This window comes from Canis lupus, chromosome 3, assembly GCF_048164855.1.
Source record: "Canis lupus baileyi chromosome 3, mCanLup2.hap1, whole genome shotgun sequence".
Taxonomy (NCBI): Eukaryota; Metazoa; Chordata; class Mammalia; order Carnivora; family Canidae; genus Canis; species Canis lupus.
This window is the reverse complement of record NC_132840.1, coordinates 40,046,140-40,622,855: the sequence shown is the minus strand read 5'-3', so window position 1 is coordinate 40,622,855 and position 576,716 is coordinate 40,046,140. Positions and strand designations below refer to the sequence as shown.

Sequence of the window (576,716 nt, the reverse complement as noted above, 5' to 3'; positions counted from 1 at the left end):
CTCATTTAATTCATTAAAATTAAAATTTAAATAGTAACACATGGCTAGTGGCTACCATATTGGTTAGCTCAGCTCTAGTAGATCCCTTAGGAAGGGCTCATGGGAATGATATTCTTGAATTCTTGCCTGTTGATAATAATTTGTCTACACCTTTTATATTTATAGATCAGTATTATTGTATATAAAATCCTTGGGTCACATTTTCCTCTCTTTGAGCAAGTTAACTATGTTGCTTCTGGTATAGTTATAGTTGAAAAATCTGATGATAATACATATTTTTTTTTCATTTTAAGTCAGGTGTGCTTTTTTGCCTAGAAACCCAAAATATTTTTTCCTTAAAGCTCAGTAATTTTACAAGAATATCTCTTAGTGCTTGTGTAGATACTTCATCATAATCAACCACAGATGATAATTTCAGTAATTGTAAATGCCACTGCATGCCATTGATTACCTAATATCCCATTTTCCATTGGCAAAGAGTTCTGCACTCTTACACAGAGCCAAGACGTCGCCAAACCTTCAAATTTGATCTTTGAGGGTCTATTTCCTAGGACCACTCCTGGCATCCATTTCTGTATCAATGTCTAGTTGGGAGACAGAAACCATTCTAATAATTAGAACAGAGAGAATTTATTATAATAGAGAGACATTAACTTTATAAATGACATGACCATCTTACATATCTTTTCTCAAGCATACAGTGTGCTCTTTCAATATGTAATTTCAAATACTTTTATTTTTTATTTCAGGAAAGATTCCAGTATTTGATCTGTTCTCCTGCTTCGCATGTGTTTCTTCAGGGATGCCTATTATCTGTATGTTGGATTTTCTTTGCCTGTCTTCAGTATTTGTCCCTTTCTCTTGACTTCTTTCTTGTTTTCCTCATTTATTTTTGAATGTAAAATTTTTCCTTCCTTTTACCCTCCATTTTTTAAAGGCTTTACTTGTATTTGCTCTTACTTTTCTCCTACAGTCATCTTTATTTAAAAAAAAATTTTTTTTTTGCCCTTTGTTGGTAATTCTTCCTTGAGTTTTGTCACATCGCTTCTGAGTTTTCCTAATTCTGACTAATGTTGTTTTTCCCTATATTGTATTATTTTATTAATATCTTTTAGCTAATTTTGAAATGATATGTTAGAGTTTTGATTTGTCTTTGAGCACAGATTTTCAGTGTACTTTCTTTGCCTATAGGCATATCATTCTACTCCTTTTCTTTTTTTCAAACAATGACATTGTATGGGACTTGATTTTTATACTTTTTTGGTTACTCATTATAATATAAAGTTGGTTTTTATCATACTTTTCTTTTTTTTTAATTTTTTTTTTAATTCATTTATGATAGTCACAGTGAGAGAGAGAGAGGCAGAGACATAGGCAGAGGGAGAAGCAGGCTCCATGCACTGGGAGCCCGATGTGGGATTTGATCCCGGGTCTCTAGGATCGCGCCCTGGGCCAAAGGCAGGCGCCAAACCGCTCCGCCACCCAGGGATCCCTATCGTACTTTTCAAAGCAGGCTTGTCTTAGATTTTCTAACTTTACACAGTGCCCTCTTCTGTTGTTTTCATGAAATGTTTAAAAATGTGGTGGTTTGGTTTCTGAAATTATCTGGCTCTTTTGCCCTCCCACACTTTGATCTTGATCTGCCTTTACATTTATTTCTGTTCCTATCTTACTCAGATGTAATGCTACTGCCAGCAGTTTCTCCCGTGGAGTTCTGGAGTTCAAAGGCATTAGACAACCCCCATCCCTTTTGGTCTTATTCTTGGCCCCTTACACTCACCCACTATTGGAGTTTCTGCTTCTTTCTGAAACTGACCAGCTGTACTTTTTGTCAGTTTCTGTTGTGTTTATGAGGGGTTTTCTATCCATCAGTTGCACCGTTGCATTTCTCTGATTTCTCCAACCCAAGTGATGATAATATGCAGTTTATGTTACTGTCCCCATTCCATTTGTATTTTGGGGTTTGTCAGATATCTTATCATCTAGTTTTGTTGTAAATATTTGTCATATATAAATTTTTCTGTATATTTTTATGTGGGGATTCAACAAGATTCCAAACTATGCTGCCTTTGCTAGCACTGTCTTCTCTTTCAAGTTATTTTTTTCTTTCCCAAATTACTAGAAATTGAGGCTTTTTTCAGGGTTGGCAGAGAAACTGCAATCCAAGAAATGCAAACTGTAGTAAGCTACAGGTGAGACCCTCAAGTCTTTGATGGTGGTATTAATGTGTAATTCCCTCAGGAATGTGATATTGTTTCTGATTTGCTATTTGGTTCACTTCACTTGTCCCTTCCCTTCATGACAAGAGAATGAATGTGGATAATTTCCTACTTGATGAAATGTTATTACAACTTTGTCTTCTGGAATGGGAAAATAACCACAGAATGGGTTCATGGACTTTCTTGGCCCATTAGAAGATGGATTCTGGCCAAAGCTGCATGTATCACTTGACCCTCCTAAGTTCTTACTCTTAGTAGTGGGTCACATTTGTCTTTTGTGTCCCTAAGGATTAATGCTAAGAACCGATGTCCAGTTATACCCCAAAGTCTGGGTATTTCCCTTCCCCAGTGTACAGTTACTCTGGCGATTGGCTTTAGTTGATTTGAGGAGACAAAGGAGCTTACAATTCATGCCTGAGACAATGCCATAGTGTCCTTGCTCAAGGGGACCTGACTTCTATATTCAATAAGCTCAAATTGTGAACTGGATCCATTTCTGAGAATTGGGTTAAGGTAATCTGACTTTTCACTGAGGCAGCTCAAATCCAGTGTTTGAATTTCTTTTCTTGATTTTTCTGTTGCCCATTTGCTTTAATCCTAGGAATCTGGCCATAAATAATCTCATTCATGAAGGTCAGACCATTCTGATTATAGCTATGTTCCTGCTGCTCATATGGCAACCAGTTAGTATTACCACTTGACCTCTGCCACTCCAGAATCATATCATCACCACTGAACTCAGGAAACCTATTGCAATACCAGCATCTCCTACATAGAGAAGCCACTATATAGCATTTTAAAGGATATTGGTGCTTCAACAAGATCTATGTCTCTGTGTCTTACTTAAGGGAGCATTCTTTGGGTCCTAAGGGCAAACATAGTTAGACGGTGAGTGAATGGGTCATAAATAGTAATTTCATTTTAACACTGTTATCTCCCTAAGGCTTTGTATTACTCCCATCCCCCTACATTCTGTCAAGGAATTTTAGCATTTCAATCTCATTTGAGGTAGATCTTTCTTGAAATCAGTTTTAAAGTGATCAGCTGAACAAACAGGTGCATTTTCTTGAGTTAAACTACTGAATTAAAAATCTCTAGTAAATGCATCCATGTTGATAATTACTTCTCACTAATCTAGTCCTCTGAATCCATTATCACACATATTCTCCAGGTTTCTACAGATGTAAATAAGCAGGAAATCATAACATTAAATGGTAAACTCTCTTTACTTGTCTCCTTGAGGCATAATGAGATTTGACTCTTTTTATAGAGCAAGAAACGATGAAGATAGAGGAACATAGCCATGGCTATGGTGAAACACGAGGATAACTGGTATTTCCTAGAAGGTAGATATCTCTGGTAAGGTCAGCTCAGGCTTTCCATAAAAGGGGGAGCTAACTTTCTCATGTAGGAAGGAAGGACTGCTTCTTCTACCAAGTAAAGCTCAGTGTATAATGAGGGCTCCAGAGACTCACATTCATCTGAATTTATCCAGATGTTTTCATCTCAGTTCTCAGGGTTCCATTCCTTCCCTAATCAAAGTCTGTTTTGACCATAAAAGAATGGGGGAGGCTGTGAATTTGATTCCTTTTGTAATTCAATAGTCACATGACCAGCCTTGGTATCTTGCTTTTGGACATGTCCTTCTGTTGGCTTGAAGAGACTAGAGATAGTGTGATGGCAGTTACAGAAACTTTCCTCCTCTCATTTTGCATAGAATGTAGCATTTTTCAAAATGTACATTGACTCCTTTCTGTAAGCTCTCCAGGGCTTCAGAAGTGTTCAGCTTGCCCCATAATCCTTGTTTGCCTCATTCCAACCATATGAATCCACCCAAGACTTGCCTTCAATAGGCACTTAATTGAAGTCCTCCAAAACATGTGATAATTTAAGTAACTCTATTTGCAATTGTTTCATGGACTGTCAGTTTCCATTTTTCAGTGGGAACCGAATCATCTCTGCCTTCAAATCCAACCAAATCAGATAATCACATCCAAATCTTTGTTGAGAGTCTGTTGTCTAAAAACACTTTTAGTTTCAAAAACTGTGTATTAGTCAAGACTCAGTATAGGTGATGGAAAATATCCCAGGTATTTTATTTTATTTTATTTTATTTTATTTTTTTAAAGATTTTATTTATTTATTCATGAGAGACACAGAGAGAGTCAGAGACACAGGCAGAGGGAGAAGCAGGCTCCATGCAGGGAGCCCGACGTGGGACTCAATCTCAGGTCCCCGGGATCACACCCTGGGCTGAAGGCTGCGCTAACCGGCTGGGCCACCCGGGCTGCCCTATCCCAGGTATTTTAAACACTAAAGGATTTTGTATAAGAAATTGGATGCTTTAAGAAATGGCTAGAAATGTTAGAGCAGCATGAATCAAGAGATCTATTAAATTCAATGCTCATCATAGATGCTACTCAGAAATCAGATAGCTGGGGTTAGGAAGCCACTTCTCATTTCACCATCAAAACTTTCTTGACACTCTTAACAAAGGTATTAACCAGGCACTGAATCTGGTCATCGTTGTCTCTGACTTGCTTTTGGGCACTCCTGTTTTTATGAGTTTGCTTGTTAACAATGGGAAGATAGTCTCTTCCATATTCATTTTCTAAAAATTTTGTGAGTGTCTTAATTGGAAGAACCTAATTTGTGTATAGAATGCTAGCTGCAAAAAAAAAAAAAAAAAAAAAAAAAAAAAAAAGAATGCTAGCTGCAAGGGAGTCTGGGGGGGCCATTTTTAATTTTCCAGGTTCTTCAAGGTGAGAATGGATGCAATCTAGTGTATCAAAAGGCCAAATGCTTTTTTTTTTTTTTTTTACTTATGTAAGTCAGTTGCTGTTGCTTCATGCAAAATGGGAGTTAAACTACAGCGAGGTGAACAGGTAATGGAAATGGGGCCATGTAAAGAGCAAAAATAATATACTCTTAAAAATTTTGTATGAAGAGAGAGATGAGATGGTAATTAGTGGGAGAATTCAGAGGAAAGGTACAGTTTCTACTTAGATACAAGAGATTTAAGCATTGTTATGGGTTGAGGAGGAGCAAAGAGTAGAGAAGAGGTCAGTTGAGGACTTAGAATAAGAAATGAGAGACAACTGATCATACAAGGTCTGCAAGAGGTAGGAATCAGGGTATAGGCATCAAGGCTGGCCTCAAACAGAGAAGCAAGAGGATCAGCTTTACTTCTGCCAGGACCTTAAAAAGGCAAAGATCCTGCCAGATGTGAGAAATCAGGGAGCATGATAATAGGCAGACTTGTATCCACATCAGTCATACAAGAATAATTTGTGTAAAATAGGTGACTAGATGTGAATGTAGCTCCAGTTGTTTTCAAATGAAGAGTTTATTTTGGGGCATTTCATCTTTCAAATACTTTAAACCATGTGTTGTCAGATATTTACTTAGGACAGATTAAATCCAACCTGAATACTTGTAAAGCAGTGTTTTCACTCCTGTAAGTGTGTGAAACCAACCAACACTGGATCAATGGATTGCTCAGGATTCCATACTGCTCTGCTCAAGCCTATACAAAGTTTTCCATTTCTGCTAGTGAACCTGGATCTCCATAACTTAACTCTAGCCATGGCTGATATGACCCATTTTAAGCCCCTGAAAAGCAAATTAGCTTTGATTGGGAAAAATAATGCAACAGTGAGGTTATTTTCACAGTAAAAGTGTCATGTCTACCCTTAGAAATCAATATAAGAATGGACATTTTGAGCTTGGTTATGCAAATAGAGCAAAAGTAGGTGGATAGGACAGAATGAGACTTGCCTCTACATTTATCTTTGACTAAAACTGTTAGGTTTAACACATCCAGGCAGGGAACTTTTGTGTGTAAGGGTGAGTGGAAAGCAGAGAAGGTCCGTTCTCCTGGGGTCATGTGACTGGGTCTTCCCAGATGGCCAGTGGAGAGGTGAAGGTTGAGTGGACTGCTTGAGAGGAGTGATGATTTGGAGGGAGTTTTCCAAGAGAAAGTAAGAGGATTCCCAATTTCCTTCTTTGTTTCCTTAGATCAGTCTTGGGTCAAGAGGTCAATTGGGTCACTCTAAACTGTCCTGTATATTCTTACCCCCCAATGTCCCTATACACCCATCATCTTAAATAAACCTACAATCCAATTAAGAGTGGTTTGTGCAAATGTAATGCAAATGTGCCCTGAAGACAGTCCCTGAGCAACCTTTTCCCACCAGCAGTTATGTGAAGCCCTTGCTGTATAGATAGTCTGGAGTTGCTACCAGCTTTCATTACATAGGCATGTTCTCATGCTTTATCAGGAACACAAAGTTGAAAAACATTTTCTTATAATGTGTTAAACATTTTGTCTGTGATTCTCCTTTCTCCCTGACACATCCATCGGAGGCTGAATGCCTTGTACTACCTCTATTTGCTTAGCTATCGTTCCCTTACCCACCCAAATCTAGGGCCCTTCCTCCTGTTTTGAGATGAATCCCACCTATGTCCCTTTCTCAAGGCTCTGCAAGGTGACTGGTTAGTAAATTTAATTAACTAATGCACAATAAAGCCCAACTGGTTTCATACATCACTCTTTGAGGATAACATTTGCATTTTAAATGAAGCTTCTTAGACCGTCAAGCTCAGCTAGTAGCTTATAGATCATCAGGACAAATGTTCTGATTTTACAGAGGAGGCCACCAATGCTCTCAGGCTTCACAGGAATTGCTAGAGATCTGAGGGCTAGTGAGGGGTAGGGCCAGTACTGAAACCGGTTTGGGGTCTAGTATACATTGCATCATTACCCACAAGCTCTCACAAGATGATGAGTTAAAAAAAGAATTTTCAGGAACTAAGGGAAAAAATATTTTGAATTGTGTATTTATTTAATACACAATTATGTATTTAATAATTGGCATACATTTACACATAAAGTGATCACTTTTTACCTAGAATTCCTATTTTTCTTTATCTCTGTGGCCACTTAGTACAGAAAACTGTCATCATTTCTTACTCATATGTCTCTCCAACTGGACTCTGAGCTCCTAAGGACAGGGACTGGGTTTATTTGTCACTATGTCCTAGCACCCAGGCCAACAGGGTAGGGCAAAGTGGGGATTCAGTATACATTGCTGAAAAAAATGATTGAACAAATGAATGATCGCCAGGCACAGTGGATATAGTCTTAGGTACCACACTTTCATGGTTCTGACAAAGTTATTCTTTTCTAATATTCTTCAAATTATGTGTTACTCACCTCCTCCTGTAGCTCCTTGTAAGGCTGGTTGCTGCCTTTAACTTTTACTTTTGTGTCCAATGCTGATATGATTATCTCTCTACCCTGAAATCTACTCTAAGATTTCTTTTCCTCATATAGTTCTCATCGCCCTTTTGCAAGATTAAGAAATGACATACTTAAAGAATACCAGATTAATCTGTTCTGATTTTTTTTCTCAGCTAGAGATAAAAAAAGAGCTTTTTGAAGAGCCTTCAAATCAACAGTAATTTCAAATTTTCACAACATAAAGAGGCAGAGCACAAAGTGAATTTGACACTTTGAAAAATGCTGTAAGCCTCCCAGTAGACGATGAACATGCTTCCACTTCATGAATGCTTGTTTCATAAGTATCTATGTCAGGGTTGTTAAGTAATTAATATTAACCTATTGAGAAAGCGTTTCTTTTGTAGGTGGTTGATTTTCCAGTGGGGAGACTAATGAAATATTAAAGACCATGTGAGATGTTTTCTATAATTACAGTTTCTAGCTATATTTACAAATGATGTGTCTACATGCAGTGAAATAATAGCATGGCATTAATCTGTTTTTATTCCTACACAGAACATATAGATTTTTTTTTCAGTCTGAACCCTCTCTGCCCAAGTTTGTCTATAGTTATTTATTACTTTTCACAATTGCCCTCATAGACTCCTTCCTGTTTCTACCGTGATTTGAGAGGCTACCATTTCACATTTTTATGCCTCTCTGTTTTCTGGTTCTTGAATCATCATGAGTTGTTTCTGTGAATTCCTATTACTTATTTATAGAATAAACTCGTTTTGAGTCATCAGTATGATCCATCTCTAGTTAGTTGAGTGCTTAGATCTTGGGGTTTGGGGAAAATCATCTCATGTAAATGTTTATATAATCTGAGTGTTCTCTAGGGCACTCTTACCCCTTAATATCTTCTTAGGATTAATCTGAACCACATTCCATGCCCTGTAAGAAAGTCTAATACCCTCTCTAGCATTTGTGCAGATTCTCAGGGACCTTAATTTCTTAATTTCTTTTTTAAAAAATATTTTATTTATTTATTAGAGAGAGAGTACCCGAGAGTGGGAAGAGGGGTGGGGGAGGGGTAGGGAGAAGGAGAAGCAGACTCCCAGCTAAGTAGGGAGCATGATGTGGGTCTCGATCCCAGGATCCCAGGATCATGACCTGAGTGGAAGGCAGATGCTTGACTGGCTGAGCCACCCAGGTGCCCCAGTTTTTAAATTTCTTATAGTCATTTCTGAGTCTTGTATTTCTTGTCAATTTTTATTTTCCATTATCCCTTTTTGTGGTTGGTTATTTCTTCACTTTGATATTGACCTCAAAAGAGTTCAAACACACTCCCACTTCCCATGTGTGTGTGTGTATGTGTATATATATATATATATATATATATATATATATATATATAATGTGTGTTTATACATAATACATATATATGTGTGTATACATATATAATACATATACGTGTGTGTGTTTTAATCACCAAAGGCCTCTGAATATGTGGCAAACCAAGGTTCGGTTAAACAAATGGGAGATTCAGCAGTATAGATAGATTAAAAGAAAACTTAAATAGACATGTTTTTGAAAGTCCTAGTCTTCTAGCTCCTTGCTCATTATTTCCCATCTCTATCCCCTTCTTTCTCCTGTATCTCTTTCCTCTCAGGAACAAAAAGTCTTCCTCAAATTCTTCCCAATATCTATACAAAGCAATCTAACGCCCTCCACCCTATTCCAAATCCCCACAATCCCTGGCTTTTCTTTGTAAATACAAGAACCCTGTCCAATCTTAAAAAATCACTGGGTGGAAGAGCTCACACCGCTGTATTTTTTGGTAATCTTCCTCATTCTCTGCTGGGGGATGGGTCATGCCTGGTTTTGGCTCTTCTATTATGCTTAATATTCAAGCAGCAATACCTATCAAATACCTTCAGATTTTCCTAACTCCTCGAGAGCACATGAATAAGGCAGTTCTGATTTTTGCTTTTACTTTTCTTTTGCTGTGAAAATATATCCCACTTACCCCGATTTTAGATTATTGACCTTAAGAAATAATTGAAAGGAAGAATTTCAGGAGCATCCTTGCTGACCTTGCTAAATATTTATATGACTTAAGTGGATTCAAACAGGATTGTTTCTGATGCAAAGAACCTTGAATTGTTTTTAGTATATAAAATGCTATGACTTTCATGTGTATGTTGAAAGAGGATTAGATTTGCTGTGTTTAAGAAGGGAGAAATAAATTTGAATAGGACATTTACCTTATACAGTATGGAGAAAATGTCTCAAAAATCAAATAAAATGTGCTTATTAAAAGAAAAAAAATCCTGCCTTTTATTCTCCAAAAACCAAGGAAGAGGATTAATCTACTAATGGTTTAGAAGCTCTACTTTCTTCCATTCAAGGCAGAGTCCTCAGTAGTTACACACTTGAGGACTTACCCAATCAATACCTGCAAGAAAGAAAATCACTCCTTAGACTCGTTCTCATTCCCCCACAGTCACGAGGCTCAAGCACACTTAAGTCAAGGCTCCTTTTACAAAGTCCAATGTCAGATGGAGAGCTCCGAAAGCTTTTTGTTCAGTGAATTGGACCAGACATGATGGCTCTTCTTGTAAGAGCTTCTATTTTTTTAAAAAAAGATTTTATTTATTTATTTATTCATGAGAGACACACAGACAGAGGCAGAGACACAGGCAGAGAGAGAAGCAGGCTCCACGCAGGGAGCCCGATGTGGGACTCGATCCCGGGATTCCAGGATCATGCCCTGAAGCAAAAGGCAGATGCTCAACTGCTGAGCCACCCAGGCATCCCTACAAGTGTTTACAGATTAATAATCATCCTAGGTACTGGCTAACTAGGCAAATATTGTTTAAGGAGAAACTGCATGTATACCCACCTCTGCCTCAGGATGTGAGAAGTGGGTACAGTGTTGATGAACAGCAGACACTAAGCAGGTTTGGGGGTAGAAGGAGTTCACTTTATACAGAGGTAATTGTAAACCTTTTGCAAAGTTATTTGTTATCTATGTGACATGGTTTTATTATGTTTTATATTCCAGTTACTGAATAAGTGATTCTGAGAGGACACAAATTCCAAATATATATGAGCCAGGATTCTTGGTTGCAAGTATCAGAATGTCACTCCAATGCCTTATGCACAAATGGGAATTTATTTTGAATATCAAGGAAAGGCAGTATGTACTTGTTTCTCAGGTACTGATCCAGGGGCTAAATTATTTGGGCTCTATTTCCATATTCTATATGTGCCTCTCTCTCTAGGGGTGGCTTAACTTCATGGACATGCTGTCTTAAGACGGGAAAGGGGAATGGTGGTGGTCCAAGGCCTCTATCAGTACAGCATTCAATCCAAAAGAAAAAAGAAAAACAGGGATCTTCTCTCACCAAGATCCATATATTAATATCACAGAAAGACTATTCAATCACATGCCCATGCTTACATCACTCACTGTGGTCAAGAGGATATAGTGCCAGAGTTTGCCAGGCCTGTGTTACAGGCCCAAGCCTGCTAGAGGCAGGTAGACAGAGCACTATGAGGCACAGTCTCAGCAGAACCACATGGAAAGAAAGAATGGCATTTCCACAATGGAAAGCATGGTCCCCAGCCAACAAATAGAACTGATGCCCACAAAGACAGAGTTTCCTCAAGAAACTCTGAGTATGGAGAAGGAGAGGGACACGTGAACAACTGCAATAGTCAGACGAGAGCTAATACTGTGCAGATAAGCCCAGAGCACCATGTGAGTGCAGAGTGGGGACCTGTAGATTTGGAACATTAGTGGTATTCCTTGGTTGAATCTTGATGGACAAATAAATAGGGGTTGTCAGTGAATGGGGGGGGTGCAGAATAGATTTTTTGGCATTAGACATAGCACAAACAAAAGCAGAGAGAGGCATGAAGGCCATTTGAGGAACTCTTAATATTTCAAAAAGGTTCCAGTGCAGCGTGTTTTGGGGGATTTTTGGGAGAAAAGGCTAAAGAAGTATGAAGGGCTAGACTATGAGGGATCTACATGACTTGCAAAGCATCGAAAGTAGTTAAAGTAGGAAAGTTATTTGATCAAGCTTGTGTTTTATGGCAGCAGGTGGAGAATAGATTGGAAGGCATATGCACTGGACGGGGAGACCATATGCAGTAATCTGAGGCAGAAATGGTGAAGACCTAATTTAAGTAATGCAATTTAGGACACAGTATTGATAGGACTTGACAACTGATTGGATGTTGTCAGTGAGAGAAACGGAGAAGTCTGAGATGACGACATGTTTTCCAGTTTTGGTAACTCAGCAGATGGTGCTGTAAATCACCCATATAAAGGACCAGTTTTTGGTAGATCATGAACTTTGGTTTGGAAACTCATCTTTATAATGCAAACCTGAAATGTCCCCTGAAGCTAAATGGACTCATGAGGGAGACTGCAGAGAACATTGTTGTCTCTAGTAGAAACAGGGACAAGGTGACTTCTCCGTATCCTTTACGCCCACCCCAGTAAAGAGTTTTTCGCTAATTTTAACCACATTTACCCTTCCCACTGTCAGAAGTTGTTGTGACCTTTGTTATGTCTGATGCAGCTTTGAGACAGCTCATTCCTGTATCTGTGGACCTTGTACAGAAGGAGAGAATTTTAATATTATGCTTTATTGATTTAGTCTTCATAATTTAGGGATAGCAGCCTAGTGATATGAAAAGTGGAGTGGTGCTTAATCATTCCATTCTACAGAATGGAATTACAGGCTATCTTAGTTTTTTCCAGTAGGCAATTGCTACATTTATAGTTTTTCTTCATAATGATTACCTTTGACACTTCAAAGCATACAAGATAGAGTCCAGTTCTCTTGTCTGACCTACAAGGCCAAGAATAACCTGATCTGACCCATCTTTCCAGCACCATTTCCTGCCAGTCCATGTAGATACTCAGCTCTGATCAAGGTGGTCTGAACTGTGACAAAGTGCCTAGCACACACAGACAGTTAAAGATGTACTGAATTTTTGAAAGAAAAATTAAAGAAAATCAAGTTTCTCTCTCCCTCTTTTTGAAATGATTGTTCTTTTTCTCATTAAATAATGTTTTCATGGGAAAAATTAACACAAAAATTATGAAGAGTAAAATAAAAAATACTTATAATTTCATTACCCAGGATTAGCTATTGATAACATTTAGGTGAATTTCCAATTATTTCTGTGTATATAGAAGCATATGTACATATATGCATATACACATATATGTGCATACATATGCACACATGAATTTCATTAGAGAAAATTTTGAATTCTGATCTTCTAATTTAGCATTTATCCTAAACTTTCTCCCAATCTTTGAGTACTCATGGATAATATGCTTTTTAATTGTCTGTATAAATATCTATCAATTGACATATAGTTATCTCATCATTCTTTTGTAGTTATTTAGGGTGTTTCTAATTTTTGCAAATGATAAATATCTTATAAAATCCTCATAGGCACATTTTATCAGAATCTCTGGTTGTTTCTTTAGATAAATTCTTAAAAGTAAAATTCTGAGGCACCTGGCTGTTCAGTCAGTAGCGCATGTGAATCTTGATCTTAGAGTTGTGAGTTCCAGCCCCATATTGGGGGTAAAGATTCCTTAAAAATAAAATCTTTAAAAAAAAAAAAGTAAAAGTAAAATTCTGGATCAAAATATTGTGGAAATTTAAAACAATCTTTTATTTATATAGCCAAATTCTTGCTAGAATAATTTTACCAACTTTTATTCTCATCAACTTATATGCGAGAGGCGCCTGTGTGGCTTAGTCGGTTAAGTGTCTGACTCTCGATTTTGGTTGAGTTCATGACCTCGGGGTTGTGAATTCAGGTCCTGTGTCCAGCTCTGTGCTGGGTGTGGAGCCTGCTAAAATTCTCCCTCTCTCTTTCCCCCTCCCCCCTCTTTCTTTCCCTCTCTCTATAAAAAAATTATATAAGAATTAATATAAGAATTATATAAAAATAAATTCTCAAATTGCATGAGAATGATTAATTTTCAGGGTATTTAAGCATACATCAGCTTAAAAACTGTGCTGGTAGGTTTTTTTGTGTGTGTATGTAACTTTATTAAACATCCAGATAAGCTGGAGAATAATTTACATTTTAATGATATTTAAACTTCCAATAGACTATGTCTCTCCACTTATTTCAGTGCTATGTTCAGTCCTTTCAATTTTTACAGTTTTCATTTATGGATATGCTACACACATTTCCTTTAAGGAGATTCCTAGATATTTATTTCTAGTGATATTGCGAATGGGATATTTTCCCATTGTATTTTTTCATTAGCTGCCTTTGCCATATAAGAAAACAATTGATTTTAAGACATTAAAAAAAGATCTTATTTATTCATTCATGAGTGACACACACAGAGAGGCAGAGACATAGGCAGAAGGAGAAGCAGGCTCCCTGTTAGGGAGCCTGATGTGGGACTCGATCCCAGGACCCCGAGATCATGATCTAAGCCAAAGACAGATGCTCAAGCACTGAGCCAGCCAGATGCTCCTAAGAGATTTATTTTTAAATCTCCTTTCCATATTATAAAGGAAAGGAAAAAGGAGGAGATGCCCTGCCTACCTTCCAAACATGCTTTGCAATTTATTCTCCTGTGAGCTTTGATCATATGGTCTAGCTGTCCTAGAAAGCCCTCCTAATGCTTTTCCACCTCAGACAATCTTAACGATGAGGAAGAGACTGTGGTGCTCTGCCCAAACTCCTCTGCACAGAGAATGCTGTTTCTGGGCCCCCAAAGTCACCTGCCAGATGTGCTCATTACCCTCACCAGTGCTGCTTCTCATTCTCATCAGGCTCCATGGCATCTCTGCCACTGCCCATACCAGCCAACAAAGGAGAAGAGACTCCTCCTGGTCGTTCCTCCCCCCTGCTGGCTCTGTGTGAGGTATAGGCACTTATATTTGTTGGCCCTCCAACCCAAAGTTGAGCCCCTCCGGTCATCCATTTCCTCTGATATGGTGGTGGCGTTTATTTACCTCTTGTCTGTGTCTTCCAATGTTCTCTCCTATATTCTGTTCAGTGATGCTGGGCTCAGGGTCTGCATACCGGATTTCTCAGAAACTCTTGCCAGTTGGCTTCCTATTAGCTGGTGGACTGCCAATGGGAAGAACTGGAGGGGGGTTGGGAGATGGAAGGAAGAGGAAGGGACTTTCTATTTCTAGGGGCTGTGTCACTATAGCAAAACAGCAATGAGGTGCCGCTGTGGCCCCCAACCACCAGCCTCATCTGGAGCCCCCCAAACTGACTGGGCCATTCCTCCTTAGAAGTGCCAGTACCTGCCAGCCTCACCTTTCACTTTTCCTCCAGGTCTGAGCCTACTCTCTTCCCTTCCCCTTCCGTCCGCCCTCCCTCCCCTGTTCTTTGCTCTCCTAGTTAGTGCTTAGTCCTTCGGATCTCCACTCAAGCTTTGGCTTCTCAGATCACAATAGGTGTTTGAAGCACATCTGCTGACAGAGGTAAGCTGGCCCCTCTCTCATGAAAACCAACTAAGAGATGGTCAGGAGGTGCTTTTTGGGCTTTATGAGTATATGAATAGGGGGTTGGTATGGGCTTTTGGCTCTAATTGTGCACATGTTTTTTTATATTTCTCTTCTATTATTTCCAAACCTTAAGTAATATATACCAGCTGATGTCATTTCCTTTCCTGTTATTTATTCCACACAACCTGGCTTTCTCCACTGTCCACTACACTATACATTTTCATGGGCGAAGGGATCATATCTATTTCACTACTAGTATTCATGCTTCGATTCCTTGCTTTTCGTGGTACCACTCTTTCCTGGTTCTCTTCCTACCTCTGTTGTTACTACTCCTCAGTTGGCCTGGTAGCCTCTTCACAAAGGTCCCACCATATCTCCACTTAATTCTCTAGTTTAGCCCCTTCAGAGACCAGATGTTTACCAGGTGATAACAGTAGATTACTCAACTAAATTGTGCCATCCTCCTGGGATGTGATACTATATTGATTTACTCTTTTGGCTGTGCTGGAGTTAGGCCATTTTCAGAGATCTCTATTGTAGTTCTTATCCTACAGATCAAGGACCCAATATGGGAGTTGTATCAAGTATATCAAAACCAGTTGAACATTCAGGGATGGGGAAATGACCACTGGGTGAGTCCCTGGATCCAGTGTAAACTGGACCTTGACCAGGATTCCATCCATTGCCTGGTCCTTGTAGTTCCCTACTCTAAGAGAAGGGCCAATAGTGATTGTTCAGATCTCTGATTATTCATGCCAACTGTGTCCAATAGTTGTCCTTGGAATGTTTGAATCTTTCCTTTTCCTAAGTGTATAGTTATCCAAGTGCATGGCCATAGGTCCCTTTTAAGAAGAAATGGGGAAATCATTACCATGTATATTTGCTTGGGTGTTAGAGAGTCCTTCCTCCTGGAGACCTGGCCTCCTGTTGAGTTAGTGAGGCTGGCTCTGAAAACAGATTGGAATCCAGAAACTAGGGATTGTGACTTTTTATTACAGTAACTGCCTTCAGTCTCTTATCATCTATCTTTGATTTCTTAGGAGGTAAAAGCTGATTGCGACCCTTTTTAGCTGAGGAATGACATGTTGTATTAGGTATCTTAATAAATCTTTGTGGACCAAACCCTTTTGGCTGCAATGCCAACCATGGTTTCTTTTTTAAAAAATTTTATTTATTTATTCATGAGAGACACACAGAGAGAGGCAGAGACACAGGCAGAAGGAGAAGCAGGTTCCATGCAGGGAGCCTGACATGGGACTCGATCCCAGGTCTCCAGGATCATGCCCAGGGCTGAAGGCGGCGCTAAACCGCTGAGCCACCCAGGCTGCCCCAACCATGATTTCTTTAGGGTAATTGTGTCCTTTTGACTTCTGGTAGTTAAGCACCATCCCCAACCTCTACTCTCTTGGGAGTTTTTATTATACCCATTGCTATGTGAATCTATTTCTGAAATGGCCTACTCCTACTAATAACCCTGGCCTACTGTACAAGGCTCTGGAACATTTTGATGATGCCCAGAAGAATGCGGAGTCACTGAAGAGTTTTTAAACAGAGGGTAATAAGGTCAGATGTGTGTTTTAGAGAGGTTAGTTTGTCAGCTTTCTGACATTCTTACCACAGCATTCTTTCTGGTCTTTGTAAATGGTGTATCTTGGCGTTCCCACAATCATTTGGTAAGTCTTCGGAACTTACTTATTATATCCATCCCAGAATGACTATTTCTGTGAACCTTCTAATCACTTTCTCAACCATCTTGCACAGCAATTCTGAAATTTTGATTTCATTTAATGTGGTCTATTGCTTTTCCCAATATTTTTAAGAGCTGTTCTACTAGCAAGTTTGTATTATCCCTGGGAGCCCTTGCTGGGACATTAAATCCTGCATTTTGGCAGAGTGCTTCCAAATAAACAAACTCATCCCTACCTAATCTCATGTTCTAGCCCCCTGGATCTTCACCCTTAGAACTGGGCCCACACCTACTCTCCAGCTCCTGCTGCTACATGTTGGTTATGTCTTATAGCACCTTTAGGGAATAATGGGAATAGTTTCTTTCCTCCCTTCTTAGACTTCGTGTATCTCCAGCTAGATTACATTGGGACCTGCTTCTAGTTATAGCCTACTGGCAAGGGTGGGCAAAGATATTGAGAAGGATACATGCTGTCTTTCAGGGCAGAGATCTTTGCATTGTCTTCAAGCAAGGGGGATTCTCACCCTTACTAGGGAGGGTGGGACATTTCTGAAGACTGAGAGACTTCAAAAGTCCAAGAGTTCAAAACCTGAAGGGATATTCAGCTGGATAATCCTGTGTCAGGTCTCATCCCCTTTGCCCCCCAACAGAGCCTTGTCTCTGTGTAACAAATGTGATTTGGTTGGTCATTTAACCTTTTCTAGAGTTTAGCCACTTTAACTTAAGTTCTGGGTCTGGGCCTCAGCTTTCTCTGTCTTTCTGCTACAGCAGATGGGAGCACTATTATAAACTACCAGGGAGTCCCTCCAGCTTTCACACTTGGTTTTTCAAATACCTGTTGATCTTTTATTGGTCTTTATTATCTTTTTCTAAGTCATCCGTGGCACTTGTCAACAAGTGCCTATTTTCCTTGTAATTAGTAATTACCCCATACTTCTCAAATGCCTGATGCATTATACCAACTAGTATAATTCCCTCCTCTCATACACCATTCTAATTCACCATATAGGAGCATGTTCACAACTAGATCACCACTGGTTGCCCAGGTCCATTTGTATTCCTCCTGTCACCATGGAGTCCTTCTTGCCAGCCAGATGATGTGTGATCCAGCCCCAAATACCAACCTACATCCTAATCTTTAGGTCCATTCCTGGTGCCAACTGTCATAGGTTGGGTTCTTGCAAAGCAGATGCTGAGGCAGAGATTGCCATCCAGGGTGTTTAGTCGGGGTCAACATCTGTGGAAGGCAGTCGAGGTAGCAGGATTAGGTAGAGAAAGTAGTCCAACTGTTGTGCATGACTGACGAAGCCTCAGCCAACTCTACAGGGGGCTCCAGAGTGTATATGATCTATTAGAGTTATCCCATCATAGGGAAGACTAGCTGGCTTACACCCGCCATGGGATCAAGTATTGGACAAGGGCATGACCTTGGGGAAGTGTTTCTCTGTAGCTGACGCAAACCCTGAAGGGACTGACATGTGGAGGCTGTCTGCTGATAGCACTCCCTGCTGCTGGGGCAAAAAGTTCTATCTTGAAGTAGGATCTGGGTGGCATATTTTCATGTCCACCATAACATTCAACAATGAATTCAACAGCTGTATTAGTCAGGGTACTCCAGAGAAAACAGAACATATATATACATATGCTTGTATATATCTATCCATGTCTAGATAGATAGATAGATAAATAGATAAAGGATTGGCTCATGCAGTAATAGAGACTGAAAAGTCTCACGATCTACTGTCTGCAAGTTGGAGAACCAGGAAAGCTGGTGGTGTAGCTTTAGACCAAACCAAAGGCCTGAAAACCAGGTGAGTCAATGGCGTAAGTCCCAGTCTGGGTCCAAAAGCCCAAGAACCAGGAGAACTGCTGTCCCAGGGAGGAGAAGATGGATGTCCCATCTCAAACAGAGCAAACTCAGCTTTCCTCTACCTTTTTGTTCCATCCAGGCTCTCAGTATATTGAATTGATGCTGTAGATTCAAATACTAATCTCTTCTGCAAAACCCAGAAGTAATGTATTACCAGCTATCTGGGCATCCCTTCAGTTGACACATAAAATTAAACATCACTACTTCTATCCTCTTTTTTCCTCCTTCACACCTTTTCCTTCCATGTTCTTCATCAGTGGGGTGGAACTACTCCTCATCCAGGCATCTGGAAGCCATTCTGTTTCTCATCCCTCACAATTATCACATCACCACATTCTAATAATTTGATATCTTGAATATTTTTCACATCTATCCTTTCCTTTCCATACCTCCCACAAGAGCTCAGAGCCTCAGCGTCTTTCCCCTGGACTGTCTCAATAGCTTTCCAACTTGTCTCCTGGCCTTCAGTCCTCAAGCTCAATCTATCTTTGACTAAGCTGCCAGAGCGAGCTCTCTGAAATGTAAATCTGATCTACTCTGATCTTCCTAACTCCCCATTCATTCATTCATTCATTCACTCAGGAATGAATTCATTCACTCAAAGAATTGCTCAGGTCAAAGACCTTGTAGTCAAAGAAGACTCATTTTTCCCTGACGTGCATTAAGTCCTGTGGGCATGGGCTTCAAAATATACTCTGAATTCAATCACTTCCACTCAACACTCCTACTTCTGTTGCCCCAGTCCAAGGTTCTTATACCTCTTGGGGACCAGTGAAAACAGCCCTGGGTTTGGTCTTCCTGTTGCCTCTATTGCCTCTTTACTGTGATTTTTCCACATGGTAGTCAGAATTTTTTTTTTTTAATGTAAATCAGATCCTATTTCTACAGAAAATGAAATCTGCCAACAATTGTAAGATAATCTAGGGGAAGAATATTTCAGATAAAGGAAACAGCAAGTACAAAGGGTCGGGAGCAGACTTGGGGTGTTTGAGTAAAAGAGGAGAGGTCAGAAGGACTGTGTTACAGTGAGCAAGGGAGACTGTGGGGAGGGGGGCACAGGGGCTGTGAGGCCTTGCATATTTCTTCCTCCTGCCCTTCCCTTCCCCTCCCCCTCAGCTTAATCTGCAGTTTCTGAAGTTCACAGTGCGCAGAGGAGAGGGAAGGAGATAAATGTCAGGAAAAACTATTTGAATTCCTTCTTTCATAGTCTGGCCCCTTATTCTTGGGCGTGACAGATGTTTAAAGCTGCCTCTTTCTCCAGTGGAGGGCTCTTCTGGAGGTCACTAGTCCAGCCCTCCAATTGCAACTTCGACGTACAGTTCCTTCTGGCTCGACTATTCCCTGTAGACCCTGGCTTCACAGGAACCACTCTCCATGGGCTTACCCTCACCCAGGAGGTTCAATTGGACAGAATGTAATGGATCTGTGGCTCAGCTGTCTCTTTAGCATTGCTGTATCTGCTCCACAGGAAATACTCACCCTTTGTCCCCCCAGACATAGGGTGTGCCTGGCTTTCCCCAACTCAGCAGCCCTCTCCTGACTCCATCACCAGAGTGGCCAGTCATTCCATTGCTCAGCTTCTGGATATCCCAATGGGAGACAGAATATAGGCCATGGTTGTAGCTGCCAACATGTTGCTTTTACCATGTGGCCCAATGAAGCCCCCTTCATCTGGCTTGAAATGAAGGAGATAGATACTTTTATCACCAGCTTCCCATCTTTCACCCACTCACATACACACTCCTTTACAGGAAGGTGTGGGAACTTGAAGCACTGTTAAAAAAAATTCTCGATTATACATGCCAATTAGAAGGGGAGAAGGCTTTTTAAGGTCACTGGATATACTTTCTACTTAGTTGTTTCAAGGTTGGGAAGAATCACTTATCCAATTAGAGGGGACGTGAGACAGTAACAGCTCTTTCCTAAAATAGATGAAAAGGGTGATGCTGGTAAAAGAATTCTGACCCGAAGTTAAGAAAGGGGCTATTAAAATAATGAGTCAGTATTTCAAATGACACATCTAAGGAGGTGTACTAGCCAGTCATACAGCTTTTGTTCCTTAGAGTGACCTCTTTAACACAGACCACCAGGAAGAGTGAAATGCAAAGATGGAGAGGTTTCCTTACTCTCATCACCTCTATCTTAGAACTTTCTACTCACTAGAGAAATTTCTTTGTCAGAAAAGTGTTAGATGGAAGAATGGTGAAGGTTACTAAGGCAGTAGTAGTTGTTTTTCTCCCCCTGTATGAAGAGAGAGCACTTATTTACTCAACAAATATTTTTTGAGCAGTCCTATGTGTCAGGAGCTGAAAAGGCAATAGTGAAAACTCTAAAAAGGGGGTTATCATCCAGTAGCAGATAGAAAAGCAGGCTGCTTTTAGTGTTGCCTTGCTATTGGAATTAGCCAAGACAGATGCTTAAGGAAACCTGTTGCATGATCTATAGTATTTCTCAGAGAAATTTGCCTTGAGGAAGTGATTTTATATGTTACTACTTAATATACCAGACATTCTGAATTCAAAAGGCAGTGAGAAAAATGGAAGTAAAAATAGAAAGAAGTGGATAGGATTCATTAGAAAACAAGTGTTAGATTTAGCAATAATGCCATAAGTATAATTGTTATAATAATTTTTTGAGAAAATTTTATTTATTTATTGGAGACAGAAAGAGAGAGAGAGATCACGAGTGGGTGACGGATAGCACAGAGGGAGAGGGAGAAGCAGTCTCCTCACTGAACAGGGCGCGGGACTTGGGGTTTAAGCCCAGGACCCTGAGATCATGACCTGAGCCAAAGACAGATGCTTAACCAACTGAGCCACCCAGGTGCCCCAATAATTTTTATAAGTAACATTTATTGGGCACTTACTACATTTCAGATCCTATGCCAAGCACATTCATGGACTGTGTTATTTAATTTTCATAGCAATACTTTAATTTTTATTTTTAAAAGATTATTTATTTTAGAGAAAGAGTGCTAGAGAGTGAGCACGAGTGGGGAGAGGGGCAGAAGGAGAGGGAGAGAGACAAGCAGACTCCCTGCTGAGCACGGAGGAGCCTGACTCCCGGCTGGATCCCAGGATCCTGAGATCATGTCCTGAGCCAAAATCAAGTGTCAGATGCTTAACTGACTGAGCCACCCAGGCGCTCCCATAACAGCACTTTGAAATATGTACATTATCATCCCCATTTTGTAGGTGTGGAATTTGAGGCACAGCTAGGAGGTGACAGAGTCAGATTTGAAAATGTCTGTCTGAGTCTTAACCACCGCTTCATGCAATCTGGGATGAAAATGCGTGACCCAAATTCCCTCACTTGTAAATTCTCCGTTGGAGTCATTTGTAAACGGGATCTATGCTCAGGGGATCATTGCAGATGAGCCCATGGTTTCTTGGTCCCAAGGCTCGTGGCACTCATCTCTATTTTGTGACTTATCATGTGTGTAAATAATAAGAGTCTGCTAGATTTTCTCCTGAAATATATTTATTCCATTAATATTATCACCCTTGCCTTCTTTGTGTTTGAAACTCAGGAAGATCCTGTTGTAAGCTTTTATCTTACTTGTCCTAAATGAAATTGTACTGAAAGGAGTAAGGCATTTGAAAGCAGCGAGCTTCAGGGAATGATCCCGACATCTGGGGATATCAGAGCCTTCACCGAGTATTCTCACCGCCTATAGGGTATGAGCCCAGCATGCATGGCACTCCGCCCTGGAGTCTCGCCCTTCCGCAGCCAAGTTGAGATCCTCTCTGAGAACACTTCCTCCACTCTGGCCATCCCCTATCCGTGCTCTATGGGTGATTTTGAAACCTTTTCTTCTAGGAGGAACAAGCCCATCCTTCCAAGATGAGGTGCTGAGAATGCACTGCTGTGCTCTTGACCATGTGGAGTCAGACTATCTGCTAGACAAGAAGAACAGGACCTCACGCTGAGAGAAAGTCTCCCAAGCTGAGTTTTCTGGAAAACAACTGGATATGGTATTGGTCTTTATTACAGTTTCCACAGACCGCCCCCCCCCCCCCAAAAAAAGTTGTTTATAAAACAAAAGCCGCATACAATTTGGTATGGTAACATTTTTTAGAATCTTGTTTTTGCACAGCGGAAACCAGGGCTGATGTGGTCATGGTGGAAACGGAGCCAGTTCTGTTACCCCAAAGCACCTCTCCTAAAACCCTAAACGGAGTCAGCCAGCCTGGCCTGGCCAGGAACAGCCGGCATTGTTTGGCTCTTTGGAGAGCCTTCTGGACGCGGTTCGCGAGCGGGCTGCGGCAAGGCCCCCCAGCCAGGCCCCCCGCCAGGCCCCGCAGGCCGCCCACCGGGCTCCGAGGGCTCCCCGGCTCAGGGTGCTCGCCGGGCTCCGGGTGCTCGCGGGGCTCCGGGTACTCAGCTGGCTCCGGGTGCTCGCTGGGCTCTGGGTGCTCACCGGCTCCGGGTGCTCGCGGGGCTCCGGGTACTCAGCTGGCTCCGGGTGCTCGCTGGGCTCTGGGTGCTCACCGGCTCCGGGTGCTCGCGGGGCTCCGGGTACTCAGCTGGCTCCGGGTGCTTGCCGGGCTCTGGGTGCTCAGCCAGCTCCGGGTGCTCAGCGGGCTCTGGGTGCTCACAGGGCTCAGGTGCTCGCCGGGCTCCGGGTACTCGCCAGGCTCCGGGTGCTTGCCGGATCCGGGTGCCCACTGGCTCCGGGTGCCTGCGGGGCTCCGGGTGCTCTGCGGGCTCCGGGTGCTCGCGGGGTCCAGGGTGCTCGTCGGGCTCCTGGTGCTCAGCCAGTTCCGGGTGCTCGCCGGGCTCTGGGTGCTCGGCGGCTCCGGGTGCTCGCGGGACTCCGGGTGCTCAGAGGGCTCCGGGTGCTCACTGGGCTCCGGGTACTCAGCTGGCTCCGGGTGCTCGCCTGCTCCGGGTGCCCGCGGGGCTCTGGGTGCTCGGCCAGCTCCAGGTGCTCGGGGAGTTCGGAGTGCTCTCGGGGCTCCGGGTGCTCACATGCTCCGGGTGCTCGCCGGCTCCGGGTGCTCGCAGGGCTCCAGGTGCTCGGCCAGCTCCAGGTGCTCGGGGGGTTCGGAGTGCTCTCGGGGCTCCGGGTGCTCACATGCTCCGGGTGCTCGCCAGCTCCAGGTACTCAGCTGGCTCCGGGTGCTCGCCTGCTCTGGGTGCTCTCGGGGCTCCGGGTGCTCGCCGGCTCCGGGTGCTCGCCGGCTCTGGGTGCTCGCCGGCTCCGGGTGCTCGCCGGGCTCCGGGTGCTCGTGAGGCTCTGGGTGCTCGGCCAGCTCCGGGTGCTCGCGGGACTCCGGGTGCTCGCCTTCTCAGGGTACTCGGGGGTTCGGGGTGCTCACCGGGCTCCGGGTGCTCGCCGGGCTCCGGGTGCTCGCCTGCTCCGGGTGCTCGCCGGCTCCGGGTGCTCAGCTGGCTCTGGGTGCTCACCAGGCTCCGGGTGCTCACCGGGCTCTGGGTGATCGCCGGGCTCCGGGTGCTCGCCGGCTCCGGGTGCTCGGGGGGTTCGGAGTGCTCTCGGGGCTCCGGGTGCTCACATGCTCCGGGTGCTCGCCAGCTCCAGGTACTCAGCTGGCTCCGGGTGCTCGCCTGCTCTGGGTGCTCTCGGGGCTCCGGGTGCTCACCGGGCTCCGGGTGCTCTCCCGGCTCTGGGTGCTCGCCGGCTCCGGGTGCTCGGGGGGTTCGGAGTGCTCTCGGGGCTCCGGGTGCTCACATGCTCCGGGTGCTCGCCAGCTCCAGGTACTCAGCTGGCTCCGGGTGCTCGCCTGCTCTGGGTGCTCTCGGGGCTCCGGGTGCTCGCCGGCTCCGGGTGCTCTCCCGGCTCTGGGTGCTCGCCGGCTCCGGGTGCTCGCAGGGCTCCAGGTGCTGGGCCAGCTCCAGGTGCTCGGGGGGTTCGGAGTGCTCTCGGGGCTCCGGGTGCTCGCCGGCTCAGGCTCGGGAGCGCAGAGAACCTGCCGGCTTCCCTCCTTTCTTCCGATCCGCGGAGAGTTAACCAGGGGCGCCCTCCGGGACGCCGCCGTGGTCCCCAGGGCTCTCGTCTTTCCTCTCCGCCGCTCAGACGTCCTGGGCGAACCAGACACCTCTCCTGCTTGCAGCTCTTCAGTTCTTGGTCAGTGAAACATGCCAAACGAAACATCCAAGTTTCCTGATGTTTCCAGCCAGATCATGTGAAAACTAAAGAAAATCCATGTTTGCTGGCTTGGAGAACAGGAGTTAACAAACTACTTTTTAAGCTCAAAGGAAGTGACTTACAAGAAAGCCAGACTCATGATGAGACAGTAGGACGTGTAGGAATTCTATTAAAATGTGGGCATTGAGAGTCCTCCTGTAGTGAGTGGCTGTGTCTTCACATTCCATACAACCAGAATAATCTAGTTTCCTCTCGCTGCCATTCTGTGGTGAAAAATTAAATTCAGTGCTGCAAGCAAAAGTTTGTGGGGGCGAAAGATTTGGAAATTTCGGAGGCTACCGTAGTATAGAAACTGGTTTTTTTGTTTGTTTGTTTGTTTTGTTTTGTTTTAAGATTTTATTTATTTATTCATGAGAGAGAGGCAGAGACACAGGCAGAGGGAGAAGCAGGCTCCATGCAGGGAGCTCGACATGGGACTCGATCCCAGGTCTCCAGGATCAGGCCCTGGGCTGACGGCAGCCCTAAACCGCTGAGCCAGCCATGCTGCCCGAATAGTTTTTATACATATATTTTCCTAGGAAAATGAAAAATGGATACTTGATTTATTTGATCCATTCAGTGACATGGTGACTCGGGGCTGGACAGGAACAGACTAGGTTCCTGCCCTCAGGAGCTCACATGTGATGAGTGAGGAAATCAATATTAAATTTATAAACTCTGAAAAATATCATGTAATTTCTAACAGTGATAATGCTTCGAGGAAAAATAAAACAGAGTAAGGGGATAGAAAATGAATAGGCAAGGTGGTCAGAGAAGGCCCGTGGGAAGAGAATATACATAGAGTACTAAAGGAAAGGCAGGAGTGAACCATGCACAGTTCTAGGGAAAGGGTATTGCAGGCCAGGCTCGTGGCTGAAGCAGAGTAAAGGGGAATGTGGTGGTGGCCGAGACTGGAAGGTAGGCGGAGGCCAGCACAAGCAGGCTCCTGCTGAGCATGATAGGGAATACAGATTTTATTCCAAGAGTTATGGGAAGCCATTGAGTGACTTTGTTTATTGTCAGCTTCCCCCCTCTTCCCAGTTCTAAAAAGAGAAAGTTTCATCTGTTTATTTGATAGTTATTTATCAAACACCAACCATACATCCATCTGGGTCCAGTGCTTATAAAGTTGTGACCTCTGGGGTTCAGGGTAATCACAGCAGCTCCTCCTGTCCTTTCTGCCTGTGTCCACTGGCTGCCCATGGCCTTCACACCCCTGCCCTGGGCCACATGCTGACCACGGTCACAAGCAGCCCAGCACCACCCTATGCCCCACAAGGCCAGAGGAGGCTTGGGCTCAGCAGCCTGCCTTAGGGCTCATGCGGGTTCCAGGCGGAGGGACATCTGGCACACTGATGCTATTCCTTTGACGTTAGAGGAAATCAGTTACACATTCTTTACTCTTGAAACTCCGTGGCTAGATGGACCCAGGAAAACTTGGTAAATTTCTACTTTATGAAAGACGTGGGCTTAGACACTTGGGATCAAGTGGACATTATCATGGCCAGGGAGGACGAATTTGGGTTTGAAATTCCGGATGGGGAGGCAGAGAAGTTAATGTGTCCATAAGAAATTGTAGATTACACTGCAGATACGAAGGATGCACATGAATAAAATATCAGACTCCTCTTCTTCAATGAGAGAAGACTCGGAAGATACTGGTGAGTGTCTGCAAGTGGGAATGTGTTTTTGGCATTACTGCGGACTTTGACAGCGTAATTCTGCTTAGACTCGTATTTAAATTTTCTAAGTGTTTTTTGCCCTTTAATATAAATCTATAAAACCAAAGGGAAAAAAAATAAGGTTGGGACCTCTGTCATCAAGTGAGGGGATAGTAAAATGACGTGGACAACCAGAACAAAAGTGCAATGAAGAAAATTCCAGAAGAGAGACAAAAAAACTACTACTAATAATAATGAAATAGGAACACGCATTAGCAATATTAATGCCAATTAATATTAATGCTCTGCCCCATGTGCCATTCGTGTGTTTTTTTTCACCATGACACAATGTCTTATGGACTATTATTATCCCCTGTAAATAGGAAACTGAGGTCATAAAAACAAAGTAATAGCCACGGTCAGAAATCAGGTAGGCTCAGAAGCTAGGATTTGAGTTCATGTTCGTGTGATTCTAGAGCACAGGGTTTACTTAGAGGAAAGAGCTAATGACAAGCCAAGTTTGGGTAACTCAACGTATGTGGCTGTATCTACCGGACTCGGGTCAGATTGGTTTCAGATACATTGTCCAAAGTTAAGTAAGTACAGCACCATGAAGTAGGGAATGAAGATCTTTAAAAACCATTCCAAAACATTGCAAGGAGGACAGCCCCCAAATGACTTTTTCCTTCATAAAGCATGATACAATCAATCTGTGATCGTAGTGTTCCTTTGTTCCTCATTTTTTTCCTATCTCCCCTGCTGCACTGTAGCTGCCATCAGGGCAAAAACCATGTCTGACCGTTCACCATTCCATCTGCGGAGCCTCGCACAGCGCCGAGAACGCAGTAGGGGCTCAATTAATATTTGTTGAATGAATGAATTAATTAAACTTCATTTCATTTCTTTCCAGGGCCTGCCTTGACTGCCATGTACCCCTCCAGACAGCATGCAGAGACAGCGGAGAGTATAATAAACATCGGAGGTATTTTGCAATTCATGGCTGACCCATGCTGACCCTTTATTTAATTAAATCTTTCACTTGTGAATGAATCATTTCTTCCATTAATTAAAATAGGATACACATACGTCTCTGTAAAGTGTGTGTCAAGAGAAAGCGTTCCACCTAAAATATACAGGAGTCGTTGACCACCATGGAGAGTCATCCATCATAATCTGCTAAAAAGATCGGCTGTGGAATTAGAACTAGCACAATCATCTCTTATGCCCTCAAAAATATTAGTTGCAGCGTCGCCACCAATCTGTCAGCTCCTGTGTTAATATAAGGGGTAACGCATAGTGGGAAGCCCTGAGAGAAGCGTTTATTTTGGAGGGCAGAGCATGCGGTCCCAGCACTCCAAGGGATGCCATCATCTCTAATAATTGCTGGGAGCCATGCTCTCTGGAGACTTGTATCTTGATTGTTAGAGCTGGAAGGCAGCCGGGATTGCACGGTTGCAAGGCTCAACATTTTCTCCTTCGGTTCCTCCGGGAGCCAAAATGAGAGCTGCAAGGAATCGGACAGTGCTTTTTAAGAGGCCAAAGCAAGTTTGTGTTTCCATTCACCGTCCAGTCTCCCGCTGGAAGAAATGGGATGCAAAAATCTATTTGCAATCTTTTAGCTCCAGGAAGCAGTGAGCATATCCGGCTATTGTTAAAAATATTTTGCTGCAGAGTAAACGAGGCACTGGCCAAACCTCCGAGGGGCCTCGATGATGTCCCTAAATGTGTTTAAAACTCACCACTGGGTTTTCTCCAGGCCAGATGAAAAGAAAGGAGAGATAAAGTAGTAACTCGGCTTCAAAGTGCCTCTGGTTCTCTCAAGCAAGTTTAAAATATTTCGCAAGAATTCAAATGCAATGATTTTTTGAGAGTAAGAAATTGTAAAGTCCATTCTTTTAGTGAAGTGTCAGGCTCCACAGGAGCAGAAATGATAAACACTCTCCCCCGCATATATAGGAGGTTGTTTCAGAGGCCAAGTGATTGCTAAACCAGTCGTGGCAATCGAATGTGTTTTATTACCATACTTTTATGTTGAATATTAACTGCGCTTTTATTTTTCCTTCACATGAATCCTGGAAGGCAGGCACAGAAACGGGGTAGGGGTGGTAAGGACCTTTGTGATCACTGGGGCTCTTTCCTATGGCCGAAGCGCCCCTTACAGGGAAGTGACTTGTCCAAGGCCACAGGGCAGGTGAGTGGCCGAGCCAGGACTCCGAAGCATGTCTCCCGTCTCACAGTCCTGGGCTCTCTCTCCCGCGTCTGTGCAGAGGGCTGAGTCACAGGTGATGGAGTTCCTAGCGTTCTAGGTACGCTGCCAGTGGATTGGTTAATGCATTGATTCCAAAAGAGTTAAGAGATTCAGGATCCCTTGATGAAAAGCAATAGCAGTAGCTTTTCTTTCGACTTCAAGTCCAAGTCATCTGGATTATTTCAGAGGTCAGTCTTCATCACAGTTATCTTTCAATTTTTGGTACTTTCTTCCGTTTTCAACGCTTCTCTGATACTCGTTGGCTTATCTCCTGGATCAGGATCCAGAAAACTGAAAAAAGGAGATATGTGAGCGATATAACATTTAGTAGAAATGGACAACAACTCTGGAGGATTCACTGTTTCTGTGGCCCAGAGCAGTGACTAAGAGCATAGACTCTGGACTCAAGTTGCCAGGGATTCAAGTGCTGTCTTTGACATTTGGAAGATGTACGCAGTCCAAGATCACTGATCTTGGGCTTTTTAAATTGCTGAGCCTCGATTTTCTTCTCCACAAAATGGGAATTAGAGTATCTACTTTGTAGGGTGGTTGAGGGGATCAATTTAAAAATGTGAGGTTCCTCTTGGAAATCCCATTTCTATGTGTCATTTTGTGACATGTATATGTATTCAAACGGTAGTATTAGAACCTGAGCAATGAAAAATTAGACCATTGAATTTGCTTTCTGTTGATGGAAGCCCTAAGGACAGGTCATTTTTGAGAGAAGAGCATCCTCGTGCCATGTGATGATGCTAAGTCCTCTCTGTCTGCCTCACCCTGTGACACCTCAGTTTATGTTTTATTTTTTAAAGATTTTATTTATTTATTTGAGGAGAGAGAGAGAGAGTGTGTGTGAGATACAGAGTACACGAGCAGGGAGGGAACAGCAGAGGAAGAGGGAAAAGCAGGCTCTCCACTGAGCAGGGAGCCTGATGCGGGGCTCCATCCCAAGACCCTGGAGTCATGACCTGAGTGGAAGGCAGATGCTTAATGGACTGAGCCACCCAGGTGCCCCGCCACCTCAGTTTAGAAGCCCTATATCCCTTGTCTGCATGATTGCAGCAGCCTCTCCTCTCCTACCTCTTTCTCTCTCCCTCTTTTTTTTTTTTTTTCTTGTCTGTAGTCTAGTTCTCCTTGAGTAACTTCTGTAAAGCTCATATTTGGCCATACCATGCTCTAGCTACTAAGCCATCCATGGGTCCTGTGGTTTACAGGCTAAACCAGACTGGTCCCAAGCCATTATTACAACTCATCTTTACGAGCATTATCATCTCCACAGCCTTCATTCCAACCAAACGGGACTACTCACTATTCCCTGAACACCCCACACATTTATACACCTCTGTACCTTCGCTCATGATGTGTCCTTGGCCTGAGATCTTCTCTCCCCATGTCATCGCCTACTAAATTCCTGGTTCTCCCAGCTACAATTTCACCTCTCCAATGAAGCCATTCCTTACTCCACCCCGCTCTTGCCAAAATTAATAACTCCTTGCTTTGTGTTCGATGCTACTTTTTCTTATCTCACAAATAACACTTCCTATACTAAGTTCTGTTTTGTTGTATATATTTCCGTCCCCAGCTAAGTCTGGATTAGCAAACATTTGAAACCATTCCTTTTTTTCCCCCTGCCTCCAGTTCCTTACCCTGCTAAAATCAACCCTGCTTACGATTGGGTTTTAACCAGTGCTCTGGGTGGCCCCTCTACATCCATGAGAGTTGACACCAGTGTGAAGCATGCTTGCCAGTCTGCCGCTAAACTCTGTCGTGAGCACAGGGCCATGTCTGATTTATCTCTCTACCTCTCATACCTGGTGCAATACCTAGGACTTAATAAATGTCCGTTAAGTACACGAAGGCGAAGTACGAAGGCACTGAACTATTAGATGTGAACTCCAAGGAACAATGCTGGACAAAGGCATAGAGTGAAACGGACACTGTTAATACTCCGCACCACACTTCACATCCTGGACCCTGGGGAATGGAAACGTAAATTCTGATTGTGAAAGGAGCTCAGATGTGGGAAATTATTGCAAAGTAACTCAAAACTGTTTTATTCACATACACACACATGCAGGTAGTCTTGCTTGGTAGAAAATACACCTCCCGTATACAAGAAATTTTTGATGCCATATGGAACTTATCAGCCATGTGGTAGGATATTTATCTTCTTCACCACATACTTCCAAATAAGTCTTTGTGTCCAATTTTATAGAAAAAAATATATCAGGGATTCCTGGGTGGCTCAGCGGTTTAGCGCCTGCCTTTGGCCCAGGGCATGATCCTGGAGGCCTGGGATCCAGTCCCACATCAGGCTGCCTGCATGGAGCCTGCTTCTCCCTCTGCCTGTGTCTCTGTCTCTCTCTTTCTCTCTGTGTGTCTCTCATGAATAAATAAATAAAATCTTTAAAAAAAAAGAAAAAGAAAAATATATCTAGTTTTATAATGTAGGTCAATTGGAAACTAAGATTCATTTTATAGAAATTAAAATTATTATTACTTTTAGTAAGAGCAAACATTTACTGGATCTTTGCCAGGTACCAGGTACTGTTTTAATTGCTTAATATGTATTGTCTTGTTTGGTCTAAACAACAGTGCTGTGAGGTTGGTACCACGATTATTCCCATTTTGCAGATGAGGAAACTGAGTCGCAGAGAGGTTAAGAAAATTACATAACATTTCACATGAAGTAAATACCAGAAGTAAGATTTAAAACAAGAGGTGCTGAATTTCAGAAACCGTACTCTTAACCATCATGTTTATCTCATGAGAATACACATTTCATTCTGTATTAGTCAGCTTTTTCACAATAATACTGTGTAATCACCTCAAAACCCAAGGGCTTAAAATGGTAAGCATTTATCTCGTGCTCAAAGGTCTGCAGATCACCTGTGATTTAGCTGAGCTAGGCTGAGCTCAGTTGGAAGGGTCTGGGGGTTTAGTTTGTATTTGCTCCACATTTTAAAATTTGGAGTCAAGGCTAAGGGGATGGTAGTTACTCAGGGCACCTTGTGGCAGCTCACCAGTACACGAGATCAAAGTGAAACTGAGGCAGCACATTTAAGGTAAGTGTCATGTCCACAGAGATTTCATCTGCTAATCTGCCAAACCCAACACCAGTGAACACCAGTGAAAGAGGAAGGTAAAAGCCCATGATGGGATGGGGATTGGAGTAGATACTTACTGAATGATACTACAATGAATCACACATTCTTTTATTCATTTATTTTTAAAACAAAGTCTAGGATACGTAATCCTTTGCATTTGGGCAGGTATTACTTCATTTTTGTTTCTGTGCGAAGACACAAAATTCCAAAGCTACTATTGAAGATTTTAGTCCTTCTAGTCCTTATGCAGTTCTTCCTGGAGCACTAAAATGTGGGCTATTGACCTCTTTAGAGCGGAACCATTGTTGGTGGATCACAAATCCACACTATTCTTCACCTGATTCTTTGCTAAGTTCATAAAAGTGTTTATATATTTTTTTAAAACTTTGCAATAAAACTTTGATTTTCTCAGGAGCAATGAATTTTCGGAAACCCAGAAGTCCTTGTGAACAGCTCTTACAAAGCATCCTAGAATAAGTTCAGAGAGTTTCAGAGCAGTCTTCGAGGGCACTTAGTTCAACCTCCTCATTTTACAGATGAGGAAAGAAATAGTTTCAGTTTCAAACTTCCAATTATTGCATATAGGGGGCTATTTTTTGTTTCCTCATTTAAGAGAAGCAATGAGGAAAAAAATCTAGGGTAACATTTATATGTCTTACTGAAACTGTAATTCTGTCATGGGGGCCTCCACTCAGTTTATTTTATGAGAACCCTCTTGTGACCTACTAACTTTATCACTATAGTCAACTTCCCTAATTGCCTATGAATAACAAAAATCAAGTCTTTCCCTTTCTCTTTATAATCTTTATAATCTCTGCTTTCAGAGTCAGCAGAACAGACTGAGAGACACCTGGTCACCAGCTCCAGTGTCCTGAGGACATCTAGGCTGGTTTTCCACAAGGGAGCGAGAAAGAGAGGCACCGAGCCTAGTTTTCCAGGAAGGGAATTATGATTATCTTTCCAGGCCAGACACATTTGATATTTAGCTAATATTCTCCTTGATTAAAACTGTGGATTTAGAATGGAGAGTATAGTATGTAGTATGCTGGGGTGAAGGTGGGAGCAAAGATTAGAAAAACCTACAGTGAAAAGTACAATTGATTAAATACCTTTGAATACCTTCTAGGAGGCTGTCCTGGTGTCAGTTTTCAGGGTTATGATGAGACCAAGATAGAAAAGGAACCTGTGCTCCTAACGCTTCCAGTCTAGCTCAGACATGTGACTAAAGAGTTAACAAAGCAAAAGAGTAGGGTGTCATGAGGGTGTGTAATGTAGAATGTAACCTAATATATTTGGGCTGAGAGGTAGTCAGAGGTCTCCCTGGGAACAGGATGTTTACCCATTAGGACCTTTGGGGGGCTGAGGTAGAGAGCTTTCCAGGCAGAGGCAAGAACATGTGTAAAGGCCTGATGGAACTGATAAATAGTCAAAGAAGCTGAAGCTTAGCCAGAGAGGGGAGACTCATATAAGACTGGGCAGATAGTCAGGGCCCAGACTGTGGGCATCTTATAAAACAAGTGTAGAGTGTGGGACTTTATTATAAGGGCAAAGAGAAGACATTGAAGCCTTCGAAGTAGGGGAATGACATAATAGTAGGATTTGCATTTTTAAAAGAAACACTTTGGCTGTATTTTCAAGAATAAATGAGACAGGGGGAGAAAGGAAAATTGGGAAATGTAAGAAAATTACTCAAAAAAACAAGATAAGAATCTAGAGCTGGGGAATCTCAATCCCCCACCTAGGTTGGCTATAGATTATGCAGAGTAGATGGCTGGGATGTGTGGGTACTTGGGTGTGCGTGTGAACCTTCATAGATCCTCTCTTCTCCCTAAATTCACCCACCGCTTCCAGATAGCCCAGCAATAGGCTCACTCCTTTGGGATTTCAAAATAGCTCCAGAAGATGCTGGTCAAAGGACAAGAACAGCTTTAGAGTTAAAGCTGGCAAACTGGACACATATATTTAGCTCCCTCTCTTCTTGTAACCTACTAACACAGAAACAAAGAGGATGGAAAAGGGGAAAACAGCAAAACCTGGGAATTGAAATACTATCAGACTGGCAGCTGACCTAGCAGCCTAGGTCAAAAAAAGCCACGTGCTAAACCTGCAGTGGGTAAACTCCAAAAGTGGTTTGGTTTATGTTTTTAGCACACTAGAAGTGCAGGAGTTAGTGGCACCTGGTACATCTGGAAATGAGAGCAAAGGTGGGCTAGAAACAGGAGGGCCAGTGAGAGAGTTCCAGAGATAGGTAGGTATCCCCTGAGCCCCTCACCTCCTATGCCATGAAGTCACTTGACTCCTTCTTCATTGCAGTAAATACCAAGAGAGATTTATTTTCAAGAGACAGTGAATGGGATTTCTGAAGTGGAGATGCAAGGCAGAGTTGAGGTATGGGAGGCAGCTGTACTGACAACAGAAAGACTCAAGGAATATTGATGGCCTGACAATGTTTGGGCTTCAGCCTTCTTCCCACACGCGGCTCCCAGAACATAGCAGTCAGGCACATACTTGCCAAGTAGGGGATTGCAGAGTCTTATCTGGACATCTAGCCAGTCCAAGAGGAAAGTCCTAAATTCAGGGTTCCCTAGGAAACAGGCTGGTCATGTACCCTCAGTGCCAGGTTGGAGCAGGTCCGAGGACTGTGGAAGAGACCTCAAGAAGATGAAATCAATAGTTATGAAGGTGTTTGAATGTATTGAGAGGCTTTTATGCAACTGGGGCAGAATTTGGGTTTGATAAATGGTACGTATATTAAAAACCATGCAACTGAAAAAAACAAGTCAAATTTTTACTCCAGGTGGGAAAAGTTTTGTGCAGGAAAGAAAAAGTACTCTTGATATTCCACGCACCTTAACTATCTATAGCATTTACACTCATGGTGATGTAAACATTGGGTATCAACCTAATGGAATCACAGCATCACGATATTCGGCAGATGGAATACTAGAAGCATGTGTGTTGTGTGTGTGTATGTGTGTGTGTGTGCATGTCTGTTAGAGGTGGACTGTACCTATAGGGAGCTGAGTGGCCATCTTTCATGTTGGAAAACTGATAGATAACGTCTACAATAGAAAGATCATGTAGCTACATAAATCTATTTTTTGAAAATTTACAGTTAAATAGTAACAGAGTCAGAAGAGTTGAAAGGCTGCCTTTGAGAGTATGAAATGGAGGTGGGGAGCATTGTATGGCTCGTTGACTCGTATTTTTCATAATAGGCTTTATAAAACCACGACTCTTTCATATATGTGTATATATATAATGTTCATGAAAATGAGCAGTAAATTTAAAAAGGAAAAGAGAAAAGTAGGTGTGCTAATATATCCCATAATTGGCTTTTTAACAAAGCTCTCTCCTGAGTGCTACCACAATACCAAGTATACAAGCTATTGCTTTACCTGGTATTATTGGTTAAATTGTGTTCTTCAAATCATATTGAAGATCTAACCCAAAGTACCTCAGAATGTGACCTTATTTGGAGACAAGGTCTTTATAGAGATAACCAGGTTAAAGTAAGGGTGGGACCTGGTCCAAAACATCCGACATCCTTATATAAATGGGAAATTTGGACCCCTTTATATAGACATACACACACAGGGAGAATGCCATATGAAGATGAAGTTGGAGATCAAGTGAGGTATCTACCAGACAAGGAACAGCAAAGACTGACAGCAAACCGTCAGAAGCTTGACCTCGACCTTGGACTTCCAGCCCCCAGTACGGTACCACAGCATAGTGCTATTGTCTAAGCCTTCCAGTCTGTGGCTCATTGTTACGGTGGCCCTCGGAAACTCGTATATGTGGCATGCAATGGCGCAATGAGGAACACTCATAAAGGAAAGGAGTATGTCTCCGACTCTTCCTCTGGAGGAAGAAGGAAAGAAAGAAAGGAAAGGAAAGAAGAAGGAAAGAAAGAAGGGCCAAAATGTGCCTACATTGACCTTGACTCCAGCTGGAAAAACTGCCTTTGAGCAAGAGGGGGTTTACTTCTGCTTTTAATTATTTTATAACTGGAATATATGTATGTATTATGTATGTAGTTGAACAATAAATAGATACAGACATATACATACACCAAACAAAACAAAACAACTCTTCTTCAATTCTTCAAGTCTCCAATGGGAGGATAATTAATTGATGATGTTGACATTAGTAAATGGTATTGAGGTTAATAGAGAATAAAGTATTGCATTTAGTTTGTTCATTCTTTTTCCCTAACAAAGTAGGATAACTGCATTTGGGCAGGCGGGGCTCTGGGAAGGCACAGAGTCAGGAAGACACTGACCTGGGGCAGTCCTTCTCAGACTTGCCTGGGAACATTTAGGAAATTTTCCAAGATCGGCTGTTGATGGATATAGGAAGTAAGGTAATAGCTACCACTTCCACTCAGTTGCCCAGGTTCCAGTACGTGATACATAAACCACACGCAGCCACTCTGGTTCACAAGGTTAAAAATTATTAACTGAAATCAATTGAAATAAAAAGAATCACATCTGCCATGGTACACAATTCACTTCTCCAGACGGCTTTGGCTTGCACTGCAGGGGACAGACACAAGCGCGCTCACACACGCGCACGCGCACACAGACACACACACACCCACCCACACACACACACACTCACTCACTTTGGGGGAGAGCAGAGGCAGCTGCAGAAGCCAAAAACCCTCCCCAGTCCTAATTAAACTCTCCAAGTTTCCAGGCAACACAGCCAAAGAAAAAAATCATTTCCAAGCTGAAGACCCCTGGCCCCCAGCCCCCAGCCTCCACCCCAGCAAAGGAAACGGGTCATTTGGTTTAATCAGCCCACGTGCACATTCTGTCTCCCCAGGTTGCCAAGAAGGGGCCTGTACCTAGCAGAGGTATTTGTGTAATCAAAGCTTCTGGAACTTTCCCTGCCAAGGCTACCAATGTGAATAGGCTCCTGAGGTAAAAATGTTCCCCCTGCTGGGGACGGCGCCCTTGAAGTCTACATCAAAATCAAGCCAGGGTCACAGCTGTTGAGGCACCCCACAGTGGAAAACTTGCAAGAAATCCTAGCCTGTACTACTGTTTTGCCTCAGGTCTAGAGGAAACAGGCCGCTGTTGCAAGGGAGCAAAAAGAGGGGGGAATGAGAGAGAGGGAGAGAGAGAGAAGGGAGAGGGAAAGAATCTGCTTTCCAAAAGGCAACACTTCTAACTGGTACTTTGGGGTGGAAAGACAAAGCCACTCCGGAACCTTGCCCCCTTCACCAAGGCAACCTCACCCCAGTCACGTTCACTCATTCCCCCTGTGAGTTGGGGGGTCGCAGGTTGGCTGAGAGCCACTAGGTGGCAGCAGATTAACTCTTCAAATGCCAGAACGGGTGCTTAGCAGTCAGGAATTGGGTCTGAAAACTTGGCATCTGGTCACTTCCCTCAAAGGAAAGGAAAAACAAATGGCTTTTTCTGTACTTTCGGATCCTTGGCTTGTTGCATCGATATTGGAGGAAATGCTATGAAAGGAAGATTGCTTCCTGGTCACCCATTCATAGGGTGGCTTGGGGCTGGGTGAAATGCAATTGTGTATGCACCGGGTTTCATGACTTGAAGGACACTTGGTTCACAACTGTTTCAAGAGACTAAAAGATCCTTTGAGAAATTCATGTTCACATTCAATTCACTTCAACGAATACTAAATACAATGAGAAATGAGTGCATTCCATTTTCTAGGGTTATTTCCCCAGCTGATGGCCAGGGCCCCCACCCTTGAGGATCGTGGGGGGAAGACAGGATCTAAATGAAGAGTGTTCTTCTTGGTCATCCACCTTGGGTGAGTAAAAAAATGGAGACTCAAATTTACTATCCACAGAAGGGAGACTCAAGTCAGTTAAGAGAAAATAGACTTCTGAAGATCATTTTACTTCTCACTTCTCTGATATGGGAAGTCTTATGTGTTTCGGGGGAGCAGGGCCTAAAATATGGGATCCATCAGAAAGAAACAGCCAGCAGGGGCTGAACGCTTGCTGTTCAGATGACAAGGAAAACAAATCGTTCTCCTGGGTATTCTAGCCTCTGTAAAGAATCCCCCAATTCTGCCTATTAAACTTTTGCCACAAATATAAAAATACTGTGGTGTTGATTGGAATAGCAGAGTGGGAAGGTGAAATTGATTTACTCTAGAAAGCAGAGAGAGAGCCACCAGCCACAGGAGAAATCGATTCAGAAGGGGGGAGGGAGCGAGCTGGGGGGAAGGACAGTGTTCTTGCGGTTGGGTTTAGGGGAGACTGGAGGCATACAGGGAGAAGGGAGAAAGAATGAGGAGGCAGAAACCATAAATGTATGATCTATATGACTAGAGGGGGATGGGGAAAGGCAATTTTAAGCTGTTTTGCTGTGCATTTGGGATTCTCTTTGATATGCTTTAAAAGAACTCGGTAAAGATTAAAGTTGCCTTACGATTATTCTTATTTCTTGGACTGGAAGGCTGCTGAAGCCACTAGCAAAGCACCATCAGAGCCACCACCCGCTTCCCTTTCCTACCTACGTGGTACGACAGTGTCCGGGTTGTAATTTCTTTAGGGAAAAGTCATCCCAGGATCTCCAGTAGATCATACAAAATTTCACTATGTATCGTGCTAATCCTAGTATGCAACCTCTCATCCTCAGACGGGCAGCCCCAGCATTTAAATTTTGCTCTGCAATTTCACCGAAAGGACAGGAAGGATCACAGTCAGGCAACTCTCGGATCCTCAAGTGATTTCTGGATAGGTATATCATGTCGTTTCTTTGAATCCTCGCTGTGCTTATGCTGGGTACATGGGAAGGCTAAGACGTGTTTGATGGGATTGGGGTTCACAGTGGTTCACTCACCTAGCTTCTCACGTGGGGCAAGGACTGTTATGTCTTTGAGTTAGTTTAAATGAGTTAGGACCTAGGACCCTGATCATGCTCCCATCTTTTCCCTCCGCTGATTTCTCCTTATCTCTACCCATCCCTTTACCATCCAACAATGTCTGGTCTGCTTCACAAATTTCTTTTTTTTTTTTTTTATTTTTTATTTTTTTTTTTACAAATTTCTATTTTGAAGCAAAGACTGTTGAAATATCCTGGCCTTTGTGACCGCTGCTCTGACCATTCCTCCATTCCCTCTTGGACGCAAGTCACTGTCTGGTACTGCTATAATGTTTTTAGATCTACTCTCCTAGCTAGAGTGAAGACACAAACTCTCTTTGTGTCTTCAATGCCCAGAAGAGTGCCTGGCACTCGGTTGCCGCTCACTGAACCAGTGGACAAAGAGCTGTCCTGTATCTCATCATCCTATGCTGAGAAAGCACAGGAAAGCTGTCATTTTCAAGTACTTAACCTAGAACTCACACTGTAGTGGGTGCTAGGGAATTGAGTTCCTCACCCCTCTAATAATAATGTGTACTTCCCATTCTTCAGTTGGCAGTCTCAGAACAAAGCTCATTCAAATACACGGAAAGTGGAGGAAAGCATCTTACCAACGTGACTTGCGGTCATCAGAGCTGTAGGAACGTGGTTCTCAAAGCTGTGAGTAATGGCAATTCCTGTGCCTCTACTTCTATTTCTGACATGAAACTCTTACTCTTTAAAAAAATGTTTACTTTTTAAAATATAAAAGTACTCCACGCTCATTAAAGGAAATTCGCAAAATAGGGAAAAGCAGAAAAGCACAAAACAGTTTTCAATCAGAGTCTCACTATGTAAATAGTGAGTCTGTACATTTTGGAGGATGAATTACTCTCTTACTTATGGAATTTAATAAAAGCCAGATGACAGCTCATGCTGTCTGCTAAAGTCCGAGGTGGAGTCCACAGAAGATGCATAGGTGGATTCATCCCGGGTTTCTGCAGCTTGTGTGCAGGGGGCGCCTGCAAGTGAGCAGCGCTGGGTGCGGGGAGAGGAGTCCATGGAAAGGGCGAGCTGGCAGCACATTTGGGTGCTTCTGCTTGAGCCTGGGGGGCTTTGTACGTTGCCAACCACTTTGCCATTCTCTTCAAATCCCCTGGAGTCACGACGAGCCTCAGGCGGCAGTTCCTTCCAGCTTTGGTTCACGCATTACTGGTCAATTCAGGCAGCAATGACTGTCACCAGGGCCTCCCCAGCGGCCCCGGGATCATCACCGCCGCTTCGTCGACTGAACCTGCCTTAACCTTGAACTCTGGCATCCAGCACGACGCTCTTCCTTGGCCTCCTAGTGGTCAGCCCAGCACCGTCCCTTGGTACTGTGATGGGACAGACAGCTCAGCAGATTTGGAAGATCATGGTAGGGACATCTGGGGGCTCAGTCGGTTACCAGCCTGCCTTCGGCTCAGGTCACGATGCCAGTCGTGGGATTGAGCCCCGCGTCGGCTCCCTGCTCAGTGGGGAGTCTGCTTCTCCCTCTCCCCTTTGCCCCCTCTCTCTCTCTCTCAAATAAATAAAATCTTAAAAAAAAAAAAAAGAAAGAAAGATCATGGTAGAAAGATGATACCTTGTGGATGTAAATCAATTGGTAGAGGGAATTTTCAGACTGAGGACAGTGGATAATCTGGATGCCTTGTCAGACAGCTGGCACTCCCTCACCTGCGCCGATCAACCAGCCCCTGGAAGAGCATATACCAGACTTCTTGACACGGGAATGGATTTTTGCATGTGCACATATATTTGTTTTATTTAATGAACAAAGTGTTTCTGGGCCCAGAGTAATGAGTCAGTGCTCTTTGCCCTGTGCTGAGTTAGTTGCCGGGGACACAAAGATGCACATGGCAGCCCAGCTAGCGAGACGACCATGCACCTGTATGGAGGGGAAGGGAATTTAATATTTATTGACGGTTTCTCTGTGCTTGGCATTCTGCTAGATGTTTTTTGTTTGAATTAACATATTTAATCTCCACAAAATGTGAATTGGATCATATTTCTTTTCATTTTATGTTAGAAGACACTGAGGCTCAGGGAGCCTTACGCTTCCCCAACTCAAGCTGCTGGAATTTTGAACCAAAACTTATAACCTACATCTAGGTCGGTTTGATACAGAGGCAGGGAGAAGCGGCCTAGAGTGGATGGGTGGGGTTTGGGGCTCTGACCACCTCGCAGTCCGCTCTGTCTTGCTTTCTGAGTCAGCTGTGCCTGGACGGTGACACTGTCCACAGAGAAGCTGTCCATGTCAGCTGCAGCAGGTCCGCCTTGCAAGCAAGTGGGGCTATTCCTCTGCTCTGGGAACCTCTAGTTTTAAAGGAGGCATTTGAGTTCTCTCAGTCCTTCTAGCTAAGCTTCAGTCTTACCTCCTTCTTCCCTGAGAGTCCCGAGGAGGGACAGGCTGCCCGATTTGATGTGTAGATAAAGATGGATTTGTGCTGCTGCCCGTGGTGTGGCCTCAGGTCCATGTCTGGACATTTTTGAGCTCTGGTCCCCCATCCATGTTTCTTGAGATATAAGAAGTGATGGCTCATGGAGCCCATGGAAACTTTCAGTGCTCTGTAAACATTAGCTCTTGTCCCTTCACTGCTTTCCAAGCTCCATTATAATAGACCTATATGGTCAGCACTGTTTCATGTCCTACGATACTTTCTATTTTCTATTTTTCCTGTACGTGGTAATCTTTGTCCCTCAACCCATTTCCCTCTTCCATCAGGTGGCCTTAAGTTCCATGAGGAAAAATTCCATGTCACATGTTAGCACCTTTCAGGGCGTGTGACCCACAGCAAACATTGTTTTAAGACTTGATAGATCGGTTGATTCTGTCTCGCTGACACCATGTTCTGATTGTGATGTGTGAGCGGTGGAGTACTAGAGCCAGCTCATACTGGCTTGTGCAAGTCAGGTTAAATTCTCAGGAAATTTGTGGGCTGGTTATTAAACTATGGATACTTTAGGTTTTGCTACGATAGGAGTATTTACACCGCAGAAATTGGCAAACCCTATGACCCAGGGGTTTGCTCCCTCTCCACCCCTACACACATGGAGAGAACCAGTTGTGTGCTAGATGGCTTGATAGTCTAATTTCTGGTGCATTGTCATTTTTAAGAATCTTCCAGATATTTAGTTTGTTTTTTACCAAAGCAGAAGCTTGCAGAGTATAACAGGATTTTCCAGCCTTAGAATTGGAAACTTAAAAGATGTCACTTACTTTAACCAGTGTAGAAATATCTTCTTTGACATTCCTGATGAATGCCCATTTGGCCTCTACAGAACAACACTCTCAAGGAAAGCGAGCTCATTTATTATCTTCCAGGCAGTCTTTCTCAGGGAGAGCTCCACGATTATTCAAAAATTCTCCTTTGTAATGACCTGTTCATACCTTTCCTGTAACTTCCACCAATTGTTCTTGGGTCTGCCTGTTTTCTGTAGCAAAGCAGGATGTCTACATTCTCCAAGTGATAGCATTGAGCACACTATCGTGACACTCTCAGGGCTCCTCTTTGTCAGGCTGTAATGGCCTTCATTTTCCAGCTGTTAAGATAGGCTTACCATGTCGTTATCCAAGAACTGAGCAAAATATTCTGGATTTGGCCAGTTCAGTACAATAAAGTAAGACTCCTACTTCCTGTGATGTTTTCCCACAAGCATAATACACCTTTAGTTTGTGTTGTACTTTTAAAAAGTAATTTTTTTGCATTGGCATCATTTTTAAGCTGGGCCACTTCAGTGTTGTACCTAACACAATTCATTTTACAAATGCCGCACTTTACATTTATGGAAGTTATACATCATATTCCCATTACTGATGCATTATTTTTTGAGTACTTGTTTTGGTATTCATCATGTTAAATTAATTGTTAAGTATTGTGGTTTCCCTCCCAAAGGCCTTTCTATAGATTGATTTTCAAGACTACATACAAATATTCAAACAGTTATAGTTTTACTCAATTACTACTGTCCAATAGAACTTTCTGAAATTTGGCTAAAAGGATGCCACGAGAAGTTTTGTCCAATAGTTTGCTGAAATCAGCCATGTCTATATAATTCCTTAGATCTGTAAGTCCAGTCACTTAATGAAAAATGGTAGTGAATTTAATGCCTTGTTTATGCCTTGTTTTTAGTGAACTCAGTCAGTTTCTTGTGATTATCCACTTGTTTCCTAATCTGCTTATAAATGCTATATTTATATTTAATAATTGGTTCTAGAATTTTGTCCTGAGAAAAAAAACTTACCAATCAGTTCGTTTGTCTGTCCTTCCTTCCTTCCTTCCTTCCTTGGAGAGAGAGAGAGAAAGAGAGAGAGAACACACATGCACACAAGTGGTGGGGGGTAGGGGCAGAGAGAAAAAGAGAATCTTAAGCAGATTCCACACCCAGAGCCCACTGCAAAACTCAACCTCACAACCCTAAGGTCATGACCTGATTACGAGTTAGACACTTAACCGACTGAGCCACCCAGGCACCCCTTATTAATCAGTAGTTTCTGATAGACATCTGTTCCTGCTTATTAAAATTCAGGGTATTTTCTTAACACTTCATTTGATACCTGTCCTGTTCACTTTGACGTCATATGGATTCCATCATGAGAATCTTGGTAGTTCTAGTCATATCCTGTTAAATAATTTGTAAGGTTATGGGTCACCTGGATGGCTCAGTCAGTTAAGTGTCTGCCTTCGGCTCAGGTCATGGCCCCATGGTCCTGTATTGGGCTCCCTGCTCAGCAGGGAGTCTGCTTCTCCCTCTCCCTCTGCCCCTCCTGTTTGTGCTCTCTCTCCCTCTCAAATAAATAAGTAAAGTCTTTTTTAAAAAAGAATTTGCCTGATTCTTCAGTGCACTGCTGTCCAATAGAAACATGATGCAAACCACAACAGTGAGTGATTTATATAACTAAAAATTTCCTAATAATAACATTTAAAAAGTGTAATAGGACAGGTAAAATTAATTTTAATCTTATATCTCCAAATTATTATCATTTCTACATGTAATCTGTATAAAATTATTAATGAGATATTTATACTTTTTATGCTGTCTTCTAAATCCAACGTGCAATTTCCTAACAGTAAATCTTAATTTGTACTAGACAGGTTTCAAGTGCTCATAAACCACACAGAGCTAACAATGATCACAATGAATCACACAGGTATAGACATGCACATTTTAATGTCTGACAGATATTATTTTTATTATTATTATGCATTATTTTATTTTGTACTTCATTCCCATCTTCATAATATTTGTTCTTTCCCTTTCAACATGCTCACAGTCAAGAAGGCAAGAGCTAAACAGGAATGGAGTGGCCTCTCTTTCTCTTTGTCTGCTAATATTAACGAGGGTACCTTTTATAGTTAAAAACCATAAAGAAGGCTCGTTAAGGGCAACAACATCCCCTAGCCCACAACTCTCTCTAGAACCACAAAATGGGTATGTTACAGAGGCCTGGGAGCTAATTCTCTCCAGATGTTTGCGAAGCGAGCAAGACCAAAAGGTGGAAACTGAAATGACTAAACACTTAATAAGGAGCTGATGGAACCAAGGCCCCAGGGTTGGCTCAGCAATAAGTGAAACACAGAGACTCTGTTTGTTCAGAGGGACTTCAAAGCCCCCTATAAACTCCTAGGAAAGGTGAGAGGCAAAAACGCTACGGCGAATCCAGCATTCCTGCAAAGTCAAACTGGGGACTAGCCTGAGATGCTTTTCCTGGTGCTTAAGAAGAAGACCGAGGGGCAGGTCTGGTAAGCAGATGTTTAACTTTTGTTTATGCCCATTCTTACATACAGTATGTGCATGTTGGATATAGGCATTTCTCTAGCTAGCCCAAAGGGGATAAACCAATTAAACATTCAGTTAAAAAAATAGAGAAAATGCCTTTTCTGTACTAAGTATTCTCTACACTAAAACCATAAAATTGCTAATGAGACTTGGTCCATCCAAATAAAGTTGGTTATATTTATCTTCATTTTTTTTCTTTCTTCCCTCCCTTTAATAGAGGGACAAAACAACATGGAGTTGTGGCTAAGATTATAGCTCAAGAGGAAGAAGAGAGGCTAATCAAACGTGGTATCAGTTGAAAGTCTGATATGTTCTCTCTTTGGTCACCAGTTACGGGGCAAGAGAAAGGCTTCCAGGATCCAATCCTGTTGCTGTTTTATTGTTTTTTCATTGCTAATCACTGTGACCTGCCAGGTATATGCTGTTTGCCTTTTATATCTTTCTTCAGGGTTCAAAGAAAGACTGAAACAATGATAGTTCAAAAGGAAGACAGAAAAGTGATCATAAGGGACCTCATGGCCTAAGCAAAATAGCTGCCATGGGTGAAGGTAAGAGAATGGCTCTCATAAAATTGTTGCTAAGAGCAAAACAGTTCTTGTAGTGTTCGCAACTGAGGCAAATCCCATCTTCTTCTCCTTAGAGATTCAACAAGGTGGGTCCACCAGCTTTTTTTTTTAAGAACAGATTTACCTAGCATTACATTGAGAATATAATGGTTAGTTAAATGCACAGTCTCTTTGGATTGATGTAGACCTAGGTTAGATCCTCAGTTCAGCTGTTCACTAGGTATGTAAACTTTTAGGTTTTTAACCTTTCTTGGATTTCAGTTTCCTCATCTATAAACAGGACATGAAAATAGTACCCTCTTTTTTTTTTTTTAAGGTTACCTTAGAGAGAGAGAAAGAGAATGGGAGAGACAGTCTGAGAGAGAGGGAGAGGGAGAGTCTCCAGCAGACTCCCTGCTGATCTCATGACCCTGAGATCATGACCTGAGCCGAAATCAAGAGTCGGACACTCAGTGGACGGCACCACCCAGGCACCCAATACCTTCATCTTAGGACTGTGGTGAGGACAAACTGAGTATGTGTGCAAATACTTACCTTTATAGCCCAATTCCTGGCAAAAGGTGAGATAACTAATGATACCCCAGGTGACAGCCTATTTATTACTCTCTATCCCAGGCTTTTGTTTAGTTTTCTTCCTGCAGAAAGATGTTCTTTTGATCTTTATAGCCTGCAGTCGATTCCATGATTTGCAGACAGATCATTTTCCTTAGGAATCTCCAAAGGGTGGGCTCACTGAGGTTTGCTCCTTGTACTAGCTTTCTTGATACAGAAAAGGGGCAGTCTCAGCTGAGTCTTGTGCTTGGTGAATTTCTTAACCTTGAGCATTTATTTGCTGGCATATGGTTTTCTGGGATGGATCATTGGCTAAGGAGCCACATGGCACCCTGTACTCATGTTTCCTGTTTCCCTCAGTTCCCCTTCTCAGTTCTTTTGTGCAAATGATCAATCAGCATAATAAAGCATTTCATAAAGTCATGATCTGACAAGAAAAAGATCAATGTAAATACTACACAGACAAATACTGGAGGAGAAACATCTGGATGTCCATTGCTGGTTTCCTGTTGAGAGAGTTTGGGAATTTGGGGATTTTAACAATTGGACAGAGCTACTTCTGGAAACTACTTCACATTTGTCCAAAAAGTTTTTTAAAAGCACACGTTTATTGCCCGTCACTCATCAGATGAGGGAAGTTGGCGGTCACCTTCCCAGGCCTCTCTGTGAACAAAAGAGATTGGACTGGATGCAGAGTGGGCAGTTTTGCTTTTCTTTCCACTCCTCACTTGTAGGAGCCCCTCTCCTTCATCCTGGTTCAGGTTTCCTTGATTTCTTCCTTTCCTGCTTGCATTCCGTTTCCTCTGAGTTTCCAGAAATCTCAACTTTGAATTCTGGCTTTGCCACTGACTGGCTAGTTAATCTTAACAAATCTCTTACTATGTCTCCACCTCAGTTTCCTCTTTTGAAAATAAAATTACTACTACTACTACTAATTACACTTTACACTCAAATTCACAGAATTGTATAGATCAAGCCTCTCCCCGCTCCTTCCCATTCCCAGAGCATATAAAGTTCTTTCTTGCTTCTATTCTGTTTTAACACAAGGCTTCCCTTTCTCTTTTCCTAGAAAACAGTGACTCGGCTTTTAACGCACAGCCCAGATATTACTGATACTGTGAGAGATTCCTTGTCTCCCTCTCACAGGTGATAGCATTGTATGGGGACAGATGGCAGCTACACTTGTGGTAAGTAAGCATAGCGTAACATATAAACTTGTGGAATACTATGTCGTACATCTGAAACTAATGTTACATTGTGTGTTAACTGTACTCAAATTTAAAAAAATTTTCAAAGCACTTTTAGTAGCATGAGGTATTTCACTACACATCTTTAGTAAGAAAAAGCGAGTAATAAAATAATACAATCCAAATCTCGTAAAATATGATATGCATACATAATTACATTTATTTAACAGGATGATAAATGGGATTCTTCTTGTCTTGGACTCCAGGCTACAGCTGCAAAGCTGAAAGAACCCTCATATTCTAAAGAGGAGACCCTAGCTACATAACCACAGATGCTATTAAAAGGTAGACCAGATAGTCTTGTAACACCCCACCACCTCAATCAGCCTGCCTAAGCAAAGATGAGAAACTCCAAGTCAATTTGCTTAGGTAGGAACTGCAGAGCGATGAGCTGTGAGTTCAATAGGGATTCTTGTGTCATCTTCCTCTCCATTCTCGATGAGTTACCCACCTTTCAGGCCAAATGAGAGTAGCTCTAAGGGAAAAATTCCTAGAAATTAAGGCTGCCTAGAGGAGGGGAGCCTGGCTTCTCACTCCTTGCTGGCTGAGTCATAGACATTCCCAGGTCCGTGGAGGTGCTGCTTCCCAAGCAGAGTAGACTGAGAGAGTTCCTGGGGCTTGACACATACTCCCTTCCCTAGAGGCGGGGGACACACATGAACCTGGAGAGTTGTGCCTACATCCTGCCTGAGCACCCCTAAAGTTATGAGGCCAGAAGGGCAGTTCACAATAGTAGAAGCAGCAGCAGAGGGGCAGTGTGACTCCATTATTCACCGTGGAAGGGATGCCTTGATTTTCCACAGGGCAAAAGAGTATTTTGGAAGGTAACTGGATTTAAAGCTCTTTGAAGGTCACCCCAGCAGAAAATGCTGGTAAGTGCAAAAGCTTGGTGTGAAAGATGACAAGACATCAGCCGGAGTGTGTGTCACTCCCACTGACACCGGGGAGCTGGGGACTGTGTTGTCCTCAGGTGCATGCCAGTAACTCATACATGCCCAATGCTCCGGAGACCCAGGATGCAGAAGCCCCCAATCACACACAGGCCGTATTAGCCAAGAGAGATTTAAGACAACAACAGGAGCAGCAGCAATGAGGGAAGGATGTTTCTCTCTTCCTCTTTCCCTCTCTTCTACCCCAATTCTGGAGAGCCACTGCTAGGACGAGAACAGACAGACACACAACTCCCACTCCTCACTAGGAGTTGCTGACCATGACTCAGGACAATGGGTTACAAACTGGAGGATGCTGGGGAGAGCCAGTTTTCATTGACAGTGAGATCAAAACTTGGATTTAGACTCAGTGAAACTTGCTGTTATCATTGAAAATGACATTTTCCTTGTGGATCCATTTTGATCTCAAGATCCCATTCCTGATGATGGAGGGGGGGAACTTCAGATTTGCCAATGAAAAATAATGCAGCTTTCAAGGGAAGCTTTCACCATGTTCAGAGCCTCATACCCTCTAGCATATGGCTCCTGGGTGTCATGAAATTTGCTGCTGCCACCGGAGCCACTCCTATTGCTGGACATTCCCAGAAAGTTCACTAGCCAGATCCAGGCAGACTTCCAGGAACCACATTTTCTGGTAGCTACTGATCTCAGGGCTGATGACCAGTGTCCCACACAGGCATCTTATGTTAACCTGCCAACCACTGCTCTGTGTAACGCGGACTCTCTTCTGTGCTATGTGGACACTGTCAGAGTGTGCAACAAGAGAACTCAGTGGGTCTAACGTGGTATGTGATGACCCAGAAAGTTCTGTGCGTGTGCGACCACTCCTCATGGACACCCGTGGGAGGTCATGCCCAATCCATTTCTCCAGAGACCCTAAAGAGATTGGAAAGGAAGAGTAGGCTGCCACTGAAAAGGCCATGACTAAGAAGGAATTTTGGGGTGAATGGACAGTGCCAGCCCAAGTAAACTGCTTGAGTTTACTGCTACTGAGCCCGGGGTTGCAAACTCGCCTGAAGGCAGCATGTGGCCTTGGTGCCTAACCAACAGTTCCCTACTGAAGACCAGAGCCCCTGGCCTGCCACTGAAAACTGAGCAGCAGCTCCCATTTCTCAGGCCACTGAATGGTAAAGAACAAGACTGAGTGGTCTTAAGCTGTTCTTCCACAAGTTCTTAAACTGAAAACAGAAATAAGATTGATGGAAAAGAAACAGTTTCTTAAAAAAACAAAACAAAATAGGGGCACCTGGGTGGCTCAGTTGGTTAAGTATCCGACTGTTGATTTCAGGTCATGAAATCAAGCCCGAGTTGGGGTCTGCACTCAGCAGAAAGTCTGCTTGGGATTCTCTCTTTCCCTCTGCCCCTCCCCCTGCCCTTCCTCCTGCTCCTGCATTCTCTGTCTCAAATAAATAAATAAATCTTAAAAGAAAAGAAGGAAAAGAAATGAAAGGAAGGGAAAAGTAATGCAGTCTCTAGGTTTAAAACTGTCCCAGATAAATATTCAGTGGGTTCTGTTAGTAGGACCACCACGACTGTATCTCCTTCTCAGGTTGTTTTCTCTTTTCCTCATTTCTGTGATAGTATCTGAGTTTAGGCAGAACCTTACATGTCCTCTTCACAGTGGGAAGAGAAGTCTCTAATCCATGTACTGCATCCTCATTTTACGGATGAGAAAATAGAGGTTCAGGAACCTGTAAAGGTCCATACTAGTGAGGGGGAGCTCCCTCTGTGGTTGGGCAGAGGTTGATGTACGTAAATGCAAGATCACCAGGTGAGTGGATTAAAGCATTGGCATGTCAGCAGAATGAGAGGCATGCTGGCTGGGTTGGGTGGCTGAGATGCCAGACCTTGATACACTTGTCAGGACACTGTGAGACTCCTCTAAAACACACCAGCCAGGGGCACCTGGGTGGCTCAGTGGTTGAGTATCTGCCTTTGGCTCAGGGTGTGATCCCAGAGTGCTGGGGTCAAGTCCTGCGTCGGGCTCCCCACAGGGAGCCCAATTCTCCCTCTGCCTATTTCTCTGCCTCTCTCATGAATAAATAAATAAGATCTTAAAAAAAAACGAAAACCAGAAACAAAAACACCAGCCTGACGCAATTGAGTCACTTCTGTATTTCTGAAAGATTAATATGGTCCAATAAAAGACATAGAATTTCACATGGTTCAAGGTATGATTTGTGCTATTTGCTCCGTTCACTTACTTCTCTTTCATTTATTACATATCTATCTTGTGTGTTTTACAAATAAGATAAAGTTCTAGGCACTAGGGATAAAGAACATAGGACAGAGTGGCCCTGCATTTACAGAGCTTTTATTCTAAAGAGGAAGAGAAAGAATAAAAACTAATTACATTATTCATGCCTTATTATAATTTTTGATAAACACTATGACAGAGAAATTTAGGGTCCCATGAGACCATGAAATAAGGACATGACCTATTTGGTAGGTCAGAGAATCTTCTGGAGGGAATGGCATTTGAGCAAAGCTACAAAAGATGAATGGACGCTAGCCGAGGGGAAGGGAAGAATTATAAGAATGTTTCCAGAACACATGTGTGTTGTCCTATTGAGACAGAGCATGGCTCAGCCACAGACCTGAAAGAGAGCTGGGATGACTGGCCAATAGTGAGGTCAGTTGTACCAGATCTTAGACAAAGTAGCTGTTGGATTCAGATCATGGTCCACAACGTAATGTTTGGAGGAATACCCATGAGCTTACTGGGAGCTTACTGGGAGGATCCAGGAGTTGGACGAGGTAGCTGAAACAGAGCTATATCATTTTGACATTTTGACGTGCTTTCAAATGATGTAACAGAAAATCTACCTAATAGTACTTAAACTGAGGTTAGCAGAGGTTAGTAGAGGGCCAGATTGTAAATATTGGAGTTTTTTTTTTTAAGATTTATTTATTTATTTATTTATTTATTTATTTATTTATTTATTTATTTGAGACAGAGCAAGAGAGAGAGAGAGCATAAGCAGGGGAAGGGGGAGAAGCAGGCTCCCTGCAGAGCAGGGAGCCCCATGTGGGACTTGATCCCAGGACCCCGGGATGATGACTTGAGCCAAAGACAGATGCTTCATGACTGAGCCACCCAGAGGCCCAATATTGGAGGTTTTGCAGGCCCCATGCTGTCTCTGTTGCAATTACTTGGCGGTGCAGGTGTAGCACGAAAGTAGCCATGGACAATATCTGAACAAGGGAACATGGCTGTGTTCCAATAAAGCTTTATTTATTGGTCCATAGGTTGGAGTTTGTTGGTCTCTGGCATATAATAGGGTACTTATAGTTCACGTAGCAAGACGTCTGACAGTCTGATTGTTGCAGGGTTGGCTCAGCAACATCATGGGGTAAAGGAAGCTGGAGAATCAGCTCTGTGATTCCCTTATGGTCATGTGAGCAAATGAAACAAAGATACTGGTTCCTTTTTTTTTAAAATACAAGTTTCTTAGATTAATGGTCAAGGAAACATACATAGGTGAAGAAATTCACTGAGAATGTTTCTTGGGGGGGGGATGTCAAAGGGTTTAAGGACTAGATGAGGAGTGATTCATGGTAGTTAGGTTAACTAAAGATTGAAAACTCTGGATAAAGCAGAGTAAACCCATTAGTCTGTCCAGGATTTGTCAAAACCAGTCTCAATGTTCATCAACCAACAAAAGTCTTCAGTTCAATCTAGTAGGAAACTGATTCCTGGGGTCCCTCAAATTTTGTGGTCCTTCATCACGTTCCACTGCTTGGAACCAGTTGTGATGAAACACAACAGTAAGTTTTGATCTCTCCAGGCAAGCACTGACGTGAGTGGACATTTTAGCCTATATAGATCCAAGATGGTTACTGAAATTCCAGACATCACTTGTTTGAAGGACAGCGACCCATCCAAAGGGAGGGCATAGCCAGAGGAGCTTTTGGCCACAGCACTCCCTCTTATATCAGGGAAGAAATCTTTCCCATAAGCCTCTTATTTGCTACTGCAGTCTTACCCTTGTGTCTCTTTGGCTAAAACCGAGTCAAGTGTCCACCTGTCCACCTATCAGTGACAAAGAGGACTGGGATAATCCCAGCCCTTCCTGGGGACTGTCTGATACCTGAGCAACCCTGGGAATCTGTTAGCAAGAAGGAAGGGCTTGCTGGTTATCCAGAAGGCCACCAATGGTGCCTTCAACTACCACCACTGGCTTTCCTTCTTGTTAACAGAAAATGAAGCAACAGTGGGAGATGGGCACTGCTGAAGAAGCCGTGGATGGGACAGAGTCAAAAAGTTGTGCAAAAATGAGCTGGATCTTGGACTCAAGTCCCTGCTTATAGGCTGAGCCCTCTGACTGGAACTTCAACAGAGTTGGCTGCTTCTGCGAATAATCCTATCTTATCTGTTTGGAGATTTGGATTTTGTTTTTCATGAGAATGCTCAACACCCCTCCCTGCAGTCCATCTTCCCTGGACACACAGAACCAATCTAAGGAAAAAGCTTGAGGACAGAAACTCTGGTTTATCTATACAACAAACATTCTTATAGTTTAAATAATCAGCCATAGGCTATTGGATTCCTTTTCTCTATTTATATACTATTTTTATGAGAAACTGGCAAAGTATACACACACACCCCAACGTTAGGGATTTAGTAAGAAAAGCCGTTTCCAGGGTATGTTATAATTAAAGTCATACTAATTCAGCCAATCCTTAAACACCTATTCCGCCTGAGTCTGCACTGTGCGGTAATCATATAATTATAACCCTGAGGCTTTCAGGACATGGGAGAAAGAATGAAGTCTTCTTGTCAAGTTTCTATGTTAATTGCATGTTACTGTTGTCTCATTATTTGTCAGGGAAAAGCAATGAATAATGATGAGAAAAGCATGGGTTTTGCAGCTGGCAGACTTGGGATCAAATCCCAGCTCTGTCACTTAGTAACTTGCCTCAGTACTCTCACGTTTGTTGGTAAGAGTTTTGGGGTATCTTCAAGAACAGTTTTAGTGCACAGAGGCTTAGTTTGGTTTTCATAAATTCTGTTCTTTTGTTGAAGTTACAAGTTGAACACTTGAGTACTTTCTTAAGCTTTTGTTTGGCTTCAAATCTTATTAGTCCATTTATAAGTCTAGCAAATTTTAACAGTCACTTTTCGGGTGGCTATGACTAATGCTTGGTTTCATTTACAAATTGGGCTAACTGAACATCTTCAAATATTTTAAAGTGTGGCTATACATTTAATGTCTTTGCTCCCTTTCTTAAGGATCTCATTTCCCTGACAACAAATAAAATCTTCTTAGTATTAAGGAAAAAACCCTTTAAAAGTCTAATAAATTAAGCTAGTAACTATGGGAAACTGTAGTTCTCTTAAATAAACGTAGTGAAACTTCAAATTTAAAATCACAAGTTTAAGCACACCTGGGTGGCTCAGCGGTTGAGCATCTGCCTTCAGCTCAAGGTGTGATCCTGGGGTCCTGGGATAGTGTCCCACATGGAGCTACCCACAGGGAGTCTGCTTCTCCCTCTGCCTGTGTCTCTGCCTTCTGTCTCTGTGTCCATCATGAATAAATGATAACATCTTAAAAAAATAAAATAATAAAATCACAAATTTAGGTATCTGATGACATCATTTCAATTAGAATTACAAGACTGTCACTCTCCTCAAATTCACATAAGCACTGGAAATATTAAAAACTTGCATCAATTCCTCAGCCAGAAATACTAATATTAAATCCTTCTCTATTTGTTTCTACAAATAGAGTCACTGAAAGTCCCCAGGGTCATTTATACCAAGAGACCTGGAGCTTCAGCTACCTGCAGCGACTCCTCTCACACCTCACTTAGAAAACTATTGTATCTTCCCGTGCCACACGTGGGTTGGCTTTCTGAGGCTGCTTCCTAGGTTACTAGAGATTTCAGCCAGGATGCTGATTGGACTCCTGCTGTTGATGGTGCCTGGATGTGTTGAACTTTTTAGTTGCAGCCCAACTTCAAGGTCTGTCAAGTTCTGTCCCTCTTGTCCCTACTGCCCATTTTCCACCCTGAAGAGAAGGAGTATAAGTTTCCACTCTTTATTTTTAAAGATTTTATTAGTTTATTCATGAGAGATAGAGAGAGAGGCAGAGACACAGACAGAGGGGGAAGTAGGCTCCATGCAGGGAGCCCGATGCGGGACTCGATCCTGGGACTCCAGGATCACACCCTGGGCCGAAGGCAGACGCTCAACCGCAGAGCCACCCAGGCATCCCCTTGCTGTCCATTTACACATGTCCCCATGTGTGTAAGGGAAGCCTGTGACTCTTGCCCCAGTTAGTCTCTTGGTTGAGTTTTGCTTTTCTGCCTCCACGCTTCTTCCATGTTCCTAGAGTCACATAACACTTGTTATTGATATGGGATATGTGCATTGTATACAGGACGTGAAATGATAACTGATTGAATTTCAAATATCTCTCCTGGCTTCACTCATGGTCACAATATGTCAGGTCAGTCTGTTAGCAATCTATAAGTTTAAAATTGTAATACCAACCTTGTAGGCTTGTTGTGAAGCAACATTAGTTAATATGAAGCGCCTACCCCGGTGATGGTCCGTTGTGAGCCCGCAGTCAGCCATACCACTGCTGCTGTTTGTACAGCCCACTGAGCCTCATGCATTTCCTGAACCCAGCCTGCTGCTTTCCTCACTCCCCTCGTCGGCTGGCTCCAGTTCCATCACTACGATCATTACAATATCATCACACCCTTGTGTCAACCCTTGGCTGTCCTTCTTCTGTCCTCCGCTGTCCTTCTACTGTGGTACAATGCACTCCCCCCCCGCCCCATGTGAACCCATGTCTCTGTCCACTCCACGCCTGCCCATACAGCTCAACGTGGCTTGGGAAAACCACACTACCACGCCGAGTGGTCTCCTTTCAATGCTTGTGCACTCACTTTACTGCTGCTTAGCAATCACCATATATTTTCCTAATCCATTCACTTTCCCCCTCCTCAATGACTATTTCATACCTTCTTATCTCTCCTCAAATTGCCACACTTACTCTGAGCCCATGAGCTTGCATCCCGTGTCACTAAGAAAATATATAGGCTCAGATGATTGCTTCCACACACACATTTGGAGATGGGAATCTCCAAATACAACCGCCTCCCCACATCTATGCCTGTTTCTCCTGGGTGAACCCCAGCAGAGGCCAACTCCTCGATTCGTACACTAGGTCTTATCTCTTCTTGTCCATTTGAGGACAAGCAATCTCCTCTCTCTCTCCAGCATTATCACATTTTCCTTCGGAGTGGTTCTTTCCCATTTCCCTCCAAACTTACTATTAATTGCCCCATCTGTTTTCCATTCTCGACTTCATCTCTTGCCCAGCAAAGCTCCATTTCTTGACTTCCTTTTACAACAAAACTCCTTAAATGAGTTGTCTCCATTTCTTTTCTCCCATTAGCTCTTGAGTGTAGTCCCCTCAGGCTGGTGGCAAGCTTCTCCAGGGAAGCTCTTCTTATCAAGGTTACCAATGAGCTCCGTCTTCTAAATCCCATGCTCTATTTTAGGCCTCATTTTTCTTGACATATCTGCAGAATTTAATGCTCTTTCATCAACACATTGTCCTGTTTATGTTTTGATTTGTTTTTTGCTATCCCACTGGCAGTTCCTTCTCAACCCACTTTACTGTTTCTTTTTTCCTCCCTGATCTCTTAGCATTCAGTTTAAGAAGCTCATTTCCTAGACCTCTACAACTTTCTTTTCAGACTTTTTCCCTTGGTGCTGTCATCCAATTTCATGATTTCAAATACCATCTATACAGCAATGACTCCTAAATTTACATCTCCATTATGGACCTGTCTGCCCCATATCCCCACTTGGAAGTCGAATGGGCATCCCAAACTTAACACTGTTCAAAAATAGGTTTCTGTGGTCTCCCCAACGAATTTCCCAGTCTTCTCCATTTCAGGAAATAGCAGCTCAATTCTTCCATTTACCTAAGGCAAAAAACCTTGAAGCCATCCTTGACTCCATTCTTTTTCTTCCATCCCATATCTGATCCATCGGCAAACCCTGTCAACTCTCTAGGAAAATAGTATATTGAGATTTCAAGCATTTCTCACTGCCTCCACTGCTACTGCTATGATTCAAGGGACTCTCTTCTCTTACTCGGATTTAGAGCAATAGCCTGCTCCTATCTTGTCCCCACCTCATTTTATTCCCAATAGCCTAGTAGAATATTTAAAGCAATTGAAGTCAGATAATGCGACTTCTCTTCTAATGACTGATCTCTCATCTAGAGGAAAAGTCAAAGTCCTTACACAAAACCTTACATGATTTAGAAGTCCAATCTGTCTCAGACTGCATCTTCTATTACTGTTTCTCTCATTCATTTGATTCTAAAATGCCAAGCACATTCCCACTTTGAGTCCTTTGGACTATTATCCTTGCTAGGAGTGCTCTTTCCTGGTGATCCATGCCTCTCACTTCCCCATTTCCTTCAGGTCTTCAATCAATTGTCACTGCGCAGACAGGATGGGCTAGGTTATCCTCAACACCTCAGTTGCTTGAAACAAGTTGTAATGCATGTTGATTTGGGGGAGGGGGTGCCTGGGCTCTCTCCATGTTAACCTCACTCCACGTTTCAAGCTAACAAAATGGTCACTATTGAAACATGGCTGGTGAAGGGAAAGAAAAAGCACAAAGAGTACTTAAACTAGCTTTTAGAGCTTTCACACTGAAACAGCGTACATCCCTTCGGCTCTCATTTCATCAGCAGTAGCAAGTGACTAGGCTTCTCTAACTCCAAAGTAGCAAGGAAATATAATCCTATCATGTGCCTAGAAGAAGAACCAGAAATATTGATGAACAGTACTATAACATTAATGGTTATCACAGTCCTTGTCTGAGACCTTCCGTGGCCATGCAATAAAAAATTACATGCCTTCCCAACTACTTTCTATTTCCCTCCTCTTCCCTATTTTATGTATTTCTTTAGTATCTAACACTATCTACACATACCCCATACATTACTTGTTTCTCTTGTTTGTTTTTTATCAGTCCCCATTAGAATGTCAACCTCATGGAAAAAGAGATTTTAGCCTATTTTATTCAATGCTCTGCTCCCAGTGTCTAGAATCGTAACTGCTATATAGAAGTGTTAGATAAGAATTTATTGAACAAATAAGCAAATGACAAGAAAGATACAAGTGGTGATCCATGTAAAATACAGAGTGATTTTCACTTGCCCAGGCTTGTGATTGAGCTCAAACCAGGGTTGGGACTATTGATTTATTCAACAGACTCGAGTGTATAACAACTTCTGCAAGTCTCTATGCATCAAGGAGAACATCCCCATCTTCTCAAGCATACCAGATACATGGGAACCTGTTACCTTTCTTATTTTACACTATTTTTATCGATGGAGGTGAAGGAGCAGCTTGACTTTTATGGAAATAAAAGAAATAATCTTCCTTCTTTCTTTTCTTTTCTTTTTTTTTAAGATATTTTATTTATTTATTCATGAGAGGCAGAGACACAGGCAGAGGGAGAAGCAGGCTCCATGCAGGGAGCCCGATGTGGGACTCGATCTCAGGTCTCCAGGATCGCACCCTGAGCCAAAGGCGGACACTCAACCTCTGAGCCACCCAGGCATTCCAATCTTCCTTTTTTCAACTACGATCTGGCTGAAATTAAGGTTTTCTTGGTTCAAAAATACTAGAAAGTCCCATATGTGACAAGCACACTTTCTCATTTCTGCTTCCTGATCCATTTGCATTTCATCACATGTGCAGCACCACCCCCACCCCGCCTGCTGTAAATAAAACTTATGCCAATGATGAAGCTCCCAGGATCTTAATTTGAAAAGTTTCATCAGCTTGAGGTCAGCTTCTTTGCATCATGGTCTTCTTTAATGAATCAAATAGTGCATTTCTCATTTGTAATTAAATAATACCTTAAATGGCTCTGCCTTCCTCAAAAGATTCATGTGGAATTCATTTTCACATAGGGATAATTGCACTCAGCACTGACGGTAGACACTGTGGTGAGGGATGTGGATATTCACCAGCTCCTTGAAGGCAAATTATAAAGGAACTCAGTACAGAAGCTAAAAAAAGGTCTTAGTCAGTAGAAAACAAAGTTGCAGGATGTAAATATCGAATCCAAGGCTAGTTTACTTCCCCACTTAGAGATATTATTGCTGAGTCAATTATTTCCACCGAGATTTTTTTTTGCACAGACCACATCCAATTGTGTAAATATTTGAGGGAGCAGTAAGTACATTTGCATATGCTATGTGTATAATTGCATGAAATTATACCATCTTCAGAAAAATTCTAAGTTAAAATGAAATTAGTGATATTTTCCCTAATTATGCTTTCCCTAGCTTTTGTGCCTCAGTCTTCATGGCTCCCATTGCCTGCAGGAAAAAATGTAGTGTCCTTTGCTTGGTGCATTATAGTCTTATCCTACCCGTCCTACCGTTGCCACCTCTTTTCCTGTTCCCTACAATATATGATATAGTAATCACGCAGAACTACTCACTGTTTTATTTCCTTTTTTTTTTTTTTTTGATTTATTTATTCATGAGAGACACAGAGAGAGGAGGGCAGAGACACAGGCAGAGGGAGAAGCAGGCTCCATGCAGGGAGCCCAGCGTGGGACTCAATCCCAGTTCTGTAGGATCACGCCCTGGGCCGAAGGCAGGTGCTCAACCGCTGAGCCACCCAGGGATCCCCTACTCACTGCTGTCTAACATGCCACGAGAAGTCACTATTAGTTGACTGCCCATGAGGAACTTGCTTCCTTCCTAATAGAACCATGATTTTCTTCCTTCTGGCATTCATATAGCTCATGCTTCAGGGGCCCTCACAAAAAGCCCCAGGGTAGAGATTTTGATTAGTCTGCAGCCAAACTGGTGGATCCTTGGTAAATGAATGGTTTAGGCATTGGTACGTGATGTCATCCTGGCCAATGAGGAGCAAAGGGAAGGCTGCTAGATTTCTTGCAAAGCTTCCTGTATCTTAAGAAAGGCCACATTCCAAAAGGCAGAGACCCACCTCTCTTCTGCTTCTAGACAGGGCTAGGCAGGCAGTGATGCCTAGGACAGCTTTAGCACCACAGAACCACAGGAGCTCATGGCTCTCATGAGATTGGCAGATGGGAAGAATTTGAGATCTTGAACGGGTCATTGTGCCCCTGGCTTAAGGTGTCATGATAATAATTACAAACGTGACTTAGGTGTTGGGCACTGTTATGAGCATCTTACATATGTTAACTCACTCAATCACCACAACTACCTTACAAAATGTTGATTTTAATTATTTCCATTTTATACTTGAGCAACCTGAACCAGAGAGGGGTTAACGCACCAAGGTCACTTTCCTTATTTATTTGTTTTTCCCGCTTTTTATTATAGAAAATTTAAAGGATATGCTCAAGTAGATACCAGCGTAATGAATTTCCACGTAGCCATCAATCACCCAGTTTAACCCAGCAACTTAAGGCCAGCCTTGCCTCATTTGTGCTCTGTCCACTTTCCCCCTGCCTCACATTATTTTGAAGCAAATCCCAGACCTCATGTTATTTCATTCTGGATTACATCATGCCTGACAGACTAAAAGCTACTTTTATTTGGGTCTTCAGTTACAGCTCAACCCAGTCTCTAAATATTGATAACTTTCTCCTCATAAAAATTTGAAAATGTAGATAAGCTGACAGCAAAATATAAACATCGCCAACGATATGATCACCTAAGAACAACAATTAAGTGATTTAGTAGTGCACTTCCTTTGGGTATTTTGTACAAGTTTGTTTTGAATATGAGATTGTATTTTTTCTGCTTATCATGACGTGAGCATCTTCCAGCCTCCTTCCTGCTCCCGTGACCTTTGGGTGACGGACTCGCTCTATCCTTTCTTCTCCTAGAAATTTGTAGAAGTGCTCCCTTGGCCCTTTGTACCTCCACCATGGAACTTTATAACACAGGGCTGTTGTCTGTTTACCTGTGTTCCCGACTAGCCCAGGGCATACCAAGAGCAGGTTTCTGAGTTGGTGCCTATGTTGTTATAAGAACTGACAAAACTCATCACAGAGATGATGTTCAGCGTGGGGTGGCTTGCCTCATATAGTGTCCCCTATACAAGGGTCTGGTGGAGAAGCTTTCCTTTTTCCTGAGGACAGGTGAAACCTTGTCGTCTCTGAGAAACAGATAAACTTTCTTTAGTGGAAACGATGACAGTTGTACTCTTGGTTCGTGTGTCCATTTTTGCTTTGGTGACTGGATTGCTCAGAGCCGAAGTCATGGTTCTAACTTTAGAAAGCGTTTAAAGTTTTCAAAGCATTAACTTTCTCACTAGTTTTATTTTATTTTTGTTTTCCCTTGGCCATGAATTATTTATGTTTGAAATAATCATCTGGTGTCAGGACAGGACCACCATTGACATGTTAATTCGGGAGTTTTCTTCTCTTCCCTTTTCTGTGAAACTAGCTTGCAGATTCCGTGTCTTCTTGTTTCAGGGGTGGTAGGCTAATGGTTTACTTCCCTTTCTAGATTTGTTTAGAAAAGTCTAAAGTCTTTAGGGAGGATGAGCTAAGTGTCTTTCATGAAGAGAAAGGGCTTCTGAGGGAAACATGGAAAGAGGAGGATTTCCCCAAGAATGATGAAAAGATTCCCAGAGTCTATTTGGATCTGTGGGTTTAGAGGGAATCAGAGCTCACAGAAGCGGCAAGGACCCAGGTGGGTAGGGTGGTAGCCCACCCACCTAGTAGAAGTCGGCTTGGATTAGAAATTAAATTTGATATATAGAACACAAAGAAATACAATATTTCCTCTATACCTAAATTTGCAGACTAGGATTCATATTCACGACACTACTTAATGAATTTGTGAAAGTCATCCCAAATCCTTTTTGGAATGAGACAGTGTACAAACAAACAAACAAGCCAACAGAAGAAAACCATCATTATCATGGAAAGAATGTGAGTTCTGGAGGCACAACTGTCATTATTCTACTTCAGGCCCTTAATTTTTTCCCTTGGATCTGTCCAACTGTCTCCCAACTGTTCCAGCAGCACCCAGTCTTGCCTGCTTCAAGGCACCCTTCACCCAGCTGTCAGACTCATCTTCTGCAAATGCAGACTGGCTTGGGTCACTTCCCTGCTTTAAGTTCTCCATTAAATCTCGTTTGCCCTCAGGATGAAGCCTACGAGGGCCTCCATCATTTTGCTTCCTGTCTGCCTCTGTAAGCCTCATCTTCTAAAAATGTCTCTATTCCAGCTGAAACTTGACCATCAAGCAATAGTGTGCTACGTGCTTCTCTTCTGGTTCTGGCACCTGCTCTTCTTGTTGCTCACATTCCACTGACTAACTCCTACTCTGTCTGAACACTTCCCAGGTGTTACTGTCATCCAAATAGCTTTCTTCCACTCTTTCCTTTCCATGTTGGTTATGTATGGTGTCTCTGCTCTGTGTTCTCAGAGCATCCTAAGGTTACTCCTGGGTCATTTATCAGAGTGATTCCAACTGAACATGGAAACTTGTTTATAACTGGCATTCTAGTATCAGCAGATGTGCTTGGTGGATGGTAAAATGGAAGCAGGAAGACACTGCAGGAAGGGTCATTGGGAGTCTAGAGAAAGCCAGGAAGAAGCCTAATATGGAGGCCCACACTCGACAACAGAGCCTGAAAGCAAAGTGGTGTTGAGTACAGTGTGAGGATGTACCTCACAATGCCTCAGTAGAGATTGCTAAACTCTGCCCCAATATCCATGGGCTGTTTTTCCTTTAGTAGTAAAAACTCCTCCAGGTGTTCAGGTGGTCATATGGCCACCTGGCCAAAGATCACATCTTCCCATGCTCCTCTGCAACAAGGTATGGTCATGTGACTAAGTTCAGGTCAATAGGCTGAAAGTGGAATGATGTCTTTTAAGGAAAATGATTGTTTTAAAGAAAACACGCCTTATGCTGACTTCCCCTTCCCCCTTCTCACAGGCTGAAATGAAGACATAGATGAGGAGACCTGGCTTCCTGAATGATCCTGTGGGATGGAGCTTCCCACCCAGGCTGGAGAGCTTACCTAGCCCAAGCCGGCTCCTCAGAGTGAAACAAACTTCTGCTATGTTTGCTTAAGGTGATACATAAGGCTGAAGCTGTTTTCCAGATATCTCATCCAGAGAAATGTTCTGGGGTTTATCAATAGGCATGGGAACTCAGGGTGGGGTGGGAGACTGTAAGAAATCAGACTGGAGTGCATCTCCCACCGCAAGATGTGCAGCATGAGGATCTCAGTGGGGACTCACTGTGAGCTCAAGAGAGACTCTGCATTTAGATCCTTGCTGTACATGCGCGCTGACTGCCAAGAAAGGAGGGACCAGACAACACATAGATAGAAGAATTTCGGTTCCCCCCCCCCCCCATCCTTCTTTAAAGTCCCAAGACACGGGAGAAGAAAAAGGAGGAAGGAGGAAAAGTGGAAGAGAGAAGTGCATCCCTTCCACGGCAGACAGTAGTCTCTTAAGTTAGGAGGGAGATCATTAAGTTGGATCTGAGTTTGACACTTTAAGCTGGAGCAATTATATTATAGTGCATTTTTCAAATATCTAAAACTAGTGGAAAGTTTTAGTTAAAACATCATTTAGGGAAAGGAGAATAAGATTTAGCAGAGCTTTTTTTAAGGGAAGTCACTGGAAGAAATATTTTTCATGTTTGACTCTACTGAATTTAGACCATTCAATAAACTGGCTACAAAACTGAAAAAAAAATGAAAATAGCTAAGATGATAACTCTAGCCCTCCTCCCACCCTGTGTTGGCAGTGGCCCTCTTCCTTATGAGACAGGCAGGGGAAGGGGAGAGAGGTGAATGCCAGAGATCTAGACGTAGGAACCCCAGTGGTACGAGAGGCCAAGGGCATTACCAGTATTACCCCATTACAAGTGGGGGTGCTCAGCCCAACTCTGCAGGGCATTTGAGGGTAAATGCTTCTCCACCACTCCTGGTGTTTCCTTCTTTGTGGAATGAGCCCAGTGAGAGAAAGAAACACTCTTGGCCTTTTCCTGTTCCTTTATTCACTCTCTGCCAGGATAGTTGGAAAAACTTAACTGATGGGTGATTTGGGGGAAGAATAAATGGCAAGCCAGCCAGACTCCTCCCTTATTCTCTCTGAGAGTAAGCTGTCCTAGGGGCCGTGGCTTCTAGTCTACCTCCTTATGCCACAAGTGAAGCAGGAAACTGATCCTCCCTGGGGGAACTTGCAGTGGATCAGTGCTCCCTAGGACTGGGTGGCAAAGGAAGGGATTGGCACTACTGGGTCCTCCCAGCACAACCCAGAGGACAGCAATGTGGTCAAGTAGAAACACAGCATACTAGATAAGATAAAGAACAGTCAGGGGATGGGGCAGGAGTGGAGACTACAGAGTGGCTCCAATTATGTATGCGACCTTCCAAGCACACCTTGGAACTCCCAGAGAGATGCAAAAAAAGAAGGTCGGAATAAGCCATCTGGCCGGTGAGGACAGGTAAGAGAGCAGGTTTAGGGGCAAACTCTTCAAGTGACATAACTCTGGTCCCATCAGCTCTGGAAGTGAGTGAAGGAAAGATTTGGGTCACAATAATCAACTGCTCCTTCATAGGTTAGTAATACCGATAGGTAAATGATTCTATTCCAGATGTTTTATGGAACTTAGGGGAGAAGCAATCTAACATCTAGCAAGTTTATCGTCTAATACAATTTATTGAAATGTCAATGTTTCCTCTTACCACAGAAGGAAAAAAACACCCACATTTTCCTCAGAGGTTTCCACTCCAATTCTTTCCAGTTTTAGCCCTCCTTGTTTTATTGATTCTGCAGCTTGGTGGAGAAGGTAGGAGATTAGATTAGTTTAATGGAACTAACCAGTGAGATCCAACTGAACCACTCAAATCCCATTGAAGGGCTAAAGATTCTCAGGATGCAGGGTTTTGAAGATATTAATTTCAAATCCATTTTTAAAAAGTAGAAGTTGGGACACCTGGGTGGCTCAGTGGTTGAGCATCTGCCTTTTGCTCAGGGTATGATCCCGGGTCCAGGGGTCGAGTCCCACACCAGGCTTCCTGCAAGGAGCCTGCTTCTCCCTCTGCCTGTGTCTCTGCCCCTTTCTCTGAGTCTCTCATAAATAAATAAAATATTTTTTTAAAACAGTAGAGGTGTAGCTACGCTTCCCCATTCTTGACTGCTTCTTTTTCTTCCTCCAGAGGAGAAAATTCTGAATTCAGCACAATTCTTGTCCTAAGTGTTTCATAATGATATTCATACAAGTTCTTGTTACAACACAGCTAACAAGGGCCAGATTGGTTGTGGTTGAGTTATATTTGCCATTTTGCGGGCTACATCTTCGTAAATCAGCCAGATCATTGCCTTAATTAGGGTCATTTGAGGGTTCGAGGCTGGTGCAACAAGGTCACTCCTTTCACTCTCACAGTTCTTCATTAGTCATTTTGTGTGCCAAAGCACAACAGGCACAGAGAGGCCAGATCACACGTTTGCTTTGGGAAAATCAGCAGGCTTCCAAAGTATGCAATGTTGTAGATGACTCAAGGTGTTGAAAACGATTTTTCTTAAACTCACTGCAGTTCTCCTCTCTCAGGAGTAGAGACATCTAACCTCAGGGTAGGTTATTCTGGAAGAAAGAGAACTGGCCTTAGAGTTCAGTGGTTCTATGCTCTGAGCACAGCCCTGCCACTTTACTCACCCTAACATCAGATAAATTCATTGGTCTTTCTGAGCCTCAGGTTTCTCATCTGCAAAATGGGATAAGAATATTTTAGGGGCAGCAGGGTGGCTCAGTCAGTTGGGTGTCTGCCTTCAGCTCGGTCATGATCTTAGGGTCCCAGGATCGAGTCCTGCATTGTCAGGTTTCCTGCTCAGCAGGGAGCCTGCTTCTTTCTCTCCCTCTCCCTCCCTCCCTGCTTGTGTGTGCGCTCTCCCTCTCTCTCTTTCTCACTCTCAAATACACGAATAAAATCTTTCAAAAGAAAGAATAATTTAACCATGGGGTTAACGCCAGCATTAATGAGGCTGCATATATAAAAGCCTAATGGACATGAGGTGCTCAAAAATCACTTTGATATCAGAGACAGATAAAAGAAAATCAAGTGATTTGCTAAATAGCGGCTGGAGGAAATGAGCACTTCAGAAAAATACAGTTTTGAAAAATGTGATGTTAGTCGAGTAGGGACATTAGGAAGGAAGGAATTGAACAAACTCGTTAACTCTACATCCCACGTTGTGAGTGCTGCAGAGATTAACGAATAGGAACTGACTATGGCTCCTTCCAGGGAGGCCCTCTCGATGCTATTGGAGGCGTGAATGTGAAATACGCGCAAACCTGAAACAGGAGGCTAACAGCAGAGGCCAACCAGCAGCAAAATCACTGTCTGCCATATGATTGGTACTCTTGAAATATTTGTCAAGTGAATCAGGGGAGCTTATCTTTAACCAAATAATGGATTGTGTGGATTCAAAACTTTCAGAATGGAGGAGTGAGATGTTAGGTAAACAGAAAAATAAGTTCACTGGTGAAAATTATAAGCAACCATCATCAAAAGTCTCTGAAAATTGTCCTAAGCTGGGTAGAGCAAAGGGAGAAAGATTCTAAATATTTGTAAGAACAGAGTCGGTGGCTTAAGCCAGAACGTGCTCCCACGTCCCTCCCTACAGCCACCTGTTACAGAGGCTGTGTGCCAGGCATGGGCAGCCACGCAGATGGGGGCTCCCTCGCCCTCTATCCTAGCCCCTGGTTCAGAGTTAGTTTCTCCTGAGAAGGGGCGGGCTGCCATTTCTTATCTTGCCCAGCCCCACGTTGAAAAGCTCTAGTCTAGGCAGGCATGGCCAAAGGGATTGAGTTTCCCTTCCCCACCAGCTCTAGAACTCAGACTACAGGGCTGAGGGCACTGGAGCCCTATTGCCCCCTCCCGGCTTGCTTGTAAGAGGGATGCTCCATACCAGGAGAGGCAGACTAAGATCAGAGGCTGATCTCCCAGGACCCCACAGTGCTCACTCGTGGAGTGGGTGGGCATGGTGGCCTGGGAAGAGCAGGTCTCTGCCCCCCAGCTCTGGTGCAGGGGTGCAGGTGTTCCGCCCGGGCCAAAGTAGGCCCCAAGAGCCGCAGAGCCCTGCAGCTCTGCCCCAGGGGCTGGCTTCACTTGGAATAGCATGGAGAACTTGACCTGAAGCCACTGTTGAAAATAACGGAGATCTTGATTACTGCAGCACTGTTATACAAGAAAATAAGGCAGAGCAGAAATTTCGCAAGGATACACCGGAGAAAGAGATAGCTAAGGAGAGCCGTCCGGGATGACAGTCAATTCTGGACTCAGGAGGAACGTACGCATGTGCCAAGCTGCACCCAGGCAGGGCGAATCAGGGCACTATGCGGGGCTGACTTGAACGCGTGGCTCGCGCTGCCCCCGGAGCTGTTAGCACAGGGCAGACAGTGCAGGAGCACAGGCGCTTAAGCACAACCTCTGACCAAGCACTGAGCAGTAAGTACCTCTGAGCTCGAGGGCTCCTAAGGAGCCAGGTTTAAAAATCAAGGCAGGGGGGATCCATGACTCAGTGGTTTAGCACCTGCCTTCGGCCCAGGGTGTGATCCTGGAGTCCTGGGATCAAGACCCACGTCGGGCTCCCTGCATGGAGCCTGCTTCTCCCTCTGCCTGTGTCTCTGCCTCTCTCTCTCTGTGTCTCTCATGAATAAATACATAAAATCTTTAAAAAAAATCAAAGGGGGACTTTCACACTATAACATCTCACTGCATGTGGGGCAAACATAAACAAATAAATAAAATAAAAATGTACACTGCCTGAATTGTGGTAGAAATCTTCAAGCCACACACACACACACCTATCGTTAGAGGCAGACATCTAACTAGTGTCTTGGTTTTCTATTTCAGTGTTTTGTACCTTATTGTCACCTCTCTGGCAACGTTTTGAAGTTTTTGGGGGGATTTTGTCCTTGGACACTCTGTAAGTGCAGACCAGTTCTATTCTCCCCACGGTCTCAGACAGAGAGGGTAAGTCCAGGGGTTACTTCCTGGAATGGGACCTGCTTCCCCTCCCTCCAAGTAGTGTGCTTCCATGTGACAAGGTAGAGGGAGCTTGTCTTTGAGGTCCCTTGGGCTATCATGGCATCAACCATCTCAGTTTGAAGTTTGGAATCAGCCAGGAACAGGTGGAGGGAATAGGAACAGGTTAGGAGAGAGGCCAAAGCAAAACAGGAACACTGAAATGCCCAAACTTTCTTTGGAATGTCTCTAAGGGAAGTGGGCTGCCAAGGCCAAGCCACTAGGAGCAAAGAGTAGAGGAAACTCATGTCACAACCATCTCTTCAGTTGCAAGATTCTGTGGATACGAACACAATAGTAAGCTCAGGGATGAGCCCTGGGTTCCCTCTGGAGTGACGTGCCCCAGGAGGGGATAGACAGAAATGAGGATTGACAGGGAGACATGCGTGAAGATGAGAGTGCCTTACTTTGGCTGAAAAACAGTTCTAATATTTGGCTATTTTTATTTTTCAGCAAATAGCATATTAGAAGTAAAAGAAGCAAAAAGGAAGAAAGAAAGTTGGGTGTGGAGGACTTAGAAGTAGACACACTGGAATCAGCACAAACGATATTTTGCATCTAGACAGTGAGGAAGTTAAGAAAAACTGGAGTCCCTTTATTCAACAATTATTTGTGAGCATCTGTTGTATGCCAGCCTCTATTCCAGCTACCTAGGCTGTATCAATGAACAAATCAGAGAAAAATCTCTGTCCTCATAAAGCTTACATTCTAGCAAGTTCTGAGTTGTTACAGAAAATCCATGGGTACCTCTAGAATGTTGGCATATCCCTGATGGCTTTTTGTAGTTGTTTTGGGCTTCATTACCTCACAGCTCATTCGGCACGGTAATAGTGATGATAATAATGAATGGCTAATGTACGCTCGCTCTCTGTACATGAGCTTCTCTAACCTTCACTGAAACCTAGTGTTAATTTGTCCCCTTGAACCAGTCAGTCTCTCAGGCCAAGCTGCATGGTGTGCTCTGATTGGTCAGGCCTCTGGGACTGCTTGCCCTCTCCCTTCCCCTCCCTCAGACCCCTCACCTCCTTGGGACAGAGCCTTGTGGATTGAGCGAGGTAACTGGAATGGGGTGAAGGCTGGCAGTCCAAAGGAAGTGATGCTGGGCAGACAATCACATATCTATTAATCACTTAATAGGCCATTCTAGAAAGGCCATGGCTTCAGCATTCAAAGGCCAAAACTCAGGAATGATGCAGGACAAAGCAGTGTAGGACTAAATGCTCCATTTTATAAGTGAGAAAGCCAAGGCACAGAGAAGGGATATAATTTGCTCAGGTTCACAAACCTAAAAAACATTAAAGCTGGGATTCTGGTCAGACTGCAGGGCTCATGCTTAATGACTGCATTATTCTAATAAAATCAGAAAGGCAATTTTAGTTACCATAGTTCATGGGTTCTAAGAAGCCCATCTTTCCCATTTTGATATCTCTGCAGTAGAGATGTGCCACGTAATAGCTATGAACGTGGAACTTAAGAAACAAAACAAATGAGCAAACAAATTTTAAAAAGAGACAAAAAACCTTTGGTTCTTAAACACAGAGAACAAACTGGCCATTGGCACTGGGGACGTGGTGGGGGGAGGAGTGAAATAGATAAAGGAGATCAAGAGTACACTTGTCTTTTTTTTTTTTTTTAAGTATTTTACTTATTGATTCATGAGAGAGAGAGGGAGAGAGAGAGAGAGAGACCACAAGCAGGAAGAGCAGCAGGCAGGGGGAGAGGGAGAAGCAGGCTCCCCAAGGAGCAAGAAGCCTGGTGTGGGGCTCGATCCCAGGACCCTGGGATCATGACCTGAGCCTAAGAATCCAACTGAGCCAACCAGGCACCCCAAGAGTACAGTTACCTTGATGAGCACTGAGTAACATATAGAATTGTTGAATCATTACATTATACACCAAACAGTCGTGCAATACCATATGCTAATTATACTTCAATAAAAATAAGGAAAAATAGATATGGTAAGAATATGTAGGATCAGTTTCATTGGTTGCATCTTTTCTTCCTCACTGGCATATAAAATAATAGTGCGTCTTGCAAAAGGAGTCCTCCTACAGTTGCTGAAGCACTACATTCTTTCAACAAGCATTGCTGATGCTCCTACTCTATGCCAGGCAACCATGCTAGGCTCACAGTGCCACGTGGTGTACCATGATACAGATAGTTAATAATCACCCACGATGCCGAGTGGTGTGTGCAGTGAAAGAGTCGTACACAGGAGGGTGTGGGGATACACGAGAGGGGCACAAGCCCGAAGGAGGGGGTCAGGGGAGACTTCCCAGCGGGTTGGAATGTAGGTGGTAGGGGAAGGAGAGGAGTACAATGAGGACAGAGGTGGCTCCCTCTGGATGGAGGATAAACTATGAGGCAGGGAGGGGTTCAGGACAAAGCCCAAGGTGTGCAGCACCATTTGATGGAATGATGCCTGATTTGGCTGGACTGTGAATGTCATGCTGTATACACAGCAAGCAATAAGGCTCCACTTAGAGGACTGTGAGTAGGCCATGGCAGATTGTATCTTGGCAAGTTCCTCCAGCAGCTGGGTCCCTGGTGGCTTCACTGGAGGCTGGCTCAGGGGCAAGGCAGTCACACCAAAGGGCAACGTCAAGGGCTTGAACTCTGGAAGTTAGTGTCAATATGCAGAAGACGACATAGGTCTGAACATCTTTTCGAGAGAAAACGGAAAAGGCTGGTGATTGGATTTGGGGATGAGGGAGAGGGAGAAGAGTCAGGGATGATTTCCAGGTTCTGGGCATGGACAACTGGCCAGGCAGTGATGCTACCGAGCAGGGTGGAGAATAAAGGAAAAAGAGAACTGGTTTAGGGAGAAAGGTGTATGGTTGTGTACATGTTGTGTGGGAGGGTTCTGTAAAATTAGGAGGTGGCATTTTCGACCACATGCAGTGCTCAGGTTTAAAGACAGAGTTCGCAGTCAAAAACAGTGGGGGTCAGTTAAAAGTGTGAGCTCCTGGAGGGCAAGGACTTTGCTTCCCCATTTTCCATGGTTTTTCAGTGCCTAGTACGGGACCTGGTGTATAACCAGTGCCCAGTGAATGCTTACTGTCAGGTGAGTGTAATAGTTATAACCATCTATGTGTGTCTATAAAAATATATTCTATTGATGTGTATCAGTTGGTTACAATGTGTGATTTTTTTTTTGTTTTTTGGTTTTTTTTTTTTTTTTTTTTTTTTGAGAGAGAGACAGAGAGACAGAGAGAGCATAAGCAGGAGGGGGCAAAGGAAGAGAGAGAGAATCGCAAGCAAACTCCAGGCCCAGCACCAGAACCCGATCTCACCACCCTGAGATCATGACTTGAACTGAAATCAAGAATTGAATGCTTGATTGACTGAGGCACCCAGGCACCCAGGCACCCCAGGTCACAGTGCTTTTTACATGCTCGGCACTATTCTCAGATGTTTATAGGTATTAACTCATTTACTTCTCACAATAACGAATGTGGCATGTACTGTTGCTACCCCGTTGTAAGGATTAGAAAACTGAGGCACAGAAAGGCTAACTCTCTTACCTAAGTTTCCAGAGCTAGGAAGGGATAGAGCTGGGATACAGAACTAGGTTGTCTGTCTTCAGCATTTGTTTTCTATGCCTTTGGTAGGGTTGTTTCGTTTTGTTTCTTAAATAAGATATTCCTTCTTTTAGCCATTGGTTAAACGGCAACAACAATAAGGGGTGAGCACACAAAATGTTAAGTTCCAGTTGTTTAGAAATTTTATATTTTTACTTAGCAAAACACATTTATATTGCAAGACTAACCATCAGCTCAAACACCACTATCTCTGTGACACTTTCCCTGCCTCACGGCTTTTCTCCCAAAGCTAAGCTTACCTTCTTTTGAGCTCCCCTGAGATCCTTACGATGCTGCTACTAAAATATTTCCCTCCTTGTGTTGAATATCCTTCTTCTTTTTTTCCAACTTGAACTTTTCCTGAGGGCAAGATGTTGTATCAGGACTTTCCATAGCCTCAATGAGCTAACATCATGCATGACATGCAGTTAAGTTCGCAAGGAATGTTTGCTAATGGAAGGAAGGAAGGAAGGTAGGAAGGTAGGAAGGTAGGAAGGAAGGAAAAAAAATTATTCCTTATTTTACTAATATTTGAAAAATCAGGTGTTATTTTTTTGTAAAGATTTTATTTATTTATTTGAGAGAGAGAGAGAGAGCATGAGTGGGGGAGGAGGGGCAGAAGGAGAGGGAGAAGCAGACTCCCCGATGAGCAGGGAGCTCCACTCCGGGCTCGATCCCAGGACCCCAGGACCCCAGGATCATGACCTGAGCTGAAGGCAGACGCTTAACCGACTGAGCCATCCGGTTGCCCTACATCAGGTGTTACTGTAGACAACACATTTCCTGCTGTGTCTGAGCTTCGAGTACCACTGCAAAGACAATCACAGCAAGTCCATCTTCCTACTGTGGACAGACCTTCTATTAAGGTGTGTTTGCCACAGGTCATTCAGTCACGACCCTCTCCCTGTAGCAACAGCGGGACCTAGTGCCCCAGGGCCTCCGAATCACACTAGTCGCTGGGGAGAAATGCGTGCGGAGGAGCATCCCACCCGCTTCCCCCAAAGCACACCGTGGATGCCACCTTCACGCTTCCTGTGCCCCTGCCAAGACTGCAAATCCCCTAGGAATTCCTTTAATACACCATATCTTAATTTCTTCTTTCTATGCCATGGGACCGAGGAAGGCTCAGCACATCCCCTTCCTCCCTGTTTTCTGGAGGCCTATTTATATGAGTTCCTGCTCTGTGTTTCTTGAGGAACAGGATCAACATTTGGAAACATTGCAACATATGGTTAGTGTTTTGTGTGAGGGGTGGGGTATCCATTTCTCCATCATGTGGCGGAAGTGCAGCAGCTGTAATATCTCATTACAGGGCTTCACTTTATTTAATAAAAAAAAAAAGAGTATTGCTCTACTTAACAAAATTATCCTCATCCCTCCACCCATCCCCAAAAACCTGATTTGTGGTTTCAATGCCTCTTGCCATAATAGCTTTAGATGGTTTGCATGTGATATTAGTTAGCTCCAGAATCTGCTTTCAATTCGGTTGTTTCAGATTGTATTTTCCCTGTGAGCCATTAGTCACCAAATGTTGACAAGCATTTGTAAGGATGCCATCTCTCCCCCTTTGTTTATATGCAAGTACGGCAACCAAAATGATTTATTTATGCTTTAATTAAAATTTGTGGATAGACCAGTGATTTTTAGCAGTGGCTTTTCTAATTTGTGGGTTCCAGGAAGAAAAAAAATCAATAACCTGATACCATTTATGTTTTTATAGTTACCCCAGGCATTTATAATGCAGACCTGCCACTCACCTGCAGTCTCACTCTGAGCAGAGTGATCTTCGCCACATAAATCTTCCCCAGAGGCCGAGAGGGCCTATATTTCAGAGTCACTTCCCTTCTGTGTCAGCTGTAAGTGAGATGTTACATGCTTTCCATTCTCATGATTTTCATGGCAAGGCACAAGGCTAAAATTAATATTGAAAGTAAATTGATGGACTGTAAGTTTTATAATACCTGACCCAATCCGTAACGACTGCTTAGAATTTTAATAATTTAAGCCCATTGATTTTGATTCGTGCATATGCTGCTGCACATTAAAAATGCACCCCATAGGGTCTTTGAAAAGAACATACCCCAAATGCTGAGCTTTTAGGGGAGCCTAATATATTTGGCATTGCAGATGCATAAATCTCCATGAAATTGCACAAAGTTAACATATTTACTGGTGCACACAATTTAGTGAGTACTTTGTAAGAGTCTAAATAAAGATAGATAAGACAGGTAGATATGGAGAAATAATGAGTAAATGTTCCCATGTATATTAACAGGGTGAGTTCATTGCCTTCGCAAGGCTATCAGCCTAACTGGAAAAGAATTAATTCATTTTCAAGGTGTTTGGGATGGTTTTAATTGCTGTTTTTCAAAGTCTGGCGAAAATGCACTGTTTTTGCATTTTCTGCCAAACTCAAATTATCCTCTCTCCATAAGTGTGGGGTTGGGAGGTGTGGAGACAGTGATGACAAGGAGGATGGGAAGAGAAACGCTTGATTTCCTGCACCATGTTGGCCCCTGAGATAAAGGCCCAAGAAACAAGGAGAAGCTCGTTCGTTCAAAAAGTCCTCTCTCTCTCTCTTTTTTTTTAAAGATTTTATTTATTTATTCATGAGAGACAGAGAGAGAGAGAGAGAGGCAGATAAATAGAGAGGCAGAGGGAGAAGCAGGGTCCCCGTAAGGATCCCAATGTGGGACTCGATCCCGGGTCCCGGGATCATGCCCTGAGCCAAAGGTAGACCTTCAACCACTCGTTCAGAAAGTCCTCTTAAGAAGGATCCCGTTTGAGTTTCTGCATCTTCTCTTCTTACAGAACGTGTCTTTTTCAAGGTGCCTGCAAGCATTCCCACTCATGTGTCTGACTTTTCCCCTTGCTCTCCAGCCTCCCTATTCCCTCAGTGTTTGCAGTTCAGTTCTGGGAATGCTCAAGTTTTCAGTGAGCATGTTGGAAACGTCTGGCCTTTCTACAGCGAGACCCCCACCCCTGCCTACCTTAGGAGGACAGACTGTGTGTCCTTTCCTCCAGGCAGATATCTTAGTTCGGGGAGACAATAGCTCATTTCTTGGGAACTAACTCAACTATATCTCTCCATAGAATTTGGTGAAACCTTTTACAGAAGTTCATTTTATAAATCAACTAAGTGTGGAACTGCTGCTCTGGTGGAAATGGTGGTTTTAAAATAGATGCCGAAGGAGCAGGTGGGGCTTGTTCTGCCTCCCACCTTCCAATCTGGCACAGTCCATGGGCATCTCTCCCGAACTCCTGGGCTACTTGGAGCCGGAGTGGAAAAATCATGGAACTAACATTACTTCACTATCGGTCACAGGGTTAATGTTAACTGAGCAAGAAATGTAAAAGCCAATCAAGGAATCTCCATATGGCCTCCCTCCTTTCAAGCTGGTCTCCCCTCCTCCACTCTCAGAACCACATCTCCTGCCTTGTATTTCGGATATATTGGATGTCTTTCCACTCCTGGAAAGCACAAATAGTTCTCTCCTACCTCTAGGCCTTTGAACGTACTCTTTACTCTGCTTGGGAAACACCATCCCCTACCCATCTCACCATCAATCAGCTTATTCCACTAACCTTTTAACTTAGAGCTCTCAGCCCATGTGAAGCCTTCCCAGTCTCTAAGAACCAGTCTGGTTAGGTTCTCCTATAATATTGAGTTCTTCTAACGTCAGCATGTAACTCTGTGGATTTATCATCTTACTTAGTTTCTCTCTTATCCATGAGCCTGGATGCAAAATTCCCAAAGAACTATGAGCAAAACCAAAGTTGGATTTATTCCACTAAAAATGTTAACAAAATCCTATACCCATTTGTGATAACAATAAACAAAACTTAGCAAGTTAGAGATAACAACTCACACACACAGAATTTTTCTTTAAAAAAAAAATAAAACAACCTAAAGGACATATACTTACAGGTGCAGTTTTAAAAGCTTCTTCTTGAAAATGAGAATCAAAGATCTGCTATCAACAGCTTCATTCAACATCACACTGGAGGTCCTAGTCAGTGCAACAAAACAAAAACATAAGAGGATAAAGACTGTAAAGGAAGAAAGCTGTCATTATTCATAGACAACCTGATTGTATATGTAGACAATACATCCTGGACAACAGCAAGTGTTGGCAAGAGCGTGGAGAAATTGGATGCCTCACACATTGCTGGTGGGAATGCAAAATAAGCTAGCCCCTTTGGGAAATACTTTAGCAATTCTTCAAGTTAAATAGTTACCAATGGACCTAGCAATTCTACTGTTAGGTATATACCAAGGTAATTGAAGGCATGTGTTCACACAGAAACTTGCATAGAGATAGTCCTAGGACCATTATTCATAAAACTTCAAATTAGAAACAACCCAAATGTTCATCAACCGATGAATGAATAAAATGTGGTATATCCTTATAAGGGAATATTATTTGACCATAAAAAGGAATGAAATAATGGGATAGCTGGAATGCACATTGAAAACATGCAAAGTAAAAGAAGCCAGATACAGAAGGCCACATGTTGTATCATTCTTTTTATAGAAAGAAATATCTAGGATTGGCAAACCCATACAGACAGGAGGCAATTAGTGGTTGGATAGAGAGGGAGAGGGGAAGTGAATGTGAATATGTGTTTGTTTCTTTTTGAGGACAGAAAACTGTTCTAAATTTAGGTAGAGGTGATGGTTGCTCAATTCTGTGAATATATGAAAAACCACTGAAGTGTACACTTTAAAAGGGTGAACTTCATATGTGAATTATTTCTCGAAGCAATCTTTTATTTTAAGCATCTCCCACTATGGCTATGCATTTGTCTATTTCTCCTTTTTTGGCCAAGTTTTGTGTGTGTATATATATATATATATAGTATGTATGTTTCAGGAACAAAAAAATTGGATTTTATGTCTTCCTGGCAGAATGACACTCTTTTATTATTATGAAATATCACGCTTCATCTCCCCCAATACTTTTTGCCTTAAAATCTATTTTGTTTGATGGTGGTCTATCTACATCCAATTTATTTTTATTAGGTTTGCATTGCATTTCTTTTTCTACCCTTTTATTTTCAACCTTCCTATTGCTTATATTTACATCTTTTGTAAGCAGCATATAGTATTTTCTTTACATTGCCTAGTCTTTAATTTGAATTTAGTTTGATGTATCCAGTATGCATTTTAATTAGAATATTTAGTCCATTTAAATGTAATAGAATTATTAATTTACTTGGATTGAAATCTACTATTGTGCTATTTGTTTTTAGTTTGTTCTATCTTTGTTTCCTTTTTCTTTTTCTTGAAGATTTTTATTTATTTGAGAGAGAGAGAGACCGAGTACAAGCAGAGGGAGCAGCAGAGGGAGAGGGAGAAGCAGACCCCCTCTGAGCAGGGAGCCCAATGTGGGGTTTTCTAACCCAGGACCCTGGGATCATGACCTGAGCCGAAGGCAGACACTTAAGGACTGAGCCACCCAGCAGTCCCTGTTCTTCCTTTTCAATATTGCTTTTTCTCTCCTTTCTTTTCTTCTTTTGGGTTAAGATTTTTTTTTATTGTTTCATTTTCCACTTTATTATCTCATTTGTTATATAGTGTTTTATTATTACTTTAATGTTTATCTCAGAGATTACAATAGGTATATATTTTGATATAATAGACATAAATCTATATTTTATAAATAATATAAAATTTGACCTAACTGTAATATATGATATAATACATTAAATATCATTACATATAATACAAGAAATGCAAGAACCTGAGACTATCTTTACACCATTTAATACTCTGACAACCTTTGTGCTTTGTTGCCATGTATATTATTTCTCTAAGTGTTTTATACCCCACAAGAGAGTATTGTTATTGTTTATATGTCAACACTAATATAAGATTTTCTAAAATTTATCTTTTCTGTTGCTCTTCTTTCGTCCCCATATCTCCACACTTGGGTGTGGGATGGTTTTCTTTCTACTTGAACATCTCCAGCATTGTCTTTAGTGTGCATCTAAAATGCAACTAAATTTAGTTGTCTCTAAAATGAACTTATTTTACCTTTGTTTTTGCAATACAATTTTTTTTGCAATACTATTTTGATTCTAGGTTCCCAGTTATAGTTTTTATTGTAATATATTTTACTTTAAAAGGATGTATGTGATTCATTACGTTGATTTCACAAACCATTACATTGAAGTGGCTTGAAGTCTACCACAAACCATTGCAAATCCACAGATTGAAGAATGCTGCTACAGAATGTTCCCTGTGATCATCCAGCTATTCCAAGCCACCCTGAGAAGTCAGTGGTTCCCATAGTGAAGAATGTCTAACAAGCTTGCTGAAACACTAACCATTCATACAGAGGAGGCCTTTAGAATAGTCAGTCAGTCCTCAGCTTCCCAGACTCCACAGCCTGGGTCTGAGCCAGCCTTGACAAGTTAGAGGACAGTTTCTAACAAAAAAGGGACCAGAAATTAGACTACAAATGTTGCCACTCCATGCTCAGGATTGAAAAGATGCATGCTTAAGAAACGATAACTTGTAGAATCATTGGCCAATCTTTGCTCTCAGAAGTTGAATAGAACCCTCCCCGGAGGCAGGCCCTGGCAATTATAAAATTCTATAATTCATTAATACTTTAAGTATTTGTTGAGTGTTTTTTCTATACCAGACACTTAAGATAAAAAGATAGGTATTTATCTCCATAAATGACAAAACTCCCATCAAAGGTATGACTTCAACAGACCTTGCTCTTTCCCAAGCACTATTGGGTAAACACCAGCAACTTTGTCTCCATGTCTCTCCTGTTCTTTCATTGTCCACCAATAACCCCAGCCACTGCCTGACCCCATATGTTTTAGTTACTCTCATACTCTTAGGTCATAGTCAAAGTTTGGAGTATTGGGAGCCATTTTACCATTCATTAAATATTCTTTCATTCCATATTAATTGTGTGTCTGGTACTGTTCTGGGTTCTGGAGTTTCTACCATTGTAGAACCCTGTGGAGTAAGGGCAAGGAATAACAAGTGAACAAACAAATAGATCTCTAATTTTATGTCAGATAGTGGTAAGGCTACAAATAAAGGTAACAGGAAAGAGATATTGAATGATGGGAATACCTAAGAGAGGGTGGTCAGTGAAGTTCTCTTTTAGGAGGTAAGATTTGTGCAAACTCTCAATGAAGCAAAGAAAACGAGTCATGAAAAAACCTGATGAACAAGCACTTCCAGACAGAGGAACAGCTAGTACAAAAATCCCACGGTTGGAGCTTGCCTGGCCTATTCAGAGAATAACAAAGAGGCCAGTGTGGCTGAAGCAAAGTGAGCAGGAGGGGAACTGCTAGGAAATTAGGTCAGGCAGGTGGTCTGGAGTCTGAGCATAGTGCCAGGTGTCAATTCCATGTCTTTAAGGTGATTTGAGTAGATGGATTATTAATTTAATGATTGTGAATAATTATATTTCTTTTTATATAACCAACATAATTTGATTTCTAAGGGCTTCTTAATCATTAGTTTACAAGTCTGAACATAAGCAAAATTGATTCAAACTATAGTCCTAGGAATAGCATGGATGTTAAGGTCAAACTGGTTTAACCTTTAGGCTCATCTGTGAAATGAGGATGTGTAGCTCCATCCCACCTGGTTGCTATGAGGATTAAAGGACATAATATATAAGGCAAAAACATTCAGCACAGCACCTAGCACACAGAAGGCACCCAATGGTTAGTTTTGTGTCATCACAGCACAAGCTAGGGGAGAAGCAGGAGATGAGGCCTCCAGGGATTAGCTCGCACAGGGCACCAGCTATCATGCTGAGCAGATTAGATCTTATCCTTTTTTTTTTTTTTTTTTTTTTTAGAGATTTTATTTATTTATTCATGAGAGACACAGAGAGAGAGGCTGAGACACAGGCAGAGGGAGAAGCAGCCTTCCTTCCAGGAGCCCGATGCTGGACTCGATCCCGGGACTCCAGGATCACGACCTGAACCAAAGACAGACACTCAACCACTGAGCGACCCAGGTGCCCTTATCCTGATCCTTAGATCTTACCCTGATGGAGGAGAATGGGATTGCTTGGGAGAGGATGGATTTGGGAGAGTGGCAGCAGCTGTAGGGAAGGTTATTGGAGGGGCAGGAGAGAGCAGTACCAGCGAAAAGGCCACTGCAGGGTGCTAGGTGAGAAAGGGGGAGAGGAAAGCTGGAGCTGGTGGGGGATGGATTGAAGAGATGCTTGCAGGTCCCAAAGTTGTTCATTCACCGGTGCCCCTGAGTGAGCTTCTTGCTCCAGCTAGACTGCTCTTCTGCCGGGTTTCCCCCTCCTCATCTTGAGACTCTTCATGGGGAAGCCCTCACTGCCCTAAACTGCCCTTCCCTATGTTCCCTTCATAGCTCCTTGACCCTCCTGGAAAGATGCTTTTCTTGTATCTCTCCCCACCGCCCTTCCTGGGAGGACGACATGGATTCTGACCCCTCTCTCTTTACCCTTTGCACCTTTAGGGATGCTCAGGCAACATTTGTTGTTCCCATTCACTCTGGCATTGTGATTTCAAAACTGAAGCTAGTTAAGCCCCAGGAATTCTTCTGTTTTCACTAAGAGCTATTCATTCCTTGTAATTACAAGGTCCCAGGTTTTAAGACCAAGCCGCATTATTTTAATTTTAGAACAGCATGTGCTCCATAACAAGAGTATGTCCTACTGTCCAGCCTTCTTGTTCAAGGATTAAGGTTTCTAAGGAGAAGCTGGCTTTGGTGCCCAGTAACCAGGTTACTGTTGTGTGGCCTTCATCCTTGAAAACTTGTAATTTATTGCTTCTGATATTTCCATTGTGTCCCATCACAAGATGCACAGATAACAGAGGCAGGCCTGAGATAAAGAATGGCCAGCAGAACCATGCTAATAATTAAATCAGCTCCTTAGGTAGCACAGTGGGATCATTTACTCTGGGAGTCTATTGTGTATAAATATACTTTAACAAATTACCAAACAGGAGGGCCTTTCAGGTTGCTCCGAGAAGACAATTACTTACAGCAAAGCCAGGGAGTGGGGAGGAGACAGTACATCAAACCTGCAACAAAGAAAAATGGGAAGGCCAGCAAAGAAGGTCCCGGTCAGCAGAGCTGGCATGGCTTTTCCTTTTCACTAGAGATATGTGGCTCTCTGCTCCAATTCTGGCATTCTGGGAGCAAGATGGTTTGGAGAAATGTCAGAAAGAGTGTTCTCCCGTGGGGAAGATAGAAGACACAGCAGACACAGGCTTTGGAATTGGAAATATCAATATTAATACCATTACTACTACTGGGGCACCTGGGTGGCTTCAGTTAGTTGAGCATCCAACTGTTGGGTTGACTCCGGTCATGACCTCAGGGTTGTGGGATCAAGTCCTGCATTAGGCTCCATGCCCAGTGTGGAGCCTATTTAAGATTCTCTCCCTCTTCCTCTGCCTTTAACTCTGTTCTCTCTCTCTCAAATAAATAAATAAATAAATAAATAAATAAATAAATAAAATCATTTTTAAAATACCATTACTACTACTAACATCAACCAACAAACACTTCTATAGAGCTTATAGTTTGTCAGTCACTATTCCAAAGATTTTAAGTATATTATGTCATTTAATTCTCATAGCAATTCTGTGAGATAGCTATCATAATTGTCCTCATTTTAAGAAGAGGAAACTGAGGCATAGAGAGATTAAATAGCATGATCAAGGTAATGTAGGTAGTAAGTGATGAAGGTGGGAACCATACCTAGGTGCCTAGCTCCATGCTGACCTGCTGATCAAGACAGGTAGAGCCTTTGATTAAACGTTCTACCAAGACTGAATTCAGAATACTATCGGAGTATTACTCCAATACTCCGATAGAAGAAGAACGAATAGATCCTAGGTGGGCAAACAAAAGGTATCTGTTATACCTCAAAGTCAGGAGACTTGGGGAGAATTCCTGATAGAATTAGGATTAGATAGTTTGCGAAAAAGCCCCGTTATTTCCATCCTTCTATTCTGAGCCCTAGAAATGTGACTTTAAAGCTCCTTCCATCAAGAGATGGAGATTATTCCTCACTCCTTGAATCCATACTAGCCTTGTCACTTGCTTTGATCAATAAGTAGGATTCAGTGACATACCAATTCTGACACTAGTCCTAAGAGGTCTGGAGCACTTCCACCCTCTCATGGAATCCTGCTCATTGCCATGGAAATAAGTTTGGACTAGTCCGCTGGAGGGTGCCGGACCATGTGGAGCAGGGATGAGCCATCTTAACTGAGGCTACTATGGTCCAGCCGACTTCTAGCAGACTCTGCCTCTAACTGCACATGCATGAATGAGCCCAGTCAAGACCACATGAGCCCAGCCCCCAAATCCTGATCCACAGAACAATGAACTAAACATGTGGTCACTGCCACTAATTTTTGGGGTGGTTGTTACTTGGCAGATGCTAGGTGATACCTGCTACTAATATGCTGTATGACATTAAATATGGAACATACCTTCTCTAGACTTTCCTAGCTGAGGAATGAAGAGAATGTATCCATGAAGATCCTTCCTGGCCATATAGTTCATGAATCTGAGAAGGGCCTAGTCTAGGTGGGCCTAGACTACCAGGAGACAGAGCGCGAAGCTGATGGATACCTAAGCTGCCGCTTACCCAGTGTAGAGAGGCCCCTGAGCTGAGATCTCTTTAAGATCTCTGATGAGTGGTGAACTGCCATTCGGTGAGGACAGGAAAGTGACAGTGGTGCTGTTGTGGCTCTTTTCGATGATAAGTGAAACATAAGCTAAAGACCACACCGCAGTCCACAGAAGACAAGGACGCAAACAATCCCCCTCCTCCCCATGATTGCAACAACCTTCTGCACCATTCCATTCACTGGGGATGGGGATTCTCAATGCTTTCTTCCAGCCCGGGCTTTGTCATTCGGATTGGTACCTCCTTTCCTGTACATCTGCTTTTCCTTAACTGAAGGCAAGGGTGCAGAGTTGGGGAGGCAGTTAATCTCAGATTCCTCGCCACATCCAAATCCAAACCAGCCGGTATTTTTCAAATGAGGCCTGTGGCCCAGAATAAGCTGGTATGTGTGCGTGCATGTGGTTTTTTAGCTAGCTAATTAGTTGACTTTTTCAGTTTTCCAAGTCTTAGTAATAATTTTTGAGTTCTTGCAACATTTATTGAAAGCATGTTTTGCACCATGCAGCTGCTTTCATGCACATTATCCATTTTCCAAATGAGGAGAAGGAGGCTCAGAGACCATGTATAACCTTCCCAAGACCATGGAGCAAGTAAGTGGCCGAGCTGGAACCATCACCAAGGTTTTGAAGTCTAATTTAAATATTCCTTGTCCTGTTGTGAGCAACCAGCCAAGCCAGGGACTTCTGCCGGCCCCACTCCTATAGAAAAATGTGGGTTTTGAGTCCACCAAGTAGAAGCAACAGATACATAAAGTGAACGAGCGCTTATCACCGATATCTGGGATATTGACATTGTTATAGAATGGAACCATAACACGTGTTTAATAATATACATAACTGATTTTAAGTGGAAAATAAAGCTTTATATTTTATCAGGTCCCCAAAAGTTATAGATAACTGTTATACTCGTATGATTCAACCTCAAACTGACATAGATTTCCTGAAGCCTGTTGCTGAATTCAAATTAGTTCTAGGCTAATGCTTAGCTGGCAGGTACCAGAATCAAAGACGATCAAAGTAATCCCAGAGTTAGTGGAACGCTCTTGCCTTGAGCCTTCAGGATACTCACACACCTCCTCCCTGACTCAGAGATCCTGCACCCTCACCAGGACCCTTCACCCCACCTCCCCACAATCCAGCAACTCAAGGGTGAGCAACTGGGCTGGCAGGGCCTCTAGTAGCCAGCTCCCACTGCCGTGGGGCACTCTTTGTTGGCCCTCAACCTTGAGCATGAATATTTCCCTAGCATTACCCTTCTCTGCTTAATAAAACATGACATTTTTTTTTACTGGAGTTCAATTTGCCAACATATAGCATATCACCCAGTGCTCATCCCGTCAAGTGCCCCCCCTCAGTGCCCATCACCCAGTCACCCCAACCCCCCACCCACTTCCCTTTCCACCACCCCTTGTTCATTTCCCAGATTTAGGAGTCTCTCATGTTCTGTCTCCCTCTCTGATATTTCCCACTTATTTTCTCTCCTTTCCCCTTTAATCCCTTTCACTATATTTTATATTCCCCAAATAAATGAGACCATTTAATGATTGTCCTTCTCCAACTGACTTACTCCACTCAGCATAATACCTCCAGTTCCATCCACGTCGAAGCAAATGGTGAGCATTCATCGTTTCTAATGGCTGAGTAATATTCCATTGTATACATAAACCACATCTTCTTTATCCACTCATCTTTCGATGGACACTGAGGCTCCTTCCACAGTTTGGCTGTTGTGGACATTGCTGCTAAAAACATGACACTTTAGAAAGAGCTCTGATGGGGCTAGGCTTTGAGGAAGGGCCAGGAGTGGCAAAGATGGGTGCAACTGGAGTTCTGTGTTCTGGAACTTTCCCCATCTTTTACCATAACCCTCAAAATTGACCTGTCTCATGACTAATCCATTTAGGTCTCATGGTCTGCTTTCCACAGGGATAGGACTCATCACCTGCAGAACACTGGACTGAGTGAAAAGGTTCTATAGTCATGAAAGTTACTGAATGCTGTGTGCTAGGCCCTTGTTTGAGAACTTCACATATTTACATAGCAAAGGCTCCGAAAAGACCTTTTATTTTTTATTTATTTTTTATTTATTTACTCATGAGAGATAGAGAGAGAGAGAGAGAGGGAGGGAGACAGAGGCAGGGACACAGGTAGAGGGAGCCTGATGTGGGACTCGATCCTGGGACTCCAGGATCATGCCCTGGGCTGAAGGCGGCGTTAAACCGCTGAGCCACCCAGGCTGCCCTGAAAATACCTTTAATAAAGAAATCTACCTTGTTTAATCCAGCATTTCCCAACCATGGAACCTCATCCGCCCCTCCCCCATTATGCCCATCGAATTTCTAATTTCTGTTTTTAGATTGTATTTGTTTATTCATGAGAGACAGAGAGAGAGGTAGACATAGGCAGAGGGAAAAACAGGCTCCCTGCGAGGAGCCGGATGCAAGACTCGATCCCAGAACCCAGGGATCGCAACCTGAAGCAAAGGCAGACACTCAACCACTGAGCCACCCAGGTGCCCCTCTACTTCCTACCAGGGATTTATAAAAGCCTGGAGGAGAGTGAATGAAGGGGAGGGGAGGGAAGGGAAGGTGGAAAATGCTGCTGACTCTGTATTTGGTGAACCAGAAAGGGACAGGAGGGGGGCGGGCAGAGAAGAGAGTGCAGGGGAGCATGGCATTGGCTCTTCGGCACCACGGTCACCACCCTACTCTGAATCCTGGACAGGCTCAGAGAAAGAAAAGGGCCAGCCAGCAGCTGGGACTCTCCCCAGCAAAGCTGGAAGACCTCCAGGCAGATTCCGATCTGCTGCTTGAGAGCTGGGTTCTTGTTCCAGCTCAGGAACTTTCCAGCTGTGTAACTTTGAGCATGCTATTTAAATTCCCTGGACCTCTCTTTCTTCAGTTCTAAAGATTAAATTAGACAAATGCATGCAAATGATCTCGAACTCGAACATGCATGGGAACCGACTGCAGGACTTGTTAAAACACAGAGGGCTAGACCCCACCCCTAGGGTTTGATGAAGTAGGGCTGGAGTGGGCTGGTGAATTCACACTTCGGTTCAACTGCTGCTACCTGTGGGGACCACACTTTTGAGAGGCATAGATAGAAGCTGAAATGCTTTGTCCTTTTTAGAGTATATATCTTAATTAATTTAAACTAATTCGTCCATTCTGTGTTAAAATAATGACGTGTCAATTGCCCTGGGTAACATTGACATTTTCACAATATTAATTCTGCCAATCCATGAGCATGGAATATTTTTCCATCTCTTTGTGTCTTCCTCAATTTCTTTCAGAAGTGTTCTATAGTTTTGAGGGTATAGATCCTTTACATCTTTGGTGAGGTTTATTCCTAGGTATCTTATGCTTTTGGGTGCAATTGTAAATGGGATTGACTCCTTAATTTCTCTTTCTTCAGTCTCATTGTTAGTGTATAGAAATGCCACTGAACTTTATGGGCAACTAATATTCGATAAAGGAGGAAAGACTATCCATTGGAAGAAAGTCTCTTCAATAAATGGTGCTGGGAAAATTGGACATCCACATGCAGAAGAATGAAACTAGACCACTCTCTTGCACCATACACAAAGATAAACTCAAAATGGATGAAAGATCTAAATGTGAGACAAGATTCCATCAAAATCCTAGAGAAGAACACAGGCAACACCCTTTTTGAACTCGGCCATAGTAACTTCTTGCAAGATACATCCACAAAGGCAAAAGAAACAAAAGCAAAAATGAACTATTGGGACTTCATCAAGATAAGAAGCTTTTGCACAGCAAAGGATACAGTCAACAAAACTCAAAGACAACCTACAGAATGGGAGAAGATATTTGCAAATGACATATCAGATAAAGGGCTAGTTTCCAAGATCTATAAAGAACTTATTAAACTCAACACCAAAGAAACAAACAATCCAATCATGAAATGGGCAAAAGACATGAACAGAAATCTCACAGAGGAAGACATAGACATGGCCAACATGCATATGAGAAAATGCTCTGCATCACTTGCCATCAGGGAAATACAAATCAAAACTACAATGAGATACCACCTCACACCAGTGAGAATGGGGAAAATTAACAAGGCAGGAAACAACAAATGTTGGAGAGGATGCGGAGAAAAGGGAACCCTCCTACACTGTTGGTGGGAATGTGAACTGGTGCAGCCACTCTGGAAAACTGTGTGGAGGTTCCTCAAACAGTTAAAAATAGACCTGCCCTACGACCCAGCAATTGCACTGTTGGGGATTTACCCCAAAGATACAAATGCAATGAAACGCCGGGACACCTGCACCCCGATGTTTCTAGCAGCAATGGCCACTATAGCCAAACTGTGGAAGGAGCCTCGGTGTCCAACGAAAGATGAATGGATAAAGAAGATGTGGTTTATGTATACAATGGAATATTACTCAGCTATTAGAAATGACAAATACCCACCATTTGCTTCAACGTGGATGGAACTGGAGGGTATTATGCTGAGTGAAGTAAGTCAGTCGGAGAAGGACAAACATTATATGTTCTCATTCATTTGGGGAATATAAATAATAGTGAAAGGGAAAATAAGGGAAGGGAGAAGAAATGTGTGGGAAATATCAGAAAGGGAGACAGAACGTAAAGACTGCTAACTCTGGGAAACGAACTAGGGGTGGTAGAAGGGGAGGAGGGCGGGGGGTGGGAGTGAATGGGTGACGGGCACTGGGTGTTATTCTGTATGTTAGTAAATTGAACACCAATAAAAAAAAAATAATGACGTGTTCATGGGATAAGGTTTATCTCTTACTGCTTCTGTGCTTTGGGGAGGAATTGCTTTTATTTCTCTGCCAGAGGAGTAAGTCCCATGGTAGAAGTTTTAGGAAAACATCTGGGCACCCAACAGCCTCCGCGACACTTCATGGGCAACCATCTGTTCTGGCTGTGGGATATCAGTCCCCCAGACGTCCCCCTAACAGGACAGAGGTCATCTGTCATCTCCAGAGAGAGGACACTGACTGTCACACCCCCTTGGTGACCGTATTCTGCAGTACACTGGTCCCTCAAGATGTTCTATGAGAAAACTTTTCCATGATTACATCCCCTTGGGTATGTTCTATTTCCTCTTTGGGCTTCACAATTCTCATTAATGCATAAGGGCTCTGTGAAGTCCTGCAGGAAAGAAACCTAGTCAAGCTTCCTCTGGTGGTGTAGTGGTTAGAAGCACAGAGTCTGGACCTGGGCAGTCCAATACATTTGGCACTAGCCACATGTGGGTATTTCAATTTAAGTAATTAAATGTGCATAAATTTAAAATTCAGTTCCGTAGTCTCACTAGCCACATTGCAAGTATTCAATGGCCACATGTGGCTGGTGTCTACCATTCAAGCAGCATAGATAAAGCATGTTTCCTTCACTGCAGGAAGTTCTATTGGACCCAGATGCAGGGCTTCAAAGTCCAGCTCCACTGCTTACCACCTGCATGAACTTAGACAAGTTCCTTAAATTCTTGGTGCCTTAGTTTTCCCATCTATAAAATGGGCCTAGTAAATGATACATACCTCAAAGGATCGTTTTGAGAGTTAAACAACCTATATGTGTAAAGCACTTAGAATAGCATCTGGCACATAGCAAGTCCTCCATAAATGGGGCCTATTATTATAATTTGTTTAACTTACTGTTCTTAAATTTTGGAATTTTGGAATCCTTTATCTTTGTATCTATTCATTTCATGGAACTAGTGTTCTATGGGAACACAATTTGGAAAACATCGAAATTTCAAAGCAGGCTTCAAGAAGACAGGGAGATTCTTTACACTGTGGCTTTAAATATAGTCACAAAAAAATCCCAAGGAGGAAGAATGTGGCTACCTAAGAGCTAGTCGAGACTCTTAAGACTACAAGAAACAGAGCCCAGTGAAACTTTCAAATAAAACAGGAAAATTTTGGAAGGACTCATTAAGGACTCATCTGGAGTTGGAGGCTGCTGGAGTTCTTCCAATGACAATTCTCAGCCCAACTTTGAGATCTGTCTTTCAGGTATGTTTTCTATAGAGAGAACTTTACAGGGCTGGCTTAGGTCAGTCTCCAACTGTAGTCCAATCAGCTATGGCTGAGGCTTAGTCACATGACAGAAATATGACTCCTTCTATGTGATGAGGAGCAGAGATGTTTCCAGAGAAAGGTGTCATCAAGCAACTCAAATAAGTGATTTGCCCAAGACCCACCTTCCCAACTTTCTCTGACACTAAAAGCCCTCACTCTTAATTGCTGGGCAATACTCCCCAGACTAAGAAGATTCACATCTGGGTTTCATCTTGGCTTTCAAGCAGCATAATTCACAAACAACAGTCCTCTTGCATTGCTTGACAAAGTGCTCATCCATTTTTGGTATATCAAGTGAGGCCACAGAGATCAGAAAGAGTATAAGCAGATTGGAGGGATATTAGCCCTATGCAATGTTCCATGATTTATGGACCTTCAAAGCATGACATGTACATTGCCTCATCAGAGCCTCACACCAACTCTGAGGTTAAGTAAGATCGTAGTGGTGACTCCCATTCCACATATGGACAAATTGAGGCCCAGAAAGGATGAGTTTGTTGGTAGAGAGGCTCAAGTTTTTTTGTTTGTTTTTTTTTTAAGATTTTATTTATTTATTCATGGGAGACATGGAGAGGGCAGAGACATAGGCAGAGGGAGAAGCAGGCTCTCTGTGGGGAACCTGAGGCAGGACTCAATCCCAGGACCCCGGGATCATGACCTGAGCTGAAGGCAGATGCTCAACCACTGAGCCACCCAGGCGCCCTGAGAAACTCAAGTGTTTTAACACACCTCTGCTCTCAGACACCTCCACCTCTCAAGGAATGCTCATAGTTCGCTTTTCCCGTGAGTATCCCAATGATCCTGTGTTGTAGGCAAGATGGAGATTATTATCTCACTTTTCCTGATATGATGGCATTTTGGAGCAGGAAAAGACCAAATGCTCCAACCTTCTTGTTTCATGGATGAGAGAATCAAAGGTCGGAGAGAAAGGGCTTGCCCCGACTCACAGCATGCACCTCTTCATTCACTGAGAGAGAAAGTTTGCTTGAGGATGTGTGTCTAAAGCTGTAATGAGTAGGAGGGTAAGTTCACCTGACAAATATTTATTGAAGAAGAGCTATGTGCCTGGCATAGCAGATACAGTACCATGCTACTTCCCATCTTCAGCTAGCTCCCCACCCCCCGCCTTGCCTCCCCCGTTACTCTGTTAGCCTCTGCTATGCCTCAGACAGCCCGCTGCAATCACACTGTGGGGCCTTTGGTCGAGTCTTTCTTTCTGTTGGGAAGGCTTTTCCCAGATATTTGCCTGGTGCACTCTCTCACTTTCTACAACTCGCTCAGATTGGACCTTCTCAGTAAGACCTACCCTGACCACCTTGTTTGTTATTGCAACTGGGATCCCCTCCCCTTACCTCTCCTGAGCCTCTCACCCCACCTTACTGTGCAACTGAGCTCCCCTTAGCATCTGTCCCATGCTTTGTTATGCTGAAAGTGTCTGTCCTTTCTTAATATTTACTTGAATTTGCTACCTTCTGTTATCTTACCTTCCATAAGAGCCAGGCATGGAGAAAGAGGTGAGCATGTGCTAGGCCCCAAGAAAGGAGATAGGGATAGAAAAGGAAAGAACACATCTTGCCACAACTTCTGCTCCTTTAGACTCTAGGAAGCCTGGCATATTGGAATAGTTCGTGTGGCCAGAGCATGGAGGACAGAGGACAAAAGGGGAAGGAATGGGCTTGGAGGGGGAAATCGTCAAAGGCCTTACAAACCATGTCAGGAGACTCAGACTCACCTTGGATGAGACTGGGTGTCACTGGACAGTGCAAACTGCACAAAGGCATGGTCAGATCTACATTTTAGAAGGAGCATCTTTAGGCTGTGCTATGGAGAATAGATTTAGAGCCACAGGGACATGAGCAAACTCTGGACTCAGGAAGGCCCATGAGGAGACTGGGTAAGAAATGATGGTGGGTGCCAGTGGAGTCAGAGAGAAATGGACACATTTAAGGGCTATACAAGAGGGGAAGCCTAGGTGGCTCAGTGGTTGAGCATCTGCCTTTGGCTCAGGTCGTGATCCTGGGATTCCCTGGGATAGAGTTCTGCATCAGGCTCCCCATAGGGAGCCTGCTTATCCTTCTGGCTATGTCTCTGCCTCTGTGTGTGTGTGTGTGTGTGTGTGTGTGTCTTGAATAAATAAATAAAATCCTAAAAAAAAAAAAAAGAGCTACACAAGAGGTAAAATAGGCAGGACTTAGGGCTGATTGGATGTTGAGGGTGCAGGAGAGGAAAGTTTAGGGGGGTTGTTATTTTTTTAATAAATAGAGACTACATCAGTTCATTTGTTATAGCAAATAATAAATGGGAGGAAGTAATTCAAGAAGGCCCCCATAAAACTTTTCCATCCACAGAAGAACAAAAAGTATAAGCACCTTCACCACCCAAATCTTTGGTTAAATTGTTTTTTTTTTTTTTTTTTTTTGGTTCTCTGCCCCCACCCCGCCCATATCAGCGTACTGTTTCCAGGATGGAACTTTGCCTTCAAATTTTATACCAGCTGGGAGAGGCTGGTCCATCATATGAGCCAGGAGAGGATGAAGAACTCAATTGTAGGGACATTGAATGGAAATATCCAGAAAGCAACTGGATGTATAAGGCTCAATATCCAACAGATTGACTTCTTTGTCATGGATGGGGTGGGGAAGAGTCAGAGAGGTTATAGTGGTTCTCACATGAGGAAATACTCTCTCCCCTTGCCACCAGGGGACACAATGTCTGGAGACATTGGGGAGGGTCCTGTGGCTCTAGTGGTCGGGAATGCCACTATACAGTCCACAGTCCACAGAACAGCTTTCCACAGTAAAGAATTATATGGCCCAAAGTGTCAGTGGTGCTGAGGTTGAGAAATCCTGGTTTAAAAGTAATTAGAACCCCAGGAGGTGGCTGTGGTAGTTGTTGCAAAGAGCGCAAGCTGGAGTCTGAGAGTCAAGATTTGAACTCCGGCCCATACTACTCACTAGCCACATAACCACTGGAGTATTACTTAAAATTCTGGAGCCTCAGTTTCCTCCTTTATGTGATGGGGCTGCTAATACCACACGGGTAGAGGTGGCACAGTGCCTGGCTCATAGTGGGCACTTAGATCATAGTAACTGTACTGGTTGGGGCAGACCCACAATCCATTTATTCAATAAAGAATTGTTGAGGGTCTGCTATGTGCTGGACATTGTGCCAAGCACAGGGATACGATGGTGAATAAAGTGCAGCTCTGGTCTTCATGGTTTCCACACCAAACATCTCACACACACACACACACACACATACACACACACACACACACACACTATCCCAACCTCTATCAGAAAACACAGTAGGTCTTACTTAGCTCCTCCTCTTGGATCCAGTTGGCAAACTGCATCATCCAAAAGCAGCTCCTCATCCCTCTCTGCCATCTGAGTGTCTCTCTTCAGGAAAGAGAGAACAATGTTAGTATTTTGGCCACAGACAGCCTCGAAGGAAAGAAGATTTTCTTTCCTTCCTCTTCTCCCACCTTCGTCCCATCCTCAGAGTCCTCATGAGCATGACAGACTGGCACTTATCTTCTCTCCTGCGGCCTCTGCTGGTTTTGGGGAGCTTCCTCAGTTTTGAGCCTTTAGCTGTGAAATTGTAAGGGGAGAGGAGCCTCAGATTTCTCCATCGCGTGGGGATAAGTGAGGGCCTTCCCGAGAGACAGGGCTTGCCTTTCTACATGTGATCACTTGGCCATGAGGCCCAGAAACCTTCAAAGAGATCTCAACACTCACTGTATCCTTTAGCGGGAGCATTGAGCATTCTCTTCTCTTTCCTTTCTCTTTTCTCTCACCACCCTCATAAGTGGGAAAGACTATGGCTTCTCTGGGCCACCAGTCACTGATGATTGACACTGGGAAAATTATTCAACCTCTTTCTCAGTGGCCTGATCTAAACAAATGGTAATACCTCCCTTATAGGGTTGTCACGAGATTAAATGGCACAAGAGCAGTGTCTAGAACATGGAATGTGCTCATTTATTAACTCAATAAATGTTTGTGGAGTTTCTTCTCTGTGTCAGGCACTGTTCTAGCCAGCGGGGATCAACGGTGTATGAGCCCGACTAAAATCTCTCCCCTCATGGAGTTTATGTTTTACTGCTTAAGACTTGTGGCCGTTGGTTACTATTTGATAGGCGCGATACCCCAACTTTATCTGATCATCTATCCGTACACGTACACACACACACACACACACATATTATGTGTCTACCTATGGATATACTTATATCCTGCTAATTATTGCTCTTCCCTTTGGTTTAGATCAAGAAATGGAGATTCAGAGGATTGAAGTCAATTGTTCAGATTCACAGGATCAGAAAGCAGGAGAGCTAGAACTGGAATCCAGGCCTGTCTGCTCCCAAGGCGGGGTGCTCTTGCAGCCCTGCCATGGGCAGGTGCAGTCAGACACCCCCCCCACCCCCACCCCGGGCCTCAGACCGAGGCAGCAGCGAGCTGGACGTGACCGACTCTCCTTTCTCAGTTCAGCAGCCCTTGAGGCACCAACGTTCTTTAAGAGGAATGTGAGAGACACGGACTTCAGCGCTGCAGCGAGCGGTACGGAGCCCACCGTGGGGGCCATAATTAATAGAGATGCCAAGTGCCAACTAACCAGAAAAACTTCAGCATCGTAAATCTGTCCCCTGGCTTCTCACGAGAACTGATGGATGAGGAATTTCGCTTAAATATTTAACAATCAATAATTCAAATACCTATCCAACCATTTGCAAGTTGGCATGTTTATAAATACAAGGGCTACACTTTCTTGCATTTTACATGAAACTCACTGAGAGTTGAACGGCGGGGGTAGAAACCACCCCCGACTCTATGGGAAGGAGTCTGGGGCAGGAGATGGAAATGTCCTCCAGTCTTGGCTCAGCTCGAACCTGCAAACTGTCCAGCTATAATCCCGTACCATTGTTCACACCCTCGTGTTGCTGGTGAGCAAATCAGCCACAAATAATGTGTTGGGAGGCCCAGTTGTGCAGCTCATGCACGATGCCCAAGACTGATTTCATTTCCATCAGGAGCTCCTGGGATGAAACCTAACGCACAGCCGACAGGACAATGAATTATTCACTTTGAACTTCCATGATCTCTCTGTCACTAGAATGGGTCATCTCTCAGGCTATAATTCAACCTCCTTCCTCCTTCCCCACTTCCCAACAGATGGCCAGGAACGAGGCCCGACTCTGGGAAGACATTATAGCCCGGTGGGGAGGCGGGGGGCTGCGAGCCGCTTGTGTCTGCACGCTGGATAGGAGGGAGGCTGTTTGAATTTCACTCTTTTGAATGAATAAAGTCTAAGTCGGCATTGACAGCTGTGATTTATCTGCACTTCACAATTATTGAATTTAGATGCTCTATCCACTTGCTGATTTATTAAACGGCTCTCCCCTCCGAGGGAGAATCAAAGCGCCTCCTTGGGCCCTAATGGATAGACACTTTGGAGGCACTTAGGGAAGCCATTGTTGATAAGACTTACTACCTAAAAGAGTAGCCTGTCTCATGTTGTTTCTGCATGGAAACAGCCTCCATTATTCCATTATTTCTTCACAGTCAGTAACTCACCCTTTCCAAAGAAGGGTGGGGTGATTGGCAAAGGCCTCTAACACTGTCGGAGTTGAAGCATCAGGCCTGAGCAGCGAGCTGGCTGCCACGTTTGCCTCTTCACTCACATGTCCCAGTTGTGCCTCCTCCAGGCCGTGTAGGTTGAAGAAAGATTTTAAGCAGCAGCTCTTTATACTCCCTGTTCACAGGTTCCACCTTCCCTAGAAATCATCCCACTAGCCCCTTCTCTAAACAGTGCAGATTCTGAAACCCACCAGTGGGGACAGAGAGGAGGGAGGGGGCATGAAATTAATCTCGGCCTGGTACATCCACCACCCTCATAAGTGGGAAAGACTATGGCTTCTCTGGGCCACCAGTCACTGATGATTCCTAGTGGAGGATGGCCTGTTAATGAAATGAATCTCGGGCAGAAGCGTATCTGGTGTGGAATTTTGGCTCTACCCTGGGGAAAACAACACTAGGTGATAGGGGGATAAAGGACAGAGCAACAAAAGCCAAATTTTCCTTGCAGAGACACCAGTTAGAGGTCTGGCTTGGATTTAGGCTCTTTCTTTCTTTTTTAAAAAAGATTTTATTTATTCATGAAAGACACAGAGAGAGGCAGACACACAGGCAGAGGGAGAAGCAGGCTCCTTGTGGGGAGCCCAATGTGGGACTTGACCCCAGAACCCCGGATCATACCCTGAGCCAAAGGCAGATGCTCAACCACTAGCCACCCAGGCGCCCCTTGGATTTAGGTCTCAAGGGTTGTAGAGAAATGAGTGAGGTGTGGGTCAGCTATGTTTGAAAGAAGACAAAAGAAAAGCAAAGCACATCTGAGCCAATGATGAATGCCATTGGCTCATCACGTCAGAAGGTATGATATGTAGAGTTTCCGGAAACTTGTATAAAAGAACAACAATGGTAACTAATACGTGAACAACTTGTGATGATTTCAGAGCATATTCACAATTGTTTTTCTTGAGTGGGGCAGGACTGATCAGAAGGAAAATCTGGAGAAACACTGTTATGGGAGGAGGGAAAGACATAAAATTTACTGATTAGAAGCAAAGTATGCCATTAATACATTTAGGAGAAAGTGGGACTAGTCACTAAAGACCTTATGGAGAACATCTGGGGCACTGCGGACCTGTGGTTTCTCTCACTGACAGGGAGAAGTCAGTATGGATCGTAAATCTCATGGCCGAGTATCCAAGTTTTCAGTCCGTATTTCTACCCGTTGGTGTTGCTGCCTAGAAGGAGATTTAGGCAGGAATGCCTTCTCACCTGTGTACCTTGGCTGGGGTTGACAGCAATTGTAATGGGTGCCTTTTTATTCTTGCCCAGGAAACGTGAGCCGGCTCAGAGCAGAGCGAGTGAAGGACAACAAGGAGCCAAACTTCCTGTGGGGTTCTGGATCATTCCAGGAAGTAAATATTATCATAAATAAATATTTAAATATTTATTTAATGTTTATTTATTTATTATTTTTATGATAATATTTAAGTAAATATTTACTTAAATATTAAGTAAAAAGTGGTGCAAGCAAACAGAGGCAAGAGGGGTTGAGTACCCTTGTCAAAGTCACACATTCATATCATTTCTTGCAGAGCAGAGATTTTAGTCTATGTGTTTCTTCTTTTTAAAAAGATTTCATTTATTTATTTGACAGAGAGAAAGAGAAACCACAAGCAGGGGGAGCAGCAGAAGGAGAAGCAGGCTCCCCGCTGAGCAGGGAGCCTGATGTGGGGCTCCATCCCGGGACCCCAGGATCATGACCTGAGCTGAAGGCAGACACCCCACCAAATGAACTATCCAGGCACCCTGGTCTAGGTGTTTCAGTCTCCCCACATTCCCTTCTCTTTTCTTGTGTTCCACAGAGAAGCAGGAGCTGGGGGGAAAGAAGGCCAAGTAGTGGGACCTGGGGCTCTCGCCTCTAAATTAACCAGAACATTCTCTGTCTTTCCCACATGGTGGTTCATGTGCAATCTTAGGCAAAAGACTTTGTGCCGTGAAAAGACATTGAAGACCATTATAGTAGACAAGATAATTTTCCTTTCTTTGGCAACTGGATATGAAGATGACATGAAAAATCTGAATGTTACCTGAAGACCTGGTTCTTATATATTAGCCAGTTTCCACATATATAATGCCTTTCACTAACTCAATACCAACATCAACTGGGGCATCTTGCTCAGACAGATTACCGAATTTTGTGCATGGTTAGGTTTCAGAAATATTGATTAAATTGAATGGAAAGTCTCAAATCCATTGGCAAGTGTGGTTCACCAGTGAGGTCCTACTTGCCTCTCTCAGGGCAGCAAAGGCCCACCAGACACTTACCTGGAATTTACTATGAGGCACAAAAGGGCCAGATCGATCGATCAATCGATCTATCAATCATCTATCATCTATTTATTTTAAAGATTTATTTATTTATTCATGAGAGACACAGACTGAGAGAGAGGCAGAGACACAGGCAGAGGGAGAAGCAGGCTCCATGCGGGAGCCTGATGCAGGACTTGATCCCGGATCCCAGGATCATGACCTGACCCGAATGCAGGGCCCCAACCGCTGAGCCACCCAGGCATCCCAAAAGGGATGTAACCACAGATTTAGGTGGTTACTTCTCAGAGGACAAAAAAATCTTTGAGCATTTTGGCAATTATTATTGAGAAACCACCCAGGGAGAAGGTAGTTTTCAACACAATTAGGATTCTATTTTAAGGAGAAATCAGAAACTGCCCATTTAACGCTAATGTTTGATCTTCTGTGAAAGGGAGAAGGGAGAAGCTATTATAAATTTGCTAATACCATCAAAACTTATACAGTGATAAAATGAGGCTACATGAAGAAAAGGCAGTCATCCCAAGCATGAGGCACGCTAATAGCTGGGAATATATCCGAGAGCAGAGAATTGTTCTGAAAATCAGTGACTAGATCAGGCTGTTTCACAGCCACGCGTCATGGCGACCAGAGGACACTCCTGGTTCTTGACCTGTTGGAGTGATCATCAAAGTGGAGACACACACGATGATTTTTAGAACTTTTATTTGCATTTTTTGTCTTCTATTAAAAATAACTGATTTTATGAGAGACTCTTAACTCTGAGAAACAAACAAAAGGTTGTAGAAGGGGAGGTTGTTGGGCAGATGGGGTAACTGGGTGATGAGCATTAAGGAGGGCACATGATAAGATGAGCACTGGGTGTTACACTATATGTTGGCAAATTGAATTTAAATAAAATATTAAAAAATAACATACAAAATAAAAATGACTGGTTTTGTGTGATTTTTTATAGTGTCCATAATATATTAGTAGAGACGTACACAAATACAATTTAAAATAAATTTACTTATTTACTCTTGCTTTCCGAATGCAAGAGTTGCATCAATTCAGCTAAATTGTAGAATGACTTTTTTTGCCATCCAAATTCGGACTACTTGTTATTGGAAACTCGAGGATAAGCTTGTATTCTTCACTCTTCAAATATGCTATCCTAACTCAGGAACCAATATTTGGAGAGTGAAGGAGAGTTGTGTGTAATCGTGCACACGCCTGGTTTTGTTTTTTAACTAAGATTCACTAGGAAAAGAATTTAGGAGATACCATTGCAGATGACCATGTCGATAGGTCTGATTTGAAATCACAGGCCGACAGGGCTCGCAGAACCCTGAGGTCATCTCTGATAATCCCAGACCAAACAAAATGTTCCTTTCATGCTCCTATGTAGAGGGAAGCTATATTTTTCTTGAGGATTAGGTTCTGATATTAGCATGTAAGGTAAAAGTTTCATATAGTCAAAATTGCCCTTGAAAATCCCTTAAGCAAATACTCTTCAAAGGCTGATGCATCGTCTATTAGTAAGTCCAATGTGGTCAGGTTTTGCTTCAGTTTTGGGGGCAGGCAGAAATCACTATTTCTTAATTGAACCCCAGTGAAATACTGACTTGCACTCTGTGGCCATGTGGTACCAGAAGTTCATATCTCTAAATATTAGGATCAAACTCGGTGCAGCTACAAATTCTGTGAGAGGCTGTGGAGAAGACAGGTCTTTGAGAACGTGCCAAATCCAGGGCTCCTTCTCACACTCCCCCTGGGCTAGATGGGTTGAGTACAATGAGTGGAATCCCTCTCTCACTGCTGCAATGGAGGTCAACCGACTACCTATCTTTGGAATTGAATTGTATACTTTGAATGGGTGAATTGTGTGTATGTAAATTAGATCTCAAGAAAGCTGTTATTTATTTTTTTTAAAGACATATGTCTCTAGGCACTCATTTCTAAAGAATAAGTTTCCAAGAGATGAACTCGGTATCACTTTCAGAACCAGGCTCCTCTCCTGAGCCCCATGCATTAGAAGTCTCTTTCTTTGGCCTTCCGATAGCTGCACCCTCCCCATAGACTGAGTGTCCATAGCGCTGCCCCTTATAACCCATGCTGTTGGTTCTAGGCACCCTGGGATTCCTGCTCAAAAGGCCCCAGTCTGCTTTCATGGCTTGTGTAGTCTATTCACCTGTCCCATCTCCCAACGGCACTGGTGGACTTTGCAACAGGTACGTATACTCCTAAATTTGAGAGTTGTCTTTGCATTTGGGTGGGAGTATAGACCTAGCTTGGATATTCAGGTTGTGATGTTCAAGCATGTGCATGGGGCTTCTTACAGTGCCAGACTTAGTTGAGGGTAGGAAAAGAAAGGGGTTAGCCAAGAACTAGGGGTCCCTATATCCCTACATGTACTCTTGTTTCAGAACCCTCGAATGTTAGAACAAATCAGCCATGATGGAAACAGTCTAAAATCAGAGTAAGTATCAACCTACCCTGGTATCTTTCCAATGTAATAAACACATCTTTTCTTTTTCAGAAATTAAAAAACAGTGATGGCTAATATGTATTAAATCTGCTAGGCTCTCTTGCATGCATTTAACATGCATTATCTCATGTATTTCTTACAATGAAGTGGGTGCTATTATCACCCCAGCTTCTCCAATGAGAACACTGAGGCTTGCAGAGGTTAAGAAAATAGTTGAGTCAGAATTTGGTAAAAGGACAATCTGACGAGATCCCACCGAGCCATACTGCCTCCCGAGGAACGCCTGGCTCATAGATAAGATTGTGGCAAGAAATAGGCATCTTTTTAGCTTCTAACAATTCTGTGAGTGATACAAAAGAAAAAAGAAAAAAAATGTGTATCTTCCAACAGAATAGTCGACTAAGTTTCTTTCATTCGAACAAGACCAGATAGCGCAGAATGTGCATAAACATTGTAATATGAATCACATTTGTAGGGGACATTTTCATCTTCTCTGCAGCCTGGAGCAATGGGTTGTCAGTTATTCCTTCTAAGATTAATCTTTCTGCATCAGAGATATGGAGATTAAGGGTTCAGGGCATGATGACTTATGCACACATGAATATGATTTTCTGTATGTTAGTAAAAATTTGGTTCACAAAGCATTCCTTCCATCTGAAGTCTCAGTGCCATGGTTACTTGAAACTTATTAATGTGCCTAGGGGTGGTTTCCTCAAGGTTGTAAGCAGGACCTGCAAATGTACCAGCCAGAACTGGTTTTGTAACAGCTGACTCAATTCTAACATGGATTCGATTAAAAACAATTTATAATAAATGAATATTTGTGGGCATGTCTCATTATTAGATGGCACTACCATTCTATAGGTGGAGAAACCAAGTCTCGAAGAAGTTGTATAAAAGTGATAAGTAGGGTAAAAAAATCAAGTCATTCCCCTGAGGCCACTTCCCTTGTTGGAATGTGAGGTTTTTACAGGTATAAGGCATTACCATTTTCACAATCTCTTATGACTTTTATTTATTTATTTTTAAAGATTTTATTTATTTATTTATTTGGAGAGAGAGCAGGGGGTGGGGCAGAAGAAGAGAGGGAGAGAGAATCTCAAGCGTACTCCCTGCTGAGAGTGGAGCCTGATGCGGGGCTCAACCACAGGACCCTGAGATCATGCCTGAGCTGAAACCAAGAGTCAGACACTCAACCGACTGAGTCCCCCAGGTGACCCTCATATGACTTTTAAATTAACCTACAGAGTTGTGTGGGAGTAGAGATCATTTGGTGGATGCCCTTCAAGTCCCCATTTTTCCATCTCTTTCTCCTAGAAAAAGCATCCAAATCTTCATTTGGAGGAAAGCTCCTTCATAGGCTTAGCTCTCTATTCTGGAGGGGATGACATCGACCTAATCTCACAGGCGGCTTAGGTTGGCTTAGGTTGTCAGCTCAGCTCACTCTAGGCCACAAGGATTTGTCAGGATGGGACCCAGTTTGGCTGCTGAGATGTGAGGAAACCACTGTTGGGACTTTCAAGAAAGAATTTTCCTCTTTTATCCATGGTAATGACTGCAGGAGACCAGCCTTCTTCCTCTGGTGCATAGAGTATATGCAGGAGGGGTCTGAAAATACCACTGTCATTTTTTGCTACCATAGGAGGAAGCACCAAGGAAGGGGGTTGGGAGGAGGGAAATTGACTCCTAGAGGGGGGCAGGTGGAGAGAATAGCAAAGAAATAGAGATGATATTGTGACCTCTAAATCATATCACACCTGGACCTCTCATTTTTGCTTAATTTTTATTGAGTTGATGCAGTAGGTATTGTCTTTCTCAACTTTCCATATGAGAAACTGAGGCTCTGATAGGGTGGACTTCTCAGGCTCCCATAGCTAGAGAACTGTGTCTAGGATGGAAATATATGTTCCTTCATTTCAAGTCTGGGCCTTCTTCAGTGTTTTCAAAGATGTTTTCCCCACACTTGGGTCAGAGCAATACTTTTTCCTCTTTACCCAGAAAAAATAAGCAAACACCCACTCCATAGAAGATTTATGGAGAAAAGGGCAGAGGAATTGAAAAGAACAATAAAGCCATTGTAATAGAAAAAGTTGTACCAAAGCCAATAGAACCAAGAGAATTGGAAATAGCCAATCTTGGGCATTCAGAACAAGCTCTATTAAAAATGTTGACTGATTTATTGGAAACCAGGGAGGCCATTTAAAATTTTTATAATTAGTAAGAACCTCAAAATAGTCCTATTAAGATGCCAAAATTTGTGGAGAAATAAGAAACATAATAAAAAATAAATTAAAGCATAAAATATTAACTTTAGAATTGACCTTAGATATCATTTCATACTACCTCCCACCAGTGGAGAACTTCCTTTTACTGCATCCCTAACAGATGTCATCCTGCCTCTGTTTGAATACCTCCATTGATGGAGATCTCACTATCTCACAAGGCAGACAGTTTTGTTTTTAAATTATACTGTAATCTGATCTAATTAGTGAAAAAATAAAAAATACAGATAAGCACAAAGAATTGCAGAATATTTTATATATTATTATATATAAAATAATATATATTATATATTATTATTTTAACTTATTTATTATGCCTTAGCTTTATTTTTCTCTTTTTGCTTCTCAGTATTTCCTGTTATTCTATAAACCTTCCCCTGATTTAGCAACCAGCCTGAATGTTCTATGGCTTCTGCCTTGGAAGAGGGAAGGCCGAACAGAATGCAGAGAAGAAAGGACAGTTAGGACATAAGTAATAGATTGAGGAATATAGATGTAAAGCCAGCCTTTAGAACAAAACAAGAGACTCTTGGGATGGAGAAGGTCAGAAAGTCACAGGAGAAACATGGAGAGCTTGGACATAGTGGGGTGTTGAGAAATGTGCCCTGCATCACACCCCACCTTAGGTCAAGCTCTGGGTGAGAGGGGACAGCAGATATTCCAGATAGATTTGAGAAAGTCAAGAGTCCTCTTTCCTTTTCTGGGGAAAGTCTGTGAAAGGGGGAAAAACCAGAGTGGAAACAGCCTCCTGTATTGTGTAGGAAAACACATCTGCCACGTCCCCACAGACTTTCCCACAGCACAGCACTGCATGGTAGTGGGTGGAAGGATGTTTCTCAAACACGCAGAGAGGGGGTGGGGCCCGGAGCTCTTGTGGGTAGGAGGACCCGGATTCCATGGTGCCTGCACGGGCTCAGGACATAAGGCCACATACAGGTGGCAGAATCTCAGTCAGCCAATGGAGATGAATAATGAGCAAGGGTCGGCTCTCCCTCCCACCCGCCAGCATTATGCTGTGCAACACCCCTGAAGGGACACACGTCCCACAATACTGATCCTTTGTCAATTTTTGGCTTTTTGAAACCAAATCCCTTTCTGGAATTTTGGTAGAAGCCTTAGGGGAAATGTATGTGACCCTTGGTCACTAATTAAATGCTTCTACCCAAGATATTTGACTCCTGAGTGAATGAAGCAAAGTCAGAGGGATGATGAGACCAACCACAGGATGGCTGTTGTAACTGGTTGTGACCCCATCCCGGCCAATTTTTCTTGCTGCCTAGCTTCGCTTGGCTCCTGACGATTTTCCAGACCTGTGAGCTACCCAATACCTTCCAATGAATTCCTCTTTTGTGAAAGGTAGTTAGAATCTGTTTCTGTTCCCTGTAGTTTCCCAACACAGGAGTTTGTACCAGGGAATGTGCCACAGCCTCTTTAAGTCAGAAGGGCTTCAGGGTAGAAATCTGGGATTGATTATAATGCCTCAAGCGGGGACTTGATGACTATGATCATTTTCTTAGGATTCAGAGATAGGAACCTGGAAGCCCATGTCACAGCAGCAGAGCATCTTAATTATCACCTGCGGTCATGTGTTCAAGGGGCTCATGAAAAGCAAAGTTTTAAGACCCCCAAACCAATGTCCTGAGACAGTATAAAAGGCAGAAGGAGTTCAAGGACTGTGGGAGATAGAGTGGCTGCTCCTACTGGCCTTGGTTAGCTTATTAAAAGAGAATGATAGAATTAAACCCTGGAATTCTCAATTTAAGGCATGTATTAACACCCAGTAGCTTTCTTTGGCTGTGCTAAATGGATTTCCAACCGCTAAAAGCCACACAACTGAGAGAGTGGTAAACAAATTTAAGTTGGATTCTGGGGTTTGTAGAATTACATCAGTTAAGTCCTCAGCCTTGTCATGCTTCTTAGGAGAACGGTAAGGTGTGGCTAGGACAAGACTTGAGATGAGGGTATTTGGGATGACCCAGAGAACACTCTGATTATGGTTATACCCCATGCCAGCCAAAGCAGACTTCCTCCTTTGATCATTCACTCTTTTTACTTTTTGCCCAGAGATACTATAACTTCCTTACCCTAAAGAGTTACACCTTAAGAGTCTATTTTAATGATCTGCATTGTAGCAACCTTCCCTTGTCTTCAGGATCAGACCTAGAATACCCACGGGGGAGGTAGGTAGTAAAAAGTCAAACCTGGCAAACCTGGGAGCAGAAGGCATAACAAATAATTTGCAAAACTTTGCTAATTTACACCTTCAAAGATCTAGGGAGTATGTGTGGGAATGAGTTCTGTAGGCTCTTGACTAAAGACAAGAAGAATATCATTTTAGAACAAGTTAAAGTCATGGATATGGATGCACTTAGCAGAGACCCCAGATTTTGTTGCAAATTCAAGCAGCTGGGAGTAGACACTGTTGTTTGTTCAGTTGGTTGACAGAAATCTGGACTCAGTGGTGGCCAACACTAAACAGAGTTGAGATGTCATAAATTCCTTGATATCAAGTAAAGGAAAGAATCCAAAGACTCCAAAAGATAGGAATGCTGGAGCGAATTTATCATGTGCAACTTACCCTCTCACTCCCTGACTCTGTCTCCCGGGACAGCACAGAGGACAACCTCCTTGCCAAAGTCTTGAGAAATACCTTGAGGAGGGGAACACCAATGTCTTCACCATGGCCACTGTTATACGGAGGCTGGAGATTGTGATGGGAGCTGCAGTTGACATGGGGTTTCTGGATTCATAAGGATGGGGGGAATTGGGGGCAGGCAAGGCCATGTAGTACCTTTTCAATGGCAGAGATCGAGCTGAAGGGGGATCCTTCCTCTCCCCTACCTGGGAACATGTGGCTTTTATTCAGCCAGTGAGATTTTCCAACCCAAAGCTCTGAATCTTTCATCAGGTGTTTCTTTTGCAAATATTTTCTCCCAGTTTATGGCTCACTTTCTCATTCTTTTGACATTGTCTTTTGCAGAGAAGAAGTTTTTAATTTTAATGAAGCCCAGCTTATCAATTATTTCTTTCATGGATCGTGCCTTTGGTGTTGTATTTTAAAAGTCATCATCCATGCCAAGGTCATCTAGATTTTCTCCTATGTTATCTTCTAGGAGTTTTATAGTTTTGCATTTTACATTTAGGTTTATGATTCACTTTGAGTTAATTTTTGTGAGGGTCTGCTCAGAGACTCATTGTTTTTTGCATGTAGATGTCCAGTTGTTCCAGCACTATTTGTTGAGAAGACTATCTTTGTTCCATTATTTTGCCTTTGCTCCTTTGTCAAAGGTCTGTATTTACTTGAGTCTATCTCCAGGCTCTCTGTTCTGTTTCATTTATTTATTTGTCTACTCCTTTGTCAATACCACACTACCTTGGTCACACTGGCCTTATAGATACGTCTTAAATTCAGGTAGCATTAGCCTTCCAACTTTGTTCATCTTCAAGACTCAGTATCTTGAGCAAGAAAAATAAAAATCCAGATGATGAGATTGTATTGGAGGACCCAAGGATTTAGACCCAACTACTCAACCCTACCTACTTTGACTTTTAATATTTTACAAAGCTCACTATGAGCAAACCCCTACTCATCCTCCAATTTCACCTTGCACCGTTACCCACTGGGGTCTAACCACGCTGGCCTTGTTCCAGTTCCTCATATTCATTTGATTTCCCTTTTCCCACAGTTTTCACACATGCTGTTTCCTTTGCCTAAAATATTCTTCTTCTATCCCTGCCCTGGCTAAGCTTCACTCACACTTCAGATTTCAGGTAAAATAGCCCTTTCTTCATAGGTCTTTCCTATCACATTATATTATATATTTTCCTCTATTGCTTTTGTCAGAATGTTAATTTTCTTTTAATTTGTATGCACTTTCTGTAATGTCTATCTATTCACGATCCTTTAGGTCTTATACATTTCTGCTTTGTTCTTTGCCGTGTCTCCTGTTGCTAACTTCCAACAGTGGGCCCAACAGGGATGGCATTCAAAAATTCTTTGCTAGATGGATGCTTTACTTATGCTGTTTTGATTGTGTTTCCTCACTCATAAAATGGGAATGTCTCAAGTCAATACATAAAACCTATAAAGTCTTTTAATGGCACTATAGTTCTACAATAGGGATGATGATGATGATTATAATAGTGATGGCTATCTTTATCTGAACATTGCTGTCTGCTGTCTTTATCTGAACAGGCCCTATTGTAAGGACTGAACATATGTTAATTATTTATGCTTCCCAAACTTATGGGGTGGACATTTGTATTATTCCTATTTTACAAATGTATACACTGACGTATGGAAAAATTAAGTAACCTTTCTTAGCATCTTAGAACCAGTATTTTATGCAGTCAGGATTTGAACCTGGACATTCTGACTCCAGATCCTGTGCTCTTAATCTCAGTGTTACATTGCATATAAAATCCTATTTCATGGCTGGCTCAGTTGATAGAACATGCGACTCTTGATATTGAGGTCATGAGTTTGAGCCCTGTGTTGGGCATCCAGCCTACATAAAAAAATAATAATATTAAAAAGTTCTGTTTCATTTAACCAATCCCCTTATTGATGTACATTTAAATTGTTTCTAACTTTGAGCCATTGTGAATACCAGAATTCCTATTATCTTTGTACTGTTATAATTATATTTGAAAACATTTGCTAAACTGTTTGCCAGATTGAACATTTTTTCAATCAAGGCTCTTGCTCACATCCTTTGTGCTTTTTTGTATTTACAAGTTTAACAGAAGAAATAGGGCTAGTTAGTTTAGCAAATAAAAATAGAGAATGCCCAGTTAAGTTTGAATTTCAGATAAATAACAACTAATTTTTATGTGTAAGTATGTCCCATGAAATATTTGAGTCACATCCTGCTTGGTCTAAGTATGTCCCATGTAACTTTTGAGACATACTTATAAGAAAGTTTTGTTGCCTAACTGATATTTAAATTCAAATTTAAATTTAACTGGGTGTCCTGTGTCTATCTGATAACTGTAAGGAGAAAAGAAATATTTAATTTAAATTTGTCGGTCGACCTCTAGTAAATAATCATACTACAAAAAGTATTTATTACAACAGCCAAATTACGGATGCAACCTAAGTGTATGGATAAGAAGATGTGGTATATACATATAGAACATTATTCAGCCATAAAAAAGAATGAAATCTTGCCACTTGCAACGACATGGATGGAGTTAGAGAATATAATGCTAAGTGAAATGAGTTAGTCAAAGAAAGACAAATATCATATGATCTCACTCATATGTGGAATTTAGGAAACAAAACAAGTGAGGAAAGGAAAAAAGAGAGAAAAAGAGAGAGACAAGTCAAGAAACAGACTCAACTATAGAGAACAAACTGATGGTTGCCAGAGAATTAGGGGTGGGGAGATGGGTGAACTAGGTGATGGGGATTAAGGAGCGCACTTGTCAGAATGAGCCCTGAGTGATGTATGGAAGTCTTGAATCACTACATTGTCCACCTGAGACTAACGTAACACTGTATGTTAACCATACTGGAAATTAAAACACAGTAGAACACAATACAAGTATTTATGAAGTAGTAGCTAAGTGCCGGATGCTTTGATATAAAAAAGAATAAACACACAGTCCTTGACGTCAACTAGCACACTGTCTAGTGAGGAAAAGACCCATAGTTAAATCTAATACAAGGTCATAAGCATAGTGATAGAGATACACACAGAGGTGCGTCCGTTAGGGACACCTAAGACCAGATGGGGGAGGCAGAAAAGAGTTGCTAAAAGACTCCTGAAGGTTCAGCCACCCCAAGGGATGGTGGAATAGTTCAGGCAGAGAGGAGTGTATAATCTAAAGCAAAAGCTAGCAAGCAGCATGAACGTGCAGGCAACACGGCCGCTAATGTTGCTGTAGCCAAAAGCATGAGGCAGGGAGTGACAAGGAATGAGCTTGGGGATTTGAGGTGGGAGGTGAGTCGTGAATGTGGTTCATTGTAAATGCCATGTTACTGAATGGGACAAGATTTTAAGCAGGACAGTGGCAGAGACATCCTCTTGTCCTGAGTAGCTGCTGCTTGCTTCTAAGGCTCATTTCGGTGCTGGCTTCTCCATGAACTTTTTCCTCGTGGCTGAGAAGCCTCTCCTCAAGGCTATTCTGGGAACAGACACTAATCACATCGTGTCCCAGATGCCTATGCACTATCTTCCCCATGGGACTTCTTGAGGGCAGGCATCATTTTTCTTTTCTTTCCTTTTTTTTTTTTTTTTTCCTTTGGCACCTCTGTGCCCTCATCTCTCAATTCCACGTTGGCTTTTCTGAATCCTAAATATTTGCCAGAGTGGGTGCTGCATCAGTGATTGCCAGCCCGACCACATTCTCTTACTGCTAAATTGTATCCTGTCTCCAAATAGTCTCCAATGCCCTAACCCTACTGTCCGTAGCTTCCCCACTGCTGAGAGACCTCAGTCAAATCTATGGCCTGGAAAATTCTACTTCCTTTCTTAGATTTTTGTCATGGTCTCTACTCGTCTTCCTGCAACAGGATGACTTTTGTTTTAGAGAATGTCCAGATGAGAATAACTTCTGCCAATGACTTCTACAGCAGCCTTAGGTGGCCGATGGTGTCCTGCTCACTCCAAGGAAACCCCATTTGGGATATCCCATGGCCACCAACTTTGACTTTCTATCACCCCTTATCTTCCCTGCAGACACTCATCTGCTCTCAGACCAGTAGGCTTCAAACCTGTATTTGTCAGACCTTCGAACTCACTCAGGTTTAAGTTGGGGCTGTTGCTGTATATAGTTTAACTCCCAGGAACCAGCCTTACTTGCCTCATTTTCATTTTCTTTGTGTGTGTGCTTGGCGGCGGGGGGGTGGGGGAGGGGTGGGGGGGGTGGGGGGTGTCTAACATTCCCATATGGCAGGGATATATTATTCCACCTTCAAGAGTGCCTGCCAGCTGACCTTGCTGTGGCCTTTTACTGCAGGACTAATGCTCCAGCCTCGCTCCTGTACGGATCCAAGCCCCACATTACTCCCAGGTGGGCCCCACCCTGCGTTCCTTGCTTGCCCCCTCCTGGCCTCTGGTTTGGCACCCTGCCTTGGCCTCCGGGCCTCTCCAGGGTCCCAAGCTTCTATGGGTCAGTTACAGGAGCTCTGGAAAGCCCAATCGACTTTCATCTCCTCAAGTATTTTACCGTACCTGAGAATCCTGTGATGACTGCGTTCTCATCTTTGGTGACAGACAAAAACCAAAACCAAAACCAAAACCAAAAAACTATGGGCATAGAAGAATTATTATTTTTTTTTTCTTAATTACCCAGCTAGTGAGTGGCATACCTGGGATTCGAACTTTTGCTCTGTGATCCCAAACCCCACGTTCTCCCCATCACGTCGTCTCCATACCAGCAGAATGCATGGGCCCAGGGCGGGCCACTTCAGCTTATGGGTTTCGGCTTCCTTCTCTCCACACCAGAGTCACTAATAGGTTAATAAGAACTACCTCTCAAGATTGTTGTAGAGATTAAAAGGAATTATGTAAATGAGGCACCGGCCCAGGGCCTGACAGCAACCGAGCAAGAAATATTTCCTTCCCGCCTCGCTGTGTCCATCTGGGTGGACTTTCCCTTTGTCTTAGCAAAGGAGCAGCTCTGAGGAGGTATCAGTTGTGTCAGCCAAGACGGCCTGGGAGGAGCTGCTTTCCAGAAGCAGGTGAAGGAAGGCTTTTCCCCAGCCGGCCAAAGTGGGTGTAGTAGTCCCGAAGGGCACCCAGAAAACACCCTCTCCCGGATCAGGAGGCCTTTCATCCCCCAGGACGGCCTGGGACCTGCGCCCAGCACCTGCGAGGCCAAGTTTGCACCGACCTGCGGCGGCCCAGAAAGACGTGACTGCTAACGGGTTCAGCGGTGATTCGGGAGAAATGCTCTTTTGGATAAAGCTACTTTTTGGTATTTCTTATCTCCCCACCCCATCTGAGCATGCCCGCAGCCCTGCTCTGAGTTACGAGCACATAAATCTCCATCACAAATTTATTGCCATCATTTATCAGCTCCTATTGCTCAATGGCCAAGCAGTTAATTTTAAAATGAAGTGGGGCTGTTTTCATTAATACCCTTGCGCTAACTACCTATCAAAACACTCAAAGACAATTAATACCATGTTGCTGAAGTACTGAACCAATAAATATCTTCAGTCGTGGCTTGTCTCTGGCAGATAAAAGACATTAGACTCATCCCCTATTTCAATAATATTCTTCCATTCTCTTCCCCTCCACAGCATCTGAAACATTTACATTTAAGAACGAGATTAAATCGCCAGGCCAGCCCATAACATGAATTTAAAAGGCTGTTGTTTCATGACATCTCAGTAATGCCTTCAGGATATAGTGGTAATGACAACGTGCCTGAAAAGAAGATGGAACATTTCTGAGGAAGGTACATCATCAATACCAAAGCCTTTTGGCCTCAGAGGCTTTCTGGAAAGCAAATGCCTTGCCTCTGATGGGGGCTGGAATCCACTTTGCTCAGCAGTCTGAGCAGTGGGTGGGAATTGGAGACCACATTCTCACGGGCTCGAAACCTTGATAGAATATTCTAGATTTTGACAACTCGGAAGCCACATCAGGGATTGATGACCTCTGGTCATTTGTTATTTATGAAGGCATGAGTTTACACCTCATATGGAGGCTGCCCTGAGGGTGATTTTCTCACTTGAAGGGAAGACTGGTGACCTGCTCTGCCCCCAGTACCTTATTCAATCATTCTTCCTCGTATATTTGTGGGCCTACTGTGTGCAAAATGCTGCCCTGGGCCCCAGGGATGCCACCTGAGCGGCAGTCTGCACAGAGTACCTTCCTCTCTGCTTTATTATTTGCCCTGGGCAGGCATCGTTTATATAACAACTCTCAAGTAATTTAAAAAAAAAAAAAAGGTGTCTTTGTAGAAAATAGCCCCAAAAAGAAACCTGGGTGTTGCCTTAAAATAAAAAATGTTATTGCTCCCCACGACCCTGTGTTGCTTAAATAATGTGTTCACTGTGGCAAAAATTAGAAACTAGTGGTGAGCAAAAAGAAAATAATTAGCTCCCTAAATTTCACCACCCAGAGATAACCACAGCTAACCTTTGCCTCCTACACATGTGGGTTCTTTTTCTTCTTTTCATGGATCTATTGTCTTTCTAAAAGCATGTCCAGTGGCTACGGACATCTTAGGGCCCCACCACAGTGTGTGCAGATCCTGGGAACGTGAGCTGGTTTAACTGTCCCTCCGTGTTTGAATATTGAATATTGTTTTCTGCCTTTTTTTTTTTTTGCCCTTTTTAAGTCATAAACAACACTGTGGCTCTGTTTGACTAAGCATTATGATTAGATCCTGGTGTACACACCTAATTATTTCCTTGGAACCGATTTGTTGAATTGGAATTTCTAGGTCAATTTATAGACAACATTAAAAAAAATTTTTTTTTATTTATGATAGTCACAGAGAGAGAGAGAGAGAGAGGCAGAGACATAGGCAGAGGGAGAAGCAGGCTCCATGCAGGGAGTCCGACGTGGGACTCGATCCCAGGACTCCAGGATCGCGCCCTGGGCTGAAGCCACCCGGGCTGCCCTTTAGGCAACATTTTTAAAGCCTTTAAAAAATTTATTTTTTTATTCATGAGAGACACACAGAGAGAGGCAGAGACACAGGCAGAGGGAGAAGCTTTTCCCGCAGGGAGCCCGAAGTGGGACTCGATCCTGGGACCCCGGGGTCATACGACAAGCGGAAGGCAGACACATCAAACCACAGAGCCCATAGGCATCCTAACATTTCTGACTTACGCGGCCAGACTGCCCTCAAAACAGCTCTCATTTGGGAGCCTGCTTAGCCTTCTTGCCTAGGTCTCTGCCTTTCTCTCTGTGTTTCTAATGAATAAATAAGGAAAATCTTTAAAAAAAAGGGGGGGGGCTCCTATTTATGCTCCCAGACATGCTTGTCCTCTGCCAGGTGAGGACTCCCTAGTTTCTCACAGTCAAATGATGGAAAAACGGACTGCACCTGCTCCACCCTGACCCCTCCCTCCATTTACAGTGGGAGGACCCCTCCCTCCGCCTCCGAGCTCTTCCTCTGTCCCTTGTACTCTCTTGCCCTGTGAGCTCTTTCCACAACACCTAACAATCCTGTCTCTTGTATATTAAAAGGAAAAAATGTCCTCGACCTCTGTTATGGGCTGAACTGTCTCGCCGCCAAATTCCTATGTTGCAGTCCTCACCCCCCAGTACTTCAGAATGTGACTGTATTTGGAGATCAGGCCTTAAAAAAGGTGATGTACTTACCAGGAAGCCTTTAAGGGAGAGCCCAATCCAATCCGACTGGTGCCCTTATAAGAAGAGGAAACCTGGGCACACAATGAGATGGGTGGGCAGACCGCGAAGGCCATGTGAGGACATGCGAGAAGGTAGCTATCTGCAAATGCAAGGGGTCTACCAAACCTGCTGACCCCTGATGTCAGACTTCTAGTCTAGGGAAACTATGAGAAAATACATGTTTGTTATTTGAGCCCCATAGTCGGTGGTGTTTTGTTACCCCCAGAAACCAATGCAACCTTATTATAGAAAACCTTTCCTATGGTTGCCCTTAAAAAACCAAACCTCTTGAACAAATTTGCTCTTACCTTTTATCCTCTTGGTTCTTCTCACCATACAGCCCACGACAGTCTGGCTTCTGCCTCCAATTTGAGAGACAGATCCTACCAAAGTTATAAGCCACCTCCACATCATCAACCCAATGAACACCATGCCCAGCACGTATAGGCACTGAACTCACCTAGTAGGAGTTGCTGTTATAATTGTTTGAGTAAGAGGTGCCGGTTCAGTCTGCCGAACTAGAGTACAAGATAATAAATGTGTCCATATTACTTCTTCACGGAATGCGCATTGGCCACTCCCCCGGCCTAGTACCCTAAAGAAACCAGAAGCCACAGGAAAAGGGTAGGAAGAAGGACTTTTTAATGCCTGAAAAGGAGCTGTAATCACGGAGAACATGCTCATGACAGAAAAGCTAAGGCACCTTAGCTTCCAAATCTCATAGGGGCAGGGAAGGGAGATTCAACAGAATATGTTTGAAGGGAGTGGTTGGCCAAGAGTAAGCCATTTTCTTTTGAACCCCATTAATTTCAGATTGGTCCATTAAAAAAAGAATCTATACACACACATACACATATTAGAAGGGCAGCTGTTTTCATTTAATACTATATCATGAATATTTCTCAGGGCATTAAATATTCCTCTACATCAAAAGAAATGTGGCCACAGCAACTTCTTGCAAGATACATCAATGAAGGCAAGGGAAACAAAAGCAAAAATGAACTATTGGGACTTAATCAAGACAAAAACCTTCTGCACAGTGAAGGAAACAGTCAATAAAACTCAAAGACAACCTACAGAATGGGAGAAGATATTTGCAAATGACGTATCAGATAAAGGGCTAGTTTCCAAGATCTATAAAGAACTTATTAAACTCAACAGCAAAGAAACAAACAATCCAATCAAGAAATGGGCAAAACACAGGAACAGAAATCTCACAGAGGAAGACATAGACATGGCCAACATGCACATGAGAAAATGCTCCGCATCACTGGCCGTCAGGGAAATACAAATCAAAACCACAATGAGATACTACCTCACACCAGTGAGAATGGGGAAAATTAACAAGGCAGGAAACCACAAATGTTGGAGAGAATGTGGAGAAAAGGGAACCCTCCTGCACTGTTGGTGGGAATGTGAACTGGTGCAGCCACTCTGGAAAACTGTGGAGGTTCCTCAAAGCATTAAAAATAGATCTGCCCTACGACCCAGCAATTGCACTGCTGGGATTTACCCCAAAGATACAGATGCAGTGAAACGCCGGGACACCTGCACCCCGATGTTTCTAGCAGCAATGGCCACAATAGCCAAGCTGTGGAAGGAGCCTCGGTGTCCATCGAAGGATGAATGGATAAAGAAGATGTGGTGTATGTATACAATGGAATATTCCTCAGCTACTAGAAATGACAAATACCCACCATTTGCTTCGACGTGGATGGAACTGGAGGGTATTATGCTGAGTGAGTACGTCAATCGGAGAAGGACAAACATTATATGGTCTCATTCACTTGGGGAAGAAAAAAAATAGTGAAAGGGAATAAAGAGGAAAGGAGAGAAAATATGAGTGGGAAATATCAGAAAGGGAGACAGAACATGAGAGACTCCTAACTCTGGGAAACGAACAAGGAGTGGTGGAAAGGGAGGTGGGCAGGGGGGTGAGGCTGACTGGGTGGCGGGCACTGAGGGGGGCACTTGGCGGGATGAGCACTGGGTGTTATGCTATATGTTGGCAAATTGAACTCCAATAAAAAAACATACAAGAAAAAAAAGAAATGTGCATTGGCATTTTTCAAATTGCGGGTAGAAGAGGCATGTGGGTTACAGACCTATGTGGAAAATAGAGCAGAAACACACATTCTAGACTATTTGGAAGATAGTGTACTGTCTCGGTCAGCTTCCTCCAGACTCTCTGTTATTGTTTTCCCCCATATGCAGAAGTTGTTTGCAGGCTAGCCTGCCACATATTTTCCCAGCATATTTCCCGGTGTCCACCTTTCTTCCTTTTTAGGCGCCGTTACAGCTCTGCCTCCGGCAGCTATATTCAGGTTATTAAAAAGGAGCGTGTAGCGGGCTCTCTGATCTTTCTGATTCTCCTTCCAGTTTCAGAGATTCAGGCTTGGGAGCTTTCTGGTGGTGCTTTGGGTTTCATCAAAATTAAAAAAGTAAGTAGATAATCAAAAAGCAGCCTTGGACTGAGAGTACCCCCCCGCCCCCCGCCTGCTCCTAGATGCCCAGGTGTGTGACTGAGTGCTCCTCAGGATGGCTGAGTGCTCCTCAGGATCACTTGGCAATGATACCAAATGCCACTGAGAAAGGCGGGTGAGCCAGGCAAGAGCTCTTGTAGGGAGCACCTGGCATGGGCGAGGGCTTTGCCTTCAGTGGAGATGTTTCTTTCATCAGCCGGGTGGTTGGTTGCTTCTGGAAGGAGAGATTTTGTGCGATCTTTCACAGACCCTGGGAGAGGTGGCTCAGAGCACTTGAAAGCACAGGTTTATGGCCTCATGGTGCAGAGACTCCCTGATTTGCTCCAGCAGGGCAGATGCAGCTCTGATGAGAAAAGAGGCAAGGTTCTGGGTCCTACCCTCGGGTGGGTTGCTGAGATCACATCCCCACGGGCACACAGGGCCAGGGTGCAGGAGGGCGGGGTGGTGCGAGGTTGGGGGGCCCTTCCTAACCACCCATCACTCAGACTGTACCTCCCAAGAACCAGACCCTGAAAACAGGAGGCCAATCTTGGAGCCAGGTGGCCCCAACCTCCTCTTCTCTGAAGCTGCCTCGGGGGTCCTAGCGCCACTCCTTCCTCAGAGGCTCCCAGCTGCTCCTTAGAAGCCTCCCCCCAGCACCGCCTGCGCTCCCTCCCAGGCTCAGCTGCTTTCCCACCTCGGGCCTCCTCCCGGGCTTCCCGCCCTCTGGCAGCCGCCAACTGCTCAAGAGCTTGTTTGTGGAACGTCTTCTGAGGATGCAGAAGTGTTTCCTGCCCTGAGCAGCGAGGGAAGGACAGACAGATGTGCTGAAAATGCCATCCTGACTGGGGACAGTGCTAGGCGGAGGGAAGCACAGCAGCGCGGGCTGCGGCCTGTAACCCCAGTCTCGGTCTCCAGCTTGCTTTGTGCTCTTGTGCTTCCGACATTTACCAACCAACCGCCTCCTAAACTTCAGTGTCTCACATGCACCTGTGGCTTCCAATGGAGCTCTTCATCCCCTGCGGCCCGAAACTGAGCACCGGCAGGAACACCAAGCCCTTGTTGCTTGTATGGGCGCGGAGGGCCCCAACCTTCACCTGCTGGGTTGCCCCAGATTCATTAGATGCTGCCCCTGTGCTCTCAGTTTCTTTCTTTCTTTCTTTTCTTTTTTCCTTTCTTTCTTTCTTTCTTTCTTTCTTTCTTTCTTTCTTTCTTTCTTTCTTTCTTTCTTTCTTTCTTTCTTCTTTCTTTCTTTCTTTCTTCTTTCTTTCTTTCTTCTTTCTTTCTTTCTTTCTTTCTTTCTTTCTTTCTTTCTCTTTCTTTTCTTTTTCTTCTTTCTTTCTTCCTTTTTTTAAAAAAATATTTTATTTAAAAATATTTTATTTATTTATTTATAAGAGACACACAGAGAGGCAGAGACAAAGGCAGAGGGAGAGGCAGGCTCCATGCAGGGAGCCCAACATGGGACTCAATCCCGGGTCTCCAGGGATCAGCCCTGGGCTGAAGGCTGCGCTAAACCGCTGAGCCACCCGGGCTGCCCATATTATAATTCTTTACTGTGATACTTTCCATATCATGCCTTTTATTCTGAAACACTTTTATTTTTTTAATATTTTATTTATTTATTCATGAGAGACAGAGAGAGGCAGAGACATAGGCAGAGGGAGAAGCAGGCTCCATGCAAGAAGCCCAATGTTGGACTCGATCCCAGGACCCCGGGATCACGCCCTGAGCTGAAGGCAGATGCTGAACCGCTGAGCCACCCAGGGGTCCCATCTCAGTTTCTGCTATGTATCTAGAACCTGAGCATTTCTCTTTCTTCCTTGCAAGCTTAGCCATGCAATTAACTTTTAAAATTTTTTGTATTGACCAGTAAGTACCCCTACTTACTATAAAAGATGTGCGAATTTTAAGAGAGCATCCTCTGCCTTGAGGATCTTCATTACAATAATTTTTTAACTAATAAAATATAATACAAATACAGATAAAAATAAATTTGCACACAATAAAAATCTGTAGCTCAATGATTCATCCCAAGCAAACATTCTCCTTTATTCTGTTGATATGGTAAATTAACTTTGATTTGGGGACGCTAAGTTAACGTTGCATTACTGGAATAAAACCAAACTGGTCATACTCTTACTATCCTTATTTTACTATCCTCAAGCTAGATTCTGTGTTAATGCTTTGTTTAAAATTTTTGCATCTCAGTTCATGCATGAGACTGGCCTGTAACTTTTTTTCCTCATAACATCCTTGTCAAGTTTTGGTATCAAGGTGAAATAGTTGGATGGGTTTCTCTTTTTCTATTTTCTAATAGAGTTATGAACTATTAGCATCCTTTCTGCCTTACATGTTTAACAGAAGTCACTCTTGGAGATATTAGGGCCAGGAGTTTTCTTGGGAAGGTTTTTACTTTCATTTTGATGGGACAGTTCAGATTTCGATTTTGACTATTGTCAGGATTTTTTAAGGATTTTGGCCAATATTTTCTAGTTCATTGGGATAAAACTATTTCAATGAATTTCTCTTACTGTATTATTTTTAATGATTACTTTATCTATGGTTATACCTCCCTTTTTATCCCTGACACTGCTTAAATATGTATCTAAGCTCTGCTTTTATGGGTCACTCTCCTCAAAGTATTCAATTTTATTGTTCATTTCAAAGTATCAATTTATGGCTGTGCTGACCTCTATTATATGTTTGCCTTGTCTTCCATTATTTTTCTTTCTGTTTCTCTCTTCTTTCTACTTTCTTTGAGAATAATTCAGTGGTTTAAAACAAATTATTAAGTTAGATTCTTAGTCCATTGATTTCATCTTTTTTTATTTGCTAACGTATTTTATTCAAAGCTATAAAATGTTATGTGAGTATGGTCTAGCTAACTCCCTTAAGTTTTTAAAAATTTATTTTTAGTTTACATATAATAAAATTAACTGGTCTTTGTTGATGAAATACCTGTTCAAATCTTCTATTTTTAATTTGGTTGTTTGTTTTATTATTGTTGATTTTTGAAAGCTATTTATATATTTGGGACATAAGTTCCTTGTCAGATATATGCTTTGAAAATATTTTCCCCCTGGGGCATCTGGGTGGCTTTGTTGGCTGAGCACCTGACTCTTGATTTCAGCTCAGGTCATGATCACGGTCAGGCTCCTTGCTCAGCGGGGAGTCTGCTTGAGATTCTCTCCATCTCCCTCTTTCTCCGCTCGCCCCAACTCATGCACTCTCTCTCTCTCTTTCTGTGTAAAACAAATTTTAAAAATCCTATTATAATATATATATATATATATATATATATATATATATATATATATTCCCTGGTCTGTGGCTTTACTTTTCCTTCTCTTAACACTGTCTTTGGATAAGCAAAATATTTTAATTTTAATAAAAACAAATGCAGTTTTTTACATGGATCATGCTTTTGTGGTTATATCTAAAAAATCTGCAAAACTCAAGGTCACAAAAGTTTTCTAGTATATTGTATTCTAGAAGTTTTATAAATTTAGGTTGTACATTTAGTTCTGTTTTTCATTGTGACCTAAATTTTGTGCAAAGTGTGAAGTGTACATTGAGGTTGTTCCTCTCCTTCTTCTTTTTTGCATGTGGATGTTTAATCCTCTAGCATCGTGTGTTGAAAAGACTATACTTTCTTCATTGAGTTGCCTTTGCCCTGTTGTCAAAAATCAGTTCACTGTATTTGTGCGAATCTATTTCTGGACTGTATTCTGTTCCATTGAGTGAGATATCTATCTATTTTTTATTTATTTATTTTATTTTATATATATATATATTTAAAATTTATTTATTCATAGAGACACAGAGAGAGATAGAGGCAGAGACACAGGCAGAGGGAGAAGCAGGCTCCATGCAGGGAGCCCGATGTGGGACTCGATCTCAGGTCTCCAGGATCACACTCCAGGCTGCAGGCGGCGCTACACCACTGTGCCACCGGGGCTGCCCTCTATCTATTTTTTAAAGATTTTATTTATTTATTTGAGAGAGAGAACATGAGCAGGGGTTAGGGGCAGAGGGAGGAGGGAGAAGCAGACTCTTCACTGAGCAGGGACCCGATGGAGGACTCAATCTTAGGACGCTGGAATCCTGAGCTAAGCCAAAGGCAAACGCTTAACCAACTGAGCCACCCAAGTGCCCCACTATTCTTTTGCCAATACTGCGCTGTCTTGATTACTGTAGCTTTATAGTAAATCTTGAAATCAGTATGAAACCTATTTGTTTCTTTCTTTCAAAATTGTTTTGCCTTTTCTAGCCATTTTGCCTTTTCATGAAAAAATCTGAAATCAGGTTGTTGATGTCTACATTGTAGTGGGATTTTTGTCAAGATCAAATTGCCTCTACAAATCAATATAGAGATTTAACACTTTTTTTAAGATTATTTATTTTTTTGAGAGATAGAGATTGAGAGAGCACATGGACCCTGGGATCATGACCTGAGCCAAAGGCAGATGCTTAACTGACTGAGCCACCCAGATGCCCTGAGATTTAACATTTTAACAACACTGAGTCTTTCTATGCAAGAGCATGATGTATCTCTGCATTTATTTAGGTTTTATCTAATCTATTTACCAGCGTTTTTTAGTTTTCAGCATACAGATCCTGAACATATTTGATTAGAATTATATCTAAGTATTTTGCAGGAGTACTATTGTAAATGGTACTTGAAAAATTGAATTCCAATTGCTCATTACTATTCCATAGAAATATAATTGATTTTTGTACATTGACCATGTATCCTGTGACCTTGCTGTTATGGAATGAATGTTTGTCTCTGCCCAACCCTACCCCACTCCAGTTCATATGTTGAAGCCCCAACTCCCAGTGTGACAGTATTTGGAGATAAGGCCTTTGGGCAGTTACTAGGGTTAAATGAGGTCATGAGAGTGGAGCCCTCATGATGGGATTGGTGCCCTGATAACAACAAGAGACACCAGAGAGCTTCCTCTCTTAAGCCTATACAAAGAAGAGGTCATGTGTGTACATAGAGAGAAGGTGGCTGCCTACAAGCCAGGAAGAGAGACCTCAGAATGGAACTCATCTTGCTGGCACCCAATCTTGGACTTCTTAGCCTCTAGAACTGTAAGAAATAAATTTCTGTAATTTCAGCCACCTAGGCTATGGTATTTTGTTATAGCAGCCTGAGCAGATTTTTTTATACACTTGCTAATCTCATTTTTTAATTGCAGGCAATTTCTTTTGTAGATTCTCTGGATTTACCTCATAGACAATCGTGCAGCCTGTGAATAAAGAGAGTTTTCTTTCTTCTTTCTAGGATCAGTAACAGTGATACACTGAGCCATAGTAAACCCTGAGACAAAAAGGAAAATCAGTAACACCGAGCCTGTCTTTATTGAAAAATTTGATATTTTGTTCATCGTGACTATTTTTGTGTTAACTTTTATTTAAAATGTATTCGCACTAAAGTATTATTTATCTTCATTACTGAATGTTTTGGCATCCTCTTCAGTCTTGCATCTTAGCAAGGGCCTAGCTTGCCATGCTTGTGTCCTGGCCGCAGGTCCACTCTTTTTTTTTTTTTTAAATTTTTAAAAAAAATTTATTTATTATAGTCACACACAGAGAGAGAGGCAGAGACATAGGCAGAGGGAGAAGCAGGTTCCATGCACCGGGAGCCCGATGTGGGATTCGATTCTGGGTCTCCAGGATCATGCCCCGGGCCAAAGGCAGGCGCTAAACCGCTGCACCACCCAGGGATCCCTCGCAGGTCCACTCTATTTCAACTGGGACCCAGAGTTCAGGGGTCTGTCTTCAGAAGGGCTGAGTAAGGAGATGGGGCCCTACCCATGTTAGGAATCTTACACCCACCCAGTGGGTCTCCAGCTGTGACCTTCTCTCCCCTCCTTAGCTGATAGGGACTGTGAGCAATGGGGTTTCCTGGGAAAGAACAGCTGCATGGCACAATCGGCGCTCCCACCTGAGCCATGCTGAACGACACCTCTGTTGCGCTGCCCGCAGTATTTGCACCGGTTGGTAAATGACGACCTCACTGTTCTCAGTTTTGGCAATAACTGTTGTGAGGATCTTTGTTATTTTTACAGGACCATTCGCTCAGATACTATTTATGGTTTGTCCTTGCTGCTGCTATAGGAGAGTCAAAAAAGAGAAGTTTTGGGGTTTCTCCTTCTCCCATCCGGCCAAGGTAGTCAGCCTCCGTGCCCAGGGCCGGGGCTCCCTGGGCTCATGCTTCCTAGCGGCTGCAGTGGGTCTGCGATGTCACAGTCCTGTTCAGCTGTGTACAAACTGTGACTCTTTCATTTCTGATTCTTAACTTCTCAGCTGTCTGTCAGCCGGCAACTCAATTTAGACACCTTTGGGTAAATTGAGGCCAGCCAGTGATTTCTGTCAAATTTACAATTATTAGATCTATGTCTGTTTTTTGTTTCCTGGTGGTTTATTTTATTTCATTTTATTTATTCATGAGAGAGGCAGGAGACACAGGCAGAGGGAGAAGCAGGCTCCCCGGGGGGAGCCCGATGCAGGACTCGATCCCAGGACCCTGGGATCACACCCTGGATCCATGTCCGGTTTAAAACCATTTTCGGTTTCTTCTCTCCCCCACTCTGGAGTTTGTTCCAATGTCAAGGACCGTGAGGGAACCACAGTGGGGTGAAAGTGGGTAAAGGGGGGGTCATTTCCCATCTTTCTTGTGTCTTGTCTTTATGTTGCCAGAGATGCTGCTGTCCTCATGGTCTCACCTTTCCGCCCTGAGCAGATGCTACCCAGGGGCTGCTCTGTTCAGAGGCACCTCTGGTTCCTGGGAAGCCCCTGAATGAGTGATTCCCATGGAGGACACCTTTTCTTCCCTCACTCCCATGACCCACTCATGGGCATCTCTAGTGTGCATCTTCTTTGCCCCAGCAGGTGGCCTCTTGCAGATGGCACACGGGCCTGCTCTCCCAGGGACTGTGTCTCCAGCAGGGCAGCCTGAGGTTGTCGCTCTCAACTTGTGCCCCCTCTTCCCTTAGGACTTTCCTATATTTATTTCCCTTCTTCCCCTCCCCAACCACCCCTCCTCCTACCTTTCAGGGCAAAGGGCAAACTCTTGTCATCACTTTTCTCTCTTCTAAAACTGTTTCTGCCCCTCCCTTTCCAGAGCCCACTTACCATTTCTTCCCTGGACAAGGGAAGATGAAAGCTCGGTCTCTTCTGAGAGCCACCCAAATTCGTTAAGTCAGACAACAGGAATGGTGCACTTTGAGCTTTATATATAAAAGACCAGGGTTTGGCTTTGGTAATGGGCTCTGTTCATAGCAATCAATTCACTTTCAACATAACACATGAATGTTTCTTGGGGGTGGGGTGGGGGGAGTGACAAGCAATGAGTGGCCCCAAGGGAGCAAATGGGAGCACGACATTAGTATTTCTGTGGCATCTCTTAGGATGCACAGGTTATTTTATTACCTTCCATTCAAACAAGATAATAGTTACAAAGGAAGCCCTTAGCACGGTGCTTGGCATTCGGTCTTCATGAATGCAGGTCTAATTTGTAGAAATAAGAATATGAAGTTTGCTCTCGTTATTACATCAGATCTGGAAATAAGGGAGATATTTTTGGTTCTCTCGTGCCAAGAAGCTAGCAGAGCCTCCATGACCTGAGCTACCTTCCCTCAGAGAGTCATTACTATCTTTTGTGCTTCGAGGCCAAGTAATAACTTGCTAGCAAACCAGGAAAAAACCTTCCACTCAATTAATTATTAGGAATCCAGCCTCAATAAGACACAGGAAGGCAGGAAGTTGAGCAAGTGGAAGGGCCAAGGTAACCTTTAGTTCTATTACACTTGGGCCTTTTGCACAGAACCAGTAAGATGGGGGAAGTGCCGCCTGTGGTGCAGAGGAGGCTGGACTCTATGCATCTCAGCTCTGACACCAATGCGAAAGAGCCCCAGGCCCAGGTTGGCCTGGAAGCAACAGAGCTGCCCACTTTCTGAAGGGACTATCTAGGCTTGGCCAGTTCATATCTCAGTAGAAGTGAGCCAGATAGATCAAAGAGCAGGGGACCCTTTCTTGGGTTTTCTGGACCGAGTGAGTGGTGTCATTAGACAGGAGGGAGAGGGAGTGAGGACCCTAATGACGTCTTTCCCCTAGACAGAGCCTGACTCAGGGACACTATCTTTATGCTCTATTTCTCACAGCCCTTAAGATCCATCTTCAACTCTTTATGATCTTCCTTTGTTTACCAAGGACTTTTCTCACCTTTGAGAAACTCCTGTTTCACAAACGAGGAGTGCTGAAGTTCAAAGATGGGATGGTTACAATGAGTCAGCCTCTGAGACCATCAGAGGAGAGACACAAACCCCCTCAACTCTGAACAGATCCATATCCCAGGAAAACACAAGGCTCAGTCACTCAAGGAACAGTGGGTCACAGAGTGTGAATCTCTGACTCCCTCTTGCCATGTCATTGGCAAATACCCAGCGTTCAGTGCCATAACCGAGGATTTGCCCTGACTTAACTTCTAGAGCTTTTGAAGATTGGGACTCCACTTATCCTTGTAATAGTCAGGCTGTGTGTCCCTGGGAATCATGCTCCCCAGTCAGCTGCCTATGGACCCCACCCGCCCCTGTAAATGGTGCTCAGGGTACCCAGTGGTTTCCTTGATGGTTCCTGTACTAACTAACCACATTCTCATAACCAAGAATTGTTAAAAAAGAATTTGGCACACTCAAGTGGTACTAAAATTATTCAGAGCTCTCTTCGACTATTTTGAAAAAAATTAAGGGCTGTAAGACACCTTCAAGTCCCAAATAAGAGCACTTTTGAGGTGTAAGTATTCCACAGTATTAGTTGCTGACACTTGTCTTTGTCTAGATAGATTTTCCTTAGCTTTCAGGGCTCAGGTGGTTCATGCCCACTAGCTGGGTGATTTTAACCTTTCTGTGACTTACCATTTCTTGAGTTATTAAATAGGACTTATGGCATCTACCTTGCCGGGTAACTGGGAGGATTAAATGATGACATAGGATAACCCAGTGACAAAGGCAAGCACCTACTCCAGCGCTAACTCTAGGGTTTCGTAGTGGGGCATCAAATTGAAGTAGGAGTAAGTAAAGGCCGCTATATCAGTCATTTATGCTTTTGTGGGAAGGGGGTACAGGCCCTGTGCATGTTTATCAACCTAGGAATGAGAAAAAAAAAAGCATATCAGGTTGGAGAACATTTGAAAGATCTAGATACGTGGTTTAAACTATATAATTGGGATTTCACATGCGAGTGTGTGTGTGTATGTGCATTAGAGTTTGAGGGGGAAACTCTGAAATTTAGTAAAATTTATTTTTAAACAATGGTCTGTGGGCTTTGAGGTTTATCAGGTCCTGGGGTGCGTGGTGGATCCGGGCCCCCCACCCCCCTGCCTCCGTTCACATGCAGTGAAAGCCCAGCGGGTGGAGGAGGCTGAGGAGGAGGCCTGAGGCCCTAGTGGCAGATTTCTGTTTGGGAGGCAGCGCTTTGTCAGAGTCCTTAACTACCAGCAAATCAGCACCGTCCAGAATTCAGGGTCAGGATAACAGGCGAGGATGATGAAGGGCCAAGTGGATACATATATCAAAGGAGACGAAGAATTCCCCATCACTCTTGCCGGGAGACCAGTCAGTGGGCTCTCAGCAGATGCTGGGCCTCGTCTTTCCCTCCCTCCCCTGACAACCCTTCCCGAACTCATTCTTGTAAAAGTTTGTTAAGGCGAAGTTCTCCTAGAACGTCTGGGTTGACGACCTGAGACTAGCCTGGGCAGATGATCTGCTTTCATTGATCTGCACTTTGGAACTAGAGGAGGGTAAAGAAGGTTTAATGCATACTTTCAAAGAAGGAAGGCTCTTTTGTTCAGTTCTTGCCAGGGAGCAGACAAAGGAAACAGGCTTCACCTGTAGCAGGAGGGGTTCGTGTGAGACAGGAGGGAGATTTATCAGGCTGGGAGTATGAAGACACTAAAATGAGTTATGGTATCTCCTTACCTGGAGATCTTCAAAGTAAGATATACTTCCCTCTGACAGGAGCAGTCGGGGGGTGGAGGTGGGGAGGTGGGATTCCTAGCTGGAGGCAGGGAAATGGACTTCAGCGACCTTTGAAGGTTGAGTCCAGCCATCTGAATCTAGGATAAACTAAGATGGGAAAATTTACGGTTTTGACAGCCATCAGGTGAATAAATCTGAGCCTCTGCTGGAATTTGAGGAATAAAGAAGATTCCAGAAGCCTGCTCTGGCTTGACCACTCTATCAGTCAGGGTTCCAGCAGGAAACAGATGGCACTTTCAACTCGATCATTTGAGAGGGGTTTAATAAAGAGACTATTTACAGAGGTGTGGGTAAGAGGTAAAGAAATTACAAAGGACAGAGCAGTAACCCAAAGCTCTTACTATCCCTGTGCCTAAAGGGGTGAGGGGAGGGAGCTCTTAGGGGGACACAGAAGGAGAAATTAAGGTATAGAGGGCCATGTTGAGAGGAACCGTGACCTTCTGTTGAGGGATGTCACCAATCAGAGAGGACCTGGGGAGGGAGCCAGGGAAATAAATATGCTGACATCACTGGCCTCCCTCCCCAGCAACCCCCGCCCCCCCAATACCAGGGCTTCTGATTTGCTGATCCACCAGTTGGTAACCCCAGGCCAAGGAAGCCCATTGATCTGGTCCACACAGGTCAGCCTCCTGAGCACAGAACACTTTAGAGAAGGATAGAGAGTAGATCTGGGGGAGGGGGACAAATAAAAGCTGACATAACCACGGCTCATTCTCTGATAGTACAAAGTGCCTGCTATGTGCCCAGCACTATTCCAGGCCCTTGGGAGAGGACAGGGAACCAGACTTAACATTTGGACTAGTTGTGACTTAGAAACCTATCTACCCTTTTACCCCTGACATGTTAAGGCCCCACGTGGTTAATTATTAACATAAGTAAGGAAAATTACTAAAACTCTCTATGCCTTAATGTCTCTAAAATGGGAATAACAATTGTTTCTCTTCCATGGGGTTGGATTATATGTGCTTATGCCTGTAAAGCGCTTAGACTAATGTGTGTTGTGAAGGGCTCGCCTAGTACATGCCAGCTGTTATTATTGCTATCATCACTATTGATATTTTTGTCTTTTAGACACAATCTCTAGAACTCTTCCTCATCCTTGAAGACCTAGCTTGTGCATCTCCTCCCTGTGGCTCACTCTCTCTTGGATATAGTTGGTCCCCAGATCATCAGGCACATGCTGTCTCCCTGGTTTTTTTTTTTTTTTTTTTTTAAATAATTATTTATTTATTTATTTGTGATAGTCACAGAGAGAGAGAGAGAATGAGGCAGAGACACAGGCAGAGGGAGAAGCAGGCTCCATGCACCGGGAGCCCGACGTGGGATTCGATCCCGGGTCTCCAGGATCGCGCCCTGGGCCAAAGGCAGGCGCCAAACCGCTGCGCCACCCAGGGATCCCTCTCCCTGGTTTTTATAAGGCCATGGTGCAGTGATTTGACTTGCTAGACTCTGAACTCTTCAGGGATGATCTCAGATTCATCTCCTTTGGCGGCCCCATGTTCTGACACATGGGATGTACTTGATAATGTTGGTCCAGTTTGTTTGGAATGAGATTTTATACTTTCATGAAGAGCAGTGTGGCTCAGGCCAGTGTTCAGGGTCTGTGAAGGTAGAAGTGGAGGCAGCAGATGACCAATCAGATGAAACAATCTTAGGGGCACCAAGGTTGCTCCATAGAGCCTGATGGGAGAGCTCCTTTTCCCTGCCCTTGGACTGTCTTCTGCCCCCACAAGCCAAATATTCACAAGGGAAGAGGATGCCTGTTGAACAAGGAGGCAAGAGCGGAAAGACTTTTATCTGACCTGAAGACTTTTAACCAACCAGAATTATTTATCTTGTGCCCCTTGAAGGTGGAAGCTGGATTTTCTTTTTCTCTTTTCTTTTCTTTCTTTTCTTTTTTCTTCTCCTCTCTTTCTCTTTCTTTTCTTTCTTTCTTCTTTCTTTCTTTTTTGTCTGCAATAGATCTCAAAGGAGACTGTATTCTTTATCATTCGGGTAGACTCTCCCTTGCCTTCACAGTTCCTACAAGAGAGAAAAAGCCAGCTAGGGGTGGAGTTGGTGAACAGCTCCCAGATCATCTTTCACCTTGGTTCTGTTACTTTGCCTATAACTTTCAGAGTCAGACCACGAATACAAGGTGAATTTCTTGGTTCATCCCATGGTGGTGTGTGAGGCAATTTGGGGATTATATGCTACAGATCAACTCCCAAGGTCAGGAATATGCTTCCAATTTAATGGTAGAACATGCCTATGCCACTGAGATGCAATCCACAAAACTGAGGCTGAAAAACTCTTCAGGACAAATAACCCAGTTTCTTCAGAAAATTGTTGCCAGGAAAATAAAAGAGAAGGAAGGGGAACCTATAGATTTAAAGATTTAAGATACAGATCAATTAGTCTATGGATTTTATTTGGATTCTTAGTTGGAAAACTATTTAAAAAATCGGAAGACTCTTGGGAATATTTGAACACTGGTTATTTGACGATATTAAGAAATGATTGTTAATGCTTTAGGGGTGTGAGATAGTATTTTGAATATGTTTTATAAAAGAGTCTTTGCCTTTTAGAGATGGAGTCTGAAAAATCACAGATGAAATATAGGATGCCTGAGATTTGCTCCAAAACAACCTGGGGGTGGCCAGGAAGTGGATGGGGTATAGAGGGGTAAGGTGTTTCAGAGAGAAATAGAAACTAGTTCATTCCTCCTAGGTCAAGGGAAGCCCTGTTCCTCCGCAAAGGCCATTAAGACCTCTATAATTTAGCCATGTTCTTTTACCAAAGAGTCAGAACTTGAAGGGTTAAAATGATGACTAGCATCACTTCCCTTGGCCAACTTTCCCTGTGTGATGAGAATGGATTTCCCTGGCAGTTACCATGGTTGAAGGAAATAGGAACCAGAGCCAGGTGGGACCCTCCAGCTGGGTTCTATTCAATCTAGCCTAGTGACTGATGCTGGGAATTGTGCTTCCCAGCACATTCTCATCCATATTCATTGAGCCATTTGGGCCTTTCTCTCAATTGTGACTCAGAGAGAGGTGTAATAACTTTTTAATATTATATAGCCAATAAATGGTAGAAGGGGGACTCACGTTTTTCAACCCAAGCTTCTTTCCACTATATATTGCCCTCCCAGGTTGTCAGTATTCTTAGGGATGCACCAACCCAGGGTTGCAAATAATAATAGTTGTCATATGCTTGCTACTGTGTCAGATGTTCTGCATACATTAATTCATTTGACCGTCTTCCTGATCTTGTAAGGTAGGTACTATCCAGATTCCCATTTTACAGACAGGAAAACTGAGGCCCCAAATGTCAAGTTTTTTTTTTTTTAAGATTTTATTTATTTATTAATGAGAGACACGAGAGAGGCAGAGACATAGGCAGAGGAAGAAGCAGGCTCCCTGCGAGAAGCCTGATGCAGGACTCCATCCCAGGATCCCAGGATCATGACCTGAGCCAAAGGCAGACAGACGCTCAACTACTGAGCCACCCAGGCATTCCCCCAAATGTCAAGATTTAAATCCACCTGTGTCTGTCCTCAAACCTTCAACTATATTTTTTTAAGCTCCCTCTTCTACTTTGTTGAGGCAGATATTGAATGGAAGTTTTTTCAGCGTTCATTCAAGTAGAGTCCTGGAAATGACAAGGAAGAAGGCTTGTGGCGCCAAAGCGCTGAAAGACTGCCCTATCTCCACATTTTGGAACCACGTATTTATTGTTTAGTTAAAGCCTTCACATAGCGTTAACAACATGCCAGGCCACACTGCTCTATCCCTTTACAAACAACAACTCCACAAATATTCACCGCAATCCAGTGAGGGAGGTAGGGGCTGTTTTTATTACTCCCATTTTACCAGTAGGAAAACTGAGGCACTTGCCAACCCCACAGAACTAATAAGACGCAGGGCTGAGATGCCTCCCAGGCAGTGCTGTGCCTGAGTCTGTGCCTTTAACCTCTACATCGTCCTCACCCCAGCCCTGTATCTACACACGATCTGTCAGTAAGAGTTGTTGAAGGGCTTTAATTCTAGTTTCTGAACTCTGAATAATAAAGACCAGAGTGCCTACTATTGGCCAGAGTCCTCATCTAAAGATAGTGACTGATACCATCGAACTTAAACCCTGAGCCACACGGGTGTGAAATGCCTCTATTCACTTGAGTTAGGAATGTGTTTTGAGGACCTACTCTACCTTTTTGAGCTGCAGTAATAAGAGAGAAAACATGAAATTTAATGGGATAAATCCCATTAAAGAGCTCAATACCCAGTAGCTATTAATATCCTATTACTTTCTCTGATCTGTCCGCTCCACCACAGGCACCTGCCCAGCCCCGGCCACCACCCCGTCCTGTCGCTTGCTGACCCTCTCCTCTCTGCACCTTACCCTCCCCCCGCCCCAAGCTAACCTATGAACGTTCCTGGCCAATGGCCTAATGGTTTCCAGAGGGGAGGTGGGCTGGGGTATGGGTGAAAGTGGTGAATGGGATCAAGGGTGCCCTTGTCATGATGAGCAACGGTGGGGTATGCAATCGTTGAATCACTGTGTTGTACACCTGAAACTAATACAACCCTGTGTGCTAACCCCACCGAAATGAAGATTTACATTAAAAAAAATGTATTCTCTAAGAGGCTTCCCTGAGGGAGGAGTCTCCTTCCTGGTCCTGCTGAACTGAGGCATGGCCACGTGACATGGCCAATGAACTGTGAGTGGAACTGGCATGTGTCATTCTAGATGAAATGGTTGAAAGCCAGGCCAGGCCTTGCCATGTTCCTTTCCCTCATGCTGACACATCCAGCAGTCGTTGAGGTGGTGGCTGCTTTCCCCCTTAGTCCCAGAGTGAGGAGGTTCTGTAGGAGACGCCACAAACCTTTGAACAGACATGCAGAATCAGATGCCAGCCTCTATTGTCAGCCGCTGAGATTTTGGACCTGCTTGTATCACAGCAGAGATCTAGCCTAATGTGATCAAGACATGTTTTCTGATGCTCGTAGGGGAGAGGATAAAGGTCCCTACTGTGCCTGCAAGGCCTTGCAATACCTTGACCTAAGTGTCAAGCTTCATCTTGAACCGCTATTTCCTTTCTTTCTTCCCTTTATCCAAACAGGCCTTCCTCCTGCCCCTCAAAGGCGCCAAGCTCCATTCCACTATAGGCTTTTTGTACGTGCTGTTCCCTCTGCCCAGAACATTCTCCTTCCAGCCTGCCCCCTGTGCTTGGTTAGCTTCTCTCTGTCCTACTGGTCTCAATGGGCTTTTGCAGAAACCTGTATCCTTTATAGCCCTCATCACAGCTATATGCTTACCTTGGCTGCTGTGTTTATTTGGATAATGGCTACCTTGCCCACTAGACAGTATTCTTCATAAGAATAGGTCGCACAGTTTTTATTCACCTACTATCCTTAGCCACTGGCATAGTCTCTGGCACATAGTGGGTACTCAATTTTTGTTGAATAATTGAGTTGAGGGGCATCTTGAGTGGCTCAGTCTGTTGTGAGCGTCTGACTACAGCTTGGGTCATGATCTCCGGGTCTTGGGATGGAGCCTCCCATTGGGCTCTGTACTCAGCGGGGAGTCTGCTTGTCACTCTGCCCCTCCCTCTGTTTATACTCTCTAATAAATGCATAAAATCTAAAAAAAAATTGAGTTGATGGGGTGATTATAGGATGGAAGTTGGAAGCAGACTTCTTGGATTTGAATCCCACCCTGCCATTTAGTTGTTGTATGACCTTGGATAACTTACTAAGTCTCTGCCTCAGTTTCCTCACCTGGAAAGGGGAATATAAGTGGTTCCTATCTCAGAGGTGGCTGAGAGGATAAAATGGGTGAAGATACATCTGCTGCTTGTTGACACCCTGGGTCTGGTCTCCAGGCTCACCTTTCTGTATCCTGTTCTGGGGGTTGGCAGTTTTCTCACTATATTTTCCATACTCCCTTCCTAGATGCCTATGCTTTGATCAAGCCACTGGGAAACACTGGCAGGAGCCTCAGAATAGGTGGTTAGGGAGAGAGGGGACTTCTTTCTGGTCTCAGGTCCTGTCCACATGTGACAGCAGCAGAAGATGAATGCACCAACGGCCTCCAGCTCCTTTCAGTGCTCCCAGCACCAGCCACCGTCGCCTCCTCAGAAGTACTAATACTGTTGGCCGCGTGCCCCTCGGCGGTCCTAGCACCAGCCACCCATGTCCTCTCAGAGGTCTGTGCCCACCCATGTGGTGCACCCCACCTTCATGGTGACCCCTTTCAGTAAAGATCTAAGTCTCAGCTGTGTGGAGCTCCTCCTTGGAGTGCCCAGGTCCTGGTAACTCAACTTTTCCCTTCTGGGTCCCCAGCCCCGGGGCTGGTGGCTGTAACCTACGGTTCCTTGCCTCCAGGCTACTGCAGAGCCTCCTCTTGGAAAACCTACTGGGCCCTATTCCTGACTCCTCATGGGGCCCTGATACAACACCTAAAGCACAGTATCAGGCACGTCAGAAGCACAGGGGAATGAACGTTAAGCCTCGCGTTTGGTGAACTGGGCGAGAAAATCAGCAGTGCCCATCAGAACTCTGTGAAGGGCGTGATGTGCTTGGCATCTATTAAGGATAATGCAAACTCCACCGTGCAGAAAGGCTGACCCATCCCCTTAACTGTCACTCAAATACAACCGCCCAGGTTGTGATTCAAAAGCAAATGATGACACAGCTTCCAGAGCATTAGCAATTTTTTATTTTTCCTTTTTTGTTGCATAGGAAATGCAGTACTTGCTTCCAGTAATTGTATCGTAATGTGAGAAGGTGGTAGCACTAATGGTTGAATACAAGAGTTAAACTAATCCACACCAGCTCAAAAAACCTGTGGAGATTTAGTTGAATAAGAATGGACGCCCACAGTGATTCTCAACCAATTACAAATTTTCACAGAACACAGTAAAACTAAAAGGGTAGCTATGAGAGTCAATACAAGTATACTAGAGGCACAGGGGGCCCGGCTCATAAAAACAAATGTCAAACCAAGTTATTAACACGGGGGGGTGTTTAGTTTCACAACAGATCTCTTTTCATCTCTGGAAGTGTTCGGTGCCCTCCCCCCGCAATTTGAAATGAAAAACCCGAGGTATCTTGAATGGGCAGATTTCCAAGGGTGGTGGGAAAGGTCCCCAGGGAACCTTGTTCTGCGTAACAGGTCAGAGGTGTAGGGAAGGGGGATCATGTATTTGACTTGGAGAGTCTCTCGTGAGGACCTCCTAGGACCCGACAAAGCTCCAGCTCTTGGTCTAGTAAGTATCTCAGGATAACACTACCAAATGCCTTCACAGTGCAGACAGGCTGGTCTGAGACCAGGGAGAAAAAAATGAACCTGGCAGGTCTCTCAAACCTCCATCCCCACATAGCCAGTGGCCTGGTGACCTTCGGTTGGGAAGTTAAAAAAAAAAAAAAAAAAGAAGTGCTGATGTATATGTATGAGTACTACTAAAAATATAAATTAAAAAAAATTTAAAAATGGAAAAATAAGAATAACGCAAACAGAATCAAAGGTGGGAGAGCTACTGTCATTTTGAGAAGTGGAGCATAAAGAACAGCAGGAAAAACAGCCCAATTCCTGGGACACCTTTTGTCCTTAAAACACTGTGGAGATTTAAGAGTTCACATTGCGTGACCTGGTGAGTGTTTTCTACCATGAAGGCGCTCTGGTTGGATTAGAGGTGGCACTTCCACCACATATTCCTGCAGCCCAGACACATTTTGGAAATTGTGTTTGTTGAGTGAAATCGCATAAGGAGTCCACATGTGAAACTTGTGATGCCTGGCACCCAGGCGAGGTCCTGCCCCCCACACTGCCGCCTCCCGGTTCTGGTGGCCTCGACTGCAGGCGGTCCCCTGTTGTTCTGAGCATCTCTGGTACCTACTCCCCATCTCCCCGTTCTCCTCATCTGGTTATGTAACCCTTTGGGGGCACAAAAGGCAGATGGGTGCTGGTTTAGGGGGAAAAAAAAGTGAGATGAAACTGATTTAATTTGGGAAGCAAGTAGTTTCAAATTTAGACCAAAAAAAAGTATATTTAAAAAAAAATCCCGTGTTAATAGCAAACTCCTTTTTCTTATGAATCGGGCCCAAAGTTTGTACAGAGTTTTATTTTTGAAGAAAATATTGCAACTGTGCATGAAACTAAATAGCCATGTGATTTCTTAAAGATTTTTTCTTTTTTTCTTTTTTTCTTTTAATATGAGGAAGTCTGGTGTGAAGACGGATCAAGCATGGGTACCTGGCTGAACATTGTCCATTAAGAAAACGCTTCAGGGTCAGCATAGCTTCGGTCGAGAGTCAAGGAAAAACGTCCCTCGCTTGGAAATGTTCTCAGAGTTTCTTCGTAGCACAGTTCTCGAAATACAAATGGTCATTTTGAGACAAAAGTCTTGCCAGGGACTGATTTCTGAAATCAACCACCCATGCTTGTCCCCTAGGAAAAGGAAAACAAAAAAACGAAAACGAAAACAAAAACACAGTAATACTGAATTTAAGTAAATGTATACCTCCAAAATACTGAAAACAGCCGAAATCAAGAAAGAATTTGCGTTCTCAGTGAAATACCTTTAAACCTAGCTGACAAGAACCAAGTCAGAAAAAAAGACTAACATAACTTTGAGTAATATTCATACAGTTCACTAAGCATTATGGAATAGCATGCATTAATATTGTACGGTTATTTTACATCACCTATACCAGAAGATCCTGACTGACAGACAGCGAAGGCTACCGGTGTAGAAAAATCTTACTTCAGAAGAGCAATATAATACAGATTTCACAGGCACTACATTTTAATATATCAGGTATTATGCTGGTTTTCTTATAATTCTTTCTGTCCTAAAGCTGGCATTATAACAATGACCAAAAAGGCAAGGATTGAAGTAAACGGAAAGTAGATACCAAAGTTGATATAGTTTTTTTTTTTCTTCAGATAGATTAGTGCATAGTTCTCATGCAGATAAACACTGCTATGCATTTACACTGTTGGAAAGCAGAGTGAATTGAGCCCAAGTTGTCACATTGGTGTAAATCATTTTGTCAGCCTGTAATAGCACCATGTAATGGATTTGCATTAAACATTAAATTGATTTCAGAATTGGTGACACAGTATTCACTACAGTTAAGTGCTATGGAACAGCTTCAATGTTACCTGCTATCTATCAAAGCAATTTTCATCCCACTGCTTTTTTATTGGAAAAAATAAAAGGAAAACATACACGACACTAATTAGGCAAATGCACAGCCTTGGACGTGGAGAAGGCAGAGCGGGTTTACTGTCAAACAGTAAATACATGCATTGACTTCAGGACAAAATTGACCTTGGAAGCCGATTTGAACGAAAGCTCTGCCGGTGGGCAGTGCAGCTTTCTGAGACTGTCCTGGGACAGGTCTCCGGGGGTGGGTGGTGAGGTGCCACTGAAGCTCTCCTTACACTACCATGCCAGTTGTGTTTTAAATTTGTTCTATGGAGGCCTGCTACCGGGAAAAAAAGAACAAAACACTTAAAGAAATAAAAAAGAAAGAAAGAAGAAAGAAAGAAAGAAAGAAAGAAAGAAAGAAAGAAAGAAAGAAAGAAAGAAAGAAAGAAAGAAAGAGAAAGAAAGAAAAGAAAGAAAGAGACAGAGAGACGACCACCACTATGGACAAAAAGATATTTCCAGAGACGTGATGCCAAGTACATTAAATGACATTCCTAGAAATTCCTCCCCCCCCAAAAAAAAAATCACAAGTAAAAAAAAATGTTTTTCTTAATCCAGATTTCATAAATTACAACAGAATTCAAAGTTTATGGGGATAAGGGTTTGAAAAGTAAAAGACGAACTTTTTGAGATGGGTTTTGCATATTCCTGTGGGCTGACTGAACACCGTGACTCTGGAAAATGTGGGTTCCCTTACACTTCGACTGTCAGAGAATGAAGAATGCAAGCGTGGGGAGGTGTACCTGCTGGCCGGAGGGGGAAGGGCGCCCACGCCCGACTCTGGGTGGAGGGGATAGTGGGGAGGGTCTGACACCAATACCCGCCAGGCCAGGGAGTGAAGAGACAGAAAAGTTTGCTCGAGTCTCAGAGGAAAGTAAAAGGCTCTGGGATGGAGAGAGTGGCATTAGCGGGAGGGCCTCTGCCCATGAATGATCAGAAAAGGAGCATTTTGGTGGCAGGGGAGTGGATCAGGGTGAAAAAAAGAAAAAGCATACAGAAAAATGATCAGATTTAGTGTTTGTGCCTCTGACTTCAGTTCCCAAAGAAAAAACACGGAGAGGGATTTGGGGGACTTCTCTTTGCTGATATTGTCAATGCCATTTGACGGGAGAGAAAAAATTCAAATGTGTCTCGGAATCAAGGGCGGGGCCTTGGAAGTTGGGCCAGCCCTCAGCCTGTCAGTCTACACACCCCAGGTAGCAAAGTCTTCCTCAAACATCTTCGCTTGGCTTTCATCTAAAAAGGTAAACACTCGGATTGTTGGTGTTTCTTTTTTCCTGCTTGATCACAACTGAACTACAGTTTCCTGCTGCTTTCTGGACAATGAAACATTAACAAAAATGTAACTTAGTGTATTTAATACTTGACCCCTGTTCGTTATCACCCTAGACTGCCTCCTTAATGTTTTAAAGCCTTTAAAACATTTTTTTTCCTGCAAATCTTGTTCAGAGTTCCCTAATTTTAGCTTCATCAAACTTAATACAACAAAATACCTTCAAAAATACAGCATACCTGTAACGTCCATTTACAATGGTTTTTCAGTAGACCTATACTTCACAAGCATAGGAATATGCTATACCATTGAGAGAAAAAATAACTGTATTTAAATACTTACAAAAAAAAAAAAAGGAAACAGGAAAGTTTTAAACTTAAATCCAGTTCCCAAAGGGGGGTGGGGGCAGGAAAGAAAGAAAAGCAATTCTATGAACGCTGCCTTTATAATGGACAATCAGAAATTTCACTAGGCTAATTTGACAGAAATTTTTCCTCATTTAAACAACATTACAAAAGTCCTGCATTATAAAATAGGGTAGAATAAATCAGTGTAATCAATAAAACTATACAACAATACAAATTACATATCTTCTGAGTGGGCAGTTTATTCTCTCTCTTTGCAGTCATGACTACAACATGCTCACTAAAAACCACTAAAACTGCCCAAACTATTGCTTAGTTTGTTTTGTTTTTAAAAAAAGGGTGCAATTTTATTGTATATACAACCAATTTCCTGGTAATACCTTGGCTTATCGCAAGGTTCTGACAAAATGTTTGTCTAGGCTTTTTTCCCTTCACTGTGAAGCACTGAAAAGCTGCTATTTTTTTTCTTTTTTTTTTCCTTTTTTCCTTTTTTTAGTGCACATATGTCATAATAAAGTAATGCCCAGCTAAGTGCTATAGGGGAAGGCAAAGTATGCTGGCTGGCTATAGGAAGTGACACCATATACTGACAATCACACCATACAACAGCGCCAAACGACTATTCAACCACTTATCAGACACATATGAAAATCCAAAATGTTTTATTTTATTTTTTTTTCCTTAAATAGAGATAACCAGTAAACAATTTTCAGAACTTGGAAGTTTAAAAACGTGCATATAAAAATGGGCATTATATACTTTTTTATTGAATGTGGATTGACTGCGGTCTGCTAAGAAAAATGGGGTGTGGGAGCTGAAGAAAAAGGAAGTTGTCTTTTTTTTTTTTAAGGCTTGCTTGTGAAAGGAACAGTTGTAAAAACAAAATTGCTTGAAGCAGGGTCAGCTTAGTGCTTCACAGTTTGACTGCTTCTCTAAGAGGAGCCCTTCCTGCGCACGTGCATTCAAAAAATCACAAAAAAAGTACAAAGACAAACACCTAAAACACACTGCGTCAAGTGCAGCACCGACTTTGGTCAAATAAAAAAAAATAAAAGAAAAATTAATAATCGCTAAGCTTTTCTACACGATATAAGCAGGTATTGCATATTTTCATATATCTGGGAGGGGGGAAATAAAGGAAGACTCCAAATAAATTGTAAAATGCAGCAACATCCAAAATACTGATATTCTAAGCCATCTACAGATCTCAGAATAGCACTGCCACTGACCACAGAGGACAATAAAGACTACTCCTATCTGCGGAACAACTAACTCTCTATTTAGTTCTAGATGTTGAAACTGACGATGGCTGACATAAAAGTCACATTTACAAAAAGTGTCTCCAAATGCTTGACGAGGGAAAAACCCCTTTCAATAGAGGAGCATGTGCAACAATTCCACAAATAATCGCTATCCAGGGCAAGGCACATTGATATGGAATTTTTGTTTTCGTGCAAATTAAGGAAAAAAAACAAAACAAAACAACATTGTTTCGGGGGGAAAGATGAGGAGCAAAGTGTCTTCCCAAGAATTTCAGTTACTTGATTGTATAGGACAGTAGTAGAACCCTTCTGAAGGGCTGAAAAACATAGTTTAAAGGCAAGTGCCTAGAGTAGGGATTACAATATTGTGTCTTAATGCACTCTACTTTATCCTACATTAACTATATAAAAATTAGTTACTAACACTAGAACATGCAGAGACTTTCTCTGATCAGCAGGGCTTGCCAACCAGAACGTATATATATGTATAGTATAGGAAACCTTCTTGAAGTTGCATGGGAAGCAAAGGGGTGCTTCGCTGTCTGGTAGAAAAATCACTTGCACTTTTTTTTGTTATTTTTTTGTTTTTTTGTGTGTGTATTTTTTTTTTTTTTTACATAAGATACAGGACATTTGGGGGTGCAAACTTATTTTTTTTCCCTAACAGGTACCCTTGATCTGAATGGGCACCAGCATTTGTGTCAGTATTGGTTTCATTATTATTATTATTATTATTTTTTCCCATAGCCCAGTTCAGGGGCACAAAGGTCTTTTAAAAGTTCTGGACAATCTCTGGTACAATGAAGTGTCTGATAACTGATAAATCCTATGTTGCTGGATACATGTAAAAATTTTCAGAATTGGCATAATCCATTATAATAGTGACTTCTAGCTTATAAAATTAACAGATACCATGATTTCATTTTAGTTATGTGCTTCAATAACAGAAAATAATTAATTAGCATTTAATGTAGTTAACATATTGTGGTAAAAGCACCATTAGATTTGTTTTTTTGTTTTTTTTTTAAATTTTCCTTCAGTTTTTAAAGGGATACAAGTTTAACAATAAAAAACATAAAAAGCAAAAATAGCTCCCCTTTTTCTTGCAAGGCTGTTTTTTACCCCGATAATTTAGAGTCCTGGGGTGGAAGGACTTGAAAAACAAAAATAGAATTTTCAACAATCTCTATCTTACAAAGATATTTAGCTATCCAATGAAATTGCACTTTACTCATTTCAAAATTCGATTGTTTTGATTGATTCCTGTCAGTTTCTGTCAAAACAGACCATCTTCCCCATTTCCATGTGAATTTGTGTGTCATTGTTGAAATTGTTGAAAAAATGTTTTTTTTTTAAATGTAAGTGCAGCATTTCACAACTTTTAAAAAACTGAATAGTAGTAGTAGTAGTTTGTCATTTCGGAATTGTTCTGCAACGTGAGTGGATTCACTGTCCTTGTGGGCCATGTTATATATTTAACTGCTGACTGCTGAACCAAACCAAACTAAAAGAAAAAATAAAAAAGGAACATAACTGCATTTTCTTTTTCCAATGTGTTACAGAAAAACATTGCCCTTTGACTGTCCCGTAAGTTATATATTGCAGATCTCAGCTACTACAAAAGATTTAGTTCTCCATGTGTCTCCTGATGACTCAAGGAGGCTCACACCTGTGTGGGTAAATTCATGAAATACTGTGAAACAGCCAGGCTCCGTAAGGAAAGTGTGTTACAACGGGAAGTCAGTGAGCAAGGGTAGACCTCCACTCGCCACATCACCTAATGCTCACGCTACCACGGAAACACTCCAAATGTTACAAAGCCCAACCATTTCCAGCACCATATGAGAAAATTACAACAGTCCCTAAAGTATTTAAAAAAAAATCCCAAAAGGTTATGGCCTTTGCTGTTTGACCATAATGCTCGCTGTTTCCATGTACAAGTTGATTTGATTCTCCCCTTCCACTGACAGTGAAGTTGTAACCGCGCTGGGTTGAGGATGCGTCCATGTTACAGAGTTGAGAAGGGGTCAGGTGGTCTGTCTGGTGGATGGTGGGACGCTGCGACTTTTATCCCAGGTACCAGGACTGGAAGACAAAAAGGAAAGAACGATTAGAGGTATAATTTGGAAAGTAAAATATTTTAGAAGTTGCCCTTCTGAGCATGAAATTGGGATCTGTATTAGGCATGAAGGCTGTGGGTGGGGGTGCGGTACAGGGGCAGATTTTCTGGGTAAGGTAGAAGGGAATGACAAACAGTAGTAAATCTTGAGTCACTGAAGCTGATCTTATTTCTCTGAAGTTGAAACTCAGCATCTTCACTGGGGTTTGCAAACGTTCTGAGTGTGTCAAAAATAAAGTATTTATGTCTGCTTGATATATATATATATATATATATATATATATATATATATATATATGTTTTGCAGTCTGGTGGGGGCAGTTATAGGAGGGCAAGAAGCTTGATCATCTTGTCACTGAGCCCTCAGTGCCCAGCACAGTGCCAGGAGTAGAAGGTTCTCAACAAAGAAGTGTCGAATAAATGGACAATGGGTGAGGGAAGAGGTTTCCTGTGCCAATCAATGTCTACTTTGATGATTTTTCACATCTCCTTTTCAATGAGATGTAGGCACTAAAGATGGTATTGTGACATTCTCTGAACAGGCGCAGATGATCAATAGTGATAGAAAAATAGGGGCGGTGAAGTAGAAAAAGTGCTGTATGAAGAGTTCTGCAGGATTTGGGCAAGTCACAGCACCTCCTTGATACCCAGTTTCCTTTATGTGTGCCTGAGATAGATTTTATGAGGTAAAATGCTCCTTTGGCTCAGTGTTTCTAAGATAATTTATCAAAAATGATATATAATAATCAAGTGGGATCAAGATTTCACCCTATTAACTGCCATGATGTCCAAAGGACATAAATGAGGCCATTGCATAGCCTCTGTTCTTGTTTATGTTCAATCAGCACTTATTTAGAGCCTGCCATATGCCTGCTGGGCCCAGTTACCAGTTACCTTTTCCTTTCAAAAATCCTCAGGTGATTGGCTTTGGACAACATCACTTTATATGCTGGCAATTCTTTCTCTGTTGGCTAACCAAAGTGACCAGTTATGGTCTAATATCAGAGTTGGTTTCTCAAGTGAAACAGAAGTGTTTAGCTTTTGCCAACTTCTCCCTAGAGATGCCCTGCCAAATTCACCACATTCATCATCATTCACAGAAAAATCACCAACTTCTAGCAAAAGTGAATGTCTCTGAAAATGGAGTTGGCAGTATCAGAAAGGGGTACATTTGAGTGGGTTCAGTCAGACTTTCATTGGTGCCCAAGAGATTCAACTAGGTAAAGGACAGCCTCTGATCCCAGGGGGATGTGGCAAAATGATAGCTACGTGGAGGTGGGTATGAGATTTCCTGGTCGCACAAGCTACCTCTGATTTCCAGAGGACTTGAAAAAGCCAGGCCTGAATCGAAAAACTACTCATCCTGTGTAACTTTTAGATATTCTTCTTTGACCACATGCTTGGAGGAACACAATAAAGCCTCTTGTGTCCCGAAAGGAAATCATCCTGGCAAATACAAATGGCCTAAATCTAACCGGACAAAAGGAGGGGGGTGGGGGGAGAAAGGACAGGGGTGGCAAGCCCCAAGCTGTATTTCCAGGAGGCTTCTCCCAGTAGCCCACTGATCCGTGCGTGCTACGGCCTCCGTCTCATCTCTCGCTATCAAAACAGTATCCAAGTTTGGGTGCGGCGAGTAACGCTTACGGCATTTCTGTCCTCACACTTTCTAAGTCGGTGGTGAAATTCCAGCCTTCTTCAATCTGACGCTGCATAGTAGCTCTTGAAGCACACACGGGGGACCCAGTGAGTCAGCAGGGGGAGCAGTTTTCCATACCACAGTTTCTGGACACAACCTCAGTGCACTACAAAAATCTGCAGTGCCTCTGCACTTCTCTTAAAAAGCAAAGCAAAAAAAAAAAAAAAAAAAAAGTTTCTTCACACATCTTACTATTCAGTGTGCGCCTTGCCGACAAGGTTACCCCAGAGCAGCTCTGTAATCCTTCACTGAAATAGGCTTTATTGATTGCTCTGGTCTATTGTTCTCTTTTCAAGTCCCCCAAGTTCAAGTTCATCCTGGTGTTACATCATGTCTGGTTGCTAAGAGCAACCAGACAGACCCAGACGTGACTATCATTAGCAAGAAACCCTCCGCTCTCCTCCCACCAACCTTCCAGTGGCTCTGACGTAGCAAGCCCACTGCAAACACATTGAAGTATTTATTCTGCCTAATTTATGACCTACACGGCAAGCGAGACCCCCACTCCAAAAACCAACACTGTTGTATATTTAATTAATCTGTCTTTCTCTGGCACTTGGGAAAGTTAGACAAAGGACTAATTATTGTGTTTCACTCTCCACACTTTTCTTTCGGGGGTGTGTGTGTGAATATTTGCATGGGAAAGAAAACCACAAGGCCTAGCATTCCCCCCCCCTCCACTTTTTCTTTTTTGCCCTATTGACATTTCATGAAATACTTTAGCTGCTTAAGGGAATTAGAAAAAAAATGCGATGTGAATGTTACTCCTTCTGAGTTGGTATTCAGTAACACAAATCAACTCATGACATGTTTAAATTTAAATGCTAACCACACACTCTCAGAGTTACTTTAAAGGTTAGTTTTTAATCAATAGAAGTTGCTGACTCTGGGTTTTTGAGCTGCGCACTGCAGCTCTTGGGCTTTTGTCTACCGTTAGAGCTTTCAAACTTTTTTTTTCCTTGAGATGATTTTAGCAATGATTTTCAGACACAGAAGGCTATTGTGCTCTGACCAGCAACATATCAATAGAGAAGCGAGTTGCCCTGTGGTGTGGTGTCAATATGACTCCTGAAGGCATGGGTTGGGGGTCTTTAATAACCCATGAAAAAAACTTAATTAACCCTTTCAGGCCCAAACCAAAACCTATTCTTAAACTTTTTCACTCCTGTAATTTGACCATTAGTACTTATTTCAACATCACACTAATCTTCATGACAATTAACCCAGCTACTTGACCAAGGCTTCCCCTTGCCCCCCACCCCTGAATGGGAAGTCAATCCTAGTGGAACCACACAGGGAATTTGTTTTTTGTTTTTTTGAGGCTTTTTTTTGGGGGGGGGGGGGGAGATAAGCTCTCTTTGATTAAATCATTTATTTGCCGAGATGTCAGATAAGTAGTTATAATAATAAAAAAACAAAAACTCATCCATTTCACCTAATTATTTTCTCAGGCTCAGTTTGTGGCTGAAGACGCTCTTAATTTCTTTATGATGAATGACGAATGTGATAGTTGCACATGTATTTGCCACTTGATTTCTAGAAACTTCCACAAACTACTAGTAACATCAAGTAGACAAGATAGTATTTGGAAAAGCCCACTTTTCTCTTGTGACATTTTCTTAGGAAATCTACTATGCAAGCAGCGCGAATTTCAAAACATTACTTGAAGAATGACACTGAGCATTTTTTTCCTTGGGCCATACAAGAGAAATACAAAAATAATCTGAGGTTGTTAAACTGTTGGGGCTGAGTAGCAGCAAATCACTGGGAAAATGGTGCCACATTGAACAAAATTCATTTATGGAGAGTCAAAATACTGTCTTCTGACATTTACTGACACAAGCTTACATTTCATATGGTTTCTGCCTTCCTACTTTATAACCCCTTAATCTAACCTCCTGTATCCAGATGGACTACAAAGGAATCTCTGTCCCTTATCTGCAGTGAGTTCCAATATTACAATACAATATAGGACGATGTTATCTTGATACATTTACATTAAGGAAGTAAACACAGAGCTTTGATCTATTTTTTCCTCAGGGACTTTCAGCTATAGTTGTTTTGGAGGTCCATAAATCCACACTCCCACAGAGGCTCCAGTTCAGTAAAATTAGTCTGTTACATTCACCATTTCTACAGTTTGGGATGTGCTGGGGGTGGGAGCGGCGGAGGGGGTTGGTGGTGATTGTCCTCTCTCAGTGTTCAAGGTGAAACATCAAAAGAAACCTTGCAGTCCAGGACCAGAGCTCAGCTTTCCTTTTCTCCAGTCAAATGAAGAAGTAATCTCATCAGGTTGGAAAGTGCTGACTAAGGATTTAATAAAGTGCCTGCAGATGTGGCGTCTCTAAGGTATTCAACTCATGTAATGCAAAACAGCTCCACACTGAATGTGCTTATAAAATTTCATTTAACCATTGCAGCGCGAAATTTTTTTTCTTCACCGTTCTCTAAGGAGTTTTATCACACTTCCCACCCCTTAATTTACAGCTCTATGAAAGTTCGAATCCCATTCTGCTGGGATTCTGGAATACTCACAGTAGTCAGGTTTTATGAACCATAAACAATATCCATCCGGCTGCATCCTAAACAGGGAGGCTGGGACGGCTGTAGGCACCTTTGACAGTGCCAGGCTCCTTCCTTTCTTATGCTCCATGGAGAGCTATTAGGAAACTCTTTGCCAAAATTTGGTCATGAGGCGGCCTAAGACAAGGTTGACGAAGACGACTCCTTCGTTAACAACAGACATTCTAATGTGAATAACAACTTTTTTTTTTTCTCCAAAGGCCTTTTATATACTCTTCTCACTGAGAGGGCAGGATGTATATTTTAACGATGAAAGGAAATACAAGTCTGTTTGAGATAGCTATATTTTACTGTAACTAAAAAAAAAAAAAGAGAGAGAGAGGGTGCGGGGGGTGGAAAGGGGGAGGGTGGCACAGACTGTGACGCAGCAGAATCTGTTTTTCAGATTAAAAAGTTAAACAAAAGGCCTCGAGGGCAAAGTTGAACAGTGCGGAAGGAGGCTGTTAATGTGGAATCCAGAACTGGGTGTGACACTTCGCTTTCTTCTCCAGGCAAGGTGGGTTATTTAAGGACATTCACATACGTAAAACAGAGACATGCAGACACAGGGAGGCCTGTCTCCACTCCCCCAGCAGGCCTGACTCTTCATCAGCCCCAAAGAGTTCTCTACCAACCAGGACAGCATGAGTTGTGGGCACCATTTTGACTCTTCTCCTCAAGTGGCTCACACTCACCCAGTTAGTCATTTTTGGCTTCCTGCTCTTGTATGGATGAGCCAAAGCTCACTGCTTAGCCCAAATGAGTTGCTCTTGGCAAATCAGCCCAAAGCCTGGTAGCTCCATTCAGCCCCCCAACCCTTTCAATACAACAGAAATGGACAGGACTTCTGGGTTTCTAGCATCAGTTAGCCATCATTTTGGGGCATTTCTTCACTCATGCCACAAGCACTAGGGGCCTCACACGTGCTATGTATGTTAGGCTCTGGGGATAGAATGTGTACAGTAAACAGGTCCTGCCCTTAAGGAGCTGTTGTGCAGAAAGACGCCACCGGATTGCAGCCTTCTATACCTTTCAAGATAACAGGAACCCTGCCCTTCTCATAGTAGGGTCTTTACCAACCGAATATCGACTGATGGGGCTGAACATCTGATGTCCCAGGGACTCTGGGTTGAGTCCTACTTTTTCCCTTAGCTCGTTGTATGACTTTAAGTAAGCAGGTCTCTGCCCTAGGCCCCCAGAGACCTGCCGAGAGGACTCATTCTGCATGACAGCAGAGGAGAGGGGTGGGGGGTTTACACTGGTTTCTTCTGGAAAAGGTGGCATGCTATATACACAGGTGTCAGTTACTGGGATTGCCAGCCACGGGCTTTGATCTCTGCCGTCATTTTTCTTGTCTGATTTTGTTAATTAAAGAAAGCCTGTTTTCAATAACGCTAAACCAAGACTTGTTTATTGTACAGGAAACTATTAAAACATTAATGGGCCATGATTGGCCCTACTTACCTTTGTGGCCTTATCTTTTCACTGCTTGTACTCAACACTTGTGCTGTGTTAAACTTCTTCCAGATTCCCCAAAGCCAAATGCTTTCTCCCTGCTGGGCCTTGGCACGGGCGATCCCGCTCTCCTTGGCTTTGCTAACACTTGCTAGTTCTTGCATTCTCAGATTAGCATCCCTTCTTCCAAGGGGTCTTTCTCCAGGCCTTTAGTCCTGGGGTTTACCTCTGTCACAGTCTCTGAACTGTAATTACCTGTTTTCTCCCCAAGAAAATGGATCTCTTCTTGAGTGTGGCATCCCCAGTGTCTTGCCCAGCGGCTGGTGCAGAGTAGGCACTTACTAAATGCGGTTGAATAAAGGAAGGCAGGCAGGCAGGCAGGCAGAAATGAGCTGTCCCTAAGGTTCTCTCGAAGCCTGGTGTCAGTTACCCCAACAAGGCATTTAGATGGATGACTTCTAGCATAGCTGTACCACATCCATGCTCATGCCACATGGCCATGCCTCCCCAAATGACAGGTGCTCTCCGGAGAGGGAGAGAGAGAAAGAGACACGCAGGTCTCCACAAGCTGCCCCAGGCAGTTCTGATGGAAGAGTTCTTGCAGTAGGGCCAACTGTGGCCAACTGCGTCAGTAGCACGTGCAATAGTTTTGTAACATGGACGGCTGCCTACTTACTACAAGCACAGAGGAGTTGTCCAAACCACCGCTCCCTGGAGAGTGACCGTGCTGCTCCCGGCCAAGACCTCCGTTTGGTTCAAACCTCAAGACGGGAAAACACTAATCTTTTTGCCCAATAAGCCATCCAGCACCTCCAAACCTTGAGAGTACACACACAATCCAATTATTCCGACTGTAGTTCCAAAGTCTAAATCTTTCACCATCTTCCAACCTGCCCTAGTGTCTGCCTCACTATCAAGAATTTTTTTTTTTTTTTTGGTCTCCCTTTACATTTTCATCTGAGTAACCTTTTTACCTCATGAAACCAAAGACTTTTTTGAATTAACAGCGGTGTTCTGGCCCACTCACATGCACTCTGCAGACCTCCCTCTCAGAGGGCTGTATGCCCCGTGGTGGAGCGAGGGCCCCAGAGGTGGAGTTAGCAGAATCCCATCGTCCAACTAGTACACACTGCCCTGTACTAGTTAAGTCATGTCAGGGAAGTTAGCATTTCCGAGTCTCAGTTTTAGACTCCATGAAATGGAGAGAACAACCTGACCAGTTTTTATGTGGCTTAGATGAGCTAATGCCTGGATAGAGGCAAGCCCAGAAAACCAGGACGTCAAGGGAAATGGCTTAACATGTGTCTGGGCCCTCAGGTCCACGTGAGACGCTGGGAAGACCCGTTCCCTTGGAAAGTCACCGCTCAACAAGGCGACTCTCTCGGACTTAATGATATAATTTCTTAGTTAAAAGTAGCAGCTGCGTCGGTTCCATCCCCCCCCCCCCCACGCCCCCCATTGCAAGAGAAAGTTCTTGAGAAAATAAAAATCTGTCTTTAATTGCGGTATTAAAATCAGAGCAGCGAAACTAACCACACAAAAGGAATTGGCTCAAGTTTATGAAAGGCATTTGGGCCCTTGCCTTGCAAGGCTAAACTGCACGCCTTGGAAGTTGGGGGGGAGCGGGGGAGCGGGGCGGCGGGGAGGGAGGGAGTAGTCAGGCAACCAAGTGGGCCAGAAACAATCCTATTTTGGTTTTTGTTAGCGAATGGCATACTACATAGATCAGAGACTTCTTATAAAATACAAACCCCCACTGTACACAAAGCACAGGAAAATGTGAGGAAAAAAGGGAAAAACTAAAAGCAGCTTAGGGTGTGTTAACGCTGCTATTCTGTCAGCTTAAAGAGTATTTTATGCTTGATCAACAGCTCTTTTTTTATTGTGCTTTTCTTTCATTCATTCAAGACATCAAAGCCGGGCGCCACCAGTGTACCTGCCCTTCTGGAGCCGCTTGTGAGGGGGTTCTAATGAAGCACGACTCTGGGAGCCGGAGACCCCCGTGGACACGGCAGTTCAAAGGGAATATTTCAACAATGATTACATTTTGTAAATCTTTTTATGAAAGAGACAGCTTATTTCCTGCTTTTTCATGAAAAATAGATTCTATCCATTAAAGTGAGCCCGCGCCACGGAAGCTGCTTGAGATCTGAGGTGCGGCGTGGAGATTAAGGGGACAAGGGCCCGATGAAATCGTCCAGAGTTCCTATCTGTGGGGCGAGGATGGCACCGCCGGATTCTCTGGGTGGAGCCGCGACAGTGCGCTGGATGGCTCTGCGAACGGAAATGCAGTGACAATGGGGCTCCGCGGTTTATTTTCAGCCAGGCCTGGTGTTTATTGTTTGTTCCTTTTTACTCATTTTTGATTCCACAAAGTCCAGACCAAGTACCAGAAGGCATCAGGCAACCCCTTTGATTGCACAGAGGAAAGATGAAAGATTTTAGTTACAGATTCATTAAATGCTGTTATTTTAGTGCCCCGAAATGGGACGAACCCTTTCGCGTGTGGGAAGTTAGCCATTAAAAGGCTGGCTCTGGTCTGAAGATACAATACAGGCTTTATTACTGGCTAATGTCTGCCCCGAAAGGCAAAAAAATAAAGAAGGCACGGTACCCTTTGGTAATTTTTGATTTTCGGTATTAAGATAATCTTTCCTCTGGTCTTTTTTTCTTTCTTTCTTTTCTTTTTTTTCTTTTTTTTTTTGGCGGCAGGGAGAGTTGAGTACAGTCGGCACGGAGGAGAATATGATTTCCTAGGGAGCTATGAAATGAAAAAAAAATGTATGTTTTCTGCACATCAGATTCCGACTTTAATTAAATGCCTGTTGTCTAACAAGTGCAGACAGTCACACTTGGGGCTGGCCCAATGGTGGCCCAGGGAGGTAACCTTTCTTGTTTAAAAAGAGAGGCGTGGGAGTGGAGGTCAGAGCTCAGCAGAGCGTGGCCACATTGTAATAATCATTCCACCCGGTGCTTCTCCGCTCCTGTTCTTCCCCCAGAGCTGAAAAGCCCTTCCCCAACACCACTCAGGTTCACAGCACATCTATCATGTAGATTTAGTGTTCAGATTGCGCAGGTAGAAAAGGTCTGGAAAGGGGAAAAAATAACATGAAAGCGAAAAGTCCAGTTCTTACAAAAAGGCTCCCAGAGACGTCCTGCAATAGAGCAATGGAGGATCTGATACTTTGCCAGAAACGAATTCCCAAACTAACCTTTTCAGCCAAGAAGCCCTTTAGGCACTGGATGGCACCTGCCACCTCTGGACCTTTCCACCCCAGCTGGTGCCCACTGGCACGACCCACAGCACGGGTCTTTGCTTCTTACCCCCTTAATCACCCTCTGTTCACGGTAGGGGCTCCCTCCTCCTGTCCTTTCCCAGCCCTCCAGCCAGTCTCTTTCTCTCCTTCTCCACCTGGGTTTGAGCCCCCCACAGGAATTAGGGCAGTCCCCCTCCTCTCCCAAAGGCTGCACAAACCAACAGTCCTTCCTACTCCATTCACTGGATTAAGAAAAGAAGCGCAAGAGAACGCACTCAGTTGCAACCACAACCACCCCACCCAGCAGCTGGAATGGAAGATTTCTGTAGTGAGCCAAAGAAACCAGGTTTAGAAGTAGAATGGGGGTGGAAAGTGGAGGAGGCTGCTGTATCTCAGTTCTCAGATTCACAAGGACAGTGAGATGTACCTGAGCACTGGACTGTGAATTGGAAGCCTCAGCTCAGGCACTGGCTGCCCTGGGACTGGCATCCCGGGAGGCCATCACTCTGATTCTACTTACTAAGATCTCAGTCCTTAACTTTCTTGACCTTCTGGGAACACCTGTTTTTCCATTTCACTGGTTCCAGGAGTCAGTGACAGTGTGGATGGGATACTAGGGTAAAACTGGTCACAAAAACTGGTCACACCCCTCATTGAGCTGAGAGTGAACTTGGCCATGGAGAAAGCTAGAGACCTGAGTTTTAGTCTCTGTGACTTCCGGGCCCAGGGGTGGGAGGGGGGTGGTGAGGGTCCAACCTAACTTATCTGCAAAGCAGTCCTGGGTGTACCAGTTACCCACAGTATTTGGAGGCAATAACAAACACAAAAAGATGAAACATTCAAATACTGGCCTAAATGATTTTGAAATACCAGCCAGAAGAGTAATGAGCAGCAGGGCCATGGGAGGTGTGGCTGTGATCTGGAAGACATGGGGTGGGAGTCAAGGTTTCCTCTGGGCCAATTACCCTTGATAGAAATGGAATGATTTCCCCGGGCCTAGTCAAAGCTTCATGTGACATCCCCGAATGCACAAACCAGGGATCAGTGAACAATGCTTTCCTCCTTCTTCTGAAAATGTGGTAGGATTTAGGGTTTTATGGCAACACAACTTGTCTTTGTTAAGACGTGACTTGCAAAACAAACCCACATGGGGGAGTTGGCAGTTTCAAATGACAGTATTTTTTTTTTAATGCTGAAACAGCAAATGCTTTTTATGTTCAGATTTATTTCCTTCTAAATTTGTAGATTAAATTTAAAAGTAAGCGATATTCATTACTACAAACGATTCGATTCTTCCTGAATATTTCTAGGGGAGGTGAGTGGGAAGCTTCAGGGTGGGGTTGGGTGGGGAACTGAACAAAGACAAGATCCTATAACCTTAGCATTCAGTGTGAAGGGTCTCATCAATGGTTTGGCCATATACATAAGATGTATGACTGGCAGAGCTACTTGGCTTCCCTGGCAGGAGTCTATGCTTCTTGGAGAGAGGTAATATCATCCTAACACAGCAAATTTACTGCATTTTTATCTTTCTAGTCATGACTTTGGAGGTGGTGAAGATCTCCCAAGCAAAGACAGATTTAAGAATGTGTTTTATAAAATCAAACATGGTAACAAAATCACCTACTTTGTTTTCAGATAAGTTCTCCAGGTAGGGCTGTCCCAGTAAATCACATCTGGGAACAAGGTTAGAACTCACGCACTCAGTGCTAATCTAGAACAGTTACACATTCCGCTATCACTTTATTATATTTTAATGAAACCAATTACACACTGGACTGTGATACATTCATGGGCTCCTTAAATACCCTTTTCTCTTGTTAAGTCACCATATGGATGGGAGATGCTATTGTTCTTTTTGCAAGAATGGTGGGAAGTTTAAATGATACCTCTTAACTTTCACTGGATTCTGCAATCACAAAAATCTTGCAGCTCTACCACTGTCTTAAAGGCATTGAATTAAAAAAAAAAATACTTGAAGATTTTTTTCTTTCTCTTTGAGGAGTGAATTGTCTGAGCTAAAATATGGCTTCCTGTTGTACTCCATCAGCCTTTTGGTGGTGTTTTTCAGGAACAGGTTTACGAGTTCAAGTTCAGGTTTAAACTAAATAAAACACTCTTCAGGAGTTTATAACTGAGCCTCATTTACATGTGTTCCCTCTGAGCTCTGTCGGCCTCAGTGTGCTAGTTTCCAAGGCTTGGTGAAGGAATGTTTTACAGTTGGAATCTGTACGGCTTTCTCAGGCATTTCAGACTCTGAGGCTGAGCAGCACAAGCTTTAGTTAGTATTCAAAGTTTCCTCAGATCTGCCATAAAGTCAAAGAAAGAGAAAAAGAAAGACAAGGCAGGGGCCAACTGTATCTTCTTAATTTTCCCTGTAAGGCTTTCAAGTTAACATTCCAGTTGAAAAGTGAGTAACAGATTCTAGATATAGTTCTAGAATTCCAAAGCCAGGACTCTGAATTCCTCTGCAATTGTCTTCAGCATTTCTATGAAACTGGTCAATGCATATTTATTCTCTTCAAATATAAAAACTAGAGTTTGCTAAACTGGTTTTCTGCCTTGAAAATGTAGATAAAGAGTGTTATGAAGATAAATGTCCCCAACCCAAAAGGGATCCCATATTGTGTTTATGAAAAAAACCTAAGGGATTTTTGAGGTCAGAAAGATCTTAGGGATTTTCCCGGCAATAAAGGTACACTGGAGAGGAAGAAGTAGCTATTTTGGGTTGGGGACTATAAAAGAGTTTAAGTAGGGATCGTAAATGCTATTATAGAGAACCAATCTGGAGAGAGCTGAGTTCATGAATCACCGAGGTTAAGACTAAGCGAGGGTCCAGGAGTTCAGAGAAAGCAGCCATTGTCTTCATGGGCAGATATGGAAAGAGAACCAGAGAAATAGCACCATGGACTCTGCCACTCACTTCTCTCTGAAATTTGAGTTTATCTAGTGAGAAAGCAGGTACAGGAGTAATAAACCAATGATGCAGGGCCTGAGAGTTACTTTCTAGCATCTCTTTACACTGGAATGCTTCTTTCTGGATAGGTGAGCACATCCAGCATCACTGTGGGATGTGGCATTCCCAGCTTCAGCAGCTGTCTCCCTGCAGAGTGATATGTGATGAATCGAATAGTTTAAGAAAAATTAAGCACTGCTGTGGGTGTTAGAGAAGAATCTACCTGGCCAAGGGAGGATGGTGCAAAGAGTCCACAATGAATCTGAGTCTCAGTGCGTGCCTCTGTTAAGAAGGGATTAAGACCACCTTCCTAGCATTGTGGTTGTGAGGATAAATGGAAATGATATATGAAAGTGCTTTGTGTCTTAACAAGACTATGCAGAACTGATGCTTGTTTTATGGTATTCTTTTCTGACAGGAAAGACAGAAACCTCATCTTTCTATGCCAGTCACTGCTCCTCTTGGCCTAGTACAATGATAGGCAGTCATTTTTCTTGAATAAATACAATAACAGCAATTGTATGCTAGCCATGTATTCTTCCTTCAATCCCCTGAACTTAGACTAGCTCAAAGGCTGAGAAACATCAAGGATTTTCTAAAAACAAGTTAAATGTGAATAAGCTTCTAAATAAAACTCTTTGCTATGAAAGTAAGTTTCTTCTACTGGATAAGACATGAATAAAATGTAGAATCATTGAGATGATATTCTGAAGGAATGGACAGTAAAAGAAGTCTCTTTTGGGACAGCAGTTTACTTACGGTGATTGAGTGGATGGGCTCGTAACCCTAAGAGTTTGTCAGCCTCTGGCCAGGACCGATTGGCCATTCTGGCAGAAAGATGATAATTTGCATAGGAGATAGTCTCTGCTAATCCCACTGGTCAGTCATCCACAGATTCTTGAGAGTCATGTTCTTTCTTTCATCTAGGTTTATTTTCTTTTTTCTTTTTCATAGATATATGATTTGGACTCCTTCTCCACTGCCTTTTGGATTCTGCTGTTCAAGGTTGCTATAGGAAACAAACATAACTGGCTAACGTGACTTTTTTTTTTTTTTAAGGTTACTCTGACAAAATGGTGGATGGGAGGAATTTGAAACTCGAGATGGTTTGCAGATTTTCCTGAGGATTTAATTTACCAATGTGAATTTTAATTGTTTGGAAGATAAAATAATTTGACAGTCAACCTGGTAAGTTCAAAAAGTTGGGGCAGCTCCAGTGGCCCAGAGCCTTCAGCCCAGGGCGTGATCCTGGAGACCCGGAATCGAGTCCCGTTTTGGGCTCCCTGAATGGAGCCTGCTTCTCCCTCTGTCTGTGTCTCTGCCTCTCTCTCTCTCTCTCTCTCATGAATAAATAAATAAAATCTTAAAAAAAAAAAAAAGTTGTTCACTTGTTAGTGTGTTGGTAGGTAGATGCAGGTCTAATGTTTTTAAACCGATGCTGAATCCTTTGGTCAAACAGTATCCTTATTCTATGATTTTCTGCAAGAAACAGAGAGCACCAAATCTGGAAACATACTGGCTTAAGAGAGCTACATGGAAGGCATGGGCTGAAGAGGACAAGCTATTTCCTAGAAGCCAATTAGACCCTTGGAGAAGCTGCCTTCTTTCTTCCGCTCCCTTAGCGTTAGTTATTCAGTGGTGTCAATAGCTCATCTTACCATGCAGCTTAATTTGTGCCTGGTTCTTATTCTAAGCAAGCAGCCAGGAAGGGGTGTAAAGGGGGGCAGTCCAGATTTGACAGCACTGACCCTATGGCTGAGGAGCATTAGTGAATTCCATAAGGAGTATCAAGCAGCAGTTCTTAGTTTACAAAGGTCATTGTGATGCAAGGCCCAGGGGAAGTGAAGAGCCAAGCAAGCAGCCTTCCTGGAAGATGGTGGGGGTGGGAGAAAGAGGAAGAATGATGTTTTTAGGAGGGTGGGGGTGAAGAGAAGTGGGTACATCTTTAGACTTTGACAGGGAAAAATATTTGGGAAGAGGCCAACTGTGAGATGCAGCATGGCCCTCGCTGGCTGGTAATGATGTAACAAATAGCAACATTCAGAGCTATCCAGATACCAGGGAGAACAACTGGCAGATATTAAAATCATTATAAGATGTGAAATTATACCTCTCACTGCTTCATTATCACTATATTTCATAATATTTGTCTAGAAAGGCACACAAAGCCTATCAGGTTAAATTAATCCTAATGATCAATTTTAGTTTTATTCTAATTAAACAATTTCAATTTAATTAATGCGAGCACAGAAATTAGTCAAAATTACAAATGTAAATGTTGAACTTTAAATCAAAGGTCCTCCCTGCTCTCTGCCTCCTGTAGAAGCACTTTAAAGTGTTTGCCTGGGAAAGTAGATGGGAATTTTAACCTTTGTCTATACTGTGAAGGACGAAAGTTAAGAAACTGTGCAAGTAAAAGCTACCCAGGAGCACAGACAGACCCACCCACACCCACATCCACAGGGTACACCCACAGGGCAGTTTAGCAGGAAAAATTCTGTGAGGTAGACTTTCGAATTACACGCTTTTGTTCTCGAGGATTCCAATGCACTCAGGTCAGTCTAATGGATATAGGGCTTTTATAAAACACCTCTGTAAAATAGAGGCCACGCACCCATTTACTATGGCAGAGATTCAACCACCAGTCCCTTTCCTCCCTGGTGTGGGATACCCTACATTCCAGTTCCCCTTTTGCCTCTGGTTAGCCTCGTGCCCTTGGAGGCTCTTTCACCTCCTTGGGCTTTGGGTCTCTTGAATGGAGGTGCTGTTTTATCAAAATGACACAGGCTTTATTCCAAAATGCACTTAAAGTTGTATCTGGAAAATGATGGTGTCTAGAGTAGATCATCTTTTTTTTTTTTTAATTTAAAGATTTTATTATTTATTCATGAGAGACACACAGAGGCAGAGACATAGGCCGAGGGAGAAGCAGGCTCCCTGTGAGGAGCCTGATACGGGACTCCATCCCAGGACCTCGGGATCCCAACCTGAGCCAAAGGCAGATGCTCAACCACTGAGCCACCCAGGTATCCCTAGAGTAGATCATCTTTAAGGAAATTACCAGCTTCAATATTCCGTATTTCTATAACTTCAAAAAATACTGGTATCTTAAAATAGATCTGAAAATGGTGAGGGGTATCTGTATCTGAGTCATCCTGTAAAGACATGCAAATAACCTTTTCTCTTAATGAAAATCCAATGTAGATGGAATCCAGAGTTCCAAAAATTTAAGGAAGGAAAGGACATGGTGGATGAAATTTTTTTTTTTTTTCTAAAAAGAGAAGACGACGGAGGGGGGTGGCAGCACATGCAAAAAATGTGAAATAGAAAAAAAAATAATAAAAAGAAATGCATTTCACTTTTTGTATTTAAACACTTTTGTACTGGTGAATCATACCAAATAACAGGCCTGTAGCGTTGCAGATTCTTGGTCTTAGCAGAATGTTATATGTGGCGTAAGATTCTATGTTATTGCCCTTACATTCATAAAACAGCCACAACTTCTTTTCCCACAAGGAAGCCTTCATACATGATCTTCCATTTTGACTTGTTCCCAATTGCATATGAGAATTATTTGATAGCAATCAATCCACTATCACTGTTCAGGGACATTATAGGAGAACAGCAGAGTAATTTAACAATATAGTTGATTAGTGTAATAATCATCATTAAATGTAGTAATGATAGTGGGATTCCCCTTACCTTGGTTAATGACCATAGACAATTCATTTCTTGACTGCCAGTGGTAGAAATGGTTTTTGAAATATTAACTTCTGCCCCATGGGAATGACACTTAGCCCACCACATTTAATTTTTGACCTTCACTGAACAGCATGATCCTAATCCCTTGATTTTATAATCTTAACTAGGAAACATTAAAATATGGATTGACTCCAGTTGGCAGGAATCTTTATGTTCTTTTCAGTAAAAAAGCTATAAATCCAATGGTTGACCTTTTATTTCCAGGTCACAAATGACACCCACTCACTTTTGTCCGTTCACATAGGATTTATGTTAGGGTCTACAGGTATAAGCCATGAAAGTTGAACTTTAATGAAATGTCTTTCAAAGATGTGCACTTAACCAAAAATTTCCCACAAAAAAATTAGCAGATAGCCTTTTAAAAATAGCTATTACATCTTCAGGTTCATGGCTGGCCTCAACTAAATCTATTTTTCACTTGTAGTAAGTTTCCTCTAATACTATTATTTTTCTGAGGATAAAAATTAGGTGTGTGTTTGGGATGATAATAGTACCTTAGTTCCCAATTTAGATTTCTAAACTGAAAGATTTCTGAAATGTTCTCTCTTGCCATCACCATAATTCATCTATCTCAAGCTGAAAAATGTTCCCTGTCCTTTTTCACAAAATCAATTGTATTGATGGGAGGCATTCTGTGTTGTCAATCAGGGAAATGTGAGTTGATGGGACCCCAAAGCAGTGTGATAAGGTAAGGAATACCAAACTTGCTCAGGTCCATACCATCTGAGGGAGGTCAATGCTTCCCATAATACTCTTCCTGTCATGTAGCACCCTGTCACAATTAATAATGTAGAAGGAGCTGATTAACTTAAGTAAAGTGCTCTCTGCTGTGTAAACACATAAAGATCTATGAGGCAAAAAAAAAAAAAAAAGCAAAAAGGGGAGGGCAGGAAAGAAAAAAACGTCATTTTTATTTTTCATGTGGATGCGTTCTCACTTTCCATTCTTCTCTTGTAACAATTACTGTACCAGCCACTCTGACAGAGTCAATAAATTGATCTGGGTCTTGATGCAGCAGCAAAGCAGACTGATCTGATACACCATTATCTGTAGTGGAGAGTGTGTGTGTGTGGAGGGTTTGGGTGCGCTTGGGTGGCTGAGGGCAACGGGGAGAAATCCACAAAGGCAAGTCAGTGTCACTCTGGATAGGTAATTAGTGCTCTACATGGAGTTTCTGGAGAGATGAATGCATCCGTGGTGTGCTGTGTGCATGAGCATGTGTGCACGCGTGTGTGTGTGCAGGTTTAGAAGGGGCAGAGAAAAAGAAGCCTTCGACTTGGCTAAAGGATGCAGCCTAAGTAATACCGTATGCACCACTTATTTAGGTCCCTGCGGTATTTCAGTCACTCAAACAGATCTGCAATTCAATGAGGATCACCACCCCATTAGAACTAATCATGTCAGCTGTGTATCTGACAAAATAAACATTCAGAAACTGTGCTCCTAGGTTCATAACGTTTTTTGCACAGGGATTTTTTTTCTTCTCTCCCTCATCCAGCATAAAGTTTAATAGTTTTTAAATATGAAATTATAACATACATACAAACTCTCCGTATGCATTTCTCAGTGTATTTTGCCTCCCAACCAGAAACTGCAGCTGTTAGCTGAGCTTTAACTTGCTCCTTGGGAGTATGCTAAGTATGTTCTTAATAAATAAATATCATTCCACTAGCTAATGAGAGAATTAATGGCACAACTTATGGAACACGGATGTGGGAGGATGGGGGGAAAAGAGACTCAGCTTAGGGGGACATGACCAGATCACCTCTGGGGTTTTCGCCATATTAACATTTCTGGGTTCTTATGGGCAATCACAGGTCCCTGGTCCTAAAGATGAATGAGATGCATCCTGCCTGACCTCTGGTGCTTTACAGAGATTCAATTCTAAGAGGCGAACAAGCAGCAGCACACATCCGCAGCTCTCCGTGTGCCAGGGAAGGGTGCTGGGGGCTTTATAACCTAACCATGTTCAATCTTTATAAAACTCCAAGCAGCATGCACAGGTTTCCAATTTTATAAATGTGACCTCTGAGGTTCAGAAAGGCTAAAAACTACCCCCAGATCACTATAATAGTCTCAGATTGCCGTAGCAGAATATCCTAAACTGGGTTGCTCAAATAATATTAAATATCTGGAAATCTTGTTTTCTCACAGTTCTGGAGGCTCGGAGGTCCAATGTCAAGGTTCTAGCTCATCTGTACCTGACCGGTCCCTGAGGGTCCTCTTCCTGGTTTGCAGGTGGCTGCCTTCTCACCAGTCCTCACGGCCGAGACAGTACCAGCTCTCTGGTGTCTCTTCTTACACCCGCACTAATCCCATCATGAGCTCCTCCCACCCCACAGATAAACCTCTTTCCCAAAGTCCCCATCTTCAAATATCATTGCAGTGGGGGCTAGGGTTTCAGAATATGAATTTTGGCAGGGTAGGGGTAGGAGGAAAGGGGGAACAACACAATTCAGTCGACAGCAGTCACGTACTGAGATGAATCAAAATCAAGTCTGTCTGGCTCCAGCGGATGTCTTCTTTCCTATATTGCATTGCCCAGGAGAGGAGGGTGCCTCATGATCACAGGTCTTCAAACTACTAATATCTGTAAAATCCTGTACCTAAGGACTGTTAAAGGAAGCTAGGTTAAAGTTGCTTCACCTATAGAAATCCCTCTGTGTCCTTCACCTGCTTCCCACCTTCCACAGAATAAAGTCCAATTGCCTTACCATTGTATAAAGTAATGTATTTATTCATGACTAGACCCTAACTTCCTAGCCTCATTATTCAACGTTCTCTGCCATTTACATTAACAGACATACCAAACAGAGTAATGTTCCTCAAACTGTTACTCTTTTGCACATGCTGTTCCCCCTGTCTGGAATGGAATGTTGTCCGTCTCCTTCGAGACCAGCTCATGTGTCATCTCGTCTACAATATCTTCCATGAATGCCCAGCTTCTCTCCAGAGAAAATTATCTACTCTTTGTACTCCTTACAGATTTTACATACTTTAATTGTTTCATTTATCATACCTTACTATAATTTGTTTACCTTTCTCCCTAGAAGTCTGTGAGCAAGGTATGGCAGGGATTGGATACACAGACATACATACATACACACACATGCATTCCTCTTCCAGCCTAGTGTGGTGCCAAGAATATAGTAGGTGCTCAGATTTTTTTTTTCCCTGTTCCCAAGATCAATCACATAACTGATGAGTGGGGGAGATAAGCTAAGTATCCAAGTATTTTGGCTCCTAGTCTAGCGCTCCTTCTATTCTACCAAGAGGCACAGGTCACTATCACGGTCAGTTCCCTTACTAGAATTCTCTATCATATTGTCCTATCCTCGCAGGACTACTCCCTTCCCCAAACTCACACATAATGGCCATGGATCTGAGGAAGGGAGATGGTACTTGAGAGAGGCGAGGCTGTGTGCCAAGAGAACACAGGGCCTGAAGATTTCCCCAACTACTCAAGGCGACAGGAGCCACTCAGCATATTCTGCCTTGGAAGGGAGCACTGAACACTTCCCACATTATTAAGGCGGCACTGTGGGGGTCTGAGGTTGCCCTTCAAGTTCATGTCTGGGCTGCAGCTCCATTATCCCAACACATTGAGACTGTGGGAGGGAGGGCGTGAGGGCAAGGAACACAGGGCCAGCACTGCCGGCCCGTCCTAACCCCATGTGTCCCAGCCCCAACACAGGGATCCAGCTTATCACAAGCTCTTGTGATTCATTAGTTAATGTGTAAAGCATTTGGAAAGTGGAAAGCTAATTAGAAGTGCTAAGTTATTTCATCTCTGCTGTAAAGGAAGCAATGTGAAGCCTAAGGAAAAATTCTCATGCAAATATTTTGGGGAGGCGTGTGCTGTGGAATGTAACTCAATGAATAGGCCTCATTGAAAGGCTCTATCCCAAAAAGAGAGTCCCCCCCACCCAATAAAAGAATGTGCCTTCATCCTCAATAAACAAACAGGAAGGTAAACAAGTAGGTGTGAGAAAAGTGGGCAGAAAGAATCACTGATAACTCATGTGAGATCTGTGAAAACCTCACTTGAGACAATAGGCCCTGGCCTTGAAACTGTGTATGTCAGTGGGACCTTCACATCTTGGGCTCAGGAGAAAGCCTGGGAAAGCCAGTGCCCGAAGGAACCTCTCCTAATGGGAAGGGTCATTTTTTAGAGCACAGAAACATCTGATAAAGTGAACTCCTCAGGCATGGGAGTTTCACAGGCAGAGGCGTTGTAGAAAGGCGGACAGTACGCCACCTGTACTGCCTCTCTCCTCACAGTTCACGGAGTGGGGCCAATCAACTCATTTTCCTGTTCTCTGAACTCTGTTGACTCAAGCTCAGCAAAACCAGGCTCTTTTCTTTTGCAAAGGAAGCATCTGGTTCCAAGTCATAAAAGAGAAACCCAGAACCTATTGCTGACTGTTTGATAAGCACCTGGGAGGGCACACGGAGGGCACCGTTTCACAGAGTTCCCTTGCAATTACAAAGGGACATGTCCTCCAACTCAGCCCTTTCAGAGTTCCAGTTTACCAGGAGAAAGTTGACCTAGCCTGTGGGAGCTGGGCTGCACAAAACTCCAGTATGTCTGCCTGAATCCTGGTTTCGGACAGAAGGCTAACATGACATGATCACTACACACTCACTCACACTTGCACACACACACTCATGCACACACAACATATATGTCTCTTAGGCACACAGAGAGTGAGTGTAGAGGAAAGGCACTGTAAGAAGACAGGCATCAAGGGATGAAGGGAGTCAAGTGCTGCAACAGGAGTTAAAAGCACAGGAAACCTATCAGACAGTGGGAAAGAGGAATATGGCAAATACTGTTAACAGTTTACCTACTATGTACGGCCCCTTCTTTCTTGGGGCAATTTTGTTCAGGGAGGACGATGTACTCAGCATAGGTCACAATCAATCCCCATTTTAGCCAATCAACATAATTCCTTGCTAGCTTTCCCAGCATTCCTTGCAGCTAAAGATTCAAAGGTAATCCAGTTTTAGTTGGTGAGACCTAAATAGAAATTTTCTAACAGGAAGCAGGGGAAGAGTAAGGTATGGCCTTTGTTTCCCTGATGAAAGAGGGATAATGGAGTAGGATATGGGCTTGATGTCTGGAGCTGCACCAGCCATTTTACAACCCAAGGCACCAAGCATGAGGATGAATGGACAACATGCAAAGGATAGTAGAGCAGAATGTCTGCAGGAGCATGGGTTCCTGCTGGCATCATATAGCAGATGAAACAAGGCCAACAACCACATAGATTTCATATGAGAAAAATAATCCTGATTGGCTTAAACCACACTTAATTGGGTTCTCTTCTATGAGGCAGATAGTACAGTGGCCTTCATTTCATAGATGAAGGAACTGAATTTTAAAGGGTAACATCCAAGACACTCTGACGAATGGCACAGCCAGGATATGAAAATAGGTCTATCCTACTCTTTAATTCATTACTTTTTCCCTGCTCCCTCAAAAGAAATCAGGCCATGAGTACCAAATATATTTCCCTTAGTATCCCAGGACATCCCCTGATCAGAAACATCATTATCAAGATTCATCTAAGGACTGGAAATGTTGACAGCAATTCTGCAATTGATACTAGCTAGGGTTTTCTGGCTTCGTTGCAAGGCTATCATCAAACTCTGACCTCACTCCTCTTAGTTCTCTACACAAATTCTCACCTTCTGTTTTCAAGCTTTCCTCCCACTTCATTTTCAGCCCCCTCTTTCCCACAATCCCAACAGCTAATTTAATGGATACCAGATGTTTTATCCATCTTCTTCCATAAGATCTAAAATTTCAGGTGCAAGCTCCCTCTTATCTTTTCCTTCTCCATGGCCACTGATCTCATTTTAATACTGAGAAGAGTCAAGTGAGAAAGGAGACAGATTTACTGAGCACCTATTGTGTGCCAGACTCCAAGTAGGCACCTAATTCTTTCAATAATCATCCATTTGCTTTAACTAAGAAGCTTCCCCAAATCTTTTTGGAGCAGGCAAAAAGCACACAAACAAAAAGGCTAAACCCAAACTAAAACATGGGACTTAAAGATAATGGGATTACAGAAATATAAGAAATGAGGGAGACGGCGCCTGGGTGGCTCAGCTGGTTAAGCATCTGCCTTCAACCCAGGTCATGATCCTGGGGTCCTGGGATGGAGCCCCACATGAGGCTCCATGCTCAGTGGGGAGTCTGCTTCTCCCTCTCCCTCTGTTCCATCCCTTGCTCATGCTCTCTCTCTCAAATAAATAAATAAATAAAATCTTATTTTAAAAAAACAAAACAAAACAAAAAAAAAACAGAGAACTGAGGGAGGAAAAAGAGACCAGTACCTAGAACTGATGCTCTCACTTTGCCCAGAAGAGAAGTTTGTGGCTGAAGACATCTAAAACGTGCTACTAAATTGAAACTGAAAAACTGAAAGACAAGCGTTGTTTATTAAAAATCTTAAGAGTGTCTCATAGCCTATCACTGAGTCAACTACCAAGTGTACCTGAAGAGAATGTACAGGTTGGTCTGGGAGATAGGAAGCTGAGAGGATCCATTCTAGCCCACAGTAGCCGCTTCCTCAGAGGAAGGAGGGGAAGCACACTGCATAAGTTACTCATCCTGGTCAGGGGTTGTTTACTACTCTACACCTGTAACTGGAGTTGAGACCATAAGAGAAAAAATGACCAGGCGCTGCCTTCTCCCCTTCAGGGTTTCAGGGTCTAATAGGGGGAAGTATATTCACTTGCTGCCAGTCCTTACCACCCTCAGAGACAGTTTTCTCTTGGGGAGTCTCTCTTCCTTGGGGCACAATTTAGCTGAAGAGGAGAAATGGTGTGCAGAGGAATAGATGTGCCTAATTTATTAGGCTTTGGAGGTACCTTTAGGGCAAATGCTCAATGGAAGGATCCATGGGGTTATAATCTTTAGGGGAGGGATTGTCCTAATTTGCTTGACAGTTGCTTTAGATCCAGAGTTTGGCTGGTAGGTTCTGGCCATATCCACATAGTAGCACATGAGGATGTGCTAAAAGGTTCACTCAAGACCTTGCCTAATGGGACACACTGAAGGGAGCCTGGGCTTGGGAATCAGAAGTGAGTTTGTTCCCTGGCTATACTGATCCCTGGCTATGGGGTTCCAGGGAAGTCACTTCTCTTTAAATCTCAGTTTTTTAAATCTGCATAATGGGGGTTAACAATAATAATGGTTCAGCCCACCTCAATGGATTGCTTTTTTTTTTTTTTAAGATTTTATTTATTTGAGAGAGAGCATGTGTGTGAAGGATAGAGAGCAAGACAGAGAGACCACACACAAGCAGGAGGGAGGGGCAGAGGGAGAAGCAGACTCCCCGCTGAACAGGGAGCTTGATGCAGGACTCAATCCTAGGACCCTGGGATCATGACCTGAGCCAAAGGCAGATGCTCAACTGACTGAGCCATGTAGGTGCCCCAAGAAAATACTTTATAATCCAGAAAATTCTATTTAAATCGAAGAGTTTAGTTATCAGCCAAACAATAAAAGCTATAATTTGTCGAAAGTTTAGTTGGAGTCAAGCATTTACTTTCTTTACACCAGTAAAATCTGAGAGATAAAACAACCATCAGAGATGATACAATCAATCATCATTCTGCAGTTAATAAACCAGACTAACAAAACTGAATTACCCCCCTCCCCGCCAAAAAAAAAGAGAAAAGAATAACAACAACAAAAAAGAAACACATATACTGTTTCTAAGTGATGGAATAAAGCTCCACCCAAGATCTGAAACGGAAGCCTACAATCTCAGCTGCTCTGCTATCTGGTCTCTGGGCAGAGGCTAGCTGTTCTCACAGATGCAGACTAACATCATTAGTAAAGGTCTTTTTCCCAGGCAAGATGAGAGAATGAGCTCAGTCTTATTTTACAGATGCATGAACTAATAGGAAACTGGGGCAGGTCTTCAGAAGGACCAAGCATAACATCAGTCCTATCCCATGGGACCCAATTTCTAGGCTTCTGATTCCTTGATGTAAGAGGATGAGTCAATCCTAGACCATCTTGAAGAGAAAATGGTCAGTAACATTTCACTAACACTAATTAAGCATGCAGATGGCACTTGGGAAAAAGAAATTTGAGACACAAACTGGTTCAAATCCTGGCAACCTCGTTTGCCTGAGGTGGATGTATCCTTTTGAAACTTCAGTTTCCTCATCTGTAAAACAGGGATAATAGCACCAACCTCAGAGGACTCTGAGTGCTGTAGCAAGTGCAGGCACAGAACCTGGCACACGTGGGTGCTTCAGACAGAGTACCAATTTGACCAACAAGACTTCCTACTTTTTCCAAAGTCAGGAGGAGGTGAAATTTTATCTGTCATTGTGTGGGCTTATAACTGAAAATGCAATTCGAACTAGAAGGGGAAAGATACTTTTTTTTTTTTCCTCCTCTTAGGAAATCTCAGTTTCTTGCCTTTGCAACTCTGCAGTTGCTTCCTGAATTTCTGTGGCTATCTAACCCCTCCAGGCAGCACAGGGCAGGGTCGGGAGGAGCAGGGGAAGGCTTCAGCTAATCTGAATTAAGTCTCAGGTGAATGTGGTGCCCTGCGTGAGGACATGATACAAGGAGGGGGAGTTTCTTGGAAATGAGGGGTGAGGGAGCTACTGGCTGACGTGACTGCAGCAAAAAAGGATTCCAATTTTATCTGCTTGGTCCAGAGAAGACAGAAGCCAACAAACATGTCATTTCTCTTAGGATGGGCTAAATAAAGCCTTATCTACTAGCTGATAGATAAAAGGGCAAAAATTAAAGCTCAGAAGAAAAAAGGTAAATTATGTGAGAATCAGAGCCATATCCTCAGGTCAAAGTTAGACACGGACAGAAAAATAGTTTAGCCCTTCTGCTCCTTCCACTCTGGAAAGTTCTTTTACCCAACTCTGTGTCTCAAAGCCTCTTAGGCAAATCCTTAGTGTAACTGGTATCATGCTGCATTATTCATGTTGTTGTTGTCATTACTACTATTATTATGTTTTACATCCATGTCCTCTATTAGTCTTTGAACAACCTGAGGAGAATTGTTACTCCTCATACTGTAGCTTTTGGGAATACTGTAAGAAACGATGAGTAAGCGAAGAAAGGAACTTAAGAATTTTGTAGACTGCCTATGCTTTGATTTCTCAAGGAGAACTTCAGGAATATGACACAGAATGACAACAGATTGAAATGCTCTCTGTATTTGCCACCTCCCCACGTTCCTCGTGCATCCCCACCAATGCAGACAGCAGGTGACATGCCCATAATTTAGCCACGCGGGGACCTCTCCAGATCAGCTGGTTTTCGGCACAGTGAAGTGTGTGGCTTGTGTACACGTTTGTAAATTTCATGAGGCCTAGGCAGTCACACTGCTCACAACCCGGGCAGCTACATGATTTATTAAGCAAAGGTTACAGCACCTGTGCCTTTTTGTCAACAAATCAGGCCCATGCCATGCCAAGCGATTCTTCTAATAACCCAAATGGTAATTTGGTTTTAAATAGCATTTCAGATACCACAATTCTATTGATGCAGAACAGTGATAGATTTGGGTGGCAGGGAAGAAATGCCTGTTTTTAATATTGTTTGCACTCATTTTTCATTTTAAAGAATTAGTTCTCATTGGAGTTCTGCAGGTTAAGCATTTTATTTGAGCATTCTGATTAAACTAGAACCTGAATCAAAATGAGTTCTTTGCTCAGTCCTTCTGTGTGGGAATTGGTATTTCTATTTATTACCTGATGATGAAATATTAACTTTTTTTCTCTAAATAAATGCCTCTTCTTAATGGCTCTTGTTTTCAGGGATCAGATTAAATTATGGGATGCAATTGAAATGGCCATTGGCTTTCTGCTATTTGAGATGATAGCATGTTCTCTATTATATTATATCATTCAGTGGGCATGCAGGGGACATTAATAGTGTCCAAAGTGAAGTAAATACTCTATGCCCCAGAGACTTCTCTGTAATATCAACTGTCATGGGACAAATTTGAAAAAGAAGAGATTCAGGGTTGGGGAGGAGCAGTCATGGTTTCTCAAAACACAATGATGTTCTGAAAGCTGCAGGGAGGTGGCCACCCTCTATTCTAATGATGAGTTAATGAAATGGAGGATGCAGAGGGATAGGAGGCAAATGATGAGAGTAGCAGAGGTACCAGACAAGTGAGGCAGAAGAATGGGACAAATAATGGGACAAATAACTGGGCAAGAATGTTCAAACACAGCCCAAAGCTGGGGTGAGATATACAACGCAATTGCAAGGCTGATAGAAAACTAGCTCAAGGCAAGGCTAAAAAAGAAGGCAATTCTGTTTTAGTGAAGGGAGGAATTCTCTGGAGGAAAAAAACAGACTGGAAGAGAAGGAGGAGAAAAAAATGGCTTTCAATTATCCACGTTATCTTTCCTTACCAATCATTACAGATGATGAATTGGTGCAATAAAAGCCAATATTCAATTTTTCCAATTTACATGGAAAGAAGGCCATAATATATTGTTAAAGGGAAGAAACAGCAGGTTATCAAACAGTGTATATAATATGATCCTATTTTTGCAATACACTTGTATGCACAGAAAACAGTCTGGATGGATTTATATGGAAATGTTAACAGTAGGACTACAAGTGATGTTTATTATTTTTCCCATCTGTATTTTCCACAATTAACATGTATCATGACTGTAATAAGAAAAAGTCATTATTTTTAAACTTCCTTATGAATCATTTAGCTTCAAGCAATATATGCTGACTACCCACTATGCAACGGGCATGAGAAATAGTACTTTTAGAGAGGTCAGCACATACTCACAGTGGATTTTGTTGATAACTGTCTACTAGTCCTGTCTGTTTTACAGAATTTTATGCTCTTAAGGGGTGAAAGGGCCATCAGAGTTTATCTAAAGATTACATTTTAAAAGTTGTAGTGAAGAATACATAGCATAAAATGTACCATCTTAACCATTTTCAAGTGGACAGTTTAGTGGTCTTCAGTATGGCCACACTGTTGTGCAATCATCACCACCAAACACCTCCAGAGCTCTTTCCATCTTGCAAAAGTGAGACTCCATCCCCATTAGAAAATGACTCTCCATTCTGCCATCTTCTCACCCACCAGCAACCACCATTCTACTTTCTCTCTCTATGAATCTGACTATGAACCCAGGAACCTCACATAAGTGGACTCATATAGTATTTGCCCTTTTGTGAGTGGCATCTTTCACTTAACCTCATATCTTCAAGGCTCATCCATGTAGTATACTGCAGAATTTCCTTCATTTCTAAGGCCAAATAACGTGTACTATATACCACATTAAAATGGTAGATACACAATAAAATACATATGCCACATTTTGTTTATCCCATTTATCTGTTGATAGAGACCTGGGTTGCTTCCACCTCTTGCCTGTTGTGAATAATGCTGCTAAGAATGTGGATGTACCAATACCTCTTCAAGACTTTGCTTTTGGTTTTTTTTGGATATATACTAATGACTAGATCTTAATGCAATCTCAGATTTAAAAGCAGGGGGTATGCTAGTAATACTCCTGAGAGCTGAGCATATCAATGTCTGAATACCGGTAGGGAAAGGTGCTTACCAGCTCATGAGGCCATGCAGCTCAGTGGTTAGAGAATGCAGGCCTTGGAGTCAGGCAAACTGGGTACAAATTCTTGCTCTACCTCTTACTGCTTATGACCATGGAAAAATGAACAATCTCTTTAGGTCTCAGTTTCTACATCTACAAAGTGGAGATAATTATATCTATCCTATTGGGTCCCTGTCAAGATTAGTTGGGTAATGTACTTCAGGTACTTACTACATAGAAAGTGCTCAATGAATAGAAGCTATATATAATTAAAGAATACTTTTTATAAAGAAAGGTCTTATGATAAACTGGAAGCTGCCTATTTAAAATGACTATGCAGTAGTTCAAATTCTATCTACTGGGAAAAATTGAGACCATACCTAATCTGTCTCTTCTGGGTTGATGTCTCAGGCATTTGAAGAGATTTCTATTGGGAACTGGCCTTTTGGAGAAAGGGACACCATTTTACTTTGCATTTATTTATGAATTCATGTGCAAGTTACCTCTTCTGCATTGAGTAAAGCTCAAGTATCTGCCTGGGTGCCTCTTCCATTTTTACTTCTCTAAAGGTAGAAGGCAAAATGTTGTCCTCCCAATTAATACGAATTTTGTGCTTTATTAGCAAAAGTATTAATATAGGACAAATGCCAACTTGCTTAGAAAATTACTAATCTGCACGCCATGTTCAAATGAAGCCTTAAAAACAATTGCTGTAAAAAAATCTCTTCTGAACTAATGTCTTCTCAAGAAGGAGATTATTTTTAAAGTATATAACTATTTTTATCTTTATATGTCTAACACTTTAAATGGTTCCAGGAAGTAGCTCCTTTAAAAAAAAAGAATTAATATATATACACCTAAAAATTAAAATATTTTTGACCACAGAATTTTAACCTCAGGATATATACATATATATATATATTTTTTTTTTTGGAAAAAAAAAAAAAGACAGCTCCATTAGTGCAGTTTCTCCTAAGACAACTGAGGATGGCTTTCTTTAAGACAAACGTGGCAGGTGTAACTCTGATAAGAAACATTTAAGCTGTTGTTCCTATGATGCCAAATATTTAACAGAAACCAAAAAAATTCAGTTCCAGATGCCAAAACTGGGTCTAAGTGACATCATTCATCCGGATGCGTGGAAAATCTGGATTTTCAAGAATTGAATTTTTGTGGTCAACATCATGAAGACTCAGTTTCTGGGTTAAATAAGGCATTTGTGAAACAAAGCCATTTTGGAATATAACACGTTTTGATTATAGAGAAACAAATTGAATGGAACATAGGGTACCATTTCAGTATTGTGAATCACAGATTATACAAAAAATACTATGTAAAATACAAACAGGACATTTCCAAACTGCATTTTTGAGGTTCTTAATGAAGTAACCCGAGCACATTGGTGCTTTGAGAAAAGCAATCATTCAATATAGAGCCACCGTCCCCAGTTCTCCCTTCCCACTGAACTGGAACGCATGAGCCAAAAGTACAAAATGAAATTTTAATGCCTTTGAGCTAATTATTTGACTTCAAATCCATCAGTTAAGCATTTGAAGGTATGGGAAAATAAGCAATACCCTGGAACAATTTTATGGGAGGTCCTGAATAGATGTTAATCCCAGAAGCCACGGACAGGCCAGTTTCAGGAGAAACAGCAGAGGTGGGAAATTCAAGAGTTAACCTTCTGTCTTTCTTTTTTGCTCCCCCCGCTCCTCCCAGCTGCCTCCTCAGAAGCTGTACTTTATGTGACCCTGCTTTAGCGTAAGGAAGGCTTCAGATGCGGTGCAGTTTCACCTGCGCTGTCGACACAACAATAAACTAAAATCCTTTACAGAGAGAGAGAGAGCAAATGGACCCAAGAAAGCAAATCTATCCCGTTGATAAGCATCTGGTCATATTCTTATAAACAAAGATGAGTAGTTACAAATGCAGCATCTGGAGAATACACAGCCGGGCACACGCAAAAAATATCTCCAAGAACTCTTTCAAACAACATGCTGAGAACCCTCGAAGGAAACTCTTTATGTCAGTTATGATTGTGGATGGTTACATTCTAATTAGGAAACCAATGAGGAGATCCTTCCAAAACTTGAACCTAGTTCTCTTTGACAAACTTCTAAATATCTCTACATCTGCTACCTCTGACCTCCAAAAGTCTCTCACTGTTTCTAACAGCAGCCATTTGGAAACTTTTAACAGAGATTTCTTCTCTTTGACCCATACTAGCACAAAACACAACTATCTACCGAGAAACAAGCTCTCGATGTCCCAGGAGAATCTTTTCTCAATCATCTGCCCCAAATATGACTCACATACATCCCCTCCCACCCCTCGCTCCCTAGTGGCCAGGGTACCCCGGAATAAACACCACCTATTTCTGCACCAACACCAGCAACTTAATAGGACTCATGAACCCTTTCTTTCCTTTTTCTTTCAGAAAGCTTGCCAGCTTCCCCGGGGACCCTATGACGAAAACAGAAGATTGGCTGGTTCCCCGTTCCCAGGATGCACTTTGATTCCATGGGCAACCAGAGCTTACTTTTCCAGGCAGGGGCGTCCTTCTGTCTGCTCGAAAGTAGAGAGACATGAATTCCTAGACGAGGAAACACACTCGCTGGCACAGGGAAACCTTTCTTGCCATAGCGAAAGGAGTTCTGGCACAGAAGCCTTCTTCCTCTACCCCCTCGACACAAGACACAAAAATCGCAGACACTGTCTCCTGCGATTTCTGAGAACACAGGGAAGTGTGGCTGGAGGGCCGGGGAGGGCCAGGAAAGGTTGGGGTCGGGAGGAAAGGGGACCACCGAACAGGGTCTGGGAAATGCAGCCTGTTGTGCCAAAAGACAAGTTACAATGCACCTGATGAATAAAACAAGCTGCACCACATACAGAAAAGATGAGAGCGGCCCACCTGTGTCTGTTGAGGGATATTTACAAAGCTTGGATCCCGTGGTCCAACACTGACGAATCGGTTTGCGGGGGAGGTGCTGGGTGTCGAGTAGGCTGTGAAGGGAAGGGACACATGCGTTCAGGAAGCAGCACGAGATTGCACACACAAACAACACCAAAACACACAGTCTCCGAGCCTACGCAGCTGATTAACAAGGAAATGTGCAAACACTGGAGCTAGGCAAAGGGATCTGGCTAGCGAGGGCATTTTAGACAGTCATAAAAGGGAAGGGGTGTTGGCTTCTAAAGACTGTTGGAATAAAAAATATCAAATTGGTGCTCACATGACTTCTTTTCTCCTTCCCGCATACAAATTAGAACATGCAGGACATTGGCAAAGTATACTTTCAGAGTTAAACATGAGCTCTGGGGCCAGAAAGAGATATCCTAGTCCTTAGAGCACAGGGAGAGAGAAATTAGGTAGGAAGAGGAGGAAAGCAGTTCATTTTACAACCTTGCTTCTCACACTATGACACTCCCAAAAATCATGAGACATTCCTGTGTCTCTATAGCTAAATATGAAGAGGAGTCTTTATAGAAGGAATTAATGGCTTCTCCAGAAAGGAGGTGGAAAAGCACTGAGAACCAGCTGTCTTTATAGGCCTCAGGAGAGTGTCCAGAGTTTCTAGGAAGCACAAAACATGCTTAAAATATTAACGTTTGTAGTCTTCCCATCCTAGAACTTTCTGTTAAGGCACAAACTATCAAGAACCCGTGTAAACCAAGACATCACACTAAAACCACATTTCAGTTTACCATTCCTTTCACAGTACATGAAAGTTTTGTGTATATATATATATATATATATATATATATATATATATATATATTTCTATTTAAGAGCTTCACTCTAGTGAGAAAAAAACTCAGTGGCTTCGGTGTTTCATTGACTTACAAATCCAAATGTGCATTTGGTCTTTTGGTGTCCTGCAATTCACTTCTTTACCGCAAAATCCTAATATTTATTCACATTCTTTCTTTGTACTAGAACTTTTAGATAACAGACTTCTGCTCAATTCAAATTTCTTCACGATACTTGTAAAAGGCCCTAATTTTTTGGACTGACTCTAGACACACACCATCTAAAAGATGAAAAGGATTTGCAAGTTTTTTAAAAAAAAACACAGATATCTGAGGGAATAGTACCAAATTCCTTTGCCAGATTTCTTTTTTTCTTTTTGGCATCATCTGCTTTTCTTTGCTTTTCTGTTTTACAGAAACCGGCTCAGACTTGTTTCCTTTGTTAAGCATGTCTGGAGATAAAATTTCTACCAACTGGCCCAAGTCCTGTTGGTCATCTCTGGTAAGAGCTAAGTCATCCACACGGATCTGTGATGGGCACATGGTGGGGCTGTGTTAAAGCAGCATGGAACAGGGCATCCTGTTCCATGAGGATCCTCTGATGTCTATTAATAAGAAAGTTTTGTTGGAGTGTGTTTTAGAAGGATCTGTCCAGTCATAGTTTTATAAAAAAAACAATGTATACATAAATGTTTATGTAAAAACATGTATGATATGTTATGCCATCTAGCCGTGTGAATCCCAGCCCCTCCTATGTTAGACTAAAATGAACAGATTTTAGAAATAGCTCTGCATCAAGCCATTCTGTATGTGCCTCTCACTCACTGGTATTGGAGAAACTGAAGTTTTTAAAAGTTCAGTGAAATATTCTTTATTAATTGCTCTATTCGGGTTATTGCTTTGCTTTGATAGGATTTAAGAAGTCTCCATAGAGAGTTATGTATTCAAAATGATGGACTATAATTACCTGGTAGTGAATTTACCTGCTTCTAGAGCACAAAGAGGATGTGGGAGAGATAAGGAGAAAAGCTAGTATAACCTGTCAAACCTCTCAGTGGTTAGGGGGGAAAAGTGTTCTTTTACACGTGAATAGGTAGGTAGGTAGAGAAGGAACCAAAAAAGGCCTGAAGAGTATATGCTAAGGTACTAAGACTAAGTGATTGATGACAGATGCTGAAATGTGAGTCCTAGTGGAACTGTGTCCTCGGGCTGCACTGGTCAGCACAGACACATAGCAGGATTTCCTATGATGCTTTTATCATACTGGTGACATCAGAAACAAGCATGCTGAGTGATCCTCAGAACCATGGCAGTTTTTTTTTTTTTTTGCTTCTCTTTTTCTGTGAAGATAGTTCTCCATGGATCATACCAAGTTTACTAAGTCTGAAAAGGTTGGTATTACATTCTACTCTCCATTGTTTGCCAGACCTAAATTTTGCCATTTGAAAGGTGTAGCATACAAATAATTTAGCCATTCAAAAGTGCTATAAGACTAACAACCGGATATTTTTCCTTCCTTCAGGCACGAGACAAACTTTGCATTCTTGATTTCAAAATATCCCAGAAAGCCTTTCATGCTTTCATAGGCTCTTAAAACTGCTTCAACTTTTAGTCTGGTTTTTAAAATGAGAGCAACAGTAAGAGAGGTGGTAGTGTGTTAGCATTGAAGAAGAAGAAGAAGAAGAAGAAGAAGGGGAGGAGGAAGAGGAGGAGGAGGAGGAAGTGGAGGAGGAGGAGGAGGAGGAAAAGGAAGAAGAAGGAGAAGGAGGAGGAGGAGGAAGAGAAGAAGAAGAAGAAGGAGGAGGAGGAGGAGGAGGAGGAGGAAGAGGAGGAGGAGGAGGAGGAGGAGAAGAAGAAATAATAATTCATTTTACAACTACAAAAACTTGGGAATCTCTGAGTACTCAAGTTATCAAACGGAAGAAATGGTGCCTGGGGAAATTTATTCTATAGAAATGTAGCTTCTGGGAAAATTCAAGGACACAGGGAGAACAAGGGAAGGAAGAAAGTAAGTCTGACTCATCTTCCATTATTGTAGTTGCAATAGGCAGAGTGTTCACCTGTAACAGGATGTAGTTCCAGAAATGATGTGACATTAGCTAAATTTGATTTTCCCAAAGAAAAAGTGGAATAAGGGAGTTATACTGCTGAACAAAAACCTCAGTTGCAACTTTTTATTAAAACAACCACATATACCATAGCGAATCAATTATACATGCACAGTTAAGAGCTTTCAACATGAATATTAAACCAAGTAAAGGGGGCAATGTGGTAATTAATTATATACAACTGTATTTACTATGCTATTATATCACATTCGTATCTTTCTCAATTATAATCCTGGTGTTATTTATAGCAGCAAAAATAAAATGCCACAGGAAAAGCTTCAGGAAATCATGAAATCCAGAAAATAATTTTTGGGAAAGATTATTATAGACATTTGTTTGAAGATTCAGGAGGGAAGATTCAGTGGCATTTGATGATTTTCTAATAAAGTCAACAGGGAAATCAATTTACTTATATAATCTCATTGTAAAAGTCCTCATGGTAAGCATGACTATTAGAAATCAAATTATTGATTATTTGGCTGCTTCTGAAGCAGAAGCTTTTTTTTTTTTTAAAGCAGCCATCTTACCTACATGAGCGATATCATCGTCAACTATTTGCCTAATGCTATGGATGAACATTCCTATTAGAAGCTTCCACTATTTTATTTATACTAACCTGATCATATTTTTCCTCTTTCTACTTGTATGTCTTCCCATTATCCTATGGTCTTAGTTTGGCCTTAGCTATAGTGATAAGTATGAAAATCCCAGGTCAGAATTTGATCGCATATCCAGAAAATCCCATTCTTTTGTGTTACCCGCTTACCATATGCATTGCTAATTATAAAATCCTTCACGTAGGCCTTGCAAGTCCTATCTCAGTATGACCAGTTGGGAGGATGGCTCAAGAACAGTTCTTTCTTTATACGCAATACTTTTACAGGGCCTCTGAGGATGCAGGAATCCATCTCTAGTGGGGGCTGTGGGGTGGGCATAGGGAGTGGGCAGGTAGAGTGCCTGAGATCATCCATTAAAGCTGCTTTTTTTTTCTTTCTTTTTTTTTTGCAGTTTTATTTTTTTTTTAAGCTGCTCTTTACCACTGTGCAGCAGGTGTTCCCCAGGAGAACTCAGCCTTTTTGTCTTCAGAAATGTGTGTAACTGGGGCACCTGGGTGGCTCGGTGGTTGAGCGTCTGCCTTTGGTTCAGGTCATGATCCCAGGGTCCTGGAATCAAGTCCCACATCCGGCTCCCCACAGGGAGCCCACTTCTCCCTCTGCCTATGTCTCTGCCTCTCTCTCTGTGTCTCTCATGAATAAATAAATTAAAAAAAATAAAAAAGAAATGCATGTAACTGACCACCTGCAAGCCAAACAGAATTCCTACTTTTCTTGTTCCCAAGGTGTCAGGTTCTGTTTTGTTTCTTTTTCTCAATAAGAAGGAATAAAGGATGTGTCTGGATAAAGGAATCATGGTATTTCCCCAAAAATCCACTTTGAGTCTGTAATAGCCCTCACCTATAAATCAAATCTGACCATGGTGTTAACAAGGCAGTCACACTGTTTTGAGCAGAGATGCTTGGAGTGTTCCTTGTTTTTGGAAAAAGTTATGACTGAAGAAAAAGACGTTAAGATATTAAAATACTTGTACCATTGTCAGGTGGTTTTTCTTTATGTTGAAAACGCTAGCATTAAAATCACCTAAATCTGACAAACTAGAAAATGAAAAGTAGGCAGACAGACTCAAGGTCTAGTTCACATTTAGCAACCACTAAAATATATGTAATCACTGAAAGGGAGCAAAGGGAGAAAATTTAGACAGACGTTTTTGTGGGGGAAGAGTGTGAAGGGAGAGCTGCCTTTCGGATGAAGCCCCTCCAGGACTCAGAGTGCTGGCGGCGAGGCTGAGAGCCGGTTCACAGACAGCAGAACAGCCTGCGCAGAGTGACAGCCAGCTTCTCTGCCCTGGTTCGGGGTCAGTGACACGGTAAGGCATCTTGGCAGAAAAGAAAATGTAAGCGACCTGGTGAGCTTTGAGGTTCTACATTTACTTCCACACACAGGAAGCAATGAAGTCCCCCGAACCCTGGCAACCTGGCCTCCAACCTCACACGAGGTTAGAAGAGAGATTTGTGTTCTTTGTCAGACTCCAGATATAGGAAAAGAGTGAACATCCCCTTCTTCATTCCCTTGAACTTTGCCAGGTCTAACCTTGAGAGTGCATCAAAGAGAGGTGTTTCTGTATATTCAATAGATTCCTATTCATTCTCTCTCTCTCTCTCTCTCTCTCCCCGTCTGTCTCTGTCTCTCTGGCTGTCTCTCACGACCACTGGCTCTGTGCTGAGCACCAGGGGAGATTCAGTGGTGAGCAGCACACACTGTCATCCTAGAAATGCTAGCATCTACCTAATGGTGAGGGCTGTGTGTAGAAAAATGAAGATATGGGTGCTTTTAAAGGTGACATAAATAAGAATCTATGAGATGTTAAAGGACAGAAAAGTGACACCTGGCAGGAGGGTGGGAAAAGCAGCACAGGGGAAAGGAGGAAGACAGGTTCGCCTGGATGTAGGGTCACAGAGGAAGCAGCAAGAGCAAAGGCCCGGAGGCAGGAAGCAGAGGCATTGATCATGGAGGGAAAGGGAAAAGACAGGAGATTGCAAATTATGTTTTGCTGTATTGCACGGGAAGGTAAAATGTTAAGCATCAGAGACCTGAACGTTTGAAAATGGAGGGGAAAAAGTCTCATGAAATTGCTTTTAAGAAAAAGAAATAATTTCTAAAATAAACAGAGATATCAAAAATTTCTATTCCAAATACTTCTAAGGCAACTAGAGGTCCTCACATGCTAAACCACTCCCTTCATATCTCAGATAGCAATATACACGTCACAAGTTCCCTCGTTTTCAGAAACTCAGACATAGTCACATGTGGGGATTTCCCCTCTAAAAAATACCTACGCAAAAATTCAATTTCATTCAAAATAGACTTAACTGTGATTCTACCACCTGCACAGAAACGTGCTAATTATTGGACAGAAGTAATCAAAGCAAGTTCAGTCTGAACAGATCCCTGTGTATTCAAGTTGCAATTTTATTAAATGTTTATCAGGGACACCTGACAGTGAAGGAAAAGTGCATGAGAAAGCATTCAGCTGCAAACTTGAAATAATGAGATGATTAAATACCTATGTGAAATGGTTCTAGAATCTTTTAACTGCACTATCATGTTATTTTAAAAAAACCAAAAAACACCAAACGAAAAAGCCTCGTGAGATAACTTCCATTTCTAAAAAACAAAACAAAACAAAAAGCAGAAACTATCAGGAAATAGGTTGGCTAATTTCTAAATGAAACCTTTACAGTGGTTAAACTCATTTAGGAACTTGAACAGCACTATTTCTTCCAAGGTCACAAAGAAATCCTGGAGGATATTGGGAGTGTTTTTCCTTTGAAGAAATCTACCGGTATCGACAAGTTTACAGGGCCTGGGTTAGTGTTATTAATATTATATAGCCAAGGAAACACAGACAGCCTTTCTTACACATGATCCAGTATTCAGAGGTTTAGAAATTCCCACATGACTGCATGGATATTGTAGTTGTCTTCCAGATGTTTGGAATCTAAAAGATAACCACACTGAATTTCCATTATTTTGATCACATCTGTGCAGTCGGTTACCTCATTCTATTATCTCTGTAAATCTTTTGTCTCTACAAACAAGTTACCAACAAAAAAAGACACAGCCCTCAGGGCATGAAATTAAAACCTACTTATTGCTAGTAAATTATTACAGAACAACATACCCATAAGCTTTCTTCCTGAAAAGCTAATGAATTCTAACTTTAATATATTAGCATTACTTAACATGTATGGTAGCAATTTGCATGACATGGCTAATGTGCCAGTAGTTCACAAAAATCTTGAGAAGAGGCAATTTAGCCAGATGGTTTTGCTCTGCTCGTATTTCTGTTTGTATTAAGGATCCTCACGGGGAGGTACGGGCTCTAGCTACATCATGATTTGGGGTAAAAAAATGCAGAAAGAGAAGTATAAGACAATTCATGCGTGCGCACAGAGAGAAAGGGATCAGAACAACTTGTAAACTGGAGACGCTCTGACCTTATGTTACCCAAATCTGTGTCATAAGCAGGCACTTTGGATTGTTTCCTGTAGGCAATCTATTTAAACTGCCTATAACATTGGTTTTCATAACAGCTGTAAAGGATAAGAACAGAGGCTTATTTCAGTTCATTTAAATTTATTTCCCATGGCTAATCCAAATTCTATAACTGTCATTTATTTTTAGGTAAATTGTTGTGTGTTGCACAATTGATAGAACACATCTATTGATCAGAAGCAACAATGTATGTGAGTAGGCACAGGTGAAATTATATTAAATAGCCACAGGGAATAAACCCTGGATTCAGCTGGGGTTTACTAAAAAAAGAAACTTAAATCAATATATCGGATTGCTCCCTTTTGAAAGGCTTCTGTGGCCTCTCAAAAGGCAGTGTAACTCTGGAAGCCTACTTCTGGGAATTTATCCTCAACAAATACTTAAAGGTACAGATAAAGATTTATGCTCTAAGATGTTCATTACAGAATTATTTATAAAGAGGAACAAACCAGAGCCACCTTATAAGCTAATGCTTCATTTATATGTTGAAATGTTTTGCAGTCTTTAAACACATTTTAAAATAATCATGACATCATGACATGTTGATAGTATGTAATAAAATGAATAAAATCAGTTTAAAAACTGTGTGTATATATATATATATATATACACACACACACATAGACAAATGCACACACATATCATGATCAATTATGTTTAAAATATACATAGAAAATGATTGGAAAATAGGCACATAAAATGATTACCTCTGAAGAATGGGATTATAAATGATTTTTAAATAACTTCCAGTAATTTTTAATCTTAAATAAACATGGACAGAACCTGAAAACCCCAAGTAATACTTTCATTTTTACAGCCATGCAAGGTGACCAGTAGAATTTCAGAATGAAATTTCAGAATGAATTTCAGAACCAGGAAATCCTGGATTGAATCCATTCAGAACTCTTACTTGAAATGTGGTCTTGGGAAACCAATTAACCTTTCTGAGCTTCTATATATAAAGAGTCCAGTATAATAAATATAATTTACTCCAATATGCATAGGCCTTTAAGGCTTCATCCCTCTGTACATGTCTAATGGGTAACACTCTCTACAGGAGCAATCCAGAAAGTAATCCCTAAGAGAGGCTTAGCCAACAAGATGGGAAATCCCCAAAATTCCACTATATATTATATTAAAACAATTGAAGAAAAATGCCAAAATCATCCAATCAGGGACTGTTGATTCCAATATCTGATAAGGGTATTATACTCTAAGACATCTGCTTTCAAACTCTTAAAAAAATAAAACTCAAACCTCTCAAGGGTTAATGTTGTGGTCAAACTCATAAGTAATGTGTAAATTGGCACAATTTGGTAAAGTATCTCATTATGAATATTCACACTGTTGATACTAGTAATTCCAATTCTAGGAATCTATCCTGATAAAATTATTAAGTTGGGGACAAAATGTTTTTTCGAATAATTGCTGGAATGTATTTCATAGATTGGGGCAAAAGTTAATGTGCCATAGTAGAAGAATAGATACAAATAGTTTTAATATCACATTTCCTATTTTTTATGAAATAAGAAAAGGTGTAAAATACTAATTAAGAAAATAGCATACAAAATATTATATTTACCATGGTCATAATCATCTTATATGTGTATGTATACACACAAATACACACATCAACATGCATTAAGGGAAAAAAATGGACCAACATGTTCATAGTAATTGACTATAGGAGAATTTAATTTCATTTTTTTTATCCTTCACATTTTCCAAGTTTCTTACATTGCAATATATTACTTTGGTGAAGAAAATCTTAAAACTCACTTGTTAGTTCTGTCATCTGAAAAAGTAACAAACTGAGGCAAACACAAGACTTGAATGGGTTATGAAAACCTAGAAGAACTGAATCATCCATTGCCCATTCTCTTTTGTCACTCCTTTACAATGACCATCTCTTACTTTGCTCTTGTTCCCCTACTTTTTATCCAATTCAATGTATGCAAATATATGTTATTCTTGGAATATGTAAAAGTTCTTTATGGAGTGTCTTAGGATTTTCAGAGGACAGGTATACATACAATATTATATCTCTAAACATGGGATATGTCCCAGTAGAGTACAAAACCCAGGGCTTTGAAGCCTGACTCAGTTTCAGTGTTTTCTTTCTTTTTTTTTTTTAAACTTTTATTTATTTATGATAATCACAGAGAGAGAGAGAGAGAGAGAGAGAGAGAGGCAGAGACATAGGCAGAGGGAGAAGCAGGCTCCATGCACCAGGAGCCCGACATGGGATTTGATCCCAGGTCTCCAGGATCGCGCCCTGAGCCAAAGGCAGGCGCTAAACCTCTGCGCCACCCAGGGATCCCCAGTGTTTTCTTTTTTAAAAGAGTGCTAACAATTCCAATCTTGCAGATTTATAATCATAACCAAATGAATTAAGGTAATGTATATGAAAATACCTGATTTTCAACAATTTTCTTTTTCCTTTGCAAATTTAAACATGACAAAATTGGATTGTACAGAGAGCAATAATACTCTCCAAAGGGCATTTATGAAAAATTATGATTTAAGATTGTATATGGGGCAGCCCGGGTGGCTCAGCGGTTTAGTGCCACCTGCAGCCCAGGGCGTGATCCTGGAGTCCTTGGATTGAGTCTTGCAATGGGCTCCCTGCATGGACCCTGCTTCTCCCTCTGCCTGTATCTCTGCCTCTCTCTCTCTCTCTCTCTCTCTCTCTGTCTCTCATGAATAAATAAATAAAATCTTTAAAAAAAAAGATTGTATATGTACATTTGTATTTAAATAGGTTCCTAAAGCAGAAATTGTGACCAAATATTGGCTGTGCAGAATGAAAATGCTAACCTTACACTAAGCTCCATGCTATCTGTGAGGGAAAAAGAATATTATTCTTTACCAGAAAGAACACACATTTTCTGTTATCATATCCAAAGTTCAGGTTAGTATAGCTAAAAGCCAGATGTATAAAAATTTCCAAGGGTTTTATATCCCCACCATGAGTAAGTTTTGGTCACTAGAGTGATTAAGGTATAAAGAAGAATTTTTAAATCATTAGACAAATATTTTTGAAAATAGAGAAATAATTGTATTTGCTATAAAAGGGGGGTTTAAGACTCAGTAATACCTTTCATTCTCAGTGGATAAGGTACCAAAGAGCTATCCTATGAAAAACCAGTTTCTGTCTTTCAATACACAAGTGAATGTGTATATACATCCCCTCACTGTAAGTGTGTATTCTATACACATTTCTTAGTATTCTTGTTTGCTGATTTAACATAACTCATATAGATTTGGCTGTTTATTTTTAAAGCGTTAGGTTATTACTAATCTTTTATTATTATCAGTGATGCAATGAATACTTGATATATGTGTTTTCATGTCCAACTCTATCACTTACATTTAAAATTTAGATAAAGATATATGTATTTTTATATACATGAAAAATAAAACTGTCTTCTGAAGAGGTTGAACCAATTTACAGTCCTCAATGCAGAAGATTGCCTGTCTTTCCATACACTTTCCAAGCCTGTGCAACATACTTTTTGATCTTTGCTGCTCTGACAGGTAAAAATAGCACCCAAGTCTTAATTTGTATTGTTTTTATGTTACATGAATGAGACATCTTTCAACTGTTCTCTATTTCTCTATGTTTATACCCTTTTTTGGTCTTTTTATTGGACTGTTGGTCTTTATATATTAGATAATTTAACCCTCTGTTACATGTGTAGCAAATATTTTTCCCACTTTCATTTTTGTCTTTTTGATTTTGTTTATGGTGAGTTTTTTTCCATACATAAATTTTTTTATATTCTTAGAGTAGAATTTGTTGGTCTTTCCTTTCATGGATTCTGTGTTTGTATATGTGTGTTATTTAGAAAGGCCTTCTTCACTCCATTATTATTTAAAAAATTGTCCTATATTTTCATGTGGTATTTAAAGCTTAACCTTTGTATGATTGTTGTTGTTATTTTTTCTTTTTCCCTCCAGGTCGAATTTATTTATTTATTTATTTTTCCGAATTTATTTTGGTTTAAGGAATCTTCTTTTTTTTTTTTTCAGGACAGTTGCTCAGTTGTCCCAACAGACTTCACTGAATAATCCCTCCCCCTCCTCTAATACAAAATGCCACTACTTTCACATATTAAAATATTGCAGGTATGTAGGTCTCTTTCCAATTCAGAAGAATATCAAACATTGGAAAATAATGGAGATAGCAGCAGAGCTGGTAGAGAAATTGAAACCAATGTGGAATAACAAAACAAGAAAATATGATAGCAATGTGGGAATAGATCAACATAAAATGAGTTTCCTGGCACTAAGTGACATCGGACAGACACTAACTTAAGAGTAAGAATGAGAAGAGAGTTCTTTGAAATTGTTCTCCATCTTACCTGTGGAATTGGTTGCAAAGGAGGCAAACAACCATATGAGTCTCATAACTACAGGGAAAAAACTTATGGTTGCTGGAGGGGAGGTTGGTGGGGGGATTGAGTAACCGGGAGATGGGCATTAATATGAGGGTACTTGATGTAACGTTCCATGTAAGTGGTGAATCACTAAATTCTACCCCTGAAACTAATACTATGCTGTATGTTAACTAAATTGAATTTAAATAAACATTTTTTAAAAATCTTGGGGCATCTGGGTGGCTCAGCGGTTTGGTGCCTGCCTTGGGCCCAGGGCATAATCCTGGAGACCCGGGATTGAGTCCCACATCGGGCTCCCTGCATGGAGCCTGCTTCTGCCTCTGCCTGTGTCTCTGCCTCTCTGTCTCTCATGAATAAATAAAATCTTTTTTAAAAAAAATCTATGATGTTATAAAAACTCTAAGAAGTGTACAGCAAAGAATGGACTTTATTGAATGTAATTTTAAAAGTGTAAAGAAAAGGAATAATGCAATAGTTCAGGCATTAGTAATGAAAAAGTGTTTTGTGAAAGGAAGCCACTAACTTCTTTTCCCATTCTCTCTTGTGATTATCCACTAGTTCTTCTCTGAAAGAGGAAACACAGTCCTTACATCATCTAAAAATTGTGAAAATGTAACATATCATTCCCTGGCTTGCTCTAAATCCAATTATTGATTACAAAAATGTGTTACACATTTTAAGGAAAAGTGTTGGTGAAAAGGACAGGTATCATTATTTGGATGATAACTTAGGAAATAATTCTTCAAAGCATTCAACAGTTCTTGGGAGTCTTGGAGAATAAAGGAAATCTGGCTTTCTCAACAATTCCTATTTTTTGCCTTTTTTGCTGTTTTTGTTTTATGTCCCTCCAAATCTTATGTTCTCTTCCTTTCACTGACAAGGTTACTCTGAGCAACAGAAACCAATTCATACTGAAGTATAGCTGACCAACTAACATCTTCCTTTATATTTTTCCCATAGGGTTTTCACAGCAAAAACATGAAGCTTTGGGCTAATGTGAAGATACCCGGAGGACGCTATGGCCAATTGTATGAATTGTAGGTTCAAGGTGGCTGGGTGTGAATCATGATGCTGCTACCCCTGGGTGAGAAACCTTGAGCAAGTTATCTTATTAGGGTGGCAAGAATATTTAACCTCATAGGATTACTAGGAAAATTAAAACAATAGATATACAAATAATTTTAAAGTGCCTGGCCCATGAGTAGAACTGGCCCAGTTCTTTGTTGTGCTGTTATTAATTTCCAATAAGCAGGTGGTTGTGGCTCCTCAGAACCAGAGATCATGTCATATTGCTCTGTAATTTGTATGAGGTAGGAATGAGATAGTAGAAATAACATGGGAAAGCCTGCATTTGAGTCCCTACCAGGCTACTACAGAAGTATAATCTTGGGAAGGTCATCTGTCCTTTCTAATCTCAGCTTCCTTGTCTATAAAATCCTGACCACACAGGACTCTTAGGAAGACAGAACGAGATGATGTATTTGTGTAAATAGTTCTGCCAACAGAAAAGCACTGCACATACGTTAATTATTATACTACAAAATTTCTATTCCGGTCATAGATTATTGTTATATTCTTGGTTAACAGGTTCATATTCATTCATAGAATGAATGCATATAAGATTCATTGGAGATATAAAAATAAATAATAAAGGAAACTTGTTATTGCATGCTTCTACTTTAATAGAATTCTAGTTTGAAAAAAATCAAAAGTTCATAGCTAAGAAGGCATGGAGAAAAATGTTTATGAGTCTTTTATGCATTCCCAAATTGAGTTTTTGTGTTCCTAATTAATTAAAAAAAGAAAATATGCATGTTTTATCTTCCATCATAATCCAAAAGTGTTTTTTCTCTCCGTTATAATTCTAGGCTATGATGCCAATCTGCAATTTCTTTTCTGGAAAAGTCCATCTTTATAGTATGATCTTGGTACTAGCCTATTATATAAGAATTGGGTGTTACAATATAATTAAGAAAAAGAATAGTGCGTTTTGAATCATCATACCACAAAACAGACCCAAATGTAATGAGGTATTTCTCCTATACTTCAGCTGTTGTCCTTAGGACTCTGAGGAATATCCACTCAGTGTATTACATGTTTGAAAAGGAGTCCCTACCCAATTAATGCATGATGCACGTGGAGAAACTCAGTAAACTGCAAAGAGCTTTCATAGGTAGGATGCTATTATAATTAGTATCATTGGTAAAATACCTAATGGGCATGTCAAACATAATTTGGTCAAACCAGACTCTGGTCCCCGCCCCTCACCCAGAATGGCTCTTCCTGCAGTTTTTCTATCTCAGTTCATGGTAACTCCATCCTTCCAGTTGCCTAGTTCAAAGACCTAGGAGTCATTGTTGATTTCTCTCTCTCTCTCTCTTTTTCTTAACCCATATCTAATGCATCAGCAAATCCTGTCAGCTCTACCCTTCAAAGAATTCTCACCACCCACACTGCCCCATGTTGGTGCCTGGATTCCTATACCAGTGTGCCACCCCTCTCCTTGTTTTAGTCTTTGCTACTGGACTTTCTGGTCCTTAACTTACTAATTTACTTTTACTTTGATTATTGTTTGTCCACAGGGAAGGGGATTGTTTTGTGTACTTTTGCCTCCCTTGTGTCTAAAATAGTAGCTGGCATGTAGAAGACACTCATTATATTTATTGATTAAAAAAAAAAAAAAAACAGCCTCTTAACTGGTCTCCCTGCTTTAATTCTTGCCCCTGGCAATCTATTTTCAACAAAGCCTTCTAAGTGTTTCTGCTAAAAACTAGAAAGTTATCACTTCTCTGCTCCCCCTGTCACTCAGAGTAAAGGCCCAAGTCCTTACAATGGTCTATGAGAGCCTACTCCCAACTCCCAGCTCCCGGCCTGCATCCACCTATACCTCTGACCTCACCTCCTCCTACTTTAGCCTACTTCTCACTACCCTGGCCAGGTGTACGGGCTGTTCCTTCTGCTTGGAAAGCTCTTCCCCTACAGTCTCATGGCTTACCTTCTCACTTATGTTAGGTCTTTATTCAAATTTTCTCTTCACGGACAGGCCTTCTCTGGCCACCCTATGTACAGTCATACCCCCACCTCCACCACTCTCGACCCCTACATTACGCTTACATATAACCAGCTTATGTCATCCACCTTTTATACTATTTTGTTGACTGACTTTCTTCTCTCTCTACAATGTGAGCTCCACAAGATCAGGGAATCTGTAAAATCTCTTTCATTTCCTGCTGAATCCTAGTAACTAGAACATGACTTGGCATGTAGCTAGCTGATGGTCAATTACTATTTATTGAATGAACAAGTGATATTCTCTCAGCAGGTATCTAAACCTACAGCGGTAGGTAGGTAGTCAGCAGAACAGAGAACACTCGTTATGAATCACCCTTATAGGTCATCTATAGTTATCATGGTTTCCTAAGGAGAACTGGCATAGTAGTTTATCAATCTTTTTCCAAATAAATCAACAATATAAAAGTTCTCCTTGAGAGAGAGAACTTTTAACTTCACTCCTACTCCCCTGTTGTTGTTGTTTTAGGGCACTAGTAAGGATTTTTCCCATTAAAATGTATTTATTTCAGAGGCACATTTTTCCCCAAATCTGCCTTACCCATGTTTTTCTGGCCACAGTTGCAAAGTTGAGTATTTGGTGCCAGAGGCAACTGATTAGGTTAAAAATACATACTCTGCTTTAGGCTGGCATCCATTTGTATTTCATTATAAGATGATATTAAAAATTATGCCTTGGACTCTTAACTGTCTACAGCATAGCGCATCTGTCACCCCAGTTTGTCCTGACAGTCTGCCTAAGAGAGTGGGTAGAGCAGTCAGTGATACTCCCAATAGCAGATAAGGGAATTTCTGGCCCAGAAAAGTTGGTAATATAGGAGACCTTTGGCATGATTTCCTACTTTTATTTTATAAATCTCATTTTATTACAAGTCATCTCAAACCCCAAATAGGAATGGCTGTCCTAGGTTATGCAATTAGTGTTTTTGAAAAAAGCCTCAATTTTGGACATACTATTGGGATGTTGAACATCTGTACTTAATACCCCATCATGATGTTTCTTCTTGCTAAAGCTGAGCTCTAATAAACTGGCAAAGATAAACAGGATCCAACCACCCTGTGGTTTTAATTTCTAGGAAAGCACATAGCTTATGAAACTATATTTTTTGCCCTAAATTTTTATTCAGTGGTAATCTAATTTTAGACATCCCTTCCCCCCTACCAGGGTGGTTTCTTCTTTCTCAGATTTAAAACACCTGAATATTATCCCTACTAAAATAGCATAGAAGTCACCCTTTTCAAAATGATCTTTAGCTGAGACCCTGTGCCTGGACCAAACTCCCTCCCAAATGCTCTTATAGAACTCATGCCTTTGTCCTAGTGTTGTCTCTTGTGAACTACCCATTTACCAGCTGTCTCTTTCCACGGATCCCACATTTCTGTAGAGCAGGGATTAATCATATCTATATCCCAAGTAGCTAACAGTCCATGCTCACTATATGAAGGCTGAATAAGCAAATGGAAAAAGGTAGTCATCAAGATGAATGGTAAGAGAGGGGCAGGCGATTTCACTCTGATATTGGTTCCCTTCCATATCCCCTTGGTCCCCCACCCCGACCCCATGCTCACTTTCTATTCTCTAGACTGTAGAGTTTGGAAGTAGAAACCAGAGGTGACCTGTCGTGCTCTTTTCTCTTAGGAAGACAGGTGCTGGCAGGCAACATGCAGCCATCTGGGCCTCCATGCTATCGGCTCTAAATAGGAGGGCAGACCTCACCTGGGAAGGCCTGTGGTAGTTCAGCACTGCCCGTTGACTGGAGATTTGTCTGTGTAATTCAGGAGTTCAGCATTAGGCAGCATATTTGCCTATAGTCATAAACTCAACTCTCTGATAGTAAAGTGATAATCTGGTCTTCAAATCTGATTTTTACTTGTATTTCATTTAGCAATTGGTTCAGAAATCAGGGCATGGAAGAGGAATTTGTGTGTGTGTGTGGGGGGGGAGTGGAGCTGGAGTTGTTAAATTTCTTTCCAGTATGGACCAGTGGGTTTTGAGATTTTTAAATTGAAATATTCCTCCTATGCTATAAATTATAGGTCCCCCAGTCTGTCACTGTCTTTTCAATAAAAGAGAGGATGATAAGGTGAGATACTGCTCTGAAACAGCACATTTTTGAGAATTCAGCAAACCCCAAAAAGCCTAGAAACAAGGGATAGACTTTATAATGATAAAAGCCTTTCTATGCCACCAGTAGAACATTTTGTTTTGCCCAAATTCTTAAAATCATATGGAGCGGCTGGGACATCTGGGTGGCTCACTTGGTTAAGCTTCTGCCTTTGGCTCAGGTCACGATCCCAGGGTCCTGGGAAGGAGTCCTGAGCCCAGTTCCCCGCTCAGCAGGGAATCTGCTTCTCCCTCTGCCCCTCTCCACTGCTTGTGTTAGCTTGCATGCTCTCTTCTCTTAAATAAAGTAAAATCTTTTTTTTAAAAAAAAGTAAATATCAAATTACCTGTATCAAACTTTTGGCCCTCTCTCCCCCAATATCACCCCTTTCCCCAAATCTTCAAACCCTGTCCTAATGGACATGCAACCACATGCATTGGATCTGCCGGGACCCCCTCCACATTTCTTCCCATCATGTTGGAGGAATGCTTGAGTCTGGCCACGATGGAATGACAGATACCTTTTCATACAAGGCATCTGATTTTATCCATGGTATGGAATCCAGAAGTATGGACCCAAAGACATCAACCTGATTCAGGGGCTGAATAGCTTTACATGTCCCACAGAACTATTTTGTCATTACCCAAGCCTGGGGACTCTGCTAGATCAGAGTTTTGGCAGGTAATAAAATATCCCAATTTATTTGGTGGTGGTACTTATTCTGGCTGATTTGACACAACCCTGACAGGCAGGTATCACCACCCACATTCTATACATGAGGAAACTGACTTGAAGATAAACACAGCTAGTAATGGGAAAGGTGGGGGGATTTGGGTCCTTATCTTTTAGTTTTCCATAACTGCACAAGGTATACCTATTCTTCCCCAGTGCCTCAGAGGGGCCCCATCCCCATTACTGGAAAATGCACTATGAATGCAGGAGATGCTGATGGTGGAGGGGAGGATGTGTTTAAATGGAATAGGTAGAGTATTACCACACGGCTTTTAAAGAACTGTGTCATTTTCCTGAACAGATAGGGAGAAGATGAGCAGAAAATTGTACCTGGAGGCATGTACAGGGTGCAATAATTATGTGGCTACCGATCTGTAGGTCAATATCCCCAGTGAACAGGTTTAAATAGAGTTTGGGGATGGTGATTTCTCTAACTGGTTTGAAGAAATTACATTAATACACAATAAGCAGGACACTCCTATGAGCCTCTGCTTCTCAAAAGCTTCTTTTCCAAGCTGAGCTTCCAAATTCGAAGACCAAGCCTCGTTTGTTTGCTGTGTCACTGGACACTTGGGGTTTTCTCCTTTGTTGAAAAGTGTTGACCCATCTCTTATCAAGAGAAGTAGGTCCCCACAAAATTGCCCCTCAATCTTTTTGTTGTAGTACCAGAATCCAAGTACAATGCCACTTACTTCCACGTGTGTTACCAAAATGAATAAATACTAGATAACCCAAAGTTCATTCTCAAAGACATGCCCACAAGGAACTTCAGACCTTTTGTATTTAGTGTCCCCAGAATTAATTTAGTGTCCCCAGTCCAACAAACACAGTATCAACAGAGGCTTATTTTTCCTCTTTGGCCCTTTCCCTCCTGCACCCAATACAATTATGTTCCCTAACCTGAAAGTAAGGAACCTAACAGGCCTAGAATCATCCTTCATTATAGTCACTGAAATGACTGTCCGACCCCAAAGCTCATGTCTGCAAAATATCCCTCCTCACGCTCTCCTCCATTCAACTTCTGTGATTGCTGGTCAAATTCTTAATCTTAACATTTTTTCCCTAGTCTACTCTTATCTATTCCTCAGTAGATTCCTTGCCTTCAGTCTCACCTTTGTAGAACTCTTCGGAAACCTGCTTTCTTTAGGACTGCTGTCATAACTACTATCCTTTCCTACACTTTGACCCCTCAGTAAAGCTTTCGGGAGGTGCCCATCACACCTTTCTATCAAGGTTAAGTCCTCCTATCCAACCATCACCTCAGAGCTATGCCTCCAGCCATCACTCTTTTTGACATTGTTCCAGGTACTAACAAAAGTCAAATCTGTGTATTCAGACTATTTCTATCCCCTCGTCATCTCTCAAATATTGGTAACGATTCCTCTAATTCAGCAAGTAATAATCCCTATCATCTAAAAAAGTTTGGAAATCCCATATTGTCTGATCACACGTTCCCTTACTATTCAGAGAAGAGCCAAGAGTTCATTCAATTACACGTTCTACCTCCTTCCCCTGCCACACCTGGCCATGCAACTACCATGGTTACCAGCTCTGATCTGCTGCTAGGCTCTTACTCTTGGTGAGTGTTCAAGGTACACACCTTTGAACTGTTACTTTGACTTAACTTTGTTTTCCCTGTTTGATGCATGAGGTGCACAGCCTTTATAGCTCATCAAGTGCATTTCTCTTGGACTGTAAGTTATAGAGGGCTCTCCAGAAGTAAAAGGAGCTTTTTGCTAATCAGAATTCATGCAAGTAGATGATGTTTGATGATCATGAGGAGAGCATTCAAAGCCATTCAAATAATATGAAAATTTAATAGTCATATCTTGATTTCAGTCTGGGGCATGTAGTTATGCCATTTTCTCCACCCAAACACTCAGTCATTTCTGCATCTGGTGTAGCTGATCATACCCAAGAGTGGTGTACATTGCAATCTGGTTTTGGCTCTGCAAATTCATGCTATAAGCATCTCTGGGGACATGTGCCTATCACTAGAGCCTATGTAGTTAGGGACCAAACTTAAATGAGGATTCAAGTAAACAGAGCTTGATAAGTGACCGGCGCCTCATCGCAGCCATACTTACTTGGTGAGGTTGGGGAGGCTGCGCCTCCTTCTGTTGACGTGGTTGGAGGCTTTGTGTCTGGCACCGGCAGAGGTACAGGCCTGGCCATCGGGGGTGGCGGCGGCGGTGGCAACATCGGGGTGGGAAGGAATGGGTTGTGCACTTTGCCTTGGCTACTCCCATTGGGCTGTGAGCGTGGGAGCAAAACAGAACACGCAGAAGGAAAAGAAGAGACAGATATCAACTATTAGCAGCTTCTGAAAACAAAAGACGTATTAGTCACCACTTAGGTAAAATTACGAAGTATTTTAGTTGCTTGAATTCTTCCATAAAAGCAGATAGATAAAAAAAAGTTGAGGCATTCTTAAGGCATTCCACAGAAGTTTCATCTTAGGCACACATACTCAATGTATCCTAAAATGATCTCTTGAATTACTTTGACCTTCTCCACATCTCGCTTCCATAAAATGACCCACCAACTTTTGCTTGGAATGTTTCACTTCTGTATTAATTGCTACCTTCATCATCATTCTCATGATTATAATTTTTTAAATATATGTTTTACAAGTTGTAGGATTATTCCATATTGTCTACTTATACAGATATAATGAAGTTCCCCAAATATGCATTTGAAATTAAAAATAATATTTTATTTTCACTCCTCAAAGTTGATATTATATAACATTTAATAAATATGTTAAGGGAACATAAAAAATTTCTTTCACATATTGTATAACATCAGGCACAGAAACTTTAGAATTGAGCTGTCAAAATTCTGCTAGGGAAAAATATCACTTCTAATTTTGATTTAAATTATATAAGCATATGCCATAACAGTCATATTTATTTGGCTGCCTGATGTTAGAACAACCAAATAACAGCTCTTTGACAAAAGAAAGTTCCCCTCTGAAGAAAGCAATAAAATCTATTTTATTTTCAAGTTTTTCAAAACAGTCCCACAAAGAGACCTGCCTCAAGCCTTACAAAATTTTGATCAAAATGCAAAACCGGGATTTTGACAGTTATATAGGATAATGTCAGGACTATTTTTAAAGAAGTTAGAAATTTAAAAGTCAGATGCTTGCTGCTGGTGATCACTTCAGATTTCTCATGGTCTCCCAGGTGGCTTTTCCGATGCCAGACTTCAGTGACACTGCACAACCGGTAACCACAGCTGGTATTTAGGCTACAGTCCTGAATCAAAGTTCAGGTGAAGGAGAATCAGTTGTCCCAGGTTTAATAAGTGTAAGCTTAATAATTCTGTAGGGGCAGCCTCAGCCAGCCCCTCATCCACATTCTCTTATATATTTAGTATTGTTTCCTCAAAGACTATCTCGTCTGACAATCAGAATGCTGTGCTTTCTTGCCAGCAAACCTGCCCATGTGTTATTTCTGAGTGGGCTAAAGTCCATAAGTGAATGCTTTAGAATAAGCCAAGCAAATGAATACACAAGCAAAAAGAAAAAAGGCCCCATATTGATTTGTTGTCTAGACAGAAATGTATCTGCTAACACATCACCAGACATTAGTCAAAGCTGCCTGTTCTGTCTCAGATATGCACAATCAGGTATTTCTGCAAGGGTTGAGAAAATCAGCGACAGGGCGGTGTGATATAATATTCTAAATTAGGCAATGATAATGACGGCTGATCTGTGGCTTCATGTGTAGCTATTGGGAGAAAAGGAAAATCACATTTGGTTTTATGGTGGTCATTATTTACTATTCATTATTATTATTAGTGGCTGTGGGATACAGCTATCCAACTGTAAACACTTAGTCCAACTTTGAAATAAAATTTGTGATTTTTAAAAATCACTTTTACATTTGGAATACTGTTTCAAGTTGCAATTATTTGGTTTATTAGAGAAAAAAAAAGGAAAACATTCATTTGAAGCTGTTGAATACTGTTTAGCTTTATACAAAGATAAGTGGGAAAGATAACTACTTGCAGAAATAACAAACCATAATAAACTGTACTTCTAGCATCTTGAGTTCAAGTACTGGTCAACTTGATCTAAAGTGTTAGAAGACTGTATTTTTAAAAAATATCAACTCCGTTGATCTGAAACATCTGTGCCCCCTCATCCCCCTACTTCTCCCTACCACCCCAAATCATTATTTAAAATTATTTGGTCTTTCTATTTTGTTAACCGCGTGAGCCCAAGGGTTAGTGTGCCTGAGGTGGAATTATCAGCCCACAGACCTTAGAAGGTTATACGGTTCACCCTTGAGATGATTTATATCCATAAACTTGACAGTTGCGAACTTAACACAAACACTTTTTAAACCCTGGCCAATCACTCTTAGAGCAAGTTAACTTTCCCACAATCTAGAATAAATATGACATTTGCCTGGAGTCCGTCAGCGCAACATTAGAGCACAATGTCACATGGTCAGAAGGTCTCCCCTTGTTATTTTTACATTCGGTTAATATTTCTAAAGAAATTGGAAAAAAAAAGAGGTCTCCTTACATTGAGGAACCCCACCTGTCCAGCCTGCTGACCAGCATCAGGGCAGACAAGTTGGACAAACTCTTTCAGCGTCTCCTGAGGGTGATAGCGGATGGCTGGGTGAGAGAAGTAAGGCCCAGGCTGCTGGATAATGGGCGATGTTGGAAAATGAAGAGTCGACGGTGTTGCGTGAGGGCTTGCTGTAGGAAAAGAAAACGTGAGAGTCATGAAGGGAAAGGTCCGCTGTGCCACAGCATCAAGCCCGCTTCAACCTCCTTTTTCCTTTCTTTCCTGACCCAGCTCACAGCACTGCTTATGGCGCTGAATTTCACACTGGATAGTTCTGACAGATTTTCTTCCTTAAGGCTCTAAGACAAACATGGAGGTTAGATTAGGGTAGGGTTTCAGGCTGTCTTTCCATTTTCAGTGGACATGAGTTATAAAGGCATTAATAATCCTTGGTGAAGCTGAAGATTATTCATTACCTTAAGAGCCTTTTTAATGAAGCAAGCAATAAAAAATGTATTTGGTAGATTAGACCTGATTTAACTGACATTACATATGACAAATTCTAGTTTGCACATATGGATCCTCTTTCATGCTGAGCTAACCCATAGACAATAATTCATTGTTAAAGCTCTTATACCCCTTTCAAGGAAATTTCTAGGGACTAATACAGGATGAAATTTTTTTGAAGTATGTAGTAAATGATCACTTAATGAACCTGTGCCATTTGGATGCCTCACTTTACATGGACAGTTTACATAGACATTTTTTTTCTTTTTTGGCCATTTCAAACTGAAACTCAGAAATGCATAAATGTTAGAGCAGGGGAACCCACAGGCTGAGTAGGCAGTGACTCCTGTTAAACTGTGGGCCCTCTGCCCATAAAAATTGATAAAAGAACTCAGACAACTATTACTCCTTTTTATTTGAGCCCTGCTACATTTTATTTGTACAAGAAGATTACAGTAGATTAAAAAACTTATGTGAGACGCTTGATAATGTTTCTGCGAGAACATCTGCCCTTGAATTGGAAGGGTGATTGATAAAATCTGCTAGAGAAGAAGAGCAGGCATGGGAACGGTTGGAGATACTCAAACCAAGTAATGCCAAGGTAGCAGCTCTCACTTCTCAATGAAGGCCAGAGAAGCAGCTCCCAAATAAAAGCAGGTGAGAATATTTATTTTCCCTTACACTTTGCAGTTTAAGTCTTCAAACTCAAGGAGTCCCTGCAAAGATCAAACAAAGGAATGCTCCAATTTTAGACAGTAAAATTTCTAATACCAAGAGTGACTCATAAAACTGTAGAGGTGACTAAGCAAGAGAGGCTGTGCTTTCTACCACTACTCTAGAAGCATGGCTGAGGACTGTAAAAATGATACATTCCCATTGATCACTGGCCATGGGTTCTTTGTTCCCTACTGGACTATCTTTAGTATTGGGGTACTTTCTGACTAATAATTGAAATGGCTAGGATTTTGAGGTTCAGAACTGCATCTATAGTTTTTAAAGAGTGAAAATGGGGATGTGGAATGGAAGCAATAGTCTATTCCATGTCTTATGGATGATCTGATGGGACCACCTCATTCATGCAACCTGTAATCTATCCAATAAACACTGATGGGCTTCTACTGTGGGTGTGAGATACAATAGTGGGCCAACACAGACAAAATTTTATCTTCAATCATACAATTGAGGGCATCTTGAACACAGCCAATGAAACCAGAATTGTTGTCATCTTCCATCCTTTATACTTGCTCTTCTTTCAATCTTTCACATCTTAGAAAATAGTTTTTCCATCTGTTTAATTATTCACTGTCATATCCTCAGAACACTGTCTGGTACTCAATAAGTATTAGTCAAATGTACAGTGATCAATTGAATGAATACAAGGGTGGTACAGAAATCGAGAACCATACAAATAGACTTAACACTTGCATTTTTTTCCACCTGGCAAAAAGCCAGAACTGGTCAAACTTAGGACTTCATATAATAAATGATAAATTATGGATCTGGGGATCCATAATTGTCTCTGAGTAAAAACCCACAAGATTAAGTTGTTAAATGGCTCTGGTCATCTCTTACTTTTGCACATGGGACTTTAAGAAACCAAACGAGTTTTGTTCATCTAATACGGCATGGCTATCTTTGCTGGTAGCAAGAAAATTTGACCCCGCACCCTGCAGTTGACCAAATAGTTTGCAGTCAGGGATTGGGGGCGGGGGGACATTTCCCAAATATGGCTGGGGATGTACTGAGCATAACAAAATGATACAGTCAACCTTGGCAGCATGTCTAACACAAAGGTGGGAACTGCACTGCCAAAATTCCCCAGGAAGCCGACCTTAGTGATAAAGTGACAGTACTTCAGGTGCTCAGTGGAAAGTGATAAATGGCGTTCGAGGATGCATCGTGGTGGCCCACAGAGAATGCTGCCCAAGGGAAAATATTCACTTGAGTAAAATGTCAGACAGATAAAAGTTAAAGGAAGTGGACAGAGGGAATAACTCAACAGATTTTGGAATCCCTCCTTTGATTGTTGGTAACAAACATCCATCCTAGCATCTCTTTGTTACTGTTAATAGGTGAAAGAACATCATTAGCAACCTGAATTCAGACCTTTGTCAAGTTTATTATATTCTACTAAAACAATTCACTTTTTCCTTGTGGCACCGAGTTTAGCACGAACTTAAGAACATGTGGAGCTCTATGAAACTAAGTCTGCAACTACTGACTTATAAGGACCAATTCTTAATTAATTAGCACCAGGGAATCATTTCGCCTGTAGTTTCAAATCAGGCAGTTGCTGAGTCTGCATTTCAAAGGGTCATCCTTCACAACCCTTACTTTGTTATGCTTTGGACTTTCTGGTGCAGCCATTAGTGAAAGTGGGCATACAAATCATTTGAGGTCCTGAGCTTTCATTTCTTCAGAAGGAAATCAGTTGTGTTACAGACATTACACAGTCCTGTTAAATATCATTAAATACATGCTTTAGGTAGAGCACTAGTATTACTCTTTCACGGGGTAAGACCCATGTCTTTAGGTAGAGCACTAGTATTACTCTTTCACGGGGTAAGACCCATGTTCTTTGGTTCTCTAAAGCTCAGACTTCAGCAACATGTAGATTTGCATTTTCTTCTTTCCTGTTTCTTGTCTTCTCTCTTTGACCTTGAGTTAGACATTTTTGGTGTGCCCAAGCTTTTGTCTGAGTAGTTTCAAATCATTTTACAAAGTGTTGTTGGGGTTAAATCAGTCCATCGCTCAATCAGTAAAATTCATTAAATATACACTGAGATCTTCAGATCGGGGTCCCACAGAAGAGAAACTACCATTTGGGAATTCCACCATTCTGAATCTGGCATGGTACTAATGCAATGCACAAAGAATGGTCTCAGTCCAAACTTTTGACAGAGAAAAACATCTCTTACGGATATGTGTGTGTGTGTGTGTGTGTGTGTGTGTGTAGTTGACACAATAAAAAATTATAGCACATTATGTAAATGCATATCTAGATCCTTTAAAATGTGCATTATTTACTTGAGAGTCAATAAAGGCTTTTCTCAAGTGGTTACAGTTTATTACAGTGTATCCATCTGTATCCATGTTGATGTTAATACAATTTTGTGTATTAAAAGGCACTACAAAATTGGCTGCTTCTGGGGTCTAATACTCTTAGTACCCTAGGCCAGGAGCAGCAAAGAGTGTCAGAAACACTCTGCTCTGGATGGTTCTCACTACCAGCTTAAATTTTAACCAGGGGCCAGACTTATTTAAAACAACTGCTGGGCTTTTCACAAACAATACAAATAAGAAGGAAGGAAATTTGATCAGGTTTCTTTGGCTAGAACGCACTGCCTACACATTCTGAACAAAGTAGCCACAATTCAAGAAACAGGGAGCCAGAATTTCCCAAAGGGTGTAGAGCTCAGTTATTTATTACAAAATGATCATATTACTGGATACTTAAAAAGAAGAAAGCAGGTCAGACAGGTTGGTTTACTTGTTTTTACTCTGTCCCTGCCTGGACTCTGCTTCTTTTAAAAAGATTCTCTTGGTTTTAGTTTGAAAGAGAAAAAGCTAAAAATTCAACACTATATATATACACACACACACACATATATGTATATATGTTAATATATATTGTAAATATGTATTGTATATAATATATATTTTAAATATAAATATGTATTTATATTTATATTTTTATAAATATTTATATTTTATTTATATATTTATATATATATTTAACTTAAATGTATAAACTTAAATGCTTTCTCTTTTAAAGCAGAATGAGGACTGGGGAAGGAGAAGGTCAAGGTAATGACTGTATTACTGTGTAGGTTGGGAGTCTTATTTGATCCAAGGGACTCTTAGTCTGAGTCCTCCATAGGGAAGAGGCCTTACTAACATATATTCTAGCTCAAAAGGATGCTATCAAGGAGGCATAGCTAGATAGGTTTGGAAACTCGTTTCATTCTTTTATAAAGCTTGAGAAAGAAAAGAGAGAGGAAAGTAATCCTTCCTCACCATTTTTAGCAATTTTCCCCAAACTCAACCTCCAAGAATTCTAAGAACCTTCCCACATTTTTCCTCAAACCAAAATTTATGGGTTGAAATAGGTTCTTGTATTTAACCTGACATTGCCTTAATTGCTTTATTCCTCGTTCACAAACCATCACAGATTCTCACAGATCGGATAGAGACTTGGATTCTTTTCACCTTAGCGTTTCCTTTCTGGCAATCCTAGAGTCTCTTGTCTGGGAGGCTCCAAAGAAAAGCTGTCAAGAGAGCAGCGCAAACAATACGACCTAATCCCCTTTCAGGGGCAGCATGCTCTTAACACAGGAAAACACACAGCCTTCTTCTCTCACAGGAGGAATGATCACTCCCAAGCCATGGCATTTATAAGACTTCATAGTCTTACTATTAATCAACACAAAGTCAGGGGCAACAGGTGAGAGTCCAAACCATTCCCGTGTTAGTACGGTTAGCAGAAAAAACCCACTCCTCTCTTTAGCAATATGATGGTACTTTAGACCAAAATAACCATTGCCGTAGAGCCACGGGTGGCATTAAGAACTCCTGACTACTCATATTTAGAAGTGAAGATTTTAATAAGGTAGATCGCTAAAAGGAGAAGAAAGTGGGAGAAAAAAAAAAGCCTTCCATAAAGGCAAATAGAATTCGAATTATTTGGGTTGTCAACTACTATGTACTTGGTTTCTTCGGAAATTCAAAACCACAGTATATGATGCCACTGTAGCTTACCTAAAGCTGAGAAATCTATCTTAATGGTCTATAGCTATAATTTATAAATCATGCATGAGTCAGACTGGCCACTTATGAAAGCCCAGGAGTTTGGAAGTATGGGATTTTTTTTTTAAGATTTTATTTATTTATTCATGAGAGAGAGAGAGAGAGAGGCAGGCAGGGACACAGAGACACAGGCAGAGCTCCATGCAAGGAGCCTGATGTGGGACTCAATCCCGGGTCTCCAGGTTCACGCCCTAGGCTAAAGGCAGATGCTTAACCGCTGAGCCACCCAGGTGTCCCTGGGATTTACTTTAATAGAGACACAAGGAAAGGGGACTTGGCAATGGTTTTTAAGCCTTTAGGAGGTACAGCCTTGTCTGAATAACAAACCTCTGACTTGAGGCAACCCAAGGCTTTCAAAACCTAGAGTACCTATCTTTAACATTGCTCAGATGCATGTGAAAGACCCAGATGTCACAGGAGAGAAACAAATGACATTGCATGATAGCTGGTCAAGCACTTGATATTTTTATATTCCTGCTACCAAAGTAACTTTATGCTATGCTGCACTTCCAAGATGGTTGGTATTTTCTATTCCATTTGAATAAAGGGGATCCTCGGGTTGGAAATCAAATTCCAAGGTCTCCTGGAAAAACAGACAGAAAGGGGGAGGGGAGGAGGGCAAGGTCTTTTAACATTTTTATTTAGATCAATATTAGCCACTGAAGGACCCTTCTTGCCCTGAGGCTCTGGCTTATAATCTAGACCAGGGGTTGGCAAACGTTTTCTGTAAAGGCCAGAGAGCAGAGAGTTTAGACTTTGCAGGCTGCACGGTCTCTGCCTGCAATTATTCTACTCTGCTGCTATGGTGCAGAAGCAGCCATAGATATCACACAAACAAATGAGTGTGGCCATGTTCCAATAGAATTTTATTTTCAAAAACAGGCAGAGGACTGGATTTGACTTGTGGGCCATAGTGTGCTGGCCCCATATAACTCCTGTTCACTTTCCAAACACCTGCCATGCTGTGCTGAGTTGAGCACCTGATGATCACTGCTCCTTCCAGCTCTTCCCTACTAAACCCTGTCTTTCTGCTGGTCCATCTTTCTGCTGAAGCCTCACTGTATTGAAGCTTTCAAAGCAATCTGCTTTCCTTCTATATTTCTACTAACTCCATTGTCGCTTTTTTTTTCTTTGATTACCTTTTGACTACCTCTTGACTACCTTCACCCACTCCTCCTCCACTCCCCCATTATAGCTCTTTGATTGTCTGTCTTCACCATTATTTAACCTGCTTTGGTCTGTGCTGGTTTCCCATACTTGTGTGTGTATAATTTCAAGTTAAACATATGAATCCAAAAAAGGTATAATATGAGGACTGTGGGCTTTAGAGTCAAATAGGTGTAGATTTAATTCTAGATCTTTCACTTATCAGCTATGCTTTAAGTTTCTAAGCTTCTCTATGACTCGGTTTTGCCTTCTGTATGGTGGGGTGAATAACACCTCATAGATTTGTTGTTAAGATCCAATGAGACAAAGACAAAAACACATGGTGTAGTTCCTGACCATGAGGGTAGGTGATCAATAAATAGCTTCTTTTATTGGAAATACTGTCATAAGTAAGGATGGGGATGAGGATGGGGGGTGAATAAATTAAAAATTGTTCCTATTTGCTAAGATTTATTTGGATTACAGAATATACAAGGGGAAAGGAATAGTAAGTACGAGTTAAGAGGGACCTGCTGCTTATCTGTCTCTTGGACAAATGAATAAATAATCTGTCTCTTGGACAAATGAATACATAAATAAATACATAATGATGAGACAGTAGGTACTATCAAGTATGGACATGACATGAGGGTCTTGAAAAAAAAAATCCCTTAACAACAAAATGCAAAACAAAGCAACAGTAGCAACAATTTTGATCTAACGCTCATAGCTATCATAGATACAATAACCTATAAAGACTTTTTAACCAAATATACTTTGAACCTGTACCTTTGCTTAAATCTCAAACTCTGACAATCTAGAAACTTAGAATTAGGGAGCTGTCTCCCTCGAGGCTCTACTTTTCACTTAGATCTACAGTCCTTGAGTGTCCATACTGACCTCCCCCTTTACCATGTAGACCCCTGCTTACCCAGGCATACTTCCAACCTAATCAGGATCTGAACATGTCTTCCTCCTGCTCCCACACTGTGCCCTCCCGCTCCCCAGTCCAGGCCCCAGCAAACCCAGATACAATGCAAATTTCTATTACCCTTTGAAAGGCCCACCATGTCAGTTTTTGGGAGTTGCTTATCAGAGATCTGATACATGTTAAATACTACAAAAAAAAAAAAAAGTTTTAAAAGAAGATCTGGAGTTTTTTTTTTTTTTTTTTAAGATTTTATTCATTTATTCATGAGAGACACAAAGAGAGAGGCAGAGACACAGGCAGATGGAGAAGCAGGCTCCCCACAAGGAGCCCGATGTGGGACTCGATCCAGCATCCTGGGATCATGCCCTGGGCCAAAGGCAGATGCTCAATGGTTGAGCCACCCAGGCATCCCAGGAGTGCTTTTAAAGAAAACTTTATAATAATTATTTTTTTTTGAAAATTTACTAACTAGATGAAGGAACTTATAGTTTTGTTTCTGCCACTACTTGGCTTTATTAATATGGGTGACTTCTTTCTCTTCTAGTTCTCTCTTCTGCAAAATGTAGTTTGTACTCAATCGCTGATGCTTACGTAGCTTTGCATTCCAATGGAAGTCTGTCTCTGGGATTACAGTTACAAATACTCAGTACAACTGATCCATAGTAGTAACATTGAAATCTAAAATATCTTAAACTAGGGAACATGTGCCCCCTTATTTTTAAATATTTTTAAAAGATTTTATTTATTTATTCATTAGAGACACACACAGAGACGGAGAGACATAGGCAGAGGGAGAAGCAGGCTCCCCTCAGGGAGCCTGATACAGGACTAGATCCCAGGACCCTGGGATCATGATCTGAGCCAAAGACAGACGCTCAACCACTGAGCCACCCAGGTGTCCCAGCACGTGCCCTTTAAAAGAAATTATTTTTCAAGTGTTTCTGAGGTACTAAGTTATAGAGTATTTTTGAACACAATCTCCAAGACATCCTGGCTTTGTAAAGGCTGTAATTTTTTTGAGTTTTAAAATCCCTGAGTGTACTTGTTCAAGCTCTGTGAGATAGAGTGCCAGCCTTGGGATCTTGACGGGACCTCCTCTCTGAATATGCTATATTTGCACACTACTTGCCTAGGCTGCCATGATGGCTAGTGTGAAATATGTTCAAATGCCACATAACAGCTATGATTATTGGAAATATGAAGAGGGACTGTTTAAGCAAAGTTGACAAGAATTCCATTCTATGACGAGAACTGGAGCGTCTATGTTATCTGCAACCAATGCTATGAAATAAGAGATCAATAATAAGAAACATGAAAAACACTTGAGAAAAAAACAACCCCACAGATTGGGTGATCACAGAGGTTAATGGAACGAGGCAGGGAGTCCTCTAACAAATTGCAGTCCTGCAAAAGAGAATTTCCGAAGTAAAGTCCATGGAGGTGCTCCAGCCCCTTAGAGGACTACTGGTGGTTGTGCAAGTATTTGCCAATGTGAAAAAAAAAAAAGGGCAAAAAACAAGCAAATAAACAACAGCAAAACCCATGACAAAAATAAAAGCGTGGGCTGATTTGCAGCATTTCCTCCACCGAATTGTCGGGTTTACATTGTGGTTTAAGCCCCTATTTCTGAGAGATAGGATTACTAAAGCGGAGGTTACTTTCAAAGCGTCCTCCTGAATTCCAAGTATCTTCCTGAATATACCCTATAGGATTGAAGGATTTATTCTTCCTGTAGTAGATTTGACACAAGGGGAGGAAGGAGGAGAAGAATCAGCCCAGTGTCTGAAGTTAGGGGTTCAAGATTTTATCCCAGGTTGGGTATTCCATTAGCTCTGTGTGTCAGCCTCCTCACTTCCTCTACTGTGAATGGAAATCATATGTCGTGTTTGGGTTGTAGAGCTCGACTATTCTGCATCTGAAATCATCACTCCCTGTCCTATTTGGAATAGTCACTCAACATTTCTGAGCTCACATTTTCTTATCCAGAAATTGGATAAAATAGCACAGGAAAAAAAGTATTTTTCTCAGGATTAGAATTAATTCTAGTACCTAGCAAGGCTCACTCATTTAAAAAAGGTATGTGTTGAGAATCAACTATGTGCTAGGCAGTACATTAGACTGTGGGTTATTTGTTATTCTTAGAATTGTTTTTTTTTTAGAATAGATTAAGATACATGAAAAATAATCAGGATCATATAATGCAATGTGGCAATAATGATATCAAGAGTTGGACTGCTTTCATGGACCTGGAGGCCCATAGCATGGGTTAATCACCACTCTCTAGATCCTGCATTTAACCTGTGTCCTGCAAATCCTAACTGCAGGAATAAGTCACTTCAGCTAGGTAAAAAGGGCTCAGCTTTCTCTGTCTTGCCATTCCCTCTGGAAACAGAGCTCTCAGGTTTTTGAGGGTTACCTACCCTTCCCTCAGCCCCAAGCTATGTGGTCAAGAGTGGCCTTAACCCTACCTCCTGGCTCTGTGGGTATGCATGCCACCCAGGCCACACCAATGAGAAACCCCTTTACCTTTAAACATAAGAATTATGCCAAAAGTGACCCAAGCAAATGACCCAAATCAGGAGAATCAGAGTCATAAGCATCCAGGAGCAGAACCTTTCCCAGATCTGTAAAAAAGCTATTCTCTTTCTCCGTTGGGATTGTTACATAGGTGGAAATTAAGCCTGGAGCTGCTCACATCATTAATGCCACTTTCTGAGGAGATTCAGCCTAAGAATGAAGTTCACACAGAAGATAGTAGAGCTGAAGGAAAGAAGAAGACATACAGATTTCTGAAGGTCTCACCTGAGCATCTGGATCCAGCTCTACCTGAAGCCATAAACCTCTACATTTTTTAGTTACAAGCACCAATCCATGATTTCCTTTTGGAGGAGTAGAAGGATGGTTAAGGCATTTGGTTGGGTTCTTTCACTCCTAAGAATATTTCACTTGAAAGAGTCTATATTAGCATATCTTCAAAGCATTCATTACTGGGTATGTAGGAATTTCACAACTTTTATTACGGTGTTCAGGAACTCAGGGATTTGGGAAGATCTGGAGATATCCCTCAGGGATGCCAAGGTTTTCTAAATTCATATCCTGTGCCAATAGAAGGGACCCACACAAGTAAATCCAAACTCCCAGAAATACTTTAAATACCTGTGCTGGATTATCCCTTTCTTGAGTTCGCCTCCAATTAATCTCATCATAGTGATAATACTTTGTTTCATATCTACCTATTTGGCTAAACCACAGGGGCAGGACTTGTCTGGTTTGTTCATTTAGGGTCTAGCACAGTGCTTGGCAGATGGTAAACGCTCAATAATTACTTGCTGAATTGATTCCTAGAAACAACACAGACTCTTGTTAACAAAAGAGGTGCTTATCTGAACTTTAGTGAAGACATAGCAAAGAGAAGTCTCTGCAATGGCTAAATGGGAGGGAGCTATTAGCTTGCCCCACTGAGAGTTCCTTGTTCCCCCGACCAGACAAGAGCAGTGGGATGGGGTAACCCACTGGCTCACTTCCCTGAGACCACATCTCCTCCTCTGGGCCTCTGTGGCTCTACCCAGAGAGGAGAAACATGCACTCCTTCTAGACCCGCGGCAGCAGGTAGAAAGAGCAGATTGGGGATGAGGATTGAGGGATGGAGGAAGTGAGAACCCTCTTGACAGAACCGCATTCAAAGAAAGCGAACACAGGTATGAGGATAAAAGGAGTCACAGAGTATTTAGTAACCATACTTACGACAGTACCCAGCCCTTTCAATATGTCACTTCACTTCCTCTTCTTCCTCATGCTTTAATGTTTTGTACAGGTGGGGGAAAAAGGCAAGGTAGAAGATAAGTGACTCTCACAAGCACACGTGGGTCCTGAGTGACCATCCAGGACCCCACTGGCTGACCCTACAGCCCATGCACTTTTCATTGTCCTCTGCTGCTCCCATCTGAATTCTTTTTCAGAGGTCAGATGGTTTATTTCCCTTCAGAAGTTTGTGTTCACAGGTCCCTTATTATTGTATCGGAACCTGGCAACTCTGATGTTGCTCATGTGTGTTTTGCACATCCGAGAAAGGAAGTGTTTGATGGGGGGAAGGAGGAGAAGCAGTCCCCATTTCAAATGAAGCAATGGCACATGACAAATGTAAATTTACTGTGAATATATACATTTTAGAAAACATCTTCTACGTGTGATTAAGTACACTAATTTCAAGAATACAAAGCATGCAGCATGAAATGGGTGACTCTCTGTAATACTGCAACCACATTAATAGGGCTGTATATTCCCATTTCAAATATCAGTACTCACCCCCCTCTGCCTACATGGATGATAAGCTGATACTACATAAACATTGTTAAAGCCACAGTTCCATGCTACAGTAATTCACTTAACTTTAACATGATTTATGGTTCTGTCAATAGGGGAGGTTGAAAACCCTGCACTGAAGCTTCAATGTGAGCTTCATATTTAAAACAGCAATTGTGTGTGTGTGTATATATGTGACAGAAGAAAACATTCCACATAAAAACGAGATACAAGTCCAATATTGACTTTTTTTATTCCATTCCAAAAAAAGGAAAATAAAGAATGAGTCCAAACATGGAATCCACATTATATTAAGCTAGACCAAGAAGAAAGAACCGCTAGGGATTTATCTGATGATGTGATTTATAGTACAAGCAATACCAGGAAGGCTCATCAATGAGGAGTTTAAAGAAAACTTGCTTAGGACCTTGCCTTCACCATGTGTGCCTATGTGGGTCTATAGTGGGGGTGTGGGGGAAGGAAGAGAGGAAGAGAGGGAAGGAGAGACAGATGGAGAGAAAGGGGCAAGGAATAACAAGGGAGAGCAGCTTCTTTTGTCCAGATGAGTTTAAATTTAGGCCCACGTGGTTAATCACCCTATTTTTCTCTCTGGTGCTCACCCTGGGGGCATTTTGCCTCTTTAAGAGATTAAGGAGCCAATTGGTCTTACTGCTCTAACCTGTCCTCCTTGGGACCACATATTAGCACGATTCCCCCAACAGAAGAGCTCTCTTTAGAAGTTTGCTGCGGGGATGACAAATTAACCCAGCAGGGTGTCCCACACATCTATCTCAGTACAAATTATTAGTGTAATAGAGCTTTTAGTTATGCATTTATCTAGTAATTATTGAACGGTTACACAAAACCAAGCTGAGCAGCCATGGCCTTTTATGAGGTTCGCTCGGTGGGTGGCCTTACAGTTAATTTAGGATAGTTTTCCACTAAGCAGTTCACTTGCAGACAAATTAGCTAAACAGCCTTCTCCTTTAAATATTTTCCATGTCATAGTGAAACTCTTTACAATACAATAAAGGTACAGTTTTAATTACACGCTTCCTGACTTTTGTTTAGTTGTAGTTTTAAAACATTTGCTGGCACTGTTTTTTCCTTTGGCTGGGCAGTAATAGCTGGTGGTAAGTATCTGGCTAATGAATTTAATAATTTCCTGAACTGAGGCTTAAAGGGCCTTTGCTAAAAAGCTGCCTTTCCTCTTCACCATCCAGATCCTTCAAATCCCATCGACAGGGTTTCCCACTGGGTTGGACACTGGCACTTGAGCTAACCTTGACCAATGTTCACAGGCCCTCTTAACTTGTCTTTTAATGCTCCTCAAAGTGGTACTTGTTAGGTCTGTGATGCCTCCATCTGAAAATCGATTCTGGCAATTCTTATTGTAGAATGACAACGTAATGTTTTCTCAAATGACATACTCCAATAATAAATAAACACCTTGTGTCTGTTGGCAGATTATTTCAGCACCTTGTTAGCAACAGGTATTTAATTGCTTCTCATTTTCCTGAGATGATTCAATTGCACTAAACCAGGAGAGACAAATTAGATTCAGCTCCTTTGAAAGGCATGGGGAGGTTCTACAACTAAGTTAAAAGCTTTCCTAAGAGGCAAAGAAGTTTGCACATATGATGCAAGAAAGCTGAACACTCCTATCACTGAGTTAGAGGGGGGGCCTGTGCCAAGGGAGAGGTGCCATGGTTATGGTGGCGATAAATGGAGTATTTCTTCTGGTGAGCCCTTAATTTCAACAACAAAAATTTTGTAATAAAGGGGATCAAATCACCTTGAGCTCAGTATTTCTCTTACTGCCGGTCAAGGTAGAAGCTCTTCATTAAGACAAAGTGAATATGTACTGAGGACTTATTCACCATGCAGTGCAGCTCCCTAAATGCTACCAAATACATGCACTTGAATATTACATTATCATTACACATGGGGGATGGAAATAACTCCCTGTTATTCCCAAACCTTCAGTGTGTCTTCAATCAAATCCATGTAGTCATTCGTTCATTCAACAAATATTTGTTGAGTGCTTTCCTTATACCAGGTACAAGGTGGAGGGACACAGGCAGGAGGAATAAAGCCATGGTTCCTGCTCTATCACTAGACGACAACTGCTGCCTTCATATTTTACCTCTCTTTCTTTCCTCCTCTATTATTTTCTATGAATCTGCACTCCTCCAATCTTTCCTGGTGACCTCCACTTCCTGGAAGGTGATCTTAATTCTCATAATTCTCTGCAGTATGTTTTTCTTGGCCAAACCGGGAGATACTGTTAACTGCAGACCCTTAGATGTTTCATCACTAAGAGCAGGATCCCCGCCTGAATCATGAGGATCATGGACTTAGAGAGGTTTATAGAGCTTATAAACTTCTGACTACCTCTCCAAACAGAAACTGGCATGACTCTTTGAAAGCTGCACAATAAATCTTTGGTTTATATGGCTATTGTTTTAGCGTATCTTATGTATATTTTCAGTACCAGGGCGATTTTACTTCTCAATTCCCATCATGTATGTTTTTGGACTCAGAAACAAGTGGGTGGTTGAGGTTCATGCTCACATTGTGCATGTCTTTAATTCCTCAGTTTTTTTTTTTAATCCAAAAGAACGACTTGTTGGTGTTGCTTTGTTTTGCACACTTACAGTTAAAAGGCACTCTGCAGGAGAATAGGGGTTAAGTCTTATGCTTGCCTGGATTCTCCCATTGCCAAATGTCACAGCAGTTCTCTATTAGGATGCTCTTGTCCCCAACAACACCCTGTGGTTCCCCTATCACAGTAATACACCTGCTGGCTTCCTTGTCCTGTTACCCACCACAAGGTAAGCACTCTGAGGCCAGGGCCCAGGCTTCTCTTGTTCACCTTATTCGACAACTAGTAGAGCACCTTGTACATGCTGTTGTGGTTGATAAATATTTGTGGAAAAAATTAATGGGTCCCCAGACAGGGGAGTGTGCGAATCAATTTCAATGCTGAAAAAAGTCACACTGACCCCCAAAATTGTGTTTTGAAGTGACTTGCAACTAGCGGGAACCCTGCATTACTGGTAGCAAGGATTCAAGAGCTAATAAAAAAAGGTCAAGTGATTTGTTTATGGCTGTTATTAAAAAACTCAGTATGATAACATGGGCTATGTCATGCTTATCAAAAGATCTAAATGACTATGTTATGTCTTAGGCTAATAAAAAATGTGAAAACAAATTAATTGTTTATATAAATGAAGTTTACTTCTCCCAGTGGGGAGAAAAAGGTAGAACCTACTGATGCGGTGGAAAAGCCACTGAATTAGAGACTTGATTTCTGTTCTTGGCCCAGACCTCTCCATCTGCAAGAGTAATGTGGAATACATTACTAACTGCTAACCAGCATATTTCTCCCCTGCTCACCCCACTTATGAAGCCCTGATTTTATACAGAGTGGCAATGCATTCAGCTAAAAAAAAAAAAAAAAAAAAAAAAAAAAAGACTTCCTAGCTTCTCTTGCAGCTAGAGGTGAGCATGCAACACAGTTCCGGCCACACAGCATAACATTCTACAAAAGGTGGCAGAATGAGCTGGCCTTTCTTTCTGCTTGTGATGCAGATGTAGGGCAGTTGTGCAGCAGCCACATAGTGACCATGAGGTCACAGCATGAGGATGAATACAACCCGTGAAATCAAGGCTAAGAGATAAAAATCTCAGTCCTTGGGCTCTAACAGTCCTGAATCACATACTTCTTTTCACAAGAAAAATATGACCTGTTTAGTCAGATTTTTCTGGTACTTGCAGTCAAACACATTTTTAGCTGATATAGGAAACGGATTAGACCAGATTTTCAGAGCACTATTCTCACATTCTGTGGTTCTAGAGGAAGCTCAGTAAGTGCTTACTTGCTAAATATTTTCAACCTCTGCCTTGCAATGTGTGTAGTGTAGGCGCCTCCCCATTTCTAAATCTCTAAAGCACAGAGTTGCTTTACTTAGTAGAAAGCATTAAATGAAATGAAATGCTTAAATTAAGTATCATTCATTATCTTGTTTTTTAAAATAGCAAAGATTTTAGGCAGACACCTATGTTTCAAGAAGATGAATTTTCCAGACACTCTAAAATATCACCGATTGCTCCAAATAATTTCAATAAAAGGAGCTAGATCCTTTAAATCATCAAACTTATAACTCCTAAAAAAGCAAAGGGAAGAACAAAGATTTTTTTCAATTATCATGAATAAAACAAACTGTTGTGATTAAATACTATTATGGTTGAACTTTTAAGTGCTGATAAAAGAAAGCCTTTGAAAGCCCAATCTTTCAGCTGAAAAGTGCATAGTAATTACAATAATGTATAATGACATACAAATGCTTTTATGGAAACTTAATGTCTTCTCCGCTCCTTAAGCTATTCCAAAATGCTTCAACTCCTTTACCTAATTGTACCTACACAGGTGGCCAAGGATTGTCCCCATGATACAGATGACTAAACTGAGACCACAGGGTTAAGTGATTTATCAAAGCCACAAAGAAAACCAGTACCAGAGAGGGGACTTATTTTAAGAAACCATGTATCTACCTTCATGATGTACATAGAGAAGTGATTTGAATAGCAGAAACTAAGAAAAAACATGACTTTTATATCAAAGTTTTACTCATATAATCTTACAAAAATTTTCTTTGGATGGAAGGCTGTCATTCTTCCCCATCTTGGATGTTTCTTAAAAAGAGGTCCTGCATAAACTATTATACATTTATCACTCTAAGTTCTTCTGAAGCAATATGATCTTGTCAATGTCAGGGAGGGGATGAATGCTCCTTGTGTACATTTATGTGCAATTTGAGTAGTTTTTATTTATCCATCAATATTTGGGCAGAAAATCCATTGCATGAGATACAATAAAGGTAACAAAAAGTGTAAGTTATAGATCCTCCTTTCCAAAGGTTTCATTCTAGGAGAGCGACAAAACCTGTACATTAACTAGCAAAGCACACTCCTTTAAGGAGTGTGAGGTGATGGCAGCCTGTGTGGAGCTACGGAGTCTTCATGTAGGAAATCATTCTTGAGCTGGTCTTGGGATGGACAAAATGTTGATAGGTGAAAGTAGTAGGGACAGCATGAAATTTTCAAAGCCTGGGTGAAAATGGGTGATTTACTTGTTTGCATGATTTGAGTATGTACTCTATTTTCATGCACTGTGCAAACAATTGCAAATACAGGATTTCATTTGCTCCTCAGATGATATGATTCTCTTGAGGTAGAGATTATGATCTTCAATTTATAGACAAGGACCTATGACTCAGAGAAGTAAAGCAATGTACCAGGTTCACACAGCTGATAAAAGTGGTGGAGACAGGATTCAAATGCTGGTTCATTTGACCCCTAAGCATCCATGCTCACCCACTATGCAATGCTGCCTCCCTTTAAGACGCTATTTTTTTTTTTTTTTGCATTTGCTCTGCAATTTCAAAGAGAGGTTTCCTTTGTAACAAGTGTCCACCAAATTTCCAAATTTGGAAAATAAATTAAAATAACAGGGCCATTGTTTTTTTTAGCTAGCTGACCTTGTTTTGGTTGTAGCTCTGTTAAAATATCACCCCTGGTCTGGGCATTGAGATATATTACACAGTTATTGCTTACAAACTGGTGTTTGTCTAATCAAGATATTCCAATGGGAAATTTTAAGAAATTTCTGAAGAAGGCAGCAGAAGCCCTGCAATCTGGGTACTATGCAGGAGTGGATATGCCATGTGATTCTAAGCAAGGGTGTAATAGACAGCTTCACCTGTCCCTGTACCCCAGGACTCTGATAAAAGACACACCTGTCTCTTCTTCTAGGCCCTTTGAACTTCAACTGTCTGTCTGGATTCTCTCATGATTTGGGTTATGGCAACTCTTTACAATAAAAGGAATAGCAAGGCTAAAGTCTCCTTGATGTACACATCACATGTACTCCACACCGACTCATTCAGTCAGACTGTCTCTCCTTCCCTTTGGCCCCATATTCCTAAAACATCGACTCCTAATCCTGTGATCTCATCCCAAACATTAGCTTATCATCTGGTTCAGAGAAGAATAAAGGGCATCATGGTGCCTACAGCAAATATTTTTTAGACAGAGAGAGGCTCAATTCTAACCTTTGTAAGTATCTTAGCCCTAAAATGTCTCAGGTTAGCCATCTCTGCTCTGTGATTCTTTTTTTTTTTTTTTATGATAGTCACACACAGAGAGAGAGAGAGAGAGAGAGAGGCAGAGACATAGGCAGAGGGAGAAGCAGGCTCCATGCACCGGGAGCCCGACGTGGGATTCGATCCCGGGTCTCCAGGATTGCGCCCTGGGCCAAAGGCAGGCGCTAAACCACTGTGCCACCCAGGGATCCCTGCTCTGTGATTCTTGCCACAAAGATGCCAATGAAGAGTTTCATCTAAATTAAATTCCCTTTACCAGACCACTAAGGGGGGGGGGGCAGGGTGCAATAAGAATGGGTACCTGAGTAGATTTTCCAGAAAGGAGAACCGAGGATGCTGGGAACCATCTTGAATTCTGGTGAAAACAAAGAATCTTTGGTATTCCATAATTCTTAAACTAGGCATCTTTCTCTTTTCCTCATAAACATTTTTTCATGGTATGAACAGGAGATCAAAGCTCATTGTTCTGAAGGTTAAGGAGGTCCACTTTGGTTCAACCCAGGGTGGGTCATTTTAGCAAATGTGTTTAAGTACCTAGCATGAAGAAGCTCCCAATCTTGGCACTCCATGGGTAAATTCTAGAATTGTTATAATAATTTGTAGAACTATGGCTTTAAGGCAAGACACATAGAAGGCACCTCATATTTATTGAATAAATGATAATATATGTACATTGCTTTATGCTCCTCAAAGAGTCTTTACAAATACTGTTTTATTGTGTTTCTACATTAAGATCAGGAAGTTGGGAGGAAAAGTTCATTCAACAATAGTACTGTACCATTTTATTGGTGAGGACATTAAAAAATCCACAAGAGAAATGGAAAGGCAAAGAGGCAGCTTACCAGCTATCCTGATTGCCAGCCTACTGTTCTTCCCATTCCTTATTATCTTGTTACACTAAATCTTTCTTCTGCTTGAAATGCCGTCTATTCATGCAAGCAACTTCTTAAGATTTGACTTCAACGCTGTCTAAACTTTGAATTTTCTCTATTTGATAAAAAGTAGTAATAGCACATTCCACATCATCTTCTGAATGCTTATTTTCTTGTATCTCTTCTGCCCTAGACTGTATGCTTTATGTGGCCAGAAACCACTGAATTCCCAGCGACAGGCACTCACTTAGTAACTTGTTTAATGAATGAACAAACCTCCATAGTCCCTGCCGAAATTTCTACTTTTAACATTCATTTAGCATTTAAAATGTTAACCTGACCATAAAAAGATGTGAAATGTCACATGCCTTATTTCTGAGACCAAAAAGTCTTCTGACTAAAAGGACTTTGTATCTTTTATTTTCCACCACAGTTTAGATGCTTAATGAATGCTGACTATGAGGATAATATCATATAATATCATTATATAATTATAATATCATTATATAATATCATTATCTAATAATAATAATACCATAGCCCATTTACAGAGACTCATTCTGGGACTGTATAATCCAATTTGGATGCAAAGTTTTCAAGTTATAAAAAAAAATCTATTTTGCCTTTCTGATTATAACACACACACACACACACACACACGCGCGTGCATACCACACAAGTGAAATAATAAGGGATCTTGAGAAAATTCTGTCAATGATCACAAGATGTTTAAAGATGGAGCAAGTAGGTTTTCATAATTGTGGATATAGTAATCACTTCACAAAATACTCTGAATACTTATTTTCTTCAGAGTGATTTCTGCACGTGTGCATTGGACAGCCCTCTCAACTGCCCTATTTCCCTGAGATGCTCACGGAGTATTCATAAAGGGATTCAGATTTGTGGGTCTAACATTGAGATTAATGCAAGAAATATCAGTTTCCCCAGGCATATGTCAAAGTAGACACGAGACCATAACTTTTTCTAGGATGTTTTATAATACCAGCTGGTGGATCACAGACCTACCTAAGCGACAATCTGATGGCAGAAAGTAAACGTGGTTACAATTATTCATACTCCTACTGTGGAGTTTCATAAACAAACTAATAAATATTTTCATCTTGCAATAAGAGCAAGTTAAGTGATTTGCTGACATTCTCTTGAGGTTTAAAGCTTGTCTTTAATGTGAAATACAAATCATATTTCTTGTGGACACATTTTAATAATAAACTTAAAAGCACACGAGACAAAAATAATGAAAACACTGCAATGAAAACCAGACTAACTATCTACCACTTCAAAAGGAGTGAGTGAAGACTGCTCGTCAACACCGTGATGCAAACAACCTCAATGCAAAATGCCACATATTGAAATCAGGTTTTAAGGAAAGGGAATCAGCAGGAATGAGAATGAAACACAGCTCTTACTTGAAAACAGGTAACTAACTACAGGAAAATATATTCACCTAACACACACACACACACGCACGCATGCACGCACTCCTCTTGTACAATTTGTAGGACAGATTTGATTTTGGTTCAATTCGAATTACCTCGTACCTCTTTGCAGCATCCCCCTGAGAATGACAGGTGTGGTCTTTTTTTTGGCCTGAGATGAGGATCAAGGATTTGACAACAAAGCTGTCCCCACGGATGAGAAACTGGCCTGGGTGCCTTTAGGAGCACTCTGGGAGAGACCTCCCTGTCTCTCCTTTTGCTACGTTGTTTACAAGGACATGATCTAAGCACAAGCAAGGATGCCTGTGGAGCCGCTCACCTCTGGGTCCTGTGATGACAGGTCGGTGGTGCTGTGTGAATGCAGTTCCCAGGGAGGAGGTCTGCGAAGGGGAGGGGCTGCTGAAACCAGACTTCTCCGACTTCTTCAGTGTGGTTGGAGATGGCATTCCTGGCAAGAAGGATGGAGTGATAAGCACACTTTAATTCATGGCACGACAGCTTGTACAACCTAAAAGATAAAACTGAAAGAATTAAAAAAAGAAATCCACCTGTGAGTGCAAAATTTGCTTTGAGTTTCTTTGAATTCGTCACAGGAACAAACAGGGACAACATGGTCCCCTGGTAAGTCCAACTATAATTGATTTCAACTTATTCTACTAAATCACAGTCGACTTTGGCATTATTGATCTTGTCTAATTACAGAGGGCCACTTCCCAGTGTTTCCTACAGGTAGTATATGCCTGTGGCTCCCGGGGCCCTTCAGAAAGGAGGCTCTCAAAGGCACGTGAAGACCTCAGCTGCAATCAGTTCAGCTTGCCAGGTACTTTACTGAAGAGCCAAGGCACTCAGTCCACATTTTAAATAATTTAGCTACCTTAACATTAAAAAAAAAAAAAAAAAAAAAACCTTTAACAATGACAACTCAATCTTGCTTATCTTGTGAATTATTTATAATTGAAAAAAGAAAGAAAAGAGTAAAAAAAAAATCCTTAAATGCCCAAAAATTGAAACTGGTTAAATATGCAAATAACACTGTTAGAGAATAATGACATGGAAAGATAATAATTTACTGACCTGACAAGGAGTAAAGACATGGAGAGCGATTATGAAATAAGATGTTGTGCTATGATGCCACTTAAAAATATATTCCTATGTACAGAGAAAGAACTGGAACAAAATACACATAAACTGTAACGGCAGTTCTCTGTGTGTTAGATTCGGGTGGTATTCATTGCCTCTTTTTGCTTACTTGTTTTTTCTATGATGAACATATATTACATTTATGTTAAGAAAATACAATAAAATTTTGTTTTTAAAAATAGTATTTTTAACATAGTTTTTGAGGTTTGCGTAACATCTAGCATAGAGAATGCTTTGGGAAGAAAATAATGGGAAAATAGTCTCTTGTAATTACTGAGTTTGTAATGTTCTCAGCAACCACGCTGACATACACAACTGGAGGCATCTATCAGTTTGGTAGGGTGCCAATTAAAACAATGAAAACTTGGATATAAAAATAAAGGAAATGACTCCTTGTCTCCACATTACAGGACAAATTTGGGCTCTCTTACATTTGCAGCACAAAACTGGTCTGTATTCATGTCAAAAGAACCAAATCTCCTTTACTTACATAATGTCTACATGTGTTATTCTGTCTATGTGAAAGAATTATTTGGGTGAGCTGGAAAGATACGTAGTGAAAATAACAATGATATTAGCATGTACCTGTTATTGAGAGTTACTAACTCCTATGCACTGTGCCAAGCACTTTATAGGTATAGAAGTGTCCCAAAACTTAGCTTGGACTGTATCTAAAAATGTCCTTGTTATTTATGTTCACAGATTTCCTTAATGAGGTTCTACAACACAAGCTTTGAGCGTGACTACAGATTCTATAAGGATAGTCTGTTTTGCCCCTTCTGTTTTCAGGATATCCAGCGAGTCTAGAACACAGCAAGTGGCCTGAAAAGATATTTAAACTACATGTAACAGTCTCAGCTTTATCTGTGGCTTTACTAACTGATACATGGACATAGTAAAACTTTAGAGTCTGACCTCAAAAAAGAAAAACAAATTGCAAATTAGTAAGCACATTTGCATGGTACCATGTAAGGACATTGAGAAGTGGTTTGAGATTTCACACCAGCTTGACAAATCTAGATCCTAACCATTCCAGATCAATGTCTATGTGATTTGAATTAAAAAGCATGTCATTAAGCGACTTTAGCTATGTGTTTCCTTGCTCTTTGAATCAGTAACCAAAGTCACACCATACCAAAATTCTAACATCATTAGGATAGATTGGGGTTTTGGACCAACATTCATTTGCAAGTAACCTAGCCTAAGGTATAATCACAGAATTACATTAGAGAGGGGATTTCAAATTAAAAAATTAAAGGGAGGAAATAAAGAGTTACCAAAATGTAAACAAATCCCTCAATTCATTCAAACGTCTCCTGTGCAAAGCACATTTTGAGGCTGCCAACCAGTCCACTGATTTAAACTCCGTCAAATGCCTGAATTATGTGTCATGAAACAGAAATAGAGCAGAAAATGAAAATGTCAAAACTTTTAAGATGGCAGAATTTTTTTCAGACAATGGAATCACTGATGAAATGCAGTATCTAAACTAGCCTTATTACAGAAAGCAAATGGTTGGACTCACAGAAAAGGGAGCATTTCTTTGAAAAGTTCATGAGTTCCATCCCATGCCATTCTAAACACTGCAGGAATATTGACATGATTTAAATCCACCATTTACATTTACCCTTTTAAAAGGGGGAATACAGGTAAAAGTCAGGCAGTAACGAGCATGAAGAATGAAGTTGGTAAACAGATTCAAAAACAGCAAAATTCAAACCCTCCTTGAAAGGGTTAATGAGAAAAGAAATACTGTCTGCACACAAGAAGAACAAGCCAAACTATGTATAATCTTCTAAATTTATCACAGTCAAGTAAGATGAACCCTAAGGCTGTCATGAATCTCAAAATTACTTTGGTGTTTTCAATTTTTAAAGACTTGTATTGAGCACATTTCCTTATTATATACTTTAATATTTTCTCCATATGCATAATGTATGTTTTGGTTAATTTGCTTCATATACTTAATTGACAGGATAAAATTTCAAAATGGTAGTAAACTACTTTATGTTAAAAGCGACAGAACATTAATCTTGACTTTTATTTTTGAAATCAAATTTGATTTCTGCCGTTAGATTAAGTATAAGCTTCTTGTTAGAATTTCTTTTACCAATTAGCTACGCACAACTGTTATGCAATGGTTGTCCAGATTAACGACTGATTGGCTTTTTCTTAATACATCAAAACTTTTTATTTCAATGTACTTTTCAGAAGTATCATATTTCTTTAAAAATATTTGCCCTTTTCTAGAACAAACAAAATATTACTTCAAAGTTCTTTTCACTATGTAAAAATAAAGAATTTTATAAAACAAGAAGTTCAGCAGAATGCTGTGTTTCAATGGGACATTTTCTCCTATTGATTGCTATTTAAAAAAACCCCAATGATGGTAAAGAAAATAGATTTTTTTTTTTTTTTGAAAGAGAGAGAGCATGTGTTTGGGGGGGGGGGGAACAGAAAGGGATGGGGAGAAAGATAATATTAGCAGGCTTCATGCTGGGGCTGGATCTTACAACCCTAGACCATGACCTGAATTGAAATCAAGAGTCTGACGTTTAATCCACTGAGCCACCCAGGTGCCCCTAGAAGATGGATTTCAAGAAGCATTTTGGTTTGTCACTGGTTTTCTATCAGACTTTCTGAATTTCTCTCCACTTCACCATTTTTCTAAGCTACCTGAGTCGTTTCAAATAGTGTCCAGAGGACAAAGGCAAACATAAAATTCTAGTCATTCAGTGACTCTGATCCCTAAAGGCAGTGGTAAGCGAGAAGCCCAATAGGAAAACTTTGAAAGCACAGGCCAGACAGGCCTAATCTTGTGATTAGGTTATTGTATTGCAAAGGTGAAGAGACTTTTGCAGATGTAATTAAGGTCCCTAATCAGGTGACTCTGAATTAAGTGAAAGGTTATGATCCTGGGTGGGCCTGGCCTAATCAGGCAACCCTTTAAAAGAGGGACTAGAAGTCAGAGAGCTTGTCCTGCTGTCTTTGAAGAAGTAAGCTGCTATGATGTGAAGGCACCTGTGAGAGGGCCAAATGGCAAGGAAATGTGGGGACCTCTAGATGCTAAGTAAGGCCCCTGGGTGACAGCCAGCTTTAAGAAAGCTGGACCTTCATCTTAAAGCTATAAAGAATTCAATTCTGTCAATAATCATGAGAGTGTGCAAGAGAACTCAGAGCTCCAGAAAGTAATGCAGCCTGGATGAAATACTGATTGCTGCCTTGTGAGACTCCGAGATGAGGGACCACCTAAGCTGTGCCCAGACTCTTAACCATGGAAACTAGTGATAATGTAATAAGATAATGGGGTAATAAATGTGTTTTGTTTTAAGCTATGTTTGTGGTAATTTGTTATACAGCAATAACAAACTAAGATGTTACTCAACATCTTACTTACATGTTACTAAAATATGAGACTTTCAATCATACTGTCCATGCTAAAAATGTGTGCATTAAAGATGCTTACTGGACGCTAATAACTCTCTAGAATTCCAGAGGTTTCCATCATTTTTAGCAAATTCATGTTCGGTAGTGAGGTTTTCCACTAGCTAAACTCACCCAGAGAAAACAGTATTACTTTGTGCAAAAGAGGCAAGTAAGTGGTTATTTCAATGGCATAAATTTTATTTCCAAATAAATTCAGAAAATTTTTATTTCACTCTGATTAAGAAATATGATAACAAAATCAGATCAAATGATATGAAGAAAACTCAAAAGTAATTATTGGACTCTCCTATAACAAATCAAGGTTTGTTTCTGGTAAGTTTTTCTACAACCTGATATTGCAGAAAGTAAAAAGAAGAAAGGGGGGAAAAACAATTAATTTCAACTCTGTCTGTCTCCTCAACTGTGAGATTTACCAAACACTTTGACCAAGAACTTTACAGGGATAGTTACAAAACAAGTCTTACAGGAATGAGAAGAAAGTACAACGCTGTTCTTTGCTTAAGGAAGCTACTTAAAATGGATTTTTAGGATTCAAAGGAGGTACAGTATTAATGGGAAGGGGGTTGGAGGGAGAGATCACAATAAACTGTAACTATTCCAGAAACAATGGAACACCATGCTAGACTGTTACAAAGGAAAACCGTGACAAGCCAGTGTGAGTGCTTACTTTTCCCAAGGAGTTATTAAAAAATTCATTATCCTGTGAAAATTATCAATGGTAAATGTTGTTCAGGACAGCAGGATCTTATTTTGTCTATTGAAGGAGTTTGCATTGTTGAAATTCAAGTTGTCAGAGTTAACTAGTATATATTTCTTTCTTCAAAGTATCAAAGTCAAGAACAGAAAGTATTCAGTAATGTGCATTTATAGTCACAATCTGTTTGGGAAAAAAATATGGAAACAAGCAAACTCTGCACTTTTGTTCTAAAATCCAATATATAAGCAGGTTAGAGAGGACTACAAAATGCTGCAAGTTTGACTTTATATATTCTCCAGATCATTGCCCTCATCTAATTCCCAATGACTATCAGTACTACTGCTTTAAGCAGAACAACTATTATACCAAAACTAAAGGCTGCTGGAAGCCTTCATCCATCCAGTGGCCTCAAGAGAGCTAGGAGGCAGCTAAAGAGATGGTCATCAAACCTCTGCATATTGATCATTTCTAAAACACAGACCGAAAAGAATAAAATCTACCAATTATGGAGTACCTACTATGTGCCATGTACTTACAAATATCTCAAAAGCTTACATTTTCATTTCCCAATTGGTAGCTATTAAAATTCTGCCTATTTATAACTTAATACTGCAGAAACTTGACACCAAGAGATGTCAAGCAACCTGCTGATGATCATAGCAAGCTATTAAATGGTATTTTAGACCAAGATCTCTGGTTCTAAAGCTTGTATGTTTTGTAATACACCACACTGCCTCATAGAGTTTCCCTTGTATATTATAAAAATTGTGTCCTATTTAAGTCAATAAAGTATATTTATAGTTGAAGTTTCTAATTTGGTTATCCAAAAAAATAAAAACATGCAAAAAATAAAAACAACTCCCAAGTATACTAAGAATTATCTTGTCTTATATACCAAAGGTTTTTCTTGGCATTAATTAGTAGGGATTAGTTGGGATTTTTATTAACTATATTGCATTTATTAGCAGTCATTCTAAGATGGAACCTCCAAGACATAAATATTGCATAGACTTAGAAGAACATAATGACCCAAAAATGTTAAATTGTAAAATAGTAAATACATACATTTAATATATACAAGAGGCTTCTTGCCTGTTCAACAAGTTACCTCCTCTATAAAGCCTCCTGCAAACAGGAGGATCAAAAGTCTTCTTTTTAGGACCCACTGGCATTTTGTAAGCCTTGTGTATGTTATTGTGCAGGAATACCTCAACCAGAGGTAAAGTCTAACACACACAGTTATCTAGGATTCAGTAAGTCTTGCCATCAAGAGAGGCCCCTGAGCTACTAAAGTCAGTGTCAAAATAGGCAACTTAGCTGAGTCACCAAACTCAGAGGAAATCACAGTGTTACAAACTCCAAGTATTTCAAGGAGAAGGCTGTGATGGAGTGAGTCGAACGCTATTGAGAGGTCATGTATAATGAGAAAAAATGACCTCCAGGAGAGGAAGGTACATGGAAGATAGGTCAGAGTGGTTTACAAAATCAGGAATGAAGAAGGGAAAATGGGCAGAGTCAACTCTTCCTAGAATGAGTCTGTAGAGGGAAGCAGATAATAGGATAGTAAGTTAATATGGAGTTGGGGGGTCAGCAAGGCAGAGCTTCCCGAAGATGGGAGGCAGTAAAGCACGCTTGCCTGACAGATGGGCAGAAAGCAAAGACTCAGAGGATAACGGAGGAAGGGAAGTCCTGAGGAAGGCGAAGGGCTACACAATCAACTACTTGGAGGAGCTGGCCTTGAACCAGAGCTCTTCCCACTTCCAGGGTGCTGCTCTGCCAAGATACCTCTTCCTGAAAAAAGTTCCGATTATTTATCTATCTTACTCACACAGACTAATCACAAGCTGGTTTAAAACCGAGCACATTAATGATACTCAAATATGTGTCTATAGCCTAAATGGTGTGCTAACCACTACTATGGCTGTTCTTCAGATTCCCTTACATCTCCAAGTCTAAGTGTAGGCAATGGGCACCCCAGTCACATCTGTCACACTAACAGTATCAACATACATTTCAGCCCCATTTCTCAAGCTCAGGATGAAAGTTGATTGACGTACCCATACCATATTTTGCAAGTCATCTACCACCAGCAAATTTATGCTTGGACTCATCTCCTCCCAATAGAGAGAATGCAGCATTCTCTGGCAGCTGGCACATAGGCAAGAAGGGGACCTTCCCAGGACCGTCTCCTTTGCACCTTGTGATGAAAGAATCACCAACCATGATGCTAAATAAAGGATCTGATTGCACAGATCAATCCCACAGTTAAAGGGCCATTCCATTCCTCTGGGTAGAAACACATGCTGTGTGATATGAGGAGGTAGTTCAAGATCCTGCACTCATCTTAGATTTGTGTCCTAATGATAAAATCCATTATGGTTCATTCCAACGTAATTCATTATGGTTAACACGCTCAACAACAACAACAAAAAAAGTAAAACATTCAGACTATTTTGACTTTTAACCTTTTTCAGTGAATAGAAATGTCTTAAAATCATTTTTATGAAGGGGAGAATAAAATGGAAGTTAATATAGCTTCTGAGGTTTATCCTTCTTATTCTATATGCACCCATTTAAGATGAGCTGAAAGGGCCCCCAAAAGAATTAGCACGTCATAAAGAAGTTCAGGTAATTTAAGAGGCTTGCATACAAGCGATTTCTTTAATTTTTAAAAATGGGAGAATGGAGTAAAAATTATATGGATTATTCAGGAGAAAAGAAATGATGAGTTCTCTAATGTATTCCAAATGTTCATTTGTGAGTGAAAATTTACAACCCAAGAGAATAGAGAATAGACACGAGGAAAATGTCATACAAAGATCTGGTTCTTGGGCCAATGTTAAAGTTTCCTGATTTTTTAGGGGATTTTCTCTCCTTTGAGGGTACATACAGACACCTCAGCATCAGGACCAAAGTTTAAAACATTATATTTCATGCTCCTACCACTTAACAAGTTCGAGATTCCCTACCCATCCCATCCTCTTTCTAACTATCCCATCCTCCCAGGTGTTCAGGGGAGGATTGATTTTGGCTCAACATAGCACTCACACACATTCACAGAGGACTAAGAATAAACAAGAAATTACTGAGAAAACCAAATAATTTCCTTTGCATAAAAAATAAAAACAGTATAGTATAGCATAATGTTTTATTCATCCTGCCTAGATACCCAGCTGAAAAGTAAAAAACTCAATCATACATATGTTTGGTTCATATCTGCCCTATCCAATATGGTAGCTACTAGCCACATGTGACTACTTAAATTTAAATTAATTAAAATTAAATGAATTTAAAAATTCAGTTGCTCAGCATAGCCACATTTCAAGTGCTCAAAAGCCATATTTGGCTAGTTGTTAAAATGCTGGACAGTAAAGAGAACATTTGCACCATTGCAGGAAGTTCTATGATCTATATGCCACCAAATAATTTTTTACTTTTGGTCCTATGGTTATACAGCAGGCAAACCTTACTTTTATATGTGTAGCTATTTTGCAAGACACAGAGTAGAACATATACACTATACAAATACAAAATTATATATAGGTGGGGGGAACCAATAGCCCTCTCCTCCCAACTCCCCAACAGGCTGGGGATAATCGGTGCTCAAGCCTAGTGAACACCTTTATAGATACTTTTCTCTACCTAGAATACTAGTTTCAATGATGTGAAGTTAAGTGTTTATTAAAATATGCTCATTTCTGTCAGAACATGATTGAAAGCTTGGTGTTTAAGGATCTTACTGATAAAATTTAATTTTAAAGATGTTGTCTGTGATCTTCCATGTTTGGGCTATGCCTGCACTGGGGATCTATTAATCCCAGTACTCCTTGGACACAAGCACAATGCTCACCACTTTACTTAAGGTAAAATTTGAAACTGATTGGAACATTTCATAGGGGAAAAAAGAAATAGAATTTTAGGCCTCTTCAAATTGCTTGAACTGTGAAATCAAGTAATGAACACTAGAAAAGGTTCTGTCAGCTAGAATCTGAGCTTAGTGTAGTCAGCATTTTCTTTCTAAACCTTATTATGGCAAGCATTTGATTTTTCATCTCTGTACTGTGTTCATCCTCACAAATAAACTACTATGACCTCCACCTGTTACTTAGTGAAATCTGCCCACCATCCTTCGATAACCTATTCTTTGCCATCAAAGGCCTTTGAGAGTCACTGAGAAAGTGGGAAGATAGAGCTGTGCAAGGAGCAGAAATGATACGACTTTATAACTATGCAGTGGTTCATAGTTCAAGCTGGACGCTACACAGCAAAAGGAAATGGGTTTTGGTGTGTGTGTGTGTGTGTGTGTGTGTGTGTGTGTGTGTTTAAAGGCAGTGCCTATGGATGCTGCAAGGGGGCAACACATTCCATCATCTTAACATGGAATTTTTCACAAAAAGAGGCTCTCTCTTGAGTTATTATTTAATGCAGAAAACTCCCAGCCCTTTCTTTATAAAAGGAAAACCTCTCTCTTCAAGAGTTCTGCCTTGGGGCACCTGGGTGGCTCAGCGGTTGAGCGTCTGCCTTGGGCTCAGGTTGTGATCCCAGGGTCCTAGAATCGAGTCCCGCATCAGGCTCTCCATAGGGAGCCTGCTTCTCCCTCTGCCTGTGTCTCTGCCTCTCTCTGTGTCTCTCATGAATAAATAAATAAAATACTTAAAAAAATAAAGAGTTCAGCTTTCACTTTCAATAGATGAGCCAACAGGTCATTTGAAAGCTTCAGAACACTTTATGTTATGTTCATTATGCAAGACAAAAGGAACCACTAACCTCAAAGGCAGCTCTGTGGATGCAAAAGGACCACACTGTTACTAAACACCATTAAAATACAAAATAAAGATTACAAAGGGAAATAACTGTGCACAGCCGCATAAATCATTTTCTGAAGCAATATCTGACAAACTCGTTTCTTTTTTTAACAATGACATATCAGAAAAAAAAACTCTGTGTAAAGTTGCACTTCTCCTGATTAATGCTACACTCAACCCAAGAGACGTTGTCTGTCTAATTACATTGAATACTTATCTGAGAGGGATTAGCAGCATGTTTCTGCTCACTGTCATTCTTTGTGACAACGTAATGATAGATCCATTTACTTATGAGTGCAATGATTAAAAACCGTGCTGTTTTCTTAACTGTCTTCGTATCTTGGAAATATTTTATTAAAAATTACTTATATGACACTAAGGGTAAATACTTGGCAAAGTTTTTCATATCAATTAAGTCAACAAGTTAGTTCCATTCACTCAGTCTTCACTGAGTCTCTTACTTAGGGTTGGTGGAAACTTGATCACTGTCATGCTTTTTTATGTTGGGAGTTAATGATTCACGCTTTTTTCTCCTTGTCTTATTTGTCCAAATCCTAAAGTTTGGTTTTCACTTAAACTAAAAACTGCTCGTGGCCGACATTTTCTCTGGAGTCATGATTTAGCACTTCTCCTTCATATTCACACCTTTTTTTTTGGAACCCAACACAAGGATCCAATTTTATACAGACAACTCCCCACGGGCCAATCAGAAAGGGTTGCTAGCAATATACCATCTTTTGCAGCTTCTTCTACTCATATAATTAACTTCATCCAGCATCTATTAGGAAAAGGTCCTTACACAAGATAAAATCTGAAAAGCAAACCACATTGGGTTCTACAAGTGGGCTGGCTACCCTCAAACCAAAGGATTATTTTCATATGTGTCTAAATAGACAAAACTTGGGTCCTCTTTTTTCCTTCCACTCACCAATCTCAAATGACAGTTGTCATCAATCGTGTCCCTGGTTGTAAAAAAACAACCAAATACACATACTGAATGTAAGTTGCTGAACTGCTCCCACAAGGCAGAGTTTATTCCTATGGCTTTAGTCAAATTCAGACAACTATCACGTAGTCCAAGTGGCAAATAATGACATTTATAACAAATTATATCTCTGGAAAAGTCTCTAAATGTGTGGCTAGGACATAAATTGAGGTAACCTAATATAATGATGATGTGTTATAAGGATTTTTTTTAAACTAAAGGCATGTTAAGGCTTCAATGCTGATGGACAAACTCATAAAAATATCAAGCACATCAAAAGGAGAAAAATCACCAGTTAAGTCTTTTGAGGATAAGATTTCTTTTCTGAAAAGAAAAAAAAATCACCCACTGAAAAAGAGAACTCTTAAAATTAGAAGCAGGTGTCACCACTATGAAGTGATAAATATCAAAGAATAACTGGCCCTGAAAAGCACTCTTATGCAACCCATACTACTTTTAATCCTTACATATGTATTTTGACATAAGAACATGAAGAGCCGCTTAAATCAGTCCCTAAAGAGTGTTAAAACATAAGAGATGGTGCGCAGCCATTTTGGTAAACCCTCACTTCAGTTGGGTTCATGAAATGGCTGAAAGGCAGATGGCAAATTCGGACTGGCATGGAGTCGTTAAGTAATCGTGATATCTTAGAATTCAGTAATCTTGGAAGCGAATCACCGTGAAGTGATTTCTGGGTTGGGATTACCTAAAAAGGCAGAGTAATCTGGTATTACAGAGGACACTTCAGATTAGAAATGGATATTGGGCTGTCGTTCCTTGAATTTCTAATGACTTGAGTGCATTTCCAACAATGCCAATGAAAACTTCAACAACCTGTCATTACAGACAATCCCTAAAGATTGGCACATTTCTTCAAAATGAAGGGCAATAAATGCGGTGTGGACCACATTAAAACCCCAGAATAGCTGGGGTAGCCTCTGGATGAGTACTGAACATTCACAGCTGTCTGGAAAGCCCATCCTCCACAGTGGGCTCACGGCACTGGATCACAACACAAAGTTCCTCACTCCAAACAGACCAGAGTACCAAGAGCTGGAGGAGGCCAGTATTTTAAATCCAGCAGTTTCAGAGGGGTTTTCAATCGTAAGGTCAGTATTACTTTACCCTGGGGAGGCAAGCCAGTCAACTGTATTTCAACAGATCCAGCTTTTTAATTTTTTTTATTGGAGTTTAATTCTTTGTAAGGTTAAGTGATGCTATGACATAGAGTGGCTTTTTAATTCCTGACGTTTTCCCCTATTTGAGAGACACACTTTGTGACTCAGTGCTGGAGAGAACCCTCTCCGTGTTAGGACTTCTATTGTTCAGGAATCTATCAGGAAACAGCCACTGATTTACTATGCCAATGTGAGCATTTCTCGTAATCCTGTAGGATGTAATTCACCCATCATCTCGAAATGGGTGCCACATCTTTGATTAATTGATGAGTTTATGATGTATTTGAAATCCTTGGATGGATAGAGTTGGATAAATAGGCATTATTGTAATCCTCTGCCAAGCAGGAAAGTGATTGGAATGTGTGCACAACCGCATCAGAAGCTGCCACACAGCACGGCAGCAAAGCTACTGACTCTTGAGGTCTGCATGGGCAGGAAGGCTTCTTTCTTCCTTTCTCTCATATTCCCCATATAAAAAGCCCCTATTCTGGAGCATTAAAAATCTACTTTATTGAAGACATTGATGGCCAAAAAAAAGTAAACTTTATGCTTATATAGACCAATGGTGTTGTATTTGTTTAGCATTTAACTAGAATAACCAATATGTGGGAAAAATAGAAAAATGTAGGAGAGAGAGAAGGAAGTCAGACAACAGATTTATGATTTACCTGTATAATTTTTTTTTACAAATTAAATCTCTTTCTCTCCCTCTCTTAGAACAATGTCTGGCCCATAGTAAGTGCTCAATAAACATTAATTGTTACTTACAAACTCTTAAAATTTCATCAGTATTCCAATGATAGAACATAGGTCAATTTATCTTTCATTGTTAATTAAATTGTGGTATTATCTGAGTCTATGAAACACCTACATTGTGTTTCATAGAACAAAGGAAGCAAGAACACTAAAGAATTTTTTTTCTTTATATTAGAGGTTAAAAAACTACCTTCTGTGTGAGTTCTACAAATATTTAATAATGCTAGATATAATAACATTTATGAGATGCAGGAAAACCAGTATAGCAAACTCTTAAGTAAGTCTGATCTGCCTGCCTATCTACTTATCCCTTTCGTTTCTTCTCTTCCAACTATACTTTCTGGTTATTTTTCCCTTCAGTGAATTTAGTGTCAATTCAGAATAACTGTGTTTCCTCTAAGTAAGCATTTGCTTAGATTCTACCCAATTTCATTACTCACAAATCATAAAACTCTGTGTCAGGAAGGCAGATTTGAGTCCATGGATACAGAAAGATCTTTTGCTGGAGTCAGATGGCATTGCCTTGCACACTTCCTGAGAGTTTTCTAGTATACTGGTTTTTCACATGCTTTTTAGAGATAAAAGAAAGGCAGGTATTACAAAGGGAAGGAAATAGGGACTAGTCTTTTTTTTTTTTTTTTTTTTTAAGATTTTGTTTATTTATTCATGAGAGACACAGAGAGAGACAGAGACCCAGGCAGAGGGAGAAGCAGGCTCCACGCAGGGAGCCCGATGTGGGACTCGATCCTGGGACTCCAGGATCACGCCCTGGGCTGAAGGCAGGCGCTAAACCGCTGAGCCACCCCGGCGTCCCGGGACTAGTATTTATTGATACTCCTTTAATAATGGAATGGTTGATGCACTAGCGTTTTCAAGCAGTTACAGTGGAGGACTGTGGTCCAAGCCAATGAAGAAACTCCTAACCTGCATGAATCTTAGCGTACTCATACCTGTATTGCAGCCACTGGGTACTTGGTTAAGCACTTAGCCCTCCTTCCTTTACTGGTTGTAAACACTTTGAGGGCAAGGTCCGTCTTGGTTTACTTATTCATCTTTCCCTCTATCAGCAGCACAGTGCTTGGCATACAGTAGACACAGACACGTACAACATATTTTCCATTTAATTTCATGTACAGGCATACCTCGGACATGATGCAGGTTTGGTTCCAAACCACCACGATACAGCAAATATTGCAAAAAAAAGCAAGGCAAATGAATTTTTTGGCTCCCCAATGCATATAAAAGTTATGTTTACACTAGACTATAGTCCACTAAGAGTACTATAGTGCATTGTCTAAAAAATTATGTCTAAAAATAATGTATATGCCTTAATTTAAAAATATTACTATGCTAACTACCATCTAAGCTTCCTGCCACTTATAACCACTGATCACAGATCACCATATCCAATCCAATAATGATGAAAAAGCTTTCAATGTTGCAAAAATTACCAAAATATGACACAGACAAGGAGTGAGCAAAGGCTGTTGGAAAAATGATGCCGAGAAACTTGCTCAATGCAGAGTTGCAACAAACCTTTGTTAAAGACACAGTATCCTAAAAAAAATGCAATAAAGCAAAGCACAATAAAATGAGGTATGCTTGTACCTTAAACTCATAGCACTTCAGCGTTTTCAAAGTATTCACTAAAACAAAAAGATAAATAGTATTCATATAAAGCTTTATGGTTTATGAAGTATACTTTACATATGCTAAAAGTACTCTATGTCTGGTGCCATGCACAGTACCTTGCACACAGCTGGTGCTTAATAAATGGTAGCTCCTACTTTTATTAACATCTATTTGATCATTTCAAAGCTATAAATCATACAGGCTGGGCTGCTTTATTGTCCCCAGTGTTCATATATAAGGAAATGAAAAATCAGAGAAGTAGTTTGCTGGAACCCCCCAGGCAGGTTGGGTTCGTGGCAAAATGCAAGAATTGTAGAGTTTTGATTCTTAATTTGCACTTTTTTCTCTTCAGAAATATGTTCTATTTCACTCTTATTTCCTCCCTCCTCAGTGAGCCTGTGAAGATTGCTGTGGCTGGAATGAAATGTGCCTTGCAGTTCCTCCTTCCAACATGCTAAATAGGGCCACAGGATGAGCCAGCACTTTGCTAACCGAGGCCACCAGGGTTGTGCTGAAAATGGAGACGGGAATGAGGCAGGGCAGAAGACTGCACATCCAGATCCAAGGTAGACGCTACATCTCTTCCTTCCTTCTTTCTGGAATATTTACACAGCCTCAGTTTCAAACATGAAATTAAAAATTTGGAGATTTGGATAATTCATTTACTCAGACGAGCCCAGCTGAGATGCAGCATCTGTTTTCCTGGGAGCTTCTGTATTCACGAGACTGTGCATCTGGGTTCTGATGCAAGAGGAGCCGCACTCATTCACACAACAAATGTATGCAGCGCTCTGCTTCCTGAGCGCTTCGCCCTACTCGCAGGGTGAGATCAGACATGTGTGGTCTCCATCTTATTATTCATTTATTTATTCAACATATATTGATCGAATGGATATCCTGTGCCAGGTACTATATAGGAGGCTTCAAGAACAGAACAGTATATTTTTTGCCCATGTTTTCTCTTATATGGTATAGTTATGTGAGAAGAGTTATTTTTCTTTTTATAGGTAACCTTTTGGACTCCAATTACAATAGGTTATTTTAGGCCTTAATTTGGCCTTAAAAAAAACCCCAGCTTTGATAAATAAAGTAAGGACATTTGTGGGAAAGATGGTTAGAGTGCTCATTGTGGAATATAGCTTTCCTGCCATAAAACCTTGTTTGGATGAAATTTCTCTGATAGAGGAGGGTCACTAAAGAACAGCCCCCTTGCTATCATACCCGTGCTCCCTGGTGTACCAGTCTCTAATGAGCAGGTGCCAATATTAAAGGGATAATGGAAGAGAACGTTGCCACAGAATGATGCTTTCCCACTGCTCCATAAATGCAGAAGAAAAGCCAAGACATTGATCCTATGGCAGTGTTCTGTAACAGTGACTATTCCTATTAAAACGGGAGACGGTGGGAGATTTAATCATTGTCTTTAATATATGCTAGTGCAGCAGTGTCTGTGATCAATGTACTTTTGTTACCAGTCTGCTGCCTTTTTATTGGCATTGATAATGGGCCTCCTCCTATGTGTCTCAGCTACATGTTTAAGTTGGTAAACTTGGCCCATTCTTACAATTGATGAATGGCGGTTGGCCGTCAAATTAGGACCAGCAGAGTTGGGAACCCAAGTGAACCTAACATGCAGTATTTAACATGACAGTGAATGAACAGAAGCCTGCAAAATCCTACCGTGCTCCCAGTCACTGTGACACTGAACTCTGGGTCTAACAGGTCCCAGGCTAGTGGCTGACCAGATGTTTACAAAGATATTCTTCTACAAATGCCATTAAAAAATGTATTTCTTTACTTAATGATCATGAAGAACAGACAGCATGTTACTGCATTCTGACCTTCAAAAATGAAGACTACTTAGCCTTTGGGAAGAAGTTTATCTCCAGAAGAACTTTATTGCTGAAAGTTTTTAAAAGGATAGCTAGAACTAAACTTACTATTTATCAAGTTTGACTTTAAAAACTTTTCACTGAACTGTTTAGAACTTCTGATGTCTTGGCGAACGTAATGGTGTCTGTTAGTAAGGTTTGACAATCATGGTATAATTGAAAGTATGCTATTTCTGACCATTTTTCTACAGGAGAGAAATTCAGGAGTCTCTTACTCCTGTTTTCAAGCACAGTACTAAACTTGACTCAAAAGTCCTACAATTTCATGCTTTTTCACAATAAAAAATGATCTTCACCTCTTCTGGAACTTCACGAAAACGTACGTGCTTGAGGCAGCTGTGGTCTCAAATGCAGTAAGTGGTGCTACTCGGTAATCTATGAAGTGCACTGGACCCTTAAATGAGTCACTTTTGGGGACACAGAACCTGAGAAGGCTCACAGGACAACCACAAAGCTGCCTTTCAACTCAGGAAGAAAGATACAGGAAGAACACTTAAATTTATATATACTAATGATTAAAAGGCTGAGGAATATCAAGTCTCACTTTCAAGTTGGTGACTGTTTCTCATCTGGGTTCCAGCTGAAACCTAGTTCCATGGCTGCCTTTTGGGGAGAGTGTCCTCTATTCTCCAGCCAAACTGAACAACTCTTCTTTTCCTTCTAAGGGATTTAAACCTGCCTGCTTTCAACTACCATTTGCTGAATATAATCCTAATGATACTTCACATGATTAGAGAACATTAACTTTAAAAAGGGATTCTGGCACTTGGAAGGGAAGTTCAAGTTCATTACCTCATTTGATTGTGGCAACCCTGTGACAGAGATGGGCCAGAAACAACAGTTCTCATCATACGGATAGTGACTGACAACTGAAGAAATCTGATTTGTCCTCGAAGACAGGGACTTGATGGGGTCATCTCTGTACGTACTCCATACTGCACTCAGTCAGCGCTTAATAAAGATTCCATGACTTGGTTTGACTTGAATTATACTGATTGGCCATTCTTCATGCACTTAAAGTAGAGAAAGATGAGAGAGAGAGACAGAGACAGAGAGAAAGATATGGAGAATGTTCTTTCATGCAGTGAGGTATCTAAACACTGCATGAGTCACTGCATGAGTGTACTACCCTCTCTGATGTTTTAAAATAGGTTAGGTTTTTACCTATCCAGAAAAATGTTAAAGGCATTCTTATTTAAAGTAGGGAGGTAGGTTGGAGAGTATCCCATGATACCTACTTTGCCTCCAGACAAAGATTGAGTGGTGAGAGCCAAGGGAAGGGCTAGATCAGTGCTTTTTAATCCCTAACATGTATAAATATCACCCAGATAAACATCACTAACTGTTAATATTCAGTTGGTCTGGGTTGGACCTGAAATTCTGTTTTTATTTTATTTATTTGAGAGAGAGACAGACAGAGACAGCAGCAGAGGGAGAGGGATAAGCAGACTGTACTGAGTGTGGAGCCTGATGCAGGGCTCCATCTCATGATCCCAAGATTATGACCTGAGCAGAAATCAAGAGTTAAAGCTCAACTGACTGAGCCACCCAGGTGCCTCCTGAAATCCTGCATTTTTAATAAGTTCTGAGGCGATGCCATATTGCCAGTTCTCCAACCACACTTCGAGTAGCAAGGTTATAACTCCTATGATAGAGAGCTGATAGTGTCTCATATGGATGTTCCTTGAATTTGTAGAAGAGAAAATCTGATAGGGAAATCTGAAACACTGTAGACATAAATCAGGGTGGTTATATTAAATATTCTACAAAAACTCACAACTGTGGTTCTTGATATAGAGCTTGTAATATTGAATTATCTTAAAGAGAAAATAATTCTCTTTAAGAAAGGTTTGATTCACTCAAAGGAATACCCTTTAAGGCAAGGGATACTTGAAATAAAGGTTGGCACACCATTACTTGTCAATGGGACCCATGGTTGAGGCTGAGCGATTATTTTGATTACTACTTGTTAATAATTGGATTTAGCTAAATAACAGTTGACGGATTGAGAATATAGCAAACATCAATTCTAGGAGGATTATTGGTGGCAAATTCTGTTTTTAGATTTATTGAAAACACACCAAATTCCCTGCTTTGTTAGGCTCCACTCAATCAATCAATATTTATTGAGCACCTATTAGGTGCCAGATGCTGTTATGGACGCTGGTGATACAGCAGTGGAAAAGAAAGACTAAGTCCCACTGCTCATGGAATGTCCACTCTCCAGAGACAACACAGACAACAGCAGTAGATAGTGGTATAAGGAAAGAAAAGCAGGATTATGAATTATAGAATGATGCAAGAAAAAGAGCAACTATTTAGATTATTGGGAACGTCTCTGATGACATATGATTTGAACAAAGACCTGAATGCTGAAGAGGATTTGATTTTATGGGAAAAAATGATATTTTACTTTGTTAATAGTTAATACTATTTGCTCATATATTGTGTCCTATGTACATTAAATAGCCCACACTCTTTCTCTGGCTTCGGTTAAATGACAAAGGTTTGGCATAAGGAAAGTGGGGGATTTTTCCAGTTCCTTCTGTTGAGTTACTTTTTTGTTTTTTATTATTATACTTCTATAGCATAAGTGTTATTCTAAAAGAGGTTACTGAGCACGCAAGATAAAACTTAGCTTCTGAACTCAGATTTAGGTTAAAGTTTGGATCCTGGATTCAGAGGTTTACTATCTGTGTGGCCCGAGACAAGTCACTTAACCTTTTATAATTCTGTTTTCATTTCTACAGAGGCAAGGTCATTCTGTCTTGCATAATTTAGGGTAATTAAAAAAACTGGTATACAGAAGGTAATCAAACAATCGTAACTATAATTTTCACCATGTATATGAAAGCACCATGCACAGTGTCTGATCCAATGTAGGCGCCTCTTGGGTTCCTTCCTATTTATTTGCATTATCAGTTTCTCTGTAATTTTTCATTTGTACAGATAAATAAGAGTCGATGGTATGTGAGTTTTTGCTTGATAGAATTTCATAGGACTCATTTCATCAGTGCATGATTAGCTTCAAAGCTTCGAATCTAACCCACTTTTGAGATAACTGGGAAATGAAACTAAGTGGAGGGAACAAATGCAGCATTGTAAGAGAAGCAAAAGTCAGCTTGAGGTTGTCTGATGTTCTTAAACTAACATCATCTTTCATCTCCTATGCCCTTCTTCCCAGATAATAAGAGCTGTGCACTAAAAGTGCTGAGATAAACTAATGGGGAACAGGATACTACAAAAGACATTTGAAAGAGCCCATGTAATTTACTGCATGTCTGGTTTGTTTTACTTTCCAAAGCCTTCCTGTTGCTCAAGGAAATTTGTCTCTTCTGGCAACCTTCGGCCCTCTTTTGGCTGGGAGTCCTGAAAAAGCATTTGAGGGCAGGTAAACAGATGCAAAGCTCTCTGAGTGAGGAGTAAGTACAGGCCTTGCTTCCTGTGTCACATCTGAGGCATAAACAAAGTATCTTTTAGTATTTGTTTGAGAGAATTATCCCCAATGTAGGCAACCAAGAGGCTGTTGGTGCATTCAGATATATATAACTCCCAACATGTTCTGAAGGTAATTTACATGAGTGAACCACTAAAAGCCTCCTACTCAATGAACTGTACCCCTGGGGAAAAGCTATGCAGGCCCCGATCAGTGAGGGAACAACATAAGGGTGTTCTCTGTGCCAAAAAGGGGATTGGGCTAGATGGAAAATCCCCAAAAAGGACCATCTGGCAGCATAAATTATCCATTTAAAATGGCTGGTGTGAGTTAATGACACCAAAGTCACCACGAACATGTACAACATCCTTGGGTTGAGTTTTAATGTCCCCTCAGGCCCTGTTTCAATGATGACTTTCTGTGCTGAATATGGCCAAATGTAAATTTACCCACTGTCCTCCCCCATTCCCCAACACATATACCATGAAGCTGCATTTTTCTGTAATGAAATAGGGATAGACGATGGAGAATAAATCCAAGAATACAGTAGAATTGTGGGGAAATTTCTCTTTTATGCTAGATATATAATATCATTACCCAAAAATAATTCGGCTATTAAACTTGCATTATTTAATGACTGCAAAGGATCTAGGCATTCAGATGCTAAAATTTATGATTGTTTGAATCATAAGGTGCAAACTTGAATAGAATTACTTTTAAAAAAAGTCACAAGGTCAAAGTATCCTGCGCATTGGACCTGCCCCTCTCTGCCCCCAATATGCCCTCCCCCCCTCCAAATCTACTTAAGGACCCAGAGAAGAGTCTTGGGTGGGGGGGTCGTGTACATCGATGCAGTAAAGCAGTTTCAATGTGTATAAAACTGCATTAGTACAACATTCAAGCACCATGTACGAAACCTATATATATATTTTTAAAGATTTTATTTATTTATTCATGAGAGACACAGGCAGAGGGTGAAGCAGGCTTCATGCAGGGAGCCCGATGTGGGACTTGATCCCAGGTCTCAGGATCAGGCCCTGGGCTGAAGGCGGCGCTAAACCGCTGAGCCACCCAGGCTGCCTGAAACCTATGTATTTTGATTCTGATTTTCACTGAAGCAGGGCTAGAACTGGCTAGAACTTTAATTAGCCTTTTGAAAAGGGTTCAAAGAAGTTGTACATCTTTTAATTTTTTAATAGCACATAAACTTTTCATTGGCACTATCCTGAGGTCTTGCTGATGATGATGCCGTTAGCAGCAATGGGTAGTCAGCATTTTCATTTGCATTTAGGACTGGCTTTCTTAGCCACTTTCGGTAAACTGGCACCAGCTAAGTGTGGTGTGAAGCAGATGTGTATGACCTTTATAGAAGATCCCCCACACCCTGAATGCTGTGTTGGTAATAATTAGAAATAATGAGAAGATGGAGGCTAATCTCCCCATCCCTGCACTTCCCCTATCACCATGTAATGATCTCCTTATGCATCTGTGTCCTACCCCCAACTGTGAATTCTTTGAAAGCAAAAGCCAGAGCGCCTTCCCATTCACCCTTCAGTTCCCAGAACCAGGCAGAAAGTTCCCGATGAAGATGGATGAATGGGTGAGTGAGAGGATTAAGTAGAAGTAAGTAGAAGTGAAATTTCTGCATTTCAGTAAAGGGAGCAAGATAAAGGACTCAGCCAGTTTGCCTGAGGTTTTGTTCTGTCTTGTTTTGTTTTTAATTATCATACAATAAAACTGCTGGGGGAAGGAAGTATACATTTCTATGAATGTTAACACATGTACAGATTCCTATTCCCACCACCACAGTCAGGATACCCCACAGTTCCATGACCCCCCAATCTCTCTCATGCCATTCCCTCTGGGGATTGTTTTTTGCTATGTCAGGGAGAAGAGAGGAGTTAAGATCTGAAGACAAAAGGGATAGTTCAGAAATCTCCTTGGTGCTTGTCTGTTCTTGCAAGGAATCACTCTGAGGCCTAGGTGGGGGAGAATAATCAGAAAACATTTTGTTTCAAATTTACTCTGTGCTAGGTAGGTGTAATTCTTAGAGGGGTTATGTATGTTACCTTATTTAACTCTCAAGAGCATTGAAACAGCTATTAGTATTGACAGATTATAACATGCTCAGAAAGGTTGGGTCACTTGCCCATAATCCCATAGACAGCAGGAGCAAAGAGCCAGGATTATACTCTGCTTTTCTAGTCCAATGCCCACACTCTACCCTCTCTTTCCATCTGATTTTGCAGATTGAGGAAGGTAAGGGAGATTTTCCCTTGCCCATGTGGAGATTAGACATTGAGAAAGGTTCCAAAAAGCTCCTGCTAGCCAAATTCTCACATTCCTCTCAAGACTCCAGAGCCAAGACTAGACTATCCTGGGAGGTCACAGTCATCATTACCTTAGTTCACTATAGATGGATAGCTGTTCCATTCATTCATTCATTCATTCATTCAAAGATTTTATTTATTTATTCATGAGAGACACACAGAGAGCAGCAGAGAACAGGCAGAGGGAGAAGGAAGCTCCCTACAGGGAGCTCAATGTGGGACTCCCATCCCAGGACCCCGGGATCACTCCCTGAGCCAAAGGCAGACACTCAACCACTGAGCCACCCAGGTGTCCCAGCCGTTCCATTGAAATAGAAAAACCATCAGGGTGATAAGTAACAGCAAAAAAAAAAAAAATTGACACCTCCTCATTTTATAAAAATCCAAGCATAAGCTGTGGCCCAGGGACGCTCGTCTCCTTCCTAGCATTATCCATCCAGTTGAAAATGCTGACAGATTTTTATTTAAGATTGCTAAAAGATAATCCAAAAAGCCAATCCCCAAAGGCACTCAGGATTAAAAACAAAAGCAGGGGCAAATGAACATGGGACTGTAGGATAGGCAAAAATATGTGAGAGCCAAAAACCAGACACCGTTCTTCCAGCCGGTCTGCACCTGGATACAAAAGCACTGGCGCTGCCCCAGTCGACTGCCTCGGGCCCGCTTCCTCGGTCTACACCTGGCCCGGCCCCCACAGGCCTCTCTGACTGCGTGCACCAGCCCCGTGCCCAGCGCCCGCCCCGCTTACCTGGCTCCACTTCATGCCATCCGCTCGACTGGCTGCCGCTTCCTGGGGAGCGCCCTTGGCCCGTGTAAAATGGCTCTTCACCAGGACTGTCCATTTCATCCTCCACAGACTTGAGGCGCTTTGTGGAGCTGAAATAACACAACGGGTACACGTTTAAAGGCCATCCAAACCACCTCTCTTGGAGATTGCACCTCTGGCTGAAAGCAAGCCAAAGGAGGAAGCAACTGGGCAACTCGGTGGAGTTCTAGGACTCTGTTTTAGGCTCTGGTTCAGTTGAGTGAGTCACTGGATGTGGAACAAAGTCTTGGGTCTGTGTTGTTCCAAGTGTCTGGGTTTGATTTTTATCATCCCTGAAGTGGCTGCTGCCACCACATCCTGTTCCCTTCTCCTTTGAGGAACTGGTGGCAGGCTCCTACTTCTGTCTCCACCTGCAAGTGTCTGTAGGAAGACCGCGTTTCGTGTCTCCTCAGGCGGCGCCTAGGGCCTAGACTTCAGTGATGTCCCTAGACATCAGTCTATCCCACTGGCACCCCAGGAAGGATAAAAATCAGGGGTTCATAGCTCAGATTGCTATGAACTTGGATAGCTTTTCAAGAAGAGCTTGGATTCCTTTCTTCCCCCCCACCCCCCACTGTTTTCTTATCTTCCACTTGGATCTGTTCATTTTAAAAATATTTGCTGCACAGCTACCATAGTCCAGTTTCTGAGGCAGATGCTAGAGAAAATACAATGGCCCAGAGAGATAAAAAAATAGGGGGAAGGAGTACATTTCCCTCTGAGAAGAAGGGACATAGAAAAAAGCATGACCTGATCTTTTTTATTCCTCTTTTTTTAAAAAAAAGATTTTATTTATTTATTCATGAGAGATGCAGAGAGAAGCAGAGACATAGAGGGAGAAGGATGCTCCCTGCAGGGAGCCTGATGTGGGACTCCCATTCCAGGACCCGGGGATCATGACCTGAGCCCAAGGCAGATGCTCAACCAACTGAGCCATCCAGGTGCCCTGCCTCTCCTCTTTCTATGCCTACACAGAGGCTATCAAAATGAAGTTCTGGATTTTTTATTTTTGGAGAGGTATGGTTGAGAAATTTCCAGCCTGTATCTTGTTTCCTCCAGCTGAAGAACCGAAATGAGGCTTCAGAAATGAGAAGGCAGCAAAATGCCATGTTGCTAATATGTCCTAATTGTCTTAATTGATTATGTCACTAATACACTACCAGAATGAATAGATTTCATACCTAGTGGGAGTGCCCACTGGGAAATCTCTTCCTCCCATGTCAGGGTACAGAATTTTTAATATGTTTTCATTTATCAAACATGTGCTGTGTCCCTCCTACGTGCTGGGTGCCATGCTAAATGCTGGGATATCAAGATGCATCAGGCATGGCCCCTTGTCTCCGTGGAGTTCATGGTCTAGTGGACAGAGATGCAGAGGCAAATATAATTGTGCAAAAGAGAAATATAAGTATTATGATGAAAGCACATATAGGACACAGATTTCCTGATGATATAAGAAAACAATGATATGCTGGGAGGTTGGGTAAAGCTTCCTGAAGGAGGTAGTTCCTGAGCTGTATGAGTGAGTGTCGAGGGGACAGTAAAAGAAAGGAAAGGGCACGCACAGGCCGGTATTCGGCTGATGCACCACTCAGGCAGCAATTATTATTTCAAAATATTGAAATACTTCTTTCTCAGTTCATGAAGTATCATGATATCAAGCCCTGAAAGTTTCACTAGCTTTGCCCCAGGACACCCTCATCATCCAAAAACTAAAGGGTTAACATCAGGTGTATCTGGGGCATTCCAGGACTTTGCCTGAGCACTGTGGCAGAGCAGCATCCACACAGGTCATCAGATATTCTGAACATCACTCCCAGGAGGAAGGTGCGGAAGCAACATCATACAGAGAAAGGTGTGACACGTGCAGAGAATTGCCCGGTGTCTGGCCTGGCTGAAGTCAAAGTGAAAGAAGGGGGTGGAGTTTACAGAAGATGTTACATATCCAGATTTCATCCTATAAGCAAAGAAGACTCCTGAAAAAGACTAAGCAGGGAGTGACATCAGAGTCGACTTTAGAAAGGCCACTCTGGTAATTGTGCAGATGATGGTTTTGGAAAAGCAAAGGAGAAAGAAGGAGATGGAACCAAGAGGCAGCAAGACAGTTAAGAGGCAATGGCTGCAAACCGAGTAAGAAAATGTTGAGGACCCAATTTAAGGCAAGAAATTCTAATTAATAAAGTTGGTATCTCTCTCCGTATTCTTTGCCTTTAAATTCTGTCCTTGTTAAAGACAGACCACAGGAAAGCAACATATCTGCAGCATGCTAGCTTGGTCCCCAAAGGAAAACCTTTAATAGCTTATTTTATGTTCTTTGCTTGGCTTTCCTTGAAGTTCAATGAAAAATAACCACTTGAAGAACTCTTCTGTAATTTATGTGAAACTATATTGAACAGAAATTTTTTTATGGAAAGATGTACACAAAAAATTCCTTCTATACATAAAACCAGAAAAAATATGGTCTCTCTGCATGAATTTCTCTTCTTTCCTTTTATCAGAAAATGCAGATTCTATAGCCTACTGCTTCCCTTTCTTGCCTTGGCAACCAGGAGCCTCAGGATTAAACATAAGGTGCAACTCTTGGTTTCAGGCTCCTGATACAACACACTCGCCTATTCTTCTTTATGGTTTCTGCCCTCTGTTTCTATATTTAATAGTTCTTGCTGTATCTAAAACCTGAAAGCCACCTGAAATCATTTTGGAAGTTGGTAAGGCACATGTTAAAAACAAAACAAATATTTCTCTGTGTTTCCTGGCAAATAAAAAGGCAAGGCCTATATGTTCTGATGGGACTGTGAGATCTGTCTGTAGGGAAAGGCCCATTTCTTTTCTTCTTTTCTTTTCTTTCTTTTCTTTTCTTTTCTTTTCTTTTCTTTCTTTCTCTTTCTTTCTTTTCCTTTCTTTCTTTCTTTCTTTCTTTCTTTCTTTCTTTCTTTCTTTCTTTCTTTCTTCTTTCCTTCCTTCCTTCCTTCCTTCTTTCTTCTTTCTTTCTTTCTTTCTTTCTTTCTTTCTTTCTTTCTTTCTTTTTTTTCTTCTTTCTTTCTCTTTCTTTCTTTCGCTAACAGCAGATGCTCAAAAACTGCTGAATTGGGCTATTGACTTAGAAATAGCCATTTGAGTACTTATAACAGGCATGTGCCCAAGTGTCATGATTCACTGAGATCAAATGCAAAAGGCCAACTCCACTGATCATTGTTCTTTCATTATTAATATTTTTCTGAGTTTCTATTTTTTTTAATTTTCTTGGTGTCCTTTACTAAAATGCAAATACCCCATATAGTTGCTAATCCTAAAAGTGAAAATCTATAGTTTTTCAAACCTTAGTTTGAAAGCAAAGACTTTTCTGAGGTTGATACAGGAAAAATGTCTGGAGGGTAGAGAGGAGAAAAAGATCCAGGAGTGAAGAAAGTTAGAAGTGCCAGGATGGACACATGGAAGGCTTCCAAGAAGAAGTTTACTGACCTCACAAACTTGACAGTTGGTTTATCTTGATGAAGTTCTTTGGGACAGAAAAGTATTTCTTATCCCAATTTTTACACAACCCCTTCTGTGATTTTTGGAGATGTTTACCACAAAGGGGTACAGAACTAAAGTTAATGCCTATCAATCTCCTTTATCTTTTTTTTTTTTTTTAACTTAGAAATGAATCAGTCATTGATTTTGGTTCTTGCCCTTGACTTTCTAAGATACTCATTCAGTTCCACCAGAAACACTGGAGGAAAAAAGGAAAGTACCAGTAAGATCTCTACCTAAGAGAGAAGATAAAATCCTTTTGAGGAGTGATGCACTATCTCTTCCTGCGTGTATAATTTGTTGTGTTCCTAGCAGTTCTACCTGAAATTAAAGTCAAACTATTACCTTCATTCTGAATATTTGTTTAATTCTCACTCTATGCAAGCATACAAGCCTTACCTTGTACCCACAAATCTGTAAAATGACTTCTTCCTGAGTGGTCAGAGTACTCTGAACTGAAAATTTTCCATTTATTTGTCAGTCTCTACCAATAGACCATATAGCTCCTATTACTTGACTTATATACACAGTGCCTTGGATGATATCCTTTTAAGAAATGTTTGTCGCGAAATTGGAGGAGTTACACACACTGTTGTCTACGTCTACATCTATGTCTACGGGGTCTACGTCTACAGGACTTACAGCCCAGATGGGGAGGCAGGATCTGTACAGATCTCAAAGATGGTAACAGTAATTCAAGGTAGCAAGCACTAAGTATCCAGGAAAAATAAGGATACTAGATATTCTTTTTGGGGGGGCTTCATGTTCTATTGTTCCTTACTGAAAGAGTAAGCCCGGTTCCTAAGAGGATCCAACGTGAAAATATCATGTTTTTGAAGTTCCAGCACACCTGAATTTGAATGTACGTTCTGCCATTTACTACATCTGTGACCTTGAGCAAGTTACTTAACTTCTCTGGACTCTGGGTTGATCTGCTGTTAAATGGCAACACTATCTATATTGTAAAAGTACTGTGAATATTAAATCATATCAGGTATGTAAAGCATCTAATACAGTGTCTGCTACAGAGCAGGTGACCGATTAATATTGGCACAGCATGAGCAAATATTGATTGGTTGATGAACTTTTCTATATGTAAATCTGGGGTATTCTTCTGGGCATATTTTCTAACCTGTACACAGATAATTCTGCTGAGTCTATATATTTAGAGAATAATTTTAAAAAAATCATCCTAGGAGAGCCTAATGAGAGTAAAACAAACATATTACCAAGTTATTAACTACTGCTGCTGTTTATAATTAGCTCCTTATCAGGGTTGGTTATTTGCAGAATATGAGAATGACAGTAGCCTTTGAAATGGCATTAAAAACCAGGTTTCCAATCAGGGAATCACAAGAAAAGGCAACAAAACAGCTGGAGAAGTCAAAAGGACAGGGGTCTGGGGGGAGGTGAGGAGGATGAGGAGCACCATTTGGGACGTCCATGGTACATGCACAGCACACATATGAAAAACAAACATCCCATCAACTTGTAAATTAATCACTACCCACAAGTATTTGCAAAGCTTTTTCGTGTTGACGGAGTGCAGTCACACACAATGTCCCCCCATGAGCAAACATTCAAAATCCTCAAAATGTATGAACACCTGAATGTGTTCACAATCTCATTCTTTCATTATAAATGTACTTTGGATTTTAGAAATTTTTTTTCCCGAGGATCTGATACTACAATAAACTAAAGGGAATACTTAACCAACATGAAAAATGAGGGAGGATGTGGCTGGTGGTCATATTTAGGGAATGACTGGTTCTTTAACTGTCTTCAAGGTATTAGTAATGACTAAGCTGATTCTTTTTCTTTTTAGAGTAATTCTGGTTAAAATATATAAAGTCAAGGTAAGAAAGAGTCTCTATCAGGGAAAATTTCTATAATTTGGCCATTGTTTTAAATCATAAAATTCCAGTGCTTGCTTTAAAGAATATACCTTTGTGAAACGTTTTTCTGCAAAGTACACAAACATTAAAGATCGTTCTGCACCATTCTTTTCTTTGTTGTCACAGTCCAGTGCTAAAGCCAATTTGTAAAAGAATACTGTGGGTTTAATGCCTAATCCCTTTCCTTCTGGTACCGGTTATCTAGAGACAACAGGATCTTGCAAAATGCTTCATTTTGATTTGGGCTTTGTGACCTCAAGGGGATCAAGAACCCTGGAATTGTTATCTGGTTGTGCTCTTCCAGCTTTACTTTTTTAAAGGTCTCCTGGTACAACGGAGTTTATGAGCCAGCCCCGCCCTGTCACAGGACTGCATTCACTTTTGTAACTTCACACCTAGATATCAAATGGGTTTCATGTCGCAGGGCAACTCCAGTAGCCTGGATTTTTAGATCCTGTGGGGGAAAAGCACTGGGACTGAGCTGTAATGTCTGCTGCAGGCACTGGGACTAGAACTGGTATCGCCAGTGTCAACGTTTTGCCAAACAGGCCAAAACACACACCCTTTTCCTTAGTCAAGTGCTGTCCTTAATCTCCTGAGAACATGCTGTGTTTATCATTCATCCTTTCTCTATGCTTTACTCATGTCTTCACCCCACCCAGACACCATTCCTTTTTCTTCCAATCTTGCTCACTCTAAACCAACATTTACAGTTGAACTCAAGTCAATCTTTTCAGATAAATCTTTAACTATTTTTAGCCTGTGCCATACAATTTAGCTCACTGTTTTTCACTGACACACTTATATATTTATTTCTGTAGCATGTACATTTTGCTTTCTCTTTCCAATAAGACTGAAAATCTGTTGGGGCTGAACATACTTCCCTAGTATCTTCCACCAGCAAACACACATTGCAAGAGCCTCTAGGCTCAGAGTCAAAATCAAGGTGTGGAACTGTGGAGAACCACCCATCAAATTACCTGGTAGAGGATGTGCTGGGTAAAGACCTCCTCATTGCTCCCGGACTCATGCTGTAGTATGAAGAACTTTCCAAATCTGAGAGAGAAAAATTTGGGCCAGTTCCTGCAGCTATTGGTGCTAGAAAAAAAAAAAAAAAGTTATGTTCTGTGAATAAAAGATCAATGAAGAGTACATATCAGTGTTGCATGTAACACATTCTATTTCTGTATTTATACAGTAAGCTTATCTGAAATAATCGGTAATGAACTCTGACCTCCAAAGAATGTTGACCACAAAAACTGTCTACACCAGAGAAGACTTTGTTTTATAATGTACTTTTTGTCCTTTCTCTTCTTGTAATGGCAAACTGTCACCACGGTTGCAACATTCCTGGGTGCTTTTAACAAAAATACCTCCACATCTGCTCTGAAGCTTTTCTTGAATGACCAACCAGAACATTTTCTGGGGCCTTCCTAGCTTTGTCTGATCCTGCTAGCTCTCATTCATCGGTATTTTGGAATTAATTCTGAACTGCAAATTCATCTTTCCAGGCTCCCCATTCCTAATTTCTGGTGACAAGAAATGTGCCATTTCTCCTTACTCTGAACTGGCTTAGCATCTACATATATACCTTCACTTTATTTGTCTCACCTTCTATTTTGAGGCAGGGTCCTCAAACCAGGGTTCTTGAACTGTGTGTTCTTCTAAATAAAGTTTTACTGGAACATGGCCACACCCACTTATTTACGTATTGTCTCTGCTTCCACACTGTGATGGCAGAGACTAGCAACCACACAGACACCGTATGGCTCATAAAAGAGAAAAAAAAAACTTACACAGAATTTTCCGATGTCTGACTTAAGAGATTATTAAAGATGGTTTTGAATGCGTGATTTTTGGAGCTGACTATGGAGTGAGATGTGATGTATGTTTTAAAGCCTGTTGCCTCCAGATACCTCATTTATGGTAGTAGCTTCATAGATATTTTTGAATAAACAAATAACATCAATTTTATGAAGTGACTGCGTAAAGTTAGTGGTGCAACTGTATTAGTGGAAATAACCTCTTCTTTTGAAAGCTTATGCAAAAGCAGGAGCAACAGATTCATAAATTACTGTATTTAAGGAGCTGGTTTCAGGAAGTAAGCCCATGTAAGTGGATATATAAATAAATAGACGCTAATATCCATAAGAAGAAAGGATAATTAGGAATATCATGAACCAGGGACTTTTCATTCTTTCAACAAATGATCACTGCTTAGAACTGTGCTTAGATGGAAGACATGTTTGCTACCCTGGGACAGCTCTAGAGGGAAAGTTGACAGGTTATTTTCAATACAGTGTATTAAGTACTTAATTCCTAAATTGATATGGCCACATAGAAGTGGGTATCTAACTCAGCTGGGGAATGAGAGGTTCTGGGAGTAAAAAGGACCTCAGAAAACATGATGTCTGGGAAAATGTTAAAAGGACAAGTAGGAATTGCCCAACTGAGAGGGATGGAGGCATGCTTGGTAGGGGGGATAGAATTTACAGAGGTGAGAGAATATAAAACAAATACTGGATTTTTGACAACTCTGTGTGATGAAGTATATATAGTACATGGGGAAATCAGGGGAGGGTTAAGGTCAGGTTACAAAAGGTCTTTAGGAACATGAATTTCTTTAAGGAATGGGACTTTGAGTCCAGAAAATTCCCAAGTTTGTAAGCTATTAAAGAGCTTATCACTCTGTACTCATTGGGGGCCATTGGGGTTATACTGCCAGCATCTACTATAATCCCTGACACCAAGAGGCAGTCAGTAAGCATTGGTCAAATGGGATTGATTGCTAGTCAAAGGAGAACCAGCAAAGCATAAGAATGTGTCACCAAACTTGCCTTTATAACCTAGAAACATCATCCTGTCATGCATGAAGGTAGGCATGGGGGACAGAGGGTCGCAGTTGAAGAATATCATTAGTAAAACCACAGAGGCCAGTGGAGTCATTTAGAAAAAAGTAAGGTGGGGATGGGTCTAAACTCAAGGGCTGAAGACAAGGAGCCTCATGTAAGTGATTTAGGAGATAGAATCAGGAAAATGTGCTGACTTGTTGAGTGCAGTGATAATGGAAAAGGAAGAGTATGGGATGATTTCCAGGATTATTGCTTGGGAAACTAGGTGAATTGTGGTACCATAATAAAAATCTGGAATCAAGGAAAGGTAGGAAGGGATAGAGTAATATCTAAGGATAAAACTTAGTTGTTTGATCACTAGCAATGGCTAAACCTTAATCATAACTGTCATTATATAAAAACAGTCACTGCTGAGAAGTGGAAAGCTCTGAAATTCACATATACTTTCTGAAATTCAAACCAATCTTTTAATGACAGGCGTAATAGAGGAAGGGCCTTTGGTTCAAAAACAAATGATGGAGCTTGACGATACATATAAGTAGAGTTCCAATGAATGACTTTGTAGTCATTCCCTAATTTGCTTTTTATACTAAATTTATTTGCACAGTTTCCCCTTTATTTCATATTATTTTATGGATGAAATAGGCTAGGGGGCTGGGGAGGATGTTATTTCAATACATCACTCCTCATCCCCTCTCAGCAGCCTAACATATAACAGGTACGTATTAATGTTTGTGCCTTCATGTAGCTTAAAGATTCACACCTCCCGTTAACTAAAGAAGAGGGATGAAGCTAATCAGTGTCAAGGCTCTGTATTTAGATTCTCTTTCTAAGTTTTGAGATGGGGTTCAGGCCTCAGCCCAGTAGCTGAGCACCGGCAAAAACACATGAGCCTCAGAGCTCCCACACCATTCCTCAGAAGGAAAGGTAAAGCCAGGTGTGAGTGAATGGCCTAGCTAGACTGAAAGAAGTTGGAGGCCCTCTGCCCAGCTGCGCTTATGCATTACATTCTATTTACCATGTTGGACCATGGAAAAATGTCTTCTGCCTTGATTATCTTATTAAAATGTCAAAGAAGCCAGAATAGGTGAAGAAAGGAAAATACAGAGTAAATATAGTGTGCACACTTCTGAGAGAGATTAAAAAAATAACCAACCCACAGAAATGTTCCTTCACTTGCCCATATATTTACTTCCTGTGAAGCACTCAGCACGGTGTGTTTGTAATCTAGCAAACGCTTATCAGCTGGACTGGCAGCGTTGTGATATTTTCTCAAAGTGCCTATTGGAGTTACAGTGCCTAACTTCAGGTCTTGACAAACTGCTTCTGTGTATCGTCAATTTTATAACATCATTAAATTTCTGAAATGAGAACAGGTTTCACAACCTGGGTTAAACAATCCTAATAAAGCCCTGATACAAACTCCACATTCTTTGAAAAAGTCTTGTAAGGAAACATCCCCCAGTACTGTGTGTCTTTATGCATCATCTGAAGGTCAGTCGATGGGAATGGAATCTGATTCAGTGATACTATGACAGTTAAAGAGAAAGCCTCCTGCCTTTGGGGAGGGGGTCACTGATAAGGGTCCCTGCGATGAGTTGGGTACTCTTGGTGCCTCTATCTGGAGAACAGGAAGAGGCTTAGAGAGGTATCTAAGGAAGGTGGGCTATCTAAGGAAGCAGGCTCTCCTGACTACCTATGGAGCTTTTTATTTTTTTATACCTAACTTCATCCTCAAAACCACCTCTTTAGGAAAGTACCTCTTTGTGATGAGAAAAACTAAGAAGCCCCAAAATGAGGTTAACTGGCTTGCTGTGGACCACAGAAAGGCACAAAAGAGGGAGGGCCAGGATTAAAATTCAAAGGTGTCTCACCTCCAAACTTGTTGCTTTTCTGATCACAGTATCTTGTCTTTCATATCCAATATTTGCCTTAAACATCAGATGATAAAAAGGTACACAGCATCTCTGTCTCACAAAGTTTACTAGAGTAGATAATACTTGAATATCTAATTCAATGCTGAATGTGTTAAGTCTCATGAGAGAAATACAAAGGATGTGTTAGGAAAGTTCAAAGGAACGAGAAATCATATTGGCTTGTGGGATCAGACAAACGTTTGATTCCAGGAAGAGTTGGGCACTTAAGCTAAGGTTTGAAGGATGGTAGGATTTAAAGAGGCAGCGACGAAGAAGGTTTCTAGGCATATGACAGTATGTGCATTAGTTTAGAGGCAGGAAGTATAGTTAGTGACCTGTGGGATCCATGACGGTTTCTGAGTAGGGAAATGATCATTGTTGAATCTGAGAAACATTACTGTGACAACAGCATACAGAATGCACCAAAGGGGTTAAGGTGGGGAAATCAGTTGGTAGGTTGATGCACGGTCCTGGCAAGGGACCGTGGGGTCCCTTCCCAGAGGGAAAGGACGCCTAAGCCATGCTGTCAGGAAATAAAACAGAATTTTCACCATTGGGTATCCGTCATCTTGGTAAACAGATACAAAAAGATCTGTGTCCAGTGGTGCACAATGAGAGGACATATACAAGCAAATGGGTCATACTATTCCACAGATATAAAATATTGATAAGATGTAAATAACACACTGTGCTTCTTAGCTAATAATGGTAGTAAGTCCTTTTTGCAAATTAGGGAACTCAAAGTTGTCAAGGGTTAAATGACTTGAACAAGGTCTGCTCAGGATGTCATGCTGGGCTTCTAAAGCCAAAGACTAACAGCTTACTGATGTGTTACAGAGATTATGTAGCCACTGCCAATCAAAGGCAGGGATGTTAAGGAAATATTGGACCAACCACAGCACTTCCTGTCTGTTCCATATATTGTGAAACCTGATTTTGTTCCCCTTGTACTTGACCCTAGGCTCTATCATTCTTAAATTATCTCCTATGTGACATTTTCTCCCCACACTAGATAGAGTGCGTTTTGAGGACTGTAAATATAGACATCCCAGGGCGTAGAAAAAGTGCTGGTGTGGGCCTGGGTGAGACTGTCTGGAGTTTCAGCCTTGCCAATAACCCTCTGTGTCGCTGAAGTAATTTTAAACTCTCTGGACCTCAAAATTCCCTAATAGTTATGACAGAAATGTAAACTTACCACCACAGCCAAGGCCATCACTACCAGCATCACAAGCACCAACTTTTATTAAGCATTATTTATGGGCCAGATGCTGGTCTGAGCCCTTGAAACACACCATCTCATTTAATCCTCATCACACTACCAGGGAAGAATGGAAGTACAAAGAGGTGAAGTCACATCCCTAGGTCACAAAGTCAGAGAGGGTCATTCCAGATGACCTTTAACCCTCCAGATCTGACAGCCTTTTGTGTGTTCCTAAACAGCCCTGCAGAGTTTTATGTGATGATCAATCCAAAACAACAGCTGATAATCAATAAATATGTTTGAATTAAGGAGTATCAGTAATCACCCTCTCCATTTGCTCTCCACCTCTCAACTTTATGCAGTGTGACATGCAGCTCAGAAATCTTTAAGTACATGAGCAGTGAGGACTGGTTCCTCAACTTTTTAAAGCAGTACTGCTGTGAGTCACACCTGAAGTTTTTGTGGATTGTGTTCCATGCGGTTGTTTTTCCCAAAAGATGAACTTTTGGGAATTGTCTCATTGGATGTTATTTCTAAGCCATTTGTCCCCCCACTTCCTTTTCTCCTGTCATGAGTAGAATGCAGTCTTTGTGTCACTTCTTAATAAATGGTTTGCTATTAAGGAATCATTATAGTAATGTGGGCTATTGGAAGAAAGGGGTTACTTTAGTAGCCAACCCTCTTAATGACCTGCTCTTCTGTACACATTAGTAGTTGGATAAGGTTGTGGTTTATTGAACTTCTGCCATCCACCAGAGACAATCTGCTCAGGCTTGTGCTGTTGGGAAGAGAGGGTGATGGGAAAAAAAATTCTGTCCAAAATTTCAAGCCTGGGAGATGACAGTGCCCTGAGTTTACAACTTGTTCAGCAGGAATCAACAGGGAGCATTAAGTGAATGACTCGTGTGGCCAGCCTACTGCTAATGGCATATATTCTCTGAGAGGCTATAGCCAATGAAATTCAACATATATTCAGAGAGCACTTTCCTTGTGCCAGGTGCTGTTCCAGATGCTCAGGATCTATCAGTGGACAAGACATATAAGACCCCCTGTCCTCGTGGGGCTTCCATTGTAGAGATTAACAGTCATAGCTGTCCCTTCCTCAAATTTCCATGGCAACTAAGAATATGGCCATATGGCCAATAGGTAACCCTCAAAAAAGACTACTGGGCTTATTAGGGCTCCACTTTCAATTTATAAAATAACTATGAAAAAATAAGAGAGGTATATTTATTTCCAGATTATGTAACCTAATGTACTCACTGAGACTTTGGGAAGTTGTACTTTAAGGCTTGTGGGGGGTGGGGGGGGTAAGATCCAACAACAAGCACACAGTTCTAGGGGCCCAGCACAATTTAGTGTTGTTTTGCATTCTGGTGGCAAAGATCTCATAAGAAAGTCCATGTCACTGGCACAAAAGGAGTGAACATGGGAAAATACTTGGTCTTCTTTCTCTCAAAGGCACAGTTGTAAAACGCACAATGCTATGAAAACTCAAGCAAATCTGGAATCATCGTTAAAGGGAATTAACTTGGAAGGTAATTTATGGCAAGAAAATTCAACTCCTTTGTTATCTTCCTTTTACCGTAATATGCTTCCTGAACACTGCCTATGAAAGAGGGCTTTTAGGAAGAAAAAAAAGTAAGTATAGTAAAATTAACTCATTTTATCAATTTGTGCTGTTGGCCAGAGTTTCCTGACTGTGGCTATGAGGGGCTGTAAAACTGATGAATTTGCATGGAAAAAGAAACCAGTGTAAGTAATTTGTGTAAGAGGTAACATGGACATACACTGCTATAATTCAGACACCCTGCAGATAGCAGACTGCTGCAGTGTGAACGGTTATGAGTTAGAAAAATGACCACACTGCAAGTCAGTCTGACTTGAATGGAAATCAATCATAAAGGTACTTTCCCTGCAGCTTCTATGCCACAGTCTTCAGCAACTCCTTTGCTGAGCAGATTTCTGGTCTGCAAACCGCATACTGCTCTCCTTTCTCTGCCCTTCCTTTCTAAAAAGTCTGCCCCAGCGCAGGCTAGGAGTATGGTTTTCCAAAATGGAACATAAAAGAAAGGCACTGGACCAAAACGAGGATTTCCCTCTATGTGGAAATGAACTTCCCTGCTATTATGAGATTTAAGCAATGCTTTTTATGAAATGGAGTATTAGGTGCCAAAAGCCAGCACGATGTTTTAACCCCATCAACGGCATCTGCTAATGTGGAGAGAGCACCGTTTTCACACATCCACGTTTGTGGGCACGAGTTAAGAAATATGTGGGTTTGTGGTGCTAGAACGGGTAGGAGGAGAATAGTGAAATTTTTATTTCTGAAAAAAATGTTTTCTTTTTATTAAGATAAAAACAGTTCACTGATACCCTCTTTCCTCCCCACTCTGAATCGTGAAGACAATTTACCTTTGATAATCACTGTGAATTCGTTTTGTGAAGTAAGCATATTTGGGCATTTTATTACAAGAGAGCTCAGTCTTGGATCTCAAGAAACTTAAATATGTACTCTATAAAGGAAGGAACCATTTCTACTTATCTCTGTATTCTCAGCACACAGAGTGAAATGCTTCATATATTACACATGCAACAATTATTTATTAAAATCGAACTAAGATTATATGAGCCTGTTAATGAAAAACAGCTAAGAACTAATATTTATTTATTATGTATTATGTGTCAGGCTGGCATGCTATGTGTTTTGCCTGAATTACCTCATTTCATTCTTGCAATATCCCTATAGAACATGTATTTGTTTATTCTCATTACAAATGGGAAAATCAGTTATAAGGTTAAGTAACATGCTCAAGATCACACAGGTAAGTGACAGAGCGATGATTTGAACCCGAGTATCTCTAGATACCAGCCCAGAGGTGAAACTCACATTTCCAGTCTCCCTGTCTTTCCTTTATCATCAATTACTACAGAGACAGATGCACTAAGATTTATAGAGAAAAATAATTATCACCTATCCATAAAGTGGGAAAACTTGTATTTATCATCTTCTTCTCCCTTCTTTGTGTTTACAGGTCTTTAGAGCTGCAAGAGTCAGTCAGTGCTTCACTGGATAGAGGGCCTGACACTTGGTCGAGCAGAGCCATCCATGGCGCGGTGGGCAATGCTGACCGATCTCTTGCATTAGTGGCTTCTGCCTTGGGGACTGAAATTGATTTTCTGCATTTTAGAGTATCATCTCATCTTAGCTTTTGGTTGAGGTCAAATGTGGTACCCGTTTAGTACCTGATACAGCCTCAGCCATGGGATTAAGTCTTCCCTGACAGGGGATGGATTTGATGGCCTGAGACATCTTTTTACCACAATGATCTATAAACCAGGGAAGGGCTTCTAAATATAAGCCCCTTCACCAAGAGCGCACTGGGACTATCTGACCATTAGCTGTTAGGAGACCAAACTATATCAGCAGAGTCTCATCTCAACAACTTACAAACCCAGCTGGCTATACTAATAAGTCTCAGTATTTTCACTAAGAACTGTTTTTTTCCTTCTCCATCCACTGAAAGATCCTGGGTATTAACATGTACTCATATCAATCACATACTGCATTAACTCAGTTCTTGCATTGGGTTTAATGTGTGGCTTTGCTGAGCCTGGACTGTACTGATCTCATCCTGGACATGTCTACTGTGTCACCAACAACAGTCTTTCTAATTAGCAAGAGTTAGCTAGGTCAATATATTCCAGCCAAAATCTCAATAATATTTGTGGTCTTTTTTTTTTTTTAACATTTGTGGTCTTATTGTGGGAGTAATATTGAATTTCTGTCAGTCCTCTGGAAATCCCAAAAATACCGTTAAATTTTCTAATGTTACCCATTGGATAGGAATATCTGCTCTTAAAAAAATGAGGCTTATAAGTACGTAAGTGAAAGTTTACTAAAAACCACATTGCTGTAAACCTCCAGCATGCCCCTACTACTCACAGGGAATTTTTATGTCCATAATATAAAAGAAAGCAAGAATTCAAATACTACAGAACTAAGTACTACTTTAAAGAACTCTGATGAAAATAATTAAGGTGCGGCTAGCCACTTAAAACGTTAATGTGTCAGTGTTAGATTTAGAATTTTTAAAACATCTTGTTATCTATTAGATACCCTGGAAGATAAATCTCCAGAATAACACAGATGTAGAAGCTTTGACTGAGAGGTTAAGGACTAAGAACTTTCTGGTTTCCTAAAGCAGATGAATTAGGCCTAGTATTGGCAAGCTCTTATTCCATCAAAATTATTAACTTTGAAGGGGTCATGAGAATGGTCCTTCTAATAAACTGACTTTTAAATCTTGAATCTAAAATCAGTCCTTCTTAATTTACACATGTACACAGAGCACATACAGACATACACAGAGATTCTTAATAAATATGCTGATAGTGTGGCTAGCTCAAGGATGAACTCTGAACACACAGTGAAAGACCAGGGACAAAGGCTCTGTTCAATAATAAGCATGGTAGTTACCACTGTTCAGCATCTACTATATGCTAGATACTTGCCATTTTCTCACTTAATCCTCAAATCACTCCTAAGAGGTGTTTCCAGCATTCTGATGCAGGCCCAGCACACAGCTGGTATCTAATACTTGTTTGCTGACTGAACAAGTGATTGCTACCTCCTACAAGAACATAGCTGGGAGGCATTCAGTATTGCCCAAAGTCATAGAGTCAGTAAGTGGCAGAGCCAGATCCCCAGTTCTATATCCTGGACTATGATATCATGCTGCCATCTTAAACATGGATTTCATAGAATGTATTATACTTAGGAAGCAAAACCCATGAATTAGCTAGAAAAGATTAGAAATAGATGAATATACAAATAGAGATCATAATAACAAATTAGTATGGACATCAAGGTATTACATGTTTTACTTCTCTCTGAGTCCAATCCTTAAAATAAGGATGCTTGTGGTCTGGTCAATTTAGCAAGAGCTTCAGCTAGGAAAACACAGAACAAGAGCCACCCCTGCCCCCCACCCCAAAGCTGCCATGAAAACTCTCACTACCAGCTCTAACCAGGAAGGCTGTAAGAAGATGAGTGCAACAGAAAAAAATTGACTTTCAAGCATCAAGCTGACCAGTGGATATGCTGATGTCATAAGCTCCTGTCACCATAGTTTTAATTTCAGTCGGCAAGGTGGTCATAATGCCACTGTCAGGGTCCATGTCAAACACAAGGCGCATTGTATATTTTGATCTGTAGGTAAGAATGGGGACACCTCTCACTTTATGTGGCTCCTTCTCTATTGGGTGAGGAGAGGAGAATGGGAAAAATCATGTGTCGCTGCCCATACTGTGAACTGGGATTTGGAAGAAAGAGCAGTTTGACAAAAATTTCTATTACTGCCAGTCCGTTCCATTTGCCGCCGGCTTTACTGTCCAAATATTCAACCCAAATATGGCAAGAAAATTAAAAGAAAAAAAACTATACAACAAAACATCCTTCTGAACTAATTCAATTTCAGTATTTATTTTGAAAATTTATTGAATTATAGTAGAGGAAACCCACTAAATTAAGCCAGCCAGACTGATATTTTTCTTCCAGAGAGTATGGCAATATTTATTATTTTATCTCCCTATGAGAGACTGATTAAAACTAGGAAACATTTGCGATGTCATAATACATTCAGAATAAGGTGGCTTAGGCAGGCAAAAATGAAAAAAATTATAGGGCCAATCAGTATTTTTGAGTCTGTAACTTAACAGATTTTCTTTAAATCCTGCATTTTCAAGATAGGCATTATGATTTTTTAAAGGATCTCCCACTCTTTTGTCTGCGGCACACGATACCCTCAATCTGGAAAAGGTGCCATTGACTTCTACAGACAGAAAATGTGTGATGTTCATTTTAAAATTACTAGTAGAGCCTGCTATTGACCATCTAATTATGCCGAGTTCCATTTATAAACATAGCTAACCACTAAGTTTATGGAGACTTTTTGTGCTGCTTTAATAGGATATTGATCGAGAGCATAGTTTGAGTGGACTGCCATTGAATTGTGTAATGGCAAACAAAAGGCAAGGTCACAGCCACTGTTCATGCTAGGGCTGTAGTCTATTTTTTATTATAATCTTTTTGTTTCTTCCTTTAATGCTCAAGCCCAAATGGTTTCTTTCGAAAGAAGAGCTTGCTGAAGAATATTAATTTTAAAATTAATTTCCATGCAATGATCACAGCTATCAGGTTACTTAACAGAGGAGAACCAACAGGCCACTTGTTCAGAAAAGAAAGTTTTAGATCTCTTTTAACAAAGATCTAAAATCCTGCAACTGTTTCAAATGGCACCCCAAAGGACTGGACATCAGGAATCCCTCCTCCTATACCAATTTCCTCATGAGTCCATCTTTGCAAGAATAGTTTGTAATTTCCAAGTCTGGGCTTGTTCATATGAAGAGCTTCGCTTTCTTATTGTACCTTGGAGCCGAGTTAATTCTGTTGCACTCGCCTCATCATGTCAGGTTAGAACACTGCCAGTTGTTCTTACTGTAACGCTGGCCAGAAAATCCTAGTGCGTGGATATGGGTACTCAAAGTCACAAAAAGGACTTAGAGACTTAAAAACGAAGTTGAAAAATGAACTGCAATTTGGATCCTAATGATGATTCCTGTGTGAAAATAGAGAAAGAGTGCATATGTCGAAGGCAGAAAACAGCCACTAGGGTGCCACCTCATGCCAGGCTGAGGCATCCTGCGGGCTCCGTTCACTCCCCCTTTCCATTGACAAACAACTCGGGAATCCTGCAGCCACCCCGCAGCCCAGCTTTGTGGCAGAGCCAGGACAATTCAGCTGCTGGATTTAATAGATTCTGTAGCAGTGCAAGAGGAACCAAAAATTCAGTCTGGGTAACTGAGAGTGGTTTTTACACCCAAAGACGCTAAGGCTGGCCACAGTGTACTGGGAACCCTGGCTTTTCAAAATTCCAGGGCCATGAAGTCATCCCTAGCCACGAAGTTTACTTAACCCTTGCAGCCCGCTCGGGTGTACAAACCACTGCTAGCAAATTGGAACCCGCCCGGCCAGAGTCACAATGGCCTGTGTGTATTTGCGGTTTTCCTCTTTCCCAGTGAAGTATTTAAGGTTTCGTAGTCACCCCACCAGCTTCAAGTAAAACAGTCAGCACTTTAGAAGGAAATGGGCAGAAGTAGTGGATTCTTCGGGAGGATTTTCTGGGTTCGTCCCAGGAAGGGAATTTAACAGCCTCAGAGCCCACACTCTGAGGAAAACACCATGAAAAATCAACCGGTGTGGGCCCTGCCAGAGGCAGCGGTCGGTCGAGGTGGGTCAGTCAGTCAGTCAGCAGCCAGGGGAGCTGGCTCTCTCTTGGTGGTGGCTTCATGGGAAAGAGACCCATCTGAAAATGCTTCTTGCAGGCTTTGTTTGAAAATGCAGCATCATGTAAGAACCATTTCAGCAGATGGTTCCTGTCTCTTTCCTCATGGTATTATGCTAAAACAACTTTGGTGATTCTGAACCGCGTTGTTAGCACTTGGAAACCCCCTCCCCCAGAGCAGGGAAGACCTCTCTCTCTCTCTGGCACGGTGTCTAGTGGTCTGTGTTCCCCCTTCCCGACCCTCTCCTGGAACAAAGTCATAAATAACTAGGACGACTTTCAGATGGCCCCATCACATGGGGGGAAAGGTAGGAGGAGCGCAGATATACATCTAACTCTTAGGCTACAGCACTTTCTTCATGGTGAAGGGAAACAGACCTCCCCTTTCTTGCCCCCCATGGGTTCTACATAATGCGAAAAATTAAAAGGTAGGAAGGGAGGTAAGTAGGCAGGAGGCAGGGGTGACCAGGGGAACTGGTGAGAGACTGCAGCATGAGCCCCATACATCTGATGAGTGTAATTTAATGTCAAGCCACCTTGCTGCCTGACCCTCACCTCCAAATGTGTGAAGCTAAGCCAGCAGCTCTCTCTTGAGTTTCTCTGCCACTGCCACCCTGTAGTAACACGATTATAAACAACAAACTTAGCACATAGTTATTTCGGTGAATCCTCAGGAGGAAATGCTGAAATCGCACCTCCCTCCTCCATTAAATTTAAAAGGAGGAAAACGAAAAACAGACATGAACTGGAAACCTAGGTAAAGTAAATATTTATATTAGCAAATGTTAAAATTGCATACTAAAGATTCAGGAAGAGGGAAATATTTTCAACCTAGGGCAACCATTAGTTTGACATTTCCAGGCCATACATGTGGTCATAAGTGTGACTGGGGGAACTGGGTGGGGCTGAGATAAATATGAGGGGGTTGAGAAGAAATGTGCAACAGAGTGGAAGAAATTCTAAGACACCGAGGTCATTAAATACATCCAGGGAAAGGCTGAACTATCCGGAGAATGAGTATAATTGTGGCGGGGGACAGGGGGGCAGAAGATTGGCTGCAGCGCAGGTGATTTTTTTAGGAAGTGAGACTCCTCCATAGGGCACTGCAAGAATGGATACATTTGTCAACGCACAATCTCCAACACAAAGAATGAACCCTAACATAAACTATGGGCTTTGGTTAACAATAGCATGTCAATATGGGTTCCTTCCTTGTAACAAATGTACCACATTCACAAAAGATGTTAATAAATAGAGGAAACTGTATGGGGGGGGGGTAATATTAAAATTCTGTACTTTTTGTCAACCTAAAACTGAGAACCTAGAATTGCTCTAAAAAAAATAAAGCCTAGACACACACACACACACACACACACACACACACACAACTGAATACAGATCCGGGGAAAAGAAAATTTAAGTATTTTAGTTGTGTTGGTTCATATGAAAATCGCTTTAACCTTTTTTTGATGCACTGATTAATAATCTAAAAGTTTATCAACTCTAACAAGAAATGGTTTTTAATCAAAGCACAGAATCTGTGGATTCTGTTTAGTTCTGTAATGCAGTTATAGGAGAGGTCATGATGAAAATGTCTGCAGTCAGCTAGCAAAGTAAAAAGAGCAAGTTTCTTAACCTCTTTGAACATCACAGTCTCCTTCATCTATAAAAAGGGACAGTAACAGCAACCACAGGAGGACTGACTGAGATTATGTTTAAGACAGTGCCTAGCACAGTGCCTGATGCATAGTGTATGCTTGATAAATGCTAGCTACGGTAATTTTTCATATTAGTATTGTGCTCCTAACAGGGCTAACATTCTGCATTAATCAGCTTATGAGCTAGTTAGCTTATTTCTATTTCAAGGTTGCAGAACCCACATCCCAAGCTCCATTCACTTGTACAAAGTGCCCACTGTACCTCTAATATGGACACTTAGCTCTTTTAACTTAGGGAAGTGGGCAGGGCTATAAGAAATGGTTAAGGATTTTGACTCATCCTGTGGCCTGAGCATGAAGTCTTTCAGAAAGGTGTGTGGTGAGGAGACTTGAGCTGGGGGAATGGATCCTTACCCCAGCAGCCGACATGGTCCTGTGACATGTACCCTGACAAACCTGGAGTAAAGATCTGCAGGAGAGAGGGGGCTCTGGACAGCAGTTTGGCTTGAAGCCATGATTTAGCTGACACAGCCCAGTCCCACTCCTGCCAAACGGTTTTAGTCAGCACGAGGCCATGTGTGAGTGAGTCCTACAGCGATTACACAGCAGTGTGCAGAATCGAAAAGCATTCAAGAGCCGAAGGATGCTCATGACGCCAGGCATCAGCAACATAACCCCCTAAACGGGGACAGGAAACAAAACCAGGTCCCTCTGCAAATTCAATCTGTGGTCGGCCCGCACCCTCTGGCAGTCTTGAACGCAGATTTAGAATTCACTTGGCAACCATGCTTGGTAGACTGAATGGAGGTCTAATCTAGCTTGGAGCTGATAGGCCTTGGGGTATAAGACTTTACAGGGACTTATGGAAAGTGGAAGAGGGACAAGATTCTGGGGATGGTCCTGAGCAGCGTGGGCCTTCTCTACACCACCCAGGCCTTGGGACCCTGATGGTAATGAAGACAAAATGTGAGCATTACAGCAGCCAGAGTAGAATGCAAAGGTCTGGTGCTCCAATGTAAGAGCTAGCAGGATTTTCTTTTCACTCTTTAAGGCTATGTTTAGGAAGGGCTCAAGGAATGCATTTCCCTGTAATACCATTATGACAGTTATATATATCTGTATCCTATTACTATTATTAAAATCACAAGAAGAGTGCGGCCTAGTGATCCTTTTTAAAAGTCTCACAAAGTGAGAAAAAAAAACACTTAAAAAAAATCTCTACATGCATTCTTTGCCATGGCGAATGACTGGCTAGTCAGCTGTGTGAGAGCAGCATCTATCCTCCAGTGAACAAGGCCATCTCGTCTGTTCTTCATCGGTTGGTACCTCAAGCACACTTGATAACATGGCAGCAACCTCTCCATTCCAACTCACACCCTCCTGCTCCTAATGCCTCATCCCTTATGGTTCCACCTTCTTAACACTGGAAAGCCCCAGCATCAACCAAGTGTCCTGACTCCCAGAATTCCCACACTCAGAGTTACTTCCTTCTCATCTCCCTGTCTTGTCTCACATTGCACATTTCTTCAAGTCCCCTTGGGCCTCTGTTATGATTATACACATTCTAGCATTACACAGACCTAACTTTAACTATTTATCCACTGTTTGATTTTGGGTAAATGGCTTAAATAGACCCACAGTTCAACTCCTTTGTAACAATGAGAGTAATTATTTACCTGACAAGTTTATTGCAAAGATTAATTTATGCAACATACATGAAAACACAGCATAGCATCTGGCAGATAGTGAATGCTCAACAGTCATTAGATTTTTTTGCCTATCCCTCAGACTCCAGCCTCTATGCTCCCATCTTATATCCCATTTTCTGGATTCTTAACTGTCTTCCAGTTTTAAGAAATAACAGACCGAATCTGAGCCTGTGAGATTGGGATGGCTTGACTTGCTTGACCTGACATCTTGTCAGAGACTGACTGGTATACTCAGTCAATCTTGCAAGACTGTAATGCAGGGGATGGGGGTATGAACTTGAAATGAAAATATTAGTTTTTACTCTACCTCCATCCGCAAAGGATTTGATGCAGCTTGGAGCCAATGTTAACAATGTAAAGTTTATCTAAAAGTATTTTGAAGTAGGAGGAGAATAAAGAAGCAACATTTTGATATCTGCTATTTATATTTTCCTCTTGTTATTGGCACCCACAACATGGTAGTCATTGTAGGTATGCATTTAAATAAAAATAAAGAGATGTTTTTGAGGGAAGGCAAGAAAGACTGTGTGAGAGAGAGAAAAAAGAGAGACAGAGACTGAGGGAGAGAGAAGGGGAGAATCCTATACCTTAATCCTATACCTTCTCCTTGGACTGTCTGGATTATGTCATAGCAAAAATACAATCAATGACCGACCCCTTTGATCAATGGAACAGGGTGGTGACAGGTACTCTTAATTCATTGTTGTTGGTGATTATTGACAAGCTGGTAATGATCATGCTGTACTGTGTCACTCATGCTGAGGGCATTAGCATTCTTTAAAGGTCAAAGCCAAATTCTTTTAAAATGCAGAATTTCTTAGAAACAGGGAAGCCTCAGAAATTTTTTTTAACCAGGTTCACACTATAAAGTAGGGAATATGTGAGACAGTCAGGATTTCAGTTCTTTCCCTAAGTCTCACATTAAAATGATATTTAATTTTTCCTGATTTAAATTCTTGGCTGTCAAATAAACTGCGTGGCGAAATTCTTCCAATGGGTGAATGCAAAAGGGATTCTAAAAGCTATTTATGTCTCTAGGAGGCCTAGGCAGAAAGTAAGTACAAACCCAAGGCAAATCTGTACCAAATCAAAGCAAAATTATACTTACTCTGTGACACTCTTACTAGCTCGGTCACACTAAAAACACCTGATGTGACAAAACTGTCCTGGAAGCCCAAATGTCCTGGGGAAACAAAAACAAAAGAAACAGTGTCATAAATAGAAGACATTTGACAACAGAATTCTAAATATTAGTTTCATTGTGATTAAAAAAGGCAATGTCTAATTTCATATTCTGCTCTAGTTAGAGTTTATGTGGGAGGGTACAGTCATTTAGTTACATAGATGGTTTTTTGGTTTGAATCTGAGGGCTATGGAAAGCTATGACACAACTGGGTGATTTCTGAAATGGTTTAAAAAAAAAAACTCAACAGGAAATCTGAAACAAAAGAAGATTTAAAATAAATGGCTACCTTGGCTGACCTCCGAGACCTTAACAGCTGGGATGAAAACAGCATACCTAGGAATCAGCCAGGATACCTACATTCCATAACAATTTTTAAACATTATTCTCTAAAGAAACATCTGATCAGGATTAGCTATCCATTCATTCAAATCAAACAAGATTTAAAGATGTTCTCTTCATTTTTATAGGTATCACAGGGTGACTCTTTAAAAAGCCAGACCAGAAAAAGCAAGCCCTAGCCCTTGAAACGTGAAACAAGTTCTTTTGAGCACCAATGAAAATTTAGATTTGTTTTGAGAACAAGGGTTTTTTTTTTTGTGAGTGGGTGGGTTGAGTCTGTTTTTTTTTTTTTTTTTAAGAAAAGATAATAAACCAATGGTTCAAAATGACAATCTCTGAATTTTGCATCTGCTTTATTTTTGCTGGATATAATTAATTTCTTTAAGATATCTGCAGTTACATCTCTTATTCACTTGCTTATTTATTTTTATGGTACATTCTGGAATATAAAACTTATAAATATCTAGGAGTACGTAATTTATGATATGTTATCTTCTCTGCTTCTCAAGTTTTTTGATTCTGAGTCTTAGATAGGTAAAATCTAGTTCAGACATGTCTATATGGTTAGCATAATCACCTGCTTTAAAAATAGGGCCAAAGGAGAAGTTGGGTGAAGGGATTTTTTAAAATAATTGTCCTCTGAAATAAGAAACATACTTTTAAGAAACGTAACATAAGAAAACAGGTCAATCTGAATATATAACAATGCCCGTAAGTATTGACAAAAAATAGATTTTTGCTCATTACTAAGGGGAAACAAATTTACCTATGGTATAGTTAACACATCAATAAATTCATCAAATGTCATGCAAATAAATACATGCAACAAATTACTATGTTTTGAAGAATTATAAAGATACCCTCAAATTATTCTTTTTCTGACTGCCTCAGGATTAAGAAAGGTTTTTTTTTTCTGAATTTGAAATTTTTTTCAGTTAATTTTTATATCAAATACCATCTATGATGTTTTAGATAAAACACAGCTCTAACTTGTAGGATGTGCAATAACTATAAATTGCTTTTTAAAGTTAAATGGCAAACTTTCACTTGAAGACGTGCTTAAGAAATTTCACTTCTTGAAACAACCCCCACCCAGGTCTTTGGTTGACTTTAACTTGGTAAGTGCCGGAGGTGTCATTTCTTGGATAAAGACACCTGATAAATAAAAATAAGCAAATAAATAAAAAATTCTCTAAAGTCGTCTTGTCAAAACCGATGAGAACATCTCTTTCCATTTTGACCTTGACATTGCATTAATCCCACAGGCTATAACAAAGCAAATTCAACCACAACATACGTTAAGTTTGACTTAAGACACACCTAATGAGAGCAAGGAAATGCATTGTTAAATGGGAATCTCAGGGTTGATTTCCAGCTCTCGTTCATCTCTGCAGCTCTTGCTTGCGGGCTGATACTTGTTTCAGTTCCAAACTTTGAAATTCCTTACTTTATGGACAACTTCACAAGAATTTCTGTGCAGAGTGAATGTGAACACATGTACTTCAATCATGCCACTGAAAAAAGCAAGCACTGTGTTTTGAAAACTGAGTTTAGTTTGGTTGCAAGGACTTGGGAGGAGGAAACACCTGCACGCATCCATTCCAATACCACCTCTGGATTCGCCCTTTGCTTCTGTCCATCTCTAAGATGTGGTTTCACCAGGGTTTGTGCTCAATGAGTATATTTCCTAGTTATTTCCTCTGCTTCCATGATCTGTTACCAGTCTTGACTCTGATATTCATGAATATCAGAGTAACGTTTGTTTCCTGCACTGCTATATTTAATGCCTGGGACAAAGGTTGGTAAGAGAAAATGTGTTGAATGAGTGGATGGATGCCTCTACAGGCCAATGACTCTCACATCTTTGTCCTTTGCCAAGAGCTCTCTCAAAATGTTTACTGGATATTTCTACCCAGATCGCCATGAGTATCCCCAGATCCAACCTGTCCAAAGCCAAGCTCATTTTCTTCTCCTCCCTAAACCTGTTCTGACACTGTGGAATTCCCTACTTCAATGAGCCATCCACCAACATCTTGCTTTCTAGGTTTTGGTGTCATCCCTAACTACTGCTTCTTACAGAAATCCACAGCCAACAAATCCTGATTCCATTTTTTACAATTTCTTGACTCCAAGTACATCTCCATTAACCCTCCCCTGCCCAGTGCCAAGTCTGTGGCTCAGGCTCTTCCCAATTATTACAGCCTGATGGGGCAGCCTCTTAACTGTGTTCTCTGTCATCAGTCCTAGCGTCTCCTTAGTATACTGTCCACTCTGCAGGCAGAGCTGTCTCAATAATGGGCAAATATGAAGGCTCATTCATTTATTCAACAAATATCTACTGAACACCTACCGTGAGCCAGGCATAGTGCTAAGGGCTCAACATAGAGTTCCTACATTCAGGGAATTTACGGATTTACAGTCTAGGATTAGAGACAGATGAACACAAAAAAACGAATTATTTAAAAAATTATATATGATATAAATGAAATGAAGAAAATAAATAGGAAATATTTTAGAAAGTGTGGTCAGGGATAGCCTCTCTTAAGAGCTGATATCTGAAAGATACTGAGGAGACAGCCAGGAAAAGAAGGGGAAAGAGCCCTTCAGGCAGAGGGATTAGTGTGTGTAAAGGCCCTGGGGTATAGGAAAGAATGAGATCCTAGAGACTGAGTTCTGTGTTCAGAACTCACTGGCCTGTCAGAAATCTTGCGAGGGCCCCACAGAGAATTTGGGGTATAGTACAAATTCCATTACATATCATCCTGACATAGCCTCTATCTTCCTTCCCAGGCTCATCTTTTTTTTAAAGATTTTATTTACTTATTTGAGAGAGAGCACAAGCATGGGGAACAGAAGGCAGAGGGAGAAGCAGGCTTCCACTGAGTGGTAAGCCCATTGCAGGCCCCGATCTCAGGACCCTGAGATCATGACCTGAGCCAAAGGCAGCTGCTTAACTGATTGAGCCACCCAGGTTCCCCTCTAGGCTCATTCAAAAAAATCTTTGCTCTCTTTCTTCTGGCCCTACCTGTGGGCCTAAGGAAATACCTGCTTCACCATGGTTGTGGTTCACTCCTCTCCCCACACTGTTCCCTCTTCCTGGGATGTCTCTGTCCTTCCTGCTCTTTGCTTGGCCAACCTCTTACTTGTCCTTTAGGACTCAGCTTTATTGTCATTCTCTCAAAACCTTCCCTGGTTACCTGCACTGCTGGCAAAGACTGCTTTTCTCAATCCTGACCAGGTGTACAGAATACACCTCTAATCTAGGACCTAGCACATTGAACTGTAATTTTATCTTCTTCTTGTATTAGACTGTACGCCCCTTGAGAAAGAACATCTTCTGTGCCTCCAGGTCCTAACACAGTGCCTGGTAAGCAGTAAGCACTCCAGGGCTGTCTCTGAGGGAACACAATCCAATTTGAGCTCAAGGATGTTTATTTTCCTTTTTATAGAAATGTTGACAGAACTTATTTTTTCTTTCTCTCTTTCATCTCTAGCAATACAGTTTGACCTAAAATGGAGCCAATGTACATCTGAAAACTATTAAAGTGAACAATCCAAATAGTCCCTCCAGACTAAATAGGACAAGGACTGAAGAGACAATCCATTCAGGATGGAGCTTCCCATCAAGAAGGTGCCATCAGGTTGTCTGATGAGAGATGATGCCTAATATGGTTTCACTCATACAGGGAATATAAAAAATGAAAGGAATTATAGGGGAAAGGAGAGAAAATGAGTGGGAAAAATCAGAGAGGGTGACAAAACATGAGAGACTCCTAACTCTGAGAAATGAACAAGTGGAAGGGGAGGTGGGCGGAGGGATGGGGTGACTGCGTGACAGGCACTAAGGGGGGCACTTGACGGGATGAGCACCAGGTGTTATACTGTATGTTGGCAAATCGAACTCCAATAAAGATATACATATAAAAATAAAGAATAAAAAATAAATAAACCTTTGATGTTTCAACATAATTTTTGTTTTATTAGTTTAGATTTAATCTGAATGATAATAAAAGTGAAAAAAATTTTTCAAAAAAAAATAGGAATGCCTAAGAGATTGTCCTGTTGTTGTGACTGTGGTCCTATTTTGGGGGCCTGAGTTAGAACAGAGTTAAAGGGAAGCATGATTTAATGGACATAAAGTACCAAAAAAAAAAAAAAAAAAGAGTCTAGTCCCAAGCTTCTAGGATCTTCTGCGATCCTGGGAAAGTTGCTGCAAAAATCACAATTGGATCCTCCTTGTCCTCTTGGCAACCTGCTCCCTCACACTGATTTTCATAGAATGTGTGTAATTTAGGAGGTGTACCATATGTGACTATACAATAATTGGAAAAATTAAAATAAAAAGTAGAATGATTTCACAAGTCCTGATGTGACCATCTCCTCTGTGATGTGTCTCTGGGGAAAGGTATGTGTAAACACTCCATGTAACTTTAAGGGACTATGAAACTGGTTTTGTTCCTTCACCAATTATTTGGAAACCCACTGGTGAACTCTAGAGGAAGAAAGCAATGAGAAATGAAACCTAAGAAATGACGGAAAAAGTGACACGTCTAATGTAATTACTAAGCAAACTTGAGCAGATTAATATTTCATTCTTGCTAACACAAACCAAATCATAAAAATGACTTTCAGGGAAATAACACTAATCTGGCTGTTCTACTTTATTGCAAGATGAGAGAGAAATGGAAAAGAAAATAAAAAGGTCAATTTCAGTAATTCTGAACTTCGATGTTCACATTAAAAGATTCTCAGTTGGAAAGCTGATTAAACATCCCTGAAAGGTCCCAAGACTTACATTTTGAATACAGAAACGAGTGCAAAACATACTTTTGTGAAGTCTTAGCAGAAAACCCAGATTTTGCAGCAATCTCTCTCTTTAGTTCTGAACCACTGTTCAGGAGCAACTGTATCGTAGCTTGAAAGGAGGGACAGATCCTTTTTCATTTTATATAAAATGGCTAAAAAAAAGTTCATTCCCTGAATGAACTTGTTCAATGAATTCCCAATTAGAGTACAGATTTCAATACCTTGCAGTCAATTGTACTCATGATGGAGAGATGAGGCTTTTGAAGAGAGGCAGAAATATAAAAAGCTAAATTCTTTTATGGGTGGTTAGGAAAAGCAGTTCTATCTTTACCTTGATGATATCAGCAGTTATTATGGAAAATGCCATTATATGGGAACCAAATCTCATCTCATGAAGGAATTGCACATCTATCTACCTCATAAGCAGGAAAGGAAAAAAGTTCAATTTGCAGAGACAGGTCACCTTGCAGAACTGTTCAGAGGTCGAGGGGAAGTAACAACTCAGGACAAACCACCCAGAGGGTTGGCCTTGGGAGGAAGTTGAGTGTCCGTGAGTCAGAGAATGCATTTGAGGAGGAACACTGACACACTAGATGGTGCTTTTGTTTGTCCTGTTGGGATAGCAAAGGGCTCTCAGCTCTAAATGATCAAATCTCCTCTGGCAAATCAGGATGCAGACAAACCACAACACACAGGTCATTTCATCAAAAAGAATGCATCTCTATTCTATTCTGCCCTTGGTGAATCAGGTTTCGTTACTAGGAAGAGACAGGCCAATGACCAGGCCTTTCCATGCTTGTGTGTCTGGGCACTCCAAAGGAAAAGGAGCCCACTGCTCTCATGCACTTATATTCTGCAAGTATTAGAGCTTACTTGTGATGTGCAGGCCCTGGGCTAAGTCCTGAGGATGCTGCTCTCACAGAATTTACATGCTCATCCTTCTAAAGGAAAGTCTCCCTTCACCACACTGCTCCTCCCTAGAATCTTAATTTCTCCTTGCCTAAACTCCCCATTGGCTTAGGAGCCACCTAAGGAAAGGGAACATGGCTCCTTCACTCCCTCTCCCCACGGTCAATACATTGAGTAGAACGTCTGCTCCATCAATACTGTTGAGTAGAACTTCTGCTCTACTTGCCTCATGTCACAGCCTCTTTCTACCTTATGTGGATGTTACTTGTTTATCTGTTTTAGCTCTGTGCTCCTACAACAAACTCTCCACTCCTATAACAATTTCTTGATCTTACATTCTCTTCAGAGCCCAGAACAATCACTTGGTCTAGGTGTGTAATAAATAGTTATTTAATGATCCAGATGAGTGACTTGAAATACCTGGATTTAGTAGCCCTCTAAAGCACAACGGAAATAATGATTAGCTTACCTCCAGTGATGCCTTACTCCTGTCCTCTTAATTTGGAATATCTTTTAGAAAATAAGTTTTTAAAGGAGGTGGTATTCCATTAAGCCCAAATTCTAAATTTTGGTCCCATTTTTCATGACTCTACAGTGACTATTTAAATCATTCTGCCATTCATTGATAATGAGATATTATTTTTAGAATAATACCTAATATTACAAAAATGCCAAAAATTCAGACATCTACTAAAAGAATGCAGTAGCAATAAAAATAACATAGATGTTCTCTGTGTAATTAATCTTCACCGTGGTGGAGTTTTGTTCAGTAGTCTGCTTACAGTAAACGTTAAAAGACTGACATACATAGTTGGACTGGCAATAATCTAGGAAATTGTGCCTGAGAACTTGTAAAATAAAGAAATGGTATTTGCTAACCACTAATATGAAAGAGGTGTTTTAAGATTCTCAGATGCAAAGGGTTGTTATAAATGCATTTGTACGATGGTTATGATTGACATCCTGGTTTATCACAACACATCAAGGAATTATCTCTAGTATGGGAATGATGTAGTCTGAGCTGAAGAGGAGGATGAGTCAAGAAATGATTTTTGGAGTATGTGTCATGGGACTTAGGTACTATTGATTCCTTTTGTTGCTGCCCTAAATTTCCCTGCTCTGCTCAGGTATTATTCAATACAGGTACCTAATCTGTGTTTTTAGTTTGTTTGTTCTTCCATATCCATAAAGTCAATATTTGGTTTACCGCTTTCATTCGTCAAATACGTATTGGAATCCTATCATGTGGCAAGCACAGTCCTAGGCCCTGGAGATTCAGCAAAAATAGCACAAGGTATTTACTTTTGGAGGGGGAGGGATGATACATTTCCAGTTAAGAAAGATGTGGACACCAAGATTTCCAGTAGCATATTTATCTAAAATTGGGTCTTTTTATAATACTTTTCTAGGAAAAGACTATAGTGGAGATTACTGTAACATCCTATGCCGAGTCTGCTGGTTGTCCATGCACATCCATGATTGACAGCTATAGACCATAGTTCCCAGCCTCTTTGAGGAGTGGCTACCCCTGGAAAGTAAATGGAAGTGAGACAATCAACTTCTACCCAACTTGCCTGAAAACAAATTCCTGCCCTAGGCACTCTTCTTCCTCTTTTTATGAACTAGAACAGTTTCAACCACAAAGACAAGGACAGAGCCCCTGGGATGGCAAAGTAGTACAACAGAGGGAATGTGGGACCCTGAATGACAGTGTGAAGCAGAAGCATCCTGTCAACTTAGCCTGGTCATCTGGAAGAGTTACCAAAATGAAAAAAAGACTTTAGTGTACTTAGACCACTGTCTGTTTTCCCTTTCTCTTTGTTATAGCAGGCTACCGCTTACCTTAACCAATGTAAGTGCCAACCTTTGCTTTTAAAATCTAAAGTGTCACAAAAGAGCAGCCAACAGGCCAATTCCAGTATGTCAACATACTTTTCTTGGTTATTATTTTTTACATATGGATGTTTTGAAACTGGGCATGAGTTTACAAATGTGCCACACTCCCTAATACTCTTTATTAGATTTCATTTATTTAATGATCTGTAAGGCCCCTGTAGGCACAATAATTTGGGACACCTGTTGGGCATTTTCTCTCCATGTTAATCTACTAGCAATGGTAGGGAGAGAATGAATGGATGGTTGGTGTCTTTTGTCTAATTAAAAAAAAAAACTGTGAGTATTTCATGATTTCTTTGAGAACTAAATTTAGACTACTTTACTGTATATTTAAAGCCCTTCAAAATCTGTCCTCTAGTACACCTTTCTAGTGTTTAAGGTATATTTCCAATACTACCCAAATATAGACTCCATATGTGGCAGCCAAGATGTCCCACCTGCTATTCTCCAAATTTTGATATGCTCTATCCTCCACATTAGAATTCACATCAGTACTTCCCAAAATATGTTATGTATAATAGTTCTCCCAAATGCCCCACAGCAAATAAATTTTTAAAAAGGATACAAATATATGTAAAATAAAGAACTCCACAGTTAAATAAGTTCAGAAAAGACCATCACACCCACCCTTGGAGAATGACAAGAAATATTTACATGTTAAAGCCTCTGAGAGTTCCTGCAACAAATAAAGTTTTTTAGTATTCTTTAACTCACGACTTTCAAAAGAATTTGACAAGGACCCCATTTGTTTTTGGCAAATATCATTCTTTAGATAGATTGTTCTGCAACTTTTCCTATTTTCCCCATTTGGTTTATGTACCAATGTGCTGAGGGGAAAGTAGAATCTGAACTCTCCAGGCTAATTCACACTTTAATGCAAGGCCCAAGGATGCTCTGCATCTTTACTTGCAATCATTCTGACATATCTAAATTAGGAAAATGGATCAAGACAGTAACAGAGGTTATAAAGGTGGGCTATTTTAAAAATTTATCCCCAGCACCTCTCTAGATAGTATTCATTTTCATCAAAAATATCCTTTACCTGGCATTTATGTGTCTGGCACTGTGCTATGCACTTTGGACATTTTAGCTCTAATTCCTGCTCCAACTCTGTGTAGTTAGCAATAGTCTGATTTTATTGAAAAGGAAGCTTATGCTCAGAGAGGTTAAGTGACTTGCTGAAGGTCACACAGCTAGTGGCAGAATTTAGGATTAGAATATAGGTTCATTGGGATGCCTGGGTGGCTCAGTGGTTGAGCGTCAGCCTTTGGCTCAGGGTGGTCCCGGAGTCCCAGGATCGAATCCCACATCAGGTTCCCCATGAAGGGCCTGCTTCTCCCTCTGCCTGTGTCTCTGCCTCTCATGAATAGAATATAGGTTCATTTAGTTCTCTTTGTATAATAAATGTTATTGCATTTTAATTCATCATCTATAATACCAGAGACTTGATTTATTCAGTCTAACCCAAAGGACTTATATCTTTTCACCAATTCCTACGCTTAGTAAGAGAAGAGTAGTTTTTCATTAAATTAAATTTGATTGCTCAATGACTTCACATAAAGAGGGTTTAAGAGTTTGAGTTACAAGGATTAAGCACTTAATTAAAGGACTATGTCTAACAGATAGGAAAACATCTAAATAAAAAGTGAAAAGCAAGTTTTACTTATTTGCATGTTTAGAAATAGTGAATGCATGACAACATGGAATCAACTGGAAGCAAAGAGATCTTAAGGATCACCCAGCACCAGAGTAATTGTTGTTGTATTGTAACAAAGGCTTTTAACAAAGTAATGAAGTGTGATTTAAAAAATAATAATTCATTTAATAAGTTTGCCTTCTCATAACTTCTATTTACCTCAATTTTATCTTCTGGAACAGGTCAGAATAAATTTAATCCCTTTTGTGTTTTGCTATCCTTCAAGTATTTGAAGATAGTCCCTTGGCTTCTAATTTTCTGTCCTCTAGGCTAAATAGCCTTTCTTTCATAGTTCTCTCATGTCAACAAATTAGTTTTCCTACCATCCCTAAACATTTAGAATCACAGATTTATAAGGGATATCATAAGCAGAAATAGATACTTTGCAAGTGGCCCCAACTACAGAGTAGTTGTGTATAAGGACAGAGAAACACTTGCTGTACACAATGTTTTTTTTTAAGCAACATTAAAAAAAAAAAAAAAAAAAAAGACTTTGCAGGGGATGCCTGGGTAGCTCAGCGGTTAAGTGTCTGCCTTCAGCCCAGGGTGTGATCCTGGAGTTCCAGGATTGAGTCCCACATGGGGCTCTCTGCATGGAGCCTGCTTCTCCCTCTGCCTATGTCTCTGCCTCTCTCTTTTTTTCTGTGTGTGTGTGTGTGTGTGTGTGTGTGTGTGTGTGTGTCTCTCATGAATAAATAAATAAAATCTTTAAAAAAAGAAAAAGACTTTGCTTCATGTTAGCAAAAGTAAATTCCAGTATCATTAGCATAATAAAATCAGTAATTTTAAATATTTTAAGATTAATTTTGTTGTCTTTTAATGTACTTAGAAGTATGTTTTTAAAGGATTTTTTAAATTAAAATTTTTGAACTGACAGATTTTTAAATGACTATTGTTTTTATGTTCTGAATCAAAGTTTTCTTTACACCTGGACAGTAATAACTGGTAATCTACAAGTGGATCAAACTATTTGTAATAGCTTCAGTTTCTAGTTATGAACTCTTACACATACTGGAGAAAAAATAAGGAAAGTTATTCTCTAAATACATCATAAACTGATACCTTAATTGAAACAGAAATAAACTGGATCACCCGAAGGCTACCCTGGATTATGGGTGTAAAACAGCAAAAAAACAAAACAAAACAAAACAAAAAAAACACTTAATGTACATTGTCCTATTCTTTGTTTTTGGGTTTAATTCACATTGCTGAGAAACATTACAGAGAGCCTTGCTTGCTAAACCACCTGAGGACACATCCAATGACAAGGAAAGAAAATGACCAGGGGCCGTGTGCTAATTTTAAGACACTCGGCACTGATGTTGTGTTCACCGAGCATGGAAAGGAAATCATTGATGAGTTGAAGCAATATATTTTAAAAGAATCCTTGCAATTATACTTGTCCAGGACTATAAAAAGCAAAAAAAAAAAAAAAATACCAGCAGGTAGATGCCACTTTCCAAATATATAATAATATTAGTTAACATTTAGAACCACAAAATACAAAGTGCATTCATCTTTTTAAAAGTCATTTGCTCCATGCAATTCTTGCTCTCACCCGGCAATTACTTAATTACTGATGCCATAATTCACAGCATTTATTAAATTATAGACTCTATATTATACATTTCTGCAGATACTACACCATGCCACAAATCGTGTGGGCCCCTATACTTTGAAGTTTGCTGGCTTAGCACAAACACAAAGTATTTTAGAAGTACCAGAAAATTCTTTGTGAATATAACAGAATGAATTACACTGTTCAGGCCATGTCGTGTTAGCACAATGGAGAAACACTTTTAAGACTTTAAAGTCATGTAATACAATTCTAGGCTGGATTTTTCTTGTTAAAAAAGTAGAATGGGAGTGATTGGGAGAGAAAGGGGCCAATATTTGACAACAGAAATCAGCATAACCTTTTAACTGCAGCAGCCATGGGTGACTGCCCTTTGACCTTAAAAGATTATGTGGGATTTCAATGACAACAGCTGGAAGTGAGCATGTGTGAATAGAGAACACGGATCTGAGGCCTGGTACAAAAGACTGCACAATCTCTGCCCAGATCGGAGTGCTGATTAGAAATTGTTTCCTGGTCCTGGCTTAATAGGGTGTGATAATGAAAGTTTTTTTTTTTTTTTTTTTTTTAGTTCTTCTAGCAAGAAATCATCAGTAGATTTCTTCCATACCCACTATTTCCTTCAGCCCCTCAAATGTTGTGGGTTTTCATATGTAACAGGCCCATCCTTCTATGGATACAGTTTAAAACCAAACTTTGTTTTACCACCTACTCCTCACAGACAAAACTACTTTGAGTTCTTGAGTTCTCTCCTGAGTTTCAAAATAACCTCCACTGTGGTGTTTTTCACACAGGCTATGATTATTTCTTGTTTAAGGATGTGTCACGCAGAGACACATGCGTGCACACACACACAAATGAGAGCTCAGTGAGAGTGGGAACTGTATCTTTCTCATCTTTTTAATTCTACCATGTGTACAGTGTACACCACATGGTGGGTCCTCACTCCATGTATGACAAATAGGCATCGAGATGAAATATTTATTCTTAACCACTCATTCTTTTTACTCTTCTTGAGATTATTACACACACACACATTCAATAATTTCTTCTTTTTCTTCAATTTCACATATTCATGATCAATTTTTTAGTGAAGTCTACAGGTGTGTTTACCCAACAAGCACATATGAAGAAGGTAAGTAATTATTTCCTTTCAAAGAGAAGGTAACTCAACCGAGCAGACAGAGAGATTTGACTGCTTGCTGAACGTGGGCATTTCAATCCATAAGACTCTCAATGAATGATATCCATTGAGCTGCAATGCACCTAAACCCACACAGATGCAATCTCCAATTCCTACTCATACTTGCTGACATTGCTCTGAAACCACCAGAATGATGCCACATGATTACTGAAAGGACATTGGGTTATGACTCATTTGTGTTGTTTTGGTTTTACCATACACTCTATCTTAACTTCTATTGCTCCAGATTTTGCTAACTCCTCTAGCTCTGGATTTTGCTAACTACTCCAGTTTCTATATCAAATTAGCAACTCCTTAGCTTCAGTAGGAGGTGGCCTTTCTTTTAAATGCAAATAATACCTTGAGTAGGGCAAAAACCAACCTGGCTGTGTGGTATGGGACAAACAGAGGCTGGTGAAACTGGCTTGCAAATCAGACATGGTTGTCTGCTTACATCCTTCTATAGCAACTCTAGATGTTATTCCAAACAAGCCATGGGTCAGATTGTTTTTCAGAACAGACCAAATCCATTTGCCGTTTCAAAATTCTATAAACAGAGTATTAAGGAATTCAATTCCCACAGCAACTATATGAGCATTGGCTTTGGCTTTATGGGAGTTTCTGCCAAGCTCAGATATTTGTAGAACTATTGGTTTAGAGTGTCCTTTGCAACTCAGAGCAGAAGGGACTATTGCTTGTGATCTCAGTTCACTTTAAGGACTGGGTCTTGCTGGTGACAGGTATACATGATAAATGTTCCAGAAGGCTGACCTAATTTCCGTTGAAGTGAGTGTTTTGCTAAGAACATTCCCTCAAAGTGTCAGCTTGCAACCAAGGATTCAGCCTGCCAGTGTCCATTCTTCTCAGCAAGTTATTACCAGTGCTTATGAAAGTTTGCTCAAAATGAAGCTAATTCTGCCTCACTGAGCAAGCTTCTCCAGACTTACTTTTGAACTCAAATAAGTTATATATCTAATTTAAAATAAGAAATTATCAAACACATTCAGTTTCATAGTTTTTAGTCATTTTTGATCAGAAAAACCAAATACTCTAGTCTAAGTACAAATCAAGGCAAACTTGCAATGTATTTCTTTTCTCTTATACAGGGATTAATATCTTGGCATGTCCATTTATCTTGTCCTTCAAAAATTACATTTGCAAGGTATTATTTACATATAAAATAGCAGAAGGGACAGTAGTAGGGAAGTTAGAGTCCTAAATATTGTAAGTCTCAGTTTTTTTCATCTGTAAAATGGCACTAATGGGTTTTACTTACCACAAATTTGTTAGGAATAACAAGATAATGCACTTACAATGCTTAGCAAAGAAACTAAGACTCAGAATGTGTTAAAAAAAATGGCAGCTACTCTTATAAATAATAAGTGCATTATATATCTTAGATCTTGAATTCTATAGGAAACTTTAAAAAACAAACAACAGGTAGAAATAACTATGTTCTTCTGACCAGAGTAATAAATAATGTAGCTATTCACAGAAAAGTTGTATAAATAAATAATAATGCTAGATAATATAATTTTGTGTTAATTTCTGAGTAAAAATAAAACCATTCTCTAAAGCAAGTAACACAAAACTTATTAAAAGCAAGTCCTCTGGCATTTCTGAAGTTTTTCTAAAGTGCGATAGAACAGTACTTAGTATTCATTATTTTAATAAACAGAGTTAAATTTTAGAAATCAAGTTCTAGATTTATTTACAAATGTTTATAAAAATATAATTATTTGTAATTCTTAATTTTAAATATAAATCTATTCTTTAAATGTGCAGTGGCCATCTACATGGGCCAAGCATTAGCCTAAATACGGAGACACAAATTTTGGCCTTGTATTTTGGGGGTGATAACTATAGATACTCAACCTAGAAATGAACTGTAGGTCAATTTGTTTTCAAGCAGATCAAGTTTTATCTAATTTTTCAATAAACATTGTACAGGCATATTTAGAGAAAGAGGAAATTTTAAAATGTCTGGGTTTTTGTGTGTGGGTTTGGGTTTTTTTTTTTTTTTTTTTTTTGGCCTTTATTATTTAAAGAATTTGGTGTGCTAAAAGTTCTTATTGGTAACTACATGAATGCTGTCTGTTCTGGAAAATAGGTATTTAGAAATCTAATTTTGTTTTTCAGTATTTTTCACATGAAAACTATTTAAATTTTTTTAAACATGAAAATATTTTGGGTGGTATAAAAATATACAAAATAAGCAATTATAACCTTAAATGTAAAAATACCTCTTTGAAATGAACAAGTCTAGGGCCTCCACATTTTAGCTCCTCACTTCAATATAAACGGAGAGCCATCAGAAAGCATCATTAAAGAAAGGGTCTTGATTCCTAACTGCTTTAAATCAATGCTAAAAGAATTTGCCCTTTTAGGCAGAAGAATGATCGACATGTTTCACTTTACTGACTTTGATCACTGAAGCACTTTATGATGCAGGCCATTTCCTTCATTTTAGGGAACAGAATCTTTGTTTGACTCACAGAATGGACCGAGTACATCTTCTACTCAGCTTTAGCTAAGTCAGAGCACTGGAGTTCTCGGAATTTCTTCTATGTTTCTCATCAAACATTACCAGCATTTTGAGGAGGGACTCCTTCCAATGTTCAGAACTCCTCTGTATGCTGGAGGACACCCAGTATCCCTGCCCTCCACCACTGACTGCCCATATCCCCTCCTTGTCCAAGAGTGTCCTCACACATTCTGAACACCCCTCCAGAAGGGCTCCCTTGGTGAAGCACACTCTAGGGTATAACACTTGTTGCCTTATGGATTTCATTAGGTATTTAATACTACGCAATTCTGCCCGCAACTGAACTGGTTTATTGTCTCTATAATTAGAATGTAAACTCTTACAAGTCAGATTATTACAATTCTTTCCAAATTCCTCTTCAACCCCAATCACGCCCTCTATCCTTCACCCTTACCAAGTATCAAGTTCAGGTATTATAGTTAGAAGTTGATTTTTAAAAATTAATTATATTTGAACTACTCTATGTTTTGTTGTTTTGTTGGGGGGGCACATATATATGGTCTGTAAATATAAAATATGCATTTTGGATTTTCTGGAAGGGTCCTGATTTCAAATATTGGCTCATCAGTCTGTATATATATGTGAACATATTGTTCAAGGCTCCCTGATCTCCTCTTGCTGCTAAGAAGAAATGTTTACTGTTAATAAATTCTCGGGAATCACATAAATAGTATTTTGTTTGTTCACAGCATCACTCTTGAATCTAAAGGTACACAGACGCTGCAAAGATATAAAATAACATGTAAAGCTTGAAAGTAAATATTCATTCTGCTCTCTGCACTCAATGAAGGGACAGAGGTGAAATAAGAAGAGAGACAAAGCCAAAATGACCCAAGTTCTTATTGCCAAAACCAAACCAACAACACTCTGAAAATAAACAGGAAATAAAACTCAGCAACAACAGGCTGCATACTGTCAACCAATCAGGAATTCAAATGAATGCCTTTGTCTTACTGCTTGTTCAGAAGGAGGGCAGGTCCTATGGCTCTAATACTTTTTTCTTTTCTCTAATCACTATGATACTTTATTGAATACCTGTCATTCTTCCAAAAGTAAGAGTCAAGGGCAGCTACTCAGTGCCAGGTCACAGCAAAGTCCTTCCGGTTTGTGATCACCTATTGCTCAATTTCTCTCCTTAACACTAGGAAATCTATAAAATCTTCCTAAGGTTGTAGAATGGTCACAGACCAGAGGTGAGAACCCTGTGTGCACAGATGCATGCGTGTACACATATATGTACATGTGTTTAATTTAGTTCACTTTCTCAAAAACTGAGACAGAAGACAAACACTTCTTTTTGGTCAGATGTAGACTGTCAGAAGCACTTGAAATAAAATATTTTTCACTAACATAGGCATTTCTGGCCTTCAGTGTTGCCATTAGCAACAATACCAAGAGGGGTATGATTTGTGGCTAATCTGAACATGGAGCCCTTCTGGACACAGCTGGGGAAGCCAAGTGCATTCTGCTCTATTCTACAGTAAATTGTTTGGAAATGTCAGTAAGCTCAATGGCCAATTCTGAGGCTCCAACCACTATCAAGAGGGTTAGGGAGAGGCTAAATGTGTGTGTGTGTGTGTGTGTGTTTTAATGTGCTTTAACTATAAACTTCAAGTTTTCTCTACTGCCTGATTCGTTCATTCAATAAATGGCTATTGATGCCAATCTACAAGCTAAGTATAGATGACGAACTCGGAATAAATATCGACATATCCCCTGTCCTCAAGGGCTCACAGTCTAGCAAAAACACCCTTTAAAGAACTAGCAAGAAGACCTGATTCACCTCTGCAAGACCCAATTCAAATGTCACCACCTTTTGATTTCATTTCCGTATCCTTAGAGCATCACAGACCTCCACATCGTAGGCTCAATAAATATTGATGACTGCCTGAGAGGAGAAGATGAAAGTGTAAGACGCACTTACAGGGATCAACAAGGATAATCCTATAGCCTAGGGAGCCAAGTGCATACGTTGAGGGTAGGAGAGGCAGCAAGTACTTGTGCTAGATGATAGCAATAGTGGATGATACGGCCAAAATTTGATTAAATAATTTTGACAATATTCTGTAAGTAGCAGTAAGTCCTGAGTCATAATTTAATATATCATTGTCAGAGAATATTTCTATAGCTTATTATTTATTTTTATTAGTCAGACATGGCTCTTGTTCAATTTGTGATCTTAACTAAACGTCCATGAATTTATCCAAAGAAACATCTGGTGAATACCTATTCTGTTCCAGGCAGTATGGGAGGCATCAAGGTGCACCTCTTTGAAGGTCAAGAATAGGGACAATTATCATCCAACAGGATATGACTCTGTTAATGGAAGCAGGTTCTGAGGACACAAAGTCTAGGGAGGGTTGGGGAAAGCTTCCTGGAAGAGCAGTGATGGTTTATATAATCCCTAATGACCAGAATGTGGCATGGTCTCTTTGTGCCTTTAAGAATAACAATACAGTGACAACAGCTAGTGTTTGCTGAGAACTCACTGTGTGCCAGCTACTCTTCTCAGCCTTTTCATGTGTTCTTGCTCCTCTAATCTTCAAAGTGCCATGAAGTAGGTACTGTTATGTCCTCATTTGACAGATAAAGGAACCAAGCCACAGACAGACTGAGCAACTAAGTCAAGATCACACAAAGAGTCATGGGTAGAGATGGGATTTCAAATCAAGCCATCTAACTGAAGAACCCATGTTCTTAACTGTGGCACTACCTTTAATTGCATGAATAAGAATACCTATTTCAGAGGCCCAGGCATTGAGGAAGGGCTCAGGAGATGATGGTAAGATTATGAGAACTAGTATCGACATCAATATATATATACACAAATCCCTGATCCACAGATCTAACTACAGATTTTTTTCCCCACCAGATGATGGACCCAGTAGATTCTACCCAAACTGAAATTCAGTTTGATACTCAAAGGGAAGTGTTCTCACCAAACAACACTGTGGGAAGGTTATTTCTTCCATATCAATATCACTAAAACTACAATCTCTCAAAACAATTTGTATCCTTCAACACCACTTCTCTTCTACCTCTTCCCCATATATATGGTTTTGATCCATCCTTGCACTTTCTACTTAATTGACCGTATTTTTTGTTCCTATGTGAAAACTTAAAGCTCTATTAGCTTAAGAGTGAAAGCTGTGACTGAACACTGGGGGGAACAGAATTATTAAGAAGGTTTTATTTTTTGGTTTATCAAATGAAACCTGTATAGAATTCATCTTATTATAAAGAAATCCCAATTAAAAAAATTTTTTTTCAAATCAAAATGTTGGGGATGGGGGTCAGCAGTGAATTACAGAATGCCACTCAGAACCACAATCTGGAAACTCATCTTGCATTGCCAATCAAGTCAGGTAATAAAGGACTGTTATAAAGAACAACCTTGGTAATACTGACACCTGTTTTTCATCTGAGACCTCATTAAGATATGTAGACACTGCACTTACAAAGGTCTGGTATAGACAAAAGATGAGGGGGGAATTACAAATCTCTTGGTTGGCCATGGCCCCATCTCCATGAACTCTACTTTCCAACACCCAAAGTATAAGCCAACTGTGTACCTACAGTTGTGCTGTGACTCAATACTCCCAAATGCACAGAACTGGGCTAATCATTGTCAGATATTTATTAGCGTGCCAATGATATAAGGAGTACAGATGTTGCTGCACAGAACAGATAATAGATGTCTCTCCACATCTTGATGACAGCCAACCTCTAGACAGAAGTGGGCAACTTCTTTTCCCCACTGAGTAAAAAAATTCATCTAAGAGGTGGGCAGCATGAAAGAGCCTAGGTCTTGCTCCCAAGCAGACATGCACTCCCATCCAAATTCTTTCTACTTAATGGCTGAGGATCTTGGACAAACTATGTAACCACTTTGGTCCTCGATTTCTTAATCTATTGCTGGAGTGGAGAATTAAATGAAATCATGCACAAACCCAAGCATGGTACCTCATAAAGGCTGTGGTGTGGAAAACCAATGTAGTGGGCACCATTTCCTAATACCTCTGATGCTATGTTTTGGGACCTAAGATGTTCATGGTGATTACAAAGGCCTCTTTGCCATGTAGAGGGCCTTCAAGCATCAGAGAGGTTGCTCTGTGATTTCATAATGCTAGAATTCTGCCAGCAGTGGATTTTCATAGAATATTCAAGCATTAACAGTTAAGACCACATAGCCCAATAATTTGGAGAAAGCTCTATATGTGTTTGCTAACTGGGTTAATGAACTATTGATGCCACAAGATATGTACACTTTGCTTATTCAATGGAATGGAATGCACGTTAGTTCTTCCTTTACCTGAATTTAATGGTTCTCAGTTGGGAGTCATTGGGCCTTCAGGTGATACTTGGCAATGTTTCGATATATTTTTGGTGGTCAAACTGTGGAGGGGTGCTCCAGGCATCTAGTGGCAGCAGCCACGGTGCTGCTAAACATCTCATTAATGCACAGGACAGTGAAGGAAGATGATGTGAAGACAGATGAAGGAAGCAGCCACCCAAAGTATAAGTAGTGCTGAGGCTGAGAAGCAGCGACTGAAATTTTACTCAACTCCAGCACAGTATGCATATTTTTTCAGAAAATGCAATGCAATACTAACCGAACACCTACTGTTCATCCATTTATTCCACGGAAATGGAGAGCCTGCAGTTTGCCAGGATTGTGTGAGTTCTGGGGATACAGAGAAGAAGACCAGGCACCTGCCCACCAGGCACTTATACGGGCACAGAACAGTGGGAACATCATGCAGCGGATCACTCCCAGGATGGAGTCATGTATTTTAAAGGCAATGCCAGCACAGAGGAAGTAGCCCCTAAAAATATATGGGGGTGTTTGGAAGGCTTCAGAGGCGGGGACACTTGTTTTGTCTATTGAAGGAGGTACAGGAGATTCAGGGGAAGGAAGGAAGGAAGGAAGAAAGGATAGGAGAGAGAGCGGGAGGTGGGAGTGCAGGGGAGGGGAGGAGAAAGAGGAAAGGAGAAAAAAGAGGAAGGAAAGAGAGCAGGTGGCTCAAATGCTGATGAGGGCTGTAACTAGGAGCTGGAAATGCTGATGTGACTGAAGAGTCTGGGGGCCCTTACTTCATGGGGACACTCGCGGCATCTTGGGCAGAATAAATCTTTATCAAGCAGTACTATCCAGAGCATTACAAGATACCTAGCATCTCTAACTCCCCCTTCGTGTATCCCCCATACACACTAAAAGGCAGTAAGACACTTCCTCCCCAGGAATCTTGACAAAGAGGGCAGCCTCCACTGACTTCTGATACCAAAAGCAGCAAGCACTGCCGCTCCATCTAAGCTTGGTTGAAGCACTGCACAGCTCCTGAGGGGTAGCAGGCTCATAGTAATGTAATCAGACAGAAGGTAAAAATGACAGTTCTAACTGGAAGGAGGTGGAGCTGCTCCATTTCCAGTGGTCTTTTCCTATTGTTGCACCATGATCGCATACTTGCTGCAACAGACCTGTTAAAGTCTAATACTGCATCTATACTACCAGATAATGTGGCCACCAGCCCAGCACAGGAAAGAGGTTTCCAAAACACAAGGATGTGCTGAATTGATTAACATTTCACCCAAGACACATCTTGACTGAGCAACTCCAACTGGGTCTTCCTTTGTAAAACATCTCTGCCATGGTAAAGCTCTCTAGGTATTCTTATGTATTCCAAGCAGCTCTGCGAAGGGAAATTCAAGTACTTATTTGAAAACAGGCTTCTGCTTTATTAAAAAATAAAAGGGAAGCAATTGCTTCTATTTTGTGCAGTCATTCTACAAAACAGAAGAGAAGAAGGAAGCATTCACTTAAATTTCTATGCTTTGAAAGTTCTTTTACTCCCTGAACTCAGGGGAACTTCTAACCAAGTCTTTAGGTATGTAAACTCTCGTGTGAATTTTCCTGTTTTTCTCTCTCATGGTTGAAAAAGTTAAAAAAAAAAAAAAAAGGCGGGGGGAGAAGGGAAAGAGAGAGAGAACATGCCCCGAAATGAGAAGATTTAAGTAAGGAAAAATCATAATATAGATTTGTGGGTCAGGAAGGTTTTATTTTGGTGAGGTCATAGGGAGAAGGTTTTCATTTTGCCAAAAATGAAAGATAATGGACATGGATACTGAAGAAGGAGATAAGGTTCCCAGATTCACAGGAGCAAACGTAGGGAACACGGCTCGGTGGTCTCTTTGTATCCAACTCTGGCAAAGCCCCTCAATATAGAGTTTTTGGTGCTAGGCTCCACATAGTCAACATGATGCACAGAGTATTAGAGATCAGCTGGAAATTACAGGAAAGACAGGAAAGATGAGGAAAACTCCATGGAGTGTGTAGAGAGAGATAATGCACACTTGGTATCTGTCTTTCCTGATGATTGTGCAAATGGAAATGGTTTGAGAGTCTGACCCTATAGCATGGATTACCAATGCAATGCGATGGATTCCTCATGGCTCCGGTAGCAATGCTGGATTTGAGGAGCTTTACATCAATACTGATTTTTGATCATTCAAAATAATTAGATGTGGGCCCCACTTGGAATCTAGCATAGAGTGTCACACCAGGCCTCCTTATTCCAGGCAGTAGCAAGAATGGCAGAAACACCAAAAATGATCACTTACTGGAGATTTAGTAGGTGCTTGATGCTAAAGCATACAGGAAAGATGTGAGCCAGGTGTTGACTTCTAGCTTCCTAACTGAGAAAACTAAGAAAGTTGAGGTGGTTTGCTTGAGGTCACACACTAAGTAAAGGACAAAGCCAGGATACAGTCCTAGATGATTTAAAGCCTACCCCTGTCCCATCAAGATACCTACTTCTTGATACCACAGCTTGCCTCCATGCAAAACTACAACCCCAGCTCACTAATACACGATGGCTCTATGTTACATGCAGCCGTTAAAGCATGACCTCAGATTATACACACCTGCGAAGGGAATCTTATCTCCTTCTTTTTATTTTATTTATTTTTTATTTTTTATTTTTTTTAAAGATTTTATTCATTTATTCATGAGAGACACACACACACACACAGAGAGGCAGAGACACAGGCAGAGGGAGAAGCAGGCTCCATGCAGGGAGCCCGATGCGGGACTTGATCTGGGGACCCCAGGATCACCCCCTGGGCTGAAGGCGGCGATAAACTGCTGAGCCACCCAGGCTGCTCATCTCCTTCTTTTTAAAAATAAATCTTTGCTCTTTTCCTATAGTATAACAGTAAGACCTCCAGCAATTTCCATTACTGACGATGACAATGTCCTATGCTTTTTTCCCCACTCATTTAGTCCTGTGACTCAAACACCGAAATGGAAACGTATATGAGAAACTGCATTCATGTGTTGTTTTTTTTTAAGATTTTATTTATTTATTCATGAGAGAGAGGGAGAGAGAGGCAGAGACACAGGCAGAGGGAGAAGCAGGCTCCATGCAAGAAGTAGATGTGGGACTTGATCCAGGGACTCCAAGATCAAGCCCTGGGCCAAAGGCAGATGCTTAACCACTGAGCCACCCAGACATCCCACACTCATTGTTTTGTAAAGGACTGTCACCACCCCCTGCTTTCTACCATCACTAGCAAGAAAATGTGACTTCCTTCATCTCTGTCCCCCTCTGCAACATTCCTATAGAAATAACCTGGTTGCTATTGCATTCTTCCAGCTGAAAAATTTAAAGCCAATAAATTCCAAGTACCACTAGGTTATTCTGTTAGACTTGTCCTTCATCCGGTTCAGCTACAGAAGGGGATAATGATCTGTCATAAAGGTAAATTCATTACCACAAGATAATATCATCTTCCTCCTACTGCCTCTTTCCACAGCAAGGCACGCTCTCCCTGTGATGCTGTATCTCCATTCTCCAGGGAGTACTTCACTGCTGACATAATAATAATAACAACAACAACAACTTACATTTAGAGGGAAGACAAGACTGCCTATATTTCCTAACTCCTGACAAAGAATAGCTCCCAGTTCTACTTCTGATGCATCAGCTATTACCACAAAAGGCTTGGGAAAATCTGGAATCTTTAAAGATGCCTGCAAATGGAACTGCTAAGGGTTCGTAAAAGTTTAGCTATCACAAACAGGTGACTCAACTGCCAACTCCACTGTATGGGCAAACACTCCCATTGGTATTACCCCAGAGCAACTCAGTAAAAGCGCAAAAAGGAAACAGGATCAGACCTGCATACTGGAAATGATTCTTTATAGATCACAGCCAATTCACTTGATCACTCAACACACTTATCCAGGTGACTGATTTTCATTATGTTTTTTTTTTTTAATCACATTTTCTGGTGTTGGATGGCGGTATGGTTATTATAAAATGCACTGATCCTTCTGTGCACACACCACCCACCAGAGGTTTTTCCTAAAGACAGTGCTTTTGTCTAAAATGGGTAATCCACGCTCCATGAGTCACCCTAATACTTTCTGAACTTCTGTGTGTATGGTAGTGTGCCAGATGTTGGTAGATGAAGAGGAGATGAGTTGGAAAAGGATGATGCCCAGAAAGACACACTAGGAGGGGAATACTTCCTGAACGTTAGCCCTAGGATGACTTTTCTTACAGTCCAGGGGTTTTGTATAACTTGACATGACACAGAAGACAATACTCGGCTGTGTATGGACTTGCTGATCCTATGGGACAATGCCTCCAGGACTCCCAGACCAAAATGTGGGCACTATGTTTGTGAGGTTGGGTGGGGCCAGCAAAGAACCTCCACAGACCAGGTGATTCAGAGAACAAGATCATTGTGTAGGTAACCTGAGTAATCAATAATGCCAAGTGGTAAAGAAGAGGTGGATGACAGGGAGAAAACATTTTAGAAACAACAGCTGAGGAAAAAGAAATTCTACACCAAATCTCATAGTTTCTATTCAAGAACAATTCCAGGGTGTAAGAGTGAAAGAGTCAAAAGGCAGGCAGGCAGAGAGCCAGAGAACTGAGAGAAGCAAAAAGGTTGAGTAATAAGTCCCTAAAAACCATCAGAAGATAGTTTCTTGCTCATAGAAAGACAGTCCTTTCGAGCCAGGCTGGAGTACCCATACCCCTTTAACAAATTAAGCCTCACAGTCTGCATCTGCTAAACACAATCAATGCTGCCCATTTGAGCATTAAGTATTAAGAGGGTAGGCCCCAAAGGGATGGTGGTGGTGGTCCTTGTCATTCCCATCCATTGGAGGAGCAGGTCACACAGGACTCAGCCCCAGGATGTGCAGAAGGAATCCTGGTCCTCGTGTGCTCTCATGGGGACTGGTAGAAACTGTCCAGGTTCTCAGCTAAGAGGTCTGCATGGATATCATATTTCATGAGTCTACATGGCACAGACACCACACTTAAGAAGTCTCCAAAGTCTAACTTGCAACCTCTCCGATACCTGTCTTGCTGTTTTCTGTGGCCCCTCAGAACTGTAGACTTCTGCAGCACCAGTCAGTGGCCCTCCTGTGTGTCATGGAGGTTCCAAAAGGGACATCTGCCCTGATGGTTGCCTTGGGGTTACTCTCTGCCCTGCTAAGCAGTCTCATGACCTTCTGATTCTTCCCACCTTGCCATTTTTTCCTCATTTCCCTCTTTTTTTTATGTTGCCTCTTCTGGTTCTCTATCTTAAACACCTCTCCCTCCCAATCTCCACTATATTTCTACTTTCTACCTGTCTTCTCTTCCTCCTCCCTCCTTCACAGCGGTTATGGCTCCGCTCTCTCCCACATCCACTATGTACTTCAACATCCATGGCATTTCCATGGTTTCCCCCTTTTCCTAGTTGTACACTATACCATTTTTGTGTAAGGGACCACGAAATGTTGGATTTGAAAAGTCGATGGAAACTTACTTAAATTTCATTGTGATAAGAATGATAGCTACCACTGAGATTTGATGAGTATGCTCCCTCAACCCCTGCAAGCAGACAAGCACCACTGTGACTCCCATTTGCAGATGAGACTAAGGGACCAGGCCCAAGTTGCACAGTTATTCATTGGAGGCTGGTGGCTCCAAGCTCAAACTTCTTTCTCCTTGCTGCTCCCCTCATTTTGTGTATCAGGAAGGAAGCAAAGGCGATGTCACCTTTCAGTTCCCTCTTTCCTTATTTGACCCTCACAGATGTGGGTTGTCCCAGGGAGCCTGTGCAGGCACCCTAAACAACACTTCTTTTGAGAAGCTGGGAATTTCCACCTTTCCCGTCCTACCAAGGATCAGCTCGTAGACACAGTGGCAAGAAGCTGAAGGCCAAGTTTGGGTTCCCTCCCACCCACCATCCTCACTGGCATCTCCACTCGCACCTTAACGATCTCTTTACAAAGTTCCAGTTCCTAGGCAGAGCCTTGTCAGCTCTTTCGGAAGAGTTCTCAACTCTGAGCTCCCCCATCTTTTCTATCCTTTTCAGAAACTTGTTGACTAGCAGCTCTGTGAAGGGAAACTCAAATACTTACCGAAGCTAAAGATTTAGCCAAAGGAATTTTAGGTTGAACACAACTCACACTTAGAAAGTTTGTCTTTAGAGGACAACCTCAAAGAGACTCCGAATGGAGAGAGAACACAGCTTAGTGATATCAACATGATCTCCTATCTGGATTGCTGTGGTAGGGCCTTAATCGGTGTCCCTTCCTCTGCCCTTGTCCCCTACACTGTACTCTCGCGAGCATAGAGACCTCTCTCTTGTACTCACAACACGCCAACAACAGCCATGCAACTGGTGGGAAAAGCCAGACTCTTACAACAGACCCAGTGGATCTCAGAGTGTGATCCCTGGACTAGCAGCATCAGCATCATCTGGAACCTTGGGAGAAATACAAACTTCTGAATCAGAAACAGAAGGAGAAGTGTTCCACAGTGTGTTTTAGCAAGACTTCCAAGGGGCGCCAGGGTGGCTCATTTGGTTGAGCATCCCGCTCTTGATTTTGGCTCAGGCCATGGTCTCAGGGTTGTGAGATCGAGCCTGTGTTGCTCTCCGCACTCAGCGGAGCATCTGATTGAGATTCTCTCTCCCTCTCCTTCTCCCTCTGCCCCTCCCCCCTGCTTGTGTGCGCACGCGCTCTCTCTCTCTCTCTAAACAAATAAAAGCTTTAATAAGACTTCTAAGTGATTCTGGTGCAGTTAAAGTTTGAGAACCATGGTCCTGCATGAACTGTGCCTCTGTCCAGCCCTTCTGTGCTCCTCCTCTCTCACTGCACCCCATCTACCCTACTCTTCCCCCATATATCTGCACGTCCTACTCCCTCACCTCCTTCAGGGCTTTGCTCAAATGTTAACTTCTCAGTTAACGCATCTGTGGCCATCTTTTTCAGAATACAACCTACCCCTGACTCCCCCTTTATCTTCCTTTTCTTCATTTTTCTCCACACTACTTCTCACCATCTGGCACACTACATTATATTTTGATTCTCTGTCTCCATTAATTAGAATGGAAGCTCCTTGGCGGGCAGGGAGTTTAGGTGCTTTATTCACTGATGTAGCCTATGTAGCTAGAAAAGTCTCTGTCACAAAGTAAGTGCTCAATATTTCTTGAGTGTTGAAGGAAGGAATGATTATGTTCTGGTGCTTAGTAGCCATTGACTTGTATAAGGCATCTGACATCTCTGAGCCTCAGTCTACTCATCGATAAAAAGATAGTTTAGGAAAATGAAAAGTATACATAGTGCTCAGCTCATTTTAGTCACTCAATGGTAGCAACTGTGATCATCAGAATAAACTTTTTTTAAAAATATTTGTTTATTTTAGAAAGAAAGAGTGAGAGTGTGGGGGCAGGGAGGGGTAAAGAGAGAGGGAGAGAATCTCAAGGAGACTCTGTACTGAACATGGAGCCTGACGCAGGGCTCGATCTCATGACCCTAAGATCATGACCTGAGCAGAAATCAAGAGTCAGACACTTAATCAACTGCGCCACCAAGGCGCCCCAGAAAAAACTTATTTCAATATCACTAGAAACAAATGAAGAGTAACGGCTTGAAGTTTCAAAAATATTTTTAAAGTTTGGAGAACATTTGGGAGTGGGTAGTGAGTGTACTAAAGATATATCCCCCTTTCCAGGAACATGTTTTTGGGGCAAAGCATAATCTTCCTATGCTGACATGGGTTTCTCAAAAGGCAGCATTTTTTGATGAATTAAAATAACTAAGGAATTATAAACATAGAGCTTAATTAATCTTCCAAAAACAAAATATGGATTGAATAGGAAACACATTGAAAACTTAGGTTTGTTTGTAGATGTTTTTTCCAAAATATTGCAATAAAATGTTTGGGAACATCTAATAAGACTATTACGTAGCTAGATTTTCCTGCCCCCAAACTAATTTGATTACAAGATAGGTCACAAGGCCTGCATATTTGATTTTTGATGCGTCCATTCTAATTGTTACTATGGACGAAGACTAAACACAAAAAAATAAAACATCCTGTTGGGGAATGATCAACTCAACACACACCACATGTTTTTTCTTCTGTCATTAGTCTAAGGGGGTTTCCAAAAAGACAAAATTCTTAGAAACTAAGTTTTCCCTCGTCATTGCTGCATATTCCCACTTAGGCACTGTCCCGGGACCTCCCAGCTGCTCTCTGGTGACATCAGTTTGAGGTGACGTACTAAAAAATGACCACAGCTAGGAGCTGGGTATTTGGAGAACAAAACCCTCTTTTTGTTCTGTTATGCTTAAAAGTTCAATATCAGGATATACAAACTCAACAATTTAATACTCCTGAATCCCATGTGGTTTTTACTATGAACAAAAGACCTTTCTAGACTTCCCATCCCAAGCATCCAACACTAGCCCACACCTCTCTGCAATGGATGGACAGGGTCAAAAGAGAAACTGATCACTGTATGGGGGAATGGCAGTTGTCAAAACACATACCTTCACACCTACCACACTCTCCCTTGTGTGAATAACCCTTCTGGTCCTTAGCAACAGTAGCATGTTCATGTAATATTGTAAATGTTTCAGAAAGTTCTCTTTCAAGTTAAAAATAGATCTGCCCTATGACACAGCAATTGCACTGCTGGGGATTTACCCCAAAGATACAGATGCAGCAAGATGCCGGGACACCTGCACCCCGATGTTTATAGCAGCAATGTCCACAATAGCCAAACTGTGGAAGGAGCCTTGGTGTCCATCGAAAGATGAATGGATAAAGAAGATGTGGTTTATGTATACAATGGAATATTACTCAGCCATTAGAATGACAAATACCCACCATTTGCTTTGACGTGGATGGAACTGGAGGGTATTATGCTGAGTGAAGTAAGTCAATCGGAGAAGGACAAACATTATATGGTCTCATTCATTTGGGGAACGTAAAAAATAGTGAAAGGGAATAAAGGAGAAAGGAGAAAAAATGAATGGGAAATATCAGAGAGGGAGACAGAACATGAGACTTCTAACTCTGGGAAACAAACAAGGGGTGGTGGAAGGGGAGGTGGGCGGGGGGGGTGTGACTGGGTGACGAGCACTGAGGGGGGCACTTGATGGGATGAGCACTGGGTGTTATTCTATATGTTGGCAAATTGAACACCAATAAAAAATAAATTTATTATTAAAAAAAAAAGAAAGTTCTCTTTCAGACAAAAGTTATGGGTGGAACTCAAAGAAAAGGTGACTAGGCCAGGAGAGGCTGAGGACTGCCAACAAGCACCTTTGGAAGAAGCACTGGTGTTTGCTTACAATTGTAGGTGAGCTGGCCTCAACAGAACATACCTTTTCACCAACCCCCTTCCCCAAAGAACCCAAAGTTCTTTCCACTTGGGGAAAGTGCTTTCAGACAACAATCTGATATCAATCATTTCTATTTGGAAAAGAATTAAATCAGCATGTTTTCACTCTCTCTCTAAAGGCTCTGCATTCTAAATCATGTTTCTCTTTAGCCAACAACAGATTTTATTCACTGCTAACTAGATCTTCAAGCCATTGGGAAGATACTACAGACGGAATTTTTGAAAATAATCACAAGGGCAAATACCTGTTCTCCCTTTACCCCAGCAAGACCTTTCCTAAAAAGCACAGTTTCTGCCTGTGAGGCCAACTCTGCTTGTCTACTGTGTAAAGTATATGGATCCAGTCTCTAAGCAAGTATTGGTTATTTTAAAAAAAAAATCAATGGGAATTGTTTATGGCTCAGCTTTAATCAAAAGTCTAGCTGTGAGAAATATCTAAAATCATTTGAAGGCTATGAGATCTACCTCCTTGTGTAGACTTTGTAAAGATCATCATGTAAATTTCTCTTTTATAAATTTCTTGATGGATTGGAAGCAAATTACCTTCATGGGTCACTCAAAATTATTTTTATTGAGTTACACATTTGCATTAGGCTCTCAGCTTCTAGTTAGTAGGCCCTTAAAAGAAGCTATCTTAACAAATCCTCTACTGCATCAACTTTAATGGCTTTGAATGTCACTGGAGCAACTCCGTGTCCCCCTGTTGGAAGTTCTACATGGAAATATCAGAACTGTGTGCCAGGTAACACTTTCTCTCTTTGAGGAATTGCTGTGTATCATGTTATGGGTAGTAAGAATCACATAATTAGTCCTGTATATTCCTCTTTTTCCTTTGGCTGCCAGGAAATACAGAACCAAACATATCTCAATGTTATTAACTATGTAGATCTATATTGTAGAATCTTTGTTCAAGTTTTTTCTCTGATTTTGCCTTTCTGCTATTTTAATTTATATATTTCCCAACCCTCATTTTTAAAACTTGTTTATATTTTCCATTTTACTGTACTTATTCTTTATAAGCCATTTGATTTTTCCAAAATGGAGCTATTATATATACACAGATTACATACATACAAACTATGCACACACGCATACACACACGCCTTTATGTCAGCCTGGTAATTAGAAAGATTTCTTTTTTCTTTTCTTTTCTTTTCTCTTTTCTTTTTTCTTTCTTCTTTTCTTTCTTTTCTCTTCTCTTTTCTTTTCTTTCTTTTTTTCTTTCTTTCTTTCTTTTTTAAAAAAGATTTTATTTATTTATTTATTCGAGAGAGAGAGAGAGAGAGAGAGAGGCACAGAGACACAGGCAGAGGGAGAAGCAGGCTCCATGCAGGGAGCCTGACATGGGACTCGATCTCGGGGTCCCAGGATCACACCCTGGGCCAAAGGCAGGTGTTAAACTGCTGAACCACCCAGGGATCCCCTTATTTTTTATTTAGATTTTATTTATTTATTTGACAGAGAGAGAGCACAAGCAGGGGGAGCTGCAGAGGAAGAAGGAGAAGTAAGCTCCCCGCCGAGCAGGGAGCCCAATGCGGGGCTCCATTCCAGGACTCAGATCATGACCTGAGCTGAAGGCAGATGCTTAACCAACTGAATCACCCAGGCACCTCTAGTTTTTCTTTTTTTAAAGATTTATTATTTATTTATTTGAGAGAGAGAGAGAGCGTGCACAAGCAGGGGGAGGGGCAGAGAGAGAGGGACAGAATCTCAAGCAGACTTCCCACTGAGTGTGGAGCCCTATGGGGGGCCCCATGTACAGTTCGATCTCATGACCCTGAGATCATGACCTGAGCAGAAATCAAGAGGCAGATATTTAACCCACTGAGCCACCCAGGCACCCCAGAAAGATCACAATTTAATAGTATATTTATTTTCATGGGAAAGAACTATTACATGAAACAGAAATAAAATTGGTTGTACTGGATCATTCACTGTAGAGAAATTATTGTAACACGTTCTATAAATCTCTGTGAGCTAACTACTAATATACAGAAATAGTTGTATTACATTTCAATATCATTTTCTATAATATTATTTTACCAAGTACAAATGAGGATTTAGACTTCATGGACTCTAATTTTTCATGGCCTTGTTCTCCAAAATTTTAGACATGTGTCAGTTTTTTACAATTCACTATATTTATTACTCATGCTCCAGTGAATTGGGGAGAGACCGATTTGAATATCATGTAATTATACTTAGAAGAAGATAGGCAAGAAGATAATGCATAGGAAAGTGTTCTGCAAAACTCCAAGGGATAATACAAATGTTAGCTATTATTACCATTGCCCATAATCATATAAAACATGATTATCAGAGATGCACCAGATCTTCTCATGAATTCAAGTTGTCCTGTGTGTTCCTTCACTGGGTCTCTACAAAATAAGGATACTCAAGAAAACCCTCAGCTATTTGAACACTCTTCAGTCTCATGAGACTGGGACTTAATATCTAACTTTTAAATAGTCTCCCTATAAAACAGAAGAAAAAACCCAAGAGATGAGAGATATTTTTAGCAGAGTTATTTGCCTATTTTTTTCTTTTCTTTCTGGTTATTAAATACAACCGAGCTATTCCCTAATAATCCAGGAAGCACAGAACTAAGACATTAACCAGCCTGTGTTCCAAATTCAAAGGAGGTTAAAAACACAGCATTGTAATACAAACACAGCTTATAAGTACAGCGTGTGTACCTACTGTTCTGCCATTTAAACTTTGAGTAGCTGTACAAACAAGTCTATCTTGAGGAAACAGACTGGGTAATTTTCCATTTGGACTGTTTGAAATTTCACCAAGCGCCTCAAACTTGCAGAAGTCTGTGCTGCCAGACATTCTCTTCAAATTTGTTATCTCTCCTTCTCCCCATTAAGAGTTCCCTTTAACAAAAATGCTTTTCTTAAAGGTTGTGCTTTAAGTAAAAAAAAAAAAAAACCAAAAAAAAAACCCAACAACTTTAATTTTTACAGACACAGAGATTAAATTTAAAAGAAAAATTAAAGAGGTAACACCCTAGTTTTGGAACATAAGTTAATCTCTTCTCCATAGCCTAAGACAGAGCCAGGTCAAGCTGTCATACTCTTATGTCTTTTCAAAGTTCAGAAAAGAATTTCAAAGATCTAAATAGAAGGTAAAATATGAATCAATGAAAAGATCAAGATGCAAAATTGCTATGGTAGCGGCAGTAAATGCTAACAGCGATGTGAGGGATCTTTAGAGCCTTTTGAGAAAGGATGGAACCATGTAAGGAAAACTTTAGCACTTAGTACATAACTAGAGAAGACTATCTTCTCTTAGCTTCTATAAACCCACTGGATGAAAAATAGCTCTATTAGAAATTATCTTAGATACGCATGAAAGTCCAATTTTCTAAGCCTTAGATCTCCAAATCTGCAAAATGCCTCTTCTACAAATAGAAGTCGGCACTCACCTAGAGTGCTTTTTATAGGAAAGGAAATAGTTGGGATCTTCTTTTCAAATTAATGCACCCACTCTGAACAGAGGGATTTTTCCCTCAGTGTGTTATAAGTTATCAATAACTAAAATAAACTCCAGTTCATTTATGATGGGAGATGAGGGTATTCGTGCATCTGCCAACCTGTGCGCGCTGCCCTTGCCCATGCAGCTTGCAGTCATGACCTCTGGCAAGGCACACATCGGAAAGCCCATTGCGCCTTTCCAGGTCACTGCTGTGGTGGACAGCATCTTCAAGGAGGCGAAGCTTTGCAACTACAAAGGGAAATACTTGGTCCCCTTTTTCTACCCGTTGGACATCACCTTCGTCTGCCCAATGGAGATTACTGGCTTTAGCGAGCATGCCAAAGACTTCGGCAAGCTGCGCTGTGAGATGCTGGGGTCTCCGTGGACTCTCAGTTCACCCACCTGCTTGGATCAACACTCCCAGGAAGGACGGAGGCCCCCTGAACATCCCCTGCTGGCTGCGTAACTAGAAGTTTATCCGAAGATTATGGTGTGCTGAAGGAAGATGAGGGCATTGCCTACAGGGGCCTCTTTATCATCGATGGCAAGGTGTCCCTCTCCAGATCACTGTCAATGATTTGTCTGTGGGGCACTCTGTGGATGAAGTTCTGCAACTGATTCAGGCCTTGCAGTACACGGATGAGCACAGGGAAGTCTACCCGCCTGGCTGGAAGCCAGGCAGTGACACAATCAAGCCTAACATGGACGACAGCAAAGAATACTTCTCCAAACACAACTAGACTGCAGACAGGCGGAAAGCTGTCGGCCCCCACCTACGCCCCTACCTGGATACCCCATGCTGACCCAGGAAAGGCCAGACTTGCCCCCTTAAAACTTCATAGTCCATGACCCTGGAGGGCTTGGTCAAGGCCTTCTCATTCTCCCAGTTGGGAGCTGATGAATGGTGAGCCCTTCCCTAGAGCCCATCTAGCTGGGCGCAGGCCAAAAGGTAACGAATAAAGTATTAGGACAGATTAAAAAAAAAGATGGGAGATGAGGTGTCAAAATATTTTTGAAAATTAGTAGTTTCCATTTTTGAGGGGCACTAGCTAGATGCCAAGAGCACTGCGCTAAATGCCTTTTATGCATGATCTCATTTAAGCTCTTAACAACTATGAGGTAGGCACTATCTTTATTCTGGTTTACAGAAAAGGAAATCAAGGCTCAGGGAAGAATAGTTACTTATTCAAGGTCACAGCTACTTAACAACCAAGCCAGCAGTGAAACCCAGTTTTCTGGGTTCCTAATCCGATACTGTCTTCAACATTCTGGGTGAATGATGGGGTGGGATTAAGACATGAACTCTAATGACAGTGAGAGTCTGCCATGTGTGTGAACTGATAGCATCTTTGATTTATGTTGCAAGGAGAACCGAAAAGGTAAAGCTAAAACATGAAGGTCATACTTGTGCACACTGTGCCTTCCTGTCATCCCCCATTTTCACCTTTTGCAAGCCATACCAGACTATTTGGTTCTTTTCCAAGCTCACCATAAAGTTTTAGATCACACAGAGCCTGTGGGGGCTATTTCTACTGATTTGGAATGTGCCTCACTCTTCTCTGCTGGGGTGAAATCCAACTCTCCATTCCCTGTCCCTGAAGTCTGAATTAAAGCATTCTCTCTACTATCTTCTCAGGAGACTTTGTTTTGTTCTTAGAGCATGTAGCATATCTACCCTATATTATTATTAGAGGCATATACGCCCATCACCTGCAGAAAAAAAGCATGTCTCTTAAAGGACTGCACCCAAACCATCTTTGTATCATCCATATACCTCACACAGCACCCTGAATGCAGCAGGCACTCAATCAATGTTTCGTGTATAGTTAAAATAGGACACTTACAGTCTACTACTACAACATTTATATCAAAGAAAGGACTATTCCCAAAGGAAGTAGGAAGTATTTTTGCTCACTCTTCTTTTTGAAAGGATTTTTCAGACAGGCTATCGCCATTCCAAGGAAGGTAATGGGGCTATTTTTCTGTTTAGGAACCAGTGGTTTAAGTAATGTAAGCTATGGATCAGTGGTTTGCAATGATGGGGCTGATCGAAAGACAATCACACTCAGCACTGCTAAGGTTAATGGCACTGCCTCTGATAGGGGAAATATCACAGTGGAAGATAGGGAAGAAACCAATAAAAACATTTACACACACCTTTAATGGTATGCAGCGTAGAACCCACTTAAATGAATCCCAACTAATGAAAACATCTTGAAAAGAGAGTGATTTTTAGAGAAACCTTTTATCTACAGGTCTTATATTTATAGAGCAAACCTTTTAGATGAATACAGGGTAAAAAAAGAATTAAACGAGTAATTGTTGTGACTCATTGTGGTTCATATAACTTGCATCAGGCCAGTGAAATGAATGAACCATTTAACGAAGAAGGCTCTTCTCTACCAATTTATGTCATATATGTCAGATTATAAATAGCCTCCTCGGTAGGCACCACAAAGCAAAAAACAAGGTCTTGGGAATGACTGACTCTTGCTTGTCCTGCTGTACCTCTACGTGGGCACGGTTTCAGACTTTTCTGAGAAGAGTGGCTGAACAAATTTGGTTCCACCAGAAAAGTGCATAAAAAGGCAAACATACCATAGCCCTCCCAATATATATTGGACATATGCTTTGAAACTTACTATCTTTTCATTTTTTTTTTTTTAGATTTTATTTATTTATTTATTCATGAGAGACAGAGAGAGAGAGAAAGAGGTAGAGACACAGGCAGAGGGAGAAGCAGGCTTCACGCAGGGAGCCCGACGTGGGACTTGATCCTGGGTCTCCAGTCATGCCCTGGGCTGAAGGCGGCGCTAAACCACTGAGCCACCCGGGCTGCCCTATCTTTTTATTTTTTTTTCTTTTTCTTTTTTAAAATGAGCTTTGATATCTTGAGGACACAAGTATTTGGTAGGCAGAGGTCATAATGGATAGAAATGGAGACTCAAAAGCAGAGGTAAGAGTTGGAATCAGAAGGTGCTCAAAACTTCTAAAACTGTAGACATAATCTGCCAAAGATTTAAATTCTATGCTTGATAGATCTTTCAGACCAGTGGCTTAAGAAAGAAGACACTAATATTTCCACTTAAGACCACTAAACACACATAAGAATTACTGGAAACAATCGTGTTCCTATAACCCTCACCATCTAGTGAAATACATCTTTTTGCCAAAACAATAAACATGCTGGGCTTGAGCCTATTTTGTCTCTAAGCTGACTGTCCCAGAAAAAGAAAAACTGAAATAAAAGCCAACTAAAAGTGTATCTGAATGTCACTGGAGTGAATATACTCAGTACAAACAAGAAAAATGGCTATAGATTCAAGGAAGTTTAAGAATGAGGTCAAACACTAATATGCTAACATCGTCTAAAGATTCCTTAAATGTATTCTGAATCAACTGGAATGTCATTATTAGAAATTGTGAGTTTCATTTATTTGTTTGAGCGATTTGAGGTAATTCTAGGTGCTTACATTTTTAAAAATTATCTTTGAAAATTTTAGAATTCTAGGTTAGCTTGGGAATAAAGGGAAAAAATGATAAATATGGAAAGAATACCTTTCAGTGTCCTTAGGACTCTGTGGGCATGGGAGAGAAGTTGTGGGCTAAACGGTAAAATATGCTTCCAGAGGTGAGGAACATTCATTTCCCATGCAACAGCTTTGTAACCGTATTCACCTGAAAACGAGTACTGTTAGGTTGACTGAAAAAAAGATGTGGAATATACTAATTTTGTCTCCTAGCATTTGTCTGGAGACCAGGGCTAGAAATGAAGGAATTCCTCATTCTATTTCTTAAAAAGTGTTTGCGGATATCTCATCATATCTTTTTTTTCTTTTTAAAGATTTTACTTATTTGAAAGAGAGACAGCACGCCAGAGAGAGAGCACAAGTGTGTGTGGGGGAGCGGTACAGAGGGAGAGAGAGAGAGAGGCAGACTCCCTGCAGAGCAGGGATCCTGATGCGGGCCTCAATCCCAGGACCCCGGGATCATGACCTGAGCCGAAGGCGGATGCTTAGCTGACTGAGCCACCCAGGCAACCCCTCATTATATCTTTACTAAATTCTAGGCAGCAAGAAGAGCAAGAATCAGTAGTCCCGTTTCATAGACGAAGAAGCTAAGGCACAGAGAGGTTAAGTACCCTTTCCCAAGTGCATCTGAATGTTTTAAAAGCATCTCACGGCCAGATAAGTGACAAAGTCAAGGCTCTGGCCTCGGTTTCCAATCCCTCTTTTACCCATGCACCTGTCGAAGTTCAAATTGGAGGGCCACCCTCTCTTCCTTTCAAAAAACAGTTCCTCCAGTAAGTGAAGTTATCAAACCCATCACCTTCCTCAAATTTTACCCACTTTCTAGATAGACCCTACAAGATCATGAAAAAGAAGAGTGAGCAAGAGAGACATCATGTCTTACATTTATGCTTTCCCATAAAGTATAGGTTACTTATTAGAATTATTAGTTGGCCTTTCTTTTCACATGTGTACTTGCTTACATGCTTACACAGAGCCTACTTCTATTTATTCTTGCATTCCTTCCTTTTGCTCAGCCTCTTATGGCACAAAGATCTTTTCATGTCTAAGTCAGTTTTGCCACATAACCTGCACATCTCTCACAGTTTGACTAGTCACACCTGGTTCTGACTCACATACCGTCTTCTGTTGGAGTGCTACACCTAGGAAAACCGACGACTACAGGCAGATGAGGACAGTGGTGGCGGCAAAAAGGGAAGACTATCAAATGTGCAGCCTGAACTCCTGCCACTCCTGGCCAAGACCTGGGGAAAAACTTTCCTCCCTCACTTGGCAGCAAACTTCCCATGTCTTGCCAGAAAAACCATCTTGCTGTGTTGCCTATATCACAGGCACACCTTCCCCCACCCCGATATCATATGCACTCTCCCACCAGGTATCATAGGCACGCCCTCTCCCCCCAGTATCATATGCAAACCCCCCCCCCACCAAGTATCATAGGCCCTCCCTCCCTGGTATCATAGGCACCCCCCCCCAGGTATCACAGTCCCCCCACCCCCCGGTATCATGAACACCCACCCCCGCCTCCAGGTATTATAGGCATACTTCCCACCCTCAATCCAGTAAGCAAAATTGCAAGCTGCTTGACTGGCCATCTAAGCACTGAACATAGGAAAATATGGGCTGGGAAATTCATGCTCTAAGCGGAGGCCCACTGAATACGGATGACATCACTTATGATCTCCCCTGGAGCAGGCTTTTATGGAGAGCTCATATTGCACACACACTACACAAGATAAACAGAGATGTTATAAGGCATGAGAGATGCATTTCGTTCTGCATTTACAACAAACGATTGTCGACACAGACTCCATGGCAGGCACTGTGCTACAGGAAAACCACAAAACAGTAAGTAAGAAAGAATAAACAGTCCTTGCCTTCACGGAGTTTACAATCTGCTTTATAATAGTACTGGCCTTTGCCGACACTCTTCAGAGAATCACATGCAAAAAGATGTGATATTAAAACTGCAATAATTCAATTCGGAATTCTAAATACGTGACTTGCCAATAAACTTCACAACTTGTTGGCAAATTAAAGGAAATGTTTCAATAGCCTTTCAAGTAGCTTTCCAATTCTGGTTTCTTTTGGGAGGAGAAGCAAGAAGGCAAAGAAAAGCAGAGTAATACTATAGGAGAAAGAAGGCAGGACAAGTGCTGGACCTCAAAGGCTTCAGTTCCACTGCTCATCGTGTTATTTCGGGCACATCACTGAACTTCTCTGGGCTCCAACAGTCCTGTAACTGATGCCTGGAACAGTGTCTGGCATACAGCAGATGTTTGCTAAATAAATGTTGATTGAGTGAGTGAATAGAATATGTGAAGATTTGGTGTGAATATTTCTGTAGTTCACAGTAAACATGAAGAAATTAGAGATAAGAACAGTCAAGTAACAGAAATTTCTGTAATGTGCTTATGTCCCAAATGAAACTTCACTCGTAAATAGTGTCAGAGTGGCTGAGTGCCAACAGGGAAATGTGGGACTGTGTCTGCCCGTTATACTCTCTTGCCATGTCCCTCAGGCTTGAATTTTTATAACAATCTAAACTCAACAAATGGATTTTCTCTGATTCCAACCCACTAGGCTAGTACCTTGGCTAGCAAATTCACCAGTGCCATGCTAAGCTTTCTTTTCAATATTTACGGAATATAAGGCAATTTTGGGTTTTAGCCTTGAGCGCGTCAGATTTTGACAGCTTAGAAATGTCATCCTTAGAGCAAGGACTTTTCACATTCACAGAGTTCTGGCTCTAACTATTCTCTAAATGCAAATGCAAATATCCTTGACCAGAAGACCTTGAGCATCATGTTCTAAGAATGTTAGTGAGATTACATGAAGTTCTTTTTAACTGTATTAGTTTCCACCCAACATCTACTCAATTGAATTAGAGTAAAGTGGGGGAAGGCCTATGTTCCAAAGGTGGATGCCAAAGAAGTCACACTTTAATTTTGTCTCCATCTCTCCTTTCTGGATGCTTTTCTGTTGACCAGTCAGCAAGCTTCATTCCAAGGAGAGTGCGCTATATGGCCGGCCAGTGAAGAATTAAATAGGATACAACTGGTGTATTAGACACTGGTCAGAAACACTCTGCCTCTGCCAAAGGGAGCCTTATGTGATGGGCCTAATGCTCTTTTTGCTTGACAAGGACCTTGTGTTTTCCCTCTCATATATAGCTAGTGAATCCCATTTATTAACCAAGCGTACTAGGGCTCAGTGGTTGAGCTTCTACCTTTGGCTCACATTGTGATCCGGGGGTCCTGGGATCCAGTCCCGCATTGGGCTCCCTGAGGGGAGCCTGCTTCTCTCTCTGCCTATGTTTCTGTCTCTCTCTCTCTCTCTCTCTCTCTCTGTGTCTCTCATGAATAAATAAATAAAATCTTTAAAAAAAAAAAGAGTACTAGAATTCATTGATTAGGAAAATACACCGATGGTATTTTTTTAGCGATAAAGTGAACTCCCAAGAACATAAATTTGCAAAATTGAAGGAAATACGAGATAGTGAAACTCCTCTGTGTTTACAAGTTAACAAGAACAAAAAGAGGCTCAGAAAGAAGAGGGTAGGAGACAGAACAGGCTGCTGTGGTAATGTGGCACCATGGCCTAAGTGGTTTTTAAGAGCAGAATTGTTTAAAATCAATGTCAAGTGGTTTGTGTGTTCTGAGATATAACCTAAGTGCTCCCTCCCCAACCCTGCCACCTTACAACTTCACCAAAGTCAACTACTTCCATAATTTCTATGTATGTAGTATAGAAGTATAATGAAGGGGGTGAATCCCACACCTGGGTGCAGGGCCTGGATAAGGCTATGGAGAAGCCTCAATTAACTCAGCAAATAAAGGAATCTACAGCTAGAAGGGGACTTGAGCCCGAAAGCCCTCTCCAAAATGTTAAAAAATCCTGTGGTAGACATTAGATTTCTTCAGTGTGCGGGACAGAGGTCTCGAGCTAATTCTAAGGGGCAAGGAGACCATAGGTAACATCTGGAAATCTACATACATTTCAATATTTATATTAAATATCCAATAAATCTCTTTTATGAACACCTAAAACTTAACTATTGCTGCCTCTTGAGTAGCTTTTTATCTCTTGTACCACCTTCATCATGGGCCCCAAACACTTGAAATACCTTCGGAAAAACACAATCACATTTGATGGCAAATTGTGTTTAAATGTGCACCCAATGAGAACTGCATCTTAACCTCATTTATCTTTATGTCCCCATCATCTAACACAAGGATTCTCACATATATTAATAAACACTAGTATGATTGGGCAAAGATGAATTGGAAAGAGGAGAAATTACCTATAATTACCTATTATTTTTCCCTTAAAAGACGTTAAAATCCTAAATTGGTGGTTACCAGGGTGGGGGGGAATAGAAGAGATACTGTTTAAGCATGTATACTTGCAATTAGTAGATAAAGAAGTCCTAGAGACCTAGCATACAGTACAGTGATTATAGATGACAAAACTGAATTATCAACATTATTAGAGACTAATTTTAATCATTCCCAACACTCAAAGACATGATAATTACATAACGAGGTAGAGATGTTAGCTGTTGGAGATCATACTGCCATGAATCAAATCAATATGTTGTATACAATTAAACTTACACAATGTTATATGTCAAACACATCTCAATTAAAAACAAAAGACTCTGAACTCCTGAGGACAAGATCTATTCATTCACTCATTTAATCACTCATTCATTCATTCCAAAAACATTTATAGTGCCAGACATTGTGTTTGAAGTACAGCACGATGGTGGCTCAGCAGTTGAGCTCCTGCCTTTGGCCCAGGGTGTGATCCTGGAGTCCTGGGATCGAGTCGAGCTTTGGGCTCCCTGTGTGTAGCCTGCTTCTCCCTCTGCCTGTATCTCTGCCTCTCTCTCTCTGTGTGTGTCTCTCATGAATAAATAAATAAAAACTTTTAAAAATATGAAGTGCAGCATGAATATTAGTTTCTGCCCTCAAGGAGTATACAGTTAACATAGTTGTCTCCTCAAAATACATGTTAGGGGGACTTAAAGAAAATAATAGGGCTTCTATTCATATTTATTTTGCATCCTCTAAAAAATAACAATGAATTAGTTATTAATTTTTTTTATTTATGATAGTCACACACACACACACACAGAAAGAGAGAGAGAGAGAGGCAGAGACACAGGCAGAGGGAGAAGCAGGCTCCAGGCACCAGGAGCCCGATGTGGGATTCGATCCCGGGTCTCCAGGACCGCGCCCTGGGCCAAAGGCAGGCGCTAAACCACTGCGCCACCCAGGGATCCCTGAATTAGTTATTAATAATGCCATGTTCCTCACTTGGTACATACGTCAGATGGTGACACGTTGCCCATAGTACACGAGGTATCCCTAGCAAAATGCAGAATAACTGCACACCCACTCTTACTCGCTTCACTTTCAGCACACTCTGACATATCACTGTTTTCAGGTGTCAGTATTCAGTTGAAAAGACTGGGAGATCATCTAGTTTTAACTAGTTAACTGCCATCACTACCACCACCACAAGTGTGACATCACCGTTGTCATTTCCTAACCTCAGGGTTGTAATTTCCCTGGGAAGAGGGAACAGGACAGATAGAAGATACACTGAAAACCTTACAATACAAGCTATTGGAGATTATTATAGTTGCTCCAAAACATTTCAGAGCACCTCACTACCCATTATTTCTGTTGAGTCTCAAAGTCTAATTGGGAAAATGAAAAATGAAGTAGCACCTCCTCTGCCACTCACTTACTGCTGACCATGGATTTGTGCCTCAACATCCCTGAATCTCATTTTCCTCATCTTCTCAGAACTATTATGCCAAATTAAGATAACATATCCAAATGATTTAAAGTTTCTAGTATGTAATATTATACAACTATGGTCAGTTCTCTTGCCTCTCCAATTGACGCACAGAAAGAATCTATACAGAGAGAGATCTGAGCCTGGAACTCAAATATTCTACACAATTATGTATGACCAGGCTGCCCAAACTTTCTTTAGATCTTGTATTCCAAAAGTATGCTTTCCTGATCAATTTATGTAGAGAAGTGCTGCCTCAGTCTCCTATTTTGAGCTGTTTCACCATTGACCTTCACTATCAATTCTGCTCAGGTAGAATTGAATTCAGCAATATCTAGTGGAAAAAATGAGTGGAAGGAAAAAATATAGAGATGCTAGACAGCTTATGGCCACAACCAGTCTTGTCTGAGTCTTACTGGAACCTGCTTTTATCTTCTCTCTCCTTCCATTAAGAAAAACTTAAAGGCTATTATTATTCAACCACTGGTCCGTAGTTGAGGCTTCTGTATCTTTTCTCTACTAAGGATATCTTGTAATATTTTCCTATCATGGAGCCTATTTCTCAAAGTATTTAATTTGCCACCTTCATTAAATAATGGATAATTCATCTCTCCCCCACCTTTTACCTAATGAATCCAAACTATAAATCTCTGTAAGTGTTAAGATAACCAGTGAGTTCATAAATGGAGTCAAAAGCAAAAATCTTCAGCCTGTGTAGCTTTTTCTAGGAGGAAAACGCATAATTTCTTTTAAGATTTTTCTTTTCACCGCCTTCGGGAACCACCAGTTGGCAACCATTCCATTGGTGAAAAGAATGTGTTAGTGTGTGCGGAGTTTACCTATATGTTATTTCATGATACCAATTTGCAAATCTGCTAGAACTCAAAGGACATGCATGTTCTAAACACTACTACTTTTAGAACTGGCTGATGCTCTGACAACAAGGTACTTCATTGTCCCCCTCTCTATCATTAAGGATCTTACTTATAGTCCAAAGCTGCAAGAATGCATTTAATGGAAAAGCTTTCAGTTTGGGCAGCATTTGCAATTTTAAGAGAAGATAAACCTCTCCATGGAGTTAACATGATCTGTGAATGTGGGACATGCTAGGAGTCAGATATCCTAATGAACTTGGTCTTACTCACTTGAATTGGAGAATTAACCGATTCTTTTAAATAATTCAGAAATCTAAAATCAAAGGGATGAGGTACAAGTTTCGATTGCACTTCACCAACAACGGGGAACAGAAATAAACATTTTATGTTTTCAATAAATACATTCGTACCTCTTTTGTCACTGCAATACCTTCAAATTTATTGGCAATCATAATTGTTTTATGCCATTTGACAAACTTGATGGCATCTGGTATAAATATCTCACAGCTCATCTCATTTGATACTCTCTGTCTCCAGCAGAAAAATCAAGTGAAAATTCAGTCCACTGTTGAAAACCATTAAAAAATCAAGTACTCATAATACTTGAGATTATAGGGAAAGAGAGTAAAGAATGTTCAGAAGAAAAACAAGAATGTAATTTGGCCCCTCAAATATCTGAAGCAAGAAAAAAAAATGTGTTCTGGATCGCCCCTCTGGCAATATGGCTCCTGTCTATTAGGCAATGAGGCAGGTGAAAGAGAAGGCGGGCTATACGTGATTGACTATCTACCACGGATCACCGCAAGTTCTAGGTGCTTTACATACCAACATACATCCATATATAAAATCTGTACAGAAACAGTCCTGTTAGTTCTGAGGACATAGTTAAACCTGTGGGAGCCTGAGCAAGGCTGAGGCAGATACCTGGGAGGATGAGATAAGGAATAAAGGAAGAGATGACAATCCCAGATGAGAGAAAAACATGAGGAAGGAAAAGGAACTAACATTGTTTAAGCTCAAAACAAAACAGTGACAAAAACACATTTCCTGGGAAGGTGATGACATCCCACCTTATAAATGAGGAAACATAAGTCCAAGAGTTCAAATTACTTGCTCAAATTCACATAATCAATAAGATATGGAACCAGAAGCTGAATGCTGTTCTTTCTATAACACAATGTCATGATTAAGCAATTAGACCCTGGAATTAGAGTAAGCTTGAGTACACTTTCCACCTTCTGGATGGTGGACAAACTATTTAAATTCTTTGTGTCTCAGTTTCTTCATATGTAAAATGGGCATGCTAATCGTACCTCTTTCTGTAAGGTTCTATTAGGATTAAATAAGGAGAAGAGAAATCCCAGCACGGTGCTTTGCTGTGGTGGCCATGAAAATGAGCCATCAGATCACTTGCTACAAGGAGCATAACTGCCTGATAACCCCAGCTGCCATTCCTCTGTTCAAAGGCCATCCTTCCTCCAGGATATTCCAGCCAATGACTAAGGGGGAGAATACTAATGTGGACCCAATCCAGTGGGACACACAACTTTTTCTTTTTCTTTTTTCTTTTTTTTTTTTTTTTTGAGAGACAGGGAGAGAAAGAGAGAGTGCAAGGGGCAGAGGGAAAAGGAAAGAGAGGCTCAAGCAGGCTCTACGTTCACCACTGAGCCCAATGAAGGGCTCAATCTCACGACCCTGAGATTGTGAACTGAGGGCAAACCAAGAGTCAGACAATCAACTGAACCACCCAGGCACCCCATGGGACATAGAACTCTTAAAACAGGTGATTTTGGCTCAAAGACTCTCCTGTACAAAAACTTTCTTAGAAACTTACTGATATGTGAGAGGCTTCCAACCCAATCCTCCTTCCTTCCCCATCTCCTTCCACAGGTATCAGGTCAGTATTGTGGTGTGAAAGCTCTCCCAGTTAACTCTTGCTCCCTCTCTTTATATTTAATAGGCTTTACCCCAAATAAATCCATGCACATATAATTCCACCAGGGCATATTCTTTCTGAAAGATTCAAAGTAACAAGCCAGCATGCAGGAAGTCCACAATGAATGTAAGCTCTTACCATGATTATGACCAAAAATCATTATTTTTATCATTATCTGGCTCTACAGCCCAGTAGAGTTTAATCTTGATTTTCCAAACTATTTTCCTTGAATCTGTGAACATTATTCTTTATTTTAAATGGGAGATCACACTGTGTTTTTGTAACATATTCTGACAAGGTTTGTCACACCTAGCAAAACAGTCCTCAATTACAAACGAAAACATATATATTTCGTTTCCCAGATAGCACATGAAAAATATGGCACCTTCTATTTTCAGGTCTATCTGAATTGTCTTTTGTCTACCTCACCTTTGAATGTGGAATTTCCCAGTCTTCATTATTTGACCGATTTTCTACTTTCACCATCTTTCATGAAGCAAATAATCTGCTGATAACTAAATCTTGTAATAAAGTATACTTCCTCTGCATTTGTTCTGAAGAAGTGACTCACATACTGTCCAATGGCTTACTCAATTGCTATCCCACTAATTAAACTTACAAATTTACTTGCATAGGCTGAATGGCTCTCAACTACTATACTGTACCTATTGACTGTGCCTTACAAGAGGCTTATTGTTCCAAGATAACTACTGGACTAGGTACCAGCAGATGCAGGAGGAATGGAATTTAAGTAGTCAACTCGTTAGAACTTTGCGGTTCTCTTCCCAGGGTTCATTTTCAGTGGGTGAAATTCCAGTGGTTTGACCCTTTGTGATCAGTGAAATTATCACAGACTAATCAAACCTTTCCATATGCTGCTGTTACTACTGTACACAGGACTGTGTGGCCAATTAGGACTGGTTGCCAGATAAAATGTAGCAGTTACTTTAAGTAAACACTTTTTAAAAATAGGAGTATATCCCATTTAATACTAAAAAATTATGCATCGTTTATTTACATGAAGTTCAAATTTAACGTGGTGTCCTCCATTTTTATTGCTGAATCTGGTAACTAGTAGGGAGAAAAATGAAGCTTCATGGTAAATGTACTTGAGACCTGGGGGCTTATGATCTAAATGGTGTCATGAGATAAGGGATAAGCTAGAAACCCACAGATTTAGATTTCCATTAAATGAAAAAGGAATCGTTTGCATGAGTGGGTATGTGAAGTCAAGTATCCCACGTAAGTAACTCAGCTTTTAGTATGACATGCATTAAAAAAAAAAAAAAACAAAAAACCTCTGGGGATACTAAAGGATGTTGCCATGGTAGATAAGAGATTCTCTCTCTCTCTCTCTCTCTTTCTCTCTCTCTCTGGCAATGTTACAAATCAGGTCTTTGTCTATAGCTCTGCACTATACTCTATGCTTGCTTTGCTCGTCACTAAACATTAAGCATCTTGTATATGGTAGGGGCTCAGGATATATTTACTATATCAAGAAATGAATGGAGTTGGAATGTGCATAGCTCTATAGACCATATCACAGCTTACCAAGGAGCTGCCAGGTCCTTTCCCTGGCCTAGAAGGTCTGATACAATTTTGTTTCCTGCTATCCCCATTTCCAATCACTCTCTCCTTCATTCATGCCCCTAAAGCCACACACTGGTTACTGTTCCTCCCACATCCCTGAAAGCCTTTACATTTACTGATCTCTCCTTTAAGACTCAAAGTCCATAATGTCTGCATAGTTCTCTTCTTTACCTTCTTCAGGTCTGAACTCAAATGTCAACAGATCAGAAAAGCTGATCCCCATGCATGCTATGTAAAATAGCACCCATACCCTCCACTGTTCAACCCCTTATCTGTCCCCATTTTTCTTTGTAATATTTAATATCACTGGGCACATGACATACGTATTATTAGTTAGTTCACTGTCTGTTCCCCCCCCGAAGGTAAGCTTTGTTCAGTGCAGTGCCCGGTTCTTAAGATGTACTAGCTAAATATTTGTTGAGTGGATAGACAAATTAAGCCTTTTCCCCCTTACTAGACTATCAGGTTTTCAACAACAAGATGTCTGGTCCATGGTTGTATTCCCTCAATGCATCTAAGTACATTGACCAAATGTACCCAGCAGATTCTTAATAACTATCTGTTGAATTACTTATGAGAAAACTGAGGAACAAAGTCTTTAAGTGACTTGGACAACTGATTTTCTCTTAAGAGATGCTCAATGTCAGACTTATAATGGCAACTCTCCCTTACTGATTTGACCTATTCGGAAGCTGTGATTCAGTTTCTCCTTTCTCATCTCTTGAGTTTACAAATGCTGCTTACTGAGCAGCTCTCTGGCTGCAAAATACCTACAGAGATCTAAGAAAACAATGACTTGGAGATTGTTGGAAGCCTATTATTACTTTGCTGGGCCTTTCCACAACATCCTTTCCATTTCTCTCTTTGGATATGCACCATATGATACCTGCGAATAAGGCCTATGAGACCCCCTTGTTGCCTTTGGGTTAAAATCAACCAGGTACAGAAGTGAACAACTGAGATGGGGCAGAGTAATCGGCAGTAAATATTATCCTCCCCCCACCTCTATTTGAGCTATCCCAGTAGATTTCCTTAACGATAAGCTAATGCCAAGGGAACAGAGTTGCCTGGAGCTGAGTAAAACCTGAAGAAGAGAAAAAGAATGGGGAAGCTGTAGGGAGAAAAGGTGCCAAAAATCCTTGTGGCCACATGAATTTTTGTAGCAGACAACTAATCAATCTGGATTAGTGACTCCAAATCCCCAAATAAATTATTTATATTACATTCAGTTTTCTAATATTACCCACAAATGGATAATTCCTTCCCAAAAATAATATACAGGCTTTAAATCAACAAATTCACACTCAAGTGTCAAATCAGACCCTATTATTTGTGGCAAGGAAAGCTCATTCACTATTCCTGACCCAAACTAGCCTCCCTGATATCTCACTGGGCTAATTTTTAATTGATGGAAAGGTATCCTAAAGGGACCATTAAAAGTATCCTGCAGGTCCTTCTAAGGTCCTTCTCTGTCAAAGGGTCCTATCAGAGTTGTTCGGGCTCAGATCACAGAGAAAACAGAACAATAGCAGATGGAGCTGCAGATAAACACCAGGTGTACCTTCTACCACACTGTGATTTGATGACGGCTCCTCATTTGGTTTTTTTTCTGAGCCCAATTCAAATACTACATTAATTGTATTGCTTCATATTTTTGGAATCAAGATCTACAGATAGATTTACGTGATCCCATATAAATTACAAATCGACACCTAAAAATGCTTTCCTACTTAGAATGTTATACCCAATAGGCATTCACATGGTCATGTCTTCTAGGTCAAGAGTTATAGGCACAAATAAATTTGAGGACCAGAAAAAATCCCTTTACTACTTCTTTCTTTCCTCTGTAACTAACTGTGTGTGAGGGATGGTCAGGGAGGGAAGTGGGGGGAGGTGGAGGAGGGAAGATGTCTGAACTAGACCACCCATCCAGTCCATTTTAGAATTTAGACATCAAGGAACATGAGTCTAAAACACTCCCTATTTTGGCTACTAGCCAACCACTTAAAGTCTATTCAGCTAGTTATCCTCTGTATGTAGACAATAAAATACCCATAATGTGTGAGGTAAAACTACTTTTTAAAAATGACTACAAATTTCCTCCCTATTTTTCAGTTGAAAAAGCTCCTTAATGACACTGGGTCCTGGGGTAGAGCTCAACATACACTGCACTGCAATACGCATGCCGGGGAAACCCTGCAGCCTCACCTGGTACCTCATCTTTCAAAACACAAGATCCAAGAATTTCCTTTGTGTAGAGGCATTTCTAAAGAGCCTCTGCAAATAATGATGGGTCACATCTGCTAACAATATTTAAGAAAGCACAATTTACCTGGTCTCAGATTGACATTTTTAGGTTCAAACCAAATTCTGGTTCTCTAGTCTCTTAAAGGAGAGAGTCCAACTTAATCGCATTGCTGAAAATTCATCAGTCAGAATTTAATTATACAGATCTGGAAACCAGAAGGCATTTAGTTTTGAATGTCTCCCTAAGTTGGGACCTTTACATAGTTTAGAATATTGATCATTACTGTTATTGCTGCTATTCTGGTGGTCACTCTGCTGTGTCTGTCTCTGCGGCATTTTTTTTGAAAGAACACTGTGGAGAATGACTGTTGCTAGGTAATTGTAAAAGAAACTCATGCAAATTATGAAATATTGATAAATTGTATTTACAAGTCAATGGCACTACAGTGCTCCTGCCTTCCCAGTAAAATGCAAATTATAGGGCTGCATTACCTCAAAAATTCCTAAAACGACCCAACAAAAATGACGCACTAATCAAAACTGTTCCTAAAATGGGCAGTGCATCCAGCAATAATTAACAGACAATTCTTAGAATTTGGAATTATGAATTTTCTTTTGCCTTTCCACCGTGTATTATTAATATTATAACATTGCAATATACCTACTATATTTTTGAGGAGATAGGAAAAAAGTTAAAGCATAGGGCCTCCAATGTTTTAAGAGCACATTATCAGATAAAAGAATGTTTATCCATAAGAGAAATAGAAATTTACAGTTCTCTTATCTCACCCTCAAATTACAAAGTGGATCCTACAGGTCAGTAGCTTTGAAAGTTATTTCATAAGTATCGAAATATTCAAAATACTCACAGAAATGAGTTAATGGATAACCAGAGAGACATGACTGTGGTTGGAGTACATTCCTTATTCATCCAGCAACATTTAGCAACAATATCTAGTGTAGCAATACAAGATGGAAATGACACAAATGAAGTTGGTGACCATGAAAGCTATACTCAACCAATTCTCCAGGGTGATTTTCAAATTGGCAGGTAGAGCTGAAATTTTTCAAAATCTGGGGCAAGCATCATGATTAATGGCTTTCCACTGATTGCAAAGGCCCATCTGAGGGTTTATGCCACCAACATATGTGCAAGCACCAGATAAATGAGGAAGAACAAACATGATTAAGCCTAAAGGAAATAATCCAAATACCAACTCTGCTTTCCTGTTATGAATATCACATTTTAAAAACCATGAAGATGAGCCTATCAATAGTAGTCTATGCAGGTGATGAGAGTAAATAGAGGGGAAAAAACATGTGAACACATGTTTTTCTGTGTTCTTTTCTTTTTCTGGCAAGGGAATCCCATATTTTCTTTTTTCAGTTAAGGGTGTTTTCACAGCGAGTCCCAGCGGGGAATATGCTTTCAGAGTGCCAATGCTGGACTGTGCTTCCCTCAGACATGGATTCACTGTGGCCCTACAGAAGCATGACTTGAATTAAGGAGGAGGTTTATCACATGAGCTTTTCCCTCCCTCAGAAATGACTGACCTGATGCACCACAAAGCGCAAGCTTTAGAGCACTGTTCACAGGTCCTGTAAATACCAAGCAGTCATTTCAAATGTTCTGTCCCATAAATACTGTTAACAATCAGTAGCCAAAGTACTTCACGGGAATTCACAAAGGTGGTTTGAATAGACGTCCTAAGTCAAAGTCCAACAAATAAGGCTTATAACCTTCAGAGTCTCTTGAAAAGCCAGAAAGGGGTTCCAGCCGTATGCAAAAGAATTAAATGCATGAGTCCAGCCAGAGCTGAGAACTTTGTCAGAATTTCGTCCCCTGTGGTAAGCAAGCATAAGCTAACACGATGGTATTTCATACCTTTGCTCACACCTGCTCATTTGGGAGGGGCAGAGGTACAACTCGATCTACCATAGACATTAACATAGCCTTTGGCCTTGGCTTCCTAGCATGTCTGTTCATGTCTGTCAATGACCCCATGTACAATTTTCCCCCACACCCAAATTAGATTTTTAGCATTTCCAGGTTTTTTTAAAAAAAATTGATACTTGTTTCTTTAAAAACCTCTTGGTAAATCAACAGTGAGCAGACATTCACAAAATATTGGGGACAATGAGAACATATTCATCGACTCATTAATTCTATTCATTAAGCAGATAAATACCAGGTACCTGCTCAGTTCAAGTCACAGAGCAATATGCTCTGCCATATTGTTTTAAAAGGAACTGGTCATGAAACTGACCCTTAATCAGCTTATAGGTTTTAATAAGCCAGATTCTAGTTGGTTTTGCCAAGGAAAGACTGCTAAAATTAAAGCCATCTAGGTGGGGTCCCTTCTTTCCAGAATCGCCTTCTCTGGGAGTGCTCATTCTGAAGGTTCTGACAACTCTGAATCACTTTTGTGGTAGTCAACTGCTAGGAGGGGAACAGAATGTGAAGAATAATAGTCTACATAATAAACTAGATGTGGCACTGTGGGGATTATGGACAGATTTAAAGAGACTTATGTCTGACATTTCAGAACAGAACAGGTACCGACAAGAGATGTCTCTAAAAGTATTGGTTTATTTCTGACATACACCAAACCCCTTTCCATTCCAAATCTCCCAGCTTTTGGCCTCTCCAATATGTATGCACTTTACAGATATAAGCTTTTCTTTGAGTCCTTACCATGAACCAGACATGTTGCTGTTTCGTGTACAGAATAGTCTCCCTTTTAATACGAAGTATGCTCTTTTAGTATTGCTACTTCACTAATAAGAAAACTGAGATTGGGACAATAGGTTATTCAAAGTCACCCAGCCATTATTTCATCTAAAGGTGGGTCTGTCTGACTTGAGAGGCAGAGTTTTTCATCATTACACAATGCCAATTTTGAGTTTCAGAGATTCTGATATTTTATCTCTGGGCTTCAAATAATTCCTTCAAGATTCCCATCTAATACTCTAATTGGACAAAGATTTGTTTTCTTTTACAGTTGGGTCTTAAGGGAGTACAAGAAAAGAAAGCAAAAATTCCACAGAAAAAAGCCAGACTAGTTGGACAGGGAAGAAACAGCTGCATCCACTTTAGGTAAAGTTACATGGCCTAGTTTATGGTTTTGGATGAAACGGCATGTTACCATTTGTCTATTCATTCTCCATGGTTTACTAGGAAAATACCATTCGTTTCCCATTACCTTTCTCTTCAAGAGCTAGGATAAAAAGAATATGATTTCCCCTCGCATATATACATAAAGAAGATGTAATGCATTCCCACTTTATTTGAAGACCAGAGTCTGTCACTTCTTCACCCACCAAGATTCCAAAAGTTCTCAGAGGTTGGTTGCTATGTTTATGAGAGTTGCCTTTTTAAAAACAACAATGAAACAAACGAAAACCCTTCAGGAGCTCATTGTTCATAACCTGGGTAATGAAAAAGAAAATCACTCTTGGTCAAAGTGACACTGGAAGGTTTTCTAATGGGTGTAAGTACCTGGTCCTGAACTCTTCGTTTATTTTCCTTTAGGGATTATATGTCTTTAGAAAAGGGGTAAAATCATGTTTCCTTCAATCACTTCATCTGAGATTGACAAAAGGCAGGTAGAGGAAACTGAGTAGGCTGCCATTCCTCTAGGCTAAGCTTCAACTGGAGTCATCCAAGACAAAGCAGCCTCTACTTCTTTTTCTTTGAAATAAATAGAAATTTGAAACAGAGGAACTTACTACTTTCTCTCCCAGATATTAATGCTTTCTTTGAACTCACACAATCCTCCCCTATCCCCTCCCCCCAACCCCTAAATGGTATCGTGAATCCTTGAAGTAGCCCCAAGTAATCTGGGGTTAATATGAACTTGGCTAATATTTCTGTGCCTTTGGCCGAAAAATCCAGGCTCGATCCTGGTTGCTTTTTGGAATGGGAAACGCACAATATCGGTATACAGACAGCTCCAGAAAGGCATGCCAGGCCTCAATTTATATTTGCATGTGAACAGCTTGTCGGCCATTTTATGAAGACAGATGAATTGCAGGTCTGTGAAAGGGGTGGCCAGACCCAAGTATGCGAACCACATACCCGGACAACCCACAAATTTTTAAAAATGAATTGAGAATAAAATGAGTATCTCTGGACACAACTTCAGGCAGGTTATATTTAAGTATAATCTAGAAAAATGAAACATTTAAGGTATCACTGGTAAGTGATTCCTCATGGATCAGATACCAGATGGAAACAGAGGATGAAACTAATGTATAAGTATCCCTTTAAAAATGTCAACAAAAAATAAGATGTACTGTTAATGTCACTAAAAACAAGACTTCGGGGTTCTCTCCTTCCTTATGCTTGCTTTGAAGAGACAACTTTGATAAGGAAACTACCACTGAAACACCAGAAAAGAAGAGGGACAGCCAGAGTCCATATTTGATGTCAGAATCCACCAATGTTATCAAGAATTTCCCAGGCTTGGAAAATGAAACAGATCCTGAAAAAAATTAGGAGAGGGTATCTCATGTGGTAAAAATCCCCCATCCCATGATACTGACAGAATTCAGTTTACCTTATCTTTTCCAAAAGATCAGATGGAGATCAAAACAGAAAAATGTATAGAACAATAAAAGAGTGACCAAAGGAATGAGGTCATTCTAAGTAAATGAAAAACCAATATGGTACGGATGATACTGACAAGAAAAGTAAGTAGTAACATTGAGGAGTCAATAATTTTTTTTAATAAACTATATGAATATGTGCATTTTATTTAGCTCTTCAACAGGTAGGCTATTAGTAATACATTATGACCATACTATTTTAAAGATGAGGAGTAATTTTATACCCTGAGAGGTTAAATAACCTATTCAATATTACAAAGGTAAGAAATAGCAGAGGCAGAATTTGAAAGCAGGTTGATGCTACAACTCAAAATTTTAACCATGATGCTATATGCCCTTCACAGGGCCCTCAAGGTCAAGCCTCCCAATTAGAATCTTTCATTGTATCACTGAGGAAGAACACTCTGGAATTTCATGAGATGATATCCATGAAGGTACACAGTAAAAAAGCACAGTACAATGTATAGTATATGATAGGGACTGCAAATTCACTTCTCAGTTTTTTCTGAAACTGATAGTTTTACTCAATCTTAAATTTCAACCTATAACAATCTGTTTTGTACTTGGAGTGCATACCGCAGAGCTAGTATTTTACTGGATACTATTATTTTGTATATAAACATGCATTCTATGTTAATCAAGTTTCTGAGACAGAAAGTTTATATTATTACATAATTTAGGAAGGTAATACTGTCAGGTACCTTTACTGTTTTATTTCAGACAACTGAAAGTGGAAAATCCTTCAAAGGCAGAGTTCATTTTATGAAAGCAATTAGGAAAGGGTTGAGCTGTGAAAGGCCACAAACATATTTATCAGTCAGTACCCTTAATTCACCAGCGAAGAAGGTCGAGGGGCATTTGTCACCTTAGAAGGAACGAGAAATGAAACAAGAGAGGCAGTGCCTCCTCCCTTGTGCTGCAAAAGATTCTGATTTGGTAAACCAACCCTACCTCCCAGAGTCATCGATGTTCTTGGGGACTAAAGTTCTTGATGATGTTTGGGAGCGGGGGTGGAGGAGGGCTTGACTGCTAGAATGATCCAGAGAACTCCTTGAGTCATCGAAGTTGTTCCTACTGTGAGCTGCCCACAGGGCAGACTTCAAAAACCCTTGTCCTTGGTTGGCTCCTGGCCACTGCTGGACTCTGAGAGCAGCAGCTAGAGTCCCCAACTAAACTTACCATTTTCTGGCTGGTCCTTAATGTCAGCATCACTTGGCTGGCTGGGACTTTCAGATTGACTTGAATCTGAAAAACATAAAAATACAGCCAAAAATTACAGGGTCTGTGAGGGAAAGTGGATCAGAGGTGCCAGACTTTCTCAAAAGGTTCAGCATGTAAACTAGGAATGAGGATGTTATAGAAATGACAAGATGAATGAGGTGGGGGGAGGGGAGTAGGGGAAGGGAGGAAGGTAAAAAAAGGAGAGAGAAAAGCAGCAAGAGCAGCCTGTGCCTCTAGAGAGGATGCTCCATTCTGGATATGCCTTCAGCAGTAGCGTCTGCCTTGAGCCAGGATCATAACTTGAAACTCTTCAGAAACTATTCTCTTACAGAGAAACCATTTCTAAACTGCTCTTCTCCATTATTTATACACTAGAGTCTGATAAAGACTTCATCCTTCATTACACACATCTGAAGCTTGATTCAGAACATAATAAAGTGTCAAAACATATTTTGAAGTTGGTATATAAAAAGCAACTCAAACAACAGTAACAAGTTCTGTTGATATTTAGCTCTGTGCTACAGCAACACGCCATGCAGACTAACACCACCAAATACAAGAGTCCTAATATTCTAGCGCATTTACTTGAAATCACAGGATAACTCCAAGGCATCTTTCTGAAGGGGCCATGTTTCCTCCACTTTATAAGTACAGTTTTCCTCTTGTACTGATGTCCTTGGGAGCTCCTAAGAGGACTTGTTTGCAAAAAACAGGTTCTTGCACACCTTCACAGGACTCCATTTATATAAAAAACCCAAAACCAAAAACCACGATTATTTTCAAACTAAAACAATTAATTCAGTTATTTTCTAAATGGGATTTGTTTTTTTTACAAAATAACATTTAATTTTAAAAATGAGATAAAATTAAGTTAGAGCAAAAGAAAAGAATTTCACAGAATTAGAAGTAAACATACTTAGACATTTTTTGGAGGGAGGAAACAAAAATCAGGCAAAATATTTCTAGGGTAAATTTTTGTGCTTGAAACAGTCGGAGACTTTGAAACAGTATAGAACATTATTTAAAAACAAAATATTTTTTTAGAAAAAGTTCTATATCTATGGAAAGTATGGTTAATAATTTTTACCTTGGCTACACAGGGTTAGAATCGGCTATCTAAAATTTGACCACATTTTAGCAAGAAGTTCAGTGCAAGATCAAAAGGTCATGATACTTAACTGTGATTAAACTGAAAATATTACTTCTATTTCAACAGAGGTATAGCATTACTATTCTCTTTCTTGGAGATATTTGCAAAAAGAAGTAGCACTCCTAGTGACCCTAGGTCGAGAAATGCTAATTTATTACTTTAGAAAGGCTCCCTGCTTTTAAGCAAATGAGGGTTTTAATTATAGGGAAGTACTATTAGGAAAATGTCTATCTTTAAGTTTTCAGATGATCTTAACCTGGTGACTACAACAAAAAAATCTATGCTGATCCAAAGGAACAAATAACAAAAGACATGAAGTGTGAATTTTTATTTAAGTCTGGCAACATGATAGTCTTTATCATTTTGTAACAATTGTCATAGTGAAAACATAAAAGCATGACAGGTCAAAAAAAACTTGAGATAAATCCTTTAGGATGATCCCTGAAATGAAATATGGAGGCTGCACTGAAAATTGGAACTGCAAAGTTATATTGGACCATATTTGACTTTTTAACCCCATAAACTAATACTAATTTTGTAGTGAACAATGAAAAAATAGGACTACCTCCTCTTTTTCTAAAAAAATATCCTACAATTTTGCCATTAAAATTATAGGGATCCCTGGGTGGCGCAGTGGTTTGGCGCCTGCCTTTGGCCCAAGGCACAATCCTGGAGACCCGGGATCGAATCCCACGTCAGGCTCCTGGTGCATGGAGCCTGCTTCTCCCTCTGCCTGTGTCTCTGCCTCTCTCTCTCTCTCTCTCTGTGTGTGACTATCATAAATAAATAAAAATTAAAAATAAAATAAAATAAAATAAAATTATAAACTAGTCTGAGAACTATTTCAACATCATTTTAGGAGAAAGGCATACCTTTATTATTTTTGTCCAAGAAAATGTTAAACCATTAATATTTATAATTAAAAATTTAAAAATACATAATTTTGTTTCAGGGAAAGTTAAAATTCTTTCTGATCTCATTCCAAAAATGATGCATAAAATTCTGCCAAACAGAACACTTATGTTGTTGCAGTAATACCAGCAAACCTAACTGGTGGAAATATGATAGCTTTGCCGATGCTCTTCTTCTAGATATATCCTTAGGATTAATCACTTCGAACAAACAGAAGAACATTTTTTCATCTCAATTGATTCAAATATACAAAGGCCAATTATTTTTCTGATATTTATCCGCTGATTTAAAACAAGAAGGATAAGGAGATTAAAAAATGTTTTTAATAATATGAAAGTGGACTACTTCTTTTTACTTTTCCTTTCCACTTGGTTCACCATCCTATCTTCATTGAAATATGACATGATTATAGAAAACTTGAACAGCAACAAAAGATGCCTGCAGGTGTGTTCAAAGTTTAAAATTCCAAGCTACAGAAGGAGAAAAAGCAGCAAATAAACTGAGAGGCAAGAAAAGACTCAGAGTTGGTGTGAAAGGGGCTGCAGCGCTCTTCTGAAAGCTCAGATACACACACTGGGGGAGGCATCTAGCCAAACTGGAAACAGAATTTAATTTCTCCAGTTTTTTTCAAAAGCTAGAGACACTGCTGTCCACCGAGGACAGCATACTAAAACACACTATCCTGGTAAGGAATAGGCAGAGCCAAAAATCTACAAGAAAATTTAAATGTTCCAAAAATTTCAGCAGTTACTTTCAACCCCAGGCAGTTTAATTCCTTTCTTTTTTGAACCAACAAGGAACAGAACTGCCCTGTCCCGCAGCTATATTCTTTTTTCCTTTTTGTGCAACTGAGATAGCACTAACAGGGAAGAGAGGGAGAAGCAACTCCCTGCTGAGCAGAGAGCCCAATGCAGGGCTTGATCCCAGGACCCTGGGATCATGACCTGAGCTAAAGGCAGACTGAGCCACCCAGGCACTCCCCAGGGCTTTATTCTACACTGAGGATGCATGGACACTTTCCCAGTTATTGCAAATGGTCACCGATGCTGTTAAGCATGGAGCCAACCAGAATTGCAAATTAATTTCTACCCATACATAATTGATATAAATGAACGATTGTTCTCTTAAGCATGTACACTGAAACACGATCATGAAGGTTAACAATTAACTTACTTTTCTTTTTCATACTTGGTAGAGACCTGCCAAGGTCAGAAGTCTAGGTTAACTTCATAGCTTATTTTTTTGGACAATTTCTACATGGTCCATTGATTCCCACCTCCTGAAAGAATTAGAAGCCCCAGAATAACAGACGCAACTGCATGGAATTGGATGCCATATCTCATAGCTTCAATCTTATATCTGGCATGACTTCCTCTAGTTCCCTGGTTGAAAGCCAGAAGATTTGTATGTTACAATGAAGAGAATATTATTTAAAGTGTGTTTAAATGATGGAGTTGGAAATGCTATTGTGAGGAAATACATTAGGGTCATCATTTTTTTTCCCCATCTAGGGACTACCTTTTTGTTTAAGGAATCTTAGACATCAACCTAACCTTGAAAAGCAATGTTTCTTTTGGTTTTTAAAAAATTTATGAGGAAAAATTTAAACCTAAAATAGACAGGGTTTGCATATGGGAGGCTGGGTTGAGACCTCTTAATTGAACTTGTAGCCATCTATCTATGCATTTTTATGGCGCCTACAGCTATATTGCTGGAGTACTCAGACAAAGATATTTTACTATCGATATAATCACTGGGGAAAGGAATAAAATAAATCCTAATGCCTACATATCAGTCGCCGCTTCCATAAGCTTGTGCAATGAACAGAAACCTTGTACTGGATTTGCTACTGATCCACACATGCAGTTGTCCCAATCTGAGTTCTGCTCCCCCTCAGCATGGGCTTCCAGAGAACATTCCTACTGGGAAAGGGGAAGAATGTCAAAGACATGTCAATACGGTCAAACGAGGCAGGTAAAAAATAGAGACTTTACTTCCCTGTAGTTCACATTCTATAGACATGAAGCAAAGGTGGCATGTTGCTAAATCTTCCCTGTGCTTGACACACTGTTAAACGTTCTCCTCTCTAGTTCCCTTCATTGTATATACATCTCCTGTTGTGTGATTTACTCTGTGTTACACTAAGGTGATCTTAAATGATCTCCTATGAGAATCAAGTTCTGTAAGAAAAGAATTCTTTTTTTTTAAGATCTTATTTATTTATTTATGAGACACACACACACACACACACACAGAGAGAGAGAGAGAGAGAGAGAGAGGCAGAGACAAGGAGAGAGGGAGAAGCAGGCTCCCTATCGGGAGCCAGATGTAGGACTAGATCCCAGGACCTAGGGATCATGCCCTGGGCCAAAGGCAGATGCTCAACCACTGAGCCACCTAAGTGCCCTTCCTTTTTTTAAAGATTTTTATTTACTTATTTGACACAGAGAGAGAGAGCACAAGTAGGCAGAGGGAGAAGGAGAAGCAAGCTCCCCACTGTGCAGGGAGCCTGACACGGGGCTGAATCCCAGGACCCTCAGGTCATGACCTGAGTTGAAGGAAGACACTTAACCAACTAAGCCACCCAGGCATCCGAAGAGTTCCTTTCTGACTCTTGTCTTACCCCCAGGGCCTTCCAAGGTGCCAAGTCCAGCCAAGGATTCACTAATTGCTGAACTAAAAGATGAATTTTCAATAAGATGAACCTGTTGTTCAGCTTTCTAACACGGGGTCATTGCCAGCGACTGAAAATTGTACCAAAGTCACACCTAAGGGGGACTGGGACTCACAAAATGAGGAAGGAAGGCAGAAAAGGCCTTTATCTCTGCTTGATATTCCCCTTCATGGGGCCTGGCAAGGGAGAGATTGGCACATCCCTCTGGCCTACATGTGAGAAACCTTGCTTAGTGTTTAGCAGTTGCAGACAGTCACCTCCTATGGTCCCCTGGCCAACACACCACAAGAGGCTCCTTGGAATAACAGGAGCTGAGGACAGTGACAGGCATGTGGGAGGGCCCCCCAAAATGTGTGCGGTCTAAAATGCCAGGTAACAGAGGACCTTTCCACACATTCAAAAAACACAAAGCTGAGAGAAATTTGCCATACTCTGACACCTGAAGAGGGCCTCAAAATCCCAAGCACTGCTGTCGTGAACAACTGATAAAAGGAAGGAGAGCTGGGGGGGTGGGAGGGGTGGTGAAGAACCCTTCCCCTTCTGATGCAAACCAATGTAATTCGCATTCAGTTATCATGGTATCAACAGAAGTCTATGGACCATAACAGTACAAATTCTGGTTCTACCAGGAAAATGATTCAGCCGAGGTTTCAACCTCCCTACCAGAGAATGATTTGGCTAAAAATGAAGTTGGAAAAGCTTTTATTAAACTTCTATGTCTGGTCTGAAATCTCCCCAATTTATTTATTTATTTTTTTAATTGTATTTATTTATGAGAGACACACAGAGAGAGCAGAGACATAGGCAGAGGGAGAAGCAGGCTCCATGTGGGGAGCCTGAGGTGGGACTCAATCCTGGGACCCAGGGATCACCATCTGAGCCAAAGGCAGACACTCAACCACTGAGCCACCCAGGTGCCCCCAAATCTCCCTAATTTAAAGGTGGTATGAAAAAGCCAGAAGGTGCTCAGGAACAAAAATGAGTTAGTTAAATGAATGAAATCAAATGAAAATTTCATCTAAAAAAATTTGGAGTTTTTTGTGATGTGAAAAGAAAAGGCAAAGACGGGAATGAGTACTTGGCTGCAAATAAATGAAGAGTTAGAGGAGTATTTCTGGAAGAAAAGAAAATAAGGAATAGGGGTGATTATACTCTGAATATAATTAATAGTTACACTACATAATTGTAGCCCTTAAAGACTTTCAAAATTTAGTAAGTTTTGTTTCTTATGGTTCAGGAAGACAGAGTTCTTCACAAAAGAGTCGGGCCAAAACACACCAAGATTCATTTTTTTCTACGTCCATGATGTTATAATGGAAAAATAGTTCTCCTTCTGATTACTAGTGTAAGGTTTAGAATTACTCTACTGTGACCATCCAGTATCACATATGTTATGATAGTGAAGAAATCTGGAAGGTCAAATTGTTATGATAGTCACATTTGCTTATTAGCCATCATAGCTATAGCTACAAAAGAAATATTATAAGGTTTCATAATATTTAAGGCTGATATCTATTTTTTCCCAGTATGACCATGACCTTAAAGACTGAGGTGTGAGGAAATATTTGAAAAACCTTTATCTGAGAATGTAAAATGTCGGTGTATGTATACACAATTTGCAGCTTACATGTGAACACTGATGAATACAATACCATCGGCTAAATCTAGCATTATCCATCATGGTCTGGAAAAAGAACAAACAGAAATTTATAATACTATCATTCAATCTGGGGCCACTCAATATATTCAATTATTATCAGCTTTCCAGAGAATAGATAAAATCCTTTAAGCTCAGTGAATAACCGAACCAATATTTAATGTCAATTAATGTACACAGTCATGACCCACTTAATGAAAAATTAACATACAATAACCTAGTTTTCAACACAGATAAATCACATGGTGCATCACACCATAAAGGTTTTCTTAGCTTTAAAAATGGACACATTCCATGGTCCTCTAAATGGGAAGTTTGATCTTTATTGTATTTAAAATACAAACTTTGATCTCCAGAACTTTCTCACTAAGCTAGAACTGAGTGTTTGTATGGATGTGTGTGTGCGTGATAACCACAGTAACCAAAGTATGCAGAGCAAGTCTTTCACCAGAAGGGAGAAGGAGAGATGCAGTCAGAGGAAAAGCCCTAGTTCCAACAGAATTAGGCTAATATACACATGTGGGCCTTCCTCATCGCTAATCCAGACTCAGACAGAGGGGGAAGGCTTGTGTTCATGCAGCAGTGACTTGGAAGGGCTCACCAGACCACCCTGGGGGCTGCCAGCTGCTCAGGAGATCTCTACCTCTTAGCCCCCTAGATTGCATTTTCAGGGCATACTCAAGAGTGTTACATAATCTAGGTTACTACAATTTTTTTTCTTGAAACTTTTTTTTTAAAATGTCTTCCTGAAGAATTTGTGAAATATTAAATTTGCAAGAATTAGAGTTTTTGGCATTAGTACTGGTATTCAGAGCCCATCTGTTTAGTCGGGACTGTGTATGATGATGAGACCGTTTAGGTTGAAGAGTGAGTCAACTGTCTTATCACCTACTCATAAATGTGTTATTTTTCTATGTGCACAAGGAGGTTGCAGAATGATATAGCTTTAACACGTTGGGGAAAAAAATAAAATGGCGTAACTATTGTGTTATGACAGTGAAGGGGAATCATTTCTAAGCTTTAAAAATTACAAACTCAGTCACTCTGAAAGTAACGACAAAATGACTCAATCTTAAACCTTCAATCTTTGCATGAGGCTGATTTCAAGTAATGATCAGCTTTTCAATAAAGTTATACATAAAGTCAATAGCAAGAATATGGAGATGATACAAGATTTGCAAACATGACACTAAATTTATAATCTCTTACATGTTCTTTGACAAGGGTCTGTGACTAAAATAAACTATGATATTTAGACAATCATTTTGAGTTTTGTTTTTCCCACAACAGGAAATGTGATGGTAACCTGCTGATCAATTCAGAACTCCAAGGTTACTAATAAGTCAACTTGGTCACCTACCTACTCATGTGTAAACAAAGACCTGCTTAAAAAGCCAACACATCCCTTTTTTAGTCACTTTTTTCACAAACAAAATTAATTACAACTAAGTTGTTGGAGTTCTTAAATAAAAGAACATATACTTGAATACTACTCACATAGTCATCTATACAACTTTATTTTTTTTAACTTTATTATTTATTTATTTATTTATGATAGAGAGAGAGAGAGAGAGAGAGAGAGAGAGAGGCAGAGACACAGGAGGAGGGAGAAGCAGGCTCCATGCTGGGAGCCCGATGTGGGACTCGATCCCGGGTCTCCAGGATCGCGCCCTGGGCCAAAGGCAGGCGCTAAACTGCTGAGCCACCCAGGGATCCCCTCATCTATACAACTTTAAATAGAAAATTCCCCTGCATACTTTCATGTTATTAAAACAAGTGTGTCAAATGAAAATGATGCATAGTTGAGTCACAGTCTAGATGCATTATTTTCTTGTATCTGAATAACCATAAAGAAATTTCTTACAATAACAAAATACCCTCTGTTAAGGGGAACCATCTATGCTATTTAAGTTTGGGGTGTTCACTAAGTATTAGCTTTTTTTGCATTCATATTTTACTACTGAAAGGAGTAAGAAATAAAAAAAAGGTGTTAAAAAATCTCAACTATATAATTTAACTGCTCTTGATCTCAGTTTCTTCATCTCTAAAATGGGGACACTAATTGCTACCTTGCCTAACTTAACAGGATTGTTGATAAACTCAAATAAAATTATACAAGAAAACCTGGTTTTCTCCCCCGCTCCAAAAAAAAAATTGTACATTTACCACTGCAACATAAATCTTCCCACCCAAATGAGTTTGTTTCTTTTTAAAAATCAGACCCAACCCACACATGATATGATTCTGATATAAAACACCAGCATCACAGACCTGGTGTAAAAGAAAAGGTTAATTCCCATATACTGGGAAAGAGATTATCTCTGATAATGGAAATGTAAATCTCAGCTTGCCGTTGTTTATTCCAGACAGACATTTGTGTGTTAAGTCTGTTTATCAGGCAACACTTTGTCTAAGCCAGGAAGTAGTCAGTCTTTGTAACAAGATGTATGCAAATGATTTCCCATGAGTCTCTGCAGCAAATTGGAGCAAGGAAAAAAAAAATTCCTTGTTACTTTACCAGCAAGAAGCTACCTCAAAAGTAGACTAGAGACAGAACTATGAGCTAGACTATGCTGATTAGTTTAAATGAGTCCTAAACATGTGCTCACAGTCTGTTGCTCTTTATTCTAAGCAGACTTGGTGCAATACATCTGTTTATCAGACAACACTCTGTCTGGGTATTCAGGCTTTGTAACCTGTGTGAAAATGAACGGTGACCATAATCCCATGAAATAACCTGTCTGAGGCAAAACTCCAAACCTCCTCTCACTTTAAGAATCCCCACCAGTAGAAGCTCCCATGAAACCTTTGAAACTTAAAAAAAAAAAAAAAAAAAAAAAAAAAAAAGAATCATAGAGTTCTAACTTTTTGCCCACCTTCTATCTTAAATAACTTTTCTACATTCACCGTATCTCCTACAGGCATGATAGACTCAGGCAAAAATGGTGAATTTTATCATGCAAATTGAACTGGTAAATTTTTTAAAATTGTTCATGTCATGATGAAAAGACAGGTTTTTTAAAAAGAAAATACTTTTCTCTCATAATAAAAAGTATTCTTTAATCCTCTTATTATTTATCCTGGAATCCTCTTTTTTTTTCTTTTTAATCCTAATATAACCAAATCTTTAAAAAAGAAAAATCTATACATGAAGAATCGAACAGTGTGTTTTTCTTTTTGTTTTTTGTGTTGGTTTCCTACAGGGTTTGAAAAATCTTACCAAAGGAACTGAATTGGTTTAGCTTGTCTTCCTAGACAAAATAAACACGTTAGGACTCTACTTGTTTGTATTCTCCTCAGTGGTGCTGTATGCATCAGCAGCTAAAAACAAAGAAACTTTTTAGCTGCTCAGACAAAATGCAGAAGCTCCCCAAACAAGGAGGCAAGGGAGGGGGCATGGCTGGAAGGGAGGGTGGGGGTGGAGAAGTGTGCAGAAAGTCTGACAGTCCATTCAATATAGGGATGATGGCTATAATGCATCCAGGGTCCCCTTGCTAATTAAATATGCATTGGCACAGTTTTGATCGATGCAAGCCATGGATCAGGTGACACACCTGCAAAATCTTGAGTCCAGAGCTCCCAGGAAAAGGGAAAATACAGTCTTGTCTCCTTATCTTTGTTTTCAAAGGCTCTCAATTTCTGTGCTTAGATATCTAATTTAATTCTCTCACCCCTCAGCAAACTGGATTAGGGAAGTCAATACTGCCTTTGTGCATCGACAGGAAAACACAGCTTTCCTTTTATTCAATTTAGCTATGACCTTTAGACAAAGATAATGACAACTGTCTAAAAGTAAGGTTAAGGCCTCAAGAAGAAGACCCCCAGAGCTCAGGCTCCCATGGAATTTTGGATGACAAGGTAGTGGGTGTGCTGTGACATTTGCCTGCTTGGAGAGGCAAAAAAAAAAAAAAAAAAAAAGGAGGGAAGGGGATTAAAGTGGGGGGAGGCCAGAGATGAAGGGGCACAGAGAAAACATAAGTGGAAGAGACTCAAATCCACTAACTATACTACTGAACTCCAAAAATGAGACAACCGGACCCCATCAATCCATAACCAGAAAATAATTCTGTGAAAGAACAGGAGAAGGGCATAGTAAACAATTTGCCTAAGAAACACAGACACCTTAATGGGAAGGTTAAAGTTCCGTGGTTGGGTGAATCAGGAAGTTTGTTGTTGTTGTTGTTGTTTCTGTTTAGTCTTTATCCTGAAGCATTTGAGAAAACAGGACTGTCTATCAGCGTGTGATGAATTCCACGCCTGGTGTGAGATAGAAGTAGAGATTTTGGACAAGTCTGGGATTCTACAGTGCTAGCAGTATTCACACCACTACTCCTAACCAAGGGGTGGAAGGACAACACTGGAACAGTTTCCTGAAACAGCATTGCTTCCTTTTAATTCCTTGTCCTTGGGCCTACCCACTCCATTCATGAAGTTGTTGCATTCATTAATGCATCTACTGTGTGCCTTTCACCCTATCTACCTAGAGACACAAAATATTAAAAGGTAAGGACTCTGTTCTTAAGGAGCCTTCAATCTATCCAGACAGTAATATAATCAAGATTCTGTAGCATCGCCTCTTGATTGAGTCCTATCTCCTAGTGAAATCAATGTACAGCAACATGTTATTGTGCACACTCCTAATTGCTTTTATTCTCTTACTGTTAGCAGGAATCAGTACCACTAAATGTAGCCTTGTAACAAAATTTACAAGAGCCTGGATGCTCACTGTTGGCAGAATGGCTGGGATTCACTTTTTTAGTTAGATACAGGAGGTTTAGGCTGAATCCTTTTAAGAGAAATAGGAGCTATAATTATATAATTGGCATTGTTGGGCATGGCGTAAATACCAAAAGAGTGTTTTTGAATCAGATTTTCCCCATATAAACAATTTCCTAGGGTAGTGCCAAATGTTATTCCTAGTCAGGCCTGGTGTCCTCCCTTTTAACAGAAAGGACAATTCTAACTGATGAAGCTGTGATCCAAGTGAAGGAGGCAAAGGTATTAGCAAGCCTGGATCTGAGGCCTCTCTGGGCAACTGGGCAAGCCCCCATTGCTTCTCCTCATCTTTTAAACGCCTGAGTTTCAAGATTATGAGAACTGAGTGGTATTATTTTAAATGTCTTGTAAATTATAAGAGCAATAATTCTCTAACTGCACACTGCACGGAAGCAGGTTTTCTAAAGTATATAAACTGGTGAAAGAATCACACTTATTACCTACTTTTATTTCCTGCCCCATTATTTTTATTGCCAGATAGCACAGTATCTGGAACATACAGGTACTAATAGATGTTTGTTAAAATGGAATTGAAATCAGAAAGTGAAAAAAATAGCTCTTTTAGAGTCATGAAAAACCAAAGGATCTATCTTAGGAAATGTCAATAGATGTTTTTGGGTGGATTCCCTGGCTTTGGAGAGACTGCAAGACTGGGTGGTGGTATATCCCACATGGTAAGGAAAGACCCTACAGAAGTCAGAAGGCCTGCTTTCTGGGCCAGAATGGGGTGTTGCAGGGTGGTGGGTGGTGGTGGTGGTGTCTTAGGTATATTGTAAAGATTCTTTGCAGCCCTAGAATTCTAATTTGAAATAGATCATGAGCAATCCAGTTGTTCTTTTTAAGGCATTCAAGGCCAGGACCCTATTCCATCAAAAGGGATTGGGTGATAGTTTCTTATTTACTGCCAATCATAAGCACAATTAGAAAAAAAAGAAAAAAACATGAGTGCAATTATAAGTCAAAGACGGTCTCTTCTTTACTTTATAAATGACCACAAATAGCCCATGAAGAGTTGCAAATGTTTATCTTAAGTGACTTGGCCAACCCTGACCACAAAAGACTATAAGCAATGTTTTCTCTTTGGACTTTGATCCACCATGTCATCCAGAGCACCAGAAAACATTCTGTTTTAGGATCTACTGAATAAGGTATCCTTAAAGAATTTAGTCTAGGTCTAGGCCCTAGGATTTAAAACAATACTTGTTAGAAAATATTTCAGACAAATACATATATACATATATGTATATATACATATGTATGTGTGTGTGGATATATATATATATATATATATATATATATATATATATATATATATATATAAAGATTCTATTTATTTATTTGAAAGAGAGAGAAAGCACAAGCAGTGGCAGGGGTGGGGGGCATAGAGGGTTAGAGAGGGAGAAGCAGGGAGCCCGACAGGGGGCTCCATCCTAGGACCCTGAGATCATGACCTGAGCTGAAGGCAGACACTTAACTGACTAAGCTGCCCAGGTGCCCCTATATAATCTTTAAAATACACATTGACAATAACTTTTCCTTAATAATTTGGTTTCTGAACCTATAACAAATATGCATGAATATGGGGAGTTATCACTTGCCCAGCCAAAAAATGGTTCTCAGACTTCCCATAGTATCATAATAAAGCTCAAGTGATATCTGATTCTCTACCAATTCACCCAAGTCTTTTGCAAGTAGAAATAATCATATATGTTTTGCTTCTATGTCTTTATGATAGATAAAATGATTTAAATGTACTGAATCATTTCACTTTCAGGAGTTTCCTTTTGGATCTTATCGGCTTTCTCCTTGACATATGCAGTGCTAAGTTATTTAAAATTAATTGCAGTACAATATTTTAAAATTTCTTCACATGGTGCTAATCTCAAGTGCTTTGGATGTTTGAACCACACTTGGAAGCCATCAAGTTCTGTGTATCTCTCATGGAGCAGTTGAACATGCTAAAAAGATTAGTCAGTGAACTTTAATCTATAACCAAAACTATACTAAATTATAAAATTTCAAAAATGTGTGAGTTGATACAAATGAGAAAACTGCAAACATTATACATAACAAGAAAAAAACAAACCTAGATAATTAAAACACATGAATTCACTCATATAGCTTTGAAATCCGGAAAAACTTTCAGAAATCCACCAGTGATTGTGGGGTCCTATTACTTGAACACAATTAGGTACCAGTTGAGTGCATGTGTTCATTTAAAGTTCATCTATCCGCATTTTTGTTTTCATTTTGGGACACAGTCTACATTCTTTTCTGTGGTGATGCTGGGGTAAGGGATAAGTATTTTCCATTTTAGTAACTCAGTATGGATGAATAATTTGCTTATTAATAATCCTAAAATTAAACTATCTTCCTTATAATGCCTAGTGATAGTCTGGGTCAGATTAGTCAAATGAATTATCTGCAGGATGTGCTTTTATTTATTTATTTGTTTGTTTTTAAAGATTTTATTTATTTATTTGAGAGAGAGACAGTGCAAGTGAGAAGGAGTGGGGACAGGGGCAGAGGGAGAGGGAGAAGTAGACTCCCCACAGGGTTCGATCCCAGGTCTCCAGGATCACAACTTGTGACAAAGGCAGACACTTAACTGAGACACCCAAAGGCCCCCAGGATGTGCTTTTAAAATAAGAGTTTCTTGTCACCTGGATTTATTTTGATTTAAAAAATCATGTGTTCTGGGCAATCTAATATAGGTGCTATTTCAACAGCTAATCCTCATCAAAAATTCTAAGGGATGATTTGATCTTTACTCTGATTCCTTATTTAAAAATCATCGCCACTCTATGCAATGACTAATAATTAGTCATTCTTAGAAGAAGCTTGCTTATTTCAGCCCATCAAACATTTATTGATCACCTACTGTGTGCAAAAGCACTGTGAACTTTTATTCAGTCCAAAGGTAGCTCGTAATGTTGACTAAGAATTCCACTCATTCAACTCCATACCTCTTAGAAAAGTGTACACTAGTTGTTTTTTTAAAGTACTTACTCCATTTCCATCAGGGGTAGTACCATAGAGTTTCTCTAAGTTAGAACCCTTTCCAAAATTTATCAGGGGTGAGGAGGTAGATATTTATATAAGTAAAAAATGGCTGCTGTATTTGTCTTATAGTCAACAAAAAAGATCCCTGGGATGTATGGTTTTTCCAACATCTTTGGTCATGGTGGAGAGCCTATGTTCAAGTAAAAGTTTAAGGGAGGTATAGGGACCAGTGTATACAACACAAGCCAGCAGTTCTACCCGCCAATCATGCCCCCACTTTCACCTCTACTCCCTACCCTGCTGGGCTTCATGAAGCAGCATTTAAGTCCCTGTAGCCTTCCCACAGCCAAGACTCTGACCTCTGGTTCCCAGTGACTTCAATATCACTGCCATCTTTTCAGATTTACAATCTTAAGATAAGCAAAGAAAAAACACTGGCTAGACCATTTTTGGTTAAAACCTACGAGTATGCTTTCTAAACTCTGTCCTGTTTTATGTTTTGGTTACTAGAAGAGAAAAATGAACAATAAGTGGGGACGGGGGAGAGAAACAATTGAAAGAAAAAAAAGAAAAAAGGAAGCAGTAACAAAAGAAGTGGTATCTTATGAAGTGGGGTCAGTAATAGCAGTTCTTCCAATGGGATAGGAAATTTTATTTGCAACACACATGGGAAATGTTACAAGTAAAAAAATAGCTTTTTCAGTGGTGAAGGGTAAAATAACTCCTTGCAGAGCATCTCTGAATTTTCAGGTTAGTCCTGGGGAATGGACAGAACAGTATCTGTACCCCTTTTACGTGGGAACAATGTTTTTCTTTCTTTTCCTTTGATTCTGGCTATTCATCTCCACAAATAGCACATAATTTCATAAGACTTTCTCATTTAGTAACTTAGGGACGATTCTTTCTTGTTAACATTTCGCTCAAATGATTTCAACAATATCACTGAGTTGGTTTCCATTTCCCACTTTTATTTTCTACTTAACAACAAACCTAATGATTTAATGATTTCCTTTTCCCCTCTAAATGGAAATCCTGTAGAAAGGGAAAAATGTCTGGAGTCAACAAAGCTGTAAGTCTTTACCATACAAAACTGCTTCATGCCTCCACCACAGCTGCCACATATTCTCCCAACTGGCCTGAAACTCAGAGAGAGAGTGTTGTTTTAATATTGCCATTGTAGTATTGTATGGACATGCTTAGACTTTCTGGGGGAAGAATTTAAACAAATATGGTTGGAAGGGATTTCATTTGAAAAACAGGCAAAAAGAAAATCCCAAATTAGCAGAGAGTAACATCTCTCTGTTAGATAGGAAAATGCATTCTTCCAAAGGGCACAAACACTGATGCCACAATGAGTAGAGGCAGGCTCTCAGGAACCTTCCTGAGAAAAGCTGGTATTACCCAGTAATTGGGAGCAAAACAAAACAAAGTAAAAAAGATTTCCATGTAAAGAAAATCCTATACATGGCTTTCCATCATCCCAACAAACCTCATTTTTGTGGCACTCTCAAGGCACAAACTCGATTTCCGTAAGAAGAGAAAGTATAGAACAAGACTCCCAGAGAAGAAATTCATGCAGAACATCAAATGTTACTCAACATTTTCAAGTAACCATGATATGTCAAACAGGCCACATGATGCAAGTACATTTAAATATAAGTTTCTATTTCTGTTGAAAAATAAAAAAGATCAGAAGTCTGAATCTGGAAAAGCAAAATCTCTTGCAGGTTTAGAAAGCATATACAAAACCTGGCAAAAGAAAACACTGTTCACTGCCACCATCTGCTTTCTGGCACACTGAGGAAACTTTTACTAACAGCAACATTTTCTTACATTAGAAAATCCACTAATTAGTTTTGTTGTAATAAGAAAAATAACCTTTGCATGGGAGGCGGATTGCCAGCTTCATGGTTTTTTTTTTTTTCTTTCTTCCTTTTTTTTCTTTTCTTTTTTTTTTTTTTTTTTTTTTGTTGTTGTTGTTGTTGTTGTTGGCTGCACTTTCCAGTAGGGCCTGGCCTGTAACACTTCCATGTGAAGTTCACCTCTGAGTTCTCTTCTACTGGAGTACTTTATTATTCCCTGTTTGGTCTAAGAAAGTGTTCACAAATGAGAGATCAAAAGTGAGAGCAACAGAGAGGAAAAGCTTTAAGGTATTTGGCTTAATATCCAAAAAAAAAAAAAGAACACCAAGTTCAGAATCATGAAATCTGGGATCCAAAATCAATTGTTAAAAGCTTGGTAAACCTGGGTCCCATTGACCTTATCTATCAAAGGCTATTAAAGTCAATAAGATCTAGATTTTCCCTAAAATTTCTAAATTCTTTAAATCATGTTTCCCTAAAACTGTATGTCCCAAGAAACTACTGATTGCGAAAGAGTAAATGGAGCTTCAGATGTCACTGATAAGTCTGATATAATTTATGAAATGTCATACACAGATTAAAATACTACAAATCTAGCAACTGACAAAATGAAAGCTCAACTAAAATTCTTTAATGATACACTCTAATCAGTCAGCTTATCATTCTATAAATAAAACCAAATATATGTTGAGCACTTACTGTGTGCCAAACACTCCTGGGAACTCTGGAGACAGAACAGTGAATAGAAGTCTCCCAAAGTCCTGCACTCATCATATCCACAAAACACTAACCCTACAATCTACAGAGTTGGGACATTTATCCCCTGTAGAATTCAACTGCAATCACCACGCAGCTCAAAACAGGGTAGTGATAGTACCAACATAGAGACAGACATGGTCCCTCATGCTCACTACATTGACAAACCTTCTGAAAGCTTTCTTAAGAGAATAAAAAAATGGGTACAGATATTTGCTGCAAAATTACATGGAAAATAGGCATCATGCCTTTGGAACGAGCAAAGCAAAGAAGAACACAGGAGCAAAGAAGAACACAGGGGCAATAAGGATCAAAGTGCAGACACAGTCTTCCCATGAAAGATGTCTGTGGCTTAAATTGTTCAAACTGGACCTCTGCCCTGACTGAACAAATCCATTAATTCAAAACTCCACTTTTTCCATTTAAAAAAAATGTACTTACTTATATATTTATGTATTGAGAGAAAGAGCGTGAATGGAGGGAGGGGCAGAGAAAGAGGGAAAGAGAAGCTCAAGCAGACTCTATCTCACCACCTCGAGATGGGGGACCTGAGCCAAAATTAAGAGTCAGTCACCTTTCTCTCTGAGCCACCCAGGTGCCCCACACTTTTTCCATTTCTTACACGATTTTTTTTCAGTAGGCACAACTATGGCTAACAGGATGATCTGTTGCAAACTCAAAAGTTCTTCTGCCTAAGGAATGAGTGACAGACTATTGCAAATTCTAATTAACCCACGGGTATTGCACAAACAAGCCCACACTGCTATTCCCAACTGTATGGCCACAACACGTTGATAACTAGGACAATGCCCATCGGGTTTATTAACCCTCCGTTGCCATTAAAGTACATTAATTAAAACTGTAACACTTAACCCAAGGACTTCTATCAAATATCTGAAAAGATTTCAGATAATTTGCACAGTTATGACTTTGCTTTTACCCTGTTTTCGCCAACACCCTATTTAGGCGCAGAAAGTAACTACATTCTTTCCCGATCCCTGTTAGTCACATTTAGACAGCGCAGATCCCTCTCCTGAATTTAGAAGGTAATTCAGTATAGAGGAGGCTGAAGACAGAATCCTCTCCCTTCCTCTTGGCAGAATTAATCACTCCCTTCCTCTGGTTCCCCACTGCCTGGTTACTAAGAACAGGGCTAGGCTCCTATTTCATTTCTTAATCCCCATCTGCCTTCCCAACAAGCTGTAAACCCTTGAGGGCACAAGGCTCCTACTTGCCTAAAGAAAGTTTGCACATAGTAAATGCTCAGTAAGTGACCTTGAACAGAGGACTACAGGGGAGGGGCCAGGCTGGGTAGGACTTCTAAGCAGGGACTATGCCAGAGATGGCTTATAGATTTTTCTATCTCCAGCAGAAACACACTCTATATGGAAAACATGCTGAATTTTTTTCAATTAAGGCTACAATTCGTGAAATGGTTACATATGAAAGAACTGCCTCATCCCTATCAGCAATGGCCAAATGTCTTTTCTCGTGCTCACAATCATCCTATCAATGCAATATTTGAAACATAAATCAACAAAAAGTATGACTCTAAGAGGGAAGTAGATTACTCAAATCATGAGACAATTCTGACAATTCTTTGCAAATATTCTGGGACTGATCTTTCAAAACATTTCCTGTTATCTGTAGTAGGAGGAATCAAGTTAAGCTTAAAATGTTATTTACTTTAAATCCTTTTAGGTCAATCTTATAGAAAATTTCTATAGTATGTGATGATGGGCTTCTGCATCTCTAGTTTCATAATGACAGACAACTCCTTGATATATATCAGAAGGCAAAAACACTTTACTAAGTATGGGAAGGAGTGACATAGCTATGTTTGGACTAGTGTATTAGTAAAGTTGCTGTCAATGAGAATAGCAATAACGACATTGAAAGAATATCAGAGGTTATATTTAGATCATTAAAAATAAGATTGAAAAATTCCTTTTTCGTTTTCATTGTAGCACGCATTTTAGGAGATGGCTACCAAAACTAGTTTAAAAAGTTGTGAGGCAAAAGACCAATTCCAATATGTAGCACATTTGCCACATCCTATTTCATTCAACAGAACAGCCTCTACCTTTGGCTTGATGTAAGCACAGTCTCAGATACTCTTACATTCTTTTTTCAAAAACCTAGCTTAAAGTTGAGCGTGTTATTTCTAAAATTAGCCAAAAGTTCTGAAAACAGCCTATTTTTAAAATATACTTGTATTCACCCTTTATTAGGTGCTCTATACTAACAAACTATATTTAGAATATCCATGAAGTGATATGACTTTGTACAGATGATAAAATAACATACTGCACACTTGCAAGAGAGCTAAGGACATATAATAAAGGATGCTGAACTAAGAATAAAGATGAAGTATTTAAATAATACAATGAGAGGGAAGGAAAGTTTCACATAAGGAGCTAAGTAAAAAATGGAAAATTCATGACCTAGGACAATTTTCTACCTTTGCCTGCTTATATTGCTACAGAAATTGATGATTAGCTAGCTAACTATAGGCAGCACAGACAGACAAATGTCTGTTGCATCCCTCTGACCTATTCTTCTCTTCTCAGTCTAGGTAATTGAAGTAAAATTCTGCTAAGTATATTAGGTTTTCCTCTAGCTGGAACAGACCTTGAAAGATATAAATAAACAGAAAATAATTATTTCCAAGTTTGCTAAAATTGGTGGACTAGAGACAACTGGTATTCCTTTAATAACAATACTTGAATGCAGCTCTAAAGTTGGACAGTTTTAATTTACTTACCAAATTTATAAGAATGGTGCATCTTGTTCTCTCAAGCCCTACAATTCTCTTTCCAGGCTAGCAAGAGCAAACACACACAGTCACAGACAAGCATATAAATGGCGACTGCTAACACTTTTCTTGACCAAAAAAATAAAGCACACAGGAAAACGGAATCCGTGTTCTGAGAATTATTTTCTGCCTTAAATTTAATAACGCTTGGGGACTAAAAGGTATGGCAGGTATATGTGGGGTGAGAAATACTTCCTTCTGGGCTTAAATTTTGGTCTTCCTGAGGGCAGGCTAGCAGTAGTCGCCACAAGTTCACGTGGGAAGCCTGATTCTCAAATTCAAAATCAAAGGATCTGGATTACTGAAGCTAAGCAAGATAGTACTGTTGTTTCCATGTCTGTGATATGAAAACTCTATGACAGTAAGGAGCCTATGAACCCAGGACACCTGGGTGGCTCAGCCTGCCTTCGGCCCAGGGCATGATCCTGGAGTCCTGGGATTGAGTCCCACATCAGGCTCCCTGCATGGAGCCTGCTTCTCCCTCTGCCTATGTCTCTGTCTCTCTCTCCCTGTGTCTCTCATGAGACACAGATAAATAAAATCTTAAAAAAAAAAAAAAAAAAAAAGAAGAAGCCTATGAACTCATGTCAGGTGCCAAGAGAAAGATTCACCTTTTCTCCTCACTCCGGCAACTGCCAGTCAGACTTCAAGGTGACTAAAGACCAAACTAAAGGGAGTGACTGTACTCACTGTGAAATACAACATAACACCAGTCTAGAAAGGTTCTGAGCCTCCTACAGTAACATACCTTTAAGGTGACCACCCTCCACATGGTTTACCCATCACAGTTAAGAACTGAAATACATATAGCATGCCTCCTTGGTCTGTTTCCTTCCTTATTCGTGTGGTCTCCTCTTTCTAAGTTTGGACTTCTGTCCCATTCTAGAAGCTGAGGAGGATGGAATATGTAATGTGAAAGTATTTAAAGCAAATCATAGGATATCTGTACTTGATAATTTTCCATGGTTCAAAACCAAAAGAATCACTGCCTGTGAAGATCAGACATTTCTTAAAGGCTGGAACACTGAGCCTTCCTTTCATACAATTCAAAGCGAGGGGCATATTGCTGACGCAGCAATGCTGTGGTCTCAGAGAGACTGTGGGAAATGTCAAATTTATGGTTCTGGGGGTGATTGGTGGATGGTTTTGTGGTGTGTATGGTGTTTTGTTTTGTTTTGTGTGTGCTTTTTCTTTTCTCTTTTGAGCCTCTGACAGAAACAGAGCTCTCCAAACTTTCTGGCGACCTCCCAGGAAAGCAGAAGGAAGCTGTATCCTGAACTTCCCCTGGGATCTAATGAAATATACAGCCTCTGGGCTTCTTTCAATTTGGACTTTCAGATTGCTAAGCCAGTGAAAAGGGGATCCTAGCTGTCACAAACGTCACCTGCTCGGGGTCACCTGCTGCTCAGGAGTTCTCATGCCAGTTGTTGACATAATAAGCACCCCTTACACTTTAATTACAATTCACAGTGTGCAAACTATGCAATCTGCTTTAAGGCAGATTGTCTTTTAAATCAACACTAAAATTCTATTACTAATATGGCAATGAAATGTAGCAGGGGAAGGGTGTGTCCACATGACTAACTAGATGAGGATATTTGCAATTTGAAGATATGGGCAATATTTCCCAAAAGATAAAATGGTGGGACCGCTCTTAATCCTGGAAGATGGAACTTTACCCCTAACTCTTCGCTGAGACTTCCTAGGAGTGAACCACAAAAATGAAATACAGTACGCTTCTTTGTAGCATTCTTAACATCCTATAACCAGCACATGGGGGCTTAAATAACTAAGATTTTATTTTAAGTTTATTTATATGAGAGAGAGGGGTGCGTTTGTGCATGCGTAAGGAGAGAGGCAGAGGAAGAGGGAGAAGCAGACTCCTTGGTGAGCAAGGAGCCCAATATCTTGGGACTCCATCCCAGTACCCCGGGATCATGACCTGAGCTGAAGTCAGAGCCTTAACTGACTGGGCCACCCAGGTGACCCTTTTCTCTGTAATATCTTGCCTATTCAATAAAGCTGACAAACTGTTAAAAAAAAAAAAAAAAGGAATTTCTATTTTCCCCTCTAAACCTAGGGCAGTGCTAGAGATGTTGAACAAATGCTTTCAGAGTTGTGTTGACGCTCTATCATTTACTAGATCCTTGTATTTTGTTAACTATAGACCCATGTAAGCTATATTCTTGCAATCAAAACATGAAAGGTTATTTTAAAACAGAGTCCGTTTAAAATAATATGACAATGCAGGGAGCTGTTTAAAAAGTGCTAACACATAATTACAGTCTACTGTTTTTTCCAAAAACAACAGTGGAAATTAGTTACAATTATATTACAGAGAACTACTATAAACATAGGTGGGCTGGCCTTTGAATGAACTGTCCCAACCCTCTGGGAATTATGATCTCACTTGCAGTGCCACAAATGATATAAAATGAAGGACATGAAATAAACGCATGCAAAGTACACTAATGTTTATGCAGTCTGATCCAAACACCTTAGTTGAGCTGCAGGTCAGACAAAACAGAAACCCACATTTATAAAAATAGTAAACAGATTTAAAAAAATAATAATGAATACACTTATTTTAAATAACTACTTACATCTGAATTGCAAGTGCCATCAAGAAATGTCAAATTAGCCAATAATTATTCACTGCCTTTTTTTTTTTTTTTTTTTTTGGTGCCTTGCAATAGTAGATACCAGGACAAAAATCAACAACAGCAACAATAAAAGACAAAGAGTTCATCCCATTTAGACATGGTTATTCTAACATAGGAAGCAGATGTATCTTCCACTGCCCTTTCAAAACTTGTGGTTTCTTGGGAAAACTTTCAGTCCTGTGGCCATTCATTCGGGTTTTGTTGTCATGAAGACAGGCATGAAGCAATTTTATTTTCTGGTCCACCTAACTGGACTCTCCCCAGTTAAACCATTTGATATCCAATTGCATAAGAGTCCCAATCTGTAAGCACTTCCATTTTCTGCAGACAGGAGAGGCTGTGAGAAAATTTCACCACCATTAAGTGACCCATAGGCCTCTGGCCCTCAGGCTCCAATTTTGATTCCAGTAATTTGTGTCCTGTTCTCCAATCAGTAAGCTCCACCTTAAGTGCCAACTCCTTCCTGTACCTGTGTTTGGTCAAGTATGCTGCCTCATCTGGAACTGGAGACACCGATTTGGTTTTCCTTACCACCTTCCCAAGAACAAGATTCTGACACTGACGCCCAGGCTAGCATCTGGACCTCTAACTACCTGCTGACAGATTTCTCTGATGCTATAACTTCCTGCCTGGACTAGCATCATCTGCCCATGTATTCTATTTCTTGGGTCTGCCCAACTTTTGGGACACTCTACTTTCTGCCTATTAGACCTCCATGTTGCCCATTGCTTCACTAAGCTAGCAATCAATTTCTATAATCAGACCATCTAGAATCTCTTTAGGATGGGCTGAATTTTTTTACGGAACCCCAAAACTAGATGAACTTCAGAATATCACCTCTCACATAATAATTTCAAGTTTTGGTCCTTTATGAGTCTAATATTCCCCCTCTGTCAATCCCCTCTACTTTTCCTTGGTAAGAAGGAAACAGAACATCTCTAAAACTCTGAAAAAGTAAAAGCATTCATATCTAATACCACCATCAGGACTGGTAGTTGGTTAGTTTAAAAAACTAGATAAAGACTATTTTTTTTTGCGAGACATATACACCTTAGGCATTTTAACTTTGAATATACATATATACACATTCCTTGGCAGATCTTTTAATGCAGAGAAGCCTTAACTTTAATGTCTATTAATTGCAGCATCTTTCTTAATTAAACCACATTCATAATGCATCATATAAGATTTCTAGTTTTATTTTTTAATTACAAAGACAACCTAAAAATACTAAAACAATTTGAGTACAGAATCCTTTTATATTTTCATAATTTCCCTTTACAGTTGAGACATCTCATCTACGTATAATCTGACAGAAATTTTTTAACTCACCTTTACTGAGTCTTCCAAAGCCTTCAAAGACTAGGCACTGGCCTAATCTCATAGAAATAAAACTCTCTTTTATTTTTGAAATTGCATGTCATCGGTTCATATAAACTTAATTGAATTATATAATAACAATACCAATATAGTAGTATAAACAGGTCTGGTGACAACACAGTGGACTTTTGTTAAGCACACAACCAGTAGAAACAAAGTGCTAGGATATACTAGTAGGTAACTACTGACCATGAGCAATCACCATCCTACAGGCATCAGTTAGTACATTACAAAGAAAATAAAAAGATTTAGTTAATCTTGTAAGTTGATTAATACAAAGCTTCTACTATGAGGGTCCACCCAAAGAAAATAAAATTCAAATAGTCTTTGAGTGGATGTTATGAGCAGGCACTGATGCTGCATGCATGCTGCCTGACGGTGGGACACATTTTTGGAAAAGACATCTTTCCCAGCATTCTCATATAGCCCTAATTTCTAATAGCATAAGAAATAACTAGAAGGGCAGCCCTGGTGGCGCAGAGGTTTAGCGCCGCCTGCAGCCCAGGGTGTGATCCTGGAGACCCGGGATCAAGTCCCACATCAGGCTCCCTGAAGAGAACCTGCTTCTCTCTCTGCCTGTGTCTCTGCCTCTCTCTCTATGAATAAATAAATAAAATTTAAAAAAAGAAATAACTAGAAACATATCTCAGAGTTTCTGTATTTAAAATGGTAACTGAATTGGCATCTCTATTCACTTGTAACAAAAAACCGTATTTAAACTGACCTAAATTTATTTTTTAAAAAATAATGATGACAAACTTAACTGGACAACTTAGTTCCTAATATAGTATTTCAAGTTGTAAACTATATTTATATTTTTGTTACTTTATACAAGTACCAGAATATCATTACTTCTGTTTTTGATTTTAAACTGTGATAGGGGGACGCCTGGGTGGTGGTTAAACATCTGCCTTTGGCTCAGGTCATGATCCTGGGGTCCTGGGATTGAGCTCCACATCAGGCTCCCTGCTCAGTGAGGAGCCTGCTTCTCTTCTCCCTCTCCCCACTGCTCATGCTCTCTCTCTTCACTATCTCTTTCTCTCTCAAATAAATAAAATCTTAAAAAAAAAAATAAAATCGTGATTAGTAAAACATTTTTTAAAATTATAGACACTGTAATTGTCTAAATTGGATTACTTTAATTTGCATTTTACCATCATTTGGTTTGACAATTGAAAACAATCACAAAGATAATATTGTCCTGCTTCTTAAACTATTGTATTATTTTTAGGTTATATAACTATCACTTTTCATGTAATTGTACCCAGACCAATTTTTTAGCAACGAAAAGCCTAATCTCAACTTTCTGCTTCTTAGCAAACTTAATATTATCAGTTTATTATCAGCTTTAAATAAATGTGTTACTTAATTGTGTTCATATATGATGATGATGATGACAACTATGATAGCAATAGCAAGTGTTTACTAACTGCTTAAAAATGGCCAGCACTGAGAGCTAAGTGACTTACATACATGTAACTTTCCCAGCAACTTTTGCAAAGTAAATACAGTTATTCTTATTTCAGGTTGAGGAAACTGAGACAACAGTAAGAGAAAAATCAGGATCTCAAAAGTAGATGGACTCCAAGCTTAGGCTTCTCACTTTTACAAGGTTTTTTAGTGTGTGTATGCGTGTATGTGTGTGTGTGTGTGTGTGTGTGTGTGTTTAAAGTAAACCAGAGATCATAAACTTTCCTTTTCAGTGAAATTTTTATTTGCACAGATGTGTGTGTGCATGTTGGCCTGTACACACACACACACACACACACATTTTAGTAAATCAATTTCATATGCAAAAGAAAAGTGAGCCAGGGCTAAGTTATTAAAAGAAGGCTTTGAAGCAAGGAGCGATGATGTGTGAAAGACATACCACAAAAGTTTATTTAAACAAAGAACAAGCACAGAGGGATGGAACAAAAGTGAAAATAAGGGAAATGAAAGCTCTCCATCTTTTCCGTCTTTTTTCTGTTGTATATGGATTTCTCATACATGGGAAAGCCAGGAAACGACATCTGGAATTTATGGAAGTAAAAGAAGTTCAACCAACTTACAGTTGAGAAGAACCAAATCAACACATTCTCAATGATTTTTTTTCTATGTTAAACACAATTACATTACCCTCTAGTAAAATCCATAATTTCAAACATAATTTCTTACTTGTAAGAAAAAAAATTGCAAGGCCAGATTTTATAAAATATTTTTATAGTATCTCTTTCAATGGCATGTTATGAAAGCAAACTTTTTGACTTGGCTTAAGAAAAGAGATAGAGTGCCTTTTCACCAAATACACTCATAATGCTCTACATTTCAATATCCCAATGTACGTTTCAATAGCTCACTGAATTGTTTTCTTAAAATTTCAAATCTTGTCTGTTATGTATATATGACATCATAAAAGTTTAATTAAAATCTTGAAAAGAAACACATTATACGGTATAGCTCATTTAATTTCTAAACCTGTTTCATGTATATAACTATATACAGATGATGGAACTTAATAATTGAACTATTAAACCTATATTATCAGAGGTACTTTTAAAAGTAAGGTAATAAATTCTAAGTTAACCCCCAATGCAAACATTCCCAAGTATTAGGCTACGGCAGCAATCTTAACTTAAAGGTGAAAAATTCGGCTAATCATACAGAAATTATGTTTATGACACACGCCATCCAGATCATGTGAAGCTGACAAGATACTTGTAGAAATGAACATTCCCTTTTTGGTGAAATAAAAAGTGACTTTTAAGTTGCTCTTGGGAGCAGAAATAGAAAAAGTGGCTAAAAAGTTGCAAAGGAGAAAGATGAAGTTGGTCCTCTAAAGTTAAAAATAATTTGTTTGCTTGCATTTAAGTAAACAATATAATAAAAGTCTTATAAGAGACTCTATGCTTACGGAAGACACTCTTGCCTTTATATATAAATGGAAGCACATCCCTAGCACTTATATCATTGCAAATATTGAAAATGGCCTCCAAAAGCTTTTAGCAATGTACTCTTTGTCTTGTTTCCAAAGAAGCAATCCAATTAAAATGCTCATTTTCAGCATAAAGGGCTAGGACAAGGACCCATACACCATACCCAACATCTTACAAACTCTATGGAAAATAGATTGAAAACTTCCATCTGCTTTCTGTCTGCTTGTACTAACCACACATAATTTACAAATATTTTCCTAGAAGAGGAATTACATGTTTTTTTTTCTGTCTCTTCTAGTAAGTATCCATCCATGATGATTCTAACCTATCTTATGCTTGCTTCCTTGAATTCACAATTTCACAAGCATATGTCACATACTCAAACATGTCCATAGGAACATGGGAATGAATAGTTTTCATTTTCGATACATTTCCTCCACATCCTCCAGTCACACTTCCCATATTAGGCATACAGGAGGCACTTAATAAATGTGCTGACTGAATTCATTTCTTACGGTGGGGTTATTTCATTGTCTACCCTAACAACAGCATTTGGTTTCCTTCTGAAAAGTGTTTATTCATTAATTTATTATGTTCTTATGTTCTTTTCTCCTCACTTGATTTTTTTAAAGATTTTATTTATTTATTCATAGAGACACACAGAGAAAGAGAGAGAGAGAGAGGCAGAGACACAGGCAGAGGGAGAAGCAGGCTCCATGCAGGAAGCCTGACGCGGGACTCGATCCCAGGTCTCTGATCATGCCCTGGACTGAAGGTGGCGCTAAACCGCTGAGCCATCTGGGCTGCCTACCTTACTTGATTTCATAAAGTTAATTTTTGTGGCCATTTTTTTCAGTCAAAAAATAGTTATTGAGCATTTCATATAAGTTGTATTTTTAAATGGGTGGCACTATAAATAATATTACTGAAATTATTAAATAAAAATGTATTTTATATCTTTCAGTATGTCTGTCACAAAAGACGGATGCCTTCCTTTCAAGGTATTTGAATGGATCACCAAATGATTGCCTACTTCTTTCTCATAGTTCAGATAAATAATTAAAAGGAGATATACACAGATTGGTTGCATACTTAAGAGTCAGAATCAATTAAAACAAAATCGTATGAATGCTTTTCCAATAATATATCACTTCAGGGACTATGAGATGCTACCTTTACATTTGTGAAATCACTACGGTGAGATGAGAGCCCTAATGTTATTTCTCCATAAGCACTGAGAGTAGGTATGCACACAGAGACATGACAATGGGGGGGGAGGGGGTTAATTGGTAATTTTTTAGTTACTAATATCTTTATAATTAAGTGTTGTGAAAGTGCCTCATATTACCCCAGAAATGGTCATTGAATATTTATTGAACACACCCAGAGCCAAGTGTCCTGTTTAAGTTGGTATTTAAGTTAGGATGGCACTGTGGGTATTTTCTGTAAAGAAGAACTTTGTGACTGGTTTAAAATAAACATTCAAATCTTCTTCATTAATTGTCTGAGTTTTCTGCTGCAATTGATTTATTTTTTAAATGTTCTATTTAAATTCAATTTGCCAACATAGAGTATGACACCCAGTGTTCATCCCATCACGTGCCCTCCTTAGTGCCCATCACCCAGTTACCCCCATCCCCCCACCCACCTCCCCTTCTGCAACTCTTTGTTTGTTTCCCAGAGTTAAGAGTCATGGTTTGTCTTCCTCTCTGATTTTTCCCCACTCAGTTTTCTGATGCAATTTAACAAGAGGTGACAGCTCTGCTTGAACCAAAAGTACACAGAGCATGAGTATGACGGTACTTTATAGAGAAACAAAAAGATCACAAGGAAGAGGTACTCATTTTCAATTTAGTTGTGGGTAAACTCCAGTTTGGAGATTCCAGGCAACCTGAAAATCTCCCTCTCAAGACTGTTTTAATATCAGAGAGCTGTCTTGTGTGGCATCAAAAAGTCTGCATGAAGTTTCCTAAAATCCGTCTCACCCAAGCTTTCACAGTCAAAAGCACTATCTCGCACTGCAGCGCACACAGATCCTAATTGTACCCACACGGTTACACATTTTATTTAATTTGTAATTCAACCACAGCCTGGCTAACATTATGGTTCATCATGCATTGGTCTGTCTCTCCAGAACGAGTGAGAGAGTTGGCTAAGGCCAGGCCTTCACTTTTCCAGTACCTGGTTCAGTGGCTGATACAAAAGAGTTCAGTAAATGCTGGCTGAAAAAGATTTCTCAGAACTTCCTCCAATTGAGGTTTGCTTATCACCCTACATACATATAAGAAATATCTGAAATGCCTAAGAGGAAATCTAGTCCTTTATGGGTTCAGATATCATGACGAAAGATCACATTCTCACCAACAACCCAAAAGTTCATCAAAACCAGAAAACACTTAATAAAGGAGATCCCGAGGATACTAATCTCTCATTTAATAAACATAGGAAAGTTCTCAGGGTCATGTTGGCAGTAGATTGTTTCTGACCCTATGATAAATACCCCTTTCCCAAGCTAAACTCATTGCCCAGCTGTGAAATAATGATGGATGCCAGCAATCCAGTGGTGGCGGCAAACTCAACCCAAAGGTCCAATATTTGTAGGCACAGAACAGACACTGCAGTGAGACAGCAGTGGTGACCAGATGTCAGTCATGGCCTGGGGGCATCCTTCCACCTCCCCTCACCCATGTTGCTGCCTTCTTCCCCCACCCATTAAGGGTGGCATCAAGAGCAATTATAGCATACCCTCAATGGACTGTGCCAGGCTGGCAGCTGTAACACCTGTCACAAGGTCTGCATGACATTAACAAAGACCCAGAAAGTAGCTTTAATGAGCTGACCTGACACCAGACAGAGTCTCACGTGGTATAGTGTATGCAGTGACTGCTTCAAAGATATTGTTCACTGTGGGACAGAGGACAATTTCAGCAGCCATTTACTTTCTTTAGCACCTAGTATGGAGTTAAATACATGCATTTGAGAAGCCCAGTTCTTGACAGTGCCACCTCTTCTCTGGAAATGGAACATGAAAATCTGTGAAGCACACGTTTCACTGTGTGCCAGCTGCATATTCTGCCCATCTGAAACTATTTATCAGTGCCATTTAGGTGATGGTTTTTCGCAGTTAGGTGATGAACTCAACATGTGACACAATACTCTTTTTGTGGGTGAATCCTTTGAGAATTGTAAGCTCTTAAAGATAGACCGCATTTCTCTCTCATCTAGCTTTCTCCAGTGAGCAAAGGGCTGCAAGTAATCAAGTGGATGGATGAGCAAATGAATGTATGAAAATTACTGAATCCTTATACAATTTATCGGGAGACAAACAGTCAAAAAAGCAAAATGGTTGTTGGATAGAAAGAGAGTCCTCAGGGGCACCTGGTTGGCTCAACCGGTTGAGGGTACAATTCTTGATTTTGGCTCAGGTTATGATCTCAGAGTTGTGGGATCAACCCTGCATTAGGCTCCTTGCTCACTGGGGAGTCTGTTTTAGATTCTCTCTCTCCCTCTCCCTCTCACCCAGCTTGCGCTCACACTCTCTCTCAAAATAAATAAAATCTTAGAGAGATAGAGAGAGAGAGAGAGAGAGTTATCATTTTGGTTAACTATCAATATTTAAAGGCAAATGGAATGGTTTTAGGATTCTTGAACACTCAAGGACACATCGGACTACAAAGCAGTCATGTGAGGGGTTCCTGGATAGCTCAGCTGGTTGAGCATTTGACTTTTGATCTCAGCTCAGGTCAGGATCTCAGGGTAGTGAGACTGAGCCCCACATCCAGCTGCATACTCAGCAAGGAGTCTGCTTGAGATTCTCTCTCTCCCTCTCCCTCTGTCCTTCCCCTCCACCTCACAAAATGGTCATATGAAATGCTTAGTCAAGCCAGTAAAATCATTGATATACCCAGGTTCTAAGGTTACTAATGAAGAACTGCAGAAGGACCTGTGAGCTAATTCATGGAATGAGCCCAGCACACAATGTCTAAGACAAAGTAAGCTTGGCATGTGATAACTATGATTATCCTTCTGATTATGATGATTAATAAGTGAAGGCTAGTGATTTATAATGTGTCCTCCATGGATAAGTCACCTCATCTTCAAATGGGATATAATGAACCATGACACAAAGATAGCTAGCTTTCATAAACAACAGCAAAAGTAGTTCCAGATCTTTTTTAAGAGTTGAAAGCAATCTAAGAAGTCATTTTAGTCTAATCTCCTCATTTTTCATAAGAGGAAACCACTGTATTATCCGCCCCCCACCCAATTCATGTATCTGTATCTGAAGTCATGCAACTAGGTGGAAGTCAAATGACTTAACTGATCAGTGATTCTGTTTCTCTTTTTGTATAAAGGGACAAATAATACCTAGCACCTATCAACTCATACTATCATAACAAATGATGTATTGAGTCTTATTTTAAGCATTCGGCACAAAGGTTCAGTATGAATTCAAAATAACATTACTCTTTCAAAATAATATTGATGAAGATCTCTACAATTAATACTATTGCTAACACAACCATTATTACTACTGTATTTATGTCTTGCTGATTTTATAAGAGATCCTGGGAATATTAAAACTCATAAGGTTCCAGTTCCTTTTCTGAAACTGCATTATATACTACTGTATTTATGTCTTGCTGATTTTATAAGAGATCCTGGGAATATTAATACTCATAAGGTTCCAGTTCCTTTTCTGAAACTGCATTATTATCAGAGCTTCACAATAATATAGCTACATCTAAATACTTAGTGGCTTATGATTCATACCTTCCAAAATAAAAAAGCTTACTTCCAAATTTAAATTTTGTCTCCAAATTTCAGACACATAAAGCAGCCACTAGAAAATAGTGGGTTTTAATTAGAGGCATCAGGTTTAGTGATTCTCATTCTTTGGGGTTCATACAGGGTTTACAGGACTTCATTTTGTTTATGGGGTTCAGACAAGGCTCAAAGTGAACTTCACCTGGAACTTCTCACATGGTTTGAGCATTAACCAGGGATTGAGTGGTTTATAGATCATCCAAAAGAATTTCTATCTTGGAGTCTTGCCGTGAACTCCAAGTATTAAAATTCCAAATGAGTTTACATCACAAAGTGACTGCACATTTTTAGTATCTGTTGCTGTTTTCTTACTTTTGCTCTTTTATTTTTATTTTATTTACTTATCCATGAGAGACACAGAGAGAGAGGTAGAGACATAAGGCAGAGGGAGAAGCAGGCTCCCTGTGGGGAGCCCGATGCAGGACTCAATCCCAGGACCTCAGGGTCATCCCCTGAACCGCAGGCAGATGCTCAACCACTGAGCCACCCAGGCATCCCTATTTTTGCTCTTTTAAGATGAAAACTGTAAGGCAGATACATGGAGAGAAGCATCTGATAATTTGAAATTTAAGGAAAAAAAATAAAAATGTAATATCTTAAAATTTATACAATATTTTAGTTTACAAAGGACTTCTACATATATTAATTTGCCTGAATGCTAACCATTGAGATTTGTATGATGTGATTAGATCAATTTGATCCAGTCTTATTTCAGACTCTTCACCTATGTAATTATACATTCTCTAACTCAAATATTTATAAGGAATAATACTCAATTATTAATAGCATTTATTTTGTAAACAAAGTATTAAATTAAGTCAGTTTATAGCATTTTTTCCCTTGAGAAACAAAAGCTTGGACCATAATACATGGAAAAAATTTTGGTACCCCATAGTTAGGACTTTGAACTTTGAAAAATACACTTTACATTTATGGAAATGTTTTCAGGGGATGTTATAATGAAGTTGTACTGTGTACACCATGGTTAAAGATCTAACACAATGAATGGGTACTTAAGAAAACAAAAGCTACACCCCTCAATTTAATTCTACACACACAGTTTACAAGATTTTTAGGATGGTGTCATAACTTTAGTCAAGAAAAAGCCATCTGAATTTATGGAGCAAAAATCATCAAAGGACTAAGTCCTCCTCACAGGAATGTAGGAGATTCCATTTTTGCTTATCTTTTGAAGATTCCAATTTATCACAGGCATATATATATATATGTATATATATATATATATATATATACACATAATGTATATTTAAGTTGGAAGAACGTAGCCAGAGGACTTTTCATCCAACTTAGTTTCATCTATTGAAAGTATTTAATGATAAAAATATGTTTGAATTTCTATTCGATCTTAAATAAAAGACTAGCAATGCGTATCTGAGTCCATTTACCAGTGACAATGTACATGGAGATAGGTAGAAATAACATCTTTTGAGACTATTTCCTGAAAACCATTAGGTGTATCCAGGAAACAGTTTATGTGAGGCACGTACTAGGGAATTTAAAAAGAGGGGACTGGTACTCTTTTGTTTGAGGAAAAATTCAAGATTTGGGCCTAGAGCCAGAATTCATGAATTATCTAAGGTTTTTAAACAATCAATTATGAAAAGCACTACAACACTGTCACATTATCTGAATGCTACTTAAAAGTAATAACTACTCTTCTGAGAATTTCTGATCCAAACCCAGGTGACTACAGTATATACTAGATTATCCAAGTCCGTCATTTTATCTATAATTCATAACGGTATAATTAAACTCACATTGACTCAAGGTGCACCACAGCTAACCCCCTAGCCCTTCAGCCTGACTGCACGCTGGCGTGTGGTGAAGGGTAGCCAGCTTCTCTCACCTATCCTGGCAGACCCAGGCCTCTGGCTGTGAAGAAAACCACAATGTGGGGAGGAAAGCCTACAAAAGAATGAAAACAGAAAGTGTCTAAGGCCTTGGCAGAAGGACACTAAATAAAATAGAGAGTGGTGACTCATTCTGGCAGCGAATCCACCTCAACCCCTTCAAAGCCTTTGGCAAGAGTCCTCAGAGGAGACCCCAGCCTTTTGCCAAGCCACAAAACACCACAATTATTATCACAGCAGCCATCAACAAAACAGATTTTGTAAACTGACTTGTTGGCACATAGATTAAAGAAGCTATAAAAAGGAATAACAGCTGTTTGGGTTGCCCTATGCAGAAAGCTACTATATAGAAAGTAAAATTTATATCTCTATACATACTCAGGGAGACACGAGCACACACATACACCCCATGTACTAATTATACACGTATCCTACGTACAAAAGGGTACAGTGCCAAACACACTGCCACATAAATTTGAAACACAAACAGCTCTTTTGAATTAAAAACACTCCCTTTGGAAGGACAAATAGATAAATTTCCTAAAGAAAAGATTTTATAATTCACCAATTTAAAATACGGGCTATGTCTAACAATGGCAAGATAAGTAAAAGTTTTCTTAAAATATTGAAAACATACTCTGCCTTTCATGTAACCAAGGATGCTGATGAATTCTTTGAGAATTTGCAAAAATATTCCTCATTCTATCTCCCTAGACATTGCCTGACTGGCATTTCATACTATAAAGTTTAGAATTACCTCATGTTTCAGGCAATTTGAAACAATTCTACTTATTTACACATTCATAGATATAATCCATTATGAACAACGTAAAAGATTTTTAAATGATTTAATTTTTACCTTTGCTACAATAATAGTAATTCATCTAAATAAACTGCCAGTGAATAACATGTAACAGAATAGGAAAAAATGACAGGTAATAATCAGTATGTTCCTAACTTGAAGATTAAAAAGATGCTTTGATTTACTATAAAGCAGCACGGTCTCTTGATTTTTACTTTAAAAGAAATGTTCAAGGGGCACCTGGGTGGCTCACTGGTTGAGCGTCTGCCTTTGGCTCAGGCCATGATCCCAGGGTCCTGGGATTGAGTCCCACAACAGGCTTCCCAACGGAAGCCTGTTTCTCCCTCTGCCTATGTCTCTGCCTATCTATGTGTCTCATGAATAAATAAATAAAATCTTTTAAAAAATTAAAAATAAATAAATATTCAGGTTCCTTGTCACCAATTCATAGTAAGATATATAAGAATTAGCAAGAAAGACTCTTAAACTACCTTACATTTATAATCTCATACATTACGAATGTACTCTATAAATATGTACTGAAGGATCTGCCATGCAACTTTCATATCACTCATTTGCCCAGCTAACCTCTAAATGCCTATGCAGCTCTATGTTGAAGTTTCCAGAGCTAAAGCATCTTAATGGCATTGATCTTTTACATTGAAGGATGCAGAGTTCAGATTTCAACACTGTCAATAACATTTGTTTTCATCTATTGAATGATCACGTCTTGGTTGATAATTGTCCACCATGAGGGAAAGGACTAGAAATGAACTTACAAGAGTCTTAGCTACAAACATTGTTGACTAAACATCCAGGGAAAATTGGTTAAAAAAAAAAAAAAAGAAAGAAAGGGGGGATTGAAAAGTGGTATTTCTTAGCTACCTCTTACAACAGAGTATACGCCAAGTATACATCTCATCGCCTGAGGGCTCCATGACTGAAAACAACCTAGAACTGTAGATTTCTAAAAGCTCAAATTATATACGCCATTGACTGTAATAGACTGTAATAGTATCACTAGCTGATTCCACTTATTAAATGACATAAAACCACCACCTTTCCCGACAACCAGCTTTTTTAAATGGCTACTTAAGAATTAAATACATTCCCCATTAAAAAAATATCTTTAGGAATTCAGGTTTCGATCAGATTGGAAAACCTAGTCCCCAGCTTATATGAAACAGAAGACCTATTCCAAGCATTCACTGAGTCAACCGCCTGCCTGGAGAAGTTAACTCACCAGTATATTTTTTAGAGTGTCACACGGAGAGAAATTTTAACAAGTTGCAGAAATATATTCACTTTTAGATCGTTCTTCAAATTACCACAAACTCTACAGTTCTTCAACTGAGTTTGGTATTAGTTATTTATATCTAGTCATCAAAATACACAGTAAAAACTGCACGGGGTTTCATTAACATCCCTTTCTCTGGGCTTTGTTTTTTACGTGCAAACCATTTTCCTTTATTATCATTTCCCCAGCTTCTCTATCTACCTTGGAACCCAAGCACATTATGCAGCCAGCACAATGAACTAACATGCCAGCAGAAGTAGTATGCTCCACCTATCCAAGAATTTTAAAAGCATCCAAGTACACAACACACTGTCTCCTGTGTAGCCTGGAGATCCCTATTGAGCTCATGCCAAGTGTCTGAAAAATTGGACCCTGCATCCGGTATTTACACTAAGCTAAAATTCTAATCAGCACTAACAGCAGTATGTTTTAATTCACCCTTATGATTTTATTTCAATCTGCTAAGTAGCACAACTGCCAGAAAGCAATTGCTATAAACTTAAGTAAACAAATGCAAAACTAAAATAAATCTTAAACCTGTTGTATATAAAGTTTGTGCCACTTTAGGCAAGCAGTACAAAAAGGCACAGCCTGAAGTCTTGGTGAACGCTCTTCGATCTCATTTAGAAAGCTCTTTGAAAGTACTGCCTTGTCTAGTCTTCCCCCAGACCTCTTTCTAAATAAGTATTTGGTGCATATTAGATCAGGTGAAGAAAATGGCCATGCTATTTGACAGTGGTGTTTTCACCTCACGTATTCCCCTGAATAGTCCTCTGCCAAGCATGTGAAACAAGTAGTACACGGTGACTACTTGAATCTCTGGATGACACTATAACCACTCGTGCCAAGGAGTTGGTGCCAAGTCTTGCATCTTCGGGATTTTCTCCCCTTCCTTTTTGGGTGGTATCTGGGGAGGGGGGGAGAGGGTGGCAGTAGGGAAATGTGACCAACAAACCCTAAAAAGTTGGTCACCATTTTGAACCTGTTCAGTGTGTTCAGACCTTGGCAGCCATCTTACAGCTTGGCAACCATTTTGAGAATTTGCTTGGCAAGCTCTCAGAATTCGCTGACACTGTTTAAATAGAATGCTAGTTAAAAATAGTCCACGTTAAACAATACAATGTGATATCAGGTAGAATAACCCTCAATAAACCTCGCCAACAAAACAATTTATAACATCTTCACCGAGGTGAATGACAGTCACATTTTCTTAAATACCTCGCGCTAAAGCAGTTTAAAAGCTGACTCTTTAACCCTTTAGCAGACAAGTTCTTAAAAATCAATACTGGAGGGGCACCAGCCAGTAGGGATGTGGAAAGTATAACAGATGAAAGAAGTGGCCGAAAACACAGTCACAATCTATATCAAAACATTCACAAGTCCATTCAAATCCAAGATATAAAATAGAAGGGAGAAGGATGTCATTCCGCTCCATGGAGTATAATTCCAGAAAATGATCCCACAACTCCAGACTATGTCCCCTTTCCTTTAATGTTTTATGAGTTCATGGAAACTATCCTGAGGAGTTGAGTACAAAACTCTTCCTTTGGTAAGGAAATTACCTTAAAAAATAAGTAACCCTAAGAACTTGTGTAAAAGAAAACAAAGAGGAAAATCTTGTACATAATGTCAGTTTTCCAAAGTTAGAAGTTATAAATGTTTTTGGATAATGCTGTTATATTCAACCTTGCCTCAGTTTCAATGGTTGTAACTTGGTGAAAAATAAGCTCTGTCCCTGAAAACATTTTTTGATGGTAACAAGTCTGAAATACAAATGATAATTTTGTGTTGGTATACTTTGGCATCATTACCAGATTTATATAGTTTTATAGAAGGTTGACTTGATGATATTATGATGATAAAATGATACTAGATGATAATTTTACCACCATATGGAAAAGAAAAATGATGATCTAATAATCTGAAATATCTTTTCCATACTGAAATAAATAGCATTTTAATATACAACTTAGTATCTTCCCTTTAGTGTCAGGAATTTTTAATATCATATTAATATGAGGGGTGGTTTATGGTAAAAAAAAGTCATATTCTTTGTGGTTTTATGAAAAAAATCTAAGTGAACTCATCTTTCTCTGAATCCATAATTATAGTTAAATCATAAATATGAAGATAAAGCCTAAATTATTTTGAATATTGTGATAATAAAATGACAAAAATTGGAAGTCATTAAATGATATGCCTTGCCAAATATTTGTCATTTAAATTTTAATGCCTCTTGGGGCAAAAGGGACACCCAGCTTGTATTCTATTTCCAACTATGATATGATTCATAATAGCACCAAAAAAGGCTAAATCCATGCACTATTTCCAATGTTTATAATGTTGCAGTGCTTTTTGAACTTGAAGACTGAAATTCTAAATTTCTACTGAAGTTTAATTCAGGAAATATTTTACTTCACATTATATCACACAAATGAACAATTCATTAATCTATGATCAAAACTAGAACATTACATGTAAAAATATTATGCTGAAATGGATCAGTCTTTAGTCCTGATACTATTAGATGTCTCTTTATTGAATGACAGTATCTGCAGTAGATGACGTAAATGGTGCTAGCATACTTTAGAATGCATTGATAAATTGCTCTATTGATTCCGTTCTGCTTCACTTACCATAATTATAGCACAGTAATGGAAGACATGAATGATGTATTTTTACTAGAGAGGAAAGCCCAGCGTTTGCCTGTTTCTTTACGAGATTATACCAAATCCTTTCAATTAATACAGCATGATGGATTTCTAACACTGTCTGAGAATAAGCGGCCTTATTCTAGAGTTCTTGCTTAAATATTATTGTTCAAATATTTGACAACATTTCAAATAAATGAATTTAGTACTTTAAAGACCATTTGCATTTCTGTAGTGCTGTTTCAACACAGTCTTGCACGAACATTTTCATTCCATTTAGAAATTGATCTTTCAAAACTCGAAGACATTTTACAAACACGACTTTATTATCTTGTACTTAACTCACTGAATAGACTAGAGGTTACCTACCTTTAAGCTTTTCAAGAACAATTTTGTTAAGTTACTGTGGTAAAGAAGAAACAGCTGAGAGAGAAAATAGGTAAGCAATTTAAAATATTATTTTTAGAAGAGAAAACTTAATGATTTGCTAATACAGAGAACAAGACGTTTAACAGAAAGGACTCCAATGAAAATGGAAACTCTGTAGTAGACATCACTTATAATGATTATTCATCATCAGAATTATTCTATATCCATAAAGGCTACCATATTGTTTCAAAGAAACCAAAATCTGCATTAAAACCACACAAGCATTATAGTTGACACTGTGCCATTTTCTTCCTTATATCACCATTCCAGAACATTGCTAAGAAAAGACACCAGGTTTTCCCAAACGGATACATTTAAATTTAAAAGTGTCATCCCAAGTCACGCAAAGAGAATCTGAGAAACTCTGAATAGGACACAACAGGGCCTTAACAATTTCAAGAAAGGTTTGAATTAGTTTGTATTTTAAAATATTCTTTAATGAAAAGGCCTCATTTTATTAGCTTCTGCTGTTAAGAAGAAAAAAATACATAAATATGGTAAATTTGTAAAGGAATAATCAATTCATGAAAAAAAAATTTCCTCCAACAACTAAATGGTGTAAAAATTGATCTGTACTTCCCCTTTCACATTACAAAAGCTGTCACAGGGAATAAAATGTAACCCAGGAGGGCTGTGGCAGCTATCAAACCTTCCCTGATACATTATAATGTCTGAAGCCCAGACACCAAAGGTTTACATCAGAAAAACTCCATCATGTAGTGAACAACTCAAAACCAACTATCGACCACGCTATTGATTTTTAGTGGGGAAACCAGGAGGAGAAGAGCACCAGAAAAGATAGAATTTCCCTTTTCTTTTCTCCTCTCCAACTTACGGGGCTGCGGACTGTAGGTCTTCCCAGGCATGAGCCCTCTGAGTTTTGCACTACAGCTAGCCAGGATGTCTGCCTGCAATAATTCAAGCTAAAGGTATACAGTCTACAGTAGAAGCCGATTCTTCATTGACGTGCAATATAACCTAACTCAGACCCAAGAGCATTTCTTGACAAAAGGGTACAGGGGAAGAAAGGGAACTACCAGAAAAATAAGACATATGATTATCTTTTCAGGTGGTATTTGAAGGTCTCAGACTTCAAGAGTTCACAAATTACCTCGACCCGACAACTGATAGGAAGCTAAGCCAATCATATTTGAAACAACTTGCCCGTATATGACAGACAGGTGTGACAGATCGACTTATTTGACACACCCACTCCCAAATTCCCAACCAATTACACAGAAAAGTCCAAGTTAATAATTTAAAATAGCTAATCTTTCCCTTTCACATAAATTAACAAATGTGTTATTTGAGAAGCTGAAAGGTAACAAAGAAAAATGCTTGCTTTAGCTCCTTGGGGTCTTAATCACATAATTTTGAATTGGTTGAGGACCATTTACTTGGATCATTATAATCATATCCTACAAGTATTCTGCCATTTAATTTGTGAAATGCATGACCACAGATCATGTACATGGGAAGAATTATTAGATGCATTCATTTTACTATTAAATTTAGAGATGGCTTTGAGCCATTTGCAAATAATAACAATAATAATAATGATTAATCACAATGCACTTCCCTTCTGACTCACAGAACTGTCTCAAGGGATTTTCCAGCTGTTTGCTAATTAAGTCTCATAACCCCCACCCCCCTCACCCCCCACCCCTGTGCTAGTAGAGGAGCATTGAGCATTGTCAGGCCAGTTTTACACCTGGGAAAGCTGAGGCAAAGCAAAGTGATGATGGTAAACCAAGATCATACGACATACACAAGAATGAAAATAAGAATGTGGGAGATTTACAGAATACTCTACCTTTGAATTTATATTTAAAAATAGTGATAGGAAAGAAAAAAAAAACTTGTATGACTAACAAAAAAGTGATCTGGCTCATCTCCTGTTGATTTTGTTACTTAAAAAAAGAAAAATCAAACAATGAGCTTTGTTTATTTGTTTGCTTTTACCTATTCTGCCAGTAAGAAGTTTATGAATTTTCTGAATTCCATTTCTAATAAATTTAAGCACACTATTTTGCCCACTATAGAGACTTAAGAATGCATTAGTTGATTGTTAAAATAATGCTATCACCAGTATAACCCAACAAAGATAAGGTCCTCATATTATCTTTGGTTTAATAAAGTGACTAAATTATAAAAATAAGTACACACACTTTGTACAATTATGTAAATGATTTTACTGGAAACATGTCCCTGTGAGTCTGAGGTTCTCAACAATATGGACTAGAAATGACTATATCATTGACTGTTGTGGGTTAAGGAATGCTTTGAACTCATTCATTCATTCATTCCTTCATTCAGCACTGAGGATGGCGAGGAGAGGTTCATCTACCACACCATGTACCACGCAGCATTCTAGGCGCCATGGGTATAGTGGTGAGCCAGAGACAAAACTTGCCCTTTGTGATCTTATATTAGACTGGAGTTGACAACAAAGATTCTAGATATGTATTAATTTATCCATGCTATAATTAGTAAACATCTTGGGCATGGGATAGAAACATGAAAAAAGTTACTGGCCATGGCTTTGATTCAGAGTTGTTTGTTTTGTTTCCCTTCTTCTAAGGGTTAAGTTTCCTAAGGTTTCTCACTGATGAAAAGCAAGAGTGACTGACATACCTCACTGAGCTGGAAATAATTAGAGAGGTGGTCACTATCTGCTCGTAGACTAAAAAGCACACAGTCCTGGGCTGTACCCCTCACACATTAATATGGTAAATGAGGGTAGTAGCCCCAGTGGCCGAGTGGTTTAACACCGCCTTCAGCCCAGGATGTGATCCTGGAGACCCGGGATTGAGTCCCACATCGGGCTCCCTGCATGGAGCCTGCTTCTCCCTCTGCCTGTCTCTCTCTCTGTCTCTCTCTCTGTCATGGATAAATAAATAAAATCTTTAAAAAATATATGGTAAATGAATATGCAGGCAGAATCATTGTCAACTAACCAACAACAGGGAAAAGAAAGGAGTTACAAAAATAAAGAAACTGAGTGATGAGAAGCAGGAAATAGGTCATTTCTAGGAAAACTCCTTTCTAGTAACCATTAAAAGGTAGCTAGGTTAGACTAGTAGGCCAAGGTATGTCCCGAAGGTGTTAGCCCTACAACTTCAAGCTTTTCTAGTTCTTTGTCTAGATCACATTTTTGGAGGTGAGAATCAGGACTGAGGGCTTGGCTGTGATAAAGTACACTGTGACAACTCACATCAAAGAAAGAACATAAAAATTACATATCACCCTTGCCTTAAAAGAGCAGCACATACTGTTATTTTGTTCAAGGATATCTTGTGCCATATGTTTGGGGACCCTACCTGGCAGTACACTCAAGATACACCTTCCACTTCACACCTGTTTACCTAAAGAACTCTCTCAAATGACGACTTATCTGTCAGTTCTAAGCAGAATAGTTGTTCCATGTTGATCTTGATCTAAAGAAAATTACTTCTCTTCCCCCCTTTTCCCACCTTTTTCTTAAAGGTGAACCTTTTCTGAAATGATAAGTATACCCTGCATTGAATGCAGATGAACTGGTCATTCAGGGTGTTTTCCATGTTTTCTGAATCAGCATTAGAACATAAGAGCAGCCCCAGTGGTATGTCACAAGGCAGGGGCTAAAGAGAGGGAAGGGAAGTTCAGGAACCATATGAATAAGAGAACACCCTTCCCCACAGATCTATAAACTACATTGTCAGATACTAACCCTAAAAACACAATGAGTCTACATAGCTACAAAGCAATCTTCAATTGAGTGGGGGAACGCAGTCCCCTTCCATTCTTACAATGAAATGACAAGCTGATAAATCTACTTTCTTCACCCTTTTGAAATTGCCTGTCATGGAGCTGTTCCATTCCTTTATTCACTCAACAGACACTGGTACTCCTGTCTACCATACCCTACGCACAAGTTGTAACTTCTGTTAGTGGGAATAGCTTCATTCTTGTCAGTGGAGTCTAAAGGGTATAAAGGGTATAAAGGCTTGACTCTGTTTAAGAGAGGACCCACCAGGGAGAGGGAGGAACTAAAATACGAAGCCAGGAAAACCAAAGACAGATGTCACAGCCTTCACAAGTTTGCAGAAACTGTGGATGGTTGTCACTATTATGGCTCTATTTCTAGGACAACCCAGTTGTGGGCATCTTTAGAAACCAAGAAAAAAAAGTAAAAATTTTGTAACACAAATATGTTTCTTCTTGCCTTTTAATGAAAATCTCATCCTGGAAGTACCGGCAGTCGAAATACGTACTCTGTCTTCTTGAATAACTGGTAAGTCATCAAATTTCTGACTATTAAAGCAGCACAGCATGAGAGACAGAAACAGTGACAATTCTCTGGTAATATGAAAAGCACAATTTTTTTAAAAAATTGAATAAATAATTAATTATTTATTTACCTAAAGTGGTTAAATACCACATCTATTGCTGGGGCAGCAGCTAGCTACCAGGGACCTCTGAGGGAAGTGTTTTGTTTATACACCAGTATTTCGAAGGGATAACTAAGGGCCAAGTAGCATGATAGGTTTGTTGAGACAAAAGAAAAGGACAGACATTCTAGCTCACAGAATTGCTGGCAACCAGAGAACAGAGGAGCACACATGTACCCACATAATTAATGCAAGGATGGATCAGCATCAAACATTCAAAACTGCAGAACTAGGGCTAGAATCTGAGAAACCCATTTTTAAATTCGGTCCCTGTGAAATGGGCCCTTCAAAGCAATAGGAATAGGGCCTTCTGTCCACATTGTTTAAAATGAGAAAAACTTAAGAGTTCAAAGGTTGCTTCACAGCTCTCTGTGGAACTACCTATGGATTCTTAGAAGAAAATAATCAATTATGCCAAGCAACTACTGAAACCAATTTAATGGAAATAGCATTGGGGATACCCCAACCTATGGCCACTCCCCTCTGGCTCAGAGAAGTTAAGCCCCACGAACTCAACCACCTCGGTCTAATTCGAAATTCAAGTGTTCATTCATTTAATTTATAGAGCACATATTAAGCACCAACTGTGACATCACTCCTCTGACTTCTCTGGTTCCCACAGATGTCCCTCTACTGGGCTCCTTCAATACCCAGAGCATGTTGCTATCACAAGACTTTTTAAACTATAGCACTGTGAGGATCTGTCTGTGGAACTTTCTCCCAACACCTATATATATATACTGTGATTTCTCCACATCTGTGGGGTCCCTGCATCTGAATCACTTGTTGTTCATAAATACAGGTATTTGTTTCCCTGGCCAAAACCTCCAGTGTAAGGCTTGGAAATATACCTGCTTAACAATTCCCTCCAGGTGATTGTTATGCACACAACAGTTTGAGAATCATTTCTATCTGCTCTTTCGTAGGCAGGTCTTCCTTCCTTCCTTCCTTCCTTCCTTCCTTCCTTCCTTCCTTCCTTCCTTCCTTCCTTCCTTCCTTCCTCCCTCCCTCCCTCCCTTTCTTTCTTTCTTAAGATTTCATTTATTTATTTGATATATATATAGAGACAGAGCACAAGCAGAGGGAACAGCAGAGGGAGAGGTAGAAGCAGGCTCCCCATTGAGCAGGAAGCCTGATGCCGGACTCAATCCCAGGTCCCCAGGATCATGACCTGAGCTGAAGGCAGATGCTTAACTGACTGAGCTGCCCAATGTCCCACTAGGCAGCCTTTTCATCTCCAGAATCCAATATAGAGCTTAGACATGAAAATGGTAGGCATTCAGCTGATGCCTGTGGAAGGAAGGGAAGGAACAAAAAAGGACAGTAAAAGCAAACAAATAAAATACTGCCTTAGAGCCCAGGGACATCAAAGCATAGAATACACTCTATAAGAGCTTAGAATTTATTTGGGAAGACGGTATGCATTCAACAGTATAATAATGATAAATTATAGATTAATAATTCAACAATAAGCTACAACTAACAGTGGTTAAAAAGCAATAAAAAAATTCACCACATGAATTTATGAATAGTAAGTGAAAAATGAGATCAAACCTAGGGGGGATATTAGCTACAGTTTGCTCTTTGGAGATGGAGCTTCAGGACCTTTTAGAAAAGAGAAAAGGATTTACATAAAGAGGAAAGAGAGAGAAAAGCACTGATACTTAAAACCAGAAAAACTGGACTAAATCTAAAAGAAACACGTTAAAAAAAAAAGGCCCCATTATGAGTGTTTTTTAAAAAATCTGTGTGTTAATTTTTGCCACAATTAATGGAACTGATATTTATAGGCCAGCAGGTTTGAAATATAGTGCCAATAAAAACTTTTACAACTCTGGAAATTTCTAAAATTGGTTCCCTTTAAATTTGTAGCATAGGCAGAATACCGGATGACGTGGTACCATAAAAACATTTTATTGGCATTTAGTTGAGATGACCTGCGTAACTCACTTGTGGCTTTACCACTTACAGCATGTCATCCAAACTCACGGCAATAAAACACTGATGTAATATGGCTCTACTATGCTTTACATAAATATGTACATATATAATACATATGGCTTGATTTCCCTCTTAGTTAAAACGGGTCTAGCCCAATCGTTCAGAGGAATATTTTTGAACTGAGATTAATTAGTCTTTCTGGAATGCCTACAAAATAAAGAGCCACCCAAATGCCATGCTGTATTATTCAGATGTAACCTACTCAATATTTATTTCTACAAATGGATAAATAAAATAGGGGAAAACAATTAGAAAAATCAGGAAATCACTATTCTGTTTCTTGATCTGTGTGGATTTGCTTTACATGTTCCCAATTCATCAAGCTGATTTTTAGCATATTAAACTCTGTTTTGAGCCCTTCATCAGGAGACTGAAAACCTAGGCCCCAGCCTCAAACCCATCATTAACAGCTGGGTGTAATACTACTAAAATCACCAAACTTCTTTGAAACTCCGTTTCCTTATCTATAAAATGGGGATGATGATACTTGGCTTCTCAGGATGCAATGCCCTTTTAATTCTGTCTTGGTTTAGCTAGTATGCAAGCAAGTCTTATCTTTTATACAACCTTCTTAATGATGCAGCTGTTTTATACCTTTCTGAAATGCAATAGCACCAATATTAGTCCTAAGTGTATACAAGAATCTGAGTAAATATATTAAATGGGTCCAAATTTTACATATCTATGATTATTTTGTGTCATTTATTAGCTTAAATGAAACACTGATAGATGATTGCAAATGTCAGCAAATTAGGTAATGACCGTAACGCAGGCATCAAATAAAGTAATGATTAGCACTGATAATATAAACACAAATTATAGCCTAATTCATAAAACTTTATTATTTATTCCCAAAAAACACTCAATATCTGTCAAACTTTAGCTTTGACATAAAATGTGTGTACTTACATTTTATCCCCATTGTTTAATTCCAAGATGTTAAAAAAAATTACAAAATTTTAAAGCAATTATCACAGAAAACAATTTATATAACTATAAAATTACACCAGAAACAGAAATTCATGAATTACAAAGGTAAGGGATTTTTTTTAAATGTTCCTTTCAGCAAATAATATGGAGTGTCCATTATGTTCCAGCAGCCACTGTGCCAGATGTTAGAAATGCAATGAGCTTGATACTCTAGTGGGAGTTACCAGCCATTCTTGGCTATTGTATAGTACAGTAACTGTAATGACAGAAGTACACAAAGATACTAAGGAACAGAGAAAGTTAGTCTCTAACTTTGGAAGAAGGTGTCTGCAATGGTTTTCCAAATGATTCAATGCTTACACTGAGTGTGGCAAGAGGACCTGGAGTTTTGCAGGCTGTGGAGCCATCTGGATGGAGAGTATGCTCAGCAGAGGAACCAGAATATGTAACGGTGCCACACTGCTATTGAAGCATTGAGGTACTGATAGAGAGCCTTGGTAAACCACAAGCATTTTAAGAGAGATGGATCAGAGAGCTGAAGAATAGTGTATCCAAGTGTGAAAGGTGAGGTGGTGGTAATGACACCAGAGGGGCGAAGAGAGGCCAGACCATAAAGTACCTTGTATGGAATGCTGAGAAACATGAAATTTATACAGCAAGTGATGGGAGCCATTAAAGAGATGTCGGTAAAGGAGTGAGAAATCTTTTTTTGTGGAAAGATCTCTCTGGCAGTAGTATCATGAATAGGTGGAAGGGATGGATGACAGAGAAAGAACAGGAGCAAAGAGAGGAGCCTACAGAGATAGTGCAGGTTAGACATAATAAGGGCCTAAACCTAAAGGAATCACAGGGCAAGATGGGAACTGATTTGCATGCTAATAAGATGGCTGACTTGGCAGAACTTGGTGGCTGATTAGAGACGAGAGGCATGATGAAAGAGGAGTAAGAGATAACTTCCAGGTTGCAATATGGAGAAATGCATAAGGGGTAATCCTGTCAGATGCCATTCCTTCCCATTCCTTTAATCTTCATAATTCAGAACACTAACTTCATAGCCGACTTTTTCATCAAATCACTGCCAAATTATTTTAAAATCATTCCTAGATATTTTGTACTTTTTATTCCTTTCCTGAACGAGATCTTTTTTCCACCCTAGCTGCTTAGTGGAAACGGCTGAATGATGAAAATATATTGCTTTGGGGTATTTATGTTTTAACCAAATAGTCTACTAAATTTTCTGATTAATTCCACATGTTTTTGGTTGAATCCTTTGTTTGTCTAAGTAGATAATTCTGTCATTTGCAACTAATGATAATTCTGTCTTCTCTAACAGTCCTTTTATTCCTGATTCTATATTAGTGTATTTGTCAAAACTTCTAGGCGAACATTAAATAATAATCTTGATCATGGTCACCTTTGTTTTGTTCCTGATTTTAGTGAGGACGACTCCAATATTTCATAATTCAGTATGATTCCTTCTGTGGATATGACAGATAATTTTATCATGTTAAGGATGTTCTTAATTACTGGTTAGCAAAGATTTCTGAAAGGTTTAGAATCAGTGTTGAATTTTATCAAATCCTTTTTGTCCAAAGTTACTATTTTTTAAAGATGTATTTATTTATTTTAGGGGGAGGGGCAGAGGGAGAGAGTGAGAGAATCTCAAGCAGACTCCATGCCAAGTGCTGAGCTCCACGTGGGACCCTAAGATACTGATCCGAGCCAAAACCAAGAACTAGATTTAACTGTGCCACCCAGGTGCCCCGGTCCAAAATTATTTTTAATAAAATTTTTGCACCTGTATCCTAGATTTTAATAGAAAATTCAACACAGAAGAATTTTCAAGGAGATTAGAGGAAAGGGCTAATAAATGAACTTTGGGGAGGAACGAAAGACACGTGCCTCCTGACTCAATTGTACATTCATCTTCCACAGAACAAGGATGGGATTTATTGCACCTAGCACAGTAGGCACTCAATAAATAAATCCATCAACGTTTCCTCATTGAGATGAGGTCTGGTTTACCATTCCACTTTTTGCGGGATAAGCTCATCTACTTCAGTGAAATCAAATAAAGAGAATTAAAAAAAAAAAATGCTACTCACGGATCTGGCCTAGGACAGCAAATATGTTTGGGAGGCCTCTGAGTATGGGAAAATATTTTAAAAATGGAATAAAGATTTCACTGTACTGTAAATACATAACAAATTTTTAAGCATAAATATAAAAGATATTTCTTTTCCTTAAAAATATAGGTTGAGTAATCGGTTTTGGAAATTGTACTGGGGAATCAGCATAGTATAGTTGACTCCTGAACAACATGGGGGTTAGAGGTACCAACCCCTAAGCACAGTCAAAAATCCATATATAACTTTAGACGCCTCCAACATTTAAGTACTAATAGCTTCCTATTGGGAAGCCTTACTGATAACATAGTAGATATGTTACACTTTGTAGGTTATATGTTTTATACACTGTATTCCTATAATAAAGTAAGCTACAAGAAAGAAAATATTAGGAAAATCACAAGGAAGAGAAAAACACATTTGTAGTACTTTACTTATCAGAAAAAATCCACATATAAGTGGACCCGCACAGTTCAAACACCTGTGCTGTTCAAGGTCAACTGTAATTTATTTTTCCAAGAATACCTTTTAAGTCTTTAATTCAGTCTGATTTATATATTGGAATTATCAAATTTTTTAACCAATAAGGGAAAAGAATCTTGCCAGGTCTGCTTTTTATTCTACTGACCTCATTAATAACTTATTTTAGACAATTCAGATGAAACCTCTTCATTTGTCTACATCAAACATAAATATAATATAAATGGTATGTATCATTTGCCTATATCAAAAAGGGGGAGAAATTTTATATTGTTTGAGGGGGAATATTTGCATTCTTGGTTATTAATGGGTTCTGATCAGGGTCTTTTAAGGTTTTTACAAAGAACCTTAAAAAACACAAATAATCAATGACCTTTTCCTTGTCCAGAAACACTGAGCTCACTGTATTGTACACAAGTGCTGTGAAAAGAAAAATGAATGAGGAGATAATAAATGCTCAGGAACAAAGATATGTAAGAGGACTACCTAATATAGAAACTTAACTCATAAGCTAAAAGCATGAATCAGGGAAGACACTACGAATATGGTCACTGGGATTCTTTTGGATTTAACATTATGCTGAAAATCTTCACGTACACGTGGAAAAAATAAACCGAAAGCCCAGTATTTCTTTTTTGGTAGGATCCAGGAAAATAAGCAAAGGGACGAATATTGCAGAAATTTTAGAATTTTAGAAATGTCAAAGGGCTAAATGTTACAGTTTGTGGAATATAATCATTCTTCTCTTTAAACATTACCCCTGTCACATTTTGGTCATTATTATCTGAACCATACCATCCATTCCTTTTGAACATCTTTCTACGGGCTAAGTGTTCAACACTGAAGCCCAGTCTAAGCCAAGGATGCACAGATGGGTGGTTACAGCTGCAGTTCCTCTGACAGGCTGCAAAAACCCGCTGGGACACTTCCCCCAGCTCTGTCTATCCATCTTGTGAGCTGGTGTAACTCCACCTTGCTTAGGGCTTTGTTGAGTGTATCATAGGACTTTGGCCAAAATGTTACCATCCAAAAGGGTCTTATTAATGGGATGAAAAATGGGTTCCCAAAATACAAACATACACACACAGAGATCACATGTTTCTCCTGAAATGACTGACAATTCTAATCAAAAAGAACATTATAATAGTTTTAAAAAAAAAAAAAACCCTCAGAAATAGTGTATTCAGACTCTCTTCAGCAGGGTGAATGAGTCAAGTTACTCAATAGGATCCATTCAGACTGATTAAATTGGAGCCAGGCCAAAACAGATCTTCAAGATCTGAGAGATAGTGGTCATTGAGCCAGGAAGAGGGAAACAGCATCAACTGAGAATGTACAGACCACAATACTGATGGGAAATAATAAATGGGCCAGTCCAAGGGCTAGCACGGAAATTTATAATAATGAAAGTTCTAGGCCTAAATCATCACGACCCCCTTTATTTAGAACATGTTCTAATTAATCTGAGGCAGCTGCTTATTACATCAGAAAAGTTCATTTAAAGATTTTAATTTGGAAGAGACTAAAGTTTCTATGCTGAATTTATATTTACTTCTCAGTGATCACACCAACCTTCCAAAAATGATCTGAGATGGTGTTCACAAACATATAGTAAATGCGTACATACATATACAAAACATGCAAATTTCAGGCCTAACAGAAAAACATAAGAACAAAAACAACAGCGTGAAGTTCAGGAAGAGAAGTCATGAAGGCAAAAACCTAGGCTGATGTAGTTACTGAGGCTAAGAATTAAATTTATTTCTGAGTTTCTTGCAAGCCAAGGCAAAAACAAACAACACACTATACGCTTCTTATGATCTGCTAGAAGGAAGAAGACCACCTTTTAGGAATAAAAACTTTTGAAAGGAACAAATCAGTCTTCAAGATTCCATTGACAATTTTAAGGCTGCCTGTTCCACACAATTCCTGACCTAGATTGCCAAAGATTATGAAATCAGGCTTGATAAATAAATTATGAGACAGCACAACCAATTTCTAAACTAAACAAAAAGGGAAAACCAAATGAACACATGTTTCCAAACACTTAAAAGTTAGGAAGCACCCAAAATAAAAATTGAAACCAGCGGCAAATAAAGTCAACCTAAATCTCAGCAAACCAGAATCACAAAACCTTGTCACTGCAGGCCTGGGAATAAATACTGCTTGTCAGTCAAAGTGTCTGTCTATGGCATATGGGTAAAGGTTTCAGTCTGCTATCTCCAGACTCATCTGATGGCACTGGTTCAACACCAGTGAATGGTGCTTTCAACAAAAGGAGACCTCATTCAAAATGGGCGTTTGTGAGTTACTGGTCAGTGTAGCTGTGCAGTTTGCCTGAGTGAAAACTATTGGCATGGGAGAAATGAAGTGCAGCTCCCAGGCCTTTGGAGTTTCCTAAGCACTGAAAAGCAGCCGGGAGGTTAAAGCTGGCTGGTCGGAATGGCATACTTGGCTGAATGCACAGCCAGGTGGCTTGGGCATATTGGCAAACAACTGGCAACCTGCCCAATACATATGGCTTAGATTGCTTTGCTCTTCCCATGAAGCCTTCTTAGACTCTTGAGCAAGCATTCATTTTCGAACAAAATGCATGTGAGTGTTAAATAAAATCTTTTAATAATATCTGTCTGATGTAAAATCCTTTTACCAAAAATAAAAATAAAAAAATGGGAGGAGGGGTGGTTGCCAAATGCATAAATTAAGCCTTTCTTTTTTGGGGGAAGACTTTAGCAGATCCCTTCTCAACTGTCCTTGGACTTCATTATTGGGAACTTTTCAGCTTCACAAGGGTGAAAATGACCCCTGCTGTCCTTGGGAAGCAGGGTTAACATGCAGGGTACAGAAGGCTGCCAAGAGGTCAGGTGACCATGGATCCTTAACGGATACGTAAAAATACCAAGTAAGTAGGGTAACTCAATGAAAATGAACACCAGATACATTTTATCAAGAAACATTATTAAATCTTGATTGACAGATAACACTAAAAGGTGTTAGTATGGTCTATCATGTAAATACATATCTGGAGACTTGTTAAAACAGTCTCCAAGCGCTAACTGTTGAGGCACATGTTACTCTCCAGGCTTTACCAAGTGGCTGCCTAATGTCAATAGCATGAGGCAAACTTGAGGTTTAATAACCCCAGCTGGTCACTAAGCTTCTGTAATACTACTAGAGCACCACATTAAATATTCCACAAATACTTTTTTCCTGCTGGAGTTGGATTTTCTTCTGTCACACATGTTTGCCAGTGTCCAACATTTCACTTTAGTTTACTGGATATCTTAAAAAGTATTAACAACTGATACATCTGCTAATTAGATTATATGAATTATTATCAAGGTCTGTTTCACAATAATTTTTAAATGTATGCTTATGGTTTCTTAATATTGCATGTCATTTATCTAATAAACTGTGTTAAATCCTCGGGATTAGTAGAGTCTACTTGGTAACATGATTATAGAGTTGGTGTATATGTGGTTGGTTTCATGTGTGCACATACACATGTGCATTTTAAAGACTGTTTAGCTTGGTAACAGTTCAAACACAGACATAAACTCATCTCTCGTATTAGTGAGGGCCTCAGACATTAACAAATCTAAAATCTTTGAGACAGTTGCAAACATATATATAATGACATAAAAAAATAATTGATGCTTATCCAAGCAAATATTGAAGATGAGGACAACAAACTTTTTTTGTTGATTAAAAAAAAAAAAAACACCAGAATTTTCAGCTAAAATTGCTTGTCATTCCCACGTAAAAAGATATTAAATACCTAAAAATTCATATCATGGTTTTACAATGAATATTTACTGAGTTTTAGGTAAATTCAAATCAATTTCCTTCTCATAGACTTTTTTTCAAAAAAAAGTGATAAAAACATTTTTGGAGGAACGGGGCAAATTAAAACACAAGTGTTTAATGGATCTCTATGTCATGAATCCTGAAAATAATGTTTTTTTACAAGGCTCTTTCTTGGGACACCTGGGTGGCTCCGTGGTTGAGTGTCTGCCTTTGGCTCACGTCGTGATCCTGGGGTCCTGGGATCAAGTCCCACATCCTCCCTCTGCCGCTCTCTCTGTGTCTCTCGTGAATAAATAAACAAAAAAAAAAGGTCTCTTTCTTGGTAGGCGTTACAATAAGAGAGCTTCATTAACAAATCTTTGCAATACTCAAAAAATTATGGGGTGAAAGGAAAGGAGACCTTTAAAAATGGACTTTAGAGTCATATGAAATGACCTTTGTAGCATCACATTGTCACCACCCTTACCCTCTCCTCTTGATCAGCAAGTAGTACCACTTAGAGCTTTATTAGAACATCCCTTTGCCAACCTGGAACAGCTCCAGGCAAATCTGTCTTCCAAGGACACAGTTTGAAGTACTTAAAGTAAATTGCAATAGACTGGATGGGTAGTGGAGGTGGGACAACTGAATGAAGTAGCATTGCTTCTGAGATAAAAATCCCCCTTCAGGGGGCATTTGCCACCCAAATGGAGACTAGAACATATTCATTGTTAAGGGCTCTGGCAGAGCAGGAAGGTCAGCAGGAAGATAATGTTTATACCAAAAGGGATTGAAATCTTGGGTTTCTTCACTTACATGCAGAGAAAAGGTGAAAGACATAATTTCGCAAAGGGTGTTTTGGGGGGTTAACAAGGGTGACAAGCAAAAAGGTTCTGCTGACAGATAAATTTGAGAACTGCTCGTTCTCAGACCTTTTAACATATTAATGTGCACTGTGACTTTTCAAGAGGGCCAACAGTATGCATTTATATTTTAAAAGTATTTCACACACGTGTGCGCGCACGCACACACACAAACACACACAATCCCTTTTTCTATAGGGCATGTCCTAAGGTGCAGATTTTAAAAAATAGATTTTGATTAGTATAAATTTGAGGCTTTTAATTGGAATAAGTATATTATCTTTTACCTATATAATTTCATTTACATTCATTAAAAAAATTTTAAATTAAACTGAAAAGCTGAATTTAATATAATAAACTTAAAAAATTTTTAAGCTAATTGAAATTCTTCAGTAATTTTCCTATTTTAAATATATCATCTAACTAATCTTACTGTTTTATACCTCAATAAATAAAATGCCATTCTAGCAGCAGTAACAATCCCTCCCTCCACCTCCCCACTAAAGCTCCAACTCAAGCCTCTCTCTTCATATTAGGAAAGAACCATCTGGTAATTTGTAAGTGGAGAGGCCAGTTTTCAAACAGGCTGGTTTCTGAATATGGGCTTTAAATTATTTATAACAAAATTTAAGGTTAATGTTCCTGGAAGGTTCCTCTAATAAAGGTTTAGTTGCTATCCTCAGAAAACCTCAAAGTAAATGTTAATAGAGTTTAGCATCCCTGATTCGCTTGATTTTGACCATAGACTTATCTACTAAAAATATGTAAATCTGAATAAACAGAAATACAGAGGAAGGGGAGGGGGATAATAATCAACATTCTTTTTTTTTTTTTAATAATCAACATTCTAAATAAAATTGCTGCTACTATTAAATAAGAAGTCCACACTCTCAGACACACAATCAGACAAAAAAAATTACAAATCTGACATGATATGGAATCTTAAAAAAAAAAACTCAGTAAAAAAATGATTATAGAGACTTTTTAAAAATACAATTTGAAAGGTTGATCATACGTGCTAAAAATAAGTTAAATTTTATGGTGCTTCCAAGCAAACAATCTCATTTTATATTCTCAATTTCTACAAACTTAAAAAAGTGTATGTCTGTACAGGTCAAAATTCAAATTGTATTTCCTTGTAGAAGACTGGGAGAGACTCTTCTGCTTATGGCTACCTTGGGTTCCTTGCATAAAAGCTACTTTTAAACAGTGATACAAGAATCTGCCTGGATCACATCACACTTTCTTGGTAAACATTTGTTTCTGCTTTATTTTTGCTTCTGGACTCTGCCTATTTCCTGCCCAAAGTCTCACCTAATGGTAACAGATGATTTATTTCTTGGTTCAAACTCTTGGATGAAAATGTCCTTTAAGTAGTATAATTTTATTTAACTTAATTTTAAAAGAACTGCAGTTAAAAATTCCAGTTAAAAAGAAAAAATCAAACAGTTCTAAAAATAAACAATATTTGGTTAAACAAATACACAGATTTAAAGCATATGGGCAAAAATGAATGTTAGTATAAACATACGGCAACATTTTTTTCCCTTCAAAAAATCTCAGAGTAGAAACATCCCCCTCCCGAAAAAAAAAGTTATTTTGGTTTAAATTATGAAGCCATTTTTAATAAGTAATCTTTTTTACTCAAGAAAAAACATTTATATAGCCTCAGAAATCTGTTTAATTTCAGTCTTTGTGTAAAACTGCACATGAGAAGTATATTTATAAAAGAAATACCAGACTGCGAATTATTTATGTCATCATAGCACGTACACAATAAGGGAGAGCTCACGAGTTATCACATATCTTACATTCATAAAGGCTGAATTCTGTCCTAAAACTTATTCTAAAAGTTTTCTTTTCTAATTGAGTCATATTTTAAAGTCTCAAAAAGCATTATTTCAATATAATAACACTGTATTACCTATACTTTGGCAAAACAGAACCTAGCTTTTTACCAGATGTGCTACCAACTCTAAAAACCTACCATGAAAGTTAAGTAAGTTTTAAAATACCCTGCTCTTGGGATTGGGGACCAGGTCTCTTCTATTCAAGTTAAAGTTAAGAAGGTTATGAGGACTCAAATCGTAAGCTTCTGGTAACATTCACCCCAAAATGGGAAACCAGACCTGTATAAATCTGCAATCTACAGATGTTTCAAGAACAAAAACAAACTAGTTGAAAATATACTAATGAGGAGAAAAGCCAAGGTACATAGAAACCCAGCTGCAAGACTCTTGAGGGCGTATTGGAAACCTTAGGAACAAAATGCAAATTACTTCACTTTCTTCACAATCTGACACTCCTGGTTTTATATTTAATATTTTACATCATTGCTCTGTACGAGAGTGTTCTTTGAAGGTGTTGCTTCTGCCAACAAAATTGAAAAGATGTGTTTAAGGAAGAAACATGTGAAACTTTTAAACTCTGAAACGAAAAAGAGCCCATACTATCAATTTCTAGAGTGAAAATTAAACAAGAAGATCTTTTTAAAAACTTCTTATGGTGATGGTGTTTGATATAACTTTCAAAAAAAGTATCTTGCTTTAGGAAAAATGTTGAATAAAAATGTTGTACTGAGTTCAGAGTGCTTTTGAAGCCCAAAGACCAACTGTTCAGTTTTAACAAACCAACAATGTCTGTTCATTTTGCCCAAATCTTTTCAGCTTAAATATTCACAATGTGCCATTATTACCGAATCATTATCTGCCTTTAGCTCTGACAACAGCATCATACGGCCTATGAAAGGCTCCTTTCTTCTCATGATTAGGCCCTAAAACATTTCCTCATCATACAGTGCTTTTCGACTTCCCAGAATGCATTGCTCAATCACAGTGCTGAAATTAACTGTATGCCACTCTTATTTATCGAGAAAAGAATAATCAAGTACTCCAAACCATGTCATGGGTCGCCCACAATTTTATATCAAATTTCAAGTAATAAAAATATTAACCCTTTCTGGACACTAATTTTTAAAATCTCCAGTTTTTCTTTACTTTTTAGGCTGTTTCTCACAAAAAAAAGTCCACAGTTTGGATTTCTGATGTTCTCTGTAATAGATAGCTTTCACAATGAATTCTAAGTGTACATGGAAGGGATATTCTTAAAAAAAAGACCTGTCCAAATTTTTAGAAGTTTTTATCAGAGCCCTCTTTCAACTGAAATTCTTCTCTTCTTTGCCCAAGAAAGTAGGATTTCCTTCTACTTCGAGAAAGGCACAGTGTGAAACTGCTGCAAATTTATCTTTCTGAAATAAGAAAAAGAAATAAAAGACCCAAGAATAAAACACAGAAATGTTCCAATTCCAGAGTAATTTTGGTTATACCACTAGATAGCACTTCGTCCTCAATTATAATCATAATCTTATTAAGCAGAGAATGTGAGTAATCTTTTTACATATGCTCTTCCTATAAGTGTGACTCCAATAGGTATTTAGAACACAACATTATAAATTAAATTTTAGGCCAATCCTCAAATATCATTAAATTGATTATTTTTATATTTTGGGGAAGCTATATGTTCCAAGTACTCAGTGAATTTAAAAATGGATTATATATCAAATATTACAGTTGCAATATAATCAAAGGATATGCATTGGGTAAACATAAACAGAAAGCACAGAAAATAAGGAAAAAACTATGTACTCACATTGCAAATACTTGTATGAAAAGGGATGGGACTACTTAACACATGTGGATTTGTATTTATTTGTTTTATACCTTCAGCCAGCAGAAGAATGTAAATAAAAACACTTTTTAAACCTCAAAGATACTTACTAACCCATGCATACATTAATCATTCATACTGCATGATTATTGTTCAGTATTTTCTGCAATAACAAATTGGAGGGTGTGGGGGTTATTGTGGGTTTCAGCAAACCACATTCTATTTAGGCAAAGCCAAGTATTAAAGAAAGGCCTAACTTGCCAAACCAAGATAAATACATGCCATTATTATGATTACATAAAAGCCACTGTTCTCAGCGTTACAATTTCTCTTATAATTGGCACTATTATAATTAAATGGATTCATATGTTTACAATTCTTCTTTGAATTGTTAAGTGATTTAGCAATGATAGTGTCTCTAATTTCTTTTAACTATACTGACAGACTTCACTTAATCAGTGGTCTAAATACCGCATTGCCACAATAAATTAGGTAAATACCCAGTAAAGCCTGAATTGCTATTGAGTTTAAGTATGTTATAATAAGGTAGCAAGTAACTTCTCCAAAGCCTGCTGCTGGACTAGCCCACAAACCCACAAATTGGAGGGGACAGGGTAAAGTATTCCAATGGCATTTAAGATATTCTATGAGGGATAGTGAGGCATATGGGCAGGGAAAAATACACACATACAGTTAAAGCCTCGTAGGTTTTGAAACCAAACAGGAAGTAAAAGAGTATTTTAAAATATAAGCATAATTATTGTGAATTTTGGGTCCCTCTTCATCCCTAAGACTGAAAAATTCTTCACTTCTCACCAGGGAGACAATGGCATAAACATGCTCCCCTGATGAAAAATGCCAAGGGAAGATATGCTAATTTACCTGCCATCCCAAAATGGACACTATTATATTTTGTTCTACTGGTGAAAATAATGTGAGACCACTGGTATTTCTTCAAGTACAAGAAAACCATAAGCTTAAAAACTAGATTACTCACACAACACATCAAAACTATATAGCTCTTAAATGTTTTAAAATTGCTTTAAAATAATTAAGGTTACTAGTTTGGAAAATAATTTTTACAAAGGGTGCAAACAATAAGAAAGTATAAAAGGAAAAATTGACCAATTCTGTACCACTGTTTTGTCTGAAATAACCTTCAATCACAAATACTGTTTTTTTATAAAGATGCTCTACAAATACAAAATGGCGATTGTGCTCTGCTGATAATAATTGCCATATTAGTTATAAGAGCAAAAACCTGCAAACAAATTCAGTATCCAATGCAGAATTGATTTCACAAATAATGTTCTATCTGTATTATGAAATATAACGCAGCCATTTAACACAATGCTGTGGGAAAATGTAAGATGACAGGAAAAGGTGTTTGTGGTATAGCATTACATTTTTAAGAAGGATTTTTAAACATACATATATCTGGAAGGCTAAACCCCAAAATAGCAAAATTTTAATAATGGCATTCCCTAGGTGATCTTTATTTTCTTTTCCCCGAGGTGATTTCATTTTCTTCTCTACTGGATGTATGATGCAAATTATGACAATGGCAGATGAATCTTGTAATAATAAACAGAAGTAAGTTTTTCTTGTTTTTAAGAAAGATATCATGATGCAAGGCATTTGTGCCCTAGGTATTTAAATCACTCCTATCAAATTCGATCCTAAGAGTAGATGCATTTTAGAAATGTTCCTAAGTTTTTTGGTGGTCTAGTGCTAATCACTACTTACTAAATTGTGCTAGATTTCTAAAAGTGATCAGGAAGAAAAGTTCAGAGACACAATAAATACAAACTATTATTAGATTACTACCATGAAATTCTCTTATAGAAAAATTAAGTAAAAAACAACTCTTAAAATTTAAAAACTGTCAAGAAGTATACTGAGAGCCAGAAAGCTTATGTTATTTTGTTCAAGGATACATAATTTAGTTAACACGCCTAGATAAAAAAATATAGATTATTAGGCTTGGTTCATAAGAAGCAAGTGAAGTCAGTCTTATTGGGTAAAAACTGAAAATAAAATATAATGGATATGCAGAATTAAGATAAAACTGGCTTTTGCACTTTTACATTCTTTGACATTCTAAATGATGAATGAGAACCCAAAGCTGTCTGGTTTGGTTTCCAAGTTTCAATGGAGACACCAAATTTCCAGCCAAAATGAAGTAAAATTCTTCTATATTCCCTAAAAAATTCAAAATCCTTGTAAAAATCTTCTAAAGATGGCTTCAGAAAAACAGCAATTCTACTACACACACTTTATAATGCGCATTAGATGTGGGGGATCATGTAGTCAGGAAACAGAATGCCCAGACTTGTATTTCTATTTTATATTAATCATTTTTGATACTTGAACACTGACAAAATTGCTGAATCTCCTTGTTCCTTCTCACCTATTCCTCTGGACAAAACACAGCTAATAATTCTACAACAATGTCCAGATGTGCACTCTTAAAAGCAATGAACTAATACTTGGAACACAGACATAATAGTTGTTCAGTACTTACACACTAGATAAACAGAGTGAATGAATGAAGTTTGAGGGCAAATTTACAGAAACCATAAAAAATGCACAATAGATGAAAAGAATTCTACTAAGCATCTGAATTGTGTTCCAAACAAAAGTAACCAGGTAACCACTAAAACTGACTTTGCAGAGGTGCTATGATTGACTGTATTATTAACAATGTTTAAAATACAATAGACATAAACAAACCCCAGGTACAAAAGGGCTATTTCAGGAGATGTCCAGTAAGGCTGACAATTCTAATCAAGGCAAATACAATCTTATTTTCAACTCACAAGTCTTGATAATTTCAAGCTATGTACATGATGGAACAGTTCAACAGCAAGCTAAGAATTTGCTAAATCTCTATATTAAAGATTTTCTCAAACTGGCCAGTATCCAAATATTTGGCAGTATGTGTTATTCCTAATTTTCCCAGCTGTAACTGGGACACTTCACAGCAAAAGACTCCCTGCTGTGGGTTTTCTAACCCATCTGAATCTTCCATAGATTATCCCTTCTCTTCACTCCCATAGAGGGGATGAAGGACAAGTAGAGCTAATCTTTTTGGCAATGGCAGTCTTCCGGCCTGTTTAAGTAAGTAAATAAACAAATAAAACCCCCAAAACCTGAGGTTCATGGGTTACGGTATATTCCATACACATCCACACACCACAATTCATGGAATGATCATTTTGACATCACATTCTTTTAGTGCTTGAAAAAAAAACCTATAATATCTTTTATACATGGTATAAAAACATAACATTATTATTATGACATTATAGCCAAATATTTTAGAAATTATATGTAAAATGAAGAGCAGAATTAATTGTCCATCCTTGGTTTGTGTCTTTTACAGTGCCATGGTAAATCGTGCCTTGGATTCCCATTCCTGAGTGTGCTGAAGAGTCTCTGTGAACTGGAGGTTCATAAAAGCCCAATCTCCATTAGTGTAAAACATTTAACGAGCTTAGCCCAACATACAGTAAATCTCCAACACCTATCAATAGAAATGTTTATACTCTTAGACCAAAAAACACAAACAGATATTATTCATCCTATTATCATTAGGATCAATACTAAACTTTTGGAATCCCATATTTCTTTTGGAAATGATGAAAGCCATGGCCTCTCCTCCCAAGAAAACACATATATATACTCACAAACATAAACTACTTTGTGTGACAATTCAGGGAGTTCTCAGATACTCTGAAGTCAGTATGTGAATGGAGGTAAAAAAAACTCCCATTTCAATTAGAAGACTCCCAGATGAGCTTATCAACATATCTTAAAATTGTCAAATGTTCAGAGGTGCAAAGGCAAAAGACTCCAAATGCACTACAAAAAAATGAGTGGTACCTTAATTCAAAATAGGTATCTGCATATTTAGCTATGTGCTTTCTATTTTAATTACTTAGCAACAATGAGGTAATTGTGTTTGGCAAAGGCTATCGACGTAGTGAAACACATAAACATCCCCACCAGCTTTCTCCTTAAGCTTTTGCTGAACAAGAAGGAAACCACCATTTATTAATATCTTCTATGTGCCAGTGATTATGTTAAACACTTTCAGACATTACCTCATTTTTTTCTTGGTAACAATGCCACAATATAGATACTATCATTACCCTTTGTAAGATTGAAGAAATTGAGGTTAACAGATTAAGAAGCAGCATGCCTGAAGTCCCCAAGTTCTTAAGTGGCAGAGTCCAGGCTGAATGCAGTGTCTGATCTTAAGCCTTTATTCTGCTAGTTTATGAGTTTATAAACTACTGAAATCAGGTTTGTTCTAATCTAATGCTATTTCAGGAAGCCTGAGAAACCTTTCCTCTCCAAAATAAAGGTTAGTCATGTATGGGGTGGTGAGGCAAATACTTCATATCCTCCTTTGACCTGTGTCTCCAAAGTTCTATTTCCCAATCTTGAGCTTTTCCCAGCAAGATCCAGCTCAGGTCCTGTGGGACCATCTCTTCCTGACTTTCACTCTCAGGGATTATTAACCAAAACTTGTACTCCAGAACAGCTCTTAAAACACAGGTAAAAAGAAGCTAAAGGGAAATATATATGTATATTATATAATATATATATGTAATACATATATCTCTCACCTGTTCTAACTATAAATCTTATAATTACTTATAGTTCTCTTCCAGGCATAATTATGCATATTAATAAGAATTCATAAAACAGATACAAGCTATTTCAAAGTTTAATCAACCTCCTTTCTAGAGAATATATACACAGACAATTAAACAAAATGGGACAGTAAAGATTACTGCTACACACTGATACCAGAGATAGTACATGAATAATTATACCAAACATTTGTCTCAGAAGCAATTAATTTGCCTGTGCAATCAATCACGTCCTGTTGAATTGCTCAGTTTTTAAAAACTAAACTCAGTATCCAGTTCAAATGAAACCATGAAATTTTTTCAAGTTTCAAGAACCAAATGGAACAATTTCTATGTTTTGCCATAACATTCTACCTACTACTGGTCACCAGAATAAGAAGTAGATACCTTCCTTTGAAAGTCCTAGATTCACCTTAATTTTTTTTTTTTAACGAGGAGGTTGTGGAGTCGATAGAAAAAAAAAAACACCCTGGAACACACAGTACTGAATTTGGTATCCCAAGAAGTAAAGGCCACTTATATTATACAGATACATCTTTTCCAGGAAAGATTCAATGATGACAACCCTGGATTCTTACCCAAATCTCAGAGCCCTTCTAGAAACGAGGGCTACATATCACCAAGAACTGCATATGGTGATGCTCACTAAAGGCCTAAAGGCTAATGCAGTGAAGGATAGTGAACCAAGAAAGTTCAACGGTGCAAAACAGCACTACTAGAGTGCAGCAGCACTGTGCAAAGTTTATAGCCATCAATATTTCTCCTTGCATTTCGGAACATCAACAGTCTGGGGGGATTATCACGTCTTCAGTAAATAAGCAATCAAGTAGAACAAAGGACTCTTTAACCAAAGTGAGGAACGTATGTGATGACCATATATGTTCGGGCTTAAGTCCTCATTCCTCCTATTTAGTTTTACCTGTTTGGGGTGGGAATGACACTGGCAGAGCAGAGGGAAGAATCTAATTCTGAGTCACAGGAAAAAGGGATGGACAAGTCGTGGAATTCTTCAGGCCATTGTGTTACTGAAATAAGGTAACAGACAGCCATTTTGTAGTGACCTGATTCACACAGGCAATATAAAAAAAAAGAAGTCATTTATAGGTCAGATATCATCATCTTTGTTTAATTACAGCTTGTTAGAAGGAGAATTGGTTCATCTTACCTACTTGAAAAAGTCACACTTCTACAATGACAGTGAGGTGTGCTTTAAAAGCCTGCTATGTTCAGTGGTTATTACTGGAAAAGACTTCTCTATTCATCGGCTACAGAGGAACTGAATTTTTATCAGTGGAGCTATCTTCTGATTTAGTTTTGATGTTTTACCTCATTCTAAATGTATCTAATGATGTCTCCTAAAGAAAAGTTATGGTCTTTTTATTTAAAAAAAACATTTTTAAAAAGATTTTATTTATTTATTCATGAGAGACAGAGAGAGAGGCAGAGACACAGGCAGAAGGAGAAGCCGGCTCCATGCAGGGACTGTGACGTGGGACCGGATCCCGGGTCTCCAGGATCACACCTGGGCTGAAGGCGGTGCTAAACTGCTGAGCCACCCGGGCTGCCCAAGTTATGGTCTTTTATCTTCAACAGTGGGTGACTTTAATGCTTTTGTTTTTAGAACAGGAAAAATTTGGAACATGCTTATCAAAAATGCATAGCATTACACAATCTGTAGTTGCATGGACACAGCCCCATTAGAATTTTTTAGCTGTGTTACAAATAATGGAAACATTTGTATGTGATAGGCTTTATACTTCAAATACCAGTATAATCATTTTTAAAAGTTTGGCAATATGAAAGAATCTATCAAATATACTTTGTATTTCTCTTCATTAAAAACACATTTTAAAGCAATGCTACAAATTCTGTCTAGATACTATTTTTTCAGTTTTAAAAGAAATTTACTCACTGAAAAACTCTACATTTTAATAAATATATAACTGCAGGCTATGTCTTCTGCTGAAGACTCCAGACATGTCATAGTACTATCTGGTGTTAGGAAAGAGGAAAAGTATGTCTCTTAATATTTGCAGTGCTTCACAAACTTTATTATAATAATATAGAAGTTAAGCCTTAGGGAGCTAAGAAAGTTTATAGAAGTTTAGGCCAATTTCACAAGTGTGCTGATTTTATCAAGCAAAGTATCTAACTTTGGTGCCATTTTCTATATTGGCCATGGAAGTATTAAATAAAATATGCATTTATAAAACATCTTCAGTTCTGCAAGAATGCCAAATATGAAATAATAAAAGATAGGGAAGTCCTCAGGAAGCTAGGCTTAGGAATAGTATAGTTTATAGGTGACAACACGGGATCTGGGGACAGAGTTCATGTCATATGCTCAGATTCAGATGTGACAGTTTAGCAATCTGAGAAAAATCTCTTAAATTCTCAGAGCCTCAATTTTATCATCCATAAGATGGAATATGATGCTGGTGATAGCGGTAAAAATACTAACAACAGTTTAATTTCTTCAGTGAGCAATTATAACGTTCAGATAAGGTGTGTGAGCCAGTTTGCAAGCTGTTAACTGATATGCAAATGTAACTTATTAGTAGCTCAACTTCTAACTTCCATTAACCACACACCACTCCCCTGGCTCCTAATCCCAATTTCCATCACTGAGATCCACACAAGATATTAGCATAACTCTTACTTTCCAGGATTTTTTATTTATTTATTTTTTTACTTGCAAAGCTAAGAGTGGGGCTCCATTTAACTTAAGTGGTTCAATCCAAACTGGAAAAGCAACTCCCTGCAAGAAATATCCTGATCAACTCTAATAGAATACAGGAGTGAGCCCCACTTCTGACCGACCACAAGATAGAATTCTCTCTCTGATTCCATCCAGGAATTTATATCTTTTAATCAACTGTCCACTCAGTCCCAGGTAGTCATGAAATGACGCCCTCTACACATCTATAAGAAAAAAGCCCAATCATGGCTGGCCACCTGCAGGTCTGATTGAGAGCACCTCCAAACTCCCATACTTTTAATGAAATGCAGTGGTGCTATCTTCTAAACCAGGCAGGTCAGTAGTTTGATTCTTGCTTTCTTGGCTTCCATCCTTCCCTGCTCGAGTCCTGAACCATATAACCAAAGCCCTGCGCGCTCCTGATGCATCAGCAGGCCTTACGCTCTTTGGCAGGGGGTGGAGGGCATCATCTGAGTGCAGTGTGAAAGAGCAGGGCAGCCGGGAGAAGTTGAGTAATGTGCACTCTGACCATATTTCAAGCCACCCGAATTGCGAAGTCGTTGGTAAATGCTAAAGGGAAAAGTGGATTTTACTGCCCCTTTATGGAAACCCTGATGTCCTTTCCAAGAAACTATACTCTAGCAATAATAAATATTCAGCATACAGTTATCTGGTATCAAGGGCATTTTATCCAAGGAAAACAATAAAATAAAATCACCACAGAGCTGAGGTCCTTCAAACTCAGATTCAACCTGGGTAGAAAACAATGCCCATGTGACAGTGAAGATTTAAATGACATATCATCAACTCGAGATGAAAATGGACAAAGAAAAAAACAAAACAAAACACAGGCCCATCATGAACAAGGTTATGTACACTAGCTTGTCCTTGGAGATCTGGATTTGCAAATGTGTCCCACGTCTATCTTTACAACCTTCCTCTCCTGTTGACATTGAAACAACCACACATAATCTGTAGCAGGCATGCTGGGCGTCTAACGAAAATAGCATCCCAAGTCAGGAGCATCAGGACTGACACGTTAGTGAACTCAAATATCAGCTGCCCACCAGAAACTTTTAAGGGTCTGAATCAAAGTAGGTGAAATGGCTGGAGGAACCAGAAGCATTTTCCCATGCTGTAAGTATTTGCATGCAGCCAAATTCACACCATGTTAAATTTAAAATTTCATTATTGTTATTCTTGAGGTTATGCTTTCCTGATTTTTGTCTTTATCTTCTTTTGCACTCACGGAAACTGATCTAACTCCCAGACGCCAGAGAGCACAGCAATGAGGGAAAATGCCGGGCTAGGGGAAACCATCAGGGAAGAGCCATGGCGAGCCTCCCCAGATGCCTCTGCCAGGTCACCAATGGTGAGCGGGCCGCAGCGTGAAGACAGCCAGGGAAAACTGCACACTTGAGGAAAAAGCTAATGCAGCTGCCAAATTGAAAATAAGTATGGTCGACTTTCAATTATCCCAAGTGGTTTAACCACACGGCTTCCTTCTTCCCACTGCCCAACCTCAGTCTGGGCTGCAACCCAGACGCTGAGCAGGGTGGGGGTCTGCAAGTCTGAATGGAGTGTCTGTGTCTGAAGGTGTGGTCCCAGCTCTACGGAATGGCGAATGTTCTTTCAGGAACCGAGCGGCAAAGTTCTCTTTTAACAATAGGACCGTCACAATATATACGAATGAATGTTGTTAATAAAAGCTATGTTACATACCTTGAATCTTATATAAAATTAAGTTCTATAACACGATAGGCAGAGGCTTAGATGACAGAAGAAAACTATAAATTTTGTTTGTTCATTCCTTTGCTCGTTCATTTACTCATAAAGTTTTATTAAATCCTTACCACGTTATATGTTGGACACGATCTCAGGCACTCTGGACATAGAGATGAAGACAATTCATTTCCTACTCATGGGACTCACAGTCCATGCTGGATATGAAACCCTGAGAATTCAAAAATCATGCTTCTAAATCTAAAATATCCTTTTAGGGGCACCTGGGTGGCTCAGTCGGTTAAGCATCTGCCTCAGGATCCCAGAGTCCTGGGATCAAGGGCGCAGGGAGCCTGCTTCTCCCTCGGCCTCTGCCCCTCACCCCCCACTTGTGATCTTTGGCACTCTCTCTCTGTCAAATAAATAAAATAAAATCTTAAAAATATATATATCCTTTTAGACTATTCTTTCACTGTCCTTGAAGTAAATGTAATTTATTTGGCAGCTCTATAGGACAAGAAGCTGTGTGTCTCTCAAAGCTGACATACAAAAAAATTTTCATTGGGGTAAAAGGTGAAGTTTCAGCAGCAGGTGGGATCTGTGGTTTGTTTCTATCTCACCTTGTACTCCTGAGCACAGAAAGCCAGCTTGCTTGCATGTCCCTCTTTCGAAAACAAACTTCTATGGTAAAGCTATCACCCCTCCTTGAAATCTCTCACAACCAACCCCCAATCTCTTACAACATATCCAACAACCCAATCTGCTCATTCAAATTTACACCCTAAGTGTGTTTGATTAATGAAGGCTAAAACCTCCACTGAGATTTTCTCTTAAAAAAAACAAAAAACAAAAAACAAAAAAACAAAAACAAAAACAGACCCCTTCTCCAAAAATCTCTACCTTATGGAATATGGGGGAGAAAACATGTTTAATTGTGAGGAGCATTTCCCGGTGTCACTTATTTACTCAGGATATTTATGAGCTACATTTTAAAAGAAGTTAATTTAGGCTCTCAGAAAATTGGGTTTCAGGTACCTGGGTAGCTCGGTGGGTTAAGCATCCAACTCTTAATTTGGGCTTAGGTCATCATCTCAGGATTGTGAGATCAAACCCCATGTTGGGCCCTGTGCTGGGTGTGGAGCCTGTTCAGGATTCTCTCACTCCCTCTTCCTCTGCCCCTCATTGCCCTCCCTGCTCACATGTGCTCTCACTCAAATAAATAAACAAACAAATAAGGATTTCTTCACTTGTAAAATGGGAATAATGATTATAAGACTTCAAACACTGTTGAGCAAATTGCATGAGATAATTCATGAAAGCATTTAGCTCAGTATCTGTCTTTTAAAAAATAAGCTGTTACTATTTATTATCATCATTTGGCAATTTCTTCTTTAAGAAAAAGTTTTATTTTTAAGTAATCTCCATACCCATAATGGGGCTCGAACTCACAAACTCGAGATCAAGAGTCACGTGCTCTACTGATTGAGCCAGTTAGGCACCCCATGGCAATTTATTCTAAACTATAACTAACCACTGATTCAAAAAGTGAGACAGTCATGAACCAAAATTTTCTCAACACTAGTAAAGCTTCTCAATGACTGGGAAACACAATTTTATTGTATCACACATAAAAAAAAAAAAAATGGGTACTGTTTGTTTTTTAAGTTAACAGATGCAATTCATTGCAAAGCCCCAGAATGTTCTAAGTGTGGAGGCAGCACTCATGAGAGGATTTCTTCAGGCTCTAGAATGAGAGACAGTGAGATAGATTGTGAGTTTTTGAGTGTGTGTGTGTGTGCGTGTGTGTGTGAGAGAGAGGGAGAGAGAGAGTTCTAGTGTGTGTGTGATGGGGGAAGCTCCTTAAAAGAAAGTCACAAATAACCCAGCACAATAATTTTGGGAGCCCAGTTTAGTGGGGAAAAAAACCCTATCCCTTAACCGGCCAGATACATGAACTACCAAAAAGTCCCTGAACTTACTCATTTCAGTTCACTCAACCAGAGAAGTGGGAAGAAGGTTATTCTAAGATACCAATAAGCCACAAAAGTGTACAAACTTCCTTCCTAATACAGCACACTCCTTGCAATCTATTTCCTTGCTTGAAATTTATTGCTATAAATACAGAGCATGAAAAATGTGAAATGATGCCAGTTCAGCCATCACTTTGGCCCCGATCCTTTGCTAAATTTATGCATCTCTCTAGCTTGTTTAAATGCCAAAGAGCTAGGCAAACTAGAAGAATATTATGCTCTTCTCTTCGGGAAAGAAGTCCACCTGAGCAACGCATGCAGATGGAGACAAAAAGCCAAGGGAAAAGGAATAAAAATGTTCACTTTTGCAGATGAGAATAACAGGTTTGAGGTGTCCAATCAGGAAGGATTACAATAAAATCCTCTTTCAATACACTTTTTGGAAATCTTACACATTTCCCAATGCCGTATCCATTTCTCCAGTCTTTGTACAATAATGGAGATACACACACACACACACGCACACACACATCCACGTAACAGAATAAGGTATGATTCAGCAAGAGAAAAGCCAGAGATGCATGGGCCATACTAGAAAGCATCTATAAGGATAGCACTCAATAAAAAGTAGTTTTTCATGATTCAGGACTGTGATAGATGCTGCATAAATTTGCATGTGCTACCAATTCTCAATTCTCTCATGTTTATGTGCCCCCTGTCTACATGTGGAGTTAATGATAATAATTTAAGCCCTAATATGTTCAAGGGAAAAACGTTACACTCAAAGCTTGGACTTGTGCAAACTAATGATTTTTTTCCTGAATATAGGAATACCACAATACAGCAGAACTGAGTTGTTTTATTGCCTTTGTTACCTGCCGTAGGGGCAATTGGAAGACTTATTTTGAGTTTGCCTACCTTCCCTCTACAATCTTATTCCAAAATGAGAAACCACGTTTCCCAATGCATAGAGGAGGGAGCCCTGGGCTGAGGAAACCAAAGGTATTCCTATCCTTGCTGTGATTCTGTCATCCTTATTATCAGGTTTATACACTTTGCCTGGCTACCATCAGTTTCTGTCCAACAACACCTGGCCTCAGCATGAGAAGGTCTTTGAGGATCTTACATATATATTTATAATCATGAGTCTACCATAGTGCTCTGCACAAATAGAAAAAGATCTGGAAGGAAATACTCAAGGTGTTAATACACTGATTTTAGCTGATGGAACTGTATATGATTTCTCTTCCTTTTACTTTGCTATATTTTCCAAATGAGCTACAAATAGCTCATATTACGTTTGATAATAAAAGTACTTAAAAATAAAGACATTAGTTTTGAGCCTAGGTACATGCTGTATAGCACAGTATGTAGTACAGAGCCTAGGTGCTCTGTACTTTGGAGCCTACCTGATTCTTGCTCTCAAAGAGATTACATGGAAAGATGAATTTTTTTTAAAAAATGAATATACCAAAACAAAATTACAATATACAATATAGTATATTGTATACAATATATACAATAATATACAAAATTAGGGTTTAATTTAACCTTAAATGATTAATGATGGATTCCAAAAGAGCAAATCTGAACACAAATAACTACTTTTATGGAACAAACAGGTTTCAGTTTCTCCAAAATCAAATATGTAAATTTGACAGACAATGCAAGCTCTCAAGAGAGAGCTGTTTTCTTCTAGAAAAAAAAACTTCTACTTAATATCATTAGAATGCAATATATCATTTTTCTGAAAAGAAAAATATTTGTATTTTTTAGTTTCCAGGCTCTCTTAATTCAGGAATGCTTTGGGGTCCTTTACCCAGGGCTTTTCTAATGCAGCAGGAAATCTACTCTATTCCCAGACAGCACTGGGAATGACTTCTCTAACTGGTCATCTAATCAAAGGGGATGTTACCAGTGTGAACCTCATTCAGTACTTTCTCCTAAACATCTCATAAAATAAGTAGTTTTCCACTGTCCACTACTAATCACCAAGAAACCAGTCATATCTGAACCCTTTTTAAAGTCTTAAATCTTAGACTCTAAACTGCTTATTAAAAATTTTACATCGTATTCTGAATAGGTACTTTATGAAAATTGACAATGGGAAGAAAAACCAGGGCAGCTTTGTTAATATAAGAATAACAGCAAGCCACCCATTATGTGCCCTAGAACTTCCATGCAGTGTCTGATTTAATTGTCCTACCAACCCAGTGATAGACTGCTATTATTTTACAGACAGCCAACTGGACCTTGGAAAGACTAAGTAACCTAAGGTCATAAAGCATAGCTCCCAACTCAGATCTCCTCGACTCCAATGACCATGCTTCTCATCTGTCAAACTGCTTCCCTCTGAATTAAAAGAGTGGGAGCTTGGGTCTTTTCAAAGCTAAAACACAAAGCAAACATGAAGACAGAAAAACCACCAAAACACTCTTTTCATCTTCATGTTTTTAAACCACTAGCTATTTCTCCTTCTTCTGCTGAGCTCATTCCGAGTCTGGCACAAAGCAAGCTGCACTTGGGCAGAGTATGGCAGAAAGAAGGACAAGTTGGTCAGAATGAGCTTGCAGCAGGGTCTTCAGATGCAAGATCTCATTGGTGGATAAGAACAAGAGTTTGATCATAATGCTGTGAATAAAAAAGAGAAAAGGATGATCAGTTATAGGGAAAGCTTCAGAGTATTAAAGTGGTCTCTCCTAGTTAACTTATCAAAGAAAGAAAGCACTTGACCTGTTCCTGCCATATCATGGTTCTACTGAGAATGTTCACTTCTTAAAAAATACTTCGTGTGCTATAGATAGTGCCTTACCTTATTATTTTGTGAGAAGCTGAGTCAAAAAAAAAAAAAAAGTTCAGTACATATATGAGGCATACCATTCTATCCCATATACTGAATGAAACTTTGCTCGGTTCTCTTTTTCTCAGCAAAACCACACACAAACACCGAGATGAAATGTGCACCTTCCTCCCACAAATGGTAACTCGTGGAATATTATTACCATGGGAGTAGATTCTAATCTCTGAAAAACTTGTGTGTGAATCAATAAAAGGCCTACGCCTAGCAAAAGCAAAGGAAAGCAAAATAGTGAATGCAGTGGGGACACCAGAGAATGCTTTTCATTCATGAATCACTTGGCTGCTGGTGCCAAAAAAGTCCCACTTCATAGAAGAGAGGGTCACAGGAATTCCATCTGGGCACATCTTAACAGCGCAGCGCCTCTGTAGCCACGCATGAGCATTCACGGCTACATCTTTCCCTGGGCTCCTTGTGCACTTCCAGGGGATCAACTGAACCCTCCATGTCCTACGTGTACCCAGGCTACTTTTTAGTGACAGCTGTCAGGTTGGGAAGGGAAGCACATGTAAGTGGAATTAGTAAGTCTGCCAGGACAAAATCATGAAGTTGGAAAGGAAAGGACAAAGGAAAACACAGACATCACAGCTAAACAAGTTTTAAATTGCCTCGTGGTCTTGTTTTTAAATTTAAAAATCTTGGGGAAAGAACACATAGGGATATATGTGAAATGAGTCTATTGTTTATTACTCAGAAATGATTTCCCAGTGTCTACTTACGTCTGAAAGAAGTAAAATGGCTGAAGAAAAATACCAGCTGTTCCCCAAATCAGTTCACTAGATCTCATTTCAAAATCTCAAACCTTGTACAAAATTTTGGTCTTCTTATCCTACTTCTTAGTCTATCTCAGCTACAAAATCTCTGAACCAGATCACCAGATATGGGGTCCCCTGGTTGTCTACAAGTCTAGTCCACCGTTGGACTTCTTCAGTAATTACAATGACCTTCATACTGAATTGACTTCTGTCTGCCTCTCTCAGGCATTGATCCTAGGTATACACCTACAGCCATCAAGCGTTCACTTACTCGTTGATATGACAGCTCTTCAAAACAACAGGGATGTTGGCCTCAATGCATAGGTTTGCAGGCAACAATATAAAGTGTGTGTGTGTGTGTGTGTGTGTGTGCGCACTGCCATACGTTTGGTTTGAGAGTATTATGATAAGCAGAAAATAACACTTTTGAAAGGCAAAGGAAAAAAGAAGGGCTCTGTGACTATCTTTGTTCTTTTTCAAAAGTTAGTACCTAATTAATTTATATTTTTTGGGAAGACACCTTGCATCTTTAAAATGCTTTCTTGTAACATCCAATGTTAAGGGAAATTCCATCTAGACAGAGAATGCACAGCAAAGGAGGAAATATGTGTCTCTGAGGTCACACTGACAAGAATGATCAAAACTGGGGAAAGAAAACCTTCAAATTGACTTCTAATCATGCCTATGACTGGAAGAGAAAACATGCCAGTCCCTGGTTTCAGTTTAAAGCCCACAGAAGCCCAACCTGTTTCCTGTCCTGTCAGCACAGTGAAATTGGGCTGATCTGAAGTCTTGCTAGCTGCCAAGGTAGTATCTGTAGCTTTTCTTCCTAATAATGGCTGAACCAAACCTTGAAAGCTTCTCAGCAAGAAACTGTGCATCAACTTGGATAAGATTTCATGTGCTGACAAAAAGACTGTTTTCAAATGAATACAAAATATTGAAAAATAAAATACTTTCACCCATGAAAGTCATATATATACACACACATATATATACATACATATATATACATACATATGTGTGTATGTGTGTGTGTATATATATATGTATATATGAACTTTGTGCCTAAAAAATCCTGCAAAATAAAGAGTAAAGCCTTGTTGTAGGATATTTGTTGAATATTGTAAAACTGTAAATCGATACAAAATATTGAGACCTGTGACAACAGTGAAACAAATACTGGATCACTGAAGTTCTCAGTTCACTCACCGAACCTCTTGGTCCTGCCTCTTGGTCCTGCCTTTTCTGATAACCGAGTGTTTGAGCTATGCCTGTCTCACAGCTTCCTGACCTTCAACTTTCACATTTTTAAAATGAAGAATCCAGTGGATAGATCATCTCCAGGGGCTGGAAATTTGCATGATTCTAAAATGTTCTGTATTTTTATATCATTACTGCAGTATCTATGAAAAAGCCTCATTTCTGAGAGCTAGCTTTTCAGAAAATCTGTTAAATGAACCTTCAGAGAAATTGAAATGCTGTATTTTATTTAGGCTAAGCCTTCTGAAAAGTCTTAGGCAACTTAGCATAATGGTAAGATCACAAAATTTAAAAAAATAGAAGAGTACAGACTCAAGAGTTGAAGACTAGCTAGGTTCAAATCTAGTTCTACGACTTATGTGCTAGCAACATGACCTGGAATAAATGGATTCACCTCTTGTGTTTCAGGTTCTTCATCTGTCAAATGGGAATAATAATGGCATGACCTCATAGGGGGTCATAGACAGTAAGGACATAACTGAATTGACAACGAAATAAGTTTATGATGGGCAAGAGACTTGAAATCAACCAATGTGTCCTAGAACTAAGCAAAGTGTGTTTAAGCTAGGAGAATACAACCTCAGTGCCTAGGATAGTGGGTACTAAATAAACAGTTGCTGAGTGAATGAATGAGCAGACTCAGAGAGTAAACACCTCTACCTAAATATTTTCAGTATCACCCAGTATATGCCAGAAGAATGCTAACAAACCGAATCACTGGCTGCAGCTGCCTACAACTCACCACCCCTAGTAGGTAAGAACAGCAGCTGAGTTTGTTCTACTAAAGTGAAGGTCAACATCCAATCTCCACATAGCTTTGTTATCTTCAGTAACCACATCAACTCAAGAGGGCTATAAGGTAGACTAAGGCAATTATAGTATGGTCAAATGTCTACAACTAGAAATTAAATAAAATTTAGTGCATTTTTGCTTCTTCGTCTTTGTAAGAAATGAAGCTAGATACAAATAAAAGGAAAGTCACTTAAAACATCTAGGATTACACAGTAAAGGCACTTTTTTAAAAAAGATTTTATTTATTTATTCATGATAGACATAGAGAGAGAGGGGTAGAGACACAGGCAGAGGGAGAAGCAGGCTCCATGCCAGGAGCCCGACGTGGGACTCGATCCCGGGACTCCAGGATCGCGCCCTGGGCCAAAGGCAGGCGCTAAACTGCTGAGCCACCCAGGGATCCCCAATAACGGCACTTTTAAAAAAAAGATGGTCCTTATATCAGCTATTACCCTTTAGGGTCATTTACACGCATGCTCTAAATCCAAATTGAGGTATGGGTAGGACTATAGAAAGCTTTGTGGCCCAAGGACAACTTCCAAAGATCTTGGTATGAATCAGTATAAGCCTGAATAACTTGCAGTCCATCAGCTAAGCAGCTTCAGTTCACTAATCACAAATTCATCCTGATCCTTTGAGCCTATGGCTGAGTAGATGAAAATCTGAAGAACAAACTAATCAGAGGTTTTTCTAGACTAGGTCCACTTCAAGAGGGCCAGAGGAAAAGTGGATGCCACTTTGATGAGAACGTTTGGATAAAGAAAGGTCCCTGCCCAGTTCATCATTTCCTAAATTCCTAAGCAGCCAGTGGGGCAAAAAAAAAAAAAAAAAAAAAAAAAAAAAATTCCTTTAGAATTTTTGGAAGAGGGATTCACAAGATCTATATGTAAAGAAACAACTTCTTCTTTGGTCAAAAGGAGTATTCACAGGCCACAGAAAATACACACACCTTAAAATCTACCCTGAGACACAGGGTCAAACGGTACTGGAGCCTGGCAACTGGCCATGATTCTGGAGATGTAGGGATTTCCCTAAGTGTATCCTCACCACTGTATAGCCTGGCTGGTACTGAAGTAGATTACTTTCATTTCTGTTTCCCTTTCAGTCCAAACAATCGTTATTGATCATCACCATTACAAAGAGCTGTCATATGCACTAAGAAAATTGGTCCAGCATCAAAGACCAACTCTTATACATTTAATGGTTAATACAAACCAGACTCAACTACCATAAGACAACAGAAGCCATGTGCAGTGGGTAAAAGGATAAAGAAGAAGGTGAGTGATGGCAGGTGGGGCAGAAGACACATGTATTCCTTATTCCACAAAAGGCTGGCAGCAGCTTGAAAGCTAAGCAGGATTTCCACAAGCAGAGGGAGGAGTCAGCACCCCAGTCACAGAACAGGTATAAAAAAAAGGAGAGGGGGACAAGTCAGGTACAAAATATACATCTGTTTTGTAAATAAGGGAGGATGATGAGTGGTCTTATGTTAACCTCATGCTTTAGTTTTGACATGTACACTTTAGTGTTTGAGGTGTTAGCATTTACACTGTCTCCCTATTAATAATACTACTGATAGATTCAAAGTATTCCTGAACTCATTCCAGTATAAAATTCCCCTGCCTACAACATCTTTTCTACCACTTGACTCCTTCATTTAGACAGGGCAGGCTTTAAAATGTGGCTTGCGGAGAAAAGTGAAACCACAGGCACCAATGGTTCTCCGAATAAAAAACACATTTTGAAATAAAATAAAGGTTAAGCTCTCATACTAACAGACCTTGCTAGATCAGCAAAAATGTAGGTGTTACAGGAAATCGCTATATTGTGTAATCCCCATTTCACTCTCCACAAAATTGCACTATAATTCAAAATAAGTGAAGCAACAATTGGATGGATGACCAGTTTTTGTTGTTTACATAGTTTAATGCACAAATGTGCAGTTTCCATGACTTTCAGAATGACGTGATTTACATGAGGCTTTAACAATAAATAAACTTGAAGTGCTGTATATAGTTAGCATATGGTGGAATTTTTAAGCAAAACTTTTTATTCTACTCCTTGTAAGACATTTCAAATATTCTCCCCTATTGGGGTTTTGGGGTTTTGGGGGTTTTTTTGGTCTTTAACTTACACTCTAATTCTCCTATGCAAATATAAAATTTTTGTTTTACAAGTAGAATTTAGGGTGGAAGGCAAAACAAAACAAATGTTATTTATACATTAATGCCACAATAATCAGTAACAACTGCACACAGACTTTATAGATATTTATAACTTTGCCTTCCAAAAGTTAGTCATGGATACCACAAATGTTTATATTATTATGTAATAGTTTATGGCATCTCATAGACCTGTTATGTATCATCCTTCCTTAACCACCTAGCATGCCAAAATACCTAGAAAAGATGAACAGAATTACTTGCAATAAACCCCAAAGACCTACCTTCTAAGGAACAGACACAAATAAATCCCTAAATAATGAATTATTCTATTGTTAATTTAATTTAAAAAAAAAAACCCTTCCACGTGAATCTTATATAACACACAATTTTCCAGAGTCTTACTGAACATATTTTGACCAAAATTAAGGTCATCTCTTTATTGCATCCTCCTTCCCCCAATTTCACCACAGTGCTTTTCTTCCTTTCACCTACTTGAATTTTATTTAAGACAATCTTGATAAAGTTTATGACCACAGTTACTATAGGGAGATAATACTTTAAGTTCCTCTTACCAGAACCAGAAAACATTCCATAAAGGCAAAATCTCAATCTAAAGTCATCACTGGCACCTATCCTTCTGGAATATCAGGACAGATGACGAGTTTGCAATGCTAAGTCAGGTGTGACCTATCACATGTCCACGACGGGAATCAAGCAAGGACTACAGCACGATGTTCACTGACAAACCAAAGAATGCGTTGACATCTGATTTTTTTAAAAAAGAAAGGATTATCTTGCTGTGATAGTTGTTCACTAAAATCACCATCAAGGAATACTATTATCCATGTATTTTACTGAATACTCTTAATTCAGAAATTGCCACTGGAGCCACTTGACAGTTTCTGCTTTGTGCTACATTTCTATTCCCACCTGCTACAAATCTTTTACCTGAAATACTTTGTGTGGAAACTCATTAAAATGCTCTTGTGAAAGGAGAGCGCAACACTACCGCCTTCCCTTTGTCTAATAGCACAGGACCTCTCTCATAAATTCATTCTAATTAAATTACGCTTCTCAAGGTGCTCCCTCTCATGCAATCCTTATGTAATTGTACCTAATATTTTCTCCACAATTGATGTTACATTAAACAGGTTTTTACTACCTGCTATCCTCCTAATGGCCCTCACTCTCTTTCTTTCCTTTTTAAAAATTTTTAGCTCAAAGGAGACGGGAATTTGACATGACAAATTCTATTTTAAGAGTTTGCCTTGAGCTTTCATCAAGTTCTTTATAATTTTCTTAATGATACATAATACACACAAAGGCTCATACAAATACATCTCTTTGAACACCAGGGAGAGCATAACATTTTAAAGCTCAATGAAAGAAAGAAAACAGGTCAGTTAATGGGTCGTTAGCCAGTTTTATCTCAAGCTAGTGATGCTATAGGTGGGAGGATGTGATGATGAAAATTAGTATCATGAACCTTACAAAAATTATCAACAATCACTGTATTTTCCATAGATGTAGTAAAAGATATTGATTCTTTCAGCTATCAGGATGTATTTCCTTCCATATGATAACTTGGGGTTAAAAAGCGCCAAATCTGAGAATGTATGTGAAATCTTAATACATATCTTGGCTTGTTTTGCAGATTCTCATCAGAACTTTCTATTTTTAAATAAAACGTAGAGGGAGTAGTTGTTTTCCCCTTCACACTCTGCTGTGTTTCAGCAACCCTGTGGAATACATGGGAGTTTTACAAGAAATGAATAGTTTGTGGTTGAAAAGATTATAGATGATAGAATTTCATAACTTTGCTAAGTATGTAAATAATTTGTCTACAGCCATAAGAGAAGCTACTTAAATGTGTCCTGCCAGCTTTTACTACTGCTACTATCATTGTTAGAAATATCACTATTAGCATTATATACATTATCAACATTTCCGGGCTTTTGTTTGTTTATGTGTTTAGCTTTCTTTCATCCTTTATACTTCATCCTGGGGGATGAGTATACATTTAATTATATTATTGTGACAATTTGCTGTACTGAATATGGAAATACTCCACAGCACTTGTTGAAACATAAGTAAGTGGATAGGTCTTGTCTACCCAACATGACTGATAGCTCTTTAAGGTTTGTGATAGTATTTTTTATTTTGGAGATTCCATACACTGCTTCACAGCAGAAGCTCCATCTATATTTGTTGACTGGCAGATCAAATTAAGAAGGTAACTTGTTTTATGTAGATGCTTTAAAAAGGTTTATATTTTGATATGAAAATTTTCAATCAGGGATGCCTGGGTGGCTCAGCGGTTGAATGGCTGCCTTCGGCTCAGGTCATGATCCCGGGGTCCTGGGATCTAGTCCCATGTCAGGCTCTCCACAGAGAGCCTGCTTCTCCCTCTTTCTATGTCTCTGCCTCTCTCTGTGTGTCTCTTATGAATAAATAAAATCTTAAAAAAAAAAAGAAAAAGAAAATTTGCAATCAAGTGGATTGGTTAATCTTCCTGAAAAAATAACTTATTTTTTTATGTCAAGTATTACATGTGGTGACTACTTGTAGCTAACATTTGTTGAGTACCTCCAGTGTTCCAGGAGCAACATTCTGAAGTGTCTTATGTGGATCTACTCCTACTCTTATCCCTTTTACACAAAGGAAGAAATTGAGGCAGAGGAGAAGTCAATGGCTTGCCCAAGATGAAAAAGGGAAGTTGGGATTTGAACCAGCAAGCAGGCTCCAGAGTCCCTACTAATGACCATGCTCCCTTCTTAGGTAGTTACCAGCCTCCCAGATGGTAGAAAGAAAACCCCTTGTATGCCTATTTCTGTAGATGAGTGGCCTCACCATTAATCACCAGTTAGTAAGTAAATAAATATGCAAATTCTATGACATGTATTTGATCAATCACAAACACCTGAGCAGTGACATCTTTGGCAATAATGTCCTTCTAGAGCTTAATGTTGGAGTTCGTCAAAGATTTAAAATAAACCACAGGCACATTTCACCATGAGACAGCATGATCCCAACCTAGTTGCAGTTGAAAATACCCCTGGCTTATCATCATTGCAAATGGTGGCTACAATTTGATATGAAATGAATCACGTAATTCTAGCTCAAATTCTCCAGCATATCAGCAAAAATTACCAAGACTACACACAAATGCTTACACTTGGAGGTATACCTCATACCTAGGAGAGCTAGATTAGAATAAGTCAGAAAAAACTTACATCTTCTCCCAGAGAGGAAGCAGTATAATCCCACATAGTCTTCAGTCCAACAGATCTGGGTTCAAGTGTCATTTCTCTTGCATACTAAGTGTGTTAACTTGGAAAAGCTTCATAAGCAAACCATAGTATATTCATTGCCAAAGTGAGGACACTAGTGGTTGCGATATAGTAAGGGTCAGTTTGATAATTAAATAAGGTGACATAGACAAGTTGATTTGCATTTTCCTTAGCATGTTGTAAATGATGATTAAATGGTGCCTATTAGTACCATTTATTAATGGTACTGCTACAGAGGGAACTACTTTCATAGGATTTTGCTGGTATTGTTTTCCAGTCAAATTTAATCTAATCCTTTCTGAAAATTTCAAATGTAAACACACAAAGAGCTACATGTATATGGACAGAGAGAGGACAGCACAAAAGAAATACATGTACTCATCCACACCACCTCACAATGTCTATTCCAAAAGTACAAATATTTAACATAAGAAATTGGCTTCATTTAAAATTTTTATACTATGTTTAAGGGATAGTAATATTCACTTTTTTTTTTCAATTGAGAAAAGAAAGCTATAGAATAAAGGGTGATCTGTATAAGCCACTGGTAAAACCAAGACCCCATTTCTGGTCTTTAGAATTGTAGTAGAGACCACTGGCCACATTTTCTCACACCCCTCCTTGTCTCTTAAAATAGGGACTATTCTTCAAAATGGGAGGTGAGCAAATGAAAGAATGATGGGTTTTTAGTGGGGATAGGCCATTCCCCAACCCATGCCTCAGGATGGCGAACATAATACCTCCGAGTGACGAAGGAGGGGGGCAGGCTGGGGTGGTGAGGTCTCTGCCTTTTAAGCAAGCCAGCCAGCAAACACAAATGCATGCAATTTGAAATTTTAATTAGGGTGCCATGTGCTGGTGACATATGGCGACACATTGACAGCTGGGCGTCCAGGTTCAGGAACAGACCTGGGTTCTGAAGTCACAGTTGGCAGAAGCAAAGTTCTCCGCTTGTGCGCTAGGTGCTAGCATGCCTGGAAAGTGCTCTGCCAACATCACCCCCCTATGCAGCACTGCCTTCCGCCGCTTGTAGATGCTGCCTGCCAGGGACCACTGCTGCAATTCAGACAGACAGTGAAGAGCAAATAAAAAGATTAAAACCCCCACACCCCATTTGCAGTTTCAAGCCCGAAAATATCCCAACCACTGATTCTGTGTGTGTGACTTCTCAGTTTCAGAAACCCTAAGAGTTTCACACTAAATCAGCCTTGCAGGAGCACTCTCCATGTGTCTGTGGTAAGACACATCAGGATATGGCGATTAAGAAAGAAGTATGTTACCTGCTCCAAAGTCCAGGGCATTAAGCCCTTACTTAAAACCAAATAAGATTTAAAAGTCACATTTACATAGATTAGAAGATGAATCATGTTAGCAAAGTATCAAGATGGAATAAAAACATTTTAAGACAACTTGTTAAGCATTAAAGGTCAGGTTGGCTAACTTTTTTCTTCCACCAGAATTTTTTTCCATGATGAATTAAATGTTGGTCAGTTTGACCTTTGAAGCTGAACAAGTCATCTGAAAATGTCTTAAAATGGGTTAATGAATTGCCTTGTGGCTGCTGCTTCCGCTTTTCCTGATCCCCCTATGCCTATGTAGTCCACTTGACGTGGGAACAGTCTGGCTGTTCCTAAGCAAGTCTAGGTAGGACCCACAAGAAACAGAGTAACCAGAGAGTTTCCTAGCCAAACCATGCAATAATAAGAGAACCATTCTTTTGTTTTTTTTTTTTTTTTTTTTTTTTTTTTTTTTTTTTTAAGAGAACCATTCTTTAGATCCTTCTCTACCTACAGACTCCTTCTGAGCTATAAATCTTTGACTGTAAAGAACTGGAGTAAGGAAAAGCACATGCCAAACTGCACCATCGACAACTCTGTGGGAAATCTGAGTTTCTAGCCAATAAGCAATGAAATTCTTCTGGGATATTATAAATATGAGGGCCAAATCCTTATCTCTTCCTTGCATTCCAAATACTGCTATCAAATCAGCCAAATGAATTTAAGGTAGAACTATCATTGAAGTGGAAATTCAAAATTCATCAATTTGATTAAAAGCCAGCAATTTACTGCTTCCTCTTATTCAATTAAACATATACACACACATACTCCTTTCAAGTTTTTAAACAGTGTTGACATACAGGAAATTTCACTTTACATTTTACTATTGGTATTGTTATTATTATGCAAAGCAATTGATTTACATCACATTTTATTCTACTTCAACTTAATTTTTGGAAAGCAACAAAACAAGCAAAAGATTAGCATCAGCCGTTTCAGGCTTCAGACAACACTGCTGCAAGCTGGAAAATACAGATACTAGAATTTACACCCTCTAGTTGTAAGCCCATTAACTAGTTTGGACAGCAAATATGCATTCTGCATACAGCTACCCTTAAAAAAAAAATAAAGCTTGCTGCTAAAACAAACAAAAAATATTGTAGCCTCCTATATATTAGCATGAGCTCTTTGAAATAAAATACTACTGCTCAGTCATACTGCCCATAAAATTTGCTCTGCACCAAAAAATGCACTAAAATGTACCTTTAAGAGCAACAGAGAAAACTGAGGGCAAAATATATATTCTCAATTCTAGATCTTTTCCAAATCTATCTTAAACTAGCTTTAACTGGCACAAGTGAAGATTCCTTTAACTTGAGGAAGAGCTCCAAAGCCATGACCTAGGAGTTTACTAAGTAGTACTGGATCTTGCCTTAGGGACACAAATTTTTCATCCAGCTAAAATCTTCTATCAAATTAGTACAAATTTCTTGTTCAAATCAACTGTTAGGTACTGATTTCCCAGCCCTGGGTTTCCAATAGCACACTCTAGCTATGATTTTTCTCAAAAGATACCACTAAGTTTCATTTAAAACCCACCTCAGCACCCACACACAAAAGGACACACACACACAAAGCAAACTTAGTTTTAATTTTCTTTGTAAAATTAAAAACTGAAAGACATGTGAACTGTAGAGTTTAAAATGTAATTTCCAATCAATATGAGGAGAATAAGAATCCACCTGTGGACAAATAAAGCAAAATCTTTTTTTTTTTTTTTTTTTTAAATTTATGATAGTCACACAGAGAGAGAGAGAGAGGCAGAGACACAGGCAGAGGGAGAAGCAGGCTCCATGCACCGGGAGCCTGATGTGGGATTCGATCCTGGGTCTCCAGGATCGCGCCCTGGGCCAAAGGCAGGAGCCAAACCGCTGCGCCACCCAGGGATCCCCAAATAAAGCAAAATCTATCCAAGAAGATCAAGTTTCTGTTACAGAAAAAATTCATTTACTCTATAAGAAAAACCAGGCTCATTAAAAACTGTTAAATATAGTATTTCACGTAATTCTTTTTGACTACTATACAACTTGGTTAATAAAAACAAACTGAATTTCTAGTCTCTAAAATTTTATAAAGTAACATTTAAAACAGATATTTCTTATGGTTCTAAATAATATCTACTGTTAATTATGGGTAAGTTTTCACTAAATCTCACAGAAATGTCAAATTATAGGACATTCACAAAAATAAGTCTCACCTTTGAATAGGTGAAAACTGTCAGAGGATAAAAATTCATAAAGCTGATGCAAAAGCAAAATGTTTACTTGTTAAAAACAATTTAAATAGAGATAGTATGGATAAGGTCATAAATTGTATTTTTAAATTTTTTAACTTTTAAGGGGAAAATACAACCAAAAATAAGAAAAGACAAACGTACAGAGGCAAGTATGCAAGGAAGGCCACAGGTACAATATTGTTTTTGGGGGGTAAATTATGGATTAGACCTTAAAATACAAAGGATTCAAGAAAATTAAAGTTTAAGTGAAAATCCTTTGGGTTGCATTTCATATACAAGTTGGCACATACTGGTCATTTTTTTATGTAGCTGAGGTAATATTAACTAACAGGGGAAGATAATCATGACTGCATAAGACCCTGTGATCAGAGCAGTTTTGACAAAGTAACCTCTGCTGAACAAAATTAACACCCAATAAAACAAAACAGAAAAAGGAAATCTGTAAATGCATATCTAGCAGCCCAGTAATGCCCATATTGCAGACTAAATAAGAATTAATGGCAAATACTTCAGTATAGATTCCTAGCTATCATTATCTTAAATGTGGCAGCTACAGTCAGAGAAACATATGTGACGAGCAGTGGTGCTAGAAGGAAGCAGGGGTCTACAGAATTGATTTCTCAGAGGGCTACGGAAAAAGAGCCAAGATTTTTAAAAGAGGAAATTGATAGGAACTTGTTATGGATTCTATGCTGTCCTTGCTTAGGTATCTTTGGAACTGAAAGGAGCTCTATACAGTCAGAGTATCTGGATTTAATCCAGATACACTCATTAAACAGTTTTAAGAACCCTAGAAATTAAAAGCTATGAGCAACTTGTCAATAAGAGGCCAGGAACAGGGCATTTTTAATTAAAAAAAGAAGTGATCAGCATGGTGTAGAAGAAAGGGCACTGAACTCAGGTCTGCTTCTCCAGTTCTGCCACTAACCACACAGAACTTGAACACAGTTCTGCTTCACTTACCAAAAAATTGTGGAGCCGAGGCCACTGCATGTCCTTCTAGCTCTAAAACTCTTTATCTCAATGACCTAATCTCTACCTTGACTACCTTACTAGGTTTCTGTGAGAATAAGTGTGTGTAGAAATTATTAATTTTTTTTAATATGGGAATTATCAGGATGACCTAAAGTTGACATGAATAAGGCAGGGAGGAGTGCTTCAGCTGCCAAAAGATGGACCAAAAGGTGATACTTGGGCTACTGATGTTGTCAGGAAAAGAAAGGACGTTCTATCCATTCAGAAAGAAAGCTGACAGCAATCTAAGACATGGTCTCTTTAGGTGGACACATTTTAAAATTCTAGAATGTACCAAAAGGCAGTGTTGTCCACCAGCGACTTTGGGCCAAGTGTGCTAAGCACTTTACATGACTGATTTCACCAATCCTCACAGCACTCTCATGAGGTATGTGCTATTTCACCATTTTAATAGATGGGGGGGGCGGGGAATGACACTTAAAATGCTTAAGGTAAAGTCATCTAGCTAATATGGATTTGAACCCAGGTCTGACTGACACTAAATTATCTTGTTAATCAAATTATCAAATGATTTAATTATCAAATCAAATCAATCTTGTTAATCTTAACTACCACATTATACTAATGCTGCTCCTCTCTGCAAAAGCACTTCCCCTATTTTAATTAAATTCATCAGGCCAATCAGTTAATTGGGTCAAAAGTTAAGTTGACTTTGGATGTATATAGACAAAGTCCTGAATAAAAATGTAGTAAGTCTAAGGAGACATACTCCTAAGAATCTGCACAAGAATCATAAGTCCTCTTATAGTAGGATGCTTGCCTTTTGGTATTTCTATTAAAGGCAATAAAAACATTAAAGGGGTGGGATTTTTAAAGGGAAAGGCAGGCAGATGATGAAATAAATACATTAGCCATCAGAACGTGTTCCTGGGATACAGTGGGTTTATAGCTTGTCCAGTAAATCTATCACCTTGTATATCATCTTTGGTAGAACTAAAATACAAATGACTTTGGATGACGATCCTTCATCATCTCTTTTCCACCACATTAGCAAAGAAAACATTCACAGAATAGCATTGGAAAGCCCCTACTACATTGTTTTCAATAGAGAAAGAAGTAATTTTGACTATATATTAGAAGCCACTTATTTGCCATAGCTAATTCAGAAGCTACTCCATCTTTCTTTGGATGGGGAGGAGAGAGGGTCATGGAGGAGACAAAAGGACACCAGAGTAAGTTATCACTTGATGTAACTCTAAGAGACTCAGCAAAAGTTGGAAATGAAAAAGACTCTTCTCATAGCACTCAGTGATCAAAAGAGAAACACTGGAAGTCCCAGAAAGCTTCTTTTCTTAAGCTTTTCTGCTCAATTTTATACTGAACTATTTTGAATAGCAGAGATTAAAATTTTCATAAACACATGAACATTTTATAAATTGGTCCAAACTAAATACATGGTCACCTGCCAACTTTGGTAGGTTTTACAGGCACATTCAATGATAATAGCCATGTTTTTTCCCATATCAGAGAATTCTGACAGTGCCTGCCAGTTTTGAACTCTACTCTAGGCTAATCTGGAAAATTCCTAAAAGAAGATTTTAAGAATCTGAGTATAAAAGCTTTCAAGAGTGAGAAACAGAAATGTTAAAATCCAGGTTAAGACCAGGTATGTGGTCAAAAGCCAGGATCCATGATGAAAATGGCCAACGCCTCCTTGGAATACCAAATGAGACATATCACCATGGATGATTTATGGAATTTCCTCTTTAGATCAGAAATACTTCCAAAACCACCTCCCACTTGGTGCTTTAGCACTTCCAGTAAATGAAGTCAAAAGTGAAAATATACACAAATCCCTCCTTATTTTGACATTTCAAACCTCAATAAAGGCTCGGTTCCACATGCTGGCTTAAAATTAGACAAAGTTTAGTAGAATAAAGAAAGAGAAGGAAGTTTTTGTTGGGTTATTTTTAATACGCTTCAAAGCTTGTTCAGCCCTTTTTCTATAAATTTTAAGACACAGTGTAGAAAGAGGAAACGGGTCCCTGAAGGGACAAACTAAATTCCAAACCCACATGCTCAACAGGGTGTTATCATTACATACCATCTAAAAGAAAATTAATAGCTTCCTGATGATTTTCCAATATTTGTGAACCAAGATAGCTATTGGGTTTGATCAGTGCCATCACCTCCATCATTTTATGATGGAGGGGAGGAGGAGGGAGAGAGAGAGGAAGAGAGAGAAATGGGAGGAAGGGCAGTTGGGAGGAGAGGGGAAAGAAGGGAGAAAAACTCACTGATTGGTTTAAAAGTCATTAAGTTAAGTAGGGATCAGAATCCAGAAGGATGCACCTCACAGAGTTTTCCCAAACACAGCTACTGTCTACACACCAGAAGCTGATGGAATCAAAAACCTTCATTCAGTAGGATCTCCTGCCTAATTGAATTGCTACATGTAATGGGAGGAAGCTGTTTCTCAGAACCTAAATAAGTGGTGCCGGGAAAAGGAGGAGACCAGTGAGGCAGGCTGGAGACAAACAGAATTGGTAGAACAGGCACCCAGATTCTCCAGAAAGCAAATCCTGTTTAGCCCTTATCCATCCAGGTCACGATGAAGCCTGTATCGTAGCAACTTGCGCCTTTAAATACTACTATTCACTTGGTCATTAGTTTCTCTTGGTGCCTTTCATTTGCCTGTATTTTTGATAGCCAAATCCTTAAATGAAAGCAGAGGCTATGAGAATGTTGTCAAATTTCAATAATGCTCAAGGGCGGGGGAGGGGGGCATTGCCAATCTCCTAATGGTTTGGTCTTACATTCTTTCTGGAGTTACCCAGTAACAGATTAATGTAGCTAAGCATTGTAACATTGAGTACTAAGAAAACATGCCTGAAATTTACAAGTAGGCCCCAAATGCTAGTTTTTTTTTTAAAAAAAAAAAAGGCAACAAAAACCCACTTCCCGCATTTTCACTGCCATGTTTCTTTATTTATTTATCTTTAATTTATTGTGGTGTCAAAACCCATGTCTGGTCTTGGAAGAATTTTGGCACAAAGTTGGCTTTTTATAGTACCAGACCATTAAAACTACAAAACCTCAATTAAAAAAGTGCCAGAAGAGTTTGGTGTTCAGTACCAAAAATGATAGAAAGCCTGCAGATGGGGAAGGAAAGAAAAGGAGCTACTCTTGCAAGAAATCCAAGTCTAAGTCATGTAACTAAAATCCGTGGTGCTGGAGTAACCAAATATAGTCTATGTTTTAATATACTATCCAAGTCATATTCCTAGGTCCTGATTTTGCACATATTCTAAACCCAAACTTTATAATTCTCTGAAGGTCAGAAAATGTTTTATTTGTTTGTTTTGGTGAATGCCCCAAGTCTGACCCAGTCAGTTATATAAATGATAAAATTTGCAACAAATCCTGAGACTGATTAGCTACCACTCTGCCTCACTTATGTCTGATTAAAGGCAAATCATTCTCGTGATGCAACCATAAAAATGGGATAAGGTATGTGGGTCCATTTTACAAGCAAAAGACCGGAAGTCATGAACTTGGATCTTTAAATTGCACCTCTGACAGCAATCCTACCCAGGAAAAATGATCTAGCCTCCAGGAGTGACTCCACGTGCTACTTCATGCCTGGCCCAATACTGGTAGCACAGAAATAAGAAATATCTGGCCAATGAAGGAATTCACCAACCGCATGGTGCTGGAGAATTAATTAGTCCAAAGTACTGCAAAGATGGAATGATTCTGAGTGGAGACAGTGTCGTGGGGTGATTTAGGTAGGTGGCCTCTGGAGTCCCATAGCTGGTGCCAATGTCCTGGTCAGAAAAACAGGAGGAATAACACTACCTCACTCAGAGAGTACTGTGAGGATTAAATAAGATAAGGGACATAGAGATTGAGAACACTGCCTGCTTGCCTACACAGCAGCATTCAATAAATGCTCTTAATATTATTAAAATTCAATAGCATTATCATCAGGAATAGCAATATGTGACATTTTCCCTTATCCTAAAACTATGAACGAGACTTCCCCCAAACCCAGATGTGGTCCAAACCCAATCAATCCATCAGCAAGTGGTTAATGCCTGCCCATGAGTCAACATCCCAGCACTCCTGCCAGCCAGATCTCCTTATAGGTAAGAAGACAAGGGAAGTCTCTTTTAATATAATCAAATCATTCTATATGAGAAAACACTGGTAGTGAACTTCCTGATTTAGATATATGGTACTTATTTGAAAACTGGGGAAGCGACCTATGGCATATATTTGAACCACATTTTAGAACCTTCTCACTATACCTGTCCTCTAGTTCTGAAGTCATGTGCTACCTAAGCAGAGGGCAGAAAGAAATGCAGAAACCCAAGAGCTGTTGCCCGAAGATCAGGCCCCACACCGCTAATGTTCAGGACTCCTGGCCTTGTCTGCCTTGGTTTCCAAATCTGCCTCCTTTCCATTAGCACACCCTTGCCCTGCTTTTCTTCTGGCCACAGAAGACTACTCACCTTTTCTACCACCTCATCGTGCCTACACTAGCCGACTCAAGGGCTTTTAAGTGATCACAGGTGATCTATTTGGCTCCTTACTAGCTTGATTGTGTGACCAGCCATGATCCCCTCAAATTTTGGAAAGGCACCAAACTGGCTATTTTTACCTATATTATATGTCATCTTCACAATGAGCCTATTAATGAGCCTGTTATGCAGGTATTATTATCCTTATTTTATAGACAAGGAAACATTTATTGTACCTAAAAAACTTGCCCCCAGGTAGAATCAGACCTACAGGGCTTTGAACACAAGCTCAGGCACCAATTACTATGACACCTCAACTGACTTATTTAACTTGAAAAACCCCAACTAGGTATGGCCTGGTAACAACAATGAATAGAAAAATTATGACTAAAACTGACTCAAGCTGTGAAAGAAGGAAATTTTTAGGTACAGTGAATGATTATCTGGAGCAGATTTCTATCCATCGTAAATGCCTCCAGAAGATTACAAAATGCACTGAAAGAGCAGTGACAACAACAGCACAGAGTTCAATAATTTGCCCAAAAATCAAATAGCTGCCAAGTGATCAGCCCAGGATTTGAACCCACATTTTGAAATTATCCTGTTTCAGACACAAGAGTAAATGCACTATGCAATGAGGAAAACAAATTTTTCAAGCTAAAAGTGAAAGAAAGAAAGAAAGAAAGAAAGAAAGAAAGAAAGAAAGAAAGAAAGAGAAAAGAAAGAAAAGAAAAGAAAAGAAAAGAAAAGAAAAGAAAAGAAAAGAAAAGAAAAGAAAAAAGACAACTCTAGTATTTTGTTCTTAGCTCCCAGTTTATATCTTGCTAAGCAGTACACCACACAATGGTCACTTTTGTTCAGCTCAGCAGGGCTATTTGTATGTTGTAACTCTCAGTGCTTTGGGGGACTGTGCTCTTCCTTCTCTGCAATCTAAAGATGGGCATATAAGAAAACTTCCAGGATAAGCTAACTCTGTTTCAGTTAAACAACTAGCTACGCCAGGCCCACCACCTCTGGGAACACAGACCCCCATCTCCACCAGGAAAGCAAAGTAAGAGAGGCTCCTTTCTTAGCCTCCTCTTTGCAGGACTGCCTTGTCCCAAACACAGAGAGAGAGAAGGAAGGGGGGCGCACACCCCTCTCACAGACACCCACTTTGACAAAAGGAAAATAGAAGTTGGGCTATGGTGAGGTTGCCCTGGTTTTTAGCAGGCACAGAACACTAGCTTTCTGAAACAGGGGCATCTTTTTTTTTTTTTTTTTTTAATAAATTCAACCTGCTAATATACAGTACATCATGAGTTTCAGATATAGTGTTCAATAATTCATCAGTTGTATATAACCGCCAGTGCTCATCACATCATGTGCCCTCCTTAATGCCCATCACCCAGTTACCCCATCCCTCCAACTCCCCTCCAGCAACCCTCAGTTGGTTCCCCAGAGTTAATAGTCTCTCATGGTTTGTCTCCCTCTCTGGTTTCTTTCCATTCAGTTTCCCCTCCTTCCCTCATGGGTTGAAACAGGGGCATCTAGACAGTTCGAAAACTCTTGAAGGAGGAGAAACATTAGATGCCTTTTTAAAAATGTGCACCAGACAAACAAGAAACAGAGGCAAGCTGTGGGCAATCAGTACTTCCCTACTCCTGGAGATAAGCGAAGTCATTGAGGATAGGCCAGCCTATGGTACCAAGTCTGTGAGGGGAAGGAACAGATCTTTCTGAGACTGTTCTCTGACACTGCTGAGGGAGTGGGTGGCAATATTGAGTCTAAACCGAGCGCGTCTCCATACCACCGCCACAGCTCCTTACACTTCCCCAGGAAAACAAACTGCCTCACAGATGCATCGATTTCTGAGTTGAAATATAAAACGGGAAGAGTAATTTTTAAATACTAAGGCAGCTCTGGCAGTTGGGAGAGGCAGCTGAGGGACGATGCTAGCAACCTGGGTAGCATGCCATTTCAACTGCTGGGAACTTGCTCTCTTTGGAGGCAGATATCCCAGTATGGAGGTTAACAGGAGCAGAGAGGCTGGGGGGGGGGGGGGGGGGGGAGGGGGCGTGCACAAGGGACCTCAGATCTCATTTCAATACGGCTAAATAATAATAATAATAATAATACTTAGGGGGAACATTTGGTAAATGTGTACCATATGCCAAGCAATATGCTAAGCACTTCACCTGAATTATCTCATTGAAGCTCATAATCACCCCCACAAGGTAGGTGGACATTTTACCAGTAGAGCAACAAGGCTAACAGGGTGAAACCGGCTCTTTGAGGAATCCTGTTGGAGCTTCCATACATTCTGAACGCCAAAGTGGGGAGCCCTCCTGAAATGCCCGAGTACCCAAGTAGAGGTGGCACGCACGTTCTCACAACAAAAACGTATGAGATCCCAGGACTGGGATTTAACAGCTGTGTGACCTTGGGCATGCCACTTAACCTCTCTTTGGCTCAGTTTCCTTCCCTGTAAAATGGGGATGACGATAGTAGCCCTGCTTCACAGGGTGGCCGAGAGGATTAAATGAGGTAGTATATGTAAAACACTCCGAGTCTTGTGTATTAGTAGAAGAATTAGGTGGGCAAAGGCTACTATATTTTATTATTGTCTCTAAGGGACGTATTTTACCTAAGGGGCTCCTTAATCTGGCTCACATGCTCCTTCCCCCAAAGCACCTTTGCTTGTCTACTGAGAGCTAGTTGCTCCCCCTTCTGTGTTGAATCCTCTGTTCACATATTGTTAGAGCTGTTGGCACCGTGTGTGTCACCTACAGTAGGTAATTTACACATATGTCTCCTCAGCTGACTGAACTATTTAATGGCCAGGACTGTTTCCTACTACTTCCCCTGCCAGTACTGAGCCCACCACACTGCTACTAATTAACAGCAGCAGCAACAGCAATAGCAAGAGTTAACGTTTTGGTGACAAGAGTTTTACACGTGGTATCACATTTCATCATTACCATACCCCTATAATGTAGGCATCATCTGGAATCCTGTATTAGAGCTAAGGAAACTGAAGTGTAGGGGCCGAGGCACCTGCTTCAGTTCACACAGCTGGTCACGGCGGTGGGGCCAACGCTCCCATCCAGGCCCTCCAAAGATCCACAAGCTTTGTCCTCTCTAAACCAATGTGATCTACTGACTCTCAGTGGAGAACTGAAGGCATTGGTCTCACGAGGCATTTTATAATAAACTTTTTTTTTTTTGAGTATACATAATAAAATACTGGATTCTTCAGTAAAATGAAGGTAAATGGAGTGTGCATCTTGGAGTGCCCTAACTTGCCCAACCATTCGTTCTCACTGTGCTTAGGTACAGTGCAAAAAGCAGAAAATGAGAGGGGTAAATAGGATTCCTGTCACTGTGGGACTGAAAACAGGTATAACATGAGTAATCAAATAGAAGTCAGCACGAACATTTCAGATTGCTAAAAGTGCCATGAAAAAATATATAAATACTAAGGCCAATCTTAGATAGAAGGCTGCTCCACAGATAGGTCATTTGAACGGGGGCCTGAAGGGTGGACCTAAGCTAGCCACAGGAGGAGCAGGGGTAAGTGCATTCTGAGCAGCCAACAAGGGGCAAAGAGGTTGCCAGGTTCCGACAACCAAAGGGAGACCAGTAAGGCACTAGGTTCTGCAGGCCATGGCAACAAGTTGGATTTTATCCTGAATCCATGGGAAACCATGAAAGGCTTTTAGGCAGAGGAACGATAAAAAATAACTTAGTTCTGGGCAGCTCAGGTGGCTCAGTGGTTGAGCACCTGCCTTTGGCCCAGGGCGTGATCCTGGAGACCTGGGTTCGAGTCCTGCATCAGGCTCCCTGCGTGGGGCCTGCTTCTCCCTCTGCCTCTTTCTCTCTGCGTCTCTCATGCATAAATAAATAAAACCTTAAAAAAAACAAAAAAAACAAACAAACAAAAAAACGAACTTAGTTCTTTAGAGACCAGTATGGCTACCGTGCGAAGGAGTAAGAACAGAATAAGGGTGAGTACTCACGGATTACCCAAATTACCAAGTCTCAGCAAGGAGAGTGGTGTCTCAGACTAGAGATGGTTTCTTTTTTTTTGTTTTGTTTTCCCCTTTGGGCCAACAAATTGCCATAGAAAAACAGGAGATGTGTTGTATGCTTATTGTACTTATCTCTGCAAACTCAATTTGTAGTGTCTCTGGAGTTCAGAGAGCTCTGAACTCTTCTCCTCTATGGTCTTCGTAGGTGGAAAGCGAGGTAGAGAAAAGCTCCCCTTACGTGCTAGCGCCGCTGTGCAGGTTGATTCAGAGCAGACTTCCCTCAAGAGGCAGATGTCGGGGTGGTGGGGTGGTGGGGTGGCAAAGGCATAAGGACACAGAGGAGTTTACAAAGGCTTGTGTTGCTCCTCCGAGGCCTGCCAAGACTCCGTATCTGAACTCTGCAGCTATCCTTCCATCTCGACGCCTGTCTCCAGGGCTTAAGTCTCACAGGGAACTGTCACACGAATACCCAGCAGTGGAGGTTGAGCACGACACACACACACACAGAGTCTACAGGGTTAAAAGCATGTAAGTCGAATCAAGTCAGAGAGGACTGTGGGTTCCCGCCGGGGGAGAAGTCCATAAAAGTAATTTCAAACTCCTGTTTTCAGTTCCTCCCCTTGTGCTTACGTGTCAAATCATACCTTCCTCTCTAGGTTGCATTTTGCCATTTTCCTCTCGTGTCCTCCCCAATGTGACAAGGCTTAAAAAAAAAAAAATTAAAAAATTAAAAATAAAAATCTTAAAAAATTAAAAAAAATTTTTTTTAATTTTAAAAAATTAAAAAAAAAAAGGGCGGGGGGTTGGGGGTGGTTGGGGGGGGCAGTATGAAGTTGCTCCGAGAGTTCCTGCTCTCTTCGAGCCCGGCTCCTATCACACAATAATGTGTTATTTTGTTGAATTTTGGCATCCATCTAGCTTGTTTGGTCAGAAGCCAAAAAATTAAGAGTGTGTCGGTCCACCAGTTTCTCAGCAGAGGAGCTCTCTTCTCACCCAGCGAGTGTGCTGTACCCTTGGCCTCTGGCCAAGCAGGGAAATCCATTTTACATAAAGAATGCACAAAGCTCAAGTGCTCAGAGACTTTTTTACCTACTAAAATAACTTTATGGACAAACGCCAGTCTGCTAGACACATTCTGCAGGCGCATTTGGCACGCCACCCAAGGTAAAGCGCTCGCGTGGAGGTAGCACGTCTTTTTAGAAACGAGGAAATGGCTGTGCGTGCCCTCGTGGCACGTCACGTGGCTTGGCACGGCCGGCGTGATTGGCTGCGGCCGGGTAAATACAGCCGCCATGTAAGGAGCGGAACGTCGCCCTTCGCCGGCTTCTTAAAATGGCGGCCTGAGTCCGCACCAGCTGAGAGACCCGCTCTCCGTTCCCCCCCTCCCCCCCCTCCTCCTCCTCCTCCTCCTCAAATGTGGTGGTTTTTTTTTTTTTCTTCTTCTTCTTGGTTTTGTTTTTGTTTTTGTTTTTCAATAAACCTTACGGATTTGAGTAGAAACAGATTTCTCACAACTTGCTTTCTCCGGCTCAGTTTCACAGTTCGGGCATACACTCAGGCTCTGTCAAAAGCTTGACAATGTTCCAGGGAAAATATTAACTGTAAACTTTCCAAGAGGAATTAAAGGCGCAGGCCTGAAATGTTAGGAAGCCCTCCCTTTTTCTTTTTTTTTTTTCTTTTTGTGTGTGCGTGTGTGTGTGTGTGTGTGTGTGTGCAAGCAGGGCCTACGTTTGCTGCCTCCATATGGTTGGCAGGCAGGGCAGCCCACGCAGCCCGAGCTCAGATGACCTCCAGGATGGTCCCACTTCACCATGTCACACAGTGGGAAGGGGAAGAGGGGAGGAAGGGGGTGGGGGAGGACACATCCTCTCTGGTGAAAAGGCACAGAGGTCTCTCCCTCTCCCTCCCAGGCCTGACCAGTTGAACACTGCACACTCTGGTGTATAAATATTTGCCTCTGGCTAAAGTTCAAGCAGCCCAGTGTGGCTGCCAGACACAACAGAAAACCAACATCCAAGGGAAAGTGTTTACTGCAGTGGTGGCCAAAGGAGCCACTGCCAGAGAAAAGCTCCCATCTGATTGGCCGGGCCTGCGTGTGGTGTTATCATAAAGCACCTGGCCACTGGCCACTGGCCACTGGGGTGTTCCCACCCTTTCAGGAAGGGTCATGTTCTTTAATGCACAGCCTTGGCCACAGTTAATACAAGACCAAGAGGCATGCCGATGGTTTTGCATGGGTTCCTCCACAGCGAGGTGGTCTGAAGGAGCCAAACCACCCAGGAATCTGCTACCACTACTGCAGAACCAGGGTTTTTTGTTGTTGTTGTTTTGTTTTGTTTGTTTGGTTTTTTTTGTTTTGTTTTTTTGCTCCTTGAAACTACCTCGGGAGGGCCCGTGACCTTTTTCACACCACCTGGCATTGCTTGGTGGCCCCAGGCCTGACACCTCCAGTTCTGGTCCCTTCCCTGCGTTAATGCTCTCATTAAACCCTCAATCATCATCATTTGACGAATTCGAGCATCCTCGAAATTCCCGCAAGAAAATATACATTGGGAGGCCTCCGAGAGACAGTTGGCCACAGGATACTTTTACACAAATCCACCACGCATCCTTCAAATTTCTCCAGAAACCAAAACCTAGAGACCGCTGTGCCTATTTTACTGGTCCCCTACTTCTGAAATCAGTAGAAATAAGAGAAGCTGCCCATCAAAAGATTAAGATCTTTAATAGGGATAAAGGAACAGAATGAGAAAAGGATCTTGGAAGAAAATCCTTTCAGGGAAGTTATGAATTCATAGTTTATGCTAACCATGTAGCCAGCAGGGCAAAGTCTTTTCATGGTTTTCAGTATTCAGGGCAGTCTGAGTACAATCAAGATAAGTCACAAAATTTCTGAATCATTGTCACCCGTGTAACGTTTCTATCTTCATAAACAATGAGTGAACCAAACTTTTCCTTACTGTTGCAAACGAAATGTTTCTGTTCGGATGGGCTGAAGAGTTATACAGAAAACAGGACAGGAAAATCAAGGGCTGTGAAGGTAAGAACTCCTTTTAAGTGAAATTTTCGATGTAACGGAACAATAATTTAGGTAAAGCAAGCCAAGTTGTTATGATTTCATCTGTTTCAAATAAAATACACATTCGCTTAATTGAAACATTTGCTGTTTGTTGAAAATAAAGAGGATTTTACATCCGTACACAATTTGTGGAGTTCTAACTTTGAAATTCAAGGTCCTTAATCTTGATTGATCTTGCTTAAGGAAATTTCTGCATCTGAATTTGTTGTAAGACTAAAATAATATACCAAATAATTCCATTTTCCTTTGTCTGTAAAACTTTGACTACATTGGTCTTGTGTAATCTAATTCTTAACCAAATGTGTCACTAGGGTTGATCTGTGTTTGACCTCAGAAGCCCAGGACTTATAGTATCAAGTTTGGCTTCCAAGAGATCCCAACGAATCATGGGCAAACGAATCACAGAGGAATGTTCTGTTCCCAGCTGTGAACAAGACAGAATTAACTCTGAGACGCTTCCTCCTGCTGCCCTGGTGGACAGAAAGGTCAAGATGGTTAGCTCTTACACTCTCAGTACCAACCGTCAAAACAACGCGCACGTTAAAAATAGAGTGTCTGTAGGCAGCTAAAATATAAATGCAGAAAAATTTTAAAATAAAAGTGGTTTTAATATATTTAAATTTCAGCTACAAGTATTTTAAAGACTCTATCAGGGAGCCAAGGAGAAAAAGGACCGGACGATAATTTCCCCAAGTGTATTAACTTCACAAACTTTGAGTCTTAAAATTTAAAAAACAACCATTCTGACCCATGGATGACACTTTTCTTAGGAAATTCCTTGGATTCACAAGCAATTCATTGGGAATTAAAGCACAAGAGGCAAATTCACCACTTTTATTTGTTTATATTTTGATAACTACATTTTTCTCAGCTCAATTTCTATGGAAATAAAAATTCTGTTTACTGTCAAAGGAATTTCTTTATCTATCAGTGGGGAATAGAGTTGAAATACTATGAGGTTTTTTTTTTTGTTTTTTTTTTTTAATGAATAATCAAGACGTTCCAAGGTGCTATGATACATCAGTTCTATTATAACCATGTAGAAAACCAGGGGCAACTGCTGTTTTATATAGAAGTAGATACTTAAAAGACTTATCACCAAACAGCATGTTTAATAAAGTCTGTGGCATTTGTACAATAAAATGTTAAAACATTAATAAAACTAAACTGGCGCTAAAAGTAATTCTATCCTACAGACTCTCACATTGAACAAAAATGTATCTTCTAAATAAAAATGTTGCAAATGTAAATATTCCTTTTAAAGCTGCTGAATGCATCACTTTACTAGGAAAGGCTTAGTTATGTTATTTGCAATTCCCTCATTGCACAACAATGTACATTACTGTCTGTAAGCTCTAATTTGGCATGGCGCATCATTAATGACCTGAATGGTGGCTGTTTCACACATACATATTTAATTACAACAGCTGAACAAATTACATATTTATGCTTTATAAAGGGGATTGCCAGTCTAATTCATTTGCTATGCATGCAGGTACAGGACTCCATCTGCAACAGCATCTGCACAACAAGAGCTAACAATTATCCATTGTACAGCGAGTAAGCATATCTGGGGAAACCTGTAAGGGAGGCAGTCATATTAACCATTTCACTGCCTCGGGCCCTGTATTTTTTTTCTAGAGGTCAAAATCTCTTAAAACAAAAATTGTAGCCCTTACATGCCTGCCCAGTCATTTAGCAGAATGGACCAATCCTCCCATCCATTCTAATTTCCAATGGGTTTAAGATGAGACAGAGAGAGAGAGAGAGAGAGAGAGAGAGAGAAATAAAGAATCTAAATCCCATACTACAGTGAGGTTATACTTCAAGTGGCTTCTTCCAAAGAGCATACGTTTCCTTATGAGACTTGCGTCTCCAGAACCCAAGCACTGGTCCTTAGTGGCCCAACAACGGCCTTTGCCACGATGTCAACAGGGCCTATCTTCCACCAGGACAGAAGCTACGTCTTTGTCCATCACACCACAGACCTGGGTGTTTATAGAAGATGGGCCTGAAGAACTTTCTTAAAAGAAAGCACATTCTGAGTCCCTTTTGAGAGCTCTAAGACCTCTGCTGAGCCGTTTCTTATCATCAACATACTTACCAGCTAAGCCACAACTAAAAGCTACTATTCTCTCTTTTGGTAATAAAGTCCTATTCACCAGTGCTGCAAACTCATCTTAAATGGCTTCAGGACTTTTGTATGTTTAATTTAATATATCCAATGAGTAATATAAATATTCTGGACCATCACTACTACTTCAAAACCCAAAGAGGAAGAATTAAGAGTCAGCCAATCAATAGTGAGGTTTCCCATTATCATTTAAGGCTCTTGCTAGGCAGTAAAGAGGCTCCATGGTGATGGCCCCTAAAAGCTCCTTACGGCGTCTTTGCCTCTTTAGGCCGCAAAATCAAAGCATGAGTCAGAGGTGTGGGTTTTTTAATGTTCCCTTTTGAGTGATGGAGTTCAAGCCAGGGTCTGACTGGGTGAGTGGGGTGAAGGAACACGGTCCCGGGCACGGCACTGGATATGAGTGTGTATACTCAGGGCCTCCTTGGAGTGTGGCTCCTGAGGAGCCAGGGGCTACTGAAGGGTGAATACCAAAATGTGCTCCTGGCTCTCCATGCCGTTCTTGGCTACGGTAGGGCCCAGTTCATATGTGGAGAGAGTCCTGATTCACTTGACATCAGCCACCTGTGGATGAGTCAGCCTTTGGTCAGAAACCAAATGGAGAATGAGAGATGAAAGCCTACTGACATCTTCCAAAGGCTGGTGGAACTTTAGAAGAACCAGCGCTTTTATCTGTGGGGTTGCAAATCCAAATCAACTTTCACGAGACAAGAAAAAAAAAAAAAACTGCACTCCACAGGGGGTTATTGGAAACCCAATCTCACCATGGTAGAGAAACGGGGTTACCAATTCTCGGCTGATCAGAAACTATACTGAGAGGAAGGGGTTTGAACTCACCCAGGACTTCTAACGTGTCAGAATATCAGAGGACAGACTCTAAGGTATTGAGATGGTACCCTTCAAAGAGCTTCACCTAAAGCAAACAGCGGCCCTCAAAATTCTGCTAGCATCTAGTGCTCCGTCAGATGCCTCAATCAGGGGCTCCAGTGGGAACCATGCAAAGGTGAAATAGTTTACAAAGGCTTTGATGAACCCTGTAAGGCAGCTAAGTCCACTTTAGAGATGAGAAAACTGAGGCTCAGAGAAATTAAGTGACTCACCCTGACACACAGCTAGTAAGTGGCAGAACTGGGATCAAAGTCCAAGACTGTGTGACTCTTCCAACTCCTCTGTTCCTCCTCTGAGTCTGAGCTTAGCTTCACTGCCCTCCTTGCTTCCTTGCTTTGCTTATTATATAAGGCTGCCAACCCCCAAGTCAGGGTCACCAGTCTGGATGCATCTTGATCCGCCCTAGTGTTGGCTTCAAAACCAAATGTAGCAGAAACTACTGGTGCCCTTCCCACGTGCTGGCTCCCATCCTGGGGGTCACTCACAGCTGGGGTGGACACGCTTCCCAGTCTAAAACACAAACACCTGAGTCTCTCTGCCCTGGGGCTTTCTCTGTCCACGGGGTAGAGCGAGGCAGGCTGAAAGTACAGGGAAGTTAATGTACCTAAGAGCAACCCTGAACCTATGAAGTAGGAGAGTCCGCCTTCAGTGAAACAAGTGTACGTCTTATAGTTTCTAAGGAGGGGTAGGGGGGGTAGGGGTAGGCAGAAGGACTGAGGCCCCATCGCTCACAGCCATAATCTGCTACATTAAGGCGTCTTTTATTGGACTTATCTCCTCCCTATAAACCCTGGGATCACCTCCTAAATAAACTGCACCCAAACCTTTGTCTCAGGGTCTGCTAGCAAGGAAACCCAAACTATAAAATTAATATTTAGCACTATTAGCGGAGTGAGCTTGGCTTTGGGGTCCACTGCTAGTTACCAGAATGTTATGTACAGTTTGCAGCATCCTTCAAACGGTGGGCAAGTCTAATAAAGCTGCAGTCTTGCCAAAAAAGATGGTCACAGAGGCAAACATGGTGGGGGCACTGGGTTCTGACTCCTGATTCTGCCCTTCTGTTTGTGTATTCTTCAGCAAGTTTTGACCCTCAGTGACCATCCGCTCCTCGTGTGAGCTATGAGGATGATTCCTACATCATGGTAGGATTTTAAGAAAATAGGGAAGTTGTAAAAACACTTAGCATACAACAGAGATTTATAAAAGTTCATCGTTATCATTGTTATGGAACTAACTACAAAGCCAAGGGGATGTGGACAAATGTTAATGAGGAAAACATTCTCTAATGGCAAGGTACCAGGTAACAAAATTTTTCCCGTTTTGCCTATCCTCTAAATCACCTTTATTTTTTTTAAGGATTTTATTTATTTATTTATTCATGAGAGACAGAGAGAGAGAGAGGCAGATACACAGGCAGAGGGAGAAGCAGGCTCCATGCAGGGAGCCCGACGTGGGACTCGATCCCGGGTCTCCAGGATCACGCCCCGGGGCTGAAGGTGGCGCTCAACCGCTGAGCCACTCAGGCTGCCCTAAATCACCTTAAATTAACCAGGAGTAATTCAAATGCTTTAGCAAACTAACTCCTTTGCTGGTGCGGGGTGATATCACCCTAAAAGTTATGGGTGATACTCAGCACCACTCTCTGTAAGTCAATGCCACAGGCACCTCGGCTGACCTTGGCAACTTTCAAAGCACAAAGCCATACTCTAATGCACTTCAGCCTTGATCTCCGGCGATCTAGGGGAAGTGGGCAGAGGGAATAACTAGGGACCCACATAAGATAAATGAGCTCTTGTAAGGTGCCACATACCAATTCATGCGCTCGAAGGAAGAGATGAATGGTGCCTTGAAAGAGCTGATTTACTGTCTAAGGAGAAAGTCTCCTATAGATCTTCATTAAGAATGCTAACTTCCCAAGGTTGATTTGCAAGAGTGGCTACTGTGTGGGACAAAAGACAAAAAAAAATAAAGTTTGCAAATGTCAAGGTCTTACAGAACCAATGATAGAGATGGTTTATTAAAGCTCCTCTTTGTTCAAGATACCTTATATTTGAAGAGGAGGAGGATTATGGAAGGGGAAGCCTGACTAGCTTAAATCAAGGGGGACTTGTATATAAAGCATGGTCTTCCAAAACATATTCATAGGGGATAGAAAACATTTTTACTATAAACACAATACTGAAATATAATATAACCTTCTTTAATGATTCAGAACATACCTGAGTATTATGGTATAGGATTAATTTCTCAACACTTCAAAATTCTCTTATCTTTGGAATAGTAATAACAATCACAAATTGTTCAGAATTCAATGAAATAATGTACCTAATAGCAGTAGGTAAATGGTGTCATACGGATATTCTTTAAGTCAGGGTTATTATTATGACTGTCATCATGAAGTCACTAAATAGTTTTTAACATATATAGAGAAGATACAGGTAATTGAAATAGCTTAATTAACCCTGTGACATACATTTGAACTTATTTTTGAAGTAACTCCTGATAAGCTTCTTTTGAATATTCTCATAAATATAGAAAACTAAATGCAAGAAGGAGAGAAATACAGATAATTCTACTTTTCTCATTTTGGTATTCCCAGTAATTGTCAGAGTTCCCTATAAAGGATTTAGAAGGCTTGTTTTGCTGCGGAAACATTAATACAAACATCTCTTGAACAAATGGATTTTAAAAATTAATTTGTTCTATAGTATGATCCCACTTTTATTTAAAAATGTATACAGGGAAACAAAGGGAGAAAAAATGATAAAAAGGGGCCAGAATTAGAGTTAACTTTAATATTCATCTGTGCTCTTTTTCTAGCTTTTCTATACTAGAGATAATATTACCAGTTTACTAGAAGAAATAAGTTATTTTTAATATCAACACATTTTATACGAAAAAAACTTTAAACAGAAGTCAGCAATTAGGAGGTTAGAAAAATGCACTCTTTCATTTCTATCCTATGAAATATCTACCAAGATGAAAGAAGGAACTTGGTAGGAGCTTAATAAGGAGATTTCAAGGCCGTTACCATTCACTAATTCATGCCTGCCCTCCTCGCCCTGCAAAGTTTATGACCCAACTTAAAACAATGACATTTACAATAAAAACGATGGCAATATTTAAAAAGGGGGAAAATCAGTATCTGGGCAAGTGGAAGTACAGCCCATGTGGTGGCCCTTTACCAACCCCTACGTCACGTTCTGCTCTTGGTGACACAGCAGATAACCAAAGGCCCCATCGGCTTTCACAAGCAGATTTTCACCTACCCCGCTTGGCTCCATCGGAACCGGGTACAAGTGTGGGAACATAGCCAGTTATCTCCAGCCTCTCCGCTTTTCTTTACACGTGCTACCTTTCCTACATCCTCCCCCTCTGCGCCTCGGTGCTCCCACTCAGCCTCTCTAACTAAGTCAGGGAAACCTCTTTCAGAGAGTGCCCTGAAAACTGCATTTAAGTCTATCACAAAGCAAACTTTATTGCTCCCTTGTCTGTCTCTTGGTTGGAGAGTGAGCTCCTTGACGACAGGAGCATGCCTAACAGCGCATGGCGCATGGAAGGGGGGACAGCAATTCAGCAAGAGTCTGTGGTTACAGGTTATTGTGTATTTACACAATCCGGAAATACACCAAAGCACAGAAAGACTTAGTTAGCTTAGAAGTCAAGAATGAATGATGTTTTGGGGACTGGTCAGCTGCTACCCAATAAACACCAAGACTTGAGCTGTATTTTCTCAAAACCCTTGACACTGTCACGGGGGAAGAAGCCACGTTTCCGAGAATAGCAATATTTAAAACACCTTCTAGCTACAGAGGGTGTTCCTCGCTGCCAGGGCACCCCTCAAAAGAATGTATCATCTCTTATCAGTGCCCTATCAGAAGTTCGTCCAAAAATCCTGACTTTCCCAATTCAAGGCATAGCTTCAGCCCCATCAAATGTGGCTCAAACACCATCTTCTCGAAGACAAGATCTGGGTCTTCCCTACTTACACCGAGGCACCTGTCACAGTGCCTGGTACATCAGAGGCGCTCAAAGATTATCAGACAGAACCAAACCAACTTGCCCTCCCACTTGGTCCCATGGAATCCCGTTAGACCAGAAGCATGCCCCCTTGAACGTATGGTGGCGTTCATCCACTTGCTTCCCTTTCCTCATCTCCCTACCCCACAGGCCAACAAAACTAGAGACAGCAAATCCTTCTCAAAGCCACGGTGTGCCCTATCTCTGCCCCGGCACCGGAGTCACTAAGGACTGTGGCATTCCCCAACCCAGTCCCGGGGAAGGTCCAGTTCGTTCTGAGACCACGTGGAAAATAAAGGCACCACCTGCTGCAGGAAGCGTGTGTAGGCTCCGGCATCACTTGCGGGGTGGGTACTGCTGCCTGGGGAAAGCCTCCCCGGCAGCTCCGCAAACTCCCCTGGCCCGCTCAGGGTGCCCGCCGCCAAGGTCAAGGTGGACTGCGAAGAGACCCAGGGCAGAGCCTCCGTTAGTGCCTTTGGCCCTGGACTCCTCCATCCGCACCATGACTACACTCCTACGTTGCCTTTTCCTTTAAGACACCTCAGAGATGGGAGGACAAAAGATGAGAGACAAAAATGAAAGCTGAAAGATAATATAACCATTAGTGTTGCAAATGGAGAAAACGGCCAGATTCCCCCCAGCCATCCCTCTCTCCACCTACTTTTCCCATCAGCTCCACCCCTCATCATCAATATTCACTCTTCCCTAACTCAAGAATAGTACTTATTGAGAGTGTATTGAGTGTCAGTCACCATGCATCCATTACTTCACTTAGTCCCCTTGGGTATCACCCTTGTCCCTGACTGAAGGAGCAGAAACAGGCTGAGGGAAGTGAAGTCACCTGTCCAAGGCCCCAGAGCTGCAAAGTGGGAGGGCTGGGCTACCTTGGCCATAACTCTGATGTTCCTTCAATGGCACACCCCCACCTCTCACGGGGAATACTCAGGGACATCTTCACAGTCCCATCCAGAGAGATGAGAGAGAGAAAACAGAGAATCACAAAGAGTAAAGGATTGATTTATTTGCTTTACTAAAGGCGGATAAAGCAATCCCTTACTCTTCCCTTCAGGGTAGATTTGAGGGCCCTATCAATACAAAACAATTGCTTCTCCACCTCACACCTCAAAGGTAGCACAGTGATACCACCTTTCATATTCTGATGTGCATCCTCCCAAGGAGCCCTCAGAGAAATTACTTCTCTGTCATCTTCACCACAGGTATGCAGGATGGCTGTGGCAGGTTAGAGACTGACATCCTTGGAGAAAGTAAAAGAATTCTCAGGCATGGATAAGTTAAGTGACTTGCCCAGGATCACACAGGGAGTGACTCAGGGACAGAAGCCAAATCACTTGACCCTCCCTGGTTTTTCTCATTTTACTTATTAGCCAGTATGACTCTCGGATCTGTCCCTCCCAGCGGCCTTCCATGTTCTTCAGCAAGAGCTGCCAATTTTTCTTTCCTAGATGAGCAATGAACCTTCCAAGGGTATCAAAACAAACAGTGGAAAGAGCACTGGCCCTTCAGCCAGAATAAAATCTAGGGGGCTCAAGTCCCAGGCATTTACTGGTTGTGAAACCCTGGGCAGGATTCACAAGCACTTTGGTTTCAGGTTCCTTATGTGTAACTTGGAGGTAACAATACCTGCTCTCTACCTCCTAGAGTTGTCAGAAGAATCAAGCGAGAGAATGGACATGAAGAGTCCCTTATAAAACTGCAAATACTGTACAAATATAAAGGATTATTATTTTTGGATTCAATAGACTTTCTCAATTGAAAGAAGCTCTGTGTAGCTAGATGGTCAAGTTATGTTATAAATAACCAAGAAAAATGTTCTGGTTCCTGAAACAATTTTACCACCCCGCTCGCTCCCATGAAAAGACACTGGTTGTAAAATGAATTAAATCAGCACTCTTTGCTATCTTCGGGACATAAATTGTTACTAGCTGAGGATAGGTAGGGGAATGGCTATTTTCAAAGGCATACAGACCTCGGACTATAAAAAGCTGACCTTCCCAAGTCTAGAACCCAGGGCATGGGGCAAGATGGAAAAACAAAGGGGTTGCCTGCTTGTTTTACAATAATTATCCAACATGGACTGCCTTATCTCCAACAATGGTTGAAGAAGCTCATAGGCTAAACTCAGCTTCTTGTTAAATATTTCAAGGATGCTAATGGAACCAAAAGATCAACTCTGTTATGCATCAACAGGCTGGCTTTATCCTAAAACCAATTATAAATAAACTTCTAAATACAGCCTGCTTTAAATATGCATTTACAAACACACACACACACACACACACACACACACACACCCATCCAATCTTCATGCCATCCGTCACCAGCACGTATCTGACTCATCTAAAACCCACTGTCTTCAGGGACCTGGTACTGTGCCTCTGTGACCATTTGCCTTCAGAATCACAGCTAGTACAGCATTATTTCTAATAACTGCTAAAGGTTCCTTTCTCTTTAGGAAGCAGAAATTCACTGCCAAACACACTGCTTCCATTCACAAGATTATTTATGGCATTGATAATTGAATTCCGGTCACATGACTAAGGAAGACTAGGTTCAGAGGGAAAAGAACCTAACCATAATTTCTAGAGAGATCCATAAATTACTGCTTTTCTCCCCTGGAGGTTGAAGTCCTTGGAGCTCTATGGATCCTTCCCCAGCATTTATGCTAAGTTTGGAATCATCATAGAAATTCCTCCTTCTGTATTCAGTGACAAAGCTCCCAAGGTAAATCCCTCGAAATTACCCTTTGCATCAACCCTGGAGAAACCCTAAGGGGTGCAGAGGAAATTCCCCCTTTTTTTGAGGATCACGCTGTCTCAAGTAGAGCACACCGTTCCTAAGGGGTGTAGTGGCTTAGAATTAAGGGTATATAAACCTACTCCCGTGTTCCCTTTCCCTGACAAAAGCACACATTACATCCATACCCATACAAACACAGGACTGTAGGCATGGTGGCCACAGAGGGCTGGATTCTCTTATGCCTTCCCAGATTAGATCAGCAGGGCATTTCTTTAAGCAACCTACAAAAAAAATCTTTCCTAAATAAGCAACTCCTCCTCCTCCTCCCAAATTCAATATTCAATGTCTTAACAAAGATGGGGCTTTAATGATTCAATGTACCCTGCATTACAGATAACATTTATCTCTTATTATCCTTTGGCTCAACCAGAGAAGAAATGTCACTATAGTTACTTTCAAAATATTTTCAAATTATGCTTAAAATAAAAATACAATGAATAATGTCAGTCTAGAAAGAACATCAAACATTTTTTTTCCTCTAAGAAATGTCCTCTTAAATATATCACATTTCCATTTGCTTGGCTTCTTATTTCAAGTAGACGAGTTAAACAGCATCATCCTATTGTAATACTTTCAGCCTGGAATAAATTTAGCATTTTAGAATTTTTCCACAGTCTCTTTTATTTAACATCTCAGAGAACATAATAAACAGTATTTGATAAAAGATTGGGAATAAAAGAAATTGAGGGAGTAAATAAATCTTCCAAGGTTACACAGTCAATCTGGTATCCATTGAATAGCATAGACTAAGTATGAACTCAAGCAGCCACATGTGCATGCAACACGCACATGCATGCATGCACACACACACACACACACACACACACACCACAGAGCAAAGGCAAACACTGCATTAGTAGCTGAAGCATTATTTCCTGTAAATTTTCTGTCCTTCTCTATTTAGCAAATAATTCTCTCATTTTTTTAATGAAACTGAAACAGAGTCCAGCAGCTATTTAAAACAAACAAACAAACAAAGTCTGCTTCTTTAGAGGCTTATCAAGACCAAACACCTTTGCGGGTGCACCATCACTGATGCTGGCACAGTGTGGTGATAAGTGTCCAGCCGTTATAAAGGCAGTGACATTAATTTTTGCTCAACTCAGGCCATCTTCTGAAGTTCCAAAGTAAAGAAATAATACTTCCCATTACACTCAGTGAAGAATATCATTTTGCAGGAAAGTTGCAGTGTTACTGATATTATCTTTGTCATTTAGTGGCAGAAAGGAGTTAGGGGGGTGGGAGTGGGAGGGCGCATATTCTCAGGCAAGAGTTCAGTCCTAAACACACAGAAATCCTATAGTGGCTGGAGTACAGGGAAAATGCCAAATGCTACAGTCAGGGTATAAGCTATCTTCACAGACAATTTACTAGCAAGCTGGGTTTCTTGGGCTAGCCTAAGTAATGTAGGTCTTAGCCATAATTTGCCCAAGATCCCTACAGCTCCACAGAGGACATCTTTAGTTTTATTATCTCTCCACATTTATAGGTGTTCCTCTTCCCCCCATGCAAGGAAAAGGAAATTCTGATATACTGCTATGGATCAGAGCGACCATGAACCTATCCAAATGCCACCTACACTTTCAGTCTTTCAGGGAGACGGGTGTGAACTTACTCATTCACTTACCCTCTGTTGTGTCCTGGAAGCCTCTGGGAACTTGATGAAAGCTACAGCCAATGATATGCAGAAGCTGTAGTCAGACAGCTGTCTCTGCATAAGGAACCCCAGGGTAGCTCCGTGGGGCCAGATGAAGAGGCCAACGTAGTGCCCACTGGTACTCAGTAAAAATCTGATTGCCTGGCCTATGCTAGCTGTTACCAAGCCAAGGTAAACAGTGAACATCTAAGACTACATGGCAGGGGCAGTGGGAAAGTTTTTCTTTATATACTGCAAACAGATCATGGTAGAATTGGAGATGGCATAAATAACATTACTCTTATTCAAATCCCTAAGAGAAAAGCCAATCTTTGCTGCTAAAATTCAATCAGGATGGGGATCCCTGGGTGGCTCAGGGGTTTGGCGCCTGCCTTCGGCCCCTGGTGTGATCCTGGAGTCCCGGGATCGGGTCCCGCATTGGGCTCCCTGCATGGAGCCTGCTTCTCCCTCTGCCTGTGTCTCTACCTCTCTCTTTCTGTGAGGTATATATACCTCATGAATAAATAAATAAAATCTTTAAAAAATAAAATAAAATTCAATAAGGAAAAGCTAGTTTAGTCAACTAATTTGACTAGAGGAACATTTATCGAGCAGCTACTATGTGTAAGAAGCCAAGATTTGTGGAGAGTACTAAAGAATCATGAGGCTGCTTCTTTCTATCCACTGGAAATTCAGAGCCAAATTGGGAAGAGAAAAGACCAAGAGGTTATTGACATCCCAGGCCATGCTTTTTTTTGTTTTGTTTTAAACCTTCTGGTTTTCTCCAGTAAGTAATATAACATTGAATAAATATCTGTTGACCACTGAACCCTACTGAATACACAAATACCTAAAACACAAGGCAGAAAAAGCACACCGTGGAGCAAACCACAAAGTAGGTAAGGTCACTGCACTGGAAAGCACGGACCCCTTTCCAAAAGAGAAATCTGGGGAGTCTGTAGATTTTTCAGGAAGAAATGGCATTTATGATGCAGACTGAGGACTCCTTTAAACAGACAAGTAAGTGAAGGTAGGAAGGGCCTGGAAGACCACCATGTGAAAAGTGTCCTGGAAACAAACAGCAAATAATCAAGTTGACTGCAACACAGAACAGATTAGGGGACAGGAATGGGGGAAATACATATTTAGAATCTCTATTCTGTGCTTGTTACACAGTTGGAAAAACCAGGCTTCAGACTGTCTATGTTGCTTTTTAAGCTTACAGCAGCAGGAAAAAAAAAAAAAAAAAAAAAAAAAAAAAAACTTGTAGTATTTATCTAGAAGCTTTCAAGATAATTTTAGTGGTAAAATTACTTTTTTTTTTCTTTCAGGAGGGACCAACTCAATTTTGTTAAGTAAAGGATCCCCTTAAACAGAGTCAAGGCTAAGTTTACTAAGTTGCTATTTTATCCATTTAGGCTTCCCATGAACAGAGGCCAGGTACCAGAAGCAAAAGATTCACAGGTTTGTTGTTTTATGTAGCCACATCTTGTCTCCAAAGAAATTATGATAAGACAGACTTTGTTTTCCAAACAAGCTTGGGGCCTCCCATAAGCAGAGGAAGCAAGTCTTGCTGCAAAAAAAGGGAAAATGCTGATAATTGGGGAAGAGAAAAATATTTAACAGCCATTCATAACGAAGGTTTCAAAAACTTGGGAGTGAAGCTATGAACTTATAGGAAACACCAAGACTCTGAAAGCCAGGACTTAATTTTCCAACTCCTAGGAAAGAGACATGTACCCTCCATCCCAAAGGCTTGAAACAGTCCTAGGATAACACAGATATAATGTTCATTTAAAGAAATGTAACAGGAGAAGTTTTCCTTGAATATCTTCAAGAATTACAGCCACAGAAAATGCTGGTGTCCAAAAATCTCCATCTACCTCCAGTTTAAGAAGCTAAAACTTAAGATTCCTTAAAGGAATCTCAAAAAAAATTTTTTTCAAGGCTTACCCAGCTGTATATTTAGTTTGAGTTTATGTTCTAAATAATGCTCTTTTATTTTTATATAATCTTTCCTCAACATAAAAATAAAAGTGCAATTTACTTTGGTATTTTTTGTGTAAAAAACTAGTATCTCTTCATCTCTCTGTCTCTGTCTCTCTCAAAATATACTTATAATATACATGCACACACAGAGATAGAGCACTTGAGCAGAAGTAGATATACCTGAAATTAATTGCTACAGAAAAATAATGTAAATATAACTCAATTCTTGAATGTCAACAAAAGCACTAGTTGTTGCAGGTCATGCAGTTGGCATTTGCATGATTAGTTAAGACCTTACATTTATCAATACGAGTTCATTCTACAAGCTTGTAAGACTGTTGATGGCTCAGGATGCCTGGGTGGCTCAGTGGCTGAGCATCTGCCTTCAGCCCCAGGTCGTGATCCTAGCTGGAGTCCTGAGATCGAGGCTCCCTGCATGGAGCCTGCTTCTCTCTCTGCCTATGTCTCTGCCTCTCTCTCTCTCTCCCTGTCTCTCATAAATAAATAATAAATTCTTTTAAAAAAACTGTTGATGCCTCAGTATTTAACATAAATATATTTGTCAAACTTGGCTTAAACGAGTATGCATAAGGTAACACAGGAATCTTTTAGTAAATGGCCCTGGTAATGTTCTTCTAATCAAAGCCCAGACCCATCCATTAACACTTCCATAGTCCTTTGTCTGATCCATCACATAAATGAGAGATATCAATTGGCATAAAATCTTCATATCTTATTAACTTTACATCAAAATCTGTATATGTGGAGAGCATCCAATATTGGAATTTAAATAACCTTCCACAATTTGAGCTAGGAGGTTTTCCAGGCACACCCAGAAATCTACTGGAGATAAAGATAAGCTATGACATGCTTTTGAAAGATTGGAGGTAGAGGAAATAAAATTAAAAGAAAACTAAAAGGATCATAACATCTAAAACCTGCGACTGTTTTAATGGGAATAATACCATTGCTGGCTTACAGAAATAACAGGATTAATAATTGCAGATTTGTCCCTTCTACTAAGATCCGTTTTCAAATTATTTCAAAGGAATACATAAAGGATTGATTTTAAAACTCATGTAAAATTCTTAGAGACAATACAGACCAACTTAATTATAATCAATAAAATCTACAGACGTTGATGCAACCCAGCAGAAACATTGCTACCAAAAAGCATGGCATAAAAATCACTCCATGGCTCCCTTTGTACACAACAGTGATATGACCTTAATAAATATTTCATTCCTTTCAGTGAATAACCAAGCATCAAGATGGCAAATTTTAATAGCAAGGAAATAATATCATAATGACTCTACTAAGAAAATGCCTCATTTAGATCAAAGCAAACTTATTTTAACTTCTAGTCGTCATTCCCAAAATACACTCCAAATCAGTTTGTAATCCTAAATGAGAGTACACTTATCCATCCTTTCCACGTACAGATGGATGTGTTGCTTAAGGAGGTTTTACTGGGGACTTTTCTCACTCTAGCAACATTTGAAAAGTCATATGGAAAAAGACGTAAGTTCAAGTACATTTTCTTTCCATCTTCACACAAAGAAGTGCTGAACAAATAGTCTTTGATTAATTGACTGCAGGGGATAGCCAATGGTCAGGTCCAGCAACAGCCTGTACACTGACTTTCAGGCTTCTTTTGTGAGTTGTAATTAGCAGCTGAGAGCGCATATCCTACAAATAGTTCGGACTGTTTCTTTGTTAAGTGCATTATTTACCCACATTTAAGTCCATCTGCTGTTTCGCGTTTCCTTTGTACAAAGTGGGGTGAATCCTCCGATATAGGGGAAAGAGACTGCATGTGGAACACTGATAGAGTGGGATTCAGAGGTCAACTCTAAAATTTAGTCATACCTCAGGCAAGTCACTCCAGTGCTCAGAGTTTTGATATCCTCACCAGGGCAATGGGGTCACATTAGCCAGTGTAGAAAATTGCTATGAAGATGAATGAGTAAGTTGGATGCTTCTGGCATGGAAACACATGATACTGACCCATACAAATGATTTCCCTGTCCTTCTCCCTTACTCTCAAAAGAATCCCTCATTACCATTTCACTCTACAGTAGACTATGATGCAGAATCTGGACGATATTTTGTTTTCAACGTTAAACAGATTATTTAGAGGAGTCAACTGGTTCACATATCTATTTACCTCCTTAAATAATTCACAAAGATGGTCTCAGCATAGTAACCCTAATAAAAACCAGTTCTGCCTTTTTCCTTCTAGCTTACAGTTACTGAAATATTTAATTATCCTAGCATTATGAGAGATTTCACTAACTCGCTGGGCCTGACAAAGTGATTATATATTGGAATTGTATGAATGTTGTAAAGGTCTCCATGCTTCTGGGGTACTCAGTAGGTGGCCAATTTGCTCTACAATACTTTCCTATATCAAGGAGCAACCCTTCAGATTATCTAGAGTTGTTGTTGTTTTCATTTCATTTAGGTTTGGGGTTTTTTCTGCTTTTTTCCCCAATTAACATCTAGATTATAAAAACCCAAATGTATAACCCTGAGTAGAAATGATCAGGATCAAATTGGCAAAAATATTTGGTCTCAATTTGTGTACATGCGGTGCCTTCCTGAATTTGTCAAGGATATTAGAGACCATCTAATCAGCAATAAGCTGCAAAAAGGTAAAAGCAAAAATTTTACATATGAGTCAACTGGCTAGAAGCAAACAGATAGTTTTCCCTTAGTTCATGCTTCCCTATGATTAACAGTTCTTCAAACTTCTATAATTCTTGAGTTTAATTAACTAAAATATATATACCTGGTTTGGTAGCAGCTCAACTACACACATACATATAAAACATGCTTTTAATCGGCATGAAATGGCTGCTTTTTATAAAACATTTTTGGAAGAGTCTCTCAGTGTTTGAGTTAAATATACAGATAAATAAAAAGACAGAAAAGATTTTCTTCCAATACAAGTTATTAAAATCAGATGCGAATGACTTATAAAACAAATTTATTATAGAGTAAAAATACTTTTTTTTTAAAAAAGTGTAGTTTATAAATTTTGAAAAAGGAAAATATGTATGGGTTAACTTAGATATTTTATTGTGATGCAGGAATACAGAAATAACACTAAATGGCATGTTCTTTTCTAACTTTTTTTACAAAAACTCTAAATAAACTCCAAGAATTAAATAAATTCATTTACTGTTCCAACAGTTTGTTCATCATTAGCAATGACCTGTCTCATATAATGCAAGAGCATTTATTAAAAATTAAAGCACTGGCCTTCCCCCAAATGATACTTTTTCTTTATAATGGTCAAATCTGGAGATTTTGATATGTATTGGCGGTCACAGGGTCTCCGGGCCCTGCATCTAGGTTTCCTTTTGAGTTTGTTTCTGTGATGGACCCTGTTCCCTGGCAAACACGACAGTCATTTACAACCTCCCCATCATTGCCCACTACAGGGACTAGAAAGGTGCACGGCCATATATCTGAATTTCCTTACAGCAAGTGATCAGTTTTAACCAGTGAATAATCAAGAGATGCCACCTCTGTTGTTTCTGGAAAAGTTTTTCCTTCTCTGATAAATGGAAGAAATTAGGTTAGTATGACCAGCTAGCTCCCCCACCATCCTGCTTTAAACATACCTATGGCAACTGTAACAAGACAAGAATTAGGGCAGCTCCGATGACCCAGCGGTTTGGTGCCACCTTCAGCCCGGGGTATGATCCTGGAGACCCGGGATCGAGTCCCACATCAGGCTCCCTGCATGGAGCCTGCTTCTCCCTCTGCCTGTGTCTCTGCCTCTCCCTCTCTGTCTGCGTCTCTCATGAATAAATAAATAAAATCTTTTTTAAAATTTAAAATAAAAAGAATTACAAAATATAAGTCTACAAATAAGCATGGCAAGACAGAAAAATGAAAAGTGCCTCGACTCTTACTGGTAGGAATGACCAAATAAACCACTGCTAGCTACGACCTCTGTACTTGCCATTAGTTAAGAAAAATTAGTCTTTATTTCAACTACTGGTTTTTGTTTCTTGCAGCCAATAGCATTCTCAGCACCTGGTTGCCACTATTTAAAATTCTTCAATCTGGATTTCCAGATTCTTGGGGGAAAAAAAGGAGAAGAAGAAGAACTGTGACACTGTGCCCAGGTTTTCATAAAAAACTCAACACTGCCCGAAACTTACTGGCTTTCAATGGGACTTGGAGTCTCTCTGTCCAGAGACCATTTCACTCCTTTAGTTACTTGTCCATCTGCTTCAACCACCTGAATGTGAGATCCTACACACAGCATACATAAATATATATTATGCACTATAAAAACAAAGTACTATCATAATCAACAAAATATTTCTTTTTTTTGCTCCCTAGAATCCAGGTGCATAGACAGTCATAGTCAAACTATATATTTTCTTTTCCTGACTACCAACTTTTTCAGTAGGCACACTGTTTTTGGTTTTGCTTTCATAGCACACTTATACAGAGAGGAGAAAGATACCATGTCACCAAAGGGCTGTATATTATCGGTTAGAGCTAAAGATAGTATGATAGTGATAATGATGGTAATAACACCCACTATTTACTGAGATTTTTATGAGAGTCTAGGCAGTGTGCTGAGTGCTTTACAAATGCTATGCCGCTTACTCTGAAAAGAATATATTAGATAAATACTATTACCTTTATTTTAAAAAATAAAGAAAGTGAGCCTTAGAGAAAGTAACTTCCAAAATCACACAGTTAACAAGTGGTGGAAGGAAAATGTGAATCTCAGTCTGACTCTATGACACATACTATTTAACCACAGGTTACATTGCTTCACAAAGAAATCCAAAAATATCTGACTTTTTTGAGAAATATTCAGTAAGATGTTTCAGACCCTACATCTCACTCCTACATAACTACATTTGAATATGAACATTATGTCAAATATTTGATTTTTTAATACTCACTAGTATAAGTCTTGATTCTGGCATAGGAATTTTTTTTTCAAGAGGCACTTCCTTCTTAAGTGTAACTGACCTGGTACAGTAAATTCTCAAGATTCAAAAGTGACTCATTTCCAAAGCTCCACACATTAGCAGCTGGTATTATTCAATCTGAGATTTAAATTTATAATGTACTCTTGATAATGTACTCCCAATACATTTTTCACTTCTCTATCTCTTGAATGACACAAGATAAAAGATCTTTAAGGTATAAATATTTTATACAAACTTTCACTCTGTTTTTCCTCAGCCATTTTCCATTTGCAAACACTAGACATCATGCAAAAAAAAAAAAAAAGAGGTTGAAAGAGTTTTATAGATTATGCTGGGGGGGGGGGCTGAGAACTGCTTATCCATTCTGCTGTGGCAGCAGACACCACAGCTACCAGCCTAACGGCCCTTGCTGGCTAATCAGAATGTTCCACCCTAAATGGGGTCTGATTCAAAGTACTATTTTTCCATGGGGCAAAGAGCAGGCTGGAAGGGAACAAATTCCCAGCATCATCTACAGTGATAAACTAGGTTGGCACAGGGCACTGGTAGCGCCACTGGAACCCTCGTACTACTGAGATAGCTCATCCAGCTGGAAGGGTTAGGACACAGCCATGCAGAGAACAGAATCTCACCAGAAATCAGAAGACCTTCACGAGGCATGTGGCTTCTGAAAATTAAGTCCAGACTTCTCTTTTCACACTTGGAAAATGAAGAGGTTGACCCATCAAAAGTTTTCAAACTATTTGCACAGATTCCCCCAGGACTTTGCCACTCGAATTAGGATCAGTGTATGTTTAACACTTCAGGGGTTTATTAAAACCTAAGACAGAGTCTTAGGCCCCACTCCAGACCTACAGAATCATAATCTCCCTATAATGGGTTTCCTACATGATTCCTTGCCCTAGTGATCAAATCCAACTGAGAATTGCTTTAGGAAGAAAGGACAGATGGGCCAAGCTAACAGGGATCCAGGACCCCCACACTTTTCCACTTTTTCCACATATATGTGTATATAAATGTGTGTGTGTGTGTGTGTGTGTGTGTGTGTGTGTGTGTATTCAGCTTTCCCACGAATTTGGTTCTAAAGATCCCTATTTAAAGAATATCTAGGGGCACCTGGGTGGCTCAATCAGTTAGGTGTCTATTGATTTCAGCTCAAGTCATGATCTCAGGGTCATGAAACAGAGTCCAGCCATGGGCTCTGCACTGGGCATGGAGACTACTAAGGATTCTCTCTCTTCCTCTCCCTCTGTCTCTCCCCTCCGCACCCTCTCTCTCTCAAAAAAAAAAAAAAAAAAGAAAAAAAAAAGAAATACAGTAAAGAAAATCTGAAACCACTGGATAAAACAATCTATAAGGTCCTTCATAACCATAGCTGTCCATGATTTTACAAATTTGCAAAATTATACTTATCATTATAAGGGCTCTTTTTTTCTTTTTTTTTTTTTATTATTTATTTATGATAGGCACACAGTGAGAGAGAGAGAGGCAGAGACACAGGCAGAGGGAGAAGCAGGCTCCATGCACCGGGAGCCCAACGTGGGATTCGATCCTGGGTCTCCAGGATCGCGCCCTGGGCCAAAGGCAGGCGCTGAACCGCTGCGCCACCCAGGGATCCCAGGGCTCTTTTTTTCTACATTAACTCCCTGTGGAGAGAAATCTATAATTTGTAACTAATATCCTTATATACAGAAACATAATTCGATCTTTTCCTAAAGGTATCATTAAGAACATGAGTTACACAAAAGTATTCTATCACTGTTAACACTCCCAAAAATATTATACTTAGGAATACTAATAGGATATGTGTGTGCATGCATATATAAAAAATGTGTATATGTAACCAAATGTGTATACATGCATACCTGTTTATATTTATATATGCATACACATACGTGCACTATGTATTTCTAGATATGCATACATATACACATATATGTACTATCAATATTTATTTTCAGATTGTACACATACAATATGTGTATATCTACAGAGAGAGAGGAGCTCAAGATACTAACCATCTTGACTTCATATCTACTCGACTTTGATAGTATCTCCATGACTCCTCTTACTCTTCAAACTGCCAGCTAACACCTCATTTGTTTCCACTTTCCAGTCTCAAGCACCTATCCACTATGACTTTATTCGTTGCTCTGCAATGAAAAATCAGACTTGGATAGAAGTTAGGCTTCACTGATTGTCTCTTCTGAGCATAAGATCATGCGCTTTAGTGCTTGAACTAGAGAAAATCTACTTTGGACAACTGAAGGCTGGCGGTGTTTTTCTAGTTATCAGACATTTTCTCTTATAATACAAAACCAGAAAAACAAAGCCATAGGTATATGAAGTCTGGCTGTCAATGACTTCACTAAAAAGATGTATTTTATTTTCTCAGTTCTTCTCATGTCATGCCAACCTACCCTATGCAAACAGATTGTGATAATCTTTGTAAAAGTTCCTATAAAGTCTGAAAAATGTTAGTTGATGTTGCATCATGCCAACAACCATCAGGGGAACTGAAGAGTAAAGAGGAGAATGCAAGACTGCATGTTCTGCTCAGGCTTAATCCTGTCATGGACCACGAAAGCAGTCTCAAAGCTGGGCTAAGCTAGGAAGGTGTAGGCCAGTGTAGTTATAATCTGTTCTGACTTCCAGGGAGGTGAGGTTAAACCGCCAGATGTTTATTCCTCTTTCCACATGCTCAGCAGGCACCTTTAACGAATACTCAACTCCTAATTCGTCTCTGCCAATGAGACAGGACACTCTCTAGATCACCCAAGAAGGCACTCCCATGGCTGGACCTATCAAGAGAATGCTTCAATATCTCACTGGGAGTTGGATGACACTTCATTCAGAGTGGTTCTCAAAATTCAGCATGTATCAGAATCAATCAAAGTACTTGTTAAACAACAGACTGGTGGGCCCCTCCCCCAGAATTTCTGACGTACTAGGTCTAGGAAAGGACTAGACATCCACTCGTCTTGTAAGTTTCCAAATGATGCTGAGGCCACTGGACTTGCAGCCACTTGTGGAGGCCCACTAATTCAGGTGAAGTCTTTATTTTTTTTTTTTTTAATTTATTTTTTATTTGTGTTCAATTTACTAACATACAGAATAACACCCAGTGCCCGTCACCCATTCACTCCCACCCCCCGCCCTCCTCCCCTTCTACCACCCCTAGTTCGTCTTTATTTTAAAGAGGAAACAGGACAGCCTGGGTGGCTCAGCGGTTTAGCGCCACCTTCAGCCCAGGGCCTGATCCTGGAGACCTGGGATCGCATCCGTGTTGGGCTCCCTGCATGGAGCCTGCTTCTCCCTCTGCCTGTGTCTCTGCCTCTCCCTCCCTCTCTCTCTCATTTAAAAAAAAAAAAAAAAAAAAAAAAAGGTAGTAGTTTCCACAGTTTTAAAGAGGAGACAGCAAGGGACCAGGAGGATGGAGTGATCTGGCCAAGGCACTGAGTGGACAAGGGAAGAGAGGATTCCAGTCTCTCTCCGCTATCTCAAAGTTCAGGACACTTCCCATCACAGAACGAGACTCACACTGATCCCACCGATGAAAGGTATGCCAAGAATGTCTTTATCTATAAACAAAGATCCTCAGTGTCTTATACGTAAGCAGCCTTTTAAAATTTCATCTACATTATCTCACTGGGGTCTCATAACAGCCTAATGAGGTAGGCAGAGCAAAGATTAACGTTCCTATTTTAGAGATTAGGAAACTGAGATGCAGAGTTGTCACACAGTGGATCCAAAGCCACCAAGTTCGGCAAGTGCCTTGATGGATGGCCGCTATGTCGGGTGTGGCCTGGGGCCCCACAAGGACATCGCAGGAAGCCTGTTAGCAGGGCAGGACCTAAGGCTGGATCAAAGACCTACTGAGTGACACTCTGCAGCCCAACAGAATCCTCAGTTGATTCAAATGCGTTATGATTCTTGGTACACAGGCCTGGAAACCAGGTCAACTAATTCCAAAATCGATGCTTTCTCGCCCCTCTTTCTCTCTCTCTGAAAGTACTGCTCAGTAGCACAGTCTGACTTGTTTTCCAACATAACCTAAGTAAGAAGTTAACTCTTACCAGCTAACTCTTACCAGGTAAGAAGTTAACTCTCACCAGTTAAAGGGCACTTACAGTGTTTTGCCCTTAAAAAAATATTAAACCAGGTTAAATTACCTTGATTACCAGTCTTGGTAATTCCTCTGTAGTCATTTTCTTGACTGATGTACAGACCCCTATGAAATGAATCCTCTGAGAAGATGGAAAAAAAACGAGACAGTGATCAATGGATTCAATTAGTTACAGTATAATTCTACCAAGATGAAAAAAAGATCAAGATGCAATGTATCTACTCCAGGGTGGCTAAAATACTTTACCCAGAAAGTACACCATTTCTTTCCCACATTCTTCAACTATTAAGTTCAGAAAAGCACATAACAGCTGCTCCTAAGACACCTGGGAACATAACCACAATAAATGCAAGGCTCCTCACAACTGGAAGTATTTAAATACTGTTTTAATGATCTAGGCAAGATGACAACTGCATTTCTTCACATATAGGAAGTGTCATACAGACCACTTTCTCTAATAACAGCGAATAAACCCCTCTCGCGACATACAGTCAACCAAGAAGTAACTCAGTGGTTACCGTAAGATCACAGTTTTGAAACATGTATGCAGGTTTTTCCTTCAACTTTTCAAATCAATTCTTTCGATTGAGATTCTCTGTTGAACAGAAACCAGAATGCTGATACAGTGCACCTGTGAAAAGCTGCTTGCTTCAGCATAGCCAAATATAAATTCAAATGATTTTTCTAAAAAAAAAAAAAGTATCAATCCTAGGCATTCAAAAAAGTAAATATAAATACAAACACATATGGGTTTTGTTTTGGTTTGGTTTTGGTTTTGTTTGGTTTTTGGTAATTTCAGAGTTGCTTTGTGCAAACACATAATTAGTTAATCAGGGTAGTAAGAATCCAATCATTAAAATTAATGCTCAAGGCACACAAACAACCATGTATAATAGCTGAGTAGGTCAGCATATTAAATAACATTGCGGAACTGTAAAAATCATTATTTTAGAAAAACGCAAATCTATTAAAAGGAAGGTTTCTTCCCCAGTTTAAAAATAATGTGATGAGATAATAAAGTTGATCAAGTGATTAATAGAATCCACAATCTTAATCTTATTATTTTCAAAGATGAAAAGGCTTTTCTGCCAAGAGCCTACTGTCTCCATTTGCTTACGAACAATAAAATCTGATAGACTGTGATCTACCTACTGTCTCTGAGATAATTTGGCATGGGCACACCTTTAATTCTCCTTGTATTTCTTTATCAAGATACACAAAGCTGTTAGTGGTTTATCCCTCTGAAACCTGGGGATTCATGTAAATAACTTTTAACAGTGGGATCACACATAACAATTTACAGAGCACTGTGGCATAATGCAATTCAGAGTTGTTCTTGATTTAAAATGTTTAAAGTCCAACCACAGTGTCAGTCTGCCCAGAGAAATCTCTTATAAAAGTTTTCACACTCTGTTGGGTTAAGAGACAGTGGGTATTAATCCTATGGCTTCTACGCCAAACTTCCTTTTTGTGGTCAGCAGAGAAGCTATGTGGTTGGTCTGAAGGAGTCCAAAGTCTTTTTTCTGTGTTAAAACAAGGGAAAGTGGGCCGGTTACAGAGTAAAAGAAAAACCACAGCCAGCTCACTCTGCTGTAGCTTTTCCCTTAAATGTGGCCTAGAGCTATTCTGCTTTCCAAAAAAAGGTTTAATTTAAACCATACACAGTGCTGCAGGCTGCCACGTTTCCAAACTCAACATTCCTTTCTAATCTGTGCACTTCAGAACCAACATACTCTGTTTCCAATGGTACTCAGATGAGCTTTAATAAATAAAATATCACTGCCCATCCATCACTTAATTTGATAATAATATGCCTTTTTTCTCCCCTCCTCTATTGACATTACTCTAAGTGCTTATTCAAGTGTGTTGAACTGTTGTAAACATCACCTCTAAAAAATCAGTTCTGTTCTCTTCTGGGGAGAGAGGAAGGAAAGTGGGGGGAACTCCAAAGTGAGGGAACTTGAGTGTTAGCAAGTGGTCCAGGGCTCAAGAAAACTATCGCGCTGGGAAAAGGTTATAGGTGCCCCAAATAACGTATTATTGTTCTGTTAAAAAATCAAAACTTTGTTTATTCCTTAGATGTGAAGCTGGACTCCGCGCTGTTATTCAAAATGTCACTGGGAAAGGCCACAGTCACACCAGCTCACAGCTACAAAACAGCCACATGACCAGTACGGGTCTCTTTGGTCGTCGGCGTGGCTGGTGCTGATCATCACGCTGGCCAGAGCAAGCAGAATGAATACTCCACTGTTGGGGCGCTTTACGTCTTTGCCTCGGTGTATTCACTTGTATGTTCATTAAGAACTCCAACCACAGCGGGAAGTCCGGCACACGGTTTTCTATGAGCCACCATGCTCTATTATACATGACACTTGTCAATTAAAGAGGAAACCCTTTTAAAGCAAACAGGAGTTAAGCTGGTACTTTCTTCAACATCTGATTTACCGCTGCTGTTATCGCCCAAAAGGAAGTTTGTTTTAGAACAATGATAGCAGTAGTAATCCTCCTATTTCAGTAGTGAGGGATTTAAGCACGTTCAGGGCACTGGGGACCAGTCAAAAGGTTTCTTTCAACAGAACTATGTATTTTCAGTAGGAAAAGGAAGGTCTTACTGATGGGACAACTGCCAAGAGTGGACAATTTTTCAGCCTAACAGTTTAGAGAGTATCATTTTAAACTACCTGGTATAATACAAATGTGGCACAATAGATCAATGCAATGAATTCTCTATAGTCAGTAAAATGCTCTCCCAAATAATGGAATCCATTAATAATGATTCCTGCCCCCGTGCCTTTGCCACAAAAGTAATGCCCAATGCGACATCTCAATAGTCTCTAATAAATACCTACAAGTCCCACAATAAGAACCTAATCACAACAGGGCAAATAAGTGCAGATTCCAGTGAGGGTGCAAATTAAAAAGCCATTATGTTCAAAACTTATTTTACCTTGTAAAATACACTTTCCTGATCTGTGAAATGGGACTTAGGGGACATGATCTCGTAGGTCCCTTCCAGCAATATGAGTCCATGAGGGCTTAAAGTTTTCTCCAGGGTTTTAATTCTTAATGCACCCACTTTAGGATTCCTACCAGCACACCAATAATAATTAATGCTAATCATGGGCCATGAAACTTTTGCAATGAAACTTTAATTTGAACTGATCTGGAGGGAAAAGAAAATGCAGGAAAGAAGATTTCAGCTTTAGATTTTTAAAGTCAAACATTACTTGCTTCCTGAAAAACCTGAAAGCAACACATATGGACTGCTGAAACATACAATTTCCTAGAAATGCAGGTAAGTGACCCAGCATATATGGACACTCATAAGAAAGCAAACCTTTAAGTATGTCTTTAAACTCTTAAAAAGAAAACTGCAGGGACACCTGTGTGGCTCAGTCTGGTAAGCATCCAACTCTTGGTTTCAGCTCAGGTCGTGATCTCATGGTCATGGGATCGAGCCCTGCACTGAGCCCGGGTCAGGCTCAGCATTCAGTGGGGAGTCGGCTTGGGATTCTCCCTCTCCCCCCCAACCCCCCGCCGCTTACTTGCTTGTATTATCTCTCTCTCAAAAATAGATAAATCTTAAAAAAGAAAACCTTAAAGCTCAGAACTATATTTCAACTATGTCCTAGCTAATAATAATTAATATGCATTGTTTACTCTATGACCAACATGATAACCCCTTTGTGTGAGTTGCCCGCCTTTATTCCTTACAACATGCTATGAGTATCCCCAGGTTACAAATGTGGAAACTGAGGCTTATAGAGAGTTAAATAACCTCTTCAAGAGGTGAGAAATGGTAAGGAACCAAAACAGAACTAAACCCAAATTAGTGGAACCCCAGAGCCTAAGCTCCTAGCCACAAAGTAGGCACCACTGCTTATTACACTATATCCATGTGATAATGTGGGGAAACAGGGCTGCTCTCTTCAAACACACTTTACTTCTGTGTGATGCTGACTACTTCAAGCCCCAAAGGTCAGGTCTTGGATTGGTTTCCATACAGACTATTTCTACGCTACAGATCTCTAATTTGCTCTATTTAAATGGATGCCTTTAATTCCTCAATCCATAAGAGTAAGCAACAGCCTGAGTTGAAATGGAAAGATTCGGGACGCCTAGGTGGCTCAGCAGTTGAGCATCTGCCTTTGGCTCAGGGCGTGATCCTGGGACTTGGGTTCGAGTCCCTGTGGGGAGCCTGCTTCTCCCTCTGCCTGTGTCTCTGCTTCTCTCTCTCTCTCTGTGCCGCTCATGAATAAATAAATAAATCTTAAAAAAAAAAAAAAAGAGAGAGAGAGAGAGAGAAATGGAAAGATTCTCCTTAGCTTGGGCGTCAAGTATCCAATGGTCTCCCACTCTTTTGGTTTTTTTTCTCCCACTCTTTTTTAACCAACTACTGAAATGCCCTGGACGGAAGGGAGAACAGGTAACCAAGGTGTGCAGGTCAACGTGTATCAGGAAGCTCTCCTCCTCTTATCAAGCATAAAAGCCAGCTTTTAGAGAGACTGCCTTCCCTAAGCCGACCATAAGGCGAACTTTGAAAGACCAGGACCATGCATGTAGACAAACAACTGACTTGGGGCTCTGAGGACAAGAGTAGCCCAGCGACTCCTAAAAGAACAAACGAGGCACTCACCTAGAACATGTCTAAAAAGGTAGGACGATCTAGGACCTATTTTTAGTGTGTCAAAAGCTCACATAGAAACCATACACTTAACTCATGAAACAGCTGCACAAGCTTGCTAAAACCTCAACCAACTCATTACACAAAAACGACTCCATGCTCTCACTGCTGATGTCTTATTTGTATCTGCGGGCTCAGTTTCAGATGTCTGTTTGCTTTAAAAATAGGAAAACAAATTAATTATTAACCAGCACAGTTTGTCTAGAAGACACAACTTTTCAAAACAGGGAATCAAAAATAATAGTTGAGGTTCCCGGTGGTAGAAAGAACTGGAAGTCAGAGAATTAAAATCACAGTCAAAGGCAGCCCCGGCTCACCTGAATCTCACACTTAGATCCTTTACGATAACAACAAAGCAAAAGATCACACCATAAAGGTTTAACTACAAGGAATCATAAACACTTCCCGACCATGCAGGCAGATGTTTAAAGCAGGCTGCTAATACATCCTAATATAACAGGGAATGGTGGTGGGGATTAGGGCAAACTAGAAAGCCCAGATTCCATCTCAAGGTGTTCAGATTCGAATGTTTGAAAACACTCTGTGGGCAGATTCCAACTCACAGAGCACCACTTTACCAGCCCTGAACTCCACACACCCATTTCAGCCATCAGGAAACTTGTTTTCAGAGAAGTAAGTGACTTGCTTAAATGTATCGACTATGGTTGTTCCCCATCTTAAAGTAGTACAGAAAGACTGGAAAGAATGTTTCCTGATGCCCATTCTTGGGTACATTTACCGAGCAAACCCAGCACTTAACACTGGGCTATCCTCTCTGGAAAAGCCAGGGCCTGAAAAGACAAATGATTTAAGATGCCTGCCCTCATTGTCCTTAGAGTAGGAGACACAGACCAGGAAACAAACATTACCATACAGCATGAACATTTCAATGATTCTCTGTTCTCATAACTGCAATGAAAGTACAGAGGAGGTGACCAGAAGCCACGTGAGGGGACACGGTCCTCAAATTTTAGCATCCAATCTTTGCAGGCATGTACTACTGTGTGATAATGTTTCTGGGCTTTAAATCTTTAGAGAAATATATTCTACAAAAAGAGAAGAAAAAAAAAGGTCTCAGATCATGACACCCTCGGAAAGTCTTACCCTAAGAAAACTTTAATGGCCCAGTTATAAATCTTCCAAAATGAGAATTTGTAATAGAAATACTGACAGACCTTTAATTATGGCAGCACTATGGGGCTTTGTATAATAAAGCCCACATATTTTCAGCTTAGATCATTATTTATAGGATGCCTTGAAAAGGATTTTATTTGTGAGTGCCTGCCTGAATCAATGAGGTGAAGTTTTACACAAGAAAAGGAAGTGCAAAGTACACTGTGTAAAAAAGCAGGGATTTACCTCCTGGGGTTCAGGAGGCCCAGGGACCAGGGGCTTCAGGCAGTGAATGATGATTTTGACTCCTCCAGTTTGTATAAAAGGTTGAAGTTCAGTCTGGCGCAGTGCGGCATTCCACAAGACCTGCTGCCTCTTTGAGCAGGCGATTAATCTCATGATCGATAGACCATATGATTAGGCACTAATAGCTGATAGGAGGAGAGAATAAACAACCATAAATTTGCTTTGTACCGAGTAATCCAAGTGTAAGCGGGGTCATTTAATGGCCACATTGGGTCATGTTACCTAAGGGGCCATATGGAATAAAAATGGAAGATACATATATATATTTTTTAAGATCTTCAAGTATTATCTCAGGGTTATTGGGCCAGGGTGGGGCTTATGTGAGCAACACCTATTCGTTTAGTATTCTTTGGTGACAGATCCAAAGGTTTCCATGTTCTGAGCGTGGAGAGCTGACTGCAGAGAGAATAATGGAAAAGTCCCATTGTTGAAATAATTCCTCTATAAGCACCGTCGTCAATCACCCTCAGTATAACATGAGTGGCCCTGGGTGGTCTATCTCATCAGTCCATGAAACCCGGGATTCTGTGCCTACAGGACAAACGCAGGGGAAGCAGGGCTCAGCATCCAAGATTGGACTGTGCGTCTCTCAATCAAAGCAGTTGCTGGACTGGTTAATTTCGCCTTTGCATGCAGATCACCACTCTGAGTTCCAAGCCTGGTTCTCAGGGTGTCATGAACTTCCTGTATTGGGAATGGTTACGCGACATAAAAGCTGGGATCCAGAAGGTCATAAATCTCATTCTTTCTTTTCTCCTTTTCCCTGGCTTCTTCCCTAAGACTCTGACCTCCTCCATCAGCCCCTTGAAAGAAAGAAATCAATCACCCCCAGACTAAAATGAAAACCTGAGCCTTCCTTAGCCATTGGATGGTTTCCCCTTGTCTGTGACAAAATTCAAGAAAATCTAAAAAATGTCAATTCCCTCTTACATGTATCCTTCTCTCCACCCCAACCCGAGCCCTGGGAAGCAAAGAGTCCTTAAGCTCTTGCTATCAATGACCATGAAAAAGAAAAGGAAGACACTTTGTTAGCCTAAAAGGAATGTGCCAGAGAAAGTAATTGTTGGATAAAAAAAAAGAACATCAACTGGGCCTGCACTTCGTTCTCAGCCCCTCAGCAAACTGCACAAATCTCTTTTCTTTGAAAACTATCTGGGAAACAAACCCCTCCAAATCACCCTCTCCACTTCTGAACTGTTCCTCCCAGCCCCCGTCCTCTCCATCACTCCCCCCTCCCTGGTCCTACTAATATGGCCTTTGTTAGTTCCAAGCCTTTGGGGAACAACCGTTCACCACCATTCCTTCTAGTCTAATTGTTCAATACTGCTGATAGCTCTTGAACCAACAGAAGAGTATTCGATCGGCTGTTTTGAGAAGAAAGCAGGAGCTTCAGACACCCTGGGGTTTGTTGGGGGAATTTTTGTTGTTGTTCCCAGAAAGCTGGGAAATCCTTGCCCCATTCAAATACAAGCATTTTCAATGCCCCCAAAGAAGTCCAGTGTTAGAAGCAGTTGCTACAGCCACCCCACATGAGAATTTTTCAATTTACACTGAAAATCCCTTCTTAGTTTACATTTATTCAGAGTTTCTACTCACAGACTTTCTGAGCTGGAAGACTTTGGGGCCACGTACATTTGTACCATAAAGGGATGCCCCCAAATGTTAAATCACAAGGGATACTCCAAGATCCGGCCATTTCTCTGCTGACACTTTTTGAAACAATAAAACCACCCCAGCCAGGGCCACCCATACTAACTCCCAGTCAGGAAGAAGGACTTGCCTGGGAAGGAAACAAACCAGAGGGCAAGGATAATTGTCTGCTCTGATACGCTCCCAGGGGGAGGTGTAGAGCACAGTGATAGAAGGGGACTTGGCAGAGAACCTGGAGCGAAGCAGAGCCTTGACCCCTGGGAACACGGGTCAGCACTCCTTCCTCTACACCACCCTGCCTCCTAACATGTGTATTTTTTAAAGTTCTTCCTTAGTAACTACTATCAATTTCTAGCCATCTCTGAAACACCTAGAACATAAAGAAGACACTCAGTTCCCTTCTTAAACTGATGTGAATTCTCCCTGAGGGAGAGGGGACAAGGGGGGTTAAAAACACCTCCTTTGAGGACATAAAGAGTCTGCTTAGATCTAATTCAGCAGTCCTGCGCTGATCTTGGTGGTTACCTGTGACCATGTCCTGATGGAAACCATGGACGGCCTATATCCAATCTGGTTCCTAGGAGTAATAGTAGTCACCTAATACCTCCCATTTACTGAGCATCAGATATAAACGGGGACACTTGCAAAACAAAATCGCTTCCAACTATTAAACAATCCTGAATTAATACCGTCCTCTCATTTCACAAATGAAAATAAATTTTAAAAAAACAACCAAAAAACCTCACAAAAAACAGAGATGAAGGAACTCAGAGAGGCTGAACAATTTGCCCATAGTCACACAGCCTGTCAGCGGCAGAGATAAGGTTTAAATCACAGCTATCCGTCACAAAGGCTGATTTTTTTTTTTTCAAAAGATGATGCTATTTTCCACACTGGTTAAGAATTTAAGGGTGAGATTGCCCTAGAGTTGTCAGGAATTAGTTGATGCTGGTACTAATAGCTGGCCTTTCTGGTTAACATTTTTCCAAGCATGAAAGCAATATAGTCTTACACCATTCCCATGGATACCAGAATCTCATATCACTAAAGCAATCAGAAACAAGATGAGTCAGTCTCAGCAAAAGCACTAAGTATAGATTGAGGCTAGGGCTATGTGGGCAAAAAGGAGTGAAGTGAAAGAGACTATCTGAAATTTTTTAAAATTTATTATAAAGCTACCACCACCATCCCCTTGGGAAAAAAAATCCACAGGAAAGAGGCAAAACAAAAAAACAAACAAATGAAAAACTTGATTCATTTATTCTTTTGTCCTTGGGAAATGTTGGCTGAGCACCTACTATGCACCAAACTTTCCTATCCTTAATTAGAAAGGAAATGGTTCAAATTCCCAACATTTATTTGCCTTTGGACTCTTTGGTATCAGGCATACTAAAGATAATTCATCAATCATTCTCCTTCATCATCCCATTTTACCCTGTGATGCTCTGCAAACGCAAGAGAATCTGCTGCTCAACTTGACTATTTCTGTTCCTGTTACTATAGAGCCATGTTTTGCCCATTTCTAAATGTAAAGTACTAATAGAGTTTGAGAGATGTAATCCAAATGATTCAAGCATGTGACGATGATCCACATTCTCCTGAAAAGAAAAATCAGAGACATAGATTTTGACAGTTCTACTAGTCAGTAGCTTCCTGCTGTTATCCAAAGGTTCACAGAAATATTGCAAGACGAGCCAGGCCTTTAACCAGATACTAACAATGATGCCTCCTGAAAGTCTTCTAGAAGGCACTAAATTGTAAAGAATCAGCAGGAATTGGTCAAAGGGGATGGAGTTGTGGCTGGTGGGGAGGGGATGGTCTGAGGCAGAGAAAATGAAAAGTAAAGAGATCCAAAAGCAAGAAAGAATGTGGAACATTTAAGAAGCTACAAAGAGTATATTCCGGCTAGCAGGTAAAAGAAGGCTTGAGAGGTCAGCAGGGGCCAGTATTTTTAAGTGACCTTCTGATAGTGATCATTCATTATAGTTGCTAATGAGCACCCACTATGTATCGGGCATGATGCTTGACCTCAGAGATACTGAGATGGGTTAGCAACGTCTCAGGATACCTCTTACCACCACTCAACGATGAGCTGTACCTTACACAGCTGGTTGATGTTCAACATGAAATGTAAACTGGAACACAAGAAAATACCCCTTGCTTTTCCTAATCCACCTACTAAATTAAACTATCCACACCTGCAGGGGAAGGACTCACTTGCATTGGTTTACAATGAACATTAGCCAACCCCCTAGGATAACATTGGACTTTTGCCCACTCATCAATATTAATTGCAACATATATAGATGCACCCTGTGTTCTCCCATTTCTCCAATTTCAGCCCTCACACCAAGGTAGGTTCTTAATCCAACTGAAGTTTCAGGGCACACACTTCGGTGCAGCTGGGACCATAAAAATTCACATGGTATCATTAAGCACCACTAGGTGAAAAAAAGCAAATGAAAATTACATGCTTTCCAACCAACACAGAAAGCCCAAGGTCTACTTACAAAGAAAAAAAATCAGCCTGAATGCTATAAAAGAAGGCAAAATGATTTTCCACCAGCAACCATGCAGGACTCACAGATTTTTCCACATAATAAGATTCTACTTTTAAAAATTGAAATAAAATAAAATATCTCAATTACTAGAGACCTGACTCCATTAGAGTAACCCTAAAAATTTTTAGGCCACAGAATCCGTTATTTGGTGGTAGAGATTAATTTTAGTATTCGGTCATTCACCTTGATTTACATCATTATTTCCGAATATTAGGAATCTACCTGGATTATGGTAGATTCATGGTGACACTAAGGAAAGAAGAGTGTATAGCTTCAGGACCAGTCACTTGAAAAGAACCATCTGTAAGATTCACTAACTCACTGGCCAGTCAGGTGTCCTAACCACATGAGATACATTGATGCAAGCCACGTGATACCTGTGCTTTCTGAACCCACCTGGCCACAGTCCACTCTCAACTTCTAGTAAATATCTTATCAAGTGAAATTCAGTGAAACTCTCCTAACACATTTTTTCAAAAATGTATGAGAGAAAAGAATCCTTTCATTGCTACAGAAACTTTTCCCAAAGATCTCCTAGCATCCAGCAGAAGCAGTCCCTTCCTATAAAGAGCACGCTAATTAGGAGAAGAGGAGGAGACGTAGGGGCAGTGGGTGGCAAGTAAGTCCACACAACTACAGAGCAAAGGTGCTGTCCTGTAGTCACACAGTGCCACAGAATCACAAATGAGAAACACCTTGCAAGCCCAAGGTAACCCAGGAAATCTTTCTGGGGGCAGGATTTTTGAACTCAGTCTTGTAAAAGAAACAGGAATAATGAAGGAGGTTTCAAATAGTTATGCATGTGTATTATTGACTCTGTGAAGTTAGCAATATTTGCATTTTAGAGTGTGCTCTGCTGGCTTGGGTTTTATAGAATGGAAGAAACTACTTTAAAAATCCTGCCTATCAGCCATTGAGGGCACTGGAATCTCTGGCAGAGTGGGGGTCAGCTGAATAATGACCCCCCTCACACCTAACCACCCATTCAAGATGTGTTATGTCCTAATTCCTGATCTGTAAACATAGTAAAAGGGATTTTTGCAGATGTTATCAAGTTAAGGATCTTGAAGTGGGGAGATTATGCTGCAGCATCCAGGTAGGCCCAATGATGTGATCGCAAGGTTACTTATAAGAGAGAGGCAGGAGAGGATCAAAAACCCAGGAGAAGGAGGCAGAGAGACCAAAGAGTGGCCAAACCAGCCTCTGGAAGCTGAACGAGGCAAGGAACAGGGGTCTTCCCTGGAGCTTCTAGAAGGAACCAGCCCTGCTGACACCAGCCTGGTTTTTAGACCTCTTACCTGCAGAACTGTAAGAAACTAAATTTGTGTCATTTTAAACCACTAAGTTAATGGTAGCTTGTTACAGCAGCAATAGGAAACTAAAACACGGGGCTTACAGTGATACAGAGAGCTAAGTTAAATCGGAACTTACTTGACCTCACAAATCCAGGATCCCAGGATACACCACAGCAGAGAAACAATGTCAGTGGTCATTACTAAAGGAGTCAAACTTCACACATAAAACCTAAAACAGGCAGTTGCTTCTATGACTAAAACTGAACAAACAGCTAGTGTCCAGGGAATTAATATTTGAGTGCCTCTGCCATGCCACCACAGGCTCAGCTTCCGGGCAGGACTCTCCATACAGAGACACCTAAACACACATGTGCAAGAGGAAGTAACTGGAGAGCAAGTGTTTTTGTCTCATTGGTTCCCCAGCACCCAGAACAATGCTTGGCACACAATAGTTGCTCAATAATATTTAGTGAACTAATGAAAGTCTGGAGATAAAAAATAATCTATTTGTGAGTAACAAGTAAGTCTCTGGTGGATAATATTTCTTCTGAAAGGTTATCTGATTGGCAGACTCTGCAGATTTTGAGAAAACAGTCTCCTCATAATTGTACTTCTGGTTTTAGCCATACGATGTGACATGTAATAAAAATGGCAAAACAAAAATTCAGAAAGTCAGTGAAACCAGGTTATGTGGCAGTATGTTAGATTCGTGTTCTTACTGTACTTGAGGGAAGCATTAATTTCCTTGAGAGTTTTTCTCCTTGGTTTAGTGCTGAAATGGCATAAAAGAGGCAGAGGTTTGATTCTCTTAGAGTTACTAGTAATGCCACCAGCATTTCAAGAATATCTACAAGCAGATATGGAAGACCCTTAATTAAATAAAATTTTATAGTAATTTGAATTATCCCAAAGTTAAAGGCTAGAGGAAAAGGCGACATCACTTACACAGGTGAGGATTAAGTACCAGCAGGAGCTAAACTGAGGCAGGTCAACACACATTTCCAAAGGGGCCTAGTGTGTTGGGTATGCTCTGACACTGGGTCTCATTATTCTGGTTTCTTTTGCTGAAGGTGGACACAGGGTAAGAATTAAATAGCTGCAGGTCTTCAGCTAAGGCTGACACAAAGGAAAATAAATATCCATCCATATTCTAAAGAATGTTCCCTGAGCACCGACCCTGTGCCGAGCCCAGTACTAGATGCTAGAGATAGAAACACAGTGATAATTAGTTATTGAGCATTTTTTTGCACCAAGCAGCTGCACTAAGTGTGAAAAATGGTTCCCTTACTAATATCCTTATTTTCAGGAGAAAATCAAGGCTTAGACTTCTCATAATTCTCTCAAGTTTATGTGGCTAGTGCTTGGCAAAATAAGAATCTGAATCCATGTCCATGTGACTTTAGGGTCCATATCCTTGTGTATAAATGTCCTAGAACCTCTACCCAATAAGGGCCCATCACTAATGCCATCATGAACTCAGACCCCAATACACACACACACAAAGAGTTGGGAGAGATTTGGCAACAAAATTTTCTACAGAGCTACCTGCCACAAGAACAAAAAATGTTGTTTTAAGCCTTCCAGAACAGTGGTTTTTAAACTGTAGCATACACCAGCATCACCTAGAGGGCTTGCTTAAAAACAGATTCCTAGGGGCAACCAGGGTGGCTCAGTGGTTTAGCGCCGCCTTCAGTCCAAAGAGTGATCTTGGAGACCTGGAATCGAGTCCCACGTCAGGCTCCCTGGGTGGAGCCTGCTTCTCCCTCTGCCTATGTCTCTGCCTCTCTCTCTGTGTCTCTCTCTCTCTGTCTCTCTCTCTCATGAATAAATAAATAAATAAAATCTTAAAAAAAAAAAAAAGATTCCTGGGCTTCGATCCTCAAGTTGCTTTTTTCCTTTTAAAGATTTTATTGGGCAGCCTGGGTGGCTCAGCGGTTTAGCGCCATCCTCAGTCCAGGGCCTGACCCTGGAGACCAGGGATCGAGTCCCACGTCAGGCTCCCTTCATGGAGCCTGCTTCTCCCTCTGCCTGTGTCTCTGCCTCTGTGTGTGTGTGTGTTTCATGAATAAATAAATAAAATCTTTAAAAAATAATAAGGATTTTATTTATTCACAAGAGACTTAGAGAGAGGCAGAGACATAGGCAGAGGGAGGAGAAGCAGGCTCCCTGCAGGGAGGCCCGATGTGGGACTCCAGGATCATGCCCTGAGCTGAAAGCAGACGCTTAACTGCTAAGCCACCCAGGCGTCCCTGATCTCCCGGTTTCTGAAATGCGGACCAAGGATTCGTGTTTCTAACCAGTCTCCACGTGAGACTGCTGCTGCTGCTCTGAGGACCACAGTTTGAGAACCACTGATGTATAAATCTGTAATATAACCTAAGTGGAATGATTCTTTTTTGTTTGCAGTCTCTAGAAGAATACCTAGCACATATTAGGTATTCAGAAAATATTTACTGAGTGAATGAATCTACTGTGTACTTGAAAAACAGATAACCAACTTTATTAAAATTGTGTGCAAGTTAAATATAAACAGGTTCTGACTGGGACTTGGGAGATTATTTCATGATTAAGGGTATGAGCACCTTCATGAATGTTGTGATCTATCCTTTGGCCATTGAGAAGCATGGTTTCAATGTAGGGGTACCGTTACCACAACCTCTCTCAATCATGATGATGTGTGTGACCTATTGGAAAGAACACAGAATCAGTGTTGGTTCTATACTCACTAAGCACAGATTCCACACAGCTTATTCTATATAGCTGAATATCCCAAGGCATATTCCTAACCTTGGAAAGTTTTTAAAAAAATCTTTTATAAAATGGGTTCTTGGAAAGATCAAAGACAACAAAGATGAAGTTTTCAGATAGGAGTAAGAATTCACACAGTAAGAAATCTTCAACAGCAGCTACAATTACCTTAATCACAAATATACCTCTGTCAGGGTCATCACAGAGATCTTGATCTTCAGGAAATAGTTGTTCATTCCAATTTAGCAAATACTTACCAAGCATGCCATTCATTCTGTGGGGCATGTTTGATTTTCAGATGCCACACTAAGTAATGGGTTAAAGAAAAAAAAAAGAGTCCCTTCCTAGATTTCTCACCATCCAAAGGGCTCATTCTAAAAACCCCAGGAGGAAAGACCCAAAGGAGCTCTCTGGAAGAGCGCAGAGGCAAGAATCAACAGGAGTTATGTAAAGAGGTAAAGCCAGGTGTTTCTCCTCTCTGAGGAGGCATGAAGAAGGTTGAGTCAACAACCCTACTTGCTCTTAGGGCAAACAGTCACCACACAGGCAGTTCTCCTGGCAGGTGTGAATGTATCAGAAGAGAGGCTGCACTGTCAGTAGCAACAGCTGGAAGGTTCTGTCCCAGGTGCTCTCTTAAGCTCTTGGCACAGGGGCAGACACCTTCTCTAAGCCCCAAGACTCTCCCTCTGCGTCTCCCAGTCTCCCTACCTGAAACACGAGGGGCAACACAAAATGTCCCTCCCTTGAGTGAAAGTTAGTGTGCACTCTGTATATTTGCATCAAGTTCTACTGTGCAGAAAACTAAAATGACAATTAAGGGAACTGGAGAGCGGAAAGTAACCTTTACAGTTTTGTATTCCTGTGTTCATTCATAATGTAAAAGACTTAGAAAGGTACCCATTTGGACTCTTGGGAACAGGAAAATCCCAAAACCATAGTTTACTATTTTCAAAGGAGTTTCAATATGGGCAGAAATCAAGAATACTGTTCTTCAGGCTAAGTTTATATCCTGAAATATGCTTCTTGTAAGAAATAATTTAAAAATGTGGAATCTAAAATTAAGCAAAAATAACATACAGTATGTTCAGCTTTGAAATTTGCCGGGACTCAGCCAAGTTTACCATAAACAGAAGGCAGAATTGTCTATTTTTAACTTTACAGCCCTTGGGTGATTAAAATTTTGAGCCATAATAAACAACTTTTTTCATCTTTGCAACATAATTTCTCATTTGAAATTGCAGTCTTTTTAGTTGTTTAGGAGATATGGATTGAGCACTTCGTGTTTTTAAATTCTTTCTTAAACGGAAATTTCTTGCAGAGACTAAATGCATTCATTAGCATGCCAAAAGCACAGATTTGAAAGGAAAGAAAGAAAGAAAGAAAGAAAGAAAGAAAGAAAGAAAGAAAGAAAGAAAGAAAGAAAGAAAGGAAGGAACCTCACCAAGGCCCAAAATTAAATTGCCTTCTCTTCTTCTGTTTCAACTGTTGAACAATAAGCACCTTTGGCCAGTTGCATTTTAGCAGCAGAACACAGCAACAGATCCCACCATTCTGCCTATGTAAGTGGAATCACTACAAACACCTCACCATCACCCAGCAGATTATTTGGCAATTTGGCATGTCTGCAGATCTATTATGTCAGCAGAAAGTATCTTCCCACCAGGAAAGACAGTTGCATATGCAATAAACCAATAGCCTTTGACACACCAGTTAATTACATCAGTTAACTACTATCTCCTGTGCATGATCATAGTGTTAATGAAACTATTTTGGTGTGGAAATGAAACAGGTCAGGACAAGCAGATCAGGAAACAGAAGGGACTTAGGGTCATATAGGATGATAATGTGCTGAGTCACACAGAACTTAACCTTGGCCCCCAAAAAGGATATTAAGTTATTCCCTCTGCTGTGAGTAATGCTAGTATTCTTTTCCTTTGGCATCAGTTAGTGTTAAATAGCTCAAAACTCTCTAGAAATTATCAAGTTTAACTATTTTGCCTCCCCATCAAGAGCTATTAGCATTTGAGTTTTTGGAGACCAATAGAAATCCAGTCCAGAGGTGCTGACTATGAGTGCAATGGTTTAGTTGTGGTGGTTTTTTGTTTTTTTGTTTTGTTTTTTTTTTTTTGCCCTGAGTGAAAGGGATGAGTGAAAGATAATGCCCGATTTCTGGTTTGGATGACAGGGTGAAGAATGGTGACAGCCACTCATTTTGAAACACAGGAAGATGAGCAGATTGTTGGAAAAATGGGTCAGGCAGTGCAAGATGTTAACTCAGGTTTTCGTCTCTGTTTTTTTTTTCATGTCAAGTGTGGGTTTGAGGCTCCAGAGAAAGACCCAACTCCTACTTTGGTCTTCTAGAACAAAAGAGAATATCCCACCAGACATTAAATATGTTAGCTTGTTCTTAGGGTCATTCTAAAGAATCCCTCCTTCTCCAGACATGCTATGCTTTCCTCGACTGCCCCTCCTAAGATATGACTTCCTGATCCATTAGCATCTGGGTCTCCATTTTGTTGGCATTCCTTTTAGCATTTGTACCAAAACTGGGCAAAAATATTCCAGCTGTGGTCAGACCACAGCCCAACACAGCCTTAGCTTTTTAAACGGCAATGTCACACTGCTGGCCCCTATTACTCTTGTGGTCAACTTACACTCTTGGATTGTTTTCACATCAACTGCTGTCAAATTAGGTTTCCTCCACCCTGTCTTTGTATAATGACATTTCTATTCTAAATGCAGGATGCTCCACTCCTAGCCTGTCTGCGTTTAGCAGAAAATGGGGATTTTCACCCCATTTTTATTTCATTCTTACCAGTTCAGCCCCTAGTTTTGCCAGAATGCCCAGAGGTATATAGCCTTTTGGAATGAGCTGTCCCATGCTACATTCCAAGAATAAAAGAGTCTGAAAATGTTCCATCCTTTTTTTCACTGGCTTTTCCGTATCCCAGGCTACTTTATAAATAACATTTCTCCCTACAGAACATATGTAAAGCCGCTGGGGGCTTGGGGGTACTACACACAGAGAATAAGATAATTTTTCACTGGTCCTGGAACAATGCAGATCTACTGTCAATTACTTCTTTCTTATTGTATGATACAAAATTTGTATTTTCATAGTATAAACTTAGATCCTGTACACTGCCCCACCATCACCCCCAAAAAAGAACAAGCCAGATATTTACCAACATCCTGGAGGCCAGGGAACAATTGAGGTCTTTTCTGCAGACAGTAGTAAGGAATGCTGATTGCATTTACTTAGCTATCAGTATGTAACAGGCTGTGTAGCCTTCAGGGCAGAGGTACAGAAAAAAAAAAAAGTGTAAAGGAGAGGGCTATGTTTTTTTAAAAAAAGTACACTGGCCAATTTCCAGCACTTATCTCAGTTTTGCAGCCCCTCCGCCTGGCTGTCTCAGGGTCATATAAGGATTCGGTTAAGTGAGCAGTCTCAAGTCTTCAATCTCCCTGGATATTCCTATCATCATTTATTGGGTATCACTTAAGTTTGGTGGAACCTAATGTCTGGATTCCCACCAGGTCACAGAGCTGCAGGAAAAGCTACTCTTTTGGTGAGTTCTTAAAACTTCCTGTAAATTTCAACCTATTAACTCACACCAAAATTTCTTCGTAAAAATCCCTAAGGAGTATAAAAGCAACTTTATACCTCTTTGGAAGATGGTTAAGAGTAGCAATATGCTTAACTTGATGCTTATCAATGTTAGAAATTAGAATGTACTTATTAGTTAAGCTCATTACAGAGTCTTTTAAAGAAGAGTGGGAATACATCTGTTTGGGGTAATTTAGATGTAGCTGTGCCTCAAGGCAGGAGGAAAGACAAGATCACTTCCCAGTAACTGTCTGAGGTCATTAACAATGCCACCAGGGCAGGCACGGGTGACGCAGAATCGAGACCAGAGAGAGCGTTATGAAATCTCAAGTTAGGGGATGCAGATTTCTATCAGCAACTAACTCGCCAGACCAGCTTTCAGGGAAGGTACCCTGACTTCTTTCCTTACTTTCTGGTCTGTAAAGAAGATACCCAGGAATCTCTTAGGGAAAAGAAAAAGGTCCCTGTGAATGGGGAGCATCCAGGACTGAGAGAGCCAACTGCAGACCTCCTTGCTCTGCAGAACCAGCCAGCCCCACAGACCCTCTCAGAAAACACTCAATCTGACCAGTATCCAAAGACACTTGGTCACAGGAAGCTAAGAAGAGGAGCTACACACTTCAGGTTCCAGACTGTCCTCTGCAAACTGTTTTATTCATTTTATTCTCAGAGTTAACTACATGAGCTAAGAATTATTTCTATTTTACAGATTAGGAAACTGAGACTCCATGCATTAAAAATGACTAATTCTTTTATTAGAAAGTGAGAGCTCGAGTTTGTCCACGAATTAGTTTGACCACCAAAGTTCTTTCCCTTTCTAAGGGAGCAGGTGTAAATAAGGTCACTATTTTGAAAAGAATTTCTGTTTGACTAAAAATAAATGAAAAAATGCTCTTGCTCTTTGGCCCTCTGAGGGGCAAAGCTACCACAGTCACGTTTCTTTCTTTTTTGTCTTGCCATAATTTAGCCTCCTTCAGCTGGAAGAAGAGAAAATGAGCTAACAGTAAGAACAGAGAACATTTAATTTTTACCTGCTAATTAATGCATAAGCAACATCTATCACAACTGGAGAAGATTTCAGGTCTTCCATATTTCCTCCTCTAAACAAGCAGGAGGATCATAATCAACTCTGACAAATCACTGCTGACACTTAGGCTTAATGCTGTGGGCTACCAAACACCTATGTCTGAGGTAAACATATCTGAATGCAAGCCCCTGGCCCTGGTAGCACACTAGGCATCACCAGGAGGGCTTCAGAAAGTGCTAATGCCTGATCCCACCCTGAGTGATGCTAGAAGGGACAGCCAAGGCTGAGAACCACAGTCCAAAAGCAATGAAACTGAGGGTTAAATACAACACAAAATGAGTTCACTTAGAATTCATCCAAGGATGAAAAGGGAGAGAGACCTGTATATCCAGTAACTTATACGGCAGATCTTATTTTTAAACTGATACACACATCTGCACTAGCCTGACATCCAACTGCCCCAAAGAGCTAGCATTTTGGAGCTGAGCCAACGTTGAGTCACAACTCTGGTTCTTCCCTAGTAATGTGCAACCCAGTCTTTCTGAATCTCTTTTTCCTTGTCTATAAAATTAGATCAATAACACCTACCTTGCAGAGTCATCTTCAAATAGTATATAAGGTGCTTAATAAATATTTCAACCTTCTGAAGTGTCTCTCCATTTGGTGGCTCTAGGTCCCGAACAATTCATTTAGTGTGTCTGAGCCATCATTCTTTCTAAAAAAACTACAAGCTTCTGTCCTCTAGCATTTTCCCTTAAGAGGTGATCTTGAATCCATAAGATTACGTGTAGAAAATATTTACTCTCATAATCTAATTCTCACATATTTATAAGATAGTTTGCTTAAAACAACCTTTGACTAAGCGGGAGTTTCTTTTTAAATATAGGGCATCTATTTTTTAGTACCTATCATGTGCCAGGGGTTGTGCAGAGCATTCTATACACACAATTTCACTCAGGGAAAGAATTATTTCATTTTACATATGATGAAATTGGGTTTCCTAGAGGTGAAGTAACTTGCATGCACACACAGGGAGCTAAAATGGGGGGAACTTATAAGAATCTGGACCCAGGTCTGTCAAAACTCCAAAGTCAGACCATAACTGCATCTCCCAGTGTATAAAACAGTTCATATATAAAGTGTATATGAATAATTTATATACAGAGTATTCATAAAACACTTTGTGCAAGTGTGTACATGCCAAACTTCAAAAGATTTTATAAGCTATATTTTTGTACCTAGAATGGCATCATAAAATTAATTTCTAAATCAATGTTGAAATTCATCTAGTTTCTGTGTTTAGCAATTGGTGTTAATTTACCTCTCGCAAGTGTTAGAAAGGTTCTACAGCCCCTCCCAACCCTGGCCCTTTTATACTATTCAAGCCTTTTACTGGCCCTAATGTTGATTGCCTTCCCAGGGCATTTACTGGTTTTCGTATAATTTGTCTAATTAAATTTAAAGAAGAGATGTTTCAGGGAGCACCATTTCATCATTTCCTCTTATACTCCATTCTTTGGGCTTTAATGAGCACCTAAACCCCATCTTAACTCAGCCTTAGTTTCAGCGCAGATGAGCTGTGCTTGTTAAGACAGTCTTCAGTTGTCAGGAAAAAATAGCTTTATTAAGGTCATGGAATGCGGAGAGTTTGATTAAAGCTAATCAAGGAAGAAAGCCAGGCTGCAGCACTGTGAATCAAGTCTCAGTACAACATGTTTAACATAACTTAACCTAGCCTATCTGGTAAAAGCAGACATAAATAAGATCAGGTTTCCAAAAAGAATGCATGAACACATGCAGGCATATTGCATGGTATAATATACCTCCTTGCATGTGAGCTGAACAACTCTTTCAATCACCAGTATATATTTTAAACCACATGGGTGCAAGTGACATTGGAGGGTTGTCAATAGCCCCTTGTCATTTAAAAAGGGATGGGGGGTGGGGGTGGTGTGGAGAGAATTACTTACATTCTTTCAGATTTCAAATGTGTGATCTGTAGTTATGTCCAACCAGTGATGGCACACAGATACCACTGCCTGTCTCATTCCTCCTCAACTTAGGCTTCCAGTTCTAAACCTGAGTGGCCATCACTAGCAAATGCAATGCTGCGGCATTCAACACTAACAATATTTAGGAAAGCTCTTCTAAGTGGGGTGTATAATATTTTTTTTCATTTTAAGAAATTTGACAGTCTGGGTATTGGGAAGGAATAGTTGGAACCTGGAAATCTGAAGACCTAGGGCTCTAGTCTGGACTCTAGAGTAACTGGTCACCTGATCTTCCAAAAGGCTCCTGGCCTGGTCTACCTGGGCCTCAGTTCTCCTCAGATCCAAATGAGTGCAACAGTGAACTAAAAAGTCTCCTAAAATCTTAGAAGTCCTATAATGCTCATACAGTCTACTTCCAAATCTAAGTTCTGTGATGCTATTAAAATCTACCTCAACCTTCACACCCTTTTCTTCCCAACTTAGGGCAAGATGTTAATACAAAGGACCACCCAAATTGGTTACTCGAAACTTAAATTTTAAGAATAAGAATCCTAATTCAAAAATTACCTGTGGAGAGTGAATGAGTATAAAGCCTTGAGGAGTTTCAAAAATGAAAAGCAATCGTCCTGATGATGATCTCTTTTCTCTTTGTTGAGATCTTTCTACTTTTGACTTTCTATCCTTTTCTCTTCCAGATATGCAGCTTCAGGACATATTATCATTAACACACACACATTTAAAAAATAATCTTTACAGCTAGGGGTGTCTGGGTGGCTCAGTCGGTTGGACATCCAACTCCTGTTCTCAGCTCAGGTTTTGATCTCAGGGTCATGAGCTCAAGCCCTGTGTTCAAAAAAAAAAAAAATCTTTACTGCTAATTCCACATTCCATGACACTAATATTAGGCAGACTCTGTTAAATTCATGATTATCAATCTATGGTACTAATAATTAATAAATACTTTAACCCGTTCATCAGAGAATATTTAAGTGGTAATCTGCAAGAGAACCCCATGTCATTCATCACATCCTGTATGGCTGAAACAGGTAAGAAACTCCATGACACATACACATGGGAGAGTTTAGAGTTCCACACAGTAAAATGGTCATGAGAAACAGCAGACCTTGCCGCCTACAATAGCCTGACTCACCACCTTTTTCTGATTTACTAGAGGTAATGGAATACAGAGGCTTAGGAAGAGCAGGGGAGAGCTGCGCATAATGGGATTTAAATAATCTGATTTTCCTAAGAAGAGAAATTGAGAAGCAAAGAGATAAAGGATTTTCTGTATATATACACACACATACTCACACTTCTTTAGAGCACCCTGGAGTTTCCAAAGCACTTTTGTATCCTTGAGGTATCATTTAATTGTCATAAAAAAAATTAAAAACAAAAACAACCCACGAAGGCCAGGGTTCCAGTTTTCAAGCAAACACTGAGCAAAGAAATGAAATGACTTCAGCGACTTCACATACACTTTGTTAATGGCAGTGCCGAAAGTAGACTCTGGGTCTTCTGAATTCCAACCTAATGCTACCCCACTATATGATGCTGCCTATTTCTTTTCTATTTCTTTTTGACTCAACAAATATTTATTGTGCGTCTGTTATGTGTCAGGCACTGTTCTAGATACCAGAAAAACAACAGTGAACAGGATCAATAAGGTCTTTTCCCTCCTAAAACATTCTACTCTGCATATGCATGTATTTACAATATGTATAGTTTAATATATATGGCTTTTCATACACTTTTCTATACCAGCCAGTTTATGAGACTCATTAAAAATTAAGATCACATATAAATATTTATTATTTTTTAAGAACTGCACTCATTAGGTCAACACAGAACAAATAAACCCCAGCTACTCCTGCCTCCCTTCCTTCTTCATTCCTCCACACCGCTAGGCTTTTAAAACAATCTAAGCAAATAGCAAAGTAACATCTATTCGAGTTACACATTTGTTCACATGCTGAGAAGGAAAAAAAGTGGCTATAAAAGTCTTCAGAAAAAGGAGAGGTTCAAAATTATGGAGAGAGCTTTTTTTTAAGGATCATTTTAAGCACACACACACAGGATCTTAAAGAATGCACATGGACATCTTGTTTGGAAAAAGTTTGTTCTTTTTTCTTTCTTCTTTTTAATCTACACAAAGCACAGTCTTAAAAAGCCTGGGGGGTGGGGGGGGTGTCTGCTCCCCATCTCTAGTTCTGTTGCTGAATGAAAGATCCACAGGAAATTAACACAGTGGTAGGGAGTTTCTGGCCAAGAGTGAACTCTGAAACAAAGACCCACTATTGTGTAAGAAAAATCTGACATCTATACCCTCAGCCATGTTTTAAACAACTTCACTAATCCTTTAGTATGATCTATGATTTGTTTTAAGTTTTTAACATATATATCTAGCGTGTTTTATTCCTCCTCATCTTCCAACACCTCAAGAAAGATTTTAGTTTTCTTTGTTCTCTCCTTCTCTTGTTTTGTCTTTTTTAGTCAGCAACAGAGCAAATGAATTCAACTGGCTTCTTTCTTTTACCATCCATGTCAAAAGCACACGACCTTCAAGGTTTACAGGATTTCCATTGCTACCAAGTTACCTGAGATTGTAATATTAGCGTTTGTTGTTTTGAGCTGATGTTACAGAAAACGCTCATTTCTTGGTAAACTTGTGAACCTGACATTGTTGATATTTCCCCATTTCTAATAGCCCTTACGGTTTTAATACCATGGAAAGAATACTCAAGCATGATGGTGGGAGTCAGTAATCTAAGAATTTAAAATGAAACCACGTGCTGTTCAGATAGATCCACTGAGCATGATCCATTTATGGGATGGGGTTAAAAGGTGAGATTCTTTTAGTAATCGTAGTGGATTGCCTTGTTTGACGCTCAATGCCAATCTCTCAGAGAACTTTTTAGATGGATTTTCTGGATTCTTTTCTGTCAAAAATGACATTAGCAAAACTGGTCATATCTTCACTGATATTCTTCAAAAGCAATGGAGTTTACTTCATTTCCATCAATATTAGTTTCGTTATATTTAATTGCTTGTAGAGGAATGTACAAAATTGTGACATTCTGATACAAAATCCTGTTCCTCTGCTATTTAAATAGGTGCTGGTAGCCAGAAGTAGGAACAAGTCACCAAAATATCAGCTGTAGTTTTCTGGGCACATTCCAAAAGTCTACATCTGCTTGGCAACAACTCAAAAAAGAGATACGGTTACTCTTTTTACAGTAACATAGCTTTCCCAGGCTTGAATGTATGAAAAACAGCTTGCTCTGTATCAGAAGAAAATCCAACCAGATTTGCAAAAATCACATACTCGCTATTCTATCCCATCAACTTAAACATTACTGCCATATATAGAACCAAAATCATCAATGACATGGTTATCATACATTGTCCTGTTCATGTGCGCTGAGAGTCCAAGTGGGAATTTTTTTTCCTTTTCTTTTTGCAACATAAACACTTAAAGCATTTAGTGATAAAATATTAAAAGCGTGAGGCTCCAGACCCAGTGAGTGCAAGTTGCTGATATAGCACCAGACACCAAGGAAAGGTGTCAAGTATGTTAAAATATGGCTCTAGCTTAGACATTAGGGGCCCTATTCTTTCCCTAATATGCTTGCCTTGTTCCTACTGTCCACAGTTAAATGCGCACATCAGCACTAAAATGCATCCCCTTAAAATCTAGAGAGGAAATTCAACACATCTATGTCAATGAACAAAGTAATTGTCACATTTGTTCACCACAAACAACAGATCTAGACACTGTTTTTAATTATAACATTAATTGATCTTTTGTCACCACTAATTAGAGCAATAACATCACATTTAGTTACTTTACTAGCAGGAGTCAACTCTGAGTTGCTGGAAAAGGCATCAGTGGGAAAGAGGGTGAAGTGGGCAAAAAAAAGAATTTAGAAAAAAATAGTCATATTGTTTTTTTAAAAAGAAAAGTTTATCACAGTTGGGTGCATTTTTATATTTTAATCTTACTTCTTGTGTAAACTTCATTTGGCCTCTTTGCAATTGGAGTTCATACTATTATATAAAATGTTCCCTCATTGTTGGGAAATTACAGACCAGGAAAAATAGGCTGATGACCAGAAAAACTACCTTTGCACCTTGAAAAAGAAGTCACATGAACCCGTCATAGCCTTGGTCTGTGAGAAATGTAAGGGACTTTAATGGGTGCTTTAGTAGAACCACTTAAAATTAAGTGATGAATTGGAATGGGAAAAGTTATTCCAATAAAAGCAAACAAATTAACTAACCTGACCTTGGTCCACATAAAAGATTCATTTTCTTAATGGAAACAAACTCTTTGAGTCTAGCTCAGGTTTAACCACTGAAGTGTATGTGGAACCTAAATTAAGCTATAGAAATGTATGCCTCCAGAAACTCAGGTGTATACATGCACAAGTAGGTGGGAGTTCTTATAGCTGTGGGATATGCTGTTGGCATGGTCTGGTATGACCCACTTCTACAATGATTACCACATGAGTCAGAAACCTGTTAAGACCCAATTAACAAAAATGTTATGCATCACTGATGCATGTTTTGTCCAGAGCTTAATTCCACTGTTCTCCTAAGTAAATTCTGTCTTTTCTATTCATTAACTTTCTCTTCCCTTGGGTACGAGTAGCTGCTTCTCCCATTTTGTTTAAAAAGGTTACAGAAGATCTGAAAGTTACAGGGCAATGGGCACGTCTTTGTGTCCCTTACTCAAAATGAGTAAGATAACATCTGTCTTCATCACACACTTAGCATCTCTGATTTAAAAACCAGGAATCTCTCTTATTTCACTAGCAGTCTGAAAGACACCATCAAACTAGAAGCAAACTAGAAGTGGGTTAGTCTTACCTCTTCTTCCTACCTAAACAACCAAAACTGTTTTAATAAAAAGTAGAAGTAATTACTGAATAAGTCATTCTAGGAGCCTACGAAAAGCTTAGAGTCTAGGCTGGCGAGACAAAACAATCATGTTTAAAGCCATCAAACACACTGACTTTGGCTTTTTGAACAAGAGTCAAGGAAGATTCTTCATAACAACATAAAAACCATTACACTAGGTCAATTCCCATGTCTCTCAAGCCAGGATTCTAACTAAGAGACAGTTTGAGGAAATATATGGTTGTGCTCCAAATGTCTCTCAAAATTCCTACCTTTATTAGAGATCTTTAACACATTCATTATCGCTAAACTCCCCTTGGAAAATGTCCATTACTAATGTGGAATACAGCAAAGAACTAGTAACCTCATATAAGACAATATGACTGCTTCCTTTCCATAGGTATATTTCACTTGCAAAGAAACTGTCCCTTAAAATCAAGTTGTATGGATTTATGTTCTTAGTCTGCAAGCCAAGAGCAGATATACATACAATAAACTAATTCTGGGGCCACTGGGCTACTTTATACGGTCAAAAAATGGCCTTTACTTAATCTTACACTTTTAACATTTAGAAGATTAAAAAAAAAAAAAAGTGAGGTAGGCACCACCATTTGTTAGAAAGAGTACTACTCTACTGACTGTGTGACCTTTGGAAAGTCACTTCATGATCAGAATCTGAGTTTCCTTATTAATCTGGGAAGTATAGGGGATTGTATCAGCCAACCTCTTTAAGGTAAATTCTCTTTTTATGTATGTATCAATTTCCATTTCATGCAGGCCAGTTATCATCTTAAACAACAACACATAAAGGAGTACATTAATAAACACTTTTACTTGGTGCATACTTTTTATTTCATACCTAATAAAACTCATCATTCTTAACTGAGTTCTTCACATCTCATTATGGCCATTATTCTTCCTCTTCACTATTTATTAAATTAATTAGGTGCTTAGTACAATTGTCTTATTATGCCGTTCACCCAAAATAAAGGCACATGAAATAAGGTGGACTAAAATAAACAGCACAATCCTAAAATACAGGTAGTTTCATCTGAACCATTCCACTCAATTCATAAACTTTAAGGATCTAGTATTTACCAGAGGCTTAAAGCGGGTGAGTCAAGGACTTTCAAATGTCCTAACCTTGAGGAGCTCCCAGTCCACGGATGAAGCCAACCACTATTCTACAACAGGTAAGTGCTGGGTGTATACAGGATATTCATCAGTGTCCCATACATTTTCAAAGGTTCTTACAGAGCAAGAGGTAAGATTTTGGTGAATAATACTTGGGCTCATCATTTAAAACAAAGAAAAATGGACGAAGTTCTCTACTTTGGATAGTTTCTAACCTTTCAAGACAAGTTCCCTTAAAAATGTGGCAGTCGTCACCAACCTTCTTCCAAGAAAAATTCACAGGTAGTCTAAATTCTTCCTAAAGGCCTCAAGTCTGATACATAGACCATGAGTTAACCTCACCTTTTTGTCCTGTTCACTATTGATGAGTGGTTTGTTAATGGCTTAAATGATGGCATACTAACAACTTGATGAATGAGGCAGGGCAAGATGAAACTAAAATGTCTTCTAACACTCATGATCTTTGGGTCTAGACTTCCATTCAAAAAGAGCTCCATATGTTGGAAGGTGAACTAGAATCAACAAGAGGGCATTAGGGTGTGTGTGTGTGTGTGTGTGTGTGTGTGTGTGTGTGTGTGTGTTGTCAAAAAATAAAAATCAACTGAGTACAAGATGGCACAGGCCATACGGGCAGCAGTGGTTGTTAACATACCTGCGTGAGAAAAGAGAACTCCATCAGCTCTGTGTCATTTCTGAGGTGGAATTGGGACCAAGGAGAGATGTTAATGAAAGACAGATTTCAGTTAAATAAAAGAAAGCATTTTTAAACAATGTACATTATTAAGACAGAGGGGCTGCCCTATGAGGAAGGGAGGTCTCCCTCAATGAGAGGCAGTTTAGTGTAGTGCAAGGAGAGGGAACGAGGCTCTAATTTCAGTTTTGCCTGAAGCTAGACACATGAGCTGAGGCAAGTTTCTTTACTTTTATATAACTCAGTTTCCTCACCTGTAATCTGGAGGTTGTAAAATCCACACAGAAGTCAAATGAGATGGTGCGAAAGTGCTTACTGCAGGATCTTGCCAATATTAGGTATTCTATAGAAGTTCCTGACAGCCTTCATCTCCACTCCCCCAGTCCCTCGCTTGTTTTCTCCACATATTTAAGCAGAGGCTGCTGGGCATAACACCAAGGAGGTTCCTCCAGAGGAAGGTGGTTAGACAAGATGACCTTTAATATCCTTTTAAGTGTAGGGTTTGGTTAGCAAAACTATTCTTAGGTGACAGCTCTTCTGCATTATGTGCACAGAGTTGAAATGATTTACTTCACTTCTATCCATCTCCCTTCCTTAAGCAGCCACCTCAAAAATCAGAATGAATGCTCTTATTTTTCTTCTTAGGTATTATACGCTTGCTAGCTCATTCCACTTTATTTCAAAGAATTTTCCATACGCTCTTAAATGTTTCCATATGACACCCTATTCAGCAGGTAACTTGAGTTCACAGCGTTCCCCAAACACGAGTCCCTATAAAATGTCCCAGAATCTCTTTGTGTGCTCTGAATAGAATTTGTTAGGCTGCCAAATCATTCGGTCTTCCCCAGATAGCCTTGTCGTTCCTAACTTGGTTATCAAATTCTTTTATCAGCATATTTTAATCAAAGCCTTTCAAAACAGTCTGAGGGTGAGGAAATACCAGAAGGTCTAAATGAGAAAGGCAAGAGGGCAAAACAGAACTACCAGTGGGGACAAAAGCTAAGGGCTACTCTGACTTTGCTTCAGGATACCACAACAGCGGAAGCTACTGTCATCTTTGGACGGGAGGGAAAAAAAAATGCCAGCTCAAATGTCACATGTGAATAAATTATTGGCCATTCGTAAACAACAACAAAAAGAAGGTATTCTAGTCTTATTCCTAACCCACGAGCGTACACAAGGTCTTGAATTAAAACAACTTCAAAAGCGGGGAGGTGAGGGGGGAAATCTCTCTTTTGTCAAGAAGGCATCAGCCACCACTCAGGAATTTTAAAAATAAAGACAAAAAATGTAAAAAGGAAGAAAAGTCCCAGGCTCCATGCCTCCTAAGGCAGCAGAGATTCACTCCTCCTGTGGTGAGAAGCAGAGATGGTGGGCGCGATCCAGTCACAGCTGCTTTGGAAGCCGCCGGGCCCTCCTGTCATTTCAGAAGCCTTGCTGCACACAGACACATTTGAACACAGCCACCTGGATTCCCTCCTCTCGTGGCGGGAGGCCAGGTTACAGTGGTTCCATCCACCGCCACTCCCCAGAAGGAAGGAAGGAGGCCTCTACGCCACAGTGCTTGCCACCCTATATGCAATAATTAAAGAGAAAAATACTGGCTGCCTCCTCCCACCCAGCCCCAGTTTTAACTAAGGCGAATCATTGTTTCTTTCATTATTATTTTCTTTCAACCATGACAATAAACACTCTTCAGCGAATACCTCATCAGTGGAAAGCTATTCAAAGAATTTTACATTGATAACACCACAAATGTAGAACTGGAAAGAACTTTGTTGATAATTTGTTCTGAACTTCTCACTATTCACATACCTGGGATGTCTGCTCCTCTGCCGGTCAAAGTAGAAAATCCTTACAAAAGATTGGTAATACAAATCTTCCTGTCTATCCCAGACAGAAGTAATCTTTCCTTCCTTTCTGAGCCCATATCTCATATGTAACACTCACTATGTGATTCAATGGTAACATCTGTCTCCACTGCAAGACCTGAAGCTTCTTGAGACTAGGACTCAGTCTTATTTGTCTCTGGATCCACAATGTCTAGCATAATGGTTGGCTCAGAGAAAATTCTCATGGTTGCCTCAAGAAGTGGATGCCAAATTAACTTGGATCAAAGGACACTGAAGGTCAAGAGGCTGAAATGACTGGCCAAAGATCACACAGCTAGAACAAGAACCCAATGCCCCCCAGCAGTGTTCTCAACTCTTCTACACAGATGCTCTCATGCTAAAGGAGATGACAGTACTGGCTATTTTATTGTCCCTCAAAACGCAACTATTCTCCCTTCAGCATCAAGCAACTCTTCCTCCAGTAAGGCTCGCAGATTCAAGAAGAAAGATTCTGTTTTGCCTCGTATTAAACAATTTGATAAAAAGCTAGTAAACAGAGAGGTTTTACACATGCAAATCTGCCCTTGCACCCAATTTCAATTCTCTTATTTTCCTGATCTATATTCCTGCTCTCCAGATGGACCATCAGCTTTATACCAATGCCAGCAACAGCTTGTGTATTGTTTGTTTAAAACAAAGATGATGGATTAAATATCATATGCAATGTGAGGAAAGAGGTTAAGGCTAATATTCCTGTCCTGAAATATATCATAAACCCAGTCCATGTAGCTTTTTCTCCCAGTGGATTCGTATAAATAAAGATTTAATTTTATTTTTCAGACTCATAAGAGGAAGCATGCATTCATCTAGAATATGGAGCCTTTCCATCGCTCCAGATTTATTCTCGTTCTAAGGCATCATTACCCTCCAAATTATACAGACTTATGTCATTTCATTGAAACACTCATTCACCCATCACATGCCCAGATCCAACAGTAACACTTTTGTTTTAAAATTATGCCAAAATGAGCAAACTTGAAATTCTTTCACCTATATTTGAGTACTCTGCAAAATGTCTTTAATCATCTCAAATAAATTCCAACAAAAAAAAATCTACAATTTCAATGCAAAATATATAAACCAAAGAAATCACAGCATAGGTCTCTTTTTGTACCCTCTGCTTTATTATCTGAAGCTGCTTACAATGCACTTGCCAGTAGGGTGGACTGTGTATCAAAACCAGCCCTACTATGCAGGTTTCCTGCCAATACTATGGATTCTTCCTGGCATATTTACATGTTGTCACCATTAGAAAAATGATTTAAGAAAAAATAATAATAAAATGCCTTTAGAAGCCGGGATGGAAAAACAGTGCAAAATGCAAAGAAAATTCAATAAAGGGGTTCTGATGATAGGATATCATTTAAGTAGATTATCATCAGTAAAAGAATACTGATTAAGGCCTAGCAGTCCCGTGGGGAATATCATCTCTAGAAGAAGAAACCAAATGTAGAACTCTCCATTTCCTCATGGCTACAAGGATGTGTGTTTTGAGTAGAAATGAGGAGCCCATCTAAAACAGCCGCAAATGTACAGCCTAATCCTCAACACAGTCTAGCTTCTTGATTATAAATTCTATTACTCTCCCACTGCTACCATTCAACCAACTAGTCAGGTTGAAACTTTATTGACGCCTGGAATTTGGCCCTCCCCCGTTGCACCATGAAGAGAAAATATTTAAAGAAAGGTGTTTTGCAATTCCTATGTTTGGAATGAGTGATAAAATCTGCAGTGCTACCAACGCTTTGTAGATGCCAGTTCAATGATATCCATTTTATACGTCAAGACCAAACAGCAGGCAGATTGTATTTCTAATGAGACACTCAACAACCTTGTATAAACTCTGGGATACATGTGAATTAGTCTAAAACTTTAAAATATGACCTTTATGGCAACTTGACTGTGAAAAGCTCACTTAATCCAGTCTTTTTGCACCATAACTTTTTTTTCCATGTCTTAACACTGGATTACCATTTGCTCTTGTACGTTTGCACCCATGAGAGTATTAGTAGACTAACAGGCATAAACAAGCACCCAGACAAATAAAAAGATACTATAATATAGAATATGTTCCCATTAGTAATGCGAAAAAATAGCCACAAAAACATCATGAGTAACAAGCACACACAGCAATAAATTTAACTTATAGATATGGAGAAATGCCATTCACAACCACAGAATATACATTTTTTTTTTCTAAGACCTTGAAGCTAAAATTCAGGTTAAATGAAACCTAAAGTCCCTTATGGCTATAACCTTCTATGATTCTTTGAGTGTATTTTTATTTATTTGTTCCCTTGAATTTTTTCTTGTCAGGGAAGGTAGCTCTAGCTTCCCTTTAGAATATCTTTCCACCTACACATCTTCCTACTGCAATAACACAAGTTAAGCTGAATGCACAGTTATGTAACTTTAAGATCAAAAGAAAATGGAAAAGAGAGCTCTACCCTATACCCACATGCCATCGCTACCAAGGCCCAGCTAATGAACACTTAATTTTGCCAATATACTAAAGGCTACACTGCATTACTCCCCAACAGGTTAAAGTTTAAATTTCTCCTTTCTTTGGACTTATTGTGGGGAAGGGGGGCAGGAATCACACCACTGAAGGTTACCTGGCCGGTGGTATCTACTTCATAACTTCCTTCACAATGCTCTTTAAGGACAGCAGAAAGGGTCTTTTATTGTACACACATCTACTTATGGAGTGCAAATTCTCTGCCTCATAAAGTGAACTCTATTTGTGCTGAATGTATATCACCATTTCCTGCTAATGAGGTAAAAACCAATTCCAGATGAGTAGAAAAAAAAAGTCTTCATTTTCACTGAAATTAATTCCAGGACAAAAACGTAAGAAAGTTTTAAAAAATCTATTAACTCTGTAAATCAATTTCTGATGTCTTGCTTATATATTTTACTCCCTAGAATTTTTTTTTTTTTGGAGGAGAGTCAGTTTGTGATAACACAGTATACTTTTACATTCTGAGCATAAGGTTGCTAATTTCCATCTAGAATCCAAAGACAGGGATCCCTGGGTGGCGCAGCGGTTTGGCGCCTGCCTTTGGCACAGGGCGCGATCCTGGAGACCCGGGATCGAATCCCACATCGGGCTCCTGGTGCGTGGAGCCTGCTTCTCCCTCTGCCTGTATCTCTGCCTCTCTCTCTTTCTCTCTGTGTGACTATCATAAATAAATAAAAATTTAAAAAAAAAAAAAAAGAATCCAAAGACAATCTCTATGTTGTGTTGCCCAAAAGAGAACATTTTTTTAAAAGAGCAATAAAATACGACATAGAATATCACCTGAAAACATAGCTCAAAAACCCCCAGAGAAAGCAGAGTTAAAGATGAGCATCTAGTCAACCTTCACTCACACCAGAATGTTTAGCTTATTGCGTCATTTGCAGGACACAAGTCACACGCTGTACTCAGTCCACTCCATTGAGTAACAGACAATGCAATGCTTTAAATTTGATTTCCTAATGTCCAGGAGGTCAATTTAAAAACCTCACCATTTGTTAATACATTTATCATAAATTTATTCACGCTTTTTAAAACTGGACCTGGTATCATGGCTGATAGATACCATTAACAAAATATACCATAAGGCATGAAGTCATCATCATAAAATGCAAAGCACTGCCGTGTGTTCAAATTAAATCTGACCCAGGCAGTTACCAACTTAAAGACATCTTCTACCCTAGAGTTCCCTGTAACTATTATTTTCCAATATTTTCATTCTTCCTTAAATTTAGAACCAGCTATAGTATTCAAAGAATAGTTTGTGAGCACTTTGTAATGTATATGGTTGTCAAATCGCTGTTAAATGACTATATCTGAAACTAATATAATATTGTATATTAAAGATACTTGAATTTTTAAATCTTTTTTAAAAAGATTTATTTATTTGAGAGAGAGAAAGAAAGAATGAGCAGGGGGAGGGGCAGAGGGAGAGGGAGCTGAGCAGGAGGCCAGATGCAGGGCTCTATCGCAGGACACTAGGATCATGACCTGAGCCGAAGGCAGACACCCAACCGGCTGAGCCACCGAGGTGCCCCTATATTTGAACTTTTAAAAAACAAATAAAATAAAAAATGTTTGTGGAAGAAAGAGAAAAGAAAAGAAAAGAAAAGAAAAGAAAAGAAAAGAAAAGAAAAGAAAAAGAAAAGAGAGAAAGAGAGAAAGAGAGAAAGAAAGAAAGAAAGAAAGAAAGAAAGAAAGAAAGAAAGAAAGAAAGAAAGATAGATAGATAGATAGGTAGGTGGTGTAAGAACCACTTTTCAGCTTGAAATGGACTCTAACTGCAGGCTGTTAACTTCAAAAACTGGAACCATAGAGGGCCTAGTATGCGTTACCTTGATCACTTTTAAAGACATTTTCAAAAATTTCCTTTGAGACGGGACACAAATGACTTTATTACTTTCCCAGAGGCTTCACTTAAAAGCATATCACTCTTTTGAGAGCAGCTCTGTGTAACTGAAAACGTTACTGTCGTGGCAGATGTGAAATAAGTGGACAGAAGAATAAGACCATTAAAAACGACTGGAGTTTGCCTGGAATGCCCAACCCTGTGTAGCAACAAACATTGATTTTGATTCTAACAATATTTCCAAACAATCCTTAAATCTGGCAGACAGAAAGAATACTAATCACCTAGATAAATGTGTTTCTTCTACATTCTGGAGAAGCGCCATAAGAATATATCAAGTTTAGTAAGCTTATGTGAGTGGAACACTGTCCCACTTGGCACTCTCTTCATCGAATTTCATATTATTTTATTAGGATTTGGTACAAACACTACGTAAAACTCTACAATTAAGTTAATTCAATCTTGTCATCTCACATAATTGCAAATATTACAGAGACCAAGCCAAACCTATGGCCAAGTGTACACCACATAATTTATGCCAAAGAAATCTAGCCTGACCTATATAAACCAAAAAAATGTAAACCGGTAGGGGAAAATTCTTTCCCTTTCTCTTGATGATCCAAATATGATATCTATATAGATCAGGTTCCTACTGTACATGTATACCTATGAAGGAAATCAACTACCAACCCTCTAAATGTGGAAACTTTCTCCTTCTAACATTTGTTTTTAAAACAATATCAAAGTTGACAAGATCACAGATAAGATGGGCAGAGGCAAAGTTGTTAAAATTGAAGAGCATTAAGTGCAAATATCCACTCACCAGATACAAATCTCATATACGATTAATAATTTTTCATTAACAACTTATATACTCTCATACATTTATTCCCCAAAAATGAGGTACATATTACAATGAACATATATTTGCACAATAAAGATTTTCAGTCATAACAAATGGGTCAAAGTTTCAAACCTAAGGACTGAATTTTTTAAAAACTTTCCAGAGTTTTAGTCTGAACAAATGCAAAAATTTAGCAAGAAATATCACAAGAATCATTTCAGCCACACAAATTATTTAATGAGCACCCAAGCAATCTATGCCAAATAAAAATGAATAACATGGTGCAATGCCAACTTCTCTGATTAATGCATCCTTAGCTTATATTTCCATAGTTTCTCTTAATTAAATACAAACAGAAATTTCCTCTCCACTAAATACTTTTAGGTTCAAATTTACTTTCTCGAGCCATCTCTAAAAGTATATATCATTAGTTTTGCTGAGTAACTGAATTACCTCACATGATAAAGCATTAATTACAGGGACCTAGTAACAAAGGAAGAATGCTTGGCACAGCAATAGAGGTAGTAGACTTTTACTAGTGATATGGACTTTGGGAGTTGGGCAAGGAAGATTTTGTGTCACTAGGGAGGGAAGATCCTAAATAGCAAAAATCATCACCATATTACATGCATAAATATTTGAAATGTTATGGGAAAAGATTACCCAGTAAAAAAGGTTTAGGTACATTATATCTTTCAACTCAAGATTATAATTTATCTGAAAATTAGCCTGAATTATTTTCTGCTTATATTATAGGAAGAAAATACCTATAACATCTTTCATATGCTATACTTTTTCTCAGAGAGTCCTGAAATTTCCTTTAGATCAAAGTGTCTGGATGCTGGCAGAAATTATTTCTTCTACTACTCAGAAATTATTTCTTTTACTACTCTTTGGCACTTACCCTCTGGTGCTTGCATCATGTGGTAGGCTACCAGCACAGTCTGGAGTCAAACACTACCTTCACCCCCACCAACTTGCTATGTGATCTTGTGGCAAGATCTTGTGTTTCCTCCCTGGAGGAACTTAGTTATCTCTCTTTAGACCACTCTCTCCACACCACCGTCCAACCACAACAGCCTTCCTTTCTTCAGTCCCTGGGAGAGAGAGGAGAGAAAGACTCACAGACCTCCCCCACCGCCACACACATACACACAAACACACATACACACACCCCTCCCAACAAATTCTTTACACTTGGTCTTGGCCCACAAGAAAGAGCCTCAAGACTGGGTTTAACTTGCATCATAAGATGACAGGCAGTTTGAGATAGGGACCGTGTTATATGTATTAGGCTTAGAGCCTTGAACACAATAGGTACTCAATAAATATACCTGAAAGCTTTAATATCTAAATGATAAACTGCAGTCTGTCAGGACAATGAATTAGCAAGCAACCATTATTAGTGAAAAATATAATGATCTCTTAGAACTTAAAGTTATATTTACCAAATAATATTAAGTAAAAAGAAAACATAAAATTATATATGTGCTGTGTCACTACATACTCCAAAACTATGCCTACTCATCAATCTGTATTTATTTTTCTATTTATTTTTTTTTCTATTTATTTCTTAACATAATTGCAGACTTGACCACAAAGGATTAGGGTGGAGAGACTAGTTCCCAAATACAAGACTTTAAACTTTTAGGAGGGAAAAAATAGTATTAGGGAGACCAAGTGAGTCCTGTACCACAACCCAGTGATTCATTACAAACATTCTTTTCTCTAGGGCTCATTCTTCCATCACTATGGAAGGAATTATATCTATAACCTCCATTAACATTAATGAAAGGTAGCCATCTAATTTCACTAGAAGTCCACTAGTGTATCAGGCCTATAAGAGAAAAAGCTTTCATTTATTAAGTTTATAAAGAACTCCTAATATAACACAAATAGCAGTGCCTCTGTTAACTGCCATGATGGGTGCAATCATGGTGGAGAGGGTGAAACATTGCAGTTAAACTAATTCTGCTATATTTACAGAAAATACAATTCATAAAGCTACATACCTCTAACATCTCCTAAACCCCTCTACTCTCAACCATAGGCTATTCTTTGATACTCTACTGTAATTCCAAAAGCAAACAGTACCTCTAAAGTATTTCTCATCATCAAAAAAAAGCCATGCTTTAAAATGGAATGTTCTAACAAAATATACTTGCACATGCAGGGAATAAGGAATTCACAAGCCAACACAAGGTCATTATTTAATTTTTAATTAGGTTTCACCTAACAATGGAAAACTAAGTCTTCCTCCATCCATTTAACAAAATGCTCATTTAGAATACTCCATGGCTTAGAAAGCTTCTGAACAGATGTCTAAAATGAGAATTCAAGACTCAGGAAAATATGAAACTCACTTTACTCCGTTCTCAAGTGATCTGATAAACAAACAGCCTCACCCACTGCAGTCATGGTTGATAATTTATTTCTAGAGTCTGATGACTATATGGCAATTCACTTTGCTGATGAAACATTCTTTATTTGGGTGGGATGCACACAGATACCAACTTAACGAATGTCATTCCCACAAGATAATAGACCATAGAGAAGATGCATGCCAGGCAGCACTGCATTGAAAAACCACTTTTCACCTATCAGAAGATGCCTTAACAACTGACAGTGTTTATCATATTCACAAAACCTCATTCCTGCTAGGCACAGTTCCAAAGCCAACTTTGTTTCTTCATTAAGGTCATCTAAACTTTCAAATATCCATGTTTTCTGCATATTTGCAGTTATTAAAAATCCTTACCTTTGCAATTATTTATAGCAGTACTGGCAGGGGCAGATATGTACTGTGAAGTTATTTAATTAACTCAGGGTCTCATTTTCAGGGTAGACAAGGGTTTCCTCAAATCCATAAGACAGTCTACTGATAGCTAAAGAATTCTCCTTCCCCAACATTATTCTTGGATTACTAATTTGGGCCTTGCATTTATACCACTGAACTCTGTTATAACTGGGCAGTTCCTGAATGAGAAGAAATTAGCATCAGACCCAAACTCTCTCAGGGGAGAAAGAAGAGGACTCCTCAAACCAAGGAAAGGACAGAAGATATTGCAGATACTCCTGAGATCCTCCTGGAGGGAAGGCAGGACAATCTGGTTGCAAGTGAAGAAAGGGAAGGAGCAGAGAGAACAATGATTTTCATCATCTTTTTATAGGATCGAAAGTTTCTTTAGTTAAGGGAATGTAAAATTTTAAATGTGCTCTTGAATCAAATTTTAAATATGCCAAGGGATAATATGCCAAAGGTACCATATGCGGTACCCTCTCTCCCTTTGGGGCAAGGGCCATTGAACACACCCTTTTAACTTTGTCCATGAAGAAGCTGGTGAGTTCCTCTCAGGTAGCCTAGCTCAATGGTTGTCACAAGGTAAATAATAGGAGCTTGCTGAATGAATGAGGACAGAAGTGAAGACATAGTACACACTGCACACTCTGTGCTTCATCTCAGCCGTGGGTCATTTACAGAACATACGCCATTCATTCCCATCGGCAGGCTCTGTGCCTTCATTTCTCCTGCCAACCTTCCAGGCCCTGCTTTAACGTCCTGTCCTGCCCAGAAGTCTTTCTCATTCTCTGTAACTCAGAATCAATACTGTCCTCTCTTGGGTCATGTGGATCCTTTGTATTCCACTATGAAACATACCACTGAAGACATTTTGCCTCTTCCCCTGCAGGTCTATGAACAGCTGGGAGGGAAGGAGAGCTTCTTGATTTCCTGTTTCTCTATCAGCATATACCATGTTACCATATTTCTAGTAGAGAATTAATATGCACTTGTTGACTGCTTAAAACCAGCACTTCTCTCTATACCAATGCATTCAACCTTCCTGTCTGACAACACCCAATTTTCTCCTGATTATATGTGGTGTCTCTGAGGCCAGGTGTCTTCTAGTCTCTTGAAGGCACTCTCAAACTATATACCATGAAAAAGGTAAACATAGAAAAGTGACAAGGAGAATGAAAAAAAGTCACCATGTGCATACCATGTCCAACCTTATGAAAGATAAGCCTTTAAAAGATACAAAGAAAAGTCCAGAACGTTCTCCTGAGTAATTCCAACATGCCCTCAACTTCCGATAAAGATCAAATATTGACAATGAAGCGATTTGGCCATACTCAAAAGAAATGGAAATGTGTTCTCTTAAAAATCAACCTTGAAAGAAATAAATGGGAAAATAATCTAGAAGTCATTTTCCTTTGAAAGGAGAAAAGAAATAAAGCTCATTTCCCCCACACACATACCTTTCTAAATTATAGAGTTAATCACTATTAAAAATAAAAAGAAATAAAATGTTTTATTACATGGAAATATTTCTTTTAAAGTTTTAAGTACTACTCAGAATCAGAAATCGTTTTTTTCAAAAGCACCCTTTCATTTCAGATATTTAGTTCATTATATTACTCAGGGCATAGGAAATGAAAACCACTATGATTTATAATCTTGTGCCAAGACAACTACAAGAGCTACTGCTCACTGCCCCTAACTCCACTTTTTCCTCTTTTTCAAGGCTCCCTGCATTTGAGCCTCATGGTTAATCTTGCCAAAACATTTCCTGAAACACGTCATGCTCCTGTTCAAAAACCCTACGTGACTTTCTATTGCCTAAGTCTTGAAACTGGCACTCGAAGCCCTGCCCTGCATGAAGGCCTATCTTAATCAAAGTTGTCAGCTGACCCCATCTGAAATAAATCTAGCATATTCTAGCTTCTACACTTTCCCCCATGCCTTGCCTCTGCTCTTCAGATCTTCTCTCTACTATAATCTCAAGCATCACCCCGCCTCACCCGAATGCAAACCATCCTTCAATCCACAACTCAAATCTCATTTTATCTAAAAGCTGTCTAGATTGTCCCAATTCTTCACAAATTCTCTTCTAAATTTCTATAAAACATGTTCTCACTTGCTATTTATTTATACATCCCCAAGAAAAACGTATGTTTCATACAAGCAAGGACTACATTGTGTATGTATAAAATTACTTCCTTCACCAAACCTAGCCTAATGGCTCACATAGAGTTGACACTCAATACGTATTTGTAAATTAACTAATTATTTCTGAGTCAGTAATTTATAAACTTTATACTAAAAGGTCAAATTAAAAACTATCACAACTAGATTAAGATACACTATCTATTAAAAACAAATAAAATGCTTTCCAGGCCTATAATTTTAAAGTAAAACTTTCATTCTAATCTTATTCCTCATCTTGTCACAATTTCAGAGCTAATAAACCATTGGAAGTACTAACTAAGCAGGATAATTTAAATTCCTCAACCCCAAGTGACTATAAAAATTAACAATAAAAAATCCTAAACTCTGCCAGTGACATTTTATTTCCATAGATGCACAATGTTATTTAATGGGAACTCACCAGTAACAATAATTGCATATGAAATGAATGAATGTCAGACCTACAAAGAAGTGTACAGCTGAGTTTTGTGGGTTCGTCTGAAAACTTCATTAGTCCACTGTATGCAAACATGTCCCTAATTTTAAATGGGTCTTAGCGAAGAAGACGGTTTACAGGACGAAGTCACCCCTGAAGTGGCTAACTGCATCTGGGTGGCCATGAAACAGGAAGCTTTCTGGCCGGAGATGTGAGCTATCACACATGTGGAAGACGTGGGTAAAAACTACCTTGAACGACAAAGACCCTGCAAGACCCTGAAAATACCTGGACTATCTGAATGTGACCTGCCTACAAGAAAGAAATGTTAGCTGACCATGGATAAACGACAGGGACAATTCACAAATTCCTGCCCATGGGCGTGTGTATACATGTGCACATGTACAAGGACACACACATGTGCATATATACAAATATTCTTCACCAACTATCTAATGAGTCAACATTACTCTCCACCACTACATGTAAATGGTACTGTATCTTGATTGTAATATCTAGTTATTAGTGACTTAGGAAGCAAAGTATACTTTATTTTCAGAGCATACTAAATATGGAAGATTCAAAAAAGAATAGAGAAATACGTTCTTCAGCAAATAGAAAGCATTTATTTTTTAAATGGCACAGCTCAACATACTAAAGACATACTCAAGCTGCCAATTTTTAGAGTATGGGTTTTTTTTTTTTAGAAAAATCTTTCTATTTTGGACAAATAGGATTAAGCTTCTTAGACAATTCTTTGTTGTTTTGACTTCAACAATTTATGCAAATGAGATGTTAATTAGTGTAATTGTAACTTAAATTATGCTTGTGTAAACCTCTCCATTGGTAGAAAAGTGTGGGAATCTACACAACTGGTATTTAAAGTAGCTGTACTAACTCCCTTCTGAAAGCCCAGTATAGCAAGATCACTTTCATGTCTTTACAATTTGTTTTTATGAGGTGATAACATTTTTACAAATACCATCATTTTTGGTTTTTTATATTGTAAGTGACAGTCTGACATTTTACAACTGGCTTATTGAAAACAAGAATTGAGCACTCTAGCAGTAACGGACATTAACTGCTGAATAGAGATTCAGATGCTAATGAGGTGAGAGGGGCTCCAGAAAGTTTTGATAAATGCTACACACACTCTAACTAGCTGTGAATGTGGGTTGACAAAGAACATCTACACCAGGGTTCAATAAAATGTAACCCTTTAAATTAATCATACTGGCAGTATTTAATAGAATGCACAACAATCTCCTTTTCTGTTGGCTATAAAGCTGGAGAAATGCAAAGTCTTCACAAATGAACGCTCCCACATTTCCCACTCCACATTGCTACTTTGATTTGAACGTCTACAGCTGTTTCAAAAGTACTTACTGTAAATAGCAAAGTATAAGCATAATTCAGAGTCTGACTTTTTCACATTTTTATGTCTAGATTTTTCCTCATTTTTCTGCCTAGATTTAAACAAAAACTCCTAAATAAAAAAAAAAGTCAAAGGTTTGAGTGCCTTGTGCAGAGCCCAGCATATAGTAGTTTCTCAATAAACGACAGTTATTGTTATAGGAAAGATCTGGCAACTTATAAAAAGAAAAACCATCTGCTCACACAGGAAAAAATAAGAAAATTCAGGAAGTAAGGCCTTCTGTCTTCAAATTCACAAACTTAAAGTAGGCCTTTGTTCTTCCGGGGCTGTTGGGCAACCTATTTTATAGCTTTGGTGAAGAATTCTTTTTATACAGAAATAATAATGTCTTATTAAGTAAAACGAAAATGAGCTTTATTATCACAAATGTCAGAGAACCTCAATTTATTTTATTTTTGATGTGCACACTAACCAAACTCTTTTACTGATTGCAAACTTGTAGATTTCAACAGACTACAGTTCAAGAGATCAACCTTCTATTTCTTAAGCAAATGTAGAGCATTAACATGTTATTTCTTCTTAAAGTGACAATCCCTAATATCCTTTTTGGTTTTTGCCAATTTTAATCTTGGCAGGAAGTGGAAATCTGTGCACTCAGCAACACTGCAATCTTGCTGGCTGTCAAAATTATGTGTCAGCCAATGCCTGAGTGGTATTCTTGTCATTTCACTATGGTAAGAAAGTTATCAGTCTGACATATAAAGCCTCTAAAAGTAGTGGTTTATGCCAAAATGTAGATGCATGTACCCACCACCTAAATTTCATTTTTATAATTCCCACAATTATTAAAACATCCCCCAGATATATGTCCAGATTGTAGTTACAACTTTAAGGGGGCTTCCAAAAATTCGAGGAGTAATTATGACTCAAAAAGCTTTAGATTAAAAGACAACTAAATTTTAAAACATACATGTGTCTATATTGACACATGTGTGTATACATTTTGTAAATATGCTTGCCTACAGATATTGCATACTTTTTTAAAGAATCATTTTCTCCCAAACTCTCCATGTGAGCTACACATTTCCAAGCCAACAAACTGATTGTTTCTCAATAAACTGTTTAAAAATGATACCTTTACCCTTCAGCAAGCACTGGTTACACTTTGACTTTTAAAGAGTAAAAACTCTCACTTAAAAAAAAAAAAAGTGAACAAGTAGAGAAATGTGTGCTATGGTTTAGAAATGGCCATTTAGCCAAATTGCCTACTTGTGCTGTGTCAGCGTCCTGGCAGAGTCATCTCATTCCACCAGTCTAATGGATGGCAATTGAATTTAATTAACAAAACTCCTTTGACTTAGTTTCATACTGTGCTGAATGTAATGGAATCTCCTCTCTCACTCTCTCTCTCCCTCCTTCTCTCTCTCTCTTCTCTCCCTCTTTCTCGCTCTCTGGCATTCAACTAAAAATGTCCTTAACTGCCGTCCACTTTAAGAATATTAAAGCCTATACATTATACATAAAAGATATAATATAGTCATCTCCTTCCCCATGACTTAAATTTAGTTACTGAATTATATAACATAAAATAATTAAAAAGATTCTTTGATAGTGATACACAGTATAGATTCAATTACCACAATGTATCCATTAAAGGTACTTTTATAGTATGAATAAAATGCAAATCCTCTTTATGGATCAATACCAGAACATAATTCTATTCTTCCTCCTAAAAAAAGGAAGCTAACTATTATAAATCATCTTCACACGAAAATGGTAAAAAGGTGTTCCTTTAAAAGTGTTCTGTTAATCTCAATATATTAAGAATGTTACTTTCTCTATTACACCCATTTTAAAACTGTATGCCTAAATTCCAGCCCTATGTGACAACCAATAAACAGAAAACTTATTTACCATTCTTCTTCATACTTATTGAAATGCCTGACACTAAATTCAGAGAGACATTTCTATTAATTAATCTTTTCTAAATAAAATCAAGAAAACACCAAAAGAAAAAAAAAAAATGCTCCTAAGGGATTCCAAGTAAACTATTCTGCCTAACTTTTGCCTGGCTGGGCACCCCAAGACAAGTTCCTATGATTGATTATTGTAGTATCTCTGAATCTTTGACTTTGAACCATAACCTTTTTTTCGAACAATGACAGTTGGGACTTACCATTTGCCATCTGTAGAGATGGAGGGGGGAAAAGGACTTCACGTACATTAATCAACCAATTAAGAACAGACTTAAACAAAACACTAAAGCATAATAAACCCCTGACTGCTTAATAGCTTTCTACTTTTAATAGTTGTCTTCCTGCAGTCTGCTCACAAGATTAGGAGTAATCTGTTCAAGTCTTAACAAAAATTGCATGAGCAAAAGGGGAAAAAGTGAACCATTCAAACTAGGCATTTTAAACTGTGAAAAATGATACTTAAGGATTCCACAGAGCAAATCCAAATTTAAGAGGCTAATCTATACACCACCATATCAAGGAATCTCAAGTCAATACAAAATACGGTACTGCTCTTACTGAAATATAAAATGATTAGTACAAACGGGGCTCTTATTTTAAAATTTTAGATGATTACATTCCTAAAAACACCACTCATTCAGTAACTTATACTATATCACTTGGCATAATTTTCCAGGAGAATATGAGGTTTCAGTTATGGGTAACAGATCAAACCTAGTAAGAAAAATTGGGGAAAACTTAACAAAACTAGCTAAGGTCTTGCATTTTCTCTGATTAAAAGATCGGCAAATGTAATATTAAATAGCAGGGCATTAACTCAGTCTCATTCATGAATAAAAAATAAATAGGAAACTAAGGGGAAGTCTAGGATGCCTACCCTCACAGGTTAATTCAATACTAAACTGAAGGTACTAGCCAATGCAGTGAGAAGTATAAGTAAAATAAAAGCCTAAGATTGAAATAACAGAAATGAAAATGCTATGGTTTCTATTTGATCTGAGTAGCTACATAGTAAACACCAAATAATTTACAAACAGTTGGCTGAAAATATGTAAAGATAGCTGGATATAAGATCATTATACAAGAATTAGCTGTATTTCTTTCTATACTAGAAACACATAGCTAAAAAATACAATTTATAAAAGTAATTTCAAATAAGATGTTCAAGACCTGGGTGAAAAATAATTTAGCTTCTTGAAAGATAAAATCTAAATAAATGGAGAGGCATACCATGTTCATAGACATAGTAAGATTTGATAATGATGTCAATTCCCCTCAAATTAAAATTCAAGAGTAGATTCCATACATTTCTAAACAAAATCTACACAGGATTTTTCATGCAACTTGACAAAATTATTCTATCACCTCAAATGTTTTAGAATTGCTACTATCAAAAAGATAAAATATAACAACTGTTGGTGGAAATGTAAACTGGTATAGCCACTATGGAAAACAATATAGAGGTTTCTCAAAAAATTAAAAATAAAGCTATTATACAAATACAATCCAGCAATTACACTTTGGGGTTCTTATTCAAAGAAAACAGAACACTACCTCGAAAAGATATATGCACTACCATGTTTGCTCCAGCATTATTTACAACTGGCAGAAAAAAGAAATGACTAAGTGCCCACCCACAGATGAATAAGTAAAAAAATGGAATATTTCACACTATGGAATATTATTTATCCATTAAAAAGAAAGAAATCTTGTCATTTATGACAACATGGATAGACCTTAAGGGCACTATGCTATAGGAGATAAGTCAGAGAAAGACAAATACCGTATGATCTCTCTTATATATGAAATGTAAGAGAAGTAAAATAAACCAAGCTCACAGATACAGAAAACAGGTTGATGACTGCCAGGGTTGCAGAGTAGGGTATGGGAGAAATAGATGAAGGGGGGCAAAAGGTGAAAAGACATAAAAAAAAAGAAATTCAATTCTAGAAATCTATTTGAAAGCATATCTCTGTAGCCCATCTTAATGAACATAAAATAACAGAAAAATAAATAAAATCTATATGAAGGTTCAAGAATAACTAAAAACACTCCTAGGAGGAAAAAAGTGTGCAGGATTTGCTTTATCAGATATCAAAACTAACTATAAGAGCTTAGTAACTGAAACAGCATGTTGTTGGTATGGGGTAGACAAATGAATCATTGGAACAGAACAAAGAATCCAAAAACAGACCCACACAAATATAAAAACTTAACAAATGACAGGTGGCACTAAAGATCATTTGGGGAACAGAGAAACTATTCAATCAACGATGAAGTGAAAACTGTTACTCCTATAGGGGAGAAAAATGAAATTGGATCCCTACCCCACACCATACATAAAAATAAATTCCAAATGAAATACAAGTGTAAATGTGAGATGAACATTTAAAGGTGTATAAAAAATACCATGTATTTTTTTAAATGCAAAGTAAGGGACGTATTTTAAATAAGACACAAAACACCAACTGTAAAACAAGATTAATAAACTTTACTAATTTAAAATTAAGAATTTTTGTTCATCAAGATGCCTGGGTGGCTCAGTGGCTGAGCATCTGCCTTTGGCTCCAGTCGTGATCCCAGGGTCCTGGGATCAAGTCCCACTTTGGGCTCCCTATAGGGGAGCCTGCTTCTACCTCTGCCTAGGTCTCTGCCTCTCTCTCTCTGTCTCTCATGAATAAACAAATAAAATTTTCCAAAAAAAAAGAATTTTTATTCATCAAAGATACCTTAAAGAAAATGAAAAAACAAGCCACAAACTATGAAAAGATGTTTGCAAGCACCTAACACAAGAGAGTAGAGCCTAGGATATATACAGAATTCCTAACAAACCAACGAGAAAAAGACAAGCAACAAAACAAAAAAATGAGTAAAAGACATGAGCATTTATTTAACAGAAAAGATAGTGGCTCATAGATATACAAAAAGATGTTTCATCTCATTATTAATCAAATTAGAAATGCAAATTAAGACTGCAATAAAATATCATTTCATAGTCACCAGACTGGCAAAAAGTAAAAATCTGGCAGTGGCAAGTATTGGAGGGAACAGAATCCTTTGTACAGTGCTACTGCTAGGGAGAGTGTAAACAGGTACAATTGCTTAATAAAATAACAGTATCTTTTTATAAAATGTAACATTTACACACCATGTGATTCAACAATTCTACTCTTAGGTACACACCCTAAAGAAATCCTTACACACATGCTCCACAAGACACATTACAATTCATAACACTTGTTAGTTGCAAGAAACTAGAAACATCCTATCAATCTACCAAAAAAGGGTATATTATATAAGAAAGAAGAATAAATTACAGTACATGCAGCAAGTCTAGAAATGTAATGTTGACCAAAAACACAATTTCCAGAATCATGTTTATGTGTATGTATGTATATGTGTATATATATATGTCTATATAATTTTTATAAAACTTAAGAAAAACTGAACAATATATTAAGTACACTTATATGTGATGAAAACATCTCTTTTATAGGAGGGGAATAGTACACAATACTCAGGATAATAGAGGATATTTTCAGGGAACACAGAAATAAAAACAAAGCACTGGTGATGTTTTCCTTCTCGGGTAGGGTGATAAATTCACAGGTCTTCATTATGATGTTGTAGCTTACATATATTCTTACATTGAAAAACAAAGTGAAAATAATGAAATCAGGCCCATAATGCTTATTAAAACAAAAGGATTTTTCATAATGTTTTAGAACCTTTTAGCCAGGCCTGAAGAGGCTTAAAAGAAATACAATTGAATTACTACCTTAAATTGTTTTAATAACGCTGTCCCCTTTTCCCCTCAAATTGTATGAATAATCAAATTAGTGGGGAAAATCTTCATTCTTTCTTACTTGACTGATATGAATAATTTGTATTTTAAATCCAATCTCACCTCCCTGTGCAAACAGGGACGATGCTGTGATAAAGGAGGTAACTAACTCCAGTATGGGCAAATCCAAACAGCAGATAATCCATATTTCTGTTTGAATTAAAATGTATCATTCAGCCTTTTAACACTGAATTTCATGTCCTGATTATACTTGCTTTCAAAGAAACCTCTATTTCTGGGAAGGGACCAAGGAGGGATGACCCAGGTTTATTGTAGATAGCTGGGCAATAATACATACACACACATATCATATATCATATGTCATATATCACATATCATATTAAAATATGTATATAAGAAGAAATCAACAAGGTATTTGTGTGGTTTGGCAGAGAGGGGATGATACATGAGCACAAAGCTTCCTACCAAAGATAATATTTAATTATAAATAACTCAGTTAAAGAATTGAGTGTCTATGAATTATCTCCAAGAGAAAATTTGTAAAAAGCTGACTGAACAAGAGTGGTATGCAGTACTCAAAGATTAATTTAATTAAAATGAGGCATTCCCTATTTCACCATGAGCCTGGTCAGAATTTCACCAAATCCGTTCTTATAGGTACATAGATTATACTATTCTTTAAAAGATATTCAACTTCAAAGTGCCTTCCCAGCCCTGCTGAACTAAGAAAATGAAACAGCAATGTCTTTCCACCTATACTTTGCGAGAATGAACGTGATCATCAGATACAAAAATATAAGCAGAGAATTAAGTAATAATTAAATAAGTTAGAATTTCACTGATAAGCATTATAGCGGCTGATATAAAGTTACTGTCTACCACTCAAGATCTCTCTACTATATGCCATCTAAGCACACACTCCTCACAACCTGAGAGGTGCTCAACCAGCGACACCAAACAAAAGAAGATGAATATAAGAAAGGCCATGAATTCATTGCTATAGCATCAACTACAGAATAAAATTGGAAAATAACCAATTTTTTCCAGATGCTGTAATTTCACTAATTAAATATCTCCTTTAGAAATCAATAATGCTCCAAGGGAGAGAAAAATTAGCATGTTTCCTAATTCAAGCTCTTATTATTAGAAGTAATTTTTAGTATAATTTTAAGAAATGAAAAATAGATATTTACTTCCTCAATACAGTCTAGTGTTTTTATCATTTAATGTTGAATTACTGTGTAACAATCTATAACATCTCAACAGATATTTCTCCTTCCTAAGATTCTTATTGTAAGTGACTAGCTATAGATTGATTGACCTGAATCTTCAGAAATAAGAATGGAAATGCAAGAAGATATATATGAAAATGCAAGCTTTCTCATTAGTTTAACAGTTATAAGATGTTCCAATCCTAAGAAGCATACTGGGAAAATCCCATACTTTATACCACTTTGCAAAGTGCAGGCTGGCACACTATCCTCTCTGCAGCTTTGAGATCCAATTAGGATGTAAGTGAAAAAAATTACATTCTAGTTTTCATTCCCCACTGGAATATTTTTGGTGATTGCTCACCTAAAGAAGATGGCCAGATTTTGGTCCCTGTTAGCATTCTATGAAAACACAAAAAGATTTATTTTCACTCTTTTTCAAGCAAATTAATTTTTGTGTGATAACTTTTTGTTTCTCATTATTTTTAATGTTTTAGTTAAAAAATGGAATAAAGAAACATATATTCTGTCAAAATGCTTCCATTATCCTTTGCTGAAACCAGTAGGAGCTTTAGATATGAAAACGGGGCCAGACGGAAACACTTTATGGGAAAATCTGCAGTGGAACGATTTTGATAATGAACATGCCTAGAGAAATAAAATCATGAATGCTGTATGTGTTGGGGGGAAGAAACTCTTATCTTCAGTTGGGTTCTGTTTCCCTTAGAGAGGCTTATGTTACCCTACAATCAATAGGTCTCCAATTAAACAAAGAAGATTTACATATGCTGGTGCATTTTGGAGCTAATGAAATTGGTCTAACAGTTTTAATGAGAGTACGGCACTGGCTAGGAGGGGAATTTAGGGGTAACCATATATAACTGGGCCTACCTCCTTAATTCTGATCTTTAACTTTTCACTCCTACTGCCTTTGGCCTCTCCCAACATAGGATAAGTAACCATGCCAAAATGTATCCTATTTAGTAAAGATAAGACAGACAAACTTGCAAATGCTCACTAGAAACAAGGGTATGATTCACAAAAGCTTTTCCTGCAGAGCAAGACAGTGTGGGGTTCAAATCCAAAAAAAAAAAAAAAAAAAGGTGTGCCATCTTGAGGAAGGGGTTCCTTTTTTAATCAAGATCATGCTCTTAAAAAATTCAAGCATGAAATTAAAATCCTTTCTTTTCCCTCCCAGCAGGGCACCTAGCACACAGTAGGTACCAGATAAAAGACTGCTGGTACAAAGATGATTTCCTCACAAAGCAACTCGATCAACAGCTATGCTACTTGATCACTTCCAAACCACCTTTTCTAGGTAAACAGTCCAGATAAAAGTCGAGACCAAGATGTTACATGGGAAAACAAATAACCTGAATATTTTCTATAAACAGTCTAGCATCACAAAACCTATATTTTCAGAATTATTTATTGACCCGTGATTATTCACAGGTCAATAACTCTCTTAGGTTAACATGAGACTCTGGATTTGGGTGAAGAAAGAAAAGTCAGTTAACATGATAGAGTGAGAAGGGAAAGTCATCCTAACCCCCAAAACATAGGCATAAATTCAGTATTCCTGAGATGAACAAAAGCTATATGTCACCTAGTTTTTAAATTCATATTATAAATATCTCACATTTCTGTTTGTTTTGTTCAACCCAGATTTCCCACCCAGTCACCAGCTCAACAAAGGTACTGAACACATACTAAGTGCTGGGTTCTACGTACCCCTGTGGGAGAGGGTACACAAAAATAAATACAACCCACTCTCTGCTCATAAAGAAATCACAGCCCACCTTGGAAGACAGATCATTTTATTATAATGAAGCAGTAATAGTGAGCACTACTACAATGCTAACAAGACACCAAGACACTATGGGAAGGCAGGGAAGGAGCCCGGAGCCCAATGCTAGGGTCGAAAGAGGGCCTAAGCATCATTAGCCAATTAAAGGTGAGTGAGGACATTCTCAGTAGAAGGAATAATACAAGGAAAAGATACAAAAAATATATACATATATATGCACATACTATGATAGGAAGTGTGGCCAGAGCCTTAGGGCAAAGAGGCAGGAAGACAGCCTGCCCCTGTGTATTCCATGCACCAAAATTCTCATTTCTGTCCTTGCATGTGCTCTCTTCCATTTCAAGGTTAGCTGTATTCACTGTTAATATAAGGCAATGTACTCACTTTATCCCATATTTGTCTAAAGACACCTTACCCCTATTTAAATCCTGCAGCTACTCTCTTGATTACAAATAGGAAGTTCAATAACGTATAGCATCGTGAAAGGGGCCTCGTGAGGAAGATGAGTCAGTGCACACGCTAAGCTCCTTACACCCTGAAATCCCCTTCTCAGAGGTCAGCTCCTACCTCCAAAAGTTCAAGGATCCAAAACTGACACATTAGAGTTTATTGAAACATCACCCTGGTGGGAATCTGCAATTGGGGATTCAGTCCAAATTTAAAGACAAACAATCCCTTTTCCAGATGTTGGATTCAGACAATGAGAATACTCTGAAACAATTTCCTTCTAAATAATGGGTTTAGAAACAGAAAAGGGTGTTATGTTGCAGACTCATTATTCGAACCTGAATATATATAATTTAAAATATATAATATTAATGAAGTCTGCCGATGGTTAATGTGTTCAGTTTTATTCATTACCTGAAAAAAAAAAAAAGGGAGATTAAAGAAAACAGAATAAGGCCAGATCAGTAAAAATGTTATTTGAGATCACAAGAAAAGAAGGAGTGGGGGAGTGAGAGGGGGTGATTCTCAAGATTAGTAGCAAAAACAGATTTTCGAACTTGTTAAATTTTCATTATTTGGAGATAAAACACTCTTAAAATAAAGGAAACATCAGCGATTGCTAAAATCATCAGGTAAATTCTAATGTCTGTATCCAGGTGGCTTATTTAATCTGAAGACAACATGGTTCTCCCTGGAGGAACCGAACTGCTAACATCCCATGAACTCTATCAAGTTTGCCTCACTTCTCTTACTGACTGTAAAACAAAGAAATCTGTCTTTAGTTTCATGATGTCCCACATGGTAGGGTGACTAATCCCCAACCATTTTTATTTACAGTGTTCAGAGTGAGTTTCTATGACAATTCCATGCCATTCTCAATGTTACACACAGATTTTCTGCCTTTTGAAAATAATTACAGAACAAATCATTTGTTCTGCACTCTATTCAAAGAAAAGCACACATATTAATGACTGGACAAACAGATTTCACTTTCAGATTAAACAAAAAGCAGATAGAAGGGAGAGCGGGGGAAAAAAAAACAGAAAACTCTGACACACACTGTTTGGGACCACCAGATTTTTGGGTTGTTGTCCGTGTTTCATTTATCAGACATGCGATAGTTCTTCTTCCTATCACCATCTGCACACACTTTCCCAGAAGACCCTCACAGCTGTCCCATTAACACACTAACACACACTCACACATATAGGACCTCTTCCGTGCTTTCTGTCTGAATGTCATACATATCTGTTTTCTTTTCACAAGAGAAAGAAAGGCAAAGCAGCTTGAGACCTCGGACAACTTAAAACCCACTTCAGTGTAAAAGTCTCAAGATTGCTAACTTTCTTCGGAGAGAGAGTAAAACAGAGAATTTAAGTGGCTATGCTACTGAGACTTGGCTGTGTTTTAGGAACTACTACCAACTGCCAAATGAATTCACCACGGCTTGCTCTCAAAGGCCTTCCCTTCCTTTCTGTTTGTCACTCCCTCATTCTCCTGCTGTTTAGTTTTCCTATAACTCTGTTTTATACTTCGGCATTACTAGAAGGATGTCCTCTAAAAAAGAAATAGAACTTTTTTGTGCACCACCAGCTTTCTTTAAAGAAAACATGCCGCAGTGAACTATTAAATAATAAAAACCACCTGTGCCTTGTCCTGTATCTGCTTGAGTTTTCCTTCCATTTACCGAGATATTTTTGACATGAGAAAACAAAAAATGTACCACTTACTAGAAGTACCAGCAAGTGACAGGATTCCTCCACATATACCTGGTACAGTAAGGTCCTCTGCAATACCTAGAGCTGGCTCTACAAATGTTTAAAACTTCCTATGGGCTATCAGTTTGTAAAGATCCTAATTCAAAGACATCAAAAGCTTTTAAATCTTAATTTCTGGGGCGCTTGGGTGGCTCAGTTGGTTAAGCCTCCAACTCTTGATTTCGGCTCCAGTCATGATCTCAGGGTCATGGGATCAAGCCCCACTTCAGGCTCTGTGCTCAGCATGGAGTCTGCTTGTCCCTCTCTCCTGTCTCTCAATGAATACATGAGTGAATGAATAAAATTTTTAGAATCTGAATTTCTGAAGGAATTTCATCTGAGATGGCACTGACTCATCTCCATAGTTATTTTCTTCTTTTCTGTATCCTTGGCACTTAGCATAGTGCCTAACAGGTAGTAAGTGCTCAAAATATGTTTGCTGAACCAAGCTGCCAATGACACAGTGGAATCTGTCAACAAAGGCAACTGATGGGATCCCTGGGTGGCGCAGCGGTTTGGCGCCTGCCTTTGGCCCAGGGCGTGATCCCGGAGACCGGGGATCGAATCCCACATCGGGCTCCCGGTGCATGGAGCCTGCTTCTCCCTCTGCCTGTGTCTCTGCCTCTCTCTCTCTCTGACTATCATAAATAAATAAAAATTTAAAAAAAAAACTATTAAAAAAAACAAAGGCAACTGAGGTAGATTTTTTTTAAGCTTTTATTTATTTATTCATGAGAGACACAGAGAGAGAGAGAGAGAGAGGCAGGGACACAGGCAGAGGGAGAAGCAGACTCCATGCAAGGAGCCTGATGTGGGACTCGATCCCAGGACCCAAGGATCACACCCTGAGCTGAAGGCAGATGCTCAACCGCTGAGCCACCCAGGCATCCCACGAGGTAAATTTTCTATGCCAATACCAACCAAAGAGCTTCCACCTTGATGCAAGTGATAACAACAGGCTACGTATGACTGCACTCCACTTTACACAAGAATTTTCTAGCTTCACAGCTCCGGGACGCACACACTTAGCATCTTCACCTTGTAAAATGAAGGTTTCTTCTCAGTTTCCTTCAAGGCTTGAAACTGAAATCTACCAACAAACCAGAAAAAGCTCTAGTTGCACGCCTTTTTAAACTTCAGAGAAAAACCCATGGCTTTCAGCACCAGTACATACCTCCAGCAAACACCTTTTACCCCATCCATAAATTCTGGGGTGGAGCTCAGACAGCCTGGTATCTTGGGGACCACCTTGGAGACACAAAGCCCTAACCACTAACCATCCTGCCACAGATATTATGTTATTCAGCCTCTCTGCTTCTTCACCTGCACAAAAGCAATTATAAGCTCCCCTACCTAAATTTAAGGTTTATATGAAGAGCGAATAAGACAATGCATACGAAAAGCCAATTTAAATATTATAGAGGTTAACCACACCAGTCTGGGTTCTGATGGATCTGGCTTTAATCTGGGCTTTGCCACTTACTATAGGCAAGACCTTGAGTGAGTTACTAACAGTCTCTGAGCCTCAGTTTCCTGAATAACAGGAGTAACCCACAACAAAAGTCATCTACCATCTCTCCTCTCTCCCAACACCCAACATGAAAAATTCTCTAGAACCTGGAGAAGTCCAAAAGGAAAACAAAATAGAAACAAAGAAACCCACATAAAACCAGAGAAAGCCATATCCACGGTTTTGAAAAACCAACAAAGCCAATCCTAAGAAATGGCACCCAGATATGTAAACTCCTTCAAGTGCCCAAAATATTCAGTCTATCATAAAATGCCCTAGTGCAAAGCAAAATGCAGCGTTACAGCTGCCCTGTCTTCACTTTCAAATAAGGTGATGGGGGAATAAAGGGCCAAAAATTTACATCTCCAAATGTGAATCTATGTTCTTCTTCCAATCTGTTTCCGAGCAATTCTGCTGTCTCATGATTCGGCTTCACTTACTCAGCACTGCCCCCACCCCAGAACCTCTGAGGCTCAACTGCAAATAAAGTAAAAAGCTATGCATAATCAGTCTTTATATAGCAAAATTGAAAATGTCTCTCTTTGAAGAATTACAAAGCTTTCTGTCTGAAACCTCTGACCTTTCTAGAGAAATCGGAGTCACTATAGTTTAAAAATGTAGGTGGTAAAAGTACAAAGGATTACATTTATCCATTTTGCATGTTTGCCATCTTTTCTGAGATGAGGAGCAAATATCTTTAGAACAATTAGTTCTTCAATCCTAACATTTCAGACTGCAATATCCTCATTCTCCAAAGAGCTGTATACATCCTGGGCCCCATGAGATGGCACTTTTCTGTTAATTACTACTCCCACTTTATTTTACAGAAAATCTAAAGTACATAAATTCCATAACCTTTTTTTTAAAACATAAGACATTTGTCCATACGGCGAATAGACCAAGAAAGTAAAAAAAACTCATTTGGATCTTACTAAAAACCACTGTAATTCTTGATCAGGTGGGGAGGAGGGGGGACTTCCAAAGTACATGTAAAAGAAAAAAAGAATTCTTAATAAAAGTCCTTGTCACATATTAAGAGGCCATTCAATAAAAGTATTGCAATGACTATCTTTCCCTGACAGGAACATACAACAATAGTTATGCTGTTGAACAGCATCAAGTTACAAAGACTTCATTCTCAGAAGTTACTTGAAACTACTCTCCAAAAGAGAACCTCTACCATTTAAAAGAAGGGGAGGAAAAGCCAACTAAGTGAATCAATCAGAGGCTTTAGTAACCTATTCATTTTTTCTATAATATGCATCCATGCAAAAATCTTTCTATGGTCACACCACAAAGATAGTGATCAGCTTTTGCCAAATTCTTATCCAGAATCCCTGCTTGATCTTCAACGTTTGTGATCCACTCATCTTTAACTTCCAATTACTAAATGCTAAAAATATTCTCTCAGGTAGATGCTGTTTTCCATCAACATTTTTAGCGTCTAATATTATTTATGAATTGTATTCAGCATCAAAGATATTTATGATTTTCCCTGCTGATCTGCCATTATGTCTGAGCCTGTACAGCTCTGTTTTAATAGTATGCAACAAAGGTTTACAGGAGATACATAGTATCTTAATTACTCATTCTATAGTGAGCTCTTAAGCATCTCCATTCCTCACTCATTTGGAATGTTTAAAAATGCCACGAAGAAGGGCTTGATGTCATCTTAACACTGAAATCCATCTGTCTATGGCCCTCTTTTGACTTTACTCCTTCTGCAGCCAAATTTTTCACAAAAGTTGATGAGAATTTGTCAACCTAAGGACTTGTAATGTCAGCTCCTTTGAAAGGCAATGGAATATTTGAAAGTGACAATGATGGGATCCTGCATGTAGAATATTCACTTTATGTAGGAGTTTAAAATTAAATAATCCTTTTAAGATCAAAATACACAGAGTTCTAAATGTTTCCAGTAGGGGAAGAGGCAGGCACATATCAGAAGAGAGAGTCCTGAGTTTCCCATAGGAAGTAACACATCCCTAATTTTGAAAATTAAAATTAAATGGTAATTGATATTGTAGCAAGGCAGTTCCTATTATCCACTGACAAATACCTTTCCATACCAAAAATTACCACTCAGATCAAGCTATATAACTCACCACAGATACATCTTCCCCAACAGCATGAACATGTTGCACTATCCAATCATGGGCTGGCAAAATTACAAAAGGAAATAAAATCACCCAAACCATAGCAACAAAGACAACAGCCTGATAATGGCAGATGCTAAACAGGCATACACAGAAATTTTTAGGTACTATTCGTTTTTCAAAGTATTTTATTGTTATTGTTATTTCATCTCACATTTTTAACCTATTGAGCATTTCAAAAATATCCATTAAAATACTGTTAATACATATGCTCTGAAAATTATTTATGTTTAGAAACTCACAGATTATTGCGACCACCACAAATACTCATCAGAGACACAGAAAGGTAGGAAGAATGGAACAATAAATGGGTGTGAGTCTTAATTTTTTATTCTGATCCTCTCATTTCCAGTTTACACGTTTATTTACATCCTTCAGTTTTCTCTTGCTGTAATAACTGATACTCCACAACTTTTAGATTTATCAGCATTTCTAAAAGAGAAACTTAAAAAGGAAACTACATTTCCATTTTATTCAATGTAAGTTCAGTTCAGCAGCTTATTTTTTAAATAAACCCTAGAAGAATTAATCTACATACAATGAACATAGTGTAAATTATAATTACCAGTCTTTTTTTCTATTTACAACTATAAAATTCACGTTGAATGAGTCTTTGAATTTTTGCACTGAAGTCATTAAGAACTAATCTTGCCTACACTTAAAGAAATGAAAATAAGAGCATTAAATAGATCCATCCATAAATCAATCATTTAAGGGGATTAAGATGAACCTTGTTCCTAGTTTGAATTTTTCTTTTTACTCTTTTAAATTAAAAAAAACAAATTTGACTGACAAACTCAATTTTTGCTTTCTTTTAAATAATGACACAGAAGGCCATAATCAAAGGATCTTTTTAGAGTAAAGCAAATTTTAAAATTTTCAATCTAATCATCAAGGGAAGTGAGAAATACACCTCCTATGCATATAAGAAAGTATGTACAAAAATTTATCTAGTAAAATACGGCCTGCAATTCTGATTTTTAAACTGAAGCTTGCTTTAATTCTCAGTGGCTTCCCAAAGCATCCAGAACCATTCATCTACCTGACAAATAGGAAAAAACACTCCTTAAACTTGTGTAATAATCCTTCTATTCACCAAAGTTCAACATTCTAAAAACAAGAAAGAACAAGGCACTCCAGACTTTTGACCCCAGCCCTGACAAAAAGCTTAAGAACATTTTCTCCCTCTCCTAACCAAGTAGGGCCTCATCCTGTGCCTAGGAACTGGACTCCATAATAAAATATCTCAATGGGAAGGGTCTGGATTTTGACTTTTTTTTTCCCTCTGATTCGAGGTAGTGGATGATACCATTTAAATGACATCCAACCCCCCAAAAACAGGATATAGAGAAGGATACAGAATGGATCCAAACTGTTATTGAAGAGCACTAGGTTTAGAATCAGAAGGCCTGGCTTTAATCCTACTGTGCACCAGTCACCTGGACAGTTTGAGACTTTATTTTCACCTGTACAGATGGAGAGTGCATCACTTATTTGCAATATGGCTGTGAAATTTTTTTAAAAAAAGAAAAAAAAAGAGAGAGAAAACTATAATGTATGGCAAAACTTAGTATGCTTGCTGCAAAACAGACAGCTCTATAAAAGTTATCTGCCTTCCTGCCTTCCTGTCTTCCATCCATCTCCTTTTCTCTATTTTCAATTAATCTAGGTCCGAAATATCTACCACTAGGAAAGCATGTGAAAGCCATGAAGAGAAATTAAGTGTAAACGTCTCAAAGAACACTAAAGCTATTCCACTTCAATCGCTAGCTATTACGGTCATCCTGATCATGTCTGCATTTGGGATTAACAATGTATCACACATAAAAAAAAAAGACCAGCTCTTGCCAAAATACACAATACGTAACAAAATAAAAAGAATTTCTTTTTCTCATTTTTATCTTACTTGGTTTCTTTGACAGAACGACGAAAGCCATCCTCTCTACAGAGGTGCCACAATTTGTGGACTTATTTCTTTGCCTCGTAAGCCATGTTTATTTAACCAGAATATTAATAGAGGGGATAATTCCGTTAGGTAAAATATACTTTTACACTGTGAAACGATCATAACAAAACATGAATGCGGTGTTTTCTAATATTTTCAGGAAAACCAAGCGTAAAAGCCATTTCTGTCTTAGCAGCAACTAGAGAATTCTGGTAAGTTCAGAGGGACGCTAAAGTTTGGATCAATAATTTGTATCCTACAGTTGCCTAAGCAACAGCCAAAATTCTGAGGTGACACTGGAAGTTATCACCTTAAAAAGCAAAATAACAAACACCTCAATAGCCCCTTTTCCAAGTTTATATATGCTACAGTATCCCTTACTGGACCCTTAAACAATAAAAAGAACTGTTACAAAACTTTTCTTTTTCCAAAAATTTGTATAGAAACTCCAAAAGCCCCAAATAGTCTCTTAGAAACAAACTATGCAAAAAAATGTGGAGAGATGGATTATAAAATTCTCCACTTGCTATCTTGTTGCTCAGGATTCTTTTACAGTTATTACTTAAGCCAAAATACTTTTGAGAGCATCTCCATTTGCGATTAAATTCATGGTTTTATGTTTCTCTTAACAAAACATGCCAGTTCATTCATTCTCTTCCTCCTCCACCTGACTTCTTCCTTCCCCTTACCCCACCCTCCCAAGGATTTAAAATTTATAATATATTTAAAAACAAGATCTAACCTCTAAATAATGATGAGGAAGTTATTGCTGAAATGGTAATAAACTGGTGTTTTGCACATTCAGTGAATTCAATCTGTATTTCATGTTTTTTCTTCTCTTATAACCTCAAAATTGCTTTCAAGAATCTATATTAACATTTGCGAGCAATTAGAATTGTTGCTGCTTCTGTGCAAGTTTTAAAAAACTGACAGGCTATTCTGCATCCTCTGGAAGCAGCTTGAGGCCTTAACCAAGTGAAACACCCAGTCCTACTGTGTACAGCAGTGACCACAACAAAGGCTGTGGTTTCTCCCACACTAGCCCTAAATAGGTTTAAATTAATGCTATTCATCACTGGGTGGAAAAGAAGACAAGGCAAATCTAAGCCAGCAGCATTGGGAAATTTCTTACCAACACTCAAACCTCTTAGCCATAAATGAGCTGACCTCTGTTCATAAGTTTACTCCATAATAGCCCTCCCTGACTTTGAATTCCCATCTTTTTCACTACATTCTAGATAAAAGGTACTGTTACTATATTCTAGGTAAGAGATATTGTTGCTACCCTCAAGTTCCGCAAAAACACTCAAGGATATAAAAGCCGTATTTATCTTAAGCGTGTTGACTTGTTAGTGCTATTCCCTTTGAAGAATTAAAACATAAAAGATAAATTAAATTTTCTAGAACTGTGCATACACCACTGAGTTAGAATAAATCAGCGAGCCACAAACTCCACCTTGAGTTCAGTGTAAGGTTAGAGTAACAATTTGAGATAGGGTGGTACTTCTCTTTTAATTTTAAATGTCACTATACATTAGTCTTACACCTTCTTTTCCTTAATACAGTTTATTATTATAAAAATAAGGTGCCAGCTGCACAACTTTCTCCTCGTGAGTTTATTAAGGTACTGAAAAAGTTTAATTACATAACGTATAGTCCTAAAAGTTGACCATAAATACACATACACATGTATGTCTGCTAACAAAATATACTGAACATGTTTTAGATAAGCAATACTGCCATAAACTAACATGATAAGTTATCCCAAAATTAAGAAATTACCATAACCAATTCAGCATAAAATTATAAACTGTAACAATCTAACAGTATTCATTTAAAATTTTTTACAATTATTCTATATGCACTGATAACCTTATGCATAGAATTATACCGTATTTAAAGTACCAACTTTTTTAAAAAAGAAATCATTTGCACTGCTCTAAACAGCACTGTGTGCAGCCTTCATGTGCACACACATGCACACGAAGCACACACACACTCATACACAGACACTCCTAATCTTACACCTGCTCTGAAGCGGTAGGAAGTGAATTCTCAATCTGTCAACATGACCATCTGGTCTATCTGCATATCACGGCTTTCTCTATTACTATATGAAGGAATGACAATCACGAAGCCAAAATAAAACTAAAATGCACCTGACTGGGAGTATCTCTCTCTTTGTGGAAATGGAATAATACGTGGCATATCAGAGCAAAACTAGCAGAATGTAAATAATTTAAAATGAGCATTCATTCACTACAGCATAATTAAATGAACAGTATGGTACAAGTCGTGTGGTAATCAGTAACACCGGCCGTACAGGTTTACAGAACAGGTACCAGACTTCCAAGACACCCAAACAGTTCTTCCAGTGAGTGACAGGACCGTTACTATTCCTGGTCCAAGCAAAACTAAGTAAAGGTAGTGAGCGGGGTAGCGTGGAAGCAGCCAGCAGCTACCGGACTAAAACATCCCTGTACAAAAATGGTCACTTTCTACTTTACTACTAACACTACCCGTCCTACCGCCAGGACAAATTCAATTCACTCTGTCACTAGCTAATTAACAGTTACAGTAATCATCTGACAAATTTTTGTCATTTGTTAGTCCTTCAAAGCGAATTTTAAGGCGAGGGGAAAAAAAAAAAAAAAACTCCAATCTTAGAAAAATCCCCATCTGCAAAAGGTTGAAGATGCTCATTGTGATTTAGCTTTTGAGCCTAACGCCGCTTAAAAAATTAGCAAAGGCCTTACTTAGTTGATTTGAATATGATTCTATTTATTTAATTTTACTTTTTAAATGTCTCCACACAGCTGCCTCAGAGTTATATACTACTTCACAGCAGGTAATAACTATCAGAAATAAATTGTGGCTCTGTCATTCTGTGGTCTGGATACAGCAACTTACCTCTGTCCAAAAGATGAGTCCTTAAAAAGTCTAACCTCTTACAAAACTTAACTAAATTGAGAATCTTTCTAGAATCTGATTAAATTACCAGAAGTTATATAGACGCAGTTAAAAAAAAAAAAAAAAAACTCTCCAGAAAGTTCTCGGTTGAGTGCCTACTAATGAACAAAGGTTAACTTTATCTAAAAGGTCAAATGCCTGGTGGCTAAGGTTATGACCTTAACAACTTAAATTGTGACCTTGCCACGTGCCGGGTATATTGTAGATTCTGATACAGATCATCTGGTAAAGACTGGTCATAAATTAGCTTTACTGTTACACGCCCACAAAGAAAACCATTTGCCACAATTCCATAACATCTTCAAGTTGTCATACGATACATATGGAAGGACGACTCAAATAAAGACCAAATGAAGGGCATAACACGGTTTTACTCTTTTATACTTTTAACGAGATGAAATTCTCAGGCTTATAGAATCACTCCAATTTCATTATACTTGTTACTGTTTATCAGCCACAAAATTCACACAGTTCTAATGCTGCTGGATTGAAAGAAAAAAAACCGTGATGTAGTTTATGTATTGTATTTTAGCATCTCAGTAAGTCTTCGAGTAAATCACCTCCGCTTTAAAAAAAAAAAAAAAAAAAAAAAAGATTGATTCTGCACTGGCTTCCAGTATTTACACGTGTGTCCTAAGATTTCAACCTCCTACCAAAGAGAAGGCCGAGGCATGAAGCCGTAATTATCATATACGTTTTTAGAAGAGAAAAAAAAAATTTCATTTGAGGGACTATCTAGAGGGAAAAATGGCATTTCAGAAGGAAAAAAAAATGCAACACAGCAAAAGAGAGGGGGGGGGAGGAATCCACTATAGGTGAAAAGGCCACAATGGTTTTGGCATGTTTCTTGAAGCACGTTTCAGAGTCTCTGCCTCCTGCCAATACTGGCAAGTTCTCAAAACTTTTAAGGAGGTAAAAACATTGTTTAGTGTTTACAAATCTTCAGTATTATAACAGATGCTTGTCAAATCAGTTGTATGTAAGTTGACCGATCTACCTCATATTTGTATTGGCAATGAGCTTCCCTTCCACAAATAACAGGTCTCTAAATCTCTTAAATCAAATTTGTAATATTTTCAGACAAAAGGCCCTTAATATTTTCTTTTGCAGTCGTCCTGTTGCGTGCACAGAGCCGCAGCCATCACCGCGCTCGGTGAAAGCCAATGGTCTAACACTTGGCTGCCATTCAGGCCTACCAAGGGATTCTGGGATACGTCAGGAAAACCAAACCGAAAGGTAGTCTGATCCATGCTGCTGTCAATAAATCTTTCATAAACAATAAGGATGCTACCTCTCCAAAGCCACCTTCTACCTGTCATTTTACCAACAGAATCCTTCAGGTACTGAAACCACCAGCAACCATGTTAGCTCAAGGATTTGGAGCAACAGCACAGTAACACACAGTCAGCGACGACAGAGGATGCACGTTATGGCACTAGCTAGGAAGGCTGCAGCTCCTGCAATCTAAGGGAAATATTTATATCTAAAACTCAGAACGAGTGCTTCTCAAAGGGACAAAAGTGTAAGTGGTATTCCATTTTGGGGTACCTGGTAAGGAAGCACACCCCATGATGTGCACCACCTGTTGGCAGCACCCGCATTTTTTCTTGACTGGTCCAACGAGAGCATTTGTTATAATTTATAAATTATTTACTTTTCTAAATATCAAAAAGATTAAACACAAGATCTTAAAGAGTCCTCCCTGAAAGCACTTACAACACGCATCTTTTTTTTTTTTTTTTTTTTGCACCTTGCCTTTCTCTTTCGGAACCTCCACTTACATACAGAAATTAATTTTTTAAAAATTTAACTCTGCTTTTCCAGTAGAGAAAACCAAGTAACAATAGGGTGAAAAGGGGATTAAGAAAGGGATACTTGTTCCTGTCTAGAGGTCATTAGAGAGGTGTTGCCTTTTCATTTCACTACCCAGAACGGGCTAAAGCAACAGGCACTCCTTACCAATTAAGTATACATTCTCCAAAACCCAAATATTTGAAACACTTACAGATCACATCCTCTAAAATACTTATCTATCCCCTGCCAACAGAATGCAAATGATAATGTGACATGCTTGCAAAGTTAATTTCTCCAGTTTCTTATGTAAGGACAGATGGATAACAAAAGTTCTCTTTCTAAAACATATATTGAGAAAAATAATAGAGAATAGGCTATCAGCTGGCTTCTTTTTTAAAAAAGCTCATATTCTTAGAATTAAAAACATTTTACAAAAACAGTACAGTGTTGATTTTACAGGTAACACCTCTCTCCTTTGTGGAAAAAAAATACATAAATATATGAACCCCAAAACAGCCTACTTGTAGGATTCCACAACCTTCTTTTTTCCATCTGGCTCAAGTAATTGCCATGAAAGTAAAATCTAGCAAGGCCGATATGTACATATAAAAAAGTCAACAAGTTACACAAGACCTGAGCTTTCCCATAACACAATGAACCTTTTGTCTAAATCAAGGCAAAAGAAACAAAGTAAAAATGCATTCTTTTAGTCAGTGCTCAATAGTTTTAGCCTGAATGCTACTCTAAATGCTGTAATATATACACAGGTAAAACATGCCTCAAAACCAGCCTTCAAACAATACAGAATCTTATCACCAATCAAAGCAACTCACTAAATCAATGATCAATATCGATTTCTCAGTGCATTCATGCACTACACAGATTGGCTACTTTTAAGATTAACCTCCCCATCAATTAAAGAGTTGGGTTTGTTTCTCGCTCAGCTTCGACACTACAAATTCCTAAATACAGAGCTACTAAGTTTGCCTATTAATGTGATTCTTTTTCCTTCCTACATGATCAGCAATTTGATAGTACTCGTACCACCTCTTCTTAACTAGCAGGGGGTTCAAGAGGCCCCAGTAGGTTAAAAACACACCCAGAAGATAAGCAACTAAAAATACTGCCTCACCACCAAACCCAGTGCTTGTGAACGAAATCTCCACTTGCCATTTACAACATCCCCTTTATTACAGAAGTTTTATGAGGCTTCTCTCACCCATCATCAAAAAAGGGTGATCTAAACATATCACAGGCCTACCAACACCTCTGATAACACCACTCACCAAAAGAACAGAACTTGGTGAGTGAGAGTCCTCTCAAAACTAGGCTTATCCACCTGAATGAAGGTGTCCCTGCAGACTGTGGGGCTGCTGGCTGTTCTGACTTTGGTTTACCTCTGAAACCACACTGTCCCTCTGTACGTGGCCTGCAATAACTTAGAGGGTTCGGGAATGGCCCCGGCACATACGGAGGTCAGCAGAAAAGAAACACACAAGAAAGTCGAACAACTTCTCACCATCGCACTTACCTGCTGCATGCACAAAGTATGCCAAATATAAATCGAGTTCCTTAACAGAAACCCCTATGTGATGGGGCTGCACACAGAGCCCTGGATTAGAGCACTGTGGGGACTTTACAAGGCGCTCGCCATCAGTACTTTCGAGCGGAATACCTTTAAATAAAATCACCATAACAAGGTCCAACCTCCAGACTTTATCTGCCTGGCGAAGGCAGTCAATTCTTCGCATCTTGCCTTTCTGGTCTGGGTTGGAAAGAACACAACATGGAGGCTTTTTCCCCGTAACTGTAAGAACAAAATCCTCTCGGTACTCAGGTCGGATATCTTTTCGCAACTTGGCCAGAAGTCGAGATGCCCACTTCTGCTTGACCTCTGGTTTTTCACTTAGCAACTCATCCTTCACGGCTCTCTCTTCTTCTTTTGACATACGCTTTTCGTGTTTTTTGAAGTATTTTCGTTTTCGGGCCTGCAGGTTGAACCATGTGTAGGCAAAGGCTCGGACGTGGGGCAGAAGTGCTTCAATGAAAGGATGAAATTCATCCTGGAGGAATGAATAAACACAAACATGTAACTAGCATGAAAACAAAAGGAAGTAACTTTTTCTTCAGATGGTCATTTAAAAAGAAATGCTTATTTCACTTGAAAGTTAACTCAGGCATTACATTACCAAAATTATACAGAGGATGCCTATGGGAAATCTGACAGGGGAAAAAAAGGAAACGGTAGCATTTCTCACAATCTCAAAGAAGAAAATTGCTAAAAATTTTTAAATGTTTTGATATGTTCACCAAAGTGCACCAGGTCCTATTGCCAGGCTTAGGTCCCAAATCCTTTAGATAGTAAGTGAAATTCATTGAAATGCTTATAACAATATATAATCGTAACCCTATTTCAAGAAAGGCATATCTAATTTTGCTCCAGCCTTGACCTCACTACTTGTAGTACAGCCAGGGCTCGGCCGCCAGATTGGCAAATCCTAAACATTTAGATGCCAGTCAATGTTTATGGAAGTCTAGGAGCAAAAAAAATCATCTCGACGATCAATGAAAACAAAGACTTTCCCTCTAAAAATATTGCATGTAGACTCTAATCTGTTTCTTAGGCATTTTGGTAACATCTTAATTCCTTCTTAAGGATTACGGTTGCATATAATTTTTTTAGTCAAAAACTTAGAAAAATCTGGCATATAGAAAAGATGAATTTGATATTCTTCAGACTGAAATAAAAGATCTATTTCCAAGACACACTTGCTGATACTATGGGAATGAAACAAAAAGAAAAAAAAGGGGGGGGGGGAACAAAGAAAAGCGTACATGCCAGATAGTAAATAGAATGCGTCATTGTGACAACAGGGTTGCAACTAAATACAGTTAATTTTGTGAAATGCCTTCGGTAATAATCATCCCTAAAAAAAAAAGAGAATCAGTATTTAATTCCTGAAATTAATATTTCAGGCTTTTTCTCACAAGGAAACAGAGAACGTGGTACATTTAATGTTTACGAGACTCCAGGAAAACCCTCACGGTTGCCTTTAAAATTCAAGTAATTTGAAAATAAAATTCAATTTAAAATATTTAAATTTTTCTTACTGTCTTATGAAAATGTTTGATTTTTTTACTTGATATTTCCTTAGGAAATATAAATGTAAAATTAAATAAAAATTAAACAGTAACCTCCACAAAGCTTTCTGAGTACATCTAACTTTTGATTAACCAACCCACACTAATCTTACATAACTTCTCTCCGCCGCACAAACCCCCAAAAGATAAATTATTTACTTTCAAATAAATGAGGATAAGAAAACCAAAAAGATATTTGGTGACTTTTTTAAAAAGAGTGTAGGACACACAAATATTAGAAAATGCATTCTTTTTTGGTTTGTAATATGCATTTAAATATATACTTTGGAGGCACAAGTAACTGTAATGTCCAAAATACTATTACTATACAAAAATCATTAAATTTTTAAATGTTCAAACGTAAATTGAGTGGCTAAAATTGGAAAAATATTTTATCAGGTCTGTTAAAATATTATAAATTATAATCAATCATCTAAACACTATATAAGATTATTTTTAAAGTACATATTAATGTAATACATAATAAATCACTTCAATAATTGGCATTTATCTTTTTCTTCTCTGAACAAATTTTAGACTCTGCATTGCAAATTTAGCTTTGAAAACTGCTCTTTTTCAATAAAAATCCAAAAGAGAAGTCAGCTTTCATAACACGTGTGCATTCTTCAAGTGGAGAGGGAACAGAAAAAAAATGCAAGAATCATATTATTCTTTACCATAAACATTTTAAATTTCTGATGTTTAAGAATCTTTCTTATTGCCATACTTTAAAAGAGAGAAGGGGGGATTTTTTCAGGTCACAGTTTATCTAACAAGGTATACGCCACACCGCAAAGCATTTAAACATTACTAAATTCTGGGCTCATCCTTGAAATGCTCTAAAATACATAAAATTTGGGATTGAAACAGTTCTTCACATAGATTGATTTTTACAGGACATGCTAGGGACCAAGGTTCTGTGGTATTATGTTAAGAACTCCTGGAGTCTACCTTAACTACAAAGTGAGCTTTCACCAAAAGATTTCATTTTAAAATCTCAGGCCCATTTTATAAAGCAAAGAACAACTAAGTTCCAAACAATTCACATTTATGTTAAAATGTTATCTTATTCAAAAGCTTTATTAATAATAATAAACATTTTTTTAAAACCATTCTAATATGGCATTTAAGTGTTTGAAGATACTCCTAAGTGTGCTGCTCACAGGACTGCGAACTGCGTTCATTTCGTGTTCAAGAGGATTTTGTTTACCTGCCAACCAAATGCCTATATATCTCACCATAAAAACCCTTAAATGAGGCCAACTCTGTCAACTAATTATTAAGAATAATCTAAGTCCCCAATTCTGCATCAAAAGTATTTACAACTTATCACTCCCCAAAGGTTTCAAGAATGTGCCAGTAAAAGTGCACAATATTTTGTATAACTTTACTCACATGTACTATCAAAGCGCTAATCATCTTTCTCAACTCACAATTAGAAATACTCCAGACCATCAAAAGTAAAGAATATCGTTAACTTGTAGGAAATGTCAAGGCATAACATAAATTAATTAAAAAAATATATATATATGGCCCTATAAAGCATGTTGCTGCACATATTACCATAAGCCATGTAATATTTCAAGATATTCAGGAGATAATAAAGAATATTTTACATATGTACTCAGTGAGAAAGTTATAGGCCACCAATGAAAACAAACCTGAAAACCTGTTTCAAAAGCGATACGACTTTGAATCAGCATCTTATATGTTGATCTGTTTGTAAGTAAGCCAAGTTTAAGAACCACTAAACGCTGATATTTCTAGAACTACTTTTAAAGGTTCACCTATAAATCTCTACTGGGCTATCGTTCTATGGCCAGATAAATGATTTGGCTATGATATGTTTATATGGCTTAAAAGATGATGTCTGGCATTTTCCTGATAAAGTTTTAAAAATTGCATACACGTACATGGAGTTTATTCTTTCATTTAGAGTACTTCTATCACTGTGCTTACTGGACTTTTTCTTTAATGACCAATAAACTACCTAAGTTTTTCTTTTTAAAACTGGTTCTAAAAGCTTTGTAAGCATTCCAGCAAGTTAAATAAAATTGTAAATCAATTTTTAAGAGAAGAATTAAAAATTATTCTCATTCACTAGTTAGTGTACAATTTCTTCACAAACTGTTATACTAAGTGTTTCTTTTACTGGTGTTTCCAGAAGAAGGCCTAGGGAGTGTATCAATCACGCTGCCAAATATGGTTGTTGTTTTTTTTTTTTTTTTTAAACTTTCTTAATGTGTTAATAGCTCATGAGCCAAGAGAATCCAGCTTTGTCAAGTACCTGACTATGCCCTGGGCCTGCATGGATACACAGGTATCCTTATATATGCACCAACCCAAAATATAAATTTATCTTTCTCGAGAGCTCACTTGAGAAGACGTTCATGTATCTGCTAAGGTCATGCCCCATTATTGCAGCACCCTGGTATTGTCTACAAGTTCTCTCTGCTGCAAACTTTTGCCAGCAAGAACTTCAGCCTTTGAATCTCAGCATTTCCACTGTAGTCATAACTCATTCAAATTCTCTTACACTTTGCATCTTATCCATATGCAATTGTGAACCTTGCCAGAAGTGGTTGGAAAAGTTTCATTCCACACTTCCACAAGTTACTAAAATAGGAACTTTGGAAGTTTGTTAGGGAAAAATAAAAAACTTTTACAATAACTCAAAGCAACTGCTACCCATTACTAATGCTAGGCCTAAATCCCAAACAGACCATTTCAACATAAAAGATGCATTTAAGAGTCTTCTGAGATCAAATAGCCGGTATTATTCCTGTTAGATATTGCAATAAGAAAGGATGTCATGTGAGAAATAAATCCAGAATCTAGAGAGGCAAGGAAAAAAAAAAAATCACTGGTACTTTTTAACCTTCCATAAAGTATTCGGTTTAAACCGTTATCTCCTGCTAAACGAAAGCAATAAGTGGTAGCAGGTTTTTTTTTTTCTTTTTAAGGGAGTGATAAATAAACATTTTATATGGAGCATACAACTTCATGTAGGTGATTAATGGTCAGACTGCAACGTACCAAAACAGTATGAAAGCTCACACTTTTTTCCAAAAAAAAATAAATAAATAAATAAAATTTTTAAGCGCAAAAATCACTTTGACTTCATGCCTTTTAGTCCAAGAAAATAAATAATATATTCAAAAGGGACCAGATTTGGGGCCGTGGAGTAGCAATATTTTGCCTAGGGGTGGTGCAGACGGGAGAGGGATGGAAAGGGAGGACCTGGGAAGGAGGGGCGGGGGGCGAGAGGGACCCACGGTCGGAGTAGAGTCGGAGGGGAAAAGTTGCCCCCGTCCTGCGCGCGGAGCTGCCCGAGTCGCGCGGCGGCGGCGGCGGCGGCGGGAGGCGGCGGCGGCTGCGGCGGGGGGAGCCGCGTCCGGCCCGGGTTGCTGCTCGGGCTCGCGGCCCGGACCCAACTCCGCCCGGCGCTCCCCGGCCCGCGGCCCGCGGCCTCCGCGGCTCGCAGCCCTGCGCGGCGTGGGCTCGCGCCGGCACCGAAACTTTCACTCGGGAAAGCGAGCGGGCGACGAGCGGCAAGGACGCAGGCTCCACCCGGCCGGCGCCGGGGGACGCGCGTCCACGCAGCCCGCTCCGCCGAGCCCGGGGGCCGGCTCGCCGCCGCCGCCGCCGCCGCCGCCGCCGCCCGCGTCCGAGGGGCGCTGTCCCGGCCGGGCCCGGGGCGCCGGCCCGCCCGCCCGCCCGCCCGCCCGCGTCCCTCCCGCGGCCGGACCCCAAAGGCTGACAAACAATAAACAAAAGTAAGAGTTTGGGGCGGCTGCGGCGGCGCGGGCTCCGCGCGCGGGCCGTGGGCGCAGGGGCGCGAGTTCCCCCGCACCGGGGGCTTCGGTGGCCCCGAGCGTGCGGGGCGCGCGGCGGGCTCGGTGGGCGGCCCCCTCCCCGGAGCCGCGGAACTCCAGACACCGGCCTGCCGGCTGCAGAAACGCTGAGTCCAGATTTCAGCGTGTCATGGGCTGCAACCCCGCCGAAACACGTGCGGGGCGTCCGAAAGCACCGCCGTTCCGCAGTCGGTCGCCCCGATATTAATTAACGCATTAATAAGAGGGCGCCATTAGCCATGTGCCCACACAAATGGCCGTGCAAGAGGAATGCACCCGCATGGAAACAAAGTTACTTTCTCGAAGCTGCATTTCTCCCCCCCCCCGCCTCCCCCCAACACACACACACACACACACACACACGAGCACACGCGCGCACACACACAGAAACACGCGCAGACACGGACACACAGCAAGGCACATGCCCCGGGCCTGGCCAGCGCGACGGTCCCCGGCACCCCGCGCCCGGCCCCGGGGCTGCCCCCGCGCCCCCGCGCCCCCGCAGCCCCGCGCCCCCGCCCCTCCACACACCCCGCCGCATCCAAACAGCTGCTTACCTGGGTGAGACAGAGCGGAGAATACATAACTGCCGGGCGGTGGGGTGTGCGTGTGCGTCTGGGTGTGCGGTTTGGAGGTGTGCGTGAGTGCGGGTGAGAGAGGAGAAAGAGGGAGAGAGGAAGAGAAGGAGAGAGAAGGGGGGAGAAAAAAAAATCAAGCCTGCTTCTTGCGTTCACATTTCCAACTCGGCTCAACTGCAGCCAGCCAGCCGGCGCGATTGCCGCTCCATGAGCTGAACTTTAACCCCGCCTAGAGTTTCCCTACACTCCACTATACATGTCTACTGTACGCGGGCGTTAAAGGCATAGCGCACCCTTTCCCGCTCCCGCGCCCGCGCCGCCCGCCCGGCCGGGTGCCCGCGAGCTGCCCGCGCGCCCGCCTCCGCCTCCGCCTCCGCCTCCGCCTCCGCCTCCGCCACCGCTCTGCACCGCACCGCACAGCCGCCGCCCGCTCGCGCCGCCGCCGGGGGGGGGGGGGGGGTGCGTGGGGGAGGGGGCGGCTGCGGCGCCGCGCGGCCAGCCGGGTCCCGAGCCTCCGCGGCCGCTCGCGCTCGCTCGCTCGCTCGCTCCCTCTCCTGCTCCCTCGCTCGCAGGCTCTCTCGCTCCCTCGGCCCCCCCCGCCCCCGCTTCCCCGCTCAGCGCATTACTGGGTAACGCAGTGAGGAGCAGTTACAGTCTGTACTCCCGGGCAGCTATAGGCTGCCACAGGATGTGCTTAAGCAAACAAAACTACTTTTCCTCATCCCCATCCCCCAAGCCCCGCCGCAGACCTTCGCGGACCTCGGTGGAGGACTTGGGCAACTTTGCCAGGTTGCCCCGCGCTCCCGGCTCGCTGCGTGCGCACGTAGAAAACCCAGGAGCAGGCCGGGGGGGTGCGGGGTGGGGGGGAGAGGGGGGGGCAAATTTGCATGTATGCAAATTTTTTTAAAAAATCAGACCTCCTAGGTAACTTTTCCGCCCCCCCCCCCTTCTGAAATGCGGTACGGCTCAAAGCATTGTAATCTCTCCAGCGAAGCTTTCTGTGGGAATAGATCGTCGGTAGAGGTAATTATGCACAAAATCCTGCAAACTTTGTGCAGCTTCAGTCCTATGGCATTCAGAAGCGGGGGTGGTGGGGAATAATTTCACACAGAAGAGTCACCGGATTTGGGGGGTTAAAAGAGGGGGGGGTGTCTGGAGAAAAGGAGGCGGAGATTAATGAGCGTTCTCCCTCCCAGGACTGTGAAACTAGTGGGTCTGAACACAGACGCCATAGAAAAAGTTCTATCACGTTCAGAAACAACAGTGGTTTAGCTGTGACATCTTTTTCTTTTTAGGAGGGAAAAAAAAAAAAAAATGTGAAAGGGATGTCCCCTAAGGGAAGGGAGATATTCTGGTCCACAGACGCGTGCCCAGAACTGGACACAGGCTATCATTACCGTCCCCGTTCCTGGGACACCTCTGGAAGGGTGCCTTTTAAGAATCCCCTCTTTTTTCCTCCCCCAGGTAATCATTCTTAAAATGGAAAAGAGCTTCCTGCAATTATTTTAGGTTTGCTAAAGTATTGTTTTGGCATAAAAGGGGGGTGGTTTTTAGGGTTTGGCAAGTTGCCAATAAGCCTGCTTTTCCAGTTTTTTTAACCTCATATTTTCTCTCCAGGCTTTCCTCTCTGATGGAAAAACAACAACAACAACAACAACAAAACCCTTCTTTTTCCCTGACCCCTATCCCATCTCATCATCCCCCATCTTCCTAACTGTAGTTTGCAAGCCTGCTGCATTTGCGAACCCTTCTCAAAATTCCAAGAGGAAAGACCAGGGTGAAAGACACTGGCACACAGACTGGGAAATCTGCACCTTGGCAGAGGTTACAGAGCCAGAGAGCCTCTGAAAAGAGGAAACTCCTGTAGGAATGCCCACTCTGCAGGTGAGTGAGTGAGAGGTGACGTGCTAAGGCCACTCTCATTCAGACTGCGTTCCCCTCTGCACCCTCCACCCCCTTTATTTTTTTCTTTAGGTAAAGGGCAAGAAATCTGTTACTGGAAAAAGCAAAATATAATCCTCTGAAATATTCTGCATGTGTCTAAAGTCATTCTATGCTTGTTCTCCAGTTGCTTTGTGGCTAAAATAATTTCTGAATGCTCAAGACCATCTTCACAAACCCCGCTCCTAAACATCCTTGGAAACGTCTCAAATTATTTATTAAGGGGTGAGGGGAGATAATGACTTAAATCTTTAATGAGAGAGTCCCATTTTCCCCAACTAAATAACTGCTTCTCCTTGGTTCCTTTTGGATTTCAGCAGAAGAGAAATGTCCTAAAAGCTAAGCTGAGTTACAGAGACACCCTCCCTGGCCACGGAAACCTTTGCTGGGATCTATAACTTCAACTCGCTCCAAGTTTCCTCGATAGAAGTTTCTGGCTGACAGTCCCAACATGTAACTGAGGCACAGTGAGAAGTTATTGTTCCGTGTGTACTCTTGGGAAGCTCTCTTCCAGAGCAGATTAAAATCTTTCTTTTGCTGTATTGAAAGATAGAGTTCACATCTGCCTCTTTCCAAAACAAGAAAGATTCTTACTTTTAACCGAATCTTAAGAAAAAGAAAAGGGTTTTTTTTTTTAAGGGATTGGCACACCGCCCTGGTTTTTAAAAATAGGGAAAAGTAATTTAATGCTGATATTTCTAGTTTAAAAACTTCTTTTGTTGCAGCAGTGAACGTGCCCGCGATTTCCAGCTCTCTGCGGTTAGCAATATTATCTTAAGTAACTTTTGGCGCCCTTCGTAAGACTTTTGGATATGGGACGATTGTTTGCGCCCTCTAGGCAAGGGCTGGATCCAAGTTCAGCACCAAAGCCCTGCACATCCGCTCCTGCTTTCTCTCCTATCTCCGCCAGCTCCCGCTCCCTCCCCCGCGGGATGGGGGGGGGGGAGGAGGGGGAGAGGCGGGGGGAACTCTACAAAGCACCGTTCCAACTACAGCCTTTGGAAACAAGACTGAGAAAAATACAGTAGAAGAGTTACAGTTACAGAAAGGCTTCTGGTAACTTTCTCTCCAACAGGCATAAATTTAAACACACACACAAAGAAACAGATGTTCCGCAAAGGGCAGTCTGGGGGTAGAAAACATTTCCAACTCTCCCCTCTTCCCAAGTTGCAAAAGTAAATCCTTGTCCAGAGTTCACAAAGATACTAAAGACACTTGAGAGAGAGCTCGGATGGAAGGAGGGGAGAAGGAAGAAAGGATAGTAAGAGAGAACAGTTGTAGGAAACAGGTGAAGTACAAAACCTGGTTTCCTGCAATCACATAAATGAACCATTGTTAGGAAGGATAAGCCCCTTATTGGAAATAACCGCTCCAATCATTTATTTTGCAAGTGCTAGGAGGCTGCCTTGAAATGGGATTGTCTTTGCGCAAAGGAGGCTCCTGTCATGCTCTCTGCTATCCATATTCTCCCTGGCACAGAGCCCAGCCTTGCATTTACTGTGTTTTATTTGCAGAAATGTTACCTTGCCAGCTTTAGTGAAATCCTCTTAGATATATAAATTACGTCAATAAGGTTTCACTTATATGTACAGCTCAAATACCTCTCATTTCGGGAGGTTACTTGGTAGGAAGATCTTATTAATATGATTTAGATTTTAATGCCCAAAGCAGTGAAGATAAAATTGGGGTTCATAAGTGACAATGCCATTAACTCTGTAGTTGTTACCAAGACTAACTTTATCACTAGCATTTTCCAATATTTTTCTCTAGTTTTTTGACCTGCTGGTCACTTGTGTGCAGATCTTTCTTAGATGCATATAATACTAAATTGAATAATGTCACTGAACTGAGAATCCAAGTGGATTTTAACGTCAAATTTCCAAACCAGATTTGATTAGAAGGCCTACAGCCTTGGGAAATAACTCGATGGGAATTTAATCCAAAGATGGGAAAGAGCCCATACTTATTTTCCATTCGCTTCCCAACAGAATTAGGTGCTCAGAGGGAAGGAAGAGATGGATGTACTTTGGTCAGAGGCTGCCAGTTACTGTCTCCAAGACAAGCTACTGCAGTTGGCTTCCACTGGATTGGTATCAAAGACTTGTCCAAGAGGCCAGACTCCAGCTAAGAGTTAGCAAGTCAGCAATCTTCCACACACACACACACACCCTCCACAGGGGTTGTTGTGGTAACAAGAACAAATGTGAACTTGGCCAGCCTTAATATCCTATTTGGTACCGACCATATATTTAAACAGCAGAATTCAAGAAGAGTGGAGAAAAAAACACTTTCTCCCCTTCCTCCTTTCAAATGTATAAAACAGCTGTCAATCCACCTGTGAAACATTCTATCTCCCCTAAAACTACTGTTTAGAGTTCAGGAGGAGAGGCTTGCCTATTCCTGCAAAGTACTTGAAAAGTCAAAGCTTCTAAGATAACCAGGGAAGTTTGTAATGCTGCCTATCCAATATGTGACTTTCCAAAGCTCAGTACCGTCCTGGATAGTTCAGGCAAGTTTTTAAGCCACGCATTTTTAAAAGTTGAACCTCCCCTTGCACAACAGTTAAAAGCTTCCCCGAATTCAAAAATAATAATTAATGCAAAGTTAATATTTCCCTAGAAGAGTTTTTCTAACTTTCTCCGAAAGGCAATTAGGAAAGCATTACAATTCATGCAAAAATTCCCCCAGTTTTTTTTTTTTTTCTTAAACTCAAAAACTCTTTCCTATTGTGCTTGCTAAATCCGGAAGAGCTTGTAGCTTTGACAGCTTGAACCACACCATCCCCTTCAGAGCCGCAGAGAACTTTAGATCTTTTCTGCCCCGCCCCCTCTGGCTACTGAGAACCATTGTACACCCAGGCTTCCTCACGATTGGATAAAGCTTTTGTCAATCTCCCATGTTGTACCATTGATTAGAGGATCGAATCGTCAATTATTCTCCGGGTCCAGACATTTCTTTTCGAGTTAGGTTGACTGCTGAGGCCAGACGTCTTTTTACAGAACAGAGCACGTACAGGATTTTTTTCCCCCTTTCTGGAACCGAGCAAGCGCTAGGAGGAAAAAAATCTGTCAAGCTCAGCAATTTTTTCAAATCTCGGGGAGGAAAAAAAAAAAAAAAAAAGGAAACCCGGTCTCTGATGCACATAGAAAAAAAAAAAAAGCCATCCACAAAGCTACGTCTTTAAAACAAAACCATCACAATAAACATTCACCCAGCAATCACTTAAATGCATATGCAAGCCAGAGAAATTTTAAAGTCTTAGCCATTAAACAAAATCATTCTACCATTATTGTTGTTTATAAAACACACATCGTATAAACGCAAAATAGAAAGTTTAAGATGTACCACGTACCATTGCAATGTAAAAAGAGTACGTGAGAAACTTTAAAATGTTCAGACGAATGGCTTCATTTGTTGTCCCCCTTTTTTGCATTAAAAAAAAAATCTAAATAAACTTGGAACCGTTGAAAACCCGGAAGAGATTTTTTTTTAAAGCTGTTGGCCAATTGCAGGCTTCTTGGAGATTTTTTTTTTTTTTTAACTCCAAATCAGAAGGCTTTTGCAATTGCAATGCGCGCTCTCTGCCTCTCTCACTCTTTCTCTCTCTCTCTCTCTCTCTCTCCTCTTTTGATAGCAATCCAACCCGGGCTGGCTGGTTCTCAGATTCTCTCTGGTTTTGCCTTGTGTGCTTTGGATTGTACGAGACTTTGCAGAAGTTGCAATCGATTCGCAGTCCCTCTCTCCTCTCCCTACCCCCTTGTTTATTTCCGCAATCGCTGCAATTTGCATAGTAACCACGCACTAGGCGCCGGCGGCAGCCTGCGGAGGGGGCGGGGAGGGGGCAGGGACCAGGCCTTGCCCCCTTCTCCCCTCCTCCCGGCTCCCTGCCCGCCAGTCTCCTCCTCCCCCACGGTGCGTGGCCAATAGGAGCCCCGGGATTCAGCGCAGGCTCCGGTCGGCACACCGTTCGGAAGAAAAGCTCCAGTGTTACTAGGCCCTGCTCGCAGGATCGTGTTTTTGGCGCGGTGGAAGTTCCCCTGCTTGCGGACCTCGCAGCCGGTACTAGGACTATGTGAGGATGCAGGACCTTTGCCTGCGGTTGTGCGGGTTTTGTACGTTTTAATCAAGTCTGCACAGCTGCTCTCTCGGTTTCTTTTTCCATAGCCTCTCGTGAGTTATTAGGCTAGTTCATGATGGTTAGTGAGAGATTTAACCTTTATTTGCACTGGTGTAGACCAAGAGTTAAAGATCCTCTTTGGTGCATTAAATCACGAGAGTGCAAAATGTCACAGAGAACTTGCAGTGAAATAAAGCTTCTACTTTAGATTCCGAAAGGAAAAGCCCGGCCGGTTCTGCTCTCTGCAGATGACTGAACATAAAATTGTTAGGTGGGCTCCCTCAAAAATAAAGTTGTCCCTTTAAAGGGGGGAGATGCAGTGGAATTCTAGCTTAATTGCCAAGCATCTATTGTGTCAATATCCTTACAAAACCGGGATTCCACAAAGTTTGACGCCCTCCCCCGCCCCCACCCCCCATCCCATCGCCCCAAGAGAAGGGCTGGGTTTGGACGGTTGAAATGGGGAGGGGGAGGCTGTTAATGTAATTATTGGAACATTAAGTGCTTCACCTAAATGATTCATCTTATTTCATTAACCCAGGCTCTTTAATACCATCTCAATGTCAACCTTTTAAGTGTTTGTTTTAAACAACAGACTAGCCCTTGGTGCAGTGGTGGTGCGGGGAAGGCGACTCTAAAGGAAGGGAGTGTCCCTTTAAATGGAAAGCATCACAACCAGGGCTATTGCGTTTGTTTGCTTTGCGTCAGTTAAGTAGCTTTGGATGTTTTTTGCTGAATAACTGAGTTACAGGAAAATGTGTGCTTAGCTCACTTGATAAAAATTATCCAATAAGAAGTCGAGAGCAATTGGAAGCAACCTGGCAGTTGTCTGATTTTCTTAAACTGTCCTTGGTGAAGGCACCTATTAATTAATAACAAGACCTCGCAGAGTTAAATTAGAGGTTAGAGAAACCTCCTATTTTGTTTTGAACCACATTTTTTGATTTAGGCTTGCACTATACAACAAGCTAACCGATGCAACATTGCTGAAAGGTATGGTACTGTGGCCACCGGTGGTTTTAGACAAGCTTTGCTGTTCTGGTCTGGCTCTTATAGATTCAGATACTGTCTTGCTCTAGAAAGTCTGTGGCATTTAATCCTGGCCCCTTCTACTGAGCTTCCATTTCAACTTGGCATAGGACTTTCACTCTAGAAATACAGTTAATGGGATTTAATGGCTTAAGTAAAAAGAAAAAAAATTTTTTTTAAGTAACCAAAAAACTTCTAGGCCTTGTTCAGCTGGTGCTAGGCTGTGTGACCTTGAGATAGTTACATAACACCCCTAAAATAGGACATCGACCTATTGTGAGAATGGAGGATCTTGTCAAGAGGTAAGAGCCTTTCGAATGCACAAGAAGTATCAACTTGTACTGCATTGCTCTGTAGATGCTATGTCTGAATAATCACCAATGCTAAGCAAGTCAGGCCTTGTTAGTAGGTGGTAACAGTGAGTTTTGTTTGCGTGTCTGTAGTTCATTAACTTAGTTTAATGTGGTAGTTTAGCACCATTTCCAAAGTGACATTTTATATCTGCATCTAGTCAACAACAGCATAGTATAGGCTTTGTAGTCCAATTTAGGTATTAATGTTGGTCCTGCTATATGACTCCAGACAAATTATTTAACCTCTGTAAGATTTAGATTCCTCATATGGAATATAGGAGATATTTAGATAACATGTAATTTACCTAGAACATTATGTGTGCTCAACATATTGTCGCTATAGTAGTACCACTGTTACTGCTTAATGTGTACCATATTCCAGGTACTTTGAATGTGCTAAGAGCTGGAGACACAGAGAAGAAGACACTGTCCCTGGCTTCAAGAAGCTTTTAGTCCCATGGAAGATATAAAGCCCCCCCAAAATGAACAATAATGTAATGTGATAAGTGCTGAGTTCAACTTGGATATATGTATAAAGGGCAATAGAACTACAGATGATAGAATAACTGATTTTGCCTGGGTATATACATAGGGAGAGTCATACATAGAAGGTTAAAAAAGAGGAAATGACATTGTGTTGGGCCAGAAGTATGCATTTGTCAGGTGGACAAAGGAGAGGCAGGGCATTCATGTCCAGGAAAGCACAGTGATGTCAGTGTATGCCCTGGGCCAGAGGATGGAGATGTATGCAACTGTGGCAACTTGCTCTAGCTAGAATTAGCTTGTATCATAGTAGCTAGAGAGATGAAGTTAGAAAGTGAGGCTGAGGCAAGACAGTAGAGAGCCTTGTGAGAGGTTTAAACTTTCACTGGACTGACTGGGAGACATCAAAGGGATTTAACCAAAAGATACACAAAGTAACTTTGCAGATTAGAAAGATCATCCCAGCAAAGGAGGCAAGGAGACCAATTAGAGGTGAGAGAAGATGAAATCTGGAACTATGCACAGCAAGAATGAATGAGCAAGAGAAAGAGAGGGAAGTAAGAGCAGAGGGTGGATGAAAGGAGAAAAAGCAAGAGAGACCCACCATTAATACTAGTTTTTAGGGACTTTGATCAACAGGGACAATTTAGGAATACAGTTTTTCCAGACTCTCCCAACTCCAAATACCCACAAGATATATATAGTAAGACCTATTAGTGAAGAAGCTCTCTTTACTCCACTTCTATATCCTTAAGCCTGCCAATATTAAATAATTTTAAAATAATAGTCATAACAGGAACAATAGCACACATGGATTAAGTGTTTATATTGGCTATTCTCACCCTATGAATTTGCATTCCAGTGACATCAGTCCCACCATGCCACCAAAAATCAGCTGCACATCCAATAGTGTGACTTTGGGTTGCCAACCCCATTAAGAGCCTCATATTTCCACGTAGGCTGGCTTTATGCCTTGAAAATAGTAGGTTCTTCCAGGAATTCTGCTTTGTTGACCCAAATAAAAACTTAATCCTCTTGCAGGGCATTGATATGGAGACTACAACATCAGACTTACAGATTTAGCTACGTGATTCAAAATTGCAGTGTTTTTCTAATACTATAGTTTTAAATTTGTGAACTAAATTGAATGTTGACTACAGGAATACATTTCACATTTTCTTGATTTGACTGGGTAAATCCTAGATCATCCAAAGCACTTTTTAGGCTAAGTAATCAACACTGGCATTTAGAGGACCAATGTGACAATATAAATGATAAATACTAGAAGCAAATGTAAATCTAGGAATTTATGAGACTCCCTAATCAGGAAGTTTTGGCAGACTGTTGTCCCCTAAACTGGTCTCTCTCTATTCTTGGATGCATAAGTGAACAGTCTAGAGCCTCTATCTCCTAACCATCCTTGCAGACAGGCATGACACATTATTAAGATCACAATAGAATGGAGAAGAATTTTTGAGTCAACCTTCCATGTCACTAGCTTAAAATAAATTTGTCCTAAAATTGTGGCCTTCCCAAAGGCTGCAACAAAGTCATGTTAGAGGCTCAACTTCAATTACAGAGACCGGGGACAATGACATGGGAGACAAGGGAGCAGCAAGATAGAGGGAACCTGGGTCCCTAAGTGACCCTATGGAACAGAGCGCTTGTCTAGCCTAGGTCATATTTAAGCCACTATATTTTTAGATCTCCGATTTGGCAGCCCAGCCTTGACTATCACCATCATCATCATCATCATCATCATCAAGATAATAAAACAATTTCATGGTACCTTTGGATTGTTTCCTTTCAAGAAGCTTATGGCTTTTCCCAATTTAATACAAATTACATTTGGAATTTTCTTTTTTAATTTTTTAAAATTTTATTTATTTAAACTAAAAAAAAAAAAAGTTCATCCATTTCTCCTATTGATTTTGTTATCAGCCTCCTTTTCCAGACTTTCCTCCTGCCTAATCTCTCTCTATTGCGCCTCACCCCAGATGCATTAAATGAGTCACTTTTCTACGTTCACCACTTTATGAACACAGCATGCATGTCTATTTCTCTCTTTATTGGTTTGTGTGATTTTTTTCTGCCCAGAAGTCTCTAATGTTTTCTCCCTGTTCCATTCTTTTTTTTTTTTTCCCCCCATGAACCAGTCAGTTTAATGCTACTTCCCACCTCCCCTGCACAGAATTGGCAATCCCTCCTGGGTGTTCTCTGACATCTTATACTCATCTCTAGGACAGTTATCTTCACATGATGTGCCAGTTATTTATTTGTGTGTTTGCCTGCTAGACTATGAGCTCCTTGAAAGTGCAATACCTTTATTCATCCTTGTGGCCTTACAAGCCAATAGATGTTTGGTAAATTAATGTGTGAATGGGGAGATGAACAAATGCTTTTCCTACCTTGAACTTTGATGTAATACAAGCTCAGGACTGTGAGCTGATGCAAGGCATGGCATTATCACTAAAGGGAAATTTAAGTATAAATAGTAGGGCATTGGTTGGCTTTTTACAGACCTTCCACACATGTTGTCACTGTTAACCCTCCTTCTGGATAGGTGAGTCAGGCACTGTCTTTCTCACCACACAAATGAGGAAACTAAGGCTCAAGAAACTATAGGGAGTCACTCAACATCATTCACTTAGTGAGTGGTTGAATAGAATTCAACTCATTTATTTTTTTAAAAAAAGATTTTATTTATTTATTCATAAGAGACACAGAGAGAGAGAGAGAGGCAGAGACACAGGTAGAGGGAGCCGGACACAGGCTCCATTCAGGGAGCCGGACATGAGACTAGATCCCAGGCCTCCAGGATCACACCCTAGGCTGAAGGCGGCGCTAAACCTCTGAGCCACCTGGGCTGCCCGAATTCAACTCATTTAATATTCCTCCCCAAAGCTCTGGCTATGATGTCTGACTTGGGAAAGAGTTGAGGCTTCAAATTTTTTTAAGTACCATTTTAATGTTTGGTTGGCTCTAACCATGATCAAAGGTAAATAAATGGACCCATTTCTTTTTAACAGCTTTATTGAGGTATAGTTGATATACAAAGAACTGCACATATTTAACATATACATTTTAATAAGTTTGGGCATACACAAACACCCATGGTACCATAACCATAATCAAGACAATAGACATATCCAACGCCTCCCAGAGTTTCCTTGGCCCCTCACTCTCATTTTAGGGTAAAGACTACTCTCTTTGGGGGTAAGTCTACCCTTTTAATACTGTACTGTTAACTACCAGCACTATGGTCTTATAGCAAATCTCTAGAACTTATTCATCTGGCCTAGCTGAAACTTTACACCCATTGAAGACAGCTCCCTGTTTCCTGCACCCCACAGATCCATCCTTCTTATCTTGGACACACACCACAATAAATTGCAGAGGTTCTTGAAGAACCACAAATGTCATGCAACTGAGCTGCTAGGATAATCAGAGAGAGGAAGACTGGGTCTTGACTAAGGCCATGGGTGCAAAGTATGAGCTTCTAGTTTACAGAAGGAAAGCTAAAAGGGAGCTCAGAAGTTTCCAGTCACCACATCGTACAGATGACAAAACCGAAACTTACAGAGTGAAGTAGCTAGCTCATGGCTACACAGCTGGTAAAGAACTAATTCCTAGTCCAGTGCCAGTTTCATTACATCATGCAGAGGATATTTTGCAGGAACGGGAAAGGAGTGAATAACTATCTCTGGTATCACAGCTGAAAAGAGGCCTGGGCAAGTGAAGAAATAGTGAATCAGATAGGAGAAAGAAAACGGTTAATTATCTAAACCAAAGGGATGTCTATAAAATCTAGGCTGGTACCTGAAAGATTTACCCAAACATGTTCAGACAGTCAAAGGATAATTTTCAGGAAAAATAAGGGAGGGTGGAGATGAGAGCAACAGTCTAGGACTCTACCTTGGTGGTAAGAGCTATATGAGCTGAACTGGTTCTCTATTCTCTGCTCTTTGTGGCTTTGGGCAGTTCAAAATATCTCCCTCTGATTTCCTTCTCAGTAAAATGTAAATATTATCAGCCCCACTTCTCAGGATTTTGATAGAATTCAATGAAATCATGAATGTGAAACTGTTATAAATTTAGGTTTCTCTTCCGTGAAGGCCTATACCACCAACAATTGTTTATAATACAGCACAGAATAAAGAATATAGATAGTTGTATTTATCCAAAAGGTTTTACAATAACAATTGTGTGTATGTGTTTATCTATACCAATTTATATCCATATCTATAATGTGCATATATATATATACATATATATATATGTGCATATACAAAATCTCCATTCCAAAACCTCCTTGAACAGAGGTAGGATAAATATGATTAACTAACTAACTAACTAACTATGTATTTAAGAGAGACAGAGAAAAACACCATTAAGATAGAAATAAGGTGAGGAGTGCCTGGGTGGCTCAGTTGGTTGAACATCTGCCTTAGGCTCAGGTCATGATCCCAGGTCCTGGGATCAAGCACTGCATGGGACTCCCAGCTCAGCAGAGAGCCTGCTTCTCCTTCATCCACTCCCCCTGCTTGTACTCTCTCTGTGTGTCAAATAAATAAAATCTTAAAAAAAAAAAAAAAAAAGGTGAAACAAGGCCACGATTTGTATCCAAAATACATGCAATGGGGATGCCTGGGTGGCTCAGTGGTTGAGTGCCTGCCTTTGGCTCATGATGTGATCCCGGAGTCCCAGGATGAGCCCCACATTGGGCTTCCTGCATGGAGCCTGCTTCTCCCTCTGCCTGTGTCTCTGCCTCTCTCTCTGTGTGTGTCTCTCCTAAATAAATAAATAAAATATTTCTAAAAATACATGCATTGAAATTCTATGTACTTTTTAAGGGTTGATTTGCAATTTGACTTTGAATTTCCTAATAATTTTAAAAAGAAAAGGTCAAAACTTATGAAATATATGATATTCTGATGATTATAAAGTTCAAATTCAAGAAGCAATTTTCAAAAGCATCACAGACATTCTTAGGTCTGAGAAAACTGAACCCATAACCTCCTGCCACCACCATCACCACCGCTGCATACATATATACAGACCAGGGTTGTCATGAAGAGGACTAATCTTTACTATGACACATTGAACCAGGTACTCAATCCCTGGATGAAATTTCAGCCAGCATAAGGACAGAGGGAGTGGGAAGGATGGCAGCTTCTAAAATTACTATTTTAGGAACTCCTCAGCTATAGCTTTAGTGCCCTGGGCTAGTGGTACTAGTGTTCAGTACCTGGTAAATTAGCATGTGCCTAGCTCGACAACAGTATCTATAGACCCAGAAAATCCGCAACAAAGAAAGAAAGAACAAATTTAGGTTGACTCCGCTGACCCTGAGGTTTTTCAGACTCACTGTAATATTCCTAAGATCATATCCCACCCCCAAAAAATCACGTGGAGAGGAAGGAAATGGGAGCTGGAAAACCCAGTTGGCATGGACATTGAGTCTCAACTCTTTTTTTCCAGCCTGTGTCCTCTAGCTCTCCCACCTCTCTTGACCTCTATCTTTCATAAGGTGACTCAAAATGGGATCAGGAAAGGGAACTCCAGCAAGGGAAGTTATAGGATTGGGTTTGTTGTTGTGTTGGACACACAAGCAAAAACAAGTAGGTAGCTTGCCTCAAAGCCCAGTTGGTAGGCTAAGAATCAGATTACAAGTTTAAATAAATAAATAAATACAAATAAATTACAAGCCAACCAAAAACATGACAGAAGAAAAGTAAAAATAAAAAGCCTGTGGATCAGGCAGGGTAGGGAGAGAGGGAACTATGCTGGCAGATCCCTTTGGGAAATGGTAATCTTTTTTTTAATTTTAAAATACATAACATTTACATTTTAAGCATTTTGAATGTACAGTTCAGTGCCATTAAGTATAGTCACATTGTGACCATCATTACTATCCATCTCCAGAACTTTTTTATTATCCCAAACTGAAACTCTGTATCTATTAAATAATAATTTCCCATTCCCTTCTCTCCCCCAACGCCTAGCAACCATCATTTTAGTTTCTGTCTCTATGAACTTGACTAGGTACTTTGTATAAGTGGAATCATTCAGTGTTTGTCCTTTTGTAAGTGGCTTTTCTCATTTAGTATAATGTCTTCAAGGCCACTCATGTTGTGGCATGTGCCAGGATTTCTTTCTGTTTTAGGTTGAGAAATATCCCATGCTATGTATATACCACATTTTATTTATCCATTCATCCATTGATAGATGCTTGGGTTGCTTCCACCTTTTGGCTATTGCAAATAATGCTTCTATGAACATGGTATATAAATATGTTTAGATCCCTGCTTTCAATGTTTCTGGGTATATACATCAGAAATGGAATTACTTAATCATATGGTAATTCTATTTTTAATTTTTTTAGGAGAATATAGCTATCACAGTTTATCTTTGGAGAAAAAATTGAACAAAATCTTTAATGACTTGTTTCATTTATGAAGTTGATTTTGTGAGCACCAGGAATCTTGGATTCTAATCCCAGTTCTCCATTTAACTGAGTGCTCTTTGAAAATCATGTGAATTATCAGGACCACTCTCAGTTCCCTCATCTGAAAAATGATATCTTTGAAATAGTTGATATCCAAGGCCTTCAAAATTCTAAAGGTCTATAATTCTGTGTATTTCATTTTGCATGTGGGTTTATCCATTTATGTCTTCATTCATTCATTTTGGAAATGTTTTTTGAATGCCAGAGCAGGTGCCCCCAAAGATAAACAAAAGAGTAACCAGGGGAGGAGTGGGAATGGGAGGAGGAAGGCTGGTTTGATGGTTGAAAGAAGAAATAAAATGTACTGCAAACCAGTAGGAGAGTGGTTCTAAGATAAAGCTGAAGGGGTAAACGAAGGGAACGTTCTGGACCTAGTAACCAACTTTCAGATTTTCGACTTTATCCTGACATTAATGGGGAGCCATTAAAGGGCTTAAAGAAGACTGTGACAAGATCAGTTTGATTAAAAAAAAAAAAAAAAAAACCACTCTGACAATAGTGTAGAGAATGAATTGTATAGGTTCAAAACAAGCTATCTTTTCTCCACTCCATTATCTCAATTTTCCCCTTTGCTTTCTAAGTGGGAAAAGTAGACAAGATGTCCCAGAACCTAACCTGCAAGAAAAGATATTTAAATCTGCATCATTTCATCTTGGAGAATACTATACTATGCTTCTCCTTACAATAAAAAATATTTGGTCACCATTTTCCCTAAACTGAGAAAACTACTCACCATGGTTTATTATATTATATTATTATATATAATAATATATATAATATATTATATTATTATATCACCATATATCACCATGATATATTAATGTCTCCAGGTCATTGGTTTGCCAATTAATATTTTAAGACCATGACATTATGGCAATTTTTTAAAAGTTTTGATAGATTATTATCCCTTTATCTACAAGGTTAAAAACTTAAATATCACACAATAGTATACTATCTTGTATGAGAAAAATTAAAATTCATATGGGACTCAGTGAAGTTTTTCCTTAATTGGGATACAAATAGTCTAGTTCTGGCTTTATATAATATTCTTTATGTAAATAATGCAGTATTATAGAATCAAAATTACACAGTGATACTGTTTTCCTTTTTTATACACCTCTTATTTTCTTCACTATGAAAGTTATGAGTCGTGCAGTGTCAGCAGATTGTATACCTATGAAAACAATGAATGATCCCTGAAGGACGCTATTTTTAATGGGTGAAGAAAAGAATTTGGTTTCTGTCTTAGATCACATGAGTACAGAAATGAGTTGTTTGGAAAAATACTCCAAGCCTTGATATGCAAGAATAACGCCTTGATTAACTGCAGATATTAAGATTCATTCAACTACTAATGCCTTGTTCAGTGAAATAATGTTGGAAAGAATGGCATTTATATTGAATAATATTTGGCAGTTTGGCATAGTTTTTACTTTGTATTTACCAAGGAAAGAAAACCAAAATGAGAGCAAAGAGAACTCATTATAAAGAGTGAGGATGCTTAAAATCTCCAGTTTGTTAAAAGTAGGGCCAGGCAAAGAGTTGAAAAATTAAAGTTTCTGAGGTGCTTGGTATATTTTTGGTGTATTGAAAAATAAGTGCTTTTTCAAGAAAGAAGCCAAAGAATGGTGTTTCTGGTTTTAACATTATTCCTATGAGTTTGCTTGTCCTCCCAAGAGCTATAAAGTAGACAATAAATCAAACCTATTTTAATTTGCCATGAGATAGCAGATAGAAACAAAATTTTTCCAACTGGTCATCTGCCAAAGTATTTCTACTAGTCCTATTCACTTCAAAAATTTATACTTACTATTAAAAATTAAGAAAAAAAAATGAACTATCAAATAAATTCAAGTCTGGAAAACATTTATTGAATGCCACCAAAGCCAGGCACTATATCAGGTTCTGGGGTTGCTGGAAAAGTAGGTGGTGATCTGGTCTTCAAAGAGGCAATTGACTCTAAGCAAGGCTGGGTTACATTATATGCCAGAGGCCAGAGCAGAATAGCCTTCTCCAGGTCAGTAAAAACATATGACATATTGTGTTATACCGTATTACCGAGGCACATCCTACCTCCCTGCTCTCCTTCCAAATCCAATGACTTTTATTAGTAGGACTATCTTTTGAAAGTCTCTATTTGAACATTAGTTGCAATAAATCCTAATCCTTATGTGACAATATAACATTTGAGTTAATTTTGAAAATATAGTATGTATGATACTTGCTTTAAAGTATGTTTTAAAATATAGCTATTATAGCTACTTAAATACCTATAAAATATAGCTAGTATTTGATTTTGTTTCTTGAAGTCAAAGTTTGAGGCAATTGAATTTTATGTTACAGAAAGTTGAAAGACTCATCACAATATCAATATCAAGTGCCACTTAAAATGCTTTTGTATTTAATTTTTTTTTTTTTTTTGGTAATATGACCAGGTGAGAATTTTTCGCAGTAGATAACAATGATACAGGCACCCATATTTCCCAAGCTAAATGTTCCTTCTTGGAAAGCTACTGAAGAGTTTATAAAAGGTCATACTTTTTTTTTCTTTTTCTTTTGTAAGTTTGAATGTAAATAATGACTCAAATCCATAGTTTTACAAGTGTTTATATAGTTTTGACATTGTTATTTGATCACTCCAGTTGTTTCAATTGGCTCAAGTCTCTTGCTTTAATTTTTTTTTAATGTATAACAAGTACTTACTATTTGTCTTAAAGAGTATGCTAGGTACAATAATAAAAGGCTTCCATAAAAAAAAAAAAAAAAAAAAAAAAAAAAGGCTTCCATGGACTGCAGATGAAATAATTGGATTAACTTTGAAGTGCCAAAAAAAAAAAAAAAAAAAAAAAAAAAACTCTCCATTTTCACAGGTTAGGATATGAAAGTTTAGCCTCACAATCATCATTTGAAATTAAAAAAACACTTTACTGATAGAGTAATCTCAATATAGAAAATCTGAAGCTTTTTTTTTTTTTTTTACTATCATGTCACTTTAAAAATAAAAGCATGATCGGTTAAGAAAACACCATAACTAATGTATATAAAATTCAGATATTTATAAGTATCATCAAATGAAATGCCTGTTCACTTTAGTTCTAAAGCAACAACACATGAACAGTTTTACTAAACATTTCCTATAATAAGTATATTAAGAAAGGCTAGTTTGTAATTTTTCTTTAAAAACAAAAAACTTGATACCACAAAAGTTTTAAAAAGCTGACTCTCCTGCCTGAATAGGGTCTCTATATATATGGCAAATCATGGTTATATAGAAAATATTACAAAAAGTATTAATTCAGATAACCTTAGGGGAGTATTTCCAAATTTAGAGCCCTGCCTAATGGCCAACAGTGTTTGTTAGTTTTAATATGTTCACATGTGAATTAATACATTTTGGTATCCTACTTTTATAGTTGTAAATCAGATTTATGCCCAACTGTGAGGCCCTGGAATCTGGGTCTTTAAGCAAAACAGACAGTGGAGGTGTTGCTGCCAGCAAAAGTGTGGGTTTCCTCTGAACTGGTAGGCCGCTCTTCTGTGGAGCTAGATGTTAACACACTTTCATTTGTCTCTACTCTAATGACTGAATTAAAATACCCCTCTATCTCCGAGTCATTATAATGTGAAAATTGCACACTGTCTACACATCATGGGCTGTGAAACAGCAACCCAAACACACGACCAACTTAGTATGTTTTAAATGTTGGAGCAAATGGGGTGGTTGGTTTTGAATTCATTTGCACTCATTTTTACTACTTGAGACACGCTCATTAAAAAGCTGTATTTCAACTATGTTATATGTTCGCATTTAACTGAGCTGGATTTTTCACTGCACTGCTGCATCTGGCTTTTTAATTTGCCTTGAACAGGACTGTTCTTTCATATCATGGACAATTCAGGCAGGCATTATCAGGGAAAGTCAAGTCATTGGCTTGGCCTCTTTCTTCTCAATCTCTCCAAGGAAAATGGGGTCCGTTTCCACCACACCCCTGGTACCTACAGGTTGGGATTGCAGATAAAGATAGGAAGTACAGAACCCCCACACCCCACAGGGAGGGGGAACTGTATTACACGCACTTTCTTCAGGGCAGCTACTCATTTGCAATCCGCTCTGCACTTAAACCCTTTTAAGTTACAAACAAACTTTGGGAAAGTTACATCACCATAAACAAAGACACAGTTGCTTAAATTATTATTATGCAACACTGTGTCATTACTCACGCATGGACATTGCAATTATCTTCCCAATTTGGCAAATACCACCACAGCTTTGTATCAGCTTCAGAAGTAAAAATCAAGGATAAGCATGTCAGTGCCACCTTTACACATGGAAAAGGTCCCCCCCACACACACAGCCACACACTCACACACTCAGGTTTCATCCTGCAAACAAAGTGAGACGTCAAAGCTGTCTCCTACGTCTTTGGAATCCCCTATTTTCAATGTAAATTATCAGTCTGGTATCATCCTTCTGCTAGGCTATGGAGAAGAGCAATGCAGTAATAAATACAAGCAAGTGAAATTCTGGGCATGCTTTTGTAAATCAAACAGGCACCAATACACATCTGGTAATCAATTTGGTAATTAGCTGTATCCCTCAAAAAAAAAAAAAAAAGGTGTCTGTAACCACTGGGTTACGTCTGCCCCAGGTGATCTCTACAGATCTGGTAACCAGATTGTCCCCACTCCCACCCCATGCTGCTCTTCAGCCCCTGCATCGCTTGGTGTCTAAGCAGAAAACAAATCAAACATATTCCGGAAACATTTTTTAAAATTGAGTCTAGATTTAAAAAAAAAAAAAAAAAAAAAAAAAAAAGGACCAGGTTGTAAAAAAGGAAAAAAAAAAAAAAAAAAGAGGGTAACTAGATGTCCAAGAAAAAAGCGAGAGCGAGGACAAACGACCCGCACAAGAGCCTAGGACCATTTTTCTCTCCTGCTGTCGCAGAGCTGACAGGAGGAGGATGGGGGTGAGGGAGGGAGGGAAGGGGTGGGGGGAGAAGACCATTTAAAGCATCATCTCCCTATCTGCAAAAGGTCTGGCCTCCCCAGTCCTGAGGAAGCGCTGGTAGCCATTTTCAATTTTTTTTTTTTTTTTTAAGAGCCTAAAAGGAAAATAAAACAGAAAAGGTACATCTCCCTTCTTGCACCAACAGCTCGGCTCCTCCCTCCAAAGAACAAGTATTTAAAAAAAAATCTCAGGTACAAAACCCAATCCACATGCATCCAGTGAGGCTTCTGCAGTCAACTCGATTCGATTTGGCGAGTTGCACTGAAGGAGACGTGATCTTGAAAAATCAATCCGTGATCGCGCCCCCGCGCCGCCGCCGCAGCCGCCGCAGTGGCCACAAAATTAGCGGCTCCGAGGACATTTTTGCCGCAGTGCACGTCCGCCGTAACCACCGAGCACTCGGGTGAATAATGGAAGTACAGTGCGGAGACAATCAAGTTGATTTATCACGCAAAATAATTCACTGCTCCAGTCCAGCTCTCGGTCCTGTCACTTTAAATCACCAACGCGCGTATACACGGATCCATGGGCCCCACACATGCATGGTACACGTGTGTGCGCGCGCGCAGAGCCCAGTGCAAGGATTCCAGGTGGCTTCACGCGCACCAAGGGGGCAAAAGAGCAAAAGGGCCCGTCACCCCAACCCCCTGCCCCCACCTTGTGCAGCGTGGACAAGTGGCTTGTAATGCAGCTTGGAGCAAAATAAAGTCTGAACAAAACTAGACTGTGAGACTAGCACGTCCCAGAGTGAAAGTGAGTGACGTTAACGCAGACTCTGTAAAGACCCGGAGCACTTGCAGGCAAAACTAAAATGCACACACACCCCCTTTTACTTTTTCTTTTTCTTTCTTTTCTTCTTCTTCTTTTTTTTTTTTTTTATAAAAGAAAGAAAAGAAAATCATTAACTGGGTTCAGATCTAAAATGCTGCTTTTAAAATGCACGCACATGTTGAAGACTCAGCGACTGTAATTTCTTGGGTAAACATCTGGTGAAGACATTCCAGGAACACATCTGAAAGGAAGAAAGGCGTAAGACAGCCCCTTCTTTATATATCTTGGGTCAAAAAAGGGTTGTTAAAACTTTTTTTTTTTTTTTTTAAGCGTGCTCTTGATCTAAATATCTTTATGAGCTCTAGCGGTCAGTTTGGTTTGGGAGAAGAGGTTTGAGCTGGAGCGGGGAGACCTGGGTCTCAGACACAATGGAGTGTGAGGTTGGGCAAATCTCTTTCCTTATGGCCTTCTTTTCTCTCCTGTAAAATCGCAGGCGGTAAATGATATGCTTTCTAAGTTTTGTGTTTTATGTTTCCACCCCTACACACACACACACACACACACACACACACACAGACACTCCATGATTCTATTTAGGAGGGAATGATGATGGGGTGGGGGATGTATTAATATAGAGAGAAAAAGAGGTCACATTCTTCAGGTGGCATCTGTTAAGACTGGTGGTGATGAAAGTGATGAGTCCAGTATGCCTGAGTCCTTAACAATAAAGATTGTGTCTATATTAAGAGCTGCTATTGTCCAAGTATATATAGCATATAATGAGTGCTCTTTGAGAATGACAATGTAATCTTGTAATTATATATATTTTTTTAGGGGAGGGGAGAAGAAAGGGTCAGCCAAAAGGATTTTGAGACTGGAACACTTTTCAGTATTCTTGTTTACTTGTAATCTGTATATGAAATGTATTAAATGCTTGGATAATTCAGAAAACATAACTTTTTAGTGGGTAAGAATTCTTCTGTACCAGATTGGCTGTCTAGATCTACTGAATTAATAGGATTAATTGCTCCCCATCTACTTTTTCAGAAAACAATTCTAAGCAGAGACAGGCAGGGGCCACTGTTTGGCACCCCCCTTTATCTCTCTAGTGAGTGGTCAAGAGTGTAGGTGCTAGAGCCAAACCATTAGCTAGTTTTGGAATGCACTAGATGAGTAATCATTGGCATATTATTTGCTTTAGTTGTGCCTCAGTTTCCCACATTTCTAAAATGGGGATTATACCGGCAACTAATTCATAGGGCTGTTGTCAGGATTAAATGAGTTATCATATTAAAGTGCTTGGAACAGAGCATGGCACATGTAACAAACAGCTCAATAAATGTTAGAGGTTATTATGACTCTAATGTAAACACAGGGAAAGCAACGTTAGATATAATAGAGGAATCTTTGAGCTGCTCCTGGATTTCAACTAAGGCCTCTAAGCACTTTATTTTATCTGGCTTTTATGTCAGCTTAAAGCGAGGAGCTCAGCAGTCTTTATTATTATTAAGAATAGGCCAGAACATTCCCTACCAAAACTCCATTCCCATACATACAGTAGTTGGGAAACTGGAGAATTCTCCACTTGATCAGATAAATGCAAATATGTAACATTGGCTCTATATGTTGAATGTATACTTACTAATGTGTGTTTTGACTATGCAGGTGGGAGGAAGCCAAGTTTTGTTTTTGTTTTTGTTTTTTTCTTTCCCCCTTTGGAGAGAAGTTTCTAAGGCATCAGCTCCTGTTTCTGTTGTGATACTCTTTCGGGTACAACTTGTTACCTTAGGCCTAGCCTCTGTCATTGAACTATGAAGTCAAAACAACCCCAAATCTCTGGCGTGCTCCCTTTGTGTGATTATTAGTTTAAAGGGGAAAAGCGACATCCTGGATTTCTCTCCTCTCTTAATGACCCCCAGAGTGAAGACTTGAACGAGGCTTTAGGAAGGGTCATAGGCATGGAATGCTTCAGGGAGGAATTCCACTAGTGTTTGCAATTTGGGATTGGAGGCGAGCTGCAGTTAAGCTTTATAGAGGAAGTGGAGATTAGGTGTTTTTCCAGAACAAGATAGGTGCTGGCTCAGTTCTCTGCTTGTTGGAAAGTCATGTCCCACTTCTTTCCTCCAGTGCCACCTGAAGCCCTGGTGCACTAACTCTTCCACCAAGGGCCAACGCAGAGACCAAGCTGGCAGGCCTGGGACGCCCCAGAGTGGCCGGGACATCAAGTTTAGAGGGCTACAGGCGCCCGGGGTTAAGTTCAATTTGGGACAGAAAGCGCCTCACTGAGAGCGCTGGGAGAAAAGTTGATTGTTTCCAAGCGCTAGCGTGAGTGCTCCAGATATCCTTGGTCAGCTTGATGAACACAATATCCCAAATAAATGCATCCCTAAAAGAGGGTGCGCTGCCTTCTACTCCACCTGCTTGCCTTCTTCCTTCCCTTTGTGGGGGCGGAATGAAACTTCAGCAGGTGAAGACTCCCACCCCTCCAGCGTTATCACAAGCGCACATCCCTTCTCCTACACAGTCCCTGTAAGGTGCCAGGGAGGAAACCCATGGTACCTATATTTTCAAAACTTTCCGGAGCCAAAGGTGAGAAATCTGGCGACTTCCTTTCCTCCCCACCCGCAGTCAACTTAGCATCCAGAGACGGTGCGTCGTCTGGCCTCGCAGATCTTTCCGAGACGTCTGGCGTCAGGGGGACGACTTCCCTGATCCCAGTCCCTAGTGGACCGCGGACTTTACCAGCTTCAAAGGTACTGGGCAAATTGAGAGTAAATAAATTAAATTGTGCGCTCCATCAGCACCAACCGGGACGACGGGGATCCCGCATTGCGGGCCTGGAGAGGGACGGGGGCGAGGGCAGGTGGAAGGACCAGGCGGGAGGCGCGGGACCGCCGGGCAAGGTCACGACCGCGAGGCCCCGGGAGGAGGAGGCCAAGGTGCGGGGCGCAGCGGCCCGGCGCCGCCCTCGAGGCCCCGAGCTGACCCCCGGCGCCCCCTCCTCCGCACCCGCCTCGCGCAGCCCTGGGGGAAGAAGGGGGCGGCGCGGCAGAAGCGACCCTTACTTTCCTGGTGGAAGCCGAAACCCGCGGGGCTCCCGGGCAAGTTGTCCTGGCAGAAAGATCGGATGCCCAGCACCACCGAACCTTAGCAGGGGCTCTCTGCACCGGCCCCCTGCCCTAGTGGCGACCTGTGAGAAACTTCGTCCCTCCCCTCAGTGTCTTCTGGCCCCGGGAACTTGGCCCGGGACGGCCTAGTTCCCCTTATTAATCCGTGGTCCCACCACCTCAGCAGCCCCTTCTCCCTAAGGGACTTTGGGGGGGGGGGTGTCTTCTAATGAAGGGAACAAGTTCAATGTTTTTTTTCCTTTTGAGGAGAGTATTGTGTGACTTTAAAATCTCCTAGGCGTTAAAAAACCAAGCCAGACCAAACAGCAAAACCAAAAACAAAAAAAGCCACTTTCACATGAGTATAGAGTGGAATCAATCCAAACCTTCCTTGGGCCCGGCTGAGTCCTTGGTCAGATAGTCGAGTTCCTGAATCTTTCAGGAAAACAGAGCTCCTTTCACACACTTCTGGAGGCGACTTAATAAGACTGCAATATATTACCACGTTTAAAAGGTTTTGCAGAGGCAAGGTTTCCTAAAAGCGACTTGCCAGCGATGCATGGAAAAGCAAATCCGCTTATAGAGAGGAGCCGCTAAAGAGGAAGGGGGGAAAGGCAGGACCGAGCCCCAATTAAAAACCGCAGTTTCCAACTTTTGAACCAAAGCCCTGATCATTGTGGGACCCTGGGGCCGGGAGAATGTAGTGACTGCCGCTGGAGCCGACAGGTTGTAGACCTCCAAGGCTCTTTGCACTGCTTTCTGGAAGTCTCCAGACTTTTTCTTCCGGTAACCTTTCCCCTCAACAGCCAAAGTTAGGTCTTCCCCCCTTTGTGTTTTGTGGGTGTTTGGACCCTGTTATGTGTGTGTGTGTGTGTGAGAAGCCTTGCTCCTTAAACACACGAGGTGCACAAGTTCTCATTCTTTAGCTGGCAGTCTGTGGACTCAGGATGGGAGTGTGGGTGCCAGCGCAGGTGAAGTTAGGTGCTTGTGCCAGTTTGTTGTCTGAGCCCTCACCCCACAGAGTGGGCCTAACACAGCTCTTATCTCCACAAACTTTTGTTGGAGTTTCTAAGAGAAATCACCACCCTCATTATTTTTGAGCTGAAGGTTTCTGTGTTTTGTGTCATGAACTCAAGAAAAAAAACTGCAGATTTTGTTAGTTTTGTGATTTCTCAGATTTTATAAAGGTCTTGGACCCCATAACTCTGGGTGGGTGGGCGGGGGGAACAAATCACTGAGTCTTTTGCCGGGGAAGTATCACCTGCCAGCTTCATGAGGGTGAAGATAAGGACTGCTTCCCATAAACTTTAAAACATCTAAACACAGTACACCAAATCTCAACTCCCCTGCCTTTGGGAACACACACATACATCCCCCAAGTATTTCTGGTCCTCTTGTGGTTACTCGACTATTTTGTAGCACCTTCTCAAACTGTCTCTTTGAATGGCCATTCTAACTTTTACAAAGTTTCTTGCTGTTTAGCATGATAAGTTGCACTTGCCCTGTGTGCAACACAAGCTTGCTTTTGAGCCCTTGACATGCTTTCAACCCTATCCTAGGAGTGTTTTAAAGGCTACATTTTAGCCTTAGGGATAAAAATGTTCCTTTCATCCTGTATATGGAGAATGCTGGGGGGCAAAGTGGCCAAGTTTGTAGGAAACCCGATCTCTTAGCTTTGCTAACATCAGGAGGATAGTTTCAACATGCCAGTCCTTGCCTGCTCAAGTGCCAGGGCAGGGTACTCGGGACACACCGCAGCCCAGTCTTCTGTTTCTCTGACCAGCAGGTCTGGCCTCCAGCGCCGAGGATGCCGGTGGCGTTAGGGATGTTGCGCACACCTGCAGATTTTAAAGCAGCCCACCGGAGATCAGATCGGGAGGATCCGTTTTTCCTTCGGGCTACCTAATAAAGCAAAGAGCTAGACCTTCACAAAAGGAAAAACATTTTGTTTAAGCCTGTCCTTTCTTAGGAAGCGCACAGAGACCAGGCCCACCGATATTCCGGATAAACTTAACGCTACCAGAAATGTGCGGTGCATTTGACTTGGGCTGGGGACTCATTGAAGACCAGACTCTTAGAGTTAAACTCGCCTCTCTCTTTTTTGTTTCCATTGCTCTAGTTTTCCTCCGGTCTCTTTCCTTCTCAGTGTTCCCTACCTCCTGAAGTGAGTTAATAAAAACATCACCCCATTATATATACATATATAAAGTAGACACTAAAATTGAGAGTTAATGTTGCAACCAAACTCTTCGGGAATCTACCGGTCTGTTCACTGCATCTTTGCCGCTTGTAATGACAGCCACTATTGTTCCTAAACTTCACCAAACTAGTTCTTTCAAGTTCTTTGAGAAAGTGTAATAAACGCTAATTGGAAAAACACCACCACCACCCAACTCTCCTGTATTTTATTTGCTCAGATCAAGGAAGAGGACTCTAAGCAAAGTAATAAACTTTACGTAGGTTATTTTTTAGCTACCGCATTTTCCGTAGCTATTTTTCCTCCTTAACTAAATCGTGCAGCTTCTTGCGATTGCACGTCTCCCTCCCCCCTCCTGTCCTCACTAACCCACTGGGCAGTTCTCCCCAAAGGAGTCCGCCCGTGGTGGAAACCCTCCTAGAGGGACCTAGGACCTAAAGCGCTCAGTTTCAAAAGTCCTGGAGAAAATGTCTTCTCCAGAAACTACAAATGGAGCAAACCATTTACCTAATTCATTCAAGAGCCTCTATAGGAAGGACTTTGGAGGACGATGATCCCCATAATGCGATACTAATGGAAATCCCCTTAGCGCGTCTCTCCTGGGCCCGCGAGGGACGGCGTCCGCTCCCTGCCTGCCGTCCAGAGGCCCTGGCCCGCGGCCCCTCCGCATCTGCCCCCAGATGGCACCCCCAGGGCGCCCAGCGACGGCGGCGACTCGCGACCCCGCCGGGGCCACTCTCCGATCCGCGCTGTCACGCGACCCTGGCCACCCCCTCCCCGCCCCCCAGCGCGAGCCACTCCTCCTGCTCTCCCTTCCTTCCCTTCCTCCCCAGTGACTTTTATGGGGGCTGGGGTGGGGTGTCAACTGGGAACATTCCCTGCCTCGCGTTGCCCACTTGCTCTGCCTTCTCCCCACCCCCGGCTGGATTGGGATTGAAATCCGGGAATTCAACTTTGCTGCAAAATCTCGGTTTCCTAGGGAGGGGCTGGAGGGAAGGAAGACCCTGCGGAGCCCGCGGGCCAAGCAGCCCCCCACCCCCACCCCACCCCGCCGCCCGGCCTTCCCGCAGGGAGGATGAAAGCGCAGGGCCCCGGGAGGGGCCCCCGGGCTCCCTCCCCCGAGGGGGCGAGAGCTTGGGGCTGGGGGGGGGGTGTGTGGGGGGAGGAGGCCGAGGCCAGGCGGCGAGCGCGGGGCGGGGGGCCTCAGGCCTCGAGGGTACCCGCCCCCCCTTCCCAGGCAGGGGAGCTCATGGCCCTGCAGGTGCACCCCCGCCCCCTTTAAGGCCCCTCCGTGGAAACCGCCTTCCGGCCCAAGTTCTGTTCTTTGAGGCTTTGAACGAGGCCTTTCAGAAGTTTTTAAAGCTGCCCCGCCCCGCCCAGCACTCACGGGGTCACACTCCCCCCGGTCCCTCCACCCCCGCCACAGCTGCCGGCCTAGGGGGGTGCGGGACGGGAGCGGAGCGGGCAGGCCCGAGGCCCCCGGGATCGGGGCACCACCCAGGGGCGGCTGGCTCGGCCCAGGGCGCTTGGAGATCCGGCGCCGGAGCCCTGCCTCGGAGGAAGCGCAGGCTAACTGCTCGCCCGGCGCGCCAGCCCCGAGTGGGGGGCGGCGGGGAGCGGGGACGAGAAGAGACCCGGGCGGCGGGTGGGGTGGGGGGCACGGCCGCCTTGCCAAGGTTCCTTTGCAAAACTCTAGCCAAGGGACTATTTTAATTGGCCTTTAGGGGAGGCAGTTAGAGACCCGCGTCCTGGGTCTGCAAGTTCCCCCGCGCGAGTCAGGGCGCCACCTACAGGCAGCTCCGGGTAGCAGGAGGGAGAGGGAGCCGCCCGCCCTGTGCGCGGCCCTCGGAGCGGGGCCTGCGGAGTCCAGAGCCAGCTTTCGGCGGCAGGGAGTTCCGTGCTCCAGAGCTACGGCTCTGTTGGCAGCGAGCGTCCTTAGGGCACTGAGAATGAACTTTTGGGGAGTGGGGAGCTGGGGGTGGGGGTAGATACAGGAATTGGGTTATTGCACTACGAAAGAAGTATCTCCTCCTAGGCTGGTCTCCTGGAGTGCAGCATGTTAGAGGAGGGTAGCTGTGCGGCCTTGGGGGAGCTACTTAATCTTTTAATCTTTCCGAGTCTGGGTGTCCTCATCCTTTAAAAGGGGGAATTGTGGTGGTACAGGTCTCCCCTGCTTTTCACAAGTTTCAGCCACTTCATGAAAAACCTAGCTTGGTACCTGTTTTTGGAAACAGAAAGAAATGGAAGAGGACTCTTGCTCTTAGGAAAAAGCAAAACTAGCAATAGCTGATCATTATAGAGACAGAGCCCCCTTTTTCTCCCCTCCCCACCCCCAGCCGCCAGAGTGGCGCCGCCAAGCTCTTGCCCCCAGAACTACACTCAGCATCTCAGCATCAAGCTGCCAAAGCTTTGATCTGTGAGTATCCGTGCTTTATTTTGATTTATTTTGTGCATCCCATAGCAGGATGTGTGCTAAGGTGTGAGAAGAGTCTAGGAGAGCTCATTTTTCGGGTTTGGGAGTACTACAATTTTTCCAAAGAATATAATGATAATCGCCTCTTTGCTTGACACCATTTCAGCTTACAAAAGGTTTCACAGAGATGCTGTACTTTAGGAAGGGGGGCGGCGGGAGGGACATATCTTTCTGACGGGGTCCTTGTGAGAATTAAATGAAATAATGTACTGAGAAAATATAGGTGCCTTGCAGGGAGCTTTCATCTATTTCTAATATGAAAACGTTTTTTTTTTTATCCTAAGAAATCTAACATACAAGACTTTGGCTAGCTGCTTTCTGTTCCTCAAAGATTAGGGCCTTAGAAGAAGATAAAGAGAGCCAAAGAGGCTTGAGTGTCTGATTAGGATAGAAGGATGGGTTAGTGGAGGTTTTAATAACTACTCTCTAGCTAATCCCCTTCTCACAGACAAATAATAACCTATTTGTGGATCACTTACTATTACCACTTAGTAGTACCTCATTTAATTAAAAACATTTTGCCACCTTATATAATAAGCATTATCCCCATTTTAAAGATGAGGAAATAAGACATAAGGATATGAGGCATAGTTGGTTCATCTTCTTTTTATTTCTACTTAAAAATTTTATATTCCAGGGGCACCTGGATGAATCAGTCAGTAGAGTATGTGACTCTTGATCTCTGGGTCATGAGTTCAAACCCCACATTGGGCATAGAGATTACTTAAATTTTTCTTTTCTTATTTCAGATATTTCAGAATCCTCCTTTAATGTCAATTTATATTGTCCTATGTGCTTGGTTCCTGTATTAAACAATTTTACATCATAAGTCTCATGTCATTCTCACAAAACCTCTATGAGCTAAAACTTCAAGTTCTCTCATCACAGAAAAGGAAATATTGGTTCAGAGACTTCACAAAGAAGTGGTGGAGCCTGATCATGCAGAGCCCAGATCTTCTGACTACACATCTAGATACCTTTTGTTACACCACAACTTAGGATGGTTCCAGCTAGCTTTAGGGCACTTTAAAAAGCTATCTAGGAAGGTCGGGCAGGAGAAGCGGTCACCTTGGTGTCTTTGACACATTGCACCTATAGAAAATGGATGGCGTTTATAGCCTTAGTAATGGTAAAGTATGACAATGTTTCCTACTGAAACATCGATGGTCGAAGAAGGGGACAAAGGGGTTTGGGGAGAGGCCAAAGAATGAGCTGATTTATATTTTTATAAGTGTGTATAACATTAAATAAATATGACTGAATCAACCAAATCTCATTATAACAAATGCCATTACACTGAGAAGTTGAGTGTAATGTGGTTATTGCCAAATCGTGGCATTGGACCTTGGGAGACAGTGCTTTGTTGATTTGGTTGTAAAAATTATTAACAGTAAGTATTTTTGTACATTAAATATTTTTGCTGGTTTGTGTCCGTGTAATAGCAACACTTTATGATGAAAGGGCTGGACTGTTTAGGGAGAATTATATTCCTTTCATGGCTTTCATTTTTCCATTGTGTAGCAATTACTCATTAGTCCTCTTTCTTCTTACCTACGTAAGTACCAACTCAAACCATCATTCCTCTCCAGAATAACTCCCTTTCACACCTGAGAATAACTAAATATACAAAAGGCCTGAGAGTTAAGTGATAAAATGCTTTGGTTTGGGGCATTGGATGTAAACATGTGCCTCCCACTTTCATCTTTTTCCTACTGGGCCCAGCCATGCTGACTCTGCTTGCGAATGTATTATCACTACCTCAGACTTTAACTGCATTTCACCTTCAGCTTCTATACATTGTTTCTAATAACATAATAGATTTTCATTTTGAAACAGATGCCACAGGAGATTCTTAAGCAGGAAAGCCCCACTGTGTAACTAACAGCATAAAGTTATCAAATTTAAGGTCAGGTGGCTTTGGATTGGTAGCTGTTGGGGACCAGTCTGGCATTAGATAAGAAGAAAAATCTGTTGAAACCAATACATATTTGTGGAATGTATTTTACATGTTCCATAGTGTTCTAGGTACCAACAGAGATATAGCAGAGTTTATAGTCTAAGCTTTAGGGTAGAAACCTCTCTTCTATTCTCTGGAACTCTTAGTGCTGTTATAATAAAATGATGGGCTAAATGTTCAAAGAACACATATACTAGCTCAAATGTTGAGCTGAAATATTTCCTTCTGAAATTACTATCTTTATCCTAGAATTTTGTTGAAGATTTATTTCTTTGAGGGGGGAGGGGCAGAGGGAGATGGAGAGAGAGAATCACAAGCAGACTCCCTGCTGAGCATGGAGCCGCATGTGGGGCTTGCTCTCATGACCCTGAGATCATGCCCTGAGCCAAAATCCAGAGTCCACACCTAATGGCCTGAATCACCCAGGCGTCCCCATCCGAGAATTTTAATGTTACTAATTCATTATCTTTAGATATAGTTATATAAATGAATGGAGAAAAGACTTTAGGAAAGTTGAGAACTATGGCTTATGGCCTCATTTTGCACAATCACATGTGTACCCACATTTATAAGAGATAACACTCTACTTGAGACACCCATTTTATATGCTGAGATGAACTCTGCCATGGAAATACATATTGATCAGCCCAAGCGTGTGAATGGGTGTATATCTGGAAATCTTGGCTACTTCTTTTTGGTATCCTTCTCCCAACAGTGAGCAATCCAGGGCTCTTTTTAGTTATGAAAGGACAGATGTGATATGTAAGTCACTTTGAAACTCCTTAGTCTTGACTTTCCTCAGTCCCAGACTTAGGACTTCCGACTATGGGTATCTCCCCAAGTCAATTGCAGGTCAGAGGTTGTTCTGTGTTTCCCAGGCTCAGCTCTGGGAAAGCATATACTTAATACAATTGGATAGCTTTTTACAACAGACAGGTGTAGGAGCTTGAGAAGCTGAACTGCTGTTCCTGATCATGGAGTGTTGAGTTTTCTGCCAAAGCCATTGGTGAAAGTCTAATAAGCGACATTACATATTACTGGCGTTAGATGGCCCATCTGATGGGATGTTTGCTCAGAAAGTCAATGATTAGAAGCCTGGAGTAAAAAGCAGTATTTTCAAGGAACTTAGAAGCTACAAATGATAGTAGTATAGCATGGACTCTTGAGTGTCTGGAGACAACAGGTCTGACTGAATTCATTTATTTATTTATTTTAAAAAGATTTTATTTATTTACTCATGGGAGACACACACACAGAGAGAGAAGCAGAGATATGGGCAGAGGGAGAAGTAGGCTCCCTGCACGGAGCCCGAAGCAGGACTTGATCCCAGGACCCTGGGATCATGACCTGAGCCAACAAGATGCTCAACCATTGAGCCACCCAGGTGGCCTGTCTGACTAAATTTAAACAAGAGGGGACACAGCCACGTGTTTATTTGAAGAACTTTTGAAGATGCCCGAAAGAAGCCTAGAGATCATGGTAGCAATTCTGAAATATTGGTAGAGAAGATAGGGCTTTATTAACACTGAATGTGTTTAGGCCAAGGACATTGTCTTATTTGACCCATGCAATCCTCAGAAACATTGCAGCACAGTTATCCCATTTCACAGAAGGGAACAGAGCCTCATAATTACAAATGGTAAGAGGGACAGATGAGATTTAGACCTGGTCCAGTCTGGCTTGAAAGCACATGTTTTCCTATTTTCTTCACTCAGTTTCCAGCCCCACAGCCTTCTCAATCTGGCCTCAACGTGCTTGTCCAACTTTCTCTTCCAACAGGAATGATTGGCTCTTTTTCTTGGCACCATCATCTCAACCTTTATTAAGTATCTGTTTCCTGTCCTGAGCCTACACAGAACCACTTCTAATCTCCAGTTCACTTGCTGGGACACCCAGGTACAAAAATTCGGACACTCCAATAGGCCAGTGTAGTTTTACTCACCCTTTATTTGTACATTCATCCTGGCTGCACCCTTTGAATATTTAATCAAAGCAATTTATCCCTTTTTTGAATCCTGTTGTCTCTAATCACCTTGCAAATTCCTACTTCCATTCTCAGTCACTGCTGGTGCCTGGTTCAGGGTTTTATAGGTCGGGTCTGTTGTCTATCTGGAACTATCCGTGGATTGCTTGTAAGGCATCCAACCTACCCTCACTTCTTTCTCCCTCCCGTCCATCCCCCACAACAAAGGCTGGCGCAAAAATAACGACAGAAAAAAGAGCAGGTTCAGCCAGATTCTCCTCCCTCGGTCCATCCCCCAGCTGTCACCCTCAGGCCCCAAATATAAAAGGGGGAAAGGATACCTCTGCAGTCAGAGAGGCCAAACAAAAGGCTTGGGGAGGCCACCTTCTCGCCTTAGCTCTAACAAACCCACACTTCCCCGTGGTCAAAAGCTTTCCGTCCACAACCGCGGGGGCGGAACCTGGGCTCCCTTAGTGGTACAGGACTGGGAAAGAGGAACACGTGCGTGCTGGGGTGTGTGTGCTGGGGGTGTGTGCTGGGGGGGGGGTGAGGGGACAACTGGGGGGTGTGTGCCTGGGGGGCAACGTGTCTTAGGGAAGCCGGGGGCCCCGTGACTCGCGCCTGGCGCCTCCCTACTCCCCCAAAGGAAGCAGCGGGCCTAGCTCGAGGGGCAGCGCGGGCCGTGGCGGCTGCGGTGCCCGCGCAGGGTCCGCGAGCCTCCCCGGGTGGGGAACGCAGCCCGGCGGGGCTGGGGGGCTGGGGGGCTGGGAGGCGCCCCCACGCAGGCCCCCCGGCTTGCGGGGAGCTCCCCCGCCGCGGGCCGAGGGGCAGGTGCGGGGCGGGGCGGGGCGGGGCGGGGCGGGCCGGCGGGCGCGGCTGCTGCGCGGAGGCCGAAGTCCCCTCCGGGCCCGGCGCGCCCCGGGTCGCTGCGCCCCCAGGTGCCCGCGGGGGGGGCGGGGCTGGTGCCCGCGCGGACGGCCCGGCGGCGCCAGGCGCTCCTTCGAGGCGGCCTTGCAGTGTGGGAACGGGGTGAAGCGTGGCCGGGCCCCCGGGCGCGCCCCTTCTTACCCGGCGGCTGCAAGCGGACACCAGAGGGCGCCGTTTAATGCGCTTCGGCCGGGGACCCGCGCTCCGGGAGAGCGGCGGCTGCGGGCCGCGCGGGGGGCGGGGGCGCGGGGGGCCCGATCCCGGGACGCGCCGCCCCGTTCCCGCCGCGCTGCCCTCCAGGTGGGCAGTGTTTGTGCGGGGCCCCGCGGGACTCCGAGGGCCCTGCCCGGGGTGGGGGCGGGGGTGGGGGCCCCCCTTTCCCTTTCCGCGGGAGGCGGGCTACCGCGGCGGTTCGCGCCCTGGATCTTTTCACCTCTGGTTCTTGCAAGCAGAGGAGGAGGAGTGGCCCCCAGGCGAAGCCGTGCCCCCCTCTAACTGCGGAGGAACATGTCTGCAGGCGTTGTTCAATTGCAAACGACTAATTAATTTCCCAGCACTTGTGCGGAATACTTTAAAATGGAAAAATGAAGGTCTTCAATGAAAATGAAGCTTGATAGTGTGCACCTGCCACTAATGTACGGTGCACGGTAACTTCCCCTCATTAGAGAGATGACTTGGGTTGAGAACAAGTCATATAGTGAAAATCACTTCAACACGTGCCTGTTCATATGCATAAACTCCTGTGTACCAGATGGCAAAATATAATGACATCTTAAACAGCTAATTGCATAAACCTTGTAATGCAGATAATTGCTGTACCAAAGTAGGAGTTAATAATTTCCCACTGTATTGCCTGGCTTCAGAGTAATCCTTAAGGAAAGTTGTGACAATTCTAACACACTAAAGTTCACCAAGCGGTAATTAAAACTAGCACTTAAATCATTTGACTTTCAAACCCTTAATTATGATGCGAAAGAACTGCTTTGTGGAGATCCAGAATTTATGGATAGTTACGTGATAATATTTAATGCCTGTATTTCATCAGGTTTTCTTTCATGGGCCTCTTGTGGCATAATATCATGAGGAGTCAGTGGAGGATATTTCTATTTTTCAAAATTATTTCAAAAGCAGGAGTTTTGCATTTCCGGGCACGAGTCGTTAGCCTCCGTTCCCACATGGGTCTGTTGATTACTTTTAACTCACATTTATTTATAGAGCCCCTATAAACAACTGACTCCAAGCCATACTACTTGCCTTGCATTGTTCTAAGCACTTTACAAAGTATTATCTCATTTAATCCTTAAAACAGCCAACTAAACATGTATTGACATCTCTATTGTCCAGGTGAAAAAACTCAGGCACAGAGATACTAAACAATTTGCTCAAAGTTAGCTTGGAGCTACTGATCCAAACTCAAGGCAGTCTGGCTCCAGAGCCCATGATATTGACCGCTATACTCTACTGTCCCCTGCCAAGCCGGGACCTTAGTAATACAATATTTTTTGCGAGCTTATTTTCTAATAATATTTAGAGAAATATAAAAATAATATAATTGGAATTATAGAAGACTTGGCAGGTAGATATCTTTGTTGATTTTATTTTTTTCTTTGTTGATTTTAACTTATCAACTTATGTCATCATAATTTCAGAAACGGATTATCTGCTATTTCCCATGGGGCAGTTCTTCAACAGCATGTAAGCCAAGAAAAGTAACTCAGTTTTGAAACTCAACTTTGATTACAATCAACACCTAGTTTTAAAGAGTATGTGTAGCTTAGTGTTTCTACTTCTCCGTCTCCAAAAAGACTAAGATTAGGTTTCAACATCTTAATAAGGGTGTACAATAATTAACAAAATCTTCTTTACAGAATATATAATGAAACATAGTCTTTTTTTTTTCCATGTTAATATTGTAGAGTTTCCCTTTCCTCAGTTTGGGTAGACATATGTAGCATAGGATAAGAGATGCCAGTCATTTCCCTAGTACGTGGGCCATAGCATCTGAGCATCCCACCAGTAGAGATTCCTTTCTGCGAGTTAAGCACTATCTCCTCTGGGCTCCTAGATACTTACTGGGCACTAGATCCTCTGGGCACTACTCCTAAGATCCTTAATTTAGTGGGAAGCATATTGGTTTAGAAACCAGAAGACTAGTATTTTCATTCTATTTTTGGCCCTGAGAATGCAGTATGACCTTGAACAAGTCACTTCAGCTCCCTGAAGTTTGGTTCCTTTGTTATGTAAATAAAGGACATGGCTTGTGATTACCTATATCCCTCCCAGTTTTATCATTCTAGAGTGTTATGCAACCACATCCCACTGTTACCTTAATTGTGACAATCAATTAGGTTGATTTTCTTTTTTTAAAAGATTATATTTATTTGTTTGAGAGAGAGAACATGGCAGGGGGGTAGGTGGGGGGAGAGGCAGAGGGAAAGGGACAAGCAGACCCTCTGCTGAGAGGGGAGCTGGATGTGGAGCTCTATCCCAGGATCCTGAGATCATGACCTGAGCCAAAGTCAGATGCTTAACTGACCGAGCTACTCAGGTGCCCCTGATTTTCTTTAATAAAGAAAATGAAGGTCCTGGACTTGGGGGAATGAATGGAAGAAAGTTTATGGGGGAAGAAAATAGTTTAATGAGCATTTTCCCAAGTGCAGTACTCAGGGTATTATTATGTGAAATAAGGCAGTCCATGACAGCATGAGTTCTTAATGTAGTGGGTGACACTGACAAGTAAGCAGAGGAGTGCCATGTAGAGTGGTGGAGATAACTATAGAGAGTACTATAAGACAAGAGTAACTCCTATGCCAGGCTGTGGGGGTCACAGGAAATTTCCTCTTGGGGGTGACTGACTGCTGAGCTGAACTTTGAAGGTTAAGTTGAGTTGATAGTGAAGAGTAGAAAGGGTATTCCATGCAAAGGACACTATATCCATATTATAGGGGAGAAGAAGAGAGAAACATGGGTCTTTCTGGGAACTGAAAGGAGATCATTATTACTGTCAAAGTATGAGGTGGAGGAGAAAGTCTAAGCAGGAGAGATGGGCACAGGTCAGTTCTCAAAAAGATTTGTTAAGGAGTTTGGACTTTGCTTTGTTAAGGAGTTTGGACTTTGCTAGTACAGGGGAGTTCAAAGTTTGTCTATTTTAGAGTGTTGCTTAGGTATTATATTAATTTCTGAGTTACCAAAAATAAGATTTTGCTTGTTTACTTGAACTGCTTTTTAATAGAGAGTATGTGAGTACCCACCAGAAGGAGGAGCCCTACTTTGGCCATTGGTGGGCTGGAAGTTAGTCGTCATCCCTGGTGATCCTCAGTAAACTACTAGCTTTTGTACAGCCCTCCCACCCTCCTAAAAATGGTTGGTCTCCAATGCTAAGCCCCTAAATCCCTCCAATCCCCAAGCTAGTGGCTTATTTTACATACCAAAGAAGAAATCTAAGTCACAATGATAGCAAAAGGCAGGACAGAGAACATTTAGAATCCTTTTAAAATTGCTTCAAAATGGCAAAAATCTTACCTATGTCGGTAAGGAAATAATTTCTTGGAAGTTCTAATCTGATTTTAGGAGTTTAACAATATTGCTCTCAAACACCGTTGGGAGAAGTGTACATTGAGGACAAACTGGCAATATATATAATGCTTTTTAGCTTTTGAAGAGCGACTCCACTTGTAGGAATTTATCCTATGGAAATAATCATGAACTGTTCAAATATCTGACAAAATAAAGTTTGTGACAGTGGTTTTACAATGATGAGTAATTAGAAAAATTTTGATATACACTTTTAGAGAATTGTTCAAATGAATTATGGTATATATATATATATATATATACACACACACACACTTGAATACCATAAAGCTATCAAGATGTTGTGATATATTAAATGAATAAATTCTGTTAAAGGGACACCTGGGTGGCTCAGTGGTTGAGCATCTGCCTTGGGCTCAGAACATGATCCCAGGGTCTTGAGAGCAAGTCCCGCATCGGGCTCCCCATGGGGAGCCTGCTTTTCCCTCTGTGTCTGTTCTTTGCCTCTCTCTCTGTATCTCTCATGAATAAATAAATAAAATCTTTAAAAAAATACGTATAGTGTGGTCTTATTTTTGTTAAAAATGTATATATGCATTAGAAGAAAATAAGGAAATCTATTTCAGAATGGTGAACTAATATGTGATTTTTATTTTCTTCCTTTTATCCCTATTTTCTAAATTTTTGACAGTGAGAATGTATAATTTTTGTAATAAGAAAGCAATCATAATAAGAAAGCATAACAAGAAAATATGTAAGTTATTGTGTAGTTATGTACACATTTATGTAATATAAAATTATGATAACTTATATCCCCCCAGGTTTATCAAAACAAATGGAACAGACTTCTATGTCTAGCTAGTAATGGTGGACAAGGTAATTTGAACTGATCATCTTGTTGAGGACAATGAGAAAAACTGATGAAAACATAAAAACATCTACTTGAAGGCATTAGAAAACAACAAGGTAGTGAATGACCTGGGTAGGCTCTAGAGGAGAGTGAGGCCCAAAAAGTAAGCTCAGCATTTTGGGTCTACTTTCCCACTAGGGAACTTTGCCAATTCTAAGCTAAGGGGGTGGGGCCAGGCAGGGAGAGATTGGTGATCAGGAGGATGAGTGAACCAGAAACAGAGCGGCCCAGCAGGGACTAAGACTCTTGAATCGTCTTTAAATTGGATTGAAGTGATTACGGCTTGACGGCAGAGACAAATGTAAATCCTCTGTGGGGAAGATAATGTTATCCTAGGCCACAGATTAATTCTATAAACAAATGCTCAATTACAAAGACTATTATGTAATAAAAGAAAATAAGTTGGCATGTGAGGAAACAAGATGACAGGAATGGAAACTAACAAAACCAATAGGCAACAGAAACAGACCCACAGAGATGCTAGATATAGGAATTACAAGATACAAACTTTAAGATTACTATGTTTCGTGGATTTGTAAGAGACATACCTAAGCATAAGAATACAGAAAAGCTGAAGGAAAGGAGAATAAAAATATACGTAATATAAGCACTAGCCAAATATAAAATGTTAGGCTATACACTCTAAAATGCTTATAAAGATTACGAGAGATGGAGACACTTTTTTAATTCACAGGAAGTGTATATATTCCTAATAATAGGCACAAAAATATATAAAGCAGGAATTGACAAAACTAAAATATGAAATAGACTAATTCATATTTATAATGGGAAATTTTAAGAATCACTTTCAAAATTTAATAGAACTTCCAGGCCAAAAATCACTAAGAATCTACAGAGGATTTGAGCAACATTATGCTAACATTTGATTTAATGGACATATATAATAACACAACAAATAATAGCAAAACATAAATTTTTCCCAAGCACGTGCAAAATTCTAGACCATAAGGAAAATATCAAAAACCTAAAAAATTTCCCCATGCAATTAAGCTACAAAACAATAACAAAAAGATAACTAGAAAACTACAAATATCTAGAAATTAATATACATAGTTCATAGTCCCTTAGTTCAAACAAGAAATGACAATGGAAATTAAATAATAATTTAAACTAAATATTAATGAAAAATATGGATCAAGACTTGTGGGATATAGCTAACATCATGCTGAGAGGGGAATCTCTAGCTTCAAAAGCATATATTAGAAAAAGAAAGATTGAAAATCAATAAGCTGATTATCTATTGCAGTAATTTAGAGATAAAGCAGAAAATTAATCTCAAATAAAATAGAGCATAGGAATAATAAAGACAAGAACAGAAACAAATGAAATAGGAAACATAGAATAGAAAGGATCAACAAATCCAAAAGTTAATTTGGAAAGGCTAATAAAGTTGATAAATCCCTATTGAAGCTGATTGAGGAAAAAAAGGAAATGGGAAACACAAATAATCAATGTCACAAATGAAAAAGAGAAATGATTACAGACACTACATGCACTGAAAAATTGCATGAAAAGGGGTATGAATAACTATGCAAATACATTTGAGAGTTGGGATGAAATAAACAAATTCCCTTAAAAACACACTTACTGAAATGGATAAAACTAGAAAGAGAAAGCGAATAGTTTGATAATTAGAGAAATTGAATCCATACTTAGAAACCTTTTTTACAAAGAAAATCTAGAATGAGATGGCTTTCCTAGCAAAAACTACCTGTCTTTTGAAGAATATTGCTGATCTTCCAAAAAAGTCTTCCAGAGAATAGAAAAAGGGAAATAATATTACTCTATTTGATTTATAAAGTCAGCATTACCTTAATACCAAAACTTGATGAGGACAGTTTGAGAGAATAAACTCATATACCTATCTCTCTTATGAACATAGATATAAAAATTCTGGTCAAAATATTAGCAAAGAATTTCAGCAATAGGGCAGCCTGGTGGCTCAGTGGTTTAGCACTGCCTTTGGCCCAGGGCCTGATCCTGGAGACTCAGGATCGAGTCCCATGTCAGGCTCCCTGCATGAAGCCTGCTTCTCCCTCTGTCTGTGTCTCTGCCTCTCTCTGTTTCTCATGAATAAATAAATAAAATATTAAAAAATAATTTCAGCAATACATAAAAGGATAATAAATCATTACCAACTTGGGTTTATTCTAGGAATTCAAGGTTGGTTTGCTATTCAAAACTCAACAAATATACTGCATTTGCTGAATAAAAAATGCAAATTATGTGATCATCTAAATATATGAAGGAAAAGTGTTTGATAAAATTTAACGTCTATTCATGATTAAAAAAAAAAAACCCACCCTAGCAAACTAGGAATAAAAAAGGAACTTCCTTTTTTTTTTTTTTTTTTTAAGGGGAACTTCCTTAACCAGGAAAAGAGTAGCTACCAAAACCCAATAGCAAACACTATACTTAATGATAAAATATTAAAAGCTTTATGGGCAGCCTGGGTGGCCCAGTGGTTTAGCGCTGCCTTCGGCCCAGGGCATAATCCTGGAGACCTGGGATTGAGTTCCACATCGGGCTCCTTACATGGAGTCTGCTTGTGCCTGTGTCTCTGCCTGTGTCTGCCTGTGTCTCTGCCTCTCTCTGTCCGTCTCTGTGCATCTCATGAATAAATAAATTTAAAAAAAATCTAAAAAAAAATAAAAGCTTTGAGATTGGGCACAGCATAGGATGACCACTATCACTACTATTGTATTCCATTCAATATTGTACTGATCCTAGCTATTGTACTAGGGCAGTAAAAGATATAAAAGGTATAAGGACTAGAAAGGAAGAAATCAACTATTACTTGCATTTGACACCATTAGGTTTGTGAAACCCAAAATTTATATGCATTATTGGAATTAATAAGTGAGTTTAGCAGATCACTGGATACAAGATCAGTATACAAAAACATGGCATTTCTATATGCTTTAATTATAAAACGAAATTTAAAAAATGTGTTCTTTTTAATAATATCAAGAGTCTCAAATACTCAGAAATAAGCCTCAAGAAAACAATAATATTGTATAGAAATGCCTCAATAAAAGGAAGGATATACCATGTATAAAACTAGACAATACAATTTTATAAATATGTTATTTCTCTCCAAAATTATCTACAGGTTGAATATTCTTATTTAAAACCCCATTTTTATTTATTTTTTATTTTTTAAAACTATTTTATTTTTATTTATTATTATTTTTTAAATAAATTTATTTTTTATTGGTGTTCAATTTGTCAACATACAGAATAACACCCAGTGCTCATCTGTCAAGTGCCCACCTCAGTGGCCGCTACCCAGTCACCCCCACCCCCCCGCCCTCCTCCCCTTCCACCACCCCTAGTTCGTTTCTCAGAGTTAGGAGTCTTTCATTAAAACCCCATTTTTAAATGGAACTTGAAAAGATTATTCTAAATGCATATGTTAATGCATATGGCCAAGAATAGCAAAGACACTTGATGAAGAGGAATAGTGGGAGGATTTCCTCCACTGGATGGGAAGACTGCAGAAATCACTAAGGCATTGCCACCTGAATAAAAGATAAAATAAGGATCCCAGGAACTCACACATATATGTCCATCTGATTCAAAACAAAGATACTGCTTCAGAGGAGTCTTTTTTTCAATACTGTGTCAGTTGGCTATCCTTTTGGAAAGAGTGACTTAATGCTTCACAGCAGACCCCAAACAAACAAAGAAACAAATAAATGAATAAATTCCAGGTACAAAGTGAGAGATAAAACAATAAAGCCTCTAGAAAATAATATAGCATATCTTTACAACCCCAGGATGGGGAAATATTTATTAGAGAGGACAAAATAGAGCACAAGCTTTAAAGAGAAATATTGATATAAAGGATTACATAAAATTAAGAATTTCTTTTCCTCTGAGTACACCACTGGGAGAGTGGAAAGGAGGTCACCAATAGGAAAAGATGTTTGTAATAGATATAAGGGCTTGTGTCTAGAATAGATAAAAACAACTCTTATAGGGGTGTCTGGGTCACTCAATTGGTTAAGTGTCAGACCCTTGATTTTCGCTTAGGTCATGACCTCAGGGTCCTGAGATCTGGCCCCATGGGAGAATCTGTGCTCAGTGGGGAGTTGGCTCGGGATTCTCTCTCTCCCTCTGCCCTTCTTCCTGCTCGTGCTCTCTCTCTCTAAAATAAGTAAACACAATCTTAAAAACAAACAATCAGAAAAACCCCAATGCTTATGATTTTAAAAAGAAAACAACAAATCTGGCTCATGGACCTGAACTGGCATTTCATAGAAGAGGGTATTCAAAAATTATATTAAAAGATACCCATTTAGTCATTAGGAAATAAAAATCAAAATCACAATAAATTATCACACACATCTCAGAGGAGCTAAAATTAACAGACTACAGAACCAACTGTGGGTGAGAATGTAAAGAATATATGACATTCTCATACATTGCTGGTAGCAGGGAAATTGATACAGCAACTATGGAAAACAGTTTGGCATTATCTACTAAGATGGAACGTAAGAATGCCTTATGACCTTACTGACAATTACTCTCCGGGCCTGGATCCAACAGAAAAGTGTGCTCCAAGAAATGTGTATAAGAATGCTCATAGCAACATTATTTAAACTAGTTAAAAATTGATAACAATCTAAATGTCTATCACCTGTGGATTGGATAAATAAAACTGTCATATATTCACACTTTTTTCTTATATTCACACTTTTTAAGACAACAGTGAAAAATGAATGAGCTACAGCTAGCTACCTGCAGCAAAATCGATCAAGCTCACGAACATAATATTGATCAAAAGAAGCCAACACAAAAGAACATGTAGTATATGATTCAATTTATATAAATACCAAAAAGAGAAAGAAACAAAGCAAAACCAAACTACACTGCTTAGGGATACATACTTAGGTGAAGAAACTATGAAAGAGAGCGAGGAAATGATATCCTTAAAAACCAGGATAATGGTAGGCTGGAGCAGGCAAAAGATCATGATCAGTTACAGTTTGTAAGAACCTGATCATGTTCTATTTCTTGACCTGGGTGGTAGGATCACACACGTTCACTTTGGACAAATTGTTGAACTGTATATGTATATCTTACATATTTTTGTTTAGTGATATGTTTAGGTATATGTGTTTTATTTTATAGTACAAAAGTTAGAGGATGAAGTCACATGCATACAGTTTATAAGGTGAAGGATGATGCTGAGCATTTAGATTGTGCCAAAAATCTTTGAGAAACCCACATTAAAGACAATATCTGTCAGGGATGGTGTATATATGGCCCTGTGTCTTCCAATTACCACATCCCTCACCTGGGCCAATAGACATCACCAGTAGATTGTGTCTCATTTTCCACAGAGCCCTGACAGCCATTCTCAACCAACCTGACTGACTTGTCATGAAGGTTCCAATCTATTCTCCATCTGTCGTCTATGTATCCTGACGACTTAGATAAAGTAGAATAATCAAGCCAATTTGTGTAGGAATGCAGCTTGGCATATCCTCCCAAGTATATATTGACATGTATAAAGACATTGTGGATAAAATTAACACCAGCTCACAACTCAGGAAACTTGACAGAGGACTCCAAAGGCATATTCTGTCCTTGGAAAGTAGGACTACACATATAAATAATAAGTACAGCTTACAGTTCTTTTGAGAAAATTGGAGCACATTTTATTTGTTTATTTTATCAAAAGATAAGATGGAGCACTCAGGTGGTTACTGGGCAACAAGAGGGACCATCGCAAATATGGGGCTTCTCTCCCAGTCTCCCAAAATCCTTACCATGTGCACCATTTCCCTGGTTCTCAGCCTCCCCTCTCATCTCCCACCGCTATTGTTTGTCATTCATTGCCATTGCCCTGTTCAGTTCATCAAGAATATGTGCGCTGCCGTCTTGGTGCTTAGAACTGTGCAAGATTGTATGAGGCCCCATGGTGGGGATGAGAGCCATAGCTTCAGTCTTCAATGCCCTTTCACAAACTGAGGGTGGAAAAGATACATGTGCCTATTAATGAGGTAAAAATATGCATATATGGTTAAGGGCAACCTGCCCCCAGAGAATGGAGAGCAAGTGGTATAGGATATTCGATGCAGGAGGTATTGGCGAAAGTTGAGGTGGGTGGGGAAGATTTCAGAGACAGAGCCTATAGAGAATACATTTAATATGATCAATATAAAATCCTGTCTTCTAGAATGGCCTAGGGACTCTGTGACCCTAGCTCCTGACAACTTCTCTACCTTCAACCCTTGGTGTGGCTAAGTCATACTTGACCGTCAAATTTGAGCCAGGTGCACCTCCTTCAGGAAACCTTTCCTGACCTCTTATCCAGTGCAGCTGTGAGTCTTCCTCTTTGTCTTCCATATCACATCTCTCTTTTTTTTTTTTTTTTTACTTATTTATTTATGATAGTCACAGAGAGAGAGAGAGAGGCAGAGACACAGGCAGAGGGAGAAGCAGGCTCCATGCACCGGGAGCCCGATGTGGGATTCGATCCTGGGTCTCCAGGATCGCGCCCTGGGCCAAAGGCAGGCGCCAAACTGCTGCGCCACCCAGGGATCCCTCACTTCTCCTCAAAGAGCATTTACTGCACCAGATTTAGTTCAATTGTTTATTTTCCTCACTTCTATATCACTAGCACATATGCTCAGTGCTTATTGAGCACTTATTGATTACTTACTGAGTAATAATAATCAATTATTTTACTAATATTTTAATAATTAATTACTTATTAAGTAATCAATAAATGTGGACTATTGAGGCAATGAATTATATAGAAGGTAAGGAAGTATATGAAAAGGTATCAAGAGTTGTGATAATGACAGTGCATCTGCCGGAGTATGGCAGCCCAGGAGAAGGATGGGACAACACTCTTTTCAATAGTGCATCTGGGGTTAATTCCAGTGATTAAATTCACACCTTCATGCTCAGTCCAGTGCTCTATTCCTTTTTAGATAATCCCTCCTAAAGGGTACCTGCCTGGCTCATTTGGTAGAGTATGTGACTCTTGATCTTGGGGTCAAGAGTTCAAGCCCCAATGTGTGGCATAGAGTTTACTTAAAATAAAGAATCCTCCTGTCATGCTATCTGTACTTGGCTTTATGTAGTTCAACATTGCTATCAATTCTTTTGCAAGAGGAGTGGATGTTTCATTTAATAAAACCTACAGATGACAGAAAGCTGGGGGGAATGGCTAATACCACAGATGATAGAATCAAGATTTAAAATGATCTTGACAAGCTCCAACATTGGTCAGAAACCACAAGATGAAATCCCACAGGATTCAAAGTTTTGTATTCAGAATAAAACAACAACAACAACAATGGCACAAGTATACAAGCCTAGCTTTCTATCAGCAGACTAGAAAAATATTTGGGAATTTTCATTGATCCTTAAAAGAAGTTATAGACATCAGCAAGGGACCCTCCCTCTGCCTCAGTCTAAAGGCTTAAGTTACAGAACCAACACCTAATGGATGGGATTAGATATATGCAAAAGTACTTTCAGGAAGAGACTTGGGGAAAGCAAATGGAATTTGGTTGTGGCAGAGTTGATGGCATGGTACCTAGAAAGCAAAGGTATCTGTGACAAGGGGAATTGATGGGTCAGCATAAAACATAGGAAATGAAGAACCAGTGCAGACCAATTGGCCTGGTGTCAGAGGATAAAGGCCTTTGACTATGGTATAAGTCAGTGGGTAAGAACCCTGGCCTTGGGCTCCAAGACAAATGTGCAAACTACCAACTATGACAATTTGGGCAAGTTACTGATGCTTTGGTAATTCTCCTTTATAGAATGGGGAGGATCGTGATCCCCCCTTATGGAGTAGTGGGCATTAAATGAGATAGTGTGGGTTGGTCAGGGTTCAATACATTTTAGTCATTATCATTCTCTTCATTATAGATCAATACACTAGCTTTTTAAGTTTCTACATCAGTCTTTTGTGAGATTCTGCAGATGATTCTTTCCACAAAAATCTGCCTCATCGTGGTGAGCTGAGAAGAGAAAAATCAAATTCCTGACTAGTAGATCCTGGAGCTATAAAAAATAGTTATTTTTATTATTTTAAACTGATACTTGTATCATGTAGTGATGCTGAACAGACCATATTGGAATATATCATTAATTTATAAAAATCCATTCTCTAGGGACACCTGGGTGGTTCAGAGCATCTGCCTTTGGCTCAGGGGATGACCCTGAGGTCCTGGGATCGAGTCCTGCATCGGGCTCCCTGCATGGAGCCAGCTTCTCCCTCTGCCTGTGTCTCTGCCTCTCTCTCTGTGTCTTTCATGAATAAATAAATAAAATCTTAATCTGTCCTTTAAAAAAAGCACGGAGAAACTGAAGTTTGTCCAGGTGGCCATGGCCCAAGAATGGTGAAAGAGCTAGAATGCCCAAGGGAGCCACACAGTTGTCTTTAATCATTGAAGGGCTGAAGGCTGAAAGGAAGGCCTCCATATTGGAGCCGCTGCAGGGCGTAGGGAGCTTCCCTGGCCCCGGATGCACCCGTTGCAAGCTCCAGACAAGACGGCCAGGACAGAAGAGTTCTTGGCTCTGTATTTCTGTAAGTTTGGGCATAAGCAAAAACTTTACCAGCCATTAGAGCTTTAGAGTCCTCCTGAAAACCCTGGGAAATGAATGGGATCTAGAACTTGGTCTTCGGCCTCTAAATCCAGTATTTTTTTTTTTAAAGTGTCTTCTGAAGTCACCTGCATCAGAAGTACCCACCTGAGCTGTTTATTACAACCTCAGATACCTGACCTACGTGTGTAGAGATTCTGATTTGGTAAATTTGGCGAGAGGCCCAGGAAACCATGTAGGCTTAGTCTGAAGTGCTTTCTTCAACTAAACTCTCTACTCTTAATTCCAATTTTAAGACTTTATCCTTTCGATGGGTGTATATCATTCCAACTATGTACTAGACCTGTTTCTGAGGCTGGTGGATACACTAGTGAATAAGACTATCTAGGTCCCTTCCGATTGAGCTTACTCCTAGTAGAAGGACACATTTGTTAAAAAGCAAGCCAATAAAAATCAAGAACCCTGCCAGATGGTCAGAAGGGATATGTCAAAAAGTAAATAGGGTGCTGCTGCCCAGAGTGATTGTGGCTCCTCTGAACTGGGGCTCCTTTTCCAGAAGGTGATGTTATGCGGAGAGCTGCAGGATGAGACCACCTGCAGAGAGGGTCAGGGGCAGCACGTTCCAGCCAAGGGGCTGCCTAGGTCCAAGGCCTTAAGAGGGGAAAGTGCCTATTGTGGTTGAGGAATACAAACAAGTGCATGGTGGCTGGAGCATTCTAGTGAGGGGAAAGTAGGCTCTGACAGGCTGACAGTGCCCAGATCTCACATAGCTTTCATTTTATTTTAAGTAGGATGGGAAGCCATTTGAGAGTTTAAGCCAGGGAGGAAAGAATCTGATTTGCATTTCAAAAATGTCCCTCCCGCTGTCCTGCAGATTCTATAGGTGTGTGACACACAGCTCTTAAATACAACATCACCATCTGGGGAGAGAACTGGTTTTTTCACGGGTTTCTCTGTTAACACCTATACAGCACTTTGTGGTTTACAAAGCATTTTTATCTACATATTTCTTTTGATCTCCTGAAAAACCCTTTGAGACTCATCTTCCTATAGTCATCATGCTGCTGATGGAGAAACTGAGGCTTATAAATGATGAGATTCTTCTTAGGCGGCATGTCTTCTAAGGCAGACATTAGAAAAGGGGGAGATTTTTGCTTTTAAGAAATGAAGATGTGTCCCCACCTCGTGGAGATGGTGAGCTCCTGAGTGGTAGTCCCATAGGGTGACCGCTGGCCCCTCCCTACCTGTGAAGCCAAATCTGCTTCAATCCTTTTCTTATCTGGTGACCCAGACTCTGTCTGAGTTCTAGACTCCTGTTCTCCTGTGTCTTCAGCCTGCTCTTTTAGCACCTCTTTAAAAGCCATTTCCTCTTCCCTTATCAAATCTATTTGCAGAAAGGAGTGGGCTCCTGGTGCACCATCATTATCCCCAGTTAGAACTGTGACCTTCTTCTCATGGGGGTGTAGCCCAATACAACCTGTGCAACAGTGAGGTTGTTTTGATGTATGTGCTTTAGCTTAGAAATGTATGCAAGAATTGCCTTCATGCTATAATATGGCTACTTGAAATCCTGATAATAGGGAGAAAAAAAATCCATGTTTATTCTATGCTTCCACATGACCTTACTCTAGATGGCTAGGAAGCGCCTTAAAATGATATATGACATTTCGTGTTTGTGTGTATTTTTCTGGGGAGAGGATTTATAGCTTTATGCAGACTTTCAAAGGCATCCTCATCTAAAATATGGTTTTATTGGGGTGCCTGGGTAGCTCAGTTGGTTAGGCGACCGACTCTTGATTTTGGCTCAGATTGTGATCTCAGGGTTGTGGGGTCAAGCCGTACGTAGGATTTCTTGCTTAGTGGGGAAGTCAGCTTTTCTCCATCTGCCTCTGCTCCTGCCTCTGTTCATTCTCTCTAAAATAAATAAATAAATAAATAAATAAATAAATAAATAAATAAATAAATCTTTAAAAAGAGCTTATTAATACTGAGCTTGTGGAATATTGATTAAATGAGATGATATACATGAAGTGCTTAGCTCAGTATCTGGCACACAGAAGGCATTCACTAAATGGTAGGAATTACCATTGTCATGGCTGATGTTGGATCAAGTTGTTCCCATTACATCTAAATGCCTGCTATGGACGAAATTGTATCCATATGTTGAAGCATTGACTCCTCTAACCACCAAGGCGATTGTGTTTGGAGATAGGGCTTTCAGGAGGTTGTTAAGGTTAAATGAGGTCATAAGGGTGGGGTCCTCACTTGATAGGGCTTCTGGTCTTATAAAGAGGAGGAGAGAGCTATCTCTCTCTTCACACTCAAGGCACCAAGGAGAGGCTGTGGGAGCACACAGAGAGAAAGTGGCCTTCTGCACGGTGGAAAGGGAGCTCTTACCAGAGCCCAGCCAAAGTGGCACCCTGATCTCAGACTTTCTGCCTCTACTTTCTACTTGTAGGAAAACAAGTTTCTGTTGTTTAAGTCATCTAGTCTATGGCTCTTTATCATGACAGCCTGAGCTAAGACAATGCCCAGCCCCTTTCTTTCCTGAGCCAGTCCTTTCTTGAGCAGAGACAACAGGGAACCCTCTGCTCCATCCCTGGGGTTGAGGTTGGTTTGTAATTAGTCCTGCTATGGTATGGTCTGGATTGATTGCACCTCAAGAGTTGTGCTTGCTTACCAAAATGTAGTCTTTTTTCAAAAGGACTGGTAGGCTGACCTATGCATTCATCTGAACTTCTGGCTGTTTTTCTCATTGAGGGCTCCACTTCCTTCTTGACTAGAGTGTTATCCTTATCATGAGCCTCTGAGGAAGCAAGGTGATGCAGATTAAAGGTGTGGATTCTAGAATCACTCTGCCTGGTTCTGAATCCCAGTTTAGCCACTCAGTATCTGTGTGACCTTGGGCAAGTTGCTTAACCCCTCTGTGCTTTAGTTTCCTCATTTGTATAATGATGTTAATAATAGTGCCTATGTGAAAGGACCGCTGTCAGGATTAAATGATTTAATACGTGGAAAGTGCTTGCAACAGTGCTTGGCACATATTAAACCCTATAACCACTAGCTGTTATTATAATTACTCAACTTGGGCTCTCACTCAAGTTTGGTTGGCCCCTTCCCCTGATGATCTTGGACTTGTTTCCTCTTAGAGCAGCTACTTGCTGCAGTCCTACTCCCACTGGATATATCGGGTGCTTGATATTGACTATTACCTTGCCCAGAACCTCCAGCCACGCTGTAACACACTCAATAGATCTGAACCATTTGTATACTGACTTGAATGTTGAATTACTCCTCCTTATAACGTAATGCTGACCTAACTCCGATAATAGGATGAAGATGTGAAGTTAATGTTGCTAACTTGAGGCCTTTCTCTCTTTCTAAGTAATAATAATTTTAAAAAGGGGGCACTATTTATTGTATCCCTCTATAGGGGCTCTTCTGCCAAGAGGACTTATGTATCCTCTTGATTGGGGGGTGAGGGATAGAACAGAATTCAGTGGTTCTCAAATGTGATGGTTAAGGATCAAAACCACTCGTGGAACTTATTACTAACATGGATCCCTGGGTTCTACAACCAGTATTCTTACTTTAGTAAGTCTGGGGTGGGGTCTGGAAAAGTGTACTTTTAAAAAGTTTATTTATTTATTTGAGAGAGAGCACAAGCAGGAGGAGGGGCAAAGGGAGAGGGAGAAGCAGACTCCCCGCTGAGCAGGGAGCCCTGAGCGGGACTCAATACCAGGACCCCAGAATCATGACGTGAGCCAAAGGTAGACGCTTAACCAACTGAGCCACCCAGGCACCCAGGAACATTGTATTTTTAATAAGCACCTTGGGTAATTCTAATGCAGCTGTTCAGCTGACTTGTATTTGAGAATTACTTGGCCAGATGTTCTTTCAAGGTCTCTTTGAGCCTTTGACATGTAAGATTCCGGAATAAATATAAGGATGGGGAAGATAAGGCAATAATTTAGAACACGGTCCTACTCCCTTAAAGCATTACCCAGGTCAATCAATACCTGGCTGGCAAGATCACAGCAGGCATGCTTATGTTAGGTTTTGTCTAGATTTTAATCTGAACGGGGAGCTAAATATCTCTAGTTTATAGCAACCGGAGCATTTACAGTAATCATGTCAGAAAGTGGAATCGCATAGTAAGTTTTCATAGCTCAATTTACAAATAGCCATTCTCCAAAGGCTTTTAGCCATGTATTTTGGGAAGAGTTTCTGGAACGGTGGTCCCATTTAATTTACTATAAATTACCTTCTGGGCAAAATGGATAGCTGACAGCTATGGTAACATTTATTTGCAAGAATATCTGTGGTGGCTAAGATCTTCTATGTACTAACTAGAATTTCAGAGTAGTTGGAACAAGAAGCGTCCTTTTAGGGAAGACTTAAATCTTAGAAATGACCGCCTAGGAGATAAAATGCCATCCTCATGTATTCAGTGAGGACAGTTTGGGATTTGTTGAGAAAGCTAGCTGGTGTTGAGAAGGCTGCAGGCACCGCACATGAAAAGCCATCTCCCCTTTGACGGCCATTTAATTTGGCCTTGTAAGGCGTATGAAGTGCAGGCATTTAATTTGTTTGACAGAAGCAAGCCCAAAGCACCTCCTGTAATACCGTGCCACAGGGTTTCACGAGTCTTACCACATGGTAGGCATAGTCTGGGAGTCTGTATTAAATAAGCTTCAAGTCAAAACACTAGTATGACAAAGGTCTGTTTTAATTAAAAGACACAAACCTCCCTCTTCAGAGCAGGTGGAGGGACATAGAAGAGTGCACCCTCCACCATCCTGTCCTATGGAACACTTTGCTCTTTCCTGTAAGAGGACAAAGATGCTTTGGGGCAGGCAAGTAGGAATCTCTCAGTGGGTCCTGGAATGCCTGGTGCTCCTGGCCACCTGGAACATTCTCTTTCCTCCAACAATGCTGGCTATCTGCCACAATATCAATTATCTCTAGCTCAGATAGTAATGATCTAGGATACCACTTTTTTAATATTACATTTTAACAAACCAGAATTAGGAAACCCTACAAAATTCATACACTTTGACATTCCCTGCATTAATATCCAGCTGCTCATAAATCAACCATAGTCAGCAAGCTTTTCTGCCTCAAGCACATGAAGTGACCATATTTTAACTATATATGAAATATTCGTCTCATCTTGTTCTGCTGCTCCTTGTCCTCAGCTGAGGCATGGTTATTTTTCCTATGAGGAGACAGTAGCTCTGTATTCTTAGAGAAGCCTAAGAAACAGCAAAGTCGGCTAGCTCTAATGTGAGATGTACGTATGGTTTCTTTTTTGGGGACTGTATACTCTGAATTTCCCTTTCCTCATGACATGGCCTAATCTTCCCTTTCTACCTCCTCTTCGGCCACTTTCTCTCTTGTTCTGTTCTCCACATTCAGGCAGCCTTCTTGAGTCTCTTCAAAATATGATATATTCTCCTGCCACAGGACCCTTGAAAGAGAGCTCTCTCTACTGAGAAATTTGCCCCTCCCCCTTATCACTGGTCCCTCTACCCCTATGCTCCCTTCCCCTAGTTCGTTTGTTCGTTCCTTCCTTCAACAAGTAAAGAACACTTGTCTATAAGTGCCAAACACTTGAGTTAATGAAACTAATTAAAGAACCCTCGGAGAGCTTACATTCTAGTTTAGGGGGGGTTACTCAGACCAAAATAGACATGATAAAAGAGTAAATTGTATGTTAGAAGATGATAATTGATATGGAAGATTAGAAAGGAGTAAGGTGTGTGGAAAGTGCTGGGAATTTAAAATAGAATGGAAGAGAACTCCTTACTGGTATGGTGAAATTTGAATTAATCCTCAATTATTCTTAGAATTTAGCTGAAAGTAATTTCTTTAGGAATGTCTTCCAGGCCAGATCAATCAGTGAGAATTTTTTTTAAAAAAGATTTTATTTATTTATTCATGATAGTCACAGAGAGAGAGAGAGAGAGAGAGAGGCAGAGACACAGGCAGAGAGAGAAAAAGGCTCCATGCAGGGAGCCCGACGTGGGATTCGATCCTGGGTCTCCAGGATCATGCCCTGGGCCGAAGGCAGGCACTAAACCGCTGCGCCACCCAGGGATCCCAAGATTTTGAATGTATAACTAGGTCATTCTCTGTTATGTGCTCTCATAATTTCTGATAGCTCTTAGTACCATTTGTAATTACATACTCATGTGATTATTTACTAAAGAAGCCCTGTCCACTATATTGTGGACTCCATGAAGACGAGGATGAGATCCTTTTTGATTACTCCTCTATCTTAAAAGGTAGCTCAAGACAAGCGCTCAAACAAAATTTGTTAAAATGAGTGAAAATCTGTGCAGTATGGATAAAAATACACATTCAGGCTACATCATGAGAATCAAGTGAGATAATGAATGAATGATATGAACAATAATGAAGAAGCCCCCCCCTTTTTTTACAAATTGCAAAGTTCTGTAAACATGCAGGCATCGTTATTTCTGTGTTTGAAAGACCCTCTTGTATCAGCATGGTTCTGCGTTCATTGATATTGTATGTCCTGGAATCCTCTTTACAGAGGCAGCGTGGGTTAGTGGATAGGAACACGGGAGCTGACTGCCTGCTTTGGTTCTTAGCTCTGCCGCTCACCTTGTAGCCTTATTGTGCCTCTACTTCCTCATCAGTAAAATGGGATGACAACGGTACCAACCTCACAGGGATGTTGCAGGATTGAAAGAATTAAATATCTCTAAGGTGCTTAGAAGAGGGCCCGGCATATGGTAAGTACACAAGCATTTTCATGACTGTGGTGGCTATTCTTATCTACTTTCAACTGCAGTTCAGGGATTTTCTATTTACTGAAATCTTTCTTGGTTTCTTCTTAGCGACAAACTAGTAATTCCTAGTTCAGTGATGTTTTCCTTAACATAACTCAAAGAGTAAGGATGACTCTCAGACCCCATCCTGTAGGTTTTAGCATCTGTTCAGGTTCGTCAATGACTTGTTTTATCTTCATAGTCCTTTTCCAATTGTCTTGGCAGATGGAGGTGAAACTAGAGCCATGGATGGCTGAGAAAATGGAGTCCAGATCTGATTCTGTCACTTACCGGTGGAAAGACCATTGGCAAGATATTAAACGCTTTGAGGTTCACACACTCATCTATAAAATGGGACTCATAATTGCTCCCTTGTGGGGTTGATGTGAGGATGGAGTGAGATAATGTCCATGTTAATGTCCAAGCAGTTATACAAATATCAGTTCTGTCTCCTTTTGCCCTTTGCTCAGGAACAAATGTACATTTTAGGTTCTTTGTTTGTTTTTTTAAGTCAGCTCTACACTCCACGTGGGGCTTGAACTCACGACTCCAGAGCAAGAGTCACATGCTCTACTGACTGGGCCAGCCAGGCGCCCCACAAATGCACATTTTAAAAGGAACCTTCTGGAGACACAATGACACTGTGGTCTGTGATGAAGGCTCTGACAAGCGTTCTAAATCAGGAAGCCAAAGTCAACACATGTGGAACTCACTACTCATGAGTATAAAATGATTCACATTACTGGCAGAGATCATTGGTGCAATAAGCACAGTGTGCGTGTGTTATCCTCTAATGAGGAGGAAATAGTTATTTAAAAAACATTTTTTAAATGTCAAAAATATATCAATTTATGTAGAACTAACTAGCTAACTAGAAATGTCATGCCAAACGGATTTTGTGGGTTGCAGAAAATTTTGCAAAACAACTTATTGATCAACAAATATTAGTTAGGGATATTTGTGATGGAATAGTCATAGGAACTAAGGAGCCTATTTCTGAATGTTCCAAGTTACTTCTTGATGATCGTGATCATGTATTCATTCCAGGTCATGTGTGTGCGTGTGTGTATGTGTGTGTGTGGTTATGACAAAAATGAAAATAAGTCCAAAATGTTCCCTTCACATGTGCAAAGATTTTAGATTTTTTTTTCTCTCCTGGGTGTTTATGCTAACCTTAGCCAATTTTTCACTGATTGTTCAATTGCGAAATATGATTTTCAATAGGGTCACAGTAACTCTTCAGATTACGTTCCACTTCAAAAGATCTCGTTGAGCTTCCAAATCTTCTTTTTCCCCAGGTTTGGGATTTTTGATCAACAAATGTTTATTGAGGCACGACTGTGTAAGTGGCAGGCTCCCAGAATGGCTTTTCCTTTTTTTTTTTTTAAAGATTTTATTTATTTATTCATAGAGACACAAAGAGAGAATGAGAGGCAGAGACACAGGCAGAGGGAGAAGCAGGCTCCATGCAGAGAGCCTGACGTGGGACTCCATCCAGGGTCTCCAGGATCACGCCCCAGGCTGCAGGTGGCACTAAACCGCTGCGCCACCGGGGCTGCCCCAGAATGGCTTTTCCAATGCTCTTGGTCTTCCAGATGTTGGATAAATTGGAAATCTATGATGCTGAAGTTAAAGCAGAATTAAAATTATGTGTGAACATGCACTGAACGCTTAGAAGGCAACATGCTGTTCGCCACTGGCAGCACTGAATTGGGGTATTTATTTTCTACTTATTGGCTTAAAATGTGAAATCTAGACATGAGGAGGCCTAGCATACCTGTCCTTAGGGAATCGTCATGCGAAAGCTACTCATTCTAATTCATTGGACATTCTTGCTTGCTTGGTGAAGCTCAAGCCATTCACTACTGTTCCAGTCAATGCCTGTGATAGCACTTCATGGTCTATAAAATAAAATTTGGCATTCAAGGCTCCTCACAGTATGGATTCTGCTTACCTTTCCAGTTCTATATCCTTTTGCTCCTCTGCTAGCTCAATGGTGCAGCTGAAACCAGTTTTTTTGCTCTTCTTCTTCATCCACTGAGTATCTATTCTTGGTCAAGCACTGCTTAATTAACTTAAAAGAATATTTTATCTTCTTGATTTTTCTGGGAGGTATTTATTGTTATTCCTAATACATATGAAGATACTGAGGCTCAGAGGTATGAAATGATTTGTTCAAATTCATGGGCAATCATGTAGACGAGTTGTTTGCTCTCAGGCCTCTAATTTCAAAGCCACAGGGGAAAGAGCTCTTTCCATCACATCCTAATGATTTCCTCCTTAAAGTGCCTAACACTGGCCCATTCTGCACCCTTCTCCCATGTGGTGGCAGGATAATGGTCCCCCAAAGATGTCCATGTCACAACCCCTGCAACCTGTGAATATGTTGCCTTCCATGGCAAAAGGGATTTCAGGTTGCAAGTCAGCTGACTTTAAGATAAGGAGATGATTTGGGATTAACCAGGTGGATCCAATGTAATCATAAAGGTCCTTAAAAGTGGGAAATGTTGAGGGTGGGGATGCTGAAGAGAAGACTCAGAGAGGGAGATATGGGGATGGAAGAATGGTCAGAGATAAGCAGTGTTTCTGACTTGGAAGATGGAGACAGCGACTGAGAACCGAGGGCTGTAGGTAGCCTCTAGACACAGGAAACATAAGGACATGTATTCTCATCTAGAGCCTCTCTTCTAGGGAACACAGCTCTGCAAACACCTTGATTTTTAGCCTGGGGAGACCCAGATTGGACTTCTAACCTACAGAACTGTAAGATCTTCAATTGATGTTATTTTAGCCCACCCAAGTTTTGGTAATCTGTTGTAGCAGCAGCAGGGGACAAATCCACTCCAAGAGTTATTCCTTTTCTGAATACTTCAGTTGCTTCATGTCATGCCCAAGGCTGAAATCCACCATCCTCATCAACCCTCCTCCCTATCAAAGCCTGCTCTTGGAGAAGATATGAAGCTGCCTTGATGAACTGTACTGTCCCAGACAGAACTGACGGAAACTGTCTACACAAAACTCTTCATCTCAGAGAGGTGAAATGACTTGCCCCAGGTCACATAGGCATCAGTGTTAGGGCCAGAGCTCAAATCGACAATTCATGACTTCCACTTCTAACAGCTTACAAAGGAAACTTAATTCAAAAGCATCAGTATGCTTTAGGGATCAGTGCTCTGGGATTTAGTTATTTATTGTCTATATCAGAATTTCCAGATTCAGCAAACAGATTGGATCCTTGCAAATCACACTAAATAAGTCTATGAAAAAACCTGTGACTGTTGGAATTAACCGACCCATCACCATCTTGTTTACTCACTCATTCAACCAGTAGTACATATTTGCCAGGTACTGCGCTAAGTCCTGAGACTTGAAAATCAGTAAAACACAGTCTGTATCCATCAGGAACTCGTGGTTTAGTGGAACTGGGGGAAAGTGAGGAGAACAGATAAATAGAAACTAGAATGCCTTGTGATAAGTGACAGGATACATGAGGAAGCAGAGACTAGGCAGTCTAAAAAAAAGTAAGAGGGGCTTCTGTCCAGTTTGAGGCTTTTGGAGAAGGCTGTGCCTTGGCCTTGGCTGGGTTTTGAAGCGGGTGTAGGAATTAATGTAGAAGCAGCATTTCAGTCCAGTAGGACTGGACTGGTGAGGGTATGTAAGTAAACCATAGAAGTTTTCAATTGTCTACCAAAGTCAGCTCAAAGAGTCCTTTAATAATCCATTCGATTCCGGAATGGTTCAGCTCCACTTGTGAATGAAGGCCCAGCCTTGGATGGTCAGTGTGTAGCAGGGAGGAGCATGAATTTTACCCCTACTAGACAGGGGCATGAGTTTTGACTCTACTCCTTCCCACTGTGTCAACACAGGGTGCCCTTTGGGCCTTAGTTTTCTTGTCTCTGAAGTGGGAAAGCAAATTCCTTCTTTGGACGGTTGACGTAAAAGCTAGAGGCAATGCGTGTGACAGCACTTACCATGGAGTGTTCTATAAATGGTAACTGTTATTGTCAGGCTGAAGGGTACGGCTTGGATACTCTCCCCTCGGTCTTCATCCAATTTTTTGGTAAGCATTGTGCCATTCCACACTTCTTTCTAGTCTGCAGATAATTCTGATTCCGGGGGATCCTCACTGCTCATCCATAGGAGGTTGGGGGAGGAGGTGCTAGAGTGCTCTGGCTTCAGCTAGGAGTATGAAGTCTACCTACTGTCCTGTAGCCATTTCCCTTACAGCCGCTGTGGTCCTCGCTCTGAAGTGTAAGGCTGGCTGTGCCTATTATACTCAGAAGACCTTTCCTTCCTGGTGACAGTTTCCCTCTCTAGCATGACCTCCTCCTCCTCCATCTCAGGCACTCAGTGCTTTAGCTACACTTTACTTGCTCTGGTGGATAGATCTGCTGTGGTGGTTATATGGCTTGGAATGCCCTTAGCCCCCCTTATTTGTCTGACACATTCCTATCGCCTTTAAGACTCAGGTCACACATCATTCTGTGGATTCTTCCCTGACTTCTCCTCCATGAATGAGCTCTGTCCTCTGGGTTACCATGGTGTCTTGTACAAATCTCCTAATTCACTGCTCATATGGCACTAAATTAACTGTGCATCTATCTCCCTTATCAGACCGGGTGCTCCTAGAGAACAGTTGTGTGTATTACTCATCTCTATTTCTAGCGCATAATAGGGACTCAACAAACATTTGTTGAATGACTGACTGACTAAATTAATGAAAGGCAGAAATGTTTTCAGAATTTTCCAGAAGCTAACTCTTATAAAAAGGTAGATCGGGGGGATCCCTGGGTGGCGCAGCGGTTTAGCGCCTGCCTTTGGCCCAGGGCGTGATCCTGGAGACCCGGGATCAAATCCCACGTCAGGCTCCCAGTGCATGGAGCCTGCTTCTCCCTCTGCCTGTGTCTCTGCCTCTCTCTCTCTCTCTGTGTGTGACTATCATAAATAAATAAGTAAAAAATTAAAAAAAAAAAGGTAGATCGGAGTCCTATAAGTAATTACACTATCACATACTGTAACGGATTGGTGCTAGCTGGGGAATGACACTATGTCCAAAAGGTAATGAATTAAAACCTTGCTTTGGCATGTTCCCTTTCAGAAATGAGAGCAGTCTTTCAAGTGACTTAAAGTACAGACTTTAGTAAAAGTGTAAGAAAATATATACAATTAGACTCAATCAATAATGTTGTCCCTGACTTATGTCTACATTTAAGGGAGTTTAATTAAATTATGAAAAAGGCCTTTCTGATTTAACTGTCAGTCTGGTTTATCATGTATGTACATGAGCTGTTCATAAGGTTTGCTTTCAAGATTTCCATACTCTCAACCAACACAAGGATACAGAGAAGTATTAACACACTTGAGATGGGAGAGGCTGGTAGGTGAGTTTGAGAAAGCGGGGAAGCTAAAAGAATTAATCTAGGTAGGCCACCAGAAACAGAAATTCTGCAAAATGCTTTTCCTCTCCTCATTCATTTATTCAGAAAATATCAACTCATCACACATCATATGCCAGGGACTTCACTGCTGTGTGGTTGGGTGCTGTCAATTCATTGGAGGGGGAGAGACAGACATTAAACACAAATATATACATAATTATACATTATGTTGATTATGTTCACACTCTCCCCACTCCCCAGCTCAGAATGTTCTATCTTTTTAAATGTTGTTTATATAAATTCAACATCCTTGCAATAAACAGGAAGTAAGGAATAATATAAAAAATGTGTTGAGTCTACTATATATTGGACATTGTGCTAGGGCCTGGACAACAAAAATACCTTCAAAGAGCTTCTGGCTTTAGTGGGACACACAAACATGGGAACAATAGAATGAAGAATGCAGTATGAAAAGTGTAGTGATGGAGGGAAGCACAGTTGCTGCCAGAAGAACAGGGGTCAATGGAGCTTCCTTCCTCCCTCCCCTCCCCTCCCATGGGGGAAAAGGCTGGGCAGGGTACTGGTGGGACCTGAATAATATCATCAACAGGTGATTTCTTTTTTTTTTTTTTTTAAATTTTTTTAAATTTTTATTTATTTATGATAGTCACACAGAAAGAGAGAGAGGCAGAGACATAGGCAGAGGGAGAAGCAGGCTCCATGCACCGGGAGTCCGACGTGGGATTCGATCCCGGGTCTCCAGGATCGCGCCCTGGGCCAAAGGCAGGCGCCAAACCGCTGTGCCACCCAGGGATCCCCAACAGGTGATTTCTTAAGGAGAGCCAGCTTTGAGTGGAATCTGCACCTCTGCCCACCTTCTGTCCTGCAGAAGCAGAGGGAGGGTGAGGGCTGGAGGCAGGGCCATCCCCTGGGGGTGGGTGGGAGAAGAATAAAAACTGCTGCAGTGGGGAGAGCTCCTGGACAGGGCAAAGGAGCTGCCCAGAACCTGGGCTCCTGAACGCTGCATTCAGGGGCTAAGCCCTATAAGAGGTCAGAGCCCACCTTCACCGGCTCTGTCCCATGGGGTCGGTCCCAGATGACCTGGGCTGAACCAGTCCCCACCGAGGGAAGCTCAGCTAAAATTTCACTTTGGAAATATATTTAATTTCACTGATTTTTTTTTAAAGACTTTATTTATTCATGAGAGACAGAGAGAAAGAGAGAGAGAGAGAGAGGCAGAGACACAGGCAGAGGGAGAAGCAGGCTCCATGCAGGGAGCCCGACGTGGGACTCGATCCTGGGACTCCAGGATCACACCCTGGGGTGAAGGCAAGCACTAAACCGCTGAGCCACCGGGGTTGCCCTAATTTCACTGATTTTATTTAAAACAGTCTAAAGACTCCTGAAAGAAAGGCTCCTTAAATACCAGAAGCGCTGAAATACCAATAGTATCATTTTGCTTTGGGGCTGTAATCAATAGCCAGAGTTTGCAACTAGCAGTCACAGGATGGATTTAGATTGCAGACACATTTTGCTGTTCAAGCACATTTTACAATTTTCAAATAAAAATGCCTTTAGAGGTGGGACAGACTTTCTCTGCTCTCGTGGTTTCCAAACACTTCTCCAATGACTGCTACTTGCCCGGTCCCTTGAGGGCAGCCGAGGTTGCGACCTCTCATCTAGGCTGACCCCTTCATTTTGCAGACAAGGAGGTTAAGGCTTGGAGGGAAAAGTGACTGGAATACATCAGAGCTCGGATGAGAATCCTGGGTGCCCTACCTCAACTAGGCTCTTCCTGTGACAGGGGCTGCGTCTCAGAAAAGCGCTTTGGGAAGATAATGTGTCCAGGCTGTAGGAAGCCACCATACCAAGCTGCCCTTTGCAAGGGGAAAAAAATCCTCTTTAGCACCACCAATAAATGCAGGCAGTGGGGTTTATGGGGAAGGCCTGTCGGAGACTTAGGTCAAGTTCTCTGCAATCTATGCAACTGTTTGGCGTTGCACCTGGAGATAAGTGACAGGCTACTCTGCATGGGGTGGGTGCACACCCTGTCTCCCCTTAGGGTACCCGTGTAGGTGAGAGATAGCAGGGTATCTGTGGAATGAAACTCAGGATAGGGTTTGGCTGGAACACATCACTATGAAAACGCTCTGAGCCAGGGTCACTTTAGAATGCCTATTTGCAAACTCAGATGTGGATGGGTGGGGAAGATTATGCATTAGGGCTTATCTCTCCCTCTCAGCTGGGTTTCTGTTATTCCCAGGCGTGGAAGGGGCTGGCAAAGGTCCTGACCTATTCACTCGGCAGGCTTGATCTGCGTGTGTGCATCTTTACTACTCTCAAGAAACACGCCTGAGGAGGGTGGACGGGTGGAGGAGGTGGGGTGAATTTGATCAGAAGCCAGATAGGAAAAAGAAATCACATCCACAAATCCAAACACAAATTCACAAAATATAGAATGACTGGTTAGCTTTATTCCCGCAGGCCAGGGTAGCCAGTTTAGGAAGAATATGCATCTGATAACAGCCTTTTCCCCAGAGCCAACGCATGCCCTTGGGAATTTTAAATTCAACCACTATACAGAGTTCTCTCAATGGGCCCATGTACAGCCACCACCCATAGGTGTGTTTGTGTGTGGGCATCCCTGGGTGGGTTTTATAAGGTTGTGAGTCCCTAAAATTGGGTGCAAGAATCTAGAGAGTCCCCACTGACACAGACACCCTGAAAGGTGACAGGGAATAAGCCCAGCTGGTGTCACTTTGCTCCAAGGGTCCCAGGCAGACTGTCACCTACTTTGCAGAGACCTCATAAGCCACCGCTGGATCTTTCCCCTAGACCTACCAGGTATATTCAGGGACATCTGGAGGGGATCCCCCAACCCCTGTGAACAGGTCTGGATGTCTGAGGTCAGCATTCTCCCCCTTGTGCTGACAGATGGTTTCTGAGGCAGCCTCTTTTGTAAGTGCCCTGGCTGTGGAGTCTGGAGACCTGGGTTCTATTCCAGCAACACCTCGCTTTCTCTACAGAGATGTCTCATAGTGTTCACCTTAGGAGATTAACACAGGACCTTATAACTTCAAAAAAAGGCATAGATCCCTTGTTCTAGACTATGACATTCTTAAGGGAAGAAATGATGACTTCTATATACAGTTGTTTTGTAGGAACTATGCAGTGTTTACTACATGGTTGGTGCATAGCAAAGAATTCTTAAATAAATTGAGAGTGCAAATTACAGAGTGTAATATTATTGCATGTGAGAATAGGAAAAATAAGTTGTGTGCCTCACTCACAAAGAGCATAAAATTTAATGGGGGAAAAGATGCAAACGAGGATTTCCATACACGGAAGAGAAGAAGGGAGGATGATCTTCTGTTGAATGGAAGAGCCTGAGCAAAGACATGGAGACAGACTTCCCCTGACACTGCCCCACTTCAAGGACATCTCTTTGACTTGTAGAGAGACAGAACAAATCTTGCCCTTGAGTTTCCCATTTGCCGGCAGAACTATGCTGGGTCAGTTCACAGGTGACGTGTCTCATATACCTGGGCTCAGGCCCATTTGCTCGGCCACTTGACCTGCTCCTGGTGATCACATTCACTTTGAGAAAGTTTTTCGGATGTCTTTTAGAGCTCATTTTTGAAAGATGGTCCACCTGGTGCCTGCTCCTCGGCGCTGGATGGAGGCCAGAGGATGACAGCAGCATGAACTCGCTGTGGATAACAAGTCCTCTGTTATGACTGGGAGCGTTTGCAATGCTATAAATAACTCTATCAATATTGTGATAATGGCACTTTAAAGAGGTCTATTTTACAAGTGCTGAATGTAAGAGAGACCACAGCTGCGCTCATTAATTCTGAAGTATGCCTCCCTCTATGTACGACTTGCAGGTGTAACAATAGGCCTGTTGACTCAGTGGAAGTCTAGATAATGTTTAGATTAAGAAAAAGGTTAGAGTAACGTTGTTAGTTTTTCCATTGTGTTTGGCATAATGAAAACAAATTATACTAGCTTAATTGGAAGTGGGAAAAAAAGGGCAAAACATAACTTTGGTACAGATTTCAGATGTTCACAAATAGCTCCTCCCCCCTCAAGAGCAAGTATCATAATTGACAGCAGTAGATCTTTTGATAATTAATTGCAGTAAATTATCACTTGGCACAAAGAAGGCATAATTGTAATTAATTTGCAACCTTCCCAGCATAACACTGAATTAGAAATGGCACCACCGTCATTTTTCCGACAGAGGAAATCGAGGATGAGAACAGTGTACCCTCTTCCTTGGATGTGTGTTCAGAGTTTTGAGGCAAGCCCTGGTTGTAATTTTTCTGGTACGATTGTGACATCTCTGCGACTCTCTTGGGTTAGGGGTGTTTAATTTAGATTGTGACTGTTGGCTCTGGGCTATGATAGTTAACGAGAGGGCTCCCCTGCTGAATTCTGCTGTGGCCTCCCATCACTTCAGCCTCCAGTTACTCACTTAACCTCTGCGTCTTCCTGCATCCATCCCATTCACCAGGGGGCTGAAAGGCCCGATTCAGATAATAGGCATTGTTTCAGTGCAAAATGTTACATTTGTAATTGAACAAATTAAGAAAGATTTGCCCTCCCAGTGTTTCCCCTCTTTCTCCAGTGCATCTTACTTTGGGGGCTGATGCAAGATCATTATTAAGAATCTTTGTCACGGTGCCATTTTATAGTGATTACCACAGATCAGGTTTCAATCTAATTGCTCAACAATTAATCAGAAACAGAAATGGGGAATAAAAACTAGTTTCACCAGATTCTAGAGAACTGTTTCTATTTCATCAGCGTGCCTGGGAGAACAGATCATTAAGCTATAAAAGAGTACATCTGGGTTAGAATGAAAGTCAAGTGGATTCATTAAGCCAAATAGTGGCCCAGACATGACTGCCATGGTATGCCACAGTGTTGACCAAGGGCTTCAAGCGGTCATGGGAGTTGCCTTTTCTTGCTACCAATGTCCACTTGAGAGAATGAGGAGAATCATACTTCTGACAACAAGAGCAAGAAATTGCTTTGCCTAGTGGTCGGTCATAAAAAAAAAAGATAAAGATCATGGCCCTATTTCAAGCAGACCTATATAACAAAAATAAGCTTTATTAAATTACCGTGTACACTCTTCAAAGTTTGTCTTAGGCCCATTGTTATAAACGCTGAAATAAGGTGAATTTATAGCCGGAGCCCTTCACCACCACTGCCCTGCCAATGAACTCCGCTTTGACCTATATGTAACACCTTCTCTGGGGGTTAACAAATCATTTAATCTTCATGCAACTTTACTTTCTCAAAAAGCAATGCTTTAAGTAACCCCTGCTACCCTGCACCCTGCCAATAACTTCCTCCAGTTGGGTTGAATTAGTCATGATAGTTTTACTGTGTGAGCTAATATTCACAAGTGTCGGAGTTCAAACCACCCAACATATTTCACAGGAGACTTCAAATTGAACTCAAACCTTGGCCCTAGCTGCCAAAGGTCCTAGTGTTTATTTTACTGACCTCCCTATATGAAGACCTGAAGCACATAACAAGGACGTAGAGACGCCACCTACAAGCACTGGTTTTGTGCCCATGAACCTGGGATGCTGGAATCTTCACTGGAGATAGAACTCCAATTTTCCAACCCAAAACCAAAGCATGATTTCCGTGGAGCAAAGGGAGGGAGAAAATCTCTGACAGGCTCTTATTTGAAAGAGGAAGTAGACTTAATCTGCATATCCTCAGAGGAATAGAACTAAGGTTCATGAATGGATGCTTCAGAGAGGTAGATTTGGGCTTAGGGAGGAATCATTTTAGCATTTATGGTTGTCTGAGAGCTGAAGAGTTGCAGGTCTGGTCGCAGGAGCTGAGGATATAGAGTGGAGATGGAGGGGGGAGGGAAAAAGAGATTGAGGTAGGGGGCTTGAGAGAGGAAGTTGAAGGTTTTAGTCAACATGCTTTTAAAAGCCTCTTCTAATTTAGAAACTTTGTATGGGTGTTTGATTTCATGACACCTGAAAGCAAGTTAAAATGAAAGACAAGAACAGAAGCCCAGCAATGCACTCTCTACTATGGAAGGGACGAGTGGTGCAGGTGGTCCTTAGTGGCTGAAGCTCTAGCCCGATGCTGAGGGCCTTCTGAGTTCGTTTCCAGTCCTTTGGGCAGAATCATTGATAAACTAACGGTTAAACTGAATGTCATTCATTTATTCTTTCAATCATTTATTCATGCCACAAGCATTTCTGCAGCGTCGCTCTGTGCCAAGCCCTTGTGTCCTGCTGCTCTGGAATTATTCAGGTGTCACTCCTGCTCTGAGGCTTTTCTTGGTCAGAAAGGTCTTGGTTGGCCAGAGTACCTTAATATTTTGGTGTTTTATTTCTATTGTGACTAGTGGCCAAATGAAGGAAAAATACATTAGCTGTTGAGAAAACAATGAGGGGCACCTGGGCGGCTCAGTGGTTGAGCATCTGCCTTTGGCTCAGGTCGTGATCCCGGGGTCTTGGGATTGAGTCCCACATCCGGCTCCCACAGGGAGCCTGCTTCTCCCTCTGCCTATGTCTTTCTCTCTCTCTCTCTTTTTAAATGATTTTATTTACTTATTCATGACAGACACACAGAGAGAGAGATGCAGGCAGAGGGAGAAGCAGGCTCCATGTAGGGAGCCCGACGTGGGACTCTATCCCGGGTCTCCAGGATCACACCCCATGCTGAAGGCAGCACTAAACCGCTGGGCCACTGGGGCTGCCCTATGTCTCTCTCTCTGTGTCTCTCATGAAAAAATAAATAAAATCTTAAAGAAAGAGATAACAATGCGAAGTTAACTTTCTGAATCCTGTGTAAGGATTAGCCTGGTCATGAGAGCTGGGTCTGGCTCCTGCCTGCCTCCCTCGCTAACTTCATCTCATGACTCTCGTTGTTCTTTCCCTCCAGCTATGCTGGTCTTCTTGCCTCTTTAAATACTCCATGCTTTTTCCTGTTGTAGGGTATCTATCATGCTGCTCCCTTGGCCTTCCTTGCACCCCTGTATCCTTTAGCTCTCAATTATAACTTCAATCCAAGGCAGCCCCTCCTACTGCCAGGATGTTCTGCAGGCACCCTGTAGCTGTCTTTCAAAGCACTTAATAATAGTTTAAAAATGTTTGAATGTATTAAAAATTTGAAATGGTGATTTCATTGTTTATAGAACTCCTGAAACATTAATTGAATCACATTTGGGATTCAGTGGCATAAAAGATTGTACTAAAATCCAAAGCACGTCTAGGAAGATGTCAAATTAAAAAAAAAATAAAAAAAATAAAAAAAATAAAAAAATCTAATAATATCTAAAACTATGTACGTGTCGTGGTTTACATGTATTTTAACACAAACGTCTCTTCTGTTCAAAACAAACAAGGACAGCAGGCATTTATGCCTCTCCCATTTCACAGGTGAATTGTCAGAGGCTACACAGCTGGTGAGTGGTGGTAGGAGCCTGAGAAATGAGGCCTCATTCCATATACAACAGCAATCTCCTCCTTCAGTGTGCTTTGCAGTTATTTATTTATTTTTTTAGAGAGAGCAAGACAGAGCATGTGTATGTGCAAGGGTCGGGGAAGGGGCAGAGGCAGCAGGAGAGAGAATCCTGGGCAGACTCCATGCCCTGTGAGGGGCCTCACACTGGTGATGCCACCCTGACCTCATGACCTGAGCTGATACTAAGAGTCAGAAGCTTGAGGTGCCTGGGTGGCTCAGCCTGTTAAGTGTCAGACTCTTGGTGCCCACTCAGGTTGTGATCTCATGGGTCTGGGATCTGTGCCCCCCCCACCCTCTGCCCATCGGGCTCAGAGCTCAACACAGAGTCTGCTTGGGATTCTCTCCTCTCCCTCTGCCCCTTCCCTGCTCACGTGTGCTCTCTCTTTCTCAAAAAAAAGAAAAAAAAAAGGAAAATAAAAGAAAAAAAAAGAGTTGGACACTTAACCAACTGAGCCACCCAGGTGCCCCAGTGTGTTTTATTTTGAAATCAAGGTACCTACAACCAAGCACTTAGATAGGCATTTTTTTTCCTCCTCTTCTTTCATCCAAAGTTGACCAGACTCCAGTCTCCTGGGGTGCAACCAGGCTGAGTTGGGGCAAAGGAGAGTTGGGATTAGCCCTATGGGTGTCCTGTTTTGGAGCAAGCGTATTCCCATAGTCTGCTGGAAGTGGAGGGTGAGTCTGTTGTGCAGTGGGTGATGTTTTGAGCTGTGCTATGTGGAGCTGGACAGGTAGCACTGCTCCATTGCACACTCCAGGTTATGGGGGGGGGCACCTGCCAGGTGACATTCTATGTGAATGCGTTTGTGGGTGACTCAGGGGCCACCGTGGTCACCTTCACTTTCTTCCAACCAACTCAGCTCTGATCTCTTTGTATATTGGAGCTTCTGCCTAAGATTTCACTTGAAGAAAGCTTCTACTTCTTAAAAAAGAAAGCGCTTGAAAGCTCATTACTAAATAATACACCCACTGAGGCTTGGGTGGCTGAATGATCTATTCGTGGTTGTAGAATCAGAGAGGGCAAGAATCGAGGCTTGAGTCCAAACCTCTGGGTTCAAGGCTACCTGGCAGCCTCTACTCAGGGATGCCTGCTAGACATGTGGTAGCTTGGAGACCAGTCGTGGTCGTGGGGAATGAAACTGGGTTGCCTATTGGAAAAGAACCTCGGGCAGTGGAGGGTCAAAAGTCACGATGCTTCCAGCTAGCCCACTCTGGGGCCCTACCTGCCTTGGTTAGACCTGCTCATTTCTTTGGTCTTTCTTTCTTTCTTTCTTTCTTTCTTTCTTTCTTTCTTTCTTTCATTCACTTTATTTATTCATGAGAGACAGAGAGAGAGAGAGAGAGAGAGAGAGAGAGAGAGAGGCAGAGACACAGGCAGAGGGAGAAGCAGGCTCCATGCAGGGAGCCCGACGTGGGACTCGATCTCGGGTCTCCAGGATCACACCCTGGGCTGAAGGCAGTGCTAAACCGCTGAGCCACGCAGGATGCCCCTCCTTTGGTCTTTCTTGAAAATAAGAGGCTCCCCCCCTTATACCAGCCCCCCGCTAACCCCTCTCCACCTCTACCCTGATGTCTTCTCCCCAGGGAAGGGTCTTCTGTCTCAGCTTTGAGAACAGTGAGGAGGAACACTGAGGTCCTTTCTCTGTTTCCCATTATTGCTCGGTGTGCAACTTCTCCTGTATCCTTCGGATTGGATCTGACTTAGACCTCGCACTCAGCAGTGGCCTGCATCTGTACGTAACCGCCGTTGTTCCCTATCTTGAGAGTAATAGCCAAGGGACAGAATATTCTGGGAGCCAGTTTTAGGCTTTTTGCTTTGGCGCAAACCAGTCGGTCTCCCGAGATCTCATGACTTCAACTAGTCACACGCGGCCCTGTCAGCCCTTGCGGGGTTGGGCTGAAGTAGGATTTCTGGTAGTATTCGAACCCAGGCAAGCACAGAGACTACCCAGAGAGGAAGACCATTCCTGTGAATGTGTCTAGCTTGCAGTCAGAGTCAGTAAATGTGACCAGCTTGAATGAATGACTGTCACTTTGTCCTAACTCCCCATGTCCACAGACAAGGTGCTGGCCAGATCTGTGGTGTCATGGGGTGATATACTATGGCTCGCAGATATATAAACTGACATCAGATGGTGTCTCCTCACCCACTAAAATGGAAACCAGACAGACTCAAACACCCGTTTCATGGTTTGTGAGTCCCCTACCCGGGACGATGGAGCCTTGCTTGACTCTCCTGTTCTGTGGTCAACTCTGGCTTTGAGCTCCAGCTTTCATTTAATTACCTCCCTTTATGGATTTTTCTCGCAGCCCAGCTCATGTGCCTGGTTTCCTGCCATACCAGTTGAGATGTGAACTCAGCAATTTCTCCTGATTTCTGCCAGGAAAGTCACCCATGACATGGCTTTTGGGTATAGAGAAAGCCTTCCTGGAAGTAGGGAAATGGGAGGGATGTTGGTCGTAGCAGCACAGATAACTTAAAAATTTCCTGCGAGGGATTTTGGGTTTTTGAAATCCCTTTAGTCAGTTTGACAAATGGGACCCCAGCCTTCTGCCAGGGGCAGACACTCCCATCCCTCCCTCCCCTGTCCCTCTTCTGTCCTCTCCCTCACCCCTAGCAAACAAAACAAACTCATCCCATTTCCTCAGGCAGTGAGGTTTAGGTCTCTTAAGCCTTTACCCTAAGATTCAGACCTAAATTCAACAAGGCCTTTGATGTAACAAGATGCCACTCTCCTTAGAAATAAAAAGCATAAAAAAAAAAGAAAACCAACAAAAATTGCCCGTGGTTCCATGCAGAATCAGGAGTAGGGGATGTGAGAAAAGGCCTTTGGTGGGTGATGGCTGGCACGGGGTACCCCAATTTCCAGGAAAAAGGCCTGGGCTTTCAGACACAGTGAGGAGAGACAAAGGGTGTGGTCCCTGCGGGGTCTTTGCAGGCAAAGTGGCTTCTCTTTTGCTGATTCAGCATCCTGGGCTGCTGTCACCATTTGCTCCGTGGAAAGGGGACCGCAGAAAAACGTGCCCTGCTTAGAAATGAAAAACTCACCAAGCCATGCTAGAGACTGAGGGTGGCTACCGAGGGGCAGGCAGGTCCTGAGAATGTTCCTGCCCGGAGCCTGTGGCCCAGGTCAGCCATGGTTGTCATCACTAACACGAACGAATGTGATTCTGTACTGTGTTCCTGAGTGGGGCTGTCTCCTTACGCTCCCCTCAAGAGATGGGAACTTGAAGGATGGTTGATAGTATATGTTGACATGGCAAAACCAAGTGCAAGAAGCAGCTAGAGCTAGTGGGATATATGAAGGTTGGGTTAGGAGACACTGTTCTCATCCTGGTTCTACCTCATACTTGACGAGTCACCATGGCTAAGGCATTCCTCACCCTCTGGTCTCAATTTTCTTACAGTGAAATGAGGGGTCTTGGTTTTCAAAGTGTGTTCCTTAGCGGTTCTGTGAGGCTCTGCATGAGGGAGAGACCTGAGGGCAGAAAGAAGCTCCAAGAAGAGAAGCTCTGGTTTTTTCTGTTTATTGCAAGTGATGGGAAGATTTTCTTTGCATAAAGGATTTGCCCATAAAAGAAGTTGAAAAACTACTGCCCTAAAGGATGGCTGTCTACAGGCTCTTCTAGCGCTGACATTACATGATTCTAGATGGAGGCAGGAAAGAAGAATGGATGCTGGGAAAGACGCAAGCATAAGAGAAAGAAGTTCCTGCTACAAATAAATCCCTGGCCAATCTCTCTTAATCTCTGAAAGTTTAAAGATTTAAAATCTACTTTTTTTTTTTTTTTAAACTGCAGTTCTCAGCAAATAAAGACTACTTTAAATTATTCAGGTTTGTTACACCCACAAATCACCCATACAGTACATTCTAAATAAAAAACTAATAACTCTCTTTGCGAAAAGTGTCCCTTCCAGAGGCCATGTAGAAGGCATTAACCTGTACGGGGAGAAAATAATACTAGTGATTTCCAAATTACACTCTTTTTAGGAAATAACTTAAATAAATGAATTTGGCCAAATGCAGCCTGCTTATTTCCCCTGCATTGAGATGCAGAGGTAATATTTTTTCTGCCAGCAAGTATTGGAAACAAAATCACTTACAGCCATACTTAAAGAACATTTTAGAATCTTCCACACGATTAGTTTAGTTACATTTCCAAAGCCTCTGCCTTTTTCCAGTGCTCAGAAGAGTCGGGGAGGGGTTGAGGTAGGGAGGGTAGCAAAAAGAGGGTCCCCAGGGCTATGGGGGTGGTAAGCTCCAAAGTTAGAGACCTTAGCAGACACCTAAGACCACCCCCATCAAATGCTTCTGTCTCTGCTTGTAACTTTCCTTCCAGGTGCTCACTCTGCTTCTAGAAGACCCCCTCCAGGCATGGCCCAGTCTATTCTCTCTTCTGATAGATCTAGTTATTGGGAAATGCCTGGCAGAGTAAACATTCAATGTTCGTCAATCAATGAAAATACCCTACCCTCCGGTGCTCACCCATTGCCCTGGTCAGCCGACTGAGGAAGCACGCAGAGCAACGTTGCTGCCAGGGTGACCCACAAGCATCCTTTCTAGAGAGATGGTGGAGGCATGCTGAGTGGAGGGTGGGGGAAGCCAGGGACACACTCTATCTCTCTTCTCCTTTCTGCCTTGGGTGTCACTTAGTGGCAGGGTGAATTCAGTGTATTGCTCAGGTTGGAAAAGCAGGAGTCAGATGAAACATCCAAGGCTGTGTAAGGCCTTGGGGGGTGGGGTGGGGAGAAGGTGTGGGTGTGGGTTGCTGCCCAGAAATTGGAAGCTGGGTTCTAGTCTGAGCCGGGGACCCTCCTGACGGATCAATGGCCACCTTTACTCACTGCATATGCACCTCCAATTTCCTCATTTTAAAAAAGATTTATTATTTTATTTATGAGAGAGAGAGAGAGAGCAGAGAGAGAGAGAGAGAGAACATGTGTAAGTGGGGGGAGGAGCAGAGGGAGACAGAGAGAATCTCAAGCAGACCCTATGCCTAGAGCAGAGCCTGACACAGGCCTCCGTCTCATGACCCTGAGATCATGACTTGAGCCAAAATCCAAAGTCAGGTGCTCAACCCACTGAGCGCCTCCATTTCTTCATTTGTAAAATGAGGATAACAGTGCTCACTTTATAGGTTAGTGGTGAGGTTTCAGTCTAGGAACATTTATTGAGCACCTACTTGTTTTACCCAAAGCTATGTGTACCCCTGCTTTTAAGGGGTTCAAGGTCTGAAGAGGAGACAGGTAAGCAAGCGCAGGCAAGTCCTGTGGAAGTCAGTATGAGGTGCTACTGAACGCTGAGACAGAGCCTTAACCCAGCAGGAGGTGGGGTGGGTCCAGGCTGCCGTCCTGGAGGAAAGAAAGATGAAATGAGGGCTGTAATTTGCTTTGGGAGGACATGGAGCAAAGCCATAGACGGTGCCAAGATCATTGTACATTATGCTAAGAACCTGGGTTTCATTCTGGGTAATGGGAAAGCACAGAAAGGTTTGGTGTAGCCGCACAACTTGCTGATGTAGTAGAAAACACCTGGCACGTGCGGAGTCTCAATCACTGTTCATTTCAAACTTTTGAGCTGAGACTACTTTTTCTTTTCTTTTTTCTCCAGGAGAGTGCCTGAACTTCTTTGCTTTATGTATATGAAGAAATTCATGGTAAGAGAGATTTAACGCTACAAAAGAGCACTGGAGCAGGAGTGAGGAGACGTGAGCTAGCCCAGGTTGCCCTGTGTCCCCTCGATGTGATCTCGGGAAATTCACTTCATATCTTGGAGACTCAGTTTCATGATCTGTACACTGGGACTCCCAGCACCCACCCTGTCTACCCAGAGAACCGCCCCGGTAACTCAACATCAGGGGCTTATGTTGTAGTGTTTGTGGCTCCCAAGAGGGGGCTGGGGATCTAGGCTCGGAAGATAAGAAAGAGGCGTGTAGGCAGGGTTGTGAGTAGAGGGTTTGGGGAGGGGGTGGATACATATCTTCCTTTCCTTTGTCAACCTGCACCTCCCAAGTGAGTAAAATGTATGCTGTGTGCATCCCGAGACGGCTGAGCAGAGTGGCTGAGGACAGAAATAACCCTGCTGATTTATGAGCAGGAGGCAGATTTGCTTTAATATCGCAACACAAGAAAGTCAGGTCTCTTAAATAATACGGCTTGCAGATTTACAGCTGTGTTGCATGCTCGTTCCAGTGCTGTCTCTGACCACGGACGGTGCTTTACTCGGGAAAGGCTGAAGTCAGCAACTTCCAAGACGCTGGGAAATAGATCCAGTGGCAGGAGCCAGTCCACTGGGTCAGCTGTTTTCTGCGGGGGCCCCACTCCCTCCTGCCACTTTGTTATGTGTTGTCAGGACTCATTGTCCCATGTTCCCCGCAGGCTTGGAGCTGGTTTGGGTTTTGTGAAGCCGGAAGGATAGCACAGAGAAAGGGCTGGTGCTTATAGGGAGATACCAGCAAGCTCTAATGTTACCTCCAATATTGTCCATGTCTATTGGTTTAGGCCACTTGGGTAAGGACTGCTGTCCCCTTGGGCCCTTTGAAAAAAATGCAAGTATCTCAGGAAGTGGGACACCCTAAGCCCCTGGTTCCTTAGAAATAATGACGTATTTATTCCACAGATATTTAGATAGCACTTATTATAACCCATAGAACCCTGTTCTCCATGCTTTATAATTATTGACTCATTTTCCTAACAACCCTCTGAGGTCAGTCTGTTAGAATCTCCATCGCACAGATAAGGAAACTGAGGACAGTCCCTGAGGTGAAGAACTTGTCCAAGGCCCCAGGACTAGTGACAGATGGAGACAGAATTCTAATCTGGCAGTCTGGCTCTACTGTCTGTGTTCATAACCATGATGCCATAAATAATAGCACAACACCAATTACAATAGCTGTGAACGTTCACCGAGTACTGTACACCAGGCCTTGTACTAAACGCTTTTTACGCATCTCATTTCATCCTCACAGAACCCTGTGAGGTAGGTACTGTTATTGTCATCCCTTCTTTACAAAGGAAAAAGCCGAGCGAGCACACAACTTGCCAAAGATCACACTGGTAGCAAGTGGCACAGTTGGGATTTAAACTCAAGCAATTTGACTCAGGAGCTTGTTTGCTAAATGTGAATGTGGTGACTGAATTTCTTTCCTTGCACTTTTTGGAAAGGAAGTGATAAAAAGAAGGAGAAAGCTGTTAGAGGCAAATATGGGAATAGAACAGTACCTATTTTAGTTTCTGCCAAGGGATGGCCCCATTGATCCCGCCACTAGTAAGCGCATTTAAGGTTTGGTGGATGAAGGCTGGCAAACAAACAACAACAACAAAACCCCCCAAAAAACCCTCCATGGAAACTGTATAATGTGATGAGAGACCAGACCCCTTGCTACCTTTGTTCTCAGCAACAGGGGCAATTAGGCTTTATTTCCATCTACTACCACCTCTTCTAGCTCCATTGGCTGTCAGAGATCATTCCTAGCCGGGGGTCTTCTGTCCTGTTTTTGAGACCAATCCCATCTCTTCTCTAGTTGTGCTGAGTTTCTGACTCCTTCCTTTTTTTTTTTTTTTAAGATTTATTTATTTATTCAGAGAGCGAGAGAGAGAGAGAGAGAGAGAGAGAGAGAGAGGGGCAGAGAAAGAGGCAGAGGCAGAAGCAGGCTCCACACAGGGAGCCCAAAGAGGGACTCAATCCCGGGTCTCCAGGATCACACCCCGGGCTGCAGGTGGCACTAAACCACTGCGCCACCGGGGCTGCCCTCTGACTCCTTCCTTGTACCTAAGTGTCCACTTCGATGACCTGTGCATGGTCCACTTCTTGGAAGACCAGCCCCTACTTGGCTTTCTCACCTCGAGAATGCTGGAGGTTTGGCTCAGACCTCCAGGTCTGTGAATGGGGCTTGCTCCGTACCTGCTGTCAAAGCTGCCCTGGGTTGATGGGACACCTGCTTTCCCTCCTTCATTCACTCGGTGCCTGTGTATGGAGCTGAGAGAGCACCTACTGTGTGCCGGGCACTGTTTTAGATGCGAGGGACGCAGAAATGCGCAAGATACAGTCCCTGCCAATAAAGAGCTCACAGTCTGGCAGGGATAAGCAAGTCAGGCATCACAGTATGGGGGATGAAGCTGTGTGATCGTTGTGAGCACGCAGCATCGTAGGAGCAGAGAGGAAGAGTATCTTAAATCACATGGGGTGTGTGTATGTGTGTGTTGCATGTGTGTGGACGGGGGTGAGGGAGGCATGGGGAGATGGATGGAACTCTGGCTTTGACACAAGCTGATTCTTTAAATATTGGGGGAGGGGTGAAGAAGGAGAGGGATCAGTGTTTTTCAAAATAGCAAATGTCAAAGTTCTCAAGTATGGAAGAGCATGACTGGTTTGGGGAGCTCTTAGCAGGCTGGGATGGGTGGAGTTAGGGGTCACAGGAGGGGGCCTAGGAGTTAGGAGGACACAGGAGGGGATGTGGCCAGAGTAGGAAGGTAGATGAAAGGGTGGAATGGGCCTTCGGCACAAGCTGATGGAGATTAGCTCATCTTTCTCATTACAGAACCAGTAGGAGACTGGATGGTCATTGTCCCCTCTCAGTGTCCCCATAGTTTGCTCAACATCCCTGCTACTTCCAGATGCACCACACTATTGCCCTCCATTCACTGTAGGCAAATTGTGTCCCACTCACTAGGATAGACTACCTGAAGGTGGATGCCCTGGCCACTCATAGCCCTGGTAGGCTTAGCTTCTGTGGCCCCCTCCTTCTGGGGCCTTCTGGGCCATCTGAGGAATAGCAAGAAACCAAAGGGGCAGGTCCAGAGAACGGTGGTGGTGGGGAAGAAGAACTAAGGTACGTGGTAAGGTAGGTGACAGGGCCACATCATGACAGCATCAAGGGCCACTGTAAGGAGTGGACCTGGATTATTTATTGAGGGACAGCCATTGGGGGAGAGTTTAAGCAAAGATGTGACATAATCCGATTAACATCTTAATAGGATCATGCCAACTGCAGCGTTGAGAAAAAAACTGAAGAGTGGCAGGAATGAAACCAGGGAGACAAGTTGGGAGGTTGTTGCCTAATTCAGATGAGAGATGCTGGCAGCTTGGATGAGGGTGACAGTAATGGAAATGGCTGCATCCTGGGCATCTTTAGGAGGCAGAGGTAATAGAATTTCCTGCTGTCCTGGGAGTGGGTGGTGAAGAAAGAGAGGAGCCAAGGTGGCTCCTACATTTACGGCCTGTGCAAGTGGACCTGTGGGCTTGCAGTGGCCAGTGATGGGCAAGGCAGCTGGGTTTACAGCCTTTTGGTGGCCCCGGCCTAAGTGTCAGGGGACAAGGAGACAAAGGAGAGGCCCAGAAGTGACAGGGAGTGCAGAGCGGGTGGCGTCATGGCCTGTGGCTCCCACTGTGGGGCCTAAGGTTTGGGATTTCACTACAAGGAACCTTCATTTCAGGAAAATACAAGTAATGTGGTCACTTCGGTCTATTCTCTATGTTTAGCTATTTCCGGGCACCTGCATGCAGTATCTGCAGCCCCATTATATCTCTGAGAAGATGCTGTCTTCTCTTGCCTTTTGCTAAGTGACAGGATTTACTGTGGCCTCTTGTGTTAGGCTTAAATCAGATCTGGGGATGTGGACATTTTGCTAAGCGGGAACTTGGGTGCAGGGACTCAGTAACGAATGGGTCTTTCCACAAGCCTGGTGCATTTAATAACTTCCAAGTTATCCCCAAGTGATTTCCATGGGAGCCGACCAAAAATTGCCTATCAGTCCAAATGAAGTATGCCACAATTTCCCCTGCTTTCCAGTTACTTTTTAATTTCAGCACCACCTGCTCCTAGTTCCACCAGGGCTGACGCTGCCAGCATCGTCATTACGGGTTTTGTCTTTCTGTGATGTGTAACTCATCATGTCACAGGCCTGTTCCTGCTCAGTGGCTGAAAGAAGTACTTGCCAGCGTATCAGCATCTCTGGCCGGACAGACAAAATGCGCTGCCCTCCTTATATCCGGGTGAGACTTTGAACCCATTGGAAAATGTGTTCCATATCATTAGGCTGTGTGTGTGTGTGTGTGTGTGTGTGTGTGTGAATTATTCTTGACATCAAGGTAAATTCTACCCAGGCATGGTAGGTGGAAAGAGCAGGGGTTTTAGTGTCAGAAAGAACAGGGCTCAATCCTAGCTTTATGACTTATTTCGCTGGTGACTTTAGGTAGGTGAATTATGTGCTTTGGGTTTTCCCAACAGTGACATGGGTATGGTTCCTATCTCATGGGATTGCCATGGGCAGTAGGACAGCATGTGGAAAGCAGGAGAAACGGCTCAGCACATGGTGGGCTCCTGGTACATGTTAGCTGTTGCCTTCTGCCTCACGTGTGTGTAGTTTCATGAGTTTCCCATCTGTAAAATGGGGATACACTGAACATTGCTGGAGGTTATAAGTGCCAGCTTTGGGGTTAGGGCACTTGGGTCTGTGTCTCTTACTAGTTGTGTGACATTAAGAAATTACTTAATCTCCTTCTCAGTTCTTCACTTGAAAAACAGAAATAAAATAAGAGCTTTCAAAAGATTGTTGTAGGCATTAAGCAAGTTAATTCCTGGAAAAGCACTTAGAACAGTGCTGGGCACAGAGCAAGCCTTCTGCAAAATGTTAGCCCTCATTCTCCAGGGTTCCTTTTCCATCAGGGAGCTATTTCCCTTGTGGTGAATAAGCTCTCATAGCAACTTTGCAAAGTCAACTTAGATACTTGGTTTCACTTGATCCTCATAATATTTGGGAGGTCAGAGAAAAGTTTTTCTTTTCTTTTTTCCTTTCCTTTTCTTTTCTTTTCTTTTCTTTCTCTTTTCTCCCCCCCCCCCCCCCCCCCCCCCGTCCATTATTTAACATATGGGAAACTAAAACAAAGAGGTAAATTGCTCAAAGCCACAGACTTAAGTTAGTGGCAAAGCCCCAGGCAAACCCTGTATCCTTAAGTCCTATTCCCTGTTCCCTCTACTGTATGATCAACCTCCGGATGGAGCACAGAGGCCAAGTCCTTGGAGCACTGTTAAGTCTAGTGGCCCGTGTAACTCTTGAATCTGTGACTTCAATCTCATTTGGAATGATAGTATCATACACATTTATTGTGTAGGTGTTTTACATGTATTATTTTGTCAAATAACCCCACATTCTTTATTTTTTTATTTTTTTATTTTTTTCCCCCACATTCTTTATATCCTTGACAATGATGTACAAGAAAACTTTGCAAACAGGGTTATGGTTAACAACTCTAATCCTATTATTTTTAAGATTTTATTTATTTATTTATGAGAGACACAGAGAGAGAGATAGAGACATAAGCAGGGGGAGGAAGCAGGCTCCCTGCCAGGAGCCCGAAGTGGGACTTGATCCCGAGACTCTGGGATCATACCCTGAGCTGAAGGCAGATGCTCAATGGCTGGGCCAGCCAGGCGTCCCCCAATCCTATATTTTTTTAAAGATTTATTTATTTATTTATGAGAGAGAGCAAGAGAGAGCAAGCAGGTGTGCAGGGGGAGGGACGGGGGAGAAAGAGAGAAAGAATCCTCAAGCAGACTCCCTGCTAAGCATGGAGCCCAACCTGGCGCTAGACCTCACAATATGAGATCTCGACCTGAGCTGAAACAAAGAGTTGGATGCTTAACTGACTGAGCCACCCAAGCACACTTTAATCTTTGTTTTTTTTTTTTTTTTTTTTTTGAGAATTAATTAACATACTATAAAATCCAAGCTTTTAAAGTATGTAATTCTGTGGTGTTTGGTGTATTCATAAGGTTGTGCAACTATGATCGTTTTCTAATTCCAGAACATTTCCATCAGCCCCAAAAGAAACCCTGTAACATTAAGAGTCATCTTTTTTTCTACCCCCTGGAATGACTCATCTACTTTCTGTCTCCTGGGTTTGTCCACTCTGGATTTTTTGTATAAATGGAATCTTACAAGTTACAGCCTCTGTGACTACTTCCCTTCAGTTAGCATAGTGTTTTCAAGGTTCACTATGTTACAGGACGTATTAGTACTCTGTTTCCTTTTTAGGGCTAAATAGCCTTCCATTGTGTGGATCACCCACCTTTTGTTTGTCCGTTCACCAGCTGATGGACATTTGTGTTGTTACCGCTTTGGTGCTGTTGTGAATCATACTGCAGTATCAGTCACGCATACACCTTTATATGAATAGATGCTTCCTTCAATTTTTTCCTGTTTTTGTTTTTGAATATGTTTTATTTATTTATTTTAGGGAGAGAGAGCAAGAGCACATGAGCACGAGTGGGGAGAGAGAGAGAGGGACAAGCAGGCTCCCCGCTGAGCATGGAGCCCAAGGGGCTCGATCTCATGACCCTGAGATTTTGACCTGAGCCGAATCCAAGATTCAGTTGCTTAACTGACTGAGCCACCCAGGTGCCCCTGAATATATGTTTTAAATTCTCTCAGATTATATACTTAGAAGTGGAATTGCTGGGTTATATGGTAATTGTATTTTAACTTTTTGAGGAACTGCCAAACTGCTCTCCAAAGCAGCTATGCCATTTTACATTTCCGTCAGCAGTGTTTGAGGGCTCCAATTTCTCCACATCTTTACTGATACTTGTTATTGCCTGTAAGGTATTCATTTTATAAGGCCTTATTTTTATTCTGAAAACTTTCCATCTTGGATACAATTAAAATGCTCACACTGCTTGGAGTGCCTGGGTGGCTCAGCTGGTTAAGCGTTCTACTCTTGATTTTGGCTCAGATCATGATCTCAGGGAGGTGCGACGGGGCCCCGCATTGGGCTACGAGCTGGGAAGGGAATCTGCTTAAGATTCCTTCTCTCCCTCTGCCACCCCTCCCAATAAAGATCACACTGCTCAGTCAAAGAGATAAGAGAAAATCTTCAAAGATCATGGGTGCAAGAGGAAAAAGTATGTTTGCTTCCTTGGATTTAAAAACAGCTTTAGTGAAAAAGAAACCTAATTATTGCATTATATATTCCTGTTTACCATTTATTTTAACATTTCTCCTTTGTACTTCCTGTTTTGAGAAATCATTTTCAAGAGTGTGCATCTTGGAATAGGCTAAACTACACGACCCTTAGGTCTGTTAGACTGCCTATCGTAGTAGCAGCATATCTCTGTAACGTGCCTGGCATCATTCTATGTGATTTAGGCATGTTAACACAATCTTTGCAACAAGTTTATGAGATAGTTACTACTGAAATCTCCATTATGCAGATGAGGAAATTGAAGGACAGAAGGATTAAATAACTTACCCAAGGACATACAGCAAGTAAGTGGTAGAGAAGAGATTCAGACCACCAAGTCCATGTACTCATCCCCTGTCTACCGGGTTCCTAATTTTTACGAACTTTGTGGGCTCGACGTATTCTGGATTGATACACTTTCATATTCCAAGATCTTTGGGTAGAGCCTAGTTTTGTTAAAGTGGTTTCGTCACAGTACCAGGACCATAATATTACTGTACGTTTTAGTAATCCTATGACTTGAAACAACAAATATAAAGAAAATGCCAAGGTAAGGCTTGAAGTCCTCTTCCAAGAATTCCTTGCTCCTCTCCTTCAGAATCACCTCTCATTCCTTATTCATACGTTGTATGACAGTTCAGTACAACAAATATTTTGTGCCAGACATAGTAACAGGTGTTGGGATGCAGAGATGAATAAGACCAGGTTCATTCCTTCCAGTACTTACAATTT

The 576,716-nt window shown here is 40.6% G+C and overlaps 1 protein-coding gene, 5 long non-coding RNA genes and 1 pseudogene across 20 annotated transcripts; 5 read left to right on the top strand and 2 right to left on the bottom strand.

Moving 5' to 3' along the window:
- Positions 1-129,175: 129,175 nt before the first annotated feature.
- On the bottom strand, positions 129,176-503,151 carry NFIA (nuclear factor I A). Of its 15 annotated transcripts, none has more exons than XM_072820485.1 (12): positions 502,759-503,151; positions 491,424-491,955; positions 309,258-309,323; positions 255,279-255,353; positions 238,469-238,586; positions 232,024-232,151; positions 209,297-209,425; positions 206,950-207,003; positions 188,802-188,980; positions 186,352-186,517; positions 166,900-166,991; positions 129,176-136,680 (listed from the first exon to the last, which is right to left on the bottom strand). In XM_072820485.1, exons 1-12 carry the CDS (start codon positions 502,837-502,839, stop codon positions 136,663-136,665), a joined length of 1,638 nt encoding a protein of 545 aa, XP_072676586.1. In that variant the 5' UTR covers positions 502,840-503,151; the 3' UTR covers positions 129,176-136,662. The 15 variants fall into 15 exon arrangements, with proteins under 15 accessions (XP_072676586.1, XP_072676587.1, XP_072676597.1 ...); XM_072820486.1 differs by having other exon boundaries at positions 188,817-188,980; XM_072820496.1 differs by lacking the exon at positions 502,759-503,151 and adding an exon at positions 498,215-498,307.
- Positions 146,730-153,214, bottom strand: LOC140630412 (uncharacterized). Its single transcript, XR_012028184.1, has 2 exons — positions 150,299-153,214; positions 146,730-149,649 (listed from the first exon to the last, which is right to left on the bottom strand). It is a non-coding gene; the product is annotated as an uncharacterized lncRNA (long non-coding RNA).
- Positions 285,144-288,239, top strand: LOC140630407 (peroxiredoxin-2 pseudogene; annotated as a pseudogene).
- LOC140630406 (uncharacterized) lies at positions 374,300-375,547 on the top strand. Its single transcript, XR_012028180.1, has 2 exons — positions 374,300-374,517; positions 374,651-375,547. It is a non-coding gene; the product is annotated as an uncharacterized lncRNA (long non-coding RNA).
- LOC140630411 (uncharacterized) lies at positions 402,705-427,583 on the top strand. The gene is made up of 3 exons (XR_012028183.1): positions 402,705-404,315; positions 404,666-425,850; positions 425,984-427,583. It is a non-coding gene; the product is annotated as an uncharacterized lncRNA (long non-coding RNA).
- LOC140630410 (uncharacterized) lies at positions 498,370-499,954 on the top strand. The gene is made up of 3 exons (XR_012028182.1): positions 498,370-498,488; positions 499,083-499,349; positions 499,724-499,954. It is a non-coding gene; the product is annotated as an uncharacterized lncRNA (long non-coding RNA).
- A 14,520-nt stretch (positions 503,152-517,671) lies between the features above and the next one.
- On the top strand, positions 517,672-523,161 carry LOC140630409 (uncharacterized). The gene is made up of 3 exons (XR_012028181.1): positions 517,672-517,933; positions 520,304-520,428; positions 522,569-523,161. It is a non-coding gene; the product is annotated as an uncharacterized lncRNA (long non-coding RNA).
- Positions 523,162-576,716: the final 53,555 nt, after the last annotated feature.

What these genes read in the sequence shown, in the direction of transcription:
- NFIA (XM_072820485.1), bottom strand. Translation starts at nt 502,839, where the DNA reads ATGCAAAAAAGGGGGACAACAAATGAAGCCATTCGTCTGAACATTTTA. An exon ending in TAAGGACCAGCCAGAAAATG is followed by an intron (nt 255,354 to 309,257) that starts GTAAGTTTAGTT and finishes TTGTTTCCCCAG; the next exon opens with GACATTTGGGCTTCCAGGAC. An exon ending in GACAGGTGGGGTTCCTCAAT is followed by an intron (nt 186,518 to 188,801) that starts GTAAGGAGACCT and finishes CCACGCTCACAG; the next exon opens with CCCAATGGGAGTAGCCAAGG.